Source organism: Chironomus tepperi, unplaced genomic scaffold, assembly GCF_022539635.2.
Source record: "Chironomus tepperi strain 1889 unplaced genomic scaffold, CSIRO-AGI_Ctep_v1 contig_88, whole genome shotgun sequence".
NCBI lineage: Eukaryota > Metazoa > Arthropoda > Insecta > Diptera > Chironomidae > Chironomus > Chironomus tepperi.
The window spans coordinates 288,864-865,579 of record NW_027226210.1 but is presented as its reverse complement, the minus strand read 5'-3'; the positions used below and the strand labels follow the sequence as shown (position 1 = coordinate 865,579).

The 576,716-nt window shown below is 33.6% G+C and overlaps 45 protein-coding genes, 3 long non-coding RNA genes and 6 other non-coding genes across 65 annotated transcripts; 17 read left to right on the top strand and 37 right to left on the bottom strand.

Moving 5' to 3' along the window:
- The first annotated feature begins 23,996 nt into the window (after positions 1-23,996).
- On the top strand, positions 23,997-25,004 carry LOC139086737 (transformer-2 protein homolog alpha-like). The gene is made up of 2 exons (XM_070635318.1): positions 23,997-24,400; positions 24,480-25,004. Exons 1-2 carry the CDS (start codon positions 24,094-24,096, stop codon positions 24,785-24,787), a joined length of 615 nt encoding a protein of 204 aa, XP_070491419.1. The 5' UTR covers positions 23,997-24,093; the 3' UTR covers positions 24,788-25,004.
- Positions 25,005-26,715: 1,711 nt separating this feature from the next.
- Positions 26,716-28,316, bottom strand: LOC139086736 (uncharacterized). The gene is made up of 3 exons (XM_070635317.1): positions 28,224-28,316; positions 27,880-28,151; positions 26,716-27,788 (listed from the first exon to the last, which is right to left on the bottom strand). Exons 2-3 carry the CDS (start codon positions 28,134-28,136, stop codon positions 26,999-27,001), a joined length of 1,047 nt encoding a protein of 348 aa, XP_070491418.1. The 5' UTR covers positions 28,137-28,151; positions 28,224-28,316; the 3' UTR covers positions 26,716-26,998.
- Positions 28,317-28,958: 642 nt separating this feature from the next.
- Positions 28,959-30,867, bottom strand: LOC139086738 (uncharacterized). Its single transcript, XM_070635319.1, has 2 exons — positions 30,196-30,867; positions 28,959-29,423 (listed from the first exon to the last, which is right to left on the bottom strand). Exons 1-2 carry the CDS (start codon positions 30,510-30,512, stop codon positions 29,042-29,044), a joined length of 699 nt encoding a protein of 232 aa, XP_070491420.1. The 5' UTR covers positions 30,513-30,867; the 3' UTR covers positions 28,959-29,041.
- A 1,415-nt stretch (positions 30,868-32,282) lies between these two features.
- On the bottom strand, positions 32,283-33,353 carry LOC139086741 (histone H2A.1-like). The gene is made up of 3 exons (XM_070635323.1): positions 33,294-33,353; positions 32,743-33,233; positions 32,283-32,674 (listed from the first exon to the last, which is right to left on the bottom strand). Exons 2-3 carry the CDS (start codon positions 33,216-33,218, stop codon positions 32,536-32,538), a joined length of 615 nt encoding a protein of 204 aa, XP_070491424.1. The 5' UTR covers positions 33,219-33,233; positions 33,294-33,353; the 3' UTR covers positions 32,283-32,535.
- A 3,194-nt stretch (positions 33,354-36,547) lies between these two features.
- On the bottom strand, positions 36,548-37,210 carry LOC139086759 (sericin-1-like). Its single transcript, XM_070635342.1, has one exon. It carries the CDS (start codon positions 37,208-37,210, stop codon positions 36,548-36,550), a length of 663 nt encoding a protein of 220 aa, XP_070491443.1.
- Positions 37,211-38,114: 904 nt separating this feature from the next.
- On the bottom strand, positions 38,115-39,387 carry LOC139086725 (uncharacterized). The gene is made up of 2 exons (XM_070635302.1): positions 38,545-39,387; positions 38,115-38,473 (listed from the first exon to the last, which is right to left on the bottom strand). Exons 1-2 carry the CDS (start codon positions 39,354-39,356, stop codon positions 38,368-38,370), a joined length of 918 nt encoding a protein of 305 aa, XP_070491403.1. The 5' UTR covers positions 39,357-39,387; the 3' UTR covers positions 38,115-38,367.
- A 2,588-nt stretch (positions 39,388-41,975) lies between these two features.
- Positions 41,976-46,478, bottom strand: LOC139086758 (uncharacterized). The gene is made up of 9 exons (XM_070635340.1): positions 46,473-46,478; positions 46,372-46,400; positions 46,169-46,305; positions 45,733-46,022; positions 45,488-45,669; positions 44,833-45,428; positions 43,020-44,467; positions 42,391-42,717; positions 41,976-42,328 (listed from the first exon to the last, which is right to left on the bottom strand). Exons 1-9 carry the CDS (start codon positions 46,476-46,478, stop codon positions 42,191-42,193), a joined length of 3,153 nt encoding a protein of 1,050 aa, XP_070491441.1. The 3' UTR covers positions 41,976-42,190.
- Positions 46,479-50,495: 4,017 nt separating this feature from the next.
- LOC139086765 (larval cuticle protein 65Ag1-like) lies at positions 50,496-52,294 on the bottom strand. Its single transcript, XM_070635350.1, has 3 exons — positions 52,087-52,294; positions 50,840-50,961; positions 50,496-50,774 (listed from the first exon to the last, which is right to left on the bottom strand). The coding sequence occupies exons 1-3, from the start codon at positions 52,242-52,244 to the stop codon at positions 50,638-50,640; spliced, it is 417 nt and encodes a 138-aa protein (XP_070491451.1). The 5' UTR covers positions 52,245-52,294; the 3' UTR covers positions 50,496-50,637.
- Positions 52,295-55,885: 3,591 nt separating this feature from the next.
- LOC139086766 (endocuticle structural glycoprotein SgAbd-5-like) lies at positions 55,886-56,717 on the bottom strand. Its single transcript, XM_070635351.1, has 3 exons — positions 56,593-56,717; positions 56,375-56,534; positions 55,886-56,137 (listed from the first exon to the last, which is right to left on the bottom strand). The coding sequence occupies exons 1-3, from the start codon at positions 56,670-56,672 to the stop codon at positions 55,994-55,996; spliced, it is 384 nt and encodes a 127-aa protein (XP_070491452.1). The 5' UTR covers positions 56,673-56,717; the 3' UTR covers positions 55,886-55,993.
- A 5,895-nt stretch (positions 56,718-62,612) lies between these two features.
- On the bottom strand, positions 62,613-63,771 carry LOC139086763 (uncharacterized). The gene is made up of 2 exons (XM_070635347.1): positions 63,510-63,771; positions 62,613-63,453 (listed from the first exon to the last, which is right to left on the bottom strand). The coding sequence occupies exons 1-2, from the start codon at positions 63,757-63,759 to the stop codon at positions 62,690-62,692; spliced, it is 1,014 nt and encodes a 337-aa protein (XP_070491448.1). The 5' UTR covers positions 63,760-63,771; the 3' UTR covers positions 62,613-62,689.
- A 311-nt stretch (positions 63,772-64,082) lies between these two features.
- On the bottom strand, positions 64,083-68,214 carry LOC139086726 (CLK4-associating serine/arginine rich protein). 2 transcript variants are annotated; one of them, XM_070635304.1, is made up of 8 exons: positions 67,978-68,025; positions 67,676-67,750; positions 67,527-67,615; positions 66,309-67,442; positions 65,548-66,168; positions 65,130-65,184; positions 64,766-64,859; positions 64,083-64,693 (listed from the first exon to the last, which is right to left on the bottom strand). In XM_070635304.1, exons 1-8 carry the CDS (start codon positions 67,999-68,001, stop codon positions 64,302-64,304), a joined length of 2,484 nt encoding a protein of 827 aa, XP_070491405.1. In that variant the 5' UTR covers positions 68,002-68,025; the 3' UTR covers positions 64,083-64,301. The 2 variants fall into 2 exon arrangements, 1 of the variants encoding a protein (XP_070491405.1); XR_011544058.1 differs by having other exon boundaries at positions 64,553-64,693; positions 65,126-65,184; positions 67,978-68,214.
- Positions 68,215-68,698: 484 nt separating this feature from the next.
- On the bottom strand, positions 68,699-70,706 carry abo (de-etiolated protein 1 abo). Its single transcript, XM_070635312.1, has 4 exons — positions 70,360-70,706; positions 70,190-70,301; positions 69,905-70,127; positions 68,699-69,744 (listed from the first exon to the last, which is right to left on the bottom strand). Exons 1-4 carry the CDS (start codon positions 70,635-70,637, stop codon positions 68,705-68,707), a joined length of 1,653 nt encoding a protein of 550 aa, XP_070491413.1. The 5' UTR covers positions 70,638-70,706; the 3' UTR covers positions 68,699-68,704.
- A 388-nt stretch (positions 70,707-71,094) lies between these two features.
- LOC139086757 (inactive peptidyl-prolyl cis-trans isomerase shutdown-like) lies at positions 71,095-72,257 on the top strand. The gene is made up of 2 exons (XM_070635339.1): positions 71,095-71,147; positions 71,207-72,257. Exons 1-2 carry the CDS (start codon positions 71,095-71,097, stop codon positions 72,240-72,242), a joined length of 1,089 nt encoding a protein of 362 aa, XP_070491440.1. The 3' UTR covers positions 72,243-72,257.
- A 400-nt stretch (positions 72,258-72,657) lies between these two features.
- KLHL18 (Kelch like family member 18) lies at positions 72,658-75,158 on the top strand. The gene is made up of 4 exons (XM_070635325.1): positions 72,658-72,839; positions 72,904-73,785; positions 73,850-74,175; positions 74,563-75,158. Exons 1-4 carry the CDS (start codon positions 72,732-72,734, stop codon positions 74,939-74,941), a joined length of 1,695 nt encoding a protein of 564 aa, XP_070491426.1. The 5' UTR covers positions 72,658-72,731; the 3' UTR covers positions 74,942-75,158.
- Positions 75,159-75,222: 64 nt separating this feature from the next.
- On the bottom strand, positions 75,223-75,895 carry LOC139086744 (probable prefoldin subunit 4). The gene is made up of 2 exons (XM_070635326.1): positions 75,767-75,895; positions 75,223-75,640 (listed from the first exon to the last, which is right to left on the bottom strand). The coding sequence occupies exons 1-2, from the start codon at positions 75,800-75,802 to the stop codon at positions 75,248-75,250; spliced, it is 429 nt and encodes a 142-aa protein (XP_070491427.1). The 5' UTR covers positions 75,803-75,895; the 3' UTR covers positions 75,223-75,247.
- Positions 75,896-75,919: 24 nt separating this feature from the next.
- Positions 75,920-77,009, top strand: LOC139086734 (thioredoxin domain-containing protein 9). The gene is made up of 3 exons (XM_070635313.1): positions 75,920-76,022; positions 76,150-76,316; positions 76,379-77,009. The coding sequence occupies exons 2-3, from the start codon at positions 76,152-76,154 to the stop codon at positions 76,850-76,852; spliced, it is 639 nt and encodes a 212-aa protein (XP_070491414.1). The 5' UTR covers positions 75,920-76,022; positions 76,150-76,151; the 3' UTR covers positions 76,853-77,009.
- An 804-nt stretch (positions 77,010-77,813) lies between these two features.
- Meltrin (meltrin) lies at positions 77,814-98,495 on the top strand. The gene is made up of 11 exons (XM_070635295.1): positions 77,814-78,123; positions 88,449-88,537; positions 89,469-89,651; positions 90,558-90,697; positions 90,784-90,889; positions 90,972-91,381; positions 91,440-91,747; positions 91,826-91,951; positions 92,028-92,717; positions 94,437-94,566; positions 95,929-98,495. The coding sequence occupies exons 1-11, from the start codon at positions 77,940-77,942 to the stop codon at positions 97,799-97,801; spliced, it is 4,239 nt and encodes a 1,412-aa protein (XP_070491396.1). The 5' UTR covers positions 77,814-77,939; the 3' UTR covers positions 97,802-98,495.
- A 1,304-nt stretch (positions 98,496-99,799) lies between these two features.
- On the top strand, positions 99,800-99,872 carry TRNAK-UUU (transfer RNA lysine (anticodon UUU)). The gene has a single exon. It is a non-coding gene; the product is annotated as a tRNA-Lys (tRNA).
- Positions 99,873-102,569: 2,697 nt separating this feature from the next.
- On the top strand, positions 102,570-138,194 carry Tk (Tachykinin). Its single transcript, XM_070635338.1, has 8 exons — positions 102,570-102,981; positions 114,673-114,831; positions 114,903-115,124; positions 115,196-115,512; positions 135,812-136,073; positions 136,140-136,553; positions 136,630-136,704; positions 137,078-138,194. Exons 2-8 carry the CDS (start codon positions 114,700-114,702, stop codon positions 137,207-137,209), a joined length of 1,554 nt encoding a protein of 517 aa, XP_070491439.1. The 5' UTR covers positions 102,570-102,981; positions 114,673-114,699; the 3' UTR covers positions 137,210-138,194.
- Positions 105,864-105,936, bottom strand: TRNAA-AGC (transfer RNA alanine (anticodon AGC)). Its single transcript has one exon. It is a non-coding gene; the product is annotated as a tRNA-Ala (tRNA).
- TRNAA-AGC (transfer RNA alanine (anticodon AGC)) lies at positions 113,846-113,918 on the top strand. Its single transcript has one exon. It is a non-coding gene; the product is annotated as a tRNA-Ala (tRNA).
- A 2,072-nt stretch (positions 138,195-140,266) lies between the features above and the next one.
- On the top strand, positions 140,267-147,240 carry LOC139086710 (chromodomain-helicase-DNA-binding protein Mi-2 homolog). Its single transcript, XM_070635289.1, is given in 8 exon segments — positions 140,267-140,457; positions 140,945-141,024; positions 141,084-144,200; positions 144,202-144,414; positions 144,492-144,639; positions 144,709-146,457; positions 146,523-146,723; positions 146,790-147,240. Coding segments are annotated over 8 exon segments (5,673 nt in total). The 5' UTR covers positions 140,267-140,420; the 3' UTR covers positions 146,918-147,240.
- On the bottom strand, positions 145,771-149,315 carry LOC139086711 (arrestin domain-containing protein 2-like). The gene is made up of 7 exons (XM_070635290.1): positions 149,137-149,315; positions 148,492-148,600; positions 148,352-148,427; positions 148,239-148,278; positions 147,636-148,170; positions 147,235-147,576; positions 145,771-147,127 (listed from the first exon to the last, which is right to left on the bottom strand). Exons 1-6 carry the CDS (start codon positions 149,278-149,280, stop codon positions 147,236-147,238), a joined length of 1,245 nt encoding a protein of 414 aa, XP_070491391.1. The 5' UTR covers positions 149,281-149,315; the 3' UTR covers positions 145,771-147,127; position 147,235.
- A 246-nt stretch (positions 149,316-149,561) lies between these two features.
- Positions 149,562-154,283, bottom strand: LOC139086762 (arrestin domain-containing protein 3-like). The gene is made up of 7 exons (XM_070635346.1): positions 154,081-154,283; positions 153,179-153,230; positions 153,040-153,086; positions 152,843-152,966; positions 151,249-151,374; positions 150,255-150,965; positions 149,562-149,888 (listed from the first exon to the last, which is right to left on the bottom strand). Exons 1-7 carry the CDS (start codon positions 154,141-154,143, stop codon positions 149,659-149,661), a joined length of 1,353 nt encoding a protein of 450 aa, XP_070491447.1. The 5' UTR covers positions 154,144-154,283; the 3' UTR covers positions 149,562-149,658.
- A 299-nt stretch (positions 154,284-154,582) lies between these two features.
- Positions 154,583-156,061, bottom strand: LOC139086754 (arrestin domain-containing protein 2-like). The gene is made up of 3 exons (XM_070635337.1): positions 155,968-156,061; positions 154,942-155,814; positions 154,583-154,614 (listed from the first exon to the last, which is right to left on the bottom strand). Exons 1-3 carry the CDS (start codon positions 156,059-156,061, stop codon positions 154,583-154,585), a joined length of 999 nt encoding a protein of 332 aa, XP_070491438.1.
- A 1,076-nt stretch (positions 156,062-157,137) lies between these two features.
- Positions 157,138-195,144, bottom strand: LOC139086768 (F-BAR domain only protein 2). Of its 7 annotated transcripts, XM_070635353.1 has the most exons (16): positions 188,737-188,823; positions 186,218-186,456; positions 173,176-173,742; positions 172,415-172,513; positions 172,250-172,346; positions 170,444-171,007; positions 169,282-169,404; positions 162,442-162,550; positions 162,123-162,349; positions 161,246-161,412; positions 160,306-160,550; positions 159,908-160,234; positions 159,664-159,837; positions 159,186-159,512; positions 158,896-159,125; positions 157,138-158,668 (listed from the first exon to the last, which is right to left on the bottom strand). In XM_070635353.1, the coding sequence occupies exons 2-16, from the start codon at positions 186,245-186,247 to the stop codon at positions 158,580-158,582; spliced, it is 3,375 nt and encodes a 1,124-aa protein (XP_070491454.1). In that variant the 5' UTR covers positions 186,248-186,456; positions 188,737-188,823; the 3' UTR covers positions 157,138-158,579. The 7 variants fall into 7 exon arrangements, with proteins under 7 accessions (XP_070491454.1, XP_070491453.1, XP_070491456.1 ...); XM_070635352.1 differs by lacking the exons at positions 186,218-186,456; positions 188,737-188,823 and adding an exon at positions 194,850-195,144; XM_070635355.1 differs by lacking the exons at positions 186,218-186,456; positions 188,737-188,823 and adding an exon at positions 194,850-195,140 and having other exon boundaries at positions 160,306-160,412.
- Positions 177,709-181,586, bottom strand: LOC139086722 (E3 ubiquitin-protein ligase sina-like). Its single transcript, XM_070635297.1, has 2 exons — positions 180,188-181,586; positions 177,709-180,125 (listed from the first exon to the last, which is right to left on the bottom strand). The coding sequence occupies exon 1, from the start codon at positions 181,112-181,114 to the stop codon at positions 180,278-180,280; it is 837 nt and encodes a 278-aa protein (XP_070491398.1). The 5' UTR covers positions 181,115-181,586; the 3' UTR covers positions 177,709-180,125; positions 180,188-180,277.
- On the bottom strand, positions 189,137-190,245 carry Dlip2 (Dorsal interacting protein 2). The gene is made up of 2 exons (XM_070635343.1): positions 190,036-190,245; positions 189,137-189,971 (listed from the first exon to the last, which is right to left on the bottom strand). Exons 1-2 carry the CDS (start codon positions 190,130-190,132, stop codon positions 189,184-189,186), a joined length of 885 nt encoding a protein of 294 aa, XP_070491444.1. The 5' UTR covers positions 190,133-190,245; the 3' UTR covers positions 189,137-189,183.
- LOC139086761 (uncharacterized) lies at positions 192,306-193,772 on the top strand. 2 transcript variants are annotated; one of them, XM_070635345.1, is made up of 4 exons: positions 192,306-192,535; positions 192,661-192,749; positions 192,810-192,907; positions 193,213-193,772. In XM_070635345.1, exons 2-4 carry the CDS (start codon positions 192,662-192,664, stop codon positions 193,732-193,734), a joined length of 708 nt encoding a protein of 235 aa, XP_070491446.1. In that variant the 5' UTR covers positions 192,306-192,535; position 192,661; the 3' UTR covers positions 193,735-193,772. The 2 variants fall into 2 exon arrangements, with proteins under 2 accessions (XP_070491446.1, XP_070491445.1); XM_070635344.1 differs by having other exon boundaries at positions 192,306-192,749.
- Positions 193,986-194,844, top strand: Membrin (golgi SNAP receptor complex member 2). The gene is made up of 3 exons (XM_070635360.1): positions 193,986-194,195; positions 194,261-194,366; positions 194,431-194,844. Exons 1-3 carry the CDS (start codon positions 194,062-194,064, stop codon positions 194,821-194,823), a joined length of 633 nt encoding a protein of 210 aa, XP_070491461.1. The 5' UTR covers positions 193,986-194,061; the 3' UTR covers positions 194,824-194,844.
- A 574-nt stretch (positions 195,145-195,718) lies between the features above and the next one.
- On the top strand, positions 195,719-348,426 carry LOC139086712 (uncharacterized). Its single transcript, XM_070635291.1, has 9 exons — positions 195,719-195,911; positions 201,429-201,532; positions 201,787-201,937; positions 205,616-206,180; positions 206,266-206,397; positions 206,774-206,976; positions 345,469-345,759; positions 345,899-346,013; positions 346,987-348,426. The coding sequence occupies exons 2-9, from the start codon at positions 201,459-201,461 to the stop codon at positions 347,580-347,582; spliced, it is 2,127 nt and encodes a 708-aa protein (XP_070491392.1). The 5' UTR covers positions 195,719-195,911; positions 201,429-201,458; the 3' UTR covers positions 347,583-348,426.
- LOC139086753 (EF-hand domain-containing protein 1-like) lies at positions 195,863-199,925 on the bottom strand. The gene is made up of 6 exons (XM_070635336.1): positions 199,741-199,925; positions 198,425-198,641; positions 198,122-198,357; positions 197,607-197,705; positions 197,122-197,527; positions 195,863-196,718 (listed from the first exon to the last, which is right to left on the bottom strand). Exons 1-6 carry the CDS (start codon positions 199,923-199,925, stop codon positions 195,927-195,929), a joined length of 1,935 nt encoding a protein of 644 aa, XP_070491437.1. The 3' UTR covers positions 195,863-195,926.
- On the bottom strand, positions 229,090-250,601 carry LOC139086745 (uncharacterized). Its single transcript, XM_070635327.1, has 9 exons — positions 250,230-250,601; positions 248,525-248,667; positions 247,288-247,463; positions 246,806-246,971; positions 245,946-246,045; positions 243,928-244,191; positions 240,623-240,832; positions 239,445-239,809; positions 229,090-229,727 (listed from the first exon to the last, which is right to left on the bottom strand). Exons 1-9 carry the CDS (start codon positions 250,599-250,601, stop codon positions 229,694-229,696), a joined length of 1,830 nt encoding a protein of 609 aa, XP_070491428.1. The 3' UTR covers positions 229,090-229,693.
- LOC139086718 (uncharacterized) lies at positions 250,628-325,095 on the bottom strand. Its single transcript, XR_011544057.1, has 4 exons — positions 324,961-325,095; positions 298,686-299,068; positions 252,219-252,920; positions 250,628-250,954 (listed from the first exon to the last, which is right to left on the bottom strand). It is a non-coding gene; the product is annotated as an uncharacterized lncRNA (long non-coding RNA).
- On the bottom strand, positions 330,056-332,733 carry LOC139086716 (uncharacterized). The gene is made up of 5 exons (XR_011544055.1): positions 332,604-332,733; positions 332,280-332,381; positions 331,257-331,945; positions 331,087-331,194; positions 330,056-330,351 (listed from the first exon to the last, which is right to left on the bottom strand). It is a non-coding gene; the product is annotated as an uncharacterized lncRNA (long non-coding RNA).
- LOC139086717 (uncharacterized) lies at positions 339,659-341,227 on the bottom strand. Its single transcript, XR_011544056.1, has 3 exons — positions 341,122-341,227; positions 340,108-340,209; positions 339,659-339,875 (listed from the first exon to the last, which is right to left on the bottom strand). It is a non-coding gene; the product is annotated as an uncharacterized lncRNA (long non-coding RNA).
- Positions 341,376-342,234, bottom strand: LOC139086714 (proteinase inhibitor-like). Its single transcript, XM_070635293.1, has 3 exons — positions 342,089-342,234; positions 341,716-341,817; positions 341,376-341,498 (listed from the first exon to the last, which is right to left on the bottom strand). Exons 1-3 carry the CDS (start codon positions 342,151-342,153, stop codon positions 341,435-341,437), a joined length of 231 nt encoding a protein of 76 aa, XP_070491394.1. The 5' UTR covers positions 342,154-342,234; the 3' UTR covers positions 341,376-341,434.
- On the bottom strand, positions 342,469-343,723 carry LOC139086713 (kappaPI-actitoxin-Avd3b-like). Its single transcript, XM_070635292.1, has 3 exons — positions 343,581-343,723; positions 342,876-342,983; positions 342,469-342,602 (listed from the first exon to the last, which is right to left on the bottom strand). The coding sequence occupies exons 1-3, from the start codon at positions 343,652-343,654 to the stop codon at positions 342,536-342,538; spliced, it is 249 nt and encodes an 82-aa protein (XP_070491393.1). The 5' UTR covers positions 343,655-343,723; the 3' UTR covers positions 342,469-342,535.
- A 28,191-nt stretch (positions 348,427-376,617) lies between the features above and the next one.
- On the bottom strand, positions 376,618-380,675 carry LOC139086723 (Golgi-associated plant pathogenesis-related protein 1-like). Its single transcript, XM_070635299.1, has 4 exons — positions 380,564-380,675; positions 380,364-380,487; positions 378,663-378,736; positions 376,618-378,546 (listed from the first exon to the last, which is right to left on the bottom strand). The coding sequence occupies exons 1-4, from the start codon at positions 380,566-380,568 to the stop codon at positions 378,285-378,287; spliced, it is 465 nt and encodes a 154-aa protein (XP_070491400.1). The 5' UTR covers positions 380,569-380,675; the 3' UTR covers positions 376,618-378,284.
- Positions 380,676-382,515: 1,840 nt separating this feature from the next.
- Positions 382,516-383,550, bottom strand: LOC139086764 (Golgi-associated plant pathogenesis-related protein 1-like). The gene is made up of 4 exons (XM_070635348.1): positions 383,458-383,550; positions 383,007-383,130; positions 382,848-382,921; positions 382,516-382,782 (listed from the first exon to the last, which is right to left on the bottom strand). The coding sequence occupies exons 1-4, from the start codon at positions 383,460-383,462 to the stop codon at positions 382,524-382,526; spliced, it is 462 nt and encodes a 153-aa protein (XP_070491449.1). The 5' UTR covers positions 383,463-383,550; the 3' UTR covers positions 382,516-382,523.
- Positions 383,551-399,266: 15,716 nt separating this feature from the next.
- On the top strand, positions 399,267-406,907 carry LOC139086730 (E3 ubiquitin-protein ligase mind-bomb-like). Of its 2 annotated transcripts, none has more exons than XM_070635310.1 (11): positions 399,267-399,543; positions 399,797-399,891; positions 399,979-400,179; positions 400,810-400,868; positions 401,786-403,153; positions 403,602-403,688; positions 403,751-404,071; positions 404,134-404,216; positions 404,290-404,396; positions 404,528-404,828; positions 404,946-406,907. In XM_070635310.1, the coding sequence occupies exons 1-11, from the start codon at positions 399,415-399,417 to the stop codon at positions 405,609-405,611; spliced, it is 3,417 nt and encodes a 1,138-aa protein (XP_070491411.1). In that variant the 5' UTR covers positions 399,267-399,414; the 3' UTR covers positions 405,612-406,907. The 2 variants fall into 2 exon arrangements, with proteins under 2 accessions (XP_070491411.1, XP_070491410.1); XM_070635309.1 differs by having other exon boundaries at positions 404,925-406,907.
- Positions 406,908-408,085: 1,178 nt separating this feature from the next.
- On the bottom strand, positions 408,086-409,866 carry LOC139086721 (uncharacterized). The gene is made up of 3 exons (XM_070635296.1): positions 409,725-409,866; positions 409,407-409,615; positions 408,086-409,183 (listed from the first exon to the last, which is right to left on the bottom strand). Exons 1-3 carry the CDS (start codon positions 409,765-409,767, stop codon positions 408,713-408,715), a joined length of 723 nt encoding a protein of 240 aa, XP_070491397.1. The 5' UTR covers positions 409,768-409,866; the 3' UTR covers positions 408,086-408,712.
- A 299-nt stretch (positions 409,867-410,165) lies between these two features.
- On the bottom strand, positions 410,166-411,989 carry LOC139086752 (zinc finger protein 26-like). Its single transcript, XM_070635335.1, has 2 exons — positions 411,249-411,989; positions 410,166-411,173 (listed from the first exon to the last, which is right to left on the bottom strand). The coding sequence occupies exons 1-2, from the start codon at positions 411,987-411,989 to the stop codon at positions 410,217-410,219; spliced, it is 1,698 nt and encodes a 565-aa protein (XP_070491436.1). The 3' UTR covers positions 410,166-410,216.
- A 136-nt stretch (positions 411,990-412,125) lies between these two features.
- On the bottom strand, positions 412,126-414,270 carry LOC139086735 (zinc finger protein 98-like). 2 transcript variants are annotated; one of them, XM_070635315.1, is made up of 4 exons: positions 414,128-414,270; positions 413,638-414,021; positions 413,508-413,565; positions 412,126-413,002 (listed from the first exon to the last, which is right to left on the bottom strand). In XM_070635315.1, the coding sequence occupies exons 1-4, from the start codon at positions 414,173-414,175 to the stop codon at positions 412,245-412,247; spliced, it is 1,248 nt and encodes a 415-aa protein (XP_070491416.1). In that variant the 5' UTR covers positions 414,176-414,270; the 3' UTR covers positions 412,126-412,244. The 2 variants fall into 2 exon arrangements, with proteins under 2 accessions (XP_070491416.1, XP_070491417.1); XM_070635316.1 differs by having other exon boundaries at positions 413,638-414,018.
- A 917-nt stretch (positions 414,271-415,187) lies between these two features.
- LOC139086724 (LHFPL tetraspan subfamily member 3 protein-like) lies at positions 415,188-418,714 on the bottom strand. 2 transcript variants are annotated; one of them, XM_070635300.1, is made up of 4 exons: positions 418,567-418,714; positions 416,056-416,336; positions 415,870-415,997; positions 415,188-415,813 (listed from the first exon to the last, which is right to left on the bottom strand). In XM_070635300.1, the coding sequence occupies exons 1-4, from the start codon at positions 418,608-418,610 to the stop codon at positions 415,547-415,549; spliced, it is 720 nt and encodes a 239-aa protein (XP_070491401.1). In that variant the 5' UTR covers positions 418,611-418,714; the 3' UTR covers positions 415,188-415,546. The 2 variants fall into 2 exon arrangements, with proteins under 2 accessions (XP_070491401.1, XP_070491402.1); XM_070635301.1 differs by having other exon boundaries at positions 418,424-418,653.
- A 372-nt stretch (positions 418,715-419,086) lies between these two features.
- On the bottom strand, positions 419,087-420,575 carry LOC139086732 (uncharacterized). The gene is made up of 2 exons (XM_070635311.1): positions 420,383-420,575; positions 419,087-420,307 (listed from the first exon to the last, which is right to left on the bottom strand). The coding sequence occupies exons 1-2, from the start codon at positions 420,519-420,521 to the stop codon at positions 419,784-419,786; spliced, it is 663 nt and encodes a 220-aa protein (XP_070491412.1). The 5' UTR covers positions 420,522-420,575; the 3' UTR covers positions 419,087-419,783.
- A 65-nt stretch (positions 420,576-420,640) lies between these two features.
- LOC139086729 (very-long-chain (3R)-3-hydroxyacyl-CoA dehydratase hpo-8-like) lies at positions 420,641-422,982 on the top strand. Its single transcript, XM_070635308.1, has 4 exons — positions 420,641-420,836; positions 421,042-421,168; positions 421,429-421,658; positions 422,591-422,982. The coding sequence occupies exons 1-4, from the start codon at positions 420,739-420,741 to the stop codon at positions 422,838-422,840; spliced, it is 705 nt and encodes a 234-aa protein (XP_070491409.1). The 5' UTR covers positions 420,641-420,738; the 3' UTR covers positions 422,841-422,982.
- On the bottom strand, positions 421,264-421,336 carry TRNAK-UUU (transfer RNA lysine (anticodon UUU)). The gene has a single exon. It is a non-coding gene; the product is annotated as a tRNA-Lys (tRNA).
- TRNAK-UUU (transfer RNA lysine (anticodon UUU)) lies at positions 421,882-421,954 on the top strand. Its single transcript has one exon. It is a non-coding gene; the product is annotated as a tRNA-Lys (tRNA).
- On the bottom strand, positions 422,442-422,514 carry TRNAK-UUU (transfer RNA lysine (anticodon UUU)). The gene has a single exon. It is a non-coding gene; the product is annotated as a tRNA-Lys (tRNA).
- Positions 422,973-424,032, bottom strand: LOC139086728 (selenocysteine insertion sequence-binding protein 2-like). The gene is made up of 2 exons (XM_070635307.1): positions 423,532-424,032; positions 422,973-423,321 (listed from the first exon to the last, which is right to left on the bottom strand). The coding sequence occupies exons 1-2, from the start codon at positions 424,004-424,006 to the stop codon at positions 422,984-422,986; spliced, it is 813 nt and encodes a 270-aa protein (XP_070491408.1). The 5' UTR covers positions 424,007-424,032; the 3' UTR covers positions 422,973-422,983.
- Positions 424,033-424,167: 135 nt separating this feature from the next.
- On the top strand, positions 424,168-425,601 carry LOC139086751 (uncharacterized). Its single transcript, XM_070635334.1, has one exon. It carries the CDS (start codon positions 424,168-424,170, stop codon positions 425,599-425,601), a length of 1,434 nt encoding a protein of 477 aa, XP_070491435.1.
- A 40,172-nt stretch (positions 425,602-465,773) lies between these two features.
- Positions 465,774-491,833, top strand: LOC139086742 (kin of IRRE-like protein 3). Its single transcript, XM_070635324.1, has 6 exons — positions 465,774-466,273; positions 469,826-470,633; positions 471,865-472,022; positions 484,704-484,914; positions 491,048-491,305; positions 491,643-491,833. The coding sequence occupies exons 2-6, from the start codon at positions 470,570-470,572 to the stop codon at positions 491,831-491,833; spliced, it is 882 nt and encodes a 293-aa protein (XP_070491425.1). The 5' UTR covers positions 465,774-466,273; positions 469,826-470,569.
- A 43,683-nt stretch (positions 491,834-535,516) lies between these two features.
- LOC139086750 (arylsulfatase B-like) lies at positions 535,517-542,659 on the bottom strand. The gene is made up of 4 exons (XM_070635333.1): positions 542,180-542,659; positions 537,547-537,695; positions 536,609-537,320; positions 535,517-536,227 (listed from the first exon to the last, which is right to left on the bottom strand). The coding sequence occupies exons 1-4, from the start codon at positions 542,657-542,659 to the stop codon at positions 535,517-535,519; spliced, it is 2,052 nt and encodes a 683-aa protein (XP_070491434.1).
- Between the last annotated feature and the right edge of the window lie 34,057 nt (positions 542,660-576,716).

Here is a 576,716-nt window from a genome sequence, read left to right as displayed (position 1 = left end):
AGAAGAAAAATTCATGTTTATTTATTTGCGGACGGTTGCGGCCATTGTGTGCTGTTTTCTTTTATGTGAAGGGCATATTGTATAGGATATTCATACATCCATACAATATTGTTACGAAAACATTAAAATTTATGATATGAAATAAAATTAGCATATTATATACAATTTTTTTGAAGATATGTAGGATGCTTGTGCCTTCAAGGCTGAAAAACCAGAAAAAGACCCCACAGTAGCCACAAAGTTTTATTTTCCTCACTTCCGATATTTTTATTACACTCTCAAATTATTTTGTTGTTCAGAAGAGGATATCACTCACTTGACACTTAATTCTATTGTTTATTATATCCTCATGAGTCCATCAAGAACTTACTCAACTGCACAACTTTGTTATCTCATCCGAACTATCTGTTTTTTTTTTGGATGTCAAAATGAGCATCACATAAAGGCACTAATTCCACTCGAGATTATCAGGCTTTATCGCCACATCTTGAACTATTCACTAATAATACTAATAGTTCCACTTCCACTCAATTCAAAAGCATCAAATGAAATAAAAAATAATTGAGAGAATTCAACAATTTTTTTTATTTTTTAAATTTCCTCTCCTGCCGGTGTGTCGAAGCATTTAGGCATTAGTATAGAAATTAATTTTCAATTGTATTATGGCATAACAGTCAAGCTACCTGAAAAGGTATTTACACACAATAGGGGCAAAAAGGTCGTGTATCATTTCGCGTTCTCATCTCTCTTATTATTATGTGTACTATATTTACTTCCCCTCATATATAAACATCATCATCATCATCATCGTTGTCGTCCTCGTCAATGACTGTGCATTGTAATGAATTTTTTCCATTAATAATTCTTCTCTGTATCTCGACACTGCGAATAATATTGAATTAACCCTTTTTGTCATAATGAAGAGTAGTGAAAAAATTTAAAATATATTTAAGAGACATGCAATCGTTGAGATGGATGGGTAACTTAATACTTTTTATATGTGAAATTTCATTTTTTAAAATTTTTTATTTTATTGAATTGAAAATTTTGACCATTTTTCGATTTTGTGCACTTATTTTAATGGATTTTTGTAAGCTATACTAGACTTAACATGATTAGTTGCATGCAGGGATTGATACTAGATCGATTACTTTTGTGAGGTTCGATTCCCAATAGAAATCGATCTTTCCAGAACTATTCTAAACAGAGAACCATTCTGATCTCTCAATATTTTCATAACGTGAAGTCAACGTGATAAGGATTTGAACGATTTTCTTAGAAGGTTAGACACTTCTTTGGCTTCTTAAGATCAGTAGTTCAATAGTGCAAACTAAGAACTTAGCAAACGTGAGATATACAATGTGACAATGACTTTAATCGCCTAAATGAGCTTGATTATTAAGTATATTTAATCAATGGAATCGAGAATGGTCGATTTTATGAGTCACGAATAGCGCAAATCAGTCAATCGATCGAAAATTCGGCATCTCACTGAAGTGACTCTATCTAGGATTCGGATTCGGTTTGATTCCAGCATCATGCTAGAGTCACAGCGACCTAGTGCTTGATTTTGACTCAACTAACCCTGAAATTTCCTGATTTGGATTATTCGGGATGATCTTTGTATTTTCAGGGTATGAACAATTCATGAATAATACAGTTTGGGCATTTAAGGATCTGAATATGTTAGTCCTGACTGAAATTGTGGAATGAGAGCTGACACAAATATTAATTCTAAAATCAAAAACATCGTTCTGCCTTCAGGTATCACAGTGTTGTCCACATTTTTCTGTGTCACAACAAACCTTGGTGGTAAGCCACATCCAAACACTGCATGTGGTTCATGGCATTCTCAAAAAATTCTAGTGGCTTTTTCGACAACATTGAGATATCAGTCAGCATATTTACCAACAATATTGCAACTCTAGCTAAAACATCCTCAATTCGTACCATTAAAATTAAAATTTATGATTCCATTAATCCTTTACTTTCTTTATTAAAAATCAAATCCATTAACCATATCCAATGATCTGTAACATTTTCAATATTTCCCTGACTTTATCAAACAAAATAAGTTCTTTCCTATCTAAACAGCGAGTAAAAAATTAGAATCAATTGCCATTCGCTCGACTAAATCGACAGTCCCTATTCGGATATTCATGTGTAACGCACTATCCATGGCTGGCCCGGTTAGTAAGCCACATCACTGAACATAAATGCCATAAATTTCCACACCGAAATGTAATTTGTTTCTCTTTCCATAATTTGCAATATTTCTTCAAGTTACATCCGCAAAAGAAGAAAAAAAATGATGGCGAGTGTCTTAAAGTCTAAAGTCAGCATACATGCGAATATGTAGGCATAAATAAAAATATATGTTGTGGGCTTTTGAACATTAAGCACTTGATTGATGACATTGTGGCGTCTGCTTGCGTCCAGATAACGCCCGTTTTTCAAGCAACATCCCCTTATAAATTCATAGAGATTTATTTTAACATTTCGTTAAATTTAGTACCCTTTGCTTTTTTGTGGATATTCCTACGTTTGCCTGGTAAGAAGAAGAAAAATAGCGATAATGTATAATTCTTAAAGATTCTCATGGGGATCGTCGTGAGAAATATAGTTCCAGAAATTTCCATCATCTGTATGACATAACTCAAAGGGTTAGACATCGAAGTTCAATAAATAAACTATAATACAATGGAACTGCAGCAATTCAATTAGAAAAAGTATAAAATATTCTATTGCCATTTTTGCAAAAAATTTCATTTCTTCCCTTTTTTTAACCCATTCCATTGTCAATTTCATTCCTTAATAGATGATTTATGTTTATTTTGCTTATATTTTCTCTCTACCTGAGGATGCTCCGTTGCGCAACTGTTACTCATAACGGATTTGTGTTATTGTCTTCAATTAAAGAATGGAAATAGTTTATAGTTACTTTAAGGGTTTCGTCTTCTTTTATTATCGATTCCCTTTAAATTAAATGTTAAAAGGGGTTAGAAATTTTCTCAGGATCTAAGACATAGACATGGATTAGTTCTTAACCTGAGAAAATTTTGATGTCGATTTGCGAAATTTTTTGTTACTTTTTGTTCATTTTCTTAAAGATAGTATAGAGTCTGTCTGGAATTTACTCATCTGTCTGTCTATCTGTTCATTCGTATGGTTATCTGTCTGTCCTTATGTATAGCTTGTCTGTATGTCTGGGTATATCATGATATGACTAGGATGCACTCTAGAGTATGACTAGGATTCACGCTAGAGTATGACTAGGGTTCACCCTAGAATATGACTAGGGTTGACTCTAGAGTATGACTAGGGTTCACCCTAGAGTATGACAAGTGTTCACCCTAGAGTATGACTAGGGTTCACCATAGAGTATGACTAGGGTTCACCCTAGAGTATGACTAGGGTTCACCCTAGAGTATGACTATGATGCACCCTAGAGGGTTCACTCAGATGCAAAAGGAAGTAAATAAGACATTCGATACAATTCTATGAATCACGAATGACTACATCTGTACCATTTTATTCATTACAACTGATAACATTTAATAGCACTACTCTACATAAATCAAACCATATCGGAAGTGAGAAAAATCATTAGCTGTAACAATAATTGCGTATAATAATAACAAAAAATAGAAATAATCTGTTGCTTCTTGAACCTTTTTTTAAACACAAACAATAGTGTAAGTGCCATGTATCATTTTACTCTATCATCCTCGATACTTTTTTATTATTATTTTTTTGGGATAAAAATCAGCCCCTAAAATTACTATTTCCAAAAATACGGAAAAAAATGCTTTTTGACTTTCCTTTTGTATGACAATGAGCAGCATAAAAATCAATTTGGGGTGAAATTTTTTTTTTATATGTTTATTCTTTTGTACGGACAGAAATGAGCGATAAATTTATTGCACATCATACGATTCACATAAAAACTTTTTTTTTTGATGATTACTCAATAAATAGCTTCTGATGAGTATGTTTCTAGGGATGTTTTTATTTTGATCTGTGATCTGTCAAACAATTAGAAAAATTATGCTATTAACCGCTATTATACTTTATTAGGCTGTTATGGATGTGAGTGGAGGCTGATGTGAGTTTATTGTTGGTTTTGTGGATTATTTGGAGTGTATTTGAAGAGATTAAGGAGGATTATTGAGAATTGTTTGGTATTTTAGTTTATTAAGACGAATAAAGTTCAAAATTGACCGTTAAATTTGAATTAAGTTCAAAATTATTCGTTAAATTTGAATAAAGTTCAAAATTATTCTTTAAAATTTGAATAAAGTTCAAAATTATCCGTTAAATTTGAATAAAGTTCAAAATTATTCGCTAAATTTGAATTAAGTTCAAAATTAACCGTTTAAATTTAATGAAAATTCAATATTAACCGTTAAAGTTCAAATAAAGTTCAAAGTTAACCGTTAAATTTGAACGAAAGTCAAAATTTGAATTAAATTCAATAATTTCAATTAAAACTTGTCACAAAACCCTAAAATCTCTCAAATCCTCAACTATTTTATGATAATATCAAATTATTTCAACTCTCTCCACAACTTTAAACAGCACTCAACAGCACAACCATCAAAAACCAAATGAAAACCTTATAAACAACTGCATAATTTCTCTATCACGATCTAAAATCGACCTTGAATAACACCAAATGAAGCTTCTATCACAAAAAGACATTCAAAAACCATCGTTAGTTACCATAAAATTCTAATTTGCTACTAAACAGCTGCATAATCAGATGTAAAAATATTACATAAAGTAATTATTAGATACTAAAATGAATAAAAAATGTGAATTTAACCCTAGTTTTAATTTTAAATAAATTTTTACCTGCACAGTGTGCAAAAAAGAAGGATTCGGGACATTATCAGATTGAATATGCATGCATATGCTTGAAATTTAAATCAAACGCAGGTATAAAATTCAACCTCGAGCATTTTGCAATCTTTTTATTATTATAAAAATTCAAAATTGGAATCTCCTTTCAATCAAAATCGATTTGCAAATCATCAAAAAAAAAAGATGATAGCTAGATATTTTTCATCCATAATCCTCTTTCATCCTCCCAAGTCTTTCACTTCAATTCACATTTTTCTATTATAAATGTCCACCATTATTGCGAAAATTCACCAACGTTTCCGTAAATCCCTTGGAAATCCCTTCAATTCTCCTTTAACGGACGACGACGTCAAACATTTTCCGTATCAAAAGGCAGTTAAATTCCTAATATCATATTTTAAAATTGTTCAAATTTACTGTATAGGGATATAAGAATATTTCTCAAATAAAATACATATCTGAATAGAGAAATTTCATATTTCGATCAATAAACTGCTGTACTTCCCTTCCCAAACGACATCATGTTATTATGAAAAAACTACCAACCCACATACAAATAAATGGACGATAGAGAAGAGATGAGTGAGAGGAAAAATCACCCCCATATTGGAAAAAAATACAGAAATTGTCATTTTGTGTATATTTTTTTCTCTTTTTTCTTTTCATATGATTCTGATATTTATGTGCATTGGATTAAATTGAAATAACGTTATAGATTTCTCTTACGTTTCGTGGATTTAGACTTTATTTTGTGGTAAAATATTGGACGGTCATTTTGGGTGTATTTGAGGTTTGAATTCATGATGTTTAGTTTGGCAAAATTCATAATTTAACGTTTTTTGAAAATTCAAATTTCATCGATTTCAAAAATTCAAAATTTAACGGCTTTCAAAAATTCAAATTTCAACGATTTTCGAAAATTCAAATTTCAACGGATTTTAAAAATTCAAAAATTAACGACTTTCAAAAATTCAAATTCTAACGATTTTCAAAAATTCAAATTTAACACTTCTCAAAAATTCAAATTTCAATTTTAAAAATTCAAAATTTAACGTTTTCAAAATTTCAAATTTCAATTTTTAAAAATTCAAATTTAACGGTTTCAAAAATTTAAATTTCAATGATTTTCAAATGTTCAAATTTTAACGGCTTTCAAAAATTCAAATTTCAAACTTTTCAAAATTTCAAAATTTAAGGGTTTTTAAAATATTCAAATTCAGTGTAGAATTTATCATCTTAGCAACAAGATGCTTCCAGACAACCTTCAATCCATGACTCAATAACTCGCATATTCTTTATTATACTTTTTTTCTTCAGTTTCGCCACAATCCAAAAACGACAATAATATAAATTTAAATTTCTCATCTCTGTACATCCATGTATATATATTTCCTTCTTTATGCCACGAGTATGACTCTAGTTCCTTCTCCCGTATCCAAAGAAGGAGGAGGAGGAAAAGTATCTGATGCGCAAAAAAAGAAGAGAAAGGAAAGTGTACACAAAAAAGATAAAAATCACGAATAGGAAAAGATTGGCCATTGAGGAAAAATGTCAGGTAAGGTTGATTTTTCATGTCAATCAATACAATTAATCACAGGGAAATTTCGCCGAAGGGAAATCACTCTCTGTATATCTCCGTTAAGGTTCATTTGATAAAGCCACTTTGAGAAATGAAAATAGCTGTATGTATGGACTAAGGTATCGTATCTCTTACATATCTCTTTCCATTCATTGATTCCCTTTTTCCTTAATGCTTCTTTATGTAATTCCACTGAATGACTACTATTTCAAAGGCTTTTTATGCTCTATCGAGTATTTTCTTCTTTTTTTGGTTTTGTGTTGAAGGCAGGACCGTTCTGATTGTATTATTGGCTTTCAATGGATTTCCAATAAGATGAAATTGAAAAAATCAGAACGAGTTGCAATGAATATCCAATATCAAGATTTAAAAAGGTAAGAAAGAAGTATTGATATCACATTTTGGATTCATATGATACACATACACATGGATAAATACCATATTCAGGATCAACATTCAACAAGGACTTGTTTTGCCATCGTAAGAGTCGAGGAGAAAGTAAGTCTTATATTCATGTCACATTGAAGGCAAGTTCTTCAAACTCATCATCTAGAAATCCCAATAGTAAAAATGTATGACATGAAAGTGATGCATAAAAACTTATTCACATGTGTACATCTCCTCTTATATGTTTATTTTTATTTCATTCTTGTTGCGGTCGCATTGAAATTTGATTTTTATGTAAATTATTCAGAGGTTGTGGTGTGGATTGGCGGTGTGCCTGGGATTAGATCAATAAGAATGGAAACGCAGATTCTTCTTTTTTTGATAATCTTACAATCTGAACAGGATCAATTAGATTTGAAGACGAATTTCTAAGTTCCTGGTTTCCTTGGGTAGTAGAAGAGACATAGTCTGTGTCAAATATTTCAATACATCACTCTGCATATGCTTCTTAATCGGAACTAGGTTGGGATAACAGAAAATAAATGCATTAAGCATGAAGAAGGCCGGTATCTCGGTACCGGAACTCCGGAGAAGAGTTACGCAAACTATGGTCCGCTATACGCTCCTTTTTCCCTACATGATCTGAGATATTCTACTCTATGTTCCCAAAACTCTATTGGATGTCTAATATATTGATCCCTGAAGCATTCCTGTGCAAGAGATCTTGTTACGTAATACTATCCCTCAACTGCTTAAGTCTAGAGTTAGTGGGACTCCACAATGAAGACGATTCTACTGGATTCCGGAGTTCGGACTCCCAAAGTCCTGCAAATTCCACATCAGGAGAAGACTTCGGATTCAAGTTAAAAGGGCTTTATTATGGGGTCCTGTCTACCCTGGTTTAGTCATTTACTTACTGAAACCATGCTTGTTTCTTTTGGATAGCTTAGATTACAACAAAAGGGGTTCCACCTGACTATGTTGCTGGCTGTGTCACCTGGTTTGTATTAATTCTCAGTCCATACGTTAAGCAGGAACTCTTAGTCATTAAAGACATTTTAAAAATCAAACTAGATACTAGATCTCAAACTGTCCTATAACAAGCTAACTGAATTAACCTCAAAGACATCTCCATACCCTTCAGTTCTATGCTATACCAATTTAAAATAAATAATAACGAGACAATATCTGAAGTAAAAAAAAACTAAGTTCATTGGCATACAATGGTCTTATTGCAGTGAAACTTTTTGCTATTTTTCTTTACTTTACTTTTCGAAACTTAACATTTATGGATGTTTTGCATATTGAAAAGATGTAGAATAAAAAAAAATAAGAATTAAATTGTCTATTCTCAGTTACTGTTTATGATATTTCCACCAGACAATTTTCAAACTTAAATTGAATATGAAATCGAGATACATTTATTTTTATATCGTCATGCACACACTTACCATCTTTATTCTCGTCGATGGACCATGAAAATCTCATTTTTATATTCATTTTCTTCTATAAAATATGTTTCATAATATATATCTTTTCTTTTCATATGGATATACATAAAAATATCCAATCCAATCTTGTTGCCATTCCTCCTTACTGTTCTGTTTCTTTTCTTTGCTTTCTTTCTTTTTTTTTCATGCAAAAGATGTGGGGAGGAAGGAATTGAATAGGAAAAAAAAATTCAATAATAGCATAAATATCAGATCTTGACGACGGTGAGTTCGAGAAGTGGAATGGAAATATGAAGAGGACATGTATGTGAGACTGTACATGAACAGTATCCTGAAAGGATATCTAATAAAAACAAGTTACAATATCAACTTGACTATGAAGCACATACGTAGGTACATGAATATTCATGGAATTGGAAAATTTTTGTTTTCTTTCTTCAAGTGGTCTACCATGGCAACACTCTGATATTGTCTATCCTGCTTTTCTGGTGATTTTTATGGGATGAAATTGAGTTTTTGTTGGTATTTTGTCTAAATGGCTGGATTGTTGGATTTTAGCCTGAAAATAGAAGAATTGAAGTTGCATTTAGTTTGAAATTGAAGAATACTTACTTGTCCATTGATTAGTAGCTTAAAATGCCTTCACAAATAGCTTTAAAACACGCTTTACAGCTTAATTTGTGTATCAAAACTAAATTTTTACGTAAACTCTAAAAAATATTACGTACGTAAATGATTCGTCAAAAAAATACGTACGTCAAAATTTCAAATTCCAAAAAGCCGTTAAATAAATAATTCAATTATTTCAACTTCAAAAGCTCAACAAATCACTCATCCTGAATGACTATCTAACCAGCTATCTCTCATATCAACATTATTAAATTCCTATCATCCAAAAGGAGAGTAAAAAGAGTATCAGGAAAGATCGAAAGGAAGGAAGGAAGCAAAAAATATGTTAAAAAATAGTTTAAGCGTAAATTATTAAATTTTATCGTCCCAATAGCTTGGTGCCATCTCAAAAAATTTCCACTCCAATAGTTGAATTGCTTTTAGCATAAAAAAATCCTCAATATCATCATTGAATGTAAATGTGAATGCCCTCCTTTAAAAATTCATGTCGTAAGCGAAAATTTTCATTCCTTGTCATATCGTTGATGTCCAAATCAAAGGATGTATGAGTACACATGCAGGAGATTGAACATATAAAGGATGAGAAGGAATTAAAATGTATCGAAAAAAGAAGAATATGAGGCTCATAATATTTTTAACATTCGCTGCTGTTGCCGATACTTTTGTGATTCCTTTTTTATGAGAAATAATAAGAAGCAACGTCTTGATACTTTGCGATGAGGGTGAAAGCTGATAAATATAAATAACATTTTATGCATGCATCAGCAATATTTACGTGATGTGAGTCCGAAATAAACATTTTTTTTTTCATATCCCGTGCTGTAACAGCAACTGGCAAGTAAAACTTGACATTTCAAGTGAAAGTGACAAAAAGAAACATTTCTCCTTTTTTGATTACATCTTTACATCTTTTTTTTGATTCGTGCTCCATTCTTATGTTACTGGTACACAAAAGCAGATGCATAAACTTTTTTTTTTGTGTGAACACTCATCATCAATGTTCGTTTTTTGATGTCATCACACGTGCAAAAAATTCCATATTTATTTCTTTAAAGTAGCTTTATGAGGATGAGTTATGGATGACATGGAAATGCATGTCAAAGCGCAATAACCTGCGTAATATATGAAGAAAATGAGTTCAAACCTAGTTAAGTGCCTTGCTGGTCGAATAGGAAAGGTGGTTGACTCAAATTTGATGTGGTAACTTGAAAGTCGTGGGTTCGAATCCTGCCAAATCCGAATTAGTCCTTTTAACAAAGTTTAGGCACTTCGATTGATTAATGGACGGAGATCAAGCAATAATTAGTTCTACTGACTAATTAACGAGTCAAGAACCTGAAATGAAGCTTGACATGGAGGAACTACAGCTACAAGAACTGCCTTAAGATTGGAATACTGTCTGTAACAATATCGTTTTGTCTGCGTAAGCGCTTATCTTTGTTTGAGCCCCTTAAAAGCTTTTTTCGATTCCGTCCTGTTGACTTCTTAAGATTTAGATGAGCATATAAGCCCTAGATGTAGTATGCACTCAAGATTACAGACTATTCAGTCCATAAACATCAAATTTTACTTCATTACTATCAAATACAGTTCCAAATGAATATCCAATCCCAACCAATGCTATCCAATTAAAAAGGACTTTCCAGTACTAAATACACCCAAACATCCACAATATGACAACAGAAAAACATGAGCATGCAGCTCCATGTTGCCCATAAACCATAAAAAATGATGAAACAAAGAATATAAATTCATATAAATGATGGGATATTTATAGCTCTATATATATTCCTTATACTTACAATACATTTATTTGCCATATGTTTTATTATAGCCTCAACAACCATTATTATTGGCTCCACTCCTTCATTCCTAAAAACTTCAGAAGAAAAGAAAAGAGCCATTACGCGAGATGTTATATCTGCAAATAAAAAAATATAAAATTAGTCACATTACTGTCAATGTACCATAGAAATGAGAATTGTATTGGCTGCTGTTTGGCTAATGGTTCGCCTCTTGAAACATAATGGTGCCCAATTTTGAATTTTTATGGCACTTTTCCCATATCAATTTTTATATAAAAAAAAAGAGGCGCAGACTAAATTATGGCTATGAAAAATGTGCTTTATATTGGACATAAATTTGCTTGCTCCTCTTCTATGCAACAACAAAAGGAGTAAAATTCCCATTTTTTTGAGTATTTTCAAATCAAGATTGCAATTATGGAAATATTTATAAAAATGTCTGTATTTTATTGTTTTATATTATTTATACTTTACAACATCCATACATTATTTTTTCTAGTGGATATTCTTGTGCAATGAACATTTCATAAAGGGGTTGTGCATGCACATTCTTTCTACCGCACATTCCTGGAGGGTGTTTGTATACACATACTTGCCTGCCTATATGTGTTTTTATCGTGGTGAAACAGCAATGTGTAAAATCTCGATATGAATTATTGAAATACATAAATCTCATTTTTATAAAATGGAATGTGCTATGGACAACAATAAACGAGTGGAAATAACTTTTTTTTTGATAATGGAAATGGAATTCTAAGGGAAAATACGCAAACCCTCGCAAAAAAAAATTGTAGTGGTCGTGTAGATAAGGTTGTTTTCAAAATGGTTCACATTATGTGAAGTTCTGCAACATTAAAGTACTTGTTGTAGGCAATTACTTGAGCAGTGATGTTGATAAGTCGTTAAATGACATTGCTGCATCTACACTGCGTCCTAAATTGTCACAACTCTCTACACTAGATGATCAATTCTTGATACACTCGAGCAGTACAATACATGTTCCCTGATGATGGACTCAGAAGGAGGCAACCTTCGGAAAATTGGTGCTAGCCATTCATTTAGTCACGATTACTTTGCTAAGTCGCCTTGTTGATGTGCTGGTGCCTAAATGTCAACATGACGGCTGTTTTCGGCCAATTTTTACTGCGAAGAACAAGGTTTGTTGCAGTTTGTTGCTTCATGCTGTTTTCATACAACTTCAATTTCCTATCAAATCCAATAAATAACTCCCAAAATCACCTCTTTAAGCAGGAAACAAGGATTCCATTTGACCACAAAATTCCTATTTCCTCAATCACCTTAAATTCCCCTTCAGCAATACGACATTTCTTCTTATAATCCCATAATCCATATGCAAACTTCCTTTTTACATCGCCCACATCAAAAAATTTGTTCATAACATCAGATCCAACCAAAAAACTCATATCAGCATTAATTGTATGAGACAGCATCAATTTGAAATTTAATTAAGGATTATCCAAAAAATTTTCCTATTATGATTTTTCATGATATCTCCTTTTTACATTTAGATGAGAATGGATGGAACCTGTATGTAAGCCTTCATACATCTTCTTACTGGATTTAGAGCGAAAAAGAAGGAAAAAGGAAGAAAAAAATTAGACATCGTTATCACTTTTTGCTACCAACAAACTTATGGGTCGACAAAAAAAGGATTTAAATAAATTTTTGAATCCTTTTTATTATGAAAATTCAAACATACATCTACACTAACTATAAAAATTTATATACATATATAATAACTCTTTACAGGTTTTTGTTAAAGTGTGGTTTCGTGCACATTTTGACTGTGTAATTGGTTTGTAATGTTCAGTTGTTCCTTTATTTCTGGATTACCTGATTTTGAAGCAGATTTTGATGACAATTTTGGAAAATTTTCAATTATTTCAGAATTTTAGTTTGTAAAACTGCATTTCGACTTGCACTTGACATTGTTCGTTTACTATTAGGTACTATATCCACTAAATTCTATGAAAATTTGATGAAAACACTGTTAATCTAGCTTAAATTGTTCAAATTTAGCAAAATGAACAAAAAAGCACATTTTTTCAAATGTCAACAAAAGGGACTGAAACTATGAAAATTTCAAATTTCAAAAAGCCGTTAAATATTTCAAACTCTAATTTTACAAAATTTTCGACTTATTTAGTAAAATCCCTTCAAAAATGCGTCTTAATTGCCCACAAAATCGTCTATCCAAAACTATTTCCTCCATTCTCATGTTGGTTTTTCGAAAAAAAGGATTCAAAAACTTTTCTGCTAGAAATCGATTTTTAGTTCTATTTTTTGTGTGTTCCATGCATATATCTTTTTCTCTTTTATAATATTTTACTTTTAAAACATATGGCCCGGGCCAGAATGAGAGAAAAAAAAAACTTTTCTAATATCCATATCCTTGAATAATATTTCTGGTTTTCCGGGGTAACCCTTCGTCGACCAAAAGAGATATTCCATACGTATATCTAACATATTAAGGGAATAGATAGATAGAGTTTATTAAATTATATCAGAACTTGTGCACACATACCCACAGCTTTGCCTCATGTGAAAAAAAGCCAGAAGCCTTTTCATGAAAAATTTATCAATTTATTGGATAACCAAAGGCTAAGAGTATATTGTCGGTTAGCATAGAGATGGTTGATGTAGGTGGTATGAGATGGATGGAGGACCTGAAAAATGATTCTCAAATGAAAAAAGGTGGTTTTGTAGTTGAAAGCATGAGAAGTTTTTAGGGAAAAAAAAACTTTTCTACTCGTCCGTATTCATATGAGATTAAAATGAAAAGGATGCATAAGAAAGGCAACATGTGCGCACACAAAAAGGATATTCGGTATGCCTTTTTCCTATAAAATAAAAAAAGCACATATATAGCAACCTTCACATTTAAAGGAGGATAAAGTTTTTTGTGTGGTGAGGGAGAGGAAAAAAGGACCGAAATCAATAATGGTCAACGTTATCTCATTGGCCAGAATGGAAGCACAAAAAGGGGGGTTTTAGGTTGATTTTCTATTTCATATATAACATTTCGATCCCTTTTTACTAAACATAAAGCAAAATAAAAAAAAAAAAAAAAGAAAGAGAAAAGTGTGTTTCGGAAACTTTTGCCATTTATTGTTGTTTTGATAAGGGATTGACTATTGGGTTAATGGAATTTTTTTTCTCTCTCCAAAACCCAATCTATATATTATGTGTGGTATGTGTAGATGAAAAATTTAGAAAAATATGAAGAAAATTTCTCAACAAAATTTTGGTAAACTATATTTGTTGTTGAGGAATGGCAACAACAGTAAAATGGACAAAAAAATGTTGTATCTGCTGCTTTGCAGGATGTGGGATTGGTTAACAGAAAATCAATATATCAAAAAATATTTTTAAACTTGTACGGTGAGAGCCACAAGAAGAGGTGGATTTTGGGGAAAATTCTCAAGTTTTTCGTATCCAAAGCGTAAGGTAGGTTGATTTTCTGAGGAAGTTAAGACTGTATTTGATCAAGTTAAGAGCTTACTTGCTTATTTTATCAAAATGCATCCGAATCTTTCAGTTTTTAGGATTCTAACCTTCAATTCAGTATTAGATTCATCATCAATACCACATCCAGCACTGCAACAATCCAAACCTACAACCTGAATACATTCATCATATTACACAGCAGTTCTGTTCCATCTTCCCCATTCCAATCATTTTAATTTTTCAATTTCAGCCCAATAAAAATATGTATGAGGCCAATCCTATGGGGAATTTTATACTCCTGTATTGGTCTTCCTCATGTCTTCAGCATAATTTATCCTTTCCTTAAGGAAGAAGAATTCTAAAATTTTATAATACTTTTCTGCCATTTACCTTCCAACCTCACCTTATCATGTATTCTATTAACAATCTAAATACGCTCTCTTTGTTATGTCCCCCCTTATTGTTGAATTTTAATATTACTTGTGGTTTTTCTACTGTAGCATCATATTGTTGCTGAATCTTTCTTTTTCCTGTTGTTATTATTTTTACTAAACGAAACAGACATTTATTTTCATGTCAGTGTTTCTCTCTTTTTTGTTAACATTATTTGAAATCTATTTGTTGGATGTTGAAATTAATCAAACAAGATGGATATAATTGGTCTGTTGTGTGCTGATGATGAAAACTATTGTTTTGAATCAGCCAAATTAGGTACTGGAAGTTAAATTTGTGTTAAATTGATGATGTTTAAGGAGTTTGAGAGTTCTACCTTGAATTAAAGCAAGATTTAGGCGTCTAATAATTAAATTAAAGTAATTTTGAATGATTTTACCTGCTAAAATTGCGAAATTTTGTGAATTTTCACAAAACTGAGTCAAGGGGTTTGCAACTACTTTTGTTTACAAAAGTTTGAATATATTTTGACCGTTAAAAATACTTTTTGCAATAAAATATTGAAATCCATCCAAATTCAAGATTTATTAACAAAGTAACATTACAAATCCATAAATTTCACTACATTTAACTTCTCCTGAATATAAATTGACTCCAGAAAAGTCAATTATTACCTAAACTATCCCTTCAACTTCCATTTCCGTAATACGATTATCACAAAAATCCAATCTAACTTAATAAATTAGCCAAAAAATACATAAATCACACAAATCACAGATAGAATTTCTGTAAAATTGAAAATTATGCAAACAAAAAATTCCAATTAGAAAGGATTCTTGTTATCACATGGCAAAAATCTTCATCATGTTCAGAATTAATGAAATTGAAATTCCATGATGTATCACAATCTACTATGAAAAAGAGAGACATAGACTTCCGCATATATGAAAAAAAAATTATAATTTTAATATTTTTCATCCTTTGTCCTCTTTTTTTATTTTCGTGTATGTCACATAATGCTGTACGGAAAAGGATTCTTTATGATTATATAATATGTATATACATAAAAAAAGGGTTAGCATGCATATATACCTAAATAGTTTTTATTCTTAACGTATTATATCATCGAACATGTGGCACAAATAAGTTTCTATTTCATTAACATAAATCCAAATTGAACCGATGAATAAAAAAATATTAAACATGCAGGAAGAAAGGAATGAAAAGAAACTCATCAATATTTTTTTAATCCTTTCGATTGTTTGCGTAACTAAAGGTGAAAGTAGGACTGTACCCCATTTAAAAAAAAAATATGCATATGCATGAGGCTTATGAATTAAATTCAAGAGCACATATAGGTTATTAATGCAGCGTGAAGTTCAATTTTTTTAAATTGCAAGACAGATGTGCACATATTGATAAATAATTACATCTATTGACTATTTACCGAAATCTGCTCAGCAGCAGCAGCAGCAGCAGTGAGGCATTGAAAAAGGGTTGGGTAACATTTTTTTTTATTGTTAAATACATTCACACTTAAGGTCGCAGTCTTATTTCTTATTTTACTCAATTGTAAAGTTGACGATGAAATAGAGAAAAAAATGTAAATACGACTGTTGACGGAGGGAAAGAAGAAGAAGAAGTACAACGAATTGTTGTTTACTTTGACATCTCTTTAACGTCATCCGATTTATTATAGCGATTGAAGAGTTAGTTCCGTTTTTAAGTTAAAAGAATTGCTTGTTTAAGAACATGTCATCAAAGAAATTGAAATACAAGTGATGTTGAAAATTGGTATGAGGATGAAGAGGAATGGAAGCATTATTAGGTGATATTAGATTGAGATAAGTTGATGATGGTGTAGAACTGGAGCAGATTAGTACTTTTGAGTATTGTTCTCTTACTGATTGTTCGATGGGTAGTTACTTATCCAGTTTCTTACTCCAATTATCAGTAAATTACAAGGATTACCCTGGAAGTCCCCTATGGCAGAGTGTTTTATACGTTTTCGGCCTGTTACGCACTAATTGACATTTTGGTTTGGTACCTTTCATATTGTTCTCTTACCGATTCTTCGATAGATAGCACCTTACCAGGTCCCTTGCATAAAGTATCAGTAAATGATTAGGATTATCCCTAGAGCATAGCGGATTAGGTTCGCGGCATACCAATTGACATTTTGAAGATTCTACTGTGGAGTATGATGGGAGTAGGCTTCTAAAAACGCTATTGTTAGCTCTACGTAATTTCCTAATAATTCTCAATTCTAATAATACTCTAATAATTCACATTTAAATCACATTTAACCACAGCATAAAAATCATAAAAAACTGTCACAAAATTCCTTTTAAAAAACCCCTTCAGGATGTTCATTGTCTCGAGTCGAAATAAAGAAATTCATTAAAATGACATATGCATTCATTGAGCAATATTCCTATACATGTTACCTCACATTAAGATCTTGTTGAGGACGAAGAACGAGAGAAAGGTTAATTTGATTACTGGTATAGGAATGGTGTGTATATGTGAATAATAAAATATAAAAAAAACCTTTATCACTCACCATGAAGGAAACTTGACATTTTGGGCGTTTTAATATCGCACAAGAGACCTCTCTCTCCTCAATTCATGCATAATTTTCTAACTTTTTTTTTTTTTTTTAAATAAACTTTTTATTCATTAAATTTTTAACTTAATTATGTACAAAGTTTGGATACATTTTATTTGTATTTAAATTTTTAAAGGATTCTGGCTTATAGCCTTCATCACTTAGTTTTTGATTTTATTTTTAAAATTGTTTTGCTTTAATTTATGTTGTGGTTTATTCGGTGTTTCGCGACGCAAGACGAGTGTTGAAATTCGCTTGCAACTTTCCGACGTAGTCCTCAATAGAGGGTATTTTTGCTTCAGTATGTAGATCTGATATCCTTTCGTATCTTGTTTTGTTGAGAACAATTCTCAAGAATTTGTTTTGTAGTACTTGTAGTTTTTGTAGATTGTTTTTGCCATCCGTTCAAATGCTGGACAGCCGTATGTGAAGATGGGTCTCACGGCTAGCTTATAGATGAGAAGTTTGTTTCGAACGTCGAGATGTGAGTTCCTGCTGATGAGGGGATAAAGTAGTCTTAGTGCAGTGTGAGCTCTGTTGGTCACATATTCTACATGCTGCTTTAATGTCACTCTCTTGTCGATTATCATTCCCAGATATTTAGCTTCGGTTTCCCATTTGATGTTTTCGTTGAGGAATTTGATGTTGTCTCTTGGAAGTTGCCTGGAGTACCTATTTGTGATGAATAAGGCTTGAGTCTTCTGTTTGTTGAGATTTATTTTCCATTTGTTCATGTATTGTTGTACTTTTCTTCCAGAGATGTGTTACAATATCGGCTGAGTTTTCTGCAGAATGATACAATGCAGTATCATCTGCGAAGAGTGCGATATTGTTGGTTGTTTCTCTTACAATATCATATGTGTAGATGTTGTAGAGAGTTGGTGAAAGCACTGCTCCTTGTGGTACTCCGAATTTGATTTCATTGGTTTCTGAGAACTGACCTTTAATAAAAACTGAGAAAGTTCTTTCACTTAGGAAAGATCTTACAGTTTTTATGAGTGGTAGTGGAAACCCTAATTTGATCATTTTAAACAAGAGTCCGTTATGCCAGACTCTGTCAAATGCTTTTTCCACATCTAGGAAGATCATTCCTGTTGATTTCTTCCTGTTTATGTTTTCCTTTGCTGTTTTGATTACTTTGATGAGTTGGTGAGATGTTGATCGTCCTGTGCGAAAGCCACACTGTTGAGTCGGAATGATGTTGTTATCCTCCAGATGCTCGTTTATTCTATTCAGCGATACTCTCTCCAATATTTTGCTTAGGGAACTAAGCAAGCTTATTGGCCTATAACTGCTCACTTCGTTTGCTGGTTTGCCAGGTTTTGGGATCGGGATTACTTTAGCTTTTTTCCAAACTTTCGGAAAATAGTTAAGTTTGAGACACGTGTTGATGATGAACTTCAAATATTCGAAGCCTTTTGGTGGAAGATTTTTGAGGAGTATGTTGTTGACATCGTCTAATCCTGGTGCTTTAGGATTTTTCAGATTTCTTACAATGTATGAGATTTCCTCTACATTTGTAAGTTCTTGCAGTCACTATTTTCTCCTTCCAATGTTTCCTTCACTGCGTTGTCTACTTCCTGGGTATGTACTGAAGTGGATTTTCGTGTGCTTTACGAAAATAGTCACTGAGAACGCTGGCTTTTTCCTTATTAGTGATGAATGTTCTATCTGCATCAATCAACGGTGGCATCGATTTTGAACCTTTCTTGCAATGCTTTGCAATCCTCCAGACTGTTTGGTTTGATGGTTGGATTTCTGAAAGCCGCTTATTCCAGTTTGTATTTTTGAGTTCCTTAATTTTGTCTTTGATGACTTTCTGTAGAATGTTTAATTCAGTTTTGATTTGATTATCTCTGCTACGTTGCCATCTTCGTCGAAGACTTCTTTTCGTCCTGATTAAGTCTTTGATTTCTGGTGTGAGCTTTGTCGATTCAAAGTTGATCTTTCTCTTCTTCACAGTTTTGTTTCTGGAATCCATGATGAGTTCTGAGAATACTTTGATATGATGTTCTATCTCCTCTACTGTGTTGCATGGGTTTTCCAGAGTGCTGTCTTCGATGCGACGAGTTATATACGATTTGAATTTTTTCCAGTTGGCATTTCTGTAGTCATATCTGTAAACTGTGTTGTCTGTTCTGTCAACTTTGGATGTCCTGATTTGAAAATACACAGCGCAATGGTCATCATTGCCTCTGTGCATTTTAGTTCTGTAGTGTTCAGACTGGAATTTGAGAGCATTAGGTCGATTGTTGATACAGATTTCGTCGGATCTTCTGGATAATACGTTGGTGAATCGGGGTAGTAGATCATGAACTCCCCGGACATATCCTGTAGTATTGTCCCGGCTTTGTTTGCTACGTTGCAATTCCACTCTCGATGTTTTGCATTGAAGTCTCCGCAGATGTAGTAGTTTCCTCTGATGTTTGTTATTTTGTTGATGTCATCTCTTAGATGATCGTCTATTTCCTTCCTTTGCTTCCTCCTGGAAGATAGACGGAGAGGATGTGGCAGCTTATTGATTCGTTGATGAAGACTTTTATTCCGATGCATTCTATTAGCTTTGTGTTGTAACTTGGTTGAAGCTGATGTTTTAGATTTCTTTTGACAATGATCGCAACACCACCTTTTGGTCTATCAATACGATCAAATCGATGAATTACGTAGTCAGGATGCGAGTTACTTTGGAGTTTGGTTTTAGGAATGTTTCCGATATGCACGCAACATCAACGTTTTGCATGCTGAGGTAGTCGAGAAATGCTAACATCTTATCTGCAAGACTGTTAGCATTCCAGTAAATTACGTTGATTCTTTGGTGACTACAATCCATGTTGACTCATGTAGATTTTGGCAACTTTTTGCGATGGCTTGTTGTACCTGTTCCTCTTTTAGGTACTCTGGCTTTTTGGTGATGATTTCGATGAATGAGTTGATGAAGAACATGCATTCATCGATTGTGCCTTGGGCTGGTGAAATTTGTTCCTTTGATTACCACTGGATGAAGGTTCAGGATCGACCTTGTTTGTTTCCAAGGTTAGTGAATTGAAGTCTAGGTCCATAATTTCTACAACCTGCGTTGAGTTCTGATGAATTGTTATTGGTCTTTGGCTTTGACCTGTTGTTATTTCCAAAATTTTCTTCGTGTTTTGTTTTGATTTCCCTGTTAGGGTTGTACGATTTTATGGTGACTGGTGCCGAAGCTGGTTTTCTAGATGTTGTGTCCCTAGCTGGTCTCTGTGATGTAAATATCAGATCCGCCTGATCGTTCACCTGCTTTTGATTTGAGCATTCCTTTGTCCAGCAATTTCGTGGAATCCTTTGTTGTTCACCTGATGGTCTGTTTTGATTTCTGTCGTTCGTAAAGCTTTCCACTTCTCGATTATTTGTTTCCTGATGTTAAATTGCTGTATGTTTCTCGCCGCAAAGTGACACTTTAGTTTTTCGATTGGGACCTTGTTGGTTTCAATCGAAATGTAAGGACAGGTTTTTGAATCATGCTGTTCAGAGCATCTGAAACAATTAGTGGTTTGTTACAACCACGTTGTCCATGACCAAACTAAACATTTCGAACAGAAAGAAGGTCCGTTACGCCTGTTGTTGTATTTAGCCCATTTTACTTTGAAGCCGTAGACACAGTTAACCTTTCGAAGGTTTTCCAAAATGTTACCTTCCTGAAAAAATACAGAAGGTAGTTCTGGTCGTCGTCGTTTTCGTGTCTCCTTTGTTTCAATTTTGACAATTTTAACTGGTGATATGTTTTCCGTTTTCAACTCCTTTTCCAAGTCTACGATCTCCATTCATTGGAAGTCCGTAGAGCACGAATTTCATCTGTGGTTCCTGGTTTGCATAGGTGTGAAAGTGGTGTTGTTTTTCTCTGAGGAGTTTGATGAATCTGTCGTAGTCGTCCCAACTCTCCGTTGATACAACTTTTGTTTTGAGTTTATCCTTTTTGACGTTGATCATAAAACTCCTGGGTTGGTTGTTGATCTGGTTCATCAACCTTCTGATCTTGTCCTCCACCACTTGTTATATGATCGGTGGTGGTTTTGGTTTCTGCTGTGATGTTAGGTTGTTGTCTTTCGATGATGATGATATTTCACTTTGTTAATTGAACAATCTGTCATCGTACAGATTCGTCCTATTTGAGAAGTGTTTTTTGTTGTCATCTTTCTTTTTGAGCATAGATAACTGAAGATTTCAAGTTGGCTGCGATTTTTCTGCCCTTAATGGTTGGAAATTGAAAGATTTTCCATCTCAATTGCTGCTTTTCGTTGTTTATATCCTCGGTGATGAGAGTGTCACGGGTGCTGAATCTTGTTGTTGAGATTCAGGTTTTTTTCCGAAAGTTTTTGGTTACTTTCCTCGTTGTTGAATTTGTTGTTGTTTCTACCATTTTGCCGAACAAGTCAAAACACGTCTGAACAAGTTGAACTGAGATTCGAAACTTTAATCTCTGTTGTTGTTATCTGGAGCTTTTGAGAATTTTGAATTAATTGCGGAGCGAATTAAAAACACGTCTGTTCCCTTTGACGGACCGATGTGAACCCATAATTTTCTAACCATTTCACCCATTTTTTTTTTTTATTGAAATGTGAACTTTTAAGACGTAAGAAATAAGAAATGAGAAAATAGAAGTAAAAACTTGTTTTCTTATTCATAGAGTGTAACCCAATCTATTTCTATTATGTCTTAAACATGCACAAGTAAATTCGATGTCTGAAAAGAAGCAATGGGGTTAAAAAAGGGAAAAAAGAAATGTTATTTAAAATGTCCAGTTGATGTGAACCCTTAATAAATCAAGATTCAAACTACTTTCATGCTTACTATACTCAATGTTAAATTTTATGTATGCGTAGACGAACATTTTTAACATTTCTCGTCGACACATTCTCTGCCGTAAGTTTATCAGAAAATGAGAAATACTCATTGACACGATATTTCTTGGAATTTGAGCTTATAGCATATACACTTTGTTTGATTAGCAGTTCAGACTTGACTGGATCTATGTCTAAGATTTGTTAATTAACACTCGTAAATTTTAAGATGTAGAATTAACGATCAGATGTTATGAATTAAAATATTTATTTATTAGGAATTTTTGTCACGTTTTTATGATGTTTAAGTGGAAGTTCGGGTAAAAAGACGTCTGAAGGCTAATCTTCCAATGCTTTTCTGCTCGATTCGCTAGACAACAGACTGGAAATTTTGTACTTTCCCTTTTTGTTGCGAATTACCCACTAAATTACGATGTTTATTCTTTGAAGTTCAAAAATAGACTGAACTTATGTATGAAAAGGGGTTTTCAAGTATGGACGAAAATATTATTCAAATCTCAAATAAACGTTATTACAACAGAGCTCAAAGTTGAATGTTCCATTCAAAATTCGAGAGATTAGAGATTTAAGAACTTGTTTCCTTACAATCGTCATCTGTGACTCTGAAAATACTTAAAAAATTCCCAAAATTCCTTTCATATCAAATATTTCTCGTGATTATAATTTACATCACAGACAGAGACCATAAATGCGTCACAAGAATAAATTAAGTCCATACTGCTGCTCAACTTCTTTACATCATTTTCTCCTAAATATCGCAAAAACCATAGCCATTAGTTCACATTGATATGTAAATAAGGGTTATATGCTCCTTAGAATCTTTTTAAAAAGGCAAAGGGTCGCATTTTCTTCATTTTATTATTCGATTGGGTTAAAGAATTTTAAGATGTAATGTTCATGCATGTACAAGGAAATCTAGTTTAGCTTAAAATAAACAAGAGAAGTGATGGAATATCTGAAATACTTTTAATATGTCTTAGATGAACCGAACGACTTGTCTATAAATTATGTCATGATGGGAGATTTGGTTAGTCAATGAATCGGAAATACCGAAATCATTTATAAATTCAGTAAGTAATTCTATTAATATGAATGACGAATGTGACAAGTTGATTGGATGTAAGGAAGGGGATTTACACTTGTTATTTCCATTAATCCTAGCCATTTATTGTGACATCATACCTAAATGTCCACTATTTGTAAATTAAATTTTCTAGTAAATCAGCCAATATTTGCTTATTAAACTGATAGTTTCAATTCATTAATAGCTTCCTTCTCCGTCTCAATTGAGACTTAAAATTGCATAAAAATATTTTACAGCCATAATGACTTGAACATCGCGAAAAAAAGATTTTTCAGTAATTTGATAGGTAAATATCAACGAACACAAGTCAATTAATATTCCACATATATTGACACTAACCAGAAGAGAAAAAAAGCAACACACGTGCTATTGCTCCACAAATAGACTTTAACTAGACTTCATTCATAAAAAAGTATTTCTTTTTACAATAATTTATGTCATAATAGCCATTTAACAGCTCATCGTAAATATTTACAGCATTATATTCTATATTGGATGATTTGTGATGGTTTTATTCATTTACATTCATGTATAGAATCTTTTCAAGGATGTTTAATCAAATTATTAGCAAATTTTTGTGATCTGACGAAAATTTCGTTAAAAAATTTAACGGTTGATTTGAATTTAAATCTTCAAAGTTCAAAATTTGAACGCGGGGTTTCTCACTTTCATTGAATTTTTTATTTTATAGATTTTTCAACTTTGTAGGCTTATTTCACTGCTTTAATTAACATGAATCAACAATTTATAATTTATTCATCAATTTGAACAGCTCAGACTATGTTTTACTCAACGGGAAAGCAGTAAATTTCACGAATTTCATTTTAACGAAATCATAGTCACAAGACCCTCAACTGAAAATTTTTCATTGTTGACTTTGTTTTCTGCGAGAACAGAACAAATTTGTGAAAATCTTTTAAAAACTAAGTAATAATTCGTTATTTGTGCTTTAATTAAGTTTTATTCGGTAAATTAAGTGATTATTTAACAATGGTGCATGAAGTGAAGCATGAAAATCAAGAAGAATATGACGAAAATAATGATTCAAATTCATCAAGTAGAAAACGACATAATGACTCGATATCGGACAAACGAAGCTCATCTCGTGAACGTTCAAGGAAGAGATCACGTCGAGAACGATCGTATTCAAGTTCCCGATCAAGAAGTCCAGATAATTATAAGAGAATTCGCTATCATGGATCTCGTGAAAATCCAAACAAATCGAGAGTTTTGGGAGTTTTTGGCTTAAACAGTCGAACATTAGAAGACGATTTAGCTGACATTTTTTCCCGTTATGGTAAGCTGATATAGTCATAATCATTTTATATGAAGAACCTGTTATAAACTTATTATTTTTCTATTTATACTTCATTTAGGAGCCATACAAGACATTCGTATCGTATACGATGCAAAAAGTGGAAATTCGCGAGGATTTGGCTTTATATACTTTGACTATGTTGATGACGCAACCAAGGCACGACGAGAATGTAATGGAATGTACTTGAATGGAAAGCGTATTCGTGTTGATTATTCCATCACTAAGCGAGCACATACGCCAACGCCAGGAATTTACATGGGAATTCGTCAATCGAAAAGAGATGATCGTATGAAGCATCGAAGTCATTCATCTTATCGTCGTTATTCACGACGTTCACATCGTCGTTCTCGTTCTTACAGTCGCTAATTTCTTGGCATTTATTCTAATATATTTAATTCTAGTCTATAATTCTTTAATATGTTACAAATTAGCACGAGGTTGATCTAAGACGAAGAAAATGATATAATTATATCCAATACGATTTAGAATCATACTGAAAAAATCCCAAAAAAATCTATGTAATACTTAGAAGCGTTAAAAAAACCTATGTATAAGCCCATTCAAGGCTAATGATTATTTTATCTCGGATCTTGGAAAATATTTATTATAGAAGAAATCTACATATAATAAGAAAAATATTCCAATAAGCTGTTGTTAATTTAAGATATATTTAGCATTCTTATCATTTCCAGTTTTCCAGCTGGATCTTACAATAACTGGAATATTTCAGTCAAATTCATTTGTAACGAATTTTCTATATATTCCAGGCTTACTGGAAATTCCCAATGCTATCTCCAACAAGCTTAGATTAGTCTTATCAAGCTAAAAATATCAGCTTCTATGTCAGTTCCGCTTACAAGATTCAAACTAATTTACATCAAAATATGCAAAGCATCTCGTCCAACAAATCTTAAAAAGCAGCCACACGTGATTAAAATTGGCACAAAAATCTTTGACAGAAATTAATTAAGCCTTCCGATTTTTGACACCTATTTACTAATAGATCAACATGAGCATTAAAACCGGAACCATAACATATGACATTGACCTATAAGAAATGTGATATGCCCATCGAATGCTGATATGCTAAACAAGGTTATTTACATACTTTATGGTGGCTTAACATCATCACGCGCCGTTATGGCTGTTAAGTCTTCGCATAAGTTTGTTGTTTTTTAGTGAAGCTGATTGATGGACTAAATTTAATCAATATTTGATGTCATTTTAATTTGAATGTGCAGCAATAGATTATTTATAAGGTGAAAAGATTCAAGATTTTTGTGTGGATTAGCAGCGAACTCGTGGATTATAAAATGTAGCTTAGATGCTTTAAGATTACTGAGCATTGGAATGCGACAGAAATATGCAGAGATTAGCATGTTGCACGCCACTGTTGCACAGAGACAAGTTCTTATGACACGCAACTGTTGTACAGAGACAAATGTTTATGGCACGCAACTGTTGTGGATAGAATAAATGTCATATGACGTGTGACTTTGTACGAGAATGATATTTAAATGTTGCGCAACTGTTGCTTGCAGATTGAATTTGTTTGTCGCGCAACTATTGCGCAGTGACATAACTATGTGATGCGCAATTGTACAGGAATGATATGCATATATTGCGCAACTGTTGCACTATGAATAATTTTTAGATAGCTCGCAACTGTTGCACAGAGACAAAACTATGAATTGCGCAATTGTTGAATAGAGAATAATTCCATTTGGGTATATTTGTGCCTTTCTACGAACTATTCAAAAAACAATTTACCATACTCAATTAACCATATCAAAAAAGCGCTCAAAGATCATCGCATACTTATCCAAAATAAATTCTTCTCTCTTTGTCAAGTGCCGCAGCAAGCCGGTCATTTAAGTAAGATGTTGACGAAGATGTACCACAGTTCAATATTTATTAGTTATACAACATTTAAATCTATTTTATGTAATTTACAGACAATGTGCAGTTGTTTAATGATCGGAAGGAACGAAACAGATAGCTTAATCTGACTATATTTATTCCATAAGCACACGCTAGGAATGGAATATTAACAAATTTTTTGTTATTTAAATTTCTAATACTGAAGAAAAAATTGATTGTCAAGTTTTCTTCTTCAGTTCCAGTCAAGGCCATCAAGAAACTTTTTTTTTCTTATTTTTTTTGTCGATCAACAAGAAGCGAAATGTAATGAAGAATATTTCTATGCTAACAAATTCACGCATGAATATTGATAAGTACACAGTTTGAAGATGAAGACGATTAGCAGCTTGGTAACAAAAAAATAGACTAAGGTATTGGATTTAATATTTTTTTTTATATTTGTCATATTTTTATTATTAAAATGAAAATTTTGGACATGAATTGTTATTACATAATATTAATTTACAATATTGTACATTGTACGATTCGACTGATTCAAAAACAAATCTATGGCAGATACAGTGATCCCTATACGTAATATTATAGAGTATATTCAATTTTACTGGCTCGCCTTTTAAATCATCTTCTATTTATAAACTTAGAAAATGGCGAGAATGTCAAGCTAAATTTTATTATAAATAATTCTTATCCTGTTAATTAGAAACGTCTCTTATATGATGGTGGTAAATAAGTGTTTTGTGGCTGTGGAACTGGTTGAACTGCTTGTGGCTCAAAGTCAAAGCTTGACGATGAAGCTGTACCTGATGTGTATGATGAAGAGATTGGTTGGGCTGGTTGATAATCTGGTGGACCGTATGTCTGTTGTGGTGCAACTGGTTCTGGTGGGCCATAGTTTTGTTGTGGTGCAACTGGTTCTGGGATGAATGGTGCTGGCTCAGGTACGAATGGAGCTGGTTGTGGTACGAATGGAGCAGGTTGTGGTACAAATGGAGCTGGTTGTGGTTGATTGCAATCAGGTGCTGGAGCAATTGGTGCTGGTGCTGGTGCAATTGGTGCTGGTTGGAAATCAATTGAGTTAGATCCAGCTGAAGCGTGTGATGATGATGATGATTGATCTGATACTGGATACAAGTAGAGAACAATTGGACTGCTATGGTAGTTTGTGTTTGGAGCTGGTTGTGGATGGTATGTTTGTACATTTCCACCTGCTGAGAGTCCATTGCTTGATGAGAATGATGATGATCCTGAAGATTCACCGCCACCAAGTGTATTATAATCAACACTACCGCCATTTGGTGCTGGTCCAGATGGAATTACTTGAGGTTCTGGTCCGGAAATACTGTGGCTTGATGCTCCAGCACTGCTTGAACTTCCACCACCGCCTAATGATCCTAAACCTTGGAATGCTCCAAGAAGACCTTGAATTTTCTTATTAAATTTAGCTTGATGTGCTTGAAGAAGACTTTTCTTGATGTTAATCGGTATCCTGTTCACAAGAATGAGAAGATGAAGATAAAGATAAAGAATATGCAAATTATATTTAATTAAGAATATCACGTTTTTGTCAAAAATCTTACATAATAATTTTATGAAGTCCAGCTAATGGATTTGGTGCTGGTCCTGAGGCAACAGGTGCTGGTGGAGGTGGAGCTGGTGCATAGACAGGCTCTGGGGGTGGTGGGGCTGGTGCAGAGTATGATGATGATGATGCAGCAGCATTGCTACTTGATCCACCGCCACCGCCTAATAATCCAGATAGGAGTGGATGATTGAAGAATAATGGCTTTGCACTGGCACAAACCACAAGTACACTTAACACAATTAGAAATTTCATCGTGACCAACTTGATCTATAACAAGAAAAAATTAATTATTTAATATCCAGAATTGTTTCGTGCCAAAAAATTTGTTTCCGATCTTACTTGGATGAGAACTAACTAACAACTAAATTGACTAAAAACTAAACGCGCAGAGATAAATGTCTCAAATTCTGTTGGTGTATATTTACCCCAAAACCTTACAGAATTTATCAATGTGTTTTTTATATATAGCTATATACATATGGGCGATCACACAATTATCACACGAGATAGATTAGAGCCGATACACAAGAAGCAAAAAACCTGCTGAGTTATTGACTAAAAAGTATGCAAGGTAAAATTGCGTAGAGTTTGTCACTTCAAGCTTGATTTTTCCATCACTCATAATTCAATTTTCATGCACCGACTACATCATGTCTACGGTATGTCCAATACATTTTTTGTATTAGTGGACATTGTCGAATTATTGAACTTGATTTTAAATTTCTTTCAATGTAAATAAGGCACATCATTTTTGATATTCATAGGCTGCTTATGTCTTTGAACTTGTATTTTTCGGATAAGTTGCACGAGATATTACCGAAACACGTTTCAGTCATTATTTACCATCCAGAATATGTTTATCGTCGTAAAAAAAAAATACTTTAGAATTTGCAAGAATTAACTTAAAAACCAGAATGGAAAGCCGGACTCTTTTTTTTATGTATATTTTATTTAATACCGGCGTAGAAGAATGTTTGGTGATCATTTTACACAGGTGTACAAAAATTCTTCGTCTTCATTATGTGTGAAAATATTTCGACAGGGTGACAAAAAATACAGAGTGACCAAAAACAATGAATTTTTTTCAATGAAAATTTGTTTTTATTTCATCAAAATATCAAGTACAAAATAAATTAAAAAATTATTAACTATATGACTTAGTGATCGCAATTTGATACAAGTGGATCGCGTCCAGAAGGGCTGGCACTCTTGTAGGCATTAAGTGATGAGTCAGCAAGATCAAAATCATGTGAATCTGATGATGAATTTTCATGTGTAATTACGTTGATTTCTGGTGCAAATCTTGAGTCATTGTTGACAGATACTTTTGCATCAACAGTTACTACATTGTCTGATTTATTGATTGTTGCATCTGATGCTACATTTACTGTTGATGTGCTTGCAGCAGCTGAATTCTTATTAAAATGATTCTTAACGTGAGTCTCGAATTTCTCCAATCGTCTAAGCTTACTGTCGAATTTGTCGTTAATTCCTTGTTGGACTTGCTTCAAGAGTAATACCTTAAGTCCAACGATGTCACTAGAATAATAAAATTTTTCAAAAGAATGTGTTAATTTTGCAGATGATCGAAATATTTTACGTTTCAGTACATTCACATCGTGGTCTAAAGGCATTAAGCATTTAGATTTATGCAAAAATATTCAGCACAAAATTTGTAACCAAAAACCCGTTACAATAAATGACTTAAAATTGATCTTATCAGACATTAGCTTACTAATATGGAAATTTTTACGACAATCCCGAAAAGAATGAGGTTGTAACTAAGGGCAAAGCAGACTTGATGAACTAAAGGTTTTGTCTTTTGAGTTGATTTTCCCCTAGTTTTTATTTGATTTGGAAATTGATGTTTTTTACTATTTTGCGACTTGATTAACGTTGTTCTAACTCACAACACGTTTCCAGCAATCAATTAAGCATCTAATGATTGAACAAACTTGCTAATTATTTGCTATATTCTTGACTAATTCACAAACATTTCGCAACTATCTTAAAAACACTCCTTAATCAACAAATTCTATTTCAAAAATAAGTAGGCTTTGGAAAAACAATTTATGTCAAGATCGTGATACTTGATCCTCAAATGACTACTATACTTCAGTTCTGACTAATCCTTAACTTCATTCTTACACAACACTTCCGAAAGAATCCCCCAAAAAAGCCAAAACATTCTTGCATCTTCATTCACAACTACGTGCCATGAATACATCAATCAGTCTAATCAATTAGATGCTATTTTAGCATTCATGACATACACTTTGCACATATTCAATTTATAAAACTTGTTACTAACTTTAAGATTTTGTGGACATCAATTTTTGAATGGAAACTGTGTGATGATCCAGTAGCTGAACTTCCAGCACTTGCATCAGATTGAACAGCAACAGTAGTTTGGGTGGTTGGAGCCTCAACAATGACTGGAGCAACTGTTGTTGTAACTGGTGTTTCAACAGGCTTTGGTTGACTTCCGAACAATTTGTGATTGGCTAAGAATGGATGATTTGCTAAGATTGGATGTGCTTGAAAACTTCCACTAAGATTAAGAGTTCCACTTTTAAGGAATGCATCAGATGATGCAATAATGAGAGCAACAAGTACTAAGCACTTCATTTTTTTTAAGATTCTTATCTTGTTGATACCACAAAGTAACACGACAGACTGAAAGCTTCCTCAATTTCTTCTGTGAATTTATAACTTTTTCTGTGAATGTATAATAAGAATAAGAACAGTTGGAACCTAAAGTGAATGAAAATCTATTAACGTATATCTAAAACGCTTTTTTGATGACCAATGTGTGACTGTTAAGACAGTCCGTACGAAGAACATACTAAAAATGTCTTTTTCAATGGAAATACTGATTGTTAAATTTACGCACGTGAATACATTTATTAACGAAAAGAATTAGCATTTTTTTTATTTTATATAACCATAGAGGCGTGTATGTGATGAGTTTTATTGGATATGACTCGATTTTCATCCGAGCAGAGATTTAATTATGTCTGGATTTATCACAGGAGTTATTGGTTGGAATTCGCCTACAACTGAAATCAATTAATGGATTAATGAGTAAATATTTGATTTGGAATTAAATAAACTGTAAATAGTGCTTAGATTCGTGCGTTGGATGGCTTAGAAGAACCGTTAGCATTTGAAATTCTTGACTGATCTGTGAGAAAAATGTGATTTTTTGAAAAAAATTAATTTTTGGCACATTTTTGTTACTTTCCTAACTTGATAATGTCAGTTGCTAATTGCAAATACTTTAAATCAATAGAACATCTATTCTATGGTATGATTAATCAACAGAATGCTAAAACTGATTGTTAAATTCACAGAAAATTAATTTTTTCAGAAATTTGTAATTTTCATCATTGACAACGGATCAAAATAATTTGAATTTAAAATGACCGTTAAGATTTTCTGTTGAATATTCTCAATATCACCGCACTTAATTGATTAATATCTAGTACTATCCCAAAGTAAAATACATCAAAGTGCTATGAACCTTCAGAACATTTACATTTGATACCTTAAGTCGTAAAATTATGCAAATTAAGCTTCTATATCCAATAAATGATCAATTCAGGTTTTCATACTCTTGGATCATCTTTAAACACGTGAATGTAAACACTATATACGTTTAGACATCAATGAATACCGCTTGAGGAAGCTTGATATCCATGTTCTGGATCTGATGAATAGTTTACAAGATAAACTTTTCCGTCCGTTCCTCGATACTTGTAAAATCCATTAATATTGTAAAATTTAACACCATTGACTTCATTCAGTATTCCTTCCTCAAATCGCGTAGTTCCATCATCCAGTGTATATGAAAATCTGTAAAAATTGTCGCCACGCTCGTTCGTTTGTGCTTCAATTGCAGCACTTTCACATGACTTGTGAGTTATAGTCACTATCAAGCACAAAACAGCAATTAAATTCTTCATTATTAGTCTTCTGGATCCAACTGACAAACTGTAAATGACGAAAAATATTATGAAGCTAGTGCTGGTAAAGAATCTTATGGCCTTCAATGATGTGCAAATATTTTTCAAGTAATCAAAACTTTCAGCAAGTGGATCGTTAAGAATTTGATAGGAGACATGAAGACTGGTTGGATATCATTCAACTGGAACTAATTAAACAATTATTTTGGGATGGAATTGTCACGTAAAATGTTATGGACATACTTTAGTTAGTGTGTTGATGCCAATACGTAATATCTAGTCAGAGCTGGAAGTCGAGTCGACTTTTCGATACAAAATCTAAGTCGGCTTTGGATTCTGTATCTGGTTGAAGGCAACTTATGACTAATCCTTACAGTCCAATCCTAATCCTGAAATATCCAACAACTTAGAAATCAAAATGTATGTCCTTAAACTATATTTTATTATATGATGGTGAGGATCGTTCCTTTTCTCATTAACTTGGAATTTTACATTATTACATATATTATTATCGGCCTATTTTGTATATCCATAACTTATCTCAAAAGCTAATAATAGTTATTTTAATGTAACTATTCAAAGTTATATAACTTAATCTTAATTATACTTAAATCTAGTATTTTATACGATCCTATTTTGTCAAAAAAAAATATTATTGTTGAAACATTCAAATTATGCCTGATTACTTAATCGCTATCCGATTCCTTAATTGATACATCTGCATCTACGCCGCTTTCTTGATTCGTGTCTTCCTTATTGGCTTTCTTTGCAGCCAAATTCTTCTTTGATTCAGGTTTAGACTTCTTCTTTGGAGCTTCTTCGTCACTGAAATAGACAGAATCAAGGAAATTACTTAAAAGATCCAGTAAGTCATAAATTGCAGTTCAACTTACTTGACATCTGATTTTCTCTTTGTTGTTCTTACTGGCAATAGAACTGGATTTATGTGAGGAATTACGCCGCCTTCAGAAATGCAAGCATTTCCAATCAATTCATTCAGTTCCACGTCGTTTTTAATTGCCAAACATATATGTCGGGGATTAATTCTACGTTTATTGCCATCCTTCATTGCATTTCCTGCAAGCTCCAAAACTTCAGCTACCAAGTATTCCAAAACTGCAGTTAAATATACAGCGGCTCCCGAGCCTATTCTATCTGCATAATTTCCCGACTTTAAATGTCGTTGAATTCGTGCGACTGGAAGCGTTAAACCTGACTTGACAGTTTTAGTTACTGGCTTCTTTTTGGATTTACGGATTGGATTCGATCCAAAAACTTCCATATGGTCTTCAATTAAAGGTGTTGCGCGCGTTGAATTACTTTCAGATTTTGTTGTGCTTGCCTGACTCGTTGTTTTTGTTTTAGCCATCGTTCTTGCGATTTTCTGTTGTAATTAAATGAATTAACTGGTGGTTCTACTGGTTAAATTAATTAAAATACTTACAAATTACTAAGAAAACTAATTTTATTGTTATCACGACAAAGTCTGAATGTTAAATGAAATTCCGCCATTTTTGAACTTTTCGTTAAATTTCTGAACTTGCTGCAGTTCAAAAATTTGAATTTTTAAAAACTGTTGAAATTTTAAATTTCAAAAAACCGTTAAAAATTGAACAAAACTAATTTTTTTATAAAAAATATTCGCATCATTCCTGGCTTTTATTCATAACTAAAGATTAATCTTTGTACAATAAGCTTTACAATTAACTCAAATTAAACAACAGTTCATAAAATTACACTTTCAATATTAAATAAATTGAATTTTAAATTCCTTATTTTCCAAGATGATGATGTCCACCTCCGATCGATTTAAATAGGTCATGCTTTTTATGAATATGATTTCCAAGCATTTTCACAAGATTCATTTTGGCACCAACAATATTCCTATTAAATTACACACTTTTATTATTAAATCACAAAAATTAATTAAAATTTCACTAATTACGAGAAAATTCCGCCAATATTTCCATGTCCACCTGCTTTGCCATGTCCATGTAGATGGAATGCATCACTTGAATCAAAGCACACGGCAAATAGCACACAAAAACTAATGAAAAGCACACAAAATTTCATTTTTTTTTAAATATTTTATTTTTTGTCACTTAAAAATGTTAAGCTAGTTATCTTTTCAGAATCTAAAGTAATACTGACCAAGTGTCTGGTGCTTTATGCGTTTATAACAAAGTTTTTTTAATGATATGCCCACAAAAGGTGTAAAAAGAGAGGAGGAAGAAGTCAACAAATACATTTGCTGTAAGTCTGTTCAAGTCACCGACTAAAATTATGATTTGCTGATGGGTCTGAGGTGTGATAAGTATATGCTATGTGGCAATCTATAAATATCTTTCTTATTATGGCAAAAAGGTCAAATTTTTTGGATTTTTGATAAAGAAATTGCCGAAAAATGACGATTATTAGACATAATATATTCATGAATTCAATAATTTCACAATCTCGTCAGTTCCGATAATGTGAAATATCATATTGACACATGTAATCGAGTCGGGCGGAGGGGCTGTATCTATGTGTAAATGTGCATGTTTATATTCATTGAGTTTTTATTACGGTCTGTTGAGTAGCTTAAGAAATTTGAGATTTTAATCAAATAAAGTTGTGATTGCTGGCTATAAGCGACCTGAATAATTAATATTGCTACTACTAAACTGATATTTACATTGTTTAGAGATGAATAGCTAGTTTGGATGCATTTGTTAGTGATGTTTGTTGAATTCTGGATCTTTCTGAATTTGAGTGCTAAATTTCTGGATCTACTCAATTATTTAGAGTCAAACCAAGCCTATAAGCTGCTATCAAGTCCTTGTCATTGACAAGCTTACGCCCTTTGGTTGTAAACATCAAGAGACATCATTTATGTCCAAATATTTTATGAATGAAATTTTCAAGTCGCTTCAAGTATATATTGTGTATTGTTTTCTTACAAATGATGATTTCAAGTCAATCAAGATGTGAATTCATTGATAAAATCAATCAAGTAGTAAGATGCACATAATAATCTAAGTTTATACACATTATTCTATTTTTAGTCATTTTTCGAGTTAAAATTATTTAATGGAATATCCACATTCTTTCTTAATTGATTTTAATTTCTTTCTACATGTTGATCTACAATATGAAGAAAGACATTGAACTTTAGATATTAAGTTAATTACAAGTTAGTTACAAAGAATTGTACAGACAATCTAGAGTCGAGACTTTTCAAAATCTCTCGCATCATTAAATGCATAGTTCGCATCTTTTTTGGCATCATTTGGAGCTGCAAAGTGCACTTTTCTTCGTAAAAATGGGCCGAAATCAACCGCCACAGGCAATTTCGCATCTTGCCAATATAAAGACAACGTAGCGCTAACGTAGCAAACACGATAAGCTGTTAGGATTGGAACAACAGATTACAGATCTATTTCATCTTCGGATGACATTAAACCATAACAAAGTTTGCATCAATGAAGCAAAAAATGTGACAATTTATCAAAAAATAACCTTCGCATCAATAAATCAATAGAAACATTTTTTGCATCCTTTTCTTGTTGAACTTGATAATTTGAATAATTTCTGCATCAATAACATGGAAATAAACTGACCTTAACCTTCAAAATTTGCATAATCTTTTGATTTCATTGATTCAGCTCTTCTTTAAATTTCAATCTTTTCCCTGTCTTTCATCGTCCAACAGATTATCAATGTAAAAAAAGACATAAATTCTATTTGATTAAATATGTATGTACAAAATTCGATGCTTTATTGTCAATTCAAAGCACAAATTATTACAACCTTCAAACATTACACTATTTACATCTTTTTTAAATACATGAATATTGATTTTTTTCAATTTTTTGGTTTTCACACTTAGTTATACCTGAAAAATCTTTTCGTTCTTATTTGAAAAGTGTGTATTTATATTTAACTATATTAAATAAAATAAATGACTAAATTTCCTATTCTTAAAAGTAAAATCTTCTAGACTCTTGTTGTTTGGCTCCTCCGAATAAACTTTGGATTAAGCCGACTTTAGATGAGATAAGTTTTAAAGGAATTTGAAGCAGTGAACCTTGAAAATTATGAAATATTAAAATTAGATAATTTTATAGCTAACAATAAAATGCTTACCTAATCCACCACCGTTTCCACTGCTTGTGCTTGGTTCTGTATCGAATGCATCAAAGTCAGCATCATCGCTTGAGCCTCCTGATGATGAAAATCCATTACTTGAACTTGCAGAGTTTGATAATCCATTATCTTCAATTGTTGCTGATCCACTTGAGTATTCTGAAATTCCAGAATTGTCTTGTTCTGAAAAACTAAATGAGTCACTAGATGAAAATGAGTCTGAAGATCCATGATCATTGACAGGAGGTAAATAATTATTTCCAAGACCAGAAACAATGGAACTTGTTTGAACTGTTCCACCGGAACTTAATCCTCCTTGGCTTGGTTGTGGATAGTTGTATCCTTGACCAGAACTAGTTTGAGCTAATCCACCCGAAATTGATCCTCCTTGGCTAGGTTGTGGATAGTTGTATCCTTGACCAGAACTAGTTTGAGCTAATCCACCCGAAATTGATCCTCCTTGGCTAGGTTGTGGATAGTTGTATCCTTGACCAGTATGAGCTGATCCACCGGAACTTAATCCTCCCTGGCTTGGTTGTTGATAGTTATATCCTTGACCAGAACCAGTTTGAGCTAATCCACCAGAACTTGATCCTGATTGCTAGGTTGTTGATAGTTGTATCCTTGACCAGAGCTACCAGAACTTGTATGAGTTGATCCACCGGAGCTTAATCCTCCTTGATTAACACTTGGAGGTAAATAATTATGTCCAGCACTACCAGAACTAGTATGAGCTAATCCACTAGAGCTTGACCCTCCTTGACTAGGAGGTAAATAATTATGACTGGCACTACCAGAACCTTGACTTGGAGGTAAATATTTTTGACTTGCACTACCAGAACCCGATCCACCTTGACTTGGAGGCAAATAATTACTTCCAGAGCTACCCGAACCAGTATGAGATAATCCACTAGAACCAGTATGAGATGATCCACTTGAACTTGATCCGCTTAATCCAAAGTCGCTTTCACCAACCGAACCGTCATTTTCAAAGCTTCCAAAATCTACGGTTTGATCTTCTTTTGGACTAGCTGCATTCTTTAAGAATGTTAAAACAGCAATTTTCACTCCAAGTACATCTCCGAGTATTCTTCCACCACTTCCAGGTAAACCACCTCCACTAGAACCAGCTGCTCCACCAGTTAAACCACTTAAACCAGCTAAAGGACTAGCTGGAGAACTGCTAGATATTGATATAAACTGTATAAACGCACACGATATCACCAGGAACTTCATATTGACACAATTTTTCCTTTCTATCTATTATGATTCCTTGTCAGATTCCAAACTCTAAATGATTAGGAAATTTCGCAAACTTCACTCTTTTATACATTTTATAATAACTTTCAAAAGAGCCTTGCTCATTCTTCACGGAAATTTCCTTTCACGAATATATTGCTAATTTTATAATATTCCAATTAAGATTTCAATATCAACGAGAATTTGATGTTGATCAAGAAGATAGCAGATGTCAAGTTTATGCTTTCAGCTATTCTTCGGCAAAAAAACTCGTGCATCTACTTTATACGTCATAAATTGATGATCATTTATTTACATAATCTATGACCTTAACCGTGAATGCAAAATCATCTCTTTCTTTTGGATGTGTGTTAGCCGGATTTGTTGGAAATGGAGCTTGATGAGCGTGGATTGTATGACTTTTAAGAGGAATTAATTGTTATTTTGTGTAAATTGAACTATTTTTAGAAAGGGGCAAGCAACTAAATGTAAACAAACATTTTTGAACCTTGAAAAAAGTTGCATGACCCTCAATTTTGGAATTCTGCTTTCTTTCCTTAAAATCAACATTCTTTTACAAATATTCCACAAATTCCAATCCATCTAGTCATTAGTCATCAAACATGTTAAGAATTTCTAAATCCAGTAAGTCAATAAACTCTCAAAATGCACCTTATGTCATCATCACTCAATAATGCGCTACTACGATCAATACACTTGAATCATGAGATCTCATTCAAATAAAAAATGAATGTCCATACAGAGGTGATGACTACACACGCTTGTTATCTAACTTGATATTCATTAACAACATCTTCCGCTTATGAATGAATTCCTGAACTGGTTTTTGGAATCTTAAGTACCTAAGTCGTTGTAAAAAATTTTTGAAAAAAAGCTGTCATAAATTTTTCTTATTCTTCTTTTTTTATTTGACACGAAAAAAATCTCAGCATGGAAAAATTGTGCGAATCACAAAATTTGTCTAAGTCTATTAGCAAAATATCTTTAGTGTTGGTTTCTTTACAATACATATTTAAGATAATACTTAATCATAAAAAAATGAATATAATCCTACAAAATGATTCTTGGCCTGCGAATCATTGTCTAGTCTGTTCGTTTATGTACATATGTATTAGAGATTTTGACACCTGCGTTTAATATGAAGCACCGCCGGAGGATTTTTGAAAGTGTGCAATCTTTTTGTCTATCTTGCTGTTTATTAAACCTTTTTTGGCTGTCAATATCTGCACTGGTATTTGTCTACAAATAATTTTGAGAATTTTTATAGCTTTTCCACACCCAAAAACTGTTCAAAATGTAATAAAACTTACTTCAAGCCTCCTAAGATATTTTGGAAACCTCCGAAACCACCTGAACTTCCTCCATGTCCATTTCCACTTGATGAAATTGAACCAGAAGATGATCCTGAGCTATAGTCACCGCCTGAAAGACCTCCATGTCCATTTCCACTTGGAATTGGTTGAGGAACTGGCTGTGGTGCTGGGTAATTATATCCATTATTTGTTGGTGCTGGTGGTTGATAAGGAATTGGCTGTGGTGCTGGTTGTGGAGCTGGATAGTTGTATCCTGTATCAGCTGAGAATTGAGTTCCTTCTGATACTGATGATGAATAATGATTTGTGTCATATCCGCCTGATTGTGAGAATCCACCTGATGATGATGAAGAAGCATCATAAGTACTTGAACCGACATCATTGAAGCTATCATCATTTCCGAAATCGAGTGACATGCTTTGTGAGTTTGATGATGATCCACCAAGTTTACTAGTAAAGCCTCTGATTACAGCATGAATAAGTGCCAATGGATTGCCACCACTGCCGCTACTACTTGAAGCTCCAGCACTACCTCCCGAAAGTCCACCAAAGAGTGAATGACCGCCTCCATTTCCACCCGAAAATCCACCAAATCCGCCTCCACTTCCACCACCACCTCCTAATGAACTTAATGAATTTAATTTCTTCAATTTAGCATCATATTTTGCGTTCACTGCCTTTTGTACAGCTTCAATTATTCCTGTCTTTACTCCAATAATTGGCGAAAGCACTGATCCAATATTTCCAGTTGCATTTGCACACACAAAAATGCCACAAAATAACGCAAGAATTAGAACTTTTTGATTCATATCTAATGCCGTTTTATTCTCGATAAGATTTCTAAAATAAATGAAGAAGAATCATATGATCAACTGATATTTATACGTTTGGTATTTTACTGTCTAGAAATCTAACCAGTTTCTTATTGAGAGCCCTTAGCTTTTGTTAGCGAATCGAACAAACGTTATTCACGAACGAGAAAAAATCTGAGAGATATGATGAGAATTAAACTAGCGAAATACTTACGATTATATTCATGTAGGATGGTACGGCGCTTTTCGGCATTTTGCTATGTGTATGAATATTGGTTAAGTAAGCAGTATGAGAACGCAAATAGAATATTATTTGTGCAAATTCTAACAATGTTTATCTTTGTTCACGAAAAGTTGAAAATTTGACTGAAAAGTGATTCGAAAATGACGCAAAAGTCATTTGCAAATGATGCGAAAATTTAAAAAAAGTTCGTTAAAAATTTCATTGATTCATTTCATTTCTTCATAAAGAAGCATACTTTCGTTGATTAAGGCATCACTGCATAGTTACAGACAATCCGACAAACCAATCATCCAAGCATTCAACCTAATCAACAGAATGCAGCAAGTCCAAAATAACAAAGCTCAATAAAAGAAGTAAAAACTTCCTCGATTTCTCTCACTTATTTTTATCATGTCTCATTTTAAGAAGATGCCATAAAAAGTTTAGAAGTATCCTTGAAGTAACCGGTTGAACTCTAGTTGTTCTGCTTGATGGCACGCACTAACATGCTATTTTGAAGATGCTGATGAATGAAGTCCGCTATTCATAGTTTTTTTTAAAGTTGCACGTGAAGAGGTTTTACGACTTTAATTTAAATTTTGAGTATGTCTAGATATGTAGGAACATTGTTGTTGTGACTAATGTGCTTTAAAGTGATTGTTTGATCATTTAAGGAGTTCTAAATGCAGATCAGAATGTTCTTGACTTTTGAAGTGGAAGGATCAATTTCAATCTAATAAATGCAGTATGTGGACGTCACCATACAGCACATAACTCACTACTACCCCTAAACCAGATAGACAACTCGGAGTCACGTATTCATTAATATTTCTGAATGTTTAATTATGTTTTGACAAGCATAGCTGCCACTAAGTCTTTTAATCTTCTGTTGTCAACAGTCAGTTCATCGAACTTCCTTTTGTAAATATTTTAAGGCTTGCCTCATCATTGACTAAATCTCTAAATTTGAACATTGACGACTTGGCATTGGATTTCCTTGTGTGGCTTAGTTTAACATTATTATTTTCATCTTATACCGAAATTTTTTTGGTCACGTCCACTGTCAAGTTCAATGCATAAGCATCAATGTCGTTATAATTTTTTTGAAGGCTATTGACTGGTTTTTTTGCATTTTTTCGGGATTTTTGTTGTTTAAAAGTTGCAATTTATTAGTTCTGCTATTAAGTTCTGACGTTGTTCTAATCCCGAGCGACACTCTGGATATGCAGCTTTGTGGTAGTCAAATTTAGGCGGTTTACAATAAATAGGAAATTGGACAGAGCATTTAAAGTCCATTGCGCCAGCCTTCTTCATTTATTTCACTCGGGTCATTTAATAACGCGAATTATTCTACAAAAGTTCACTTCCTTGTTATTCAGAATATTTGAACAAAACAAGATTCTCTTAATTCATTCCATTCTAATTAATCACGTGCTGTCTGCAAAGCTTAAGATCGCCACAAATAATATGTTTCTATTTATAAATCATCGATGGCTTTTTTTATATCAACAACATAATCTATACTTGGAAGCGCAGTGTGATGATGAAGGTTGACATTCATGTAACTTATTTTATGGCTCATATTTTGATTCGATGGACAATGCGTATGTTAATCGTGGATTATTATGGTTTTGTTTGAGCATGTTTAGTCTTTGTTGGGTCATAAAAATCAATAAATACGGATGTCCTTTAATAAATTTGTCTTGTATCAATTCACAACATGATCATTTGGTAATGGGTCGAAATGAGCTGTGCCGTCAGGGCAACTTCGTGTTTAACAGTTAATACTTCGGTGCTTCTCGGAAACTTTATTATCACTGACGTTTGTAACTTTTGTACATTTTGCAACTAAATTTGTGACTTTGAACTGTTTCACAATTCATCAACTATTCCTTAAAGTCTCATATATTCTGAACCAGACTCTACCACTAAGTGTTCCCATTAAATGCTGAATAACAACTAAAGTTCTCGATAAGAGCAATTTTATCTAACATCCCACAAAGAACTAAATTAAATGAGCAATTGTAAGCTTCTGATTCCAAACTTGCAGCAGATCAAACATCAATCAAGATGCAACATCACATACAGCTCTCCAGATTAGAAGTATTTAGTGAAAGTTCCAAAAGAGAACATCACTATCGGGCAGCAAGAGACGTGTTAGAAAGAGACAGATCCCAAACAAAATCTTATCACCTGATAAGTCATGTATTTGACAAGACATTCCAAACTTTTACTATTTGCTAACCAAAGAGACCTTGGAACATGCCAAAATATTAAATAGAGCATGCAGTGCTGCATTGCAATTTGCAAATATTCATTTTTTAACAACATATGATGAATTGCCAAAAGATCCAACACCCAAACATTCTCATATTTATTCAAATCACATGATCCTCAATCCATAAAAACAAAAGTCTCAATACTTCTATATTTTCAGTCTTTAATTGCACTTCTAATACACCTTGAAGACAAATTTAGTATTTAGGTGATTGTGCACAGTCACATGAGTCAATAGCTGACTTCCTGATTGTACTATCTGTTCCTATATAATCTAAGAATAGAAAAAGAGAATGTCTGTCTTAGAATTTTACATGCTGTACATATGAGATCATTGTGAGAAGCTTAATGGACGAAGATTCATCAATAATGCTTGAACATGCCAAAAAATCATAAAACTTTTTTGATTGACCCGATATTCAGTCTTGTCAACTTCGCCTTTTAAAAAGTCGTAAAGATCAGCACAGAACTGGAAGAGATTAAATACATAATGAGATTCATTTATTTACTGTCTAAATTATGCTTCCGTACTTCTTGATCGGGTGGATATTCTTCATACTCAAGCTGCATTTGATGGTTTTCAGTCGTCTCGATTCTTGGTTCCACAGTCAGCACTTTAAGAGGTGTAATCAGGATGTCAGTGAATAATTCATCCTTAAAAGGCTTATTTTTAAGGACAATTTCTCTTCTAGTTCCATATCGATTGCATTCATGATATTTATAGTGATTCGAAAGGCAGAATGAAGCCATTGCTTTATAGGTATGGAATTCCATTGCTGTGAGCTTTTCTGAGATATTCGGGACATACCAGCTTGCATCAAGTTCTGGGAATAGGTTGACATTGAGTGTGGTGAGGATCTGAAAGAGAAGAGCCAATTCAGAAGGTCAATGATGTACTTTAAAGCAGTGCTGCTGGATTTTTTTTGCGTCGCGGCACACCTTGGTGATAATCCTCGATTGAAATTGCACAAGGCATATGTTTCCTATCATTTTCAAATGCTACTAATGTGCCGCAACACATAGTTTGAACAACACTGCTTTAAAGAGTCAAAAGTCCATAGCAAGCACCAAAAATCAGATTGAATCTATGACATTTGAAACATAGTCACTAAAACAATCATCACCTCAACAAGTAAACAATAAAAATCAACAATACAAACCTTTTTTAATTCAAAAATCTTTACAGATCTTCGTAGTTCCTGCCTTGGAACTTTTCCGGGCTTTAAAATTTTATATGTAAATCCATTGAGTGTAATTTTAAATTCAATTGATACTTTTTGACCTTCAATTCTCATTATCACATATTTATCGACGTTTTCCTCAATAATCGGATACAGTTCCCAATTTCTGAATGGCATGTTATAATATTTCCTAATAGCAAGTCCAAATACACCACAGCAACCAGCGTAAAATGAAAATGTTTTGGTTTTATCGTCATAAAATGACTCATGAATGTCTTTTGTAACCCATTTGCCTTTATGGTGAGGAATTAAAACAAGTTTTGTCTCACTTATGCTGCTTACTGTATTTATATCAGTTGTAGATGGAATTGATTCTTCAGTTATAAAGGATTTTGTGCTAGATCTCTTTTGAATGCTTGACTTTCGCTTTTTTAGACTTTTTCTGGTTGATTTACGTGGAGCAACTGCTGATTTTCGAAGGTTTAGAGTTACTCTGGGTTTCTTCTTGGATGTTACTTTTGGTTCAATTGGATCATCTTCAATTTTAGGCTTTTGGATGACTTTAAATGCTGCCTTTAAGCTTTTCTGGATGTTTGAAATTCTATCGAGTAGTTCAGACAGCATAAGAGGTTCAGATTTAAGTGGAATATCATTTGCAACTTCAGGCTCACATTCTTCTTCTTTAATCAAGATCATTTGTAGTTCTTGTCGTGCTTTTTGAACAGCCAATAATACTTCTGGGTTTTCCACAATTTCAAGGTTATGTGCTTTAATCTTTTGGGGAAAAAGTTCTCGTGGTGTTGAATGTTTTTGTTCAAATATCTTCAAAAAATCATTAAGAATCTTTACAGTTTCAATCGATGTCTCTCTCATCTTCTCTTCGTGTTCAAATGTTATATAATCGTCACTAGGAATGTGTCGTGCCTTATAAAATCGCCATTCGCGCTCTTTTTTCTCAAACATTTCAAGCTTTTCGGAATAGTGTGGAAATTCATTGGGAAGGATTGGAGCTAGAAAGTATCTAACTAGTGATGAGATTTGAATGTCTTCGGGATATGCTGATAGCTGGAAATCTTTAATTTTAAATTTATCCTGAAACTGCATATGAGGCATCTTAAATAAACTTTGAAGTTCTTGTTCCTTATATTTCTCATAATTTAAATTATAATCTTGCAGTTCAGGATCTAATTGAAGGAACTCTTCACTCTCTTCCCATTTCTCAAATCGACAAGCAATCGGTTCCTCCCACCAAATTATCTTATCCGACAATTTGATCTCAATTTTATTGAGTCCCGAGAGAGCTTGCGTTTTAGCTTCGAGTACTTTTTCGGCAAATAGTGATTTTCGTTCTTCTTTGACATTCTTCATAACAGGTTCTTCATAACTATGATGAAAATTTCGATATTTTAAGACATTTGGACGCTCATCTGTTAATCAGAAAAATAATCAGTCAAAAAATCATTTTTCGGTTCTATTAGCATATTTCTGTGTGAACTAAATGGGATTTAATCACAAGTGATGTCTTTAATTTATGATTCGATCTAGTGGATGACCATAGCCTGGTCGACACATATTATAATGTTGGTATGTCGTCAACGAAGCTATAATCCCGAGTAGCACAATGCGGCAAATCACGGTCTCGTCAGGGCGCCGTCTAACTTAACGTCTTACATCAAACACGTTATGCTATTCGGGAGTATACATACTTAGAGTATCAAATGCATGACGTCATTTTTAAACAATCTCACATAGTTTTACGACATACTATGTCCACACACGTGTATAAACTTACTTAATCTCACAAATAGATGCTGATAAATTTCTTTAGTTTGGAGTGGCCGTTCTAAGCACTCTATTCTGTAGGTTCCTCCAAGGACTTGATACTGTCTCATATTAACATCATAGCTTTCTAAACCTAAACTTTCTGGAGATAACTGATTCATTTCCTCCTCAATCTTTTCATTCTCATATTCCAAATAATCATCATCGATGTTAACATATGTGCTGTCATCAACTATTGGCGGTTCTTTGAGTATTTTGGGTTTCTTCTTATCTTTCGTTTGTTCTTTACTTTTCTTATTTTTCGCATCAGCTTCTTCTTGTATTCTCATTTCTTCCATCTTCATCTCATAAACTTCACGTGCTTCTCGCATTTCAGCAACACGTTTATCTCGAAAATATTTTCTCATTTTCATTTCATCATCGATTGAAGCATCAAAATTCTGGAATTTCATGTCAAACGACGATGGCAAATATGAGGGACAATAATCGCTGTAAAAATCTCGTTTAAACCATAAAACACGAACAGATGTCGTCTCTAAATCCAATATACTTGACATTGTTACATTCATCTGTAGTGGTTGGACTTTAATGATTCGATATTTATCTCTAAAAAAAGTATGTAGTCACGTGAATAGTGAATAAAGCTTTAAAGTTGAAAAACTTACATATTTTTTGGAAGTGTGACATCTTTGAATGACCAGATGAACTTTATGAAATCTGGTGATGAATATGAATACTGTGCGACGAGCGGGTTCATTGATTTCATTTCACGGTCAATGCTCATTAAGATTTCAAATGTTAAGACATCCAAAAAGTTGTAAGCTTTTTCACGGAACGAGCTTTGGATCTACATAAAAGATATGGAATCGTGTAGAAAATGAAACAGCGAAGATGATCAAGCTTTACTGACCGTTACTAAATCTTGAAGATGTGAGCTTGACACCTTTTTTCTACGCAGCGTATCTTCTAAGCTTTCGTAAACTTTCATCATGAATCGAAGCTTTTGATCATAAAATCTGCCTGTTGGTTCACGAATTGGATCGATTGTTTGCCTTCTTCTGTCTTTTATGCTTATATCCTGAGTCCTGATGCTGTCCTTGTCACACATTAACCACCAATTTATGTGCTTGTCATGATAATCCAGGAAATCATAGTCAAATTGATAAAGATATGATCTAGCAACTGATGGTATCTTTGTATCTGGAATTTTATCACATTTGAGGAACTTCCTCCAAGCTTGCTCTTCTCTTATCTGTCTTTTATGATTCCTTACCCTTTTCAGCAAACCTGAATTTATTTAAATCAATAAAAACTCATCTGGATCATCAAAATATCAATAAAATCACTTTCAAAAACAGCAACTGAATCTTCTATGATAGGCTTTCTAAGTGCAGTTTCTCGTGCTTCATCTTGTATCAATTTTAAATTCCTTTCACGCTCCTCTGCTAACAATCTCAACTTTTCAGCTTCCTCTTTCTCTTTTCTGTGTGATTTATAGCAGATTAATCATTTTTATCGTTTTATCAACTGATTATTTAAATGTTTTTACCTCTTTTCCTCATCTTGTTTGCTCTTTTTCTGTGTTAAATAATGTTTTGGGACATTTTAATAAAAATTCGATTAAGATCAGATTTAATTTTTAATTTTTACCGCCATAACTTTGTGAAAGGGTGTCAAACTATGCGAAATTTAGATGATTCGGAGAATTTGAATATCCAATTTACGTTAAAATTTGAATATCTAATGACCGTTAAAAAATAGTCTAAAAGGTTTGTAAATAAAACTGAAAAATTGAATATAAAAAATAATCCGATTGCTTTGATTACCCAAAATATTGCTTTTAAATCTGCATTAAAATCGTATCAATTTTATAAATTGATCAATAAATATCTTAACAAAATAATCTTCAGCTTATTGTAGACAAAATTGTCTCCAGCTCAGCAAATCTGATTAAATAATACCCAAAAAAAATCATATGTCATGATTTTACAGTGAATTTTTCTCAAAGATAGCTGCTGAGTCATTGCGTAAAACAGAAGTGCAAAGAGGTCAAAAGCCAATATGAATAGAGTTATGATGCATGTTTATTATTGTAATTTCATTGATATAAATTGAAGAATAATTCATTAAAAATTTCTTTTGTGGATAGTCAAATATAACATTTCCATTTTATCTGCAAACAAATGTACGTAAGGGGGTCCTTGGTTTTAATCAAGTTGGCTTGGAAAAGTTTTGTCAAAATTGTCAAAATTTGACAAATCTTAAAAAAATTGAAAGAATTTTGACTTGAATTTATTGAATTATGACAGGATTTTGAATTTAAAAAAACCAATTATTCAAACCGAAGACCCCCAATAATATATTCAAACAAAAAGTATGTAAATGAGTGCACATTTTTCACACGTCAAAAAAGACTTCATCGAATTTCTATCATGAGCCAAAAACCATCCACGATTATAGAAAAAAATGCTAATTTTTATCGTTGCATAATTGCTTTGTATAACCTTTTTTTGAAGACGTTCGGAAGATCATTGACCTTACATAACATAACTAGCCAATTGTTAATGTGCAAGTAATATGTAAAAAAAAGTCTACAATACACGAATTTCAAATAAACATGCCGATTGATGTGTCAAATTTGATGAGTTTATTACTTAAAAATTAATTTTTGCTTTTTATTCAAATATAATTAAACATAAAGGAATGATGAGATGGTGGGTAAACACGATGGAGCGAATAAATGCTAGATGATGATTGAATGGCACTTAACCGAGAAGAGATTTTAAGAGATTTGGGTCGATTTCAGCATCTTCGCCGGGTTTGATTCCGCCGACTCCCTTTCCATGAGTTGGTCTGTATCCATTTTCGTCGGATTGATATTTGGTCCAGTAGACTTCACCATCTGGAAGGCAAAATGGATGGAATTTAATGATTTTAGAGTTTAGGTTAGTAAAGAACAGATTCTGGCATTTTGTGAAAAGTATCCAAAAAGAATATATTAGAGAGTTAGTAGTCTACATGCTCAAGCTCAGATAATGTCTGCGTCACACATGCTGACTAGATCCGCAGATTAATATTCCCAAAGTTCCAAGAATCGATACAAATGACAATATGCAACACTTTACCTGGAGCTGTGAATGAGTAAGCTCCTGACACGACAAGAATCTTCACTGGATTTCCTTCATTATCCTCTCCATCCTGAAACAATCAATTAAACATTATATCCCTCTCAATTTCAGTATACAATCTCTGATCTTACTTTGTATGATCCTTCCTCGCTCTTTATCGTTCCATCAGACAATTCATAGCTAGAAATATCAATAAAAACAAATCCAATTTGAAATGATTTATATTTTATGGACTATTAAAGACGTCCATATTTATGATTTGTTGATTATTCATGCATGCTATTATGTCTCGTCATATTGTTGTGTCTTTTGACACTTTAGTAATCAATTAGTGTTAAATGAATTAACGCGGTGTAAATAATAATTGAAATTTGCGTCATTGATGCAAAAAGTGATGCGAAGATTTGAAATAATTTCCGTTATGAATTTTAATTAGATGATCCATAATCAGCCTTCGCATTGCCAATAGGGTAACTTTGGATCTAACCGTAAATACGGCGACGTATCGGTTCCCTTGACGCTCGATTAATTCTTCACATTCATTTAATAGGCTTTTAATAATTGACAAGGACATTTATTCATTTAGCATACAATTCGCATTTATTTATTTATTACAGATGTTCAAGATTAGGCACTTTAAATTAATCACCATCCCGGACTTAAGGACTGAATTATTTTTGCTGATTAATTCTTCACATTCCGATGATTTAATAGGCTTTTAATAATTGACAAGGACGTCCCATTTAAAGAAATATCAATTATTGAGGAAGGCATTTAGCATGTACAATTCGCATTTATTTATTTATTACAGATCACTAATGATCATGAACTTACGTATATTTATAATGAAGATCTTCTAAATCGTAGAAATATCGAACAACTGTGGCACCATTAGGAATAAAGCTTTCCGCTTGTCTTTGTTTGATGATATTGTCGAATGGTTGTGTGAATCCCTGTGGTGTCAGTCTTCCTTGTTGACTAATGTTGTCCTCGTCGAAGATTTGCAGATTAAGACTGTCTGGATCGAAATCATTTTGTGGTACTGGTGCTGGTGCTGCTAATGTCTTTGACAATGTCAAACATATCACAATAATTAAAAACTTCATGTCTATAACTTTTTTTTGTTTTGAACAGACTTCCTCGATATCACTAGTTCCAAAGATAACACGATACTGAAGATTCGCAATGATCTTGATACGGCTTTTATTGATTTTGTTTTGACGACATCATATAATATTTGTTAAATAAGATAACTGATTATGTCTATAGACCAAGCAAAAACAACCTTTCCTTCTTCTTAGTTCCAAAAAGAAATGCTTTGAATTTTAAATGCTTGAATGAGAAAAATATATAAAAGAGAAGGCAAAGTCATTCGATCATATGGAAATCCCAAAAAAAATGCATTAGAAAGGTAATGAAGCTTTATTAAATCCATTAAACTGTTTTATAGCTCATGATCCTTCTTATTTGGATGTAAAGCATATCAAATTATCAACCTCTAAATGACATACACATGATGATATAAAATTTGCTGACATTTAACCGGTTAATGACTTTAATAAATTTGTCATCAAGTTGTGACTCGATAGACCAACATTCCAATCCACCTACCTATCTATTCCTGTTTATAGTTAGGATATAAAAATCGATTATTAAATGTTTGATAGTTCAAATTTGAAAAAGGAATCGATTGTCATGGTCAGTATTTATAATCAGTTAATTTTACAGATTGCTTGACGCCTTAACATCGATAAACTTTGTGGGTGACAAGTTTCGCAGGTTATCTCCTACATAAAAACAGCAAAGTCGTAAATTTTAATCAATTTTGACTTACTTTTTGAAGCTTAAATTTGATAGGAATCTTTGAATTTTAGTTTATTGATGACATCAGGCATTGTAGTCAAGGTTTAGCATCGCACATAATTGATAGATATAGTTAATATCCTTTGAATCTTAACAAAAAGCTTTAATTATGCAAGAACAACTTCATTTTTTATTCCTCAATAAAAGAACAAATTAGTTATCAACAATTGTGTCTGAAAAGCTTTAAGACAACCTTGCATATTGCAAGTCCTTGGTTTTTCGTACAATTTTAATTCATTCGTTTAATAAATTTTTATTATTAGTTGAATGTCAATGTAAAGTTGTCTGTTAAGATGTTTTGGCTGTATTAAATCCAAGAGTTTGTGTATTTTCAATAAGACTTGACTGTTTTATGAACATTTATGTGATTATGGATATAATGTACAATAATATTCGATGTTTATTCTTCGAAGTTCAATTGAAGACTGAACTTTTGTATGAAAAGGGGTTTTCAACTATGTAGATTAAATATTATTCAAATCTCAAATGAACGTTACAACAAATTTTGACGAAAGAGTAGATTTTGAGGCTAAATATGCATATGTTGAAGTTATTGGACATATATTTGAGGAGCAGACCTTAGCTATAGAAGGAACATCACCAGAAAACTATTCCACAAAATAGGAAGCAAAGCAATCACAACACTAAATATAAAAAATAAGAAGAAAAGTAAACATTTGAATTTTCATATCGTAATTAAAAACAAAATTTATTTAACAATAAATGATTGAGCATGTACAAAACAAAAAGTCTATTGGCGAAAAAGATGACTGTCTTCATGTTTGTAATGAAATTATTTTCGTTTATGGTAAAATTTATGGCACTTAACCAATTAATGATTTCAAAAGATTTGGATCGATAGATGCATCCTCACCAGGCTTAATTCCACCTACACCCTTTCCTGTTTTTGGTTTGTAACCATTCTCGTCACTTTGGTAGTTGACCCAGTATGTCTCACCATCTGGAGATGATTTTTAAAAATATTAATTATTAAGTTATGTAACAAGCTTTTTTAATGTATCTTACCAGGTCCAACATGTGAGTATGCTCCTTGCACTACGAGGATTTTGACGGGATTTCCATCAATATCAACACCATCTTTGTATTTTCCTTCTTCACTGCGAATCTGTCCATCAGACAACTCATATCTATTACGACGAAAAAAAGCATTAACAAAAAATGAATAAAAAGGCAATCAGCTGATACGCGTGCATCCGATGATAAATTAACAGCTAATATACACTATGTAAATTCATTTAACGAAAATATAGCACAGATTAAGCTTCATCATTTTGCAAACACATTCGGACATAAATGTTTGACACATTTTCTTATGTCTTCTTTGAACTTTCGTTTTCATTTTCGTTCGTGCGTCTTTAAAAGTTTACGATAATGTTTCGTCGGATTTATGATTAATGCCCAATAAATTGCTTGTTAAATATTAATTTTGGCATTTGCGATCAAGTCGTAAACAAACTTTTGGGACATAATTTAATGATGAAAATTGCACAAATTATATTGATTAAACTGGATATGGTAAGAGATTAGCAATTATTTTTGAAGATTTGGAGCTTTCTTTGGAAGAGTTGTTGGTCTGGTGGTTGGATTGGATCGAAAGGTTGAAGATGGAAGGTATTAAAAGATTGCAAGGACTACTAGATAGAAGTATTGAAAGAGAATTTGATAATTTAGAATCTGAGTAGGAAGATTTGAACTAACTCGGTTGTCTAGGGGAATCTACGATGTGAAGGAATATCTATTATGCATCTATGTGTTCTATCTAATGCATAAGTAGTCAACAATTGAAGTCAATATCAATTGCATTTCATAAACATCCAGTTTGATTCAAAACTTGAATTTTCCATCCATCTCCTTCAACAGATCACACTACCATTGAAATCTAACAAAATCATATCAATTAAAGCTCTAATCCACACAAAGCCATCCTCTGTCCCGCGATTATTATACCAAATTTACACAAATTATCCATTTACTAATCTTTAATTGTAAAACCTTGACAATTATTAACACAGGTTCGATTATCTTTTCTTCTTTTACTTATTTATGTCGTAATAATCTTCATCCGTCAATTAAGACTTGATGGTCTCACTGAAATATGTGTCAACAGCATTTTTGACAAATGATCTTCTCATTTTCGAGACATTATCCACAAATTATTGCAAATGATTCACTTTTTAGTCTTTAATTCGTTTTTTGGAACTGACTACAAGTTATTAGATCACATTTTCACTATTAAGTAACTGTATCCTTACGTGTATCTGTATCCTTCATTATTTGGGTACCAATCGAAGAAATATCTCACAATCGTTGCTGCTGCACTAACAACTTGAGATGCTGGTGATGATTCTTGTGGTGCTGGAGCAGATAAAACTCCCGATATAAGTACAACGGCTACAATAATGTATTTCATTTTGTATTTGATACACTAGGATTCACAAAAAAATATACTGATGACTATTCACGATGAGTCTTAAAGAAATACTGATGATTTACATGAATTGAACCGTTGCTTTTATGCTTTACTTATTGCGTTAAGTTTAAGCGCCCATTATAAACCCCCGATTTAAAAGAGCATTGAGACAAGATGCTCAAAAAGTATGGTGAATAACATTGTATCACGTTTTTATTTTTGTTTCGGCAGTTGTCTCGGCGAGTGCGAGAAAGAAATGGATATAAAACAAAAAAAAAGCTATGAAATAATTCATGAAGATTCGAGTGGCAGAGATTTACACAATGAAATTTAATTGGTTAGTTGAAGAGAACTTGAATGAAGAAGATTTGTCGGTATTAGAAAATATGAGTATTTTGGATATGAACTTTTACAATGGAATGGAATAGATTGATGCTCTGGTGAGTGAGTATGAATGGGATTGGGAATTTTGCAAGAACGGATGTAAATTAAAATATGCTGAATTGGAGTAAATTGGGAAATTGCAATGAAAACTCGTAATTTTGTGGATATTCTCAATGATTAAAGGTTCGAATCCTATCAAGAATTCGCTTTATTTTTAAACAATTGATTTTGATTGATTTTTTATTTGGCATTGCTTTTTTTGTCCAAAAATTCAGTTTTTAATAGGTTTCGTCCAAAATTGCAGGCAAATTGCAAACATTCAATTCAAAACTCTTGACTGAATCCTAATTTTTAAGGATCATGAGCATCTAATCTTACATCTAATTGACAAAGAGCAACCATTGATAGAGTTTATTTTAGACGCCAACTTAGATTGCCATGGATCAGAGATAATCTGTACGACCAGCAAAGTAAGTAAGTATCTCATCACTCCTAACCTAAAAAATCCCTTCACATTCAATTTTATCACATTTAACATCTCCTTCCTGTGACAGAATCTGATCCATAAATCTTCATATTCCATGTAATGACTAATAATATTTACACGTTCCCTGTAACTGAACTTTAATTTTTACTTTATCTATGATCATCACAGCACCACAGAAAGGTAGTAAAATTAATTGTAAGTTTGTTACAACACTTGGGTTTTTAAATATTTTCACGCTTTAAGATTATAGATCGTATATCTTCTGCTTGTTATAAGTTCAGACAGTGAGTATTCATAAATTTTAGGTATTGTTTTAAGGGAATTTGAAGATGATTTTTGAATCAAAATAAATTAAAATGTAGCTTTTATTTTCAAGGTCATTGGAATTTGGGTCAATAGGTAAGTCTGAAGAGTTTAGTGTGAAGCTATGAATTCAAATTATTGGAAACAGTATAGAGATTTGTGCTTAAAATTAGAGCAATTATCAGATATCAGACCGAAGAATTTGTGAACGTTTAGGTAAAGCATTAGAATGCAAGAATCAATCAGAAACAAAAGCACACAGCCAATGATACTCGAATAGCAGAAGTCAGTTAATCGATCCAAAATCTGAAACTAACCTGGCGAGATTCTGACATGTTGTCGAATTCAAACCTGATCCAGCACCGCGTCACTGTGACGGATTCTGCAACTCGTAACTGTTGCGTCGGTTTGGAGTTGGTCTAACCAAGTTGGACAACTCTACTTCTAAGAGCAACAACTCGTATTATGACTAAGCTATTTGTCCTCAGATCATAAATCCTCAGATTGTGATAGGACGACTTACTAATGTTGTCTTGATCCATCTCATCGTCCTTAGATCTCTAACTTACCTTTTAAGTAAGCAATAATCAACTTGTCTACTCGAAAATGATAAATATCCCTCAGCTTCCATAATAAAATCATCAAACCTAACATAAATCCTCAAAACACATTCTCCGTCCAACTCAGTAACCAGTGACAAATGCCGATCACTTACAAATAAACACTTTGACCCAAAAATCTTCTCACCACGCTTTAACCATAAAGATCAATAAAGTTTAGGAATTGCCAATTTAAGAAAGCTGTTTGTTAACAGAAATTGCCAATTTTTGAGAGCACTCAATTAATTTATCAAAAAGTTTAACCGCTGAACAATTTCTCATCCATCTCCAACATCTCATAATCTGTAAAAATTTATTTTTATGCTAATTACGCGAATATAAATTAAAGCAAAACAATATAGTCATAGACACAATAAGTGCCTTTTTGTAAGTGCTCAAACGTCATATTTTCATAAAGAGGCACGTATTCAAGTAAACTACAACCTCATCGCCCGTTGCAAAATTTCACCACTTTTTTGTCTATGACATAATAATTTTGAAGACACATTTATGCTTAAAATAAATTGCAGTCACTTTATGATTATTATCTTACATTCTTAGAAAATGTGTTCATAAATCTCTTGTTAATGTGATGAAATTTAAATCTTTTGAAGTAGCAGATTTGAGTGATAATTGAATCATATGATGCGAAGAAATTTGGCAGCTGCTGTCGGTGTTTGGATGAATGATGAGTTATTGATTTGCAGTTTGGGTAGACTCAGTCTTAGTCTATAAGAATTTACAAGTAAGATTTGGGTTAGTTTATTTATTACGTAGCGCAAGACATTGATTTTTTGGACCCCCTTCCCGTCGCCCATTATCTCGTCCTTCATTCCCCCATACAAAATTCTTTACTCCCTATTAAGAACGTTACGTAACAACTGAACGGTCCCTTTATGAGATTCTCGACTATTTCATAGAGAAAAAGATCTTAGTAAGCATTATGCTACGCTCCATTACAATCCACAGTAGCTCAGCAGGTAAGATCACTTAACATGTAATTGAGACTGCGTGGGTTCGAAACCTACGAAGATCAATGATAGATTTGATGTATTGAACAATATGGAACAGAATTAGTAATGCTGAAAGGGTGTTCAAGGACAGTCATGGAAGTCATGGACAAAGTCATAAAGCAAAGATATTAGTTCGATTCCCACCAGAAGATAATATCTCAATCACTTTGTAGAATCTAGTCAATGAGATCAATCTTACGATAATACTCCAAAAAATGCGTCACATCCACATCCAAATATAACTAAAACCTCCATCCATCCATCTTCAGCAAAAAAAAGTAGTAATTTCCCAGCAGTTAATATTAGCTTGACAATTGAATTGATCAGATGTGATGAGATTCCTATCACAATCCATGTGTGTCTTTTAACAGAATAGTTCATCTGCTGTGCATAGGTGATCGCATCAATCATTGTATTACTTCAACATTGTCATAAAATTAATGATTTTCGATTTATTTTAATTACAATATCATCAGTAGATTTTTGTGGGTTACAAAAGTTCATTAAAAGCCATAATAACAAAAGAGACATATAAAGTTACGTAAGATCATCTCCTAAAAAAATTGAAGACAGCATGAAACTTGTTTCAATCCCTTCTTAATATTTACTATTATATTGCTGCATATACTTTTTATGATGATGACCCTTTCTATAAGACAAATTATTGTTTGATGGACATAAGTGGGTCATTGAGGGTCAATAGTGTGTAATACTGATTTTATATGCAAGAAGGGATGCTGAACAATGTATCATGTGTTAATAAGATCAAAACTAGATCACAAACAAGAGGTTATTCATATTAAAATTAGGGATGATGCTCAGCATTCATCCTGTTTATTTATTATTATATTTTGTGTTACGGAGGGGTCAATAAAACTTGTTTCTATTCTTCTTTACATTCACTATAGCACTTAAAGCCAAAAAAATATTTGGTAATGATCACATCATGTGAAAATTACAGGTTCATGAGTCTAATTCAATTTCACTCTCCGTGGTTGTGACAATTGCAAGATCATCGTCGCTTTTAACATCAACAGCATCAAATGTCGTATCCAAACTTCTTCCAATTGCTTCAGCATTCATCATCTTTTCAACTCTGTAGCCTTTCTATTTGGTGAAATAGTAATAATAATGGAAAAATGGTCATAAAGATGGATGGTAAGGAATAGATTTAAATACAATAGAACTGTGTTGTCCAAACTGTGTGTCATGGCACACTTTGATAGTAATCTATGTCCGAAACCGCATTTGGCTTAAGGTTCATAGCATTTCAAGTATGCCGCAGCATTTAAATAGTGCCACATCACACAGTTTGGACAGTACTGGAGTAGATTGATTCATTACCTCATCGGAGATATAGAAGGTAACGTATTTCTGACCGTTTGGTGCAACAAATGAGTATTGCCCTGTCACCGATATAATCTTTACATCATTTCCATCAGCATCTTTTACATCTTTTAATGCTCCTTTCTCTGTCCTTGATTGACCGTCACTCAGCTCATAGCTTAATTAAAATTAATTAAATTAATATCACATCAATATTGTAATTATTATTATCTCACTTGAATGAATATGATCCGTCACTATTACGTTCATTACTATAATCCACTAAATAAACATCATTGTCCTTAACTGCAGGCATGCATAATGCAATTGCAATATATCCAATAAGCACGAAAATTATTCTTTCTGATGTGATCAACATGATTACAAAATATTTTTATTTTCTACTGTTTGTGGCACTAGAGAAGTAAACTGTACGGAACGACTTTAAGTTTCTAACTAAACGTACACCACCTAACCACTATTGCTTAAATACATTTCTTCAATTCTTCATTACATGTCGATAAATGATTTGATTAATTAATTTTATTTATCCGAAAAAAAAAACAGCCAAAAAGTTAGCATTGAACGTGCGCGGGTTTTTCTTTATAAATTTTTCATTTTTATGTTCCTACTAGCTCCATGTGAGATCTTTTATTTTCATGATGTGACGTTCAATACTTTGGAAATAATCGATTTTGCTTTCTTTCATGATGATGGCCTAGGTGGCTAGTATACATAATAATCAGTCTGCTTCTTCCATTCAATAACTTCATGATGCAATAAAGTCACTGTTGTCTTCTGTGTTGGTCTCTTTAAACATCAATTTTTTATAAATGTAGCATAATTTTTATGCCGATTGTTATGAATAACATTTTAAAGGTTCCCGCTTGTCAGTTTGTGTGTGAAGTAAATGAATTGTTAGTGCTTGTTATTACCATGGAGGTCCTTTTTGCTGATCTTTCAATTGTTTGGGAAATGAGTTACATTTTTCTTGATGGAATTTCAATAGATATCCGCTTGGCTTCAATTGTTGTAAGTAAACAAGTTAATAAGTCATTTTAATAAAGTCTGAGATACTTACTTCCAATGTCTGCGATAATTAATTACATTTTTAAAACGAAATCAATAATTCTTTAAAATTGTAAACAGAAAATGATGCAAACTATAATTAATGACGCAAAAAAGTGATGCAAAAAATTCAAACATCAAAAAGTCGTTAAAATTTGCAAAATATCAAAAGCTGTTAAAAATCCAATCAAAATTCATAACGATCATCGCTAACTTCCTGAGCATTTCAATTACAGATTAATGGCATCAAAAGTCATCTTCTTCTAACTCCAATGTGAATGACACTCAAACGAAAGCGAAAGTTCTCATAAACATTTTATTCGTACATCTTCTTTGCCTTACTGTTTCTTCACATTTTTGTTGTCTGTCACGACTGTCTGTCCAAAAACAGCAAACACAATATGAGATAATTTAATTAAAGAAATATCCGACGGCGAGCGTCGCGGTCAAATATGTACAGCTTAGAGGTAGTAATCGTATTGCATTCAATGTAGGCAATTTGCGGACAGTAGGTCAGTGGGTTTTTCTCGCTATCTCCTTTCTTTGGTCATCACATCAAAACATCATCATCATCATTTTGAGTACAATAACAACAAACAACAGACAGATACGGATAGTATGAAGCGAAGTGAAAGAAAACAATAGATGAGTATATATGTTTTTAGACGAAACAAGCCACAGATGATAAATACCGCATGAATGAATGGGAAACCAGTTTCTATTAAAAGGTAACAATAGAAGAAATTGAAAAAAAAAATTATGAGTTCACAATTTGTTGGGATTGTTTACAACTGTCTGACTCATTGGGTATGGGGAGGAGTGCGTCCGCATGCGTATGGAGTGTCACATGTTGCCAGATCCTCTTTATGTTGAACAAATGAAGTCAATATTATCTGTTTTTGATGTCTCGACTTGGACAGATTCTCTAGATTGAGGCAATTCCAATGCAAATGACTTCTATCCAGAATTGCTTGCCATCTCCTCTTCTTTGTCACAGGATGCACCAATTGTCACGTAGTAACAGACCCACTCCCTCAAGCGCCTCAATATAGTCTCTAAGACGTTTCATGCCATTTTGACATTTGCCACTTCATGCCGCTTAGGTAAACTCCCTCAAAATTGATAGACATCATATCCGAACATCCCCTACCATCCTAATGCCTCAATAAACAAATTTTTATGTTTCAAAACTTATATGCGAATTTTTATTAACTTCAAATGACAGAATTAATAGCTTTATTGGAAATTTGAGGAATGGCGAGTGTTACACAAAAGAAGCTAAAGATCAGCATGAAGACATAAGTTCGCACGCGCATTTTTAACGGTTGATGTTGTCGTAAAAACTTAATTCTATTTAATGACAAGCTATTATATTCCTATGGAGCATCTTAGAGGAGATTATATGGAAGATGCAGTAGGGAAGGGTTTCAATAGAGCAATAATATTCCATAAAAGGATGGATAGAGAGCATGATTGTGGAATTATAATTATGTTCCTAATGCTGTAACGTGATTTTAAAATTCAAATTTTATGTTGCAATTTTCGCATCAAATGACGCAAAAAAATTTCAGCAGGAATTTCCAATAAGTTTGTAAACAAAGCAATCAATTAAATTTCTCGGCACTAAGCTGTTGGTTTAAAGTTCATCGAATGATTCCTGCGTCTTATGACATTCAGTAAGTGCCGACACACACGATTAATTTTGCAATTAAATAGGAAGGCGATTAAATGACATAAAATGTTTTTTCATACACAGTAGCACGGTAACATTACCCAATTCAGCATAACTCATCCACGATCTCATCTCGTATGACAATTTACCTTCGTATTGACAGTGATGAAATGCAAAAATTAAATGCCGAAATTAATAAAAAAATTTGCACGGTTCATAAAATTGCGAACCAGTAAGTAGCCCGTTATCCAATCAACCGCCCAGCAAGATAAAGTGACTACATAAGCACGATTAGTATGACATCGAAATGTGTTGAAAATAACTCTCAACAACAAGACATTAAGCAGCATAAGTCTTCAATGTAACCGACAAAAAAAAAAAAAATTAATTTATGGTCGAATATAAGGCAATTGTCTGTTTCGATAGTTCAATGCTCCTGCTGATGATTTACTTGCGGCATTAAATCTTAAACTTGTGTACAATGGATTGCCATTAACATTGCATCCATATAGCTGATCTTCAATTCTCTCTGTGTCTGTCCGAAAATTGCCCACTGACATTACAATCTTGTGACTACATCATAGCAATTTGTTATGCTGCAGAAGCATAAGATAGCATTGAGGTAAACCCGAGATGTGTAGGATACAACAGGCATACTGGTCAGTCAATTATAGAAGATTAGGACTGAATATCGTTGTTCTGGAGATAAGAATCAAACAAGGATTCTATAAAGTCTGGATATTAGTGATTAGACTGCGTATGTCAGGAAGGTCAGTAGGAAGGTTAGTTCTGGATGTATTCTGATTCGTAATTTAATAATCGACTGGAATAACCTCAATTTGTATTGGATATTAAGACAACGATATCAAGGGTGATATAATTCATAATCTAGCAAGCAGCTTTAGTCACTTTGTTGGCTATACGTTGCAGACGATTGATCCTCAACTGAGAGAGGCTTTTGTCTCGAGGAGGGGTGAGGAGGGGTAAGGAGGGGGAGGGTTCTGGACAACAATCCCGTTTACGTCCTTGTGTATAGTCGTATAAATCGAGTTGCATGCACCAGATCATCAAGAAAAAGACCTACCTGAGATCAAACCCCGCTCATCAAAGCCACTGTGCTACTCGGATCACCAACAAATCCCTCAACATACGCACAAAACATAGTTTTTTTCTCTTAAAATCACACATTAATTTTCGGCACTTACCTAGCTTAATATTTTGAGTATATAATATATTATGTCCATTGACACAAAAGATTTGAATGCACGACGAGAAATGATACATCATCATTCATGACTGAATAAGAGGGAAATGTTTTCGATACTCGACATCATACAAAAGAATAGTTGTAAATTGCTGATGAGAAATAAAAGATAAGATTATGTAAAGCATTACACAAAATTGTTGTCGGGTGCTACTTGGGACAGTAAAATTATCAAATAAATTTTCAACAACCAGCACGAGAATAATGTACATATAGAGTTAATGGCATTTCTATTACTTCAAAAAAACATAATATAATACATCACAGCATACATAAAATTCACTTCTTTTGGTTAATGACTCTTACACTATTGAATCTTTTATTCATATTTGCCATCAACTTCAATAGTAATTAAGTGCTATTAAGATTTAATTATATTTGTTTTCAAAAAAAAATCAATTGATGTTTGTTGGATTTGAGTATTCTTTAGAGTCTTGAGAGAAATATTGCATAAGACCATTTTTTGGGGCATTTTCCAAAATTATATGTTATTCATCAAAATGTCGTTTGTTTGAAAAACAGCTCTTTACAATCTTTCGTATTTTGATTGCTTTATTCATTAAGATTTGTTTTGGCTGGACTATGAATGCGATTACATTATAGATACCAATTTTGTATTTACTTAATGACTTGAAAATTGGAATGAAACTGCGGGGGAGTTGTTGATGGTCTGTATTTCAAACGGTAGGGATGAGAATACTTACTTACTTCGCTGGCCGTACAGATCAAGTGTGGTCCATGGCATCCGTCAGTTGGCGCCTGAAACTGCCTTTATCGCTGGCTATCGCTTGCCAATTATCAATTTCAAGTGTGATACTATCTCTATCGACAGCGTCTTTCCATGAGATCTTTGGCCTACTGCGCAGGGATGAGAATCATTCAAGTAATTCACTAACTGTTGATCTTTCTATATTTTTCGCCATACCATTTTGTCGAGAATATTTTTAATTCCGCAAGTAATTAAAAGCTTTTGTTGCTTGTGTTGGAATGTGCATCCCAATGCTTGTTTATTTATAAGTATAATAAGACGAACTACCTTACGGATTTAAATAATTGTAATGTTCTTCTTTGAAATTCTAAATCAGACTGAATATTTGTATGAAGGGGACTAACAACTACATAAGGGAAAAACAACTAATTGTAGTTGAATACAGTTTAAATTTAAAATAACCGTTCCAAAATCCAGCTTTGCCATCTAAAGATACTTGATTTTAAAAGATTCGATCTGAAATCATCCAAAAATTTCTGTACTTCCATCCTAAATCTTACAATTAGATCATCAGTATTAAAAAATTCAAGGATATTACTTTAATTACATGATCCATGAAGGAGTATTAACAACAACTAAACTCATCATTATATCATCAGCTAATGTAAAATCTCATTGTCTGCAGATTACGGTAATGTGTTGGTTGTAAAGAGATAAAACAATGTCATTCCAACATTGACCTTGCAGACCATCGTTAAACAGTTGATAAATGCATTCTTAGACATTCATTATCTTAAAATTCAAGAGTCATTCAATGCAACAACAAAGCGTGATTTCAACATTTTAAGCACTTCCTTGACCAGCCACCACAAAAATAAATCAAGTCACAGTTGCAGAATCTCAAGATGAATAACCTAATCAAAATAATGCTGCACTTGAAAAATATAAAATAACATTTTTTAATATCACGAGAAAACCACTTATTTATGATCAGTCAATGATGATGACTTCCATAAATTTTCAAACACCTTTCCTCATCAGTCATGACTCATGGGAAAAAATAAGAAATATTCAGCATAATAATTCAAACATAAGATTTCATCATAAAACATAATTTAATTAAAGTTTTATACTTAATGTGGTAATTATAAGGCTAGTAATTGTGATGATCAGATCAAGTCACTCAGTAGCACAGCTTATGAAAATAAACTAACTTAATTGTCATCTAATTCAGTTTTTTTTCACTGCTTGCTTTGATTTTTAAGTACCATTGTGTTAATTTGTCATGGCTAAGTATTCACATTGAACTTTACGGTGGATTTTGAAGAAGTTATGGTAAATGGAAGGTGCTTAAAGAAATGTTTTATCATTTAAAGTGATTTTCTCATCAAAACTGAATTATTTCTGAATCACTTTTAGCCAATTTTTGTGGAATTGATGCTATTGGACTTATTGCTGTATTGAATTGATTGAATGAAATGATTTAGTATGGATTAATTATTATTTTTTAACCTTATTTTTAATTCCTAGAATTTGTAAAATTATGAAATTTGAGTAAACCAAATGTTGGTATTGGACATGTAAGCTAATATCATATATAAATCTGTATAAATATCCTCATTAATCGTCTTTAGAATCACCTGGAAGGGGAAGTTTAATCCATCCATCAGGTTCAGTTTTCTTTTGTCCATCTTGGATAATATAATAGGCATTCGGACGAGCTCTTTTTACCGGACTCAAGTCAGCCATATCTTCATCAGTTATTAAACATTCTGTTCCTACTGGCATATCATCATAGGTACTCGCACATGGTTTTTTCATCGGACTTATGTCAGCCATATCTTCATCAGTTATTAGACATTCTGTTCCTACTGGCATATCATCATAGGTACTCGCACATGGTTTTTTCATCGGACTTATGTCAGCCAAATCTTCATCAGTTATTAGACATTCTGTTCCTACTGGCATATCATCATAGGGACTCGCACATGGTTTTTTCATCGGACTTATGTCAGCCAAATCTTCATCAGTTATTAGACATTCTGTTCCTACTGGCATATCATCATAGGGACTCGCACATGGTTTTTTCATCGGACTTATGTCAGCCAAATCTTCATCAGTTATTAGACATTCTGTTCCTACTGGCATATCATCATAGGGACTCGCACATGGTTTTTTCATCGGACTTATGTCAGCCAAATCTTCATCAGTTATTAGACATTCTGTTCCTACTGGCATATCATCATGGGTACTCGCACACGCTTTATCCTCCTGACACAAGTCAGCCTTATCTTCATTTGCCACATCTATCCCAACTTCACAAAACTCTGATTCCAAATCCTGCTCATTTCCTTGATGCACATTTGGGTTATGTTGGCTATTATCTAGTTTAAAAAAAATTTTAGTTCCAATAATATGTTAAATAATCTAATTTTAAAACCTTTTTCCAATTTATAGATGGTTTTTTGAATGTTTAAATACACCAAAGCAACTTCAACTTCCGGAGGAGACAAAGTAAGGCTCGAGTCTTGGACAAGCATCGAATATAATTTATTAAAATCTTCATATAAAACTTGAGCAACACACATAGCAATATCCTTACGATACATGAACAATTTTAAAGTAAAAAGTGATGCATGTTTAATGACATTCTTGTTTTCCTTGATTTTTTCCCTTAACTCTGTATTCATGGCTTAATTTAATTAATTTAAAAACTTTTTGACGAATATTGGTTACTTTTTCACAAAGGGGTACACAACTACGAACTTAAATTTTGTCAGCAAAATTACTTAAATATTTGAAAATGGAAAAACCGTTACAAATTCAAATGCGTTTTTAACGACAAAATTTGACAAAAATAATCAATTAACCTTCCATAAGTCCATCTCCAAGCAAAAGTGATGAGAAAATATCAATCAACGAAGAAACTGACAACAAATGATGTGCGAAGAAGCTGAAAATTGCGGTAATGACACTCAAAAACAAGAGCTCTTTAAACTGCATTATCTTCTTTATTGAATTGACGATTTTAAAAAAGAATTGTGTAGAAACAACATATTTTAAATGATGTGAAAAAATTTCATTTTGTATAAAGTATGACCCTGAAAAATATTTTCATTTTTTTTTTTCACAAATATATATATAGCTGGATGTTTAATTAACTTTTTTTAAAAAAAATTAAAAAATTTACTTCTGTTTTAAGTGAAAACTTAACGGAATTTTCAAAAAATATTTAACGACGATAATCGCGTGATCTTGATCTTGAATAACGACGATTCCTACCTGAGCTTCGACTTCTTGATCTACGATACCTTAATGGTGACCGACTTTTACTCTTCTTTGATCGCTTCCTGTATCGAGAATCCGACCGACTTCTTCGTTTTCTCGGCGATGTTGATCTACTTGATGAATTTCCCCTATCACGTCTACGACTTGACGTTTCATTTTCATCAGAATCGCTATTTGTCCTTGAATCCTGATTTCCATCCCCTCCATACTTATGACGTAATTCACGTTGACGCTTTCGCAGCTTGATTGCCAATTCTCTCATTTCTTCATCGCGTTCCTGCTGTTGTTGAATTTGACGCTCTATTCGTTCCGTTTCAGCCTTTTTGTCAGCTTTATCTGTTATTTTACGAAATAAATAATTAATATTTTATTTTTGTGTCAATAATAAAGTCGTGATTGAAGACTTACATTGCTTATTTAACAAAATTTGCATTTTCTTCTTCAACTTTTCCCTTGGATTGCTAATTGATGGTCCACCGACTGTAGATCTGTTTAATCCAATCTAAAATTTTTTGTTTTGACGAGAAAATTGTGGAAGAATTTTTTCATAGTTAAATTAAATGTGAACTTAATAAGGCACTGACTAAGTTAATATTAATGATATACAGTCTGTTAAAGCTTATATATTATAAAAAAAAGACATGTAAAAAGATAAATTTCGGAGACATTTAACAGAGACTTGGTGATGACTAGTTATAATAAACCTAATAATATGCCCAAATGATTTATTTTTTGGTTTCGTTTGTATACTTAAATGAACATTCTTACTGACTTTGATATCTCCAGACCTATTGACGGATTTAAATTTGTATGCATCATTAGCGGAGCTGTAAATGGAATTAAAAATATATTTTTGTTATTAATCGTCATTCATTTGCATGTTTTATGATGTGTTGGATGTTAATTGCTGTTTTTGTGGTCTGTTGGGTCAATAATGATTGAGAAATTTGAAGAAAATTCAACTTTAATTTTCAACGAATTTTTCAAATTCAAAAATGTTTCGTTAAAAATTAGGTTCAAAATTTGAACTTCAAAATCGTTACAATATTCAAATTTGAAATGACCGTTATTCAGTCAATAGACATGATTTCCATTTAATATCCAATTAATGATCAGCTTATGCAAAAACTCAAGCCTTTCATCTTCCCACAATAAACAGCTGTGCAAGATCATAAATAACAATTTCTCACCTATCGTTCGAGCCATGTTTTTTATCATCATCCTCATCACTATCCACACTTAACGAACTTGAACTATCATCATCACGTTTTCTTCCATAATATCTTTTTATTGGTGGCGGTGCCTCAACAGTTATCGGCATTTCTTTATGACTCGAACTTGACCGCTTTTCTCTTATCGGTGATTTCGACTTAGATTTTGATTTTTCAGTCAGACTTTTCTCTTTTGACGTAGATTTTCTTTGTTTATCAGGCGAACTAGTTGAGGTACTACTTGATGACGAGGATGATGATGTCGAAGACGTAGAATATGAACTACTTGAACGCTTCCTGTCTCGGCTATTCGAATGTTTCCTATCTTTACTGCTTGACAGTTTTCTATCCTTGCTGCTTGAACGTCTTCGATCTGTACTGCTTGAACGCTTCCGATCTCGACTAATTGACCGTTTACGACTTGAAGACTTTTTCCTTGAAATTGATTTCTTATAAGACCTTTCTCGACTAGTTGAACGATGTCGGCTTGTAGATTTTTTGTATGACGAATGTTTCCGGTAACTTGTTGATTTTCTTCTACTCCTCGAATGTCGATTGTATGAACGGGACCTAGATCGACTTGATGATCGGTGACGGTACCTGATAAAGATTTAAAAATTTGTTATAAATTTAACGGCCAATTAAAATTTGAAAAATAACGGTTATAAGAAATTTAAAAAATCAAAGTTCGAAAATTGAACTTCAAAGTTAAAGGTCAAAATTAGAAAAATTGCTGTCACCTTTTACGGCTCCTAGACCTAGAACTATAGTACCGCCTCCTGGATCGACTTCTTGACCTCGATGATTTAGAACTATAACGTCTTTTTCTTGAATAACTTCGTCTGGAACGTGATGATGCACTTGAATGACGCCTTCTTGAATGACTACGTCGTTCTCGGCTTCTTCCTCTATCATATCTATCTCTTTCCATTTCATTCATATGCTTTAATTTATCAGCATTTTGTCTAACTTTTTCAGCAAATGTCTCATTTCTCCTCAAATTTATAAGATTCTTTGGTGCTGTTTTCTTAAATGGAATTGAAATTTTTGCATGAGGCTGTAGTTCCTCTTCGCCACCAAATGATGTGATGTATGTGATTTTTTCAACAGACGGTGACTTTGATTCTCTTGAGCTTTTGTCGCTTTCCTCGTCCTCTTCATTTGGCTTTTCTTGTTCCTCTTTTGCAGCATAACTTGGCGGTGAACTAATGACACGTCCTAGAATCCTCTTTTCTCGTTGTGACCGTCTTTCTCGTCGACTTTTCCGTCCGCCGAGAATCTTATCAGCTTCTTGTTCCTTCATTGCTTTTAATGACAATTTCTCATCTTCATCACGCGTTAGGTACGAAAATAAATCATTTGAATGCATTCCATATTTTTTCCCATAGTTATTAAGTTCATGTGCTTGTTGTGTGCCAACTTTTTTAACGTCAACTGACACGTCCATATCAATGTCAGAATCATCTGAATAATCTTTTGCATATTCCTCATAACGATTTGATGATGTTGATGATTCAATTGTTAAAATTTGTTGGGAAAATGGCACAGTTGTTGTTATAGATGAATCGTCATAATTATATCCAATTGCAGCTGTCGCTTGACTGTTTTTCTTCTTGTTCTTGTCACTTTCACTTTTCTCATTGCTGCCAAACTGCTCTTCGATTAGAATTTGCCTGAGAAAATTGTCTTCCGTTATTCCGAGAAATTCATTTTGTGCTAAAACTCGATATCGCTCATAATTAGCTTGTCGTTCCTCTTCCGTGATTTTTTCCGTTTCCTCTTTTTCTTCCTTTTTGGGTGATGGAATATAATCGAGATGTGCTCGGACGTCAAATCTGTCTATAAGATTGTTTTTCTGGTTTTGCCAAGGCATCCTATAATTAAATAAATTGAAATTTATGTTTTTAGATTTATGTTGAAGCATAAAAGTCATAAAAGTTTTGATTCCACTTTCTCACATGTGTGTATCATCCGTAACATCAGTGACTTCAAAGTTGATTTTACATTTTCTGCCGTGTATTTGCATAAATCGTATGGGATCTGCTCGCTGTAAAACATTAATTTTTAGTGATTTATGTCGGATGTAATTAATTAATGATTATCTTACAATTTTCTCATAATACTCTTTCCGTCGATCAGCTCGTTTGCGGTAGTCAACGAGCATTCCTTTGATCTTTTTCTCCTATTAATAGTTAATTAAATTACAATTAAAATCGAATAAATCAAGTTACAGTAAAACGGACATTTGAATTTTAAAAATTTACCGGTTTTCAAAAATTCAAATTCCTGAAAATCAGTAAAAATTTGAATTTTTGAAAGCCGGTAAAATTTTAAAAAATTCTCAACAAAATATTTAAAGTAGCAATTTTGCAAAACAAAAGAAATTTATCAATTTCCAGATTTTCATACCTGCTTCCTAGCTTCATGCCACATTTTTGCAAATTTTTTTATTTACTTTGCCAAACAAAAAAATATTTTTCAATATTTACACTTTATGACATGCTTTTTAGACTCATCTTATATATTAACTTATGACATCGTCACTTATTAACAAAACTACAATATTCTAGACTTGCTAGCTTAACTAATTGCTTTGGAATTAAATTTTTTAATGTGGCACAAATTTTTTGAGTCTAAAATAAAATAAATCTTGCGTCTTTGGGAATTTGAATTTTTATTTTCCGTTAGGGAAATTTTGTTGCACAGCCGGCTTTTTTGAGCATAAATAGCATGTGAAGCAGATTTTCAAGGTCAGTTGTGTTTATATGATTTTATGTGGCCTTCGTTGCGGTTGTTTTTGAACTGGTTAAGCAGAAAATTGAAGAAATGTAGCAAAATAAGGAAAACTCGTTATTTTCCAGGAAATTTTTAAATTCGGTCAAGTAATCTTTGAACTTTCTAGGGGACTATCAACCAAAAACAATGTAAACAAAGATTTTTTGCAGTTTTCAGTTAAATTACCATATTTAAGATCCTAATTAGCACCAAACGCTTAAAACAATTAACATCAATCACCTGCAATGCATTAAAATAGTCCATAACCCTTAATAAAACCAAAAATGACAATTTTTCAATTATAAAATTTATTGTTGAAAAAACATGAAACATTTCAAATAAAAAATAACGGTTAAATCTGTTATTTCATCATTCTAACATTCGAACTCCATAAATGGAAATTGACAATGTAGTCGGTATTAATCCTTTGTACACTTATTGCAAATGGCTGGAACGGATGAAAACAGAAAGCAACAAGTCTTCGTCCAGGCAATCCAGACTTTTGAACGGCATGTATACGAAATCTTAATAAATCAGAATCTCGTGCAAAAAATCGAATTGGAAATTCACTTGCTGCTTTTGGACGTTCCATTATTGATACCCATTTATCGTCATAACGAAATAATGAAAGATCCAGATAAGGACTAGATGAATAACTTTGAGCACTTATTGGAAGTTGTGCATTAATTCTTTTTGTTGCTTCAATAGTTCCACCTCCTTTTGCTGATATTATCGTCTGCTTGAATCTCTGATGTAATAAATTGGCATAAATATTGTTACTCGGTGAGCATGTCCATTGTGAATTTGACGAAAGTTTTGCATTACGAAAGGAATCACAGAAATTTTCAAATAAATATAAAAGCTCCTCACTGACATTATTATAGACTGCTAAAATCTTCTTTTCCCATATATTATAAATCACGAAAAATGACGTATGACTGTTGGGCTCATGTACTTTAAGTGTCACAACTTCCTCACTTGAATACTTTATAAGTAAGTGATCTTCATCCAGTAACTGGATCTTCCACATTCTTAATCCTAAATATTGATCGAAATTTTGATAAAATTTCCTTAAAGCTACTCGATCACCTTCCTCCGTTTTAAACTTGGCTTGTTGATATAAGTAAACTAAAATTCTGTGCTTAAGACTATTTATAGTCGGTTCTCGGAAAGCTCGATTTGTATTTAAGGATGTCGATGTATATAAAAATTGTTCTTCATTGCAGCAGAATCTGCCAATTTGTCGGACATGCATAAAAGTACCATCGAGAATGTGATAAATGTGAATTGTTTGATGCTGTATCGAAAGGACAGCTAGTGTGTCATTGTATAAATAAAGTCCTTGATTATGCGATAAAATTATCTTGTCAATTTTAAATTCAATGGAATCTGTTATTCGTCCTGCAAATAAAGGAATCAGCATTAATAATCAAACTGTTTTAAAAATAACTTATAGGATCACTGGAAATTCCAGTCAACTTCCAACGACATTGGAAAATTCTATTTGAATTTTGAAAAGTCGTTAAATTTTGAATTATTTAAAATTCATTAAAATATTTACCGTCAATAAGATCAATAATATAAAGTGTATAGTCCTCTAATGGACAGTTAGCTGTCGTCGATATAAACTCATTGTTCGTATATAGTTCATAGAAATGAGGCCGTAAATCATCAGAAATTAAAATTGCAGCACCAACAATAACATGTTTTCCATCATTACAGAACAAACTGCATTCTCGATTCAACTGTTTCTCACTGGAATCCATGTTGACGACATGTTTGAGCTGGAAGTAGACATTTTAGTTAGATCAGAGCATAATTTATTGAAATATTGAATGAAATTTACCCTAAAAAGCTTATCAAATAATTTATTCCTAATTTCGTATGCTCTATCCTTATTGATGTTGGGTACCACTTCATCTGTCCATTCATTAATCAATTCACCAGCTGCTGAACATCTAAATGCATTTGGAACTTCAGTAAATGTCATAAACAAAGTTAAATTGCAAAACTTACCCACGAAACTCGTAAATCTCCAGCGAAGCTTGATCGGAACTAAATGCAATGAGATAACGTCCACAGGGACTGAATTTTCTTAAATAACATGCCGGTTTCTCTATATTAGCTACAGTTAAATTAGGATAAACATTTTGATAAAATTCTAAATACGAAATATCTGTTTTATATCCAAAATGTTCGCGATTTCTGAGTCGATGAACTATATTCTGTGATTTTGACAGTTTCCTTGGCTTGATTCTTTCACGACAAATAACTCCATCATCGTCCGGTTGCATTATTTCACTTAAAACAAATTAAAATTAATGATTTTTAAGGTTTAAAATTTTGTAAACAAACCAAGTTCAATTTTCTTTTGTTTACAAATTTTGAACTTTAGATTGCGGTCCGGATGGGTAAAATGACCGTTAATTCTTAATTTTCAAACTTTTTGATAGAAATTTGAATTTTAAATGTCCGTTAAAAAGTAATATGAATTTTTATTAATTAATTAGGCTTATTTAATATACTGCCGCAGCTTTACTTTGCACAATTTAAAAGAATTCAGTTCAAGCATGTTCAAAGTTCTAATATTCAATGAAAAAGGGTTTCAAATTTCAAAGATAAAATAATTTTTGTTGAAAAATTAAGAAGTTTAATTTTAGTAAATGAAAACTGCTTTAATAGCAATAAATATATATTTAAGTATTAAATAGAACAATAAACTTTAGTATTCAGTTGAAGTTCATTGCAAAAATGGAGGAATTTCAGCGAAAAACGATCAATATGAAAAATGGCGTGAAAATCAGGTAAAAAGTACTTAATTCTTAATTTTACTATAATTAATAAATGATTCTTCATTAAACAGTGATTTTCTTGGAGATGGAGCAACATTTGAGATTGACACAACAGAAGAAGACGCCAATTATGATTATTCTAATGAAATTGACTTTAATAACTTTCCTGGATCTGAAGATCATTTGATTCCATTGGATACGCCTTTCAATGAATTGAAACTTAAGATGGACAATGTAATTCAAGATGTTTGGAAGAAAGTATACAAAGAAGCACCGAAAAATGCCATTTCTGTTGATTTATCAAGACATCGAGTGACTTATCATAGAAATTTATACATGGAAGAAGATTCTCATCCATTTGACTCGACATGGCTGAATGGCAAGCCTCATATCATTAATCCACATGAGACAAATCAGTATCTTGAAGGAATTTTGGATGCAATAAGCACAATGAAGGAAGGCGAACAATCTTACTTTGTCATTTCGTACCGAAAAATGTTTAAGGAAAAAGGATGTGAGCCAAGAGTTTTGCCATATGCTGACATATTCTGTGACTTGAAAGTCCTTAAAGTTGATGAAATAGGCGATCAGAACAATGTTGATCAATTGAAGGAACCAACTCTTCAAAAATCATTCCAAGATGCCAAAGTCATTTACAATGACGGACGTTTACGTGCCAAGAATCTATTTGAGAACCGAAAGATTGAGTCAGCAATTAAAATTTATGAAAAGATCGTCCAATTGCTTGAATTTTGCAAGACTGAAACCGAAGATGAAAGACGAGAACTCAAAGAACTGATGATTCAGAACTTTACAAATTTAGGCATATGCTACAATTTACGTGAAAATCCAAACAAAGCAATCTCTGTGATTCATCAAATTGAGACATTAACTGACATCAATAAGAATTCTAAAATTCTGTTCATGAAAGGCAAGGCATTGAGACTTTTGGGTGACTATAAACTCGCATCTGTTGCTTTAGAACGAGCTTATCGTTTATCTCCGATGAATGAGGCTATCGGAAAGGAACTGCAAATTTTGGATGCTTCTATGTCGAGTTATAAGGATATTAGTAAGAAGTTTGCTGATAAGCTGTTTATTAAGTAGGATTCTGATTGGAATATTTGGGATAATTCACTGGAAGACTAATAGAAGCAAGGAACCATCAACTAGAAAGTTCCAACTCTTGTCAATTGACAGTCAATTCAATATGTGCCTAGAACAGGCAATTCCTTAATAATTAGATCTAATCATGTAACTTTTTATCAATAATAAAGATATAATGATATAAACACATATTCATTCCAATCTAATTCATGAATTCATGCCTATCAAGACCAGAAACAATACAAAATGATGATCAGCACAAAGAATTAACATTAATCACAGCATGCCATGAAGTAAAAATGAACAAATCAAAGTAACATTTTGCTATCGACAATCTGAAGTTCAAAAATCTTTAGCGCATCCAATTAACCGACAATAAATCTCATAATCGATTCCATATACCCTAAAAAATTCATCTGGTCAGGCAGCTTAAACTTTTTTCAAAACAATTTTTCTTTTCACAAAAATAAGAAATTAAATTCCATAACAATGGAGGATGATTTCTACGTTTATAAGGAAAAGAATCTGTTTTCGGAATGTTTGAGTACATTAAGAGAGATACGACGTCAAGGAAGACTGTGTGATATCGTGTTGAAGGTAAAAAATATTGAAATTCCATTAAAAAAGATCCAGTGACCAACAACAAAACTTTTATCCGTAGGTCGATGATTCTTCATTTAGCTGCCATAGAGTTGTACTTGCAGCAACAATTCCGTACTTTTATGCAATGTTCTCACAAGATTATAAAGAATACTCGAAAAAAGAAATAGAATTAAAGGAAATAGACGCAACAGCTTTAGAACATTTAATTAATTACGCATACAGTGGATCCATAAGAATTGATACAAACAATTGTCAATCAATTATGATTGGTGCATCGTTTCTTCAATTAAATAAAGTTCGAGACGCTTGTGCTGAATTTTTAATAAAAAAATTTCATCCACAAAATGTTCTCGGAATTAAAGCTTTTGGTGATTCACTGTCTCATAATACATTAGTTGTTGCTGCTGATAAGTTTATAAATCAGAAATTTGCAGCAATATCAACATCAGAGGAATTTATGACGCTTGGATTTAAGGAATTAATTGACATAATCAGACGAGATGAAATAAATTGTTCAAGTGAGGAAGTGATTTTTGAGGCATCAATGCGTTGGATAAAATATAATGAAACTGATCGATGTCATTTATTGCCGGAAGTCTTGTCAAAAGTACGATTGCCACTATTATCGCCACAATATCTTGCTGACTTTGTTGCCACAGAGGAACTGATTAAAACAAATCATCAATGTCGTGACTTACTTGATGAAGCTAAAGATTATCATTTAATGCCAGAACGAAGGGAATTACTTCAAAGTTATCGGACACGACCAAGAGGAAATGAATTTGTTCGTGGTGAAATTTATGCTGTTGGTGGATTGACCAAAACAGGCGATGCTGTATCAACAGTTGAGATTTATAATGTACAGAAAGACGAATGGAGAATGGGCGAAGCAATGTCAATGTTAAGATCTCGTGTAGGCGTAGCTGTTTTACATAATAAGGTAAATGATCTAAATTCTCGATTGTTCTCAATGACAATAAATTAAATTTAATTAAATTAATCAGCTTTATGCGTTTGGAGGATTTAATGGACAAGAAAGACTGTCGACTGTCGAGGTATTTGATCCTGAAACAAAGACATGGAGTCAGGGAAAGACAATGATGTGTAAACGATCAGCAGTTGGCGTCGCGAGTCTAGACGATTATATTTATGTCTGTGGTGGATATGATGGAATTACGTCATTGTCTACAGTCGAGCAATTCTGTCCAAAAACTGATTCGTGGAAGAAAGTAGCACCGATGATGAAATATAGGAGTGCTGGTGGTGTTGCTGCTTTAAGGGGATATGTATATGCTCTTGGCGGACATGATGGACTGTCAATTTTTGATAGGTAAGTAATAATCAGCAAGCATATCGAATGTCTAGCTGTGGATCGAAATTACTGCTTATTTGAATATTAAATAGCACTGACTGGCTGACACACCCTCTGAAAAGTTCACGCTTCACGTTGTCTGCATGTGCTATGAAATATTGTTTATGAATATGGAAAATCAATAATTTCCATTGGCTTAGTACAGTTACTGCTGTTAGTGCTATTAAGATTTTGTAACGATTCTTTCACATTTGAATTATTAACGGTTTTCAAAAATTCAAATTTCTAACGGTTTTGAGAACCGTTTCAAATTCATTTTCTAACGGTTTTCAAAATTTTGAATTATGAACAATAACTTACTGTTAAAATTTTCAAACTAAAAATATACGTTAATTTACTTTTTAGTGTCGAACGATATGATCCAAAGACTGATAAATGGGAAAAAGTCAAGTCAATGACAAGTCGAAGGTGTCGTTTAGGAGTAGCGACATTAAGTGGAAAGCTGTATGCATGCGGCGGATATGATGGATCTTCATTTTTAAGGAGTGTTGAGGTTTATGACCCAAACTTAGACACTTGGCGATCGATTGCTTCTATGAATGTGAAACGATCGAGAGTAGCACTTACTTCCAATATGGGCCGATTATTTGCAATTGGTGGATATGATGGAGAATCGAATTTATCAACGGTTGAAGTCTATGATCCAGTAACTGATTCTTGGTCATTTACATCATCAATGTGCGCTCATGGAGGAGGCGTTGGTGCCGCAGTTTTACCATTGTGATTTTATTAATATTAATATAATTAGAGCTGAATGTTCAATGCTTAAATTTCCATTAACCCACAGTGATTTACTTAAACAATTTAGCTACCTAACTATGGAAATACTTAATTTCTGTTTTTCTAAATCAAGTGATTTGTCTAAGCTATTCCGTAACCTTAATATGTCCACAAATGGACCTAAATAAAGAATTTATAATTTTTTGTTAACGTTATTAGAATTTTCTTGTGTTTGATTGACTTGCTGAAAGATCCAGTGACTCATTAACAAGCAATTTTTGAGGATTTTAAAAAACATTAATTAAATAATTTATTGATCATCTTCATCATCATCATTTTCAAGATATATGTTCTTATGCCCGAATTTTCCATACAATTGAGACTTTAAGCTTGTCATCTTCTCCTGGATCTCATTGACTTGAACTTCAATACTTGCAATTTCCTTTTCCTTGCTCTCTTTTGATTCTTGGAGCAGTTTCTGTGTCTTTTCGACATTATTGAAGATGAAAACTTCTCCAATTAGGAACTGGATTTGTTCGTCATCGACAAGCTCAATTTCTTCAATAGCTTCATCGATGTTGGTTAATTCGGCTTTTTTGGATTTTAATTCCTCTTTGAGATCTTCGATTTTTGCTACATGATTAGCAAATTGGTTTATTCTCATTTGATCATCGAACGTGATTTTGATGTCTGCATCTGGATCCTAAAAATATTTTCAATTTCTGGATGTTAGAATTTTCATAGCAAATAAAAACATGTTGAAAATTTTATGAATTAAACTTCTTATTTACAGCTGGATGTGACTGATACAATAGGATAATATACATACCGGTTGAAAAGCTCCTTTCTTCTCTACTTTTGCCATTTTTAAACTAGGTAAAATGAGTTTATTTTAATTTTAAAGAATAATATTTTGCAAAGTTCAAAATCACGTTCAGTTGAGTTCAATAAATTTTTCAAGTTCAAAAGTTGAACTTAAGAAGTTCGTTCAGTGCGAAGGAGAAAAAGTTCACATTTTGTGTTTATTAAGTTCCTGAGAATTTTCTCAATTTTCATCGTTTTTCCCGGCTTTTTAAAATAACTAAGTGAGTAATTAGCAAATTTTATATATAAAGATCATGGATATCATTGAAAAATAGTGATTTTAATTCAATTTATGTCAATTTTTGTGAAAAACATTTTCATACTTTATAAATTTATTAAATCCTCTAGAAATGGATCAATTATTAATGAATGCGGCTCAACAACTGGAGAATCAGTTGGATAGTGAGATTCAGAAGCTGGATAATTTGACGGTAGATGATATCGATGCGATTCGCGAGAAAAGATTGAAGGAAATGAAGGCACGGCAAGAAAAAATTGTCATTTGGAAGAATAATGTAAGAAAAGAAGAAATTTGATGAGTCAAAACTTATTAATTGGTGTCTTATTCTTTTTGTAGGGTCATGGAGAATATTCGGAATTAGCTGACGAGAAGGAATTTTTTGAAGTTTCGAAGAAATCTGAGAACATTGTTGTCCATTTTTACCGTGACTCGACAGAACGATGCAAAATTGTCGATAAACATCTTAAAATATTGGCCTCAAAGCATATTGAAACAAAGTTTTGCAAAGTAAATGCTGAAAAGTGTCCTTTCCTAACTCAACGTCTTAGAATTAAAGTCATTCCGAGCATAGCATTAATAAAAGACAGCAAAACAAAAGATTACATTATTGGATTTACGGATCTTGGCAATTGTGATGATTTCTCAACTGATATGATGGAATGGAGAATAGCACAAAGCGGTGCAATCGAATACAATGGTGATTTATTGACGCCGCCAGATGAGAAAAAGCGACAAACTTATTATAACAAGAACAAAACGATTCGAGGCAAAACCTACGATTCTGATTCCGATGATGGCTTGGATGATTAAATGATGATCATGCAATGATCTACCTTTTTTATAACTCCTTTTTAGTGCACTATTTCGTATTATTTTATATACTTTAACAAATGCTTCAAATTCTCATAAAAAATTTTTCGTCTAAATTAATAAAAAGAAACATTAAAAATTTTATTTTATAGAAAATTTCTATATGCGAAGAGTAATTGATGGATGTGAATGGATTTAATTGGCTTTTCAGAATGGTTTTTATGGATTTTCAGTTTATTTGAATTCTAAAATTTTCTAAATTTCCAGTGGAAAGTTGCTATTACTCTCTCATGTATAATTACACAATTTAAATAAAACTTCCAGTGAAAGAAATACTTCCAGTGGAAGATACTTAAGATTCCAAAATTCCAGTTTGTCATGGAAAATTCAAATTTTTTTAACTTTCCAATCGAAATTTTCAATGATTTTCCATTATTCCAATGGTAACTTGTCCAAATATTTTCAAGATTGTAATGAAAATTCCAGTTATTCCAAAATATGTCCAGTATTCCAATGGAAATTGTTATTCCAGAATCCTTTAAATGTTTCACAATATTTCCAGAATTTCATTGAAAGTTTCCAATAATTTCAAAATTGTTCCAGTATTTCATTGGAAAGTTCTAACGGTTTTAATTCATTTTCAAATATTCCAATCAGACAATTCAAATAAATTGGACTTAAAATGAGGAAATTCATCAAAAATCAATTCCATTTCCAATTTCACAAAATTCTAAAAATAAGAAGAAATCGGAAGAAATCCAATAAAAGCCCATATAGACATACAAAAAGAATCAATATATGAGCAATTATCTGAACTGAATAAACAGCAACAATTTAAAGTTCAATTTCCATCATTCATCATTCCATCTACATTCAGCAACCCGCAATTTTTGAACCAAACCTTATTTCTCTCTCAGTTCAACACTCAATATCTCTCAGTTTGTCATAAAATCTAACCGAGTTAACAACTGTTTTTCTATAGTTCGTGTTTCTTTAAAAAATAATACAAAAAAAAAGGTTTTTAAAAGAATTAAAAAAAAAGTGAAGAATAAATTAAAAATTGTAATGAATTAATCGTGTTAGTGCTATGAGCAATGTTATTATGGCCAATAAAAAAGATATGCTAGGGCCAATATTGTATCAAAATAATAGAAAATGTGAAAAATCGATTAGAAAATTCTATGAATCATTATTGCTAATAATTTGTGCTTTTACAATATTAAATAAAGGATTTCCATTCAATTCTGTTGACGCCCTTGAACATCATCTTGGTGAGTTAAAGATATTTGCATAACCAGCTGGTGTATGAATTTTCTTTATTGTTGATGATACGGGAGTGAAAAAATATCAAATAATATTCATATTTGTTAAACTTCTTATTTTCTTGTGCATTGCTATGCTCTCAATTTTTTTTTTTGTGTTGTATATATCTTTTATTTTTTGTTTTACTCCTCTCATCGTACATACATGTGATATGTACGAACGAACTATTGAGCAAAAGAAACACACAGAAATGGGGATTCATATGTAACTGGAAATAAAATACATAAAAATAAATATATTAATTTCTCTAAAAAAAACTGAGAGACGCTGCCACAGCTGAATGTGAATATTTTTCGGGTTAAATATATTGCGGGATCCATAAAAATTGATATGAATCATGACACTTTAGCCTCAATTGTTTTCTTCTTTTCACTTTTTTTTTGTTCAGTCGATGCGTCGAATAATTAAAAGCATCACATAGATGCTCCAAAAACCCATAAAGCAGGCTCATATGCATGAATCAAATCAGTGACTAAGCTATTACTGACGAGAAAAACGGTTGATTTCTCATGAACTTTGATGAACGTTGGTCAACTTCTCTTCCATTCATTTACTTCCTCTTATTATTCCGCTCTTCATCGTCGTCGGTCGGCGAATGACTCACCTTTGTTCCAAGAACTTAACGCTCTGTTGAATGCTATAGACACAAAGTGCACTTCTTATTCATGTTGTTATTACAATGTGATCAGTAGCTGAACACTTTTTAATCATTGTTGGCAGTTCTCATGTCTGATCTGGAATTTATTATTTATTAATTAGCATAACTAAATTAAATTTCAATTTGTCTGGCTAGTGCATTAGCTACTTTTTATATTATTTACATATCAAATTATAATATTGATAATATTTTATGGATTTGGATGTAGAAAATGAGGTGTTACTGCTTCCCGCACACTTAAATATTGTTTGTAATACAGCTTTAGCTTAAAATATCTCGTTATTAAATCCATTATTCTATTTATGAAATTTATTTAATACCTGAATTTATGTGCATTTTCAATGACGACTTTGTGAAGCACGGCAGTATACGTGAGCTTATTTTGTCTCATTGACTGGATGATCAAATCAGTAATCATGGTATTTTTGGCTTCTGTGTGGATTATTATGTCTTATGAATTTTGATATCTTTGGCAACTTTTGATCGTGCTGCTTAGACTCTTGATTCGCATGTTCACAAGTATTTATAATGTTAATATTACGCTTGGGCTTTATGGGAGGATAGACCTTCTCATGATTAACCGGTACTAAGCTTCATGGATCATTCTTGTTTACAATAACCTTCAAGATGGATGTCTTTGAATCCATTTAAACTTGAATATAGTAATTTCTAACTGGATGTAAACACAACAAACAGTTTGTAGTAAATCATCCAAAAAAGGCAATTCAGGAAAGGTGTGGAGTAAAAGTAGAAATTGCAATTAATAATTCTCACTGGATCTTTTGTTTCCCTTGTTGCAATTTACCACTATAATCAAATATTAAACATCTAGAACCGTTCCAGACAGTAAATTAACATGTGTACATCAGTCAGACCCTCTTAAAACCTGAAATGCAAAAAGAATTTCGCCATATTTTAGTATTCTACGAATATATTCAATTATCAACAATATAAAGTTCAACTAACCTTGAATACATTTATCATGTCGATTTAGCAAGTCACACAAAACATTTACACCTGTCTTGGTTGTCTTGATTCTCATATATATCTAATTGTGATAACTATGGAAACATGAGTACGAAAAATCAATTTCCCATCACTTTCAATTCAACCGCATTGTGCTAATTTTATTAGGTTTTAAGCATATCGGAAATTGCATCTAACCGATGAAAAGCATTTGCTGTAAGATGAGGAAAGAGACATCATCGACTGTTCAACGAGATTCCGACTGACATACATTCTCTTCTATTCTCTATTTCTTGTGCATGTAATTTATATATCGAATTGGAATTGAATCTAAAGAAAGTCATAAATAATAAATTTTTATATTTCTGCAGTTTAAATAAGAAGGAAGACTCATCAATTAGCTGTCATAACCATTTCTGTATCTAAACGGCACTTATTCATATATTGTTTTCTAAAGTTTAAAGTGTGAATGAGAGTTTTCGCTGCTTCTTACCCACGCTGATGGCGTTAATGTGTGTGACTTTATATTCCTCTAAAGAGCAATCTTTGAAAAATTAGAAAAAAAAACATGAAAAATCTTTCAAGTTGGTCGTGAAAATCTGTTTTGGCCGGCGAATTTTTATTGCCAAACATAAATTTTTGCTTTCCTCACACGTCTGTAGCTTTATTTGGAAGGTTTATGAGCTCATTAAGCTGTCGTTTTGGCTAATTAATTGCTATTTTGTCGGATTTGATGATTATGATCTGAAATGAAATGATTACTGAATAGAAAGTTCGTTCATAAATTCAAAAGTTCAATTTGGTTCAGTTTAGTTTTTGAACTTCAACTGAATTCAAATTTCAAAAAACCGTTAAATTTTCAAATTTGATTTTTCAAGCATTATTCTATGAAATATTGAAAAGCGCTTAGAACACAATTTTAACATGCATCTCTAATACTTCAATCGACAATACTGACCATAGCGAAGTCGAAAAGTGTTTTCACAAAGAATTTTCAAATTAGACAACTTAAGCACGGCTATAGTATGTCGAGTTTTGATTCGTTTTCACACAAAAAAAATTTATATTTACTGCTTTAAAATTCTTTTTACGAATATACCTAAAAATAAAACCTCACCTACTATAAATGCCTCACTTTTTTCGAGTATAACGAATTCGAGATTTTCACTTCGCAAAATTGCAATTAAGAGGGCAATGGAATTAAAGATGCAATTCAGGTCAGCTAAATGTGATTTCATGCGTATTTGCTTTACCGAATTAATTTCTAAAACATCAACAACACCACGTGATACTTAGTTGTTGCTACATTAGCTATTTTGAGTCATTGAAACATAATTCGCGATGCAATTTATGCAATATTCAATGCCCTTTTATAGGCATTATGTCTATGTGAGGTTTATGGATGTTTCATGAGTGTCTAGTGGCTGATTTGATGGCTTGAAGGCAAACAATTGGGTAATGATTATGGTGGAAAATGTGGAAAATTTAGCGAAACAAGTTTGAAGCATTTGAATCTTAAAAAGCCGTTAAAATTTGAATTTATTCAGGTCGATTAAATTTGAATTTCTAAAAGCCGTTAAACTTTGATTTCAATTCAAGTTCAATTTTGAATCTCAAAAAGCCGTTAAAAATTTGAATCTAAAAAAGCCGTTAAAATTTGAATCACAAAAAACCGTTAAAATTTTTTATATCGCAATAAATTCCCACAGAATAAAGAATGATGATTCAAACGATAAATGCACTTCATCTGCTTGTAGTAATTAATATTAATGCTAGCTTACTATTCCACTTTATTTACAAAACAAATAGAAAAGTTTGTATTTTTATTTCTGCTATAAAAAATACAATATGAATGACTATATAAAAATTAAATCGTCAGCAATTAATAATACAAAAACAGTAAACTTATTTGAGAAAGTTCAAGGCAACGGGAAGTTGCGAAAATAAGTGATGTTTCTTCATTTCAACTTTGCATGTACAAATGATCTAATTTGAGTTTATGTGAGATAATTAACGGCTGTTTGAGGCTTCTCCTAAACAAATGACAGCACGCGATAAGACAGTAAAGAGACTCACGCATCTCATATTTCATTCGGTTTTATTATTATGGAGTAAAATTTTGTGAAAACAACAACAAATCACGCAAATATTTTCATCGTAAAGACTTAATCAGAGTAAAAGTTGATTATTAATTGTGCGTGTAATTTTTATATAGGCTATGTACATGCTTGGGCAGTCGATTGACTAAAAATATTCACTGATAAAGTTTTTTAACGGCTTTAATTCAAATGAACCGAAAGGAAATGAACTCAATTTTTTTATGAACAGTTTTTTTGGCGCGAAAATTAGTTTGTGTAAAATTAAATCAATTTTCTCTCAATTAAGCTAGTTATCTACTCAATTACAGTGATTTATAACAAACTCCACCCAAAATGAAAATAAACAGCAAGTAATTTTCACAAATAAGGTGATAAAGAGGTCAAAAATGAGGTTAATTTGTGATTTATACAAATTAATTATGTTATCAGCACAACTTTTGTGTTTTGTACTTAATATTCCCTTTCCTCTATGAAATTGACCCATGCAAAAACAAGTCACAACTGATTACGTGCCTTTGAAAAAATAACTACATTCACAAAAAAAAAAATAAACATAAAGTCTATAAAGTCGACATTGTAAGCATCTCAACATTAGTTATGTTGGACGTGAGGGAAATTTGTTAACAGCACAAAAGAATCTATAAGTTAGTCACCAAAACGATGGTCTTTGAATAGCAAAAAATATAGGGATAAAGACATTCAATCAAGCAAGCTTTGATAAAATATTTGTGAAAAAAATTATTTTCGATTAATTCTTGATAAATATCATCAAGTCACGTTTGTATTAATACTTTTTTGATAAGTGTGGATTGAATGGATGTGACAATATACATCTATAAAGTCTTTCCTGTGTGGCACAAAAATACACACATGTGCCGTATGTTTACAAAACTTAATTATTACGAAGAATAATCATCATACGAGGAATTCAAAACTCATGTGGGTAAGACAAAGAAGATTTCAGCTTTTTTCTCTGTGTAAATTATCAACAAGACATTCTTTTCATCTCATTGAGAATGATACAATCAAGCTGAGAGCGATAAACAAAGAAAAATTAATTCTTCAAATACAGATTGAAGTTTTTACGAAGATTAGCTATCAAGGGATTACAAGAGGAAGATTGACATACAGTTTAGGAATTAAGACACGCTTAACAGAAGTTGACACTTCAAACGAGATCATTCCGGAATCATTTAATTTATTCTATTTACAAGATTTGATGAAGAATTTCGGATTCTTAATATTTTATGAAAATTATAGACTTTGTCTTCCGGCAGTTTGTTTAGATTAGGTCTAATTTACACTTGACTTTGTTTGGCGAATATTAGCTTAAGGCTGGAGTAATTATGGATGATTATTTTGAAAACAAATAGTAATAATTTGTGGGAAAATTATTAAGTGATGGTTATATGGCTTAGTTGGGATTTAGAGGTGCTTAATGGCTCGATGTATTCTATAAGTGAAGGTAACCGATAGTTTGATATTCGAATAGTTTTAGTTATTTACTTTGGATTGTTGGAGTTTTAATCAAAGTAAGCTTTTCCAAAGTTTTTGATGGGTTTCCTCAAGAATTCCAGGTTCCGGTCCCTCAGAGCACCTTTGTATCATCTCTACACCCACTATCCCACACCGTATTTCCTTCCCGCGATGCCATAGCAAACCACAATGTGCTACTCGAGATCAATAAGTTTCTATTCCCAAAACTACTTCAGCCAATGACTAATAAATTGTATTATTGATCATTAATCATCAAAAGTTGACATAAAATGTATTACTAAATATGCAGAATTAATTATTCCGGACAGTATAGCCACCAAGTCATCAAATAAATATAATACAGTATAGATTCTCCAAATTTAGAGTTTTTCAATCACAAAATCTCGTAAATTACAAGAATTTGAGAAATTCTCAAGTCAACAGGAGGTCCGCAACCAAAAGATGATGCTCAACTTTTTAATAGAGTTGTCAGTATCAGAAATAGCAACAAAGTTGTACATCTCGTGGGTGATACGAGTGATATCATGAGCTATCGACTTCCCATATACGATTTTGTCACTGAATTATGCAAATAGTCATGAAAAAATATAAGAAGAGGCTGCGGAATGGAGACGAAATCACTAAATGTATTGTCAACAGCAACAGCAACCAATCAATCCATTTTAATTAAAATGCGTGTCATTTTGGACACAATTAATTATTATTGTCTTGTCGTCACTGACTTATTTAAAGGGTATCACTTGATATATTTTAAAATTCTATGCTGTATCTTAGTGTCGAATTGAATTAAATGCACATAATAATTTAACTGAGCCAAAACATATGCCATTGACTGTCCGGAATATAAGCATTAATTCCTTTGCCATTAAAATAATATTGAGGCTTACTATGTCAATAACTTATCATACATAATAAAAAATTATATTAAATTCATTTTGTATTCATGTGTGAATCAGTTTAGCGCTTTTTAAAATCATTTCCGTTGAAGATTCCGTGCGACAAATTTAATATGAATGTCTATTTCTCTTTTTGCAGTTAATTATTCAATGCTGAATAAGTTTATAATAAAGTCAATTAAGACAATGACTAGATGACGAGCTAAAAAGAGATTCCCGATCGGCACATGTTAGTCATGGCCTGCTAGGGTTTTCCGAAGTCTCAATCTTGATCAATTGTCGATCCGGGAAGTCTCGGTCTAGGCTTACTTACCATTTCTTCCCTCAAATTGCGTCTAAAGCTGGCTTCCGTCTGCCAATTACCAATACCAAGTCGGTCTCATCTTAGGGAACCCTTAATAATAGACAAGGAGCTACTTTCATGTTTCCCGCCAAAATTGCCACTAGGCCACCATGTGGCCACCATCCGACTGCCATCAAAGACTAGGTCCGATCGGGAATTAGAAGTGAAAACTTTTTTATGGCTCAAATTTTTTATATTTTTATTGCAAGTCACATGTTGTACGTATGGAATTTGTGTATGCCTCATACATATGCCTAAGTATCAAACTACATGTGCGAAGTGTGGTGGTTTAATGACCAATATGTGAATGTAATTTGACCAAAGTCTTGCCTTAAAAACTGTTTTTTGGTTCTATTCTGAGAATATGTTTTGGGTGCGAATCTTCAGTTTTTGAGATTTATTATGTGTTTTTAGGCACTGCTGTTTATTTATGTTGAATATATTAGTGTAAATGTAGAGCTATGCTTATAATTCAAGGAGTGTCAACTTTCAAAAATGTTAATGTCAGTCGAGCCATTAAGTTTGACGTTTAACTGCAGGTGAAAACTAAAGTGAAGCTTAATTGTGGGTTTTTCAATTTAATTTGGTTCCAAAACAGTGAGGAAAGTCCCCTGCGTTGTGATGAGGTTAAGGAACTGCAGTTTATTCATTGTAGATCCTTTGACTTTTGTTTTCGTTAACCACAACTGTTGAAAATATGTCAACTGTCATTTAATATTCAAATTATATCTGCAACTACAATTAGTTGATTTTCCCCTTCCATAGTTGTTGACCCCTTCATGTAAACAATTTAGTCTGTTTTCTAACTTCAAACAATAAACATTATCCTTACTTTAATCCTTAAGGAAGTTGTTTCATCACACCAAAGCACACTTAGATATTTGTAAATAACCATTGGTGCTTCATCTCATCAACAGAAACACTTTATTGCTCTATATTTACATTTTAAGTATGAATGTTGGATACATTTTATTGTTCCTTTCGGTTACTAAGAATTCATGCTGTGTTTAAGGATCCAGGCTATTCTGTTGAAATTTTTAATTGTATTACTAGAAATAGGTTCATTTAGTCGATGTATATGGACTACCTGAAGTGATGAAGATATATAAAGAGATCATATCTTGAGGATAAAGATGACGGTAAATGAGAATTCAGAGTATAACGGTTAGTTGACGTAAGCCAAGCACCTTAGTTACAATGTTGCAGGAATCTCACCTCATTTTGAGAATTTGTGTTAAATTCCAATCAAATTTACAATAATTTAATCAGATTGCTATGATATCTCTTAGAATGACTCAACTGACTATCAAAATTGATGACTTCCTAAGCACGACTAATTCCAAATTCTCACAAATAAATCCACCTCTGATCTTGTTATTAAATTATCCAGACATATCTTAATAAACTCTTCAAATGTCGCCGCCTGATTGCAAATACTGAATTTCTGTCGTAATATCGGCAGATGCAATGCAGACAAAGATCAAGGAAATCCTCATATTTGCTTACTTCACTTCCATATTCTAAAACTTTTTTTTTCATCATAAAAATGATAAGGAATAAAAATGCACAGTTACTGACTGACTGCAAAATGCACATTATTATGTTTGCGATAAGGATGACTGAATGACTGATAAGATCGCGTGGATGAATGAATTATTTAAAAGTTTTGTAAGTGCAGCAGTAAATTATCATTATGTAAACAAACAGCACAAGATGGGTCGGAATCATTTCCGAAAAATGTGTATCATAACAATTATGATCAAACACTTATGCCTTGCTATGCCTTGCTACAACGATATGTTTGTTATGTTATGTTGTTGTTGTGTAAAATCTTTCACATAAATACATTCATAGGAAGTGTAATGTGATGTTTATGTGTCATATCATGCATATATGCTACAATACGGAAGGAAATGTTCATTATTAGAGCTGTGAAATTTAATTCCTCATCTCAAGATAGTTCTTGACTTGCATGTGGATTATATCTCTTAGAGCATATGCATAATATTCTCATCCATCAACATTCTACTTATTTATTATCGTCGACAATAATCGCTTTGAAATATTTAATGCAATAAGAACTAAGGGAGGGAGGAGTTGGGACTGTTCTGAAGTGACGTCTATCCTGCCTATCTTGTCTATATTGTCTTGGGAGATGAGCTGTGCTAAATACCTTTAAAATTTGGTTTTGCATTACCCGGAAAGCACATGGAGTAGAAATGTTGGAATATCCAAGTCAAGGCCTACTTGACTCTAGTCTGGGGACAGGAACCAGAGTCACGCTTGCTTGGGGCTGCATTATCGACCATTCCAACCCCATATGCCTTGTGAAACAGAGGTCGATAAGAGTCTAGTCTAAAATTGTGACGTCATTTATGATTCATCCCATTAAGAAAATAAGAAATAAAAATCCAAGAAGTTTTTATGGATTTAAATTAAAAATTGAGAATGAAAAAAGTATTAATTCCATCCATATGTATTGTGTTTAAGAAATGTCATGAGTTAAAATAGAAGCAATTGAGAATACATTCGAGACTCGTAGGCCCCCAATGTCTTTTCGCGCCTAATGAAGTGTTTATATTTAAACATTCTCTTCTCTCCTTCAAATGATATTTTAAAGGTTTCATTTGTTGATTCTGTTAAACTGTTTATTGACTCATTTTGTCCTCAAACTTGCCTTAAGCTGTTTGAGTTTCGCATTTGTTAAACTAATTTACATGATATTGTTGATATTCTTTATAATTTTGGATATTTGATGTTGTTTTTGTATTTATGACTGTTTAGACAATGAATTTGATCAGTCGTGCTTATTCTGATGAATGCAATTGAATTAATTAATGAATTTTGATAGAATTACTCATTTAAATTGATCAAAGCAATCTGAATTTTCCTGGAAAAAGACTTGACTCATGAATTTGAATGATGCAAATTGATTTGCGTCTAAAGATGCAAAATTGATTTGAAAATCAAAGTAAACTTTGAAATTTCATTACAATTTGATCTTATTTCTCGATTCTTAAGATTCTTATGAATATTTCATAAATGCGTTCCATATGTTGCTACACTAACAAATCACAACATCCCAACCACAACTACTCATCTTCTAAAAATGAAAAAATTCCACACGAGACGAAAAAAAAAATTAAAATTTCAAATTTTTCTTCAGTTCTTTAAAAAAGGAATTCGTCATCAAGTTGTTTTCAAAACACTTTATGTCCCATGTGATTGAAGTCGATGATTACGTCATTTATGTGACAAAAAGAACCAATGCCGTATATCTTCTATGGAATTCAAAAGAAAACCACACCACAAAAATATATAGAATAGGAACAGAGAGAAATGATAAATGAATTTTTGAGTGCGGATGCAGACAACTTGACTTTAATTTAAATACACATTTTAATTCTTTTTTACGACAATGCGATCATTGAGAGACATAAAAATGAAATTAAGTGCGTATTTTTTGGAGGGAAGTGTCTGGTGTGGCTTAGTTTGAGTGACTGGATGTGACATTAGTTAGAATTGAGTTATTTTTGGGTTATTCTGCTGGGAAATCCCTGGATTATTAGTAATCCAAGTTACTGATTCATCTTCCCGCCAAATTTTTTTCAAAGCCTACTTTGATCATCTAAAACTTGTAGAATGCGTTCTATTCCTCCCTAATTACCACATCAATCAACAAAAATTTCACTCATCTCATTTAAAATCATGAGAAAACAATTCATACATAAAATATCAAGCATGCATGCTAATGCATTATGATGATAATGAGACTTCAATTGCACCATAATAATTTTTTAATTTCTTTTTACAGATTCAACAGACTTTAATAAGCACAGTGTAATAGAACCGAAAATATTACATGCAAGACATAAGCGAGCTATAGCAGGAACACTAGAAGAGGTGAAAAATCTTTCTCACATATATTTTTTATTAATTACAAGAACAAAAGAAGTGGAAAAAGAAGTAAAAGTTTCGTGTCATGAATATGAAGTTATTTATTTATTTATGAAAATAACCATCAACGCTTACTTTTTGCGACCGTGCCGCATTCACTCATGTGAACTTATTTTCCCGTATGTATATGTATATTATTGTTTAAATGTACGCACTCATGTTTGGGTTAATGTACAATAAACCGTTAATCAAGGACGTCATTTCGTTGAAGTTCATTGACTTTGGACTTATTAGAATCAATTTTCCCAACTTTATTGTTGCTGTCGAAAATGGAAGGATGACTAAATATAGAGTTCCATTCTTACTAGCATTCATTCTCGCCTTAAAATGATAGAAAGTATTTTTAACGTATTTTTTCAATTCAAATTTAAATGATGCAAAAGTGAAGTGATGCAAAAATTAAAAGATGCAAAACTCATAAACAGAAGCAAAAATTCTAAATTAAATCAAAAGTTTCAATTAAATTCAATCTAGTTCAGGAATTCAAACAGTAAACATAACAAATCTATTTCCATTGATGTCATAAAAGACATTGTAATACAATAGAATACATTACAACATAGTAAATGCATTACACAAACATATGACATCAAAAAAAGACAAGAAATACAATATTGTGACGTCTGATTAGAATACAAACATCATATCAAGCATTAACAATCTATAGAACATACGGACAGACCAGCAAGTATAACATAAATCACGAAAATTATATGAATATAATAAATTTTATTTTATTATGATGAATAGCTTCACTTCATGGCTTTACTTCTTCATCTACATTCATCAAGTTACTACTTAAAGTACTTCAAAGAACACCAATAATAATAATATTAATCATAATGTCAATTGTTTCTATTTTTTCCAATTCATATAGGACGGTACTCATGCCACCCACATTCATCTCATATATGAACACAATAACAAAGATGTGATATTAGATTTACATTTGAACGATAATTTAATACCAATAGAGCATTTTATTAGCTATCAACAACCGAATGGTGATAAGACGATAAAAAATTTTACAAAGACTGATATCGATCTGTGTAATTACCAAGTATGTATAATGATGATACTTTTATTATGATGTTCATAATATGTGATTTATGCAGTATAATGTATTATAATATGCGGTTTTTTGAGGGAAATATTCAGTGACTTTAAGGTTTGAGTAATTGGGAGTCATGAATAGATTGTTTAGAACTTTACAATTTGTAACGTTCTAGAGTAGAAAGTACACTTTGTCATAACATAGCCCGAGTGAGACTAGAACTCACATTCTCTGGATCATATTTCAATTGCTCTTATCTACTGAGCTACTAAGGGTTCTAAAAGAGCATGCCACATAGCACCTTCCTTAAACCTTACTTCTCTATTCAAAGCTCATTTTCACAGAAGACAGAGAAAAGGCAGCAATGCCCTAGTGGTTAGAGTGTTGGCCTCCCGACCCTAGTAACCCGGGTTCGATCTCAAGGATAGTCTACTCGGATTCGAGTGGTTTTTCGGTGTTTTTAGCCACACCAACTCAGTTTGTGTATTCGCGACACATATATTGTGGCTAGATACATTGTATTAGTATACCTTGCAATAGATAGAACAGTGGTGAGCAACCTGTGTCTGCGCCAGAAGCTCTTGGAATGTCATGAACCAAATGCCATGTGGGTTCCAGTCAAAACTTACCACCAAGGTGTGTCGCAGCACACAAGCTGCCTACGACTGATCTACAGTCTCTAAAGACTCAAGTAATCAACACAATTAGCACATTTATGTATCAGCAAGCTATGATCAATTAAAATTCAAGACTTTAGTATGACATTTGATTGATTACCATAACGTAAACGCTTACTAGCTGAATATTTCACTCAAAATATGCGCGTTTGAAGTTCTTGACATAATTGTACTGTAAACATTCCTTTAATGCTGCATTTTTTAACGATTTTTCTTTTTGTCATTGATAATTTAGGGCAAAATACGTCACAAGCCAGACTCATCTGTCGCTTTATCGACATGCAATGGAATTCGAGGTGTCGTTTTCGACGGTAGAGATACTTACTATATTGAAAATGAGCCGAATGGACCAGATCGTAAACATTTTCTCATACGGTACGGCAAGAGCTCTTTAAAATAAATATATCTAGACATGCCATTCTGTATCATTAACCCTGATCATTTTATATATATTTGTTTAGACATACTGATTTAAAGCATGAGCACAAGTGTGGATACGATGGTGGCATTAATAGTACGCACGATATTGAGTTAAGTCACATGACGGAATTCAATCGAATAATGCGAGTAAGTAGAGCAATTTTGTGGATCTAATGATGCTCAATGTAATTCATTCCTTTATTTTACTTCCGTCTTTCCAATAAATCAGTACAAGCGGGCAGCTGGAACTAGTAATAACATAATTCGCGGTCCCTATAATGCTAATAGACGTTCAAATTACGTTGAACTGGTGCTCGTCGTCGACAATAAAGTATTTACATCATTAGACAGTGATATAACAAAAGTTCATCAGCATTGTAAAGACATAGCAAACATCATCAATGCATTATATGTTCCATTGAATATATTTATTGCTTTATTGGGTGTTGTTATATGGACGGATAAGAATCAAGCATCGCTATCGAGTGATGGCGATAAGACACTCAGAAATTTTCTAAATTATCGTAAAGAAATTCTCATTCGTGATCATCCGAATGACAATGCACAGCTATTGACGGGTGAAATATTTGAAGGCGGTGTCGTTGGGAAAGCATTAAAGGGACCGATTTGTACATATGAGTAAGTTATTCCATTGTCCATTTATCCATAACCGCATAATATATCCAATTCTATGTAGATTCTCGGGTGGTGTCTCTATGGATCACAGTAAAGTTATAGCCATTGTCGCTACAACAATAGCACACGAAATGGGACATAATTTTGGTATGGAACATGACACAGATGAATGTAAATGTCCTGATGAGCGATGCATTATGTCCTCGTCATCATCGTCTGTCGCACCAACACATTGGTCATCATGCTCAATTGATCAATTGAATCTTGCCTTTCATCATGGCATGAACTATTGCCTTAAGAATAAACCAGCAAAGCTATTTGATTCTCCAATTTGTGGAAATGGTTTTGTGGAAGCTGACGAGCAATGTGGTAAGTTTGATGGACTTCTAATAATTCAAGCATGACTGACTGTTTATTAATGCATGAAACTTTCTCACATATTTATAGATTGTGGATTGCCACAGTACTGCAATAATTCTTGCTGTAATCCGTATACATGTAAATTGTATCCAAATGCAACATGTGCCACCGGAAGTTGTTGCGACTTGACTACATGTTCACCACGAACTGCGGGTAAGCCTTATTGCTATTTATTTTATTATGGATGAATCAAATATTTACGTGACCATATAAATCTATTCATGCATAGGTGGACTTTGTCGCGAAACATCAGGCGAATGTGACCTACCGGAATATTGTAATGGCGAATCTGAATATTGTCCAAATGATGTCTTTAAACGCGATACGGAAGAATGTAATGACGGCGAGTCTTATTGTTATCAAGGTTCATGCCGGTCGCATACGGATCAATGTAAAATCTTATGGGGTCCGTCTGGTGCATCATCCGAGCAATGTTATGAAAAGAATATTAATGGCAGTAGACACGGAAATTGTGGATATGATAAGTTTAAAAAAGAATATCAATCATGTCAGCCACAAGATGCAAAATGTGGGATGTTACAATGTCGTCATTTAAATGAACGTTTGGAATTCGGTATGGAATCTGTAGCTGTTTTATCACATTCGTTTATAAATTATCGTGGGAGTATTGTGCCGTGTCGTACTGTCGTAATTGATCTCGGATTACAGTTTGTTGATCCTGGCTTGACACCCGATGGCGCAAAATGCGGTGACAATAAAATGTGTGTAAGTCAAAAGTGCCTTTCAATTGACAGTCTCAGGTCAGACGGTCGTGTCCTCGAATGTCCAAATTGTAATGGAAATGGAATATGTAATTCTAAAGGACATTGTCATTGTAATGATGGATATGAACCGCCATTTTGTGATGGACCGGGAGTTGGTGGTTCTATTGACAGCGGTCCAGCTAGTGATCCTGATAGTGAGTATAACCTTAATTCTTATGTTATTTATAAACTCAAATGCAGTTGCGTGATAGCTGGGCATGTAAAAGTCATGCGATTATAAAACCAAATTCCATGATAATCTCCTCAAACCGGTTGAAGTTCGTGATTAAATGACTTGTTTATAATTCATACAAGCTGCAATACACAAATTTTTATGACTCAATACCCAAAATTTGATTATTTAAACGGAAGTCCACAAAATTTAAATTCGCAAAATTGACTTAAATTAGTTCAAGAAAACTTCATCATTGTCTTTAATGGTCGAGAGAGTCATGGGGTCAAAATGGACATTTAATATACATTCATTTCTATTACGAATGACTTTATTGATTGGATATTTTTTAAAGCGTATTATTTCATGATTTTTGAGTGGAATTGAATTGGGTCTGTGTGGATAAAAGGTTTGAAAAGATTCATAATAAGCCTTGTCTGTACATGCTTGAATGTTGTTCGTAAGAGGGCTTAGTGGATGGTATATTTAGCACAGTGCTGTCTATTCTGTGTGTCGTGACATACTTGAATGTCGTCGAAATTGTTTGAAAATGCCACGAACCGCTTGTCACAAACGACTCCGTTCGTGGCTTATCACCAAGGTTATGCCTTACCTTGGTACAACAATTTGGACGTCCCGAATAGCATAAGTCGGTCAATCGATCCAAAATCTGGCAACTTCCCAGAGTCTTGCCGGCCTGGTGTCCAATTTAAACCGAATCCAGCACCAAATCAGAGTCAAGTCGATCTCGTTCTGGATTTTTGATCAATTAACCAATTTATGCTATTCTGGTGAATTTGAACTATCTATATTATAAACACCCAATTCCTTTGCTGATACAAGAACGGAAGCCATGTGAAGCCATGTGAAGCCGAAAATTGAGGGGTATCAGGGGGTATGGGTGGTGTAATGTGAAGTTATGTGAAGCCGTGTGAAGCAACGTGAAGCTGAAAATTCTGAAGATGGGGCGCCACGGGCGCTCCGGATACTCTAGTATACCATAACAAGCAAAGAGTATGATTGTTAGGTACAGCTGCCGAAAAGACACTAAACTTGTCAATTGACATAAAATTCAATCAATTTCCTAAATTGAAGCAAATTAGTTTGAAGTCTATTGTCAAGTTGGCTGGCGTATGAACAACATTAAGACATGTGAAGACCGGAAGAAGATCGTTCACAAGTAATAGCCAACCCGGAAGGCACAAGTCTAAGAAATGACGTAAAATGTAGCTTCAGGCCCGCATGAGTCTGACTTGAGGCTTGATTTTATTGAATCTAACCTCAAACTAGGCTCATGTCGACCTGGGGCAACATTTATTGTCTTTAGGGCTATGTGTCTTTAGGGCAATCAGATTAATTTAGAGCAACTAGATTAAGGTCGATTAGATCCATAATCTGTACATTCAGACATTATCCAGCAATAAATTCAACATCCAAAGCACTAAAATGTCCATTAATCCAATTGTCCATCCACATCATTTATGAATGACCCCAATGACATCCAATATTGTTCGTAATCGGACTATATTCTTTTAATTGCTCACTCTTTTAAAATAATACTCAACACCTTAAGTGCGATAGTAAATCTACCTCTATTTTTAATTCCTATTTTACAGACACTTTTCAATGCCTTCTGATTGTTATTTATGCCTTAATACAATTTAAATTGCTGATTATTGTTATTGTTTCTTTCTATTCACAGGCGGACGATTCTTTACAAAGCTTATGTACATTTTCTTCATTGGAGTTATACCATGCTGCTCACTATTCGCATTGTTCATCTATTATTGGCGTCAGAATAACTTCCAGTTTATAAGAAAATCCCCAAATTTGTACGTATCGAATACAATACCAAGAAAAAAAGTATCAAGTAGTAGTTTGATAAGTAATAGACTTTCTAAGAAAAATATTAGTATTGGCATGCTATTGTCATCGACAAATCCAGGATTGTTGTCGAAAAGCACAAATTTACTTAATGCAGATAATATTGGGGACAGTTAATGCACGTGTGATATTTATTTTGGAACTTACTTTTTTTATGTTAATTATAGACTTATAATAAATTGCCATGTATATGCACAACTTCTTTATTTTCTATTTTTGTGTACTTCTTTTCTTCATTAATTTGCATGATTCTTTCTCTGATTCTTACTTCTGGGGATATAAAGGTTCTGTATTTACTTTACTCATTAACTCTGTGTGAATGATTTACATCCATGACATTCTGTTTCACGCATTTTTGCTAAAATGAATTTTGATTGTCTTGAGGAATTAGTCATAATTCGCGACTATCCTCTAAATACTCAAGTAGCTCAGTGAAATCTGGTTTCAATTTTCCGAGATTTTTCCAATGAAATTAGTCATCATTGACGTGACTGACTTGAGGTCGGAAATGTTTAAGCTTTCAAGTTTGAAATTTTGTAGACTGTTGGGACATTGTACATGTAAATGTTCAGGTTATTGATGAGACGTGAGTCAGACTTGTGGATTTGTTAATTAGCAAGTTTAATCAATCGGGTTTTTTTGAGGGAAAGCTTTGACTGGCTTTGACATTTTTTGTTGTTGTTTGGAAAGCAGTTGAGCTTTGAATTTGAATTTTTAGGGGCCGTTAATTCAAATTTTTAAAGTCCGTTAAAATTTGAAAATTTAAATTTTTGAAATCTAGTTAACTTTGAAATTCAAATTCTAAAAATCTAGTAAACTTTGAAACTCAAATTCTTAATAAAATCCGATAAATTTGGAAAATTCAAATTCTCAAAAAATTCAAATTAAATTTTTAAATTTAAATTCTAAAAATCAAGTAAACTTTGAAAATTCAAATGTAAAAAAGCCCTTAAATTTGGAAAATTCAAATTCTAAAAATCTGTTAACTTTTGAAATTCAAATTTTTCAAATCCGTTAAATTTCAAAATTCTAAAATCCGTTAAATTTCAAAAATTCATTTTAAGCAAAAATATCCATTTCTATCACTAGTTCACTTTAATACTTTATAATTTACACTCTTATTTTTTTGGTAGCATGTAGTTTAATTTTTTATAGTTGTTGATTTATGTCATAACATTTAAGGTCGGTGTAACGATTATTTTTTTACATGTTTTGGTGATGGGTATGATGAAATGCATTTTCATGTCAATGATATCATTACAAAAAGAACTGGAACTAAATTTCTCTTTTTTTTGTTGTAAACTTTTTAGGCCAAAACCGAACATCAAACATCACATTGCGAAAGGTTCTGGATCACCGCAAACTCCAACATTCACATCATCCTCAACTAATTCTCCTGAAGATATAAATTCATCGCTTTTACGTCCGACATCGGATGTTGAAAATAACTTTTTATTTGGAAAGTTTAAAGGATTTACATTGAAGCCGCTGCCTGATAAGACAAATGCTAATAATTCCCCAAAAGTTGCGTATGTTCAACCTGTAACAAAATCAGTCAATGACGATGATTTACACATCGTACCGACAAGAGAAGCACCTCCACCTCCTGTACCAAAACATCAAGGTGTCAATATCCAAATCGATAAATTTAATAGCTTAAATTCAACATCAGCACCGCCTGCACTGCCACCTTTAAATAAAGGATCAACAGCACGTCCACTCATTTCAAATCCAGTTCTTGAGACATCGACAAGTAATGCAAAAGAATTACCATTAAATGTTAAGCAACAATCAAATAGCCTTCGATCGGCACCGTCGCCGCCACTATCAACTGTTCAAAGTTATGATTCACTTGTGCCTGAAGTTCTCGTTAATCCAATAAGTAATATTGAAGTTAAGAAACCAAAAGATGGAACATTAAGTAGGATACAGTCATTCTTAAAGAAGGACAAGCAGCCTGAGAAAGTCCAAAAACAGCTGCAAAGGATCGATAAAGACAAGCTTAAGGACATTGAGATATCCTCACCGATTCTCATCACTCAAGTTCCTTTAAAAGACGCTGACGATGTGTCAACAGCTGAACGTAAAGCTAATCTGAGTCGTGCACAGTCAATGCGTGATCCACCATCGCCGCCTATCCAAAAACCATCAATTCAGTCATTCGGGTCAATGAGAAATCCACGACCTAAAAGTATTGTGGATCGACCGACATTGCCGCCACCTCCAAGACCTGCTTTAGCGACTACGACTACCGTTGAAAAGCCAAATAATGTCTATGATGAGACACAAGATGCTGGATCTCCTGATAATATTTATGCAATAATTGAGGAGTCACCAATGTCACCACCAAAACAGCAGGGATCTATTGAGAGTATGGGACTGCTGGGAGAAATTGTCAATGAGATTGAAAGTCGGAAGTTTGATGCCATTTATATAGCATCAACACTTAAGAAGAGTCCAGATGATTCACTTTATGCAAATGTAAAGACACCTGTTGAGGATGAATATCAACCTGAATCAAATGCAAGTACAACATCGAGTGGATATATGCGACCAATTACAGCACCTGTTGCACGTATTCCACCATCACAATCATTAAATAAAATGCCTTCAACTACAAGTAGTAATAGCTTAAGTAGCTTTAAATCAGCAAAAAGTTCATCTGGTCCAACATCCGATAAAAGCATAACAAGTCCACAAGATCCCGTCACAAGTCCAACACAGCCTAAAGTAGATACAAAAATGAAAAAGTCAGCAAGTGATTTGAGTAAGAAAACAGCACAAGAAAGTGAATATAAGACACCGACATCCAATAAACCAATAACTGAGGACAGTAAACGTCCAATTCTTAAGAAAACAGCAACTCCACCATCAATCACGTTACCCAAGAAAACAATAAATACGAGTATTAGAAAACGAAGTCCAAGTCCAAAAGGAACTACAGCAGCAGCATCTAGTTTATCAAAAAATCCATCCAAACCTAAAACGCTTAGTAAGCCGGCAGTCACGAGTAGCATAAAATCATCAACCACCACAGCAAAAACTCCATCGAGCTTAAGCAATGGAATCATAAAGACACAACCTTCAGCGTCATCAAATAAAGTGCTTAGTTCAGCAGCAAGCAAGAAATCAAATGTAGCAGCTTTACAGCAAAAATTTGAAAGTGCAAATAATCCAAAATGAAAAGTAGGAATAGATTAATTAATGTGTGCTCAAAAAAGGTCTAGAGTTGGAGGATGTCTGGGGTCGTGTGATGAGGAATGTTGAGGTTATGTAAGGCATGATCAGGAATTTGAAGGTTCTGAGTTGATTGCCTTGATTAAAATGATTTGTGATATTGCATACGTCCCAGAGGTACAGGGCACTGTGGCATCTCTTGTGCCTCTTATGGACGATTCCTCACTCTGGACTATAGCAATTAAAAACCGTTGGGATATAAAGCCTTATTTATAAAAAATGAAGAGTTTTTAATCAAAATTCTAAATTTTGATACTAATTATGTCTTCTTCAATTACGACAGGATTGACAATTTTTTTATTTTATTATTTTGAATGTATGAAAATTTAGAGAAAAGCCTTTAAAAAAGGGAAACATGAAACTTCCGATAAAGTGTAGACAGAAAAGAAATATTATAAAAATATTGTTAAAGCTTGAAAGATGTGTATGTTTATGATGGATGTACCAAGTAGTTCTTTTTCCTCTACTTCTTATGATGGGCAGAATTGTGGATGTTTATGGATTTTTAAGGATGTTATTTTGTGCATTTTTGACTAAAAATGTGTTTAAAATCAAGCAACCTTTGGTAAAAATTTGAAATAAAGAAGCTAAAAAATGATGCGAAATTAAAATATAATTTAACGGTCATTTCAAATTTAAAACTTTAGAAATTTCCGTTAAAAGATGCAAAATTTATTCAATTTAAATTTTTTAACGGTCATAAATTTAATTTGAATTTTAGAAGTTTCCGTTAAAAGATGCAAAATTTATTCAATTTAATTTTTTTAACGGTCATTTTATATTTGAAATTTCAAAATTTTCGTTAAAAGATGCAAATTTCATCATTTTGAATTTTTAACGGTCATTTTGAATTTCAATAAATGATTTTTGATAAATTTCTCTACAAACTGATGCGAAAATTAAAATTTTACGGCCATTTTGAATTTAAATTTTTTGCATCATTTGAGATGTTTTGCATGATTTTCAATATTTATGAGCTTCAGTTAAAAGATGCAAATCAAAATTTGAATTTTTTCTTCATAAAAGATGCAAAAATTCAAAATTTCACCCTAACTGTCAATAATTCTATCAATCTTGACAGGAACACAACAGAATCAATTCATCTTATCTTATTCTTATAAGATTCGCAAAAATTTCATAAATGGACCAAATGTAGTTCATTTTCCACATAATTCCCCAAAAATACATAATGACAAAACTATCAAAATCCATAAATATTCACACTCAATGCCTACTATTGAACAATATTTTGTAGAAATTTGTAATAATTGTTTCGAAATAGACTATAAATTAAGTAATTATTAAGAATATTTGTCCAGTTCATTTGTCAAAGTTGACAAAGTGCATTATTGTTAAGCATTTTCTCTACACATGCTGGTGCATTAAAGATTTACTCAAGTGAAGATATATACTTAAAAATCTAAAATTATTGTTCTTTTATTTCCAAAATCTTTTTATTGACTGCAACTGAAAAAAGTCACTGCTTTTGTGTATTCTGTAGATTTTTTTTATAAATATATTTAAGAATATACCGGTGGGAAGAACAATATGATGATTGATAGTTGTTACGTTTTTTTGTATATAGAGAACCAAAGATTATTGACAAAAAAAAATAATAAAGTATGTATTAAAAGTGATTTTATAATTTTTTTTCGAATAAAAGTCATTTCATCGCTGATGCAATTTAACTTTTTATGCCTTTTTATTGATTTTATTTATAGACTTTTTAAATTTTTTACAACTTACAGCACTAAAATTGTTCATATTTGTTACCGAAACACACCGAACGCACGAAAAGAAAATACAGCATTTACATTCTCAGTAAAATCACTTTCTCAGCGACATGCAGAGCCTGCGGAATGATAAAAATAAATGAACTGGGATTGCATTACAGGTTATCGATCTCAGGGATTGTGGATGAAATTTAGCCAAGTTAGTCATCAAGCCCGGGTAGCTCAGTTGGTAGAGCGTTGGACTTTTAATCCAACGGTCCAGGGTTCAAGTCCCTGCTCGGGCGCTATCCTTTTTTGCTGAATTTTATTCTTTTTTTGGTGATTTTTAGGGGAAAATTTTTTTTTGGATGGATATAACTTGGTGGCTTAGTGGTTAGGTAGGGAATGTTGGGTATAGGTTCAAAACTCTTGTATTTGTAGGGTTTTCATTGTTTTCAAATTTTTTTTATGAATTTTTTGCAAAGGTTACTAAGATTCAAATTATTTTAAGCTGTGCAGCTACAATTTGAAGCTTCTCTTGCTCTGATTGACCTTCTTGATACTCAAACTATGCTCAATTCATCACTTTAGCTTTGTATTTTTTAAGTGTCAAGTCTATTTTAATTACAGTGATTTATATGCAAATTGTGCTTAATTCTGCCCTCAAAGCATATGCTTACTATGACTAAGTCAATGAAAATTCACGAATCTCCGCTTAAAATGTGAATTAAGCAATTCCATTCATCCCCAGAAGTTATTTACTCATTTACATGGTAATTTCCCAATAATTCAAGTCTATAAAGTGATAATTGCTGTACTTATCGCTTCAAATCATCACAATTAAGTGACAGTACGTGGAACCAGATGTTCATCATCGATAGGCGTTGCAGTCTGACGTATAGACACACACAAAATAAGTAAAAACCTTTAATTAAATAATCAAACATGTTAAAACAATAATTACGTTTAATACCTAATGAGTTGGGGCACAAATAATAATGAAACTTTATTTCCGATAATTTTGCATTAATTATCTTGGCTTTATTTTCAACACAATCATTAAATAAAGTGCGAATTGTCATATTCAATGGAAAACCATATGCCGCATAATTTTGGGTATTTTATTGTGGATGAATTGAGTGGCAAATTTTATTATACCCAAAAAAAATTGTAGTGAGGAGTTGTTGCTTGTGATTGATGATTTTGGAGCGCATATGTGAGTTATGTGGGTGTATGGAAGGTAGTCAAGTTTAGACAGAGGTCATTTATCTTAGTTTACTAAGATCTGGATTTGATAATTGATAACTGCTCGAATTTCTTAGAACTGGTTAAGTTGCATATGGTGGCAAACTGCATTTTTGGCTACGGAAGCCTTCCCCGTACAAATTGGGAAACAACATTTTACGCGTTAAAATTGATCAAACTCAGCTTCCGCGGTGTCATCAGGCGAACCTCGCTTCATACTTATAATGCGGCGACGTAAAGTTACCCTAGCGTACACGGTTTTTTTTACTTACTTTATTACTGGAACCAATTGGAGCCTAATTACAAAAGATTTCCATCTGACTCTGTCATGGCACATCACTAAGTTTGTAAAAATTCTCTGTTTTGACATCTAATTGACATTACTGTTCTACGCCAAGTTGTTTATGGAGCACCAGAGCATCTTTTTCATTGTGAATTCCATCTAAGCGCAGTACAGTTTGCTTTTTTGACTTGGAATTATCATTTAACTTGATATTGCAGTACAAAGTCAACTTTGGGGTTTGCGGGGAGGATATATATGATATTAATCGATCAATAAGAGTTTTGAACACCATCATGTTACCCAATGTATGTCTAATGAGGATTTAAACTCTCAATTTGGTCTCTTGCACCATCAAGTTGGCTGATTGAGTGAGAATCACCCCAAAAAAGAACATAATGTTCAATTTGAAAGCCACATTGAGTCTGTAGTTCATGTGAGCTCTGGATGGATTGCATACGAATTCCTTTGGTTGCTTTGTGTTTCTTAAGTCAATAACTTTAGATTCTAGTTCGAAGTCGACTCAAATTTTATATAGAATCAAGTCAATTTGCGTCATCTTTCCCATACAAAGTCGACTTCAAGCTCTGGTTTAGATCCTTAACATCAAAATTTGTATCTCACTTAGTTTCCCATCTAGATTGCATTGAAATTTTCGTGTTTATTCAACCAAATAATTCAAAATCAATAAATCAAAATTATTCCAACATTTTCTCCACACTTAGTCATAGTAACCTTTGAATCTCATCATGTTAACATTTTATGTCCAAAATTTATAAATATTCTCATCCAAAAAATGTAAATTATCGAAGCATTTCCCATAAATTTACATTAACAAATCGATCGTGTCCTTTCTCAAAAAGATGAGGAAGAAATTAAACCTTTTTTGTTTTTTGAGAGATTTCATGCTGAACTCTAAAAAATTATGCAAATCAGACTATTTGGGTATCCCACACACACTTGCTGCTACACATATGTCCAAAAGTATGAAGCTTTTTTTTCATCCCATTTTATGAATGAAAGCTTCACATTCACGTGCTTTATAACACAGTGAATTCTGATTGGCTGTCAGGATTGATGATTTTGATGACGCAACTTACATTCAAGCGCCAACAAATGCTTGCAACATTTTACATTTCCATTTTCAATGATGTGCGACACTTCAAAAAAGTGACAACGACACAATGATGATATCATGTGACAAGGATACATGTGACGTGTGTATGAAGGAAGTGTATAAATCAAAACTGACGTTTATGTACACAACATTTAATGTCTAAGTCAGTCTTATCAGTGCATTAAAATCATATTTAATTATACTTTATGTAAATATCTCATCATATCCATCTATCATTATCTGATAAAGGTTTCAGCATGTTTCAACATGCAACACATGCGCAACATTCGTCCAAAAAAAAAAAAGAAAGTGCTAATAAAACAAAAATCAGCGCGTATCACAATACAATAGTCAGTAGCATCCAGCACTTCATTGAAACAAAAGGTGTTTGGAAACAGTTAAGGAAATTATTAAGGAACTGACAAAAGTGACGTTTATGTGAGAAAGTTTTTGATTCCATTATTTTCACATTAATAGGATAGACGTTGCTTAAAGTGACTGAGCATTTCCACTCCGGCAAACTCTCTACAATAATTAATTTTTTTTATTCTGTGTCTGTATACAGTCAGAAATTTTTTAATTTAACAAATTCACAAGGGACGGGACATAAAACATAAAAAAAAACTTTTTTTTGCCATCCTCTCATAATTTTTTTGCTGTGTTTTAATCAAAAATCCGACACAAAAAAAGAGTGTTTTGTGTGTCTGTTGGTCAGAATCTACTGCTGCTGTGTTACTTAATTGGAGGATCTTGTTTCAATTATTTATAGGAGGTAAGTGAAATTATTAAAACTTTTTAATTACAAGTTCTGAATATGTTTAGGATTTAATAGATTATAGTAGGCTGGTGAGATTTAAAAATGTGCAGTTTTATCGGACTTTTTGAATTTAAATTTCAAAATTTTTACCGACTTTTTGAATTGCTCAAATTTAACGAACTTTTCAGATTTGAATTGAAAATTTTTTTCTTTTCGATTTTGAATTGGAAAATTTTAACCAATTTTTTAACTTGGAAAATTTTAACGGACTTTTCTCGTTTGAATTCCTTAAATACATAAATTGCAAAATTTTAACGGTTTTTTTTTTATTTGAATTTAAAATTTTATCAACCTTTCCACTAAACTCTTCAAACTAAATCATTCAACTTCTCAAAGCACATCCATCCCTAAAAAATCTCTCGATTCATAAAAAATCACGCAAGGTTAAGGCATAAACGAAAGAGCACAGAATCGACCAATTAATTTAGTTAATGAAGTAATTCATTTCGATGAAGAATGAACAAAAAAAAGGAAAAATTTTCTCTTTACTTCGGTGTGTTAATTATTTTAAAGCAAGAATCTGGTAAGGTAAGGGGTCGTCGTTTATAAATAAGATTCATCAAGTATGAAGGCAAGTGTAACCAAAATTTGCTGTTAACTTCCTGGAAGTATACTGAAAATAGCTTTTAGTTACTAAGAAGCAGAGATTGAAGTTGACTCGGATTTTGTATGGGAAAGTCTTCTCTAGTGGACTCGATTCCATGTTAAACTCAAATCGACATCGGGTTTTCGTCAGGAATTACTCAAAATTGCTATTGGCTTACTGAAAAAGCTAACTGCGATTAAATTTTAGTTACTAAGAAGTCCGGACAAGATCAGAGTACAAATCTTCCAAAATGGAAGGCTTTCTTTGATTTCTTAGGATTTCAACTGGGTCTTAAGAATGATTCTAACCTCAAAATTTTCAAAAACGATAAAAATTTGAGGTTATTTTCAATTTTAAGGAAGAATCTCATGAAAAAACGTCAAAATTTCTTATAAAATTGAACTTTTCCCACAATTCCTGCCTCCAACAAGCAAACAAACCCCAAAAACAACAAAAACTCAGCAAACCAATGCCTACTCAAAGCAGTTTCCCACCAAGCACAAAACCTTTGCGGTTTCATCTGTTAAACATGACTTTTAATGTTAATCAAATTAATTCCTTTAAGGCGATGTCTTTTTCCTTAATCTAGCGCCATTTCTGACATTGAAAAAAGTGTTTAAAGGCTTCATCCTGCCTCGCATCAAGCCATGATTTTTTAACTCCAACAGATTGGCTGAAAATTAAATTTGACGTTTAATATTTTTAATAAAAAATAAAAATCCACACATGTGAATATGTGAGTAAAAAAAAGTATCTGCTGATGTTTATCACGGCATTAAAATATTCTTTATGGGAGCCAAAACTGTTGATAGGGGCAGAGGTTCAACAAAGTATCGTATTTTATCTCAAAAAGGAGGATAAAAAATTTCTATTTAAGTTTAATCTCTTTTGTTTTTCCTTAAATGGTAACCTTAAGCATGCTGAAAATGGGATAGGTAGCTTTAAATGAGATTTAGATATAGGCATAAAAATTACATTAAGTTTGAGGAAAATTTGTTAATTATTATGGACTTTTTGTTGGAATTTTGAGCAGAGAGTTTTTGGAAGTTGATGGAATGTTGAAAAGTTTGCAAGTTCAAATCTCAATTTTAATCAGATTATAATGATGCATTTCCCTGCAATTTTGTATATTTTTTGGTTTAAGATCCTTTTGCTGCAAATTAGCTCCGATACAACTTTTTTTAAGCTTTGATATTCGATTCCTAATAAGTTGGTTAAGTTACTTTATTAAATCAAGCACCATGCTAGAGTAAAGCCGGCTTGGTGCCAGATTCAGTTTAAATCCAGCACATTGCCTTAGTCAAGCTGTCAGACTCAAGTGACAACACGTGCCTCATTTCTAGAATACTCAAATAATATCCAGCACCATGTAAATTCATTGACCGTCATGCTATTATTTTGAAAAGCTTACTTCATAATACACTAAAATGTCACTCATTAATGTTGTGACGATGAGTAAATTATGCCTTCATTTCCAGTCATAATTAGTTCCTTAAAATTTAATAATTCATAATTATGTTATTATATGATGGATATACGCCAAGGAAAATAATTATCCAAGCCATATGTAAATATTTTTTTCGGACGGTATTTACGGTAAAAGGAACAAGTAGATTCGCCCCTAAATGTCAGATAAATTTAGACGGCGATTTTGCCTTTCCATCCTTCATGACATTATCAACATAATTTTATGTCACTTTATGTGATAACAATATTGCTTGGTTTAAACCTTTATTTTATGATGCTGATGCTGATATGACATAGAAAGGACTCATCTCCTCTCTCGCATGCAGCACCAACAACAACAATATCAACAACGACGAATCTCATTAAGACGCGAAACATTAAAAAGTCAACTGAAATAAAAATAAATGGTTTTGCCGCACTCTCGGCTGACTCTATGCTGCATAGGTCGGAATGTGAATGAAAAACTTCAATGAGGATTTTGAGGATGTGAAAAAAATTCTTCATATTCTTGTCAAAGTTTTTCTGTTTAAAATAAACAATGTGGAAATTTATGACAAAGTTTGGGGATGTCTTTACTTTTTAAGGAACTGCTTGTTGAAAATCAGAAACTTAAATAGAATCTCAACTTGAAATAGTGAATTCTTATAAGAAAGTCAACCTCAACATGAGGATTGTGCAGCTCTAATCCAAGTAAACAGTCATAAATCCTAGATATCAGCCACAAATCCACCAAAAATTCATTAAATCAATCAAAAAAGTAAAAAAGAAGCAAAAAAAGTAAAAGTGGATCTGCCGGGTATCGATCCCGGTACCTCTCACATGCTAAGCGAGCGCTCTACCATTTGAGCTACAGACCCCAATAGTTTGATGAAACATGTCTGTACAATTTTCACATTTAAACCACACAGATGAAAAAGTTCCTTAACTTAATTAAACTTTACTTCCAATAATGTACTTAAAGTATCTAAAAATAGCTATAAATATTGTGTCCAGCATAAAGATATTTTCGAAAAACTCATGAAATATTATTGATTAAATAATGTCCAAGTTCATGTTTTCTGCCTTCAACTGCTGCACATTTAACCGGTTTTGGAGCTCTACATTCAACAGCATGTTGGACTTACTCCAATAATTGTAACTTTGTATTTATCACTTACATTTTTTTGCATTCCTCCTCTTTCAACTCTAATTCACTTAGCACAAATAATAATATTCTGGTTGCATATACATCCTGTGATACATCGCGCAATAAATTGCATACCTTGAAGGCGCAGAAAGTTTGCTGTAAAAAATATTTTTTACACTATTTAAAGTAAGAATAAACTCATTTAGCATCCGTGATGTATGAAATGCTACAAAAAGTCATTTATATCTTTACTCAGAGTATAAAGGAACAGAAAAATAAAGTTGCATAAACTTGAAACTGAAAGGAAGGCACTTGTGAGAACATAGTAGGGAGGTAGAATTTATCTGAGTTAAATGTGAAAAATTATAGGAACGGCTTTTGTTGTGTAAACAGAAATGATACACAGGAAGCAAAAAAGTATGAATTATTATAAAGCTTGAAGGCTTAATAAGGAATAAAAGGAAAATTATTTTATTCTTTTGTTTTGAGTCACCGCGGATTTTTGATGAAAGTGTGTGATTCCTTTTGGATGGAAGTTGATATTATTTTTGCGTGAGATGTCTACTTTGGGGTTATTTTTAGATTTCTGTGGTTAATGAGGATTTGAATTTAATAAAAGGGCATGTTGTCATCAACGAAGTGAGGAGAAGTGACTCGGTGGCGGAATGGTTTGGTACTTCGGCATCTAATTGTTGCAATATCGATCAAGCGGTCATGGGTTCGAGACTCGGATGAAGAAATTTGCTTACTTATCCTTTTTCGGATCTTGTGTCTTTGAATAACTGCGCATAGCTCCTATTGTAGGCTAATGTAATCAAATGAGTGATTCACTGGTCTACTGAGTGTAGATGTCTGGCGCATCCTTACGCCTTGATCCACACTAAAGCAGCTTTGGATCTTAATGATCTGAAAAGCTCATCCACTAGGTTCCATCAATTTTTCACTGACTTAATCTTCCTTTAAACTCATTCTGTAAAGATTTTCATCAATATTTTCCAAGAATATGAGCAAAACTGTTCCTATATGAAACTCCATCCAACCAAATTCTGTACAAAACCAAAAGGAATTTCAAGCAGCAATTCATCAAAATTCTCTAGAGCCTGAAAAACACAACATTTTCGTGAAAATGCTGACTTTCCATTCAACAGCTCAAGCAGGCTTTCTATTTAATCATAAAACCTTTTCCTCTCTTCTGCCTTTCTTTCAACCTTTTGGATTATTGTCTTGTACATTTAAATGCAAAGTCATAAATGCATTCACATATGCAGCACATCATGTCATTTCAGGTCACAGAAATGAAATATTTCTATTAGTACTTTAACTAGTTTTTCTTTTTAAATCGTCAACTCGTGTCAGAAATCTCCAAACAATTTTCATTTCAATACCCGCAAGGAGACTTCCTTATCGTTGAACATTCCATCTGTAACAGTTTTGTGACTTGTGACTCTATTCATTCGTAGAAAAAAAAATCTGCTTCACAATGGTTTCATTCTACTCGCAATTTTATGGGGTTTGTTCCTCAGTGATGTCTTGATGATGTATAGTTTTCATGCGGAGATATGGAGCTCCATGGGGTGGTTTCTAATGCTACCGAAAACATTCTACCCTGCCCTGACTATCTAGGAAACTCTACTCTGTCTTCCCTACCCGGCATACCATACCCTGCCATGCCTATCCGGCATACCACACCCTGCAATGTCTATCCGGCATACCATACCCTGCCATGCCTATCCGGAATACCATACCCTGCCATGCCTATCCGGCATACCATACCATGCCATGCCTATCCGGCATACCATACCCTTCCATGTCTACCCGGGTAAAGCGCCGCAATGTCCAAGTTAATCCTAAAGCTCACATTGCGCTGTTCATGTTAGAACCTTAAACATTAGTCACATAGTTTAACACCCCTTCTCAATCATTCCTTACTCCTTCTTGCCATCTAAATGTGTAACTCACTTACTTACCTACTAAATATGTAACATCATAACCAAACAACCCCACATGTGTTTGCATATATATTACACCAGTACTTACAATCATTTTGAATCATAATATACTAGAAGTAAAGTTCATATCACTTGAAAATCAACAACGAGTTTGTTTCTTTTTGTGCATTTGCAAAATGTTAAGAACTTTTCGTTTCTATTTTCAAACCACTCTTTTTTATGAATGGAAAAAGGAGGAATGTGATTTTATTTTTAGATGAAATCTCTGAAAGTGGCTGTGAAATGTGTAGGAGTTGGTGCTCATTTGAGAACGGAACATAAAAAGAACTTAACCTCAAAATATTTTTTTTTGTAAAGTTTGTCAAATAAACTTGAGTTTTGGCTGAAAATAGTGCGACATACAGCATAATAGTAGGGAATGTGGGAGGAATAGTGGAGATCAGCCCTTTGTTCTGTGGTTTAATACTGTGTAATGAGGACTGGAAGGTTTAAGTGTGCTTTGTGTCACGCTCATTGACAGCCCCGATAGCTCAGTGGTAGGAGCTTACAATCAGCACTTGGGTTCGAGTCCTACTCAGGCTATGTTGTAGGAAAACGTACTTTTCTGTCTAGAACCATAGAATTTGTAAGGTTCTGAACATCTTCCTCAAGGGAAACTTCACTGATCTAGACACCTATTAACTTCCAATCACTCAATAATACAGTCAGACTATACACTCCAGTCTCAAATACTCTTCCAACCACCAACGACTCCCAAACTTTCCCATGTGCATTATGTTCACTTTTGTATTTAACATCTCAATAGCATTTCCTCTTGCATTTACTAGTTTATTGCTCATTTGAGACTTGTTTGAGGATCGAAAAGTGTAAGAGGAGGAAAGCGGAAAACGTGCATGATTTCTGTACAGTTGTGAAATATTAAATGGCATTTTTCATCTTCACTTAAACGGTTGGTTTCACTTTATAGTCACTTCAGAACCATTAAAATTTATTGCATATTGCCTGTTGAACTTGATTTGAATGCAAATATGGGTGAGGTTTATATATCATGTGCTACATGAGATATTTTTTGCTGTTTTGTGAATTTAAAATTTTTTTTTGGTGCTGGATGTTCAATTAAAGTGTTTAACCAAAAGGTTCAAATTGGATGATTCACTAGAACTCTAAAAACAGCAATGTTTATCCTTCCAACGTAAATATTTCCAAATGTAAATGAGCTTTTTGCATTAAACCATTACGATTCTTCAGTTTTTCATTAGTGCTAATAGCTTTGCTGTATAAAAAAATATTATTCTAACATTATCATACCTAAAAGTGAACTATTGCAGATGTAGAACTCAATTCAAGATTGCAGCATGTAACTTAAAAGCTTAAATTTCAAAAAACTTTAAAAATTCAAGTGCTATCAAGTTACAGATTGTTGAAAAGTTTGACAAGAGCTTCTTTTTTACACACTTTTGCTGTACATCCTCTGTTTTATATCGGGAACTCATTCAAGCAACGAAAAAAATGAGATGCTGATGATATTTGATTATGGTAATTGAATCTAAAGTGAAATTAAGATCAAGACATTCAAAATACAGTGATTCGCTTTGTTAATTCTACAAAAATAAATCTTAAGTTCTCTTCGATCCGTAAAAATTGCGCGATTCTTGAGAGACATAAAGAAGAAGAAACTTATTGAGATTTTTTGGTACAGAGAATGAAAAGGAAGACAATTCAGTGAATTAAAAAGAGATTTTTTGAATTAATTAGATACTTAATTTAATATTTCTATTTATTTACCATATTTGAAGTAAAAGTTGCTGATGAAGGAACGAGAATCATCAAAAAAAAGTAAAGAATGAAATTACGGCCTAATTAAATTATCTTGCTACGCTTCCTACAAATGTTTATAAACAGGAGGACAAAGAAGAGAGTTTAAGACTTATAGTAACAAAGTACAATGTCTTTTTATTAAGACCATTTAAGAATTTCATTACTAAAATGATAACAAATTGATGGCTGGTCGAGTTGTGTCTCATAATAAACCTTTAACCTTTCAATTTGTGTTTTTAATGTAATTAATTACCTTTATAATTAATGTCAATGGTAAAATTGACATTACATTGTGGTTATATTGTTCAGCACTTCTAGATGTTGGCAATATTATTCAATTTGTCACTTTTATATTGTCCATTTAGATGATATATGTTTGTAACTACTGTAATAATGTTAGGTTGATGCTTTATTTCAATGACTAAGCTCTAATTGAATAAGGTTCTCTATGTTATGATCAATAAAACTGTAGAAAACTTTTAAAATGACTTGAAATTATCAATAAACAAAGTTTGCTTCAATTTTTCGCATCATAATTGTCTTTTGCGTCTTTTCATAGAAATCTAGTAAACATTCAAATTTCAAAAATACGTTATAAACTAATTTCAATAATATGCAACATCAGAAATCAATTTTAATCACTTTTCCGAGAATAGAATCACTGATTATGTCAATAAATAACCAATTCCAAGTCAATATACTCAAATGAAATGAAATTCTTCAAAATCACAGCACTTAATGGACCATATTATGACAAATTATCAAACGACACAAAAGGATATATTCAGTAACAGATCTAATGTGCCATTAATGCGTAATTAATTTAAATCAATTGCCTATTTAGCTTAATTATTGGTGTGAAACTCCTAATAGCAATCAAACTAAATTAATAGCCTAATTCCTACAACCTGTATGATTAACAAGAGCTTATACGATTGATATGTAGCCATTGGCAATTATTTTTTTGCAATATTTCATCAACACTTGTTGATATTATATAAAAATAGCTCAAATCGATTGCAATCTTGAAACACTTTGCAATAAAAATATATAAAATAAAATCGATGACACTTTTTTATTTTGTGCTGAATTTGTTATGATGTCTATAGACTTAACAATGTACTATACAAATATATTGCGTTAACATTTAATTGAATCAAAATATTTGGATAAATTTTTATTCTCCGCTGCTTTATTTGTGAGCCATATGAGTAGCACTCAATATGTTTTTTGATGGCGAAATAACAATAAAACGTAATAGGGGGATGTACGGAGAGGATGTCCTTAAAAATTGCGTTTTTTTTCATCAATTCGACGATTTTCTTCAATTTGGTTCTAGTCTACATAACCTCAATTTAGTATTGGATGTCATTTTCTAATGCGGAAAGCAAATTGCGTAGAAATGTCCGAAAATCCAGTCCTAGACAGACTTGACTCTAGATTAGTGCTGTCCAAACCTTTTTGCATCATTGCAAACATTAGTGGTAAACCTCGACCAAAACCTTACAATTTATATGGTTCATTGCAATTCCAAAACGTCGGCAGCTCACAGTTTGGACAGCACTGTTCTAGACTGAGGCTGGATTTCATCAGAATATGACCTTGAGTACGAGGAACATTGACCTGATGTCGAATTTTACGCCATATCTACGCCGTACGCTTTCCAGGAATGTAGATAAAAGCTAGGAACTCAATATTAACTAAAAGGCTTTTAAAATGGACTAAATGGAAGGACCACAATGGAAAATATATCAATTTAAAGCATTTTACAGCAAAATAAATTGAATTTATAATTTCCACTGCTATTAATTACTCAAATAGATACAAAGTAACATTATTTCGATAGATATCCACTTTAGAATACACCAGAAAGTAGATTAAGTAAGAAGATCAACATTGTTGGCACAATAAATCGCAATAAATTCTATTTCAGACTCAATTTCCCGCGGGTACACAAAACTGATTCTATTTTTATTCAAAGATTTTCATGCTTATGTTCCTTGCCAACCCTTTCATTCATAATATTCAAATTTCCTAGAGAATATCTTATCGTACATCCACAACAAAAGCATATGTAGATAAGAAGCATCGATATATCTAAGCTGAAAAAGTAATTTTCCCATTATTTATGTTTTTTTCGCGTATATACATCCAAAAAAGCGGACAGAACTCGAGGTGATGCATGGCAAAATTTAATGGAAGGGAAAGCAGTGGGAAAGGAAATCGATAAACTTTTGTTTTGAGTGATGAAAACGATTGCGGTAAATGAAATTTTTGCAGAAGACAAAGGTTACTTAATTGAGGCAAATTATGGCTTAGATTACGCATTAATTTATGATGGTCTCGGCCTTTTTTTGTTGTTTTACCTCAACGATTATTAATAACAGCACTTATTCATTTGTCGAGGACTGTCTCTTGAATGTAAATCATGCCACCGTTTGTTTTTCATTTGACATATGATATTAATTGCCGTGAAAAATCCTTTAAATCTCTTTAGCTTATCACTGAATTATGGAATATGAAAATAACGAAGTAAACACAAAAAATATATGCAGGACAAAAGTAAACATTTAATTGATATCAGACGGTTGACGAGGATTCTGCTTTAGACAGATGCACAATAGTGGTAACAAGTTTTATACAGCAATTACTCGAATACATCTTGAATGTAAATGTGATGTTTTATTCATAAATCAATTTTAGATTCGAGAATAAATTCTAAATTCAATCTTTTTGAACTTTTATAGTTTAATTCAATGCAGTTCATGGCTTTCTTCGATAGATTACAATGTAACTGATGAGTTTGATGTACAGAATTGTGTCTAATAATTAATTTAAGGTATTATTTTTGTCTGAACAATTAAATTTGATCAAAACAATATTGAAGGGCTTGAAACTATGCAAAATTCAAATCTGATTTTTCCGTTAAATTCTAATTCAAATATTCTTTAAATAAATCACTTCAAAATGCGTTTTTCAAGCAAGAATCCGATTCCTTCATCCTCAAATCCTTTGAGAATACTTCAAGCATCCAAAATAAAGCAATGAATATTTCTATTTCCAATTACAAAAGAAATTAGAATGATTCCTACGATTGAAATCATCCTCATGACTGTCTCTTAAGGTTGAAAGACCGCGTCTAGAAATAAAATACGCAAAATGGTCCCAAAGGTTATCAAATTTCGGATTCTTTAAAATTCTAATAAATAACCTTCACGGCAGATGCGTGTCTTAATGATTAAATGACTGACAATATAATTTCAGTAACTTAATTTATTATGCGACTGATTTTTCATGATCCAGGCTTTAAGACTTTATGTTTGTCTTTTTAATTGTCTTCTTGCATGTGTCTGTGTGTGCTTTTGTTATTATCCCTAAATTATAACAGTCTCCTCGTTCTGTTCTAAAAATATCCGTTTCAACTTCCACAAAATTCTCATAAATATTTTATGTCCCCTTTGCGGTATGCAATCTGTTGCACGGTTGTGTATGCAACCGGGATTATATTTATTTTTTGGAGGGAGATAAGCGTAAATAGAAGTGAAAGAGGAGGAATGCAAAAAATGTAAGCGATATTAAGTTACTTCGCTTGTTTCAATTGTTGGAACATGTCCAACATACTGTTGAATGTGCAGCTCCAAAACCGGTTGAATGTGCTGCAATTGAAGGTAGAAAACATGAACTTGGACATTATTTAATCAATAATATTTCATGAGTTTTCGAAAATATCTTTATGCTGGACACAATATATTATAGCTATTTTTAGATACTTTAAGTGCATTATTGGAAGTAAAGTTTAATTAAGTTAAGGAACTTTTTCATCTGTGTGGTTCAAATGTGAAAATTGTACAGACATGTTTCATCAAACTATTGGGGTCTGTAGCTCAAATGGTAGAGCGCTCGCTTAGCATGTGAGAGGTACCGGGATCGATACCCGGCAGATCCACATTTACTTTTTTGCTTCTTTTTTACTTTTTTGATGAATTTTATGATTTTTTGGTGGATTTATAGCTGATATCTAGGAATTATGACTGTTTACTTGGATAAGAGCTTCACAATACTCATGTTAAGGTTGACTTTCTTATAAGAATTCACTATTTCAAGTTGAGATTCTATTTAAGTTTCTGATTTTCAACTAGCAGTTCCTTCAAAAGGAAGAACATCCACAAACTTTGTCATAAATTTCAACATTGTTTATTTTAAACAGAAAAACTTTGACAAGAATATGAAGAATTTTTTTCACATCCTCAAAATCCTCATTGAAGTTTTTCATTCACATTCCGACCTATGCAGCATAGAGTCAGCCGAGAGTGCGGCAAAACCATTTATTTTTATTTCAGTTGACTTTTTAATGTTTCGCGTCTTAATGAGATTCGTCGTTGTTGATATTGTTGTTGTTGGTGCTGCATGCGAGAGAGGAGATGAGTCCTTTCTATGTCATATCAGCATCATAAAATAAAGGTTTAAACCAAGCAATAATTAATAAAGCTTTAAATGATGAGCTACGTCATGGAATTTTGAAATTTGAAGCTTAATTGCTTTGTTTGAACTTCATAGAGTAGGCTGTATGCTGATTCTAAGAATTTGGAGGTTATGACATCATATTTGACTAAAAATAATCCTGACATTAAGCAACTTTGTCATATACCCTTAATACACGTGTCTACAACATAATTTCCTCTCTTTCTGATTATTCACAGCACATCCATCGCCTTACAACATCAAAAATGTCAGCAATGAAGGAGCTCATATTCCTAACATTAATGTTTGTAGCTTCAATTCAATGTGTAGCAATCAAAAGTGAGCAATCACATGGCGAGCATGGAAAAGGCAAAGCTGGATCTCATTTGGGATTTTTTGTAAGTTCTTCACATGTCATGTACATTTAGGATATACTTTAAAAATAATATTCATGAATAAAATTTGAAAGGGTTCACGCGGTAAGCGGAGCGTAAATACAGATCTACCATCATCCCTTCAGCCGATGGAAGTAAACGGACATGAGGATGATAATATTAGAGACTGGCCTGCATTACGTGAGTCTTTGTATAATTTTGAGCGAAGTATTCGAGCACCAAAAGGATTTTTCGCATTACGTGGCAAGAAGGATTTCCTTAACGAAGAGAAAAGAGCACTCTTGGGTGTACAACAGGTGATGTGTGAACAAGCTGATATATCCACAATCCCATATTAACATGTCTGTTGTTATTATTATCATTACAGAACTTTAATGGACTTCGTGATAGACCAAGATTCACTGAAGCTATAAATGATGAAGAGGAATTCCAGCCATTTAATCCAAAACGAGCACCAATGCAGGCATTTTATGGAGTACGAGGCAAGAAATTTGGAGATTATGATTTGAGTGGAAGTTTCAATGAGAAGCGTGCACCAAAAGGATTTCTAGGAATGCGTGGCAAGAAAAGTGGCGACAATATAGACGATGAGATTGCTGATGAGCAGCAATTTGACTATAATAGCCTCTATGAGACCAAACGAGTACCGAGCGGCTTTATGGGCGTTCGTGGCAAAAAGGATTCTTAAATGGCTTAAACTGACTTTATTGTTAAAACTTATTCTGCATTCTGCTCTTACGTCTCAAACTGTCAAATGATAAATGTAAGATAATTGATGTATATATAATGTTCAATCTTCCCCAAAAATTAAAAGTTAATGAAATTATTAAATAACTAATGAGATTCTGTATTTTCATCAATAAGGATAAGAAGATTTGTGACTTAAAAAAAGCATGTTATGAGATATACTTTATTTTAATGGGAGCAATTAAGGAAATATGATTATATTTTGAAGAAATATTAATGTATTTATGTAAAATGTCAATTATTTGAACAAATGCTTTATTATTTATCCTTCCATTTCGACTTTTAGCCAATGTTCATGCATTTTCTCGTATTAAATTGTAACGGTCAATTTTTGAAATTTTATTACGTACGTAAAATTACGTAAGCCAGCTACGTACGTAATTTATTTACTTAAAAACGTGAATTTTGTTAAAATATTCGAGAAAAGTGGTTAAAAGAGGCAGTAAACTAATAAATTTCATTGGATATTGCTGAATAGTGGCTGGTGATCTGACACAACATAAAGAATTATCAAAAATCATTGCAAAAAGGAGAGAAATCAAGAAAATATTTTCAAAATTAATTTTTACGTACGTAATTTTGAATTTTTTATTAAATTGACTAAAATACATAAAGGAACTACCAAAAGCATTGATTAATCATATCATCATAGTGAATATGAGACTTTATTTTGAATAATTTAATATAAAGAACATAAGTTCTGATGAAAAATTTCATTTTCGTCTCACATATCCCAAAATCTCAACTTACATAAAGCTCATATATGAGAGAATGTATCAACATTGAAGATTCCTTTATTTGAAAAAGAGATAAAGATGAAAATGCAGCACGCAAATGTGCTATAAAAAGGTATAAAAATAAATAATATTATCATCATTCAGGGAGAATTCATTAAAACAATGGAAATCAAAAGAGACATAAAAAAAATGAAAAGGGATTAAAGCATGGCTGGCTCAACAAAGTCATTTCAAACCTAAAGTAAATATTTTAAACATATTTCAGTCTAAATTACTATGCAAATGTATGTAATGTGCATGATGGTTTAAAACAAATGTATTACACTTACGGTAAAGGCTTCTCTTAGGGGGAGAACTAGAATTTATGTTCATTTCCCAACAGCACACACACATATACATGAGTCAATATTTATCTAGTATTATTATTATAAAATTATATAAAATGTTACTTTTTCCATATATTGTATAATCATTTCAATTGGACATAAAGATTGAAAAATTCAAAAAAATGCAAAGAAATTCAAATAAAAATATAATAAAAAAAGGATTTGAGGAAAATGAAATGAATTGTCTATCCTATACTAATCCTATAATTTCAGTTGATTCCTAATCTACTTAAGGAGATTAAATTTTTACATTAATTAAAAAACTTTCTTTTGATCATGCAGGTGCTTTTATGGCTTTACAGTTCTTTTTGGATGAGAAAACTTGAAAACGAATCCCATGTTAAGCTTCTTCTTTTGTATATACTTAACATAAAAAAAATCTCAATATGAAGCAGAATTTTTATGACTTGTGCCTCATTATGACTTCATCTCATGATTAAAAGCTTCAGAAACATATCAGCATGTTTATATTTAGTTAAATGTGTGGTTGATTAAGGTAAGAAGTGGTTCATGTGTGATGTGGACTAACATGGACCTGTTGTTATCCATAATGTCGTGAGCATTAGAGCGAATCCTTGCCATATCGACAGCACAAAAATGATCACAGATGACACATCCGCTTGGCTTCCATTTGGCATTGATAAAAGAGGCTTAGCCGATTATTTAAAACCACGTGTTGCAGGCTACTTCATTTATGTCACTCGTGGCTCTATATAACAGATTGATTGATCCGTCTCTGGTGGGAATCGTACCTTCGTATTCACACATTCACAAAAGAGTGATATAGATTTCCGGTCTGTTGGCGCCATCGACCAAAAAGGCTTTATTCTTGCACTAGCTTATTCGCCTTTGTAAGACTCGCTATTCCAGATTCCACTCTGCTCAGGCACCACGTTAGGTATTAGATTCACAATATAAGAAAGGATTAATGTTTAAACTTGCGACACTTGCAAAGCAATTAAAAGTCTTCTCAGAAGCGACCGCCTCTATATTTGAATTATAGCTTCTTATTAACATATTAGTGTAGGAAGCTGTAAGCTTTGAACAAAACCAATTAAACAGCTTCTGACAATTGAGCATTATCCGATCCACCCATTGTTTAAATAGTCAAATTATGTATCCGCCTATGTTTTCTGCTTAATTGCCTTAAGATAAAGCGTGTGAAATCCTTAAATTGTTGCATAATAAATGTTTATTGCCGCAGGATGAGGCATAAGGCTTATTAATATGTGATATTGACTCATTTAGTGTGAAAATCCACCCATTTAACTCATTATTGCCAAATTAATGAGTTCCTTTAAGTACAAAACCTCTCAATTTCCTCTTAAATTTATAATTCCTCTTTAAAACCAGCACAATGAGCACAACTGCTGCATTCAAATGGAAACATTGAAATCAAATTAGTTTGCCAATTAAGCAAATTTGCTCTCAATTACTTTCAACAGGTTAAAATCGGGACTGATTAAACTGCATTTTTTTTCACTTAACAATATTGATGAATAATTGATTAATTTTTCCATCACAGTAGTCATTGAATTTTATATCATAATTAACTTGTAAATTTATTTGAATTGAGGTTTTTTAAACAATAAATGTAATGAAATTAAGGACTATAAAGAGCGGTTAATGTATGCGGAATTGTAATGTAATTTGAAAAATTCAATTCAGGTATTTTTATTTATTAATTGGTTTGTTTTTGATTTAATTAATGAATATTATTTAAATAGGTTTGTCCTTAATTTTTATGTAGGATGTTCTTTAATAATGCAATAATTATTAATAAATTAAAGTATTGTAAGCATGATCGACACATATTGAAATGATGCCACCACGGCGGATGTTGACCACTTGGTTCTCCTATGTGCCGAACAGGAAGTGGATGTCATTTTTGGAAAAAAAAAAAAAAAAATAAATAAATGTTTGGCTAAGATAAACTTATTCAGAAAATAATTTAATTGGGATTTGAACCAAAGAATTGGATAAAATTTTGGCAATTTGTCATATATATTCCTGCAATTTGGTCACAAAAGCCGCAATGCTTTTTAAGGCAAATAATGCTATTGGCATTAGATGTCGTTCACTTATTACAGTGGTGGTCAACCTTTTATTACAGTCGTGGCACACTTTGATGGTAAGTCTAGACCGAAAACTCACACAACATACGGTTCATTGCATTTCCAAAAAATTCTGGCACAAAAATTCACATTAGTGTGCCGCGACACACAGGTTGTTCATCACTGACATGTTATGAAACGCTCTTTGGAAGAGGAAGAAATGATTTAGATTTTGTTATGTCTCAAACAACGGCCTCTTAAAAGACAGTAATTAATCCTGTCTAAACCTTTCTGAACCGCATTTTTCACAGTAATTATGGGCTTACACTAAAGGCTCCCGATGCCGAGACCAAGACTTCCCGGCTAGTCAGGACTGCATAACCGCGGTTTTGGAAAAAGTGCGTTTTTTTCAGAAACCCTCCTTAATCCAAACCAGCTATTACAGTACCGTTAGAGCAACTAAGTGTCTTCCTGTTAACAAGTTGCCGTCCCGGTACCCTAATATACACACTGTGCTGTTCGGGTTGTGTACTGTCTAATTATCTCAAATCATCTTTTTTCAGCTGCGATAAGCATTCTTCTTACAGCTAGACATACATATATGTAGACTATTAAAAAATTTCTATAATTATAATCAGTCTTAAAAAAAAATGATGAAATTACACAATGAATTTCACATGCTTATGTATTTCACAATCTAAAAATAAGTCCAAAGATCATAATTCATGATATGAATCAGTGATAAATGCTTAAATATACTACAAAAGCATAACAATGACATCAATTGACTGGATGTATATATTTAAAGCAAGCCCACGTTTTAAACATCTGCCAATATGCGAATAATGGAAGTATTTTTTGCGATAAAGGAAATAGATTTTACAGTCAACGACGTGTTCACTCATGTCGCGGCATGAGCGACTAAACATAAATCTCTTTACACTCAATTTTTTTTTGTGTGTTTTGTTGACAAACAAAAATAAAGTGAGAATTTGGAGGCACGAATTATGAAATAGCGAGTGTAGGTGAATATTTGAGAATGGAAAGTTATGAGCGCAATTAAGGAGCAGGTGAAGGCTTCTTATAGCTTCGTCATAACTTCATGATGTTTGGAATAGCTTACTGTATTGATCCATACAACTGATAGCTGTCAATTGGAAGAGTCCAGTCAAGTTTAAGCATGAATGGGATTCGAACCCACGTCCTACGCATGCTCTTATCAACTGAGCAACCGTAGATTGTTCTAGAGCGTGACACAAAGCACACTTAAACCTCCAGTACTCATAGGACAGCTCTAACCATTCCATTGGACAATATCCCATATCAAGCGGAATCATGCGGAACTTATCAGTTCCGGTAGTTCTAAAATTAGACCGCATGTGAGAGTAATTAATCACTTAATACCTCTATTAACTAATAATCTCATTAATCAGACGTTATTAACCCGATTCCTAAATGTTTTTTCTGAAAACTACTCAAAATCATTTAGTCTCTCATGTATGCATGTATATGCATGTAATCTAAATGTAAACAGAGAGTGAGACATCCACATGACTCATGATTTTGATAAGGAAACTTAATTAAACGATTATAATTTGACATTTTAACATCATTGAGCTTATTATCGATATGTACACTATGTGCTGTATCTTATCGTATTGGATAAAAAGGTTGACTTATCGCATCTACATCTCATTACCTAAAATAATAAAATTAAAGTATTTTCAAGTGTCATAAAAAGTTAAATTTTTTATCATAACTTAATTTAGAGATTATTATGCACATTTTATGCTGTAAATTTTACGATTGGTTCTTACAGTTATGACGTCAATACATTAATGATTCCAGATGACGTTTGATGACTGCTCTCTTAATGGATCAGATGATGTGACATGAGCAACAAACTGTATGTTTTTTTTGTGTATGAAATCTTGTTGCTGACTGAAAATTTATTTTTTTGTGTAATCATGAATGGAATTTTTTTGGATTTTTTTGTGAGTGTATGTAGCATGATTGACCTTAAAAATGTTGGATGATGAGAGGAACTACAGGAAATGAGTGTTTTTAAGTCTGAGACTTGAAAATATTGATAGTAATTTGTTGAAAAGGCTTTTGAACTTGTGAGGTTCAAATATTGAACTTTTAAAGTTCAAGTTTCAAATTTTGAGCGTTAAAAGTTCAAATTTAGAACCTTGAAAGTTCAAATTTTGAACTTTGAGAGTTCAAAGGAAGTTATTTTGAAAATTGAATTTTCAGAGGTAAACAAATTCATTTTTATAGCTGAAACGTGTATTTTGCATGGCTTCTCAGTGATTCTAGCTGTAAATATTGACTGTCTACATATAAATAAAACAAAAAAGTATATTTTTAGCTCATATTAAGCCTTAATTATCCATTAAATCAGGACAACTTGATTTTATTTTTAGATTCGTAAACTTCAACTATGGCAGTGACATCGCCAGCGATTCCATCATCAACAAAAAGCGACCACAACAAGAAGAAGACATAAAACTTAAAAGCCACAAAAGGAAAAAAAAAAGAATGTTTTACCCCCAATAGGCGCCACAGCGCATCGTCATCGACAACAAGCGACACGATGAGTAAGCGACAAGCGTAAAAGAGAAAAAATAAAGCAACTCTTTACCATTTTCATTCATAGCCGAAAAGCTCTTTCAACTCCTGCCTGTGTGTATAAAACATTTCTTTTCATTCTCGTTCAACGTTAGTTGCAGTTTGAACATTCACGCGATAAAGTGTGCTAGGAATCCGGAAACCTAATCAAAAAAAAGAAGCAAAATTGAGAATTGAGACACAAAAAATTATTAAATTTTATTTTTTAATTTTATTTAAATTTTTTTGAGTTTTTTTTGTGAGTGAAAAAAAAAATTTAATTTTTTGATTTAATTTTCAAAAAAATAAGAAGTGACATAAAAAAAGGAACTGAATAATTTAAGGTGAGTGTTTGATGTTATTTCATTATTTGTGTAAATCAGACCAGGCACGATCCTCGTCTCTTGCCATGTGTGCGTATCAACAGAAATATAAAAATGTGTAAAATGCATAACTCACCTGCCAGTGCCTGTGATTCCAACAAGGCTCAATTTTTCATAAATATTTTATGACAGTGAATTTTTCTTCTTCCTCCTTCGTGCTGCTCATTTTTATTTAGTCTTGTCGAAAATTGTTCTGTTGTTTTTATAGTCTAAGGAAGCTCCATATCAGCATGAGTTGATGCTCACCTGTCGTTCCTTTGTGATGTGAATATGTGGGCGTATGTTGAGGCTGTTAATAAGAACAAAAAGAAATGGGATTTGATGAGTTGTTTATGGCATTAATGAGGAAGTCTGCACATGATTTTAATTTAAAAAGTTAAATCATTTTTTTGGGGAATATCCTACAATATTCGCGTGTTGCTAGTTAGAATGTTGTGGATTGTGGATTAAAAATAGAATTCTTTGATCAAGTTTGGATATAGGAAGAGTTCTGATTGTTGTGCTGGGTACTGAAGTGTGAAATTTAAATGATTCAACAGAATTCCACATTATGATTCCATAAGACAATGAGTATACTCAAATAAATCATGCTGCTTATGAGTATACTCAATTTTGTAGGCATATTCATGAACATCCTCCTTGTTTGTTCTATATGAATCACTATAAACACTATTAGGCACCTGGAAATGCCATGAAGCGCATGTCGTGAAAGGTTTCAGTCTTGGCTTGCCGTTAAGGTTGTCTTCCACTGCAATAGAACTGTTAGAGCTTCCAAGTTAAGCCGCTAAAGATCTATAAACTCTCCAAAAGCCTTTAGAGCAGATTAATAGTTTAAATTGCCATTCTGCTCAACACTTCAATTAACCCCGATAGCTCAGTGGTAAGAGCGTACGACTGGAAATCATAATACGCGGGTTCGATTCCCCTTCGATTCAAATTCTTGGGTAACTGTTATTTTCTTCTTTTTTTGTAATTCAGTCAAGATGCATGTTATTAAGTATCAACAAGAACCAATCTTAATGTCCAAAACAGAGTGTGGCTTTCTCAACAACAACCGTCAATTTTTTTCAAAAAATATTTTTTATCGTTAATATTTAAATTTTTTTTGACCGTTACTTTTATTTTTTTTCGTAACGGAAATTTGTATTTTAAAATAAGTTGAGTTCGAATTTTTCGACAATCTAATGTCGAAAAACTTGAATTTGAGACGGCCACACTCTGGTCCAAAAGCTCCTCAAACTCTTCAATTCCTTTAATCTTTTCAACTTCACCAAACAATTCTTCTTCCCAGTCATTGAAAATTGACATAACCTAAATCCAACATTAAACACCAAAAAGCTCTCTCAATAAATTATTAAAGGCATCACGCAGTCATATTATCGGCCATAATTTTCATCCATCAGTCACCACAATTAATTCTTTCTTTACTTCATTTTCATTGTCCAATATCCTCCCCTGCATCCCTTATCGTCTTCTTCTCCTTTATCATTCTCACTTTACAGCAACTTGAATGAAATTTAATTATTCATTTCACTTGTGCCATATCCAACAACGTTCAGTCGAATGATGAAAAATTGCATTGACAGTGAGTTAAAGGTGACTTGAAATGCCTAAAGGTGATGCTGAAAAATGGATGTGACTTTAAATTATTTAAAAATTTATTCAATTTTCTTGTGCTGCTGTGTCTGATTTGTGTGCTGAGGAATGTATTTTTGGAAGGGATGGATTTTTGGTTCTATTTGACTTTTGTGGGCTTAAGAGTTGACCTTTGAGTTCTGCTTTATATGCTCATAAATAGCATTTGATGGTTTTGCATCTGTTGATAGAGTAGCTTGCTATTTTGAGATGCTGTTCTGCTCGTACACCAAAAGATGTTGAATAATTCAGCAAATTATCAAACTTTTTGCTACAATTGGATATCCATCGTAACCAAAAATAAAGGATAGAAGTGAAATAATCAGAATTAGGTGTAATAAATGTCAAGTAAATGAATTACATTAGTTTTGAGAATATTTAAAGGATCCATGCTAGGAGAACGTGATAAGCAGGCAGAATGAGTGGGTTTGAGAATCTTGTAAGGATTCCTTATTCAGAATTAGATTTATTTTTGTTAAAATTGTAAGTTGTTGCTGTTAATCCAAAATAATAAGAATTTCTAGGTCTACGTGATGTACACGAGCAGCACAATGAGGCAATTGCAGTTTTCGTCATTAAAATTGGTCGAAATCAGCTGTCATGTTGACATCAAGGCAACTTTGCGTCTTATCGTTAATTCTGTTATTTAAAAGTGCTCTAGCAAACGCACTGTGCTGCTCGGGAATGGATGATATAGTTAGTTAACAAAATGAAATAGTTCAATTGGTTGAATATTCATCATTTCCAAGGAGATTGCTAAATTACACCAAATTGAGTTTGCAAGATTTCGCTGAAAATTTGTATGAAATGTTATACTTCACAAGAGCCAACAGAAAAAATTCCATGCAAATTTTAACCGATTTTTACCGAATCAGAGTTCATTGAAAACCGATTGAAATTTGTATGAAATGTTATACTTCACAAGAGCAAGCAGAAAAAATTTCCATGCAAATTTTAACCGATTTTTACCGAACAAAATTTGAAGCCTACTTCGACCTCTGATCCAAGAAGAACTAAAAATCACTCGCAACTTCCCCCAAAAAATCACAATAATCTCCATAATCACAATAAACACTTCCTTTACCTTCTAAATTTCAATATTCCTCACCTTCACTCCAGTCCATAAAGCCCATAAATTTCTATTACTCTCTTTATCATGACTACATCTAACATATGTGCAACTCGTATGCAGAAAAAGGATGAAAAAAATTGTTTAAACTTTAAATGCACCATCAAGTGAACTATAAACACATCAATGAACTTCACTTTTATGATTTTAATTGAGTTATATAGCGGTAGTTTATGGATGTCGATCAATGGACTTTTTGAGATTTAAAGTGTTTTCATGGGGATTGGTACCTGTTCGGAGTTGGAAGGGAGAGGATTGAATTTTAGATGTTGAGAGCTTAAGATACATGGTTAGGTGATGATGGACCTGATCTAGTTTCAAGTGGGATTTGAACCAGTTGTGGTCTAGGCATCTAAGTAGGCATCTAAGGAGCCTAGTCTCCATACAAAATTCGAGCACTTGCTTACTTACTTACTTCGCTGGCCGTACAGATCAACTGTGATCCATGGCCTCCCTCAGATGTCGCCTATAACTGGTTATACCGCCGGCTTCCGCCTGCCAAATGCCAATACCAAATGCAATGCTGTCTCTATCGACAACTTCGAGCTCTGTCTGACATTAAACCGCAATAATTAATAGATGCTGCCATAAACGCCATGTCCAAAAGCATCCTTCCGAGAATTTCCCGTCCCAACCAAAAGTTATCCACCGCTGGATATTAATCCATTAAATCAAATGAATCAGAAAACTTTTCATATTGTTGGACGGGGTGCGAAAAAATGAACATGAAAATTTAATTTTAAAACTTTACGTCATGAGCTGCTACTTTTTTTTATGATAATTTATTAATGCATTGGCATGCCAACTTATTCCATTCCATATCCTAAATAGATTAATGAGGAAACAATGTTAAGGCTCTTTGCCTTAATTTTGCATATTAAACCGAATCGAATTGTAAAGTCACCAGAGAGGACATGATTGTTAAAGCATGTATTGTGCTGAGATTAAGGCACAAATATTTATCATTATAGTCTTAATATTTATGACATTTAATGTCTTACATATGATCCTGACCTGTCACATGCTTCTTCACTTTTGGGAGAGTGAAGCACAACATCATACAGCAACACGTGTTAAACTTTAAAGCTTATGTTTAGGTCTCAAAATCTCTAATCTAGCATCAAATTACATTGCTTCATTAACATTTTAAATTAGTAAAGGATGAACAAGTTTTTGGAGTTTTAAAGTTGATGAGGGATCAAGATGGCTTTTGCCCGAGTGGCACATGTAAGTTGATAGGACACAGGAACGGCGCTTATAGTCAATATGCGGTAAAACGTCAAAATGACGTGTGTTTGAATTGTCTGCATTGCCATGACTCATTTTGGTCCATTTTGGCAATGAAAATTGAATCTTGCTTCAATGTGCGGTTCGGGTAAGGACATAGGCAGTTAGATGGGAACTACTAAGTCTAGATCTGTGCCAGGAAACCTTTGTTGTTCCACGGCACACCTCGGTGGTAAGCCACGACTGAAATCGCATACGACATGTGTTTCATGACATGACTAGTGTTCCACAGCACACAGGTTGCCCACGACTGGACTAGACCCTCTCAGCATCATCCTTAGACATTGAGAATCTCTTCCTTATGCTCATCATTCCATGGAATATCCACAATACAACTACATACATCCATGAGTTTATCCATGAGCCTCACACCTCAACAATGTAAATATCCTCAAGGCTCATTTCATGCTATAGTCCAACTCCAACTATCAACAGCTTCCCTCCCATAAAAAAATGGATAGCAAAAGTTAATAAAAAGTATTACGGTTCAGTTATGTGTGAAAAAAGAGAAGTGAAAGAGAAACTTTTTTTTTTGTGTTCAGTGAGAAAAAAGGAATCCGATTAATTTCTTCCTCATTCGCCACCTGTTGTGTGAATTATGCTATATACTCTATGCAATTCATTTTATGATGAAAATTTCAAATTAATTTTTTATTTCCTCATTTGCATGTGAGATTATTTGCTGGAAAATTGGACACAATTTGGTGAGAATAAAAGTTTTAGTGCCTGCACACTAGATTGCATTAAAATTGTTCAGGTGCCTTCACACTTCTTTGTTCTTTATTCAGGTGCCTTCACATTAGATTGTAAACTATTAAGCTGCATTCACAATTAATTGCAAATTATTCTGGTGCATTTACACTAGATTGTCAGTTATTCAGGCAGATTCACACTAGATTGCAAGTTATTCAGGTGCCTTCACACTAAATTTTACAATATTAAGATGCATTCACACTAGATTGAAACTTATTCAGGTGCCTTCACACTAGATTGTAAATTATTCAGGTGTATTCACACTAGATTGTGAGTTATTCAGGTGCCTTCACACTAGATTGTGAGTTATTCAGGTGCCTTCACACTAGACTGTGAGTTATTCAGGTGCCTTCACACTAAATTGCAAATTATTCAGGTGCATTCACACTAGATTGTAAATTATTCAGGTGCCTTCACACTAGATTGCAAGTTATTCAGGTGCTTTCGCACTAGATTGCAAAATTAATCAGGTGCCTTCACACTAGATTGCAAATTATTCAGGTGCCTTCACATTAGATTGTCAATTATTCAGGTGTATTCACACTAAATTGCAGATTATTCAGGTGCCTTCACACTAAATTTCTAATTCAAGTGCCTTCACACTAGATTTCAAAATAACGCCTTAAATGCCAAAACAAACAACCAAATTCCATTAATATAAATGACAAAGCCCTACAAGCCCCAAAACCACATCAAAATTCCACGAGAATCCATAATCGCATGAGACTTTATTTGATTAATTCCAAATGATGAATTAATTTGACGATCATTAATAAAAAACATACAGCCTTAAGTCACTGTAAATGTTAAATTTATCGTGAATGTTTTACAATGCCAGAAACGTGTCTGTTTTACAGCACATCCATCAATTGGCAATGTTGTTTGATCCTTTATTCGACTGCATATCAACATCATGAATAAAACATTGTAATTGACCCATGGGGAATTTGTAAACTCATTCATATACAGGCACATGTGTGTGTATGTTGCGGCTGTTGATGGTAACATGAGCATTTAATTGTCATTCGGTTTATAGCATAGATACAGCATGAGGCTAAAAAGTGATAAGTGATAAAAATGAGTTTTAGGATGGATGAGTTGTGTTATTGTTGGATCTGCAATGTGTTTTTAGCTAAATTAATAGGAATAGCTTTTGGGAATGGATATATTTTGTCTGTGAAGTCTAGGACTAGCTTAGAAATCAAGTAGACATAGTGATGAATAACATTTAATTGTTGAATGTCATATGAACATGAAACTGACAATCCATCAAGGAAGCTTCTGTATTCTGTTGTTCTTTCATCAACATGGCGACATGTTCTGGCAACTATGCTGTTCCAATTGAGTTGCATGACTTACAGATTGTCCTACAGCTTCAAAACCCCAATACAAATCACTCGTGGCAGCCAATTGACTGCCATAAAGCATACAAGGGAGATTGTCGAAAAATTCGAACTCAACTTATTTTAAAATACAAATTTCCGTTACGAAGAAAAATAAAAGTAACGGTCAAAAAAATTTGAATATTAACGACAAAAAATATTTTTTTGAATAAAATTAACGGTTTTTATAATAAAGCCACACTTTGATGGAAAGTTTCAAGTAAACTCCCATTTGAATGCCTTGTTTCCACCATCTGGATGCCATGAAAAGCATGTGCTGATCGGAACATCCTTCATCCTTGCATAAAAGCACATTAAATAAATATTAAATTATTAATTTGAGAATACAAATCTCAGAAGTGTGATTCATCATAGCTGTGCATCTCTTGCATGATGCATGCAACTTCTAATTCATGATACACACTTAGATACTATTAGATCCAACAGTAGAGAGCAATGAGTGGCATTAAACAAAAATTATCGCTTCAATTTCCAATATTTCGTCCTAATCTGCTCCATTAATCATCCTTACCGTAACTGACTATGAGGATACTATCATTGCATCAGAACTGCCTCATATCTCTAAGGATTAAACAGTTATACCCCATAAAAATGCTTCAAAAATCCCCAAAAACCAGCACAAACTCTTTACTCATTTTTTTGTATGTTTTATATCCACACTGAATAAGTTATGTCTACACTTGTTGGCACCGGAAGGACAGAAAAACATCTGATTCAACATGAAAAAACTTTTATACTACAATTAAGCAAGTGATGATCTCACATTAGCACTAAATAGACGAAAGTGATACGAGTTGTGGACTTGGATATTCATTAACCATTGATGAGGTCAGTTTGAGTAAAATCTCATTATAGTTTAATGGATATACTTTAAAAGCTTGGATAAAAATGGAATTATTGAAAAGTGGAACTGCATTGCAGGATATTTAATTGAATTTTTAATTTCTACTTCTTGAATGGAAAATGAAGAAATAAAGCAGGTGCAGTCATTGATTGAGATTTTCTATATGCTCACACATTTTCTTGGGAAAATTAAATTGAGTTAAATTATTGACACATTAAATATTTATGAGATTTCAATATTGATTTTGAGTATGATACTTGCTTAGTGCTGACTTTTCATTGTGGATGTTATGGAGCAGATGATTTGAATTTGGAGATTGATGTCACGCACAATTTGAATTATTTTAGGAAATTATTGAAAGGAAATGGAATTTTAATTAAAGAAGTTCAAAAATTTGACGAAAAGTTCAAAATTTTATCAAAGAGTTCAAAAAATTTGAACTTTAACGAAAATTTCAAAATAATCACAAAAATCTACAATTTGACAGAAAAGTTCAAAAATTTTGAATTTTTTTACGTTGAAGTTCAAAATTTTAACGAAAATTCAAAATTTTAAGGAAAAGTTCAAAAGTTTCCAAAAAACTTGACAAAAAGTTCAAAATCTAAATGAAAAGTTCAAAACTTTTGAACCAATTTTGAACTTCAAAGATCAAATTTACAACAAATTTCAATGCCAACTCAAACAATTAAACAAAATCTTGCATTTTAAACTGAATGCCTTCATATCAATCAACTCCTCAAAACTCAAATTCCTCCCACAATAATAAGCACCTGACAAAACAATAATTAGAATTGCAAATCATCCCACAAAACTATATATCAAAGCATATTCATCAATATTCAATCTCATCAATAGAATCGACAAAATATATATCATTTTATAAATGAGTCTATTATCTCCATTTCCATATTCCTCCTTATTTGATATGAGGAAAGAAAAAACTATGAAATTTAAAGTAAATTTGATTTTCATACGAAATCTATTAAGCATACACATTGTGTCTTTATTTCTATATACGGCACATATTCATAAAATGAGTTAAGTTTCTATAAACGTTAAGCATACGATCATTCAACTTGGATGTGTGATGTTGGTCTGGGGATGGAAGATTGGATATTGAGAAGTCTTCGATTTGCTTGAAATTGAGTTTTTTTAGATTCAATTGCTTGCTAAGTTTGAGATTTGGCGGGAAAAATGATAAACAAGCTTGAAAATTGTCAATTCCAGGATTATTGACTCTTTAGCTTTGATTTAAAGTTCGAAGTCAACTCTCAATCGACTCCAAGCTCTATTTGGCTCTAAAAGCATCAATTGAAGCTAAACTCTTTGACTTTATCAGCTCCTACAACCCAAACAGTCACCAATAACTTAACATTTCCTGCTATCCTCAAGCCAATTGCTTAAATTTTCCAGATCCTGATCAAAGTTTCTAAATTCTTTTGTCAAAATTCATTCTAAATTTACTTTTCCTTTCAAGTTTCCGCCCCTGGCCCGATAACAATTTTCCATCTCTTTAGTCTCAATGTTCATCCTTAAAGCATCATTTTATGTTATTTTAAAATACAATTTAAAGATTTTTTCTGTTGCTGCTGTTACTGTACTGTATCTTTCCGTGAACCTTATAAAAATATATTTTCTTTGTATGAAAGAGAAATGACAACAGGAATGGCAATGGCTCATGTATGTATGAGAGATGTATAAAGTATATTTCATATTGTTCATCGTTAATCATTTCTTTCGTTCTCATTTGTTAAGAACAATAGATGACATAAGTGAATCTATTGCCATTTTTTCTATTCCCTTTTTGCAAAGCAATTGTATCATTTTTATTTTAAGAGAACAATGAGATTTCTATTTTCTTTTTCATTTCCTCTTTGACTTTTTCAAGCTTCATCTGTAATAATTATTGCTTTCAAGTGGGATTTACTGCTTTGGTTGTGGATTTTTTCATCAAATATGAACATCAAGGTTGGGAATTTATGTAAATATTGAATTTGTTTACCAAAATTGAGCTCTAATCTGGCTAATTTTTGGTACAGGACATGATTAGCTGATGAATTGAAGTATAGTTTCCACAATTATGTATTATTTGTAGCTTGAAAGACTTTATTGAGTGAATTAAATGCCAAAATTTGCAAAAATTCAATTTTGTTTACATTTCAAAGTTCAAAGTTCAATGTTCAAAATTTGAACTTTCAAATTTGAAAATTCAAAAATCGTTAAACTGTAAATTTGCTCTTAAATGATCAAATCATGCTTATTTCACAAACATCCAGAACAACTTCAAAAATCCAACTTCAAACCACAAAATTTCCTTCCAAATCTACAAAACTAAGCACAAACAACCATAAAATGGCCATTTATATTGAAAATAAAATGCATCTCAGTAACCCACTTGAATATGAGCCTCTATTCATGAACTACACCGATTCCTGCTATAAAAATTCACATTAACGAATGCATTTGCTTCTCTATTCCAGTTGTGGGCAACCTGTTTGCTGCGGCACACTGTTTATTGCCAAAAATTGTAGAAAATGTTACAAACCTTATGTAGTGAGTGGTTTCGGTCCAGGCTTACCAACAAGGTGTGCCCAGAGAACAAAATGTTGAGCACAACTGCTCTATTCAAATTTCAATGCTTTTACTTTATTTTTAATACATTTATTGCCATAAATAATAGGTTAAAGAGAGAGAAAAAAGCTTTTAATATAAAATACACGGAAATCCAGAACTGAAAGTAAAGCACTGAAATGGATTCTCCTAATACACAAGCTGAAATTGGATGACTATTTTTTGTGGTTCGGCGTTTGCAAAATTGCCGACATTCATACATAATTTATCAAGCTTTTCACACAATTCGAGTCCATTTCTCGCCGACATTTAAGTCTATTTTATCAATAATTTCTTATCATAATGTGCAGTTATGATCGATGTAAGAGACTCGATTATCGCACATGCTACTGAATTTTTATTGATTTCTTTTTTGTAATTCATAAAAAAGTGATAAAATCAGATAAATTTTCACATTAATGTCGCCATTATGTAAACATTTGATGATCTCATTATCTCTTGATATCGCGAAATGATAAATACAGGAACTAGAGTATATGTGGGATTTGTTAAAGTTCTTATGTAGCTTTTTAGTGATAATATGTGAAACATCTGGTTTATGTAAGGATTTCAAGCGATTTAAAGCATTTTTGATGAGTCGTTGAACTAAAGTTGAGGAATCAAGTCGCGAAGTCACTGTTACGTCTGTATTCAACATGCTACACGTGCTGCAATTGTTGATTTTCATGAAAATTCCTTCAAAACTTTCCCTTTTTTCCTCCAAAATTCACCAAAACATCCAAAAATATCCTTTCATGTTGCTCATCATAGTAAGCAAATTGTTTGCATAAATACACAATTAAATTAATTTATATTTAACATAATTGAGTAATTCATTTGTTTCGAGTAATTTTTTTATAATTTAATAGACCCAATTATTGCTCATAATTTGATGAATTATTAAAATGAACATTGCGACATCGCTTGACTGAACATTTAAGATTAAATTACAAATTATGATACACAATCGGTTTAATTATCAAAAATTAAATACGTGAGTGGGTATTTTTGGCGGATAAATGTTTACTTTGATTGGAGATTTGGAAATTAATTGGATTTTTTGATCTAAGGAAGCAATCTATGAGAGAATATGATGTATAGGCTTGTTGCTGCCACTTTTTTCTATGAAATTTCAATGGTTGCTGTTGTTAAATTGATGAATTTATGGTTTAATCTCTGAAAAACTTTTTGAAGTGAGGAGGGGTTTGCAACTATGAAATTTTTTGAATCGAAGAAAGCCGTTATTTATTTATGAATGGAAAATGACAGTTGTAGCAGCCTTTGCGTTTTAAACACCATAAAATCCCAATTGATCCAACTTTTTCCGCAGCTTCCTCATTTAAAATTCATCATCAATCATCATAAACGAGTATCATAACAAATAGTTTTAACCACGGAACAACATAAACGATTCATAAACAAATCAAATTAGGGTTTATATGGATGATGATGTTAATGTTTTGTCGCTCACAGCTAATCCATTTTACATTATCACATCATGCTTTATCATAAATCACATTGTATCCTCATTCTCTACAAAAAAAAAAAAAATGATAAATCATTTTATTTCTCTATAAATTGAATGGCATCATATTTAAACAGCTGCTCACAGACATCATCGCCCACTATACATAGAGACAGAGGAATGAGAGATTTATGTGAGTGGAAGGAAGTCATGCAACAAGTTGTGTGAAAATCGATTCGTCTTAATGTGAGAAAATTTTCTCACAATTGTCGTCTGCAATTATTGTTCCTTGTATTGTTAAGCTGGGTAATTTACATGCTTACTGCTGCACAATTTAATAGGATTTTGTGTGATATTTTCAATTGAGCGATAATAAGCTGTTTGGAATGAATAGAAAGCTTATTAGATTATAATTAAGCTATTGGGGATTTTAGGTAGGAGTCAAAAGCTTGTTATAATGACTTCCTTAAATGTCCAACAATTCTCAGAATTCCAAAATGTCCATTGACATCAAAACATTCAAATTCTATGGAATATTTCACAAATAATCAACAAAGGCTGATTGAAACTTGATATAAATGCCTTTTATGAATATTCAAGCAATTTCTTGGTCATAAATTTTTAAATCTCTTGTGACTTTATGTCAAATTCAAATCCAGGGGTGGACAACCTTTGATTTTTCATGGCACACTGTGATGGTAAGCCTCCAGCGAGTCATACGGCTCATGACATTCCCAAACATTTATGTCCACACACAGGTTGCCCATCACTGCTCTAAACTGTACACAGACTTGAAATTTGACATCAACTATCAAAAGGCATGATGAAAACTCCTTTGGGATTTTCATGTTTATTCAAGTGACATTCCATCATGAATGAAAATTCGATAGCAGCACACAGTAAACTAGTTCAGTATTCATGAAAATTTCATATAAATATTTACCTAATTAAGTATTAAATTATTCCCAAAAATTGTTATTGCTAATTGGATTAAAAAGTATAGAGTTAAGAAGTAAAATGCTGTATTCTCCATTGGATTGAAGTTTATGGCATTTGTGACCTTATTTCTGAGAAAAATCAATGAAAAAGATTATCAGAATGAAGAAATTTTGGTTTAATGTTGAGGAACTGGATGTGGTTATGTTGATATTTTGTCTAATGTTGAAGATGCAAAATTGCTGCTTCAATTTTGAAAGATGCAAAAATGTATTTTTCCCTTTCGAAAGATGCGAAAATGTCTGCTTCAATTTTGAAAGACGCAAAAATGCCTGCTTCACTTTCGAGAGATGCAAAAATGTCCGCTTCACTTTCGAAAGATCCAAAATTGTCCGCTTCACTTTCGAAAGATGCAAAATTGTCTGCTTCATTTTTGAAAGATGCAAAAAATGTCTGCTTCACTTTCGAAAGATGCAAAATTGTCTGCTTCACTTTTGAAAGATGCAAAAATGTCTGCTTCACTTTCGAAAGATGCAAAAATGTCTGCTTCAATTTTGAAGGATGCCAAAAATTTTGCTTCATTTTCGATAGATGCAAAAATGTTTACTTCACTTTAGAAAGATTCCAAAATGTCTGCTTTACTTTCGAGGGATGCAAAATTGTCTGCTTCACTTTTCACAGATGCACAGTCCTAAGCTTACTGCATCAATTTGAAAACAAATTCAAACAATTTTCATTTTTGTTCATCATATCCGAGAAGATGCAAAAGATTCAAAATTTATGACATTTTTGCAAATTAATTCTCATCTTCTGCAACATCCAAAATCTCAAATAAATATCATCACCAAAAGTCTCTCGCTAGTGGCTTCATGAAACCAAATTCCCTTATCAACCAACAGCCTTTAAAATATTCATCACAAAAAAAAAATACTTTTGTACTTCTTCGAATGTTTATAGAACATTCATTCCCATACATTCTGTACATACTTCCTAAGTGTATGATATACAACTTTTTTTTATTTCCTCTCATGAGGACTCCACTGTGTGCCTCCTTTTTCACACAAATGATTTACAAACAAAGACAAAGTTCTATCATATACAGAAAGGTGTTGTTCCATGGCACATAATTACGGGTTGATGACAATATTACACATATACAGAATAAAAAAAAATGTAAAAATGCCTCGAGTACCATCATCATTTCATTTTAAGCCTCGATGAGCAAATTATTTGCAATTAATTAAGGGAAACTGATCCCTTTCCATTTGGTTCTGTTCTGACGTGTGCGAAAATGAAAGTTTTTTTTTTTGGTTCTATCCCATTGACTTGCTGGATATTGTTGAAAGGTTAGAGATTGGAATTTGCAAGGGTTAAGTACTTTTGAGTAGTTCTGTGAGGATTGTGAAGGTTTAGCTCACTTCAAACTCAATATTAAGACTTGCATCTGATAGATATTGGTTATGGCAAGAACTGATTAGTTTTTGGAGCCATAAGATGCTTCCAGTGAGGCACATGATGCAAATAACTGTCATTTTTTGCAAAATTATAGCCGATTATTCCAAAACACATGCCGAAAAAATCGCACACATTCAGTGGCGAGCAGCCATTGTTGGGGCAAAGCACATCATGGCTGCGATTTATGGCAAAGAGATTGCCTACCAATGGTGTGAAGCTTGAATTGACAATCTAAGAGTTTGGGGATCAAAAGATATGGAACTAATTTGATCGGTACCTGGATGAGATTCTGCATCTATAGATGCATTGGAAGCACTTGTTTTACTCAAAATGTCACAAAATTCAGTTTTTGATAGGATTCGAACCCATGTCCTCTAGAAATCACATTCACAAATCGCTGACCTCCTTCATCCACCTCTCGACCACTAAGGTCTATATGACTGTTCTTGCAGATTCACGTACACATGGCTAGACACTGCAGATTCATCTAAAACTTAATTAAAATCATTTCTAATTCCAACACTTTCTCATCCATATCCATTTCCGTAGGTGTAGCACAATGAATACAATAGTTGTAGGCGTTTTGGCATTTCTAGTCGTAAGTCCAGCCATCTGTGACGAGGGACTAGCCAACGACAAAAATTCAAATGAAAAGGAACTGCTTGTTAAAAATCCCCAGCCATATTACAATTCATTAAACAATCAAGATCAAGCATATGGTGATTCATGGTTCGATCGAGATGCACGAGCACCACAATCAGGATTTTATGGAGTTCGTGGCAAGAAGGATTACGATGATGATTGGTTTATGGTAGGATAGATTGTCATATTAATACTATATCCATTAAATATTAATCTTTACCTTTATTAACAACAGAATGAGAATGAGATTAATGCACAACAAATGCCAAAGCGTGCACCATATGGCTTCGTCGGCATGAGAGGCAGAAAACGATATGATTATAATTATCGTCCAAATTTCATTGATAATGACGATTTCCAGGCTGAACTCTATCATGAATTACAAAAGGAACGTGAAATGCTTGCTGCCTTAATGGAGGATTATAATGATGAGAGAGATAAGCGGAAGCCAGTCGGTTTTATTGGATCACGAGGCAAGAAGTCCATTGATAATGATGACTATTTTGATATGGATGAGAAAAGGTCACCGATGGGATTTACAGGCGTACGGGGAAAGAAATCTGAATATTCAAATTTTATTGGAATGAGCGAGAAGCGTGTACCAGTTGCAAGTTTCTTTGGGATGAGGGGAAAGAAGCAGCCAGTTGTGGTAAACTATTTATCTCATTTATCCCATCATAAACATGACTTTAACCTTTTTTCCTTATTGTTCTTGTTCCTTTCAGTCGTCAAGTTTCTTTGGGGTTCATAAGAAGCCATTCTTTCCATACGGCAAATTTGTGGGTGTTCGTGGCAAAAAGGTATGTACGATTAGGTATTCAAATGAGATTTAAGGAGATTGTTGATAAGGTTAAAGTTCCTTTTGATTGCATTCTTGAGCATTTCTTAAAATGAGATGTATGGGACTAGTCATCTTTGTGACTGCTGTGGTTTATAGCAGTGCTGCTCAAACTGTGTGTTGCGGCACTTTCCTATGTAGGAAAAATTGTTCAAAATGCTATGAACCGCATGCTGTGTGCGGTTTTGGTCATAAATAACCATCAAGGTGGACCGCGGCACAAAGGTTGGACAGCACTGTTCAATCACCATAGATGCATTTGCCTTACAATTTGATATCAACAACTTATTAATTTCTCAAAATAATCAATTCCTCATATTTCCCATCCCCAACAGTCATCAGATAGTTCAATAAGACAACTAAGATTTGCAACAGATGAATTCAGTAATGGATTACAACCAGCATCACTTGTTGCAGCAGATTCAATACAAGACAAACGAATAGGATTTGTTGGATCAAGAGGATAAAGATAGTCAACATAAAAAGGAAGGAATATTAAATTAAGTGTTATTGAATGTCTACCAATTAAGAGACAGAAAAACTTCTTTTTTCCTGAGAAAAAATTCTCCATTTACTCTATGGGCTGGGAGGAAATGGACAATTTTTGATAACAAGACGACAAATGTTTAATTTATTTATTTATTTTATTTTAAGAATTAAAATAGTCAATTTACATGAGTCAACTTGACTTGAGGATTTTGAGTCAACTTGACTTGAGGAATCTTAGTCAACTTGATTTGATGAATCTGAGTCAACTTGACTTGAGAAATTCGAGTCAACTTGACTTAAGTTCATATTCCAGGTAATGAAAGTCAAGTTGATTTAAAGAATCATAGTCAACTTGACTTGAAGAATCATAGTCAACTTGACTTGAACAAACTTAGTCAACCATACATTTAAAATAGAGTCAAAAAGACTTGAAGCATCGCATCTTACCAGACTTGAAGAATCAAAGTCAACTTAACTTGAGGAATCAAAGTCAACTTGACTTGAAGAATCAAAGTCAACTTGACTTGAGGAATCAAAGTCAACTTGACTTGATGAATTAAAGTCAAGTTGAAATTTTGAAAATTTTGTGTCAAATTTATTTATATATTTTTAAACAAATAGACTGTTGATTTCAGAGTCAAGTTGATTATTTGACTAAATTCAACTTGCTAATTCCAATCAACTTGACTTGATGTATTCATATGACTTGATCTAAGTCTTCTAAGCTTGATATTGAGGAAAGATTGTATGAAATTGAGATTATAAGGTAAATATTTAAGCAAAGACTACTTAGATTGTAATTAAAAGTCATTCAAGTATTATTTCAATCAAGTCAAGTTGACGAAAACGAAAAATCAAAAACTAAAATGTATTAAAATTAAATCTAAAATAATAAAATATTTTTGAGAGATTTCAAAAATGAAGGAAAATGTAATAAAATAAAATATTTTTAAAATATCTGTACGTTTATTGCTGCTGTGCTTTATTTTTATTGCTCTTAATTAATTTAATAAAGAAAGTTGTAATTAACTTAATATGTTTAACGATACATACCTAGTTGGAATGAATAAAAACAATATTATTTAATTTTAAAATACAGAACACAACACAGAAAATATGCATAAAGGATTTTTGTAATTTAATTTTTTTTGTGTCAGCTGAGCTTTAAAGTTTGTGTTTGTGTTGGCTATTATAGCTGATGTATTTTAGTTTTTCAGCATAAATGTTTGTAGTGTGGGATACTGTCTATTCTGAAACAATGTAAGGGCTCTATTGCAGTGTTGTCCAAACTGTGTGCTGCGGCACATTAGTGCAGGAATGGGCAACCTTTGTGTCGACACTAACTAGTCCAGTGGTGGGCATCCTGTGTGTCGCGGTACACTAGTGCAGTGGTGGACAATCTGTGTGACGCGACAACCACTATAATGTGCCGCGAAAGGATGCTCTTCATTGCACTTGATTGCCACTTCAGACACAATTATCGGATTGAATCATATGCCGTGTGCTGTTTCAGTCGTGACTTGCCACCAAGGCGCACCAAAGTTTGGACACTTCTTAGTATCCCAAAATTGGCACTGAATATTCCAGTAATGCATTAAAGTTCTCAACTATCATAATTTCCATATCATCAATAGTGAATCCCTTGATAAATCCTACAATATTCACCTATTTATAGACGTGTTGTAACTGCCCACGCATTAAAGTGCTAGTATTGCTTGTTTACTTCTCGGCGCGTTTATTTTGTTTCCGGCAAATGATAAAAAGAAGTACTAAATCATTAACCTGCTTATTTTGAACTTTTACTACCGGATTTTATGTAATTTTATAAGAGGTTGTGTACGTTGTAGATAATTTGTGGAAATTTGATAGTTCCTTGAACTCAAAAAGGAATTTTTTGAAAATTTCTCCGATTCAAACAGGCAAAGTGACCGCTCATAAGTACCGTAGTGATATTTATGTATCATGAAAGCATGTTCTTTGCTTGTTAAGGTGAGCTGCATAATTCGGCGACGACATTTTTCAACGTAAAAATGTGTTAAAAGCCTCGACTGTTAATACCTCGGCTTAAGTGTTGCCTTAGCGAACATGTGCTGCTCGGGATATAGTATCAATTTCAGAAGCTCTTAATTCTTTTTGAAACTTCATAAAATTTTGAAAAAGTAGCAAAAATTCTTTGAAATTCTACAACATCAACTCGAATAATGAGAACATCCTGATAACATTATGATCGATTTTAAGGTGTGTGTATCTCACATCCCAATGGAGTCAATTATGGCTTCAAAAGTGACTAAAGTGACAATGGAGTTATGGAACTTTAGGATTGATTAAAGTTGTTCTCTCCGTACATATATACATATTTGACTTAACGTATTACAGTCGATTAATGTTGGCATCAAATTATCTCTTTAAACTGAAATCTTCTTCCGGAGATTGTGACTCAATTCATTTTATTTAATCCGCTAGGGTTAGAAGATTTTATTTAGAAAATGCGGCAAAAACTACGAAATTCTACAAAACAGACAAAAAAGAAACACCAAGAATAGGCTGCATTAGATATCTAGAACAGGATTAAACGTCACTAACATCTCAAATAAGCAAAAGGATTCGAAGGATAGAGTCATTTTCAGACTGCTTCAATGTACATATATGAACCCATGTGCAATCCAAGTAAGGAAGTAAGCCAAGAAGTCTTACTAAATCATAATAGGTAAAGAGTATGCTTTCATGATACAGAAAGACCAATACCGTACCTAAAATAGTTCTTTTTGCCAGTAAGGAAAATTTGGCTACATTCCAACAGAGTTCAAAGTCTCAACTTTCCATAAAAAAATGTCAACAAAAGTTTTACATCCTCAAAACACAGAATTTCGAAACTTATCCTCAAATCACACACAAAACATCATTTCCCCTCTCTAAACAACAAATTCTCTCTCTCTCTTCTATTCACTCTCTCAGTTTACAACCGTTTAGAGCAATTTTTTCAAAAACTGAACTGAAATGAAATGAAGTCTTACTGAATAGTTTGTACCGATTTCTATATACTTGTGTGTTTTATGTTCAAAGCCGCTCAAAAACTAAAGAAATTTTTTGATAAAAGCAAGTAAATTCTTCGATTAGATCAATAGAAATATCATAACTTTGATCATAAGCACCGACATCATCGAAATTAGATAAAATAAGCCAATTCAAATGTCAAATAGTGACGAATATGAGGAAAAATTTGGAGGTGATTGAAAAAAAAATTAATTTTTGTTTATTTTCGTGTTAAAATTGTCAATTTCTGGATATAATCTGTGAAAAAGTGCTGGATGATGGTTAAATTTAAGGAATAATGTGATTTTAAGTGCTAAAAAGTGAAATTTATTGGCAAAATAACAAATTTTCACTTTCCATATAACTGTCTGGGATTTGGAATAAATTCCGACACCTGAAATACTTCCAATACATCTTTACATCCTTAAAATCCACTTCCAGTTCCATAAAATAGTGAATTATTGCATAAAATAATGAAAAACTTCAAGATCCAGAATTTTCTGGAAGTAAAATTTTTATTCTATAAATTTCCACTTCCCATGACTTATAAACGCGACCTAAATGCACCATCATCAATACACTCAAGGCCGTTGACACGAAAATTTTCTTCTTATAACTTTTTATCGTGTACTTACACAAGAACCGTTTTACATATGTATGCTTCTATTTTCATAAATCAGCTGAGGACGATAGCGGTAATATTGACGAAACAGTAGATGGCTCTGGAGAGGAAGAAGATGCAACGAAGGCTGTCAATAATGTGAGAATCTTAATGATCTATTCCATTCCTGTATCTTTAGTGTATGCTCAATATTTTAGGAGGAAGACGACGACTACGAACCTGAAGACCGTAAACGAAAGAAAGGCAAGAAGCGAAAAGTTCGCAGCGAGGAAAAGTCAAAAGGTCGCAAAAAGAAGAAGCGAAAGAAGAATGAGTCTGAAGAGGAGCCAGAAGAGCCAGCTGGTGATTCTGATGAATATTCCAGCAAACGGGGTCGTAAAAAGCGAGAAAAAGAGGAAAAGAAGCCAGCACAAGCTCCAACACCAGCTCCATCGTCTGAATCAAACATGCCGACTATTGAGGAAGTTTGCAGCACTTTCGATTTAACCGATGTGCCAATTGAATATTCTGATACGGATTATCAGAATCTTGTCACTTATAAGATGTTCCAGCAACATGTAAGACCAATTTTACAGAAGGAAAATCCTCGTGTACCAATGTCTAAGTTAATGATGCTTGTTGCCGCAAAATGGCGCGAATTTTCTGAAATCAATCCACATATGCAACAGGAAGAGGAGGAAGCAGAGAAGGAGGACATTTCAGAGCAACCATCACCAAAGTCGCCTGAATTTACACCAAAAGAGACAAAATCTCGTTCCAGTAAGAAGGCTGCAAAGCAAGTAGCCGAAGAAACATTCGAGGATGAATATGATGATGAGGAAGCCTCAAAATCATCAAAAACAAAATCTAAACGTGGTCGTAGTGGAGGTAATGGAGGTGGAAACAAGAAAGGTGGACGTAAGCCAAAAGTTCCAACATTAAAGATCAAGTTTGGCAAGAGGAAGAACGCAAGTTCAGAGGATGACCAAGAGGAATCAGTTGAAGGCTCTGAACGTGAATCGGACATAGAATTCGAAAAGATGTTACAACAAACTGACGATAAGGAAGAAGAGGAAGAAACAAGACAGACAACATTGACTGAGGAAGCTTCGTCCGAGCCAGTCGTCCGTAAAAAGGCTAAAACTAAAATTGGAAATAAATCAAAGAAAAAGAAGTCAAAGAAAGCAAATTTCCAGGATGATGACATTGAGCATCAAGATTATTGTGAAGCCTGCCAACAAGGCGGTGAAATTATTCTGTGTGACACTTGCCCTAAAGCATATCACTTGGTATGCTTAGATCCAGAATTGGAGGAAGCACCAGAAGGAAAATGGAGCTGTCCAACATGTGAGGCAGAAGGTCCAGTTGAACAGGATGATGATGAACATCAAGAGTTCTGTCGTTTATGTAAAGACGGAGGTGAACTGCTCTGTTGTGACTCATGTCCATCAGCATACCATACATTCTGTTTGGATCCACCGTTAAGTGAGATTCCTGATGGCGATTGGAGATGTCCACGTTGTAGTTGTCCAAAATTGCCAGGAAAAGTAGCGAAAATCTTAACATGGAGATGGGCTGAGCCAGTTCCTGAAGATCCAAAGAATCCACAAGCATCAACATCAAAAGGACCACCGCCACAAGCTAGACAACGTGAATATTTCATCAAATGGAAGGATCTCAGTTATTGGAATTGTAGTTGGATTACTGAACTCCAATTGGATGTTTTCCATCCACTCATGTTCCGTTACTATACACGTAAATATGACATGGAGGAACCACCAAGGTTCGAGGAACAACTTGATGAACGTGACAATCGCTTCAAACGATTAAAGCGTCATCGCCACCATCATGGTCATCAAGAAGACGATTCAAAGGACTTGGAAGTAAGATTCTATCGTTATGGTATCAAGCCTGAATGGCTTGTTGTTCATCGTGTCATTAATCATCGTCAAATGCGTGACGGAAGGACACTTTATTTGGTAAAATGGCGCGAACTGCCTTATGATCAGTCAACCTGGGAAGAGGAAGTTGATGATGTTCCTGGATTGAAAGGAGCTATTGAGTTCTATCTAGACTTAAGATCCAATACAATGGAACCAGGTGCATCAAAGAAAAATAATAAAAAGAAAGGACGTCGTCGTACAAAAGAGACAGAAGATGAAGAGAATCCACAGGTTATGACTAAACGTTATGTCCCACCACCAGATCGTCCAATTACTGATTTACGTAAAAAGTATGAAACACAACCAGAATATTTCAATGAGACTGGCATGCAATTGCATAATTATCAATTAGAGGGAATCAACTGGTTGCGTTATTCATGGTCCAATGGAACTGATACAATTTTGGCTGATGAGATGGGTTTGGGTAAGACAATTCAGACTGCGACCTTCCTTTATTCACTTTATAAGGAAGGCCATTGTAACGGACCATTCCTAATTGCCGTTCCTTTATCAACAATTGTAAATTGGGAGAGAGAATTTGAGTTGTGGGCACCGGACTTCTATTGCGTCACATATGTTGGTGATAAAGAAGCACGTGCTGTTATTCGTGAGAATGAATTAAGCTTTGAAGAAGGTGCTGGCGGTAAAAGAACAACTAAGATTAAGAGTAATACAATTAAGTTCAATGTCCTATTGACAAGTTATGAATTAATATCCATCGATTCTGCATGCTTGGCATCAATTGACTGGAAAGTTTTGGTCGTCGACGAAGCTCATCGTTTGAAGTCAAATCAATCGAAATTCTTCAAGTTCCTTGCAAGTTACAATATTGAGTATAAATTGCTGTTGACTGGAACTCCATTACAGAATAATCTTGAGGAGTTGTTCCACTTGCTGAACTTCTTATGTAAGGAAAATTTCAATGATCTTGCTGTTTTCCAAAGTGAATTTGCTGACATTTCAAAGGAAGAGCAAGTACAGAAGTTGCATGACATGTTGGGTCCACACATGTTGCGTCGTTTAAAGGCTGATGTATTGAGGAACATGCCATCGAAGAGTGAGTTTATCGTTCGTGTGGAACTGTCACCGCTGCAAAAGAAGTACTACAAGTTCATCCTGACAAGAAATTATGAAGCTTTGAATCCAAGATCAGGCGGTGGTGCCTGTTCACTTTTGAACATTATGATGGATTTGAAGAAGTGCTGTAATCATCCATACTTATTCCCAGCTGCATCAGAAGAAGCTCCACTTGGTGCTGGTGGAAATTATGAAGTCACAGCTTTAGTTAAAGCTGCTGGAAAGTTAGTCTTGTTGTCCAAAATGTTGAGGATATTAAAGGAACAAGGACATCGTGTCTTGATCTTCTCGCAGATGACAAGGATGTTGGACATTCTTGGAGGACTTCCTCGAAGGTGAAGGATACAAGTACGAACGTATTGATGGTGGAATTACTGGAACTTTGAGACAGGAAGCTATTGATCGTTTCAATGCTCCTGGTGCGCCTCAATTTGCTTTCCTTCTATCCACTCGTGCTGGTGGTCTCGGTATCAATTTAGCCACAGCTGACACTGTCATCATTTATGATTCCGATTGGAATCCACATAACGTAAGTACAATATTGATATTTATAGCACATAGCAGCAACATTTTATGCCAATTCATCACAAATTCTATTTTCTACAGGATATCCAAGCATTCTCTCGAGCACATCGTATCGGTCAAGCAAACAAAGTCATGATTTATCGTTTTGTCACAAGAAATTCTGTCGAGGAACGTGTGACACAAGTTGCAAAGAGAAAGATGATGTTGACACATTTGGTCGTCAGACCTGGTAAGCTTATGCCTTATTATTAAAATATTCCTTAAATTAATTCAATGACCTTTATCCATAATTAATAAGGTTTGGGCGGAAAGGGAACAAACTTTACGAAACAAGAACTTGATGACATTTTAAGATTCGGTACGGAGGAATTATTCAAAGAGGATGGAAAGGAAGAAGAAGCAATTCATTATGATGACAAGGCAGTCAAGGAATTATTGGATCGTTCCAAAGGCGGAATTGAAGAGAAGGAAAATTGGGCTAATGAATATCTATCAAGCTTTAAAGTAGCCAATTACAGTACTAAGGAAGAGGAGGAAGAAGAGACAGAAATTATCAAACAAGACTCTGAGAATCAAGATCCAGCATATTGGATTAAACTTTTGAGACATCACTATGAACAGCATCAAGAGGATGTTGGACGTTCTTTAGGTAAAGGCAAGCGTGTCCGTAAGCAAGTCAACTACACAGACGGAGGTGTAGTCACGAATGAATCTCGCGAGGATCAGACATGGCAAGAGAATGTCTCAGATTACAACAATTCAGACTATAGTGGATATTCCGATGAGGAGAATCAGGATGAAGATGAAGAAAACAGTGAAAGTGGCAAGCGTAGTCGTCGACGTATGGAAAGGAAGGATGACAAGGATCGTCCATTACCGCCACTCTTAGCTCGCGTTGGTGGAAATATTGAAGTCCTTGGCTTCAATCCACGTCAACGTAAGAGCTTCCTCAATCTTATTATGAGGTTTGGAATGCCACCAGATACAAGTTCAAGCACCACAAATGCATGGCTGATTAGAGACTTGCGTGGAAAGTCTGAAAGGAACTTTAGAGCATACGTTAATTTATTCATGAGACATCTTTGTGAACCTGGTGCTGATAGTGCTGAGACATTTGCTGATGGTGTACCACGTGAAGGACTTAGTCGTCAACATGTGCTGACTAGAATTGGTGTCATGTCCTTGATACGTAAGAAGGTTCTCGAATTTGAACACATTAATGGATATTATTCCATGCCAGAGCTGATTAAGAAGCCTTTTGATCCAAATATTCGACCATCAGAAGACATTAAGGATGAAGACTTGTCAAAGTCAGCGACATGCAGTACAGCTCCATCACCAGCACCATCTACAAATGATAAACCAGATGATAAGGATCGTGACAGTGAGGAAAAGAAGCTTGATGATGATTCCGATAAGAATGAGAATGACAACAAGACAAAGGAATCAAGTCCCAGTGGATCCATCAAGAGTGAAGTCAAAAAGGAAGATTCAAATGGATCTGATGATAAGAAAGGCGATGATGACGATGATGATGTCGTTCTTGTTAAGGACTTTAGTGAGGATTCAAAGGAAAAGACTAAAGATCAATTGGAAGTCCATAAACGTCAATTTATGTTTAATATTGCCGATGGAGGTTTCACAGAATTGCATACATTGTGGATCAATGAGGAGAAAGCAGCATCTCCATCACGTGAATATGAAATATGGCATAGACGTCATGACTATTGGCTACTTGCTGGTATTGTAACACACGGTTATGGCCGCTGGCAGGACATTCAAAATGATATACGATTTGCAATAATCAATGAGCCATTCAAAATGGACATCAATAAAGGAAACTTTTTGGAAATTAAGAACAAGTTCCTGGCAAGAAGATTTAAATTATTGGAACAAGCTCTTGTGATTGAAGAGCAATTAAGACGTGCTGCATATTTAAATCTAACACAAGATCCAACACATCCAGCGATGAGTTTGAATGCACGATTCGCAGAAGTTGAATGCTTGGCTGAATCTCATCAGCATTTGAGTAAGGAGAGTCTTGCTGGTAAGTTTTATAAAATTTTATATCCAGCCACGATTAATCATTAAAAAATATTACTTTATGCGCAGGAAATAAACCAGCAAATGCCGTGCTGCATAAGGTGTTGAATCAGCTTGAAGAGCTATTGTCTGATATGAAGTCAGACGTTGCGCGATTACCCGCAACATTAGCTAGAATTCCACCTGTTGCTTCACGTTTACAGCTCAGCGAAAGGTCAATTTTATCACGATTAGCTACAACTGGTAGTCCGGCATCAACTGCCGCAGCAAGTATGTCACAATCTCCCTTAGTTCCAATAACTTGAAGATATTAATCATCTTCTTCCATTTTCACAGCGAATCTAATGAATTTCCCAGCTGGTTTTGCAAATGTCGCAAATGCAAATATGGCTGCAGCTGCAAATGCAAATTTACAGCATTATAGATCTCAATTTGGTCAAGGATCGAGTCAAGGCAACGTTTAAGATTCATTGATAATTGCTTCTACATTTTTTTACATGTTCCATAATTACTGTGCATTACTGTCAGTGCTACTTGATCACTATTGTGATGGATATGCACTTGTGCTGACGGAACGGCACTTCCACAGTCACAATACTTTTTATTCAAAATTTAATTGCGTGAAACTGACACTTGAATGGACTTAAAATCATATTTTTCGGATATTGATGTCGCTAAAAAAATTAAAATTTATTGTATTAAGGATGCAGTAACAGAATCACTTTAGTATTAATAATCTTTAGACATGTTTTGGAATGCTTTCAATAAAAAAAAATGTCACCTTAAAGCGGTTTCTTTTCATTTTTTGTGTCTGTAGGTGGAAGTGAATATGGTGGTGGTGCAAATGTCTGAGATGGCATTGGTGCCTGATTAGTGAAATTAAATACTGGATATTTTGGATTAAATGCTTGCTGATCATGTAAACCTTCATCGTTGTCTACTTCCTGAGTTGTTGTCATCATGGCTTCTTGATATGATGGCGGTGGTAAGTCTTGACTTAAGTTAGCAACTGGTGCTGTTGGATATGCTGCTTGTGATGTACTTGGTTGGATGTTCCATCCTGTTTGAATCTGTTCTTGTTGCAGTCCTGGATACATGTTTTGATATGTTGATGTCAATGGAACTAAAAGGATATAGACATGAAATTACTGTGGATTGCTATCAAATTCCAAAGTCACTTACCAGTTCCAATAGTAATAGGCAGCACAAGAGTCAAATTTCTATGCATTCCAGCAGTTCTTGCAGTCACAAGAATTTCATAAAACACTTGAATCGGTCGACAAGTTCCAGTATTTGTTGGTGGAACTGCTGGAATCACCAAATTGCCCTTAGCTTCTCCTTTCTTCTTAGCTGGAACTCCTTGATGCTTAGTCATAGCTACACGTTCCTCTCGTCGTCTGGTTCTCATACGAGGAGTATCACTGTTGTAGTAAAACATCTTCATCAGTTCTATTGTGATCTCAGTGACTTCAACGCCTGACTCATTATTAACAGATACACTAACAGGAGCTGATTGACCAGATACATATCCACAAAATGGAATTTCAGCTGACATGAATAAATTTTTATTGGAAAATCCCAGGAAGAAGCTTTTTGACACTTCCGCTTTTAATGGCATCTTTAATGATTGTGGCTCATAATTCAAGTCAAGTGGCTTGAGGACAGTAAATGCATAACAGAATTTAAAGTCACTTTTCCAAGGTCTTTCGACTTCAACCTGTGGGAATTAAGAATGTTAAGTTAGGTCAAGAATTTAAAAAATTTCAACACAAATGCAATGCTTACTTTGATTTGATAACGAATATATCCATATTTTGACTCAAGACTGTATGTAGGAAGGAGAAAATTGAAAAAAAATCATTGTATTACTAAACTTATCAGTTTATTTGATAACAAACCTTGTTGGTAATTGAGCTGGCAGCGCGCAAATGAAATTAAATCTATGGACTCCTTCGGCTAAATCTATTGCCTCACCTAAAATATCAATTAATTTTATTTATAGATTACAGATAAGTGGATAGGAATGTTAATTAGTTACCATTGTAGCTTCCTATTAGATAACTGAATGTGCTGACATAATCTTCTCTTCCTTTATAGTAAATTGTTCTTCTATGCTTTCCTGATCCTTCATGTTCTGTCCATTTGCACTGTTAATGAGAGAAATTTTGTAGATTAAAGCTTGCTTTGACTTTTAGGAATGCTTTTAAGCTTAATAGATGCTTCAAATTGTTCTTAATTAATTAATTTGACACAAATATTGCTTTTGTTGATATTTTCACTTTGTTTACAATTTCTGTTCTTACGATCCCCTGAGGGACATGTCAACTGACTGAAGGGATTATCAAATGACTTAGGGGGTTGTCAACTACATTTGTTTACAAAAATATGTAAACAAACAAGCATTTTTACAGATTTTGACTTAATTGGAACTTTATTTAGCAACTAAATGCTTGGTAGATGCTATATTAGTTCCAAACTATCATTTAAGACATGAAAATGTGACTAAAAGTTAATATTTACTGCAAAATTTGAAATTTTAGTACCTAAATCTAACAAAAATATCAACAATTCTCTATTTTTAGTAAGAACCATCACTAGAACTCAAATCCACTTTACTCTGATAGTAAATATCTTAAGCTTCCTTATCACATTACGTAATATCGACAAAAATATTTCACAATACCTTAGCAAAACCTTCAATCTTTAATGTAACTCCTTTTATGCTTCTCTTCTTCTCATTTGTAAGTTCAATGGCACCAGATAGTGTTTGTCCACTAAAGTAAATGCCTTGATGATTATTGTCATAAGTAATGTTGCAATTTACCATAATAAAGTCAAATGACGTGCTAATAGTCAAAACACACAAATCAAACTGAGAATAGTAAATGGAACTTGTGGCTCTTAAATGAGCATGTGTTATTATCTCACGGGCTGTTGTAAGTGTGCGATAAATTTGATAAGATAGCAGGAATAGCTGAAATTCATTCAATGCCACAATGTATTGACGGATAGTCGACATCCCTGGCATCAACCGGCAAGTGATTCACAATAGAAGTTCCATTGACGTATTAACATTGTTAGGAATTAAGCAAGACACTGTTATCAATATTCTGTGACTCATAAAAGGTATAAATACTTTATTTAATAAATTTATCAATAACAAGACATAAAGGTTCACTCAAAATCCATACATAACATCTTTAGCTTAATACTTTTGGACGATTGCCGAGTCGGAGACAGTTCCTGGTCCACCGTTACTTTGAATTCCATTCTCTTGTTGACTGCTGGAGTTTTGGGTTTGTGAATTATTGAAATTGTAGAATGGATACATGGGATGGTATGGTCTGGTGCCCATTGAGTGCTCTCCGACTTCGCCTAGTTCTATTTCTTGACCTCGTTCTTCTGCATAGACTGCTTCGGCATATGATGGTGGTGCTAAAAGTTAGGGATGTAAGTTAGTAATGGAAATAGGAATAATCATGTCTAGTATGCAAATAGGACAGTGGTGGGCGACCTGTTTTGTGCCACGGAACAACTTAGTGGTAAGCTACGACCGAAACTGCACATGGTATGTAGTCCATGGCATTCATAAATTTGACATACTTTGGTGTCGCGACACACAGGTTGCCCATCACTGATCTAGCATCATAAACTCTCACTAAATCCAGTTGTGGACAACTTGTGTGCTGCGGCTCACTAGTGGAAATGCCATGAACTCCATTAAGTGCAAGGCTTACCACCAAGTTATGCCATACCACAAAAAGGTAGCCTACAACTGACTTAATCCCCATCCCAACTTACGCAATTCCCCATTATTCTGTCTCTGTGGAGGCTGCTGCTGCTGCTGTTGTTGCTGTTGTTGTTGCTGTTGAGCAAGACTAAACGAATTCACAAGTTGCTCATAATTTCCTAATATTGACATTGGTGATGTCGATAGCTGCGGTGCTGTTGGACACACTGGAGTTTGTCGAATATTTAATGGCACTGTTCCAATAATTATTGGCAGTCGTATAAATGGATCTGATGCAAATTTCACGACATTGCATCGAACTTCAACTTCATATGACACATTCAGCAATCGACAATAGCTTGAGTTTGAGGGTGGCACAGGTGGTATTGTGAGTTGCTGATTAAAGACTTTTCTTGATTCCTTCTTAATTTCTCCGTACCTGACCAGTGTCTCTGTGACTGTCTCTTCCTTTGTCTTTAGCTTTGGTATTTGTGAATTATATTTAATGTGTTTCAGCAGTGACACAACAACATCCAGCACATCCAATCGTGAATCATTTCGGACCTCAACATACACATTCACCATCTGACCTGGCACATATCCTGATTGAGGAATCGATGCAGACAGATGTAAAGGTTTCGTTTGACAGAACCAGCAACAATAAGTCTTTGATGTATCCAGCTTTAATGGAATTGTTAGGGATGGATTTTCATAATTTAGATCAAGCTGCTTGATGATTGTGAATGCTGTCTTGTAGGTAAGGTCGAACTTGAATGGACGATCTGGAAGTGGATGTAGATTTGAGTTAGGGAACGATACTGGGGTGCATCCAAAATTGGGAGATGAAGGCATTTGGACAGGATGTCAATACATACTGTATGCCTCAAAAGTCATTATGGATACACCCCCAGACATAGCTGATTATCTAAACCAGAGGTGGGCAACCTTGTATTTTCCACGGCACACCTTGATGGTAAGCCTTGATCAGCATACGGATCATGAAATTTCCAAGATTACACCAGTGTGCTATGCCTCACAAGTTGCCCACCACTAAGCTTAACTTACCCAAAATCACATTGACTAGATAACGAATTGATCCATGATTAGATTCACAGCTTGTGGGTAGTTGAGGTGGGAGTACTGACTGAAAATTGTATCTGTATTGTCCTGGTGCTATCTCAATCTGATTACCTGTAAATACATAGATGCTTATTGTGTATGTTATGAAGTATGAGTATCCCGGGCAGCACAGGTTGATTGCTAGGGTATGGTTAGGTCGCTGTATTGACGGTAAGAAGTGCAGTTGACTTGATGGTTCTGGGATGACTGACTTTGACCCAATTTTGGGGAATAAGGGCTGTTGCCCGTATTAAGCTACTCAAGCATGTCACTCAAAACAATGTAAATTCCCAGCCCTTAAATCCCATAAATCCTCAAATTGAAACTATCGATCACACTTCCTTTCTAGAAATTATATCTTATCAACACAAAAAGAATCAGCGTCAGGTCACGAAGCCGACATCATGGACTCCCAAATATCTTAGATAAAAATTATCAAGACTTAACGTCTAAGTACTGATTATGGGCAACTGTTATTGTTGAAAAACAACAAAGTAAATTGTCATTCAGCTGTTCCGAATGTCAACTAATTGTTGTGCCTGTATCTTGTCACGATAACATGTCTTTACATATGGAAATTCATTGGAAGTTACAAAGCATTTAAACTTGATATTCATAATAGATTATTGTTAAGCTTAAGTGCTGTGCATAAGAGCACTTACTCTTATCTGTGAAGTAAGATTGAAGTACTTTAGACATAGAAATGCTATGAAAAGTGGATGGAAGTATTTTGAAGGTAAGGCTGATTGATGGGTTTTCCCTGATTTGAGGATCTTATATGTCATGTGCCTGAATAGAACAAGTCGGATAATTGATCAGTCATTTAGACACGAGTCTGACTTCGGTTTACATCCTGTCCTATGTCAGAGTCACGCCGACTTGATACCGGATTTTGGATCGATTAACCGACTTGGGCTATTCGGGATGCATCAAAGGTAGACCAGAGTGGATAGACTTTCTTATTAGGAAGCTTCTGGGAAGTATGCAATGAAAGCGGTATATGGCAACCAGAGTTGGCAGGACTCCAATGCGGGTGCGACTTCCAGAAAAAAGTAGAGTTGAAGTCCATTGAGTCCCGACTTTTTGAACTTTTGGTCCGGACCCCCAAAGTCCTGTCAACTCTGATAGCTACTTAATGAGAATGTAGGTTCGATTCCCAAAGAGATTCTTTGGTAGGAATCGAACTCAAAAGATCACTAGATTCACTGCTTATTACTGTGTCTTAATACCCCAGATTCTAGTTTAATTAACAGCAACTATCTTGAATAGCACAAGTTAGTTAATTGATCCAATATCCGGAGCCAGACTGGCTTGATTCTGATCAATTCGGTTTGTGCTGTTTTGGTATATTTATCCCTATGCCACAAATTATTCATGACAGCCAAGTTTGTGCCACATTGAGTCCATTGATTGGATGTCAGTTGACCACCATCAAGGATCCATGATGTATAATAAACATGTGCCGATCAGATGTGAAGCTTGCCATAATGTATTCAATCCAAGACACTACTATTAGCAACATCCAAAAATTCCAATTTACCTTCCGGACTTCCAATCAAATAAGAAGTTGATGACATGTAATCTTCACGTCCCGAGTATGTCACATTCCTTCTACTTCCCGTACTTGTGCTTTGCTCTTGTGTCGAGCGGTTAGATCTTTCAGACTACATAATCAACAAAAGTAATAAAATCATTAAAAAGAGACATCCAATAAATCATATCGTTGCTTCTTCTTACTTCAGTCCATTCTACTTTCGCATATCCCTCAATTTTCAACACTAAACCTGCAACAAGCGATAACGAAAAAAAAAGTTATTTCCAAATTAGTATTTAATTGCGTTCCAGAAAAAATAAATAACGATCAGCATTCCCATACCTCTAATCTTTTTTGGTTTATCTATTGTTAATTCTACAACACCAGACAATGTCTGTAAAGAAAAAGTAAATAGAATGTCTTTAAATAAGCTTCATAGAAATTATGATTGTATTAGATATTATGTGATGGATAGGGATGGGTTGAGGGAGGGGATGGCAAGGGTTTACTAGGGTTTCTGATTAGTGGGTAGCCTCTGGTGATGGAAGTAACTTATGGCACTGATATTCACTGTTTCTCACACTTTTTGGAGTGCTGTAAGCTGAATCGAATTAAGTGACCCGAGCAGCACAATGCGATGAATCGTCATGAGATTGAAATCAGCCGTCAGCTACTTAACAGGTCTTATCGTTAGTTCGGCGAAGCCCTGGCAAACACATTGTGATATTTGGATATAAGGGTCTTTTTCAGGAGCGCTTTGAAGTTCAATCGGTTTTTGGATTAAAGATGTTCCTACATGGTGGACATAACTGATTGGACCGGTATTCACAAGTATCCCGAGCGACAAACCGGGGTCGAAATCATTAGTCACGTTGCCTCCAGAGCAAGGTGTCGTTAGGACGGTAACGTAACTGTGTCTAGCTTACACATTGTGATGTCCAATATCGGGGGTGCATTCAAAGGCTGTTTTGAATAGGACAGAGCTTAGTGGGCCAAAAGGGTATGCAACCCCTGAAGTAAACTGCCCTGCTCTCCTAGTCTCAATGGTATGAGCCTAATATGATGTCAGGAAGTAGTCAATACACCAATATATCCATCTATGGATATCACAGTAGTCACATTAGCAACAAAAGACATCAATTCTTATCCATACCCAAAACTTCATGTCTAAATCAACACAAATGACAACAAACTAAACCAAAATCTGATCTAAGATCATAATCCACATCCAGAACTGCACTTACTTGTCCAGCAAAAAATATTGCATTCGGATTGTTGTCAAATTTCACTTCACATTTCACAACCATGCTGGGAAAGTTCCAATTGTATATACTCTTTTTTTTGTATAATTTATCAGTAAATAATCAGCAAATATCAGATAAATAATCAGCACAGAAATAAATACGACAAGCTTAATACTTTTTTTTTTACATGTTTCCAAGTCGATGTCGACACTCAAACTGAAATAAAATAACAAACAAAGTATAGAATGAGATATGTTTGTCAATACATCACATGCTTTACGCTCTTTACGCTCTCAAACCTTAGTCTCTGATTACAAAATAAAGTAGAATTCAGTTACTCACATGTTGCTATGTATTTTATCAAAAATTTGAGGGGAAGTGAGGAAGATAGTAAACAAGTAGCTGATGACATCGAGAAAAACGTGCTGCATACTTCCAAATTTAATTAACACTCTGGGAACTGATTGTGTAACAAAATTATGCTAATTAGACAGTTGTTGCTTTAGATTAGTTCCGATTTTTCGATGAGTTCGGCTGGAAAATTGAATGGAGAAATGTTAGATAAATGTCTAATTGGGCTTAATATTGATAGGAATTGAGTATTAAGACAAAATACAATTAACGAAAATTTAGGTTTTGAATTTTAACGAAAATTTAGAATTTGAATATTAACCGAAATTTAGAATTTGAATTTTAACGTAACTTGAAGTTTAACAGAAATCTAGAATTTGAATTTTAACGGTTATTTAGAATTCAAAATTTAACGGAAAATCAAAATTCAAATTAAAGTTCAAAATTTTAACTTTTAAGTTTATATCCAGTTCTAGCTTCTCATACCCATTCCCACCATCCCCAACCTACCTCTATGACTTCTCCTCCCATTATTCACCTTCACCGGCTCAGAATGCTTATCACATTCATCCTTATCATCGTCATTCTTCTCCACAAACGGAATATGTCCAATAAATACAGGAATATCAGTCTTGACTGTTGTTCTTCTGTTAGATTTCGTACAGAATCTAAGGACATAACCGATTCTTACAGTTTCACTTGATATTGGACTACTTCCATGAAGTTCCTTAGGAATCATCAATGACTGCTCAAAAAATGTACTTTCAAATGGTTTTATGGATCTAGCAGATGTTACAGCAATTGGAAAGAATGATTTTTTAGTGGATATGATTGGGAATTGACTTGAGCATGTCTCGGTACGGAATAAAGTTAGAGTTGTCTTTGAATACTTTGATGGACCTTGATTGCAAGCTTCAATTCTCGTCTTAAGTTCTTCACCAGCAACAAATCCAGACTTGCTTATTTTCATCGACACAACAAGCGGCATCGTCTCACAACAATCAATTCCATCACCAACATCTGTTTCCGAGTCACTTTTACAGCGCAGCCACGGAAAATTATTCAAATTTTCCATCCTGACAATCGTGAATGGCTTCTCGTAAACAATATCACGCATATGTGGTATATCAAGTGTGACTTTCATGCTGTATTTGATACTTCCATAAGTTCCTTCATAAGAAGAAACAGCCGTGATTGGAATGACACAGGAAAATTTATATAAATGAACTCCAACGGAAACTTCAATTGCCGCGCCATCGACTCTTCCAAAGAAATGGCTGACGTGTTCCATGAATTTTTGTGATCCTTCATACTTGACGGTTTTGTAGATTTTACGTTTTGTCCATGCACAGTTGGCAATTCCGACGACTTCGAGTTTGAGGCCTGAAAAGGAAGCAGGAAGTTGGATGTGATTCTTATGGACTTTCGGATCTGCTTACCTTTGGTTTTCTTGATTCTTTTCTCAACATACAGCTCGACGATTCCTGAAATTTGAAGCTATAACATCACTAGAACTAGAAATATCCATCAAATTACCATTCATTGTATCTCCAGGATGAAAGATTCCAGTTGTATTGTTCTCAAATTTGATGTTAAAATATGAGCAAGGAGTCAATGTAATTGCTGACATTTTGTAGCTTGACGTCTTTAACTTTTGAAGCTTTTAAAGCAAATGACTGAAGTTCTTATGGAAGGACTGGAACTATATTGTCATAAGATAAGGAAGTTCTTATGAATATTTGATCAAGTACAAGATGTTTTGGAGATTGAATCAAAACGTGACTTGATGTTATTGATTTTTAAGGAGGTCAGTAATTTAGGTAAAGTTTATTTGTGTCAATTTAAGGAATTTCCGATTAATGCACGTGTTAATGATCAAGACAATGTCCTATATAGGTATGATTTCTTAAGAATTATGTTCAAAACTGTAAGTCTAGACTTGAGTGTTAAAGTGTATTATTGACCAATGATGGATATGCTGTAACTCAACAAGGAAGTCATGATAAAATTCGGGAATTGATTGAACAAATTTGAAGATATTTGGACTAAATTATGGCAAAGGTATCATTTCGATTTGTGATATCATGCCTACGTACTTGAGTCACAATAATCCTGTGCATTGTGTCAAATCCTTGTCAAATTGACAATCCTCTATGTCAGCGTTGTTAAAACTTAGTGCCAAGGCATACTGGAAATGCAATGAATCACAGCATCACGTTTGTGGATTCGGTCGTGGTTTACCACTAAGATGTGGCAAGGATCAAAAAAGCTTGAAAAAACAATTTCCTATGTAAGGGTTGAGGTGGGAATCGAACCCACGTACTCACAAATAATAGATTTATCGATACACGGTACGTTGCTTGACAACTCGACTATAGATGCCATATGTTTGCTCTGGAAGATTCTTCTACATATGACTCAATACCACAAACTCTACTCTACTTCGACGCCAAAGTCCGAAACACACTTGAGGATTCCTCCTGAGGTATGCCTTGTAATTACTGAAGTTATGGATCCTTATGGTTCAAATTGCGTCATTCAATCTTCAGAATATCTCCAGATGTGAGACATATGCTCCATAAAATCATCCTTCATCTTGCCTATGAAGTCTGTTAGCAGAACATCCTATAAGATTAACAATATGACATCTATAACCATAAAAAGGACCTAATAACATTAAAAATTAAGAAATAAAACAAATTGTCCTTTCATTATCTCAAATTTTTTTTTATTATTCACTTGTTTTTATGATCCTACAGTGCTGCTGTATTTTTAGTACCGCATTTATTGTTATGAGATGAACGACTACTGTCAACAAATCGTTTTTAATTTTTAGTTATTCCTTCATCTCCTTTTAATATTTAATTTGTATGGAACGTGTACTATATGAAGTTATATAGTTTATAGGCGGATAGGCGCTTAACATTTAAATTTACTGTCTTTGTCATAGTTGTGATTGTTGGATGGAAAGAGGAGCTGGTAGGAATATTGGAAACTGATCCTTAAATTAAGAGAAATTTGGTAAGCATGAAGGTTTTCAAATTGTGAATTAAATGGACAATATTATTGGATTTTCAGTGGTTGATTTAAAAATGCAGTAAAGCAGGCGTTGCTCATCTGCTCCTCTTTCACAAGACAACAATCATGATTATTGATTTCCATTTTTACTAAATTTTACTTTTATTATCTTCTGTGATTTTCCGCTGATTGGCGAAATTTGGATTCAAATTTGAATTATAAAGGAGTTTGCAGTTTCAATAAATTATTTCAGGACTGTTTAATTCATTACAAAATGTGAATTAAATTTCAATCGTTTTTAACGGATTTTCTGAATTCAAATTTTTAACGGTTTTAAAATTTTCAAAATTTCAACGAAACTTTCGTCAAAAATTTGAATTTCGAAAATTCGTTCGAAATTTGAAATTTTGAAAACCGTTAAAAATTTGAAAAATCGTTAAAATTTTGAAACTTTGAAAGCCGTTAAAAATCTGAATTTTGAAAATGTATTAAATTTTAGATTGTTTTAACTTGTAATTAAGCTCACGGTTCTTCCGTCAGCAGTATTACCTCCTTCAAACTCAAATTTGAATCCAATTTTCCAATTTAAAATGCTCAGCTGATAAAGTTAAAATATTAAAGCTTTATAATTTTTAATCTTAGCTATATTTTTTCGTCATACTTTATTCGAGATTTTCATCATAATAAAAATCACAACATACTAAATATTATGCTGTAAATGCGCGCCATCTCAAAAAATTTCATCTATAATTTTTAAAATCTATTTAACTAATTGCTCGTTTATCTAGGATTTGTCACCTTATAAAATGTATGCATTCTTGCCATTTCCAGCTGATTTCATATCTCATCGTTATGAGGAAAATTAAAAATTAATTAATATAGTTTTTTTGAATAGTAGAAGCGTAGTGTATTGTGTTTTGTGAATATACATAATAGAAATAAAGATAACATTCAAATAATAATAAAAAATAAAATAAATTGAAAATTTTTCTCTCTTTTTATATATCTGCAGGTTCCTTTTGTCCTCTCGTAACGTCTATCCTCGTCCTTGTTTACTTAATAACGATCTCTTTTCTCTTATTTTGTCTATTTTAGAATAAGAATACATTTGGATTTACGGTAAGTTTTTGCTATCCTGTACGTAAACTCGGTGATGTTACTGATGGAGGCGTTGGTGTTTTGATATTCCTGATACCGTCTCCTTCACAGATATATTTACCTATGGAACAATAGAAAAGGGATTATGTTTGAATAGGTCGGTAAATTTGATGAGCTTTAAACAGTTAGGATGTGAATTTAATTTCGTGAAAATAGAATTTGAAAAATTGAATTCTACAAAAACCGTTAAAAATTCAAATTCTACAATTTCGATACAAAATTCAAATTCTACAAAACCGTTAAAAATTCAAATCCTTAAAATCCGATAAACAAGACAAAATTCCTTACCAGCAACAAATCTTCGTTTCACCAGTGATATCCTATATCCAGTACCAGTTAATTCAAAATCAATTCCCGACAATGTCGTTCCTTCACAATTAAATTGTGTTGTAAGAATTGATGGCGTTGATGGACCATTTGAGACTTCAAGTCTAGCTCTAAGCGTATCAATGCCACCATTATCAGAATGTTGTGAAATATCAGTAAAATTCCATACGAGCTTATTTGATTCACCCAACCTGTAAGGATATTGTTATGTAACATGACATGACATTAATTGAGGATAACAAGGAACTTACCATGCTGAGTGAGGTTTAGATTGCACATTACGAACACCGCCATCAACAGGAACTGATATCGACACATTTAATAATGGTGATGCAGATGCCATTGCATGATTATTGTATTTATAATCAATCTTAATATCCGTATGGGATGGTTCACATTTCCAATATGATACCAGTTGAAATGGACAGGATTGAGCACCAGTTTTACTTTTAATTGTGTATTTCAAAATATCCACATTAAAGTATGAAGCTGTAGGATTTTGTTCGGACTGACGACGAAGGAGGAGTGTTAAAGCTGGCATGTTGAACTCAAGGATTGTATTTGACGTTGACTTTTCACTGGAAGGACAAAAATTTAGTGTCAAATTAGAAAATGCAAAAAAAATTTAACGGCATTAAAAAATTTGAATTTTAAACCAAATTCAAAAATTCAAATTTTCAAAAACCGTTGAAATTTGAATTTCAAATAGCCGTTAAAAATTTAACTTACACATTAATGAGTTGCTTATTTGGCAAAATATTTTCGAGATTCTGAACGTTCTTAATACGGAAGCATAATTTAGCTGGATTTGGATTATTAGCGAGTACATTTACAATTCCAGCCGGAAATGACAGCATCATGTCACCAGACATTTTTACTTGACATCGAGATTCATCACTTCCTCTGTAAAGCAAAGCAAGCAAAAAATTAGCATTTACACGAAAAATAAATTCAATTCATCTAATTTCCATACTTAAAGTATGCATGAATAATCTCATGGAAAGCTATTGCAAGTGGTATTGTGTCGCTCATTCCTATTGTTAACGGTGATGGTCCACGACTTCCTAAGTTAGCACTAACTGTTCTAAACTCTAAACTTCCTACACTATCAGCACGAGCCATTGCCGGCGACACACGACCAGCTCGAATTTGCTCTGAACGCCTTGATGGCGGTCTTGGAATTGCAATTGACGAGTTTGGAGTTGGAATTTGACGATTGAGTTTCGATAAATTTGCTGATGCCGGTGCTGATGAAATGTCACCGACTTCTGAGAAGATGTCGAGATCTGCGTATCGATTGCTGGAATTGAGAAATTTGAATTTTTGAAAGCCGTTAATTTTTCAAATTTTTAAAAACCGTTAAATTCTTACCTAGTAGAATTATTCGTCATCGACAGCGTTGGACTCTGTAAAGGCGCATACGGATGAGCTGTTGTTGGTGTGCTGGCATTTGATGCTATCGGGCTCTGGTGATGTTGCTGAAAAACATGATTAAGACTCAAAACGTCACTATTTATCGCCTTATCAGCCATTTGCTGTGACATTGATTGAGATCTCTTCATCCGATCATTTTCGTTCTGCGAATTACTTCTTCGCTCTTTGAACGAATTCAAATTCTTTTATATTTTTAATTTTTTTTGGCAAATTAGGAATTCAGCACACACACCAACATTAATTATGTTTTTATGTTATTTTGATAAAAGAATTTGTTAGTCAAGTAATAGAAACAAGTTGACCGAAACATGACAGAAGGAAATACATGAAAGATAAAAAAAAGAAAAAAAAAGAAAAACATGGCATGGATATGCAATAGATTAGAAAAATGTGATGTCATATGGAATGATATTTTTCTTGTTACTCTTGAGAACTGGATTTTATTGCTCACTGAAAGCATGACTTGATACAAAAGGAATTTTTATTGACGTCAAGTGGCATGGTTAATGAGCAGTAACATCCAGTTCTCAGTTTATGGACGCAATTTTGTGAAATTATGCTGCAAATTTAAGAATTCATTTGCAGCCAACTTCAAGTAACAAAAAAATTCAAATTTTTAAAAACCATTAAAATTCAAATTTCTAAAAACCGTTAAAATCACAATTGCTCTACTTTTTCCAAAATTGCGTCCATGTCGACAATCCAGTCGACTTTTCAACACATCTGATATCATTATAAAGATTAATGAAATTAATGAGTATAACTGATACCAATAAAAAGCTCAAGAGTGAGAAATAAAAGTAATTATGTAGAAGCAATAGGCAAAAAAAAATATTAAAGCACAAAAAAAAAGTAAGTAGGGAATAAAATTTATTACCGATAAAGCACCGATTGGAGAAAGCGATAAATTCTCGACAGTTGCTCGTAACTCATCAACAGACGCTGATATTGGAGCTGTTCCGTTATTAAGTGGCTTAATTTCAACATGAATTTTCCTTTCAATTTCATCGTCACTATCGCTATCGGAACTTGAATAAAATTTATCTAAAATGAGATAAAGAAGACATCGTTAGTGTCTGATATGGAATTGGAGTAAGATCAAGTATCTTGTATAGCGCATTCTCTTAATTAACAATGATTAAGACAAAGTTTACTTGGATTGGAACAAAATTTTATGGAAAACTCGTGTCAGCGATTGAGCTACACGGAATCTACGCAGCAAATCGTCCTTTCCTATTCTATCGATTGCATGAAGCGTGTTTTATTGTGTCGTAGATCTCACGAGTTATGATATATTATGACATATAATTTGTTTCATCCATTAATTTCCTCATTTTTGATATGAATAGTCATCATGTCATGTGATTTCTTTCGGCATACTGTTGTTTTATTGCTTATAATAAACTGTATCGCACGAAATCATAAATAATATTAATATTGTCATCATTTTATGCTGGAATGTCGATGAACTTTGATAGGAATTGTTTCATTGGGGTCGATCGCTATTGATGTCTATACTTTTGTATGACAGTCATGAATGTAAGACATGACTAGGATGAGAAACTCAGACATCATTCATGAACAGCCCCACACGATGTAAATACCGAACATTCATGATAAATTGCCTTACAGACTTTCTACATCTTGATGACAAAACAATCAAGTCTTATTTATACAGACTTAATGGCGACTGAATGATTTCATTGACTATTAAGAAAATGCGCTAATATTAAGTCTATGACTCATTTAATTACTTTTCTGTGGCGATGTATTCTTATTCCATGAATTATCTTGTGGCTTAACACTATATTCATCTTCATCGACCTCGGGTGTGGCTGTTGGTACTGTATTTCCCGTAATTGATGATGTCGTAAGTGTTGGCGTTGTGACCGTAACATTGGATGTTGTTGTCGGATGTCCAGATATCTCCGGTTTCAGTGAACCACCTGATATTGCAGACAACGTATCGTCTTTCTCCTCACTACATAATAAGACATGAAAATTTTGTGAAATTTAATTAGCAATAAGCTACAGCAGCAACATATGATATGAATAAATAAAGTATCATCTTACCCGTCAGATTTAGCTTCCTCTTTCGTGCTATTCGTTTCGCCATCTTTCTTCTTCTTATCTTTCTTTTTTGACGGCTTTTTATCACGTCTACTCCGCAAAAATCCAGAAACTGTTTTTGCATTTATTTTTTTTTGTGGATGTTTCGTGTGTGCGAGAAAGAAAATTATAAATTAAAATGTATCTCCCTTCACATGGTCAGCTGGCAGATATTGAAGTTGATTGACAGTATGGTAATGAATATTTTTTTGAATTATGCTTAATCAGATAAAACTTTAATAAGATTATAAAGCTTATGAGATTGACAAGACGTAAAATTTAATTAATTTTTTTTTGTGATTATGCTTCTGGAGAAATTAAAAAATGGATGTAATGGATGATCTTTTGGGAAGATTTGAGGTTTTGGTAGTTAGAGGATGAACGTGTATGAATATCCGGAATTTAGCTCCAATGTAGGATTTGACTAAGAACCGCAGGCTTGCTTTCTTGTATTTTAAATGCACATTCATTCTTTTGTCCACAAGCCTGCAATTTTAGACGAGTCCTCAAACTGATGAACTCATCACGAGTGACACATCATGACAATGACTTTGTATATGCACTCATCATGAAGTCTTGTTTTTTCCTCATATAACAGCCAATTACTCATTTATTCATAAAATCAGGATTGCTTTGAAGTTGTTTATTTAGATATCTAAATACCAGGCTACTTTGCTTTTTACCAACATGAACAACCTCAAATTCTAGGTTAACTAGTCCATTTTACATTGTTCCTAACTTTAAAGTGAACATAAGGCAAACTAGATTTTACTCAGTCAAAATTGGATAAAAACTAGCTTTCAGGACTTTTCTACATCATTTTGATGTCATCGTGGCAACTTTGCATTGTTTTGTGACTATTTGGTACCAGATTTGCAAAACAAGCACCTGTGACAGGTAAAAACCATACAAATTCTTGATAATTCTTACAAATCCATACAAATTATCAATAATTCATATGGTTTTTGTCTGCCACAAGTGCTTGTTTTGCAACTCTGTTTCGTACCCCTTGGGTACCATAAACAGCCTTGTTGTAAGAGCCTGCATGTGTAAATTGTAGGGAACCACAGGTTTGACTTCTTAATATTCCTTAATATAGAAAATTGTGTTTTTTGTCAGATGCATTGGGATTCTTAGCAATATTTAGCATAAGAGTGGCAATGTAGGTGTTCAAAATCATGTCTAACACATAAAATTCATCAGTTTGCTCTGATTTTTTAGAAATTTTGAACAATTTCTTGCTATGGTTCTGATTCATTGTCTCGATATCTCAAAGTTCTACCAAATTATGTCCTAATCCTTGAGACCTAAGTGATAAATCAATCAAAATTCCTCAATTTTCTCAATTCGAATTCCAAACCTCAATCAACTTCGATCTCTGTCTTTGACTATTTACATAAAGTTGTTATCACAACAAGCACAACATGTGTGTGATATAATACATTAAAATGATTAATCAATTAAAAAGCTTAAGTTTAAAAATGGTTATTTTGCATAAAAAACACATCTACTTGGCATTATCGACAGACCAGCCACCTAAAAAAGCTTTACAAATACAAAAAAATAAATAAATAAATTATTAAAAGTAATAACTTTGTCTATTTAAATTTTACAAAAACAAATACGAGAGCAAAGTACAAAAATAAATAAAAATACAGCGCACATGTTTGCCCACATCAGATGTGAAATTGCAGAATAAATATTGCATAAGCACCAAACCAACACCACAAATATTATTTATGGGCAAAAGAGGAGGCAAAATTAATACAAGTTGAGTGAGTGAGTGAGAGACATAGCTGTAGACAAAAATGTGCAGTGTAGAAGAAAATGAGGAAACTAAACAACAAGCATTGCAAATAGTTATATCTACATATAATTGGGTCAGTGTCAAGGGAAATAGTTTGTGCTATGCGATTCAGTTTTCATCAACAAACATGTGAAGCCAATAAAGACTCTAATTGAATTTTATGATGAAAAAAGTGCTCGCGTGCTGCATATTTATAATACCGAATAGCACAAGTCGGTTGATCGATCAAAAGTCCGGCACTAGGGTAGGCTTGGCATGGTTCAGACTTGGTGCTGGATTCGGATCAGATTTAAAGTGATGTCGACCTGGTCTCGGACTCGACACCATGCCAGAGTCACGCTGATTAGGTCCCAGACTCGACACCATGTCAGAGTCACGCTGACCTGGTCCCAGATTCGACTCGTGGACCTGGTACCGAACTCGACACCATGCCATTGTTACGCCGACCTGATCCCAAGCTGGCGTGACTCTGACTTTATGCCGGATTCGGGTTAAATCTCATCTGACCAAATCAAGTCAGAGTCACGTCAACTTGATGCCGGATTTCGATTCAATTAACCGACTCGTACTATTCAAGTAATCTATTAGACTGACATTAATGGTAAGAAAGCATCTTAAGAGCAACAAATTCAAATCTTTTCTCAATTTTCTTAAATTAAAAATTTTATGAAAAAAGAAGCATAAATGGATAAACAATAAATCAAAAATACTTCCCGCCCACTACAAAAGAAAAAAAAATAAAAAAATAAAAATGAAAAATGTAAAGGAAGTCTATAACTGGGATATTGGTTAAGGAATATGAAAGAACTTTCACTTGAAAAAAAAACAATTCCAAAAAGAACTAAAAGCTGCATAGAATTTAAAACGCAACCATCTGGTAAATATTGATTATAGATATAACTTTGAGGCTATTCCTAGATTGCGTTTTAAACTTTTTGTAGGTATGCGCATAAGAAAAATGTAATGAGGTGAGAAAAATAATTTCTGTGTTTAAATTAGCTATCATGTTCAAACAAGAAGGTGCATTGGAGCTATACCATCTTGCAGTCAGTAATATATTTTTTAGAACTAGGTAGATGATCTTTACTAACGAACGTATCGTCTGATAAGAAGTGCTTTTTTATCGTGCGATAAGTGAATATACTGTCAGGGTTATGGCCTTGGCAATAATTTTGAAATAATCCACCAGGATTTACGTTATCTAAATTGATTACTTTTTATTGTGAAAAACATACTTGTGGAATTTTGTTTACTGTTCTGACTGTTTTTGTGGTTTACTATATTTTGGAGTAGCTTTTGAAATTTCATGCTTTACTTAAGAGATGTAGGATGTGAGAAACTCATGGAATAAAGCTATTGATAGGGACAATATTGAATATGTGGAGGTAGTCAGCGATAAAAGCTGCAAGCAAATTTCAAGTGTCATCTAAAGAAAGGCCATGAACTATAATAGATTTGTATGAGATATCCTCAGTGCAAAGATATCCTTACCATAAGGGTGCTTAAGATTCTAGTCAAGGAGGTATATCCTTAGTGTAAAGGCTTGAGTTTAGCATATAAAGCAAAAAAGGTTAAATCTGATTGCAAAATTGCCAAAATGAAGCAAAGTAATCATTGGCCGATTGGCAAAGACCTCAAGTTTAAGTAAAGAATATTGCATATGTAACGACAAGGGTTCAATTCCCATTAAAAGGAATTTATTGGTTTGAGCTAGTAGCTGATTTTTTTACTAGATTTTAATTTATTTTTTAGGTTTTAAACTTGATTCCAAACCCTAAAAGACCACAGAAATCACTTTTCCCACCCAATGTATGATGAAAACTCTTCTAAAGCAAGGATGATTCAGTGTCAGCAAAATAAAATAAAAGTAATGAATTTAATGAAAAATGGAATTTGACTTCAATACGTGTTTGTGTTTTTAAAATGTTCAATGTGTGTCCAATTTGTGATCAAATCTATCTATTAAATTAATTAATTTTTTTTGGTTATCGATTTTAATTTCATTTCTATTGCGTGTGCCGTTTTTGGAACGTTTTGCTTAATAACTTTAAAAAATAAAGTAAAAAAATTAAGAATAAAGTTTCTCAGAAAAAAAACTAAAAGAGGTAAAAAAAGTGTAGTCATGCACAAATTCAGTATTTAGGAAATAACTCAGAGATTAATCATAGCTTGATGATGACTTGCAGACATTCGGAGAATTTCGGAGCGACAAATTTTTTTAAGTAATTAATTTTAAAAATGATAAGAAGCTTGTTAAATGTTTACAAGCTTGTTACGACATATGGAACAGGAAGTAAAAGGCCTTGATAAGACAAGGATTCCTAGAAATTTGTCAAGTCTGATTCAATTTGGTGTGATCAAAGAATGCGAATGTGATACATGTTTAGAGATGTTGCTGAATCATGATTGGCAATTTGATGCTGATTAAGTAAACTATTCAGATGCAATGTGGGTATTTCCATAGTCTATTAGGCAGAATATGTAAATGTTTGTTATGGAAACATGTCTAATCTAGACGGCGTTTTGGATCAAATAACTTGACGCAGTTTAGACTCAAATATTTGACCAGATGAAGTCTATACGAACAGCACAACCTCAGACATTGATGCGTCGTCGTATTAACGGTAATATCAGGGCAATGGCATCAGGACGACTGATTTAGACGCACTTTTTAAGGAGACCTTAAGTTGCCCGCGTTGTGCCGCTCGGTATACTCCATTCTAACTTCCAACTAAGTCGCGTTTTAATATAAATAATTCCATTTGTAATTCTAGTCTATGAACTTTTTCATACTTTTTGTTATAAACATTTCCTTACGTCACTTGATAGTTAATCGACATTAAATTTGCATAAACACATTAAATTAAATGATAAAGAACGTGCGAATTGAGGCATCGACTGTTTTTATACATTTTTAATTATTTTAATTCTATTAATCTATTGTGGATTCATATTTTTATCACAGAAACATGAGAATTGAATGAATTTTTTTGAGGCATTCATGATCTCATAGACAAAAATTCACAAATATTGTCAAATAATCATGAATTAGCACCTTGATGTCAATGACCTGGGCATATATGTAAAATTTAGATTAGAAGCTTTTTGTGCGTCAAATGCCTTAGTTGGTTTGGTATTGAAAAAGCTTTATTTTTAAGTAATTCGATGAGTCGATTTGGATTTTATAGCTAGCTAAGCCGACTATTCCATATGAAATTTGAGTCAACTTCGAGCAATGGTAATTCGATCAGGTATCTTCTTCAATATTTTCGTTAAATTTCAAGCTATAAAATTAATTTTTGATCATAATATCATTGATAGACTTGCAAATTCTTAATCTACTAAGTCACACAATGTAGACGCTGATTATAATTTCTATATCAATTTTTATGGAGATTCCTATCAAAGTTCTAGCAGACATTCTCTTGATTATTCAAGTTTCCACAAAGTTAAGTCATAAATTTCAATTTTTTACGACCCAAAATTCCATCTGGTCTCAAAATTTAGTCATTAAATTCATAATCCTTAGTTCAATTTATTAAACAAACTTTTATTCTCTGGGAATATTTTTGGAAAACGAGACATGAGAAGAATTTTTATTGGAATCAATAATTTTTTCGCACGCTTAAGTTTATCTACAAATGACGTTAATCTCTTCATCAAATATTTTTGACCAAGTTGTTTTTCATCTATCTTAAGTATGTTAAATCGACTGCCTTATAAGTATTATAGTAGCTTCAAAAAAATATAGAATTTTAATAAATGATCATTGCAGATCTCATTCATCTTTTGACTTTAAAAATGTTTTGAGTCATCGCGTATATTTTTTGTTTACTAATCTATGTCATGGAAATACACGGCTGAACCTGTTATGATTTTTACATTACAAAACCTGAACGACTTTATATTCCTTTTTAAAATAATACAAATATGAAAGTATACTGATTGATTTCAATTTGAAGTGAGAGAATTGGTTGCAAAGGGCAATTACAAGGTGTCAGAATTTGCATCTGAGAATATTATGACGGCTACTTGTTACTTTAGGCTGTTATTATTTGTTTATTAATTTTTAGTAGTTCACTATAGTCACTATAGTGAGAATATATCGATTTTAATGGAATTTGCGTCATTAGGTTTTTCGCAGCTAGTCTCGAGATCTATGGGATGTCATGGATCACAACTGATCTACACGACCAGTGAAGTAAGTAAGAGATTCCTCGCAATATGACTAGCTTGAGTAGAACAGGCTGCAATTACACATTTCATGGCAAGCTTATACTTATAGTCGACTATTGGCATCCTATCTTTTTGGACTTTCAAGCCTAATGATTCTATTTATATTCATTTAAAGATCTGAACTCTTTCAACAGTTCTAAGTTGTCAGAGTCAGCTTTTATGCCTCAATCTTCTTAAATCAGTGATTGCCAACATTTATGGCATACCTCAATATTCTATATGATTCCTGTGTGTCGCCATTCATCGACTAGTCATCACTGTCTCATACAATTACAAACATAACTCTAGTGGCTGTATAAAAGACTCTTATGTAAGCATGGTTATAAGATAAAACCACAATATTGAGTTCTAATACGTAATGACTTCTGAACACGATACGCAGTTACAGCCGATATTTACGCATTATTTTGACAAATAACATTTGATAAGACATCATCTTTTGTATTACACAGTAGGATGAGCTAACAACCAATAAATTACTTCCACCTCCAATGAATTCGATAATATTTTCATAGAATTGCCTTTCCTTTGATTACATTCCACAATTATTGTTCATCGTCTTTACAAAATTGCTTACACGTGGAGATGAAGGATCCTTTTTACAATTTGATATCCTTCATATTCTAAAATAACTGATTTTTCTACCAATTATCATCAAGCTATTAATCTCTGAATTCCCAACCATATCAACAAAATTATAATAAAGGAAGTAAGAAAATAAAAAAAAAGGAAATAAAGTTAGACACAATAAAAAAAATTACATTTCGATCCTCGCAACGGATTACGGCCAATATTAGCAGATAGTTTCAAAGGCGTTTGCTCAACAGGACTTGTTGGAGCTGATATAACGGAGGAACTAATATTATCACGACTCTCACGACTTCCTGTAATTTTATGCATGTTTTTAGATATTGATTTATCTTTAATCTACTTCTAACAAAATTTTACTTTCATACTTGATTGTGCTTTTATAGAAAATTAAGGAAATTAAATAAAATTAAGGAAGAATGGAAATAAATTCAGCACAAGCTTAGTTGCATAATGAAATATGAGTTAGCAAAACGTTTTGTTGCAATGCATCTTCATTTAAAATTAGCAATAAGTTGCTCTTTTATGAAAAATTTTTGTTTTTGTAGAAGTTAAGACTTCACCAATTGTTGATGAATCATGTGCATATCTGGGTGCTGAAAATGATCAGCTTTTTTGAAATTTTGCAAGCTGCTTGGGAAATTTTGCAGATGACTTGGAAGTTTTTAAGTTTTTGCTGTAGAAAATTGATGAAATTTAAAGAAAAGCTTCAGCAAAAAGCTCTGAGCAGCATCTTAGTCAGTCAAATTAAAGAGACGCAATTTAAGGATCTGCAGCTTTGTCAATGTTGCAGTTTAGGGACTGAATTGATAATTTGGAGCTAGGAATTTACTTTCAATTACAAAGTAGGCTATGATCAAAATTCAAATTAAAGTTCATATTCCCGAACAGCACAGTAGAGTCGACAGGACACTGTTATCTCGCCGAAGTTGTGACGGCAAGGCGTTACAATGTCCTGATGGTTAACTGAAGGCCTACTTTGACTAATTTTTAAGGACAAAATTGAAATCTGTCACAGCTTAATGTTCGGTATTATGACAATAGCTGCTAGATTTCTCTAAAACATTCATATCCATAGCAACTGACACATCTAAGTGATTACACAAGCGCATCATTTTCAGCACTAGACAAATGCACATGAAAATTAATGAAAAAAAGAGTAATGAAAATGTAAAGGAAGAAACAGACTAGAATATGGAAAATAGAAATATTAAGTCTTTTGTACTGTCTTAGTTTCTTTATCCATAAAAGAAGAATAGAGCAAGAAGGAGTATAAAAATGTATGCAATATGTATGTTCTTTAAAGTATTTTTTGTATAATGTAAACAATGTTACCCTGGGGATTGGACATGAAGAGATTTAAAAGGGAAGTAGTGCGACGGGAAGATTTTTGTTGTTGTTCATGCTTAGACACTCCCGCTGTACTCGTCATTTGATCACTATTTTGATGTTCCGACGATGTTGTTGCTTTGTTACCGTTTTTATTAAATTTACTTATAAACTTTTCCCCATAACTTAATTTATTATTAATTTTCATACTTGGCGATGACGAGTCATCATGTTGTGAGCTTTCAAACTCATTTGCATTATAACGTGGAACTATTGTCGGTGGACTGGCTGTTATTGCTGATGATGAACTTGTTGCCGATACAACTGATGTGTTATTCATTGACGCTGATGTTGTCGATGTCGATGATGTAAACCAGCTAAGTAAATAAGTTTCTTTCTTACCACTTGTTATCTGTTGCTGCTGTTGCTGTTGCACTTGTTGTGTCTCAAATGTTAGATTCATCATGGTGTTGATTGTCATTCCATGTGAATCGTTTGCAGGTGATGACACCGATGTGTCGATCAAATTTTGCGATGTCTGTTGTGGACTCAATTCCACATCAATATTTGCTGTTGTTTATATTTATCAGTTATGCACATATATTTATTTTGGATTTCAATGTTTTTATTTTATTGTTTTGTTTTGGTTATTTTAGTCGATGTTGTTAGTGTATATTTTTATAAGCGACACAACAAACAAATTAAAATTTGTTTCATTTAAATGCCAAAAAATAAGTCATGTAAGAAAAGAAAAAAAAATGGAAAAAAATACAAAATAAAGGAAAATAAAACTTCAAACTCATGCCAAAGATTTTTAAGCGATGAACAAAAAAAAAAGACAGAAATAATAAAAAAAAAAATATCGTTTTTCATCGCACTCGATCCGCAATGGGAAAAAAGTAGACGCAGAGTTGATAATTGGGTGACTACTTAATTATGACTTGTGTAAGTAATCAATCACGTATGATAATGATCACGACCTACACTACTTAAGTTTCTTTGGTGGTGATTGACAAGGTTACTTTCTATCAGCTCTGATTTCTATCAGATGTGGCAATGAAATGTGGTCTTGAACATTTTTTTTATGTGACAATTGTGGGTGATATGGTGCTTGATTTTGGTCTAATTACGATTGTAAACTGTAAATATAGCTTAGAATTGTTGTAACTTTAATATTAAGCAATTGATAGCACCATAAATTATCTCTGGAGTTTAGAAATTAAGCGATAGGGTATCTGAGCTATTTGATCGACTTCTAGTCATCCTAGCATCTCTATGCTCTAAATCTATTGAGAAACTTAAGTTGAATCACGTATGAAATTCAGAATTGAACCACAAAACTCCAAATCGGAGCATGCAGTAGACTCGGAATCAGATGAAGTCTAGTCGACCTTTTCATACAAAATCCAAGTCAACTTCCAGCTCTGCCCCAAACTACCCCGCCAAAAACCCAAAATCTTCAAAATTCTTTGAATATTCACAGACAACCCTAAGTTTCCCCTTAGCCCAAAGCTTCCAACTAAAGCACATAAAATCAACAAGCCAACTACCAACTCTGACTACATTTTCTCATCAATATGCTATTGTATCATCATAATGGAATGAGTAAATAACGAAAAAAAAAGTTTCTTAACTTTGTAAAAAAAAAAAAATAAAAAAACATCGAAAAATAAAGTAAACGACATTGATATCAATGGATTTAGGGATGGATGTCATTCGCATATCAAGGCATAGTTTTTTATTCAAAGGAACACACTCATTCAAATTAAAGATTTGCTTGCAAAGTCTGATTCATGTTATAAATTTACTTACCGGGCTTTTCAAGTCCTGTATATTTATTTAAAACAAACTGTTCTAATAACTTATCAACGGTTAAGTCTAAGAATTGACGTTTAAAGTCTGATTGAACCTGTTGACACAAACGGAGGATTATGTGAGGATGTTATCTACAATGTACTACATGTCATTTCCACTTACCTGTCCTACTAAATCATGATTATTTTGCACAATCTCAATATACATCATGATAAACTCCTTCATTTGCTTAAGGTGGGCTTCCTCGATATCTTGGAATCGCTGTGTGCATGTAAAAGTGACAGAAAAGAGATTTATATAGATTGATGTAAAAGCATTTTATTGTCAACGATAAATTAAAGAAAATTGTGTCATGAGGGATGGCATTAATATTTCAGGATCTTCTGATGGAAGCAATGTAGTATGAACATCTTACTGACTGCAGCACGCGCTGATAATATATTATTAGTAAGAGCTTGGGTCCAAAGAACTCATGGAAAGAAGCTGTCGATAGAGATAGTGCCACACTTGGAATTGGTATATATCGGATAGAGCCAGCTTCTGGAGCTGACTGAGGGAGGCCATGGATCACACTTGATCTGAACGGCCAGCGAAGTAAGTAAGTAAGAGCTTGGGTACATAGACCCAGAAGTCAAGAACCTTCAGTTACCTGGTCTAGACGATGTACATGAATACTAGATAAAGCAATGAACAATCCAAGGCTAAAGTAAGACAGGAGCTATAAAAATCATCCCATATATCTAACGCCCTACATTCACTTTAAATATTATTGAAACAGTTGCTCATTAAGACATGATAGGAAGTAAATATTCTCTTACTAATAAAGTCAACAGACAGACCGTCATAAAATCTTTAAACAAAAAAGTACCCTTCATAAATGCCATCACTAATGTACATATTTAATCGGATGACAAGCTTTTTACCTTGCATGTCGCTGCCATACGCTGTTCGAATTCTTGTTTGATTGGATTATGTTTCTCTGCCAAATTCTTATATTCCTCTTGGTGCTTCTTGAGTTTCGTCTCAGCTTTTTCGATATCTTTTGCTGATCCATTATCGCGACGTAACTTCTCTAATTCTTGTAAACGTGATTGATATAAATCCTTTGCCTTTTGTACAGCCGTTGTTGACTCTTTCATTTGATGTACGGCATCTTGTGTACTCGATTCCTCTTCTTTTACTGTCTTGTGCTTCTTATGAAGTTCATCGGCATATTTTAAAATATTTTTCACAAGTTCCGTTGTCTTTTGCATCATTTGTGTATGAAGCTCTGAGAGACGTTCCGCTGATGTCTTTAGAATGATTAATAATGGTGAAAATGTTCCACTTGCACCACTCGAGCCCACTTTGTGAGCGAGCTTTAAAAGCACCTTCGAATTGTGTTCATCGAGATTCGATCTCTCTTTGAAATATTCCATCAATTCCTTGCTGGCTGTTACGCCATGCTTCATATTTTGATACAGCACCTCGTATCCATTATTTTTATCGCCCTGTTGAAGAGAGAAAGATAATGATGGAAATTAATTTAAATACAAAACATATAGAAAGTGAATTAATGCAAAAATTTCATGAATTAGGAACGAGGAAGAGCAACGTTCGGATAATTTATGGATGTTTATCAAGATGAGAAACATGTAACAAAAAATTATTTTATATGCGAAATCTTTCGAGCGTATTTCGGTACAAATTTTTGCTGAACTAAGTGCTCTCGTATATTCACTTTTATGTGTGAATGGAAACAACCGTTTAACTCGAAAGCTGAAGGCCTAAAAAGATGTGCATTTTTCGCAAAGTTATTTGTGCCATGTTAAATTGCTAGCTACTTTAGTAAGCTTCAATTATTTCTTTTAAATTAATAGGATTAATTTGGAGAAGTTGTTGTTTTGAGAAAGTAAGCTTTGAAGTTTTTTTGGGGCTTATTTATTGATCTAGGTGAGGAGAGCATGGAAGAAGGTGTAGTGTTATCTGCAGCTGAGAAATAAATTGTTGAACTGCAGCAAATGCTTGCAGATACTTAAGAGATCGTAATATTCACATTCAGTCAAAGGTTCGAATCCTACGAATTGAATTTTAGAATTGAAAGTGTCTGTTTCTTTTTTGAACCCCAAACAAGGAGGCAGTCATTATTTTTACATAAATTAAGCGCCACATCCATCGATCATGCGATGAAAATTTGAATTACTTTACTCATTTCATCATCATCTTCTTCTTCACGACTTTTCATCTCTTCTTCTTTTTTACGAAACGCTATTTAGTAAAGGCACAAGACGAGTTCAAAGAACTAAACAACAATTTTTTTTTCATCATCATCATCATGTGGATCGTTTCATGACTTAATAGCGTAACAATAGAACAATTTTTAAATTGTTGTTTTTTTCATTCACTTTCTGTACCTTAATTGGGCTTAATTGTGGCATGAGAAGCATGAAAATAGTTCTTTTCAATAATTTTTAGAAATGGTGGGTAGACATTGAGGCATTGCATTTTGTGGCTGTTATATAATTAACGACTGTCAATGATGTTTGCATTTGTCAAGCGTTTTTAAATAGAAATGTCTGACTAAACAGACTTAAAAGTCAAAATATTGAAGGTTATTCTTGAAGAATTCACGTGAATTGACCAACAAGACACTCAACAAGTCTCACTGTGCTTTATGTCTTCATCCAAACAAGAATAATAATTATTGTAAAGTCTCCAAAGCTGTTTACACACATTCGTAATAACAAATGATTATGCAAATGAGTATTAAATTTAGATTGTACACCTACTAATTCCAACTAAATGTAAATTGGAAGTCAAGCTCAGCGCAAAAAATATAAATTTATTTCTTTCTGCCTCTGTGTCTACACAAACAAGATATAACATTGTATTGTAATATTCATTCATAAAAAAAAGATTACTGAATGAGAAAAAAAAAGAACACGAGTAAAGCTAATAAAAAAAATTGAATGGATGAATAGTAAAAGTTGCTGAAATGCATGAAATGAGTGAGAATCAGGCGAGATCAGATGAGCAAATGCTTTTTTTATTATCAATTTACTCAAAGTATTAAATACCCAAATTTGGATAGTAGATGAATATTTATGAGCATCATAATTAGTTATCCTCGGAAATACTGCAATTCCAAAGTCATAAAAAGTGCTAGAAATGCTTTCGGCGAATTGAAAATGTCAACTAATATCAATTATGACAGCTTAGTTGCTGTAATTTATGAAAGGAGACTGTAGACAGGAATGTAGACAGTTTTGACTGGGATGTAGACAGTTGAGACAGGAATACAGACAGTCAGACATAACAAACCACCTCCAACTATCCATAATTCCCTAAAAAACGGTCCACTTACGAGGAAAATATAACAAAAAAAATTGATTTCGACATGCCGCAAATGAAGTAAAGGAAATCCAAACTTTCAGATAGAAATCAAAAAATCATAAACCATAAATCGAAGATTATTCAATGATTATATTTATGCCAATGACTTATACTTTTTATTCTCTCTCAGTTTCTTCCAAGTCATTCAAAATAAATGAATGAAAACGAAAAGCCACAATTCTCGTTATAACGTCTTGCAACTTACTTCTTCGGCAAGCCTTAACATTGTACATATACTATGGGAAAACCACAAGCAAAAGAGAGAAATAATAATGATGACGATTGTTAGAAACGGCAGCGGTCATAGAAATTTAAACTCAAAAAAGGTTGTTGGATAGAGTTTACTTAAATAGTGCAATGAAATATTCAAGACATAGTTCAATAGCACAATGGTTTTTTTGGGGGTTCTGTGTGATCGGTGGATTTTGATGACCATCGATGATTAAGTATGTGTTTAATCTGAATTGTAGTTACAGAAGTGTGTTGTGATAGGTGAATTGGATGAGAATGAATATAAATTCATCATAGTAACCTGGTCTTCAAGGGTTCGAATCCCTAACATTTTAATGGAATTTTAATTATAATTTCCTTGCTTTTTGTAACTTTAGTCCTTTTTTTTCTTAAAATATGCCTTAATTCCAATCTTTTGGTCAAAAAATCTCTAAATATTATGGTGAAAATCAACAAACTTAGAGATTAGATATATTTTCAATAAAACCACTATAACTGAGCAAATACAGAAGGCGTTTTTTCATACAATAATATTGGAATTTATCATTAGTAATACCCATATGTCGTCAATCAACCAGACACTATCAATCAATCAATCATAATTCCAATTTATTCCAATGAACTTTTTTTCTCGCTCATATATTACGATTCATAATAATTTTTTGTTTTGTTTCTAATAAAGATCAATAAGAAATGTTGATATTTGGATAGAACATTTTTTGCGTGTTATTTTGAGTTCGTTTGTCCATTGCCACGATAGTTTTTCGAGTCTATCGACATATTAATATGTGATGAGGTCAAAATGTTCACGAAAAAGAAATTGAAGGAAAGAAATCGAATGTGAGTGAGGCGTTAAAGTATACAAATGAATTGTTATAAAGAAATCCACACACAAAAAGAAAGAAAGAAGAGGAATTGGGATGAAAATAGAATTCAGATTACATAATCAGTGGATATTTTGCCAGTTCAAAAATAATTTTTTCATGAGTTTTGTTTAGTAGTAAAAAAATTATGCTTAATGGAAGTAAAGCCTTGAATAATGAATAAAAAAAGTATTCTGTCCTTCGGTGTCGACAGGAGTGTGTATTTAGAATGGTTTAGGAGAAATTATAGCTTAGTCGGAAGTTTTGAAGGATTTTATGGAAATAATATGGAATTATTATGTTGAAAATTTGATTAGTTCTGCGACTTAAGTTGGGAAAATAATTAGAAAAGTCATGAAAGATTCACAAGGTCGATATTTTATAAATTGATAGGATTGTTAAGAATATAGTTTGATTTAAGCCACGGAACATCAAGATTTAAAAAGATTTCAATTTAAAATGTTACAAAAATATGAAAATTCTAAGGTTCAAATCCTAAAATTCTCTATGGAATTAGCGTGTTTTTGGTATATCCTTTTTTGGATCTTTCATACATCTTTTTTACTACAATTCACATGCACCATACCACCAACAACCCTGCAAATCGAATCGAAGCACACTGTAACTTATGACTCAAGCGCTCTTTACCATAAATAATGCATAGATGTGTGATATGATTTCTAAATATGGAATTATAATTTGATACAGGTGATTTCAGTGCCAGTTAATTTATTATGCATCTATAAAGGCCATTAGAAGTCGAAAAACACAACGTCGAACATAAAATGTGAGGTCAGAAGTGGAATAAATAAATAAAATGCATTGGTTCTTTTAGTTCTTTTTTGTCAATCAATAAATTTTTCAGTTTATTTTCATTTTTATAATGCAATGTGTGGCATTAACACTAAAAACTTATTTTTTTTTGTTTCTTTTAATGATCAATAAAATTTATTAATTCAATTTCTTGATTTTAGCTTAATATTATAATTCATAACCTATGAAATATGTCTATGACGTATTGTTAGCTTATTATTTAATTTTTTTTTAATTTGAAAATTTTTTTCATTTTAAAAAATAATTTTTTTTTATCATTTTTTTCTCTCTTTTTTAGCAATGATTCAAGGAAAAGAAGTAAAGAGAAAAAAATTGTCTCATGCATGAAATAATAAAAAATAGAATTATAAACAACTTAATGTGTGTCTCTTTACCGAGAATTACGAATATTTTTCATCTAATTCAAGTTTCATATCTCTCTAAAATCTCAATTCTTTCCTAAATAAAAAAAGTTTTTTTTTCTGTCTGTAAATTTTTTCATTAGCGCATTTTTTGCCATAGCCGATGTAGGTGAAGTCATAATTTGCCTATTTTATTATACGTGAGTCACAAAACGCCTGTGATTCACGGTCTAAACAACCAAAATCCATTCCAATTATCATCAATTCTTTTTTAGCTGTTTAGGTTCATTTTTCTTTCTTTTTTTTTTGTTTACTATTTCATATTCATACGACCTTCAGTGCATGTGATGTGAAACACAAGCTTTTTTTTATAATAATCATCAATAACTTGTGTCCTGTTTAGAAATAAAAAGTGACGATTAAATAATATTATCATCAATTGTTCCTTGATGAGAGATCTTGAGAGGATCTCTGGAATTTCCAATGCAGCAGAAATTTGCATCGGAATCAATTAAATGAAAGAAATTTCTAGACATTTCTCGTTTGAAAAGTTCTCTTTCTTAATCTAAATGCTTTATCACTTGTTTGAGAATCTTCATTCAAAAAATTTAAGAATTTGCTAAAGTTTTGATTGTTGTTGTTGTTGTGCTTATATGAAGGCATAGAACCTCAGGACTATCAATTTTGTTCGATTGAGGTATCTGGACTGTTTATGCCTTCATAAAGCCACAAAAGTACAACTTTAAAATGAAGAAATGTGCGTTCCTGTATCGACAGTGTTGTCCAGAGTGTACCGCGACACACAGTTTGGACAACACTGCTGTATGTGATGTCTATGACTTAATTTTTTTTTCACTGATTCATGTGTGTAAACAAAAACTTATTATGGCAACGATATTGCCACTTAATGTATTTATATTTGTGATTTGGCAGCTTCAGGGTTTCCCCCAACATTTTTTGGGGATTTTTTTTGTATTGGTTTAAATTCAATTAGATTAGAAAATTCGTTATTATTTATAATAAGCTCAGAAAAATAAATTTTCAAGTCTTTCACAAAAAAACAGAATAATAAGTCTACATAGTACCTAGTTTTGAGTATCGAGGAATAACTCAAAAAATTATAAATAATTTCCTATAAGTGCTCAGTGATTTTCCGCAATGCTTCACATTATTATTTAGTCTTATCTTACACTTTATCGATAAAGTTATTGTCTAACTATAGAATTGTTCATAAAGGTTAGAAGATTAATAGCTAAGTATGGAAAAAATTTAGAGGAATCAGAAAAAATGCTTTGAGTTTGAAGTTTAATGTCATTTTTTTTGTTTAGCATATAGAAAGTAATCACTGCTACATATTTTTTGTCCTATTCAATTATCCTACTACACGAGCTATGGCAAAATATTATTGAATGCGCTTCAGTCATTCCAAAAAAAAAAGTATCAACTTCACCAGTTTCTTTTGCTAAATATTCTCCTCAATTCACCTAATATAGTGGCAAGTTAGTGCTTTATTAATATTTTTTATGCCTATGTATATAATAATATTATCATATCATATTTTTTTTTTATTTTCATTTCACATGCTTTTTTTTTGATGATGAAGGTGATTATCACATCGTCTTTTTCGTTTCTTTATCTATTACTTGATTTTTTTCACAATATCTATCTATAAATGTATTATTTATTATAACAAGACGATGTTATTGTGAAAGGCGAAAAAAGAAATAAATGTATATAAAAAAAAACAATTATTAATGAAGAGCATCTGGAGATGCTTACGAACTCTAGAAAAACAATTACTGTACGTGTATAATTAAACAAACACACATTTTACTTATTTTCATTCATGAAAAATTATTTTGTAACTTCTTTTTTTTTTGCCTGTTCTGTTTTTCAAACGGAAATAAAATTATAAAGTATGTACTGAGAAAAATTCTCACACAAAATTGTTGTTGTTTTTCGTATATATATATTTATATTTTTTTTTTTTTAGATGGCAGATCTTTTTTCACATTTTTTTATACGGTACTTTGGTCGATGCACATTATTAAAGAGAAAGAACACGAAACTTTTTTTGTTTTTTATGGTAAAAATACACACACAAATAAAAAAAAAAATTATTATGTTGATGATGAAAAAATTAAAAGCTTGATGAGAGTCCAGTCAGCTTTACTTATTTTCATTGTTTTTCGAGGGCAGTCTTAACATATAAAAACATTTTGTTACGGATTTCTGTAAGAAATAAATGAAATTGAGTATTTCATTAAAATTGGTTAAATCCGTATCTTATTTACACAATCTTTCTGGAAATCTGGATCATTATCCTTTATCCTCGCTCCTTAAAGACATTATTATTCATTATTATTTGGATGATCGCGTCATATTTACACCTGAGAAATTGTCACATTAATTCCCAGATTACCGTTGTCAGCAAATAGTTGGGCTATTGATGTATCAAATACCAAACAATCACTATTTAAGATGGCACTACTTATTCCTTCATGTATACTTCTTGGCATTGCCTCCCATGTTAATCGACGACGATTTCCATTCAGTTCCAATCGATAGGCAAAATTTTCGGCCTCTTTTCTTGATCCAATTAATTGTACTATTGCGAAAAATTGCTGATGTCCATCAAATTTTTCTTGCTTCTCAAGTACTAACATAAAATTATGTCCAAAGCATGATTGCATCATGACCCAATCAACAGCACCAGGTAAATTAATGTCTGTCGCTAGAAATACAATATCTTCGCCTTGTAATGTTGTTATACTTTTATGATGCATTATTAAATGTGGCATGACGGCATCAAGTGAACCTTGCCATTTGCAACTCGCACCAGGACACGGACATAAATATGGACGAAATTCACAAATTTCCTCATGATCGGGCTTCTCTGTGTAGACTAATGATGCGACACAGCCATTATTTGAATGTTTACATGGAAATTTGACATTTGAGGCAACTTTTTCCATGGCCAAATTTCTAATATTGCCTAATGATCCACGACAAGTTGGACAACAAGTTAATTTTGAGCGACAACTGGAGCAAACTAAATGGCCCATTTGGCATTGAAGTATCGGTGGTAGTACGTAATCGAAACATACAGGACACTCAAATAATGATGCCAAATCGGGTCCACTTTCAGATATTGATGAATTAGATGATGTTGATGAACCGTTCAAGTCTTTCCTTTTAATTGGTATTTTGTGGTTAGACATTATCGTAAACTACACAACTGTTGGCAAGCGAACCAAACACAATTAATATGGATTTCCATAAAAGATTCTGTTTTTGCCCTCGGCTTCTCGTTTACTTGCAAATTTAATTAACTCTTGGATGTGATATTTCAAACGTCTTTTTTATATATTTTTTTAACTTTTTTGGTATACGTAATTTTTTCTCTCTTTTCTTTTTTCTTTTCCTTCCTTTCTTAGCCCTTAGAAATTTTTTTTTCTTCTCTCTTCCCAACTTCAAAAAAAAAAAAAAATTTGTAACTTCGATTTTTTAATTTCTTGTTTTTTAAGCGTTATTTTAACTTATAGCTTCACACTAACTAGCACACTTTAGTCACGATAGTCCAATTTATCAGTTTTTGTTTTATAAAATGATTAAAAAGCACTTTGAATGGTTAATTTCAAATAAATAATGTTCTGACAATCAGCAATAGTCACTATATTTTTCCAGAGTTCGAAAAAATGGCTGACTCGACACTGGCAATACTTTTTTCGAAACTTTATTTCGAATAATAACAAAGATTTGAATTTTTTATGACCGTTAATATTAAGTTTGTGGAGAAACTTGTTGTTATGAATTTTTATGTAGCGTAAATACTTAATGTATCATTAATATTTCATGAAAAACCATTTGGAATTATTTTTTGCCAAAACCGTAACTCTCCGAACAAGCACAACACAACAACAAAAAAAAGAGGAAGTAAGGCGAATAATCTTTAAACAAAAAACATTTGTAGTCACAATTGAAGCTTTACAATAGCATTCAATTGGGAACGATGCTGATAATACAATAGCAGATACTGTTGAGCATACACGATAGAACAATTTGCATTTGATGTCGGGCTGAACAATAAAACCGCAATTTTTGTGACGAGATTAAATGAAAATTGATCAAAAATCGATGGAATCGAGCGCTCTATTTCCACATCATCAACAATGTTGTACAAATAATTATAAGATATCAGTTAATATTGATAAAACATAAACGCCTACACAGGCTGACTGGCTGTGATAAGCTAATAGTTGATGAATGACTAGCTACATATTTTTGCATGACCTTTGCAAATAGAAATTTGAGAAATTTGCACGAAAACATTTTTGTGTTCTTTATATACATTGTGTTAAGGCACGCAATGTTGATATAACGACCAACACCCAATTTTTTTCCACAATTTACATTTAAATAAATGAAAAAAATGGCCCAATAAAGAAGCATTTGCTGTATATTTGATGAAATAATCATAATGACCGTACCTTTTGGGAATTTTCGCCCATCCACAAATGGGGATTAATACGAGAAATTTAATTTAATTATTATCAATTACATTTCATCTTCTATTAAACAGTCAACAACAACATAAAAGAGATGTAAATGCCGATTAATGAGATAGACGTTGCAGGGTTGACAACTCAGTTGGCTAGACAGCTACGGAATAGTCTGAATTTATTAATAAAAGCTGTCTGTCTTGAATCTGCGGGGGATCACATCATGTGTGCTTAAGGGTATAGACAAGAAGTAAATATTGAATATTCTTAGAAGGAAAAGCTTCCCGAGCAGCACAACATAGGAGCTTTGTCATCAATCTGTTGCTGATTTGAACGTTCCGGTCGGGATAAGCCGACAAGAAACTCGTAGAATCAGATATATTCATCTCCATCCCTAGAAACATACATCCATAGCAACACTGAGCAACTCTACATCGCTTATTTATGTCAATATCACATTCAGATATAACATTGAACTTTGACTTTTTTTTCTTCAAGAATCATCAGCAAACAGCGAACTGAATGATGAAATGAGAAGAACAAACAAAACAAATATGACGGGGAGAAACAAGCTTGTCACAATTTGTGAGTGACTGAGGGTAATTTTAGAGATACAATCATCGAATTTTGAAGTTTAGATTGAAAATTGAAGAAGCAAGTGAATTTGAGTGGAAATGCCAACAAAAAAAAAATATTGAGCTTTTTATTGGATTCATGTTTGAGATTTAGAGATAAATTCGAGGAAAAGCTTTTGAAACATTGCTTTAATGACTTTGCAGTTCAAGCACGATTGCAAAAAAATGACAAGTTGTAAATTAAAAGCATTTACAATTAATTGAGTTTTAAATGCAGCATTGACCCAAAGTAACCTTAAATGCCTGAATAACAACCTCAACAGGTAGTTATGAGATGAACTTTTATGGATTAACTGCAGTCAAGTCGCAATCTTTTGCTATCCATTCAGCAGAAGGGCTTAAAAAAAAATCCAGTTAATAACTCTTTATGTGTCTGTTAAGGAAGTCTGTCTAGTGAAAATTGAAAAACATTTCCACAAAAAAAAGTTGTTGTGTAACTGAGAAAAAAGTCGCTGTTTTTGTCATCCATAAACTCGGTCATAAAATATGTAGGAAAAGATAAAAACTTTTTTTTAAAGTCTGTCTCGGCTGTCACAAACTACATATACTGCTTCTTTATCTCGTAAATAACTTCAGAGAGTCTTAGCTGCTGTCTAGATGTTTTGCTATATCCGAAATAACAATTTTTAAGGAATTTATTTCAAATTATGAGTTGCTTCATAGTTCAATTTCTATTAAAATTTCATCCCGAAGAGCACATTGTGTCTGCTAGAACATCGCTGCGTCGCAATATTAACGACAAGACGCGAAGTTGCCATGATTCCACTTTCTTATTTACTTCACTGGTCGTACAGATCAATTGTGATCCATGTCCCGTCCTGACAGCACAGTGACTCCTAAATTCAACCCATTTTTACAACAAACAATGTAATTTGCCCCACTGTGGTGCTCGGGAAGGAAGCTGTCGATAGAGACAGTATTGCATTTGGTATTGGCAATTGGCAGGCGGTAGCCGGCGATAGTGCAATCCGAGGGAGACCATGAATCATAGTTGATCTGTACGGCCAACGAAGTAAGTAAGTAGTGCTGCTCGGGGATGCAATAAATAATTGTTTTACATCCAATAAGAAGAAAATTGAGACATAAAGGATCCAAAAATTTAATAATGAGTCATATGAAAAGCCTCATCTCAAAGATCCTTCCTAGAAAAACTCATGACGTGCACTAAATTATGAATATTACAGTCTTTAAGGACACTCATTCAAAATGAAGATGTGACATTTAGATTAAGCATACATGAGTGTGTTTTAAAGCAGCACTTTACTTGGATACTAATTTACTTCCAAGAAATTATATCAATTGTTTATACAATAGCACTTATATCTGATGTTATCAAGCATTAATGTGAAGAACATCATAACCTTTCTAATCATTTTCTGTTTTGATGAAATTGAATGCTTCACATATTAGCAGATTAAGTTGTTCATGGAAGTATGTGTGAAATAAGCAAGGAACAAAGTTGTTATCAGCTAGATTTGCAGTATTAATGTAATAAAATGTAAAGTAATTTACTGAAGAAAGTGTCGTGAGTGGGATGGAAGGACAAACTTGTTTTATGGTTCATGGTTGAAATCCACAAAAGGGAAAGGCATCCTAGCTTCAAAAGCAACAGACAATGCCTTTGACTAATTAAAGTAAAACAATATGAGAATCTCAATTAGATATGAAAACAGAGATGCTGTAACTAAGTTATTATCCATGAATTCTAGTGAAATCTATAGCAATTAGTATTACTTATTCATACTTGAGTCTCTGAAGTCGAGCAACAATGTTGTAGAATTCTTATCCTTAACAATAATTCTTAAATCTATATTATGTATATATAAGCTCAGGTATACAGCGCATGGTCTTCTTTTAACTACTAGTACTAGTATTGAATATTCCTTGAGTATACGCGGTTCAATATGAAGTCAGTATTCATGTCATGCTGACTAGAAACGTAATTTGAAGTCATTTAGGGAATAGAATCAGCAATAAGTTGGTGATGAATGTTTGCGTATATTCAGAATTCCAAGAGAATCTAAATCATTTCTAGTCGATTTTCATCCCATACCCAAAATCCTTTGAAGCTATTAGCTTTTAAATTGAAGCAGCTTAAACCATTAAATTTGATTACCCAGATGTCCTTATACTGTCTAGAGATATTACAATATCATAAATTTTAAATGCCATACAATTATTCTATTTAATGAATGTGGCATGGCATGTATAGAACTATGACTCAAAAAAAACTTTTCCTTTCCCCATAGCTGCAATAGCTTTAATCAAGAAATAAATGCACATTGCACTAGAAAAGTTCAAAATGATGAGCACTTTACTGAAATTATTACTACGCTACGTTCATTGATGCTTGCTATAATAATACTTTGATCTACATAAATGAGCTAATTGAAAATAATTGAGTGTTAGACGCTAGGGGTTATCACCTTCCAGTATTTACGTTTTAATGATGATAAGAGACAATATTTGATGACGTTATTGTGTTAATCTTTAGAAATTAAATTGACAAAATTGTAGTGTTGGATGTAGGAAGTAAAGTCCTTGAGGATTATGGATTTTTCAAATTTTAAAATTGTGATTTGGATGAGTTTTTAAGGATTTAATGCATTTTAAAAGATTGTGTGAAGGAGAAACAGCTTCAATAATTGATGACGACTTAAAATAACTGAATTAAAGCTCTGGAAGCTCCTCAAGGTCATCGAAACCGGCGCCTAAATTATTTGTCTCTACTATGACAAGAAGATACTCTTAAAAACCGGTCTATAGATAAGACTCTAACCCTTTAACATGTCTATAACATTCCTGAGTGGACAATACGTTATAACTAGTTAATGGCAAGTTGATGTCTAGCTCTAAAGCATTGGGATTGCAATTGATCAAATCTCCTGATTTTCAATAAAATTCAATGAAAATCTGATCAAAAATCATACAGAACCAAACATTCCAATGCTTACTCAACCAAACTGGGTCAATAATCATCAATAAATATTACACAATCTGAACCGAGAATATTCAAGAACATTAACCAGACAGGTTCTGCTGTACAATCATAAAAATAAAGCTAGTCAAGAGATTAAATCAAAGAATGAGATACGAAAATGTCACGAAAAAGTCGAAAAGAGATCATCAAAAAATCAAAAAAATTGAGAGAGACTCAACAACTCAGCATAAAGTATACCGTACTCACCCAAAAGTAATCGTTGAAATCCACAGTCATATTGAAAAGAGCCCTCGAGCTTAATTTAATCTCCTCTAATTTATATACTTTTTATGGAACTTTTATCACTTTTTACAACTTTTAGTCTTTCCGGTTAATTCTTTTAATAGTTTCACTAGTAATCCTATAAATATTTCTTATACTTTTCTTTGTTATCCTAGTTGAACAGTTCTTTTTTTATGACTTCGCATTAAGCCAGGGCTAAACATCTGTGATAAGAGCACAATTAAATGGCGTTAAGTAAGACATACTGTATATTATATGATAATACGCATCAAGCAATGTTTGCATTTTTTTATGTTTGCTTGCTTGTGTAATATAAGAAGTGAGATAAGAATAGAGAAAACCAGAAGTTTTGAATATAATCAGCATCAATTATAAAAAAAAAAATATTCAGGCTTTATGCGGGCTTTTTTTAGTTTTGTGTGTGAGACGATAAAGGCAAAAAGGCAGAAACTCAAACAGAAAAAGAAGTTTATTATCACATGAATGAGTGTCATTCATTTGCACATAGTTTATGCTCTTTATATTATTCCGAATGTTTTCATATCCTGTTCCTGTGTATATGATATCTTAGTAATTTTTGATGAACTTTTAAATGAGAAAATTGGATGTGGGACAGCTGCACTTTGGGAATTGTGCTATAAATAGTGAATTATTGAGATATATTTTGATAGCTAACTGGTCTGGGTCTACTTTGTGTATACTCTGTGATCTACTTGATATCTTCTTGTGGCATGTATTATTGCTAACATTAACCCTTTAAAATGCCCAAAAATATACCCCAACTAGGCTACTAATTTGTATCTTGGTTATCTAAGGGCTTTATCAGAGATCACCGGTACCAAAATACATTAAGCATCAATGTTGATTACCGGTACTGCGTACATTTTAGTATCAATTATGAATAACCAATCTCAAAGGTTCAAAAAGGCTTCTATGACATGCCAAACCTATGAAACTAATTCCATGTGACACAACGTACCACAACACAACGTCACAACAGTGTATCACAAAGCATAGTTTTTAGAGTCACTCTAACTATATTTTAGCAAACAATTAAAGCTCGAAGTCGACTCTTCAATACAAATTTTGAGTCAAGTTCTAGCTCTGATAAAAACATTAAACCAGGCAGTACAATGTAGTCGTTAAGGTTCAACTACGTCGTTGCATTGACTACAAGACGTAAGAGTACCCCGACGTCTACGTGACGGCCGCATCGTATAGTTCGAGTTTAATGTTGTTCATGAAAAATTTGGAATTTTTTCGAAGGTTAACAGACATTCTTTAGTTTTCTTGGCTAATCTGCCTAACACACTTCAAATTCTCTAATTCCAGATGCCAACTTGAATAAGAGCTTCCTCAAAATCTCAGTTTCATCTGTCACACCCAAGACAACAATAATAAAACAGCAACAATATTCTAATCAGATTGAAACATCTCAATTTGAACAGCTTAGAAGCTTAAAAGAAAAGAAAAAGCCACGGTGTCCATTAGCTAATTATAGATTTGGATCAATATTATGACATCCTTGGAATTTCACAGCTATACACTTGAAGATGTTTTTTACAACATTTTCACATTTGACCACTTAATTCAACAATGTTTAGTCACTTTGGAATGGCTTAACTGTAAAGCTTGCTATAAATTTAGGCAAAAATTTACTAAAAGCTGTCCACAAGAAATCAAAAGTGCGCTACAGCCTCCCACATCTGTCAATTTTCACACATCACTTTTTTTTACACATACAGAAAACTTTCCGGTCTCTTATTTTCAGTTCTTTCCGCTAAAATATCCCTCAACAAAAGAGAAATCATACAATAAAAGATATTCCATTTATTAATCTTTGTTTGCCCTTTAATTTAATTTGTTTTGACACAATGAAAAAAGTAATTCAGTCTCAAGTTGAGACATCTAATCGATTACAACAGCAATTATATACTAGAATGACTTTATTGTAAGTAGGTGGAAGTTAAAAAAGAAATTGAATAAAATAATAAAAAAAGAAATTTTTATTTAAATTGTAGAAATTATTAGATTAGCTTGAAAATATGGCAATTATGGCAATTGCAGTTATAGACAAAGGAGATTAACGACATTATTGGACTGTATTTATTGAATAATTGCACTTGATAATAAAATTCTTGGTAAGAACATGAAAAAAAATTATTTTTTTTTTGGTCATGTAAAGTTGTGAATGGAACATAAAAAATCAATTTAATAGCTTTTTCAGCCAGTTCATCATAAATCTATCGATTCGCATTCAATTATCATTTAATTGTGTCTTCTTTATAAATCCTCTCACAAAGAAATTTTTTCATAAATTTCATATTCAATAATTTTTTTTTTATATTTTAAATGTTTTCACGATTTTCTTTTTTCGAAATTTTTTGTTTTATCAATTTTTTAACATTTCTTCTGGATTTCACTTCTTTATATTATGTATTTCATATAATCCTGGATGTTTATAGAGTTATAATAATAATTACATTTAAAAGACATCGCAAAAAGTTAAAAAACACTGAAATTCATGTAAAATATTAAAAATACTTTAAAAACTTAATATTCGATTTTTCGGAAACTGAATTTCAAAGGGGATGGTCAGCGGTTTAAAATAGTTATTGTCGTTACTCGATATTATTTTTCAAAATTCGAAATTATTAAATTCAAAAGAATTTGTCAGAATTTTATGTTTTATAAAAATTTGAAAATTTAACGGCTTTCAAAAATTTGAATTTGACCGTTTTTAAGAAGATTCAAAAATTTTTGATCGTTTGTTAGTTGAATTCAAATATTTTTTGACCGTTATTTTGGTAAAAATTCAAATTTGACCGTAATTTTTTGAAATTTATATTCAAAACACAATTTAACAGCTATTTTGTATGAAAATTAGTATTAGAAACTACCGATATGTATGAAATTTTATTAAATCAACCTTAATTTTCCAAAAGTTCATCAATTTGCTTCCTTAACTTTAATAACATTGCTTTATATTTCGCACTTTCTCCACGAATCTTTTCCTTCTCAGATTCAAATACTCGTTTAGGCATTTGGACATAAATTTCACCATTAAATATGAATTCACTGTAGCTTTCAACAGGTGATGATGATTTCTTATAAGTTGATGGAGCTGGCGGTTCTTCAACTTCTTTTTGTTCCACATTTGTACTTGATATGTTTCCTTCTTCTGTCAGGAAAAATGTCTCTTCTTGTTTTGGCTCGAGACTTGCTGTAGGCTGGATGTAATTCATGATTGTTTTCACAGGACTTTTCGGCTTTTTCTGTTTTACAACCACACATTTGTAACTTCTTTTAGGTGGTGGGATTATGACTTCTTCGTACACAATATCGTGATTAGATCCAGCATTTCCATCCGAATCAATCATTTCTATCGTCTCTTCATTTGATGTCACCGATTCATCCAGCTTGATCTTCTGATTGTTTAATATTATGGCAGGTTGGGCTGTTATTTGATTATCGAACGTCTCTCGACTTTGAAATTGACTTTTTCTCTTCTTTTCAGAAGGTTCACCGACCACATTAAAGTCCAATTCAGTGTCTGCTATCTCTTCATTCCATTTTTCAGGAACTGCTGTATGAACCAACATTTTTCTTCTCGACTGATTGCTCACATACTTTGAACTAAAGTGCTTGTCACACAGGTACCGATATTCATTCACATTTACGTCTCCTTTAAGTTCTAGACCTGCATTTTGGGCCCAAACTAAAATTATTAATCCAATTTTAGCAACTGATTGTCAAAATTGTCAATTTAATGTAATTCTTACCACAAAACCGTTCCTTTTCAGTTGGAAATCGAAATAAAGTACGTCCAGGTCGATTATCACATCCTTTAAATAAACACATCTTGCGAGATTGTGCCATTTTTTAATTAAATTCACTTGTTTTGTTTTGTTTTGATGCTTTGCAGGAACAACAACAAAATTAATTTCGAAAATTCGGAGTTCCAATTTCGAAAAAGTTTGTTTTGTAAACAAAAATCATAAAATTTCACAAAAATTAATTAAAAATCATGGTACGTAGGTGTTGCGTTAAAGATTGTAGTGAATCTGATCTCACAATATTAGCACATCGATTCCCAAAGTTGGAACAAATTGCCATTCAATGGCAAAGTATATTAAATTTAAATACAATCGGATTGGAAACTTTAAAGCAAAATTATGTCGTCTGTACGAAGCATTTTAGTCCCAAAGCATACAGAAATGCAATCTCAAACAGCCTTAACTCAACAGCACTACCATGTCCACAAGTACAACATGACAATGAAAGAATAGAATCGACTAGAAATAAGGAAAAAGGCAAAAATGTTCCATTAAGGTGCCACAAACCACCAAGTTCAGTAGAAAGGCAGTCATCGTTAATTTATACAGTTCAAACGATTGAACCGAAGACAACAAAGATTCCACCACCTAAGAAAGTAAGGATTGACATGGCCATTTTTCCAGACATTCCAATGACAAAATTAGAACCAATTGAGCATATATCGACATTAATAGAAGATCCAGTAACCACTTTGGATGATCAAGTGACCTCTTTAGATGATCCAGTAATCTCTATGAATGATCCAGTGACCTCTTTAGAAGATCCAGTAACCTCTTTAGATGATCCAGTAGAGAAAATGGAATCAATACAAATTGAGGAAGGTTTCGTCGATTATGAGATATTTGGCAAAACGGAAGTCAATGACCCAATAATTCCATTACCTGACCAAGTATCAATAAGTGTACAAACAGAAGAGACAGTCCAAATTGACCGTGAAATTCAAACAGACAAAATTGAAGAACCAATTAAAGTAGTTCCACCCACAGAATCAAAAGACGACAAGCTAATCAGCTTACTATATCCAGAATACATCGGTAAGAACAAAATAGACCTCATCAAAATGATCATCGAACGGAGTCAAAAGGTGAAGTCACTGGAAGAAGAAAAACAAATGCTCGAAGATGCAATGCGAAAGCTTTTATAACTACATTCACATCACATAACAATAATGAGATTTAAATACATGCTTAAGATAATAAATACATAAAGTACCTAGACACGTGCAGAATGCTGCACACTTATACAATCTGAATTGTTTATTTATTTTATTTCACGATTATTTTTGAACCAAAAACAGCAGAACAACCTCATTAATTAGTAATAAATTATAATTGAATCGAAATGGATCCATTAGGAATAACAGCCGCTGTAATGTTCTTTTTTGGGATGTTGACTGGTGAGTAATAGGATGAGTTTGGAGATTGGAATGTGAAATATCGGAATTGTTTGAAATTCCATGAATTAGAAATATAAACAATGAAATTGATTGACGATCAGTGCTGTTCTATGGGGATTAACATAAGTTAGGCAAAGTCATATTTTAAAGATGCCTGACTACCTGTTTGGCTAGTAATATCAATCTAGATTCAATAATTTGAACGATTACGGCAATTTTGTTGAAACCAGAGCTCGAGTCGATTCAAGTCGATACAAAATTCGAGTCGACTTCCAGCTCTGGAGTCAAAAATAACATAAAAACTTCTGGCTTGTTATCAGGAACAGATCTAGATATGAATTTAGCATATTTGTGTATGTTATAGAGTTTGGTCAAGAATGGCAGGCTTATATTGCATTTTAGATGCAAAGACCTGCAGTTTGTGGCTGGATCTTCTAATTCGTCCAAGACTGAAGGCTTACAGTTTTGGACGGACCTTAATATTCTATCTAAAATCTCCTAATTTCAGCTGCCGAATACTTCGGTTTTCAGTTCTTCAGAGCATTCTTCTAAGAAAGCAACTTCCAACAGCCGCAATCAATCAACAACAAATTCACAAAAATTTACAAAATATGCATCTATAGATTACAAAATACATTACTTAACGTGCCATAACATCATCATTATCATCAGTTTTTCAAAATATCAATCTTCAATACGGACTAACGAATTAAAAACAAAAATGTGCAATAGGACTTGATCGATGGCTTCATTATCTTTGTGTACCTACTTGTTGGATTTGCATGGGTAATAGAAGTGATCAGACTAAGGTGATTTATGAAACAAAGGCCAAAGTATAGCAAATTAGTCAAATTCAAATTTAAAGGACTTAATCCTAAGTACCCAGCAACATCATAAAATCATGTTAATTCCAATAAATCCAACTCCAACCAAATCACATCACCATCCAATTCAAATCATGAGTCATAAACGATTTTCGAACATTCATACCAAAAAATTAACGGTCATTTCGAACATAAATTCAAATCAAATAAAGTTTCGAACAATTCGTAAGTTTTCGTAACCTTTTTCGCATTGTTTTGATCTTGTTTGTTAAATAAAAGAGAGTAAAAAAGTTAAATTCCCAAATATATTCCTGAATTTTTAACTTAAATGCGAATCGTGATCATTACAGAATGTCGTCAAAAAATCAATTAATAAAGAAAATATCCGACTACCTGGAAAGTCGTCAGAAAACAAATAATTTTGGGACATGCAAGAAATGTAAGTAATAATTTTAAGGCTTTTAATTCTTATCAATTTACATGAAATCATTTTGTTTAGGCTCAAAAAATGTTTATTGGTCAACAACAAAGGTCGCAAGTCACATTCGATCGGGACATTGTAAAGGAGCATCGGATGAGGAAGTGCAAAAATTTAAGGTGGGAAACAAAAAAGTTTCTTCTTCATTTTTGAATCCAAAAGACCTTGAGAAGTTTCTGGTTTTGTTGATGGTCATTTGCAAAAATTTTGTGCAGCACGGCCTTTGTTGAGACTTAAAAGTTTGAGGATTTTATTCAATTAAGTCTGCATTGTTAACAGCTAGTCTGACACTTGTAGAGTCCTTGGTATGCATCCATACATGCTATCTACATGACATTAGACTGTCTATAAACAAACCGACACCTTCCCAAGTCCCGTACCCAAATAAACTCAACTAATCTCAAATCCCATTTATCATTTCCAGCAAGAATTCGTCTACGAAACACCAAAGCATCTCATACACAGATCGTGTGTTGGAAAAACGCCGAGAAGTGCAGATTCATTGAAAGCAGAACGAGACGAAAAGTCAGAATCAGTGACATCAATAAAGAAGATTTACATGAAGCAAGAACTTAAAGATGGATCACAAGCCAAGCGTCAAAAGTTGGAACTAGACGAAGAATATGAATCTGAGAATATAATTGAGGAGAACAACGATTCAGAGATCATGTATGAATTAGAGACGGCAAATACGGACGATGAGAAAATTGAGGAATTGATTTTTGTTACAAATGATTCAGCACAAGAAACACCACCAAAAAAGTCTGAGGAATCGGTACCGGCAAGTGCAAGTAAAGAGGAAAAGTTCATATCGGCTGTTTATCCACAATATAAAGGACGATCGAAATTTGACTTGATTGATGAAATTTTTGATCTCCAACGTCGTAATGAGCTTTTGCAAGTTAAAGTTAAAACTTATGAGAATACAATAAATAAGTTACTATAAAGTTATGATTAATAAAGGTTAAATATTTTGTTTTTGAAGGAAGAATGAATTTTAATTATTAACGGTCAAATTTATTTTGAATTTTGAAGTTCAAAAATAGATTCAGGTTCAAAAGTTTCAAATTTTAAAATGTCGTTAAATTTTGATTAAGAAAAAATTTTAGATTCAGAAGAATCCAAATTCGCAACATCGAAATTTTGCATAACGGCCACAAGAAATTCAAATGCGGCATTTGAATCCATAGACGGAATAAAGAAATTCGCCCCAAAGTGTCGTGTCAGTTCTTCCAAATGATAAAAAATAATAAATAAATTAAAATAGTCAAAAATGGATGCACTTTATCATGCAACAAATAAGACAATTCACGAGATACAGCAATGCTTTCAGCAGCTTAATAATCCAGGAATTGATAGTATAGCCGTAGAGAATGAAATTTTAACTAAAATCAGTGCCGTTAATGCGTAAGTGAAACTTTTTTCCCACAAAATTATTAATTTAATTAACAGAAAGTCATTGAATTTTCCAGCAATTGCGATCGACTGGATGTTTTAGTATTTAAAGTGCCAGCTGCGACACGATCAGGTGCTAAAATGAAGGTTGATCAGCTTAAATATGACGTTAGGCACTTACAAGTAAGTAATAGGCAGGAAATATCGATTTTAAGTCAATTAAATGAGTCACTTTTATGCTTTGTAGACTGCATTAAATTTATATCAACAAAAGAGGCAACGACGTGAAATGGAAGCAACTGAACGAGAACAGCTGCTTACTAGAAGATTCCAGCCTAATGCTGAAACGACAATTGATTTAGATTATTCACTCCAACACAACACTCAAATGCATAATGCACATAAAGGTGTTGATGAGATGTTATCGACTGGAAGTAGCATTATGGATAGTTTAAGATTTCAACGTGATATGCTTAAAGGAGCTCGATCTCGAATGGTGACAATTGGAAATACATTGGGACTATCAGATCATACAATTAAACTTATTGAACGGCGATTGACTGAGGATAAATATGTCATGTTTGCCGGAATGTTTGTTACTTTATGTATAATCGGACTGGTTATTTATTTATGTCTATAATAAAATTATTATTTGCTTTAACTCACCTTTTTTGGACTTTGAACATATTCATCGAAATTCTTTTCCACATATTGCTCATACATGCTATTCGTTGGACTGCATTGAGATCGTTCAACAGGTTGAAATTCCTCCATGGCTTAATTCACATTATATCTATGACAATTGTACGTTAACTAACACGACTTTTGACTTTATCAGCACAAAATTACACTTGTTTTAATAAAAAAAGATAACAAAATATACGATCAATATCTAATTTTATCGTCTGACTTTTCAGATAAACATTCTTAGTAACACTTGATATTAATTTAATTCATTTAAACTTTATGTGACATTTGAAATTTAATTTTAACACTTTTTAACTTAATTTACCATGAATTTGTTACATAAATACACTTTTCTCCGTCAATATTATTCTTTTCTCATCGATCAGCTGTTTATTAGTGTAATTACTTAAGAAATGTGTTAATTAAATTAACATTTTGTCCAATTTTCTTCTGGATCTTTAGATTTATTGAAAAACACAAAATATTCACTTATTTGAATGAAATCTTCGCACACTATGATTAACTTTAATTAATTTTACTGAAATTTAGTATTTTTGAAACTATTTAAGCACTAGATTTAACTTAATTAAGATAAAATTGAATTTTTTTGAAGAAAAATATTTCTGTACTAAAACTTGTACTAAATTCAAAAATTATCGGTTAAAATCAGGGGCTGGAAAGTATGAAAAATTATTTTGAAATCAAAATCACCGTTACAAATATTATGAGATCTTTGTCTGCTGAAAATGTTATGAGATCAATTTTTGACCACATTTTATGCCTCTTTGCAGGATGTCCACCCACATAAAATGCGTCTCATGCTTCAATGCTTCCCAAACTTAGAGCATTATTTACAAAAAAATCTTCACATGAATTTTGTGTTCATAAATACCGGTTGAGTGTCATTAATAATTTTGCATTTTATTAAGCATCAAAGTGATTTTAAAGTACAAAACTGATCAAATTGTGTTCATTAGACAGTGCCATAATAAGAAAATACTCCAAAAACGACAATCAAGTGCAGTAAGAAGAAGAAAAAAGGTGAATTAATTAACATTAATTTTGTTCCTCGTGTGGCTCTAAAAATCTGACAATTCCTTTATCGGATGGGATATAAGTCTCTTCTTTAACATTGATATTGCATGGAACTTGACATTTATTATCCTCCATATAACTTGGACTTGGTTCCACTTGATCGTGATAAAATTTCTTGACTTCATCCTCTTGTATGAACGGTTTTGGGATTCTCTCGCCACTTATTGGCTCCGATACGACTTCATTCTGTCCATCATCATTGACTTTATTCAATTCTCTCAAATAACGCTGTTGATCTTCCTCAATTGCTCGACGAAGGTCTGCTTTTAAATTACCTTCCCGTAAATTGTACATCCTGACATTTTGAATGATTTCAGGCGAAAATAGCTCTGGATGTGCCTGCATATATCGATAAACATATAAATCAGCACTCGTAATAATAAATCTGTGTGCATAAATGTGAATTCTCGTTCCAATCGTAAAATCCTTTGCTGTATAATACTCTGGCTTATGAGGATTTGAGTTTGGCTTGGCAACCTTTCGTGCTGAGAGGAATTTGCCACCGGCAATGCCTGTATTTGGTGCTGACAATTCAACAATGTTTATATTGCCATCAGCTAAGTTATAGTTCATAATAAATTTTCTATCTTTATCTTCGGGATGAACGGAATCTAGGATACATCCGTAACGTAGTTTTTTATTTGCATTCATTAAATATGCAATTTCATCCTTCTTTGGTGCCTTTGGGATTAAATTGTAGCATGAACTTAGAGAATCTTCTGGTGTTCCGAGTCCTAAGTAGTCGGGCATTTTCTGTAAGATGAAAATTGTTTTTAACGGTTTTGTAGAATTTAAAATTTTTAACGGTTTTGTAGAATTTGAATGTTTTAACGGTTTTGTAAAATTCAAATTTTTAACGGTTTTGTAGAATTCGAATTTTGTAACGGTTATGTAAATTCAAATTTTCTAACGGTTTTGTGGATTAAAATTTTTTAACGGTTTGGTGGAATTCAAAATTTTATCTGTTTTGGAGAATTCAAAAGAAATTCAAAATTTATAAATACGTTAAATCTTTAAAGCAATTTTTGAAGGTAAAATTGACATTTTCTTCCACACATTTACTGACATTTACCCTCATAACTACTCAAACCGTACAAAAGATAAACATTGATACATTATTGAAATCGATATACAATAAATTTGATGTCAAGCTTACAATTTTAATTTCCGGTTGTATGGGTTTCTCAATAACTAGCTTGTTTGGCTGTGGACATCTCAGAATTCTATCAAAATATTCTCGAGTGAATTTGTCGGCGTCCATAAGAAGAAACTTTCGTCCAAATACGAAAATTGTACTGCCAACCATAAAATCCCTCAATGAATAAAACTCATCGATTTCAGCAGATGTGCTGTCGAAAACAATCGATGCAAAGTCAGCAGGCTTCTTACGCCAATTCTTTGGCAATTTTGTACGTTTTAAAAGTAATGGAAATCCATCTCGTCCTTGCTGATTCTCAGGCAATTCCTTAATCGTAATTGTATCATCCTCAAGATAATAATATAATTTAAATGTTATCAGTTCACCACCTGCTCGTTCCGTTTCATCCAAGACGCAATCGAAGCTTGATTTTGAGGAAGAGAAATTGAAATTGATATGACAAAAAAGATTGTAATTCACAAGAGAGTATTGAGGATGCTTACCACAATACCATACCGAAATATTCCAAAAATCTTCTTAACTTGTCATCCTTTTGGTTCTTTTGACGATTCTTTTGTGTGAGTTGGGCTTGTTGGATCATTCTAGAGGGGAATGAGAATTTAACGGATTTTTAAAATTTGAAAATTGTAACGGTTTTTGGAGATTTGAAAATTATAACAGTTTTTTAACGGTTTTGAAAATTATAACAATTTTTAACGGTTTTTAAAATTTTGAAATCTTGTTATTTTCAGAAAATTCAAAATTTTGAAATCCGTTATTTTGAAAAATTCAAGTTTTTGTAAATCGTTAGGATTAAAAATTCAAATTTTTGAAAGTCGTTATTCCAAAATACATAAATCTTCTAAAATCATAGCTAACTCTCCTTAATTTCATTAAAAAATCTCAAAAAATACTACTCAATATCATTCAATCTCAATATTGTCACACAGAACATTACGTCTAACGATCTAAAAAAGCTCTCAAAATCATATCACATACAGATACATCAAATATTTACTTTTCAATAGTAATCGGATCTTTCGGCATGCATTCTCTTTCCATCACTTCAACGCCATTAGCTGTTAAAAATTCTCTCGTATATGTATCACAATCGGCAATATGATACACGATGCCGCCCAATTCAATATCAATACCGACATTAAAGTCTTTCCATGTATAAAAGATTCCGGATGATGGAATTTTTGCAATTTTACTTCGTCTCAAAAGTCTGCCCTGTGGAAATAATCCACAATTCTATTAAAAAAAATGTCAGAAATATTAGTTTTCGATGCATCCTTTCCGAAAATATATCCATAGCTACCTTCACAAATGGCTCATATACCTCGATCGTATCATCCTCTAAATAGTAATAGATATTGACATAACGTATACGATATTGCTCGATACGCGATTCTGGCACGTGTTGACGAAAATATCCCATGAATTTAAGTACCTTTTTGTCATAAATCACATAATGTGGTCTAAATGGCTCAACTTGTTGCTTCTTAATACGACCGTATGTCAAGGCTGGATCAAATCTAAAAAAATATTGATAAGTGTTTTTTATGTTTCCATAGTGATCCTTTATGCTAGTCATTGCCTTTTTTTTACGCACAAACAAAAAATAGTTTGGGTGAGGATTAGCAAGATTGATATGGGAGTTACTAGAGCGCATTAATGGGATTCTCTAACAGGCAAAGAATATGCTTTTATGGTACAGAATTACCTCTACGGTACCAAGAAGCGGTTCCTTTGTCTGTTAGAGATTGTCAATAATGGCTGACTTCTTAATCATTTGGACGACCAAATAACTCTTGGAAGGACTCTTGTCAATAGATTCTGTATTGTACTTGGTATCGGCAATTGACAGACGAAAGCCAGCACTAAAGCCAGCTTTAGATATCCTCTGAGGGAGGCCATGGATGACAATTGATCTGTACTGTCAGTGAAGTTAGTAAGTAGTCTCAATCAAGGTATCAAATTGTACTGAACCTGAGAATTGCAAACATTTGAATCCCGAGACTAAAAACCCCTGACTTGACATTTTTGAAGGCTTATTAAAGGGTCTTGTGGGGTCTACAAACTGATCTGATACCAGTTTTCTTGGTCTTAATTAGAGTGTTCCATCTTTGGTCCTTCGATCCTAACAGGAAATAAGCATACTGACTTAAATGTGCGTACTCATGAGTATACTCAATCAGAGGATGCTGCTTGTCTATTCGGGGGATCTTTCGAATTGGTTTTTGGGTGATTGGATTGAAGATTTGGAATGGAATGTCATGGAAGGTTAACTGATCATTAGTATACCAAAGGCATGTGCCAGAGGAATTCTTTTGAACACTTGACAATAGTAATACTATTTTGCACTATCAGAGCGGCTTATTCAGTCGTTAGGATACCGCTACGTTGCTGTGTCAACGGCTAAACTGAGCAAAACAAGAAAAAGTAGCTTTCATGCTTTGACAGTGCAAAAAATGAGATTTGACGACATCCTTGCTAGATCTAAAGTCTCCAAAAAAGGATGAATATCCCCAACAACCCCATAACAATCTCATACAGCCTATACATCCTATAAAGACAATCTGTTCACCATTCTATATATATCACTAAATAACTCATTTAAAACAAACAACATACTCAATTGGTTCCGAATAGAAATCCTTATATGTCTCTTGAACCGGCTCCTTTCCAATTCCAACCGCTGGAGTTCGATCCATACGATATCCATTTTGATAATAAAAGCAATGTGATACATGATGATTCTTTTTTAAACGCTCATCGAATGACAATCCAGGCAAGCTAGGTAATCGATGACAATTCATTATTTGAAAGCAATTCTTATGTCAAATACGACGTAAACGAAGAATTTTCTATTTTCTACTCAGTTGAACACTTGTTAGTTAAATGTCTTTGTAGCATAAAATTGATTTTTATGTGTTTTTATGCCTGAATCTTAAGATGCTGTCAAAAATGGTATATTGTATAAAATAAAACAAAAAAATACGCTGGTTACTATGATGAAAAAAATAAAATAATTGCAACCTTGACAACGTACAATGATATAAAGGAAGAAGTAGTAATCGAAGGATGTTTATTGATTCTTCTAATGCCAGTTAACGTCAATTCCATCTACATTTAATTCTAGACGAATAAATATGTTTATTTCAATGCTTTGCTTTTAATGCAACTTTTAGAGATAAAATTGGGTTTTATGGTCTTATTATGGCTTTGAAATGGGGATCTAAAGGTATCAGTAAGGATGATTATATTGTGAAATTAGCTTTCGATGCTGCTGTTATTGGAAATTGGAATTTGATGGATTTAATTTGAAGTTTAATTGATTTAAAGGTATGAAGCAAGTACATAAACATTAAATGGATATTGCTATGTCGTAATTTTTATTTTTCATGATCCATGATTCTTGTTATTGGATATAGAGCTTCCGCATCGTGTATTAACATCATTTTAATCCAAACAGTCACATACAGGACTCCTTGTAGGATCTAATCCAATAACGGGCAACCAGTGTGCAGTGGAACACTAGATCACATTGGGGTACTTTTCGGGGCTACATTGGAGGACCGCGCTGAGTCACACTGGGGCACCGCGCTGGGTCACACTTGGGTACCGCGGACGCTTTTTCAAATCTTAATGATCATCCCGGCAAGCAAATGATCAGCTTCATGCCGATTTGGAGTCGAGTTTTTCACTATTTCCTATTTTATTGCTGTTTAATCAGTGGCCGCGGGTAAAATTTGTTGGAATCGCATGTCATTCGCGTTTTTGGTTGCGGCTTATCCCAAAGGTGTGCCATGGCACAAACAAGGTTGAACAACACTGTGTGCCTTCCTCACAAATTCTTATAGTGCCTCACAAAACCTGAATGAATATCTATGGTTCCCAAACAACACAATGTGACGTATTGACGGTAAGACGCGAAGTTGCCCTGAAGGCACCAAGACGGCTGATTTCGATCCTTTATTACGATGAAAAATGCAGTTTGGCGCTTTGTTCTGCTCGGGGTAACTATGAATCATTGTCAACAAAGGTAACTTACTTATCAATCATGTGATCCATGGCAAGATGAAACTGGTTCTAAGCACACACTCGTTAATCAACAGCTCCCAAAAATCAATCTCCAATCTAGTCATAGAAATACCACACATCAACCTCAAATCCTTCAAATTCCTGAATCAAAAAATTGTTAATTGAAAATGCGTTGTCACGACATTTAACCACATCCCAACTTTTGTATCACATAATTCCTTGTTGTTTTCCTTTATGGTTGAATACAAATGCATAAATGCTCATCTTTCATTTTACAGACTGAAACATTAATTGGAAAAAGTTTAATCATGTATAGTCGAACGAATATGTTATGGACGCAACGAAGAAATTTTTGCAGAATGTTGGATATGCGGCAGCTAAGGTATGTAGTCTTTTTCTATGTAAAACGATCATTTATGATGGGGGGTCCTCGGTTTGAATAATTGGGTTTTGTTAGAAAATTCTGATTTTGGAATGATTGAGGGATCGGTTCCTGATGGGAATCGAACCCATGTCCTATGGAGGAACCACTAGATTCTCAAATAAGAATTGAATTATTCAAACCGAGGACCCCCTTAATATATGACTCATTCTCAACTAATTGCCACAATATGTTCTTTAATAATCCCAATACAGTTCAATGCTTGATATAAAGCCAGAAGTTCATGATGCAATAATTAACAAACGAGCTGTTGTTGCATTAGAATCGACAATTATAACTCATGGTATGCCATTTCCACATAATTTAAAAACAGCTATGGAGGTTGAGGATATCGTAAGAGAACAGGTAAAGACATTAGTTTCGTATCAACATCTGATACATATGACATGCTATTAATAATTGCATAAGCTTTTCTGCATAAACGTGAACATGAATTTAATGAAAAATCTGATAAAATTTCAATTTGATTTAAAATTATATCCTTGCAATAGCTTGCTGTGATTATTTTGACTTTGATAGCGGAATTAATGCATGTATGTAGATACATTGTCGCTGATTGCTATCACAGTGTGGCTTTCTCAAAAACAACCGTTAATTTTTTTTCAAAAAAATATATTTTGTCGTTAAAATTCAAATTTTTTTTGACCGTTACTTTTTCTTTTCTTCGTAACGTAAATTTTTATTTTAAAATAAGTTGAGTTCGAATTGTTCGAATTTTTCGACAATCTAATTTCGAAAAACTCGAATTTGAGACGGCCACACTCTGATTGCTATGATGTTGAATTTATGTAAATTTAAAGGGGAAATTGAAGACAATTTGTCAATAAATTTATCAATTAGGGCATCTTAATTTTCATAAAAAAAAATAGCAATTGGTCTAAGTAATCTTATTAAAAAAACAATAATTCATTAAAAACTTGAAAATGGGGCAAGATTTTGGCACCGGACTGTAATTGTGTTATCATTGCCAACTTTTTGAATATAGTTACTGCATCAAATGTCTTAGATTTTCTTTTTAAATAGAGAAAATTTCAATTTTAAATCGTAAAGTGGAGAAAAAAAATTCAAAATGGTGGATTTTTTTGAGATTTTTTAGGATTTTTGATGAATTTGAGCAATTTTTCTGAACTTTTTGATTCGGAAATGATTGTTGCCAACTTTTTCTATTGTATTTAATCAAGAATTACCTTAAAATCAGCTAGTAAATTAAGAATTTTTCAATTTCAAACTCTGAACTGGAAAAATTTTACAAAATGGCGAATAATTTACATAATTGAATAACCAATGAGAATCAAACTTACAAGATTTTCATCAAATTTGACAAGTCCAATCAAAAAATGCAGTAAAAAATCAACATAACCTCAAAAAATGCATCAAAAATCCACATAACCTCAAAAAATGCGTTCAAAATCCAAATAACCTCAAAAATCCACCAACTAATTCTAATTCCTAAATCCCAATAGAACATTTCTCAGTCAAATTTGTGACACCACGAAAAGCTTGCATCTCATTCGCATATGTTGCAAGGTTAACATTTATATGAGAAAAATTTATAAGCGAATTTAAATGATGAATGGATATTCGTTTGCACGAACTCATCCAAATTATACACATACATTCATTTTCTTGTATGTAAAAAACTTCAGCGAGCAATATTTCCGCTTTTTAATTTAGCGAATAAGGATGGAGGAATAATGTTGAAATATATATTCGAATGTGAAATTGAAAAGCAATCTCATGAAAATTTATTGCATTTTATTCTCGACTGTGTACATCATGAAGCAATCATGTTGGATGGAAAGTGCAATTGTGAAGTGGAAAATTAACTACAATACAAAATAATCATCGAAAAGTTAATTAGCGTTTTTTTTATATATCATGACATTGTAGTGCATAACAATTGACAGTTGCAATGAACTTGAATGCTTATTGATTATTCTTTTTTGATGATATGGTTGCTTGATTATTTCGATTTGGTTGTCTGGCTGATGAATATGGTCAGTCAGTTGAATGAATGAACAGCTACTGATAATTGGAACTGTTCAAAACTCTTCAAAGTTAAAATGAAATTTGAAATTTCAAAATCCGTTAAAAATTTAAATTTACAAAAATTGTTAAATTTTAAATTCTTAAAAACCAGAAAATTCAAATCTGAACCTATGAAATTTTGAATTTCAAAAAACTGTTTCAAATTCAAATTTAGAAAAATGTTAAATTCCAAAAATCAAAGTTAGCTGTTAAATTTTGAATTCCCAAAAACCGTTAAAAATTCAAATTTAGAAAAGTTGTTAATTTTGAATTTCAGTAAACTGCTAAAAATTGAATTTCAATTTTGAATTCCAAAAAGTCGTTGAAATTTAAAATTTGTCAAATTGTAATCAAATTTGAATCTTAGTAAGCCGTTAAATATTTAAAATCAAAATTTGATTAAAAATTCAATTTTTCAATTTTACTAAATTTGAATTTCAGAAGATCGTTGAAATTTTAAGGTCAAAAAAAATTTTTAAATCCAAATAAAATTCAAAAAGTTCAAAATTTCAAAAATCGTTAAAATTTAAATTTTCAAAAACTAAAACCCTCAAAAAATGCTTGTAAGTAACTTTTCAACAAACTTGACTCCCTTACTTGATTATTCAATTCCACACCAAACCAAAAAAAAAAATTCTGTCTCCCGTCTCTACTCAGACATTTTTACAGGATGGAGAAAAGCACATCAGCATCTGATATTTTCCCATGAATAAGCTTTTCTCATGCAAACAAAAAAAAAATCATGAAAATTTCAACTCTTTGCACTACTTTTTTTTTACATCCAATGATTCTTCCTCTCAGTACTCAAATAAAAAATTCAAATCTAACTTCCATTTTCATTTTTAAAAAGCAAAATTGATAGCATTTTCATGAGAAAATAATGGTTGTATGTAAATGTATGAGAAAAATTTATTTACATTTGAATTTTATGCAATTTTTAGCATTTAATCACCCGTAAAATGCAATTGAATTAAAATTGTTCAATTTAATGAAAAAAGTGTCTGTTCTGATTTCAATTTTAATGCGATTTGATGAAGACAAATATTTGGGGTAGATTGGAAATTGGGGATTGATTTTCGAGCGACACAGCGAATGTGAATGCATTCATCATGACGGATTGACGACGATAAATGATAAAATTTCGTCATGGTGTCCAATGTCATCGCCATCATGTGTCACTCGGGATCAGAGGGGTAGTCAAGTGAGTTTTGAGTGAAAGGGAAGAGGAGGAGAGGGTTGAGTGTACATGCATCCTTAAAATTTAGAGAAATTCTCGATAAAAATATGCAATTTTGTCCAAAATGGAATGGTTGGAGCAGGTGAAGAGGGATGATACCAAACTCCACCATCCCCTCCCTTTGAATAAGAGGGGGTAAGGAAAGGAGGGGAGCGAAAGGAAAGGGAGAAGGGGAAAAAATGGGAGAGGAGCTAGATAGGGGATAAGGAAGAAGGTGTATGGTAAGAAGAAAAGAAGGGGAAGAATTGAATAAAGTGGGATTGGGTACGAAAAGAGGATAGGGGGAAGAAAGGGGGTAGAGTGAAAAGAAAGGGATAAGGGTGGAAGAAAGGAGACAGGAGAGGCGAAAGAAAGGAGAGGCGAAAGTAAGGGGGCAGAAGAGATGAAATGGGTAAAGAGTCAAAAAATATAAAATATTGTTAAGGATTTGAGGACGCCTGTCACAAAATCGATTTTTCGCGTTAAATAATAATTGAACGACCCCCATCCCCTCCATCCCCTAAGATATAATTCAATTAATTTCATGTTAAAAAATCTTAATTAAATTCATCAAGTCTTAATATTCATGACAAAATTAAGAATTAATTAACACCGAAAATGTCAATTTCTATTCGCAAAATACTCAGTCAAAAAAAAAAGTATTTCCTTGCTCGTTGCCTTAGTATTTCTAATTAATAAATTATTATTCAATCCACATTATGTTAATGATTTCGGCTGTAATGATTACATTTTCTTATTCATCACCAATATTTTTTTAGGGCGCAATACCAGCAACAATAGCAATTCTCAAGGGCCAAATTAAAATTGGATTGTCGCAAAATGAATTGGAAGAGCTTGCCGATCCAAAGACGTCCGTAATTAAAACATCTCGCCGTGATATGGCGTACGTGTTGAGTCGGAAAATGAATGGTGGAACGACGGTCGCTGGAACACTCATTTGTGCTGATTTATGTGGAATAAAATTATTTGCGACTGGTGGAATTGGTGGCGTTCATCGTGATGGTGAAAATACGTTAGACATTTCCGCTGATTTAATGGAAATGGGTAAAAGTTCCGTAACAGTTGTTTCAAGTGGCATCAAATCTATCCTTGACATACCAAGAACGATGGAATATCTCGAGACACAGGGCGTTTGTGTGACGACATTTCAATGTCCCGATAAGGAATTTCCTGCTTTTTATTCAAGAACGAGCGGAGTTAAAGCACAATATAATTTCAATGATGCCACTGATGCTGCTTTGTGTATAAATAAATCGATTCAATTGGGATTAAATTCTTCAATTCTCATTGGTGTTCCAGTGCCAAATGAATTTGCTATGGACGGTATAAATGCTTACATTTGCAGTATTCATTTAATCTGTAAATTTATACATCTTCTTGCTCTCTTTTATTTTCACACAATCTATAGGAATTATCATTAATAATGCTATAGAAAAGGCATTGAGAGAAGCCGATGAGAATGGCATTAAAGGAAAAGAAGTGACACCATATCTATTAGCTGCAATTGCAAAGATAACTAGCGGAAAGAGTCTGGAAACAAGTATGTAGCTTTTTTTGCAAAACACGTGCTTTTTTATGAACTTTTAATTTTTGTCGATGATATTGAATTTAACAGCTTAAATCTATTGGCAAGTGACTTTTGCCAACTTTTTAACTATAATAAGCTTCATTATATTGATATAAATTAGCCATAGCTTGATATTTTCGCAAAAAACATTTCGAAGTGAGAAAATTTCAAAACACTTAAAATTCAAATTTCAAAAAGCTGTTAAAATTATTCAATTTATCATGATAACTGAATCATAGCAATCACACTCGCCAACATGACAGTTCATTATAAATTCACTTAGCTTTTTCCATTTGTGAGACATTCATAACCATTTTCTCTTCTCATTCTCATTCCATTATTGTCACAGATATAGCATTAATCAAAGAAAATGCAAGAGTCGCTGCACAAATAGCAGTGGAATTAGAAAAATTGCAATATAATGGAGAAGATAGACAAGACGAGATGAAAATTACGAGAAATAAGGCAAAGATAGCATCAAGCAGTACACCGCTTGTCGTTGGTGGAAGCATACTAGATATTCACTATCACGTTAATGAAGAGAATTTAAAGGTAAGTAAAACTATTGTAACATTAAAGCAATGGGCTTAAGGGAGTGTAATATTCCACAACAAAAAAAAAGAGACCATAGCAGTCGGTGATTGTCGTAACAAAGTTCCAAGAATACACATTTTAATTAACTTTTTTCTCCTCCTTTTGTTTTTCTTTGTTATTCACTGGCGTGCTGTAATAATATTTCTTATCAAATTGCCCTTCCTTGCTGACATTATTGTGGATCTTTGTTATTTTTTTTCTGTAATTTTTTTATGGTATAGAGGAACTTTTGACATCACAAAAATGCCAAATTTATAAAGTTTTATGTCTTTTTATGGATAATTAATTTTCATGAAGTAAAACTGATCGTTAAAAACTATGTCATTGCTCCTTCCTTACTGCTTTTTGTAATTTCAAATTAAGTTACAATTACAAATGAATTTGCCTGGAAAATGTAATTTTGTTGTAAAAAGTAGTTTTTGAGGAAGGGTTGATATATATGGGATGTTTATAGGTAGGGGGATGTTTCTCGGTATATACTTACCATTGCTACTACATTTGGTGCATATTATAGGTCCTATGGTATACTTTAGAATAGGGGTAAGGGAAGGTTTAGGGACAAACCAAGAAGCCCACCTCAGGACAACAAATCTGAGATTGACAGAATCAAAAGCATTTGTAAGCTTTTTAATTGCCTGTGCACATGCAGTGCTTGTAAAGAGTTACCACAGATTCATCTCAGTTTCGCAGATTTCCACGTTAAAAAAAAAAAAAAGAAAGATAGACACAAATTTATATCAAATGTATATTGACTTTACTTTTGCATAACTAGGATTCGAACCCATATCTTTTAAATTATTTCAACTATTTATCATAGCATTACTTCTAACATCTATAACAATTTCGACAAAAACTCCTATATTAAGTTTCCCATCCTCGAATGTACCACGGTACTCACTACAACCCCTATTCCAAACAAAAAAAAGTCCCTTCCGGTTATAGTGCACATAATAAAAAAATATCGCGCAAAGAAAATTCATTTTACAACTGGCTAAATGTTTATGAATATGGCATAAATCAACATTCCTTTGTTATTCCGTTAGTTTGCAACAAAAAACCCACAAAAAATATAAACTTGGTGGGTTGTTTATAAGTGACGTCTAACTTAAGTTTAACCAGAGTTCGAGGTTGATTTGGATTTTGTATGGGAATGTCGAATTTGAGTCTATTTTGAGGTTTGTGTCTGATATTTAAGACAGTCGATTGGGAGTAGGATGAGGGCTTTATCTCTAATATCAGTTAAGGGTATCGTGCAATTAGGGTCGAGTACTTACTAGTCTATTCATTCAGGATTGATGCCCGAGCGACACAAATGAAGAAGGCTCTGCCACGGAGCTGTTAAGACTCCGCTTAACCTCTTTTATTAACACCATCAGCCGCCTAAATTTGGCAGCCATATAGACCATGGACCTTCATTTGTGTCGCTCGGGCTGCAATGGATGACGTTCTCTTAATTGCTTGAAGTAACATTAAGTGCTGTAGAACATTTAAGCTTCCAAGTTCAAATTAAGTTTGACGTCATTTATAAACGACCCAATTATGAATCTCTGCATTGTATTTAATGCGATTTTGTTATTATTTTTTCATACTTTTCAGTCGAGTTGAGGAACAAAAAAAAAAGCTGCGATGATGAGAAAAATAAACTTTTTCATTTTTTCGCCACATTTTATTTTTTAAATAAAAAGCTTTTTTTTTTTGTTAAAAGAAATAGTTTTCATCCTTTATTTTCCCCCATATTAATTCTGATGATGAAGCTGTTTGCGGAATGAGACTCGAGAACCGAGGGTAATTAATTTTTATTAAAAAAAATGCTTCTCAATGCTTGTAAGTTCATTCATTCATTGTTGTTGCTGCTATTGTTGATAAATAATAGAACAATGCATTTGTTAAGCATTGCTACACAGAAATATTGTGGTGATGAGTCAATGGCTGCTCATTGCATTTAAAATTTTACACAGCTTTATACAATTATCTCTTAAAATTAATTGAGTATCGCTTTTGTGCTGTTAAATAATTCAATAAATTTTACAATGCAATCAAGAGCCTTTACATCGATCGATTGGAACATTAGGACTTGTAGTATCGGCAATCAAAAATTGACCACACGTTTATTGGTTATTCCTAGTTGATTGTAAAAGCTATTGATAAGAAAATTCATGTTGTTGTTAGTTACTAAATGAGAGAGATTATTGAGTTTTTGGTACTGAATATGCATGCAACTCATATTGGTTGAATAGCAATCTGTTGTGTTATTGTCTAGATTGTTTGGACAAATCCTTGCAAAAAACAGTTGTTTGAAAAAGGTGTAAAGAGAGGAGCAAGAAGGGGAAGGGGTGTTCAAGTTTATAACTAGAAATTCGGTCGACTAATAGAATTCACTGTCCCAATTCTGGAACTGAAACAGAAGTTTGTTATTTCATCCTTGGCTGGTATTCGCAAGGGATAGACGTCCTTGATTTTCAAAATCCACATTTCCCAGAACAGTGATGAAATAATGCCAGTTTAATTATAGATAGAGACTTTGAACAAACCAGGTGACAGAGCCTGCAACAGAATCAGATAGAAAGCTATTTGTTGTAAACTAAGTTTCACATAGGTACATGGCTCCAGTAAGCAAGTAATCAAACCCTGTTCTACGTGGAAGTTTGTGTCCTAGCTTGCTTTTAACTGCATTTATTAATAACATATCCGTTCGTTCTTACAATATTCTAATCTTAAGGCAATCTTGTAGCTCTTATCCAATTTATACAGCTTTACTTCGAATTCCTGGCCTTTTTCTTAATTTAAAGTTGCCCAGGGGCTCTATCCTGGCTTGATATCGTACGTTAAGTAGTTTAAGTATCTAAACTTCCGGAAAAGGACAAAATTGGGTATTACTAGATTTGAACCTACGATTTTAGGGCTACTAATACTAAAATTGAGCCGAGTACCTAGTTCGTGCATCTAGTTTAACTTGTTCCTTTTTAGATACAGATCAGCACTCTACAAAATCTCTGAAAAATCCAATAAATCTTACAACTCACAATAAATGTCACCAGCACATTCAATTCTCATTTTCATGAGTATCCAAACGAATTATATCAGACAATAAAACAGCTCCTTAAAATCTCCTCCCAGACAATGATTACCGTAAATAACTTTTGATTTGAAAAATTTACATCTCTTTATTATGAAAATTTTAATACTAAAAACCATATTAGTTCTTGTTCCATTTTATAACCTCCTGCAAAAAATTGAAATGAATAATGACTGTAATAAAAACTTTCATCATAAACAGTAAAACTTGCTCATTTTGTCGGAAAAACTCGATTTTTTATTTATTTACAAATAATAATAACAAATAGACGCTTTCCATCATTATTATTTTATTTTAATAATTTTTTATATACTTTCATTCATATTTTAAGGATTTATATAAGTATTTTGAGGGTGGTGGTTGGTGACTATAATGATAAAAACATCTTTTGGATTCTTTTATTATTTCTCATGCCAATTTTAGTATTTTTGTGGCTTTTCTGACCATAAATTATAAAATCCTTATTTGGTGTGTCTGTTTGGAGCTTTATACTCTCAATATTCATATCCTGAGCTGCACAAATAATGAAGGATTTGCCACAGAACTTTAAAAGCTCCGCTAAACTTCTTTTATAGACACCAAATGGAAAGCACCTAAATTTAACAGCCATATGGACGTCAAATGGAGGCTGCTTCCATTTGGTGGTTCAGCAGAGCCATCAAAGCTCCGTAGCAGAAGCTTCTTCATTTATGTCACCCGGGATAGTTATAATATATATTCTAATAAAGTCAATTTTTACTATCTTTGTTCTAGTTTTCCATCCACACTTTACTTCCATCATAAATGATTGAATGCTTGTTATGTAGATTTTATCAACAACATCTACATCTTATGGTAATTTCAATTCTCATTATCATTTAAATGCAAATGACTATAGAATGATGATAAATTAAGCATACAACATGTTATAGTGACTGTATTGGGTCGATTTTAAAAATAATTTAAATAAAGTCATCTCTTATGGCAGCAAACTGTTTTTCTTCTTTTTTGGCATAAGCATCTGGTTCTCTTTTTTTTTTGGTTGTTTCAATTAAAAATCTCCACTCTTTGCTTTGACGTTGTCTGATACTTTATCGATAGTGCCTCAAAAATTTTGCTCATAAAGTTTTTGCTTGTTTTTTTCTGTCCTCATCGTTGCATGACTAATATGCTGAATATGCAAATTCATATAAAGCTTTTTGATTCGTCTTGCTTTTGCAACTTATGCATTAATGCAGTTTTAATTGATTTTTGTGAAGTATGCAAGTATGGAATCCTTGTATCGAGATTAAGACTAAGATTTTCTGGTATGTACTGTTTGTGAGCATTTGTGGAAATTGGACACGAATAGCACAAGTCGGTTAATCGATCTAAAATCCGAAATCAAGCGGTGTAACTTTGACTTTTTGCTGGATCTGAATCAAGCACCTAGTCAGAGTCACGCCGGCATGGTGTCAGATTTTTGATCGATCAACTGATTCATGTTATTCAGCTTGGAGTGAGGGTGAAAGGGGTTCACTACTGGTATTAAGATAGACACTTAATACTGGTATTGTATACAAATTAGTACCGGCTTTAAAAACCTTAGTCGAAACCAAGATATTCAGAATCCATGTTTGCAAGAACATGGTAGGGCAGATGATAGGGATCTGTAAAACTTTTTTGAGGTTAGAAGATCATTGAGTTTGATTTTTCAAGATTATAAGAGTCTGAGAGTTGTTTTAGACACCAGGATAGCTAGAATTCTGAAAGAGAAGTTGTAAAGTATTTTTAAATGCAATAAATATTTGGCAATCTTGGTTATAATAAGGATGATCTTAACGGATTTAATCTATTCCGAATAGTTAATGAGGAGCATTAGATTTATCCTCCAAAACCCCCATGCACCTGTCTAGTTTCAAGCTACCAGCAAACTACTAGCAATTAGACCACGAAGTCGACTCGGTTTGTTCGCAAAAGTCGACTTGAGTCCACATAAAAATGTATTTTTGGCAGCAATGCATCTATCATGTTATGATAGTGAAGGTAGAAATCGGATTAAATGAAAATCTGACATGAAACTAGCATTAAGTTTGCATCACATCAACATCACGCTCTATTTTTAAGCTTTTTAATTGCAATGTGCGTTACGGAAATGTATAGTCAGATATAGAACAATTTATGAACGGTCTGTTAGTGCTAAATGCTCAATTTTGGAAGGATTTCAATTTTATCTATCATAAATTCAGGGAAAATTTGGCTGATTGTTAGTTCTAGCTCTAGTCTGCATATTTTAGCAGGAATTTCATGCATTAATGAATTCTAAGCTTCTTGATAGGCATCATTATCAAAAGAATCTAACCTTTAGTCAACAACAACCTCCTGACTTTTTTCTAGATTCCAAGAGCTTTCTTGGACGCTCTATCTATCCTACCTTAGGTATCCTAGAGTATCTCATCTATTCTATCCTAGTTATCCAATGTTATCCAATCCTACTTGCCCCAGGTGACCCTACCTCATCCTATATTAGGTACCTTAGGGCTGGGAAAAGATTGCTACTCTAGGATAGTCCTATTTACTCGGGTAGAGAAGAGTAAAGTAGACCGGGTAGGGTAGAATATCCCGGGTAGGGTAGAATATCCAGGGTAGGGTAAAATATCCCGGGTAGGGTTGGGTAGGATATTCTGGGTAGGGAGCCGGATCTCACAGGTTCCCTATCACTGTTATAGACTCATATCTGAAAACATAAACTATACATGTGTATCAACTACAATAAAAAAGTTGTTCACATCCCTATTCATCGTCCCCTTGACTGTTCAGAACTAAATAAGAAGAAAATTTGTTTATGCAATTTTTAACTCTCTAAAGATTAATATTTATTTTTCAATTAAACAAGGAAGATTTTTTTTTGTATATATTTTTTAAGCATTTTTGTTCTATTTAATTAACGATTTTTCATAACTTTTTTTTTTTTGAAATTTTGATAAATTAGAATTATTTTTTTTTTTTGTTATTTTTAATTTCTACCTACAAAAATTTTCAATTTAATTCTCAAATTCTCATGATATTTTTTTTTGTGTTATTTATTTTACATCTAATGCAAAAATAAACCTTTTCTTAAGAATTTCATTTCAATTTTTTATTTTATTTTTCTTCGTACATATCATAACATATGCAATGTATTTTATTTATATGTATGGGTGTATGTAATACTAAATGTTAAATTTATATAGGCATGAATTCTCAATTTAGCTCCAATTTTACAAAAAGAGATTATTTAAAAGGAATTTCAGTGATTGGAGTTGCTGAGAAGTGAACAAGCTTCTATTCTTGTCTTGATTAAATTTTCTGTCATTTTTTGACAATTTTAAATGCATTTGTTACATTTTGCTGCTTAATTTATTTCCTTTTGTAAAGCTTTGTGTGGGAAATTTTGCATTTTCATGGGAATTTACTTCTGTTGATGGATTTACAGAATTAGCATTTAGTTACTTTGTTTCATACCCGAGTGACATAAATGAAGAAGACATTGCCATAGACCAGAATAGCACAATTCGACTAATCGATGATCCAGGCTGACTTGACTCTGGCATAATGTCAGATTTGAATCAAATTCGGAACTAAATCAGAGTCAGTCGACCAATTGATATAGGCAGACTTAACCTAGCATAATGTCAAATTTGAATCGAATTCGGCACTAAGTCAGAGTCAGTGGATTAATTGATTCAGGCAGACTTAACTCTAGGGTGATGGCAGATTTGAACTGAATTCGAACACCAAGTCAGAGTCACACCAGCCTGGAGTCTATTTTTGGATACATTAATCAACTTGTTCTATTCAGGCTTCATATTGGGAATCGAACCCATGTCCTTACATAAAATAAAGTAACAAATTCTCGATCCTATTCGACTACAAGAGCTACATTCTTAAAATAACATTTTTGTCTACATTTTGATCATTTTTGACTATCCAATTGCGAATATTGAGCTGTGGTGCCATTCTGCCAGTGCAACTTATCATCATAGTTTCATATTTGTAATGAAAGTCATTCCCGCTCTATCCCCAAGTTGACAATTTGACATAATATCTAATTAATATATAATTAGACCTAAGGTCGACTAATGACTAATTTTATGGATCGTTCCGGAGAAAATGCCATTATTCGATCTTTGGTCTTGCTATTAACTAGATATTATGCGGACATTATGCCAAATTGTCCACTCTGGAGTTAGTTCAGCAATTTTATTCAACTTTTCTTAAATTTTACTTCATTTCTTACAAGATGAAGAAGCAGTTATTCATTACATTCTCATCCAACAATCTCCAGCTGCTGAAATTCCTTCTACTCAATTTACTTTACATTCTTCATTTCCATAATTCTTTTAATTTCTTCGTTTGAGGCGCATGATGAATTGAAAAAATTCTTAACAATTTATTTCGTTTATAAATATATATTTATGTAAGTGTGTATGTGTGTGTGTTTGTGTGTATATGTCATAATATGAATCTACATTAATATGTACCTTGTATTTTTTTTATCATTTAGTGGAAAGCAAAAGGAAAAATTTTTTATCTAATATTTAACTCTTATTTGTTACTTTATATTGTACATAGCCATGAATTTCATCTTCATTTTATTATTTACAAAATTAATTTTTTTCCTATTTTTTAAATTCATTCATTCTTTTGTGTGTGTATTTATCCTAAGCCTTAACACTAGAAGAGATTCATCTTAATTTTCACGTGTCATTTACATATAAATTTTGCTCGTCTTATATCCTAAAATTATGTATTTTTCTATTTAAATGACGTCATAGAGTGCTTCGTACTGATGCGGTCCTCAAAACACGTGTTATGATCAATATCCGAGTGACACAAGGATGAAGTAAAGGTCAAGTTTGTGTCGGATTGTGATGTGGGTTGTATGGCAGTTTTAATTGTAGTCTATTGGAAGTTATACGATTGCCTTGGATATTTTTGCTAATTGGTAGTCAATTAGTGATTTAATGACTGCATTATTCTATTATTGACTTGGATCCCGAGCGACACAAGTGGAAGCTGCCTCTGTTTGGTGTTCATATGGCTGTAATGTCCATATGGCTGGCAAAAATAGGCAGCTTCCATTTGTTGTTGATAAATGAGGTTTAGCAGGGCCTACAGGGTTCTGTGGCGGAGCTTAGCTCATTAGTGTTGCTCGGGATTCTTGTATCTATGCTAAGGGATCTTACTGAGTACTGTTAAGTCTTGGAACTACGTACAATAGCTGTAGATACTCTAAAGGTTAATCTTAATGCTAATTTTCAATTTTGACTCATCTGATTCAATATTAGTCATTTTTAAAGCATCTATAAAGTGGTAGATCGACGATGACTTCACCCACTTGACACAAAAGCTGGACATTCACTCCACCATTGTATCACTCGGACTATTTGTTCTTTGCCTAGCAAAAAACGTTTGCCTTTTATCTGTTTAGTTTTTTTAGTCTGTTTTCATTTCACTTCTACATAAAGTACTTTTCTATATACTTGTTCTGTATATTCTTATATATTCGTAACACTAGATTTTTCATTTAAAAGCTTTCATTTACCAATTAATTTTTTTTCTTTCGTGTACATAATTAAATTTGTTTTTTTTTTTAATTAATAAATAACGGAAAATGAGATGAAGGCAAAAAGGAAAGTTTATTTTATTCTATATTCTATCCATTTTTCTGTCTCTTCTTCCATGGTTTTTTTTCACTTGTTCGTTGTTCTATTTTACTGTATCTTTCATTCAAGTAACGTCACGTTTTCCCATCATATCCGTGAGTTGAATGTTATTTGAGCTTTATTTGTCACTAATTTTTATTTTTGTATAGAGATTATTGGCTGTTGCGGTGAAATTTGTCAGAATGATTGTATTAATTAGGGCTTCTGAGGCCGTAGTTTTGATGGTAGACAAGATATGGGTAGTTAGAGCTTTTTGTGACCGTTTGGACACGACTAGGTAACCCATACAACTCGCAATAAACCATATCAAACAAACATTTTGAAGCCTGAAACTCTCTCATTGCTTAATTTAGATATACAGCTAAGAAATAAAGACAGGCAGAGAGTTGATTTAGTGTTCATACAGTGATTTGCCCTTGATTCGATCACTAGAAGCTTTTTCTATTGATTAAGCTTTAACTTTATTGCAATTTTATGCTTAAACTATAATTCGCGACACTTTAGTCGGTGACAAGTGACTCACTATTGACCCTAATAATCAAATCGTTTAAAAATTAGCTTTGGGCTAGCTCTAAGTTAGTCTATATGAATATAGAGTAGCTATAACTTGCTTAACACTAGTCTCACTGCTCATTACTTGTTCAGGTCATTATTAGTCTCAACATTAGTCTTATTACTAGCCTAGGTCTCATTACTAGTGAGTCGAGACTCCCGAGACTTCGAGAAATCCTATCTATACGCTTCCTGCCAAATTAAGAGATGATGAAGACATGACATTAATACGACTAGGAGTTAAAATATGGATAATGTCTTCGATTGCTTAGTGACAGCGATCTAGGAATATTTGAGTCATTCTTTAATGCAGGTTCAAGTCCCATCAAATTCTACTTTGATATTTTGAGCAAATTACTAATTAAACAAACCAAAAGCTGCTTTAAAACGCTTAATAACCTCAAAAAATTGTCAATATTGACTCCCAAAATTCTGACAAAATTCCCCGCCATAGCTTAATTCTTCAAGGTTTTTATCATCAATCTCTATCAACATATTTCACCTTTAAACGTGGCCTTAAGGCCATCAATATTTTATGCGTATGTCTCTCTCAATTATTCATGATAGGAAATCATTGACGATTATTGAATGAATGCGTAAAAGAGGACGAGGAAAAATGTGAAAAAGGCCCGGAAGGGGAGACAAGAAAATGGAAAGAAAGTAGAATAGTTTTTTTTTATTCAAAGGTGATTAATTATTGTGCTTTAATGCATGCGAGCATGTATAACATGAATAATCAATGAGATTTCTTTATCATTTTTTTTATAATATCGTACATAATAATTTATTAATTATTAATTAAATAACGCTGATGAAAGATGAGAGATGAATATTTTCTTCATTATTTCGCGAATAATTTTTTTTATATTTTTTTGATAAAGGAATTTTCTCACCCGTGTGATTCACCTTGCTTTCGATTTATATAATTTATTTATATATAATGTTCACTCAAATACAAAAATAAACTACATTTATGTATACAATTTCTTTCTCTTTTTTTGGGGTATAGGGAGGGGAGAGGGGGATTTACGTATGAACATATCAATTTTTGTTACTTCTTTTTTTGTCGGTTTGTATACGATTATGTAGAGTACGAATTTATTTCTTCCTTTTCCTCACTATTCATTAAGATCGAGGTTGGGACCGAGCAATAGAGGAGTGGATTTAGAAATGGATTTTCTTTATAGTAGGGATTTAAGATGTGGAGAGAAATCCTAGCAACAAACTTCGTCTAGTTCAAGGTTCTAAATTACCCCTAGTTCTATATTGTCCCTTGCTCTAAGTTACCCCTAGCTCTAAGTTGCCCTTAGTTCGATGCTGCCACAAGCTCAAAGTTGCCCCAAGCTCTAAGTTGCCCATAGCTCTAAGTTGCTCCTAGCTCTAAGTTGCCTCTAGCTCTAAATTATTCCAAGCTCTAGATAGTCCTTAGTTATAGATTACCCTTAGCTCTAGATTGCTCTTAGCTCCAGATTGCCCCTAGCTCTTGATAACCCCTGGCTCTGTATTTTTCCTTGCTCTAGATTGCCCTTAGCTCTAGATTGCCCCTAGCTCTAGATTGCCCCTAGCTCTAGATAGCCCTTAGCTCTTGACAACTCCTAGCTTTAAATGTCCCCAAGCTCTAAGTTGCCTCTAGCTCTAAATTACCCCTAGCTCCAAATTAACCATAGCTCTAAATTACTCCTATCCTAAAATTGCCCATGGCCCAAAATTGGCAGTAGCTCCAAATTGCCTCTAAATTTCCCTTAGCTCAAAATTACCTTTAGTCAGGAATTGATGAATTTTGTCAAAACATAAGTTGGAGTTGATCCCAAAATTCCTCCTTTGAGAGACGCTCCTGTGAGGACACTTCTTGAACATATTAAGTTAATGCCCCTAATAGAAAGTTTCCTCCAATAAGTCACACTCCTCATCATCATGTGACAATCGCTTCCAAATTGACACAAGTTTAACTCCATTAAACTACGTGATGAGCTAGAGGCATAATTCAATCTCATTTGTAATATATCCATAGCGTTGACTCTACTAAAATCATTATCATCATGCAGCATCCTCATAACCAATACTTCTATTACTCGGAATCTTAACAGAATTTTTTATAAGCATTTCTCACTTCCTTTTTTTCTCGCAAATGCATGAACGAATGAATACTAAATAGTTAATTAACGAAAAATCTGTTCATGATGTTGCTGACGACAACGACCGAATAAAAGAGTAAGTAGAGTGAGAAGAACAGCATCCAAAAAAAAAAAAATATTTAGCGAAAATGTTTAAGAAGATTAAATGTTTTTTTTTTGAGTGATGAAAGGGCACAAGGCAAGATGAACGAACTATTTGCTGTATTTCCCTCACAATTAACAACAGCAATAACAGAAAAAATAACATAAAAATGAAAAAGGAAGGAACAAGAGTGAACGTTGTTACAATAATAATAAAAGCTAGAGAGGAAAACAAGCTTTTTTCATAAATTTTTATTTCTTCCTGCCCTCGATTTTTATTGGGGATTGAGAACGAAATGTTGGGTATTGAGCAAATATTTTTTGGGTATGTTGGAATTGATGGGGATCTTAAAGAGCTGTTTTTGAGTATTTTCTTACTTTTGGTGGGAATTGGTTTGAATTTAGTCAATGATTGTTATAGGGGGGTTGGGGGTGTCATGGATCTCTAGTATTTCAAGGGGCAAAAAATTTACACTATAAATTTCAATGAAAATCTGAAATTTTATGAAAAATTTCCTTAAAAGTGATGATTTTAAGTGGACCCAAATAATTTGTTTTAACCCAAATATTTGGGAACCCCAAATAGTTCGAAAAAACCCAAATATTTGGGTAATTTGTATTGGGTGTTTTTGAGAGTTAGGTAATTGAAGATTATTGGCATTAAACGCAGAAATTGAGGACTTTTTTGAACATTAGCCTCAAAAACCCTTTGCTACCCACCCCTTACCCCCCAGAATACACCCCTTACCACTGCCTAGATACAAACGCAATATTATGCAAATAGCCATACAGCACAGACAACTGCAATCAAATCTAAGCACTCAATAAATTCTAATTTTCACAATTTATAGTACACAGCAATGCAGACTCAACCCACTGTATAAAATAGCACTTTAAAGCTTGACTTTTTTTTCCCTTAAATCCACATCCACCACCAGTAATGATATCTCGTGATTTAAAGCATTTGTTTCAATGTCATAGAAATTTATTTTACATTACTTACGACAATTTACTGTGTTCAGCAATTGGAAATAAAAGCAAGCGAAACGTACAGTAATTTCTCTCTTTTTTTTATTCTGTTCGCTTACTCTATCGGGAAATTTCACATTAATGTCATGATGTCAATATTGACATGGCACATAAAATTCTATTTATGAGTTTTGAATTGGTCATTTTCCTCCTCATTTTGTCAGATGAAAGGAAAGTAATGAAATAATGTTTTACAGGTGAATAAAAATGGAAGCATAAAGGTATTAAAATTTACGACATTGAGGTGGGTTTTTGGTGGGAGTTTTGGGGTGGAAATTGGGAATTTCTTATGTAATTTGCCATTTATCAAGGTTTTTGGTCCACTTAGCAGCATTCTCCATCTTCTGACGACTCCTTACTCATCCTACCTTATGTAATTGCCATTTATCAACGTTCCTAGTCCACTTAGTCTCCTTCCACATCTGTAAGATGCTCTTTGAAGTTTCTCACGACTCCTGCCCCCCTCCTACCTCATGTAATTGCCATTTATCAAAGTTCCTACTCCACTTAGTCTCCTTCTACATCTGCAAGACATTCCATGAAGTTCCCACGACTCCCGACCCCCTCCCACCTCCAATCTTGACAGATACAACTTAATGACACCTAAATTACAAGCCTATACCTTTTTACCCTCAATTAAACTTCCATCAGACATCGCAATCCAAAAAATAAAGTCAGACAAAATGATTCCAAACGAATGATTTGAGCAATAGAAATGCTTTCTGGGTCAATATGTTTTTACATGTAATTGAATATCCAAGGTCAATGGCGTTTGATGAATACTATAAATTTTTTTTATATTTAATGCCATAAATTTTTTGACTTTGATACGCAATATCCACTTAAGAAATTACTATTCGTTGGAATTAATCTCATTTGAGAGTCAATTGATCAGCTTAAGTGGTTGTAAAAGAGTTTTTTGAGATATAAAGTTTAACAGTCATCGCGGAGTCATAAATCAATATTAATGGATTTTTGATATGAAATTAGTTTTTAACGGTTTTTTTGAAATTTGAAAAATTTGCTCCAAAAATTTAGTAAAAATGAATCAACGGGTTTTTGAAATTTGAAAATTTTCTACCGAAATTCCTTAGAAATCAATCAACTTTTTAACGGTTTTTTGAAGTTTGAAAAAATTTGAAAAATTTTCTTCCACTTCGAAAAGTTTTTTCTGATTTAATCAAATTTAAGCGAGTTTTACTGCTGGAAGTCTTTCAAGAATTGTTTAAAAAATTGGCAAGAATCAGATGCAAATGCTTGCTATTATAAAATTCCATTCTATTCATGTAAAATTATGAATAATTAAACTTTATTCCTTTATTTTGAAATTATTTTTCACGCTAGTAGCTCTCATAACGATGAGAAATGCACAAGACATTAAAGGAAAGATGAATTAAATTAAATAAATTTCATAATAAAAGAGATTATAATCTCATCTGTGGAGTAAGTCATCATAAATATAATGCCAGAATAAAAGCTAATCTGTTTTAAACAGAAACATAAACTTACAGAGCTTATAGCATCATGCACTCTCATCTCTATTGTTTGCAAAAGTACTTTCCACGCTTTTTTTCACATCATTCAGTAAGTGAAAAAAATTTTTTCATAAATTTTCCCATTCTTTTATAATTATTTCCTATGTTAAGAAGGAAATATCTTGAAATTATTGTTGTAGGCATGCCTTAAATTGCTTTCATTCGTGCAATTCATCTGTAGCTAAATTTAATTTCTTCTTTGCTCATGTCTATTTTTAGACATCATGAAGAAAGGAGAAAAAACAATTGAAATTATTTCAAGTCGAAAAGAGCACAGAATGAAATAATATTTTTCTATATACTTTATTCCTTTGAAATTTAATGAAACTTTCAGCTATGCTATGTTTAGATTCCTTTTGTTTATATTATTGTAGACTTCTTCCTAAGATACTTTGTTGCTTTGATGGAAGAATAATAACTTTACCCATGTCTATGTCTATGGCAGAATGGTCTATTTTTGGGTGACTTAAAAAGGATGTAGCGTTCAAATGCAGATACAGAATTTAGAATAAATAACTGGCTTAGGTTTGGGTTGCTAGCTTAAGAATGAGTTGGTAGCTTAAGAACGAGTTGGTAGCTTAATAGCGAATTGGTAGCTTAAGAACGAGTAGCTTGCTCAAATGTGAGAACCTTACTTTTATAAGTTTTACTGTCGATTATGTAATTTGAGGTTAGTTTTGCTACTTATTAGCTGCATTGATTTCTGTAATGTCTAACCAGAGTGAAATCAGGGGTATTGAACCATATATTAGCTTATCTGCCAATTGTGAGAGTAAGGCCTCCGTGGCCGAGTAGTTAAAACAATAGAACAGATATTTGCATTGCTCCTTTGTGAGAACCGAGAGTTCAATTCCCATCAAAACCAGAATTTCAATCATTTTATAGAGTCATTGTCGAAATGGCAAGGATTCGAACAGTACTTTTCTCATAAGCTATGAAGTAGAAGCCTATTCAAGAATAGGGAGAAAGGATCAAATCAGAATTGCAAAGCAGGTGCCTGTGACAGGCAAAATCTGTACAATTTCATGATAATTTGTACACTTTTGAAAGAAAACCGTACAAATTATCAATAATTTCTACGGTTTTTGCCTGTAACAGGCACCTGTTATGCAACTCTGGATTAAACTCCCTTCCCCACTCTTTTGGAAAAAAATTCCTCAATTTGCTATAGTTTTTCATGAAAAAATCTCGAAAGCTCTTCTAAGTGCTGCAATCTATACAATAAAAATCCAAACCTCGTTCCTCCTTCCTAACTCCCCCTTCTTGCTACACCTGTGGTACTGATACCACTTACTCCTAACTCCAAACCAGTGTCTTTTCCCGGTCAAATCTCCCCAGATAGCCATTTATCCTAACCCATTTAACAACCTCTTCAGCAAGTACGCACGTGCAAATTGTATTTATATAGTATGTATTACATTTTATGGCTTTTTCCAGTTGAAAACCGATCAAAAATTTATTAGCAATATACTTGGAAAATTTCAATTACATGTGTTGATATTAATTCCATTGAACCTTTTTATTGCCATTTCCCAAAAATTCTCAACATTAAATAAAGTCCTAATTATTCTCTCATAAACGTTGCCAACAGCAAATAATACCTTATTCATCCTCACAAAACCTATGAATTTATTCTTTAAAAAAACTTTTTTTTTGGACATCATCTGTCATGTGTGGGTGGATAGAATAAATATCATAAAAGTCCACCTTCTTCTGTAACAATGTCTTATGTTTCTTTTCATCCTAAATTGTTATGCCTTTCATGGACTCTTATTCAAAGTTTTGTATCATGTTGATCTTAATCTCTTCAAGCTTTCTGTTTCTATCTCAACCTTGATTCTTCCTCAGTCTCAAGACGATATTGATTGATTTGTTTGAGTTTGTGAGAGAATTTTTGTTAGAATTTTTAATGGTCTGCTTATTCTAGTCAAAGTGACTTATTGAGATTTTTTTTGGGGCTTTAGTTCTTTTTTGAAAGCTTTGTCATGTGTAATTGACTTCTGATAAAGGCAAAGGATTGCTTTTTTTTGTGAGATTGAAGAAGATCAGATGCTTTGAGAGTCTTGGGATGAATTTTTAAAGGGGTATTTGGATGTAGTTAGTGAGAATTTGTGTATGGATTTGAGGAATTTTTGGAGGTTGCTATGGGAATTTTGGATGTTTTTATTTGGAAATTGTGCTGGATTTTGTGAATTTTAGTCCAATTCAACGTTAAAATCTGTGCTATGAGCACTTTATAGAAACATAATGTTTAAGTTAGTATTGTGCCATGCTTCCAAATAACCACTCGGTAGCTCAGTTGGTTAGGATACTTGACATGTAATCGAGAGGGCATGGGTTCGAATCCCACTCGGGCCATGTTGAAGGAAAGTGTTCCTTTTTCTCTAGAACCTTAGAAGTTGTAATGCTCTTAAGGCTTCGAACAGATTGCTTGTTTAAGAGCAATTAGGGAGAGTTGGTAGATGGCAAGCGATAGACAGCAATACAACCAGCTTTAGACTCCACCTAAGATTACAATTGATGAGTTTAGCCAGCGAAAAGGGTAACTAAGGAGTTGATGGTTGTAATGAGTTGCCAATTAGCTTCTTGAGCCATACATAGTCTCAGAATTGTGGCTTAAACTCCAGGCTTGACGACCCCTAACCCCTTCTTCCCCAAAAGGCGTTACGTAATTAGGATACGACTCCTAGTATGATTTGGAGCAAATCCTCAAATTCCTTCTATTTTTAAACTAATTACTCAAATATTTCCAATATTTTAATAAGAAGAAGCCAGCATAAATCCCCAAAATTACTCCCTTAATTAATATCCCCCAAAAAAATCTTTAATCAATCAATGACGCCATGATATAGTCAAAAATAATATTTATTGCTCATTGTGCTAAAACAAAAGCAATAAAAATTGTTTTTACCCCAACAATAACAACTTGATTGGCTTCATTTATATTATTTTGAGTAGCTTAAGGGGTTGAACGAGAAAAATTATGAAATCGGTTTAGTTTTTTCCACATTTACTCCAGCGTGAAGGTCAAGAAACCATGTAATTTATACCGAGGCAAATGCCAACGTTCCTCATTTCTCCATTAATTAAAAACCGAATGAGATGAGAAATGCTTGAAAGATGTTGTTAACATATAAATTTATTTCATTATAACTTCATTCTCCTCACATTTGTTGGGTAAAAAAAATGCTCTCTTCATCCTCTTCAGTTTCACATCTTCTTGTTGTGCCTGCTTTTATGTCGAAAATGTTTTTTTCCTTTAAACGAGAAGTGCTTCGTTTTTGGTGGTGCTGTTTTGTGAGGTAAATGAGGGGATTGAGATTGTCGTTTTGGATGGGATATGGAAGAGCTATACCTACGTGCCTTAATATCTTGAACTGGTAGAAGGGTTCGAAGGATAGAGCTGGTTTTAGACGTTCTTTCTGGTCGGCAATGTACCTACGTATGATCTAGTCAAGAAATTGAGAATTTAGTTGTAGATTTTCATCCTGGCTTGGCATCCAGTGCCTTGGGTGATGCTCAAGTGTGTCCTAAGGGGCCTATCACTTATTCCGTTTCGGGGATACTTAGGAGAGGGTAAATCTGATTTAAACAATGGAATTACGATAAAATTCGATAAAATTGCTACCCAATGTCCTATAATCTACCCAGTTACATCCATAAAAACCATTAACTTCCCCAAAATCCAATAAAATCACATGAAAAAATATGTCCCCAAATCCCACTCAAAAAATGCGTTCAATCTAACCATCATCAACAGTAATCATTTCTCATTTCCCTCTTCCATCTTTTCTCTCTCTTTCAAAGCTTGACGGAGGCTCATTTTTTAATGTTCCTTCTTATTCATCCGCTATCTCCACTCGTCGTTTAATTTCTTTCATTGTTCTGTCCTCCATGACATTTTCAACATTTTTCATCACGTTGTTAAAGCATCACAAATGTGGAAAAATTTTAGAGTATGGAATTTGTTCATTTTTTTTTGTTTGGTTGTCATTTGTCCCATGCGAATTCCAAGATGTTACGTGTGTATCTTGTGCCTGAGATTTTATGCATTCAAGGACGTTCTATGGAAATGCTTGCGGGTGATTGTTTGACCTCTAAATCGATAGAATTTGGAGATTGGTTATAATCTTGGATGGAACTATTTGCAAATCTGACTAAGGGGTAGCCAGGGAGAGGGGATGAAGGGGTACGGGGTGTGGTGTGGTGGATTCCCAAACCCTTCGGGAAGTTATGGGAATTTTTCATGAAAAACCATAGCAAATTGAAGACTTTTGACCAAAACAGAGGCAAGGTGGGAGAGGAAGAAAGGGGCATTCGATTAGGGCTCCCTTAAAAACGCGAGGGATTAGGCGTATGGGGTTCGCAAACCTTTCTGGTGCTTTTGGGAATTCTTCACATTAACCCCGAAGGAAATTGAAGACTTTTGTACAAAAAAGAGCCCTTACCCCAGAAAAAGGGAGGGGGTAGGATGAAGGCTCCCCTAACTACACCTCTAAATGCTTTATTCCAAACTAAAATTGGATATAGAAATGAAAAACTATATTTATCGATAATCTTTTACATCCTCTCTTGTCTTCCCTTTACGGTAGATGTAATCCCGTACATGAGAATGTATGAATATACAGAAATTTATGTTTGAAGGGGTTTTACAAGCTTTTTCAGATTCCTCATTGAACACAATGTATGAAGGAAGAGGAGGGAGGATTGTCGATGAGCGATTGAGATAATGACAAAGAGAATGAAAGTGTGATTACGTGACAAAATATCAATTTTTTACAATATCGAGGTGGGAAACATACACATAAGCATAAGAACATATTGTGCTGTTTACTTACGTTCGTCGCTTTCCTAAACGATTTGATAGTAATTTTTTTTATCATCATGCTTTGAAAAATGACGATTATTTGTATTTTGTCGGTTTTGTGGATTTATCATGAGAGCTTTGCGGTATGATGGGGAATTAATATTGTTGAAAAAGACAGTTCGTTGTGCTTGTGGATGGGGAAATGAGCTATGGATTGTGAAGTTTTGATTCAAGTTGTAATTTGAGGTTTTTTGGGAGTTTTGAGCTTTGGAAGCTTTGAGGGAAGTTGATACTTTATTGATGTGTTGAACGGATGTTAGGCTATGGTGTTGAGTTCCTGGATGTCGCTCTGTAATATGATATAGACCATAACATGACCTAAAACCTACAATTCCCAAAAAATCAATAAAAAATGCGCTCTAGTCCCCTCCGTAACTCCCTTACTTCCCCATTCATAAAACAACATTTTCATGCTAAAACTATTGATTGAATTAACGTTACATGTGTGCCTGTATGAGTGTGCAACTTTGTAATAAAATAAATTTCAAGGCATTAATAATCATTTAAAGGGCTTGCGTTGGAGAATGAGGATATAAAGTGTTGCGGTGAGCTTTTATATGTCATTTTGAACATATAATATGACTGAATTACGGAAATTCGTTCTCCCATTTCGATGATTTTTTAATGTTCTGTCGAACATTTTATAATGAGATTTAATGACAAAATCATGGGGGGTCTTTAAATACATACGTGATGTTGGGATAGAGATACGAAATTATGGTGTGGATAATTTTGTCAGAATTGTTAGGGGATTGAGGTAATTTTAAGGCTGGGGAATATTGATTTTAAATTGATTGAATTAAAAAAAATTGCGAATTTTAACGAATTTTTGAAATTTGAATTTTAAAATTTTTAAAATTTAAAACGAAAATTTGAATTTTCGGAAATTTTTTTATGAATTTTAACGAATTTTTGAAAAAAAGTTTGAAATTTTAATTTATTTTGAAACTTTGCATTTGCAAAAGGATTATTCTTTTTGAAACTTAAAATTTGAATTTTAATGATTTAACTTAAATTCCAGTTTTTTAAATTTAATTTTAAAAGATTTTGATAAACATCAAAATTCTTTTAACAAATTTAAGAAATTTTTTGGAAAAATTTTAAAACTTTGCAATTAAATTTTAATTTAAATACAAAAATGGAATTTTAAAAATTTTCAAATTTTTTTTGAAATTTTTTGGGAAAAATTTAAAATAAAGAGTTTCAAAATTTTTAAAAATTTTATAAATTTTTAATAATTTTAAAAAAAAGATTTTATCAATTTTTGAAAATTTGAAAAAAAAAAAATTTTGAAAAATCTAAATTTCACTTTTCCCGATCCCCGAAAAATTCTGACAAAACTCTCCATAAAGGAACGAATAATGAGTATGGAAAGAGGAAATATAACTTTTAATATGTATCTTAATCACTTGAATCAATAAGCTTAAATTATCAATTAATTAAATCTCGTAATCTACATTTTCCTTTTTGTTTTAAATATTTTTAATCATTATAAATTTGATTCGATTTATATCGTTTAATTTAATTAATATATGCATTATTTGATGTTTTTTTTGAGATTTATAATATTCCTAATTTCTCACTATTCAAATAAGTTTTAAATTTTATTTAATTACAGTTAATTTTTTTCTCCAATTTAGAATTATTTTTTTCATTTTCATATTTTTTACTTAATTTTGCACTTAAATTTGTTTGGTTTTTTTTTTTCGATATAATTTTTCTCATATTCTTATTTATTATAAAAATAATTCATTTTTCTCATAATTCCTATTTGATTATAGTTTAACTTTTTTTTATTTCATTTTCAAACTTATTATAACACTTTTTCATTAGTTTTTTCTCACATTTTTCTTCTCTTTTTTTATTCGTTCTTTCTTTTTGTTGTTTAATGTGTGAAGATTATAATTATGAACTATGAAAAAATTGTAATTTCTTTTATTAATATTTACTCTCATTTCAAACAAAAATCAAATTTCTACTTGCGCACGTATCGGGTGAGCACGAAAAAATGTGGAGCTTTTTTATATTTTTGGGATATTTTAGGTTGAATTTTAGGTGTTAAATCGGTTTTTTCCAGTTTTTACAATTTTTGGGACTTAATTTGATCTACTTCTAAAGGTCGTTCACTTATTACGTAACGCACTAGGGGTGGAGGGGGTGTCGAAGTTTTAGAGGAGCATAAAGGAGGTTTCATATGAGAGTGGGTTCAATAAGTCAATTTTCGTGTTATATAAGTGAACAGCCAGCCTCCAAGCTAGTAACAACCGAAGGTAACCTATATAGTCACCTCTTTTTCAAATAGGCACTAGTTCTGAGAATGAGTTCCAAAATAGGTTTAGTAATCTAGTAGGTATTCAACCTTTTATCCAAATAGCACATATTGATTAATCGATCATAAATCTGCATTAGATCGACGTGACTTTGACTAGTGTCCGAATTCGGTTCAATTCAAGAGTCATACCGGTCTGATTCTGAATTTTGGATCGATTAACTGACTTGTGCTTTTCGGATTAGTAACTTTATCGTTTTAATTTCATATTTCTAGTTAGGTATCTAATCAATGATTAGATGGGCACCCAATTCAATGCTAAATTCTTAATCTGGTCCTATGTTTCTAGTCAATACTACCTATTAACCTACCTATTCTATCAATTGATGCCTAAACTTTACATGAGCACTTAACTTTAGAATTTGCATCTTAGTACAGTTCTGAGTATAAGATTTTGGTTACGTCCTTAGCCTATCTTTAAGTATCTTTCAATTATTGGGAGGTTCACCTATAGCGTAACGCTCTAAAGAATGGGAGGAGGTTTGGGCATGGAGGCTGAGGGCTTCAATGTCAATTTTTCGCATTACGTAATGGAATAAGTGAAGATCCGAGCCCTAACTGTATAACCTAAAAGTAAGGACCTAACTCTAACTTATGGTCAATTGTCTATGAGTTATCTTGTCTACAGACAAATCCAATATATAATTTCCAAAAATATAACTCAAAATCAATACAAATTACTAATTTAAAATTCACTAGACTCAGATTATTCAAATTGGATTTAAATAATTAATCAAAAGAATTAATAAGAAAACTCTTGAAACAAAGGAACTTGTAGAATCCTCAATCTTATTTCCCAGAAGTATATAGAGTATCTCAAGATGCTCAATATTCTCGAAAGTACAATAAAAAACTAAAATAACTTTAATGTCTTCTGTGTAAATTGAAAATAATTTTCTGTGTGCTCACCCGATACAATTATACATTAGCATTCTCATCCATAACGATAGTAATAATAATAATAATAATAATAATTGAGTATTAATATGTTTCTCATCATCATTAAACTTTCTTTCATTCCTTCTTTTTTTTGTGTATAATCGTAATTGTAATTGTTATTTTTATGAACTACGCGGCATCAGTTAAATAATTTATCAGTCGATTTTGTTATTCTTTTTTTTTTTGTTATGTAATGGGTGGTGTGTAATGTAATGTGTAATGGATGTTATGTTATGTTATGTATGTATGTGTATATATAATAATTTATTTAAATATCTTCACAATCACAATCGTTTCTATCAATAATGCCGGTGCCTTTATAATAACGTATGCCTTGATCATATGTAATTCGTGAACGACGCCGTACCGTTGATACACTACTACGTCTACTTGTACGAGCACTCGATGATGTACTACTAGGACGTCGCCATTGATCGCCAAATAATTGCTCTAAATAATACCGTAGTCAGATTTTAGTCACTGTTGGTGCATTCAATAATCTGCGAAATAGGAAATAGAAATTATTATCAAAACTGGAAATCGATAAGCTGATTAATAATTCAGGAATGGCTATAGATTGAGAGAGATCTGTAGAAATATTTTGCTTTTGGCTTTAATGCATTCAATTATTAAAGATGAAGTTTATCGCTATTGATTTTGGCTCTAATGCGAAAATCTTCACATTCGTATGTGAATAGCTGCTGATTTGAATAGAGACATTTTAATGGAAACAATATGAATGGAACTTAGTTCAAAACTGTAGTAAATCCACGAGAAACAAACTAAAAAATGATTTAAATCCAGCTATGAATTAAACCAATTTCTCTTAATGTGTATAAGCTATTGCAGACGATTAATCCTCAAAAAATGTAGAACTACATCTATCAAAACTAAAACAAAAGACACGATACTCTGGTATAGTTTAGAACTAGGTTGAATTATTCTTATATTTATGAATTAAGAGCGCATTTTTGTTCGGTTTGTTGAACAAAGTGGTTTCAAAAATAGAGCGTAGCATCAAAAATGAAGCATAGCTTCAAAAATAAAGCATAGCTTTATAAAGAAGGAAAACTTCAAAAATGATGCATAATTTTGAATTGAAGGATTGCTTGAAAATGAAGCATAGCTTTAAAATGAAGCAAAGCTTCAAAGATGAAGCAAAGCTTCAAAGATGAAGCAAAGCCTCAAATATGAAGCAAAGCTTAATTATCTAAATTTAAGCAAGGCTTAAAAAAATAAAGCAAGGCTTCTAAAATGTAGCATAGTTTTGAAACGAAGGATTGCTTCAAAAATGAAGCATTGCTTTAAAATGAAGCATGTCTTTAAAATGAGGCGTAGATTCAGAAATGAGGCATAGTTTTAATAAAAGAGTGTAGCTTCAAAAATAGTTCATAGCTTCAAAATAGAAAGTAACTTCGTAAATAGACTTTAAAATAAAGCGAAACTTAAAAAACAAATCGATGCTTTAAAAACTGTAATTCATTTATTAAATTTTGTTGTGATTTAATGTGCTGCATATATTGCATCATAATGCCACTTTAGCTGACCATACCTGCTGACCCCGATAAATACAGTTACAAAATCAGACAATTATGCAGCATTTTCATATAGACATTGTAACCACATCAACCACTGCCGAACCTGTTCCCCACAAAAATTCGCTAACAAGCTATCGCATGCACCACTCCGCACACATATTTCACACTCGATGAAGTTCGATAATTATACAAATTAATTTTAACTGAAAATGTCAAAGTTCTGCTGTTCATTTTATAAAGCAGTAAACTGAAACATTCCTGTAGAGCGGAATGCAGCAATAAACTTTTTCTTTTCTATTCATTTTTTCCATGTGCACATGGCTTTTTATTTAATATAATGAAAATGAAACAAAAAAACAAGTTTTTAGAGCAGAAAGAAAGGAACACACAAAAGTGAGGAAAAACTCAGCACATATTTCACGTAATGAAATTGAAAACAATGAAAGGAAGGATCGTGTGTCACATATGGCATTGTCCCCTGTATGAAACATAAAACATAAACACACAATATAACCATGAGTGTTTATTATCCTCTATACTTTGTGCTTTCCTTCAGCATATGGGAAAAGTAAAGTGATAATAAATATATATAGGAGATACTATGTCCCAATCTTCCATTATTTTTTACTGAACTATAAAATTTGTTTGTTTAACCGAATTGAATTATTAAGTGGAAATTGATAATTCAGAGATTTGTTGTCTCAATTCCTCTCTGTGCATAGTGTGCAAATGGCTTTTAATTTATTCTGTTGAAGGATTACTCTATAATGAGGAAATGTAATATCAACATCGTAAATTCTCTTATGTCATAAAGCTTTGTGTTTTTAAAAGGAATTTATGGAGTGGATGGGATGTTGATGATGTGTTAGCTTTAAATTCATACAATTTTAAAGTTAAAAAAATTTAAAAATTGAATTTTGAAAATTTAAAATTTAAATTTGAAAAAATTTTTATTAAAAAATTTAAAAAATTTTAAAAATTTCAAAAATTGAATTTCAAAAATTTAAAACAAATTTCAAAAATTTAAAATTTAAATTTCAAAAATTTAAAAGTTAAATTTCAAAAATTTAAAAGTCAATTTCAAAATTCAAATTTCAAAAAAAAAGTTAAATTTTAAAAATTTAAAAGTTAAATTTTAAAAAATTTAAAAGTTAAATTTCAAAATTTAAAAATTAAATTTCAAAAATTTAAAATTTCAATTTCAAAAATTTAAAAATTAAAAGTTAAATTTCATAAATTTAAAAGTTAAATTTCAAAATTTAAAAATCAAATTTCAAAAATTTAAAAGTTAAATTTCAAAATTTAAAAGTTAAATTTCAATTTAAATTTAAATTTCATAAATTCAAATTTGAAAAAAAAAATTTAAATTTGAAAAAACTTGGATAAAATTGAAAAAAATTAAAAATTGAATTTCAAAAAATAAAAAATTAAGTTTGAAAAAATTTAAAAATTAAAATTTAAAAAAAACTAAATTTTAAAATAAATTTTTTTAAAAAAATTTAAAATTTAAAAATAAAAAAAAAAAAATTCGAAATTTAAAAATCAAACTTTAAAACATTTTCTCAAAAGCTCCCCAAAAGCTTTCTAATTCACCAACATCATTTCCACTCAACATCCCTGAACATTCTCTCCCCTTCGAAATAAAAAGACAAGGATGTAAAGCTTTAATGAACACAAAATTTAATTATTTATCTCATCTTTCATTCCATCTCTCCCTCACTGCTCATAAATTGAAACCATTTTTATGTACTAAAAATTGTGATTTATGATAAGCGATGGGATAGGAAATTTTTATCGAGAGCATTCTCATTTCCACACAGCATAATCGCTTTAATAAAAATTGTGAGAGATGTGAATTATTTTAGTAGGAAATTGAAATAAATCGCTGACCTTCATATTTAATCAGGAAAACTCATTTACAATTTATAGATTTTTTTTGTGCTTATTTTGTTGCTGTTAGCTCATGTATATTAATATTTTTTGACATAAGCGGATCATAAATTTTGGTTGATGTTTTTCATGATTTTGATAGTTTTGAGGTAATGTAAAAGTTATGAACATACTGTTGATTTTAACTTGAATTATGTATATTATTTTGAATATTCAGATTTTATACACGGCTTGTCTATTTATAAGCTTTATGATATGGAGCTCATTGTGGGATTTTGATGTGTTATTTGGATGCTCATGTAGAATTTTTAATAAGTTTTTAATTTTTTGATAATTTTCAACTTTAAATTGAATGAAAAAGATAAATATACTTTTAAATTGATATTTTATTCATTTAATTTAGATTTTGAGGGTCTATATGGGATGAAGGTGTCCTAAAGACTCAGATTCGATGAATTCTTGAGATCGAGACCATGGCCAAGACCTAGATTGAGATTTCAAGGGATTTGTTCAAAATCCAGTTCTCGATAACATTATTGATACACAGAGTCCTAATCTACTATCCCTAATACCCACAACATAATTCTCTTCTCAGCAAAGACAATTTTTCGATTTGGTTCCAAGAAAATTCTATGAGCATCTCCAATATTGTCTATACAACTCATCGGAAAATTGACCATTGGCTTATTCTCCATAATTGCTTCTTGCAGCTCACTTCTTACAAAGTCATAACGCATACCTGTCACAAACTCACGCATCACAAATAAGTTCCAATATGAGTGCGTATCACGCATATGACCAAGAACTTCAACAGATAACTCTTTCCAATTTGGTGGATTTCCATCTTTAATGGTTTTAATTGCTTCTTCGGCAGATTTGATAAGAACGCATGCATTTTGATCTATCATTTTTTCATAATTTTTTAAACCATATCTCCATATATCGATGTAGTATGTGCAATTGTCTGACTGTCCTTGTGCTATTGCTGATGAATTTGAAAAAATTTAGAAATAGTTTGTAAGCAGCTTTATACTTTTTTGTTACCAAAGGACGTCAATATCAGTAGCTTGAGTACGAGCAACCTCATTTCACTTTTGTTTGACTTGATTGTTGGACAGGAACTGAGCTTAATTAAATTTTGTTTATGGTTTTTTGCCTTTATTAAAAACTTTGGTTTTTATCTGCAAAAAATGTCATTTTTATGAACGAATTTTAATGCATTTTAAGCAATTTAAGTTTCAAAATATATTACCCTAGTGGCATATACAGAAGAGTTAGTGATAGCGGTCATTCACCCTCCCCTACCCTTTTTGGAAATAAATACTTCAATTTGCTAGGATTTTTCAAATATTTTTAATTGATATTTTATTCAAATTATTTATTTTTAAAGGACTAGGGATATAGGGTCTCGTAGTCTCGGTTTCGATGATTTTTTGAGACCGAGACTCTAATGGAATTCACAAATCTCTAATAGAAAGATGCAGTCCTAAACTATTATCCCCAATACCCAAAACTTAATTAATCTATCAACAGCGACCATTTTTGGATTTGGTTCAAAGAAAATTCTGTGAGCATCGCCAATATTGTCAATACAACTCATCGGAAACTTGTCTAATGTCTTATTTTCCCTGATTGCTTCTTGCAGCTCAGCTCTTACAAAATCATAACGAATACTTGTCACAAACTCATGCATCACCATTATGCTTAAATATTCGTGCGTTTGGGTCATATGCTCTAGATATTTAGCAACTAATTCTTTCAAATTTGGTGGATTTCCTTCTTTGATGCCTATGATGTAATTTTCTATATTTTTGATAAGTTCACAGGCGTAATCATTAACCATCTTTTCATAAACTCGTAAACCAAATTTCCAGGTATGGATATAGTAAGTGCAATCGTCTGTCTGCCCTTGTGCTGTTGCTGATGAATTTGAAAAAAATTAGAAAAAGCTGACAAAGAATTTCTTTAATTTTTTGTTACCAAAAACTGACAAAATCAGCAGCTTGAACGCGTACAACCTCATTTCACTTTTGTTTGACTTGATTGTTGGACAGGAATTGAATTAATTTAAAATTTTGTATTTAATTCTCTTTTTAAAGGCATTTAAGGTTTTACTTTATTTAAAATTTGGGTTTTTATCAGCAAATTTGACATTTTTGTGTACGAATTTTAAAGTAATTTAAGTTTCAGAATAAATTTATTTAAAATTATGCAAATATTCGGAAGTAATTGACATTTTTTAAGTATGATAGCTCATTCAGTGTCTTATTAAAGTCACCGTTGAATTTATGCTTCTTTAAGCAATGCCTTAACACGGATAAGACTGGCAAGGTATCCAAGATTTGGACCAGATACAAAAACTCTTTGAGCTTCACAAAAGTTCTTAATGCAGGTCATCGGAAACTTCTTGATTGGCTTATTCTCTTGAAGTGCACGAAAAATTTCAACCCTAGGTATAAATCCTTCGAATACTGCACCCATCGCATCAGTGAAATCACCAAGAGACTGGCTTACTATATGATTTTCGAGTCCTTTGATTAGTTCTACTAAATTGTCGGCTGACTTCTTCCAATTTTTCGGCTTATTTTTTATAAGAGAGCGAATACCATCTTCAAATTGTGTTGCTCGATCATAGGCCTCCATGAAAGCTCGTTCTTCACCAGATCTCAAATGATAATTAAATCGGTCAACATAATGAGTGCAGTTACTTTTACTTTGTGCGATTGCTATAGATTAATAATCAATTAGTTCTAGAATAAATTACAACTTTAATTTTTTATTACCGCAGAAAGAAGCTACGAAAGCTAAACAAATTAAGAACTTCATCTCGATCACTGAAACGTTACTGACTTAAAGTGGAGAACTTCTTCATCTTTTTATAGTCAAAAAGTACTATGGTGAAATACACAATTTACGAAGTTTCTAAGAAAGGTATTTAACATTCGTAAATTCTGTACCGCTTAGAGCAGTGGTAGACCACCTATAGTTTTTCGCGGCATAACTTGATGGTAAGCGTGAACCGAAATCCCACACGGTACACAGAAAGTTAATTATTCGCGATTCGTCATAAGTGAACAACCACTTATCCCTTGATGTAAGAGACAAACTTACAAAGTTAATAAAGTCATTAAAGTAAAAGTTCAAAGGTGCCAATTCTGCTTACTATTACAAATTATGGTGAAATTCTTAAGTTAAACAAATGATCAAAACAGAAATGCCAATCAGGATCATATTAATCAATATTTATTAAAGTCGCTGTCAAAAGAATTATTGACAGTTGAAATTATTCTTCTTTAAGAGAATCCTCAACTCGACTAAGAACTGAAAGATATTCAAGATTGTGACTTGAATTATTATTAGAACTTATTAACTGGCTTATAATCTTGAATTGCACCAAGAATTTCACTTCTGGTGATTTATTTGTAAAATCACCAAGAGCATGGTATGATGATATATAATATTCTAATGCTTTAATTTTGCCTACAAAACCATTGGCAATCCTCTTCCAATTTTCGGGCTTTTCTTTCTTAATAGAGTGAATTACATTTTCAAACTCTCTTGCTTGTGAAACGACTTCATTGGATTATTGTGCTTCACCAGATCTTAAATGATAATTCCATCGCGCAATGTAATGACTCAGTCATTATCACTTTGTGCTATTTCTAAAGATCAACCAAAAGACGTAATTTTATGAATATATAATAATTTTCGAAGAATAAACAAGGAACATGCTCAATTCTATTGAGTGAGTAAGCTTAGCTTGTTGCTCATTTAGTTGAGTATGCTCATTGTCTATTATTACCCCAGAAAGCAGCTACGAAAGCTAGAAAAATTATGAACTTCATCTCGATAACTGAAATGTAACTAACTCGAAATGGAGAACTTCTTTACTCTTTTATGGAAGATATTCTATGGTAAAATAATACAGCATTTACAGTACATTCAATGTTTTGAACAGGTTTCAATTTAGATACATTGTTGTATTAATAATTCCTGCTTTAAAATGGAAAGTTGCATTAAAAACATCTTAATTTACGGTTAAGGATTACATTAAATTATTGTTGTTGATGCTGTTCAGGAATAGCTGTTTATTGGCTATTATAATAGGCAAAGACTGTTAAATATTGCATACATAATTTTCCTTTGAACGACTAGCTGGTTGGCTAGATCAATCATGAGATTTCAGAGTATCCTGATCATGAGGGGTCTACGATTTTGTAACAGCCTTATCAAACCTATCAAGTTATGGTTAGTTTAATAACTATCACTAAAGGCTTTAAAATGGAAACAAAGGTGCCTTGATAGTTCACTTAACAAGATGCGGTAATGAAAATTGATGTTGAATTGCGCGGGTTCGAATCTTATTATCAACCTAATGATTTTTCGGAAGTTTAGATGCCTTCGGTTTGTCAAATGTGGCAGTCTAACGATAGGAACTGAGAATTGGCAACGTAAGATGTTAGAACGGGTCTAAGAGTGAAGTAGTCATAACGAGCCATAAATTCACAGTAAAAGGTGCTTCTATCGGCTGGACCTGAATTTGCTCAAAATGATCTCATTATCTCTAATTATGGTGAAATTTTAATGTTAAATAAATGATAAAAACAGGAATATATTTAAAGGCTTGATTAAGCATTTTTTATTTAAAGTCCACAGTCAAATATAAGACGTTGGAATTATTTTTCCTTAATGTAAACTTCAGCTCGCTTAAGAATTGGCAGATAAGCTGTATTATCACCAAGTACGAAAACTGTATGAGCTTCAGAGAAATTCTTGATGCAGTTCATCGGAAACTTATCAATTTGTTGGTTATCTTTTAATGCATTATAAATTTCACTTCTGGTCACAAGTCCACCAAATACTTCAAACATCGTAGCAGTGAATTCTTCAAGAGACCTGGATACTACATGATGTTCAAGTGCTTTGATTCTGTCTATGAAACCATCGGCAATCGTCTTCCAATTTTTTGGGTTTTCAGATTTAACAGAGTGTATATAACTTTCAAACTGTGTTGCTTCTGAAACGACTTCTTTGGATTGTTGTGTTTTACCATCCTCCAAAAAATAATCCCATCGCGCAATATAATGAGTACAGTCATTGTCACATTGTGCGATTGCTAAAGATTAATAATTAATTAGTTCTAGAATAAATTACAACTCTAATTTACTATTACCGCAGAAAGCAGCTACGAAAGCCAAACAAATTAAGAACTTCATCTCGATCACTAAAACGTTACTGACTTAAAGTAGAGAACTTCTTCATCTTTATATAGTCAAAAAGTGCTATGGTGAAATTCATAGAAAATACGTTCCTAAATTTTGGAATCAAGTTTTTGACTTTTTAAAAAGTCAATAAACTCATTAGTGTAAAAGTTCAAAGATATCGTTAATCAAGACAGACTTGACTTTTTCAAATTATGGTGAAATTCCTTAGCTAAACAAATGATCAGAACAGGAATATCATTCAAGATAGGATTAAGCATTTTTATTACCGTCATTGTGAAATAAAATCATAAACTGGAATTTAATTTTTTCTGATGTAAGCTTTGACTCGATTTAGAGCTTCAAGATGTCCAAGAGTCTTACCGACTACCAAAACATCATGGGCTTCAGAAAAATTCCGGATACAGGTCATTGGGAACTTGATAATTGGAGTTTTATTGTTTATTGCATCATGAAGTTCACTTTTTGTAATTTGCTCATCAAATGCATCTCTAATACTACTTATAAAGTCACCTATACCAGTGGTTACTTTATAATGTTCTAAAGCCTTTATATCCTTCACGTAACTATTGGCACGTTTCTTCCAATCCGGTTGATTTTTGTCTATCGAATTAACTGATTCTTCATAATGCTGAGCACGTGAACGGGCCTCGGCGAATGCTTGATTCTTTACACTGTTCAAATGGTAATTTCATCGTTCATTGTAATGAGCACAGTCTTTTTTACTTTGTGCAATTTCTGAAGATCAACAAAACTATATCACCTTAAGAATATAATAAATTGCACTTCTGTTCTCTTACCGCAGTAAGCGACAACGACAGCAAGAAAAATTAGGAGCTTCATCTCAATTATTGAATTGCAACTAACTAAAAATAGGATATTTTTGCATCTTTTTATAATTGATGATGGTGAAATAATCTCTAATTTCCAGTTTTTATTCTTCTTAGGACAAATATAAAGTCAAATGCATGAACGTCATTAGAAATTGTTGAAAAACATCTTATCTCAAGCAATTTTGATTGATTTTTAAGAGCAAGATGCAGCAAGATGCAATAGTGCTTTGTCGGCATCGTTATGACTGATTTCGATAAATTTTTTGGGGTAGGGTCTTAAAAGTAGTAAACAGGAATTAGATTTCTTAGAAAACTGCATTCTTGGATAAATCCTCAACTTATCATGTCTAGCAATTAACAAAATACCCAATAATTCTACAGAATTCTCTCTCAATCATGTATAAAATCCCCAAAACCTTAATTTCAATAGATTCAATTTTTAAAGGCATTAAAATGTACATGCATTATAAATCTGGATACACATGCACCGAGATTTTTTTTTATTTCATTCAACATGAATATTTCCACTAAAAATACGCATTATAAGCAATAAATTTAAATCTGCAATGTGAAAATATTCAGTGAGTCTGCACTAAATTATTGTCAGTAATTAAATAAAATACTTTATTGTCGATTGAAATTCAATCTATGTCTGCATTGTGTACACATCCGATGATTCATTAAATGCCAATAAATTTAATTAAAAAAAATATATAGTCACATGTGCTACTCACCTGTATGTCGATGTTTTTGTATCGAACTCACTCAATTCATAATTATTATTATTATTATTGTTTCCATTGCCATTTATTGTCTTTGTAGCTGTTGAAGACGTCGTGGCTGTATTGACTTCATCGGCAATTAATGCACTATTAGAATTTGTATCGGAATCACAACCCGTACCATTACCACAATTACCTCTCCCATGCTCATTCATGCATGCATATAATTGTTTATGTTTTTGTGTATATTGTGGTGTCGCTTCCGTATATAATAATGATTCACGCTCACTCTCCGCTGATCCTATTCGAGTTAATTCACGATCTCGATTGCCTACTTTCGGCTCCGTATGGATATTCATGCCACCATTTACGGGTATCTATAAACATAAAATGCATAATGTGTATATACTTTTTTTTATGATATGAATTATTCATGGACATGTGTAGATGAGGATGGTGATTAAGCGATTATATGAGTTTTTTTTTTATTTGGTGATTTTCTATGGATGATTCGTTTTTTGGGGTGAAGGGTATGGACACTTTGTTGATGGAATTTGAAGATGGTCTTGCTGTTTAAAGACTATGTTGTTGTGCTGAGTTAGTTGATCAATTGAGGGATTTTTGTCAAACACCAATACAGCCAAAAGCATGTCATGTGACTTCAGGACACCCTCACGTCTTGCGGTTAATGCGGCGATGTAGGAGATTCCTTGCTACTTCATTGTGCTACACAGATCTTGGGTGATTGACGGGTGTCGCTATTAATTTGATCAGATCATACTTTAAGGACTCAAAGGATCCATCTTAGTGTCATCATCGCTATCTTTAGCTGCCTTTGTAAAGACTACGCCATATACTTCTATAAAGGACATCATCCTGAGCAACACATTATAGCAAATCTTACTGTTTACTGTCTAACTCATGTCACGATGCAATCGGTGCAGCCACCAAGTCCCTGTTTGTCCCAGAGCTCGAAGTTAACTCGAATTTAGCATGGAATCTGAGCCGACTTCGAGCTTTGGATTGTCCTTAACAGGACAACATATGGTTGCGAAGCTATGCTGCTCAGACTAATTATTGAATTATTCTCTAAAATTCCTTTCAATCAACATAACAACAGTTCCATACCCTTCCAAAAAAAATCCTCACATATGTATATGATAACTATAAAAACAACCATTTATGCTCACCTGTAGTATATGCGGCTCACCCATCTCCGAATTTAATATCGATTGTGCCATTTCAGTTTGTAGTAACTTAATTTTCTGTATCATTTCCTTGATTTCATATCGTAAAATACCGAGAAAGCAGAGCTTTAGAAATGCAATTACACAATAACCTAATACGAAGAGAATGTCTGCTGTTTGTCTTAACCATTGAATTAGTACATCAATACAACCCTAATAAAGTAAGACATACGGGAAAGAAAAAATAAGCATTAGAAATTGTAGACCAAAACGATGATTATGATGATAAAATTGTACGTACGAGTGAGGAAAAGAATATATAGGAGAAAGATATACTTTATTATTACAAAACTTTTTCGTCATGTTTAATGATGATTATGCTTTAACTTTATTCTCGTGCTTCTAGTTATTACGATCGCTGATGGTGCGGAATCGATTGAATTGTGGCGGAAAATTGAGTTTTGGGTAGAGTATGTGTGACTGAATTTGAGCAGAGGTTTGTCATACTGGGTAGATTTGGGTCTGTCTGGTAAAGATATTGCTAAAGATACATGGATAAAGTTGGTTTCTAACTATGCATGGGGTCAATTGTACATAAACTGATCTTAAATTGCTTCTATTAGGTGAAATTACTCCTTTCTACAATCTCCTACCTCATACTAAACTCTCCTACCACATCCTAAACTCTCATATCCCTTTCTACGTCCTCCTACTCCTTTCTACGTCCTCCTGACCTCTTCTTGCGTCCTTCTATTCCTTCCTATGTCATTGTACTCCTTCCTATGTCCTTCTACTCCTTTCTATGTCCACTTACCCCTTCCTACTGCCTCATAACCATTTCTGTGGCCACCTACCCCTTCCTATGTCCTCTTGCGCCTTTCTACGTCCTCCTACCCCTTCTTACGTCCTACGACCCATTCCTTTCCTCTCAATTCCAAAAAACACACCCCATAATGAACCAGGCATATCCCAATACCAATCCACCTCCAAAAATTAACAATTTTCACCACATAATCCACCAAATTCCTACCACACAACATCATAAGAATTCTCATGGGCGTTGTATCTTTAATCATAATTCCTACAACCAACATAAACTTTTTAAGATCTTGTACAATTTTTGTCTACCTTCTTCCCTTCATCGTCGCTTTATTATAAACGCATGAAACTTTTTTCTTCTGTGTATGTATGTGGATGTATAATTTGCTATTTCTTATTTTGAGCATAAAATCAGACACCCGAAACGTTAACAACACAAAAAATGCCAGGTGTTTTCACAACTTTTTGCGTAGAAAAGATGAAAAGTTTGTTTAATCAAAACAAATGAAAATACACAAAACGATGGAAAAAAAAAAGTTTATAAAACATCAGCGACAACAACCGCCTAGCAACCATGACAATTGTTGTGAATTAAAGCATTTAATGTTATTAAAGTTTAATCAAATTCTTTGGCAGACTTTTTTTCTTTTGTGTGTACTTTTTAATTTACACTGCTTTTGTACTTTGCTGCTGTTGTTGAGTTTTACTTTTGTGTTTGCTTGATTTTTGAATGGCGTATTTAGAGGTTCCTTATGTCTCGATTTGGACGGATTTTCGTGATCGAGAGCTAGACCAGGACTAAGACAAGGATTGAGACTTTGACTGGGGCCAAGATTGAGACCGGAATCGAGACTGGGACCGAGGCCGAGACTGAGACCGGAATCGAGACTGGGACCAAGGCCGAGACTGAGACCGGAATCAAGACTAGGACCGAGGCCGAGACTGAGACTGAGACTGGGATTGGAACGGAGAATGGAACTAGCACTGAATCTAAGATCGGAACCAAGTCTAAGACCCAAAACGAGTCTATGACAGAGACCAAACATATGACCGGGACCGAGTATAAGACCCGGACTGAGACTGAGACCCGAAGCGAAACTAAGACCGAGACCTAGCCCGAGCTAGCAGACTGCACGGAAATTCCAGAATATCCTTGGGATTCTTGGTCTATGTCTTGAGAACCCTTAATCATATTGTGTGATGAGAGTTTTGTACTTTTGTGCACTGACGGTTTAGCTAGAAATTTCTTCAGTTTTAGGTAGGATCTTGTTAAATTGACAGTAATTTGAGTGTCGACTGGATCTCGATTGGGATTAAAAGTATTTTGGTGGGAATCGAATCTAAACTCTCATATAAATGACTAATTTAGATTGGAATGTAAGGCAGCCTTTTTATTCGGCTATAGAGGACTTAATGTTGCAATGACAGAAGAATCTATATGATGCTTGATCGTTGGTTGTAACATAGACTTGGATTGATACTCGACCAATTTTCCTGATCTTCAGGATTGAGTAACTAGGAGTTTTTCGAGTGTTATATGGAATCTAGTCGATTTACTCATACAAAATCAGAGTCAACTCGAATTATGTTAAGAAGTAGAGCTTCTTCAGACTTTTGAGTGACTTACGGATCTGGCATCAATCCCAAACTTTAATATAAGCCCATGTAGTCCAGTAATGAATATTATTATAGATCATACTAGCATGAATACTCAGAAATTTTGATTCCACCATCTACTTTTCTACGTCACCATAAACTTAAATAGCTACGATTTAATCAAGTTTAACAGATTTTCCTCTCGAACACTCGAGTCACAATCCAACATCATTAAATTTTAATCAATTCTCATTGCAATTCCACTCCACTAAATTTTCGACATAGCAGCAGCAACTTCACGACACAAACTTTTAAAAGTAATGAACTCTAAGTCTACAAATACCTTGAACAAAAATAATTAATGCATGACGTTCTATCAGCCATAAAACCGTCGTGTCAAACCCCCAATGCAGCAGTATTTCATGTGTTGCTGCACCTCATTAAAAATGCTCTCAAGTCATTCACTTTCTCAAAACTTTTATTCCATAAATTCCATTGTTTGTAACTTTTTGTTTTTTGTTCAGCTACGAAACTTTTCCTTCCTTTTTTTTGTGTGCTTCCTTTACTTTTTTCGCATAGTTCCACTGACTCTATTATTTGTTTGGATTTACAAAAAAGAAGAAGGTCAGTCATTTGAGCTCAGTCAATCTTTCTTAATTAATTTTTCCTATCCTCAACCTCCCCCCCGAAATAAAAAAGTAAGGCAAGAGCACTGAACTTTGTTACATGCACAAAAACAATAACCGTCAATCTTCATTAATGTGAGACACCCCCCTGTACACATATTTTTTTGGCATAATCATTATTATACATTGACGATCGTAATCATATACAACTGATTTTTTGATGACTGACATAGTGACTTATACGATCTAATAATAATAATGGCATACCTGCGGATGAACACCATGACATGGATTTCTGTTGTCACTATTTAAAATAGCACCGGCAACTCCATTATTTTTCATACTTTCCAATGTCACATGATTATATGTGACTTCAGCAATGTCACTCAAATTACGCTGATGTACACGTTCATCGTCTGTACGAAAAATGACAGCTGATGCCAATGGTTTTTGTGATATACTACTTATTTGGTCTGCAACTGAATCACAGCATGATGGCGGATATGTTCGATTTGTATTTACGGAAAAATCCTGAGACATAATAGACATAGAGGATAGATGATATTAAGTTTTTTTTGCGCAATGAGCAATTTCATAAAAATAGAATTTTAATATTGAAAAGAAAGTTAATGAACGGAATTGATTAAAATTTGTTTTGCCTTTCTATGGCATCTCTCATTTGGTTTGTGTGTGTCTGTGTATGTATCCTTTAGATGGATTTTGTTACAATTGTTTAGTTTGTGTTAGTTTTGAGACTTTGCTGTTAGTTGTGATTATTTTGAATAGCACAAGTCAGTTAATCGATTCAAAATCCAGCTCCAGGCTGGCATGACACTAGCATGGTGTCGGATTTAAATCGAATCCAGCACCAAGTCAGAGTCACTTTGATCTGGAGTCGAATTTTAAAACGATTAATCAATTTCTGCTATTCAAGTATTGTTAAGTATGTATAATGTGTATTAGGGGTGTCTATTCTATGATGAAGAATCATGGATATAGCAAAGGTGTCTGATTCCTTGCTCAAAAAGGTGTTTAATGTGCAAAATTAAGGTTAATGCTATCATTAAGTTGCAAATATTGAATAACTTGTCATTTAATACTAGATGAGCTAAGTTTGATTAATATATGAGGAACCCAAGTGGAACAGGACGCTAGAGTCCTTAATATCCCGAACTGGCTAAAGGTTTCGAAGGATAGAGCTGTCTTCCCTTGGCGCGGCAATGAGCCCTCGTGAGCCCCAGTCAAGGAAGTAAGTAAGCGAAACAGGCTGTGATTAGTCAATCAACCACAAGAGCATGCTCAGGAAGATCAACCGCAGAAGATGGGAGGGGATGAAGATGGTTAAGAGACCACTGGGTCCATTTTGATTGTGAAATCTCAATTTATGGCAAATTACACAATTGTCAAGCTTATTACTAGACGTGCGTTTCACCATCGCATCCTGTTCTATTTGATGTTTGATGGATATTCAATCCTTATCCAACACATTGCCTACAACATACATAATACACCCTCGCTGCCCCTAGACTTGACCAAACTTGCATGTCAAATTTTTATGATCTCCTGAGACAATTTGCCCAGTAAAAGTAACTATAAACTAAGTCTATAACTGTAAATGTGCAGAAATGATACGTGATCAAAAAAGTTTCTAGTTTTTATGAGAATTTAATGTCAGACAAGAAGCAACAAACTTCATAATTCTGTGAATGTACAGTAGAAATTCCAAAGAAGTTAGCTTGTTTTATTTTCCGTACCATAAACATCATTATGTCAATAGAAGAAGATGCTCAAAAAAATCATGACTCATTTTTCGTCCATAATCTTACTTAATTCCCTAGAAAGCTTTACTATTTTTCTGACGAAATGTTATTTCCTCCCGTCCTAGCTCACAACTCCCCTGATGAGAAAATGTCATTAACACATTTCAAAGTTTGATGAAGCCTTTTTCTCATTCGCTTCAGATAATTTTTATGGCATTTATCTAACTTTACATCTACACATTTTGCTGTGTACAGTCTGTACAATGTTTATTTGGCGAGAGTCAGAGTCCAAAGAGGAAGAAGTAAAAAAAAAAAATGTTTGTGTTCATAAAACTTTTTAATTAAATTTCATGTAAAGAACATAATTATCACTTTACGACCTAATAACAAGTTCCAACACACGGGAATCATATAAATTGAAATGAATCTAATTTAATTTGTAAACAATTTTTTAATGTATTTTCTTGTCCTTAAGTGCATTTGAGAGATGATATAGAAGGGATATTAATGTAAAAATTATCTTACTTGTGATTCTATAATGCCACAGCAACGACCTTCATGTTGCAGTCGATCCCATAGTTCTGTGAATTCTGTTGTTATTCCATACTCGTGCGACAGACGATATCTGTGCGGGTGTGATTGTCAAGGGTGAGACAAAAATATTTTTTATTACATTGAACAATTTTTTAATGCAAAATGTTAAGTAGGAAGATTCAAGTTGGTGTTTAGAGCGCATTTTCTGACTTCTTACTTGTTATTTTCTTTACAATGAAATTTAACGGACATTTCAGATTTAAAATTTAATGTTATATAATTCAACTGACTTTTAAAATTTGAAAATATTGTTGAATAATCCAAAGTCAATGATGCTCTCACTTCGAAAAGTTTTTCTTGAATTAAACTAACTAAATGACTTTAAAGCTTGATTATCTTGATTGATTCTTAAAGAAAAAGATGGCAAGGATCGAATACAAACAATCCGGAATTAATTAACTCATTTATTTTCAAACAATGAGCAATTTTGTATAGATTGATATATAAACTGCATCAATTCATGCACAAAATGACTCTAAAAAGTCAACTCAATGCTTAGCACAACTTTAAATATTTATTATTCAATTATCGTCCAAAGAAATAAATTCTTTGAGACTCTCACACAATGAATATATTTCATAAAGTCCTTTTTTCACTGTTGGTGCTCTGCTTTTTTGCCTTTCACATTATGTCTCGACATTCATGAATCGTGCAAGAGACTAGAGAATGAAGAAGTTTTTATGAAAAGCACTTATGCAGATAATAAAATTTTTTTCCGAATGTCAGCTTTATGTCAGAAAATGTTTGGCATTGAATCTCCTTGATCTTGGTGAGTTGTAGAGAGTCTTTACCTTAACATTGGTTGAAGATCTTGCATTATTCTATCAAACTTAAACATCCAAAAAATTCCTAAAATTGCATCTCCTATTAATAATACTAGTAATAGTAACCAGTAAGCGTTCAGTAGTTTTTCAGATAATCTTAAGGCACCAAGACACCCTATTAATTGTAGGAAACCTGAAATGGGAAGTTGTATAATTAGTTATGTAGTTTGCTTGGGTAGGGGATGTTCATCTATTACGTAACGCTAAAAATTGGCTCTTTCAGCCTTTTTTCCAGTTCTGAGCGTTACCCAATAAGTGGATGGCCTCTCAAAATGTCTAGAACAGCGCTGGGCAACCTTTAATAGTTCGTGACACTCTTTGGTGGTTAGCCTCGACCAAAACCGTACACGATATACGGTTCATGACATTTCCAAAAATATTACACTAGAGTGCCGCAACACACAGGTTGCCCACCACTGATCCAACACAAGAATCAATTCTCCTCTTACCTGATTGCACCAGCAAAGCCAAATAAGCATAAACGAAACTCGGTTGCGTAAGATTTAATCCATTTATCAATAAGCGTCTGTAGTCAGCTAATAAAACTTTACCAGCAACGCCACAAAAAATAATGACTGCCATTAATAACACAGCGTTGCATGTGTAAATCCACAATCTGTAATACCTGTATAAGAATAAAAAAACCGGCATGCAACGATAGAAAAAAAGTTTTTATTATGTTGAGAGGTAAAAAATCTGTAATAAATTTGACTCTAATTGTAAATAAACAAATAAGTCAAAATCATAAATTTTAAGGGTATGTAAATTAATGCTTTGGCCTCATTTAGAGACCGGTAATATTTGTGCTAAAAAAAGTTTTCCTCTTTATTACTGGAATTTTTAGCTTGTTGGGTATAATAAAATGAATTAATAAGATGGGAGGTGGTATTGAGGAAATTAAGGCACACTTTATGTTTCTTGGATTTATTGAAGGTGATGGATTTGGAGGTTATGTTTACAAATTTGAGGTTATGTTTATGAATTTGTGGCTTGTGACCTTGAAATATTAAGTTTACTACTTAATTTAGCATTTTATTCAATTTCACCTTTAGATTGTGTGAAATATAAGATATCTTTGGAAATAAATGGGATTGTTTACTGATTTTACCCCGGGGCATGCTCTATATCTGGTATAAACCTAAGAATCAAGTCTAAGATCCAACAGAAGAACCTTTTTGACATCATCTGAGGATGACCATGAATTACTCAGTATGATTCACGAAGTGAGGTAATTAGCATAGTCTAAGAGTTTACCCCGGGGCGCATCCAGGGGTTCAAGAGGTTCCCTACTTTTCCCCAAAATTTACAATTTGCCAGGGTTTTTTGAAACAAAAATGTACTTGCTTTCCTAAAATCATAATCATCCCCACCCTTGAATTCTTCAAAACCCCTGCCCCGGGGTAAATTCTATGATTCAGGTTACCCACTATGCAATAGGACCACACCCTATGGTTCCAGCCAGAGTTGCAGTCAGGCAATTTGTACAGGCACCTGTACTAGGCAAAAACCGTACAATTTCTTGATAATTCGTATTGTTTTGTTCAAATTATCAATAATTTGTACGGCTTTTGCCTGCCACAGGTGCCTGTTTTGCAACTCTGGTTCCAGCAATCACCAATCCCTTAAAAATCATAAAATACAGGAACAATACCCTCAAAATTACATCATTCAATTCTCATAACTTACCGCATGGCCTTCACGTCGGGCGAATTACTTGAGATGCCCAAGTGGTTCATAGGTCTCATTAGGAAACGTAGCTTACTTTTGTAACTCTTTGCCGGTGCGCTCGGTACTGGGCTCAAGTCGTTTAAAATCGTAGCGACTGGTACCTAAATAATGAGAAAAGAATTGACATTAAATTATAGTTCTCATGAATAAATGCAAATCAGATGCGGATATGCAACAAGCTGATTTTTTTTGTTGATGAGGATAGGATTGCTTTTTAGATATTTTGCGTGAGATCACAGCTGATTTTATGCTAATTTATTTTATTGTGATATGAACTTTTAGTATAATGCTCGCATTCATTAGTGTTACTTGATACTGAATTGTTTATTCATTGTGAAAAATTATCTTGCGAACTATACGATGCATAAATTATAAATTTTATTCAGCTTTATTAATTTTGCATGTCTCGTATTTATTTTACCCCCAAACCAATTCTTTTGAAAGCTTTAACTTTATATGAAAAAGTTTTTCAATAATTTTGTGGCATTGAAACTTTATATATATATATATATATTTTTGCATTAATCTATTCTCGGAAATTTGATATAATGAGGGTAGATTGAAGGATAAACCATCATGTCCACTCCCAACAGCAAACACCAAACACGTATTCACACATAAATCAAACAATCATAAAGTCAGTGATAAATGAGCTTTTACAGTATGATGGTTTTTGTGGTCTGTTAATGTGGGGTGTCTGTAGATGCAGTTGGAAGTGATTTTTCGGAGAGGAGAAGAGTTGGGGGTTATTATTGGGATGTCTCTAGATACAGTTGGAATTGATTCTTGGTTGATTATTGGAGTGAGGTGGGGGTTATTACTGGGGTGTCTATAAATACAGCTGGAAGTTATTTTGGTGAAAATGGAGTTTAGTGGCAGTTCGAGAGAGATCATATACATTGTATGGAAATCATTTGGTAAATCTAAAGATTAAGGATGAATCTTGAACAATATAGTGACAGTTAACATTCGTTTGAATCAGAGACGTATTCAAGAAGGAGAGAAGGTAGTGTTGGGGGTTGAAAATCATCCCTACTTTTTGTCCCTTACATACATCGTCCAACTACACATCCACATGACACCTGATTGGTTTGAGTCAGGGGAGTATTCAGGGAGTGAAACGGTGGTGTTAGGGGTCGAACCCACTCCCTCTTTTTGGGAAAAAGCCCTTGATATGAATCCGACGTAGCCTACATTTGTCAGGCTAATCTCAGCTAATATTCACAATGTACCTTGCATTCATCACCCACTACTCTACCCCACGTCCACAATCACACGAGTAACAATACTATATAGGAGTCGTTCACTTATTACGTTCGCTTTTTAGACTTGAGGTCCCAGTGGGCATGTGTATCAGTGGGCTTATGTACGAGTAGGCTTATGTACCAGTGGGCATATGTACCAGTGGGAAAATGTCAGTCGGCTAATTTACCAGTGAGCAAGTGTCAGTGGGCAAATGCCCTACACCCATGTTGGTATATGATTTTGTAACAGCTGTTAAACAAAGGAAAATTCCTTGTACGGACGTTTCGAAGCATGGGGTAATAATGTGAAGGGATCAGGGGAAGCTCTAAGAATTCCCTTTATGCGTTACATCATAAGTGAACACCCTCCATAGCAGCACACATATCAAACAAAATAAACCATAAAAAAGAGAACTTACCTGTATGGTTGGCGGCTTACGATAATTATTCAGTTCAGTCAATAAATATTTGTTTGAATTTTGTGCTGAATTTTGTGCGGCTGTCAATGCCGTTGGCGACAGTATTGTTGATGAATCAACGGTTATTGGTAAAATTCGTTTAATCGTTTTATCGATTGTACAGCAATAACTATTTTTGTCGCTATGCTCAATATATTTAAGGTGATTGTTGATGCAATTGATGTTTTTCAAATTATTATTAGGACTATTATTATTCAAACTATTAGAATTATTAGGACTATTACAATTATTATTAATAATTTTATTATGATTGATGTTAATTTCTTTAGATACCGTTTCGGTATGAACGGTTTTTGATCTGCGAACTGACATAACCATCACCACAAACATAGCCCGTTACTTTGTTAAACCAGCACCTTGGCATAATATAATTTGTAAATTATATTTTAATTAATTGTTTTATTATTTTTTTTCTATTTTTTTTATTTCTTTTTCACACACGAAATTTTTGCACCAATTTTTTAATGGAGTTCTGTTCTTACTATAACTTTTGAGCTGTCATTACACTTTTTATAGTCTTTTTTAACTTAATTCACATATTTTTGAATTGTTTATAGAGTTTTTATTAATCTATAGTTGATTTTTTATCACTGTTCCTTATTTCCACTTGAATGTCCACAACTTTAACTTCCTCTATTGTTTCTACAGTTTTTCAACATTATTTTCTACAAAATTAAGCTTTATTAATCACTAAAATCCAGAAAATGCTTTAATTATGACTGAAATTCATGACCAGAGACTAGATCATGAAGGATTCGAACCCATGCTAAATGGTGTCAAGCTTAAATAACTCATTAAAATTCCCTGCTTATCATCCAAGCTTATTTCCCATTTAAAAGTCATTTCAGCTTACTATAACACTATAAATCACTATAAAATGTGCAATAGCGGTACTTCAAATTCACTCAAGCACTCATAAAACACAAGCATTTAGCTAGAAAAAGTCCTTCATTTAAAAGCATCATGTATTTTATGCCATTCATAAAGCATTTTTCTCGATTTTCTTTATTTTTTCATTTCAATTGAAGTCTAATGGAGTGATAATTTTAAATGAGCCTGTTAAAATGATATTTTCTGGGATGGAAGATTGGAGCTTTTTGATTTCTTTCTCAGTCGTCTTTAATTTGTGCAATTTTGGGTTTTTATGGATCACTCATAAAGCTTTTTAGGGATTATAACCGAAATTAGGGATAAAAAGCATTTAAAATTGACGTCATTCCAAGTGGAAAGCTTGACATATGATTTAGTTAATAACTAGACCAGTGTTGGACAACCTGTGTGCTGCGGCACATGAGTGCTTCCAAAAATGCTTGGAAAGATGTCGTATGCCGTTTCAGTAGAAGCATACAATCTAGGTCTGCCACTAAATAAAAGGTTTTGCTAAATAAAAGGTTGTCCACCACTGAATCAGACCAACGATCGACTAATTACAAATTTTATGGAACGTCTCGGAGTCGACCGTAGGTCTAGCTATTAACTAGTCACTATGTCAAATTGTCTATTTGGGTATAAAGCGGTCGTGTAGCTTAAAATCTGATATTTTTGCAAATTAGGGTACATAACGAAGACCTAAAGCAAGATTTCGTTCCAGAACTCGAAGTTGACTTGAATTTTATATGAATAATTTGGTTCAAGTCGACTTGACTCCATATTACACTTCAGTTGACTTCGGGATCTGCTTAGTCCTTCTTGAATAGTCAAGATTCAGGACGAAACCTTGCTTGAGGCTTATCACCCGATCGGCACATATTGAAATGTTGCCACCACGGCGACGAGACCGGATTTGTCAAGTGGCTGCCACTTGGTTCTAAGTTTACGCGTCGCCGTGGTGGCAACATTTCAATATGTGCCGATCGGGTCGTATGTCACTAACACAACAAATATCCACTGATCCAAGCTTTAAGTATCATCCAACATCCCCTTACTTACACAATTGATCCCGCTACTAAATCCTTCAATTACAATCGTTCCTTCATTTAAAAAAACTATCACAAAAATGATTAATGCTCTTGTAAAATTAATTACATCATCTCAACAGAGTCGATGGCATTTATCCATTTCTCCTTAAACTCAAATAGTTTCTTTCTTTCTGTTATATGGAAGATGTAGCATTAGGAGGAAAAAAATAAATTAATTGGCTGAAGGTACTTGAGATGATAAATGCACTTCACTATAATTCACTTCCTTGTATATATATAAATTCGCTATTTTTACAGTTGAAGCAGAGTTGAATGATGATGAACTCAAAGAATATAATTCCTTTATTTATTCAAGCGATATTTGCAACAACAGATATAAAAAATGGCTGTACAATTACAATTTTATGAAGCTCGTTGGGATTGCTTTCCATCTTATTTCATAGTGCAAGACACGTCCTATATTCTGTATCAAATAAGTATTGGCAGCTTCTGTCTTCTTCATTTCTCAATAATGCTGATGCTTATTTTAAGTTCTAGAGCATTTTCTCCTTTATTTAATTCCAGCATTATATTACATAACATTATGCATAGTGATGATGCTGCGCAATCTATCATTCATTTCCGATATCTAATGCTGTTTCTGTTTTTCCTTCACGTTTCCCTGATGTCGATGATACTTCTTTCAATTCTCTTGTGCCATGAATGTCTCACTCTGAAAAAAATGATTGAAAAGTTTGTTAAAATTGCGAAAAAAAATCTCATTAAATTTATTATGAAATGGCGGTTTTATTTTTTGAGGGAAGTCACTGTGCAGTCGCGCATTTGACGGTGATATTGCAGAAAAATGACTTGAGGACTTTTTCATTAAAAAAAGACGACTTTTCGGTTGAATGATTTTTGTAAATTTATTCAAGCTTTTATAATGAGTGGTAAAGAGCTTTTAACGAGATTGCTTCTTGGGTATTTGAGTGATTTAAAGAAGGAACGTTTAATTTTAAATAATTTGCAGCATTTAAGGTCTTTACATGTTGAATTTTCAATTTAACGGATATTTGAAATTCAAATTTTTTCGACCACGTGGTTTTCTCACTTCGAAAAGTTTTTTGGATATATTTTGCCACAAAGCTTAAAATCTCATCAATTCTCAACAATATCTCGTAGAAAAAAGTGGCAAGAGTCATATCCAATAGAAATCCAACCTCAAAATCACAAAATTACTAAACAAAATTCTCAATAATGTAATAGCCAAGTTAACAGGAACACACAATTCTCTATTAAATACATAAAAATATAATTACACTGAAAACTGACAAGTAATGTACCCCACAGCACATTTTCCTTCTTTATTATCCACCATTCACATCTCCATTCAAGTGTCGTTGAATCAAATTACTCGGCGCCAGGAAGTTTCCATTTTATACTTTTTCCCGTACACAACGGTAGGCGCTATTATGATAATAAAATATGAAGGAATATAAAGCGACTGCTTACATCTCGGACAATTTTACATACAATAATGGTAGACATTTATGCGATCAGACTTAGTACTTCAACATTAATTTTAAAGATTTACATTTTAAATGTTGTTCCTTCAGTCACAAGTATCTTCTCATGACAAAATATAAAATTTATCCAATTAAATTTTATTTAATAATATAAAAATGATGGAATGGAAGAAGAAGACAAAAAATGAAGCATACTTAAGCAAATTTAGGAGACGATTTATGCAATGTATAAATCATAACAGGGAAGCTTGAGTCATAAAATGAGAAGATGAGAGTGAAGGAATATTTTATTTATTTTTTAAAAGTTGAGTATTGTCAGGAAGTGGGTATTTGAGGTATGGGATGAAGGAAGGGTCATCTAGATCAGTGTTGTCCATACTGTGTGACGTGGCACACACGTGGCTTACGATCAAGATCAGTGTTGTCCAAACAGTGTGACGTGACACACTCGTGGCTTACCACTAAGATCAATGTTGTCACAACTGTGTGACGTGGCACACTCGTGGCTTACCACCAAGATTAGTGTTGTCCAAGTTGTGTGACGTGACACACTTGTGGCTTATCACCAAGATCAGTGTTGTAAAAATTGTGTGACGTATCACACTTGTGGCTTATCACCAAAATTAGTGTTGTTCAAGTTGTGTGACGTGTCACACTCTTTCCACCAAAGCGACGTAGCACACTAGTGGCTTACCCCCAAGGTGTACTGCGACTCCTTAAAAGAGCTTCCATCCCCTAGAAAAAGCTCAACATCCTTTCCACAACAATCTCACACACTTCATCGCATCCTAACATTTACAACTCGTTATAAAGCATCGAGTGAAAACCTTGAAAAATTCCAAAATATTTACGTCCTTGAATGACAAAATATTTATTTCTCAACAACTTTTTTTATATTTTTCCTGCTTCTTGTACAAACAAGTAAATATTTATTAATAAACATTCCACTTAATGGGATTTAATATTTGCGGTTCTTCCTGCTGACACGACGGAATGATGGTAAAAAATTGTATTTTTGTTGTTGCAGAATAATTTGAGAGCTATTGCGATGAGAATTATGAAATAATAGGAGAAATAATGATTTTATTATGAATTTGTGGAAGTTTAAATTAAAGAGTTGTTAAGGGGAATTTTGAGAGTTGAAGTGGGTTGGTGGTGGAATGGATTAGTAGTTGGGTACCTAATTATTGCAATATCGACTTAGTGATCCTGGGTTCGAGACTCGGCAGGAGAAAGTTTTTATCTGTTCTTTTTGAATCAATTGTAATGAAAATATAGCTCACAACCTTCTTTTGAAGGCTACAGGCAGTATTGTCATCAAAGGAGTGGTTCTGATTCTACTATAAACTAGCTATTGAACAATATTAATGCCTCATTACGTCAGACAATTCACAACAACTCTAGGAAAATTACTAGGAAAATGCCATTGATTCTTGAGAAAGACGTGGTTCAATTCCTTACATTTCTAGCTTCTACCCGAGTATGACATTTGAGTATTGTCCTAGAATAGCCCATGTCAATTTTTCAATCCGTGATCCTGGGATCAGAGGATCAATTAACCTTGATCTTGTGCCTTCCCGGTGAATTTTAAATTAATCTATAAAATCCAAAAAAAACTCACAAATCATCAACTTTTCATCAACTTCCCAACAAAATCAAACAAAAATCCATTTTCATGCACTTTCCTTTCTTCTTGATCCCAATCTGCTATTATAAACATAATCAAGTAATTTTTAATAACCGTAATAACTGCATATTACTTTCCATTCATGCTAATATAAACCAACTTTTATTACCACAATTTTAACTATTTGTATACATAAACTTATTGCGGTTTATAAAAGAAAATCTTCAGATTTACAGCACAAGAAAACTTTTTTTTTCAGTTTAACGAGGTGGCAATCAAAATTGAGAATTTAGTAATTAATGTGCATTATGTGACCTCAGAATGTTTTTCAAACTTTAAATCGTGATGCAAACAGCTTTTTGGCACGGGGATGTGTGTAGTTTGTCGGTTGAGAAACCTTCATATTTGGGTTAGTGAAACTTTTTCGAAAAATGCTTTTAAATTTGTTGTTATAGAAGCTCATTATGTGTTGAATTGAGAGGAAGTTTGGCTGGGTTGAGAATAGTTACAATTATTTTAAGTGAAAATTGTCTGCAGTGGAGGATTTTAAGTTTGAGTTTTGGTTTTTTATGACTATCCCGATCAGCACAATTCGAGAAATTTCAGATTTCGAAGTGAAAATGGCAAAAACCGTCGAAAAATTCAAATTTTTGATAACCGTTAAAATTTAAATATTCTTGAAAACCGTAAAAAAATTCAAATTTTTGAAATTCGTTAAGAATTTAAATTTTTGAAAACCGTTACAAATTCAAACTTTTGAAAACCGTTAGAAACACCGTTGTTAAAAAATTCAAAATTTTGAATACCGCTAAAAAATTGAATTTTTTTAAACCCGTTAGGTTTCAAAATTCTCAAAAACCGTTGGGAAATTCAAATATTTGAAAACCGTTAAAAACTCAAACTTTTGAAATCCATTAGAAAATGCTAATTATTTAAGATAAATTGACTATTGAAAATATATTTAAAATTCCTCAAACAAACCCCCAAAAAACAAAACAATCAACCTAACGACATTGACCATGACAAGAGTCTTTAACCTCATAACCAAAATAATCAACAGAAACAACTTCATTCAATATTCAGCATAAAAAACATTTTCTTCTTATCAAATCCATCACACAAACACAAAAAAAGAAAAACAAGAAAATCAATTTTCACATCTAATAGATTTGTCACTTTCATTTATTTGTTGTACCATTAACAATTCACGAATATCAATTCGCTGAACATTTTCCATTACCATTACGTATAAATGTCTAATCACAATAATAGCAACTACATAATAATCAATTAATCTCCATCATTTCGTGTCAAGTTATCAACGTAATTATAGAACAAGGTAATAGGAAATGTATAATAAAACATTGTATTTTGTAAGACATGGCATAAGCTTGTATCCAGGGCTTTTGAAATTGAATTTTGATATTAAATGGACGAAATGTGATACTTGGAAAATCTGATTTTCCAGTTCAATGGATTATTTCATGCTTTATGGTCCGTTTTGGATCATTGAGTTCTAGGAAGTTGGGATATATTGATTTAGATTGAAGTCATGGTTGATATTTGGAAATGAAAAATGATTTAATTATTGGGAAAATCTTCAAAGAATTTAGTAAGTTAAGGAAATGACGTCAATTCAATTAAAACTAGCTTAATTTTTGAATTATTGAAATAAAAATTGTAACGGTCAAAAAATATTTGAATTTTGTTAGGAAAATCCGAAGTCAATGATGCTTCCACTTCGAAAAGTTTTTCTCAAAATAAACAGCCTTAGACTTAAGATTTAATTGAGGAATTGATTCTAAATTGTCCAAAAAAGTGGCAAGCAGTCAGGACAGTTGAAATTGTCTCATAAAAATGCATAAAAATACATAAAAATACTCAAAACATCAAAAATTCTCCACAAAACTTCCTAATTTCACCAAATCCATTCCACAAACTACTTCCTTTTCAATTCCCTGACAACATTTCAAGGCAATTCCATCATCGACCTTTCAAAAAATACATAAAAATAGAAAATTACGTGAAAATCTTTGCACTTCATAGTAGACGAAAGGGAAATTGGCAATGATTTTGTAATTTTTCACTTTATTCATTACTTAATCCTTCTTCCATCACTCATTTCTAACAAGCATTAATTATCACTTCTTCTGGCTCACTCTCGAGACTTGCGACAAATTGCATTTGAAATTATTTCAGACATGCTCATCAAAAACTGTAAGTACGTGGATGGATAATGGATATTGCATGAGTTACGTCTGTAGAAATTGGGGATTTATGGACTAATTCTTTTATGCATTAAGATTTTTACTCAGAAAATCGTTAAGATCCCCTTAAAGTCACTAATAGCATTCGCGATGTCATTTCTGAACAATCCCAGCAGGAAGAGAGAATCAGCTGTGTGGAAAAAGAAGATTACTCCATTATGAATCAATTTAAATGATGATTAAATAGTGGTGAAGCTACCGCTGATATAATCTATGTACAATGTGCAGCCACAGAAATAAAAGAGCTGAAAGCAGACATAATGGGAATGTGTAAGGGATTAAAGCCTACACATTTATTTAAAATATGAACATACACAGTACACAGGGCAGTATCTGATTAAAATTGAGGCACAGGGTCATACCTGGATACACCCTGTACCACAATCGCATACTTAAGTACACCCCGTACTATAAGGGCATACCTAAGTACACCCCGTACCACAAGGGCATACCTAGGTACACCCCGTACCACAAGGGCATACCTTGGTACATCCTGTATCATAGAGGCATACTTGGGTACAATTTGCACTACAAGGGCGTATCTGGGCACATCTCGTACCATTATGGGATACCTGGGTCCACCCTGTACCATAGAGGCGCACCTGGTTACACCCCTGTACAAACATTCACTCGAGCATTCTCGACATAACAATACAAAAGTAAAGCTTAATTGCTATAGCAACACTATACTTCTGCCATTTATTAATCACTCGACATGATTGAGAATTCATGAGGCTTCTTATCCTGCACACTTCATATTTTGACGTATCTCAATACATAGCAATCATACAAATTGCCTGTTCCTTACTTATACATAATAGATTGCCTAAAGCAATGCTTACAAAAAGATCGCATGATTTATTTACAAATTTTATGTAAACATATAAAAAAGTGACACAGTCTTATTGCTGTTTTTGCTTCATTTCTATTTCCTTTTTTTCGTAAGGAAAGCTCTCAAGTCAAAATTTTTTTATTCCTTAAAAGACAGCACGAAAGTATCAGGAAAATGTATTAAACAATAAATCAAAATGATATTTATATAAGGAAAAAGTTTCGTATCTCTTTTTTGGTCCGCGATATGCCATAACACGTGTTTCAAAATATTGATTTTTATTCTGACTAGTTGAGTGGCTTTACGATCATAAATTGAGTATGAATCAATTTCTCATCTTGTATCTTGCCTTTTTTCTATGCGAATATCCAACAAAAAGATCTCTGGAATGTAGGAAAAATATTAGAAAAAAGTTTTCAAGGCGAGAAAATGCCTTTTGATCGCAATTTGTGGCTGATATTTTGTTTTGACAGCTGGCTTTGCTAGATGCTTACTTATTTATTGGAAGATGAGTTTGTTATACATAAATTTACAGCAAAAATGCGATTTTTGGAGCAAAATGTAGAGAATTGAAAAGATAAGTGGTGACCACGTGGTCAAAAAATTCCGTTTTTTTGAGAATTTCACTACTAAGTGGACATTTTTAGTTCCAAAACAATTTTCATCAAATGCTTGCCACTTTTTTAAACTTAAATATGCAAAAAACTTTTCCACAGATGCTTCTGGAGCAAAATTATCAAAGAAAAACTTTTCGAAGTGGAGAGTCCACCATTTTGAATTTTAAAAACTTGATTGCTAGAGAATCTTCTAAGTGTGCTTTGAAATTTAAATTTTATGTTGTAAACTTGGAAAATTTGCAACTTTGATTACAAATAAAGTTAGAAAATCTCAAAAAATGCGCCTTAGTCACATTTCATCAATGACTTTCCAACTTGAATTAGTTTTTCTTTATTCCATTTCTCCATCTTAAATGGAGAGATGTACATTCTCTCTAATATAATCTCATAAGAAGAATGAAACGAATTGTAAGAAGAAGAAAATGATGCGAGAGAAGATACAAAACAATCTTGTGCGGTACATAAATATTTAATCGCAGACATACCGTGTTTACATGATTTTTATTTTGAAAATCGAAAAAAATATAAGAATGTGAAATTTGCTTGCTTATGATCAAGAAATTCGATTTATTTTCATGTATATATCCTCATTCTCATTTATGTATTTTGTATATGCATCAAAATGAGTTTTTTGGAGGAATTTAAGCTGAGATGTATGAACGTATGTAATCTGTCATGAGATACGCCTTTCGGGGATTACGGGAGATACAAAAAAATAATGTAATGTGAGAAAAATTAAATAAATATTTCATGAGACATCTACCTTGATTCGCTATGGAATAAGACAGATGAAAAAATTTGCTAGAAATTGGAAATCCAACCACAATGTGCTGAAATGTCAGTGGTCTCAAAATGCAACATAGCTTTAAAAAAAAGCTTGAATGGACTAAAAATTTGCCACAAAAAATGTTAATGTAGATTGACAGCCAGTCGGGATATTTTTAGAATGTAAGCGTTCTCACTTCTATTAAGACAGACAGTCGTTGTGGGCGGAAAAGCATTCTTGCTTAGTCATCTAAATAAAAATTTGAAGCTTATTTTTGTTGTCATAAACTTGAAAAAAAAAAAAAGAATTATTCATTCAACCGTGGGCTGTTCTATTTTTGTACCTTACTTGCTACCCCCATTCATATTATTTACAGCGACAAATACAACTGAATTGGAAGTGATGTATTTTCATATTTTTGAAGGTATTTATGATGAAGTGAATAATTTTTATGATAATGAGGAACAAAAAGAAATGTTTAGTTGGGGGTTGTTCACTTATTACGTCACGCTTTTCAGTTGACATATCCAGAAGGGAGGGAGGAGGGAAAGGGTGGCATCGATCCCCAAAATTTAGGGGTTTTAGTAATTTTTTTCACAAAAAAACCTAGAAAATTGAAGAATTGATTCCAAAACTAGGACTATCCTATATAATCTAGTAATAGAACCAAAGTCCATCAAAAATGTTAGATAACAAGCACATCAAAAAAGTCTCAAAATTCCATTATCTATTCACAACATTGCAGTTAATTATGTAAATTTCAAATTACCACAAACCAACAATCATTCATGATTTTCCTACTAATTTCAAATCATTTTCATACCCAAACATATCCGATAATTGCAACAAAAACTCTTTGCAGGATGTAAGATAACAATATTAATTTACATACACATCATGCATCCATACATTCAATATAATATTGATTTGTATGAGATAAATTGGGCATGTACAAATTAAGAGAATAGAACAAAATTTTAATTAATTTCTGAATCGAATTTGGAACAATTTGTGGTATTCAGCATGGCTCATCATCAATGAAATGAAATTGAATACAATTTACGAGTTTAATGTTAAAAAATATAAAATTATTTATATTCAGATGAGTGCTTTTGATGCTCAATGGGTTGGGGAAATGTCGGGGATGTGATGGAATTAATGATGGGGAGACAGCTGTGTAGCCAGGTGCGGAACCGGGAATTTTGGATTCTTACAAAAAATCCATAATTTTTGCTCATTTATTAGTCCCTTAGGAATTAATGAATCCGACTCCCACTTCCTCCTTTTACCTTCCTGAATATGTCTCTATATTGAGTCACTGGCTCTTAATCTTGAAAAGACTGACCTAAGTAAGAGTCTTCTAAGTGGAAATGGATGTTTATGTATGAAAAATGCCTTAATCCATGCAAATAACTCAATGGCCCAGAGTAAAAGGTTCTGTAGTCAACTACCATCTCAATACTCAAAGCCAAAGGTTCAATTCCCCTAAAATCCACATTCTTCGATTCCAAACTGCTATCCTCATCGACTCTCTGAATATCCATAGCCAATAACTGTTCAATAATCCTTCCCCAGACAGTTTGGTCAGCTCCAATAATATAAATTTTAATAACAAAGCATTTAATTTTACATGTACAGCATGTAATTGAATTAACCACGTGATATTTAATTGGAAATTGTACAAATAAATGTAGAATTGGTTTTTGATAGTTCTGGAACGATGATTGCATGTAAATAGTATGATATTGAAATTGACAACTACAGCCAGTCTGAATAAATAATACAAAGATATAATTCATGAAAATTCAACCTGACATAATAAGATAAACGGGTTGCACATTCAGTAAACAAATCTTTTAAGGAACTTTTTGTAAATTAAATTTGAAAAATCCAAAAGGAAAAAAGCTTAAGCACAAAATGTTCCTGACACTCGAGTCTCGAGAGTTTCGCGTATAAAAATATTGCAAACAGCAGCACAAGAGATTCTCTAAATCCCCAACAAAGCACTCAAACATGAAAATTTTATTACTGAGCGAATAAGAAGTCTCAAAAGCTTCGTCGATATTCGCTATGAATTTTAAAAAATTTATCTTTTTTTGAGATAAATATTAAAAATAGATGTGGATGAGATTGGGAATATGGAGGATGGAGGAGGATGTAGCGCATTTTCTATTGTTGCTTGAGATTTAATGCTGCATGCATCTTTATAGACACATCTAGTTCAATAGATCAATAATTTCAATCAAATCTCATCAATGACACTCAAAATTGTCAAATTAGCTTATTAATCCACAAAGCTACACATTCTAGCTACAAAATATTCAATTATCAATTATAAATTATCAATAACCCAAAATGAACGCCGCATTTCCACTCAATCTTCAAATTCAAATCCAAAAAAGGTATAAATGACACGTTTCCAAATGAGAACTCAGAGGGATTCTCGTCTATAAATCATCATCGCATCGTTGTTGACGATAAACGCAGATTGAACATTTAATGACGAATATTTTTATGTCAATTTAGAGGACTTTTGTGGTTGATTTTCAGTTTTGTACAATTTTTTGATGGATTGTTGGAGTCAAGGGCGTATCTAGAGAGGGATTTTCAGGTTTTCTTATCCCGAGCGACTTGAGCGCCTCCATTTGGAGGCCATTTGACTGCCAATATAGGTTTAATAAAGCTTTAAAATTTCCGTAGCGGATGATCCGTTCTTACATTTTACATGGCCCAATTCTTGGTTCCAATCATTCAATTGCCACACTTAAGAAGCCAAAGTATCTAAAACTTCCGAAAAATCACAAGGTTATTGATGGGAATCGAACCCGGGAGTTCAAATACAACACCAACTTTCATGACTTGCACCTTGTTAAGTGAGATATCAAGGCACTTTTGCTTCTTGAATAATTCAGGTTAAGATCATATAAAAAGTATTTTTAGCTCTAAATCATGATTATTTGATGATTTACCGACTCTAGTTCAGTAAGAAATACTGCAACTGAATTAGTTGCCTTTATGAGAGCCATAAAAACCCAATCTCAAGGTCACAAAAGAAGTCTATAAAGTTTTTAAAAAAAATCTCATTTAAAAGAGTTTTACCCACAATAAAGTATAAAACTTTCCCGCCCTCAAAAATGAAATATGAAGTCAATAAATCAAAAAGAAAAGGATAAACCACACATGCTTCCTTTCATACTCTATAAAAGTTTTACATTTAAGTTTTTCTTTTAAAGAAAAATCCCAAAAACCGAAAATTGAACAAACAAAAGAAGCAAAAAAATTTTTTTTTGTTTATTCCTTTATGCTATTCATAAATTAAAATTGATGCGAAAAGATGGAAAAGAGTTCACGACTGTATAAATAATTTATTTATTTCCACAACGTTGAGAAAATTTGTATCAAAAATTATCATCCCTTATGTAAATATTCAATTTTGTGCTGTACATCCATCTAGAAATGTTACAGCACATTGCTATGTATATAAAGAATATTTCGTTTACAAAAAAAAAGCAGCACGTCATTTTGTCAAAACGCTTCTGGCTGCATGGAAAATTAAATTTAAGAAAACAGAACCGAAAAGAAAAATTCAAAAACATTTGTTTGTCCTTAAGCAATGAGTTAGAGCAGCAGAGAGGAAGAAGTGGAATAAAAAGTTTGTTGTTTTGAAAGAAATAAAATTTTGGGAGGAAATTGTAAATTTTTGGTCAAAATTTTTGAATTTTACAAAAAACCGTTGAAATTTGAATCTTACAAAACCGTTAAATTTTGAATCTTACAAAACCGTTAAAATTTGAATCTTACAAAACTGTTGAAATTTGACTTTTGCAAAATCGTTGAAATTTGAATCTTACAAAACCGTTGAAATTTGAATCTTACAAAACCGTTGAAATTTGAATCTTACAAAACAGTTTAAATTTGAATACTACAAAACCGTTGAATTTTGAATCTTACAAAACCGTTGAAATTTGAATTCTACAAAAACCGTTGAATTTTGAATTTTACAAAACCGTTGGAATTTGAATCCTACAAAACCGTTGAAATTTGAATACTACAAAAACCGTTGAATTTTGAATCTTACAAATTTGTTGAAATTTGAATCTTACAAAATATTGAATCCGTTGAATTTCAAAAACTTTGACCAAACTTTCTTGAATTTCAGCCAAACTTTCTTCAACTTCTTCCCATCTAAATCTCAAATTCCAGATTGAATTGAACTTTAAACCTCAAATCTCAAAGAAAATAAATAAATTCTACAACAGAGACTAAATAGCCCGTAACGTCATTTAATATTAATCCACTACATTTCGCTTATAATCTCATCTTAAGCTCACTAACTCGTTTACTCTTATATAGTCATTTACCAATCATGTACAAGAATAGAAATTACTTTTATTTATTTCCTTTGAGGATCATTTTTCAATCATCTTGTGCTATTCTCATCAAATATAAAAGCAGCAAGTCATACATGGGAAAAGAGGCAAGGAAAAAAAAATAGACAAAGAAATATGATAAATAGCTCTGCCAATTCATGTTCGCTTCAAAAAGATGAATATCATTATTATCTTTCATCTTTGTTACTCGTAAATGTTCACACAGCACAGCTAGGCCATGTGAAAGAAAAATCAATAAGAAAATTCAGCTTTTTTTGTGTGCTTTTTTTGTGAATGAAGTGGTGGGGGCAAAAACAAGCTTTGTTATGCTGACTGAATGAATGACTTACTACGTCTGCTTGTAAGTTAGTAGATTAATTGATTGATTTGAAAAACCGACAAAATTTGAATTTTTGAAAGCCGTTAAAATTTGAATTTTTGAAAGTCGTTGAAATTTGAATTTTTGAAAGCTGTTAAAATTTGAATGTTTGGAAGTCGATAAATTTGAATTTTTGAAAGACGTCAAATTTTAATTTTTGAAAATCGTTAAAAAGCTTTCAAAAATTCGTTAAAATTTGAATTTTTGAAAATCGTTAAATTTGAATTTTTTGAAAATCGTTGAATTTGAATTTTTAAAAGCCGTTGAATTTGAATTTTTAAAAGCCGTTGAATTTGAATTTTTGAAAGCCATTGAAATTTGAATTTTTGAAAACCGTTAAAATTGAATTTTTTGAAAATCGTCAAAATTTGAATTTTTGAAAGCCGTTGAATCCATAAAAATGCGTTCAATCCACAAATCCATACAGTAACAGAAACAATCTCTTATCTCTTCATCAACTGCTGCTGTCTGCCATGCTTCACGATATGCGAGATGACGTGTTTGTGTTCGTAAACACTCTCTGGTCAATAATATGACAGGAAAAGAGCTTTACAGAAAAAATAAATAAGCTGTTTTATTCGTTACAGATCTCCATTCTTCGGAACTTCCGTTTCCTTGACCTCCATTCACTTTTCCTTTTTTACTTCCCCCACCATCCTCCAATCCGCATACTGTCCATTGTCCCAAAAGTATTTTGTCGCCTGAAAGCTTGCCAAAACAATCAAAAATATATAGGATTTATAAAGAAGTGCTTCAACTCATTCTGTATAAGTGGTATTATGTGTAGATATTGGGTATACTTCCTACTTAATTCATTGTCATTTTTATGAATTAAACACTGGGGATGTTCGAAAATTTGTTTTTCTAGCAGATTAAAAGAAGGATCCAATGCCTGAATATGAAAGTAACTAATCAATTATTCAGTCACAATAGATTTACATCATAGAAAATTGAATTGTTTCGGGATACAAAAAAAAAACTTTACATTAAGATAAATTCAATGGATGAATTTGATTTATTTCCTCCTGACCTGCTTCCTTCTTATGATCTATTCTCATGTTGATGCTTTTATAGCTTTATTGGATATTTTAAAGTTTTTGCGTCATTCAGATTTATTGAAAGGGAACCATGGAAGTGGATTACGGATAGGTGATAGGTCATGTGAGAATTTAGGTCGAACTGGGAGTCTTTTGGTGCTATTGATGACTTTTTTGATAAATTGAAAAATATTTTTGGGTTAGTTTTGTGGGAAACTGACAGAATATCATTATTTTACATTTCTCGACGGGATGAATGGAATCAATCAATGGAGAGGAAGTGTATATTCTCATATTTTATATGGATGTTGTGCATTTGGTTGATATGAGCATCAATGAGTGTTTTGAAACGTGATTCTTGATTCTAAACACTTCTAATAAGCCTTGAAATCACTAAGCAGTGCCTCATCTACTGTATTGTCCTCAGTAAAAGGCTTCTGCATCAGTGCATCATTTTTTGATCAAAAGCACCTCTTTTACCCTGGTGTCTACTGATAATGTGAAATTTGGGGATATTAGAGTGGGAATAACAATTTTCGGGAGGTAGGGAGCCTCAGAGGGTCCAATATGGGTGGATACTTTCCAGCTTAGTCCATAATTCATATGTTTCTGTTCTAATGATGAGATTCGACCCAAGAATTCAATTTTAACATCAGATTCTAAGACTAACACCTTGTCGACTTAACTATCAGGACAACTAAGCTTTTTCGACTCTTACTTACTTACTTCCTTGTCTGGGGTGTACGAGGGCTCATTGCCGAGCGTAGAGAATGTATGAAGACAGCTCTATCCTTCGAAACCTTCTGCCATACTCTAATTGGAGAACAAACGTTCTATATCAAGCATGTAGTCTTGGTAGATGTGTACCCAAGTAGCATCAAATGGTTAATCGATCATAAATACGGCACCTGGTCGACGTGACTCCAACTTGATGCCAGATTTGACTTTAAACAGTCTATTTCTTTTTATCATCAAATTCTAGTCACCCAACCCAAAAATCCACTTCCATTGCTGCATATTTACATAAAATTCAAGACTACCCACAACAAAATTCATCCAACAGATCAACCTGCATACAAATACTTCCAATTTTCTAACGAAATTCCTTATTCAGATCCTTCATACCATCCATTTTACCCACTTCTTCAAATTCCTCAACTTTTCACATCCAATTTTAAAGATAAAATGAACTCTTTAAGAAATAAGTCTTGAAATTCATTATGAAAACCCACAAATCTCATCCTATCCTATGTATTGTCCTCAATTCAGATAGAAACCACAGCAAAAAAGATGATATGTACTCAATTTGACCATAACATTTCCATATTCTTTCTCTTGTGTTCGTTCCAACACTCTTTGTTTTTGTACAACTACAAGTATAGGATTAGATAAACAGACAAACGACTTGCTAAATAGCATTCGAATGGCCTATTGTTCTTAACATAGATTATTGAGTATGATAAACTAATGCTGAGATGTAATTTTAGATATTTGATGGTTTTTGAGGATGATGTTGAGCTTTATGAGGAGATGTTTAAATTGTTTATGGGATTGGGGGAGGTGGGGTGCTGGAAGTTGTTTTGATGAGTTAGACAGCCTTGAGTAGCATGCTGCATCTGATTTCACTTTTTGAAGTTAGCAAGAACAAGCCTGGAAGGCACATGACGTAGAAATGGTCGAAAATCTGGCCTTAGGACAACTTATCTCTGGCATAAGACCTAGGGAAAGAGCCACGCTTGCTTATGGCTTCATAATCGACCACTTCTACACCATGTCCTTCCCACAAAGCCTCATTTAGTCAACCAATGTTTTCTAGAGCCAATAGAGCTTCATCTTCATCAAATCAACCCCCAAACATCAAAAATTCAATCTTATCGTTCATTCGTCTACCAGATTTCATTCTAAAATTAAATTAATTAGCATCAACTCAAACTTCGAAGAAGTATCAATTTACATTTAATTATGAACCCCATCTAGAGTGTCGAAAATTTTAAAATAGAAAACTTTTGAGACTTTCTTATTATGTTTAAAACCCCAAATCATTCACATGCTTATAGGGGGTTGTTTATTTGATATGTAACGTTCATCATCACCATCACCAATTATCAACTCCCAAGAGCAATCCTTAGAGCGGGGTTTAGATGTTCTGCGGAGGGTGGTGAGTTTGAGAAAGGGGTATGGTGAGTTTGAGGAAGGGGTGGTGAGTTTGAGGAAAGAGATGGTGAGTTTGAAGATGAGATATGGTGAGTTTGAGGAAAGTGTGGTGAGTTTGAAAAAGGGGAGGTGAGTTTGAGGAAGGGGTGGTGAGTTTGTTGAAAAATCGATTTGTCGTCACATAATAAGTAAACGACCCCATCCTCAAAACCGCATATGAACGGCTCATAATTTAAGTCCATAATTAGTCATTTCAGCAGTTTTCGATGAAAGGATGTCGACATCCTTCTGAGAAAAAGGTTTTATTGCTGTAAAATATCAATAATGTTCTTCTTATCATTTTTGATTTTAATTCTATAAAATTATATACTTGATATAACTTTTAAGGCCTCTTTAGAGCATGAATAAAAGTTTTTTTTTCAACCTAATAAAGACAATTTGATTATAGAAAAAAGAATGTTCATCCCCAAAAAAAACCCAATAATCAAATTGATTTTACTTTTTCTTATTCATTGTGTTTTTTTTAGTTGCAATTTTTGCTCGAGGAAATGCTGTGGTTGTGGCATTCACTTTGTTTGAGGAGCTTTGTTGTGGTTGTATTGAGATTATTGTGAATGATTGGGAATGTTGATGTAAACAGCTGGAAGCGGGAAAGATTAAAAAAGTTTGAATTTTTCAATTTTTTTAAATTTTTAAAATTTTCAAATTTTTTTGAATTTTTTAAATTTTCAGATGTTTTGAAATTTTAGAATTTTTTTAAATTTTTTGAATTTTTAAATTATTTTTTTTAAATTTTTTTAAATTTTTTAATTTTTTAATTTTTTAAATTTTCAAATTATCAATTTTTTTTTTAATTTTTTGAATTTTTTGAATTTTTGAATTTTTGAAATTTTTCAAACTTTTTGAATTTTTTAAAATTTTTAAAATTTTTCAAATTTTTTTAAAAATTTTTAAATTTTTTAAATTTTTTAAATTTTTAAAATTTTTAAATATTTTTGAATTTTTAAATTTTTTTGAATTTTTAAATTTTTTAAATTTTTCAAATTTTTGAAATGCGCTCCATTTCCTCCCATCATTTCCAACTCGCACCATTCATTTTTCCATGTATCGAATTTTTCTCGGAGATGAAAAACGAAGAAAATTGATTGGAAATACGAGAGAAAGCATCCGTTCGCTTTCTGACAGACAGAACATCGAAAGAAATCAAATAAAAGGCAAATGAAGAAGATTAAAGCTTAAGATCTCCGAAAACTCAATGTCCATTAAAGTCTCGCTTTCGATTAAGGAATTGTCAAAATCATTTTTGAATCAATATTTATTGGATATAAAATAAAATCAACCGATTTCAATTCATGAGAACTTGGTCCTTTTTTTGCTTCTTCTTCTTCCTAAAATGGACGAATAAGTTTTTCATATTCTCAATTCTTTTGTGCTTCCCTTCCGTTCTCAATAGTTGTTTTGTATTCTTCATCTTTCTTGAGATCCTTTATGATATTTATCAATATGGGACGAAGTATCGATAATGATTTGTTCTGAACTTTCAAGCAAATTTAGAGATGGAATTTACCTTTGCGTGTGTTCCTTACATAAAAGGAATTGAAAGCTATTGGAATGAGGGACTTGAGTAGATTTTAACTGACCTTTTTGTCTTGAAGCTCTTTGGGATGTGAAGGCGAATTTTGAGTGCTTTTTTGGTTGTTATTTAAGTTTTGGAACGCTTTTGGACATTAATTGGGAATGGAACTAGAGATAGCTATGCAGTATGGATGATTGTCTCAAATAGGATTCGAACCCTCAATCTAAAGTGGCTTGAAGCATCTTAACCAGCTTCAACTATCGAAATTATCAAAGTTTAATCGATTCTATTGCGAAAATCAATCAAAATGGGATTCGAACTTGTTCCTTTATCCGAAATTTCCACTACACATTGACCAGACTCTGCAAATTTCCACCAAATTTGACTGATTCTGTATCTTAATAACCTCAAAAATTCAAATTCCAACCCAATCCCTACCCACCTCTAGATTTTATCTAATATCCATCAAATTCCTCCATTTCATCCCCTCCCAAATCCCTCCATACATATCCACAACATCACTTTGTTCTCTCATGTCTTATTGATCACTCCATTTCTTCCCATTTATTTTATTATTTTTAAAGAAATTGCTTCTTCCATTTGTTCAATTTTCTTTCTAATTTTCAATGGGACATGCTCCACGATAGCAATCTATTCTTCCATAGTATCGAATAAACGATGTAAGAAGAAGATGTCAAATTGTATTTTGTTTAGTGCTGTGTACAATTTTTAAAGGAATTTGTTGAACTGTTGGGTGGATATTGTGGATAATGTCGATATGGGTTATTGTGGATTAGACCCGGGTGACACATGGTGTAAATGTGTTCTTAGAACTAGCGTCGCTATGAGTTGAATTCGGATTTGAACCCTAACTAGAGTCATGTTGTCCTGAGGTCGACTCATACTCCATCTAATTGATTAGACCCGAGTGACACTAGGCGTGAGAAAGTCGGTAGATAGTGTCATCAGGCTGGTGTCGCTATTGGTCAGAGTCGGATTCGGCCAGATGCTAGAGACATGCTGGTCTAGGGTCTAGTCCTTTACGTCGCGAGCTTTTTGGGTAATGGACTAGATCTGGATGCTACATATGTGTAAGCAAGTCGGATTACAGTGTTCCTAGATCGGATTGACTATGGATTGCAGTCTGATTCGAATCCACACTAGAGACATGCTGGCCTGGAATCTACTTCTTTACACCATGAGCTTTTCGGGTAATGGACTAGATCCGGATGACATATGGCGGGAATAAGTCGGAATATAGTATCCCAAGGACAAAGTGACTATGGATTTGAGTCAGATCCACCAAAATTCGGAACCTTGCAGTCGACTCCCTTGCACCGTGTGCTTTTTGGGTAATGAATTAAGTCCGGATGACACATAGCACCAGAAAAGCACAAATAAAAAGGTTCAGGGACAGCATCGTGTCATTTTAGTTACAATTCAACGAACGTACGCTGAGTAGCGCCAGAAAATCAGATCTCAATCCACACTGATGATCCCTTATTTCCCTCAAAACAACTCCAGCAAGCCAATGTGGCCTGAACTGTGGCTTGGCATAGAAAAAATATGAATTAACAAAATTAAATCTCAGAAAAGAAAAAATAGCAACATTATCCAATCCATTCTAATGGATAATAATCTGTGTATAAGAATCACTGTATAAATTGGAAAACATTTGCAATTTTTTTTATTTATTTATTCATAGCACCAAGAATTCTAACAAGATATTATTCCATTCTCGATCACGATAACCGCTTTATATATTTTTAGAACACAAGAAAAGAGAGTAAGGCACAAAATTTATGTATTTTCGACCCAAACCATTAATTTAGATCGTCAGGTATGCGGGAATTCTTATTTTTTATAAATACTAGTAAACATTTCTATTATTAACCCAAGCATTATCATCATTCTCATCTATATACGACCGACGTAATCGTTTTCAATGTTAATGACTACGTAATGAAGGTTTATACTTAAAAATTAGATTCAGATTAAACTTCAATTTCTGTTAAGGAAAAGGTTTAATTGGGAAATTTATTAAAGATTGAAATTGATCGTTTGGAATTGAAATGGGTTTGAGGATTAGTTTGGGAAGTTATGAAGTGAGATTTGAACTTGAGATTTCTGGATATACTTTAATAGTTTTGTGATTAGGATTTATAATACTGGTAGCGCATTAGTGTAGCAGAATTGGTAGTATTTCAATGTTCAGGCGCCTCCAGCGAGTCCGGACTCCAGTGGAGACTCTGTCTTTTTGGACTTTCGGAATCCGGACTCTCTACCAAATATGTAGTTTAGCATCTGAACAACTCAGATTCAGCTCTATATTCGTTATGGGAAAGGGCACTTTGGGATAAAATTCCGAAAAATCCATAGCAAATTGAAGAGTTTCCTCCACAAAGAGACTGAAATTTGAGGTTAAAGCCCTTCTTCTAGATAAGCTGAGACTACACTTTTGAGTGACACAAGGTTAGTGGTAGTTAGGAGCGTCATAAGAGGGTTTTTGGGGTCACAAGCCCATTTGATGATTTTTAATTGAGAAAATTGTAATTTTAGGTCTCGAACCAATGATTGTTGTGTCGATGTTGCATTAATTAAGTACCGATGCTGTCCAGACTCCTCTAGTCCCCTCAACTCTAGTCTTAACAACCATTCTTGCACAATACGCCATAATATTGATATGCTGCACCCACGAGTATCATTCACATTCCACAACATCCTGCAAAGACGTTCTAATACTTTCAATAGTTTCTTCTATTTTTGTATCTCATCCACATGTTAAGCTTATAACTCCTCTAACCAAAAATAATACCACAACATGAAACACATTCGACATGCATACGAAGGTCAAAGCTGCCAAATCATCGCTCCATCTGCAGTATGAAATAAATAAGAAACTATTCGCACCATAAAAAAATTTGTCATTCAAACCGCTTTAGTTCTGGATATGAATGCGCAATAACTTATTCTAATATCTTCGCAGTTAAACTTATCTTATTTTTATTTTACTTTATGTTCTTGAGGACGGGGAGAAGGTTAAGTTTTTCATTCCTTTTTTTTATATTTTTTCTTGCTCTTTTTATGGAAAAAAGATTCACTAAAGGCAGGGATGGGCAACCTTTTCTTCCTTGAGACACTTCTTAGTGATAAGCATCAACCAAAACCGCATGCGACACACGGTTCATGACATTTTTGAAGTGCAAGTGTCCCGCAGCACAAAGGTTCCCCACCACTGCACTAAAGATTCGCTAAAAGTAGGAAGAAGAAGACGAGAAGAAAAAAAAAGTTTGTCATCTATTTTTCAGTTTTTTTACGAATAGATTTCTTTTGATATCAATACATGACAGCACATAGAATCGAGGAAAAGAAGAAGAAGAAAATAAAAGAAAAAGTTTCAAATTATTTTGCTCTACAAACATAAAAAAAATCCTCCTTGCTGCGAATAAAATATATATGAAGAAAAGTTAAGGAGGGTTTGATGGGTAGGATGGAGGAATGGCGCATATGATTGATACTGGATTGGAAAATAATGTTGTGGATATGCTTAAATATAGCAAAAAAAAAAATATATAAAACAAGTTAACAGACAATTTGGAAGAATTTTAATCAAATTTGGGATTTGAACCCGTTACTCTATGAATTTAATTTACTTATTCTCAAATTTGCGTAATAAACTTTTTAGAAGTTTGGCAAAATTTCAACTTAAAATCAACAGTAACCATGACCCCATAAATATCCTCTTATCCAAAGCTCGAAGTAGACTCGGATTTTGCAAGAAAAGGTCGACTCAAGTCTACTCGACTTCATGTAATATTCGAGCTCTTGTAGATTGCAAAAGAGAATTTGGGGGACCAACAAACTCTTGGAACGAAGCTGAGGAAGCTGTCGACAGAAACAGTATTGCTCAATATTGGAAATTGGCAGATGTAAGCCAGCAATAGAGCCAGTTTCAGGCGCTATCTGAGAGAGTCCATGGATCACAGTTGATCTGTATTCTCATGCTCTATCTGAACCAACTTAACAGACAAACTGCTCCTCAAAAATCCACAAATCCCATCCTTCACTGCTCAATTCATAAAAAAGCACATCCAGCAGACAATCAAATCCATTAATAACCCTCAATATCCACAAAAAAATGGCTATAAAAAAATTCTTCGATTCTTTTCTTTCACAACGCAACATTTCATTTTGACTCTCTCTGTTCCTTCATTCTTATTATCCATTCATGCCTATTTGAGATGACAAAAAAAGCTGCGTAACTTTTCGAATAAAAGGAAATTAACATGGATGGAAGGCGAAAAGCTTCTTTCTTATGATAAATAGAAACCGCAGTACCAATTGTTATAATGGGTGACAATGGATAGAATGTCTAGTGCTGAAAAGAATGACATTGATAAATATTGCCAGCTGATTTCAATAATGTGGGGTGGGGAGGAATCGGAACTGTAATTTCTCGTGTCATCATGAGTCAATTGATATTTAAAGGCAAGATGGGGATGTTGACAGAGGCTTCTTGCCAGATTTTTATTTTATTGTGCTGTATCTATTGTTATGCTGTATTTGAAGAGGGAATATTTCCATTTTGAATATGGGAATAATCGGAATTGCGTGCTGAATTTTTTAGAGCGGAAATGAAAAATATCAAAAAAAAGCTTCTGTCTTCCTGCATAGAAATTGACAAGGAAGGTCGAAGAGCCGAATGAAAAATTTAAGGTCTATTTACACTTCACACTTGTCAGTGACATCACCTTGAGGCATCTTGAGATACAAATCTGATATCATCACCCCTTAATAAAAAGTTCTCATAAAGTAGCCTTAAGGCTTGTTTTTAAAGACTTTCTTTTGCTTGTTGTTAATTTGATGGGGTTGCTTGGTAATGAAATGCTGATTTCAATTGAGTTTTGGAGATCTTCTTGTGGATCTTTACATTTGAAACTTGAAGCTGATTCTAAAATACAGTTGATACAGGCTTAATCAAACAAATTGAGGCTTAATCAAGCAGGTCAAGATCCAATCAAGCAGATTAAGGCCTAATCAAGCATTTAAGACCTAATCAACTTGGTTAAGTTTAAATCAAGCATAATAAGACTTAATCAAGCAGGTTAAGGCTTAATCAAGCAGGTTAAGGTCTAATAATGCAGATTAGGGCTTAATCAAGCAGGTTAAGGCCTAATCAAGTAGGTTAAGTCCTAATCAAGCAGGTTAAGTCCTAATCAAGCAGGTTAAGGCCTAATCAAGCAGATTAAGGCCTAATCAAGCAGATTAAGCCCTTCTCAAGCAGGTTGAAGCCTAATCAAGCGTGTCATGGCTTCTTATGAAATCCGATATCAGCTTATACCCTCCAAAAATGCCGGACACTTCCCCTTCAAGTCCCCAAATACAATCAATTCAAGTTCATCCAATGATTATAAAAATTCAATCACTTCCTCACACACACGAGCCCTTTTCTTCCATTTCAAAATGGAAATGAAACGTGAGACACTAAGAGAAAGTCGACATTTCTAAAAAATACACTCATTGTGCTCTCTCCAGCAAGTACGAAATGAAGAGGCTAAAACGAAGAAAACAAAAACCTCAATGAATGGAATCGAACGTGTTTCCATTACAAAATATATAAAATATTTTTTTTTTGTTATTATTTACATTAGGAATGTATGAAGTGTAACTCACAGACTTTGATTTCAAACGAAATGATAAGGATGTAGCCCGAGTGACGTAAATGAAGAAGGCTTTGATTTTAAGGCGCTTCAAGGCTAGTTAGACTCTGTTTGTCCATATTTCTGCCAAAAATAGGCAGCTTCATTTGGTGTTAATAAAGAGGATTAGTCACGGAGCCTTAAAACCTCCATGTCAGATCCTCCTTCACTTGTGCTTCTCGGGTATAAAATGAAAAACAAAACAAAAGGACTTTCGAAATGTGTGACTAAATAAGACATTAAAAATTCAATACGCATTAAGTTTGGGAAAGAGGCTCTCTCTTGTGCTGTACATGATGTTCGTGGTGTGTGTGCCTGAATAAGAAGTCCTCGTAAAATATTGAAAGGGAAAGTTTTGTTTTGGAATGAATTTTTGAGAGCCTTTTAAAGAATTGAATATTTTAAGGGAAGTTTTAGTTTTGAAGTTCATGGAGGATAGAGTCGGATTTGGATGTTATTTAAGTGGAGGACGTGACAGTGAGAGTAATGAGTGGGTAAGCTGAGGACGTAAGTAATGAGAATGATTTGTTGTATTCATATTTAAGAGACAATTGGAACTGATAGTGGAATTTATTGCATATTCTATCCAAGGCTTGTCCAAGACAAGGTTTGGTATAAGGTCCTCCTTCTGGAGCATTCTCTGGCCAACGTGACTCTGGTTCTTGAGTCGGATTCGACAATGTTCAGCCTCACGCTGACCTAGGGACACTTTTTGATGATTTATGGCCTTTCCTGTCAGAGTTGTCAGGACTTTGAGTGTCTGGACTCCATAAGCCCAAATAGGCGTCTCTTGTGGAGTTTAATGGACTTGGAGGAGTCCAGACTCCAAAAATCGATTCTGCAGAGGAAGTACCTCCACATTAGAGGCCCACCAACTCTGTTCCAAGTCATATCCATCAAATTTCTCAGATTAATTCAAACATCCGTCAAATATTTCCCCAACAAAACACCATAAAAGTGTACTTTAATCTCTTAAGGAAAGTCACATGACTACCTCATCATAAAAGGAATAAAACAGATCATTTAAGTGCACAATAAAAGTATAGAATAAAAGGCACAAGTACACAAATCTGAGAATCATCAAATGGGAAGCAGAATTTTTTATATCCCGCACAGGCTCAATAAAAAAATGAACAAAAGATCTAAAAAAAAAGTCCAAAAAGCTATTGACTGAGCTCACTAATATTTCCATTCTTTTATTTCACCATTCCAGTTCCAATTTTTATATTTTTTTGTTACTTGAAAATAAATAACCATTGCTGAATGGAAAACTTTGTGGCGCCTTATTCATGGCTCAATATCTATTGAAAAAAATAAAAATGGAGATAGAAGAAGATGAGAATGGAATGACATGAAAAACAGTTAGTTTCGCTACATCTTGTAGCTATATTGAAATATTCTTTATGATTATCACACGCAAGTTGACTACAAAAGGCTAGCTTTTTGCTCTTGATTTCAACATTTATATGACGGATAAAGGTCAATTTTACTTCTTTTTTGGATACTTTCTTTTGGTCCTTTTGTGCTCACTCACTCTCTTTGCCCGAGTGACATAGATGAAGAAGGATAAGCTGGATGGGCTAAGCTCCAGAAGGCTCAGTCCATGGAACTTTTAGGGCTCCGACATCAACAATTTTAAGGCTTCGTCATGGACGTTATTAAGGCTTCGTCATGGACTTTATTAAGGCTACATTATGGACCTGATTAAGGCTTCGTCATGGACGTTATTAAGGCTTCGTCATGGACCTTTTTAAGGCTACGTCATGGACCTTATTAAGGCTTCGTCATGGACCTTATTAAGGCTTCGACATGGACGTTATTAAGGCTTCGTCATGGACCTTATTAAGGCTTCGTCATGGTCCTATTTAAGGCTTCGTTATGGACCATTTTAAGGCTCTGCCACTGACCATTTTAGGGCTCCACAACAGACCTTTAGGGCTCCATTATGAACCTTTTTGAGGAGACATTTAAAGGAAATCTACCAGAGCCTTTAAAGCTCCATGCCTAAGCCTTCTTCACTTGTGTCACTCGGGCTCATCCCATGAACATGAACAACTTGATTATGACTTTTGACATTGATTTTCAAACTTCTTTTTCCTTAACTTTCTTTCCTCTCTTCATGATTTTTCTATTAGGCTGATTTAGATGATTATGTTTGGACACAGAGAAGAGAAAGAAATTGTATAGGAAGGAAAGGAAGGCATAAATAGAGAAAAGAAAATGTTTGATACATTTTTAGTTGTGTAAATGATATGGGTCTGTTATTGGGAACTATCTGGGTGTCTATATGTATGATTGGATATGAATGTTAATTTAGTGATGAGAATATTGAAGGATTTAGATGTAAATTAGTAAGTATTGATGGAATTGATTGGTTTTGTGGATCCGATTATAGATGATGCTTGAAGAGACCAGGTCTATGTGAAGTCCAGCTTCGAAAATTGGACATGACTTGGACTTTTAGAACGTAAGGTTAATGCTCTACCATTTAGGCTACTGATGCCATTTCACCGTTGTGGATTTTTACTTGAATGGTTCTTGGATCAGCTTTGTGCTCTAAATAAGACCGAAGGATTGGTGATGCTAGACCCTACTCTGATTTCTCAAGCATAGAAAATATATCCAGACAGACGTTGCACTGATTTGTTGCAAAATTCGGCTTAAATCTGCTATGTGGCCGTTGTGATTCTGCCATGGTGTCAAATTCGGCTAAAACTCTACAACCGACAGTTGTCATTCTGGCATGGTGCCATATTGGCCTTAATTCCGATAACAGATCGAGGTGACTGTAGTATGGTGGTGGATTTCGGATCAACTTAGTGACTTGTGCTATTAGTGGAGGAAACAGGGTCTACTGAATGGTCTGGGCCCATAACACATGTAAAGCACAGGGTAAAGCAATTAAAGCTGGATCTTGCAAACCCAAAAAATTTCAAAAACACTTCAAATCAATTCAAGCACAATCAGTTTTAATCCCCCACAAACAGTACAAATTCACAGAATCTCCCAACTCAATAATTCAATAAGAATCCTTAATTCCAAAGAATAATGTTATAGACATTTCCTTTTTGTTCATACAAAACAAACATATAATTTTCACTTTAGTCTTCAAACTTCCTTCTTCTTATTTCCTAAATAAAATCCCATTTACTATCCATTGACATGATTTATTCCACCTTCAGTATCAACAAAAAAAAAGAGAAAAGGTCAAGTTCTTTTTGTTGTCAGTACTCCCACCTCTCCTCCCCATCTCCCTGACTACCGAGCATGTAGTTCAACACTTTATCTTCTATCCTCATGTCTTCTTATCATTTTTATTGTTGATATTCAATCGATAAGAGATATATGAGATGATATAAAGGACAAAAGGCGTTAACAAATATTTCTTATGTTCATACAAGACATACATACACAAGGACCTGAAAGAAAAAAAAGCTTATTTGCTCTTAGGTTGATTACTTTATTTAGTTCAAGAAAATGCGGAACAGAAAGGAACAAAAAAAGAAAGCAAACTTTTGAAGACTGATGAGTTTTCTTTTATGTCTTATAACAATAAATAACATTATGTGAACTTTTATGTCTTCTTTTTATTCACTTGACAAGAAAAAAAGTCAGCATGTGAAACCTTTTTTTTTTTGCCATGTGTAATAAGTGTGGTCATATCATCTCTCCACAATATTATACACAGGGGCTTGTTCAGCACTATTAAATTTTTACAATCATTGGTCAGGCACAAACAGGAACAGAGTGTTGATACAAATTGTCATGAGTTGAGGTGTTGAGATGATTGTGACATTTGTGAGGGCGTTTGGCGATGGTTTTTTGAGCTGTTTTAAGTTTGGTTGACTTTATTTGGAACATGTTAAGGATAAGCAAAGCTTAATGTTGAGTCAAGTGGAATCGGGCTTTTTCAGATGATTTTATAGACACTGTTGATAGTGATAGTATTACATTTGACAATTATCAAGCTGTAGCCAGCGATAAAGCTAGCTTCAGCCGCAATCTAAGCCCGAGCGACACAAGTGAAGATGGCTCCGAAACGGAACTCAGTAAGGAGTTTCACCAATGAGTGCCGGCTTTCCATGGTTACGACATAAATAAAGAAGGCTCCGCCACGAATTTCCTAAACTGAGTTCCGTGGTGTAGCCTTCTCAAATTGTGTCGCTCGTGAAGGAAGGAAATTGATCACAATCAACCTCAAATTGACTCATTGGATTAATTGCTCTTAAGTCGACTCTGACTAGGACTTGAAGCTAGAGTGTGGAACTAATCAACACGATGAATCCGAACCTTCAATTTTACTCATTATAAAATAATCGAAAAACGTTATTAAATAATCGGTTATCCAATTTTCAGAGGAAGGTGCCTTTTGCTTAAAGTTTCTTTATAGTCTCGAGACCCTACTTCCTGGGTAGTCTCGGTATCAGTAACCCTTACTTTTGCCCAAAACATTACTACAGCTTCAAGCTGCTAATTCAACCAATTTCACAAGAAAAGTACTTAAACTTATGTCATAATCCTCACTTGAGCGACTGCTACACGTGCCAGCTAAGAATTTATTCTTATGAATTCCATTTCAGTTGTGTCCATTCATTTTCATTTGTGAAAGGATGAAGATAATCATGCTTCATTAAGCTTTTCTGTCGTAAGTAAAAGAGCTCGCTTTTTATTTATTTATTTTGAGACGATTACATTGTTCAGATGTTGTGTGTGAATGGTCGGAGTAGCACAATGTAGGTTTGTGTGAATGCCCGAGTAGCACAATGTAGTTCTGTGTGAATGTCCTTAGTTACTTACTTCGCTTGACATACATATCAATTGTGATTCATGGCCTCCCTTAGAGGAAGCCTAAAGCTGACTCTATCGCTGGCTTCCGTCTTCCAATTACCATTACCAAATGCAATACTGTGAATGCCCGAGCAGCACAATGTAGTCGGTAGACTGACGCTGTTATCAACGTGTTGACAACAAGACTCGAGAGTACCCTGACAACTGTGGACGTTACGACTGATTTCTTCATACATTTACGATGAAAAGTGAAATTAGGGGTATCGTACTGCTCGGGATGAATGCTGAATCATGCTTATTCTTAAGCAATTAGGGAAATTTTGATAAATTTGTCAAAAAGGTAAAATAACTTAAAATTGTCAAAAGAAGTAAATGAAGAGAAGTCATGAGTTATGATTTCAATACTTAAACTGAGGTTCGAGTCCTAACAATTTTAAAATTCAAAATATTGCTTTACCTTGTTGGCTGATTTTTTTTTAATTTTTCATGTTAAAGCTTTACAAATTCTCACGAAAATCGCCCTCAAGCAGCTGAAAATCCCCTTAAAAATTCTACTCATCCGTCACGCATGTACTCACACATTTCGAACTTTTCATTTTATTGTTTGTGACATTTTTCAATGAACTTTTTTTTTATTATTTAAGAAAAAAATAAAACTTTTTTATATCCAACAAAAAAAGGGTTAAAAAGAAGAAAATCAATTTTCCGGAAACTAATTTTGTTTTATTGTAAACTGCTTACGTCTTAACAACTATTACAATCTCTATCTCTCTCTCTCGTATTATGTATGTGTGCGATTATATCTCGTTCAATCTATATTCACCAAGCTATAAAGATTATCAATAATATTGTGAGAAGATGTATGAAAAGAATCTTGAGAAAAATATTGGAAACGTTTCGATAATTTTTCTGTGCAATTGTGGGGGTTGTTGGGGAATGAAGTCATGTTATTGAAGGGTTAGGTCTAAAGTTCCTCTTTTGTAGCTTGATATTGATATTTGGAAGGGAAACGTTATGAATAAGGTAAAAATCTGGCTCTAGAATGCCATAAATCTGGCTTCAGGATGCCATAAATCTGGCTTAAGGATGCCATAAATCTGGCTCAAGTATGCCATAAATCTGGCCTCTGGTTATAAGATGTGATGGTATCATGCATCTGGCTCCAAAATGCCAAAAATATGGCTTGATGCCGTATTTTACCAAATCTGCCTCTACATCAGAGTCACGACGACCAGTCGCTGGACTTTTTGTCATTCTTAAGCCATTTTCTTTCTGGATTATGAAATTCCAAGTCTGAAAAAGTTCTGGCTATATATTCTACTGGGATGGTATCAAAGGAGGATCCCTGTGTCTGACCCCATCGCTTCTTTCCTTCCGCTCCCTTTCTTCTCTATATATATCCCTACCCTTCAATTCCATCACCCTCAAAATATTCCCCCTTTACTTTATTACTACACATAAGGAGCATTCTATGGTGAAAGTTATGACAAATATTTAAGTTTCTTCATTGAGTAGCTTTTACAGCTCATATATCGATAAAAGCGATGTGATGAAAATATATATCATGGATTTGTTAGTAAATGCTTGAGATATGATGTATGAGATTGTCAGTTTTCAGTCATGTTGAGATGGTGTAATGAGATTTTGAAGAGGTAGAAGTGTCCTATATTGAGGTTTTATGGGGGCTTGTAAAGGGGGAAGCATGAAGTGGTTGGAATCCATTGGTTTGGGGCAGTAATTTGTAGGTCACAATTTAGGATTAATAAGTGCTAAATAGCTCTAAAAAATTTAGTTTGAGGAATGGGAATATAAGAATAGAGTTTACTTTCGAGGTTCAAATCCCAAAAAATTGTATCTAAAAAGTTTTATGCGGTATGATGGATCCTGTTTAATTTTTTTTTTTTACTTTTTAACAACTTTTTAGGGATCGTTCATTTATTACGTGCCGCTCTTAGAAATTGGATGGGTAATGAGGGGTGTGGGGTAGGAAGGGTCAACTATCATACAGCATTGACTTTGAAAATCATCTCTAATTCCTTTACATCTCCCAATAAATCACTCAATTCCTAACAAAACTATGAAAAACATATCAAGGACATCACATTACCCCCATGAAATATGTCCTGCACACAATAAATCCTCATGCGAACACAAAAAAAGCTTCCTAGTCTAGACACTTTTATTGCACTTCCAAAATGACTTATTTCAAGCATATTCAATAAATGTAGCTGAATAATACATATTTTTTTAACATATTTTTCCAAGTATCCATGACAGGATGTAGCACAAGTGACAAAGTGCAAACTCAAGTGCGCTACACTCAACATGGATGAATAAAAAAAAAGCCATGAAAATGCAGAATTTATGCATGCTAAAAATATATTATAATGTAAAGATGGAAGCTGTAAAAGATGAAAATCCATTCATTTCATTGTTTCATTCAAGTTTTGTGCCTTTCATTGGATTTATGCTTCTCATATTTATGGATATGTATGTGTGTGTGCTTTCAAAAGTTATTCACGGAATTTTTATTAATGTTATAAATTTATGTAATGAAAATGTATTGAAAGTAAGCAAGAAGAAGAAGAGATGAAAATATGCTAAAATTTTTTTACTTTCAAATTATTACTGGCAGGCATTTGTATGGTAAATAATTCCAAATATGGATGTTAAATTTAACTTTATGTCTGGGGCTTACGGATACTGTTGTTGTTGTTATTTTTTTGAGGCAGGAATCCTAATTTACATGTTTATTGAGATTGGTTACGATGGGTAAAATTTTAGAATCTTTTTGAATATTTTTTGGAAGGGATAAGAACTTAATTGGATGGTTTAAAAAGGTGGAGAGTAGGTTTTGATCACATTTGTATCCTTTGTATCCTTTGATTATACATTTTGAGGGGGAAGGTGAAAGAAGTCAGGAATTTTATTAAAAATAATTACAGGGACTTCAAGTTAGTCTAGAAGTCATTCTAAAAGGCTGCATTGATGAATTTAGCTATTGTACAGAACAATACAAGAATACATAACATGGAAATTGAAGAAGCTCTAGAAAGACGGCATTTGGATTCCTTTAGGATTCCATGTGGATTTCGTATGGATCATTTCGTCTACTTTGTGCTGCTCAAGTATTTATTTTGCTTCCACGACTTGAAAAATCTAGTATAGAAAACTTTTGAAGCTATTTTTCAAGAGATATTCCTCATTTTCTCAAAAACTATAAAACATATTCATTTTTAGTCTTTTTTGCTATATGCTTGCCACTTCTTTGCAACTTTTAACATTTACAGCATTGTATAATTATGTTCCATATCCGCATAAAATCCAAAAAACTTTTTGAAGTGAGAGCATCATTGACATGGATTATTTTTCAAAAAACTTCAAAATGTAAAGCATTTGACGAACTATTTTGACTACAATCTGAATTATCAAGGTCACATTTAGACTTCCAGCCAAAACCACATCTAATTCACCCAAAAATGCGCTCTATTCCACCACCACAAGTGACTTTCTTACTTACACCTTTTTTCTCCACTCTCAATTTATTTTATTTATTGATTTTTTCCTTCTCATTTTATTTAGTTTAAAAGTAAGTGAATGTGTGCCAGCATGTAAGCTTATAAAAATGTAAGAAAATTAATTACTTTTGTAAAAAAAAAATTAAACTCTCAGTAAAATGTGTTCTAGATTTAATAGTTATGTCCATTTGTGATGTCTGCCATAAAGGTAGCAGGTGAAGTTTACAAATTTTTGTTGATAAAATGGAACTGGAAGGGGGTATGGTGCAGTCTGTTGGGTACATTTAAAGCAGAGCTTGACTCGCATTTTATTTAATGTCCAGTTTGTCCATACAAAATCAGAGTCGACTTTGAGCTCTGATTAAGACAGAAGGGCTGGCTACTTGACATAGCGGTGTATTCAGTGAGTTTGATGGTAGTCGACCCCCAAATTGGACAATTTTAAAGTATTCTCAGAGATCCATCCATGCTTCTTATGGCAGGGTATCAAGCTACGTCCTTAAATCGACGTCATTGCCAAACGACCCCCAAAAATCCAATTTTAAAACGATAATTTCAAAACAAATTTATTTTTAATTCCCATTTTTTCTAAAAATAATTTCAAAGTGTAATAAATTAATTGAATATTGAACATGAAAAGACCACGACTGAAAAAATGCACAACCATGGGAACTAATGAAAAATTATGTTATGCCTGAATAAATATTTCTATATTCATTTTGTAGTGCCATTTTTAATTAATTGTAAGTTTTATATAGATATGGTTTGAGGTTTGCTTGGCAGCATATAAACATACATTTTATGTAGGTACGGTGCCTGCGAATGTAGAGATATTTTTAAAAATTCATAACCATTTGCTGGATCTAAATACGATAAATATTCGAGGGACGGTCTGTACATTTTTGGGCACTGAATATTTTTAAGTTCATTATCAGCTGCCACTTATTATGAGTTTTATTGCCACTTCTCAGCATAAAAGGACAAGTTCGAAATATGAAACTATATTCATGACTTCTTCATGTTACTCAGAATCATTATTTAAGCATAAAATTCTTTTCTATCCATTAAGTCAAGTACAAGCTCGCTTTTTCCACAAGTACGTAATTCAAAAGATTCCTTCTCATTCAGGATGAATTAAATTACATAAAAGCTCTTCAAAAATCTTTCATTTCTTCTGTTGTGCTGTGTAATTTAAGGCATTACACAATGAAAATTACATTTTTCCATAAAAAAATTAATTATTCTCTTTTCAAGCATTCATCAAAATATTATATAATTTGTATATGCGTCAAGGTAATGAATAATGAAAGTATAAAGTGCCTTTGAAGACGGGTTGATTGGTTTTGATGTGTTTTTGGAAAGAATTTAAATTTAGATTGAAGTTTGAGATTGGGGGAATTGATTATGAGGAACTGATATGGATCTTAATGTCTCTATCGATTATTTGTAAAGTGCTTACTTGACTATACTAAATTTCTGTAAGATACGTGTGCAGATTATGTTAATGGTGACTAAAAAGGATGATAAGCCATTAAAAAGTTATAAGTGTGCACTGGAGACAGCTTTGTGCTGACCTGGTGCCAGTGAAGTGCCGATTTCTTCTTGATAACGGATTATTTCCATATAAGCTTTCTGGATCATATAATGCTTTATCCAAATAGTTGGACATCCTAAGTTTGACGAGCACATACATCAATTGTTGATCCAAGAAATTGAGGGTTCGAGTCCCATCCATCTGTCAGTACTTTTTGTCTAGAGCTTGAATTTGACTAAGAATAGCCTAGTCAGGGATAGATTGATTCATCTTTGAGCACTAATTGAGAATATGGATTATTTTGTATGCAGAACTTGAGATTGACTCGGATTTTGAATTTAATTGACTCGACTCAATTCGGCATTTCTATTTAAAAACGGAGAAAACTTCTAGTTCTGGTTTTCATTAGTTCTGTAGCTTTCAAATGAGATTCGAACTCTCATTCTCATGAAAGTGAACATTACAGATTTTAACTTAGGTGCCTACTCACTACACAATAGAGCACATATCTTTACACTGATCGATTTACCTATATATGGCTTATCAACTTTCTTGACCCCTCTTGCACCCTCTTACCATCATTAAATCACATAACGTCCGACAAAATGAAGTCATCAAACTCCCAATTCCCCATCATTTCCAACAATTGCTAAAAAGTTCTCTCTTTTAAGTGATTAATTTAATTAACGCAGTTCTCATACTAATTAAACCATACGTGAAAATTCAGTAAATAAAATTTTCCCCCGTACGCTTACATAATATTTGCTCTTAAGCCTTTTTTCTTGTTCCATTATGTTTGTTTTTGTGTTTGAAACGATAGGAGTTTTAACAACGTCAAGTATGCTTAAACTTCTCAAATATGCTGTAATTCAACATCATCACTGAGCTTTTTTTTTTGAGGATTATCCTCTGATATAGAATAAAAAAGTATTTTATCTCTCACTCACTCTGTTGTACAATGAACCTCAGAATTTTATGATCATGTCCTAAAAAGTGTTATGCTTCATGCATGACTCTATAGATGTATATGTGCTCATATTTTAGGTATTCTCTTTTTGAATATTTAATTTTGTTTATGTTTTCGTTGAGCAATTTATGTGAGTTGATGAGATTTGAACTTTGACTTGTTTTTGTGACTGAATAGGAAGTTAACTATGAGTTTTGGGTTATGTGAAAGGAGAAAAAATGACTTTTGGTGGATTTTTGATTGATTTATTGAATTTCTGGATATTCTGTTCGATTCTTGCCACTTTTTTGTATAATTTAAGATAAAAATAGTTGGAAACTAACCGTTCATTGATGAGAAAAACGAGAAAAAAATTTCGAAGTGAGCACATCACTGACGTTGGATTAGACTGTCAAAATCATATTATATAACTTTTGCCAACTTTTTCTACGATTTTGCATCAAAAAATTGTTAAAAAAGTTCATTTTTGACACTTTAATCTTCAAAAAACTTTTTGAGGTGAGAAAAAATTTTTTTTTGAATTTTCAAAATCCGTTAAATTCAAATGACTTTTTTAAGCAATTTGATCATTTTTATGCCTAGAATGTCAATATCTTACCAGAAAACAACTAAAATGCGTCAATAAACCTCAAAACTAAATAACTCATCCTTTCTCTTCCTTTACAAAAATTGCTTATTTTCCTCCTAAAAGCATAAATTGCGTACTTTGCAGTAAACAAGGACGAGTTTTTATGTACACAATCTCAAAAAATCTCCTTTTCTACACTCACTCAATTAAATTTCTTAAGTTTTGACAAAAAATCTGCTTAAAGCAATTTTCTTATTTTTTTGTTGCTTTATAATGAACAATTAAAGAAGTTGTAACCTTTAAAAAAACAAAGGAAAGAATTTTCCTGCAAAGTAAGCTGGAAAATCTTTATTTTCTGTATGCCCGCTTACCGAAAAAAATGTCTTCTTTACCTTACATCCTCTTTTACAAAATCATTTGCTCATAATTTTAAATTTATTATTTTTTATGGTATAAAGAGCCCCTCAAACAACCTTTCTTTAGAACTTTCTCGTCTCGGTTCTGTTCTGTTCGTACTTTTTTTTTGTGGGTTAAAAAATAAAATCTCTCTCATTTTCTGTTCCTTTTATGTATCTATGTACCTTTAACGTTAGTATTATGTGATACGGATATGCCCTAGAGATTATTACATTTTCCCTTTCCTTTTTCTTCTTCTTTTTTTCGTTCTCTAAAACCAGCTTATTCCTGCATTTCTAACAAGAACTTACACTTACATGTCTAAATACACATATTCATTGCTATCTCTGATGCAAAAATAAATATATTTTATTTCTCTTACTTTATTTAGGGATTCTATGCCAGAGAAATTTGAATTTGAGAGCATTGCCAAAATTTAAATTTTTAAAGTTCGTTAAAATTGAAATTTCAGATTTTGAATTCTAAAAGTTTGTTAAAATTTGAATTTCAAAAATTCGTCGAAAATTTCGAAATTTCGTTAAAATTTGAAATTTGAATTCTAAAAGATCAGCAAAAATTTGAATTTAAAAAGTTCGTTAAAATTTAAATTTTGATTTTGAATTCAAAAAGTTCGGTATAAGTTCAAATCTTAAAGTTTGTTGAAATTTGATTTTCGAAAATTCGTTAAAATTTGAATTTCGAAAATTTCGAAAGTTCGTTAAAATTTAAATTTGAATTCTAAAAAATCATTCAAAATTAGAATTCTAAAAGCTCGTTAAGTTTTGAATTCTAAAAATCAGTTGAATTTTGAATTTCAAAAATTCGTTGAAATTTGAATTTCAAAAATCTGTTAAAATTTGAAATTCAAAAGATCGTTAAAAATTCATTCAGCATCCCTAAACCACTTCCCATCTTCAACAACATTTCAAAAATGACAGAAATAAAATTAGAAAAAACCACAAAAAATTTCAAGATGAGATAAGAAGAAAACAAGTGAAAATCGATTTTAAATTTAAAAGAAGCAACTACAAATAAAAAAAACTGTGTCTTAATCCTCAGATGCTGTAGCATCAAAAAGCTCATCAACCGTTACACTTGTAAGCATAAGATTGTGAATAAATTAAAAAATTGATTTACATATTAATATGAATACGAAGAATTGGCTACGTCAGGGTGAATTTAATGCAAGCACAAGATAAGCATTTTGCTATATTTGAATAATTGTATCCATCAATGTCAAGGAGGTGGGGTTTGGACTTGTACCACATTATGCATTCATCTCTTTCTACACTTGTTTTTGAAAATTGAATTGAATTATGTGTTATGGTTTTTATATGTGATAGCTATGCATCATTTTGTGGTGAATCTGCAGTTTAGGTGGGAGGGAATTTGTCGAGATATTTGAGAATTAGAGGAGATGAATTTTTGGTCGAGGTTGTGCGGAAGTTTTGTCAAATTTAAAATCTTTTTTTCAAAAATTATTGAACTTAATACTAAAAAATTGTCAATAAATTCACAAAGTCTTAATTGTAAATTGAATAAAATTATTCAACAATGCACAGGTTCAAATCCTATCAAATTCGAATCAAAAAATTATGATTAATTCAGGAAAATATGGTCTTTTTTGCAAAAATTCATCAAAATCCAACAAAATAATCAAAAAAAAAATGTTCATATCCAGTTAAAGCTCAAATTCATCCATAACCTCAAACACAAAATTCTTTTGTTCCTTCAATCATTTCCCCATTTCATAGTCATTGTAACCGCAGAAAATTCTCTCCTGAAATTGAATATCGATTAATTTTTCGATCATGTACTGAAATTAAATTGTGGTATTTCCATTATGATGGAGAAAATAAAGGAACTAATTCAATTTTTTTTTATATAGTTTTAAATTCGGAAGTTGACTTGGTAAACTTTTTCAATTAAATTTTTGTTGCTGTTGTTGCTGAAAATTTCAAATTTGTAAAATAAAATAAAGTTTTGAAAAATTTTTCATGAAAAAGCTTTGTGGATAGTTAATTAAAATCTAATCTCAGTGACTACATAAGCTTTAGCGTGGATGAAAATTCAAAGTTTTAAAATTGTTTTAAAATTTTCCACATGTGCAGCAATTTTGTGAAAGCATTTTTTTCGATGTGCAGCATAAGGACTTTAAACTTCTTTTTTTGTCGTTGACATCGAAAGCTTGTGTTGCACTTTAAGCAACTATTAATAAAATGAAAATTTAATGCAATTTTGTTGCTAGGAAATTAAATTAAATTAAAAACTTTTTAATATTTGTTTGTAAACTTTTTCGTAAAAATGTTGTTGAAAAAGTAAATATTTTTTCGCATTAATTTTCCGCATCGATTACGCTGATGGAAAAAATTAATGATGCAGAAAATTGGAGTAAATTTTGAAAACCTTCATAATTGAAATTTAAAACGTGTTGTGGAAGATAAAATTTCATTCAAAAGCTGTGTGCTGGTTAAACGATAATGATCTTGATGAGAGCTTTTTTGTTTGAGGTTTTTGGGAAAAATATTGGATAAATAAGCGATAAAAATGGGAAATTTTGAATTTGAATTTTTGGAAAATTCCTTGAATTTGCTCATTTTTTTTTTCCAAATTTTTTAACTTTTAAATTTTCAAACTTAAATTTTCAAAATTTTAAATTTCTCAAATTTTCAAACGTACAAATTTTTAAATGTTTTAATTTTTAAGTTTTAAAAATTTTAAATTTTCAAATTTTTAAATTTTCCAAATTTTCAAATCTAAAAATTTCAAAACATTTAAATTTTCAAATTTTTAAATTTTTAAGCTATCAAATTTTTAAATTATCAAATTATCAAATTTTCAAATTTTTATATATTCAAATTTTCAAACTTTTTCAAATTTTTAAGTTTTCAAATTTTCAAATTTTTCAAATTTTTAAGTTTTCAAATTTTCAAGATTTCAAATTTTTAAGCTTTTAAATTTTCAAATTTTTATGTTTTCAAATTTTTAAATTTTTGAAATTTTCAAATTTTTAAAAAAATTTAAATTTTTTCCATGAGTGTAAAAACAAATCCTGCAAAATTATCAACTTTATTAATTATTAAGCTTTAATCCCCAAAAAATTAATCTCATTCGTCAAAATTCTCAACCTTCTTTCAACAATAATCATCAAAATCCACAATACAGCAGCTCCACCCCTATTTATACACATCACAGTTCACCCGCCACGTGTACTTAATCAATTTTTTCACTGTCACACTTATAACGAGAGATAATTCACCTATAATAGCATTAATTATTCTTTTTACCTGTCTGATACCCGAAAATACTTCAGAATAATCATCAATCATACGATAAATTAGTCACTAGTCAGAACATGATGGATAAAAATACTTAATTCCAACACACCGTACATAATTCATAAAGTCATTTGTTATTGAGTTGTTTACAATTAAGGATATAATTTTTCTACAAAATTTAATCCAAAAGGAAACAATTTAATGGATAGACAAAATATTAAGCTATTTCGTGCCTTAGATGGAAGGGATTGAATCAAATTGTTGAAGGGACTGCCAAATTTAGTAATCCTAATCGCATCTAATTTATCCAAAAAGAATTATAAGGGATGTATTAGATTTCAAAAGAGATTTTTTTGTTTTGGATTGGGGATTGTTTAATTATGATGGGTGGCTATAAAGGATGCTTTAAAAGTTCAAATTGTTCTATAACATCGCAGTTTAAGGAACAGAAATTTGGAAATTGGAGGATTTAAGTGAGAATTCTAAGTTCGAATCCCAATAAGGATTGATTCTTCGTTTTCAAAATATAAGCACTTAGAATGAGCAACATAGCATTCAATTTAGGATTAAGACTGAAATATTGACATTAGAGTGGTTCGAATCCTAGTAAAATGTACAAAGAATTCAAAAACAGCATGATTTGGCCATGAATTTAGCCAAAATTTCAATTGAATTTGAGTTATTTCATAAGAAATTTGATCATTTTTGTGTAATTTAGTGTCGTTTTTGGTGCCATTGAGTGTATATCCGCAAGAAATAAATCGAGGCATGATTCTAGTTTGGGGTCAGATTTGGTAATACTCAGTCTCAGTCCAAAGCTACTCTAGATTGACGCTAAGGATTAAACATCCGGAAATCGAGACTTCTGTCTCTAGAAATTTCGTCAATTCTACACGGCGTGGCTAGTCTTTCTCAAATTGAGTTATAAATCCCCTGACCTTTTATATATACAGCTAAAATCCTTCAAAGCTAAAATTGCATCCAAACCCAAATTTTCTTGCTAAAGCCAACAAAACTCAAAACTATTACACAACTTAGTAATTGTCGCCTATCCAGATTATCTTATAACATAATAACATCATTACCAAATCCATCCCATACCCCATCTATCAATTAAAAACAATCTCATCTCATCACAAAAGGGTCAAATTTCTTTGACCTTTTTTTGAACTTTGAATATTTTTTTTTTTGGGTAAAATTAATAGAAATTTGAGGCTTAATTGCAACACTTAGTAAATCTCACTGCCTCCTTTTTATACATAATAAGTAATTAGATGTGGAATGTTTGGAGGCATCAGCTTGAATGTTTGTTAGACATAACAACTAGACTCATTATGACAAAACAACGACGAAAATGAGAAAATAGAGAGAAGATTTACAAGATAGATTCAGGACGATGGGAAGTAATAAAAGCCATTTATTTCAAGATGAAGAAAAATTTCTTTTTTCCCATTCCGACTATTGATGAATGACGATAAATTTTGGTCAGCGTGATTTAAGATTATCTACCGCCTTCTGAATTTTATAGCTTCTTCTTAACTTTATCATCATTTTAAGAGCCCTACAGCTACATCTTAATAATGATCGATTGCGTACATGAAATCTTATACGAATATACTCTTTAAGCCGAGGCAATTCATTAAAGCGCTTTTCTGACAACACGTTGCGAGAATTAAGAATGAAAAACATGGATGGAAAGGTTGTATATTTTTATATTTGTGTTTTGAGAGCTGGTATGGATGTTTGGAGTATTGATATTGAGTGGATGTGACGCATTTTGAGTTAGGGCTGTTGAGAACAGTGCTTTTTTGAGAAATTGGTAATTTACAATCAAATTTATTGATGATATTTGAACAGAAAACGTTAAAAAATCAGGAACTGTTCACTTCCTTCAATTAGGAGGTGGTCAACCCAGGGCGAAACTTTTGGGTACTAAAATATCAAAACCAACCTTCTTCTAAGATAGTTTCATAAGGAAATGGCAATGATTTATGAGAAATTCACATTGAAATTATGAAAAAAGTGTTCTAAAAATCTAACGGATTTTGAAAATTTGAATTTATTTCATTCATTTCGGAATTATTTCGTTAAATTTCCTGAGATTGTGGCTAAAAAAATTTATCCGATGAATCCAACGTTCATTTAAGCTTTAAAATCTGCTAAAAATCCAAAAAAGCTAAAAAAATCGAATCCAACGTCACTGATGCTCTCACCTCGAAAAGTAATTCAGCTTTAATTGACATTAAATCTCAGAAAATCAAATTATAATCAAAGCTATAACCTTCAAAAAAGTAGCAACGAGCAAATACAGTAAATCCGAAATTAAAATATTCATCCATTCCATGAGCATGAATAATACTTTCGTAAAAAGCTCGCATTTCCGAGAAAAAAATGAAATTACATTTTTTTTTGCTGTAAAAATCAAAAGCACGCTAAAAACACAGCAAATAAACGAAGAAAAAGTTTGTGCTGCCTTTTTTTTTTCTCACAGCAATATTTCCGTAATTTAATTGCTGTCTTTTTTTTCCATAGAATTAAACAAACATAAACAACTGCCTGAACGACTTCTTATGTAAATAAATATAAATGAATATGTAGATTATGTATGCCTTGTGTATACGAAAAGCATATATTAACGTTAATTCCTACATTTATACCGAAAATAAACAAAAACACAGCAATGTGTAATAACTAAAATAAGTAAGTCCTAATGAAACATCTCCAAGGTGTGTAGATGGGAAGCTTTATAAGTAATAATAATATAAATGAAACTAGAAAACATAAATCGCTTCGAGGATCATCCCTTAATGTCTCTACTATTGCATTTCCATTATGCTTAGTCTCATTATAAACGGTAAACATTTTATAAAATAAAATTAACGACCAAACATTTTATAATGAATATACCGCAAAATCAACAGCAATCTTGCTTTTAATGAGCTTCTTTTTTTTGCCTTTTTTTATATCCACTTCACGACAACATCGTCTTCCTTCATTTCATGCTTCTTTGTTCTTTTTTCATCCTCACTTTTTAAATTTTCTTCTCTTTCCAAGCTATTATTAAGCTCTTGTGTTTTATGAATGGCTAGTGCTCATTTCACATAATGTCCATTTGACATCTCTTTATCTTGGCTCATTTTTCCGTGTTTAGTGTTGTACTTTTGGGAAGTTAACAGTGAGTTTTTGAGAGTTGATGGGGAAATTGTTTGGGGATTTGGAGTTTGATTAAGGTTTGATGAAGTCTCGGACTCAAGAAATTCTAGAGAGACTACTCGGGAAGTCATGGTCTCGATCTTGACTTTGGCATCGGGATCATTTAATTTAGATTAGATGCATTTAGAGTTATATTAAGATAATTAGTGGCTATCGGTCAAATGTAAACTGTATGGAGCTAACCAGAGCAACGAATGAAGTGCGAATAACATTGCTTGCCGTAAGAATGAATCAAAACTAGCCTCCATTATGCTATCCGGGCATTTTTGCGTCTGCCAAGAGAGCTCACGTTGTACTGTTCGAGTAGCAAACCATCGACAGCGACCATCGGCCATTGAAATTGCTCGTCAGTAGTTGGTATTCGGCTGGCTTTTGCCGATTGTTGTCGGTTAATTGCCTACTCTGTAATAAGTCGGTTCTAAAGATCTTCGGTTACTAGGTGTGAGATACACTTCTGTTTGTTCCATATGTGGTTGTTCTGTTTCCTTCTCTTCAAATATAAATAAGCCAAAGGAAAGCCATGACCATATCTAGTCTAATGAGTATACTTAACTTTAAATCTAGAAAGTTTATCAAAAAAAAGAGGCACTAATATAATTGCTTCAACGAATAAAATTGCTCCATTGGGGATTTGAACCCGCGCGTTTTAATGCCAAGATTTTTAGTGTACATCACTCTATTAACTAGGCTACTGATTGTTGGCAACAGATTTGACAAAATGTAAATTTAAATTGTCACCTAAAATAAGGCATCAAAATGTCCAAGCATAGCTTCAAACCTCCTTAAAATAACTGACTCAATTCTGACCTACATATGAATTCATTTCAATTTCACAAAAGTGTCTCGTTGCAAAAAAAAAAAAAGAAACAAAAATTTGATGTGAAAAGCACCAGTAAACGTGACAATTTTAACGAAATTCACATAAAGCACTAGATAAAAGCGGAAGAGATACAACAAAATATAAGTACGAATAAGAGCTACATTAAAATGACACGTGGTAACGTCTAGTATTAAGGCATAAAAAAATATATATTTAATTTTCATCACTTTTTTGTATTTTATTTTCTTAAACTGATGTGCTTGTTAGAGACGAAACAAAATTTTCCTTGCCTTGCTCAATTCATGAAGATACGAAGATAAATAGCATTGATGAGCGGCAAATAGATCTATTTATATTTGAAAAATTTCATTTATAATATCTCACAAGTCATAATATTGCTTATGTATTTTTAAACATGCTCGCATTGATTTTTCCACGTTTTTTCTTCTCTTTTTGCTGCTGATTAGCTTGATTTTGTAGTAAAAATGGGCATTGGAGATGTTTTGTCTGTCTGTCAGTCTGTCTTTTGTGTAGCATATAATTTTTCAAATATTTTTTGACCGTTATTTTTTAAATATTTTTTGACCGTTATTTTTCAAATATATTTTGACCGTTACTTTTCAAATTCAATTTAACCAAAACTTTTCAAATATATTTTGACCGTTATTTTTCAAATTTATTTAAATTGTTATTTTTCAAACATTTTCCGACCGTTATTTCTTTAAATTTTCAAAAATGCGTCTTCATAACCTACAATTACTGCCACTAAACTATCTTCTGTTTAGAAACTCTTTCAAGCAGAACATTCGATGCTATTGAACTATTCATAACTTGTGCTATTTTGTTAATTAAGAAAAAATATTTGCTCTCATTTGTTTATTTGAAATGAGTTAGAAAATTGACTTAAATTGAATGATTTAAGAGCGTTTCTTTAACTGAGATTGATGGGCATATTTAAAAAATAGCAAGATTTTTGTTGATACATCTGTGTAAATTTGCAATAGACTCGATAGACGAAAGATAACTTCTCACTCGACACATGTAAAAGCAAATGCGTGATGATGATGAGATTATCACTAAATTCATCGTCTGACATTGAATTTAATATTCATAGACATAAACCCATTTGCTGCTAAATTTGTAGAGGCATTATGGAAAGGCAATTTTCTAATGTTGAAGCGAGTGTCTAATTGGAAAATTATATTAGTAGCTTGAAGAAGTTTAGGATTTTCATATTACACATGGAATTAAAGCTAATTGTATAAATTTTTAAGAGTTTGCTAGCATCACGTGCTTGTTGTCAACAGCTTAGAAGCACTAGTTATACATTTCTGGTATTATGTTTATTATTTCATTTGCTTTAATCACTTTAAATGTGGATTTTTGCTGGTTTTGAATTGTAGGTTGGTGCGCCTTGGTAGCGCAGTGGTTAGGTCGTATTGTATCAATTCTATCACATCGACCCAGCGGTCATGGGTTCGAATCTCACTCGCAACATAAGAATTTCCCACTTTTTTGAGTTATATGCATCTATATTGATGATTTAGGCTACTATAGTAGTGTAAACTAGAGTACTGAACATATAGAACCTACACATGAGCCACAAAACAGATACCCAACCCCAAACCGCATCCAAAAGTCAAAATACTCTATCCAATTTATCGGCAGTCACTGCCCCAAATAGAAATAAGAAGAAGAATTGCTTACAACCAGCAATCTTACATTTTTGCTAATTAAGTTGTTCAACATCAAGAATGAGTTGTACACATAGCTTGATTTATCATGATTTTATTACAATGAACTCCATCCCAGTAACAGCAGCAGTACTCTTTGTCTTATTATCATGCAGTAATTTTCATCCATAAAATTCCGCTTGCTTGCAATCATTTTTGCTTATCGTTTACAAAAAAAAAAAAAAACAGACAGATGTGAGGTTTATGATTGTGGATATATGTGATTGGTTTATATATATCCTCTTTAAATTACATGATGAAATTTTTATATTTCTGAACTTGGCGCTGCGTAAAAAATCATAAATCTTGCCTTGTATAACTTCTAAGAAAATTCAAACTGATTATTTCTTGTTGCATTTAAGCTGCCTCTTTAATATCTCATAAATTTCCACCCGTAGTGATCGTAATTATTTGCCAAAAAAGCATTTTCATATGAAAAGAAGTCTGAATTAAGAACGAGAAATAAACACACATAGTTGTAAAAAAAAATTGAAATGAGCAGCAATAAATATTGCTGTACTGATGCTATTAAATTCAAAGGTGATGAAAGATTTCTTTTTGTTTGCGGTTTTTTGCCTCCCTCGCTTCTTATTCTATTCAAATCAACTGATTTTTATCGCATTCATTCATTTTGTGATGATAGAATTACATGAGTGAGATAAAGGAAATTCCTCGAAATAAAGCATTAAGGAGCTTAGCGGATGATGAGGAAAAATGAGAATGTTGAACAATGTAAAGGGATCATGCTCAATTACTTCTATTATATTCTATTGATTTTTTTGCTACAGCTAAATGGATTTCGAATAACAATCAGGATGATTATCATGGGTAAATATATAGCGGTAATCAAAGGATTTCAATGTTTATCTGATTTTTCTTCCTTTAACGGTTATCATAAATTTGAATCTTTTTGTTTGAAATTTTCTCACTTCGAAAAGTATAATTTGAATATTTTGAGATTGAAAGAGATTTTGGAAGTCAATTCGATGGTAATTTATAGAAAAAAGTGGCAAGAATAGGAATGAATAAACTTTATGTATGCTGCATGTGCTTACATAGCTGAAATTGGAGAAATTGCTTGATGTCCGCCATTTTGAAAATTTTAAATTTGCAATTTTAAGTGCAAATCTTTTGAAAACAGATTAATTTCTGTTTTGTTGATTTAAATTAGTATTGTGTTCCTTATTCACAGCCCTATAGCTTCATTAAACATAAATACTAATTAAAAACACAATAATAAATAATCAAAACAAATTTGCCTCAACCAACTCTACAAATCTAATCAATAATTAACTCCTAACTTCATTTATACTCTCAATTAAATCCACAAACTCTCAACAAACACGTGCATTGAAATTCAAAGCACAAACGCCTTTTTCAACAAAAGAAGACAAACTGTTTCAATTACAAAATTTATTTCACCAAAACGAAATTTGAGTATAAAATATTTAACGAGATTTCCTTGTATGTTTACTCGAGTATAATTTTGCCTTTTTTTTTACTGTATTGCCAATTACAATCTCGTTTTGCTTTCATTCCCATTTATTATCATTTTTTTTATACGTTCCATCTCTTTGTACACCGTATAATCAAGTAGGTGGGGAAGAGTTTAATTAATTGATATAAGGCATAATTAAATAAGGTGAAAATTGATAAAACAAGAAGAAGGTTGAAAAGGAACAAATTATGAAGAGAAATGAATAAAAGAAGTCAAGGGATGGGCAGTTGGGGATGAAGGCATGGAATTTGAAAATTTGAAATTTTTTGAGCAAATTGAAAATTGTGAAGAATTAAAACAAATTGAGATTTTAGAGCAAATTGCAAAGATTGAGAGCAAATTGAGAGAATCCAGGGCAAATTGAGAGCAAATTGGAACAAATTACATTAATTTTTGAGGGCGAATTGAAAGCACATTGAAAGGATACAGGGCGAATTGAGAGCAAATTGGAAGAAATTACACCACTTTAAGAGGGCAAATTGAAAGCACATTGAGAGGATTCAGGGCAAATTGAGGGCAAATGGAAGAAATTGCATCAATTTAATAACGCGAATTGAAAGCAAATTGATAGAAATTGAGCAAATTGATAAAAATTTACATTGAATCATTCAAGACTAAACCCTCAACTTCCATCCCCTTGCCAACAATTTCACTATGCACTTTCTCCATTCCTCATCTTACATACTTCCTCTTCATTCCATCTTATTCTTAGAGTAGAAAAAAAAAAACAGCGAAGGTTTAATTTTTGTTAATGGATTTTTAACGCAGTTACAAGCATAAAAATTTAATCTTTCCTGAAAGGTTCAAGAAATAATAAAAAATGTGCCCCTTTTTTTGAAATGTAACCGCCTTTCTTGAGGCACAATTATTCTTGGTAAGATGGTTGACAAAGAAATTTTTTCCATTCATTTAAAGGGGGACTGTACACTAGTTATGTAATATGGGAAATTGACTTTTTTTTAACCCAAGCCCACACTCTCCATAATTCTGGAGTCAAATCTCGATGGAGAAGAGCTTTGATTGTTTTAGGCAGTGGTGGGCAACCTTTGTGTCGTGGCACACCTTGGTGTTAACCCACGGAATACGGTTTATGGCATTTCCAAAAGGGTTGAGCGGCACACTAGTTTACCGCGGCACACAGGTTGTTCACCACTGGTATAAGTCGTAACATAACCTCAAGCAGGATCTCAAGTTACCCCACATTCCCCCCTTGGAACCGTTACATAATTAGTAAACAGCCCCACAAAATGACTTCCCTCATTCACCATATCATCCTTGAATGACAATGAAATAAAAAATTGAAATGCAAACAGTGTCTTTTTTGCTCATAATTACCTTTCACTCTGCCACTTCCCCACAGTTACTACTTCTATGTACCTTATCGTTGACACTATAGCTATATATGTCTTACTGTATATGTAATAATAGAGACATTTATTCGCTTAATTCATTCCTTTAATGTTGCATATAAAGAGTCACACAATGTAATAACATTATAAAATTTTTATGTCCTTTATCATCCTCTGTATGTATGTATATATATTTTAATAGTGTCTTATGTGACTTTCATTGCCTTATTCTCGCACATTTTTCTTCATATTTTACTTTCGGTACACACACTGAATATATGCTTCTCTTCTTTTTTTTTTGTATCACTACAACACTTTATATCACACAATTTTCATCCTCGATGTTACATGCAGTGCACTCTCCGTTGCCTATATGGAATATAAAATAGTTTTAGATTCATTATCTCGTCCATATATTCGTAAAACATAGATAGAATAATTTTAAAAGATAATGGAAATTTATTGTATGTTTGTGGACCAAAAATTCAGCAAGAGTTTGAGGATTGTGAATTATAAATTAGTGCCGGGATGTGGAAGCGTGTGCCCTGTGGTTAATTAAATTATTTTACATGCAAACTTGATTCCTGCAAATATTTGGATGGATATGACTGATTGTTAGAGAGGTTAAATGGGCTAATTGGGAGGGATATGCTTCTAGGAATTGAAGACATTGGGTTGCCTGCTTGGAATGCTTTGGGTATGGAGCAGAGTTGGCAAAACTTCGGGAGTCGGACACCTAAGTTTGACTTCAATTAAACCTGAATCCATCGAGTTCGCACATTATTGGGTATTCTAAATAGGGGTCCGAATGACGGATATCCGTACCGTCCGTTACCGGTAATTACCGGTAATATCCATTACCGTTACCGTTAATTTATATGGATTATCCAGCGGTAACAGATTTTTAACGAATTTTTTAAAAATTCAAATATTCAAAGGTTAGTTTTAGACCATTTTTGAAAACTAATGTGGATATTTCCAAAATAATTTTTAGACTTGTCAATTCCAAAATATATAAATTTCAATGTCAAATGTAATTTTTGTCAAAAAATGATTTTTGGTCGCATTTTTTCACAGTGAGCATTGGATATTTGGATATATTTTACAACTTTTATACGTATGCTTACTGTTGAAAAAAAATTACCAAAATTTCATCTGAAAATCAGTCATTTTGTATGATAAATCCTGAAGAAGGGCTTTATTTATTGGAAAAGGTAATATCAGTAATGATAGAGAGATGAGAAATGTAACTTTTCAGGAACTTATTGTTTTATGAAAGTTTCTCATCATCAGTTCTTTAGCACAAGCGGCTGAAACGAAAACTGACCAAATTTCGGTCATTTTTCAAATTTCAAGGAAGTCCAATAGTCAAAAGTTTTAATGCAAAAGTTCTTACTTTTGTCAACTTTTCTATACAAGTCATCCTAAAAATGTTTGTAAATGGCTTTTTTAGACCAAAAAAGTGACCAAAAAAAAAATTTTTTTTTACCATAAATATTCGGATATACACAGCGGAATGTGGGGTAATCACCGGTAATTACCGGTAAATATCGTACCGTCAAATCCCGGGTAATAACTGCAAGGAAGAGGGTAACACGAGGAGTAGAGGTTTTAAACCTTTAGATTTGAGATAGAATTACAAAGCTCGAAGCTTAAGACTCAGTATAGACCAGAATTAGTCATTACAGTGTCGTCAGGGCAACTTTCCATTGTAGAGGTTACAAGCTAAGACTCATTTTAGACAAAATTAGCCTATGCTAAGGGCAATGTAGTGCTGTTCCGCCCAGTCTCACAATACCATTCTCCCTCATACCATCCAACTTTACAATCAAAATAACATAATCCAAGCTTAAAAGATACATAAAGCTTTCCTCCAGATATTATAATTAATTAGACCACATTCTGAATCTTATTTTGGCATCATCCCATAAAACCATGCATTTAAGCATGACCAAAAAAAAATTCAAAAACAGTTAAACCGCCACTAATCCCTTAAAAATGTACAGCACAAAAACACCAACATGCATCGCTATAATGTCTTCATGTTACATAAAAAATAAGATTCATGAACACCATTCTTGCTGAATTTTTTTTGTGTTGTGCTTACGAACAGCACAGGACGAGAGAGAGAGAAAGTTCATAAAAGAAGATACAGTATGCTGTATTTTATGAAATATTTAAAGCAGTGATGTGATATATACTGAAATAATTATGTTAATATTCTATTAAACTGTAATTGAATTGATACTTTAGCTGTGCTTGATTGAGCATTCGATACTGCCGATTGATCGAGATCATTTAATGTTTTTGAATGATGGAGCATTGAGGGAGGGTCGACAGGAGGGGATGGGGTGGTCTTTAGGTATCTAACCCTCTCCCCCTCCCCCTGACTACGCTCCTTCGAGTCGATGTCGATTCTTTAACAAAACTGTTGATGCTTATGAAAATTTGTGAATTTTTACGGTCTGCAGGACATTGGGATATAATGGAAAAGGGATTGGAATGTTTTGTGAATGGATTGGATGTTGTGCGCACATTTGACCTTTAAAATTTAATTCTAACCTTAAATTTGTAATTTTATGGTTCAAATTCCAACAAATATCAAGTATCCATCCCTTAAAAGTTTAACAAAAAAGCATAAAGCACTGCCCTACACCCCCACAAAATTGTAAAACTCATGAATCATTAAAATTGCTACACATGTCACTTTTGTCGTCATTTTACTGACGACATGGGCCTTAAAAATTCATGCGTGCATGTCAAAAATATAGTCGTAAACGCTTACGGAAAAACTAGTGTTGTAAGTTATGTAAATTTATTCTGTCGTACATGGACGATTTATATAGATACAACAAACTACAATGGAATGGATATTGGCCTTTTAGTGGACAACTACTGCAGTAATTAATTTAATAAATTAAGTGATATTTTATAGAGTTGTTGGGAGATGAATGATGGGAGTTGATGGAGATTAATGGAGACTAATAATGATTTGGATTAAATTAAGTTTAAAATTCAAAATAAATTTATTTCAAAATTTTTTAAAATTTAAATTTTTCAAAAAATTTTTCAAATTTTTAAAAATATAAAATTTGAATTTAAAAGTTTCAAAATTCAAATTTAAAAATTTCAAAATTCAAATTTAAAAGTTTAAAGTTTCAAATTTCAAATTTCTCAAAATTCAAGTTTTAAAAATTTTAAAAATTTCAAAATTCAAATTTAAAAATTCAAAATTCAAATTTCAAAATTTAAATTTTAAATACGTAAAACTCAAATTTTAAAACTTCAAAATTCAAATTTTAAAGTTTTAAAATTCAAATTTGAAATTTAAAATTCAATTTTAAAATTTCAAAATTCAAATTTAAAAATTTTCAAATTTATTTCAAAATTTAAAAATTCAAAATTCCAAATTTAAAAATTCAAAATTTTAAAATTTAAAATTTCAATTTTGAATGATTTAATAAAGTTTGAAATTTAAATCTGCATAAATTCAGAAAATTCATTAAAAACTTGAAATTTTGAGAAATTCAATTTAAAAATTTCCCCATAAAATGAATCCAAATTCCAAGTAAATTACCACACTAAATTCACAACCATACCTCAGTATCTAATCAATAATCCCCACACCCTTCCCACAAAAAATAATCAATTCATTTGCGTCATTCCTTCAATTAACATCTTTTAACGAAATAGACATAATAAAAAAAAAAAATCCAGCATTTGCATAAAATTTCTCACAAAATCATTAAAACCCCAACAAACGATATCAAATAGCCTGGAACTTTCAGTTTCCTTTCCTATAAATTTTCATTTTCTTCTTTCTTTTTTTGTATATTTAACGCCAATAAAAATTGTAAATTATGAAAGGAGATGAAAATCAATTTTTTTTATTACTCATTTCAAAATCAAAACTCGAAATAAATATTTTTTTTCTTTTTCACTGTAATGTGAATTAAATGAATAATTTATGATTCATAGCTGCTGCATTCCCATGGAAATAATGAATATGAAAGAGAAAAAAACAAAAAATTTGAATATGAGAATTAAATACATTTGAAGGATGGAAGAAAATGATGGAAAAAAGTTTATTAAAATCAAGAAAAATCGATGGGAAAATTTTGTGTTTTTTGGTTGATTATGAAGGAATACATAAGTACGAATTATTGGAATGGGAGTTTTGACATTTTTTGGTTAGAATCTAAAAAATTTTGGGTTTTTTTTGATTTTTTAGTTTGAAACACAAAAATTTGGGGATTTTTGGGACTTTTTTTTTGAAAATTTCCAACAAATTGAAGAGTTATGTTCAAAAGAAAGGGTCTACTCTCCTTTGGATAGGTTCCTATGGTTGGCTGATGATAGTACAGGATATATCTTAAAGTTATCGAAGGATTGAACTATCTTCAGTCGTTTTTTAGTCACCGCAATGAGTTCTTGAGCACCCCAACTAATGAGATAAGAAGTTAGTGAGTAGGGGTTATAATCTAACTCATACTTGGGAGGTAGGATGAACGGATGTAATCTTACTTATGATATTTCCAGTATTTATCATACTTATATCAATATTATTGGATTTAAACAGCTAAAATAGCTTATTTGGATATGTAGTCATGTTCACTCGGTCTAAGGGCGCATTCCCTCATATAGGAAGGGGTAGGAGGGGTTTTTGAGTCTAGCGGCACCCCTGTTTAGTTCTGGAACTTTTTTATCTGTTTATCAACACATTTACAATATTCACGATGTTCAATATCCCTTTAGAACTCTTAAGTGTACTTATGCTACAGATTATCAACCTTTTTTTCAAAAATGAACAGTTTACACCCTCATTCCTCCTTCCTTCCCCCTAACCGTGATAATTAAACAACAACAAAACCTCCTAATATCCCCAATAATTGCCTAAAATGCTAATATCATCCACAATTCTAAAAATAAAACCAAGACACACCTCAGAATTAATTGATAAAAAAACAGAAAATTGTTCCTAAACATGGACGTCCCTGGAGAAATTATTACTTAAAATTCACTTAGTCCTCAATCCAAAAAATAATAAAATATTCATGTCCATAAACCGACTAAATTAGTCCAAAAATTATTCCACGACATCGACAGAATCCTTAATGGTCATGAACCATAAAATTCATCAAAATGCAATAAACTTTATTAATATTGTCCATAATTTCTCAACAAACACTCAATTATGCTACCTGTCACTTATTATACTCGATTTATTCACTTTTCCAGCACACGAAAAATGCGCAAAAATAATTCCATTTTGCTGTGGGAAAGTCAAAATTATGAAAAGTCATTAATATACTTTTTTGCCTTTATATTCTTCGTCATAAAAATTTATTCGACAGAAAAAATGTAAATACAAAAAATGAAAAAAGAATTTTTTTTTGCCTCCTTCCTTCATCTTTCTTTTTTGCCTAATTGACTGCATAAAAAGTTTCAATTTTTTTTCTTTTCGTTTCTGTGATGATGAAAAAAAAAAAAAAAATATCGAATAAAAAACTTCCGTCAAAAGAAGAAAAAAACGACGTGTTGTATGCTGATATAAAATTTTCATGAAAGTTGAGGTTGGGGATTTGTGGATTGGATGGCATGAGCGCATTGGTTTAACCAGTGATGGGTAATTTTTGTGACGCCAAAACTTTTTGGAAATGCTATGAATCGTATGCCGTGAGCGATTTCGGTCGAGCTTTACCTCTGAGATACCGCAAAAAATAAAAGTTTGCTCAGCACTACTGGCTTAAACAGAGGTCGACGTTTACTTCAGTTTACTATAAAACTATTTTTAAATTAGCATGGAAATTTTGCTACTAAGACTTGTGAAGTATGTAATTTCATACAAATTTCAATCAACTTTTAGCAAATCGAAACGAATTCAAGTTAGTTTCTATTCTTCTAGCAGGCAAAGAGATTCGATTTTAGGGACCGTCAATGGTCTTTCCGTATCCAAAAAGTATGTTCTTGCCTGGTAGAGAATTTTGGTCCTTATATTCATGTGCACTTCTATTTATATTCGTTAAAAAACAAAATCCTAATGAGAAGCTTAAGAGGCTCGGTTGGACAATGGCTTAATGCTTTGGATTTTAAATATTGCCCTACCTTAGTAGCGATCGTGAGTTCGAAACTCACCATTGAAAGTTTCTTGTAAAGAAAAGTATCGAAAATTACTAAAAATTTTAGACTTGATGTTAGGATTTGAATCCAGGATTCGAAATTCCACAACCAACATTTCGTGATACTCAGCTTTCCAATTGAGCTATTATCAACACACTTAAGACTAGAAATAAAGTTCCGCAACCTTCTTACAATAACTAAATCAAAATACTGAACATCAATAAATCAGTTGATTTATGACCAAGTGTAGCTATGTCCATAGCTCATTATTTGCTCATTATAAATTGCAATTTAGTCATTAAAATTCAGATTGCAAAATCAACTAAATGGGACCGTTCATGAATTATGTAACTCGAAAAATGACAAATCGACTTTATGATCCTTATGTCCGTTACTTCCTCTAAGCAAAACTATTGAAAGACAGGCTCATCTAGAATCTAAATTCTCGAATCTACTTCTCCTTTCATTCCCCCTAAGAGCGTTACATAACTAAACAATCCCAAATGCCAATTACATCCATTACATCAATCACCTATTCCACCCCAAACTGCCTCTTAAAACCTCAAAAATCCATCAACAACAAACAAATGTTAACAAATATTAATGATAATTAAATTAGTGACAATTTAGCAACTTTAGCCTGTTATGTATGCGCTGACTATTCACATTATTAAAATGAAACTATTTGTCCATAAAACTGCCCACGAAGGTCATTAGCAAAAAAAAAAATAGAAGAAATAAAATCCGCAATTCCAAGCACATTCAGAATGTGTGAGTGAGTAAAAGGAAGTGAGATTTATTTATTAAGCTTTCCATAACTGCCGTTGCTGTTGGAATGTCCAAAAATAAATAAAAAAAAATTCTTCTTTCAGCCTTAAATTAGTTATAGTGGCGAAATTTCGGTTCCTTTTTATGATGTCGTTTGTCAAATTCTTAGTTTTACTTTATTGGGGTTTGTACGTCAGTGACGTCTAGTTGCTTTTAGAGTGACCTGACGGGCAAAGAGCATGATTTGGTGGCAAAGAGAGGCTATTACGGTATCTGAGCCTGTTAGGGATGTAGAGCCTGCGCTTGATTAAGCTCTATGCATAAAAGCCTAGAGTCCAATACTAGAATTGACATCCTTACTGTACAAAACCTCCTTTAAGCATTTCTATGTGACCATTTACATCCATACTCCTTTTGTTCAAGGCAAAATTCCTTCCGATTTTTATACCACGACGAGAAAGGAAAACAACGAAAAAAAAGAGGCAGTAACAGAAATGGCAAGAAACAACAAGCAAAAATTGCCCTTCTTATTCTTCCGCACGTCATTAGCAGGAAAAGAATCTTGTTCGCAGTGTATTTTTCACTTACATACTTGTTTACTGCCTTGAGACATAGGGACACACACAAAACAGGGCGGATGAAGAGTGAGATTGTTTGTTGCTTTTTATTTGAGTTTGGGTATTTTGTGATGGAGAAAATTATTGTTGTGACTGGAAAGAAGGCTGAGATGTGTCTTGTGAAAGTGAAAGGTTAATTATTGGTGGATGTAAGAAGGATGAAATTGATGAAAATAACATTGTTGAGGATGGAAAAAGAGAGAAGCTATGGATGTAAATTTGGATGGGATTCGAACTGCAACTTTTGCAAAATAATGGGCAATCGTTACGAAAATTCAAGCATGTATTGGAAATTTGAGATTCGAACTCGTACTTTGGAATGTTTTAATGACATTTGACATCTATACTGACGAAAAAATCCAACAAAACTGCAAAATATGCAAGAAAAATTGTCTGATTCTCGAAAAATCCATAACGTCCATTCCTTCCCCTACCCAATCCATCTTATCAGCTACATCATTAACTTCACATTACACCACAAATCCTTACTATCATACCAAATAACTCAACTATTTTTCCCATTTTATTCGAATTTTCCCATCCATACAGACATCGAAAATTACAAGCATAATGCTAGAACAGGGGTGGACAACCTTTGTGTCACGGGCACACATTCTTGTAGATTACATAAATCTTATCCTGTGTGTGGAATACAATCAAATTTAAGGCTTACCACCAAGGTGGACCCCGAAAAACAACAGGTTGTCCACCACTGTACTATAATAAAGAACCACAAAGGAATAGACAATAAAAGAATAGATCGAAAGATTCTAAAAAAAAATAAATTTCGACCCATTAATTTTGCGTCTGACGTCACACTGAAGTGAATAATTGCTACATTACAATTCCTCTATAGTGTGTGTGTGTGTTTAATATGTAGAAAAAAAAAGACACAAAAAATAGCGACGGCAGCAGTGAAAAAAAAAATATCTTTTTTTGTGCCTTCATTCACCCTCTGAATTCCGTTAACATTATATTAATAGAAAATCGATGTAAATTTTCTACGTACGCCGTTCTCGTTTATTCATTGTCACTTGTCTTTAGTTCCTTTTATTTTTTTGTGTATGTATCTTGCCTTCTCTCTTTTGGGTCGAAGTCAATTTATATGCAATTAAGTTGCTAACAATAAAGCCCCATGAGCTGAATTTTAATTGCATCTACAATGAAGCTATTCATCAAAATCATCGATAAGAGATTCTCTCTATGATGTATGATTGAAAATTACTTTGAAATTTTCAAGTGCGGATGTGATACATACAATGTTGAGATGCTTAAAGGGCAAATTTGCATTGAGATGGATGAGAGTGACGAGGATGTGGTTCGGAGGGAGTGATTTGTGAAGCGGGAAGTGAATGGTTGTAGTAATAGACTGAATAATTGATTTTTAGAGGATCGATGATGTGGAGTTAGCAGGAACAGTCATTAAATTTCATGAAAAATAACGGTCAAAAATTATTTGAAAAATAACGGTCATTTAAAATTTGAAAATTAACTGTCAAAAATAACGGTCCAATCAACAGTCATTAAATTTCATGAAAAATAACGGTCAAAAATTATTTGAAAAATAACGGTCATTTAAAATTTGAAAATTAACTGTCATCAATAATTTGAAAATTAACAGTCAAAAATAGTGTGCAGCCCCTCAAATCCACTCCTAAAGCCTTCATCCTCACCAACTACATCACCTTCCTTTCACTCATTCCCCCACCCCCACACAACCCCCATCTCATCATCTTAACATCAATAAATAACTTTATTGTAAAATTAGCTGATGAAGACAAGAACGTATTCCGTTTATGAGTTCAATTTATTGTAATAAAAGTCATCAACATGCTCATTATAAATTAATTTCGCTATAATTTCTCCTTCAATTGCTCTCGTTTTCTCAAACGATGATGAAGATGTTGCAATAATAAGAAGATATAAAGCATTTACAGACGTATTAATATCTGAAGTGCATATTTGCATACAGAATTTTTTTTTTTTTTGCTTTATTCAATTCAGCATTTGCCGAATGCTCTTGAAAAATAGTACAGCAGGAAAGGCAAAAAATCGATTTGAAATCGTTCATGATGATGCATCATCATCGTGTTCATTGGATATATAGTGAATAATAGAGCGATTGTAGAGAAAGAACAGAGGAAAAGCTAGTTTGGAAAGCGTAATGGGATTGTCGAACTTAAGCGTTTTTTGTTGGCAGAGGTAATTGAGTTTTGTGCATCATCATCGTGGGAAAATGATGAAGTTTTAGATGGAATTTTGTGGTAAAAAAATTGGCTTAAGAGAATGTCTGTTCAGTTGTAGTCAACTTTTGTAACTTGAAAGTAGTGTTGAAATGGAAATTGGTTGATTTTCCCCTGTGTCCGCCATTTTTCCTCCATCTCAAAAAGTTTTTTGGACATTGCAGCTTGGTTATGTATCAAATTTATCTAAAATTTGAATAATAATGTACAAAAAAGTGGCAATCTTCGATAACAATAACTTTTATGCTGATTTTGTTATGAATTTGACTCAAAAATCAATTTTTTGTGAATTAAGTCAGCCATGTGCCTTCAAAATAAAGATTAGTTGATTTTCCCCTGTGTCCGACATTTTTTCTCCACCTGAAAAAGTTTTTTCGACTTTACGACTTGAAAATTTAGCAAATTTATCAAAAACTTGGATGATATTGTACAAAAAAGTGGCAAGCATCGATTACAATAACTTTTATGCTAAATTTCTTATGAATTTAGCTTAAAAAACCAATTTTTCTTGAAAAAAGTCAGCCATTTTCTTCAAAATAAAGTGTCAGTTCTATTTTTTTTCAAACTTCCTAGTTCAAATCCCAAAATGCCTTCAATCCAACACATCCATCCCATAAATCAAGCTACAAAAAATCAATTGTGAAATTGCAAAAAACTGCAAGTAATAGAAATACAAAAAAAAGCTTCATGTCCATCAGAAATCGATTGAAAGTGATTTAAGCACGCTCCAGTTCATTCCAATTTTATGTCATATTTATGAATCGACTCAATAGATGAATGTTAAACGAGGAAAGGAAGGGATAAATAAACATTGATAAAATGTCAATTTAATATTACGATAAATCACGTTGAAAAATATTTCCTCCATTTTTAAAAAATGGAAGTAAGTTTTTTTTCTATTTTTATATTCCTTTACTTTATTCTATCGCTTCCTTCCCATCTAGGCTAAAGAAAGCATGAATCAGTAAGTAAATACTTCAATATGTAGGAATATTAAATAAAATGACTTGTAAGAATTTAGATTGTGATTAATTTTATAGGGGATGTTGAGTATATGTCGGAAGGATATCTGGTTTTTGTGAATACATTTCTAACAATAAGTAACAAGCTTGCTTTATCATTCAATTGTATTCCGGGAATACTTCACTGTTAGTCCCGAATAACATGAATCAGTTAATCGATTGAAAAGTCTTCCCAAGGCCATTTTGTCTCGGATTTTGTGGTTGATTCCGTAATTTGGGAGTCAAATCTTCATTATGTATTGCCAGAAGAGCTCAAAACAGATTGACAATCCAACAAACCGACACCCAAGGATAGGCTATAGGATAATGTTTCTTATACTGTAGAGCAAGGCTAAACTATGTCCGTACAAATGGTCTAAAGCCGCTATCACAGTGATCGAATGCCTCACAACAATCCTCAACACTACCATTTCAATTCCAAACACCAACTAACCCATAATATCCCCCACCCATCCATTTCTATTCAATTCCTCACAAATTATTTGAATTAAATTCAATAATAAAACTTAAAGTTGCGTTGAAGATACTCATCTTTTCCTTGCCAAATCAGCATTACCACCAAAAAAAAAAAAATTCGACATTTCCTCAAAAACACCCTCAAGCCGTATCATCAATTTTCATTTGTTTTTCTCAACAATCTTTGGGGGTCGTTCATTAGTTATGTAACGCTTTTGAGGGACTCTCTTGCTTTCTTACATTGCTGGACGTACAGATCAATTGCGATCCGTGAGCTCCCTTACTTGTCTCTTAAAGGTTGCTCTGTCGCTGACTTCCATCTGTCAATTACCAAAACTGGACCCCAAAAAATTATGAAGAATTAAAAGGTCATTAAAGCAAAGGAGATGACAAGTTGCTGTATTTTTGAGTAGACACAGCTGTCTTTTGCATGTTTAGTATTTTAATATGGGTGATTGACAGAAGGCAGCCAGCTATAGAATCAGTTTCAAATGCCAACTAAGAGAGGTCATGGATCACCATTGATCCGTATGGCCAGTGAAGCAAGCACAGCTGGTATATTTGTCTTGAACTGCTGTTTTATGTTAATGTTTGAACCAGAGTTGGCAGGACTCAAATGTGGAGGCGCCTCCACTGGAGTTCGGATTCTAAAAAATAGTGGAGTCCGACTCCACAAGGCCAGGACTTGTTGGACCTTCGGTATCCGGACTCCAAAGTCCTGCCAACTCTAGTTCGACCTGTTCAATCCATGTCAATTTTGAGCTCTGAGGAATATGATGCAATATATGGGTATCTAAATATGACTCGAAATTTTCACAGAATAGTCGCTATATTATTGCATAATAGCTGCTCGCTTGGCATTTAAAACACCGTGTTCACTCTAGCGTGAGTGAGTCTACTTAACATGTGAACGAATCCTTAACAATTTTCACGAAAACTTGTATACAGAATTTATAAAAAAAATCATCAAATTTCCGTAAATCATAACAATAAACATTTCTTTTATGCTAAAATAAGCGAATTGTATGAAAATGCCTGATTATTCTACAGAAAATATGTTGATGAAAATTTGCTCTCTTGCACATCATGATGTTGACGGAATGAAAAAAAGTATAAAAAAATTGAATATATAATATTGTGTGCTTATGTAAAGATTTTATAAAGTCATATACACATAATAATAGTGTATGGAAGGCGCACACACGTGTAATATTATTCTTGGCAAGATTATAAAATTCATCATGGTTTCTGGATTCAGAATTATTGGGGAGTATCCATCAATTGTGTCTGATATTGAGGAGTTTTTAACCTTTAAACAGAGCAGTTTATGGCTTATGATCCATCTAGGAGGGACAGGGGGAGGAAGTTTGATCTCCAAAGCCCATCAGCCCTCTATCTCACCTATCCGCCCCTGGATACACTTCACTGTTCCTCAATAGTATGACGGCATGAACAGTTGACCCTATTCCAGCATGATTAATCCCTTAAACCCATCAAAAGTCTCCAATGCACTCAATATGCCCCTCTATCCATCTTACTACCCCTCAACACCATGATGTCACTAACAATTGATCTCAATTCAGCATGACTATTCCAGTAAACACATCAAAACCCTTCCCCTCACCCAATACGCCCCCGTATCCACCTCACTGCCCCTTAATAGCATGACGTCACTAATGAACTGACCCCCATTCCAGCATCATGAACTCCCAAGCCCACCAAACTCCTCTCCGACCTGAATACACCCCTGTATCTCACTACCCCCTCAACACCATGACGTCACTTACGGCTGACCCCATTCCAGCATGAAATATTTACGATAACGAGAGAATTATTTAAAATTCATACGTTTAGACATATCGTATACGCTTGAACGAGCATTTTTCCTACATTTCACATTTTTGACATTCCCAAATGTCGTCTTCCATCTTCCATGCATGCACATTACACTCACATTTCCTTCTTATTATTCATTTCTCATTTTCTCGTCTTCAATCTTATTTCATTTCCTCATCTTTCAAGCTATATATGTTGTGGGGATTTCTATTGGATGTGAATTTCTGATAATTATTAGCTTCTTTGACTGATGATTGTGGATTTTTTTTATTTGTTACATTTGGCATGAGTTCAAGGATGAGAAAAAACTGTGAATTGCATTTTTAAAACTTCTTTAATGAATTATAGGAAATAGACTAGATTTAGTTGCTGGGTGTGGAGGCATTCAGTCGTCACTAACAGATGGTTTTGTGAATTATTGATGGGAATTATCTGATTTGGATGATGTGTGGACTAACTGGTAATGAGTATAGTCGCCCAAATGAGTGTACTTATGAGTTTAGTTAATCAATATTGCAGGTATGGTAAATAAGGGATTGTGAAGATGTTCCATGTCTGTTTAGGGTGTGGTCAGTTGGGGGTCACCTTGGGTCAGTTGGTGAAAGCACCATTGGAGTCGTTCTTTATTACTAAATGCTCTTAGGGAGGGTGAAAGAGCTGCAAAGATGAAATGTAGCTGTTTTGACCAAAAAACCCATTCGGAAACATCCTTTAAGCCATTCATTTATTGCATAACGCTCGCAAAGAGGGTTATGTCCTTGTTATGTCCCAAACAATTATACAAAGGAAGAGGGAAGAGTTAGAAGGTCGATTTTTTACAGTCCATAATAAGGAATCAAGTCCCTTAAGTAGAATTTGATCTTAATTTCTGATCATCGTCATTTTAAAAAAATCCTAATTTGACCATTCCGAGTCTAACAAGATCTAATTACATCTAAACGACAAAACACACTCCCCGAGCGACACACATTAAAGCCGCTTTCTTGTTGCATCTAAATGACTACCATAAGACATCCATATGGAGACAGCAATGCGGATGCTTCCCTTTGGATGTAATATGGCCAAGTGGATGCCATATGGCCATGAGGATACCTCCATATGGCTGTTATATGGCAGTCATTTAGAAGCCATATTGAGACAGCTTGCTTTTGATATTAGTAAACGAGGCTTAGTGGAGTCTTTAGGGATCCGTGGCACCAAGCCGGACTCTTCCTCATTTGTGTCGCTCGGGCTTCCAGATTATCATCATCATCATCATCACAATTTAATTTAATTACACAATAATCCACCATCTCATCATAATTTGCGAAAGAAGAAAAAAAAAAAGAATCTCTGAGACAGTTCCATCCAATTTCCTTTGTACATCATTCGTAACACAAAACTCCACGTTGATTAGTAGTTGGAAAGTTTAAACAGCATTCATTTATTTCATATTTCATTTGATTCTCCGCAATTTTTTCATGTTACATGCTGTAACTTCCCTACAATTTTCCCTCAATGTCATTTTATATGAATTTCAAACAGCATAAAGTATAAAGACAGAAACGGAGACGAGCAAGAATAATAAAAAGAATTATCCAAGGAAGTCGTGCATTTGAGCTTAATTGGATGCCAAAAGCGGAGAAGGAGGCGTTCTTATTGGAATGTAATCATTAAGCAGTTCCAATTTATTTTTGTGTTCGACATTCATTTAAAATGTAGTTAAAGGAATAAGTTCACATCCGTCATTTTTTATGCCTTTTTACTTGCAATAATAATAATTATTATTAGCTGCTGCTATGAAATATTATATCGCATCTATTATAGCTTCATTTTTCCTAGGAAAAAAACAACATTTTTGCTGACTTGTTATTGTTTTCATTTTTTTGTATGTTTAACTTGAGTTTGAAGTTTTTACTGAATGCCGATGGTGTTTTGCTATTTAATAGAATAATATTCATGTCTGTTTTTGCAGTAATTCGATATTTAAACTGAATTAAAATTGAAAAAACTTTTTGAAGTGGAAGGATTGTTTTGAGATTGAATGATGTTGAGTTTGAATTACAAAAAACCGTTAAGAAAGTTCGTAAAAATTGGAATTTTCACCAAAAAAGTTGGTCAAAATTTGAACTTTCACCAAAATGTCTGTTAAAATTCTTATTTTCACCACAAATTTGAATTTTTAGAACAGTTGAGATTCAAATTTTCAATATCCGTTAAATTTCAAAATCTAAAAAACCGTTAAAATCAATTTTCAATTAAAATCGTCATTTTTAAAGCAGTAAGGAACAAACTTGAAAAATGTTGTAATTTCCTTAAACTTTTGTTGTTCCTCAGTTGTAAAAAGGTAAATACCTACAAACACAAGGTGTGTAAAACTATCAAACTATGTAAAATCTTCTTCATGTTTATAAAAAATACCCAAAAATAAGTCGTTGACCTTCAGTTCTTTTCAAAGAATTTTATGTCTAACTTTATTTATGTCTTTTCTTTCCTACACTATTTATATCATCTCATATTCACAGACATAAAGGAAACAAAAACATTTTTCCATTCTTTTGTGGCATTAAAGCATTTGCCAATAAATGAAAAATGCCATTAGATATGGCAAAAGGATAGACAACAACGTAATAGTAACTTTACCATAAAAATTTAAATTTATTGCCTTTTCGCATGGCTAACATCTGTTTGGAGTTATTTCAAGGAAAGAAGGAAAAAAAAGCTCTTAATTATAGTATAACAAAAGGCATTTAAGAGCTTTCATGTCCCGCATTATTTTTGCTTTAAATACATTTTTTTTATTAACCCACATATTATGTTCCTTCCTTGTAGTTCCATTAAGAAAATGGCTCCTTATTTCCCCTGATACGTTTATTTATATTCATCTATTAATTTGTAGCTTAAATATGTATGATGTGGACTTTTTGTTATGTAAACTGTCCATATATATTTTTGAAAGTTTATTTAACTGCTTTTGGGGGATGTTCACTAATTACCTAACATGGAAAATTGACTTTTTGACCGCAACCCCTCCCCCTCCTTTTCCCTTCCTCTTTTTAGCAAATTATCCATTGTTTGAGGCTTGACAAAGCCCCAACAAGCCTCTCACCCCCTAAATATTGATACCTAATATATGAACGACCCCCATCGACTCACACGCAATAAGACTTTTAAGAAATTTGACTTCTTAAAACTCCTTTGAATGATTTTTGACAATTATTTTAATGAATTCATTGAGTCAAAGCGGAAATTTGAGGAATTAAGCTTAATCCTTTATATAATTCATTATATAAGGGGAAGGAAGTGAATGTTTGTAATTTTTGTAGCAATATGCTTATTACTCTGGAATTTCTCAACATAAATTGTGCCAGTTATGACCTGATTCTTCTTGACTTTAGTGCTGATTATGGAAATGGGTCAATTCCTTTGTCGATTGTTATATACTTTTTTGGAATAGCATAATTTAAGGAATTTTGTGGGGTGTTTTAATCATTTAAATGCGTGTTCCTGTATAGTTGCGCAGGATATAGCTTGAATTTGCTATTGTACATCCCGAGTGGATAACTTGATATAGAATTTGATGAATAACTAGAACTATGGTCGATTTATGGCATTTGCTCTGGAATATTCAGGTAAATATTTCAATAGTCGACCCGGAGGGTCTAGTTATCAACTGGACATCATGTTTAGTTGTTCACTCGGCATTAATTAGAGGACATTATGACGCAAATGAATTTAGCTGTTCAGATCCTATCGAATTAATTGCGTTATGAGGTTAATAGTAGTTTAATGTATGAGGGTTCATCAGACCTTAGAGCTTCAAATTGTAGTGGGATATAAAGCCACCGAGCCACCTAGACTCACAAAATTGAAGTTAAAAAAGTACAAAAATACAAAAAGATTTTTTAAGCTATTTGGAAACGCAAAAAGGGGTATCATAACGTGACCCTCTCCCCTATTATTAAGCCTAACTACATTACAACCAGTTACGACTTTTTTTAGCAGAAAATTAAAATTCGTCAGTTAATGTCAACCTTAAGTTAGTAAATCTACTAAATCATCCCATTAAAAACTTGTTAAAAACAATAATTGTCAAAGAAAACAACAAATAAATTTAAACAGGCACTTCAAAAAATCTTTAACCTCAAAGGCATCAGTGCCATAAAATTTAATTGAATTATCAACCCCAACCTACACAATTTTCACTTAATTCATGGTCAATCACATTTATTTTAATCAAAAATCATTCAAACTTGTCTATATCCTAAACATGTGTTAGTTCTCGTGTTAACAGCACCATAATAATCTCACATGAAATCACCACTTAATTATTCATAATTAATATCCAATTAATTGATGTCAAATAGGCGCGAATGAAAGAATAGTCAAATTATACATTTTTTGAACGCGTGCCATCATCCGAAAGACTGAGAGCTGCATAAATTTTAATTATATTCAGCAGATGTTATCATCAATACTAAAATAGCCTCTCTGATCCACTGTGTGTAATTTACTAAGCCAATCATTCAGTCATTCTCTTCCCCATTTTCATTTATGTTTACTCGTACGTGGCTGAGGTAAAAGAATTAAAAAATTTGAAAATTATTTGATCTTCGTCTCAATTATTAACCTCAGACTTATAGAGAGTTTATATACCCAAAAAAAAAAATAACAAATCGTAAATTTTGTATTTTGAAAGAATTATATCAGATTTTACGGGAATTTTGTGGGGAGATGTGAATTAAACATATATTATAGTATATATTTGTTTTGAATACAAAGCAGCCAAAATATTATTGCCGCAAATCTTCTTAGTTTTGTTTTAAAAACGTTAAATTAAGAGGCTTTGATAAGTATGGGAATGGGATTGGAGTGGGTTTGATTTGTGGCGCATTTTGGAATATTTATGGTGTAGCTAAATATAGGAATTGTGAGTTTAATTTTAGAATCGGGATTGAATATTAAGTAAGAGAGTACATTGAATCATTTCGTGTTTTGGGAGTGGGTCTAATTGAATACAAACCAAGGATTCCAGGATTTACATATAATCCCGATTTAAACCGAACCCTGCAGCATGTTGGAGTCAATGCTGACCTGCTGCCACAGGTGTGCTTTCAAATCTCCATACTAGGATTCAAACTCACAATTGTATATTAATGACTACCTTCTTTATTAATCAAAGAAGACATGGGGAATTGAACCTTTGATCATTAATGTGTTGAACCGACTATCTACAATGTAGGTCATTCATGTCATTTGATATATTTTGATAATATTGCTATTTTGGTATATAATTAGAAAAATAATTTCATTTTTAACATAAAGTACTAGATACAGCTTAAAAACCATGGTTTCTCGAAGTCTCAATTTTGGCAAGTCTCGAGATCGAGAACAAGGCCGAATCTGGGACTTTTACTGATACTAGAATCGAGACCAAGACTAGGACCGAAATCGGCACTAGAACCAAGTCGAAGACTAGGACCAAGATTGAAATTTAGACCCGGATGAGACCTGGATCGAGCTCGATATTTGAACAGAAATAAAGACGAATATTGATCTCGAGACTAGTACCAACCTCGAGACTGGGAGCAAGCTCGAGCCTAGGACCGAGCTCGAGATTAGGACCGAGTCCGAAATTAGGACCAAAACTGAGACTGGGACCTTGACCAAGAATGAGACTTACACTGAGACAAAAATACTAGAATTTAGACTGAGACTGGGACCTAGCTCGATACTGGGACCAAGAACAAGAATGGGACCGAGACTCAAAGAAATTCTCTGAAGCCGGTCCCTAGAATTTATTGAATGTTCTTGATCTTCTCGGTATCAATTCACCTTAGTAAGCACCCCTCCATTCCAAAACTATCATCATCACCAAAAAATCAAAACAACTTCTTAAAATTCAATAATTGCCTCACTTAACCTTCAATCAAACTGCAAGCCTCAATACAAAATCTCACAAGCTAATAATAGAGAAAACCAGTAAGACACTTATTGCTGGCATACATTAAACAGGCTAATTTAAATAAAGAATGAAAATTTCAACTATGGTAGAAAGATTTATCTGTTCTTGTGCCTTAAAAAAATACATCAACATCATCACTCCCCGTCATCATCATTATCATCAAGTTTGTAAAGATATACATAGGAAAAATTATAGAGGTGGAAAATTCATTTGTGAATATGACACACGAGAATCACGAATGATAATTTAACAAGCTGAAATGTATTTTTTATCGTTTTTTACAATCTTTCAACAGCTAGATGCAGCTAGATTGGTAGCTGTTAACATTGTATTTTAATTTCATTAGCTTGTTCTTTGAGGTTAGGAATGGAAGTTCGAAAATTCGAAACTTTCGGCAAACTTTAATCATTTTAAATCTCAAAAAACCGTTAATAATTCAAATTTCAAAAAACCGTTAAAAATTCAAATATCAAAAAGCCGTTAAAAATTCAAAATCTTCAAAAACATTGCCAACATTGCTAATTTATGCGCCATACTTTCTCCATCATTTAAACATTTTCCGACCAAATCTTTTAATTTTTCCATAAAAACCCCTCAAGACATCAGAATGGAAAGCTTTACAGTCTGCATTTTCAATTTTAAATACTGCATTTTACAAATTGCATCAATTCTAACTGACTGATTTCACGATCAGATACATCCTTGATTCCATACTGATTTAACATATTCCAAAATTTCTAACTGCTCTTATGTAAAAAATGAGAATTTGAACAAGATTCTTCTTAAAAATTCATTTTATTCTATCTCATGCGTTAAATTATTTCTGCACTAATAAATCTAATTTGTTGCTACGTGTGCCTGAAGATAGATGAACTATGTGTTTATGGAGAAATAAATAGAGAAATTTTTGATAAATTGTTCTTTAATTTTTATCATCGTCTGTTATCGCTTGACTTTTTGATGTTTTTGAGGCTTTTGATCTATGTAAGGTTGACTGTTTATGAGATTTTGAGGTGTTTTGGGAGATTTTAAGGTGTTTTGAAGATTCTGTGATTTAATTTTGTGTTTTGTCAAAAAATTGCAAGGTTAAATTATGAAAAATCAATTGAACTTGAAAAGTCAAGAGTTCGAATCTCAAAAAGTTATAGAAGATTTTGGAAACTGAAATAACAAACTTTTTTTTTGATTTTAATTATTAGATTATTTTTTGAAAAAATTTAAACGATTTCATTTCTAAAATTAAATAAATTTTCAAAATAAAAAAAAAAATCCAATTTTTCCATGCTATATATAAAGCAATACAATGTAATAAAAGAAAATCAAGTTCAATTTGTAAAACCAATTTTCGATAAAAAAAAATAAAAAATAGAAAAATGTTTCTTTTCATAACAAGTCATGTTCATGTAGAGTCTATGCTAGTGCTGCATATACTTTATTTATTTTTTAAATTTTTCTTCTTATTTTCTTTTTGTTAGAAACATAAAAGGCAAAAATTTTCCTCAAATTTTTTTTGTAAGGAAAATAAATGCAAGTGAATGGCTCCATTTGAACTTTGTTTTAGAATCCTTTGAGTGCTTTCAAAGTGCTTGTACTGAGAGATTTAAGGATTTAAATTTCACAAAAAAAAAAAAAAAGAACAACATAAGTGCATAAAAAGTTTTACTCAATTTTCATAACTAAATGCTCCGTTTTGAGGAATTGAGAGCGGTGAATGAATGTGGGGAAGTGATGAAGTTCCTTAAGGTTATTTTGGACGCTTTTGAGACTTAAAATTTGAAATTTTAGTTTGATTTAAATCTAATTTTAAATTTGAATTTAATTTAATTTTCAAAATTTAAAATCAAATTTCAAAAGTTTAATCAAATTTCAAATTAGATTTCAATTTAAAATTTGACTTGAATTTGATTCAAATTTCAAATTTGACTTGAATTTGATTCAAATTTCAAATTTGACTCAAATTTGATTCAAATTTCAGATTTGACTTGAATTTGATTCAAATTTCGAATTCGTCAACATAACCTCTAAACAGAAAAGATCCATAAAATAAATTCAGCCATTCATCGCATTTTTCTTCTGGCGAATTTTAATAATCTTTATGTCATAAACATTCTCTAAACTGTATTAAAAATTCTGACAAATTTCTCCCTAAAGGGCAATACAAATTGCCAGAAAAGTGAAGAAACCTGAATGAAAATGAAAAATAGAGAATAACCATTTTTTTATTAAAATATTTTAGAAGTGAAAGCACAAAAAAATATAAATTTTTTTCCTTTCTGCCTTGCTTTTTTTCATCTATAGAGACGACATATTTTTTTGCTTATTTGCTTAAGGTTAAGGTGTGTTTCTGCTGTTCTTAAGCTCCTTTTCTCTATCAACATCGAAATAAACAGCACAGGCACAAGCTGAGTTTTTTTGGGAAATGCTGCTTTTTTGTGGTAGACATTTACAAATGATATTTTAGAGCATATTTGTGCGGCTAAAGTGGAAACTTTAGTAGCGAAAATAATGGATAAAAGGGAGAATAATAATCCAGTAATACCGTGAGTGTACTGGCTTGGAGCGCATGCATTTGACTATGAAATACAGAATTCGATCAATAATTGAGTCAAAAATTTAAGATTTTGAAATTTAAATTTGAAATTTTGATATTTTTTTGCATGAAATTACATACTTCACAAGAGAAGTCAGTGTCATATCAAGTGTGACTGCTAAATTGCTGTCATTTTCAGGAAATAATGCTTTAGCATGAATAGGTAAAGCACGAGAATCTGTGAAGAGACACATAGGGGAGTGACCCCCAACTCTTCCTTTACCCCACATTCCTCTCTATTTTTTTGGCAAATTCTTCAATGTTCTAGGATCTTTTGGGAATAACATTAAGGTTTGCATCCGCCAATTTCTGACTACATCCCTGACCACACACGCAAAGACAATAACCCAAACAATCAACCCAGATAATCACCCAGTCAATCAGACAAACCAAACAATCAAAAACTCATTAGCATCATTTCCTTCACAAAAAGCTTCGCTAAAAAAAAAGCTTCACATTTCATAATGTAAATAAATATACACGTGACAAATTTCAAATGCATTGAGAAATCAGATTACCATTATAACCCTGGGTTAGGTGTATGCCTAGCTGTTATTGTCTTCGAAACAATAGACAGTAGAACAGAACAAATAATAATAATAAAAAAATGCTATAAAGAAAAGAAGAATAGAAATATCGATTTATTGGGTAAGGACGATATTAAATTAATGGAAGTAAATGTTTGCTTTATACTGCGAGTAGCCATGAACAATACAATTTCAAAAATAAATAAGTGAGAATGATGGAGATAGGAGTAAGGTTGGGTGAAGGCTGTGTAGCGCATTTGTATTCTTTGGGGTTGTTCACTTATTGGATTTGAAGAGGATTGTGATCATTTGGCACCCTTGGGAATCTTGGCGCCTCGGGGTATAACTTGACACTCCGGAGCATCTTGGCACCCCGGAGTATCTTGGCACTCCGGGGTAACTTGACACTTCGGGGTATCATGACACTCTGGGGTATCTTGGCACTCCGGGGCAAATTGGCGCCTCCGGATATCTTGACACTCCGGAGCATCTTGGCGCCCCGGAGGATCTTCGCGCCTCGGAGAATCTTGGTGCCCCGGAGCATCTTGGCGCCCCGGAGTATCTTGAAGCTCCGGGGTAACTTTGCACTCCGAAGTATCTTTGCACTCCGAAGTATCTTTGCACTCCGGAGTATCTTGGCACTCCTGGGTAATTTGGCGCCTCGATGTATCTTAACTCTCCGGAGCATCTTGACACTCCGGGGTAACTTGGCGCCTCGGGGTATCTTGACACTCAAGGATGACGATGCTTAGAATCATGTAGCCAAAAAGCATCCATGCCAACTCTTAATTTACCAGAATATCCCCAAATTATCCCCTAATTTAGACATTAAGACGTCATAAAAATTAAAAATAAAATCTCTAAAAAATCACATCCATTTGCCATTGTTAGAGCAACAAAACTGGGTTAAAAAAAAGGTTTGAAAAAATAATATTGAGTTTGCCAGCACGCAAATTAGCGGATAATTCTAAAAAAAACGAGAATGAGGGAAAAAATGTCATTCAATGCGTGACCTTTAATCCTCCTGTTGTGTATTTTTCCTCATTGAAATGAGAACACCGTTACCGATTACAATGTGATACTATGTCAATTTCACGTCCGTATACCTTTCTCCGAATGCTTGCTGTCACCCTTGCTACGATATTAAATGGACTTTCTTATGCTGTATAAGATAAACAAATTTTATACAATTTTTAGGTTACTTCCTACTTGTCTCGCCTACTCGGCTATATTTTACACGAGATTCTGAATAATATTATGTAATATAGAATGAAATTTTGTGTGTTGATGCATGGAACTGTGTGTGTGTGTGTGCACGTCTCAGCATGAAATATTTGTATGTTTACTGGATGATAAATGCTTTAAGGATGTAAGGAAATATGTGATTCTTTTTTTTTACGTTGAAACTTGTAAAACTTATGCTGATGATAGAAAATGAAAAAGTTTTGTCACATGATAAGCTTCTGACTGACATTTGAGGATGCTTGATGACAAATTTAAATTTCATGACTTTTATTTTAAAAAATTTACTATTTTAATGGAAATAAGTTTCAAATAAATCTGAAATAGATTTCTAAAGTCACTTCCTTACATGCACGTCATTAACCGACTAGATTTAACTACACGATAAAGTTTTTAATGACTAAATTGTAAATCATTTGTTCATGAGAGATGAAAACTTTCCAAAATTGCTGTCAAATAAAGAGAATAGAACTGCTTATTCGAATGGAATAATCTACTCATTATTTTGGGGTCAATCCGGTAGCTAAGGTTAGGTTGAGGAGAGGGAGGGACAATGTTTTGCTTATGATTTTGTCTCAAAGCATTACAATCGAAGGGGATACTTAACTTCCGAACATTTCCAAACGCTGATGATGGTTTTGTCCGAATGGAAGTTCAGCTTTCACTAACTCTGCACTCTGCATAACCCAGGGTATATCGATGCAACGTACCTACTCACAATTTGTGGGAACTAATCACACATGCCAAGTTGGAATGACTAAAACAGCGAAAAGAGCATCCGAATTCAACTATACGTTTCCTTGGAATCGAACCCGGGACCTATGAATCGACTGCCAAACTTTCTAACCAACTAGACCAATGCTACTTTTTTGCTGCTAAAATATGAACGAATTTTGCGAGACTTTGTGAAGAAAACCGGATTTCCCCATTGCACAAATGAGTTAAGTGAGTCATGACGACCTAGTGCTGGATTTTCGATCGATTGCCCAATTTGCTCTATTCAAGTTAATTCTTTAAGACGAAAATGTAACAAAATTAGACAAATTCGTTCAAAATCCTTGCAAGGGTTCATCCCAAAGCATCCATGAACTGAATCTTCACAAAATTGCCAAAATAAGCATCAATAAGCACCAATCTAATATCTCCAATAAAATCACAAAACTTTCTCAAACTTACAATTGTCATATGAAAATTTAATTTCCTTCAAATTTGATCCCAGCAAAGCTCTTTAAAATTTAATTTCCCATCCCAAAACTTTTTCTATCGATTCCGATTTTCCAAGATTGCTTTTCCCAACAAACTGCAATAATGCATGAATATCAAACAACAGTCATGAAAATTCATGAAATTAATGTGCAACTCATGAAAATGAATGAGCTCGCTCATGAAAATTAAATGAAGTCGTTGTCGGTGCTGGGTGCTTGCTCTTTTATGCGGAAAAAAAAGTAAGGAAAAAATTATTTTTCAATGACTCACTAAAAATAAGTAATCTGTACAGCAAATGAGTTTATCGCGTTTTTTCATTAAATACAATTGTCCCTGAGCATTATGGAAATTCAAGTGTAATCGACTGGTTTGGCTAAATTGAATCTAGGCGACAATCTTGGCTGTTTTACATGAGTACAAATTTTTGGTCTATTAATCTTTGTTGATTTTTGGAATTCTGCGCTGTTTTGGTTGTTTTGGAACATTTTAGGTGCTGACTATTTTTTTGGGGAATTTAATTTCTTGAGAATTAAGGAATTTTATTGAGTGGAATGGAAATGATGATTTTTTGGAGATATGGACTTTTTAAGAGCTAGTCTAATGTGAATTTTTAAATAGTCAAAGATGTTCTGTTCACTTAGAGCTTTTAAACTACACTTAAAGATTTCTTGTTACACAAATGGAACTGAACAGAATGGTCAAGAATGATTCGGAATCTGATATGAACAGTTAGTCTAAAGGTCTGGTCAATCTTCACTCTTTTAACTAGTGATTAACAATTTGGTGGGAAATTTTGGTCGAAACCAAACGCGGAAAGCATCTTTAAACTAATTCGGAGACAAGCTAGCCTGCTGCGACACATAGTTTGATCAACACTGCATTAAACTGTTATTCCCATAAAATTTACGACTTTTGATAGTAAAGTATGAACAACTAAGAGAATTCTCAGAATATCCATTGTTTAAATCTGATTTTCTCCTTATGCCTCCGTTCCTGAACATCACCTTCTAGTCATCTATTGAATCTATACCTCTTTTTAAGTGCTTATTACCTAATCACTCTCTACTCTTCTCTTTAGACTTTAATAAACCTAGTCCAGAAGACATGCATAGCAGAAAAAGCGAAAAAATTAATGCTTCAGGCCAACGTGACCAGTACAGAGTCAGATTAAGTTGAATCCAAGACTCGCATTGGTCTGGAGTTCGCATTATTAACATTATCTCCCCAATATGCCTTTCATGTAAAAGCAATCACATCATCCAACTTCATAACAACAAGAAAAACTTTAATAATCAGTTCAATTTTCAAACAGCATAATCAAGAAGATTGTCAGTAAAGTGCTCTTGAAATCAGCAATCAATACAATTTTCAACAATAAAGCTCCTTCAAAAAAATTGTTTTAAAAAAAAGAAAAGTTTCAAGACGACAGTAAGTTGAAAATTCAATGAACTTGTCAAAAAATTTGATACCGAAGAATCCCCTCGACTAATTCTTATTTATTTTCTCGAGCAAACAAGCGCGTATGCTTCCGAAAAATCAAAATTTATTCAAATTTCCCTCTTGAAAAAAACTTTTTTAATTATCACTTTTTTTTGTTCTTTGATCTTCTTTTATGGATGTTCTTCCTCTCTCTCTCTTGTTTGTGAAATTTAATTAGAAAAAATAAGAAAAAAAAGTTAAATTCACTAACATTTTTTTTATTTGTTTTCCTCTTGAATAATTTAACAAGCTCTTTTTTCCAATTTCTTCTGCTTCCTTCCTTTTTAAGCTTTTCTCACACAGCAATTTTTCATCCACATAATCATAACTTTTATTAGATGCTAGATAAGGTTTTCAACATATTCTGCATTATATTTTTTATGGTATATAACTCATTTCACTTCTTTTTGGGTTTTTGGGTATGGACTTGTTATCTTTTATAACCACTGTATTGTCATCATTCCTTTTTTATAATTCTATCGTGATTAATTAAGCTGTTTTGCCTGTGCTAAATATTTTTTCAAAGTTTTTTGCATATTTTTCACTCAATTTAATTTTGCAGCTTTAAATTCCTTTAATTCTCGTGAATCGTTCAGCAAGCTTAAGCACAGCGATGATTTTGCATTAAAATCAATTAGTTTAATTGATAATTATTCTCATAATTCACTTTTTTGTTGAAATTTCTTCACATTTTCTTGAAATCCTAAATTTAATTCAATTTTGTCACATTTTCTAGAATATTTAGATTCATTTCACATTTATAATGCAGGATTGAAGCTTATTTAATCAATTTCGATTAGTTTTTCCACTTTAAATGAAGTTTTTCACTAATTTTCACTTAATTTTGATTGAAAAATTGAATTTTTACTTCCAAAACGATCAAACTTTCTCCCGAGATGACCGAATTTTTTACAGGCATTTTATTCAAATTTCCAAAAACCGTTAAAAATGAATATTCACGTTTTAAACGTTTTTCTTTGTAAAAATTCATTAATTAATTCACTTTTCATATTTTTTTCACATAATCCACTTTGCAATCATTCACCGAAAGCACCTTTAATTAACAAATTCTTTCATTTTCCTTCTCATCCGCACCAAAAATTTATTCAATTTTTCACATCCCAAAAAAATTTTTTTTTTTCCTTTCCGCTCCTTTCCCTTCTAGTTACAACAACATTTTATGGATCTTCTTATTTTTTTCTAAGAATGAAACCCAAAAAAAAATTATGATGAGAAATATTATTTCCGCACTTTGAGGCTCTTACGGTTTTTTGCCGACTGAACAAAATGCGAAACTGAATGAAACTGAGCGACACATAAGAGAGTATCCGAATGTGTGTGGATGGAAAGTAGAAAAAAAAATTATCGCAATGATCCACGAGTTGTGTAAAATATATGAAAATTGCAATTGGATGGTGAGCGAAAATGAACCGATTTGGAAGTTGATGACGTCATTGATAAAAATATATGAAGGAACTGAATGGTTTGTGTATGAAAATGAAAAACATATGATTTTTCCAATGCATGAAAATGAGAGAAAATTTTCCACAAATGGAAAATGAGAAGTTTTTCTCTCATCGGTTCTCATTGGAAGTGCTCATTCACCTATAGATTCGATGCCGTACATCTTCATGAACATAAAAATTCCCATGCGTGAAAAAAGTCTTTTTTTTGTTGTTGTTGCTGTTCCTTGTTTAAAAAAGAATATTAAATTGTTCGCTCTTTTGCTGATTGTTGACTAAAGAGCTTTCGTTCCTAACAATCAACATGAAAATGGATTTTTGTACGCTAGTAGACGCTTCAATAGATTTTTGGAATGGTATTATCGTGAGGAAATGAATGGTCGGAATGAAATGCCTTTAATTTGACTTTAAATACGTTAACGAGATTGGAAGAATTTTGCAAGCTTTATTGTATATTCGATGGAAACTTTTATGTGCTGTTTTGTAGAATGAGTGATTGATTGGAATTTCTAGGAATGAATTTTTAAAGATATTCTTGGCTAACGGAAATGAATCAATTTGATGGAAATTCCCATAAATTTGTGTCCGAAATGTTGGGATTCAATCATTCGGTTCTGAGCCTTATTTAGCAATCTAGACTCCAAGTCGGAGCATTGTTATAGTAAGCAAGTAAGTATTTGGATCCAAACAGTACAGCATGTTTGCTACGGCACCGCTAAATCTCTGTATTAATGGTAAGACGCAAAGTTGTCTTTATGAATCCATTGAGGCTGATTTCAATCCATTTTCACGTTAAAAATTGCAGTTCGCCCCATTGTGCTGCTTTGGGTAAGCAATAAACCCGACTCCAGGGCAACTTGACTCTGAACTAAGTCAGATTTCACCAAATTCGGTTCAAGTCAGGTTGTGACACTTACCTTGATCGATTGTAACCAAATGTTTTAGATTTAAGGAATTTAGTGCTAACTCAGATATTCATGACTTATTTCCGCGCTGTATGATTTCCAGAAAATCACCCACTTTTGTTTGCTATTCCAAGTTCTGATACGTTTTCTAATTCAACGTTGTCCAGAGCTCTAATTTCAATTTAATCTCATAAGAGAAGCTATCAAAGTATCCAAACGTCAAGAAAACACAGAAATTTAGAAATTACACAGAAGCCGGTAAATGCCTCGATGTGGAGTAATCTGCAAAAGCAAATCAATCGCTCATTCTACAGAAGCCGGTAAATGCCTTTCTAGAGTAATCTGCAAAGGAGCTTGAGTCAATTTTGGTGTGTTGGCTCAAAGGTCATCAGGTTTCACACAGAAATCAGGATTCGAACTGACGACCTTCGAGTCAACACACCAAAATTGAGTCAAGGTCCTTTGCAGATTACTCTAGAGAGGCATTTACTGGCTTCTAATAAGATTGGCTTAATCACGTGTATATCAAGCAACCAGCTCCTAATATAAGCAAGTTATGTTATGTTTTTTGGGGCATTTTAAGGCACCGTACCCTTGAACTGAATATTGAGGAACTATATTAGGTGATGAGAATAAAATTAATTCTCGGTGTTAGACTAGATTGTCCTTAGCTACCCAAGAAACCACCCCTAATTCATCAAGCACTTACTTTATCAATCCAATTTGACAAGACTTCTTCTCCATCATCACAGCCTTAATGTTGTCTCTTTGAGAAAGTAATCAAAACATCATTACATTTTCCACTGAAATTTAATACGCAATCAAAAAACGAAAAAATTGTAACTTTGTTGGTATCAATAATATCATATTACAGTAATTCCTATAAATCTCTTTCGGAAGCATTGATATGTTTACCTTGACATTTAAAAATTTATTTGAACTTGTTTTTCTTATAATTCAATGACATGCTCCTTACTTGACAATAAGAATGGTTAAAAAATTTAAATAATTTTTTTTTTTCTATGCTTACTGTTGTTTTTTCTGAGAAAATATAAAATAAAAATGTTTTTCTTTGATATTGGATAATGCTGGAGAGGAATTGAAATTCAAAGAAAATCTTGTACTGTTTCTGAGAATGACAACAAAGAGAATGAAGTGGGAAATATTTACGACAGGAATGCTTTGAGGGTGAAGTTTAAATATTGGGTTCAAATTCTTGGTTCAATTGTATGATTGTTGTGGAAACAGAAGGAACAGAATCTGAGGTACCTTCTGATAGGCAAATAGACCGCTTTTAGGCTATACAATGATACCATTAGGGATTTCAATCCCGGGCCAATTCCAATCCCGGGATTACGGGATTTGAAATCTCAATCCCGGGATCCCGGGATTAATCCCGGGATTGGATGATGAAAAAAATATCAAGTTTTTAGTCGAATTCAAGTGCAAATGTAATACTAATAGTTTTATTAGAAATTTTGAGGATGAAAAAAAATCATTTCCAGTACACAAAAATGTGTTCTAAATAGTTAACAAAACAAATTAATGACAAAACATAAAAATTGCCAAGATTTGTGGTTTCAAAGCCGAAATCAAGATGTCAATATCATGCTTTCTCAAAATCCCAATTTCGATAGATTTTTGGGATCGGGAATAGAAATTTCGGGATCTCGGGATTCCCCGGGAAAAGCATAATAAACACAGAATTTGCCTAAATTTTTGAGATCTTTGGTACACCTTAACAGAATTTTAAGAAATTACAAACAAATAAATTTAATTTCTGGCCTTTCAAAATATTAAAAATTTAATATGAATTTTTAAAAAAAGTTTCAATCAATTTTTGTTATTTGATACTGTAAAGCCTCATTTTTAACTTTAACTTCAAAAATTGTGGATGAAATTACTATATTATATTATTAGACGTGATTTTCAAACGTGTGGTTCTTAATTTTTTTAACATTTTAGACTTTAAACTTGAAGTTTTTGTATCAACATCAAATGAATTCTCAATCCCGTAATCCCGGGATTGAAGCTTCTCCAATCCCGGGATTTCGGGACCGGAAAAACGTCCGGGATCCCGGGATCTATCTAGGGATGCGGGATCCCGGGATTGAAACCCCTAGATACCATGTTCTTTGTCTGTTAGGGATCTAGGAATCTAGGCAAATTAAAGAACCTGAAAAGGACAAAACGGTTAATCGATCAAAAATCCGACCCTAAGGAGACGTGACTCTGATTTGGTTTATATTTGACAAACTGTCGATTAACAAACTTGTGCATGTAACGAAGCTGTTAATCGAGATAGTATTGCATTTAGAATCAAGAACTAACAAACGGTAGCCAGTGATAGAGCTGTTTTTAGGCGACATCTATGAGAGGTCATGATCTGTATGACTAACGAAGTAAGTAAGTAAGTAACCGACTTGTGCTAGTTGAACTATCCAGGTATTAAATTATCCAGATCCTCCTTATACCTGAGATACAACTGAAAATATAATGAATACAATCTCTTATTCCATCTTCTTTCCATCACATTCGTCCTCGAAGAAGCAATCAAGCAGGGGCGTATTCAGGTCGACCTGCCTCTCCCCCTCTCCTGCACCATTTCCTTATTCATTTAGTTTTCGCTGCCAATCTCAATGGAAAGCCTCGTTTAAAATTCCACATGGCATACTTTTCGTGTCATTTTTGTCATGACTCACAGGTTGCCCACCACTGACCTAACCCTTCATAGAAATCAGATCCTAAACTATTATACACAAAAGCTATTGGAAAACAATCAATTCCAAAAAAAATTTCAAAGGACAAAATCCAATCAATAATCAATTTCCATTTTTCCTTACAAAAGCATACAATATGCTTAATTATAGGCGTTACAAAATGTCATAAACGTGATTTTTGGTCGTTTTCAGATAAATTAAACATGAAACACATGTGATTATTTTCTATTAATATTTATTTATAGTCGTAGCTGTTATAATTGCTTTTTTGGCTATTTTTGGGCTTCAGGTATTAATGTTGCTATTTGTTATTAAACAACAGATTTTATTAATGATACTTGACAATAATTAGGTAAAAAAAATTAATTGATTCTGTTCAAGGTGAGGGTTGGGAGACCTTTGGGTGCTGAACTGCACCTTTGGCCATAATAACTCAGCTGTAATTCATTCAACGCCACTGCATTTTGCCTCACAAGCTTCTTTGGTCAAAAAGTTATTTTCATTTGCATCGCATCTGTGTAGAGTAAATGATAAAGTACAGTATGGTACAGTATAGTACAGTATAGTACAGTATAGTACAGTATAGTACAGTATAGTACAGTATAGTACAGTATAGTACAGTATAGTACAGTATAGTACAGTATAGTACAGTATAGTACAGTATAGTACAGTATAGTACAGTATAGTACAGTATAGTACAGTATAGTACAGTATAGTACAGTATAGTACAGTATAGTACAGTATAGTACAGTATAGTACAGTATAGTACAGTATAGTACAGTATAGTACAGTATAGTACAGTATAGTACAGTATAGTACAGTATAGTACAGTATAGTACAGTATAGTACAGTATAGTACAGTATAGTACAGTATAGTACAGTATAGTACAGTATAGTACAGTATAGTACAGTATAGTACAGTATAGTACAGTATAGTACAGTATAGTACAGTATAGTACAGTATAGTACAGTATAGTACAGTATAGTACAGTATAGTACAGTATAGTACAGTATAGTACAGTATAGTACAGTATAGTACAGTATAGTACAGTATAGTACAGTATAGTACAGTATAGTACAGTATAGTACAGTATAGTACAGTATAGTACAGTATAGTACAGTATAGTACAGTATAGTACAGTATAGTACAGTATAGTACAGTATAGTACAGTATAGTACAGTATAGTACAGTATAGTACAGTATAGTACAGTATAGTACAGTAAGCATAACTCTCAATATCCTCCTTACCCTCCATAAATAAAGAACACGCATGACTTCAATCCAGCATTATAATACCATCTTGGTTCAGATGCACGACAATGTCCAGTAAAGGCACCTAAACGACAGATTTCATTTCTGAACGTAAAAACAAAAATCTAGTTAATCTCAATATAAAAGCAATGCCAAACTATACTTACGGATCATCGCCGTTGACACATGCCAATATCAGAATGATTGAAATAAAAAAGAAAAGAAATTTCATATTTTTTTGGTTTTGTGTGCGATAGATTAGAAGTTTGAAGGAAGACTGACTATAAAATATTTAATTTAGTTCCTTCGAAAGAGTTTAAGTGGGAATTTAGTTGAGATAATTTGTGTGAATTTTAGACTTGATAAATCCAGTTGGATTGACGCAGATTTGGGATGGTTCGTAAATTAGGTAGCTCTTATGATTAGAGGGAGGAGGGTGGTGGAGGGGCTCGTCAATATGATGTGACCAACACAATGCTTTACGTCAAGGGGATGGGTGATGTGGCCAGGCCAGGGAGGGGAGATGTGGCCAAGTTTCGTGATGTGGCCAGAAGTAGAGTCAGGCTCCAAGAGCATGGTTCCAACAAGTTTGTAAGTAAACGGAAAATGTGACGTAACTTCCATCCATTCCCATAGTGATTATTTATGACTTTATTTGCGCAAAATTTTAAAGTTCAACAACTTTTATTATTTTATTGTGATAATGAATTCTTGAGAAAATCACGAAGGCACTGAGCTGATTATGATTTATTCGAACATATTCAAAACGTATCCATATGAAGTCTTTAGAACACTGTCAGCACATTTTATTAGGCACTCTCCTTTTCCATGAAATCGGTTTTGATTTCCGCCACAGCTGTAATGTAGTAGATTAGGTTAGGTATGGCAATTAAGAATGGGGAAGCAAAACGGAGGATCAGATAGTGAGGTTCCCGGAAAGCACATGGTGCAGAAATGGTCGAAAATCAGATTCCAAGCAGCTTAAGGCCTGATTTCATCGAATTTAGCTTAAGGCTTAAATCATGCTGACCTAGAGCTAAATTTTTAATCATTTTGAAGGTCATGTGCCTTCTGGGACACATATTAATCTGTTTTTGATTATTTCCACATTCTAAGAGCTGTTCCTCTCATGCTTTGCTTGGACGAAACTCTCAAGCTCTGTGCCTTACTTATTATCTAGTTCTACTTACCCTCCATAAACAAATTCTTCACAAGTTTTAGTTTCTGGATTAAAATACCATGATCGGAAGTCTGCCATGCATACACCAGACTCTGGAGGTGACGTGCAGTCGCTAGATTTGTACAAATGTTAGAATTTTTGTGAATGAAAGTCAAGGGCTAGGGTTTTCAATCTTGGGATTAATGTACTGAATCCTAATATTGATCCAGAAATCACAAAAAATTCAATCCGGGGATTGATAACCCTATCAAGGACGTAGCTAGAGAATTTTCTAAAGTTTCGAGTTTTGAACCCATTCCTGGCTACGTCACTGATAACTTGTCAAATTCCTTACGTATCATCCTGGCTCAATACTATTGATATTAAAATAAATATTTGCAGGATCGAAATTATAAGCTTCATTTTGTTTTGCAATCTCTGAACTTTCTGTGATTTTGAATATTCTGGCAATTTGTGAGATGGGTGACTATACTAGGGAGCAGTATGAGATATCATGCCTATGATGTCCATGTTCCTGACTCGCTGGTTTGTTCAAAATTGGCCATAGCATCAACTTATTCTTAATATCGTACATTTAGTATGAAAAAATATACATTTGGGATCTGCTGGATTCGAACCGACGACCTTCAGGTTACTAGAGCCAAGTGCCTTACCAGATTACTCAAAAGAGTCATTGAACAGCCAAACTTAGAGAGGATTTATATTAGTAAAGGCTTACAATCTAATCCATATCTCTATTCCATTCTCATTTATTTCAAAAATGTAGTCATTATAGCCACCTTCAAAGTAAACAATTTCATTGAGAGTCGACATTAAATTGAGAATGAGAATGTAGACTTCTGAGTAATAATCACATGCTTTATCAGTAGATGATTCAAATATGCTGTTGATAACAATCTTAGTATAGCTATATTCGATGCCTTTTACATGCTGTCATGCACTCACTCTCTGTAACGTATCGATTGAGATTACCAAAGTAGCTTTAATAAGAATAAGGCTCTACTTAAGCCCTTTTATTGATACCAAATGGATGTAGACTATTTTTGTCAGACTTGTGGACGCCGATCGGAGGTTACTTCCAATTTTGTATTAATAAATGAAGTTTAGTGGAGCCATAAATGCTCCGTGGCAGAGCCAGATGGGGAGGCATTAAGATTTGACTACGTCTTCTGGACAGAGCCTTCAACATTTGTGTCTGCTCGGAGTCTTACCCGCCATTATCGTAAAGTTTGCACGTTTTTGGTTTCGGATCAAAGGACCATCTTGGTTTTTTTTAGCTCCACAGGCACTAACTTTCAGCGGTGAAGTGCAATCAATTTATATCAATGTCCATAACATGTCACAAGAAAAAGCAATAAAAAGCTAGTAAGAAGAACTTTCATTTTGGCTTGAGTGCCTTTAAGTTTCGAAAATAAGTAATTAAGTAAGTGCAATTTCCACTGCAATTTATATAGGCACTTAAGGAAGGCTGGTTAATTATATGCAATTTAAATGGTTTTTAAATAAAGTCAATTTTTATTGCTAGACTGACTATAAAGTGAGCATGTCTACATTTCAAGTATTGTTCATCAAAACCTGGGATGACTTTAAGCAATGCCAATTCTGACTTCTATTCGAGCTTGACATAATATCTACTAATTTGTCATTTTGGCTAAATTGTAGTTCCATCTGTAAAACAATGCCTACAATCAGTAGCTGTTGGCGACGTAAAGTCTCTTAAATATTTTGAATCATGTGCAATAAATCAGAATTAATCTCACGAGCCTTGACCTTGGGTCACTAGAATCAAAACAGAAAGTGCTGAAATTAAGAACAGAAGGACACAACATTATGAAAATATGAATCAGATTGATAATTTTAAGTGATTATGCAGCAAATAAGTTTCATAACCCGAGCGACAAAAATGAATTTTATTAAATTTGAACTCATTGGCTTTATTTCCAAAATAAAAAATTGACAATAGGAATCAAGTCTTTAGCAAGCACATGCTTTAAGACAGTCTGCCTCAGTTTCGTATCTGTTTCCGTTTCCACCGCATCTGTAAATAATTTTAAATTTATAAATTAGCATTTACAAGCCCGATCAACATATACTTAGAACTAAGTGACAGTCACTTGGTTCACTGCCGCCACGACGTCATGATGACAACATTGCAATATATGCTGATCGGATTAATATAAACTTACCCTCCATAAGTGAATTCTTTGCATTTCTTATTTGCTGAGTCATAATACCATGATGGGAATGCAGCAAAGCATCGTCCAGAATCTGGTGCTGATGTGCAGTCACTAAAATTACATATTAAATTCAAATCCGACACTATTTTAAATTTATTTACTCTTACAGACAATGAGCACACTCATTTGAATGAACTCATGAGCATGCCCCTTGTCTGTTCAAGTTGTGCTGCAAATCTTACGGTCTTTGTCCATAAATTGTGACAAAAAAGAAGAAAATCGAAAAAATAACGAACAAAAGTTTCATTTTGAATTTGAATTTGAAGCTTGTAAGCTCTCTGAAGTATTGAGTAACAATCATATAAGTCAAGTCCAATTTTATACAAAAACAGCTGATCTTCGACATGGTTGAGTGAAGCAAAGTGCTGATAAAATCATGAAAACAAACAAAAGTGTCATGTAATTATGTGTAAAAAAGCAATTTATTTTTATTGGAATTACCTAAATAGTCATTAGATCCGATAGTGACTAACTTTTGTACCTTAATTCATTAGAGCTTCTCCTCTGCTTCCTACAAATCAATATATCGAGGCTGAACAAAAATTCTCCTAACTTTAACTTTTTTCAATCGTTTGATCTTCTTGTGCTGATTAATAATAAAGTATAGAGCTCCGCGTTGATATTTTGACTGCTTTGCCTTCTTCTTCCTATGTCCATTATCTGTAACTCTAGTTCTCAGCTTTATTCCACAATATGCTAAATGCAAATGTTTTAAGCAACTTTCAAAGGATATTTCGGCAAGCAAAACAAGTGTCGAGACAGCATAGCCAATAACTAAGATGTAAAATACTTGAATGAAGTCTTTAAGTTCCAAAAAAGTTTGAGTATCGGCCACAAAACGGTGTGAGATTTTTAAATAGCTTTGCCATGAAAAGACCTTCCAAATGTGCGGCAATCCAGCCTGAAATGATAAATCCATAAAATATTGGAGTCTCTCAATAAATGGATTTGAAAAACTAGCTTCAAGTCTCACAAAATGATTGAGAATCTTGTCTGGAAGTAAATAGTAATAATGAGATGCTCTTAATTCGTTTCTAAGCTTCCTGCTGATATCCCATTCGAGTCTTTCACAATCAAATATAAAAACATAATGCTGTCGTTGGATTTCCTTTGCATACATATCGCCAAGATCTAGAACTGATGCATTCATTCTGCTTTTTATAGCCATAAACTCCTCAGAATCTTTAACTTTATATGCAAAACTTTCATCTGTTATTATTTCATAGTCACTGGCTAGAACTTGATCGAATCTAGTCAGTAAATCTTCATGAATAGGCTGAATCAGGAACGATGTTATAGAACTTTCATAAATGCTGCTTAAGACAAAAATCATGAAAATTACAAGTTGTAGTAAAATCACCAAAATAAATCGATTATTCTGCCTATATACTGTACCCTGACCAACAAATACAACAAAAATCCAATAAATAAGAAGCCATTGAGAATCAACAGCACCACGATGACGAAACAATCTCCAAACTATAGCACATATGGCAATTGTAAGGAACAAAATAATCCATGTGGACATATCGAATGGCTTAATGAAAATAAATTCAAAAATGGATGATTTTGATGGTCGAGGAACTAAGGCACAATAGCCAGTTTCTTCATAAGTAAGCAGTTTTGGATATTTTTTGGCATTTGGAAAGTCAAAGCCAGTATTAAAAGTTAGATCCATTCGTCTACTCGACCAAAGTTTTGGAAATGCCAATCGATCAACTAAATGCTAATATTGGATCCTGGCATTTTGCTTTGCAGCAACAGCTTCGATGAAGTATGTCAACGGTGTTTGTAGATGTCCATTTTCAATTATTAGACGAGGAAGCTGGCTGTAGACAATAATTCTGTAGCCATATCCTTTGAGGTCTTTCAATTTATCCGGAAATACTGTTAAGCCATTGAAGTCATCCTTAATAACTAGCATATTCCCTTGAATTGACTCCAATGTTGTGAATTCTAGTGTATTGCTGATATCTGTTAAGATTGTCACATCCATAAATCCATAATGTGCAAAAGTGTATAGAACTTGAATTTGCTGACTGTAGTTTATGAAATTTGTGGCTATAATGAGTATCCTGGCCTTATGATTCCAAACAGTTGAGTATTCATTGTTGAATATGATTGACTGCATTATGATCTGGAAGGATAGACATTGACAAACAGGCAATCTAGACCAGTAGTGGGCAACCTTTCACCTGTGTACTGCTACAGGCTGCCTACCACTGATCTACACCTTTGCCTTACCGTATTGAGATTTCCAAGCATCAACATAATAACCGACGCTTCCCTTAAACTTTTCCCATTCAATTCTTCCTTGAAATCTGTGACAATTACAGGTATTTCATGTCCAATACACTGAATAACCTCATTAACTATAGAAGATCGAGTACTTCCAAATAAATCCCCAATTAGAATATCTTGTGTATTTGACTGCATGCTAATAACATCTTTTGATACTTTACATGCCATAGTAACTAAATTATGCATCTTATCTGTATTTGTAATGGTAAAAGAAGCTGTGGTAATGACAATAAGGACAACGATGACTGCTAAATTCATTTTGAACTATGTCCAATGATATATCGTCATGAACTATTTCATAATTTAACTGAAATTTGTTATTGACGGACAGTCGTCAATGGATACTCCTTAAAGTATCAATTAAATGCAATTTACAATAAGGAATAATTATTGAGTGATAGCTTAATGACAAGATCCAAATGCAAGCATTCGATATTTACTTGCTGTAAATAAACGAATTAATCTATGCTTGAATTTGAAGCTTGTAAGCTCTCTGAAGTATTGAGTAACAATCATATAAGTCAAGTCCAATTTTATACAAAAACAGCTGATCTTCGACACGGTTGAGTGAAGCAAAGTGCTGATAAAATCATGAAAACAAACAAAAGTGAAACTAAGTCATGTAATTATGTGTAAAAAAGCAATTTATTGTTATTGGAATCACCTAATATACTAGGGAATTCCATGGATTATAAACCAAATTTAATACACATTTTTCATTAAGTTTCTCAAATTTACATCCATTAATATAATATTATAAGACATTTGTTGATACATTCTCCTTTCGTTTTAAAGTTGTTGGCATTGCCGTGGCATCTGTATATATAAAATTGAATATTAGTGACGTCATAAGAATAAAAACCCAATCGACTCCGTGAACCAATAAAGATGGTTTAGTAGAGCCTTAAAAGCTCCTCTGATCAGCACAAATTAGTATTCAAGTAGCTGCCATTTGGCAACTTAGTACCAAGATTCATGTCAATTGCCACTTGGATGTGATGTCGCCCTCATCTGGCTGATAGATTCCGTGGTAGAGTTTCTTCATTTTGGATGCTCGGGCCACCTAATTGCAATAACAAGAAAACTTACCCTCCATAAGTGAATTCTCGACATGACTTTGTTGTTGTGTCATAGTACCATCTGGGCATTCTTGCCCTGCAACGTCCTTTATCTTTCTCCATATTGCAGATATGTGAGCTAAATATCAGTTGGAAATTGATGAAAAATAAGTCAAATGTCTCAAAAATTCAGGAATTTTGAATTTTTTTTATTTTTATATGCATCAGACTATCATTGCTTTTTTTGTGTATGACCCTTTATTAAGCCTTAGCATCTGACAGCAACATCATGTGTTAATACACTTACGATTCAAATCTGTCTTCACAAACATGCGTCATAGTGACTGTTATCAGCACAAACAATGAAATTAAGAAGAAAACAAAGTTCATTTTAAGTTTTTATCCTTGGCACGTCTAAATAACTTGATATTTTAAATAAGACTGTCTCAATATGAATTCTAAGTGACATTTTATAGTATCGTACCAATTAAAATCATCAACCATAGTATTGGAAAGGATTATCAATTAAAGGCTAACAAGTAAATAATTAACTAAAATCAGTTCCAGTTCAATTCATAATTAGATTTCTTTCAAAATGGTAGCTTAATTTTTGTTCGTTCAGTCGTTCAGCCGGAACGCGAGATATCGAAAACTAGACGTCATAGAAAGCTCAGGATTGTTTTAATAGTTCGGTTCTTTCGAGTTATTGGGTTATCGATCATTCAAATCAACGCATAAATACTATAATCACTTTTGATTTCAGCACAATATGTAAACAACTTTTGGCGGGAAAATTTTGAATTTTGCAAAATCGTTAGAAAGTTTGAATTTCAGAAAACCGTTACTTCTTAATATGCATGATTTTTTTGTATGAATAACGGTTTCCATTTCCTTGACATTTTCAATGAGGCACATTGTGCTGCTTTTGGAAATTAGGGAGCATTTGAAAATTACATAATAGTTATAGCATTGTGTGACATTACTAATGCTCTTCTTGAGTCTCTCCCATCTGACTATGATGCTGTCAATCACCTTGTGTTTATGATTGAGGATGTGAATATTCATTTCAGGAACCCCGAATTGAACAACATACAGCGTATATTATTGATGACTTTACTAGCTGGGACACGAATTTGTGTTGAATTTGTTGACTGGATCTTCCAGACTAGTGTCTTCTTGAATGTAAATTGGCTAAGCGCAGATTTGATATCTTTGCAGCTTAAAGTAATGAATATTAGCCGTTTTGACTTGAGAGTCACTGCTTATTGAGGTTGAACTGGATGTTGATGAATTTTTTGTGGAATTCTCACCTTGGGGATTTTCTGTATTTCTACTAGCTGATCGGGATTTTCTACCCATTCTTGATAACCTGAGGACTATGCTGTCCTTTTCCAATATAATTGAGCATGCTTATTTATGTGATCATACTCATAAGCATGTTCCATGTCTTTTCGAGTTATGCTGCAAATCTTACGGTTTTTCTCAATAAATTGTGATAAAAAAGAAGCAAATTGTAAAAATAACGAACAAAAATTTCATTTTGAATTTGAAATTTGAAGCTTGTAAGCTCTCTGAAATATTGAGTAACAATCATATAAGTGAAGTCCAATTTTATACAAAAACAGCTGATCTTCGACATGGTTCAGTGAAGCAAAGTGCTGATAAAATCATGAAAACAAACAAAAGTGGAACTAAGTCATGTAATTATGTGTAAAAAAGCAATTTATTGTTATTGGAATCACCTAAAATACTAGGGAATTCCATGAATTATAAACCAAATTTACTACACATTTTTCATTAAGTTTCTTAAATTTACATCCATTACAAGCATTCCGATTAGTATTTTACACTCCGTTACATGTTTTCATGCAGTCTTCCTCTAGTTCGAAGCTGAGTTTTTTTTGCTTATTATTGCTTCTTAGTTTACAAATTTCAATTCATTTTAATCAATGAGCACATTTAACAATACATTCAGCTTTGGATTCGTAACGGTTTCCATTTCCTTCACATCTGCAATTAGTTAAAAATTATTATGATTTTTCATCCTAATCAGCACCAAATAATGAGTAGTCAAGACACCCTTCATTGTGCTGCTCGGGATCATTAGGGAACATTTGGAAATTACGTAAAGTTCCCGAACATTCCCTCAACATCACATGACTGTCTATCGATTGCTGTACAGCACCAATCTTGATTAGTCTCCAAATGTCATCATACTCATGATTTAATGAACCCAACTTACCCGCGATAAACGAATGGTTTGCATGTATTGGATGCTGAGTCATAATACCATGATGGGAAATAGGCAAAGCATCGTCCAGTTACTGGTGGTGATGTGCAGTCACTAAAGTTATATAAGAATTCTCATTAGACACTCAATTATCTCTAAAAGCACAAGTCGGGCAATCGATATGAAATTTGGCACTAGACCGGATTGACTCTGGAATGTTGGTATATTGTATGCGCATCCAAGCATTCAGCTTAAATGCAGCACTTTGCCTGAATCACACCTGCTTGGCATTCAAACTAAATCCAGCATTAAATTAGAGTCACGCCAGCTCTAATTCCTTAGCCGAACTTTGTCCTTTTTAGGTTATGGACATTTTCAAATTGTTTTGGTGCTTCTCCACCTCAATCAATTTTTATCAAAGTTTTTCTATGTGATAGGTAGTTGTAAGAGGTTTTATAAAAATATAAATAAAATATGTATCGGTTCCACTATGGGAAGATAAAAGCGAAAAATTCTGAAAAACCTTGGTATTTTTGTCTTTTTTGTAGCATCCTGTCTATATGGTGCATTAAAATTTTTTTAAAACTATTGTATGATAAAGATCTTATTTATAGCTACATTTACTGCCTAAATTGTACATTGATATTGTGCAGTTTAAGTAGTGAAAATTGACTTCGAAGTCAAAAATTCTCAACATTTTTACTAAAACTCTGGTTTTGACCAACAGTGTTATTTAAAAAATCGAATATTAATGTTATGGAAACACTAGTGGTACGTAGTATATCAAAAAACCTTTCCAACGATATAATATAGTCTGTATATGAGTGAAATACGTTTTCGACCAACGTGGGTGAGATTGATGAAAAATAGGTCAAATGTCTCAAAAATTTAGGAATTTAGTATCTATGATCTAGAAAGCTTTTTGTTAAGTTTTAGCAGGGTCAGACTATCATAGCTTTTTTTATGTCTGACCCTTTACTAAGCCTTTAAGCATCTGACAGCAACATCATGTGTTAATACACTTACGGAACAACTCTTTCTTCACAAACATGCGTCATAGTGACTGTTATCAGCACAAATAATGAAATTAAGAAGAAAACAAAGTTCATTTTAAGTTTTTATCCTTGGCACGTCTAAATAACTTGAAATTTCAAATAAGACTGTCTCAATATGAATTCTAAGTGACATTTTATAGTATCGTACCAATTAAAATCATCAACCATAGTATTGGAAAGGATTATCAAATAAAGGCTAACAAGTAAATAATTAACTAAAATCAGTTCCAGTTCAACTTTTTTTTTTTATTGCTTTTTAGTTTACAAATTTCAATTCATTTTAATCAATGAGCACATTTAGCAATACATTCAGCTTCGGTTTCGTAACGGTTTCCATTTCCTTGACATCTGCAAATAGTTCAAAATTATTATGATTTTTTATATGAAGCCTAATGGGTAGTCAAGACACCCTTCATTGTGCTGCTCGGGATCATTAGGGAACATTTGGAAATTATGTAAAGTTCCCGAACATTCCCTCAACAACGACAGTCATGTGTTGACATGACTGTCTATCGATTGCTGTACAGCATCAACCTTGATTAGCCTACAAATGAACCCAACTTACCCGCCATAAACAAATGGTTTGCATGTATTGGATGCTGAGTCATAATTCCATGATGGGAAATAGGCAAAGCATCGTCCAGTAACTGGTGGTGATGTGCAGTCACTAAAGTTATATAAGAATCCTCATTAGACACTCAATTATCTCTAAAAGCACAAGTCATGCAATCGATATGGAATTTGGCACTAGACCGGATTGACTCTGGAATGTTGGTGGATTGGATGCGTATCCAGGCATTCCAGGCTTAAATGCAGCACTTTGCCTGGATCACGCCTACTTGGCATTCAAGCTGAATCCAGCATTAGGTTAGAGTCACGCCAGCCGGATGTCGAATTGTCTATCGATTAACCGACTTGTGCTACTCCTGTATGATTACGCCGATTGTCCATAGACTGTTGCAAAGAAGAAGAAAATTGACAAAATTGTGAATAAAAATTTCATTTTTTATTGTTGGCACTTCCAAACACTTTGAGGTTCAAAAATAAACTAATATGTGAGAATTGAGCACACAGAGAGAATTTGTGGCTGTTTTTTTGTTGAAATAATGACACAATTATCTGATCTTTGACACTCAAAATCACATCATGTGCTGATAATGCTTGTGACATAAAAAGTTAACTGATTGAACACATTCTAAATGTGGATGCGGATTAAACTAGATTTGAAATTCGTGCGAATTTGATAAGATTTTTGGAACTTAAATTTGGCATCTGGCTGTAAACTGGCTTTAAGGAAGACCTGATTCAAATAAAACAGTTTTTTGTCATTTTTATGTCATTTTATTAATCATAATCATCAACTTTACAGTAACTAATGATTTTTACTAAACTCCATTACATTTGGCGAGGCAGTCTGCTTCAGTATTAAAGTTGTTGGCATTGCCTCTGCATCTGTGTATATAAAATAGAATATTAGTGACGTCATAAGAATTAGAAGCCCAAGCGACTCCATGGACCAATAAAAATGATTATATGAAGCCTTAAAAGCCCCCCCGATCGGCACAAATTAGTATTCAAGTAGCTGCCATATGGCGACTTAGTGTCATGTCTCCCCCATCTGGCTGCCATGATAAACTTGTGCCGATATGTCCCGTGGCAGAGATTCCTTTATTTTGGTCGCTCGGGCAGCTAGCAATTGACAATTCTTGGAACAGTCAAACTTACCCTCCATATGTGAATAAGTGACATGACTTTGTTGATGCGTCATAGTACCATCTTGGCTTGTTTGCGCGGCAAATTCCTGTCTCTTTCTCTAAATTACAGACAATTTGGCTAGATTTAAAAGAAAATTTACAAAAATTAATGGAATTGAATTATTGCGGCTTAAGTGTCGATAAAAATCTATGTCAATTTGACATTTTTGGACAAAATCTTAGACGACTTCATACTCAGTACTACCTCGAATAAAATAAGTTGGTTAATGTATCAAAACTGACCCCATGTCGGCATGACTCTGACTTGGTGTCAGATTTAACTTAGATCAGTTACCATAACAGAGTCATGCCAGGTTGGTGCAAGATTTGGAATCAATTAACCGACTTAAGCTGTTCGGGAGCTTAGTACAGTTGTCCACACGAAAATCAAGCAGTATAGTTAGAATTAAGTCACTTCTGCATCCAATCTACTAAGGAGTCTCTTAGAAGCTTCTGTATCTTAATTCACCTCAGAATTCTAACTAACTATCCACATATCCACCCTATGAACAATATTTGCAGGGTTAGATGTGGATATCCAGCAGAAAATTACATTCTGTAGCACATAAACAACTCTTATAAGCCACAACCAGTTTCAAACGCAATTTTTTCAAATGCAACCTTAACTCAAACACAGTTTGACATTAAGTAATAAACAGCATATTGCACAACTTACGGATCATCACTTTCATCACAGTTGATGACTGCTACCAACACAAATAATGCGATAAAGAAGAAAACAAATTTCATTTTAACTGATTGTACGTCTAATTAACTCGAAAATTCAAATGAGACTGATTATTTATTAACAACTGTCTGGTTTGACGTGATAAACAATGCGATGTACAATGTATTGATTACCTAATTAGCAATGAAGCTTGACTTGTGTTAGAAATTTTAAGAAAGTATTTGAAAAATTTAAATCCGTTGGATTAAGTCAAGCAAAATTAATCTCGACTTGTCAATTCTTGAGAATTGAAGTTTTTTGGATTTCTATCTCATCTAAGGCTATACTGAGGGAAGGATGCGGAGGTGAATTCTGGGGAAATTTAGGGTTTGATCGGAAGTGTTGGGGTAGCTTAGATATTTATCTTGATATTGTGCAATAAGGAGGGGAATCGACCACTCTCTGACATGTTACACGACAAGTTGGGACATGGGGTACATGGGGAGGAGGGGGCAGATGAGATGGGATGGGATCCAAAACAGAAGAAAGTGGGAAGAGAGGAGGGGGTGGCAATAAAATTTGATCGTTATTTGATGTGTTGCACGACAATTTGGCAAAGGGGACACAGGGGGCCCAGGGGTACACAATGCACAGCGGTGAAGCCGAAAGGAATGGGATTCCTCTATTTTGTCTGAAAAAGGGGTGTGAGGAAGATGTGAGGGAGTGAGTGCATAACTACTGTTTGATGAGTTGCTCGACAAGTTCCAATATCAAGCTCTAAGTCACAAAATTCCCTAAAAGAAGCTCTTGAGAAAATGAAGTCTTAAAAATGAATCCATGAATATTTACACGCATTTTTCCACCTAACTTCCTGACCCTAAAATTACCTCTGATCAATCCCATTAATTTAAAATGCAAAATTCTTTCGGAAAAGTGCTTTCATTTCCTTTTCACATGCCTATCCTTACCCCAATCTATGTATTGTTTTGCTTTCAAATTCTACTGCTTCCGTTTCGTCCCAAATAAAATATTCATATTGCCTTTTTTTATATTTTGTTCTATTCAGGAGCTTCTATTTTGTATATTTTAAACAACAACTATAGAATTTGCAGGAGGCATTAAACAAAACTAGTGTTTAGCATGTAATATGCTATTCTGTGTCGCTTCCTTTTCCCCGCTTTATATTTTATTTGTTTCGATGTTTGTAAATTTTTATTTTTTTTATATTGTTATGACCGTTTGCTTACGGGCAATGCACTTTGAAACAATGGCTATAATGTACCTTTCAAATATTCATACATCTTTTACGCTCCATACACTACGGAGCGACTGGATGTAGACAAATGAAGCCGGAAGCAAAGGTAAACATGGAAAAAAATCTATTTGTGGATTTTAGGGGTTACGAGTCTGGATAGTTGGTGAATCTAGTCGAATTTAGTCGACTCTAGTCGACTCAAGTCAAGTCTAATCGACTCTAGTCGACTCAAATCGACTATAGTTGACTTTAATTGACTCTAGTCGACTCTAATTGACTCTAGTCGACTAAAATTGACTCTAGTCGACTCTAATCGACTCTAGTCGACTCTAATCGACTCTATTCGACTCTAATCGACTCTAATCGACACTAGTCAACTCTAATCGACTCCAGTTGACTCCAATCGACTCTAGTCTCACTCTAGTTGACTCCAATCGACTCTAGTCTATTGTCGACCATTTACACTCCCTAATAAACTCTTGAAGCTCCTTATTGTGACATATAAATGAATTCATAGTCAACCGCAAGCAATAAATACTGCTTTAGTTTCCGTTAATACATTTCTTTCAACGCGACATAGTAATTTATATTTCTAAAAACACAAGAATTTACATATCTTTCCTATATTCTTTTTATTTCCAGTTGAATGGTGCAACATATAAAGCTAAAACGACATTCTCCCCCGGTGGTGTAGCAAGAAATATTGCTGAGGGTTTATACAAATTAAATGGCTCTGTATCGCTAATATCTGCTTTTGGTGACGACCAGAATGGTGAAGTTTTACGTAAAACATTACCAAGTGAAGCAACTGAATCAAGTCAAATATCATCGACATTTGCAACTGCTAGTTGTGCTGTTATATTAGATAAAGTTCGCGATTGTAAAATTTATGTTGGAGATATGGATATCCATAGTGAAATAACACCTGAATTGGTATGAATTAAGTATTTTCACATTTATGAGCTGTGGAGGAAGTTCCTCAATACTTATAATCTACTTCCAATACCAGTAAAAAATATGCCAATTCATTAGTTCCTTACATGCAATTCCAATATTTTCAATGTCATTACAGATATATGCCAATGTGGATTTGATTAAGCATGCACCGTTGATTTGTATTGATGCAAATCTTTCACATGAAACAATTGATGCGATATTGCTATTGGCATGTCGATATGATAAACCAGGTCAGTAAACCGCAGCTTTGCATTCAATACAATATGTCCTATATCTTGTAAATGTTCATTAAGTCGATGATTTTAAATTTGATTATCTGAATGTTAGCGTGGATTGACGAGGTTGGAGGAAGAACTCCCCATCGTTCATTACCCAAAATCCACTTCCTCATCACTTGGAGATGAATGTTTGGTGTCCTTTAAGGTTTAACCCAAAGTAGTATTGCTCAGAGTATGTTTATACCCGGATTCTGTCATGCACCATAACAACCCTTCGGTAGCTGAGTGGTAGGAGCATGTGACTAGAAATCTCAGGTTGTGTGTTCGAGTCCCACTCGTGATCTGTTGTTAGGAAGTGTGCTTTTTTCTTCTAGAACCTTAGAAGTAGTAAGGTTCTGAACAAGTCTAAGCCATTGTATCTCAAACTATGCTCTATGGCACTCTAGTGTATAGCTGTTTTCTTACTTTAGATCATTCAAGGCATTCAGGGCTTCTAGGGGCATTCGATTGAGGAAAGAAGTTCCATTTTTCACTAAGAGTTCATCTTCAAAAATATATCCTAGAGTCTTATGGCTTACGAACATAAGTTGTGATACTTCCTAATTTGAGTCTGAAGCTGGCTCTATCAATGACAACTGCCATGTCAAGTGAATCATCATCATTATTGACAGCACGACATTTCCATGACTTTTTGAGGCGCCCTTGAGATACTTCTAAACGCAATAAATCAATACCTTCCAAGTGATACACGCTCCTTAACACCAAATCATCCCCAAACTTACTCTTCTCTTTGTCTTATTCAATACCATTCAATTACTCTCATGTGCAATTCATTTTCCTGCTCCTCATCATCATCATCACGACTATCATTACCATTGTTGTGTTTGAGTATATCTCCTGCGACAGCAACTATTGTTGCAATGACTCATCAAAACATACCCAGAACATTTACAAATAATACATTTCTTTTATTCCATATTGACAGTTTTTTATGAGCCAACGGATATGCTAATAGCTGGCAAGCCTTTTGAATTGAGTCCCCAACAATATCGTCAAATAAAATTCATGACACCAAACATTTATGAATTGAGAAAGATTGTTGATACATTAAAGCCATCAAGTGATGCGTCGACGCCATTTTGGGCTCATGACAATGACTTGAAAATTAACAAATTTTCTGATGAGATTGCTGAGCTGTGTGATAAGCTTCATGATGACATTGACAATATTATTGTGACTGCGGGAAGTCATGGAATATTTATTAAACGATTTGGCACTTCCAATGACAAATTCTTTACGAATAATCTTCAATATATTCAACGTGGCACGAATGGGGATAGTAAGCTTCGTCATTATCCAGCAACAATTGAGAATAATGTTAAAAGTTCATCGGGTGCTGGCGATGCATTTTCTGCTGGATTTATAACCGCAATGTTGAATCAAAAATCGGAAGCAATTTGTGTTTCAGTTGGTTTTGAAGCTGCACTTGCATCGTTACGTTCTGTTAATACAGTTCCAAAGGAATTCTTCAATAAGAGTCATTCGTGCTGGAACAATGGGGCAAAGTTCAACGTTTTTTAAATGGCGGATTGTGGAAATTTTCTAGTTTTTCCACTTCCTTTTTTCTAAGGATAATAAAAAAATTTTCATTTTCTTTATTTTTTTTGCTTTTAGTTTTTAAAAATAGATTAAGCAGTGCTTATTGTGGTATTTTGGTCGATAGTGGTTTTTGGAATCTTTTTATTCTGATATGAAATTTATGTTAAAATAATGGATTTTTTTCAATAAAGTTTTGATGATTAAGAGTAGTTGAACCACATTTGAACCACCATATGACAACCACACGGATTTCATATGACAAACCACATGGATACCATATGATAGTCTCATGGATGCCATATGACAAACCACATGGATGCCATATGACAACCACACATTCTCATGAATTTCATATGATAAACCACATGGATACCACATGACAACCACATGAATGTCATATGACAAACTACATGGATTCCATATGACAAACCACATGGATGCCATATGACAGTCTCACGGATATCATATGATTGTCTCATGAGTGTCATATGACAGTCTCATGAATGTCATATGACTGTATCATGGATGTCACATGACAATCTCATGGATGTCACATGACAGACTCATGTATGTCATATGACAGTCTCATGTATGTCATATGACAATCTCATGTATGTCATATGACAATCTCATGTATGTCATATGACAACCACATGAATACCATATGACCATGTGACCATGTGATCATATGACATTATAACTAAATGATTCTAATGAAATCAAATTTTAAACGCATACCTATAAATCCTGCTTATAAAACTTAAATATTCAAATTTATTTTCAAATACAAAAAAATATCAAATTTCAGCTAACATTTATAATACTTACTTTTATAATCCACTTCTCATTTTCCTAATGATTTTCAATAATAGTCTATAGTAAACAAAATAAAGAAGATTAAATGTGTTTTTATATTCTATTTTTATACCGAGTTTAATGAAGAAAAATAAAAAGAAGTAAAAATCAATTTTGATTCTTTTATTTCGTATAGAGGAAATAAATGTGCTGCTATATTAAAAAACAAATCGAATGGATATCACAGTAGACTATTGCTTTACATCCACTTTATATCCCTCAACTCGTCTCACAATTCCTTTAATTTTAAAATAATAAAGAAGAAAAATGTGTCATGTGCCATCACATGTGGTAGAGCTCGATCGTAAATCTATCTCAATTTATTTTCATCAACTTTTCAATCTTGTTCATTTAGACAATACATAACATAATACGGATGTCTATGTTGATGCTTTCATTCTCATTTTAATGGATTTCATTAATTTTTTATTGAGTCTTTAGAATTTTTTGCCTTCTTTTTTTTGTTGATTCATTTTGTTCCTTTTTTTGTGGACATGTATGGAAGGTCTTTTTATGATGCTTATTGTGTTTATTGGATGGTAAGGTTGTTCTGTTCATTGGCTATTTATTTAATGTGATTTGTGGTGAATTGATTTTAAGTTTAATGATTTTTGGGAAGTTCTAATCTCAAAATTGTCATTCTTAAGAGTCATCAGGATGGATGGCATTCTTTAAATTGAAAAATTGATGCTGAAGGTAGGGGTTCGAGTCTCAAAATTATGTAAAGTCATTCAAAATTGAGTTCAAATCTTGGGCTGGATTGGACTTCTGTCAGTCGAGTTTCCAACCCGATTTTCTAGTAGAATAAATGCGATTTGATTATTTTCGAATCATTTCGAATCTAACTAAGGCGGTCAATGAACTATTGAAAGAAGGGTATTGATAGAGACAGTAAATCATTTTGGATTGGTAATTGACAAAGACAGCTAGCGATGAAGCCAGTTTTAGATTCCAAATGGAGAAGACTGTAAATCCTACAGATGATTTGTACGGACAGCGAAGCAAGTAAGTTATTAAGTCGAGTCATTTCTGAGTCGATAATCTATATTATAAACACCCTTTGCTGATACAAGAACGGAAGCCATGTGAAGCCATTTTGTGAAGCCATGTGAAGCCATTTCGTGGAGCCATGTGATGCCAGGGGGAATGGGGGGTGTAATGTGATACCACATGAAGCTATGTGAAGCTGAAAATTCTGAAGATGGGCGCAACGGGCGCTCCCGATACTCTAGTACTGAAGACTGTATTTAAGTATAGGCGATAAGTTGTCTTAAGTCAATTACGATAAGGTCGAATTGGATTTTAGATGTAAAAATTACACTGACCCAAACAGATATAGGACATGCTTTCGGTTTCTAAGTGGTCTGTTTGCCTTCTAGAATGACTATTCCAGCAACTGCTGTTAGCTACTTAATTTCCAACCTTCTTAATGTTCCTACCAAATTTCCATTCTTCATAATTCCAAAAAGTCATAAGTTCCCCACCTAAAATTCCCCGCACATCCATTTTTCAAATTTTTTTCCATCCACACCAAGAACACCACTTCTTTTAGTCACATTGCAATGACAGCGTAGAACAACAATAAAAGGGGTTAAAAGAAGAAGATTAAACCATCCACAATCTACATTTTACAGTTGTTTAAAATATATATATACATATATATGTGTGGCATGTAGAGACATTTTTTAAAGTCAAAATGATGTTCAACATAAAAATGACTCTTGTCATTAGATGACAAACATGTTTTTGCCATTTCTGTGGAGCATAAAAAATTGTCAAGATCTTGGCTTTAACGAGAGTGGAATCTTGAAAATGGATTGTAATTATAGGGAAAAACATATTATCTGATTCTTGCGTCATGGTGAATGAGATGGCTGTAAATTAATTATAGATTTTGAGCATCGCATGGATGAGAATGTGAGCGAGATAAGTATAAGATGGAATTAAGCAAGGATGTGACTTTTGTGATACTTTTTGCATTAAGTGAAGCTAGATTGAGCTTTTTTGAGTCGAGCGAAGTAAAATTGTGTTTTTTTTGAGTCGAGCGAAGCAAAATTGAGCTTTTTTGAGTCGAGCGAAGCAAATTTGATCTTTTTTTCAGTCGAGCGAAGTAAAATTGAGCTTTTTTGAGTCGAGCGAAGCAAAATTGAGCTTTTTTGAGTCGAGCGAAGTAAAATTGAGCTTTTTTGAGTCGAGCGAAGCAAAATTGAGCTTTTTTGAGTCGAGCGAAGCAAAATTAAGCTTTTTTGAGTCGAGTGAAGTAAAATTGAGCTTTTTTGGGTCGAGAGAAGTAAAATTGAACTTTTTTGGGTCGAGAGAAGTAAAATTGAACTTTTTTAAGTAGAGCGAAGCAAAAATGAGTTTTTGAGAGTCGAGCGAAGCAAAATTTGAGCTTTTTCGAGTCGAGCGAAGCAAAAATTGAGCTTTTTTGAGTCGAGCGAAGCAAAGATTGAGCTTTTTTGAGTCGAGCGAAGCAAAACTTAAACTTGTTTGAGTCGAGCGAAGCAAAATTTAGCTTTTTTGACAAAGCTCGCTCCATAACCATCAACTTCCAACGCAATTCCATCCCTTGTCATCACATCTCACAAGTAATTATCGCTTTAAAATAATTAACAAGACAAATGGTCCTCATTTTTCATCTGACATCAAAATACATCATGTCTGTATACTTCCTGTTAAAAAAAAATTCCTCGAAGACATGAAATTTAATTCAGTCGACAGCAAGGAAGGCAAAATTGAAATTCAATGATGATGAAGGTTGTTAAAAACTTGATAAAAAAAAAGTAGAAGTAACAGAGGAGAGACGGAAGTACGAAAAAGATGTGGTGGAAATGAAGTGGCTTTTTTTCCTTTAAAAAAAGAGCATTTTGTGCTTGCATGGAGATGAATTTGGTAGGGTAAAAAAAAGTTCCTCTATTCGCCACATCCACTGCTGTTCATAAAAAGCTCTTTTTTGCTATTTCCATGCTGTATTATATTGAAGGTTCAAGGTTCTCTCTGTATTAACATTTCCATCGTCGTTGCTGATGTTAAAGAGACGGATGCAAAGACCGAGAAAATGTTGTTCTGACTTTAAAGGAATTTTGCTTTGTTTTAAATATAAAGCTGCGACGAGCTCGCTTTTTTGTTGATGAAAAGGGATTAAAATATTATCGTTCACATTGTTGTTGATTGAAATGTCTCTGTGCTGCTCATGGACATCTGGGGGATGTATATATTTTTAATTAAATTGTTTATGCAATTATTCGTTGATATTTTAATGATTTTATAAGCTCTGATCTTTGGGAATGCTGTGAATCCTTTGTAAGAGTCTGGTAGGATTTATTGGGATTTGAACCTACAGACATGGCTCAAGGCTTATAGCTAAGATGAAAACAGTAAATTAGAAATTCAATAATAAGTGGATTATAAACAAGTGTGGCACCAATTCATAGTCTAGACGGCATAGGACTGGATTTTTGATCGATTGACTGATTTGTGATATTCAGGTAAGAGCCCTGCTTCCTTTTTTCGACCAAAGAACTCTTGGAAAGTGGTTATTGATAGACACAGTTTAGCATTTGGTATTGGTAATTTACAGACGTTCTCTAAACACAGCAATGAGCTCCAGTGCGCTCCAGCCAACGAAGTAAGTTAGTAATTGGCAGAGGACAGCCAGTAGGAACAGCAAGCTTGAGACACACACTAAGAAAGGCCATGGATCACAGTTGATCTGTTCGGTAAGCGAAATAAGCAACTAAGCTCCGTCTTTTGTTATACCTGACTTTACAGCACATTCTACCTTCACCATATTACGACTCTAACTTTATTCCATCCACATAAGGGAGTCAATGCCTTCTTAAATGTATTTTTAATCCCTCATTAAAAGATCTTTCCATTAAATATATCCGAAATAATAATTCCAAATAAATCCCTTAACGTATTTTTATAACGAGAAGCTCAAGAATCTGTGGAACTTATTAATAGCTCTTAATTGTGATTAAAATTTCATTAATTTCCCTTGCTGTAAGATAAATGCGTTCATTTACATTTACTTAAGAATTAGCAACATTATTAAAAATTTAATGATTCATTTCCGCGACTTTATGCTTGAAAAATTAATTGCTGCATGTCCAAAATAATATTTAGTATGAGCCCTGTGTGGAGCATAAAATGTAAAAAAGCAGCACACCATCATCAAGACAATTTAAAAAAGGCATTGGAAATAAAATGAGAAAATTTTTAAAAAAACAGCCATAAAAAGTCATTTTACCAGAAGTAAGCAAATGTAAATGACAAAATGATTGTTCTTGCAAAATGTTTACGACATTGAGCACACGACTGTGCTTCATGCTTTTCTTGTTGACTCGATGGATGGAGGAGGAATATTGAAAGGAAAACAAGATAGACAGAAATGTTAAAAATTTAATTTCCTATCGATAAAGTATTGATAAATTTATTTTTAGGTATGTCAAGTTTGGATGACTTTTTGGGAATGGAATGCTGTATTTTTTGAATTTAACGATCGTTTGGGATTTGAAAATTCAGAAATTCTTACAAACTGAAGTTCAAATCTTAAAAAAACGTTAAAGTTTGATTTTTTTTTCTGGAAAATTTGAAATTCAAATCCAAAAAGATCCGTTAAATTTTGAATCTTTTGAAGTTCAAATCCCAAAAATCCGTAAAATTTTGGTTTTTTTGGAAAATTTAAATCCTAAAAAACCGTTAAATTTGAAATTTTAAAAACAATTTTATGTCCTTGCCTTGACTTGAAATTAACAAAATATCTCATTAATTTCACATAATATCATCTTACAGCCTACATTCCTTAGCAATTGACCGTACATTGATCAAATACTTATTCCATCCCCTAAAAATTGTCTATTTCCTCCATTTAAATGCCTCTTTTCATCTCAAAATTGATATGATTCTCCAATAAAATGTTAAAAATAGCCAAAATAAGTAAATTTTTTATTCACAAATTTCATTGGAACAAGCAGAGTCGATGAACGGCACCAAATTCCCCATCGGACGGATACAAAAGACAAATATGAAGGAATCTTTATTCACAATAAGAGAAAGTCGATACATTGTTTGTATTTTTGGCAAGCATTTTCATCTTTTATTTACATCCTCATCCTTAGCTTGCTCCTCGTCTTTCTCTAGTTGTTGTAAATTCAGTAATATCTTTTTTTCGTATTTTATTTTCGTTCAATTTTCTTGTTCTTCATTGTGTTACATAATTGATTTCGACAAAAACTCGTTTTTAGTACAACGCACTGCATGAGTTTTTCATTTAAAATGTATTCTTGGAATAATTTGGAGGGAGGATTATGGATGGGGTAAGGTAAATGGAGAGATAAGACGCATTTTTGAAAGTTTAAATTGGATTTTTTGTCAACTCTTTAATATGGAATTATTAGTCCTGATGGTTTAAGTGGGAGAGTGAATGGATTTCGATCATATTACTTAAAAGTCAAGGGTTCGATTCCTAATCATGAAAATTGTTATAATCGCTTCAGTTTATTTTTTTTTTTTTAATTTGTTCCTTTCTTTATTAAAGTCAAATCAACTAGAACCGACTTTTCCATACAAAATCCGAGTTAGTCCAGAGTGTGGCTTTCTCAAAAACGACCGTTGAATTTTTCAACGGTTTTTTCTGTAATATTCAAATTTTTTTTGACCGTTACTTTTACTTTTTTTTGTAACGTAAATTTTTATTTCAAAATAAGTTGAGTTCGAATTGTTCGAATTTTTCGACAATCGAATGTCGAAAAACTCGAATTTGAGACGGCCACACTTTCATCCTCAATCTGGTTTTATGGCTGCCATTCATTGCTTAACCTAACTTACTCAACCTTTAATCCAATCCTTAAACCTACACATCTCAATACATACCTCAGTCCTCACAAATGCACTAACCAGCAGTGATTCCTCCCAAAAAATCACATGCTCACAATTTCATCAGCTTCAGACCAAAACCTCAATTAACAAACTGCTTCTCAATTCCTAACATAAAAAGGTAAAAACTTTTTTAAATCGTACCGAGGGTCACCTTTGTGTACATAATGCCATTATTCTCATTTTATGTTAATTTAATTCATTACATGTCATGATTAAAACCGAAAGTGATTTTTTAGCACTTCTGTAAACAAATTTACGTCACTGACTTTTTTATTATTTGACTATAAAATAAAGCATTTCAATTATTTCACATTAATACGAATGACTGACATTTATTCTCGTCTCTTTTTGTGTGCTGTAAACTTTTTTTTCTTTTTTTTTCTACCGTGTGTAGTCAAGTCTGAAGCTGCTGATGACATTGTATAATATTTAAATTGATTCAATTCAAAATTGAATTTTTGTCAATGCGATGCAAATTTTGCAGACGACATCTTCTCTCCTTTTTTTTTTGGAATCGATATTGATGGTTGTTTTTTATCAATATTAGATGCATGAGAATCAGTTGGTGTCGATTATGGATCATATTGATATTCTTATGGGGTTTGTCTGTGGATATGAGGTTTAATATTGAATGGGGAGCGATGAGGTGAGTTGGGGAGAGTTGGGGAGAGTCGTGATAAGTCAGGGAGGATTGTGGAAGGTCGGAGATTATCGTGGAGGGTCATGGAGTGTCTGGGAGTGTGGTGGAGGATCGGAGAAGGTCGTGAAGGATCGGTGAGGTTCGTGGTGGGTCAAATTTGATTATTGAGGGTCGGGTATTGTTGTGAAGGATGCGGGAGGGACGTAGTGGGTCGGAGAGGATAGTTGAGGACCGGGAAATGACATGGAAGATCGGGGAGGTCCGTGGTGGATCGGGTTTGAACATGGAGGGTAGGATATTGTCGTGGAGAGTCCGTGAGGATCAGAGTTGGTCGAAAAGGGTCGTGGAGGGTCAAGTCTGAAGCTATAGCGTCGTTTACTGTAAGCCAAGACAAAAACTGAAATACTTTCAATTTTAGAACTGATTCATTGCTTCAAATTTAGTTTTTAAGCCGTCAATATACACCAAAAACAGATTTCAACAAGACAATATAACGGCGTATTCAAAAGGAGGAAGGGAGAAGGTTTGACCCCAAAATAAAAAAATTCTTCAATTTTCTAGGATTTTTGAGACTAAAATCCCAAAAACCCTCCTAAATGCTTGCCATTCATCCAAAACAACTCAATACCCCTCTCAAATAATTTTTGACTACACCCCTTGACATCATATATGAACAATCTCCAACAAAAGATATGTACATACAGACTTATTGAATATCATTCGTCTGCTATTAATGATGTTGAATGTTTTTTTACAATAAAAATTCAGTAAGACAGTTTAATGTGGTATCGTTAACCTATGAACTCAATATTAATGAACAATCTATGCTTTTTTCCATTGAAAAAAAGTCCATTGAATTATGTAAATTATGTTCATTTATGATCTCGGATCCGAAATGGTCCAGGTCCCGGGATGACCACATACACCAGAAAGACCAAAAATGTGACCAAGGGACATATTCGTACTCTAATGTCCGAGTGGGCAGAAACACGTTATAACTAGTTGATTGCAAGTTACTGTTCAGTTGATGACTAGATAACGTATTTTTGGCCACTTGGGTATTTAAGTTTATTTAGGTTAAGAATGTCAAATGGAAGAGCTGAATTAAGATCGAAATGTGAATATTAAAGTCTTTAGTCATGTACCGGGGCTCGAATCCGAAATGTTCCAGGTTCCAGGATGAGCACATGTACCAAAAAGTCCAGAAATGTGAATTTCGTGTCGACATGATGCCGATATTCAGTCAAGTCGATTCAAATCAAATTTGCATGAAGAAAATCCAAGTCGACTTCAAACTCTGCATCTAACTAGACCAAACAATCTTCTTTTCGTAGAATTGCTTGTTAAAGTCTAAATCTGTCTCCTCCAATTATTTCCTCCTTCGATCTAAATTATTTTCTTTAGCTTGAATTCTTAATTGAAATTTATACTCATCTACTTTTATTTATTTGTCAATAAATTACACACAAAAGGTAATATTTAAACAGTAAAAGTTGACATAAAATACATGTTTGTCTTCCTTTGCCTGCTCTACCGTAAGATAAAATGAAATTAATTTGATTTTGAGAAAAAAAAGCAAAAAAATCAATGAATTTTTATTAATTTTTTAGTAGCAATGTAGAAGACCTTAATAAAATATTTAAAAGGGGGAAGCAAGTTCCTTTACTGAATTTTACAACCAATTTGTAGAAAAACTTTTCATTTTCAACTTTCATCCACAATCTCTTTAATCCGAACATATATTAAATTGTATTACCCCAGACCTTATTGAAAATGGAAGGAAGAAAAAAATTCCATTTAGTTCGGAAAAATTATTATTATGGATCGTGAAAACAGATTAACACTTAATGGATATGATTGATAACAATGTGAATCGTTCTGGTAGTAAAAATGATAATGGATTGATGAAAGCATTTGGACTATGTGTGTAAGTATAGGGAAAAATGTCGTTAAAATTCTATTGTAAAAATGCAGCGGAGAAGTGATTTTTGAATTGAAATTTAGGCGTAGTTTTATAGTTAGTTGGGATCAAGAAGACCCTCCTTTCTTGAAATTTTGAATTTGTTTGAATAAATTGTAAAAAAATTTTGGGAATTTTTTGATTTTTTTCTAAAACAAATTGAGAAATTTCTTCTAAAACTGGAAGAGGGTATGACCCCAAGCCCCTCCCCATCTGAACATACCCTAAGTTGGCAAAATTCGATAAAACTATAGCATTGAAATATTTTACATCACTGATATTGGATTAATCACTTCATTTTCTCATGGACTTCCCACATCGCATTTTTGACTACTTATAGTGTAAAAAGTAGATCATATTGTGGCAAAGTTACAACAGAATCTTAATCTACAGCCGTGAGCAAGCAGTTATGACAAGTTTTGCACAATTTAGTAGTTCAGAAGTGATGAAAAATCAAATTTAAAAACTTTTACTCAATGAACTATTTTGAAAAGGTTATGACTAACATTTATACTTCAATTCTGATCTATGTCCTCTCTCAGATGGCGCCTAAAGCTGGCTCTATCACGTCCTGTTATCTGCCAATTTCCAATAACACGCGAATTATTGTCAATATCAACAACTTTTAAGAGCTCTTTGGTATTCTAGGTATATTTATATCGATTTAGGGGGATTAGTGTAACAGCCACACATACCAGCTAGGGATAGGATAGGGAAAGTAGGCTTACAACTTGCTATCTCCGAACCAAACCTATAAAACGAGGATTTTGAAGGAAATCTAGGATCCTAGTTAAATTATAAGCATTTAAATCAATTAAATATCTTGAAAAATCACTATAATTCATCATAAATCAACAATATTGAAACTTAATTGAAACTAGAAACTATAATTAGTCTCAAATTAAAGCATTTCAAATCGTGCATTTAAACAAAACATCCTTGACCTCAAACTAGCAATTTTCTAGCAATTTCAATCACAAAGTTTGTTTTCTAGAAAGATTTCAAGTAATTTTCCATTTGCAAGTACTGCCTTAGTCTGTCTCAGTGGTGGGTAACCTGTGTGCTGTGGCACATTATTAAGAGATGCTTTGAGCCTTATTTCGTATGAGGTTTCGATCGGAGCTTATAAGGTAGACCAAGGTGTGCCGCGAAAAAAAGGTTGCCCACCACTGGTCTACCTTATACTCAACTATATTATTTGCTATTCAATAAACTAGCATTTTTTGTTCCTATTACAAAGAATAAAATACTTTGTGGACAATTTACAACCCCCAAGGCACATTCTTACAACATCTTAAGCTTCCCTCTACTATCTATTATAATCATTAATTTATAGGTCAGACATTTTTCTTGCTTCTTCCTGTTTTTCCTATTTTCATAGTTCTATAATCATTATAGTGTACAAACACACAGAGTATAAATAGATCGATAGAAAATTCCAATCTACATTATATGCTCGCATTATTATAAAAATAGCAAAAAAAAGAAGAAAAAAATAAACATTTTATCACACTATGGCAATAATTTCTTATTAATCTATAGAATGTGTATATATAGCTTAGTTACACACGATTGAAAATAAAAATTGCGTGTTTATATGAATGTTGTTCTATATAAGGGATGAGCTTTATGATTTTATAAAGAGGTTTATTACTCGAAATCAATTTTATATAGTCGATGTTCAAAGGAAGTATTGATGTTATTTGACGTAGTGTATTTTGTCTTGATGACTTACTTCACAAGCACTCATCAATCAAATTCGTTATAATTACATGTTTACTTAAAGGAAAATGTTTGTGCTTATGACATGTTTGAGTTTGTGACGTCCACTATTTAGGATGTATTGGACAATAGTAGACTGGAGCTGTATGGCACTTCAAAATTACTCACTAGTCAAATTCTCTCTTCTCTCTCTACTCTCTCAATTCTCTCTACACTCTCTCACGACTCTCATGACTCTCACGACTCTCATGACTCTCACGACTCTCTCGACTCTCACGACTCTCTCGACTCTCACGACTCTCTCGACTCTCTCGACTCTCTCGACTCTCACGACTCTCTCGACTCTCACGACTCTCTCGACTCTCTCGACTCTCGACTCTCTCGACTCTCTCGACTCTCTCGACTCTCTCGACTCTCTCGACTCTCTCGACTCTCTCGACTCTCTCGACTCTCATGACTCTCTCGATTCTCTTTACTCTCACGACTCTCTCTTTACTCTCTCGACTCTCTCTCCACTCTCTTGACTTTCTTGACTCTCTTGACTCTCTTGACTCTCTTGACTCTCTTGACTCTCTTGACTCTCTCTACTCTCTTGACTCTCTGGACTCTCTCGACTCTCTGGACTCTCTCGACTTTCTAGACTCTCTCGACTCTCTCGACTCTCACGACTCTTTCGAGACCACTCTCTTCACTCCTTCTCCTCTCTCCCCTCTGAATACACTCTCTGTAACTCACCAACCCCTATTCCATCTCTATCTAAACATGAGATTACACTATTTTCATATTTTGGATGCTATATAAAAAGCACCATGAATCGACATAATAAATTTAATAATGGCAACATTCAAAAATAATTTATTGACTCACAAATAAATCTATATTGATGATGTAATGTTTACACAACAAAAGAGGGGAGAATGGTTATGCGATGTCAACAATATTTATTTGAATATACGAGGACTTTGAATGAAAAAAAAGGCATGTTTAGAATGAAAATGTTTTTTATTATGATATGGATTGGTTATAAAAGAGGATTAAGGGATGTTATTTGATTAAAACGTTTTGTTTGATTTAGATTACACGTTTATTTAGTCATTTAAGCTGTTATCGATGGAGCTTTGTGGTTGGCAACATTTGAACCCGAGCGATGGAAGTTAGAAAGTATCTGGTTCGGATCCTATAATACTCTGTCATGGTTCCTTTGAGTCTCTTTCACGGATTCTTTAAGGCACTACTTTGGAACATTAAAGGCTCCATCTTGGATCCTTTAAGGCTCCATCTCAGATCTTTTGAGGGTCCAACTCGGATCCTTTAAGGCTCCATCTCAGATCCTTTAAGTCTCCATCTCAGATCCTTTGAGGTTCCATCTCGGATCTTTTAATGCTACATCTCGGATCTTTTAAGGCTCTGTCACGGATCCTTTAATACTCTGTCACGGATAGACCTAATAATGGCAAATTGAAGCCACTTTCATGAAGAATCCATGTTACTTCCAACCCGAGCGACACAAATCGGAGCTTTTAGGGATCCGCCATGGTTCATGGAGCTTTAAAGGCTCCTCTAAATGAAAGCTGCCTCTGTTTGGCAGCCATATGGAAGGCACAGTGAAGTAGATTCTATTCGATATTAATAAAAGAGCTATGGTTGAGCCTTAAAAGCTTCGATCTAGCACCTACTTCATTTGTGTTGCTAGGGCAAATCGATGCATGGTATGGGACAAATCGATGCATGGCATGGAGCAGGATTTTGATGGATTAATCAACTTTGTGATTTTTGGGTGTATTGCTCGGTATGGAAACTTACATGATCCATGAAGGAATCTTAAAAGACTCTTGACGGAGCGTTTTGGACTCAGGCAATAAGTTTAAAAATTGGATGCTGCTGTATTGCTCGGCATAGTTTTGCAGCTTATCCACAACCCTTAATTCACTATTGTCTAAACATTTCAATACATATATCATTACATGCCAATACCAAGAACATTTCCAAGCCCTCTGAGGACTAAGAACTGATCATAAATATATATTTATAGCTATTCATTTCCCAAGAAGCCTTCACTCAAAAATAATAATTTATATCATGTCGATATTTTTTGTTCCTTTCTTCCATTTCAGTTCATTCACCAGGCTTACAGGTCAAAAGATAACCTCAAAATATTGAAAAACAACAACGCCCTCGAGTCTACTTCATTATTAGCTCCAAAACAAAAGTTATGTCTAAATATAGAAACATGACAACATTGATGCGCAGTATTATAAACACTAAAAAGTCCTCATAACATACATATTATGAGGACCGCAATAATGTTAAATATTCATGGCATGGACATAAACAAAACAATGTGAATCTTCGTTACGCATCTAAAAACAGCCACTCTTGAACTTTCATTTTCTTCACATCATAAAATAATACAAAAAAAGTCTGATAAAATCATCAGCATAATGAATATAAAAGAAAGAGACTCAATTGTCCTTCACACGATTTTTTTGTTATACGGTGATGGAAGGACAATAATCATGAAATATATACGTAAATTACTTTATGCTATGGACAAAAAAAATGAGATTATTGGGGAAATTATGGAGATTGGTGTAATTTTGAGGATGATACGAGGATTTTTTAGGAAGCTATTTTCAAGGCGACAATGGACTTTTTGGTCGTAAAGAAAGAAACAAGACAGCAAAGATCAAGTTTTAAATTGATGGAGACTCAAGACGGGCTATGACATTTGCAGTTCTCTGATGCGCGAAATTGCTTGCATACTTGTGTATTTCACCTATTTTAATATGTATCCAGGATGTAGCACTATCGCAAAAATTACAATTTCTCACAATTTGTCTGACTTATGCTATATATTTTAATAAATATGAATTTAAGCTATTTTTGACCAACGGGTGAAATAACATCAGTGGCTTAAATGGTATAGCGTTGGCCTGACGTGCCAAAGATCCAGGGTTCAATCCCAGACCATGTCTAATTTACGAAGCTCTTATTCTAGTTCATCATCCTAGTTACGAAGCTCGCTTCGTATATTGGATGCAGTTTTGAGGTCTTTGGCACATAATTTGTCTCCACTGCTAAGTACACAAAAAGGGTCAGACACTCCAAAAGTACAGTACTGTACTTACTGTATTTTCATATAAATTCAACAAGTACAGTACGTGTCTGACCCTTGGTACAAAAAGACATCCTAATATCTGGATAATTTTCTTTTCGAAATCTTGGGCACACGGTTTGTAGCTGAATGCATTGCAAGTGACATCATGGCTTATGACGTACTCGTGTCTTTGCAATGTCCAGAGCTTGCAAGTGGTTCGACCCTTACCTGAATGCAGTCTAATGAACCCCACAGCATAGTTTAAGAAGTGCTGCTTAAAAACCCCAACAAAACCAACGACGACACACATAAAATTTTCATTAAAAATAATTCCCCAAATTGTGGCAGCTGTAAATGTCAGGATATGGCATTTCCCTGTACAAATAGGAAAATTGTTTCCTTCGAAAAATATTCAAGATATATGCTTCACTTTACGGTATGTTAAAGAATTAATGTAAGCACAATTATGTGCTTACCGAACAGCACAACGTGTTTGGTAGGGCACTGCTAAGTCACCATATTAATTATGAGACGTCAAGTGACCATGGCGGCATCGTGACGGCTGATTTATTGACAGGTGGAAGCCGGCGATAGAACCAACTTTATGCGACATCTGAGGAAGGCCATGGATCACAGTTGATCTGTACGGCCATCGAAGTAAGTAAAGTAAGTTTCCCGAGTTGTGCTACTCGGGACTTCATAAAATTCACGAGAAAAAAAATGCCAACCAATTGAAATGTGCAGTTGGAAGTGACAAAATTTATATCCAAGATATTTGCATGTGGAGTAAGAATATCATTACATGGGATTTATATCCTTGTTATTCACATATCCACATGATTATATCTACAGGAAAATATTTTCAACTAAATTGTATCATATCCATATTGCAAGTTGTGGATGTGGAAATGCTTTAAAAATTATTTTGGGACTTAAAAGCAGAGAAAGGCATTTTACCTTTAGGGAATTGAGGATGGGCTGCAAAAAATGGCATGAAAAATTTTCATGCTTAAAGAAAAAATTTCAGGAAAAAAAGCTTTAAATGGCATTTAGGGAATTGACATAAATGGGGTTGATTTGCTAGTGACGTCCATCGTTTAGGAAGGAAGGAAGCTTGTGGCATTTTAAGGCATAAGATAAGCCTCAATTTTCTGACAAAATTAGCTCAAAAATCTAAATTCAATGTGACATCACTACTGAACCATCCCTAAGGCAATCCATAAATACACAGAATGAAACTGACTTGACCCAAATTTGTAAAAGCATGTTTGGGTTCAAAAAAAAAGTTTTAAAAGCATCGTCAAATGTTGTTTTGCTGTTGTTAAATGATTTTCTCGATTTGTTCACAACAAAAAGTAAGACTTTTTTGTTGGATAGACGTTTAGGTAGCTTGGATGATGCTTTGGACACTGCGTTGTGATTTTTGGGGATTTGTGTTCTTTGAGGATGAATAGATGCTTGCTGTTTTGCGAAATATTGCAAAATCTTGAATTATTTTGGATTCTTAGCCTTAATATCAGTTAATAGACGTAATTGCTGGCATGTTAAGAGTAAGGGTGTAGCATATTGGGACTAAGTCAATGAAACATCCAGGATTCATGAAAATGATATCAGGAAGCTTGTAATTAAGCGTTCCAGTTCTGGTTCTGGTCCCGGTCCCTATTCAAGTCTCGATCCCAGTCTCGGTCCCAGTCTCAGTCCCCGTCTCGGTCCCAATCTCGGTCCCAGTCTCGGTCTCAGTCATGGTCCCAGTCTTAGTCCTAGTCTCGATTCCAGTCTCAGTCTCAGTCTCGATCCCAGTCTCGGTCCCAGTCTCGGTCTCAGTCTCAGTCCCTAGACATTTGTCTCATAGACTTTAAAGAGTAGAACTCCCTCCCCTTTTTGAAAACGATACTTTCATGTCTCATAGACTAAATTACATACTAACTACTTTATAATCACATGCTAGACTCTATAATTTACTCATCCGACTGCATAATTAATAATGAATAATTCCTCAATAATTATAGTCAATTACATGTTTGTAATCTGTTTATTTAACTGATTTGAATATGATTATTAGATTGATGCTGATATCAATGTCCAATTCCGCAATCTTAAGGCACAAATCGATAAATTTTCCACTAAATTTCCACTCACATTAAAGCTTATCATGATAATCCACAGTAATAAAGACTTTAAGATCCATATTTAGCACAATATTTCGTCTATAGCCAATAAACATTCAGCTCTGCCTTGAGAACATCCAAATAGGAAATTATGAGAATATAATTTAATTAGTAAAAGTCCCACGACAGTTTGTTGCTGTAAAATTATTTCATTATTTTGCGTAGTTCCTCAAAAAAGTGTTATAAACATTTTATGGAAAGGCAGAACACCTCGAAAGGCTGTTTTAAGGCGAGAAAGTGTAGATTTGTATTTTGTGTGCAGTTTTTCAGCGAGAGTTATGAATTGTTTGGGGGAAAATTGAAGGTCGAGGGATGTTTTGTGAAGGGAATTGGAAGTAAAGTTTGGGGATTATTTGGATTGATTTTGAATTTTGTGGCTATTGTGGATGTGATGTAAGAACAAATTGAGTATGGCAACAATTTAAATTGTGACTATAATGGACATTGGCACAGCTGCTGTTCCCTTGTGTACAGGATCATATTAGTGGATTAGCGAATCTGAAGTCTTACTCCGAAGCTGACTAAATATCAAGTGCATACCTTCACGAGGAATCAAAATATATGTGCCGAGATAAGGGCGATGAAGGATAGATCAGTGTTGTCCAAACTGTAAGCTGCGGCAAACCAATGAACCGTATGAGGTATACAGATTTGGTCAAGGCTTACTCCAAGGTGGGTCGTGGCGCAAAAGCCTATCCAAAACTCTTCGTCTTAAAGAAGGCTGCTTAAGGTTTACAACCGACAATTTCCAAAATCAACATTTACAAAAAAACTTACTTACTTACTGCGCTGGCCGTACAGATCAATTATGATCCATGGCCTCCCTCAGATGTCACCTATAACTGGTTCTATCACCGGCTTCCGCCTGCCAATTGCCAATACCAAATGCAATACTGTCTCTATCAATAGCTCCCTTCGAAGACAAAGAAACCAACATAATATAAAGACCCAAGGCAAGCGACAAGTTCGTATCCAGGAGGAATTTGGGATTGAACACCACCACCCTTTTGGGCAGCACTTCCAGAATGGCTTTGAACTTAAACCTCACCCCTTTTTTGGGCACAATTTATCAAATTACAAGTTGTTTGATGCGAAGCTTTTGCGAACTTTACAATCAAGAGTTTTGACACGTCAAACTATTCCGACAATCGACATTATTCATTATTTCTCAGCAAACAATAGTCATAGCAATCAAAAAATCCTCTACACATACCTAACATTTCCAATTAGTCAAACAAACACAACATACCCCACATTTTTCCCCGATTTTCAAAAATATCCTCAGTAAAGTTGTGGGGTGTCGTTCAGTTATTACGTAACAATAGTAGGACCTCCTTCTCAAAAAATTGAGATTATGATCCGAAGTACGGAGGTAGAGGGGAAGATGGAGGGATAAGGAGGGATATAGAGGAATATGGAGGGAGATGGAGGGAGATGGAGGGAGATGGAGGGAGATGGAGGGAGATGAACAGAGTAGAAGGAGAATGGGCAGAAGAAGGAGAAAGGAAGAATGAGAGAGAATGAGGGGGGAGATACGGGAAAGAGTGGATAGACTGTGTGAGTAGCGGTCATAAAAGTCAATTGCTACCTTACAAGTAAACGAACCCCTGCAAAACATTTTACAATGCAGCCAACATTTATTTCAACAGTAACGCAATGTGAAACATGAAAAATTGAGTTCACAGCAAATAACTTTTGTGCTTGGTACGGTAAACAACTGGTTGAAGACAGCAAAAGAAAAATGCAAAAAACGAAACTGTTTTAATTTAAATAAATACACTGCAGTGATTTTTAAAATGAAAAATCACGTAACAATTTACTTGGGCAGGTAGTAGACCTAAATTCTCGCTTCACATACCATGCACATTGTAAATTCTTTGTTTCATGCCAAAACAGGAAGAATGAAAATAATTTTCGGTTGCGGAGGAATGTTCAGGAATAGTTTATCCATCCATCTGTTGTTATGACAGTTCCATTTATAGGATTATTGGTGACATTTTTATGATTGATTACGAGCGATATAAAGACATCAATTATCAATTGTCAGATATTGATCCAGTCGAGAGAGAATGTACATAGCTTGATGATTAAAAAGTAATATTTATGGAGGGGGACATTTTGTGTGCGGCTGTGGATGATGAGGAAGGGATGCATTTTTGGGAAGGGATGAATTTTTGGATGTTTTTTGAGGGATTTTTTGCTAAAAAGGAACTTTTGATTTACATAAGGCACAATTAATTCCAATATTAATTTGTATGGGATTTGAACCCTCAACAGTATGAATTTAAATCTTCAATTCCACATTAACTTCTGAATAAATTATGGCAAAATCGCATAGAGAAGTCTTCGATTTGGTGTTTGATAAAAGAGCTTTAGCTGTGCCTTTAAAGATTCCTGGAGTAGCTCCTTCATTTGTTTCTCTCAGGATCCTGGATAAGTCCCTAGCTCAGTGTTACATCATGGTGAAAAATACCAAAAAATATCTCAAAATTCATTTAAAATTTGATTTATTTTTTCAAAATAAAATGCTAAAAACTTCCAATTTTTAATCAAAAATCTCCTTAAGTCAGCAATCCTCAATTTCATTATATTCCAATATCACTTAATCATCATCAAATGTCTCTCAATACTCGCTCGATCGATAATCTATCAACACTTTTTTTATATTTTATTAAATTCCACCTCTAACAAAAGTTTTTCTCACTTCTTCTTTTTATTTAACAAAAAAAAGCAATTTCGAGTCATACTGACTGCAACAATAAATCGCATTTAAACTTGTTTCATCATTTTTTGACATTTTCAATATAATTTAACTTTATTTTATTATTTTTCTTGGGGAAAAATTGGAGTTTTGGTTGTCAAGATGGTATGGCTGGAATTACAGTAAATTGGGAGCTGGTTAATGCATGCCTGAGCAGTAAAACGTAGTCTTTAGGGTGGTCCGTAATGGCCGGTTCTCATATAATTGCTTCTTTACTACCTTGATGGGGATTTATGTGACTTATTGGCAAAATTAGAGTTCAAATTGACTCATGGAGGGAGAAGGGGGATTTGGATCAACCCCTGCCACCTCGCTCCGTTTAGTTACGCCACATTCCACTTATAAATGACCTTTAATCTCCTTGAATCCAACACTACATCAGATGTCTTCAAAAAGCATTAAACTTCCAATTTATTTAAATTTTAATATCCAATCAACCATAAAACCAGCAACACTGAAGGTGACCGATACAAATCACCTAATTGAGTCATAATTTGAGTTTAAAAAAAAAGCCATTTGATGGCATGGATCATAAAGTTGTATCCTCTAAACAGCACTAAATCATTCCTACACCAAATTTTACAGCCAACACTGTTAACGTTATAAATTTTTATGCGTTTTTTTTTCAGTTCGCTTCGTGGCAAAATTGAATTTTATGAACCTTTTTTTCCCTTTTAACCGCCGTCATCATCATAATGTATACAGTCTTATTGATCTTATGCTGTAAAACTCAATTTCAACAATATTACTGCTACATACGTTGCTTTCTATCCTTTTGGTAAGAGCTTTTGGTGTATTTATGTGGATGGGGTACTAGAAGGGGTTGCTTGGTAATTAAGGCAATTCATGGGAAGAGGGTAGAAAGGGATAAGCAAGAGTGTACGCCAGGAACGAAGCCAAAAAGTGGAGTTTTGGATCAAATTCCTTTCAAAAGCCATATTAGCCAGTTTTCTAGGGTACCGTCCTGTTGATCAAATTTAAATCACCTCTGTCTACTTCCCCAGGGGTTGAGGGGTAGTAGGGTCTAGTGCTACACTAATTATTGAACTACATCTAGGGTTTTTGAGTAAAAAACTAATTAATCCATTCTAAATAGTTGAAAATCCATATTTTGAAGAATTTTTGGCTACTTCTCTAACTAAGCCTTCCTATAGAGCAACACGAGCCTCCCATCATCCTCCACCCATCAAGCTACACACTCTAAACAAAACCACCAAACAGACAATCTATTAAAATCATACACAACAAACCACAATATCAAAGGATTTAACATAAAATATGCAGTTCTATAAATAATTTTCATGTCATCATCGTGTATCTTATGTCTGTCACTTACATAATGTTCTTCTATGACTGAATATTATGAGAATGTTTTGAGAAAAAATTGTCTGCTTATTGACGATTCAAATTGTGAGAAAATGGTGGGGTATATCGATGATGATTGTTATTGATTATAGGCTATGCGTATGCCTTGGTCTTGTGGGGATTTTGTCAGGAAGTGGTTTTGTGAGTGTTAGAGAACAAGATTGACTAGAGTGCATGACTCAAGTCAAATAGAGTCGACTGTGTCAACTAGTGTCTAGATATAGATATAGGACTTCAATACAATCTTAGAGTGGGTTAGGATTAAATAGGGACCGACCAATAATGACAGATCTGCATTACCTGCATTTTGGATGCTTGGAACTGCTGTTTTCGATTGTACCTTATAGTATATTCAAGGCTGTAAGTCTACAGTTCTGTATGAACTCTAGGATTTAACAAAAGGTCTACATTTCCTGCATTTTAGTGACACACGCTTGCAGTTATCGACTATATCTTAAAGCTCGTCCAAGGCTGCATATCTGAAGCTTTGGGTGTACTCTAGCATCAATTAGCACTTCATAGGAACACTCAGGCTACACAAACATTACAATCAGTTCAAATTTGGCTCCTGCCCTATCAAAAACACCAATAAATTCTACAGCACTTCCCCCAAGAACATCCAGCTAGAATAAAGCAGCAAATAATATTTTTTCCCCATGTCGTTTGCATTACAAATGTATATAAGCATGAATAGACGACAGTGTGGAAGTAAATTGGTCTGACACTAAAAAAGTATCAATTCATTTACATTTATTTATGCGACTTCAATAGGCTCTAACGAACATTCTAGGTATAACCCCACCAAAGTCACTTTAGTTTTATGTAGACACGGAAAAAAATGCTATAAATAAAATTTATTGTTCAGTTATAAGTCTCCTTTATAAGCTTTATGTGCTTATAAATTGCTACATGCTATAGCAAGCAAATGGTGAACCAATAAATGGAGGATAGCTGCTGTTGCTGCTGGAAATATTGAAGAAGATTGCTGGAACGTGAAAGAGCTTTATAATAATTCATGGGATACGCAACATCCACTGAACAGACCACAATATTAGTAATAAGTGGAAATTGGAAGGAATGTGGCTATATTGTAGAGCTGAGAACTTAATAAGGAATATAAGGAGAATTTAGTGAGCTTTGGTGAGAATTTACATCAACTAAGGTGTGTATCTGAGGTATTTGAGTTTGAGGTTATTGACTTTTAGGGATCAAGTCTGTAATTTTGTTGTGTATCATCTGCAGACATGATTCTGCTGCAGTGGTTGAAGTCGCAATTTTCATGATTTTTTTTTCTGCTGACACTTGTGAAGTATATAATTTCATACAAATTTAAATTGGTTCTCAAATGGAGCTGCTGATTATTCAGCTTCTGTTCCTGCTCTAGTCGATGTCCATCACAAGCCTTTGTTCCTCAAAATTCGTCGATTGTCAAATACAAAGCCAACATCATCAACAACTGCAGCTACCAGAATACCTACTTCACTGGTCATATACATCAGTTGCAATCCACGACCTCCTACAGCTACCAGCACACCACCCCTGATTCCAAAAATGTCAACAGCACCAAACTACATCAATTCATCTTACAGCAATAACAAGATATTCCATAATCATCCCCAAACCTGAATATTTCAAGAGTACATCAATGACGGATGACAAAACACTTGCTGATGTACTCTTTATCTTTCACCTCCTTCACCTCCCGTTTGTGGACTTAGAGCTATATTTTTCAACTTCCATTTAAATAAATAAGAAAGTCCCCATAAATCCAGCTGCAATAAAGTCTTGGCAGTCTAAGGCAGTGGTGGGTAAACTGTGTGTCATGAGACACATTGTTGGTAAGGAGGATATGATGTGCAGTTCATGGCATTTCCAAAATTTTGGCAGTATAGAAGTTCTCAAAGTATAGAGCCGGATTTAGATGTTCTCACTGCTTGGCAGTGTGCCCCAGCCAAGGAAGTTAGTAAGCACACCAATGTCCCCCGTCACACAGTTTATGCAGCACTGGTTCCAAAGAAATAAAACTTGTAAGATGAATTTTTCACGAAATTCAGACGTATTAAATATAAAGTGCAAGTGCATTTTTTTTGTGCTGTAACATCCATTTGGGATCTCTTTTTCTTTGAAAATGCTCAGCTTTACATTATTCTTGTGATGTCAAACATACAGCAGCACAAAGAGAGACGAAATGGAAAGCCATCAACCGGATATAAAAAGAAGTAAAATGATTTGTTGAGTGCGATGCTGATTTCAATGATAAGCAATTCATTTTATTGCTCAGCTTCCCACTTTTTTTTACATCTTCTTATCGCATCCAATTTTTATTCATATTTCAAAAAGTTGAGAGAAGCGATGTGAACAAGAAAATAAAATTCGTATTACTATGAATTGAGGATCTGCAAACAGTCGTTTTTCGTATCCTTTTTGCAGTGTTTTTGTGCGATGGAAGGGATGAATTTTATTATGGCTATGTGATTTTTTTCTTCTCGAGCTGTTTGCTTGGAATGAAGTGAATTTGGCAGGCAGCATTGGGTATGGATGGAAATTAAAGTCGTATTTTATCTGTTTTAATGATATTATGACTAGAATTGGGAATTTAGTATTGATATCCGGAAGACATACGGTGTAAAATAACCGAAAATCTGCTCCTGAAGCCGGTTTCTTAACTTACCCGGAACATCCCATTCTAGAGTAACCCCTAACAAGCAAAGAGCGCGATCAGATCGCGCTTTTTAAAAAATAAATTTTCAGCTGATGACGCTCAAAAAAGCGTAATCTTCCATTCAAATTGTGATCGCAGCAGGGTACCATAAAAATCGCGCTCTCAAGATTACGCTATTTTACTTGCATGCAAGTTAAATTGAGAGCGTGTTCAAGAGCATGCTCAGCTGATTACGATCTATATAATGTACTTATGATTATGCTCTTGAGAATATGGTGGCTTAAGCACAATCTAAAGCATGCTTTAAAAAATATGCTTTTAAGAATGACCTATTGAGCACAATTGCAAAATTACACTCAAATGAGTTCACTTTTGAGCACGATAATCAGCTCATGGTAGGTTGAGCACAATCTAGAGCATATTTTTATAAATTATGCTTTTAAGCATAATTAATTGAGTACAATTACAAAACTATATTCCAATATCGTAAAATCTGAAATTAAAATGTTTAAAATAGAAACAAAAAGGTTCAGATTAGATAAAGTAAGTCTTGTATTTATTTAATTTAATAAAATTATGTATATAAATTCAGTTCTGGTTTTGAACCAGAAGGAAAATGTTCAAAATTTGTCAAAAATCCAAATATTTGATTGGAGTTTTCGACTTGTTGGAAAATCGGGACGTTTTAAGTCTTTGTCGGATCACAACAGCAGGGTAGAAAAGTGCAACGGCGTTCCGGCAAAAATATAGCAGATGACCGCCTACGTACTATCTAATAAAGAAAAATAAATTAATATAATTTGGTTAAAAATTATAATGTAAATCTTATTACCTTTTCCAAATCTTTGCGTAGAGTCGTTTTAAATAATTTGACATCAGAGCTGTAAAGGTTATTCTACTAAATAAATAAATAAATCATGATTAGCACATGCTTTCGTTGACTACATTTCAATTATCTTACCATGAGATCATAAAGCAATCATAAAACTGTTTTTGCTGCACTGTTTTAACACTCATCTTTTCTGGAGCGATTTTTATTGATGTTCACTCATTGAAATTCCGAATGCGAATGACGAATTATTTGAAAAACACTTGTATTTATACTAAAATTTTTCCGAAATAATTTTTTTTATTTAAGTCAAAGTTTTTTGAAGTTGACATTCAAAGTTGGATGTCAGCTATCATTTATGACAGAAATTCTTGAGTTGACATTCAGAGTCGAATGTCAACTGTCGTTTTTTAATGAAATTCTTGAGTTGACATTCAGAATCGAATGTCAACTGTCGTTTTTCAATGAAATTCTTGAGTTGACATTCAGAGTCGAATGTAAACTGTCGTTTTTTGATGAAATTCTTAAGTTGACATTCAGAATCGAATGTCAACTGTCGTTTTTTAATGAAATTCTTGAGTTGACATTCAGAATCGAATGTCAACTGTCGTTTTTCAATGAAATTCTTGAGTTGACATTCAGAGTCGAATGTCAACTGTCGTTTTTTGATGAAATTCTTAAGTTGACATTCAGAATCGAATGTCAACTGTCGTTTTTTAATGAAATTCTTGAGTTGACATTCAGAGTCGAATGTCAACTGTCGTTTTTCAATGAAATTCTTGAGTTGACATTCAGAATCGAATGTCAACTGTCGTTTTTCAATGAAATTCTTGAGTTGACATTCAGAGTCGAATGTAAACTGTCGTTTTTTGATGAAATTCTTAAGTTGACATTCAGAATCGAATGTCAACTGTCGTTTTTCAATGAAATTCTTGAGTTGACATTCAGAATCGAATGTCAACTGTCGTTTTTCAATGAAATTCTTGAGTTGACATTCAGAGTCGAATGTCAACTGTCGTTTTTTAATGAAATTCTTGAGTTGACATTCAGAGTCGAATGTCAACTGTCGTTTTTCAATGAAATTCTTGAGTTGACATTCAGAATCGAATGTCAACTGTCGTTTTTTAATGAAATTCTTGAGTTGACATTCAGAATCGAATGTCAACTGTCGTTTTTTAATGAAATTCTTGAGCTGACATTCAGAGTCGAATGTCAACTGTCGTTTTTTGATGAAATTCTTAAGTTGACATTCAGAATCGAATGTCAACTGTCGTTTTTCAATGAAATTCTTGAGTTGACATTCAGAATCGAATGTCAACTGTCGTTTTTTAATGAAATTCTTGAGCTGACATTCAGAGTCGAATGTCAACTGTCGTTTTTTGATGAAATTCTTAAGTTGACATTCAGAATCGAATGTCAACTGTCGTTTTTCAATGAAATTCTTGAGTTGACATTCAGAATCGAATGTCAACTGTCGTTTTTTAATGAAATTCTTGAGTTGACATTCAGAGTCGAATGTCAACTGTCGTTTTTCAATGAAATTCTTGAGTTGACATTCAGAATCGAATGTCAACTGTCGTTTTTTAATGAAATTCTTGAGTTGACATTCAGAATCGAATGTCAACTGTCGTTTTTTAATGAATTTTTGAGTTGACATTCAGAGTCGAATGTCAACTGTCGTTTTTTAATGAAATTCTTGAGTTGACATTCAGAATCGAATGTCAACTGTCGTTTTTTAATGAAATTCTTGAGTTGACATTCAGAGTCGAATGTCAACTGTCGTTTTTAATGAAATTCTTGAGTTGACATTCAGAATCGAATGTCAACTGTCGTTTTTTAATGAAATTCTTGAGTTGACATTCAGAGTCGAATGTCAACTGTCGTTTTTCAATGAAATTCTTGAGTTGACATTCAGAATCGAATGTCAACTGTCGTTTTTTAATGAAATTCTTGAGTTGACATTCAGAGTCGAATGTCAACTGTCGTTTTTTAATGAAATTCTTGAGTTGACATTCAGAATCGAATGTCAACTGTCGTTTTTTAATGAAATTCTTGAGTTGACATTCAGAGTCGAATGTCAACTGTCGTTTTTTAATGAAATTCTTGAGCTGACATTCAAAGTCGAATGTCAACTATCGTTTTTTGATGAAATTCTTGAGTTGACATTCAAAGTCGAATGTCAACTGTCGTTTTTTGATGAAATTCTTGAGCTGACATTCAAAGTCGAATGTCAACTCTTAAATAATGATGAAATTTGACAGTTGACATTCATAATCGAATGTCAACTCTTAAATAATGATGAAATTTGACAGTTGAAATTCATAATCGAATGTCAACTATCATTTATCAATGAAATTCTTAAGTTGACATTGTTTTTTGAATGTCAAGTCATGTCATATTGATGGAAAATCATTAGTTGAAATTGGTTTAAGAATTTGAGATCTGGAAAAATCATCACATTAATTTGCATATTCACAAAAATGTAACCTTATAAATATGCTTTTGAATTCGCTTTTCAAGTGATCTTCTGATTATGATCTTTTGAGTACAAAAATCATCACAATTATTTGTATGTTCACAAGATTATAACTTTAAAAATATGCTTTTGAGGACGCTTTTCAAGTGATCTCCCGATCATGATCTTTTGAGCACAAAAAATCAACACAATCACTTACATATTCTTAAGATTATAACCTATTGAATATGCTCTTGAGGATGCTTTTAACGTGATCTTCTGATCATGATCTTGTGAGTATGTAAATGAGTACGATAAAAAAAACTTGCATGCAAGTTTATTTATAAAGATCATGATTGAGTACGCTATTGATCATGTTCATTAGCATAATCTTAAGAGGATGTTAAAAAAGCGTACTCTCAAGCGTCATCTTTATCGAGAGTGCGCTCTTTGCCTGTTAGGGAACCTACCTACCCTACCCCAAGAAGTAGGATAACTTAGAATATCTAGAGTAGAGTAGCTAGGGTAGGGTAACCTAGAGTAGGGCAATCTAGAGTAGATAATGTAGGGTAACGTAGAGTAACTAAAGCAGGACAACGTAGAGAAGCTATGGCAGGGTAACTTAGAGAAGCTAGGGAAAAATAACCTACAGTAGCTATTGGAGGGTATCTTTGAGTACCTAATATAGGGTGACCTAGAGTAGCTAGGGTAGTGTAACCTAGAGTAACTAGGATTGGGTAATCTAGAGTACCTTGGGCAGGATAACCTAGAGTTGTTAGGGTAGATTACCTTAGAGTAGCTGGAATTGGATAATCTAGAGGAGATAGGGAAGCATAACCTAGAGTAGCTAATAAAGGGTAACCTAGAGTAGCAAGGACAGTGTAACTTAGAGTACCTTGGACAAGACAACTTAGAGTAGCAAGGACAGGATAACTTAGAGTAGTTAGGGCAGGGCAGTCTAGAGTAGCTTGGGTAAGGCAGTCTTGTGTAGCTAAAATGGGGTAACCTAGAGTAACTAGAACAGGGTAGATAGGATAAGCAAGGATATCCTATCATGCACCAGCTTCCCATATGATTCCCTTCACTGTTGAATCTTTTATACCAAAAACATTCCAAAATTTATTACACATAAAATATTCAATTTCTTTTTAAAAAAATTCAAACCCCATCTCTATGACCGCCAATTTATCACTTAGAATTTTACAAATTAATTGCTTTGACCCGAAGACATAAAATCCAGTTCCTCCTCCGTCTGTTGTTTCATTCAACTTTATTTTTTAAAAATGCGTCATCTTTTTGGCACCCAAACAAATGCTCTCAATCTATCTAGCTACATCATATTCTCTATTGTTGGTAACCCCACAATGAAATGGATGCATGAAGGAACAAGAAGTAAGGATGAAAGAAAAAGAATAATAATGATGGAGCAACGAACTTAATGGGCTCTTTTTGCTGTCAGCAATAGTCGTTTATCAACAAAAAAATGAGCGTATCTATTAACCACTCGACATAGTTCCCTGTTCTACTCGAAGGAATGGAAGACATACCAAATAAAGTGAAATATTTGAAGAATAAGTGGATTTTTAGATGAATTTTTGTTGGATGTGAATGGCGCAATTTTTTTGAGGATCATTTGGCATTTTGCTGTAGAAATTGGTATTCCGGTCACTGCTGGATTGTACTAAATGGTGGAGTATGGTCAAGAATGTCTATGCTTGTGGGGAAATTGATTAAATGGCACTAAATGCTGTTAATTTGGTGACTAACTTTGAATACAAAGTTTAACGGTTTTGTAAGATTCAAATTTCAACGGATTTGTAAAATTCAAATTTCAACGGTTTTGTAAAATTAAAAGTTTAACGGTTTAGTAAAATTCAAATTCCAAATCATCATCAAAAGTCAACCAATAAACCAATCAAAAATCAGCTTACTAATATCCAACATCAAAGACCTTCCTTATTTCCTTCATTCTCCAATGTCATCCACCCCACAGTCAATGCCAAATAGAACAAAATGTAAATAATTAATTAATGAAAAGATATTTAGCTAATGCTTTTTTGTTATTCTGTGGTTGTAAACTTATTGCCACGAGCTTTTTTATCACTATCAATTATTTGCTAACTTGATGATAAGCCTCATGATTTGCGGAACTAAAAAATGTTTGTTTTTATTTTGAAGAATTCCGATTTTTGTCATCATTGGGCTGATAATGAGCTGTAAACGTGATTAAATTTACAGTGAAGTTTTTGTGTCTTTGTTGTAAGTGGGGTGGATTGGAAGTTAGGTCGTTTGTCAATGACATTCCAAATTAACAAGAATCTGCTGATATTTGAGGTTATTTACGGATTTCCATTTATGCCCTTGACTAATAGCCGTCTTTAAAGCTATACATCACTTATGTACAACCCCCAAGTATCTCAAGTCATTCTGTTATACTGAAAAATTGGTGATATCAATGGATTAAGTTGTTAATTCCTTTTGTAATTGCTAGAAGCTGATAAAGTCGTGTGATAGGGATTATTGGTGGTAAACATTGATTTTCCACAAATAGAACAGAGACATGAGAGGTTCAAAGCCATAAATTACAGCCAATTCCAAGTCAATGAGTCAGTCACAATGCTAAATTTCATACAATTTAATACTTTATTAAACGGAATGTGATAAGCATAAAGTCACTAAAAAAAGAGTTCATCATGATAATTCAGAATCAAATCCATTAAATGCTTAATTAAGGTCAGTGTCACATTCATTGTTAGTTCCGCTAGAGTTATTCATCCAATGCATGCTAAGATCACTAACCTTTACGGATACAAAAGCCTTCTCAGTTTCAATCTACCGAATGAGACATTTATAATTAAAATCAAGAGATATCCCCTGTGTATCAACAGTGTCGGTATATATCATGATACTTAATGAAAAAATATATCTCCATCAGCAAAAAAAATGAAAGTTTTTCCTTTCTGATTCTGCACTTGAAAAATTAATTTTGAGGATGAGTGTAGAAATGTGAATGAAAAATGGTGCTGGATGAATAGATACAAATAAATTTATACGAGCGGTATGATGAGAGATGTGCTTTTTGGGTAAGGGGGATGAAGGAGATGTGGTGTGATATGTGGATGAGTTGGGGTTAGACTTCCGGTTCCTTAGACTTGCTCATTCTGGCTGAGTATTTTATCAATGCGGTCTGTTCTGAATATCTATCCAACAATCCTATTCATCTCTTGTTCTCTAGGATATTGGAGAAATATAGGTGGGTATGGTACCACTAGGCACACCCTACCTACCCATAAATGGTTAGAATGCCTCGTGTGACCCTAGAAACCATAACCTAGTCTTATAGATTGCTTCAGGAGACAATTATACCAAATATAATGGTATTATTGTCATTTCCTCTAGATCAATAACCTGAGTCCTACTCTGAACTCTATCCTGAGTCTTTCCTGAGACCCAACCTAAGCCCTTATCCTTAACCCTTCTCTGAGCACCCCTTTGAGTCCTATCCTCAACCATATCTGATCTATCCTAATCATATTGCTCTTTCTTCCATCTTAAACTCAAAAACTTAGTCAACAGCCCAGAAGAATCCATTTGCATACCCAATACCATCCCATCAACAGCAACCAAACATCAACCAACCCCCTGGATCAATGATATGGAACTTAAATAGATGAGGATGATAATGTGCACGTCACTATTCTATTAATAATGATTAATCATGATTTGTCATGGCACCAATAAAAATAACTTCAAGTTCCTTCCAAGATATTTTGCTGACATAATAATTAGTGACAGAGAAAATGAGACTTTAATAATGAATATACCTCAGGAATTATTCCCATTAAAGCTTTATGGACTGAGTTTTAAAACTGCACGTAATGACGACAATTATAATGCTGAAAACTTTTTTACTGAGATGAAGATTTGTGCTTAATGAAATTATGAGAGTAAGTGAGGGAGTGAATGATGACTACTTGGATTATTTAAATGAATTTCTCACAGTTTGAGGTTAGGAATTAAAATTTAATATGCTATAACTTATAAACTATTTAATTATTAGACTCTCTGGCTGTGGCTTTTGGTTCTTGCCACTTTTTTGCATAATTCACAATGATTTTAGGCAGCCATTGACTAAGCTACATACTAAAATTCTTAAAAAACTTTTTGAAGTGAGGAAAATCTTAATTCTAAAAATTCAAATTTTAAAAAACCGTTAAAAATTATTTTGCGCTTAAATTTATGGCACTGAATAAGTTTCGTACTCAAAACTATCTTAAATTAGCATCTTTAAAATCCTCCCACAGGCGGAACATTTGCTGCATACTTTCCAATGTAATTGCCAGGTGGATTGTAGTTGCAAACCACAAAAACTTGTCCCTTTGCATTCTTCTTAACGCCAATTCCTAATTCCTTACATTCCTTCCACACAACTTGTGTAAAATGTCCAGTTCCTGTTGTTCTCGGTTCCATTCCAAATTTATGCTGCTTTATTTCATCATACCACGAGTCAACTGGATCTTTACCATCTACAACGTGATTCGGGTCGGTGCTGTAATTGAATATTCATAATTAATGACTTTTGAGCTTTTAAGGTAGTTTTTGCACTTCCTTCTTTCTTCTATGTAGATTTTTTTTTGCTATGTAATTGAAAATATTAAAGGATACCTGAAAAAGTAGTAGATGTTCTCGCCGTATTTGTCTTGATTGCGATGCTGCATAACTGACTTGCTTGCGAGATGCTAAGGAAGACAATAAATGGAATTAAATTATGAGAATTTATAAGAAATGTATGAGGAGGAATAATAATAGGGAAATTGGAAGTATTTGGAGGAGGAAGCATGTGAGGTTGAAGGTAATTGGAGTGTAATTGAGTCAAATTCAATTGACTGAATTTAAGCTATGGGAATACATGAGATAGAGCCAGATATTCAAGGAAGGACAATAGACACAATTGAGTCGAAGTGGATGACCTGTGTGACGCGGCACCATGAACCGTATCCCGTGTTCAATTCCAATCGAGGCTTATCACGAAGGAAGATTAGACCAGGGGTGGGCAATCTGTGTGCTACGACACAAGAGTGCAGTGGTGGCAAACCTGTGTGATTCCAAATTTGATTGAAAGTACCATGAGCTCGATGTCGTGGGCGATTTTGGTCGTGGCTTACCATTAAGGTATGCCTTAAAAACCAAAAGGTTGCTCACCACTGCAGTAGTGTGTTGCCAACTTGTTATGGAAATGCCATGAACCGTATGTCGTGTAGGGTTTCAGATGAGGCATGCCATCAAGCTGTGCCGCAAGAATTAATAGGTTTCCCAGCACTGATTCAGATTGCAAAACCACAATATAAAATTCTCATACCAACAAAAAATACACAACCATGTACATGTCCACATTAGCTCACAAATCACTTCAAATTTCATGCATAATCGCATTAAATTCGCTTTAAAAACAAAAAACTTCACACAAAATTTATTTCCCACAGATAAACAATTGTACAAAAATTATTGACATCACTGATCCTAATCATCGTAATTAAGTCGATCAAAAAAGTGCAGCTGATTATTTTGATGATACAAGCATGCTTCACGCTTATCAGATATTTATTAAGTTCCGCTGATAAGGCCTTACAATGATTCTATTGTTATTGTAAATTCCGATTAATATTTCTTAATTATGATGACTATTTTTAGGGTGGGTCTGATGCAGTGATGGGTAACCTTTTAGTTTGAATGGCACAAATTGAAGGTTGGTCTCGATCGAAACCTCACAGGACGTACGGTTCTGGAATTTGCATTACAATTTGCAGTGGTGAGCAACCTTTAATTTTGTAAGGTACAGCTTCATGATGAGCCTCGATTGAAACCCTACACGTCGTACGGTTCTAGAATTGTCCTATAAATTTGCTTACACCTTAGTGGTAAGCCATGACCAAAATCACACACGGCATGCGGCTCAAGGCGCTTTCAATGAAATTTGCTCGCACGCAGGTTGCCCACCACTGCATTATCGTGTCGCGGCACACAGGTTGTCCATCTTTGATCTAACTTGGTGGTAAGCCTCTACTGAAACCTTACAATGTATACGGTTCATAGCATTTCCATAAAAATTTTGACGATACATTTTTGTGTCGCAGCACACAGGTTGCCCACCTCTGGTCTAACTTGGTGGTAAGCCACGACCAAAATCGGACACGACATGCGTCTCTTGGTATTTTCAATGAAAATTGTAGGTTGTCCACCACTGAATTATTTTGTCGCGTCACACAGGTTATCCACCCCTGCTCTAATGCCTTCATTTGTGAGAACAATCAGCACATCTAACCGCAACACAACCACAAACACGACATTCAGAACATTGTTACTTACTTCAGCCCATTCTTGTGCATAACTACATAATTCCTTGCTGAGTTTCAATGGTGTTACTTTGTGTTTACTTCTATATTCATTGTGTGCCTTTAAACATTGTATTTGAAATTCACTCACGTTAGAACTTTATGTATGAAAATTAATTCAAATTAATTATTTTAAATTCATTTTTCTTGTATTTTTTTTATCATGTTATTTACCCCATTTCTTGTGCTAATTTAATTTAATTTAATTACTTTATGGTTTTCACTAATGAATTTTTTTTTTAATTCTGTGCTGTACAAATCGCACTTTACAATTCGCTAATTGACGAACGACTAACCGCACAGTCTATGTCGTCTTTGCATTTTATTCGTATGGGAAACAAAAATTGTACATTTTTTTTTGATAAGAGAAATGTTTTTTTTTAATAAAATTTGAGAGAGACGTCATGGATATGGATGACACATACTCAATTGTGAGCATTTTGAGTAAGATAAATTTTATGTTGTCACTGACTTTTTGATTTATTTGAACTAAGGGAATTTATTTGAATTTTGAATTGGGGGTTCATTTGAGAAGACAATTTAGTGACAATTATTGGAATTCCAGTTGTTTTGATTGGCAATAGATTGAATTTTATGGAAATTTTAGGAATGTAATACAATTTTAATAATTTCGTGAAATGGAGAGTTGCTTAAGCCCGAGCAACACAAATGAAGAAGGCTTCGCTACGGAGCTTTTAAGGCTTCGTCATGGAGCTTTAAAAGCTTCGTCATTGAGCTTTTAAGGCTTTGTCACGTAGCTTTTAAGGTTCCAACTAAAAGTGTATTCTGGAAGAGTTTTGGGGATCAACCTCCTAGAAATATCTTGATACGTCCTTGGCTTTACCAAAAAGTGTTTAAAGCTCCGTCAAAGCTTCTTCTTAAACACCAAATAAATGTTGCTTTTAATTTCAGCCATGCTAAATTGCAGCCATATGCACCCTGCATCTAAATGGTATCCGTGCCATTAGGATGTCTCATTGAGGTGGCTTCCATTTGGTGTTAATACCACAGCTTAAATGAAGCTTTATAAGCTCCTTAGTGCACCGTCATGCAACAACCATATGGCTTACGTTTGTTCTGGTTCCCATGTAAACGCAGCTTCCATTTGGCTTTAATAAAAGAGCTCAATAGGCACCCAAATTGCATCTAATAGATGGTAAGAGATCGCGCTGTAGGTCCAAGAATTCAATGAATTCGACAGCTTCTCGACAGAGATAATGTCACAATTGGAATTGGTAATTGGCAAGCGGTAGCCAGCGATAGACCCAGCGATAGACCCAGCTTCAGGTGCCGACTGAGGGAGGCCATGGATCACACTTAATCTGTACGGCAAGCGAAGTAAGTAAGTAAGGCATCTAAAAGCTCCTTTTCAAACCCTTCTTCATTTGTGTTACTCGGGATAACTCCAACTTAAAAATGCGCCTCCACTAATCACTTCCACCAAAAAGTCGCTCTTATCGATTCTCAAAAGACATCAACAATGATATCAAAAATAAAATATTGGGATGGGGCTGAAGATAACAAGAAAGAAACTATGACATTAATACAAATTCACGATAATTATTACGATGACAATAAAAGATAGATTTCATTAACTTGAACAAGAATTTGTTGGCGGAACTTTATCAATCGAGTTATTTCTCATTTTGTGTAATTGAACGATAAGTTTAAAAATATAAAAAATTACAACGGAACTCCCTAGAGCAGGGGTGGGCAACCTGTGTGTCACGGCACACAAAATTGTTTTCGAATGCCATGACTCGTGTGCTGTGTTCGGTTTAGATCGAAGCTTAGATGTGCCGCGGCACACAGGTTGACCACCACTGCCCTAGTAGACTAATTAGTGTGAATATCTGATAAGTCGGAACTTTATATGTGTAATCATAGACTAAAGTTATAACAATTTATATATTTCATTACATGATGTGATGTACTGGTGTGATTTGACAGTTCTGAGCTCAATCTGGCTGACACTTGAGATACTCACTTACTAGAAACATGCTCCGACTTGGAGCCTTAGGTCAATTCTGATAGGGAAGCTAGAACTTTTAAATAAAAACTCATAAAAATTTTGAAAAATCAACAAAATCATTAAAAATCTTTTATTTGGCAATTCCAAAAATGTTCCAATTGTTCATCCCCTGAAGCCCCCAACAGGTGGGACACTTCTCGCATATCTCCCAGTATAATTTCCAGGTGGATTGTAGTTACAGACTACAAAAATCTGACCTCTATTGTTCTTCGCAACACCCACACCCAATTGCTTGCTGTCCTTCCACACAACTTGAGTAAAGTGTCCAGTTGCTAGAGATCTTGGTTCTCTGCCAAATGTATGTTGACGTATTTCATTATACCAGCAGTCGACAGCAGCTTTACCGCTAACAGAACTCATGCTATTGGAATATTTCGTGATTTTTTAACATAAAATGTGAAATTTTTTTGAATATTTTTTAATTACCCAAAAGAACAGAAAATATTTTCCCCATAAACTCTTTGTGTACGATGTTGCATGACTCCTCGACTTGCATTGTTCTAGAAACAATTTGAAAATGCTAATGAGGTTCTTGGGATGGTGAATCCACTGGGATAAGAGTAACTGATACTCAAATATACTCACATTGGCCCATTGCTGAGCATAGTCGCACATTTCTTTGCTGAGGGTAAGTGGAGGGACTCCATGTTTGGCTCTATAGTCGTTATGAGCTTGTAAGCACTGTTGTTGGAATGTTGGGGTGTTAAGGCTGGAAAAATTGGAATGAAGAGTAATTTTAGGTACGATTGGTCAAAAATGAGTTATAACTAGTTAATGGCAAGTTGCCCGAGAGGAATAAGTTGCGATTAGACGACCTTATGTCTAGAGCTGTCTTGAGACATTCCCTACGCGCGGCAATGGACCCTCGTGAGCCCCAGCCAAAGAGGGTAACTATGTGTACTAATAAACTCGACATTTGATGAACTTGTCATAGAATGTCAAGTTTGTAACTAGACATCCGGTAGACTAATCGCAGCTTCTTCCACTTGAGGTTCCATGTCTAGTTATAGACTTAAGGAATAAGCTTAAATCTAACCTCATTTTTAACTTTATTGAATTTCAACTTTTTTAACAATTTTTTTTAAAAAATGCACTCGTTCTATACAACTCGACAATTGGCAAGCTACTAACATCATTGTCCATGCTGTCCTTTTATTATACTAGAGTAAAACAGTTGCGATAAGAGCGCCATTAATCATGTCATGTGCGATTTGGAAGAACAAAGTTATATTTTTAATAATTCCAAGTTCCACTTATCTTAAGTAGTTAATCGTATATTAAGAAAAGCAGTTAGACATAAAATCCAGGAATAAAGTACAACATAGTTATACAGCTATGTCAGTTAGTTACAAAAATTCAATTATGAAATTAATGCAATACAAAATTTAAAAGAATGTAAAAATTCTCCAACTTCTTGCATCCACAAATATTTACTATTCGTTCCTGCAAATTAAAATACTTTCTACGTCCATTCATTTTATGCTAACATCAGCAAATCATCACATTTACTTCATACAGAAAAAAAGAAGAGGAAGAAAAACTTGAAAAAGTTCATACTTGAATGTACTTCAGAACATTGTGGTGTAACCGAGTGACACAAATGTGGGAGGCTTTGTCATGGTAGCTTATTGACTCTGGTAGAGGAGCTTTAAGGGGAACTGCTCCATTATAGCAGTTTTGAGGCTCCGTTTCGGCAGTTTTAAAGCTCAGTTACATACTCCGTTTACGGCAGCTTTGAGGCTCCGTTTATGGCAGCTTTAAGGCTCCATTTACAGTAGCTTTAAGGCTCCGTTTACGGCAGCTTTTAGGCTTCGTTTATGGCAGCTTTAAGGCTCCGTTAACGGCAGCTTTAAGGCTCAGTTAACGCCAGCTTTAAGGCTCAATTAAGACAGCTTTAAGGTTCCATTAGGGCAGCTTTAAGGTTTAATTATGGCAGCTTTAAAGCTTCGTCAAGTTACTTTTAGACAATATTGCATTTGGTATTGGAAATTGGCAAGCAAAAGCCAGCACTAAAGCCAGTTCCAGGCATCATCTGAAGAAGCTCATGGATCACATGCACGGCAGTTGGTTCCAGAACCTTTCCTCATTTTGTGTCACTCGGGATTCTCAATCTCTGGTCAACATTTCTATATTTTATTTTAAACAAATGGAAGTAAATTGTAAAACAAAAGAAAGAGTAGGAAGACAAAGTTCCTTTGAAGGAACTTTAAGAAAATTGAATTAAATTTCATTTTTGTGGAAGACGATGTGGCATCAAGAGGAAGTAAATGTTTAAGGAAATGATTTTTTCAGTTCATTCACTTAAATTTTTCTTCTTAGCTTGAGAAAATAGAAGCAAGCACTGAATGGAACAGTTGGAAAATGCTCGGTAATTTCTCATGTATGTTCTCCGAAATTGGGGCATTTTTCAATGGTTTTTTGGAAGGTTGTGCAAGCTTGAAAAAGATGTAGAATCATTGTAAGTTTATGAACTTGTAATTTATGTGTGGAGGCTGAAGGAATTACTGATGATAATTCAGTTTTTAAATAGATTTGAGGGTTCAATTTGGATATTCTTATGTATCTTTATTCTGTTTAGTGTTTTGTTGTGACTTATGACTATTCGGTCATTCTAGGGGTGAGTTTTGAGTACTAACTGATTAGACTGATCTGAAAATCTGACATTTTGCTTGAGTGCTTAAAGGTATAGCCGGATAATGCTTTGAATGCATCCCTGAACGGCAAAATGTGGCGAACGGTGCCATTAAGGCAAATTTAAGTCTTTCCGTTAATACGGGAATGGAAGGATGCATTTGCGAACATTTTATGCTGCTTAGGATACATACTACAGTACTGTAATGGCAATTAACTTAAATAAATCAGCTAAAGGATCATCTTGAAACTAAGTTACTCCAAAATTTGATCCTATCCATATTCTACAATAGCACAATTGACTTCATCGATCTTAAATCCGATCCAAGGCCGGTGTTAGTCTGGCAATAAGTTAGAATTACTTTAGCGTGGTGTCGGAACTTAGAATGACTAACCGACCTGTTTATTCAGACTCTACCTTCATTGGGTCATTAAAATACCCTATGCAGTTGTTAAACTTTGTAAATTGATCAATTCTGACTCGTAAATTACTTAAAAGGCACGGCGTAGAAATGCCTTAAAAATATGACTTTGACATGTAACTGAATGTCACCAAGTCACGTAGACCTGATGATAATTTTTCGTATTTTCTGCTCCGTTTACCTTTCAGGCTATCTTAATTCCAATCACATCATCAAGTTCCTCTTAATTTATGACCTCCCTATTGCAGGTCTCAATCTCACTAAGTACAAAAGAATCTTATTCCTTTAACAAATTAATCAAAAAATCTCATACTATGAATCGCAAAAATATTCTCATATTCTCATTCCTCGTGCATTACTACAGCATAAAATTGTGTGTAACTGAATTATTATCATGTCTTGAAAATTTGTCTCCAGCACATGATGAGTAACAAGAACATGAAATAAAAATATTTCCTTGTCTCTTACCAGACATAATTCAATTTTCTCATCATCTCGGCTGCTTCATTTCGCTGTTTTTATGCTTACTTGCTGCTTTTTCTTATTTCCATTTTTTTGTCTTGTTTAAGGCAGACTGACGTTGTTTTGCTCATTGGATTGAAAAAAGAGACATTTTAGAAGCCTAATTTTAGGTAAACAGCAGCTGGAGTTTGGTTGGGGATGGGGTGGCTTGTGATGAGATTTTTGGTGTTTAAGGCATGGATTCTTTGATTTTTTGGATTGTTTAGTGGATGTTGATTGACATGCTGTATGGTAGCAAGCAGGTTGGTTGATATTTGATGGTTGTCTTTAAGGATGATGTCCATAATGACCTTAGTAGCCATTTAAGTGATTTGTTGAAGACACATACCGAAAATTGCGGATTTTGCACTTGATAGCCGTGGGTTCGATTCCTAACATTGGTATTCAAGCTTGATAAACATCCATTAAGTGTCAAAAAAGTATGTAAACGACTCTTAAATGCCAAATTTTCCACATCAGCAGAGCATTAATTTCACCAAAAAATCCAGCCATAAAACATTCATTTAAAATCGCTTCGAGACAACTTTCCATGAATATCACAAAACCTTGACTTTCAAGTGTAATTTCGTAAATAGCCTAACTCAAAAAATGTTCTTTTATATCGTGTCACCCACGCTGGCAACAATCATGCTCAACTTTTACTTTCACGAAAAAACAAGCAAAAATTATGACAAAAAACAAGCTGAGGAACAAGGAGAAGAAAAATGTATTAAGATTTTCACTGGAAGTAAGCTGATTTATCACACGACCTTAACTGCTGCACACACGAGCAATTCACAATGAATATAAATCTCTCTTGTGATTCCCATTGTCATAAAAATGGCACATCAGAACATCATGATCAGACAATATGGGGGGTTGTTGGTAGGTGATGTCTAGCTTGTCTAGACCAGGATGAGGTAAAACAGGAAGCAATTGTCTTAGGGTAGTTTATGGAATTTGATGAAAATCTGACTAAAGTATGGCTTTTTTGGTCATATTCTGAAGTATAGTGTTCCAAAGATGTCCCCAGAGCATTTGGGTTGACTTTGGAAGTACCTCCTACCTACCTTACCCTTGAATACGTTCCTGGATTGCACTTAAGACTGTTCTAAAGTTAGATTCTATTGACAATCAGAATAAGAGGCACCTCTGACAAGAATAGGACAGCTTACGTAGAAGCCAACATCTATAACTCACTAAGTCACTTCCACATCAATTTTTAGCCTGTCCTGTAGGTCAAATTGCCCTATTGTATTACTGTATTCCATATATTCAACCCAATGGTTCTTAAACTGTTTAGATAGACACACAGTTATCTTAGTGACGTGGTGACACAGTTGCATGTCGCAGAGTAAGGTTTGAGAAGCCCTATTCTAGGGTTTGGACTAGCATTGTGTATAGACTACTCCAGGGATACCCCATACGATTCCATATAAAATTCGGGTAGACTTTGCGCTCTGTTCTACCTTATAGTAAACGCATGGCTAACCCTAGGATGAAATCTATACTGTGATACAGTTTTAAGTTTCTAAAGCCACTTCCAGAACAATATAGACATCACTTACGAACGACCCCCCAGCGAACAGAAAAAAATTTCAGTCAGACGCCACACTTTCCTTTCATAATGATGTTATGTATGCCTTTGTGTCGTGGAACAAATGAGGTGGCTAATATTTTTCTTTCTTCTTTTTTTGTTCCATCCATGCCTTTTCATTCCACTCCTTAAAAATAGATCTATTTGTATTCTCATCCATTACAAACTTTTGTTCTTCTATTATTCACATTCGCGTTCTATGTCTTCACATTCTTTATGCTTCTTGACTCATTCATACAAAAAACATAATTTTCAGCAACATCATAAAAATGAAAATGGAAATGGATATATATTTTTGTTACTGTGTATGTTTTGAGTTGTTTACATTTTAGCGAATGTGAATTATTTTTGTAAAGCTTTTTTTTTGGCTACAAAGAAGAGCTTAGAAACCTTAAAATGCAAACAGAAATAAAGTTGCATGTTTGAGGACGGAAAGTATTGCATGGTAAATTTAAAGTTGAAGCAAACAAGTGTGTGGGGCTGTTCAGAAGTGATGTTTTGGATGTATTATGATTGATGCAGTTGTAAACAGTAGTGAGTGGCAGATTAGGGATGACAAAATGACTCCTGAACTGCATCACGAGTTTGTAAAGGAGCCCCTACGTTCATCTATTGACGGAAAGAGGCAAAATTGGCATAATGGCTTCAAATCAATTCATTACCTCTAGCAGGCAGTGAGCATTCTTTCAAGAGCTGGTTCTGCTTAAATATCCTAGTTAAGCATGCTCGCGAGCTTGCTCTCACCTTAATCTACTCTTAAAAGCATCCTCTTTGCCTGCTAGGATACTTTAGGCATCAAAAAAGACATATTAACTGTACATCATAACTTAACGTCCCCTCAAGACCATTTCAGATTCATTTGAATGAATATTTACAAAGGTTTGAAGCAATACATAAACATTTAACATGACCAAAGCTCAGGCATGAGCCATTTCAGGCTTTGATCATCAATTAAGGAATCCTTTGCCAATTTAGATCCATAGAATTGCTTACCCTTAAATACAGACAATTTTTGAAGCATTGAGCACTTAAAGTTGTCCAATTAAAGTCATCACATAGTTCTACTTCCTCAAAAAACTCTAACGAATCCAATTCCATCCATTTTTCACCAGAACTTACAGCTCAAAATCTTCCAACCCAATCGAAAGTGAAGAAGGAAGTAACAAAAAGAATCACATCGAGTAAGAACCAAGAGAACGGAAAATTTATCTTGTGTGGCATAAAGCAGCACAATAGAGAAGTAAAAAAAAAAAAGGAAATAAAAACTTTCACCTGAAACTTTTCGATAATCAAGTAAATAAATTTTACTTTACTACCTAACAAGAACGAGAATGAAAGGAAATGGAACTTCTGTAAAGTAGGTGAGCAGGTCTAATTTATAGATTTTGAGGTAACGGAAGGGAAATAAAAATATAATAAATTGTGTCGGATAGCATTAAGGTGAAAATGTGCATAGATGCAAGTAATTTCTCAGTGGATTGTTTGGGAGATGAAGATTTGAGAATGTTGGATGTAAGGAAGAACGTGAAGTGCAATTGATCGATATTGGCAGCGAAGGAAGTAGTCTGAATATCATGAGTCGGTTAATGGATCAATAATCCAATCCGGGACGGCAAAATCGATTTAAATCCGACACCATGGCAAGTGCAACTCAGTCTGAAGTTAGATTTTGGATCAGTCATCCGACAATTGGTATTCAGGCACGAGTTCAAATCTCAACAGATTCCGAACTTCATTTTGTTTCAATTTGGGACCATAAAGTTACATTCCCAAGCTACACAAAGTAGACAATGGATTCTATGTCAGCTTCTAGCTCTGTATGCCTTCTAAATGCCTGCCAAATGGAGCTGCTTGTCACTCAGCAGCTCTAATTGCCCATGACTATGTCTAATCCTTTTTATCCAATCCACCATCTCAATTCTTCATCAAAATCCACCAGAATCAATCCCAATCAATTACAGAAACTTACTTTCCAAGTCTTAAATCCACTCACTACCTCCCCATACCATAAACTCTCAAAGAACAATCCCACAACCTCTTAAAATTCCATAAAACAAAAAAATACTCAAACTGAGAGAAAAAGTTGAAGCTTAAAAAATTTATCTCATAGGAGCAATAAGCAGTTGCAATAAAGTATTCGAGTGCAACATCAACTGTGCATTCATATAGATTCCAATTCACAGTTGAGTGAGTTGAACAATTTCAACTTTAATTGGCTGATTAAGCAAGCTTTAATTTGATGTAAAAAAATTTTCATTTTTTAATCTCAGTCAGCTTTGCATGTGAAAAATTCTTCATTTTGTTAAAAGCTTTCGAAGTGTTTAGACGTTTTTAAATTTCAGTCTGTCTTATTTTGTGATTTAAATTAATTTTCAAGTGAGGAATTATTCAGGATGGCTTTGTGGATGAAGAAACGTATGGTTGAAAGTCAACGACGAAATGGATTGTATGAATTCGATGAAGGAATTATCATGAATAATTGTGGTAAGAATGGGAATGAACATTGGTTTTGTGGATGTAACTTGAATAGTTGCTTGGAAATTGCTGGGTTGTGCTGGGAATGGAAGCGTTTTGTGCTGGATCTGAACAGAAAATTCCGGATTTTTTGACTTAAAAATTCAAAAATTGTCAAAAAAATTCCAAAGTCAACTGCGATTGAAAATTTGCAATTTTTCACTCAATTTCCAAATCAACCCCAGCTTCCAATTCCCAATACCACCCTAAATCACTCTCAATCAATAACCAATTCCATTTTTTTAATTACAGCTCCAAAAATGAATTGTGTGAAACCAGTTGAGCCACAATTTAATTACAATTTCCAAAGTTGGCCACCAACAGCAGCGTCGTACAACGAAAAGAACTGCACATCAATGCCAAAGATAAATGATCAGCAGTGCCAACAACAATCAACATATCTGGAGCAAGTCCAAGACTCAATAGAGGCGAAAAAAGAGTTTAAGCTTCAGCCAAATGTGTCACAGTCCAATCAAATAAATTCCAATGCACAGGGATGGACTACTATGGATGATAATAAAAATATTTCAGTCACAGCTGATCGAGGAGATTCGAATGCTATGACTTTACCACCAGGCGCCTATTATGGTAATATCTAATGCTGTTGAGTTTGTATGAGATTGTGGGGATGTTCGTAAGTGATGTTAATAGTCGAAATTAGGGTTTTGGGGCTTAGTGGCTTAATATAACAAAAGGCATGTAGCATAGACATCCAGGAGTAGTCCAATGAGAATTGACGTCATTTATGAACAACCCCAAAACAGCATTAAGCATTATTGCAACAGTTGTATGCTTGTTGTCGACATGATTAACTCAAGTTCTTTCTATATCCTTTATTCATACAGATGAGCCAATTTACATTGACCCAATGACCTATCAACAGCAGCAACAGCACCAGCAAGCTAATTCAATTAATGTTGCATCTAATGCCGCCATTCAAATGGATTTCCGACAAAACTTGGCACAACCTTATCGATGCGCAAATGCTGACTGTAGAAGTTGCATAAACAGCATGAGAAAATCATAAACTGCTTCTCACATCCTCATCTTATTGTATATTTTCTTTTAAGTAAGCTTAAAAATTCGATAATAAAAATTTTCTTATGTCATAAAATTTACTTTTTTTTAATAATTTTCATCCTTTCTTTATGTCATTGAACGGTAGCAGCTTTTTGTCATCTTAAAATATTATGAATACATTTTTGTATAAATAATGCAAAGCTTATTTTCCTCCAGAGGATATTAATTTTCGCGATAACAAAATCGCATTTTGTCTTCGTCAATGACGTACTTCTTATTGTGCCTATAAAAAAAAGGGATGAGGAAGTAATAAGATTTGTATTACTTTGTGGCTATGTGAGTGACGCATCTTTATTGTTAAGTGTTGAAAGGATGTTGAGTTTGTGAAGGTGAATCTGTCAGGATGAGAGTAAGGTCTAGTGGTCAGACATTAGACTACTGAAATGGAACAAAACCTCTTTTTGTAAAGATGTGGTTTCAATTCCTACTATGTAGTTGTTGATATCTCAATCTATTACATAGAGTTCCGAACAGAAATATTGTTCGCTAGGGCACTGCTGTTCTGCTGTATTAACGGTAAGACGACAAGTCTCCTTGACGGGAACCATGACGGGAACCATGACGGGAACCATGACGGGAACCATGACGGGAACCATGACGGGAACCATGACGGGAACCAGAACGAGGACGATGACGGCGGATTCAGATCCATTTTGCTGAATTTTGACGCTCGAGATTACTGTCGACTTCAAAAAACATATGACATTACATTGGCATAGCTTCAAAAAATGCCTATGCGTCAGTTTTTGTCCCATTCCTTTTCCCCATGTCAGTAACGATTCTCAAGTTCAACATTCTTGAGTTCAAGATATTTCTAAGTTATGTTTCGATCTTGAAAATTTGTCTAAATTGTGCCATTAGCACTTACATACGCAGTCGTTTGAACACCTGTCTTACCGTCTACATGGCGACGTAGAGATCCATTGTACTGTGAAGACATGATTGCTCCGTTGCGTAGCTCAAAAATGTATCACTACTTCAATTCCTTTGACATACATACTTGATGAATTGACACTCAAAACATTGATGCTTCAAATCACAACCAAATCATATCCAATTCTACAAAGTGCTTAGTTACAGACTTGATCAAGGTTACATTCAAATTGCTACCCTAAATTTCTCAAAGAATCGGGTCAAAATCACAAAAAAATCTGATAATCAAGCATCTAAAGTTTCTCAGAACTAATTTTGTTCCAAAACCAAACTTTCTTGCTTCTAAATTGAGATCTTAATAGAAAAGCATGCAATGTTGAGAAGTTTCTTTATTTATTGTTCAGATAAAAACTCATAAAAGAAATCTACGATAAAAACGTGAATTGAATTTTGCTTGACTTTATAAAGTGCAATTTCTTTGCATTTATTGTCCTTGAAACGACAATGGAACAATTTCCATGTTTGCTTTCGACTAGATGAAGATTTATTGATGTCAAATTGGATGAAAATAACTTGGCTGATGATTAGATTATGTTTTGTAAATTAGGAACATGAAAAAGGCATTAGGAATGGCATCGGAAGTAGGAATTTGCTCAATTTATGACTTGTTTGGTATTCCATCCTGAATTCATTCCATTAATCTATCGGATATAACAAATAATTGACATTTCATGGAATTTTACGTAACCTACCTCAAATACATCCACGACAAGTTCCTTCTTCCTTCTTTGTTTGTGTGAAAACATTTAAAATTGATGATATGGCTGGATTTCTTTTCGAATTTATTAGTCTTCGAGTGTTTCTGTTGACAATGAACTTGTTTGTGTCATAAACTGTCTGGATACAAAGTTACTGTGTCCGTAGATTGTTGGTATGTGTAAAATTTATGGATTTTTCGTTTTGATGTGAGAAATTGCTTAGAAATGTTGAAGTTTGAGTTGTTTACTGGATTTATTTGATGGAGAATCAGCAGTTGATCCTTAAAAGTGATTGAAAATCCAGTTCAATGCTGTAAATAAGCTTAAAATTCAAAATTTGTTTACAAAAATTCAAATTTTGACCTTTGTGAAATTTTCTATCAAAGTAAGCTTAATCTTCATCCTGATGTTGATCTTTACATGCTTAATGGCTTTGTGATTGTCAATGAGCAGATCCAGCTCAGTTTAAAAGGACAAAATCAACCAAAATTTTAACTTTTTGTATCTTTGTATTTTAAATCACCATGAATTCAAGCATCTGCTTTTAAATCCACGAAAACTTAATGACATATTTCATTAAGGAATCAAAAATTTCCCATAAAATATTCAAATCATCACCTTCAATTTCAATTCACCTTGAGTAACTAGCATGTCTCCATAATTAATACATCTTAATGTCTACCATCTGTTCACGTGACATGATAAATATTTCCAAACAATGTCTGGCTTCTACAAAAAGAACTTTTGTTCCTCACTCAAATTATTTATATGGCTTAGCATTGAAAAATTAATGCACTCAAGACTCGTTCATTAAGCACACACAAGTTATTCAGAAGCTTCCTACTTAATCACTGGAAATGTAATATATGACATGAGAGGAAAAATCAATACGTGAAATGTCATAGAATGAGGAGAAACTAACAGAAATGTCACGAATGCGATGAATCTTAAGACTTATGTCTGTTTTCTTCGTCATTAGAGTCTCAAATAATTGATATTGTTAGCATATTAAGGAATGAAGTCGATTTATTATGAATTTTTGTGAGTATTTGGGAAGTTGAATGACTTGATACAAGATGATTTCTATTCAGAATGCTATATTTGAAGGCTGAAGCCTCGTTGGTGCAGTGAGCTGGATATTTGGAAGTCTTGAAGATGTAGTGATGATTAATCAATTCTGGGTTCGATTCTCAACATGGCAATTGTCTCATAGTTGGTAGGGATCTTGTTTTGAGGATCGGGAAGTGACCTGGATCCTAATAAAGATGCCTTTAGAGAGAAATGGCCGAAAATCTGGCTCCAGGCTGACTTGACTCTGCTCTTAAGACAGGATTTCATCAAATATGCTTTGGGTTAGAATCACACTGGCTTCAGAGTAGCGCTGACGTCAAGGCTGCAGTCAGAGCATCACAAATTGATAAAAGCTGTTCAAAATTGCATTTAGAGGCTGGATCTGAATATCAGATCCATCAGTAGTCATCAGAGCATGTTCAAGCGGAATGGGGTTACCCCTTCCTCTCCACTCCACTTCCTCTAGTCCCCACTCTCATATAGAATCTTCAGCTAATCCCAATGACAACCATTGAAAAAGGATACAACCAAGATTTACATCAATTTCACTCAATTGCTTCAAAAATCATCGATTCCTCAACTCAATCCCACTTTCCAAAGGATTGACCAAAAAAATCATCCCACAAAATTAATTTTATGTCTTTATGACCCACATAAATCATCCCAAAGATTCTCGCAATACACAATATCCCTTCTATAACTTTTTTAAATTGCCCTAAATATCCACTTGTCATTTTATTTCTTTATGGCTGCCTCTTTAATTTTGAAATATTTTATTGATTACATTTTTCCTAATGTTGGAGTGCCTTTTACCTTTTTTTATACGGAACTTTTCCTTTTTCAACATAGGAAAATGAAATTTTTTTGATGTATGTCAAGTCTCATAACTTTTCTCCTATTTTTTTCTCTCCTATTAGACAGACGATTCACATAACTCTTTCGTGCGAGCACATGGGGATGGTTTGGCAGTGATGTAAAGACTAAACAGAAGCCTAGTCGGTCTTTAGGGATGGTAAGAGATCCAGAGACAGTATTGCATTTGATATTGGTGATTGGCAGACGGAAACCAACATTAAGAGTCAATTAAGGCAGGACATGGTCCATGGATCACGGTTGATCTGTACGGCTAGTGAACTAACTTACTAATTAAAAGATCCCAAGGAAGACGAAGGAATTCCTTGGTTGAATGTATTAATATAACGCTAAAGTCCTTTACATTCCAAACTGGCAAAGGTTCTTGAAGGATATAGCAAACTTTAGACGTTCTCTTCGCGCAGCAATGGGTTCATGTACGTCCTAGCCAATGAAGTAAGTAAAAAGCCTGATCAAAGGTTTTTGGGGTCCTCCTTGATGAAATGCTTCTGTGTTTAAGATTAAACAGAAGTGTAGCTAGACATATTTTGAGGGCAGATTAGATTTTTGTCCAAAAAATCCTAGCCAATTGAAGCATTTGATCCAAAGAAGAGGTAGGGTTTAATCAACTCATTCTCGTTCATCGGTCCCCCATCACCTTTGTCCCTCAGTCTCCCATCCCGCTTATCCCTCGTTCCTCCATTCCCGCTCGGTCTTCCATCCCCTTCAGTCTTTATTGCCACATCCCACTCGTCCTTTTGTCCCACATTCCCTTCGTCTCTCATCCCCTCGTCCCTTGGTTCTCCATCCCCCTCGTCTCTTAGTCTCCCTCGTCCTTCGGTCCCCTATGCTGGTCTTCCATCTACTTCGTCCTTCTGTCTCGCATCCCACTTGCTCCTTGGTCCTTCTGGTGACCAAAGGATAAGGGGATATCCATTGGTCACTCCTTTCCCCGACAATTCTTGAAAATCCACAAATGACATCATTTACGAACATCCCCACTAGAAAATTTTCACTAAAGAATTTTCATATCCATAAAATGATTTACAACAAGCAAAGTGAAGTAGCACAAAAATAATAAGAAGTCAGCATCATAAATTCACGAAATATATTCAAGTAATATAACAATAGGAGGGGTGGGATTGTTTTCATCATTCTTATGAATCGACCATATCATGTGAGGACAATGACAATCGTTTGACCATGTCGTGTCATTTTTAGCAATTTATTTAATAGTTTTTTGCCACATGCAACCCCCCACTCTGGTTTCATTTTGTTCCTTTCTTCTTCTTCTTACGTCCTATTTTTAGAATTATTTTTTCATGGTAATCAAACCAATCAGACAGAGACAGTTCATGTATGAGTCATAAAAATTTTATTTTTTTTGGATGATCATCAATATCATCTTTATATTGTGTGTTTTTCGGAAGGATGAAGAGCTGGATGGAACTGACGGAAGTGGATGGAAGTTAAGGGGGCGTCGATGGGGTTATATGCGCATTTTATAGTCGGTTTGGAGTTGGAATCTATAGCTTAGTACTTGATTGACTTAAGGTACCTTTATGGACGACATAAGGCTGCTATTTGACAGTCTTTTGGAAGTGATACTGAGAATGTCAATTAGATTTCAAAACAGAGAATTTGTACACGCTTTGTGATGTGGGCAGACCTTATGTATTATCTTAGGTTTCAAGTCGGAGCTTGGTGCCAGTTAGTAAGTAAGTAAGCAAGTACTAAGTTTTGAATCTATTTATAGCTCCATATTGACTCCAAACATGGAATAATGGTATCGTTGATTGGCAAGCGGTTGCCAGCGGCAGAGTTAGCTTCGTACGCAAAATAAAGGAGGACATGGAACCCAATTGATCTGTACAGCCATCGAAGGAAGTAAGTTAGTATTCACTTCAAACACGTGGTTGTGTCGCTCGTGCTGTACTACACAGCATCTAACCTTTTAAAACAGCATATTCCTTGACTAGGATTCAAACCCTTGCATCATTATGTCTTCATGATTAATATGCATCCTCTAAACCACCGATGATCTACTCCATTGACCTACTTCAACCCACAGATGCTCAGATAACTTGCTGATAACAGCTCTATAATAAGAATCAACTGAAACTAAATCCTAACCTCAAAAAAGTCATGACATCATCAATTTACCTTACTTAACACTCTACGCTGTGAATCATTTGAACCCAATAATCTGTTCAATCTACTGTAAATATAAAGTTACATAATAAATTCTCAAACAAGCTCTTTACTTTGACTTTCTCTCTCATCATATCCAATAAAATTTGATGATCTAATCAGAGAAACTTCAATCTGTAACAGCACACAATATTACATCGGAAGGGAAGCAATAGAAGCAATTTCTTGTCGTAAGTTTTCCGCTTCAGTCTCTTTTGCTAAGCTTTGAAAAATTTATGACAACTTTGTATGAATATGAGGATGCCTGACGATATGAAGAACAACGTGAAATGTGTCACATAGTCTCATAATTTTCATAAGGCACTTGATGACAAGAACTTATGTCGTTGAAAAAAAAGAAATTGTGTATTTTTTGGTATGTAGCACATCCACACATTTTAATTATTAGATTAATTTTCATAAATAGATCCAATTTGTTATATCAACACCACTTTCATGAGACATGAGACGCAATGGGGAGGAGCGGGGATGGAAAATGAGTCTTAAGACAAATGAGGATAGTCCGTGATATGAAAATGTTGAATGTTAAGTAATTACTCATTTTTTTGTTGCTTTTTTTATTTCAATTCTGTTATTTTTTTGTCAATGTCTCTCTGTTGTGTCTTGTGCTGGCAATTTTCTAAAACGATTTTAGCTTATGGCTTGCTTATGTCCAAAATATTTAAAATTCTTGCTTTGTTCGTATATCGATGATATGAGGATCGAGAGGACATGCATGTTGATATTTCTTGTTTTTTTGGCGTTTGAGGCTATTTGGAATCGGCAATGAAGTGATTTGATGTCTCTGCTGTAAATGTTTACTTAGTCGGAAAAATGTCTGTTTCTAACGGTTTTGTAAAATTCAAATATTTGGTCGAAATAAATATTTTTGGGATTGTATGATTCGAATTTTAACGGTTTTGTAGAATTCAAATTTCAATGATTTTCTTAGTTCAAATTTCAACGGTTTTGCATCACCATAAGTATCCCAAGTGACTTCATACTTCCTTATTATATATTGGCTCACACACAAACCAGTTAACGCACAAGGACGAAGCATCTTATTCCATATTATCATTTAATAGTTAGTTGTTTTTTCCTTACGAGTGTTCATTCTCAGTTAAGGACATCCAATTTTTTTATTGTTTCCTTTGTTTGTCTTTCAATCCCGAGAAGGGCACTTTTTTGGCTAGGACACCTCCGAGTGAACAAAAATACGTTGGAACTAGACATCAACTTGCCATCAACTGGGCATTAGCTTGCCATCAACTAATTATAACGTATTTTTGTCCAATCTTGACTTCTAAGTCACTGTATGACTCGCCGGATGAATACCAAGACAAGAAGTTGCTTTGATCCATCAAGGCGAATTTCGATCAAGTGTCGCTCGGGAATGATCTGATTCTTCTCAGATTTAACTCACCATATTGATTAATGCAAAACTGCACGATGGCAATGATGATAATGTTCAATATTCTCAGCTTTTATTTCATAAAAATGAAGTGCTTAAAAATGTCCATAAAAATTTACTGATTTTATTATTTTCTGTAGAATTTTAAATCGCATATTTGTGAACTAGATTGATCTGTCTGGACTTCAAGGAGAACACTCAGTCATGCATACTAGACAATCATGAAGACATGTATAATATTTTAACATTAGAGACGAATATGTGAAGATATGCAAGTTTGAGACAGCTACAAATATCAGAAGGAGAATCAAATGTTCAACATCATCTTTGACCTCAAGCCGTTCCATCATTATCAATAATACTTGTTTTCGTGACTGAAATTTCTTTGAAAAACCAAATCATCAAGTAACAGTTGATTAAATAAAGCTGGATCTAAAGCACATTTTAGAACATCTGGTGGATGTAGAGCTGTAACATAGAATGACAGTTTACAGGGCATGAACGGAGAGACATGACACTTGGCATTTAGTCAGCGTCGGATTCTGACTTAGACTTCTCCAATCCCCATTTGTTATAACTCATTACGTAACTAAGTTTTAGAGATCATACAAAATATAAGACCTTAATACTGAGAATGCCTCCAATTCCATGCAGTCTTCAATTCGCATGTACCATAAGATTCAAGCACAAAAGCTTCAAGTAGCCTTAAAAGCACAAAAAAGAGGCAAAAAGTTCCAAAAAGCTGAAAAATAAATTCAAATTCAAAACGACCGTTAAATCTGATCCACATAAAACTATCTAAAGTGCAATAAACAACAGTTCCAAGAAACAGGGGAAGACAATCTCATCAACACACAGCGCCACCTACTTCTGAGATGATCAAAGTATCGAAAAAATAATAATATTCGAAAAAGAGAAGTAATTCTTAGTTCGAAGTGTCATGAAGTGAAAATATTTTCATAAGAAATATCAAAAAAAAATAATTTTTATTTTTTAAAGCTTAAGTGTCTTCATAGTACATACAATAAATATTGAGATTAAGCAATTAAGACCTAATTGCATCAAAATAAATAGAAATAAATGTAACATAATAATGGCATATGCGCCAACAAATGATTCAACATCGACGGCAACAACTAGTGCAAATAGGTCAAATTTTACTAAGGAAGAAGTTGGATGTCGTGTTATTAGAAATGAAAAGGAATGGAAATGGGGAAAGCAGGTTAGTACGACATAATCAATTTCTTATCAATTTGATTCCACTAATCTATTGATTGAGAATGAGAGTAAAATAAGGGTCATGAGTAAAAAAATATAAAGTATATACTTTTATGTATGCAGCAAGTTGAAATCTCCTCCATGTTTGATTTTTTTTGTATGTTGTGATGTCATAGAGATATATACATACATTCCATCCAAAAACTTTCGAAGATATAAATTTTTATTTATTTTTTATACATTTATGCTTATTAAAGGACGGCGGTGAAGGACATGTCGGTACCGTGAGAAATTTTGAATCATCTGAGGAGGTTGTCGTTGTATGGGATGGTGGAACTGCTGCAAACTATAGGTAACATTGAAATTTGATACTTTTAAAGTTATTTCCTTTTATCCAATTTCATTCCGTTCCTTCATTACATGTCTATTCTTAATACAGATGCGCTGGATCATATGATTTACGTATATTGGATAGTGCACCGACGGGAATTAAGCATGATGGAACAATGTGTGATACATGTAGGCAACAACCAATTTATGGTATACGTTGGAAATGTGCCGAGTGCAATAATTATGATTTATGCTCAATATGCTATCATTCTGATAAGCATCATTTGCGTCATCGATTTTATCGAATCACGTAAGGACGATTAGTGACTTAATGCTTATTATTTTATATACCTAAAGTCCCATTGCATTGTGGAATATTGAAAGAAAAAGGAACAAAAAAATTTGTGGTTTGTTGCCAGGTCAAAGAGTTTACGTGACATAATTGGTGCTGTTTCTTTCTTTTTTGTGTGTGCATTTATATCGATGTGAAAGGGGTTAGTGCCAACAAAAAAAAAGTGAAATGTGCGAAATTTGATGCAAGGTGAAATGCTTTGATTCGAAATCGGATATAAGTCTTATGGGATTCTTACAATTAAATGCAGTTTTGAGCAGCCTGTGTGTTACGGCACACTAGTATTTTGTCATGAATTGTATGCAGTGTGTGGTTCAAATTGAAGCTTACCACAAAGGTGTGTCATCAAGTACAAAAGGTTGTGCACCCCTGACTTTATGCTAAACCACCTGACTCATAAGTTCTTGAACCATTTCCTCAGAAAATGTCACAAAAACTGCAAAGAAAGTCATGGCTATAAATATTGGTCCGCAAAAAAAGGCAACAAAATGCTTACAACATTCCACAATTCTATATTTGTCGCATCGTTTTGACAATTGTGACTCACATGCAGCAGCTTAATAATAAATGTTAATTTTTTTTCTGCAGAATTCCTGGTGGCGACAGAGTCTTACTCGATCCACGCCGTAAATCGAAGAAAATTGCAGGTATGAATAATTTTTTTTTTTTTTTTTTTTGGATATAATCTTTTATGACTCAGTGTTAGTTTAGCTGTATTGTGTTGGAAACTAATAAATTTGGGAAAGAGATAAGGTAGAATTTTTTTTGGGGATTATTGGCATAACTGTTAAAGATGTTCTTATGAATTTCACTTGTTATGTCCAAAATTGAGATGATTTAGTACAGTGGTGTTCAAACTGTGTGCCGCGGCACTTTAGTATGGTCCCGAAATTCGCTTTGGTCATAGCTTACCACCAATGTTGGCCATACCACAAATAAGCCTGGACAACACTAGTTTTACTAGTTCCTTTATGTCTCAATAGGAATCGAACCCCAACTTTCATGATTTTCTCACCAAAAATCCCCAAAAGCATGCAACAAGCCTCAACAATGTTGCTGTTAACTGCACATTAAGTTCAAAAATTCAATAAATAATTTCCAGTTCCAATTGACTTGTACTAGTTGCATCTGATCGCCGTGTTTATAAGGAAATATATTATTTGATAAGGAAATGTTGTAAAACTTGAGTACGGTGCATGTGTAAAATCAATTATTATTGATCATGCATATATATTTTTATGAGAATATTGACTTGAGCTTGACGAAACTAGTTTATGATGGCAATAATGATCTACATAGGACTATATATAGATTCTTAATGGTGCTATTATGTGCTAGGTCAGGCTATGGACTTCCAGGGGCTATGAGGGGTTGGTAGGTCATCAGCAAACATTCCATCATTAACTGATTCATCTTGAATGACTCAGCAAGCCTTATTTCCATGAATACAGCATAAATTCTATCAAATTAGTGATTCAGACTAAACTATAATGTCTATAAACTGAGTTCTTGCTTAATTGATCACAAACTAATCATCCATCTCAATTCCCTTTCTCATTTTTAGTCCGAGGTATCTTCCAAGGAGCCAGAGTCGTACGTGGCGTAGACTGGCAATGGGAGGACCAAGACGGTGGCAATGGTCGTCGTGGTAAAGTCATCGAAATACAAGATTGGGCAGCAACATCGCCAAGATCTGCAGCATACGTTTGTTGGGATAATGGTGCCAAAAATCTCTATCGTGTTGGATATGAAGGCATGGCAGATTTAAAAGTTGTTAATGATGCAAAAGGTGCAACTGTATATCGTGATCACTTGCCATTACTTGGTGAGAATAGTGCAACGAAAGGCCATAATGGCTTTCAAATAGGCGATAGTGTGATTGTTGAATTGGAACTTGAGGTTGTACAGTCATTCCAACATGGACATGGTGGATGGACTGATGGCATGTTTGAGTGCCTTAATAATCCGGGACGTGTTGTTGGTATTGATGAGGATCATGATATTGTTGTCTCATATCCAAGTGGTAATCGATGGACATTTAATCCAGCCGTTCTCACAAAGATGGCATCTAATAGTACGGAAGATTCGGCAAGTCAATTTGCCGTTGGTGATTTTGTGAAAATATGTAGTGATTTAGAGAGAATAAAGATATTGCAACGAGGACATGGTGAATGGGCGGAAGCGATGATTCCTACATTAGGAAAAGTCGGTAGAGTTCAGCAAATATATTATGATAAAGATCTTAAAGTAGAAGTAGGAAATACGTCATGGACATATAATCCATTAGCTGTAACAAAAGTCGCATCATCATCGGATGGATCAGTATCGGCAGTAACTGCCAATGGTGAAAGACTATCAGCTATTTTAAAGAAGCTCTTTGAGCCACAGGTCTCATCAAACATAACCGAGGAACTCGTTAAAGCAGCTGCCAATGGAGATGCTGCAAAATGTGAAATGTATTTGAATCCAACAGGTCAAATAACACCACAACCTCAACAAAATGATCAGGCATCAGCCACAACTCCATTAAGTGATCAAGACGCTAGTGCACCCTCAACATCGACTGGAACTCCATCAGGCATCAATCAAGCGAATGTGAATGGTGTCTTTGCCGGACATACAAGTCTTCAAGCCGCAAGTCAAAACGGTCATTTAGATGTGATCAAAGTGCTTCTTAAATACAGTGCGGACGTTGAGATTGAGGACAAAGATGGTGATAGAGCTGTTCATCATGCAGCATTTGGCGACGAGCCAGCTGTTATTCGATTACTTGCACAATCCGGTGCGGATTTAAATGCACGAAATAAGAGAAGACAAACGGCACTTCATATTGCCGTTAACAAGGGTCATAATAATGTCGTGAAAACATTATTGGAGTTGAGATGTCATCCGAGTCTTCAAGATTCCGAAGGTGATACACCAATGCATGACGGTGAGTATTTTACTTTGTTTGCTCTACACAGTTTTGCATAAGCAATTGAAAATGGAAAGTGAATAATTTATAAGTTTGAGAATGAAATAATTTGCTGACTGCGGAATAGCTTTATTTGATTCTTGCCACTTTTTTTAATAGAAGCTCATTTAGACATTTGAATTATTGAGTAGTTAAATGGGAATTTTATGCAAAATACTTTTTGAAGTGAAGCTTCATTCAATTTTCGAAGTAGGCTATTGATTTGAATTTTGAAAAGCCGTTAAATTTTTGAATTATCGAAAATCGTTAAATTTCTATGAAAAATTTCCTAAGCTCTAAATCTACTAAAGAATTATGCAACAACTAGTTTTATACAAAACTGTGCACCGCCTTATCGCCCACGGCGACTTAATTCATCTATCTTGCTTGTGACTAATAATAATATTATTTTAATTGCCATATACAGCTATATCTAAAGATAATGACATTTGTTTGACATACTTGTTGGAATATGGAGCTGATGTGACACTAACGAACAACAATGGATTCAATGGTGAGTCATGTCTGTTTATTTAATTAACTTTTTTTGACTAAGTCATCAATTTAAATCAACAGCAATACATCATGCTGCGCTTAAAGGAAATCCAACGGCAATGAAAATACTTTTGTCAAAAATAAATCGTCCATGGATTGTGGAAGAGAAGAAAGATGATGGCTATACAGCACTACACCTAGCAGCGCTCAATAATCATGTAGACATTGCAGACCTGCTCATTAATATGGGCAAGGCTAATTTAGACAGACAGAATGTTAATTTACAGACAGCACTCCATTTGGCTGTTGAACGGCAGCATGTTCAAATAGTCAAATTGTTAGTTCGTAAGGGAGCTAATCTCAACATCCCGGATAAAGACGGCGATACGCCATTGCATGAAGGTATATTAATGGCTATTTGAAGATATGCGGAAGCGATTAGACTAAATTGTTGTTTATTTTAGCATTAAGACATCATACGCTTTCGCAGTTGAGGCAGTTGCAGGATGTTGAAGGCTTTGGGAAGATCCTAATGGGACTGAGAAATGTAAGAAAATTTTTGAATTTAAAATAACTGTTAAAAATTTGAATTTTTAAAAACCGTTAATTTCAATTTCCAGAATACTGACAAAAAAGCATCTGCATCGATTGCCTGTTTCCTAGCTGCCAATGGGGCTGATTTGACAATAAAGAATAGAAAACTTCAGACACCTCTAGACTTATGCCCGTAAGTATATTCACGCATTAACAAAAAGACATAAAAATTTATGAATAACTGCATATTCAACCTTAACTGTCTGCAGTTTAAGTCTGCTCTCACAATTATTATTAACGATAATTCTTTCTCATAATTGTTAGTGATCCAAACCTGTGTAAGATTCTCATAAAATGCTTTAATGAAAAGCACACCGAAGACATCGAATCGACATCAATGGATGAGAAAAATCTCAGTAATGCAGTTAGCAATAATGAAAGTCAACAGAATCAGCCAACGAAGATAGAGGCGCCGGATATTACAGCTGATGAATGTCTTCTATGTTCTGAACAGAAGAGAGATACTGTATTTAAGCCATGTGGACATGTGGTGTCGTGTGAAGCATGTGGATCTCGTATTAAGAAATGTCTGATTTGTAGAGAGACTGTGTCATCAAGGGAGAAGGTAAGGATTAGCATGCATGCATTTAGGACCCTGTCATGGGTCAAATTAACAAATCCAGATAATACACTCTCAATTTCTATCCAAATTTGCTAACAGATTTCCTCAAAAATCTTCCAGATTGACGAATGTCTTGTGTGTTCGGACCGAAAGGCATCCGTATTCTTTAAGCCTTGCGGTCATCTGGTTGCATGTGATCATTGTGCACCAATCATGAAAAAATGTGTTCAATGTCGTACATCAATCGAGCAAATGGTACCATTCTCAGTGTGCTGTGGCTCGACAGGTACAATCGCTAAAGTCTTACACAATATTGACGATCATAAGAAGGATGCCAACATATTACAAGGAACAAATCATAATGGACATAATATTAATATGAATAATTGCAATGCGATCAATAATAAATTTATGGCAACGCCATCATCATCATCGTCAGCACAATCAACATATAATAATTTGAGTGGTACGAGTGGAATTCACAATAATAATTTGAATCTTAGTTCCAATAATAATAACAACACAAATAAGCCTGAGCCGCCACAACCGCAGCCCCAACAATCATCACAGCAACCTGATTACAATGTTAACTTATTCGATGACATGCAGAAGCTGCAACAACAACTTCAAGACATTAAGGAACAAACGATGTGTCCTGTATGCTTTGATAGAATTAAGAACATGGTCTTCTTGTGCGGACATGGCGTTTGTCAATATTGTGGCGATCAAATTGAAGGATGTCCAATCTGTAGAAAAACTGTTGAAAAACGTATTTTATTGTTCTAACGACCGCGTTAAGTTTTCATTTTTTTGGATGCAATTATATCAAAATACTATTTTTGCAATTTGATGATCAAAAGGAATCAATGAGAAACTGTTGAGTTTCGTTAAAACTTTTTTGCTATTATTTGGTGGGATTGGGGATGGGGTTTTTTTGGGGGTGATTTGTTCTGAGATAGTGTTGATGATTGAATGATTCCGAGTGGACATTCACTAGTTAAAGACTAGCTTTTTGCTTGTCTATCAATCACTAGTTACTTGTCATTGAACTAGTTTCACTTAATTAGAATCATCATTAGTTCAATTGTTAGAACATGTGTCAATAAAACACACAAACCATGTGTTCGAGTCCGACTTGAAATCTTTACGTAGAACATTCTTAAGAATTCCAATTCGATCTACATGCTTAAGAAGGATTTTGTATGGAATCGAGTGGATTTGAGTCTGAGTTAGATACAAAGACTGAGTTGTCTTCGAGTCCTGCATAGGACATATCCATAAATTAGCCTCACTGGCTTTAATTTTAAGGCAGGCTAGACAACATAACCGATTACACAATTTACCATTGTGTCCAGTTATTATCTAGGACGACTTTTGACATATTTTTATGGGAAGTTTCGCAGAAAATATCATTAGTCGAACTAGTTATTAACTAGTCATTATGCCAAGTTGCCTAATTGGGATAGACGTCACGATGTTATTGCTAATTGACTGTAGATTGAACTAACTAGTTCTATCAAAATTTAGTAATTAGACAGCAGCCATTGACTTGATTTGATACAATTTGCTAGTTAGACAACTAAAAAGTTGACACTAGAATGCCAATTGACTGAAAATCAACCAAATCTTCAGAACAAATCCTTCAAAAAATCCACACCTTCTTCCTTCCTTAGCTTATTATCTATTTTAGACATTAAATAGTTTTGTAAGGGCTCTTACGTTTAAAATGGCAGGCAATCTCATTTGAAATTCATTGTTTCTTTAAAGAATAAAAAAAAAATCGTATACACATCTCTTAGACTTGTAAGGACATAATGTGGCAAAGTATGCATTAAATTATGCAATCAGAAATTTATTTTTATATTTTTTTAAAAAAATTTCATTTTAATTATTTTATTTGAGTTCTTCTTTTTTTGGGTCCATTTCAAAAATGGACATGTAGCTTTTTATGATGAGAAACGATTGAAATTTTAAGGCAAGCACTCACGTATGATACACAAAAGTAAATAAATGATTCTTCCACATTAACGAATAATAGGGTTAATTGAGAAATAAAAAAAATGATGATTATTTTAAATCAAACTTGATGCTGTTTTACTTTACTTTACATCTTCATCTCCATATTCTGTTATTAATCACATTTGATGAGTATGCGATGAGTGAGAAACTGTGTTTTATTAATGAAAGTGATTTAATGAAATTAGCTGCAAATTATGGATTAATCTAGAGTAGAGATTACTGTTTATGATACTGTTTAAAATGTGATGATGATATGTGATTAAAGGCTGAGTGGATTAATGTTGTGTTAGAGAGATTTGAAGTGATTTAAAGTAATTTATTCACTTAACACTGCAATTTACTATTATTATTTTAATCTGAGTAGGCCATCGATTGACTAGACGTGATGATTTGCTTTATTTATCTACTCCTTGGCTGAGGTACACTTGGAGCCATTACTGAGTATTTAGATTGTCTGAAGCTGGCTCTATCCTTTGAAACCTTCTGTCAGTTTGGGATATTAAGAACCAGAGCTAGAAGACGACTTGGATTTTGAATTCAAAAATTCGACTAGAACCGACTTACTTACTTACTTCAATGCCCATACAGATCAACTTTGATCCATGGCCTCCCTCAGTCTTACCTTAGAGCCAACTTCATATAAAATCCGAGATGCTTGCTAAATCTGGTTACGAATCTGAATAAGAGCAGCACCTATTTCTCTTATATCCGATTGAGGAAATGTTTTAGCGTTGCCTGTCGTTAGGATGCTGAGTTATTCTATGAAATGACTTGAATAAACATCCAATTTATGGCACGTAAATCTTTTCAGTTGAGCTCAGATTCAGATACTCAGACATTATTGATCCTAAATTCTAATAAAAAATGATACCAAGACATCCGAGTCAATTCAATTAGCTAGATTGTCTATATAGTCTTGACTTTTGTATCTTAATATTATCTTGACCTAGACAAGTCATGTTTACATCTGTTTTTATTATCAAAACTGTTCATTAATTATCAATAACCTTAACAGGCAAAGAGACCGATTTTAGATACCATAGAAGTATTTCTGTACCATAAAAGTGTACAATTTACCTGTTAGGGTTACTTACTTACTAGAACCATACTTCCATCTAACTCTATTGCTAGCCTTATCACAAAGTTTATACAAATTTTCCATCTTCGCATCTAAATGACATTCTTTTAAAACCGACCTGCTAGAGCAAATAACATCAAAAAGTGAAAAATCCAGTCCAAAGTTCGTTTAAATTTGTCCAAATTCTTTATTAGCTTTTCCCAATAACTTGTTATTTAACAACATATTTTCAATTCATTCCAAATTTCGTTGAAAATTTCTGTTTTAGTACAAATGCGATTGCTATGTAAATAAGTATGTATTATAAATCTTTAGTGCACTTTAAAGTTCCCATCAATGGATAATCAATTAGACCTGGAATGCAAATGACGTATAAATAGCCTAAAATCAAATTCTAATCTTGCGTGACTGTGTTTTATCGATGTCAAGACCGGGATAGTCCCGTTCCGAGTCCCGAGAATCTTTTGGAATCGGTATTTCGGTAAACCATATCTATATCCAGGTAAGGTTCGAATAATACCTGGCTCAGACAAGAGTCAAGTCAGAATAAGTCTGGATTTTCGGACATTCTACGTCAAATGCCTTCTGGGAGAGTAATCTTAATCTTCCTTGATAATTGAAGATTAATTCCATTGACAGGAAGAGAGATTCCCATTTATGAGATTATTCTATGAATAATTAATCTAAAAAAATACTTTTTTCATCAGCATTAACATCTAGAGGACGGTATTGTTGTAAAAATATTAAGGTCACTTAAGTTTAACTTCTTAAAATTTATCAAAAATTCTCTTTATATGTATCCATGTAAGCCACGTGAGTGAGATGATGGAAGTGAGGCAGTTTCATGCATTTGCATCTGTTGAACGAGATTCTTTGATTCTCGACGTCTTTCGTAAGCATATCTTGCGTCTTTATACAAAACCAATCCAGCAAGTCCCAAAAAGAACATTGCAACAACAGCAAAGGCATAACTCCATGATAAGACATTGAATTTAGGGTACATCAACCAGTCACGACGATATGCATTAACGCCGAAGATCAAGACTCCAAAGAACAGGAATACTGATGAGACAGACACAGCAATGCATGAGAATGCTGTCAAGAACCATTCATAACGTAAGACTGTCTTCAATGGATAACGAATGACTTCACATGCCATAACACCGAGGGCTGCAAATGTTGAAATAAATGCAAGCGTAACAAACAGTTGGACAGCCATCAACCATCCTGGAAGAAGCCATTCACGAATCACATAATATTCCTAAAATTGAGAATGAAATTTGAGTTAATTGCTTATTATGGCTATTGAATCATCAAAATAAGTTTGTAAGCACTTGATAGGCTTTTAGACATAAATGCTTAATTTTGGAATGCGTAATTTGAGTACTGAATATTTTGTTGATCTAATTCCAACATCCATGACTCAAACTTTCATATTTTTTATGATTTATGTCCAATTATCTTTCAAAGCACTGATTCCTTACGTGACTGAATATATTATGGCATCCATTGAACAATCTTGGGAACTGATAGTACGGATACATGAAATCTTTGAAGCAATATTCCCACAAACCCATGTTTTTGAAATTGCTGAAAGATTCCTCATAGCTTTCGATCCAATAAGGTGAACTGAATGACATTAACAGAAATAGTCCTCCAATGTATGAGATTAAGGCACCAGCAACAAGAGCATCTGTAATTTATAGTTTAAAAAATTAGTCCTAGGGTGTGTCAATTGACTAATATCTAATCTGTTGATTTTTTGGGATAAATCCACAATTTCTTGAACTTCGATTACTTACTTGATGCTTTTGGATACTCATTCTTTTCAATGCTCTGCGACATGATGAGAAATGTTGATTAATTAATGGAGAAATTTTATAAAAACATTTAATGAGATTCTCGCAGTTATGAAAACAAAACTTTTGCGGCAGTGACGTAGTGTGATTGGTATGGGATGGGTGATTATGAGGGGAATTGTTATTGATGGACTAGATGTCGCTGGACAAGTGGCAATCTTGAATAATTGAGCTATTAGAGCAGTTAGTGACTAGAAAGTTAAGTTCAATCCTCAAAATTGACTGAATTGTCTTTAAAATCCCAAAAATTACCTGGAAATTGCCTAAAATCCCTAACTACATTCCACTATAAAGCATTCCATCACTTATACTTATCCCATCCCCAAGCTTCTCCATTCGACAACCAGATGTCGCTTATCAAAACTCAAGAGATCTTTACCTTAATATCCTTTATTTACAAACAAACAGAAACAACAATAAATTCTTAAAATTAAATTAATGTGCAGTCTTCACGTGATAATCATACAAGTTCCTATCTGTGAATACCTTAGAACATGATTTGTCATTGCATCTAAGGAATCCGTTGACAAGATATGACAATCGAGGCTTTTTCGCTTGTTGTTCTGGCTCTGATTTGATCTTCATTCCAACTCCTGGACATGGATGCTTCTTCAACCAACTGGATCTTGAGAATCTTCTCTGGCATCGAGCACAACGGTAACGGAATGATGGATCATTTGCTGGTTTCTTTGCCTTTTTGAATGAATTATTTCCCTTTGGTTCCATTTCTTGAAGCAAGTCTTCCTCATAAAGATCATCGTTATCTCTTAGTGCTTTGGTTTCTGGAAGTAGCAGTTCCTCTAAGCTGTCTGGAGATGAAGAAATTGAGTCTTCCCGTCCATCTCCTTTCTCAAAATCTTCATAATGTTCATTGGTCATATGTTCGGCTACCTTATTCCTTAATTTAGATGAATATTTACAGAAGCAGCATTGGAAGTAACCTACAGTCTCTAAATTACTAATTGAGGCTAGAAAGCCTTGTTCATCTTTATACTTAAGATGTGCTGTATGAAGATGCTTTGTCAATTGAAGCTTCTTATTGAATGGAACATTACATTTGTAGCACTTATAGACCCTAGACAGATGCATGTTAGTCAAGTGACGATTCAAGAAGCTTCTCTCTTTAAAGGTTGTCGAGCACATCCTGCAGCTAAATTCATATTTAAGACTTGAATCATATCTTTGATATTTAATTTTGTGGTCAGCTTCTGGACTTTTTGTGGCTGAATGATTCGAAATTGATGAGAAGGATGAAGCAGACGACAGCGACCGCTTTCCGTCCAGAGACTGATTAGATCTATGGTTGTTGATTTTTATGTCTACATTATAACCTATGAGATTTTTGGGCGTTGAGGTGCTTGAACATGGATGACTCCTTTCGATATGAGTAAGCTAATGTAGAAAGTGAGGTTAGGTACAACATGGTTAAGTGACAGTCAATCTAGGAATAAGAAGCTATAAACTTACCAAGCTTTCCTCAGTCCCGCAAAGTGCAGAACACTGCAAGCACTTAAATTCACGTCCAGATTGCTTCGGAGCCTTAACTTCCTCCTTAAATCTATTCTCATTTGAAGTTGGATCTGAAAATACATGATTATCTTCATCCAGTAACAGCTCTACATCATCATCGATATGAAGCTCAGAATCAGATTCAGAAGATTCATCATTATTGAAGAAATGGCACTTTGTTACATGCTCATCAAGCAGTTCTCGCTTTAAAAACTTTTGATTACAGAAGTTACATGACATGATTTTAATTGGAGTGATTTTCCTCAATTGTTCTTGTTGTGGAACGACTTGTTCAGTCTTTTGTGATGTATCTGTTGTGTTGTCATCTTGTGATACTTCCTCTACATTCTTAATAACAGGATTAGACTTCCTGAAAAACTTTTCGCAGCAAAGTCGAAATTGTTTTGTAATCTTAACCTCACTTTTGTGGAGGAGCTTCTTATGTCTACTATGTGGAATAACATACTTAGGAGATATCTGACTAAGGATATTCTCATCAATAGCTAATAATGTCTCAGTCACACAAACATTTTTACTAATAAATTTCACAACAGCACAAAGATTTGTTTTGGATAATAAAAATACAAATTTTCCACTAAAATCACGCGAAGTCGATGACTTCTTAATTGTCTTCAATCTATATTGTCGATTAAATTTCCGTTCCTTTGCTTTCCAACGTCTAACAGCTGCAATCTTCATGATTTTTAATAAAAAATGAAATTTTTCTCTCAATAACCTGAAAGGCTCTGTTTTGTTTACGTTCAAAGTTTACTTCGATGGAAAATAAAATAAAGTTTCACACCCCTCGCGGAAAAAATACAAAATAAAGTCAAAATTTCGTTAGATTTATTTCATGTTTTGTTTTATTATGTATGATCAGTACTCTAATACAATTTACAATCGTAGTAATTAATTGTTATACTTAAATTATGAGTGTATATGCTATATAAATTTTTAATTATTATTTTCCACACCATTTTCATTACCATTTTCAGTTTCATTATCATTAAATGCACCGCTATGTAGACTCTTTTGATGTCTTGTTAAATGATATTTTCTTGAGAAATTCTTATTACAAATAGTACATTTGTGTTCCTTAAGCGATACAATCTTTGTTATTTTTGGCCCTGATGACGTTGACATATTGTCAAATCCAAAGAAACCTGTTGAATTTTGAAGCATATGAGGTGGTGGTGGTACGAACATTTGTCCATTCTCATGTAAAGAGCCGCTCGGAAGGTTGTAATTATGATTTGGATTTAGATGATTTATTATCTCCATTTGACCTGCAATGTTATGGACATCCTCGACATGCCTTCGAAGGAATTCAGGACGTGAGAATCTCTTCGAACATATCTGACAATTGAAACTTTGCATATCCGGTGAATATGACTCAAATGCTGATGATGATGCTGGTGATGCTGTGGAATTATTATGTAAGCTGTTCATATGCCGGGTAAGATGATCCTTCTTTGAGAATGATTTGTTGCACAAATGACAAACTGGACGTTTCTTTCCATCTACAACAACATACGTTGTACCCGTTGCTGAATGTTTTCGTAATGGATCATCTCCACTGTGTATATACTCGCTAAAATCACTATGATGTTTATTCTCAATGTGCGCTCGCAGGTGACCACTACTTGAAAATATGGCTTTACACTCTTGACATATAAAGCGTTGTGAAAGGTCGGATAAGGACGATGCGGCAACTTAAATGAAGAGAAAATGATTAAATTATATATGAGGTATGAAAGGAAGTGTATGTGGGAGTGAGCTTGCGGCTTTAATAGGTATTGAGTAAGATTTGAAAGTATCCTACAGTTTTGCAGTCTAGAAAAAAGGATTTCTGATGAATATGTAGGTGTGGAAGGTATTATTTATGGATATAAGTGGAGTATTCTGTAGGATTGTGCTCAATATGCATTTGGAATGGCTGAAAATCTCGACTAGTAACAATATGCTGAGGTTCGTCCAAAATGGCAGGTATGCAGTCTTGGACAAGCTATAAGGTACAGCTTAATACTTCTGGTATACGCATCTAAAAGGCAGATCTGCGATTCTAAGTCAAACCCTTTAGAATGCAGTTATTCAAGCACTAAGCAGCCTTGGATTAGATTTAATAAGACAGCCTTGGATTAGATTAACTCAATATAAAGCTTGACTCCCAAGCCTAGCCAATCCCCATCATTAGCATAACACACACAATCCACCCACCTTCTTCACTATGTACACGTTGTTGATGTCTTCGTAGATGATCATTCCTTGTAAAATCCTATTAAAAAAATGTATAAAAATTAAGTTCAATCATGCATGACTTATTACGAGACGAATTTCATTTCCATACCTTTGAACAGAAAGTGCAATGATAAGGTTTAAGTTTACTATGTACTAAGGAGTGTCTCGTTAAATGATCGCGACGATTGAATGAGTATGGACACTGTGAACATTTATATGGCTTTGTGCTATCAACTTCTTTTTTTGACTTTTTTGGTGAGCCAGACGATGATGTTGTTTCAACGCTACTCTGTCTAAACTCTGGTTCCTGTTTGTATTTATGTTCTGTTGGAAAGTTTGGATATTGTGAATGATGATGACTGTTGTTAACATCCGAATTTTCTGATGCTCCCATAAGATTCTGATTCATATGTAATCCCGGGTGGTCTGGTTCTGTGTGGATTATTTGTGGCGTTATCATTTCCTCGGGTGACCAAAATGAGACTCGCTTCTGCTTAAGGATAATGAAAAACAGCAGGTGGGAAAAAAATTTTGTTCAATTTTTTTTTTTTTTGCTCTCACTTTTTTCTCGTCAAAAAATGAAAATATTGATTTTTTACCTTCTTTTCGGGATTTGATGGGACTTGTTGTTGATTTTGATGATCCATCGTGAGTTGGGTATGTTAAATTAATATCATGTGCTATTAAAAATACTGTTTTAATAGAAATTACACTAAAAATTTCGATTATGGAAAGAAAAATTTTTTTTAGTCAATAAAAAGAGAGACAAAATATTCGGAGATGTCTACGTTGTGGTTGTGATGTTTGTTTATTAATTTGAGGTATAGGTGGCGCTGGTGTTAGATTTGATTTAAGGTTGATACACTCGATGGGTTTTTTTGGGATCGTTGAGATAGTTTAGGGAATCGTTCATTTGTTATGTTACAGAATCATGAAACCCTTACCTGTCCCTTCACTGAACGTAATTACTGAACGACCCCTAAGGTAAAACAGGCAAATTCCAAGTATAATGGGGAATTCGGTAATATCCTATGTAATTATTGATAAAAATCTCCAATTAAGTGACTAAAGTGCCATTTACTTATTATGTAACGCTCTAAGAAAGTGTTCGAGTAGAATTTGGTCTTCTCGGGTCGAGCTTGATTTGGTCATCTCGAGTGAGCTTGATTCGGTCATCTCGAGGTGAGCTTGATTTGATCATTTCGGATCGAGATTGGCTCGGTTATTTCTGATCAAGCAAAAATTTGGTCTTCTTGGGTCGAGCTTGATTCGGTCTTTTCGGATTGAGCTTAGTTCGGTCATTTGGGATCGAGTTTAATTCAGTCATTTCGAATCAAGCAGAATTTGGGCTTCTGAGGTTGAACTTGATTTGGTCTTCTCGGGTCGAGCTTGATTCGGTCTTTTCGGGTTGAACATGATTCGGTCTTCTTGGTTCGAGCTTTATTCGATCTTCTTGGGTCGAGCTTGATTCGGTCTTGTTTGATTGAGCTTGATTAGGTCATCTCGGTTTGCACAAAATTAGGCCATCTCGGGTCAAGCAAAATTTGGTTATCTTGGTTCATTCAAAACAAACCTGAATCCACTCAACATTCATTAATGTCTTAGTGTCTAAAATTCTCGGTGACTTCGTAAGTCTCTAGCAATAAAACAATCCATACCTTCCGATTTTCGAAAATTCTTTATTTCAATACGTTTAAAAAAGTTTAACATTCAATTGCATGTCATATTTACAACATGAAAAACAAGGACGGAATGCATTTATAGTACCTAAAATTTCATCTGAGGACGGATTTATACTTTAATCTTAATCCTATTCTATAATTAATTGGTTAGAAAAAAAAAACAAAAAGAATAGCAAACTTTTGGACATTTGGACTTATTTCACTAAAGATGATACTTAATATTATATTTGAAAATGTTATGCGACGCTTTTGAGCGATTAGTACAAAAAGAAATTCAGATCATATTTCTGTTACTTTTAGGATTCGATACTATATCTTTCTTCTATGACTACAATATTATGTCTTCGTTTCGTGTTCCATCTCGAATCGAAGCTGAGATTCTTTAAATTGTCTCAATCGTCTTTCTTGTGCGTGATGTTCTGTGAAGAATAGTGACGAGCATACGAGTGCAGCCACAGAGCCAATTGCCGCGAGTATGAAAGACCATCCAAACCAATTATTTGCATAACCTGGCATCCATTTGTCTCGATTGCCGAAGCATGCAAAGATGATTACTCCTAAACTAGCACAGGTTCCAGTTGCAAGCAGGAGGTAGGCTGTGATCTAAAATGGAAATTAACTTAGAATTTAACAATTTTGGTAAATTTCAGATTAGTTACCTTTAGCATTAGCAGGAAGTATTTCTGATCAGGTCCACCACAAAGGAAGTACAACAGTACGAGAATCAACGATCCAAAGACTCCAATAAACGCAAGTGTGAAGAAGAATTGAGTAAAAATCATGAATGCTGCAAGAAAACAAGACAAATCAGCATTAACAATAAAATCAAGGAATCACCAACTTACCAGGCATCAAAAATCCTCGAATCTCATCATAACCCGTCGTAAATGGATCATAAACCCATCGACATCCAACAAAAAATCTCCTCTGATAATCATCATTTACATCTGGTAACGATCGGAAGCAGTGAACCCATAAACCAAGTCGATCTAATTTTGCGCCAGTTATACGATAATCGCTAACAAGCCAACTTGGTGTGGAAAATGCCACAACGATGCAAACGAATGCAATTGCGAAAACTGCAACACCGCAGTTCCCAGCCAACGTTCGGCGCTTCATATCCTCCCTGAATCGAATTAGAATGAAAATAAAAGGGGAATAAATAAATATTGGATATTAGTTTTACATTGTTGAGTATATTGAAAAGGAATTTGTTTAGGTTCAGTGATTGCACATTTTTTTGCATCGTCTGGTGCTAATTTGGCTTCTTAATAGGAAATTGGATATTTAAGTTAGAATTCCATGAATGTTAGTAAGGTTGAAATGCAATTTACGAGTGAATATGTGAAAGGAGTCGTTCGAAACCATACAACAGCTTTAAATTTGCTGTTGAATTGCTTTAAAATTTAAATTCCAAATGTTCGTTATTGATCAAAACCTTACAAATGTTTTGTTTACACGTTAAAATTTGTCAAAACCTTACAAATGTTTAAGTAGCTATTGTATGGTTTTACATAGTCAAGTCATAAAAGTTGTTGTCTTTTAGGGATTATGGAATTTTAATGACTGCAGCAAATGCGTCAATGACATTCCCAAATATGTACAAATAACAGTAATAAGAAGGTGCCAAAAAGAATGTTCCTAATTGCATTTTAATACCACAAAATGCAACAAGTTGTGCAAAAAAAGACTAATGCAAAAAATTTATTTTATTTCCCCTAGTTTTACAAAAGTTCTGAATGAATAGGCAATTGTGCATGCATTAAAGGAAGAGGGTTGTTGAAGATTAAAACTTTTTTCCCTATAAAAATTGTTTTAAATTGTTCTTTTTGCACATAACAAGAATGTACCTGTCTGTTTAACGACATTATTATTAATAGCAGCACCAGGTAGACTTATCATTTTGTAATAATGTCATTGGGAAGGGACTGAATGTATAAATTATAATATGATTTAATAACTTTACCACAAAAATTGCCTACGAAATCATTTTAGCATTGAACTATGTAGGAAAAAAAAGCTATATTCTATGACAAATGTCTACATACATGTATTTACACATTAGCACAATGGATAGATATTGTGCAATAATGCACAGTGCATTTAAATTATAGAATGAAACAATTGCGGTGCATTGAAAAGATAAGAAGTGCAAAATTAAAGAATTTTTGCCGTTTCTCGTATTTATTCAGCACATGTTTGATTTGATTTTTAGTAGGAACAAATAAATGTTAAGTCATTAATTGTGGGAAAGTTGTAGATAGACACACAAAAGACTTTTTTTTCGCGAGTTGTAGGAAAAACTTATTGTTTTGATTGTTCTAAAGGCTGAATTCAATGAAAATTCACTCGATTTGTTTTGGATTTTCAAGCAAATGTTGACTAGATTTGATTAGGAACTGTTATTGGTGTCATAGACAATGTTGTTTGATGTCTTGAGGTTGAACTAGACATAATATGATTTAAGACTTGATTTGGGTTGAATAAAGTGAATATTTTGAGTCACTTTGGCAGAATCTAAGCCAATTTAGAACAATCAAGTGTCTGGATGTCTAGGCTTTAAGATTTTCCAAGACTAACTTAGATTCAGACTTGGTGTCTATACTTATGCACTCTTAAATGACTCAGCCTTCTTTATAATCAACTTTAAACTCAGAAAATTCACAATTAAGTAGCAACTTGACTCTAAACCCTTTAAATTCCACTTAATACTGTTCTCCAAATTCCATTTAAAACTACAAACTTCTAGAAACCATCAAGTTCCATCCAAAAAGCGGAAATCATCGTCATTTTCAGTCATAAATTTCATTCAAGTCACGACTTTTTATTTGCAACTTTTATTTACAATTTCTCGCGAATCAAAACAAAAATATTAAGCATGAAAATCATTATCCAATACAGCCAAAATACAGAAATTCCATGTGAGATCCACAAATATAAAACACAAAATAAACGCACACAATGTTAATTTATCGGGCGTTTTCTCTTCATTAAGACTCTGCATTTCTATAAATTTCGATTTATAAAAATGCGAGAATTTCAATCAAATTTATCACAATAATGTTAAGTCTTTATGACACTTGATGTATGTTAGTATGATGTTGGGATATCCAACAAGATTATTCCAATTAGATTTGTCACTAAAATCTCATCCACACGACATAAAAATGAATCACAAAATTTATTAGTAATTTAAACATGGCGTTTACGTACATTATGAACTTTATATATTTTTTTTGGTCAAAATAAGGCACAAAAATCACACAAAACTGATAGAAAGCAGTACAAAAAGTTTTTAAATCCTCTACCAACTATATCAAATGAACACTAAGCAATAACTAATGTCGCTATCTTACAAATTCTTGACGCGCCCTGAGAGCAAATCTGAATTTTGTTGCATGTTGTTCACTTCTTATGATCACTATATATGAGTGGAAGTAGAATAAAAAAAAAGTTAAGAGAAGAATTGAATAAAAATGTTTTTATATTGTTGTGTGTGCGTCGTAGTTAAGTAAATCAATAAAACTGTGAGCGTTACGAACAAAAAGTTTATAGGCGAGATAATGAGAATCGGGTTGTATGAAAACGTGAGCGGAGTGTGAGAGCGCAAGGTGTGTGTCGATGATTTTTTTAAACTTTTGGTCCATACAAAACGAAAGATTTCAATGACTTCCTCTGATTTTAGGATGTGTGCATCAATTCTACATATTCAACCCTTATTATCCTAAAATGTCCTTCAATTTCATACAAAATTTCACAATATTCCATAAAACCACATTCACAAGTAGCCGTTGGTCAGTCAGAGAGAGAAGCCTTAAAGAGAATGAGCACAACACTCACACATTCATACCTAAATTTCATATACACTTGTTATGATTCTTTTTATGTTAAACAATTTTTTTTATTCTCTTTAAAATTATTGTAAACATTCTAAAATACTCATCATGCTAAAAAAAGGTTCATACTCAAAATATTTGAGTATAGGACGGAATTAAAAAGTACTTAAAAATATATTTGATATATTCATTAATAAGAGATTTTTCGTTTTTAAGATTCTAGTGTTGCAAAGGCGTTGAGTTTGAGGACAGAGTCGGCAGTTGATGGATAACATTCTGTTTATGTTCATGCGATCATTTAGGTTTGCTGATCAGATCTAGGATCATTCTAATACATTTCATTAATGTGATTTACAATTCGACAATTATGCTTATTTGGAATGCGATTCATGTTTTCATAGTCTATAGCTTTATAGATGTACTAATTGCAGTGATCCCTAATTGCTGAGTGTTCTCTGATCTTTTACTTGATTACTGATTACTTAACTATTTGATTAATATCTTTTAATTTATGTTTCCAGCAAGTTCAAGCTGATTTCTCTTCATCCAGACAATATCTTGCTTTTTCTTAATCTTCAAACTTCCATTAATTAGTATTTCCGCGATCGCATTAATTGAATTTAATTATTTTCAAGGATGCCAAACTCTGTCTTTAAGAATATTGCAAAAAGGCACTTATTATCATCAGTATTTGTGCAACAGCAACTACAGATCTATTATTTATCCTTAATTCTAGTTTAAATGTCAGTATGACCCCGTTGTCTCATCGTATAAGCTGCTTCTCGATTTCCAATCTCATTCAATCTTTTGTATTTTAATCGTCTGGCTTCAACAATGAATAATATGCCAGCTGGGAACAGCATAACTGATCCTGGACATGCTAATGCAAATGACCATCCCATATGATTATGTTCCCAATTTGGCATCCAATCTCGCGAATCTCCATAACAACCAAATAGAATGACTGCAAATGTTGAACAAAATCCGGCAAGTATCAAGCAACTTCCGTTTGTTATGAGTAGCTGAATGTATCGATCATGATCTTTTGAACATACAAGGAACAAAAGTGTCATCAATATTGAAATAAGTAAAAGTGCGAATCCTAATGTGAAGAAGAACTGGATTGTTATGAAGAATGATGGCAAAACGTAGTCATGAATTATATAGAATTCCTCCTCAAAAATCCACATACAGCCATCGAAGATTGTATCGTAGAATCGATGAATATCGCGGAAATTCTGGAAACACAACTCCCAAAGTCCTAAAATGTGTCAAAAATAAGGAATTATTAAGCTTTTAAAAAAATAATACAACCACACCCGAAAATTAAACTTACCAAGATTTAAAAACTTTGGATCTTTTAAAACTCCATCATTTACGAGCCAATAAGGCGTTGAGAATGAAATAACAATGAAAACAAATGCACCAAATGTAAATCCAACAGCATATTTCGCGGTTTTCGTTCGTGCTCCCATGATTAAATTAATAAAATGTTATTAAAAAATTTCTGTTTGATGTTACTCACTACTTAAGTTCTAAAGATCTATGTTGTGTACTAAAAATTTATACAAAATATGGCAACGTCGCAATTTTAGAACAAAACAGTAAATAGAGAAATTTCATTAGTTCGGAACCTTTCAACTCTAATTTTTGGTGAATTTAAATTTTGTGGACACGATTAAATTGCAAAAAATGTCATCGGAAACGGAAAGGAAAGCCCAGAAATCTCGTGGACCATCTCAACTAGCTAAATTCTACCTAATCTTGTATAATGCTGTACAGGTAGCAGGGTAAGTTGCTAATTAAACTTATTACCTCCTCCTTAATATCTTGAATAAATTAATGATGAACTTTGGAATTGTCATATGTTGCTTGGATATATGCAATGGAACTTAACAATTTTATGCCAATTGTTGTGTTGTGCTGCTATGTCATCAAAAATCACCCAATCTGTGCTTTGACGTCACTAATAATTTTCTTTTTTATATTCTTCAGGTGGTCATTTATGCTGTTTCAGCTAATCTCTTACTATACAATCGATAAATCTGTCCAATCAAAGATGACTTTATGGGAATACATCAGCTGGACAGTTATCGTATTCCAAAATGCTGCTGTTTTAGAGGTGATTATTGTTAAAATTTTTCCAAAAAGTGCTTTAATTAATAAGTCCGGTAAGCTGTTTCAATTTCCGGACCAAAAAAGTAGCAAAAAGTATGCCGCCCGAGCAGGGACTTGAACCCTGGACCGTTGGATTAAAAGTCCAACGCTCTACCAACTGAGCTACCCGGGCATGATCACTAGTCTGGCCAAATTACATCCACAATCCCTGAGATCGATAACTTGAAATCAAATACTAAATACCTTTACTTGACTATTTCACAGATCATTCACGTCGCTATCGGAATTGTTAAGAGTAACTTGTTCATCACAACTGTCCAAGTTCTATCGCGTGTGATGGTCGTTTGCGGTGTTATTTTGGCTACACCAACTGGACGTGTTTCACCTGGCGTGCCTTTAGCCTTACTTGCCTGGAGTGTCACTGAAATTATTCGTTATGGCTACTATGCATTTAATTTGATTGGAGCTGTTCCATACTTTATAGTTTATTTAAGGTGAGTAATTTGAATTAAGACAACATGAGTCTGTTTTAAAGCGGCCGATGTATATCGTAACTTTATCAAAAGTCAGTAAACAGTTAAAACAATAACATTAATTATACAGCACATTAAATTCTCTACCAACTGAACATTTTACCTTCTACACATATGCTTTAAAAGCACATGGCGATCTCCGTCCGCTGTTTCAAATAGTACATTTGACCATAGATCATCATATGCCCGGGTAGCTCAGTTGGTAGAGCGTTGGACTTTTAATCCAACGGTCCAGGGTTCAAGTCCCTGCTCGGGCGGCATCTTTTTTGCCACTTTTTTTGTTGAAAAACTTTTTTCCATGGTTACTAAGATTGCTTGAGAAGCATTATTGGATGTACTGATGATTTCTTTTTGGTGCTGTTCCATTTTTCATGCCGTTCCGTTGTTTGTGGTTTTGTGGGGAATGGATGTGGAAAGAAAAAGTTGTGCTTTGGTTTATATTTTTGTGTATTTTCTTCAAAGTTTTGTGATTAAATTTTCTACAATTAAATTTTTCAATGAAAACTCGATCGATAAATTTAGTCAAATTTTTGAATATTTTTCCGTTATTTTTTAAATTCTTGACATTTCTCCTAATTTTTGATTCTCGTTAAATCTCAAAAGCACAAATACTCGGAAGTACCAAAAATTATTATTCAATTCATCATGCACCATTAAAATCATATCCAGTACCATAAATCCACAATAATAACGTCCAAAAAATTAATTTTGAATTTTCATCAAAAAAAGCAGCAAAAAGTTTTGCGCCCGAGCAGGGACTTGAACCCTGGACCGTTGGATTAAAAGTCCAACGCTCTACCAACTGAGCTACCCGGGCGAGTTAGATGTTTTAACTTTTGTGACAAATGCCATATTTCAATCGATTCTGATTTCATTTTCCTTATATTTTTCAGATACACAACATTCATTGCTTTATATCCAATTGGAGTTACCGGTGAGCTCTTATGCTTCTATTGGGCACAAAGTCACATTCAGGAATCAAAGCAGTGGAGCATTGAAATGCCAAATAAAATCAATTTTACATTCTCGTACTTCTACTTCATGTGGATTGTTATGCTGTCGTACATTCCATTATTCCCACAAATGTACTTACACATGTTTGCACAGCGCAAGAAGATTATTGGCTCAGGAAATAAACATTAAGGATCAATTTTTTTGTATTAATTAAATTCAGAATACTCAAGAAATTCTGATCGGTTGTGGAGCATCGAATTATTAGGTTTTGGGGATTAATACTTTAAAGCAATAAAAAGTATGTGTGGCTAAATTGTTTCTATAAAATATATTCATTGTCCTGTTTTATTCTTATAAGATAATTTCTCCTGTTTAACAAGATCTAATAGGATATTAACATTTTCAGTCGTCCCTTGATAGTCAAAAATGCCAATGATGCTTATAGGTACTTTTTTGATCAACAAAAAGCCTAGCTTCCTTCTTTTTAATCCGAATACGTATGGAGTTTTACTTTTATCAGCCATTTCCTTTATTTCAGCTACGAGCTTGTCAATTTGTGCATTTTTCTCAAGATCCGGTGCTATAAACAGTAATTTTAGTCGCTCAACATGTAGGAACTTCTTGACTTCATTGAATCCAACCACATATCTGCGGTTTGCTTTTGCCTTAACTGGAATGGATGGAAAATGTAGTTAGTTATGCTAGTAGAATCAGTTTAAGAGGTAAAATTGGTGTTTGGCTTGATAAAGATCCAGAATTGCATGAATAGCACAAAGGGTCCAAATTTGAAGCTATTGAACTACTTCGAGATGTCGAGCAACTGTTATAGCTTACAGAATTATCAAACCAGCCAGTCTAATCAAGCCAAAATCTAACTTACTTGGATTTTCCTGATATTTGTTAGTCTGATACCTAAATAAATCCGTAATCACAACTTCACTGTAATGCTTAATTTCCGGAGTACTAAAATGATCACAATAGTCACGGAAGTTCCTTGAATGCTTCACAATTGGCTGATTAACTTGTTGATCACAGATTGTCACTTCCTTTTCCTCTATTTTCAATTCTTCTAGTTCCTCTGCAACTTCTTCTATCTTTTCAAGATGCTCTTCATTCAGAAGCTTCTTTTTTATCCGTTCTTTGAGGATTTTCTTCTTCAATGTTGATGGTTTTTTCCTTTTAAATTTTCCTTTTTTCACAGGTTTCGATGAAATTTTCTTGACAAATGTTTTCTTTCTCTTTTTCACATTTTTCTTCTTAGTGACAATAAAATCTGTTAAGCTATAACACTTTGTTGGCTTCCTTGACTTCCGAATTTTACTAATTTCAGTATTGTCAGTTGTCTTATCTGCCATTTTACTTAAATAAACTAAATTATAGAATTTTTATTTACAAAAATCGCTCGCGTCACTAATTTTTTGCATCTTTTTTTTGTTTGAATTTTCGCGTCAGTAAACATTGTTTTGCGTCTGTCAACAAACTTCGCATCATTTTCGGCAATTTAAAATCAACAAAAATGTTTAGATTTAATTTAATCAAATATCAAATAAGATATCTGAGTAGTGAAGCTAGATTATTGAAAGGAACATTGACGCTGAGGTTTCATGACTATTTGACAAACAATCATGGCCAGGAAGAGCAACAAAAGTCGAAAATAATTGAGGATATTGAGAAAATTTCAGATCGAGGACGAGGAAAAACTGAAAAAATCAAGATTATGGATAGAAGCTACATGAAAAGCCTTAGGAATCAGCTAAGACATGAAGATATGATTGAGTGCTTAGAGTATTTAGTGAAAATTTATCCAAATCAAATACTTAATTTGAGATTTTTTGATGAAGCTTTAAAAATTCTTTTAGAAAATGACAAAATATGCAGGAACGAGTTCGTTAAGCTGTGCTACTTTATTGGATTCCTAAAGAAATTCCAACCAGGTCCAAAATATTTAGAATATTTAATTGACAAGTACTTAGATGATAAATTAGGAAGCAATGAGCTGAATCGAATGGATTTTGCAATTTTCTGTATCTCAACTTACAAGTCCAGTGTCAGAATCAGCAACAAAAAGTTTCATGACCGGCTAATAGCTGAAGTTCTAGCCACAGACGATAATGACACGTACTTACTAGTAGCATTTGTGAAGAGTTTGAAGCAGAATGAGATTGTGTCCAGTCAAGTGATCTACAAATTGAGGGAACTGATCGAAGCTTTTGAGTTTGACTATGCATCTCTAGTCCATATCCTGCCATACATAGCTGACAATAGTATTAAGGATGACAGCTTAATACAATTAATCTGCACAAAGTGCATTAACACATTTGATGACAATGTGAGAGCTAAGGACGTCCAGAAGTTCCTGCATTCATGTGCCATGCTGAATCTTAAGATGAACAAAGCAGATCTCGAGAAACTTGAGAATGTCATTATCAGTAGAACGTCAAGTGATGAATATAAGACACATTTTGACCATTTTGTCAATGCAGCACTATCGTTGTGGATGTTAAATCATCAATCCAATAAATTAATTAAAATTTTATTCGAGGATTCGAGATTTTACAAAACTGGACTTGAAAACAGACTCAAATTAGATTCCAGAAAGTTATTGCTGCAAACTTGTGTGGAAATTGAAAAGCCTAAGTGGATCAATCAGTCAAATTCGTCATCATTTTTGGAAACTCGTACATCTCCTGGATATTTGATCAAATCGTCACTAGAACGAGCTATGAATACAGTTTTGGCTGATAAAAATGGAATTTTCGTTCAACAAATTAAGAATCTTAATTTAGCTGGAATTTTAGTGACTGAAAATGATGAGAAAATTCATTATGAGATTCTGGATAGAAATACATGCTTATCAGACCGAAAGACACCAAATGGAATATTTCAACTTAAATTAAGGCTTTTAAGAAAAAAGAAATGCAATGTTAAGGTGATATCGATATTTAAATAGTTATCTCATAGGTTGTTATCAGTTATTGTAGCTTAATCTTAATAAATGGTTCCCATTAGACTGCTAGAATTGCAAACGGTAATTTGAGATTTGAATTTTTTTGGAGTTCAAAAATTTCTAACGGATTTTTCAGATTTGAATTTTTTTGAACTTCAGTTTGTTCTAAATTTAGAACTTGACAATTTGGTAAACAAACAAGTTCATCGACTTTTAATACACATTCAGATGTAGACGAAGCATTGACCCGTATATTTACATCATTTCCAACAAAATTGCAATACTAAACCATCCGTATTTCCGCCATCCAAGCTTCATCCTGTTTCAAACATTCAAAAAAATTGGAAATCACGAAACAAGCATCACAGACTCAAATATTCATCAAAAACATGTTTTAAAACTCACTTTTTTCAGCAGCATACAGCATAATGCAGAAGGTAAATAAGAAGTAAAAGGTATAAAATAATTGACATGCACATCCGTAGCACATCAAATACTTGGAAAAATTTGAAGTTTTTTTTTTTGTGAATGATAAATTGATATGAATTGCCATTGGATCACTCGTCCGTTTTGCCTTATTTGAAAGATATGGAAAAAAAAGTTTTCTAGTAAATAAGTCATGAATGTTCACTTTACTCTTTGATGTGTTATGGATGGGGCTTTGGATGTGGAAAACGAGGTTTGGAGTAGGCAGATTGGGTTGGCTGGGTGATGACTTTAGCTTGTGACTAAATGATAGCTTAATATTCGAGAATTGCAGCTGAAAATTTTGGGAATTTGACAGATTTTTGGCCGAAATTTTTAGAATTTGACAGAATTTCAGCCGAAATTGTTGAATTTTGACAGATTTTTGGCCGAAATTTTAAAAATGGAACAGAATTTCATCGGATATTTTGAGAATTTGATCGAATTTTGACTGAAATTTTAAAAAATTGACAGAATTTCAGCCGAAATTTTTGAATTTTGACAGTTTTCGAGCCGAATTCGTGAAAATTTGACAGATTTCTAGCCTAAATGTCGAAAAATTGACAGAATTTCTGATCTTCTAAAAATGCGCTCTAAACCCGAATCCACTTCCAACACACAACCCCCATCAGTCCCCTACATTTCACGTTATTTCCACAATTCTAAAATAATTTATATGCTCAATGCACATCAAGCTTCTCTCATTTTTTAATCATTTTGAGTTTGAAACATCCATCCATGCTTGCATGTTTGCTCCTTTTTTACAAAAAAAAAAAAAAATATTTTCATTTTTCTTTTCATCCAAGAGAGCATTGGCAGAGCCATCACAGAAAAAGGAATAAAAAAAACTCTTTTTTTTTTGTGCTTAGCAAAGTAAAACGTTTAACGTGATATGCTTTACAATCAAATTTATCCTGCTTGTTGGATGTCTGGCTGTGTGTCGATGAATAAAAGGAATGGATGAATGGTGGTAATGTAATGTAATATAATAGAAGAATACTAACAGCTTCTGCCTTTTAAGCAAAAAAAGCAAGCTTAATTTTACTTTTTGAAAAGAAATGAAAAGTAAGTGGATGGGAGAAATGGTAAGTTCTGGTATAGACATGGGTGTGCTTTTATGATTGACGAGTAGAAGCTCTTAGGAGATAGAATTGGTGGTTAAATGGTATTGTGATGTGGTTCTGGATAATCGGTTCTATAAAGCTGGTCTATAGACTCTAAATAATGTTTCAGAGATCCAGGCCTGGTGGGAATCGAACTCACGGACTCACAAAAGAGTGACACAGATGCCTAGCCACTCGACCACAGAGACCTTATTCTCAAATTGGCAGATTCGACTTTATAAGACTCTGTACCTCAGAATCCTCTCTATCCAGACACAATAGCTTGATAAGGCACAATATCCTTGCTCTGGATCCACTAAAAGTCTCCCAAATCCCCCTTTGACTCCTCCAAACTCAACATCAATTCTCTTTGCTCTGTCTGCGAGTTTCCTGTCCAATTTCCTAAGAATCCTAGCTTCCTATAACCAACAAAACATCCATAACATGCTACAGAATCTTCCATTTCCGAAACCCACCACATAATTAACATCAAGTTACCATCCAATGCCCACTTTGTCTCAACTTGTCCATAATTCTCCTTTCACATACACACACACACAGTCAGTACGATGATGATAAACGGGATGATGGTGAAGTTTAAGGAGAAATAAAAAATTTGTAACGTAGCTATGAGTTTTTCAATTTCAACTTTTCTATGCTGTACTTTTCCTCTTTTTCTTCCTTTAAAAGAGCTCAATATATATAAAAGAAAAAAAGTTTTATTTTTGGAAGAAAAAGGATGGAACTATGAAGGAGATATAGAAGAGGTTATGTACAGATTGGTGAGGAGCGGACTTCCGTGGTTATGGATGGATGATCAAGGATATTGGGGACATTGAACTAGACCTAGATAAAGCTTTAGGCTAGACCTAGACTCAGATGTAAGTTAGACCTAGACTCAGATGTAGGCTAGACCTAGACTCAGATGTAGGTTAGACCTAGACTCAGGAGTAGGTTTAACCTAGACTCAGATGTAGGTTAGACTTAGACTCAGATGTAGGCTAGACCTAGACACAGATATAGGTTAGACCTAGACTCAGATTTAGGTTAGAACTAGACTCAGATGTAGGCCTGACCTAGACTCAGATGTAGGTCAGACCTAGACTCAGATGAAGGTTAGACCTTGACTCAGATGTAGACTTGACCTAGACTCAGATGTAGGTTAGATCTAGACTCAGATGTAGGTTAGACTTAGACTCAGATGTAGGTTAGACCTAGACTCAGATATAGGTTAGACCTAAACTCAGATATAGGTCAGACCTAGACTCAGATGTAGACTTGACCTAGACTCAGATGTAGGTTAGATCTAGACTCAGATGTAGGTTAGACTTAGACTCAGATGTAGGTTAGACCTAGACTCAGATATAGGTTAGACCTAGACTCAGATGTAGGTTAGACCTAGACTCAGATGTAGGTTAGATCTGGACTCTACCATAAACACCCCTCACCACCTGGAAGTCCAACTCTCCCTTTACAAAACTTTTACTTACTAGATCTTTTTTTTTTTGCAAAAGCATACATGCTCTTAATGGGATTTAAGCGATTTAAGTTGTAGAAGAGTTCATGGTATACAGCATGTATCAATCCATTGTGTGCGGATGAATGAATAAATGTTATACTCTATTCATTTGTTTGCCTCATTTTTCTCATATTTGCCAGCATTTCTTATTCTCTTATGTGCGATCAAAGCTTACGTCAATGGAACAAAATTTCAATAAGAGTGAAAAAAAAAACTTTTTTTTCTTTTTGAAATTTTACTGAATGGAAGTGGAAGTTTAAAATATTTATGTAGAGCTTTGGATGTGGGGTCAGTCGCTTATGAAGTCTCAAGATAGTGATTTTGTGGTTCTTTTGGTTTGGAATGATAAAGGAGTCGCAGTATGTAATGTTGTTTGCAGTAAGCAACCTTTGGATTTCTGGATTAATACAGAATCTCATTCTATGGTCTAGTGACATATCGAGTAATCATTGGGACTGGTTACATGAGCATATCTGATCCAGAATCAGTAATTTGGGCTATTTCCATTAAAATAGCAAAAGAATCGTACCCTAGCGACCCCTTGCCCAACTCTCCTTTTCACCCATCCATCCCAAAACCCAAACCATGCACATCACATCCCCACATCCCCAATTCCTTCAGTGAATCTCTAAGATTATTAAATATTTTCATTCTTTGAGACTTTTTTCTTTCATATTTGAATGGATTGGAAATGATCAACTGTGACACGAGTAAGTGATGTCTTCATACATAGAATGAGCAATTGAATTGGATTTGGATATTTGAATTTTTTACTCTTTTTGAGTACATATTTTTTTGTAGCTTTTGAAGTAGAATGCACTTGAGTGAGTAAAATATTTTTTTTTTGCAGTCTTATGGCTGAATGGGTTTGAATTGATGTGAGAGATTTGAGCTTTTTTCTTTGGATTGATAAGGTTTGGAAGCTTCTGTGCTGATTTTGGATTTTTAGATGGATGGTATTAGATACTTGGTGGAAGGTACAGTAGCATAAATCGGTTAATCGGTCAAAAGTTCGGTCTTGACTCTGATTTTATACTGGATTCAGGTTAGGTTCGGCACCATAACAGAGTCAAGCCAACCTAGCGTGTACAAGTCGGATCTCATCAAAAATCAGTTCAAAATCCAGCATGACTCTGACTTGATCTTGGATTCGGTTTAAGCTCAGTACCATGCCAGAGTCAACAAGTTGGTTATTCGATCCAGACTGTGGAAATGTCGAAGATGGCCGTTATTTTTATTTTCAAAAATATAAATGACCGTTTAATTTTGAATTTAGATTGACCGTTATAAAACTTCCTCCTTCGTTTTATTATTAAGAAAACCAAAAATTTGTTATGAAATTCATTATTTCTTAAACTTTGAATCATATTTAGGTCGTGTAATTACAAATCAAGCTTCATGTGACAGTTTAAATCGAAAATTTACAGATTTTTACATCGATTTTTATAACGGTTAAAATTAATTTAAAATTTCGACTCCCTTCGACGTTTTTTGAATCCTTCGACATTCAGTGTCGAAGGATTTCGACGCTCAGATTTCCACAGTCTGATTCGATCAAAGATCCAGCTTAAAGTCAGCGTGATTCTAATTGATAACAGATTGAGTTTAGGTAAGCGTGACTCAGATTTGATACTGGATTGGGTTTAAGTACGGTATCATGCCAGAGTCACTCCAGCCTATTGTGTACAAGTCGGTTAATTGAGCAGAAATCCGATCCAGACCAATGTTACTCTAATCTGACGTCAGATTATGGTTAAGACCAGAATCATACCAGAGTCATACCAGCCTAATGTGTACAAGTCGATCAGAAATCCGGTCAAGACCAGTGTAAGTTTGATCAGATATCAGATTAGGGTTAAGACGAGTACCAAGCCAGAATTAAGGCAGCCTAATACCGGCTCTCGGAACGATTAACCGACGGAAAGTTACAAGGAATGAGCAGCATTCGATAACCTTAAAATTGAACTAAGAAATTAACCTCCAATTTGACAATCAAATTTCCCCAAAATAAATCTAATTCCTCCACCGTCAAGCTTCCTTCCCATCCCTCCCAAAGTATAAAAATAATAAAATATTACCAAATGTCATAGGTGTGAACGCCGTGTGTAATCAATTGGGTAATATAAAGAGAGTTCACATATGGGAATGCATGAAGCATAATGGTGCATGTGGAGCTTATAACTTACTATGTTACTTACATGAATGCAACACACAAAAAAAATGTTGAAAAATTATTGAAAAAGTTTTGCTTTTTTTGTTCTTCTTGTTCCGTTCTTAAACGACGCCACTGATGCAATGAAGTAGAAAAAAGAGAAACTTTTTTATGCCATAAAATAGATTTGAAACGATTACCTCGGAATGTAATCGATCACGTTCAGCAATTTTTTCCATACTTACTGCTCAGTTTCTTTCTAACAGTTCAATTATGTCAAAAAAAAATGGGGATGTAAAGAATAAGTTTATTTTTTGCAAACTTTGAGATTTTTCTCTTTTTTTTTTTGGAAGTAACTCTTTTGGATGGAATTCATAGGCTAACTGATTTTGGAGGAATGTCTGGTGGTTATTATGACTGTGGAGAGTATTTAGATGCCTATAAGATTACTAGGAAAGCAAATGGTGTAAAAATGGTCGAAAATCCGGATACATACTGATTTGAGTCTGTCCTGAGTCCGGATATCATCGGATCTAGTCAATGGCAAGAACAATGCTTGCTTGGGACCGGATTTTCAGCGATTGTGTGTTCCGGGTACCAGCATACTGTACACTTACTTCGCTGAGGGTACAGATTGATTGTGAATCATAATTAATCATTGAAGCCACCTGAAACTGGATCTATTGTAGTCTGCAATTGAGTTGACATCACACAATTGGAGTTAGACTGTATTGGACTCAAAATGAACTTTAAAATTGGACTCTACTGGACTCCAAGTGGATTTCATTGTCAGAATCTGAAATGGCGTCTTACCAATTCTGGTCTGCGAAGACAGTAACACAGTAACTCAGTAACTGATTTTAGTAAGCAAATTCAACATGTTTGTGACTTTGTATGTTAGCTTAAGATGCTATAAATAAGATGAAACCCAGAAAACCTAAGCAGATTGAAGAATTTTGTCCAAAAAGGGAAGTAGATGAAGAGTGGAATGGTGTTGCCCCATACCTCCTTACTCAATAGATCCCTAATTTTAGACAAATCAAAGGATACCAAAGAGTCATTCGAAATTAGGATATGTAAAGGATCCAAGAAGAACGACCAATAAACTCATGAGGGCAAGCTGTTAAAGGAGACATTATTGCATTTTATACGTGGTGCCAGGTATGTAGGTAGTAGCCAGCAATAGTGCCAAGCTCAGGCGACATATGCGAGATGTCATGGATCTCGGTTGATCTTTACGGCGTAGTACAAAGTTAGTAAGTAAGAGACATCCAGCATTCAATATTTAAACAAATTTCATTTCCTAACAACCTGATTGCAAGTTCATCCAAAAGCTTCTCGAAAATATAACCTCAATACTTAACTCAACCAGCTTTTCTTCCTATAGTTAATTCATTTGCTCTCTACTCTCCTTAATTTTCAAGGAAAGTTCGAAAAACTTTCGCAATTTTTTTTTCTTCATGAAAAATTTTCCGTCTGACTAGCAAAAGCAATAAATGATAAATAAATTATCGTTTGTGAGTTACTCAACTTTGTTTTTTCTTCTTTTTTAGTCTTGCTGACAGAGAATTTTTACTTCTTATTTATGGTTTTCCCGTAGGTGGATGGCATGAATGGAAATTATTTTTGTTATGTTTCCTAATTTATTTGACATAGTTTGTAATTTTTTTTGGTAAGCACGTGAGATGAAAGACCGCAAGATTTGGTTCTTTTTTTGGAGTGGATAATGTGTTTGGTGAGTTGGTAGGATTTTTGGGGATGTTGAGGGATGTATGGAGTTGAGGGAAATTTGTGAAGTTTGGTAGTTGAGGAATATACCTGGGGGAATTTGTTTATACCCAGGCGGAATCCGAAAATGTCTTGGATTGGTTGTGTTGATAAGGAAACTAGAGTTCTCAATATCCCTAATTGGCAGAAGTTATCGAAAGATAGAGCTGACTACAGACGTTCTTTAAACGCGGGAATGGGACCCCGTGCGCCCCAGCCAAGGAAGTAAGTAAAAAGGGGGAATATCTCCATGTCGAGAACATCTTGGGCAGAACATCTTGAAGTGGTCTTGACGCGGGTACTTAATGATGGGTACTTGATGAGAGCGGACTTCTACCCATTTTTATGACAAAAAAAAAATGCAGTTCGCTGGATTTTGTCGCTTGAAATGTGAGGAAAATTCACAAAAAAATTAGGGAAAGTCGTGAGATCTCCATATTGTAGAGGCATAGCCAGGGGATCAGAGGATACTTTTTCTTTATCCTCTAACTTGGAAGACACATGGCATGCAAACGGCCTAAATTCGGCCTCAGACCATCTTGACTCAAGCTTCATATTTGCCAGCATTTCTTATTCTCTTATGTGCGATCAAAGCTTACGTCAATGGAACAAAATTTCAATAAGAGTGAAAAAAAAAACTTTTTTTTCTTTTTGAAATTTTACTGAATGGAAGTGGAAGTTTAAAATATTTATGTAGAGCTTTGGATGTGGGGTCAGTCGCTTATGAAGTCTCAAGATAGTGATTTTGTGGTTCTTTTGGTTTGGAATGATAAAGGAGTCGCAGTATGTAATGTTGTTTGCAGTAAGCAACCTTTGGATTTCTGGATTAATACAGAATCTCATTCTATGGTCTAGTGACATATCGAGTAATCATTGGGACTGGTTACATGAGCATATCTGATCCAGAATCAGTAATTTGGGCTATTTCCATTAAAATAGCAAAAGAATCGTACCCTAGCGACCCCTTGCCCAACTCTCCTTTTCACCCATCCATCCCAAAACCCAAACCATGCACATCACATCCCCACATCCCCAATTCCTTCAGTGAATCTCTAAGATTATTAAATATTTTCATTCTTTGAGACTTTTTTTTTTTTCATATTTGAATGGATTGGAAATGATCAACTGTGACACGAGTAAGTGATGTCTTCATACATAGAATGAGCAATTGAATTGGATTTGGATATTTGAATTTTTTTACTCTTTTTGAGTACATATTTTTGTAGCTTTTGAAGTAGAATGCACTTGAGTGAATAAAATATTTTTTTGCAGTCTTATGGCTGAATGGGTTTGAATTGATGTGCGAGATTTGAGCTTTTTCTTTGGATTGATAAGGTTTGGAAGCTTCTGTGCTGATTTTGGATTTTTAGATGGGTTTGGTTCGGTTGCCCGCTGATCACTTGCCCACTGATTGTTTGCCCACTGACATTTTCCCACTACTCTTTTTCCCACTGGTACGCTTGCCCACTGGTACTTTTCCCCATTGATTTTTTCCCCACTGATTTTTTGCCCAATGGTACGTTTGACCATTGGAAGTTTTGCCCGCTTCTTTGCCCACTGGTACTTTTCCCCACTGATTATTTTCCCACTAGCTTTTTGCCCACTGGTTTGTTTGCCCACTCGTATTTTTCCCCACTAGTACGTTAGCCCACTAATTATATTCCTTCAAAATCAATGCGTTTGAAGTCCTGCTTTGCCTGGCTTCCTGGCTAGACTTCGGGGTTAGAGACTTAGAGACTTCGGGGTTTTCGCATTCAATAACTCAAAATTCGTAGAGGTGGTAAACACTTTTGGTTTTTGTACTTGATTACCCTTAACATAGTGTGTCTGGAAGTTAGCTAGATCTTATTATGCTGCACATAATTTGACTGGTTATTCTCTAGATCTTATTTTATGATCATGTTATTTCTGGTTTCAAAATAGATATTGTTAACAGAAATGATATGTTCAGAGTTGTCAAATAGATGTCTGTGGGTAGGTGCCTAGCTGTATCATGGTGGCTTTTGACTTTGTCTAGGCATTACCTTTGGAAAGGCAAACAAATTTTCCTACTTGTAGGCTTACCTAGCCAAAGGCAAAATCTAGACAAAGGCACTGCCTAGCCAAAGGCAATAGTTTTTGCCTTTGCCTAGGTACTGCCTATAATAGGCATGGCTATGCTAAGGCAAACCTAGCATAGATTTGAGTAAGTGCGTGATTTTTTCTCATTTTTACAAAAAATAATAGGCACCTACCTGAATCTACAGTAGGTTTGCCTACCCACAGGCAAAAACTATTGCCTTTGGCTAGGCAGTGCCTTTGTCTAGATTTTGCCTTTGGCTAGGTAAGCCTACAAGTAGGCAAATTTGTTTGCCTTTCCAAAGGTAATGCCTAGACAAAGTCAAAAGCTGTCATGATACAGCTAGGCACCTACCCACAGGCATCTATTTGATAACTCTGAACATATCATTTCTGTTAACTATATCTATTTTGAAACCAGAAACAACATGATCATAAAATAAGATCTAGAGAATAACCAGTCAAATTATGTGCAGCATAATAAGGTCTAGCTAACTTCCAGACACACTATGTTAAGGGTAATCAAATACAAAAAACCAAAAGTGTTTACCAACGAATGCGAAAACCCCGAAGTCTCTAAGTCTCTAACCCCGAAGTCTAGCCAGATGCCAGTCAAAGCAGGACTTCAAACGCATTGATTTTGAAGGAATATAATCAGTGGGCAAACGTACTAGTGGGGAAAAATACGAGTGGGCAAACAAACCAATGGGCAAAAAGCTAGTGGGAAAATAATCAGTGGGGAAAAGTACCAGTGGGCAAAGAAGCAGCGGGCAAAACTTCCAATGGTCAAACGTACCATTGGGCAAAAAATCAATGGGGAAAAAATCAATGGGGAAAAGTACCAGTGGGCAAGCGTACCAGTGGGAAAAAGAGTAGTGGGAAAATGTCAGTGGGCAAACAATCAGTGGGCAAGTGAAAATGGGCAATCGACATAATCCCTTTTAGATGGATGGTATTAGATACTTGGTGGAAGGTACAGTAGCATAAATCGGTTAATCGGTCAAAAGTTCGGTCTTGACTCTGATTTTATACTGGATTCAGGTTAGGTTCGGCACCATAACAGAGTCAAGCCAACCTAGCGTGTACAAGTCGGATCTCATCAAAAATCAGTTCAAAATCCAGCATGACTCTGACTTGATCTTGGATTCGGTTTAAGCTCAGTACCATGCCAGAGTCAACAAGTTGGTTATTCGATCCAGACTGTGGAAATGTCGAAGATGGCCGTTATTTTTATTTTCAAAAATATAAATGACCGTTTAATTTTGAATTTAGATTGACCGTTATAAAACTTCCTCCTTCGTTTTATTATTAAGAAAACCAAAAATTTGTTATGAAATTCATTATTTCTTAAACTTTGAATCATATTTAGGTCGTGTAATTACAAATCAAGCTTCATGTGACAGTTTAAATCGAAAATTTACAGATTTTTACATCGATTTTTATAACGGTTAAAATTAATTTAAAATTTCGACTCCTTCGACGTTTTTGAATCCTTCGACATTCAGTGTCGAAGGATTTCGACGCTCAGATTTCCACAGTCTGATTCGATCAAAGATCCAGCTTAAAGTCAGCGTGATTCTAATTGATAACAGATTGAGTTTAGGTAAGCGTGACTCAGATTTGATACTGGATTGGGTTTAAGTACGGTATCATGCCAGAGTCACTCCAGCCTATTGTGTACAAGTCGGTTAATTGAGCAGAAATCCGATCCAGACCAATGTTACTCTAATCTGACGTCAGATTATGGTTAAGACCAGAATCATACCAGAGTCATACCAGCCTAATGTGTACAAGTCGATCAGAAATCCGGTCAAGACCAGTGTAAGTTTGATCAGATATCAGATTAGGGTTAAGACGAGTACCAAGCCAGAATTAAGGCAGCCTAATACCGGCTCTCGGAACGATTAACCGACGGAAAGTTACAAGGAATGAGCAGCATTCGATAACCTTAAAATTGAACTAAGAAATTAACCTCCAATTTGACAATCAAATTTCCCCCAAAATAAATCTAATTCCTCCACCGTCAAGCTTCCTTCCCATCCCTCCCAAAGTATAAAAATAATAAAATATTACCAAATGTCATAGGTGTGAACGCCGTGTGTAATCAATTGGGTAATATAAAGAGAGTTCACATATGGGAATGCATGAAGCATAATGGTGCATGTGGAGCTTATAACTTACTATGTTACTTACATGAATGCAACACACAAAAAAAATGTTGAAAAATTATTGAAAAAGTTTTGCTTTTTTTGTTCTTCTTGTTCCGTTCTTAAACGACGCCACTGATGCAATGAAGTAGAAAAAAAGAGAAACTTTTTTATGCCATAAAATAGATTTGAAACGATTACCTCGGAATGTAATCGATCACGTTCAGCAATTTTTTCCATACTTACTGCTCAGTTTCTTTCTAACAGTTCAATTATGTCAAAAAAAATGGGGATGTAAAGAATAAGTTTATTTTTTGCAAACTTTGAGATTTTTCTCTTTTTTTTTTTTGGAAGTAACTCTTTTGGATGGAATTCATAGGCTAACTGATTTTGGAGGAATGTCTGGTGGTTATTATGACTGTGGAGAGTATTTAGATGCCTATAAGATTACTAGGAAAGCAAATGGTGTAAAAATGGTCGAAAATCCGGATACATACTGACTTGAGTCTGTCCTGAGTCCGGATATCATCGGATCTAGTCAATGGCAAGAACAATGCTTGCTTGGGACCGGATTTTCAGCGATTGTGTGTTCAGGTACCAGCTTACTGTACACTTACTTCGCTGAGGGTACAGATTGATTGTGAATCATAATTAATCTTGAAGCCACCTGAAACTGGATCTATTGCAGTCTGCAATTGAGTTGACATCACACAATTGGAGTTAGACTGTATTGGACTCAAAATGAACTTTCAAATTGGATTCTACTGGACTCCAAATGGATTTCATTGTCAGAATCTGAAATGGTGTCTTACCAATTCTGGTCTGCGAAGACAGTAACACAGTAACTCAGTAACTGATTTTAGTAAGCAAATTCAACATGTTTGTGACTTTGTATGTTAGCTTAAGATGCTATAAATAAGATGAAACCCAGAAAACCTAAGCAGATTGAAGAATTTTGTCCAAAAAGGGAAGTAGATGAAGAGTGGAATGGTGTTGCCCCATACCTCCTTACTCAATAGATCCCTAATTTTAGACAAATCAAAGGATACCAAAGAGTCATTCGAAATTAGGATATGTAAAGGATCCAAGAAGAACGACCAATAAACTCATGAGGGCAAGCTGTTAAAGGAGACATTATTGCATTTTATACGTGGTGCCAGGTATGTAGGTAGTAGCCAGCAATAGTGCCAAGCTCAGGCGACATATGCGAGATGTCATGGATCTCGGTTGATCTTTACGGCGTAGTACAAAGTAAGTAAGAGACATCCAGCATTCAATATTTAAACAAATTTCATTTCCTAACAACCTGATTGCAAGTTCATCCAAAAGCTTCTCCAAAATATAACCTCAATACTTAACTCAACCAGCTTTTCTTCCTATAGTTAATTCATTTGCTCTCTACTCTCCTTAATTTTCAAGGAAAGTTCGAAAAACTTTCGCAATTTTTTTCTTCATGAAAAATTTTCCGTCTGACTAGCAAAAGCAATAAATGATAAATAAATTATCGTTTGTGAGTTACTCAACTTTGTTTTTTCTTCTTTTTTAGTCTTGCTGACAGAGAATTTTTACTTCTTATTTATGGTTTTCCCGTAGGTGGATGGCATGAATGGAAATTATTTTTGTTATGTTTCCTAATTTATTTGACATAGTTTGTAATTTTTTTTGGTAAGCACGTGAGATGAAAGACCGCAAGTTTTGGTTTTTTTTGGAGTGGATAATGTGTTTGGTGAGTTGGTGGGATTTTTGGGGATGTTGAGGGATGTATGGAGTTGAGGGAAATTTGTGAAGTTTGGTAGTTGAGGAATATACCTGGGGGAATTTGTTTATACCTAGGCGGAATCTGAAAATGTCCTGGATTGGTTGTGTTGATAAGGAAGCTAGAGTTCTCAATATCCCCAATTGGCAGAAGTTATCGAAAAATAGAGCTGTCTACAGACGTTCTTTAAACGCGGGAATGGGACCCCGTGCGCCCCAGCCAAGGAAGTAAGTAAAAAGGGGGAATATCTCCATGTCGAGAACATCTTGGGCAGAACATCTTGAAGTGGTCTTGACGCGGGTACTTAATGATGGGTACTTGATGAGAGCGGACTTCTACCCATTTTTATGACAAAAAAAAAATGCAGTTCGCTGGATTTTGTCGCTTGAAATGTGAGGAAAATTCACAAAAAATTAGGGAAAATCGTGAGATCTCCATATTGTAGAGGCATAGCCAGGGGATCAGAGGATACTTTTTCTTTATCCTCTAACTTGGAAGACACATGGCATGCAAACGGCCTAAATTCGGCCTCAGACCATCTTGACTCAAGCTTCAGATCATTTGTTTTGATGAAATTCGGCATTAGGCTAGAATCAAGCATACCTCAAGGCTAGATGGTCGGCCATGTCCACGTCATGTGCTGTCTGCGTAAGTTAGTGATTTTCTAGCTTTTCAGCATGCAACTGTCTCGTTCATTTGGGAAGTTTGTCGAAAAATCCTTGAAAATTGAAGAATTTTGTGCCTCTCTGGTTACATCCCTGACTCTTAGAGTAGTACATACTCTAAAATACACCAAATTCTCAGTGCTTTAATTTCTTTCAGTTCTTCTATAGATTCAGTTCTTTTATAGACTCTACCTCAAATTATTGAGCATCTACTTAAAGCCAGACACTCTTCATACCTTCAGAAATTTCCATAACTTTTACTCTCGCATTCCTTAATGTCTTTAAAGTATTCCTAGTCTTCATCACCAGCACGTGTTTGCCGTATTCCTTTAAAAAATAAAGGTAAAATAAAATTCTAGACGCTGTCGACAAACTTTCCTATCAAAATTCATCATAGCATGATTTATCATCAAAAGAATTCACTCAAACTTCAAGAGAACAAGCCTTCTTCTTCATGTCTAATTTGTATATCTGCAGCATGTGCGTATGCAACTACTTAAAATTGAAATTTATTCAATAAAAAAGCTCAAAAAATATGAACATATAAAAAAAAATTTACATCGTATCTCCGCGTAAGTTATGTACGCATGGAAGACATTCACATTTAACTGATATAATAAACAAGAAAAGCAAAAGAGGAAGTAACAGCGATAAAATTAAATAAAAGCAGACATAAACTTTAAATTGATGAAATTTTTCGCTTTCATTTTCTTCTCAGTTTTCTTAATTTTGATGATATTTTGTGATGCACGTGTTGGAATGTTTAGGGGAACTGAAAATTGATTCCTGAAGGAGTTGAAGTTGAGTTGAGTTGGATATGAAGTGGAATAAGACGAAGGATGTATACAGATAAAGGTTCTTAAGTGTAATGTTATAATGTATTACGCCAGATGTATGTAAGGGACACCCTACCGCTGTATGTATGTAAGGAACCTCCTCCCGCCGTATGTCTATAACAGAATTGCAAAACAGGCACCTGTGACAGGCAAAAACCGTTCAAATTCTTGATAATTTGTATTGTTTTTTTCTTACAAAACCATGCAAATTATGAAGAATTTATACGGTTTTTGCCTGTCACAGGTGCCTGTTTTGCAACTCTGGTCTGTAAGGTGGGGATGGGTGTGTCAGCAGCTAATGGAAAGTCAACAATAGAACCAACATTAAGTAGTCCAGTGACATTTTGACATCAGTGATATCATGAATCACAATTGATCTATTCGACAAGCGAAGTAACTAACCCTTATACCCAAAGACCATGCTTTCATGGTGCAGAAATACCATTATGGTGCCTAAAAGCCGTCTATTTACCTGTTAAAGTAAGTCCTAACAGGCAATGATCATCCTCATTTGAATGAGTATTCTAATTAGTATCCTCAATTTTGTGAGCATATCCATGAAAAGCACACTCCTTGTTTGTTCGAGAAGTTTGTAAGCAGAGCTCCAAGTCGATATGGTTGAAGTCGACTTGAGTCAATCCGACTCGATTTCGAGCTCTGTATATAAGTATCCAAGTGGAAAGAGGATTTAGTCTCAGAATCCGAGAATGTAGTAATCAAGTCCATTTAACATATTGGTAATCTAATCTGTCGATAAGTGACCCGAACATCCATGTGCTTACATATTGTTGGTTATCATGCAAGATAGTGAATTTCACAGTTCAAGATGTACATCTGAGATTAGATTTTTAATCAATTGCTTACTGTTAAGTCTCAGAATCAGACATCAGACTCTTTCCCAGAATAGCACTAGTCGGTTTGTGGGAAAAGCACTAGAGTCTAAGGAAGGCCATGGATCACACTTGATCTGGAACGGTCAGTGAAGTAAGTAAGTAAGTCCTAGTCGGTTAAACGATCCAAAATATGGTAAAATGGTGGTGTGGCTGTGGCTTGGACAGTGACTGGACTTAAGTCGAATTTAAGTTGAATCCAGAAACGAAGAAGACCCACGCCAGTCTGTATTCTGATTGTTGATCGATTAGTGTTATTCATGTTTCATTCCTCATCCATAAATACATATATCCCTTACAATAAAATCCAGATTAAACCAATGCACATAAACTAAAGCTTCCAATACCTTTCCACAATACAATAATTCAATTCATACAAATTTAATCCATTCTACAAACTTCAACAATACACAAGCTTCCCCCAAAAAGCTTTCCCGGTTTTTTACATTATAAATTCCAGTAAGCACCCTAATGCAAATTTCTCCCTTAACAACGTGTGGTGTAAATGAGCAAACGAGAAGATACACAAGAAATGAAAGAAAAACAAAATTCAATTGCGTATCATTTCACATGATGTAAAAGTTTTCACACGCAAAGGGAATAAGAAGGTAGGGGATCTCATATACAAACAGGTATGGCAAGGCTGAATGGTGAGAAAACACAACTAAAAGGAGAATTTATAACACAATTTGCAGTTGTTAAAATGTGTGTGTATGAAGGCACGGGAGTGAAAATCAGGGGTTACTATTGCATGCCTTTTTTATTTGATTCCATCGTATATGAAAAGCCAAGTGAAAAGCTTAAGTAATTTATAAACTCAACACTTTCATTGCTGTTTTTATGAGAAGGATTTTGCTCATTTTGTTCGCAGGTTAAGGTGGATTTTTGGGGATGCTTTAGGAGATGTGGGATGTCACTTTGTCTATTTTGTGAAAGAATTTGACAAATTTTATGAGTTTGAGAATTGAAAATTTCAAAAATTTCAATTTTATTAAAAGAATTTTAAAATATTTTAAAAGTTAAAAAATAAAATTTTAAAAATTCAAATTTAAATTCAAATTAAAAAAAATTAAAATTTAATTAAAAAAAATTAAATTTCAAACTTCAAAAAATTTAAATTTCAAAAATGAAAGAATTTAAATTTCAAAAATTTTAAATTTAGTTCTTATTTTAAAAACTTAAAACTTAAAAATTATAAATTAAAAATATTTTTAAATAAAATTGTAAATGTTTTAAGGTCTTAATTCAAATTTTAGACACCTATACAGACAAAATTTAAAATCTATCAAAATTAAAATTGAAAAATTAAAAAACCGAAAATTGAAATTTTTAGAAAAATAAAAATTGAATTTTTTTGAAAAGTTAAAAATTGGAACTTTTTAAAAATTAAAATTGGAAATTGAACTTTTTAAATATTTGAAATTTAAATTTTTTTAAAAATTTATAAATCCAAAATTGTATATAAATCAAAAATTTTCCAAAAACTAAAATTTGATTTCAAGAAGGTAAAAATGTTTTAAAAATTTTAATAATTTCAAAAATAAAAATTAAAAATTTTTGAAATTAAAAATCAAAAATTTGAAAATTTTAATATGCTTAAAAATATTTTTTAGTACAAATTTTAGATTTTGAATTTAAAAATTTAAGAAAAAAAAATAACTTCAAAAACCATCTTTTAAATTTTCAAAAATTTTTCACAATTTTACTAACATTTCTCATAGCTTAAAACCTTCTCAACTCAATAATTAAAATTCTACAATCACTCCTCCAATTTCCATCCAAATCCAACTTTAATCACCTCCAAAAAAAGCGCTCAAATTTCATTTTTCCATCCATTTTCATCACAATTTCCACCTCATTTTCCCCGTATTTAGATGCGTACTGAAAAGCATTTTAATTAAGTTCTGAAAATTTAATTAAATTATTCTTGATTTTAATGCGACATTACCATTAACATACAATCATTACCATTTCCATACTCATTGCATGACGCTCTACAATTGTTGAAAATGTTTAATTTTCATTCACATTCCATTTGAATCCTATCTGATTTTCCTAGTATAGCTGTTCTGTGCTCAAAACAAGTAAAATTGTCTTGTTGAAGGCACCATAAATTTCATCTCCTCATTTTACAATACACAGAATAATTTTTTAATTCCATTTGTTTTTCCTTATCCATTTGTGTGTAGCTGCTTCAATCGCGTTTATTCTCATTAAATGTCGACACTCACGTAAATAACAATTAAAGTAGTACAAGCAGTTTTATGTGATGTCATTTAATTTTCCCTTCATTTCATGTCGTCGACGCTTGTCTTATCTTTTTTCTTACTTATACCTTTTTCTCCTCCTATCTTTTATTATGTCATGTGAAATGTTGAAACACAAGATGAATAACGATGAAAGGATTTCGATGTAACGTTGAATCCTTTTGCTGCTTCTTCTTAATTTTATCAACCTTTAGTCGTGTAATTTGTAGCATGCTATTATGACTTATTAGTAGGGGGTGATGAACGTCGGGATTTCTATGGAAAATTACTTCAAGATTAACATTCAGAGATGCTTTTGAATTAATGAGGTCGGGATTGTTTGCTTTGGCTTTATGGAAAGGCTTTAACTTTTTTTTATGAATTATGAATATTTTAATTGATGAACTTAACTGCCTTAAAGCAACGACTTTAATTAATAATTGGGTTTTTCAATCAAAAATTGAACTTGAGGCTACGACTTTTAGTCAAAAGTTAAACCTGAATCGATGACTTTCGATCAAAAATTGAACTTGAATCAATGACGTTTAATCAAAATTTGAACTTGAAGCGACGATTTGTAATCAAAAGTTGAACTTGACGCAACGATTTCAAATCAAAATAGACAACGACTGTCAGTCTAAACTTGAACTTGAACTTACTGACTCCAAATTTTCTCAAGAAATGTCTATTTTTTCCCCATAAACCTAAATCAACTTCCATGAAAATTTAATTTAAAGGCCTTTTTTCTAAAAGTTCTGATTTTTTCGTCCATTAAATCTAATTTAAGTTCTAGGAACAACATAAAAAACCCAACGTGCCAAAAAAAATTACAAAAATAAAAATAAAGCGTTCTGCATGAGAGCTCAATTCATAGGAAATAACAGACAAGGAAAGAAAATCTTATCAAATAAATTAGTTGCGCGAATCAAAGCATTAATTCCAATTCACTACCACTTCACTTGAGTTCGTTGAGGTAAATTAACATTGAATAGATGTCAAAGTGCTCATTATTGATATGGCAAAATTCTCATTCTTAGTCAGTCTCTCATTCTTTCTCCCCTTTTTAATCAATCATTTGCGATCAGTGAGAAGAATGAGAAATGGAAATAAGATGCTTTTTCGGACAATTTACTGCTGGAAATGAATTTTATTCTGACTTTTCTTTCTTTTTTTGTGCTTCTCATCAGGTTGAGGAAAGAATAAAGCTCATTGCTGTGATACGAACAGTTGCAATAGTAAATTTAATGAAATGAAATGAATTGCCTTTCAATATATTTTGACGTTTGTCAATTTTCTCTTCTTATCCTGATGTTCCTTGTCGTTGCTTCAAGTTCAATTTTAGATTGAAAATCGTCGCTTTGAGTTTAATTTTTGGTTAAAAGTCGTTGCTTCAAGTTCAATTTTCTTCACTTTGAGTTCAACTTTTGACTAAAATTCGTTGCTTTAAAATCAAATATCGATCAAAATCGTCGCTTTTATTTAAACTTTTGATTCTGAATTCTAAAGCTTGATTTGGATGATCATCAAATGTATTTTTATCCTGGCTTGTTCATCTAAATTGTATGATTACAAATAATCCTGACTAAACTCACCCAAAAGACAGCATCAACCTTAATCACTAAAAATTGAATATGACATAAAAATCCAAAACCTTTTCACACGACGAAAATCTTCAAGTTACAAAAAAGATCCAATTCAAGAAATAGCTTATCGACTTCAAAGACATTTCGCACAAAAAAGAAAACCAAAATTTCAATTCCATCCCACTTCCAAAAGTATTCATTGATAATCAAATCATGAAGAGAGCATCACATTCAGTTTTTGTTTTATTTTGTGACTTTTCTTTTTAAGCCATAAGATCAGTCAAATGACATGAAAGAATGAAGAGTTTAGTTGGGGGAAGGATTGGATGTTAGGTACAGAGTGAAACTGTCATTTTATGATTTTTGGACTTATGGATGCCCAAGTACGTTACTATGACTGGCCCAGGTACGTGAATGTGACTGACCAATGTACCCAACCTCCTACACCCTTCGTAGAGTGGTGCATTTAATGGTGACAGGGAATACCATGTAAAGGAAAACACTTGGACAGACTTCGGGTTCCCAAATTCCCCCTTACGTAGCTTGTTTGGGACGTAACAAATCTCATCCTCCAAAGAGCGTTACGCACTAAGTAAGTAGCTTACTACTTAGACGAGTCATGGCACATTACAGTTTTACAAACACTGACCAATCTATCTACATATAATTCAAAAAAGTCTCAATATTGAGACGGAAGCCATCTAGACAGCCTCAGAATATATGATCGTAGGAGCTACGTCTGCCCCTAATACGTCCCCAGCTACGCAAGATCCGTAAACAATCCGTAAACACAAAATCATGTACATACACACATATACAAACATAAACATTAAACGTTTTTCTATCCTTTTGGCTTTGAAGAAGAAGCTTTATGACTTTACAGAATGAAAGCTCAATTTTTCTACACCAACATGTGTAAGCTGTGAGGATGAAAATCTTTTTTTTTTGTATATGCACAGAGTAAAAAACTAGAATGAACAAAAGGATGATTTTAGCTCTTCCGTTATTTTTTTTGTTAAACGAGAAACGAGCAGGAAGAAGAAGGAACAGAAAATGATTTATATCGCAATGTAAAAAATATAAATTCTTGAAAATCATAATTCCTTCATCTTTTCCCCCTTTATGCCACGTCCTTTTTAATATTGGTGGAACTTTATCTTGAAGGCATTTGCATAGGAAAGTAGTTTAAAGAAAGGAGAGGAAATAGGAGAGGATGTGAAATATTCAGTCGAAAATTGAGGACTTTTTGGATAGCTTTGTCATTCAAGGTTGTTGCTGCTGTGAGACTTGATTGGGAATTTAAGACTTTTCTGGAGTTTTGTGCGTCAATGTGCTGAATGTTGATCTTATGTCTGTCTATTCTCAATTGTCTTATATCAGAGCTTAAAGTCGACTTGGATTTAGAAAGAAAATGTTGACCGACTTCATATAAAATAGGAATCAACTCTTACACTTCATGTAGGAGTGTAGCTTGTTGTTGTTGTTGTTGTTATGATTAACGTATTCACATGAGGATGTATTCATTAATGTTCGATCCTCATTATATGTATAATTCTAATTATTGTATATTAACACATCTCCATGCCAACATATTAAAGTTGAATACCATTGGTAACAATAAATCAGCATCAATTGTTAGAACTGAGTGTAAATAATCCTCAATTTAATCACAATTATACTCAACTTAGCCTCATTTAGTGATACCACTGAGTTGAATTTAACTCTTAGCTGTCAAAATGTGGTAAATACAAACATCATGGTGTTGTCGGTGTACCTATATGTCATTTTGATCGGGATCGGGATATCCCGGGAAATCCCGAAAATTTCAATCCCGATCCCGAAAGTTTATCGGGACCGAAATTTCGAGAAAGCCATAGTCATGGCCTGAGTTGACAAGACTTTAAAATGGAGACGCCTTTTTGGAGTCCGAACTGCTAAAGTCCTGCCAACCTTGCTCATAGTCTAGTAACAAATATATCACATTTTTCAGGCATTAGAATCCCAAACTTACTCACTTACTTACTGGAACTATGCTCCGACTTGGAGCCTAGATTATTACAAAAGGCCTTCCATCTGACTCTGTTACTGGCTGTATCACAAAGCTTGTACAAATTCTCAGTTTTGGCCTCTAACTGGCATTCCTTCTTTAACGCCTTACGCCGTTAGAATTCCAAAGGACACAAGTTACGTCAATGAATCCGTATGAAATCTGTGCTGTCGTTGTTTAGATTCCAAATTGAGTCCTGTGTCGTTCGGGGTTAATTGAGTGAAAAATATAATACAAATGGTGTAATGTCCAGCACCAAACCGGTGTGACTCTAGACCGGGTCTGATTATGTGATATCCAGAGACACTCACGCCAGCCTAGATCCAGCATTTGCATCATTTCAAAGCATTTTGCCTTCCGGAACCCTTATTGGAGATTGAAGACACCTCTACCTCCATTCATACCTGAAAATTTTCCATTACAAAAATCCATCCTTCTCCAAAAATCCCCAAAAAATTTTTGTCACTTAAAGCTCTTCTCTATTGAGTCTCATCATGCGTAAATCCATTCATGCGTGAATCCGATTGTCTTCCTTAATTTTTCCTCCCTTTCTTATTATTCTCATTCCTTCTACGAAGTAACTCTCTCGAGGGGTTAAAACAAGCATATAGATTGCTTTTATATATTTGATATTTTACTCTACATTGCTGTTGATGTGTACATGAATAGATTTATTGAAAGAAAACAGCAATAATACTATAAAGCTTGTTTATTTTGAGTGAATTTCATTACCACTTTGTTATCATATTTTCTACATCTTTGCGTATGCTGTATATTGTTCTACTCTTTGATATTCCTTTGAGGAATTTTTTAAGTATTTTTGAAATGATATCTAAAATTGGCAATGACTGAAATAATTAAATAATGTTTATAAGTTGTAATCAAGTTTAAATCATATACTCGATATAACATGTCTAAGAATTAATAACATAAAGTTTCCAGACAAATATGTTATATATGATGATATTAAGGAATGCTTTATCAACTTCTTTGATGTAAAATTTCATTTTATTTTTATTGAGTTTGTCTGGAAATTTTTATGGCTTTTGTCATATATATTTAAGTAAAATTGCATGGTTAGTGATGCCTTGAGTTGTATAGGAAGGAATATTCACAATGTGCTGTATGGAAATGATGAAAAATCCAACGCTTGGCTAACGTGACTCTGACTTGAGGATGGAATAAGTGAAATTCAGGTTCAAGTCAGATGCATATTGGCCTAGAAATAGCAAAATATCGGGTCACTTTTGGAAAAAAATCGGGACACTTCTAATTTTGTCACTATTGGGGTTCTTTTGGACTAATTTGAGTCTTAATATTCAAAGAACTAGTTAAGTTAGGTTAGAAACTTGCAAAAAAGAAACTTGCTGTATGGAGTTTTCGAATTCTTGAAAAATTGGGACATTTTGACCCTTTGTCGGGACACAGTAGCAAGGCTGAAAAGTACAGCAGCATTCCGGCAAAAATACAGCAGATGGCCGCCCTACCTAGAAGCAGGATTTTTTGACTATTCTGCGTTAAGCGCCTCTCGAGTAGTCAGCTTGGATGAGACCAGAGACATATCCGAGAAGTCCTCACTAGTGGACAAAATTCTTCAACTTACTGAAAATTGCTACATATCCACGCTTCTGCTTAAGTCTGATTCTACACCACTGTCCATATCCACCAAGACTCATTCCTTAATCATTTGATTAATTGCTAAATCCAACCATTCATGACTAAATTTCTTAATTGTCGTCACCAATTTGATCCCATCTTACAAAGTGTATAAAAAAATCAAATTTGATGGAGACAGTTCAGCGAACTTTCAATCTTGTCATTTGTCTAATGTCATGAAAAGAGAGAAAAATTTACCACAAAAAAAACACATGCTTTCTTGAACATTATGTAGCTATGACGAAAATCTTCAAAACAACAAGAAAAGTTTTTTGAGCCGAGAAAATAAAAAAAATTGAAAGGAAAATTCAGCAAGAAAAGCTCATTCGAGTGGCAAAAGGTTTTATTCAATAAAAATTGTTTTCTTTTTTTATTATAAAAATTCATGCAATTAATGTGCTTTCAATGGGAAGGTATTGGATGGGAAATAAGTCAAATTAGCTCATCATATTCGAATGATCAATTATTGAGGCTTAATTTGTGCTTGTGAATTAAAGTTCAATTTTGGAGAATTATTTGCAACATTGAAGCTTTTTGAGGAATTGATGCTTTTGATTTCAGTCAGGGTCACTTTAGTTTGGTCCCGAATTTTGGAACGACTAAATGATTTGTGTTACTCAGGAACAGTTTTAATCCTTGATACCAACAGTTCAAAGCCTTCATAGCTCAAAGAATTCATAAAGAAATGAACGCGTTACCATTAAATCCCATCAAGCTTCGCATCGAAAACCACTCAAAATTTAAGATGATAAAGTTTAAATACAAAGTATGTATACCAGCTGGATGTTGAATAAAAAAAAAGAATCAAAGTGAGGATTTAATAGGAAAGATAAAAGATAAAAGAACATTACCAATAATGGATATTAAAACATTTTCAATTTCCTCCTTCCAGCTACAATTTTCATCTTCCTTCTTATCATTCTCATGACTGTGTATCTACTTCGATTATAGATAAAAAAAAGAGACAATAAGCATAATTTTCCTCACTTGGATGTGCCATTATATTGTATAAAAAATGGACTTCATAAATATTAAAGCTTCTTGCTGTCTTCCTACTTGTAGGACAAACTCTAATAATAATATCATCAAATCTCCTTCAATCTTCATCCACATACAGCTTCTATATTGCAGGAAGACGAGGAAAACAAATGGAATATTGGAAAAGAAATAAGAAGAAGCAGCACAAAACTTTCGTCGACATCTCTTCAACCCCTTTTCAAACTGAAGAAAGCAATTTCAAAAAAATAAAAATTTCCTAAATGATCCGAAGAGAATTCATTTTTTTTGTGTGTTTGTGCTGCTTCCTTCTTTTGTCTTTTTTTTATTTGCTTTTTAGCATATTTTTTGGGACTTGCTTTTTATGCCTTTTATTTGAGGACATTTGAAGTTGAATTGTCTTGTTGTTCAGTGTCTTGTTGTCAGCATATGGCTTATTTATTTTGGTTTGATTGTGCTTTGAATAATTGGCTGAAGCAGGCAGGCTGAGAGCTTTGAGCTTTCTTCTTGACTAATGTATATTGTCTCAGACAATTTGAATTGCTTTTGTGGATATGGAATTGAATTTAAGGATTCATAACTTGGTTATCAATTGCCTGATCAGTAAAAGAAGTCCAATTCATTTTTTAGCAATAATAACTACTAGGGTTCGGCCTAGTACCTAATTCCTGCTGTTTTGGACTAAGTGTGTCCAAGGCTGCATGGATCTCGAGGTAGACCAAAGAGCTCATGGGATTGATGTGTGATCAACGATGCAAAAGTGCTGGGAATTAGAAACTGGCAGAAGTTATCTAAAGACAGATCCAGCTATCGACGAATTATAATTGCGGCAATGGACCCCCGTGCGCCTTCAACAAGGAAGTAAAGTAAGCAAGGCTGCAAGCCTTGTTTTCTGTCTTAAGAATTCTATGTCCAGATTCTCTTCCTACTACCTCAATGCGCTCCATACTCCCTTTAACCAATCAATCCCTGACTTCTTTACAAGATATCCTCTTTATTCCGTGAAACTCATTTCCATCCCTTATGGAGCATGAAGGAGTTGCTTTTGTATTTTCTATGCTTTGATTGTTATGTGTTGTTATTTTCATGGATGAATGAAGAGAATATGGAGAAGTAAAAAAAGAAAATTCAATCGTCTGAGCACCAAATTGAGGCTGAACAAAAAAAAATTCATCGATTGCGTAAATATTTCAGCACTGATTTTACACTTACTGCGTTAAATTTCCATCCATTCTTTTATTTCGTCGATCTGTATCGAATTGATTTCTCGTAAAAAAGAAAGTAGAAACAATTTGTAGAGCCATGAACTGAATTGCTGATTCAAGTTACAGCCATGTCGTATTTTTTTCTTATGCTTATTGCTTCTAAATTTAACTTATCGGATGTCCTTGAAGAGAATTTGAGATAATTGTTGAGAATTTATATGACGCGTATGTTATGCGTTGATAGAGACATTGTAGCATTTGGTATTGGTGATTGGCAGCCAGTGATAAAGCTTCAGACTTCAACTTCTGAGCTTCAGACTCCAAATTAAGAGCTTCAGACGCTAACTAAGAGAGACTATGCATTGCAGTTGATCTGTATGACTCTAGTTAGTAAGTAAGTATGCTATACGTTGTAAGGTTGTTGATAGAGACAGTGTATCTTTTGGAAAAGGACAGCAAGAGATAGAGCCAACCTCAGACATCAGCTAAGAGATACCATGGAACTCAGCTGATCTATGTGAAGTTAAATGGATTTATATTGGAAATTCTGCATCAGGCATCATTTTATAGCTGCTTATACATCCCGAGATGACAAAAATACGTTAGAACTAGTTATCAACTAGACATTAACTTGCCATCAACTAGTTTTAATGTATTTAAGTCTACTCAGGCATTAATGAGGCTTATTATCAGTTGGACATTTACTCAAGTGTCTGATGGCTCAATATTAGGGAGTTTCGTGACCATAGACGTCATAAATGAACGACTGCACTTTATACAGTTTCACAGTCTGTGAATCCTTTGATTATGTCATTATAGTCACACTATTCACACATATTCATCAATATACGCATTCATACCTATATCATAACAATCTCGTCTCACTATTCATCCATTTGTTTCATTTCAACATCCATTCACGACATTCTGAAGAATATAATCAGAGTGCTTCATTGTGTTTCATTTCTCGTGCATAATACACCATTTCTGATTCTTCAAATGCGTTTTTCATCACGCTTCGGTTCACAAAGTACGCATTCATCAAACATTTTTTTAATTATGATATCTTTATAGCATCACTTATGCACTTGTAATTCCTTCACATCGTTATACATCTTTCAATAGAATGAGAATTACTTTAGAGTTCACTAAACTCGAAGAAGCAGCAAAATCATGTAAAGCTCGAGTTGTGAGTGCGTCATTGAATGAAACAGCAAAAGACAAAAAGTGCTCCTTAAGCAGAAAAAAAAGATGTGTGTATGTACGTGTAGGAGAATTGAAAATGAGGATCCTTTAATAATGAGGAAAAAATGATGTTAAGCCTTTCATCTCTAGCAGTGTCATTATTTGTAACTTTTTGTTTCTGTTTAAAGAATGGAAAAAAAAATTGAAGATTGAAGAAGATTAATTTTGATTGATGCTTTGAGCGCAGTTACATGGTGAGGAGTGATGATTATCATGAGTTATGGTTTATTCGAATTTCATATTTAAATCAGCTTTGAAGGATAGGCAGGGGTGGCTCAGTAGTATAGAGATTTATAATCGAATTCGTAGTTTCCAAGGTAAGCATCAGCGTCTAGGACATTATTTCATGTGCCAAACCGTTTCCTGCCTCCATCATATTTAGGAATGAACGACTGTCCCCAACAAACAATGAGTTTAGACACCTAGATTAGGCTACTAATGAGTACTCAGTCCAAATAATTGTAATAAGTGAATGACACCTTAAGATGATATTCGAGATTATTATCCTTAATTAATCTACACACTTGTTCATATTTCATTGACATTGCAAATTTCAAGGACCTAATTTGCATATCCCCAATCCAGACAAAATGACACTCAAAAGTAAATCCTTATTAAATTCAAACTTATAATATGAAAAAATCTCTCAGTGTATAATAATTGTTGTGTTCCATTTCCATTCATCCTTTTTTGTCTTCTATTCATTCATTCTTTTTTCTCTTCCTCATCTTATAAAATGAAGTGTCACGACATCGTTGGATTAAATGCTACGCATTTCAACAGAAGAAAATGAGAGGAAAATTGATAAAAAAAGGAAGGAGAAGAACTTGAGGAATGATACGTATGCATACCTAGCACATACAACATAGATGTAAAGTACATAATATTATGAATATGCGGCATGTTCAAGTGTCGAGGGTTGAATGTGAGAGCACCCATTCAACTCTTCTTTTAACAGCGTAAAGCATGGATAAAGAATTGCGCGTATTCTTATTAAAAAAAATAAAAGAATGTGGAGTGAAGCATATGTCTACGGAACGTTTGCAAATTACTATATGCTTGAAATACTTTTCTTTTCTTTTTTGCTCCTCAAGTGAAAATTAGAAAAAAAGGGGAGATGATTCAAGTGCTCGTTGTATATCGTTTGCTATAATAACGCATTTATTATGTTGTTATGAAATTATAAAGGGAGAAATATAGCTGTAAATTGAATTGATGGAATGTTTAAAATTTATTAAATTTTTTTGCAGGATTTTGCAGGTTTGTAGCTATTTTTTGATGCAGAATGAGAGGTTCTTGGTGTCTGGCAACCTGTGACGGCTGTTTTGGTCCATTTTCATTGTGGAAATTGAAGTTAAGCTCATCCTGCTTTTCGGGATGCTCAAACTAAATACTCAATACTCTTCATTAGAGCTTGAAGTCGACTGTAGAGAGTTCAGTGGATTAAAAGGACGTCTTGTCGACTATAATGAGGTCTGGTCAACAGTAAAGAGGTCTAGTTAATTATAATGAGGTCTAGTCGATTATAAGGAGGTCTAGTCGGCTATAGAGAGGTCTAGTAGACAGTTAGAAGGTCTAATCGACTTTAAGGAGGTCTAGTCGACCATAAGGATGTATATAAGGAGGTCTGGTCGACTATAAGAAGGTCAAGTTGACTGTAAGGAGGTCTAGTCGACTATAAGAAGGTCTAGTCGATTATTAGGAAATCTAGTCGACCATTAGGAGGTCTAGACTCTCTTCCCAGACAAAATCGTCTCCTTCTTACAAATCGAACTTAATAAGTGAACAATCCTTACAGACAAATCAATCAGCCATCCCTATCATGTCACTTCTTCTTCCACAAAATCTCCTATTTAAATCCTTTTTAAATTCATTCATTTTTAAAGCTCCTATAAGAATGATAGAATATGTATAATAAATTCAAAGATTTCCAGCAAAAAAAGCTTCAAATTTCTCAAGAGACATTTAGTAAAAAAATCTCATTTTAAGTAGCTAGACAGATAAATGATCAAGCAGCAAAATTGAATTTCTTCATTTCGAAAGCAAAAGAGAAAAAATTTAATCAAAAAAAGGAATCGACACTTGAATGCCGTTGAACCTCTTTATGCGCGTTAAGTGGAGCGTATTTACGTGTTCATCCTCTAACGCGAATCCCTTTATCCTTCTTCTTATTTTTGTATGTTAAATCAGCACAGTATCAACACCTATAATAAATATGCTAGGATTTAAAATATGCAATTTGTATTACTTTACATATTGTTGATGTTATATTCAATTTAAATCACTTTTTGTGCTCAAAATGATGATGATGATGACGATGACAAGACATTAAAATGAATATAAAAATGGAAAATAATGTTTGATAATCAGCATAAGAAATAGAATTGTTTTTAACCTTCCATGAATAAAATTTTTGTTTACTGTATTTTGATGCTTGAGAAGTTGTTATGATTGTTAAAAAGGTTTTCATTTTTTTTATATTTATTTTCTCATTTTGAATATAAAATTAAATTTTTTTTATTGAGAATTTATGGCAATGTCAACAATTTAGGATGAGTATATCAGATATTTGAATTGATAATTTTATTTAGAATGCGACCTTGATTTTTTTGGATTTTCAATATAAGTGAAGTTGTGATTTGGAAGAATTTTGGAATTGATTTGAGAAGTAATTTCAATAAAGTGGGTATGAGTATCTAGTTATCTAGCCAGAGATGAATTCATTGTCAAACATCACTCACCCTCACATGGACCCTCCTCATATCCCATATCTCTAGCACAGAACCCAACCCCCACCCCTCTTATGCCCCTCCTTACATAATTCTGGTTACGCACCTTTGTCTAGTTCATCGATTTTACCGGTAGTTTAAAAAAATAAACTATAAATTAAACTATTATTGAAACACCTGATTTTCAGTAATTTTTTCCCAACAGGCTTCGACCCTGTTATGTATACTTTCTTCCTTGGCTGGAGCGTACGAGGGCCCATTGCCGCGAGTAGGGAATGTCTGGAGACAGCTCTATCCTTCGACACCTTCTAAAATTCTTCTGTTTCCTCGCGATCTTTTGCCATCAACAAAATCAGAAGTAGTTACCTTAAGGACTGAAGCGTCACTTGGCCTGCCAATCTCAAGCACCTGTTATGAATAGTGTTGCTATTAAAGTAAGGCTTTCTGGTTGATATTGTTTTGATCAATATGGAGATTAATTCAGAATTTGGTTATACATCACGAAGATTTCTAATATGGAGTCGCTCATTTTTCACGTAACACACTTAAAGGAAGAGTAAGGGAGTCAAGATTTTGTTACGGAAGTGTAGGTCTGTATTAAAATTTCATCAATTGTATGGCAATACCTTATGAATCATCATTTTTTCATAATCATGAAAACACGTCGGAATCTACCCAAAACTTTAAATTCATCAATTATATTCCAGATGTCAATAAACCCTGCCTCTTTAACACTCTCATTAATTTCATATCTTCATAACTCATCTTCAATATATTGATTAAATTTACAAATCAATACCATCCAAAAAAAGTGCAATATCATATCTCAATTAGTAATAAGCAATAATAAATGCTGATCTCACATTTTCATCCACAAACAAAACAAAACAGTCGGGAAATGAAGCAAAAAAGGGGAGAAATGTGACGAAAAATATTTTCTTCCTTTTCCTGTTCATTTCCTTCAAAACTTTACGCACTCACATAAATTTATATATTATTATTTTCGCTTTCTTTTCCATCTTCAAGTATGTAAAATGATAAGAGTATGAAACATAAAGGAACGACGACGAAGAAAGTAGGAGTCGACTCACATAAAATACACATTTCTTTCATTCCGATTCTTTTGGATTGTAGCTTGATATTACAAAGCAATAAATTCTACAAGCCATTGAAATGTGTGTAGCTCCCATTTTTTTCCTTTTTATTTCATTCCCTTTACTTTACTTTGCTTCCATGCCTTGATACTCTTCATCTTTATTGTGTTAAAGCACAATTGCGTGTATGTGCTTTTTTGTACACAACAATATAACAAAAATATGTGTGTATGCTGTACACATCACATCATCTGTTCGTTCTTATTGTTGCATCATCAAGTAGGATGAAGGCATGGAACAATATATACACAGAGAATAAATGAAGGATAGTAAGAAGTAGAAAAGAATACATATAAAATTCTAGGGGAGGAATTGCTTTAAATATGTTTACTTAAATTAGAATATTAAGGAATATTTGAATGAATTGGATTTTATTGGATCTACTGACGTCATAATATGGCTTGGGATGGCTGCTGGTGTCCTGAATTGCAATGTGTCTACACTATGAATTCTAGGAAATGAGACTTAATCATGCTTGAATTTCAGTCTGGGAAATAAAAGCAAATCTTACTTTATAGCTTACATACTTACTTTGCTAGTCTTGCAGATCAACTGTGATTCATGGCCTCCCTCAGATGACGTCTAAAGCTGGCTCTATCGTTGGTTTTCGTCTGCCAATTGCCAATACCAAATGCAATACTGTCTCTTTCGACAGTTTCCTTCCAGGAGTTCTTTGGTCTTTGTGTAATTCCTGATTTCCTTACTTACTTGCATCGCTAGCCATTCAGATCAATTGCGATACATGGCCTTTTTTAAATGCCTCCTGAAGCTGGCTCTATCACTGATTACCACTTGTCAATTTCCAATAGTATTGCAAATTGATTTTATAGGCTTTGTAGATCTCGAGTTAATCACTAGAGTCCTTAATATCCCAAACTGGCAGAAGGTTCCGAAGGATTGAATTGTTTTTAGACATTTCCTAAGCGCATCAATGGGTCTTCGTGCGACACAGCCAAAAAAGTAAGTAAGCATAGATTTCGTGTGGATAAAAATACATCAAAACTAGTTAAAGGTAGGTTAATGTCCAGCTACTGAATAGTTTTAACGGTTTTTTCACTTCCCGTGGATGATTTTTGATCCATCAAATTATGATGTTACTTGATTGTCATTTGTATCAAGCTCATAGTCTTCTACTTTGAATGATAAGCTTCCCCGAGTGATACATCATGTCGATGACGTTGTAAACACATCCATCATGACGTCTTGACGGCCATGAAGATCAAATCGATATTTCGTACAGACGTCATGATGAATCCATTTAGAATGTCAGCGTCATGATGTTTCGTTGTTGATTTTGAGCCTCTAGATTAGTAATATTCAACCTGTATACCGTGGTTCACTAGTGCACCATAGAATTTATTTTGTAGAGCTTGTTCCACTGCTCTAGATCAATATTCTGAATGACTTCATGACTATGGAATAACGCAACCACATCATCTCATTCAACAAGCCACTCATATACCATCCATTGAAACTGTCAAAGAATCTCTAAAGTGAATTTCATCTCCAAAACAGTCAAAATAAAGCAGAACAAAATTTTTCATGCACGCAAGTTCAACAATAAAGTCTCAAAAAGAAATTCTTCTGTGTCCTCCACCTCCTTCCTCCTCACTCATTTATTCTTATTCTTGTTAAAGCAAAGCAAAGAGTACATTCAATGCCAGTCATCTACATATCAGCTTTCTCCCTTTTTTTATTTTATTATACAAAAATGAGTCTCATATTTTTCCGGTTTCAAAAAAATGCTCAATGGATGTGGATGTGTTGTACTTCTGTAAATTATGCGAAGTGAATTGCACTTTTTTGTACGGAATTCAGTACATGAGCATACTTACGAATATTTTATATATTTTTTCCTTTTGTTTTTGTGCAGGATGGAAATAAAAAAAGAGCATTTTGCAATAAATTGATGAATGGGGGTTCATTATGTGGGCGTATGTTTCTGAGTTGTATTCTTGAGTACACTTGAAGACTTATTTTGTTGTTGTTGCTTTATTTCATACAGTATGTACACATCTGCAAATGAGTGCATTTCTATTCATATTATTTTTTGTATTTTTTTGAAACATACTTTTTGGTTCTTGTTTATTTTTGGCTAATAAATAATGAATGAGGGGAGGAAGTGCAGGTCGATTTGTATTGTTTGTTGATTCTTTTGCAAGATGGGGTCGAAATGAAAATGGTTTGATATGTTATGGTGAGGGTTACTTGAGTAGTATTTTTATAATTTAGGGAATTGGTTGAATAACACCAATTATTCGACCTAAGAACTCTTGGATGGAAGCTGTCGACAGAGACAATATTGCAGTATTGCATTTGATATTGGTAATTGGCAGACGGAAGCCAGCGATAGAGCCAATTTTAGGCGTCATCTGAAGGAAGCCATGGATCACAATTGATCATTCCTACAAGCAAAGTAAGAAAGTAAGGTTGCATAGCACAAGTTGGTTAATCGATCCATAATTCGGCACCAGGTTGACATGACTCTGACTTCGTGATGGATTTTCATTTATTTCAGTCTAGTAGTGATCATTCTGACCAGTTTGTCTAGTTTGTTGTACTCTATTGACTGCACTACTCTATCCTGGCCTTGGACACAAAGAACTCTTAAAAAGGAAGATCTTGATCACTAAAGCACCATTATGTCGTCAAGTTGATGTCAAAAAGTGTCAAAATAATACTAAGATGGCACAATGATGTCTAATGGTCCATTTTGACGGTCGAATGGTCCATTTTGAGGATGAATAATGAGATTAGCAAAGCGAGCCACCCTGACTCAGCATGCTCATATTATACACTAGGTTCGTCTTATTCCTTGCAAGCAGGACTAACAACCAGATCATATACTAGCTACTCCACGCTCTTAACATTCATCAAAACTAGAACATGCCAATTAAAAGTTCCATATTAAATATTGAAGAACATTTTAATTTAATTACTTTCAAGTCTCTCAACTAACTCAAAGTTAAATAAATGTTCAGATTTCTCAAATTTACATACATCTTCGTCTGAATGCATTTAAACCACTTTATAAATCCATTTCAAAAAACCATTGTACATATTCATTTTCTCAACAGCATCGAAACTACATCTTCCTATAAATCAAAAGATACAGTATAAAAAGGATTCGCTGAAAGCTATTGAGATCCATTAAAACATTCACTTTTTTTTTCGACAAAATAAAACCATCAAAAAACTTTTCAATCAGCCTTAAAACATATTCAGTTGAAGTATCGATGCTGGGATTTTACATATTGGATTGATTATTTTACATCGAGTTTCAATCAAACTTTGTAAAGATGTTCAATATAATCAATAATCGTTGAAAATTTTTTAGTATGATGCGGGGAGATAGAAGAGATTTATCAGTTAGAGCAATATGTGATCAAAACTTCCTCTTCATCTATCAATGCGATGGTTCGTTGTTATTGTTTGTTAGTTCGATGGCTCAATGGGGAAGTTTAGTGCATTGGAAATTGACAATTTTGAAGGATTGACAGTGGAAGATTTAAAGTTTTGAAATTAACAATTTTAACTTTCGAAATTGAAATTTTTAACTTTCGAAATTTAAATTTTTATTTTTCGAAATTCAACTTTCAAAATTTGCAATTTTAACTTTTGAAATTGACAATTTTAACATTCAAAATTAATAATTTTAACATTCAAAATTGAGAATTTTAACTTTCAAAATTGACAATTTTAACTTTCGAAATTGAAAATTTTAACTTTCGAAATTGAAAATTTTAACTTTCGAAATTAACAATTTCAACTTTCGAAATTAACAGTTTCAACTTTCGAAATTAACAATTTCAACTTTCGAAATTGACGATTTTAACTTTCGAAATGAACAATTTCAACTTTCGAAATTGATAATTTTAACTTTAAAAGCTAAATTCGTAATTCAAAACATAATCAAATATTTCAGATTTCGAAAATAAATCTTTCAAATTTTCAAAATTCAAAATTTCAACTTTCGAAATCGAAATTTTGACTTTTCGAAATTGAAAATTAGAATTTATTCAGCTTGATTGATTCCATCTCACCACTCATAACTCCCCTAAAATCAGCACATCTTATGCATTTTATGAAAATTGCTGCATTTGATGATAAAAGTTATATGCCATGCATTATAAATTTTCTCCTTCAAATCCAACAGCTAAGCTTTCATTCTGCAAAAAAACTTTGATATTTGATGAGCAGCATTTGCTTATAAATTTATCAAATTTCTCCCTTCCCTTAACTGTCATACCATCATCCATGGTATACAGCATCACTTTGATTTAAAGTTGAATATTACTACTGCTACTGATGTTGCAGCTTATTGGTTACGCTGACGATGTTTCATAAAAAATGGTAATAATGAATGCATAACAAGCACTTTTATAGCATCCAAGTTCGCCTCTTTGTTGAGTAAATTTATTATCATGGATGTAATATGCAATTCATTATGCATTGATTCTGGAAGAGCTGAACATATAGAAATTAATAATATTTTTTTTTGTGTGCCATAATCAACGACATCAGTGTACGACAAATGCAGATATTTATAGAACATGGCATCGCTATTTTTTATATCCTTTATTACTATTTTTTTTTATGCTGGGTAACATAATTCAGCTCAACATTGTGATATAATTTACAACACATATGCATGCACACAACAAAAAACAGAAAGAACTTTCGCTGTCTTTTTTGTTCACATGACAATGCTCACTAAAAAATTTGTGAAATGTGAATGTGAATGGATATGATGAAAGCGAAAGAAATGGGGGATTACATAAAAATTATGTTAAAACAAAAAAAACTTCCGTGAGGTTTTATGAGCTAGGAATGAATTTAAGTTAAGGATTTTCACACTTGACTGATTCAATTATGAGATTGAGTGGATAGAGTGTGTAGTGGTATGGTTCATTACTGGATATAAGGTTAATTGCTATATAATAAGTTACTTACTTACTTACTTCGCTGGCTGTACAGATCAATTGTGATACATGGATTCTCTCAGATGACGTCCAATACTGGCTCTATTGCTGGTTATTGCTTGCTAATTTCCGATTCCAAGTACTATACTGTTTCTATCGACAACTTCCATCTATCGACAGCTTCCTTCTATCGACAGCTTCCTTCTATCGACAGCTTCCAGATTCCAAGAATTCTTAGGATTTATATGATAAGTTACTTTCCTGATAAGTTGTGAGTCAAAGTAGCTTGGTGGCAGAATGGTTTACTGTTTCGGTACCAAATTTATGCAATATCGATCTAGCGATCATGGGTTAAAGACTCGGCAGGAGAAAGGTTTCAATTGTCTATCTTTTAATCATATTCAGTGCACATGCGTACAGCCATCATTTGCAGGTTACAGACAGGAATGTCATCAAAAAAGTGGTTCTGATCCCACTATAAACTGAAGGTCTACTGAGTGCAGAGGTCTGGCTCATCCTCACATGATACAATAGGTTACTAGCATCAATCCTTTTAATTTTGCTTCATTAGAGCACAACTTTGGTATCCTTATATGTCACAATTGAAGATAGAACTAGCAGTGGCAAGAATCTTCTGATATACTGCATATAATCCAGATCGCTTAGGTCTAATGAACTCAAAGCTCATTATAAAGTCACAACCTATTAAAGTGACTGGAATCCTCGGACATACTGCATATAAATCTAGCCCAATAAGGACCAATGAACCCAAAGCTCGTTATAAAGTCGCAACTAATTAAAGTGACTAGAATCCTTGTATTGAATGCATATAATACAGTCGACTTAGATCCAATGAACTAAAAGCTCGTTATCAAGTCACAACCTATTAAAATACAACATTAAAGTTCTTATTTATGTCTACAAGCCATAAATAAATGGCGGATATAGAGTATTAATTATAAAGCATCCAGAATAAAACTAAATATAGCATTGTCATTGTTGTATAAAAAATCCTATAGTTAAAACTTTGTGGTTTATTCGACGCAAACTAGCAAAATAAAAGCTCAGATTCTCTCATTAAAGCGCCTCAAGGAAGCTCATGACTATCCACAATTAACTACCATTTCCTTTTTTTTTTGATTCTTTGTTTTTATATTTAAAATTCCGCCGTTTTGTCAATTGTGCTTTCGTTCAGCAAAGCACAAAAGCACAAGATATATTTATGGATGTAATAATGATATGGGAATCACATTAATTAATTTTAATGGGCTGACTCGTTACGCATTTAGATAATAAGCCATTAATCATCTGCTGTTCTATTCTCTCTTTTTATTTCCATTTTCAAGCTACAATAAAGGCAGTAAAATTATGTACGGCAACGAATTGGATGAGGAAGAAGTGAAGGAACAGAATTATTTACATACATCGTCATTCCTTCTTGTTATTCCTATATGAATTCATATTCATCATCGTTATGTGAATTCGATTGTGAGATGGAAATGAATGATAATAATTATATCACAAAAAAACATTCTAAATATGATGATTAAGTGAAAACATGTTGTGGAACAAATGGAAATATAGGAATGGAATCCACAATTGAATGTTCAAGACGAGGTTATTATGATTGGTTGGGGAGAATCGAGATGCTTACTAACAAAGAATGTCAGCAGAAAATAAAAGTGAAGGCTTTTGCGGATTGTGTGTTTGAGACGGAGAGTTGGCATTTTTTTGTGTGTGTGTTTTTGAGGTTTTTATTCAGTGTGTAGGTTGACGTTGATTGGAATTTGGCTGGTTGTCACTTTTTTTGGGGGGTTGTGAGGATGTTGTGGAGCATAAATTGAGAGGTAGGCTTGTTGAGTGACAATCTTGCACTTTTCTTTGGAAATGATCATATTTACTTACTTCGCTGGCCATACAGATCCAGTGTGATCCATGGCCTCCCTCAGTCAGCTCCTGAAGGTCGGCTCTTGAAGCTGGCTACCGCTTGCCAATTACCAATTCCAAGTGTGACACTATCCCTATCGACAGCTTCTTTCCACGAATTCTTTGGCATACCGCACGTCAAATTGTCAATAGGCAGCTAATGAGAAAGCCAGTTTCAGGTACTTTCTAGACAGAGACGTATCCATGGTATAATGGGACTGTTTTGGAGTCACCTACTGCTCCTAATTTGCCAAAAATTCTCTATTTTGTTGAAGTTACTCTAAAATTCTCCTCAAATTATTCGAAGACCACTATTGGTCAGAACAACCTTCAAAGTGTCGGTTCCTGGTGTCCTTTTGGTTCATTCTTCCAAAATTCTTGTCTACTTATCAACAAGATTGCTTGGCATTTGGTATCTGTAATTGGCCAGCTGTAGGAGACGTCTTAGGGAAGTCATGGATTTAAATTAATCAGCACATCCACCAAAGTGATAGTTCTTCTGTCATTTCTGTTAAATAAATGCTTAGTTACCCTCTTAACGTTTCCATCCTTCCAAAACACTTGTCCAGCTATCAACTAAATGCGACAAAAATGCGTTCCAACCCCAACACAACCCCAAAAATTCCACACCAATTCCTACATTGTTCTTCATATTTGCCTTTGTTCCATCAATAAATAAGACTCATTGATTCCTCTGAGGCATGCCTTAAAGATTCTACAACAGCAAACATTAATCAGAGTTCAACAGAGCCAATTCAGATATATTTTAAATCCAATTATATTCTCCCTTATTTCCTCGTCTAATTAAAATCCACAAAAAAACTTTTTCACATCCTAAATATTCCCATATACCCTGAAAAATCGTCTAATCATTCTGTTGCCAATAAATTTTCCCCAAATCAATGAAGAGAATTTAATCTGATAAAAAAAGTTTTTTGTGTGTGCTTCCCATACTTTTATCAATGACATAGAGCCAACACCCTCCTCATTCAGGAACAAAAAAAAAAAAATCAAATTCCAATCATCCATCCTTATTGTTTTTTGTGTGCCAACATATCCAACTCGACTAACAGTCCAATTTACATTCACAATTACAGTATACCTCCCATATGTATATCTCCTCGTATCACATAAACAAAAATTATTTTTTTCCGACCATCATCATCATGATAATGGAATTGCTTCTCTCTCATTATTGATCTGATATGTATATCATGTCACAGACAAATGTAGAATGATGGTTAATACAATGGTTCTGTTGATATAAAGTATAGAGAATAAAATTTGTCGTCATTAGGAATGATCGTCATCATGAAATAACAGAAAAATATAATTTTTTTGGTTGCAGTTCTAGTTGGAGGAAGTTTGGGAGGTTTTGGAGTGTATTGTTATTAATTAGTATTAGATAGTTTGCTTACTTACATATTTCCCTGGCCTAACAGATGGATTGTGGTTCATGGTCTGAATTTGAGTCTTGTTTTACCTGGTTAAGATTGATTCATGGCGACATGATGCGGCAAATCGCATTCTTCAACTTAAAAATAAATTCAGGTCAGCAGTTATTGTTCAGCTAGGGCAGTTTCGCATCTTGTTAAAAACACAACGTCTAAGCTATGCATTTGTGAATAGTTATGCTCCTCAGGGTCTAATTTGAGTCAAAACAATGCTAAAATTCAATGCAAATTCAATTTCAAATGCTTAAGAATCCAAATATTACAAGAAAATAATGTGTGACATAGGGACAACGTCATGCCGGCTATTTGTTAATTATATAGAAAATATGACTAAACTCCAATGTGACTCTGGTCTAGTTTGAAGAATAATAATGATAAAAAAGGCTTATGGCGGCAAAAAAACCCCAAACAGGACAACGAGTTCGCTAAGGTATCGATTTGTTAAGACGCGAAGTTACCAAAGACGGCTCTGTAGCGGCTGATTTTGACTAAATTTTATGCCGAAAATGCGATTTTCCACATTATGCCGATCCGGGACTGGTAGTAACTATATAAGCTGGGTGCAATACATATGATCGAAAGAATTGTGCCCAAGCATCTGACTCCTGACTCATGTGAACTATATTGATCAGTTATAATCCATATGTTCACTAACAGGAACTATCCAGACGTTTATTAATTATTTATAAATTAATGCAAATTTTATTAATTAATTTCAACTAAAATCAAGCAGTATAGACTCTTAATTATCATCATAAGCTGGTCATAATCCTCCTTAATTAACAAATTCCAATTTCTTTTATTCCCAAAAATATCAAATGAGTCTAGTCTTAAAAAATCTCCAGAAATAAAGTTTCTAAAGGAATCAACAATTTTAATTCCAATTTATATTCGTCTATCCTATCTTATTCGCCAAACTTAGACTGTATTTGGCTATAATATCAACTAATATAACATGCTTCATATGAAGCTGTAGCTCAACGGCAATTTTATTATAATACACGCTCTTAACAAATTAAAAGTCATTATACTGCCTCATGCCATTGAATATGCCACTAAATCAGAGCCTTAATATTCCATTTTCTCTCACTCATCCTCCCATCATCTAATCGTTACACATCTCCATGCATACTATGTACTTCTTTTTCCTTACAAATGGTTATGTTGTTGTTCATGATACATGTTATAAAATCGTGTATTTGACGATAAATGTACTGTAAAGGAAGAAAAAAAAATATTATTATTATCAGAATGAGGAAGTTTGTTTTCCTTTCTTGGAGAGGAATTAGGGAGAGTACAAAAAAGTGAGCGTCAATGAGAATTGTGCATAACTGCTACAATGTGTAATTTTTTATCACAAATTGAATGAAAATAAACGAAAAATGTATGAAAAAAGTCTGCGCGCGTCATTTCCCCTCAACTTCCCCTCATCACATTGCATGCGATATTGCAGCGACATAGCAGACGGGTGAGCAACATGAATGTCTAGAGAGTCTCAGGACTCTCTCGTGAGAATTTTTTCTCTTTTAAATTTACTCTCACAAAATAAAAAAAAAATAAATTTTCATCCTCACAGTCAGCAATATCCAAGAATCAACTGATTTTATTTCAACATCCACAGTATAGTAAAAATAATTTACAAGGTTAGCAGCAATCGTGTAGACTGCTCCGCTTGAATATATATTTTTTATCATTTTGAATCATGAAAGTTTTGTGGATTAAAAAATAAATAGTCAAATATGATTGAGGCACAAGTGCTTTTATGTTTCTTTTAATTATTACTATACAGCTATACAAAAAAGGCATTAAATAAATCAACACAGGAGACCGTGTAGTGGATGAGAAGAAGTAAAGTGCTTAATTATGAATCAATTCCTTCTTCTCACTTACGACTTAATTTACGTTCGTTTGATAAGAAAGTTGTTGGCTGTTGTGTAATTTGTGAAAAAAAATATAATGTTGGATATAATAAATTAATGCATAAAATGGAAATGGCGAAAAGTGCTCTTTAATTTTCATTTCATTCAAAGTGAAACTGATAAGGTCAGAATAGAAAAAAAATAAAAGTCTTGACCATAAATTTGTGAATAATAAAATAGTTTTGGAATTTAATAATAGACTACGAATGTGCTGGTTGATGCTATTAATATATGTGTAAGTAGGAAAACTCACAACAGTTTGTAAAAGTGAAAATTATGTGAAATGGCAACAAACTAGCTTGAAATTATACCCTTGGAAAGGTTCTTTCATCCGATTATTATGCTGCGGGACAGGACAAGTTCTGAGAATTTTTGCTATATTTGTCGTTAAGTTTTTGGTCATGTTGAATTAGTTTCCTTCTGGAAAATTGTTGAAAGATTCGGAGAAATGGATGACGATTGTAATCTTGGGACTTGAAAGTTTTCATGTTTTTTGAAGCAAGTTTTCTTTAAAATTGAGGTTGAATTCTTGTTTATTTGAACTAGGAATTCTGAGAAATGTCGTGAAATTCGTGTAAATTTATGACATTTTTTGATCTTTGGAGAATTCTGCTAAATTCTATTTTTGTTCAAAATTGAGATTTTTTTTTACCATTTTTAAGAATTTAAAGAATTTGAAAAAAGTTTAAAAATTTCTATATTAAGCAGGATTCTTTTATGAATTCTTCAAACCGAGATTTTGAAGAGTTATTTTTTTTGTTTTGATCTCGAAAATTCATTGAAAATGACACTTCGAGAAACAATAAGTATTTTTGACATTTCTCAGTTCAGAGTTTGAAGTCGAATCGAGTCGATTTGAGACGACTTTTCCATACAAAATCCGATTCGACTTCGAGCTCTGCTTTAGTTTTTTCTAAGAGTTAGACACGAGCGGCACAATATGGCGAACCGAATTATTCATCATAAAAATAAAGCTTAATCATTTTATTTTTAAATCAAATACCTTTATGGTAAACAAATACCAATCTATCTATCTAAAAAAGCCATCATGTTGCAATCAGGACAGTTTCACGTCTTTTCGTTGATGCCAAAGCTCAAAATCGATGCAGATTTTACATGAAAATGTTAACTCAAGTCGACTCGAGTCCATAAAAAAAAACTGGTTCAATTTCGAGTTCTGGTTGACACTGTGACACATATTCATGCTCTAGAGAAGTTAGAAAAAAACTGCTTAAAATTTCAATTTGCAACAATTTTTGACTGATTTGTATTACTTACAAAAGTTTCATGATGAGACAGACCTATTTAAATAAAGGGAAAAATAACCTAAAAGTTTAAATTTATCATGATTGTACTACATAGTTCTATACTGACATTTTACAAAAAAAAAATCAATAAGAAACACAAAAAAAAGATAAATTGTGTTCTTATTCAATTTATTGATTTTCAACGTTTTTAATTTACAACAAAAAATCCGTTAATTTTTAAAATTTCCTTTGAAAAAACGATGCCTTTTTAATCCTTTAATTTAACCTACGTAAAGACAAGGAGGTGAATGAAGTAAATTATATTTAAACAACAGAAATCCTAGAATTTCAATGTTTATGAGAGTTTCTCTTTGAAGAAGGTTTGCTTTTTTGTATTAATATAGACTATTAATATAGACTATATAGACTTAGTTGAGAAATTAATTTTGAACAAAAATTCAATGAAATTTGCTTTTTTCTGAATTTAAGGATCAAGAATTGATGAACACATTTAGTCAGTTACTAATACTATCAGTGCACTCTAAGGTCATATAAGTCAACATCTATCCGACCTTATTCGACTAGCTTAACAAAATTTAATTAAAATTATACAAAGTACCCCCAAAAAGCCTTCAATCTTGATTAAATTCAAAAATGAATCAAGAGTCCATTAAAATTGAAATAAAAAGCAGAAGTAAATGAGAAACTCAAAATTACCCCAGTCATCCTTTCATCATCATCAAAAAGCATAAAAAATTATTATTCATAATTTTAATTTTTATTCACACAGCCTGATAATCAATTTCGCAATTATATCAGATTATTATCTCAATAAAAATTTATTCACGAATAAATTTCCATGCTCCAAATCACATTTTGTTGGATGTCAGCACTTACTGACAGTTTGGATCCCTTTTTTCAACATTATCGACCATAATAAATTATCTTAAAAAATTTTAATTAAAGTCAGAACAGAACCTATTTGAAATGTATACTTTAGGATTTATGAAGTTTATTCCAATTCAATTGGTTTTAAAAATTACTCATAAATTTAATTATTCAGTCATTCATTCAAACATCAAAAAATACAAAGAGATTTAACATTTTAATTGATTTTTGATATAAACAATTTTACAGACCAATTGGTTGGGAAACAAATACGGAAACAATCAGTTTTATGATAATTTGTTGGATTCTTTAATGAATTAATTATGGCTTTTTTTTTTTTATTTGACCTGGAATTTTAAATTTCAATTCAATTGACATGACTTTTTGATAAGTCATTCTCGAGAGGTATGCTGGGTGTTGGATGGGAGCATGCTGCTTTATATGATTTTTAAATCGTTAATTTTGAAATTTATTTTGTGAATTTTGAGACTTTTGAATTTGAATTTTAAGAATTTTAAGACTAGGCTTCCTTTAGGTCAAAAATTCGACACATTTTCATCAAACAGCATTACTTAAAAAATTGTAAAAAAGAACAATTAAGTAGGAAATCCAACTAAGACCTAATTTTTGCAACTATCCTAAACGTGAATAAAGCCACGCCAATTTAAGCTGAATTAAATGTCTTTTTTAAGCCATGTACCTTCAGCGTATCAATTTCAGATTCATATTTAGACAAAACTCAGAAGATTCAATAGAGAACAAACCAAATGAAAGGTTTTAAGCAATACAATTCACATACCAAGGCAGTCATAACGTAGGCAAATAAGTAAAGGAAAGGATAATTGATTATCATCTCTTTTATAAATCCTAAGGTTAACCTTATCTACATTTACTAAGGTTTAAGTCCGAAAAATGTTTCTTTTCCTCTTCTTAAATTGTAGAAACTCTCTTGCATGACAGCACAATTATACTTACATGTGTGTTCAGATATATTCATAAATGATGGCTATTTAATAGTTCATAAGTTGAAAAAGACTTAGATTTTGGCTGGGAAAAGCCACTTTAATCTAGTTTACTAGCATAAAACCAAGGCTCATTCAGGTACAATAAGCATTCAAGCCTAATTTCATCTGAAAATTGTAAAACTTGATCAAATTTTCGGTATTAATTTGGCGTGATTATGACACAAATTAGACAAATTCATTTAAATTCCAACGTTTTTGTGAATTTGATGATCTAAGACTTTTGTAGAATGACTATAAGGGTAGCTATAGCATAAGAGTATAATTTGGCTAATTGATCCATAATCCAGCACTAATCCGTCGTGACTCTGACTTGATTTCAGATTAAGTTTAAATTCGGCATCATTGCAAAGTCAATTTAGCCTGATGCCAGACTTCGGATTGATTAACCGGTTTTTGCTGTTCAGGATAAAACTAAATGAAATAAATAATTCAAACTAAAATCTTTCAAAATGTTCAACTTATCCTCAAAATGATTCCAAGCAACTATTCCAACAAACCATTCCCACGCACAAAACCTTCCCAAGGGTAAACGCACATAATAAACAGCTAGTCGAGAAAAAAATAACAAAAACTAGCCTCCAAAATTACCAATCTTCATTCTATTTTTATATGTTCATATCCTTCCAGATATAGAGAGCTAACTTACTAACTGTCCGACACTAACAGTCAGTAGTGCTATATATTGTGTATTTAATATCGGCAACAAAAAAAAAAAAAAAATAAAAATAGAAAAAAGAGCCGAAAGAAAGGAAGTTCCGCATAGATACATATACATAGCCTTTCCATGTTATAAATTCCTTTGAAGAAGGCCGAAACAAAACAAAAAAAAACCAAGCGATTTCCTTGCTATGTGTAGTGCATAATATTATATCCTTTTTGTATGTGAGTGGTGAACCAAATAAAGGCACAAGAAGGCATAAAAATCGATTAAATGTTAAAAGTTTTATGAGATAAAAAAAAAAAATAAGGAATTATTACATGAGATGAAGATAGTGCATTAAAATGGATAAAAGTGAACTAATAGCATAATAGATGATGCTGATAAGAAAGCGACGCTGCCAATGCTGAGGATAAAATTAAAAAAAAAAAAAAGTTAAGGCAAAACTCAATTTTTGGTGCTCAGTGAATAAATGAAGTATTTTGTCTTGGATCTTAATTAGAAAATTCCATTCTCGTTCCGAGTGAATGTTAACGTAGAGGAACACAATAGAAGAATGTGAAATAAAGATAACGAACGAGGAAAATCGATAGCAGCACAAAAAAAAGGCAGCAAATTTTCCTTTTTTTTTCGTGAAAACAAAATACACAAAAAAAAACCCTTCGAAAAATTTTCCTAGTAAATATTCATTCTAAAAAAAAATAGGAGAGAAGATGAAGATCCTTCATATGGAAGTGCCAGTTATGCAAATTTATTTTATTCTTTTCATTGTGATCGGTGAGATGAGAATTGCTTTTTATATATTTTTATAGTTACGATAATGCCTTGCAGGGAGAGAGAGCCAATGGATTGTTTTATACTTTTTACTTTTTTCTTTACAATGATATGAAAATTATATTATTTTTGTTCAAAACAATTCAATTTAAAGTATATTTAATTGTATTATTAAAAGAATTGAAGTTTATGAATAATGATAACTTCTTCAAACTAGATTGAAATAAATAATTTAATTTTTTTAATTTAACTTTCTTAAAATTTTCAATTTATTTGATTTAAATTTGTAAAAACTTCAAATTTATTTTAATTTTTAAAATTTTCAAATTTATTTATTTATTTCATTTGAATTTTCAAAATTTTTAATTTTTATTTCATATAAATTTGTATGATTTTCAAATTTTAATTTAAAACTTGGGATCACAATTTATAATTTGAAAATATGAATTTTGAAAATTAAAATTTAAAATTATAGAATTTTAAAATTACATTAATTGTCAATTTACTACGGTCAGGAAGGGAAAGATTTCATTTAAATAATTTGAATTCCGATTTCTATTATTAATTTTTAGAAATAATGTTCGTTATTTTGTAACGAAATAAAAGAAAAGTCCTAAATTTGAAATTTATAAATCAAAAATCATGAACTTCAAAAGTTTTATTGCAATTTTTAAAAACTTGAAGGTTATTTAAAATATTTTCAAAATTTCTAATTTGATAGTTTTTGAATTTTAAAGTTGAGATTTATTTAATTGTTAAAAATAATGTTTTCAAGTTGTTAAAATTTACATTTTTTCCAACTTTTTTCAATTTTTAAAAGCATTTTAAACGAATTTTTAAAATTTTTACAAATTAAACTTTTCAAATTCTTGAAGGATTTTAAGATTTCGGAGACTCAGTTTAAGTTTTAGTTTTGAGAACTTTTGCAGAATTTGAAATCGACCATATCCAAAATTCGAGTTAACTTCAAGCATAGGGTTTGAAATTTTTTTTTTTCAATTTTTATTCAATTTCGTTTATTCAAAGCTTTGATCAAGCTTTCGTTTAATAAAACTAAGTTTATTCATTTTTCCATTCATTAAATTAAAAATTGTTAAAAAATATTAAATTCCAAAAACCAAACCCCATTGGCTCACCCCCAAACCACTTCCTTTCCACCAACAATTCCCTCTTACCTCTCAGTCTACATCAAAATTCAACCAATTTCATTCTGATGAAATTTAATTTATTACAGTGATAATAAACACAAGTGGCGGTGATACACAAGCATCATATTGGGATGAAAATCTTTCCCAGCCATATTTCGACAATACAACGAAGCGCGACATGACCGTGACAATTGGACAGACGGCAATTCTTCATTGTAAAGTTAGGAATCTTGGCGATAGAGCTGTAAGTTGCAATCTTTTCATTCATATTTTTTTTTGTCTTTCTTGATGTCACATGAAAAATGACACTTGATAAAAATTCGTCTTGAGGGACTTTTTACTTATTTAATATGCAGTCATTTATTTATTCTGTTTATTCTCACCGCTTTTAAGGATTCGAGATGAATTTTTTGAGACAATTTATGAACTTTGTTATTTGGAATTGGGAGTTGGGATGGATATTGACATTGGGGATGAATTTTGATGAGGTTTTTAAGGATGATTATGGATTTGTGGGGAGAATTTGATAGGGTTTGATGATTAGGAGGGAATAAGGGACTTTTTAGGGGTAGAAACATACTTACTCATTTACTACAACCATGTTCCTATGTGGAGCTTATGTTATAACAGAAGGCTTTCCATCTGACTCTGTTGATGGCTCTGTTTAAAGATAAAAAGGGATGTTTAAGCTTTAAAGTGTAATTTACATATCATAAATGATTAAAAGCTCTAGAATTGTGATGTATTTTGTTGGAATTGTTAGCTTTAGTCATGGTATCACGAATATAGTGAAGATAATGAGCTTCTGATCGACTTTGTGGATTTTTCTTAAAAATTGTATGAAAAATCGAACGTTCATGGCTTGTTTTAGAACACGGAATAACTGCGAGCGGAGGGGAGAGGGGGCGTTTTGACGGTCTAGGGCAATTATAGGGAGCCTGTGCGCCGCGGCTCACTTTCAGTCGATTTCAGTCAAGGCTTGCCACCAAGGCTAGCCGCAAAAAATTAAAGGTTGTCCAACACTGCTCTAGGTGTTAATGGATCTAAGTCAACGGGTCTCCTCCTCCTCCCTTTTTAGATTTTTAGAGTCAAAAATACAGAATCTTCTCAACAAAATGTCTTCATATTGCTGTATAATATGCAATATAGCAGGTTGTATGCCTTGTATTTATGTTACTTCCACCAACTCTTTAATAATTAAAATTAAACACTTTAAAATTGAAAAAATCCAAAAAAAACGTTTTAAAATTCCCACTAAAAATGAAAATTTCATTCAAAAATTCAATCAAAAATTTCCCTTAAAGTAGTCAATGAAGTCTGCAAAGTTCATTCTATTGAATCACCGTCCTTAATGCTTTTTCAAAAAACAATTCATAAAGTTTTTTTTGTTTTTAAAACATTTCCATCGAGCTTTGAGCTCATTAACGAACAAAGTTTGATTATTATTTTTGATAAACAAAAAAAGTAGATTCGTGATAATTACCTCTTCAGGGGCTTCCTGATGAATATTGAAAAACATAAGTATGCAAATTTTTATGCACAAAGTTTTTTATGAATTTAAATTTTAAATTATTCATAAAAATTTTTAATTTTTTTCTCATGCAAAAAAAGCACATAAAAATTCAATAAAAGATCATAAAAAAGAAGCTTTTTGAGAATGTTTTTTTTATAATCCACATTTCCGAGAAGGCAGCTTGAATGCTTGTAGTTTCTTATTTCAATATAAAATAAAATTGGAATATTCTAAAGGAACTTAAAAGCAATTCATGAATACATAATAAATCATTCCTAATTCGCATTTTATATAGAAGAATCTCGCTTCAGTGGAGACTGTGAATATTTGTTGAAAAAAATACTGCGAGAGAGTTGTAAAGTGATTGAATGGATTTTGTCGAGTTTTAAATCAATTGATTTAAAGTTGAGGATATTGAGAATTGTTTAATCATTGAATGAGGACGTCTGAGGGAACATTCGATGGAATTACGTAAATCCTAATGAGAACGGACAAGGATGGCACCCTGCAAAGTGCATAGGATTGCATCCAGCACTGTGCATTGGATTGCATCCAGCACCGTGCATAGGATTGCATCCAGCACCGTGCATAGGATTGCATCCAGCACCGTGCATAGGATTGCATCCTGCACCGGGTATAGAATTGCATCCTGCACCGTGCATAGGATTGCATCCTGCATCGTGTAAAGGATGACATCCTTCACCATGTAAAGCATGACATCATGCACCGTGCATAGGATTGCATCCTGCACAGTGTATAGGATTGAAACTTGCATAGTGTACAGGATGGCTTCTTGCTAGGTGTATAGGGTGCACCGTGTTTTAGATAGCAAGCTGCTCCTTGTATAGGGCGCATTGTGTATAAGGTTAACTGTGTATTGGATCTAGTTTACTTATAGAAATATCGACTAACCCATCCTCCTTATCCCCATTCTCCATAAAACACAAGTAAACGACCCCTTAATGATCATCCATTTCCTGAACTATATTCAACGATACTCATCCATTTCTTCCTTAACGACTCTTAATTACAATCAAAATATCCCATAGCACATAATCAAAAAAATCTTTTTTCTATTATTCCTTATGCTAATTTCATAGCTTGATGCTCACAGTGGATAGCGAGCAAGTTTTGTTAATTAATATAACTTTGTAAGAAACTAATTTAAAACTTGGCACTCAATTAATTAAGATTTTAAATCGCATAACGTACGTAAAAGTTGAATAAGCATGCTTGATTGCATATCAAATGCAGTTGTTAATTAATATTGGCAAATGACAATTGAATTGTGCGAGGATTGGCGGTAGATGAAAAAAAAGCAGAGGTCGTAGTCGGATGATTTTTAGTCGGCTTTAGTCGGCTAAAGTCGACTAAAGTTTAGTCGACTAAAGCCGACTAAAGCATTACAGATTTTTTTCTTAGTCGACTATAGTCGACTAAAACCTTCTATAGCCGACTAAAGCCGCGACTAAGATCGACTAAAATGAAAATTTTCACACTTGTGAAGTATATAGAATTTCATATAAGAAATTCATTTTTTTAATTTCCAACAAGCTTAAGTTCGAATCTCATAATATATTTTGAATATTTTTTCAATATTTAACTAATTTATAATCTCAGAAAAGTCTAATTTTCTTATTCTATGATGAAAAACTCCCAAAAAAGCCGATTTTGCTTAGATTTTCTTATTAAAACGAGAAAAATTCACGAAAAATCCGGATTTTGTCTCAAATTTCTAATTTTTGGGGTAAAAACTACCCAGAAAAGCCAAGTTTTGTATCGGCTTTCTCACTAATTAAGAAAATTTGAAGCCAAATTCAGTATTTCGAGATTTTTTCATCCAAAAATCAGAAATTTGAGACAAAATTCGGATTTTTCGTGAATTTTTTTCGTTTTAATAAGAAAATCTATGCAAAATCGGCTTTTTTGGAAGTTTTTCATCATAGAATAAGAAAATTAGACTTTTCTGAGATTTTAAAGCAGTTAAATATTGAAAAAATATTCAAAAAATATTATGAGATTCGAACTTAAGCTTGTTGAAAACTAAAAAAAGGAATTTTTTATATGAAATTCTATATACTTCACAAGTGTGAAAATTTTCATTTTAGTCGATCTTAGTCGCGGCTTTAGTCGGCTGTTTTAGTCGACTATAGTCGACTAAGAAAATTCTCAGAAATTTTTTAGTCGGCTTTAGTCGACTAAACAAACTTTAGTCGACTATAGTCGACTAACACCGACTTCGACCTCTGAAAAAAAGGAATGGAAAATTGAAATAAATTGAAATGAAATTTAATTTTGGGATGAATTTTTAAGTAATTGAAGATGATAATTGGACATATGTAGTCGATGATAACGATGCAGTGAACTGGATTTTCGCAAAATTAATGATTCAAAACCAGCCGTCAATGTGCAGTCATTGCACTTTCGCTTCATGCAGTTATGACGACGGTGTAGGGTGCTCTAAAGCATGAAAGTAGCAAGTGGTGTAGGGAGCAGGGAGGGGTGCGTATTGTTGAAGTGGCTTCCAATGCGTCCCTGCAATATTGAATAATCTGTGCTGTTCGGGATAGGATATGGTTGATTGACATTAATCGTAAAAATTTCAATATTAATCTAGGCCAACATAACTGGATCTGGGGAAGATTCGATGAAATTCGGCATCAATCAAGTTAAAATCGGTCTTTTATTGGCATTTTGTCCATTTCTACGTTGTGTGCTTTCCGGGTTTTAACTCAATAAGCACACCAAAGCTTGTCATGTCATTAACCTGCGGATTGCTGCTCAGTATAAATTCAGGCCATTTAATTCCATTTGTCCATTCAAAATCCAACTCAACTTCAACCTCACCTTTAAGGTATGCTTAATAAATAGTATATTCCATATACTACACATTCTAATATTACGCACATCGACATTTGTAATAGGCAAAATTAATTACATTTTCTACGAAATTTTTCTATCATAATCAATATATACATCTACCCCCAGCGTAAACGGATCGAGAATTCATTTTAGCATTCAAGAATTCGTTTTAGCACTTATGTTTGATATTTAGAAAACCGTTAAAAATTATTACAAAAATATAACTTTTTCTTGAATTTAAAACATAAATTCTAAATTTTACTGTTAATTTGTTGATAATTTGCAGAAATTATGCTTTATATATGATTATTTCAGTAAATATCAATTGATATTAACAATAAAAATTTCATGATTTTTACCGTTAAATTTTTATTCAAATTTTTGGTGCTAAAAACCATACAAATTCGAGCAAAACCGTACAAAATTAACGGTCACTTTTTCTATTCGTTTACGCTGGATCTACCCATACATCAAAACCTTTCAATTAAGATAATCTAAAAAAAATAATAAAATCTTAAGCAATTTTCATTGAATAACAATGCGTAGGTAGTGATAAATTGAACACTTTCATATGAATTTTATTAGTGTAATTCATTAAATATGAGATTATGTAGGTATTAATTTATAGACAACATGTTGAATGTTGCTATATATCACATTCTAATTATTGATCCAAATTTTTAATAGAAAGTAATTAATCATGCGTCATAATTAGAGTTTGTGGAGCAGTGGTGGGCAACTTGTGTGTCGCGGCACTCTAGAAATTGTTGGAACTTCCATGAACCGTATGCTGTGTCAAGGCTAACTCTCTAGATATGCTTAGAATAATTAAAAGGTTGCCCACCCCTGCCTTAGACAATTGAGACAAAAATGTTAGTTTTGCGTGCTGAAAATGAAACAGGAACGAATTTAGTAAGACCTTAATTAATATGATTTATTTGAAGAGTTTAGTCAAAGTTTTTGAAAAGTTCAAATTGAGCTTCCATTCATCGAAAAATATCCGTACGAAAAATATTTAATTAAAACTTTTCATGAATATTGCATGCAGCTCTAGGCAACAACTATTCAAAGGAATTGTGCAAACAGAACCAAAAAATGCTACAATTTTGTATCTGTTGTGAATGGGAAATTTGAGGTTGAATACGTGTTGGATTTTCGCAATGAGCAACTTTTTTTTTGTGTGATTAATTGAAGTTCAAACTAATTAAATTGTATTGAAGGTGAAATTGGATCAGATGGCTACAGAATAAACTCGATGGATTGTGATTAAAACTGTTTCATATTGATTGAGATTTGAGAATTGAAAGGAAAATTGGAATTTTTTTGGGGGTTCAATTTATGGAATTAATTTGAATTTTTCATGAGGTACTACACAAGTGCTACATTTCGATGAATGTGGATGATATATGAATCAATATCCTTTATAGACAAAGAACATGCTTTCGAGAGCTTGCTCTAGCTATATTTGCTAATGTAGCTTGCTCGTGAGCGTTACTCTAAGTAAGAGAGTAAGCTCTTTGCCTCCTGGGTAACTCCGAGTAGTACAGTGCGACGAATCAGTTTAAAATCCATTAAAATTAATCCAAATCCACTGTCAAGTCAATTTGCGTCATACCATCAATACGACGACGCAGCAGTACCCTAGTTAATATATTGTGTTGCTCGGGATTAAGAGTAGAATGTATCAGGGATATATCAACCCATAATATCATCAATTACATTCGAAACTTAGTGATGCATCAAGAAAGAGGCAACTGACGACACGGCTGTGCACATTTTCAAATACAAAGTATTCCAAAATGTTCAAATTCCCAAATTAGGTTCCTCAAATTCAACTCTCTTCATCGAGTTTGATGAAAATATTTTATTAAATATTATTTCTCAATTCTATGTGGGAAGTTCACGCTCAAAAGATTAGCGCAGCAGACAGAAAAATCAAAAGGGCCATTTAAACTCCTACACATGATGTCTCTAAGTTGAGTAAGGCAGTATTTATAAATAATAATTTTTGGAGACAAGCTTTATGCTTTATTAAAGGCAATCATTTTATGTTTTTTGGTATTTAAATTGGAACTTATATTTAATAAGGGTCTATAAATATTTGAATTTTGAAGATTTGCTGGATGTGAAGATCAATTGGGATACAAGGCCTCCCTCAGATGGTGCTTAAAGATGGATCTGCCGCTGGATTCTGACTGTCAATTTCCAATACTAAGTGCAAAACTGTCTCTATCGACAGCTTCCCTCCAAGAGTTCTTTGGTCATCAACGAGCTCTTTTACAAGCTATAACGCCGGATTTGAAGAATTTAAGAGCTTTTTAAAATCTTCTAGTAACATTCTAGCCCATCGAAGCCTATTTACTTTGATTTGTCTTCCAATATTGAACCTCTCTATAGATTTGATACAGCTCTGCGTTACTCCTACATTTAAATTGTTCTCCTTCTCTCATGGGTACCAAGATGAATCTCAAGATCCTCCTCTTAAAGACACCAACTGGATGCTCTTCATAAGAAGTCATATTCTATGACTCTGAACCATGTAGCACAACTTGGTGGATAAGTGTCGTAGGCATGGTTAATTTGGCATGTTTTGAGATCCTTCCAGGCGTTAAATCGACAAAGAATCTTTCAATTTTTAGGACTATTTACCTCGTTTTTTAGTAATATTTCATACGGAAGCTTCAGATCAAGGAATTTCCAAAATGTTTTGTAGGCACACTTATGCGTCTCTACTTACAAATTGCCAACCACTGCTTTAAATGAACATTAATATTGCAATTTAATATCATCACAAAAAAGCATCTATTATTTACATACATAACTTAAAAAGTATAAGAATTCACGATAAAAACCTACAAATCTACCTTAATAGCATTAATGTATGTAAGATGCAAAGAAGAATTTCTATAAAAAATATTAAAATTCACATTAAGTAATGCAACAATGACATCAGGAAAAGGAAATAAAAAGAATAAGGCAGCAACAAAGCAAATGAAAATGATAAAAGTCATTATTTATTCCTTGCAATATGCAGCATTAACCTTTTCTTCTTACTCTAAAAAAAAATTCAACCATTTATATTATTTTATTGTGCAAATAATTCTTAAAGTAATACAAAGAATGAAAATGCGGGAGTTAGTCACAATGGCAAGAAGGGAACGAGTAGAGAGAAATGAAAAATGTGAGGAAATGTAGAACGGTAGTGCATTAAATGGAATGAAATAAAGAAAAGAAAGATGGGAAAAATTTTCATAACACAGCAGGATTTTTTTCCTTCCATTTTCCGCCACCAAATAGAGTAAAAAAGTTTTTCATTTCCTTAAAGTCTTGCTGCTTACTTTCTACATTAAAAACACTTTACTCATTCACAGTTCGTATGCTTCTTCTCACCTTTTCGTTAATGTATGTGGATTCTCTTAACCTTTTACACATTCTTTCTTTTTTTGCTGCTGCTGTTCGAGAATGACAGCAGCTAAATGTATAGGAATGAGTGTGTGGGATGATTGAATGGAAATACTTTAAGAAAATTATGAAAAATGATCATTTTTTATCTTGTTTAGTCTGAGTAATGAGGATTTAATAGCGATTACTTTCTCATAATACTTAAATTCTTTTTTTGTTGAGCTTCAGCTTCTTCAGAGCTGTTCAGCAAGCAGAAATACTTTTGTACAAATTTCTAGAGAAAAGTTTTATTTTTGGGAAAGAGTTTCTTTTGGGTAGTTCGAGAAAGTTAAAAGTGATGTTAAAGGTTATTTGAGTTTGGAAAGTAAATTCTTTTAAGTTTCATCGATCAAGATTATTTGAATGCTTTATTGGACATTATTAGAAGAGTGGGCATGAGATTTTTTGGGGGCATAAAAGATTCCTAAACTTTAAATCAACTCAAACCAGTGTTAAATGGAAGTTTTGCATTATTTGTGCGAAATATTATTCAAAATTGATGAATTTGAATTTTGTACGTACTTGATTTACTTCCATAGTCTCATGATCTACTTCTAAACTCACAAAATCTGCTTTTAGATCCACTTGATCTGTTCTGGATTCATTTGAGTTAATTTCTCTATTTGATTCAGTTGATGAACTTCTAGATTCATCTAGAAACACAATTAAACTTTCTCTAGACTCATCTGGAGTCCTGGAAAGTCTCACAGGCTTGCAATCTTAAACAAACTATAATATACAGCCGAAAACTGCAAACCAGTCCTTCTAGAATGCAGAAAATACAGCCCTGAGCGTCTTGCCAAACCCAACTTCTTTTCTGACCCACTTAGTAGACAGGAAACAAGAAACGAACCCAAAATTCATGCATTTAAGCTTAAATACTCGCTATGCTATTCATCAACTAGCACCCAATTCAATCATATCATTCTAATCCCCTAACATGAAGCTAAATCTTTAACATCCAAAATTAAATTACCTCAAACTGTTAAATTGTGATAAATATAGAGCTTAATCATTGCTCCAGCACTGCAGCTTCATGTCTAAACATAAAATTACCTAAAATTTGTCTCTAATCCCTCCATCATCCAACAAGCACAACACTCATTTTCGCTATAATTCCCAAAATAGCATACGAAACATGAACGCTACAAAATCTAATTAAAATATCATTCCCGGTTATAAATTCTAAAGCTTCAGAACTGAAAACCCATTAGCAAACATTCACGTGTATCACTTGGCATTTCCAATACGTTTCCTTTAATAATTATCAATGTGTATAGACACGAATTGAAAGAGTTTGTCACGCACAGCTTTTGTGTGCGATTCTCTTTTGTTTTTATTTTTTTTGGTGAAAAACTTTTCACATCGAGCTTGATTTATGTGTGAAGAATAATTGAAGCGATAGACAATTAAGTCGTTTGTCGAATTCCATGGGCTTAAAAAAGTTTCACCTTTTTCTTCGACGCACATAAATTTGAGTCAGTATGATGGAGGAAAATAAAGCTGAAAGTATTATGTAAATTGCCTTACGGAATGTTTGAAGCTTCTTCCTCGTGAGAATCATTACTTTACGCGCGCACACAGTTTTTATTGAAGAATTTATTGACTCAGATAGAATTTCATAAGATGTTGGAATTTAATATTAGCACGGAGAACTTGTTTGTGACATTTTTGAAGGATTCTTTGAGAAGTTCAATGGCATTGTGTATTAATCTGTGGATGATATTAAAGTCTACAATATGTAATTCAGTTTGAGCATAAATAATCAATAATCAGCTTCAAAATGACTAATGATAGGATTAAGAAAACAATTTTCAAAGCTAGATTTCGAATAAATTAAAGCTTTCGATTCAATCTCTAAGAAGGATTAGCTCAGAGCTCCAAGTCGAGTCGACCTCTAGTCGAGCCTCTAATCGAGCCTCTAGTCGAGCCTCTAGTCGAGCCTCTAATCGAGCCTCTAGTCGAGCCTCTAATCGAGCCTCTAGTCGAGCCTCTAGTCGAGCCTCTAATCGAGCCTCTAGTCGAGCCTCTAATCGAGCCTCTAGTCGAGCCTCTAATCGAGCCTCTAATCGAGCCTCTAGTCGAGCCTCTAGTCGAGCCTCTAATCGAGCCTCCAGTCGAGCATCTAGTCGAGCCTCTAGTCGAGCTCTAGTCGAGTCTCTAATCACGCTCTAGTCGAGTCTCTAGTCGAGTTTAGTCGAGTCTAGTCGAGTCTAATCGATTCTTGAATTTTAATTCTTTTACAAATTCCTTCCTTAAAATAGCTTAAAAATATTTATAAAATGTAGAACATTTCAACACATTCCATCCATAAATTTCCATCACAAACAGCACATGATGATTACCGTGAATATTTTTACATCTCATTCATCACTTTAATCAATTCAATTTACATCCATATATGATATGCTTGTTACCAAATCATCAAGATCTGAAAAAATAAAAAAATTAATATCGTCGTCTCGATTCCAAAAGACATTCTATCATCAAAATTTTTAATGATGTTCGTGAGCTATAATAAGAATATCAAAATTTAAATGACACAAAAAGCTATCAGAGCTACGAAATAAAGAAGACAAGAATGACTCAAATTTCAGACATTTCAATCATTTTTAATGAACCATTCAGTCGATTGTAAATTCGTGAGGAAAATAGAGCAATCATGTCATTATTTGTGCTGTTTTAATTATTTTGTGGATATATAGGAATGTGTAGGAAGAATGTTGGATTTGGAAATTAGGTCGGGTATTTTGGGGATTTTTAAGACAGTTTTGATGATATTTTGAGGATTTTGTGTAATATTATAGGAACTATTGAGGTTCCTGCCTTACTAAGCCTACCCTACACTTGATTTACCTCTTTTCTACCTCGACACACAGCATCAACTCTCAAATACTGTAATCCAGTCATTCATAACTCCAATAACAGGAAAAACATCACTTGTGCGGTAAATTGAGCATCAAAACGTTCCAAAACTTCCTCAATTCCGTTCCACAATTTAAACTTTTCCACTCTAACGATAGAAAACTTTATTAAATCCACCATAATGACGATATAATCGCAGCTATAGTTCCACATACACACAAAAATCCATTTTACGAAATACCTCAACTTTATACACTCCTGCAATCAGGCGCTGTTACAAAAAGCTATATAATTTAAATTGTTTTGGATGCGGGTAGAGATATGCGGAAGGATTAAAAAAAATTTCACGTCCAAAAAAAAAGCTCAATTCACTGCACATCCCGAGAAGGGGGATTAATGTGGTTTAAACCATTGAAAATGCATTTGGTTGGTGGATTTATGTTCATGCATATTATGTACTGGATGTATGATACTCAAAATTTAATGTCAGGTTGACAGGTTGAGCTTTAAAGGAATCAGAAATTGAGCTGAACGTGAATTTTGCATGAGATACTTAATGATCAATTTTGTGCTTCATGCTTACTCTTTTTGTACCTGATTCATTAATCAATTCACCGAATAAATACACAAAATTCAACTGGAAATAAAATAAAATTCAAGAATTTCCTCTTAAAATGTAATAAATTATTTAGCAGTTCCTGTTCATCAAAACCAAATAAATAAACCGCAAGAAAATGGTGGAAAATCATTTAAATGCCGTCGTCAATATTACACATAAATATTTAAACTTTTTTTCGTCATGACACAAGCTTAATTTCACATCAATTACTTTCCAAAATTATAGTGGTTTGACATTTCATTACATTTCATAGCTATGTATTTAATTATTTATGGAAATCATTTCGGAAGAAGTTTGCGAGTAAATAACGGATATAAATTTTAATTGCCTTAATTAAATAACAGACTGAGATCATGTTATTTTGTTGGTTTTTTAAAATTTTAATTAGGTAGGAGGGAAATATGTTTATTTTTGAGAGTAATTTTATGGTAATTAGATATATATTTTGGGAATTGAAAAGTACTTTGGGAATTGATGGAGTGTTAAGATTGTGGGTTGATTTTTGGGAAAAGGTCAACTTAAATGAGGCTCAGCAGAAGTTAAGGCCTGCTTGAAGGGTATTCAATTGAAAGGAAGCTCAACTTAAGGAGAAACTTAGCTTGAGTGACGCTTAGCCGAAGAGAAGCTCAGTTTGGTTGACGTTTAGCTGAAGAGAAGCTCAGCTTGAAGGTAGCTCAGCTTGAGGGACGTTCAGCTTGAGGGATACTCCGCTGAGGAGAAGCTCAGCTTGAAAGACCCATACCTTAAGGGATGCTCAACTCAAGAGAAGCTCAGCTTGAGAAATGTTTGGCTGAAGAAAGGCTTTGCTTGGAGATACTCAGCGAAACAGAAGCTCAGCTTGAAGAGAAGCTCAGCTTGAAGAAAAGCTCAGCTTGAGGGACATTTAGCTGAGGAGAAGCTCAGCTTAAAGAGAAGCTCAGTGAAACAGAAGCTCAGCTTGAAGAGAAGCTCTGGTTAAAACGAAGCTCAGCTTGAATAGAAGCTCTACTTAAAACGAAGCTCAGCTTGAAGAGAAGCTCAGCTTGAAAAGAAGCTCATCTTGAAGAGAAGCTCAGCTTGAAGAGATGCTCAGCTTGAAGAGATGCTCAGCTTGAAGAGTAGCTCAGCTAGAAGAGTACCTCAGCTTGAAGAGAAGCTCAGCTGGAAGAGTTGCTCAGCTTGAAGAAAAGCTCAGCTTGGAGAGAAGCTCAGCTTGAAGAAAAGCTCAGCTGGAAGAGAAGCTCAGCTTGAAGAGAAGCTCAGCTTGAAGAGAAGCTCAGCTTGAAGAGAAGCTCAGCTTGAAAAACAGTTCAGCTTGAAGAGAAGCTCAGCCCAGAAACAAAAGAGCAAGTCTCAATACTCCCATAGCTATAACTATAAACAAAACTTCAATTAAGTACAAATAAAACAAAAAATAAAATAGACAAAAATTTATTGAAAATCTCTCAAGAATTTCCAAAATACCCAACCTATTCAACAATAAAGATAACCCTTATTAGATAGCCTTCTGCTTCTAATGTTCAACAAACAAAAAAAAAAAAAGTCAAACAGAAAATTACGAAAATCAAGTGTCCCATATTATTTAATTTGAAAACTTTCCTAATGACTCAATTAATGTTAATGACACTTTGTTCTTGTTGTTCTAGGTCTCATGGATTCGTAAGCGTGATCTTCACATCATGACAATTGGAATTCTAACATACACAAATGATCAACGTTATCAAGCTCTACACACGGAGGGCTCCGATGAGTGGTCGTTGCGCGTTACATCAGCACAGCCTCGTGATAGTGGCGTGTTCGAGTGTCAAGTATCAACAGAACCGAAAATAAGTCAAGCATACCGTCTCAATGTTGTCGGTAAGTATTATTTATTTGAATGCGTACTTAATGGATGGAAACAAAAAATGTCGAAAATTTTCGGGACAAAAAAAAAACGAAACTTTTTAAGTTCGTTGTCAATTCTTCTTCTTTATCCGTGAGACAACAGTGGCAGAATTGATATTTTACATCCATGACATGCCGCGTCTGACTCGTCTTCAATTTAATAAATAACGATGCCTGAGAACAAGATAAATATCATTTAAAGTAACATGAAAAGCTTAAAGCGATTTTCTTTTCATTCTCGTCAAGTCAAGTTGTGATGAACAATTCATTCCTTCCTTAATTTTCCTCCGTTTTACTGCTTTCTGTCCTGTTTCTTGTTTTCTTTTTGTTGATTATTTTTCGTAAAGTTTTTTTTTTGTGTTCTCAAAGCTTATTGTTGTCTCAAAAGTTTACTTAAATGTTTGTTGTGCCTTATTCTTATTTTTTACAATTGATTGTCTGTTGTTTGTAGTCTTTTGGAGGCGAATGGAACTTTGGATAGTTGGATGAGACAGAATTTATGTGAATGAACTTAATTTGAATGGCGATGAGTTTTTGGTAATGGATTTATCGTGTAGTTTTATTGATTTTTGGAGGAATAATTTGGGGAATTATTGAAGAATTTTGAGGTTATGTTGCTTAAGAAGTCGATTGACTGTGTAGCTGTAAAGGGTCATTCACTTGTTTTGTCCAAAAATAAGATTAAGGATGCAAAACTGTTTTATCGATTTTTGGAGGGGAATTGTTGAAGAATTTTGAGGTTATGTTGTGGAATTTTAAGGTTATGTTGCTTAAGAAGTCGATTGACTGTGCAGCTGAAAGGTCATTGACTTGCTTTGTTCAAAAATAGGATTTAGGATGCAAAATAGCTGAGAAAAAGGCTGGACAGGTTGTTTTCAGCTGTAAAATAGGCAATCGCCTATGACGCATGCAAGCATGGTGCTCCAGCACATGTTCCAATTATGCTATTGAATTTGCTTTAATGCTCAAGCTTAGAAACGTCTTAGACGATTGTCTATGCTACATATTTAAGAAGCGAGAGGGTTAGGAGTCATCCTCCTTTTTGGTTGATCCCCAAACCCTTCGTCCCCTTTTTTGGCTGACCCCCAAACACCTCGCCTTTATTTTGATTGACTCTTCATTTTCCCCAACGGGTTTTTGAAGAAATTGAAGAATTTTTGCGATCCATACAAAAAATTTCAAACCCCTTCTACCTTGGTGGTGAGCCTCAACCATAACCGCAAGTGGCACACGGTTCATGTCATTTCTGAACCCATTTGAGGTGCATGCTCGGCCACACAGGTCACTCAACACTGTTGAAGCGAGGGATACCAGTTTCTGGATGCTTCGAAAGTTCCACCACTTGACAACAAGATGCATTGGTCTTGAAAAACTCACAGCATTCAATCGAACAACACCCCCCAACTTCAGCATGTTAATTAGTCAACCACCCATTTAATCTACCTAAAGTGAATCTACTTATTGCATAAAAGCTTGACTACAAAAAAAAGAAAGAAATCTAAAAAATATTCAAAGGAATGAATATAAAAAAATGGAAATATATAATAAAAGCATGAAGACTGATGATGATGATGATAACAATAATGGAAGGGTCTTATTAAAGAGAGAGAGGAGAAAAAAAGCAGGAGAGGAAAAAAAAAATAAAGCTTTTGTGGTTTCTTCTCGGTGGAATTTTCATCATTATGAATGAAAAATGTATTCTTTATGCTTCCTAAATGGAAATTGAAACAAACGAAATGAAGGAAAATAGAGCGAATGATGGCAAAACAAGTAAATGTAAAAGGCTTTTGTGGTTGCGATACAAACCAACTTGAACCTTCAAAACACTTTAATGTTTTTTTGGCAATGCTGCTTTTTTTCATCATCAAAGGGAAAGATGCTGTTGTTTGTGAAAAGTCTTTTTGTTCATTTGTTCGCTAAGTAGGTCGGTGCTTATGATGTTTTGTTGAACAAAAGTGTTTTTTGCAGAGTCTCAAATTAAAATATAAAGCTTAAACTTTTAAACTTCATGTTTGTATTTCTAAATTGAAATTTGAGTTTTGTGCTCAAAGGCTTTGACTTTGAAAATTAAGAATGACTTTCGAAATTGAAATTTGATTTTTCGAAATTTAAGTTTGATTTTCGAAATTAAAATTCAATCCTCAAAATTGAAGTTTGAATTTCGAAATTTATGTTTGAATTTCGAAATTTATGTTTGAATTTTCGGAATTGAAATTGAAATTTGAATTACGAATTGGAAATTTGATGAAAGATCATTGATCTCAATGGTTGAGATTTGAATCTCAAATTTTAAATTTTACTTTCGAAATGAATTTTTGAATTCAGAATGCTAGGTTGAAATTTTGAAACTTCGAAATTGAGCTTGGAATTTAAAAATTTAAACTTAAGTTTTGAAATTTAAATTTTGAATTGAGAAATAAAATTTCAAAATTGAATTCGATTTTCAAAATTCGAAATTAAATTCAAAATTCAAAACTGAATTTTAAATTCGAAACTGAATTCTAAATTCTAAATTGGAATTTGAAATCAAAATTAAATTTGACATTCCAAAATGAGTTTGAATTCCAAATCAAATTAAAGTTTCAAAATTTAATTTGAATTTCAAATTATTATTCTTAAAGTTTGATTGAAATGCGCTCCATCCAATTAAATTCCCCACTCAATCCATTCCTTTCCAAAAGCCACGACATCCAACATTGAGCCGAAATGATGAATGTCTAAAGTGGTAGCATGTTCATTAGTAAATAGTTAGTAAATATCTCCCAGTATGAATTTCCATCCTCACCATTTATCCCACAGCTTGATCATTTAACATTTTCTAATTAACTGCTAGCTGAATAGAGGGATTTTGATGCTATTATTTCAAATAATCACAATCGCATGAGAAGGAAGAGAAAGCCTCGAGGCAAAAAAGGAAAAATTATTCATTTGAAATTGATACTAAAACAACAATCTCATGTCAGTTCTATGGAATGATTACAACATCAACGGCAACAAACAGCGGCAATAACAAATAAGGATGAAAAAAAGAAGAAAAAGCAATCAGGCAATGGTAGTAAAATCTCAGCAGTACAGAAATTATTACATTAAATGCCTATTTTGTGATTCCATAAGCATTTGTAGCATTTTCGTATGTATTTTGTGCCTTCTTCTTACTCACGATTTTTGCTGCTACTGCTGCCGCTTCGCAATTTACGCAATAATGATTTCTACTCTCATTCTTACTGCCATGCCTTCATTTGCTCATGCTTTCTTCTTCTTACTGTCGATTCGCTTTCTTTTTTGGTGCATTGTTAAGGGAGAAGCTATTGAGCTCTTACGATCAGTTTGGGTGGATGGAAATATGGAGGTGTTTTGGGAGTTCAGTGAGGTGCCATGCAGTTGATCACGTAGACCATTTATTTTTGCGCAGTAATAGTAGTTAAAGGTACACAATTTATGATCATTATGAATTATAATGCAGTAGACTTACTTTAGTACCATCTGCATAAGGACGTTTTGAAGGTGATAATGAAGAAGTTTGTAAGAATTGATTATTCAGGCTATAGAGATGTAACAAGAATAGTGGCATATAGACGTGGCATACAAACGTGAAATACAAACGTGGCTCATCGGACCAATCGAATCTTGGTGTTTCAGTTGCCGGTACCATTGAGATATGACTCAAGGGTCTAACCAGTATTTAACCAAATGTGGATGGATTTCGGGCAGATTCCAACATATCGGATGACTTCCTAAACCAAGTTCAACCGAAATCAGAACCATAACTTCTTGTCCATTGGTCCATCTTGTGATCCACAATCTGATGACAGAACACAACTGAGTTTTAAACCTATAAATTAGTATAAACTAATCTCAGCCTGTTTTTCTCGAGAATATGAATATTGAGACACACCTGAGGTTCGGTCGTGATCCACATGTCGCGTCATAGTTTAAGCATCACTGCTTTAAACAGGTGTCGGGATGACACCTTAGTTAATAGACTCCTATTGGTCATGGCTAAGATTGATGCATCAATCCAATTATTCAGCCATCTATTTCAGATTACATCAGCACCAGAATATGCTTCAGCTTCAGAAGATGCTTTATCCCACAAACCTCATTTTCCCAATACAAGTCTAACAATCACAACAAAATTACCCAAATCAATAAAATGCGCTCTAATCCCTCACACCTTCCATTCAATTTTCTCACACACATCTCAACTTTCCTTTCATTCTTGATGCCTTTTTCCATTTTTCCAAAAATGGAATGAGACGAGAGAGCGTTGAAAAAAAAAGTAGCAAGTAATGACATGACGAGAAGGAGTAAGAATACGAATGAGAATAAAAAGAAGATGCGAAATATCATTATTTCGTCATGTAACGAGGAGAAAGCTACGGAAGTTGCTTATAGTTGCCTTCCCCCCATTGGGAAAAAAAAACTTTCATTGCTGCTCTTTTTTTAAAGTGCTCCTTACTAATGAGTTGAAGGTTTGGCAATGATTACTTCCGATTTTATGCGTAATTTCTTTAATGTGAATGAGAAATGAGTCGATGGAAGCAATTAAAGGATTAAAATGCTTAACTTGAAGCCTATTCTGCAAATATGCTAAATTGAAACTTTTTCCCGGAATTTTCTATTGTTTTGTAATTTAAATTCCGTTCAGCTTTAAGGCATTAGAACAAAAAAGTTTACAATTTTCCCACCAAAACATTGAAATGGAATCGATATTTAACATTTTGAGTTGTATTCACCCTTTAAACTCCTTCCGGCGTATAAGTTTGAATATTAAATTTTGTTGTGCCACTTCCTGAATTCTCAAATAAGGAATTTTTGTTGCTTTAATATTTTAACAAACGAAATTTTTTAAAATTCCTTCCTTTTTTTATGAAACGTGATGATTTTCATGTTGGGCTATGAATTAATAATATTAAATATATGCTTTGTTGAATATTTCCCGCTGGAATTTGCCTCCTTCCTCCTCATACCCAATCTCATGATACATAGTACATAAGTTTAACTCTCGATGAAACAGCTGAATGAATAGCATGTAACCTGTGGTTGGAAACTTTGGGATTTTTGTGGGTGGTAATTTGTGTTTGCTGTGTTGGTTTATATTATGCTGTGGATGTGGAATTTTTGAGGTTAAAGATGCGAGATAAATGAGGAAAAATTCACAATAACATGTAAATGTGATGAAAAATTGATGAATTACTTAAAATTCAGGGATAATGGTAGGTAAAATTGGGGATGTAAAGGCTTCTTTGAAGTCAAGTTAGATTTTGGATGGGAAAGTAGGGATTCTCCAGATCGAGGACGAGTTTGAGAAGTCATCAAAGAATTATCTTGGAGTCTCGGTATCGGTCCTTGTCACGGTCCCCATCTTGAACTCTGTCTTGGTCCATGTCGCGTTCCGTGTCTCCGTCCATGTCTCTCCCGTCCATGACTCCTCCCGTCCATGTCTCTCCCGTCCATGACTCCTCCCGTCCATGACTCCTCCCGTCCATGACTCCTCCCGTCCATGACTCCTCCCGTCCATGACTCCTCCCGTCCGTGACTCCTCCCGTCCATGACTCCTCCCGTCCATGACTCCTCCCGTTCATGACTCCTAAAGTTCATGACTTCTAAAGTTCATGACTTCTAAAGTTCATGACTCCTCCCGTCCATATATCGGTCCGGGTCTCTGTATATGTATCTGTTAAACCTAGTTACCTCAGTAACTACTTAGTCACTGACAAAATCACGCATAGCACAAGTCGACTAATCGATTAAGCGTCAGGTTGACATGTCTCTGGCATTGCGTCGGTCTAGACAACCCGAATTTTCGATCGATTAACCAATTTGCGCTTTTCAGGATACTCAGCATGAACCTCTAATTCCATTACATACCATACAAAGTATCCAATCCCAGGATTAAAACAACATCAAGATATGCTGCGTTCATATGTTGTTTCACTCGCATAAATTAATGTCTGGATATGAATTGCAAAAACTTTCCATTTTCTTATTCTCCGTTGAATTACAAGACATTTACATCCCTTTCCATTCTGATTTCAATTTCATGTTTTGCATCATTAACAACATTTACATTTCTTTTTCTTCTTCTTATTTCCATATTATGCAGTATCAAAGGCGAAAATTCTTGGCAATCCCGAATTGTACATAAAGAGTGGCAACGATATCAATTTAACATGCACGACATCACACGTCACAAATCCACCATCATTTATCTATTGGTATAAAGGTGGTCGTGTTGTAAACTATTCACAGCGTGGCGGCATTAATGTCAGCACTGATCGTACCACAAAAACTAGTAACTTAATAATATCTAGGGCGGCACCGTCTGATAGTGGAAATTATACATGTGCACCGAGCAATTCAGGTAAATTAATCAAATTAATTTGACTCAATTGATGTAGCTGTGCACAATGAGATTGTGCTTATGATGCATTAAATTGTTATGGGAGTATGAGCATCGTGTGCTGGACAGAGTTGGTGATCTTGGGGATTTTTTCAAAAATGTTGAGGATTTCTAGGTTTAAGGGTTAGAATTGTAAGGGTAAATTGACCCAAAAATGATTTTTGAACCCCCAAACCACACCTGACACTCAGCACACCAACTCTGCCTACCACAACGACAAACTTTATGTCCCAAATGTTTTTTCCGGCTTTTGTTCTCCCTCGCTAATTTTCATTAATGTACAAAATCTCAACAATAGATGCTGATTTTGTCATGGTACATGTGATAAACAACATCGATCCAGCGGCCATGAAGCACGGCAACAACAGCGGAACAAGTCTCTCAATATCATATAGATATAACAATTATTATCAACATTCAACATTCATTGTGTGGAAATATTGTCTTGTCATATTAGTACTGATAAATAAATCATTTTCAATTAGGTGACTATAGTAGTAATTTGTAAAAATTGTACATATATAAATATATATATAAATAAAATATGTTAATTAATATGAAATGGAATGAATTGAAGAAGAAACAAAAAAAGTTCTGTGTTTTAATTCAATATTTACTTACATTTTTCATATTACAGCTGAATGATTATTACATGCACGAGCAATTGATAGTCATAACGAGTATCATGTCATAATTTTAGGTTCAAGTTATGTAAATAAATAAATATTTGGTTTACTTGATAGGTAAATAATATTAATATTCTGACTGGATATTGTCAATTGTTTAATTTCAATTTTGTGGAAAATATACTGATATTCATTGGTATTGAGGCATTGATACTTTTGGTTATTAAGTGTTTGGTACACAATTTGTGTCAATATTTTGGTATTCACTTGTGGATGGCATGATAAACCCACAAAAATGCATGGGAAAATGCAACTCACCGCATTATGCTGCACTTTCCGCGATTGAAAAGGAATCAACCAGTCGTAAAGGCAATTTCAAGTTATATCGTTAATATGGCGACATAGCATTGTCTTAGAGACAGTGTAATATTTGGGATTGACAATTTGCAAAGGACAGACATCGAAAGAGCCAGTTTAAGATGCCGACTGAGAGAGGTCATGAACCACAGCTTTTCTGTACATCCAGCAAAGTAAGTAAAAGAAACCGCTTTAAGGTACTGTAGTTGTCTTTCTGTATCATGAAAAGATGCTCTATGCCTATCCACCCAGCGGACAGATTGTGCTGTCCAGATCACAGCCCAAAATACAGAGTAAATTCCGGCAGCCAGCGAAAAAGCCAGTTTGAGACGCCAACTAAGAGAGGCCATGGATCACAGCTGATCTGTACGGTTAGCGAAGTAAATAAGCAAGAATGTACCCAGAAACACCAAGGTTGACCGCTTTTAGGTTTATCGACTTTCTGTATTATGAAAGCACGCTCTTTGCCTGATAGAGGAACACGTTGTGCAGTTCAGGATACAACCATAAACAGATATTGCCATTCCAAAGCCAACCATCCACACCAAAGTCACAAAATCAAAGACTTCTTCCCTTAACAATATAATCACTAAATTAGCAAATAATCCGATAATTGGATCTTCCTCTAAAGTGATAATATTTTAAAAGCACAGATTACAATTTTCCGCATCGATTACACATCCATAAAGCTTAAACAAAAATACCTTTAAGCAATTCCACACAGATCTCTTAAAGGTTGAAGAAATATCCGACGATGAGAAAGGTGTTCCTCATTACCATAACTATGAATAATATTCAATTAACGAATTTCAGCAATTGGGTGGGGGGAGTTTGGTTGGTATGGGACGGAGGAAGTTGAGTGTATGGACGTCCCTCCCTCTCCAGTGCCTAAGTTTCTATCAAAATCTCAAAAAAGTCACTTAAGGGGGAGGGAGGAGGGTGTTTAATATGGAATGCATGAGGGTAGGAGGTAAAAAGGGTCACAATGCCGAGACCAAGACCGATACTCCCCGGATAGTGACCTTAGAGGAGGTAGGAATTCATTAAAAGCACTACATAACCCACAGCCCCCTCGAGACTATTTTAAATTCACTGTTAATCACCTGTTATTGATTTTAAGTCATGCATGAAAACAGAAACAGAAACAACATCAAATCCAGTTAAATTGTTTCCCCTCCTATAGCTGAATTATGTAAATAACGGATAAAAATACCTTTGATTGCACACGTATAGAGCGTAGGCTTTATATTTATTAAAATGTAATGCTTATCACATGCAAGCAGGTCACATTAAAATTTATATCCTCATCCTTCCCAACAACAGAAACCAAAACCGGAGGCAGTCAACCATCACATCATTTATTCAATCGCACAAGTAATGGACATAATTTGTTGATTTGTTGTACAAACATATCATTTACATGTTTTACTCATTTAACAATATCAACTGAGAATTAAACCCCTGTTCCTTTTTAGTCAGCAGCTCATATCCACTCTACACGCATTTCCATTTGTACAAAATAAACGCAACTCAGCGGTAGAAAAACAGCTATAATAATATGTATGATTAGAATATGGATATGAGTGCATTTATTAAAACAACAATAGGAATGTTATTCACTCGTGGGGTTTATGCTAATTTTTTTTGGTTTTATTTCCAACTGTCAACCCCTTTCTGTGTGTGTGTCTTTTTTGTAGGTTGATGTGTGGGATTAGGATTGTTTTGACTGGATGTCTGAAGGTGATATTTGTGGGTTTTAAGGTTACTTTTTGTAAGATAATATGGGAGGGTTAAGATGGTTTGTCTGATACATGACACAAGACTAAACAAATGTTGCACGAGGTTGGACAAGACTTGATGAGATGTAGATACTTGATAGCATTTTGGCACATAAAAGATCACATTTTTTTATATTCACACCGTTTTCACGTGTGAATGTATTGAATTTGTTCAGATTGAAAAATCAGTTTTTTGGATTTTTCTGCCAAACCAAGCATTATGACAAGTTATGTTCTATAGCAAAAAGTTTGTGCCTGGAATTCCTCACCATAATCAAAAATCAGATTTGAAATTGGTTGAGGCATTGCTGAGAAAATCGAAAAATTCGCTTTCTGTAAGCAAGCAAACAAGCAAACAAGCAAACAAGCAAACAAGCAAACAAGTTAATCAGCAAGAAATCTCAATAACGAGACATCGTAGAGACTTCTAGTTTTTTGCAAACGATCCGTGCTGCTCTATAGAAGAGCTGATTAGATTTTGGGGATGGCAGGAACAGCCGTTGCTTCTAAAAAAGCAAAAAACTTTCGTTTTCATACAAAATTTCAAAATCAATGTTTTCTATGATTTTTTGAAACTTTAAACATTATACGAAAATTACGAAAATTATTTAAAGCCTGCTCGCTGGGGCTTGATCCTTCACACATTAGCCAAGCGAAGCTTGGCCTACCCGCTGGAGCTTGATCCCTCAAACATGTGCCAAGCGAAGCTTGGCCTACCCGCTGGAGCTTGATTCCTCAAACATTTGCCAAGCGAAGCTTGGCCTACCCGCTGGAGGCTGATCCTTCAAACATTTGCCAAGCGAAGCTTGGCCTACTCGCTGGAGCCTGATCCTTCAAACATTTGCCAAGCGAAGCTTGGCCTACTCGCTGGAGCTTGATCCCTCAAACATGTGCCAAGCGAAGCTTGGCCTACCCGCTGGAGCTTGATCCCTCAAACATTCGCCAAGCAAAGCTTGGCCTACCCGCTGGAGCTTGATTCCTCAAACATTTGCCAAGCGAAGCTTGGCCTACCCGCTGGAGGCTGATCCCTCAAACATTTGCCAAGCGAAGCTTGGCCTACCCGCTGGAGCTTGATTCCTCAAACATGTGCCAAGCGAAGCTTGGCCTACCCGCTGGAGCTTGATCCCTCAAACATTTGCCAAGCGAAGCTTGGCCTGCCCGCTGGAGCTTGATTCCTCAAACATTTGCCAAGCGAAGCTTGGCCTGTCCGCTGGAGCTTGATTCCTCAAACATTTGCCAAGCGAAGCTTGGCCTGCCCGCTGGAGCTTGATTCCTCAAACATTTGCCAAGCGAAGCTTGGCCTGTCCGCTGGAGCTTGATTCCTCAAACATTTGCCAAGCGAAGCTTGGCCTGCCCGCTGGAGCTTGATTCCTCAAACATTTGCCAAGCGAAGCTTGACCTGTCCGCTGGAGCTTGATTCCTCAAACATTTGCCAAGCGAAGCTTGGCCTGCCCGCTGGAGCTTGATTCCTCAAACATTTGCCAAGCGAAGCTTGGCCTACTCGCTGGAGCTTGATCCCTCAAACATTTGCCAAGCGAAGCTTGGCCTACCCGCTGGAGCTTGATTCCTCAAACATGTGCCAAGCGAAGCTTGGCCTACCCGCTGGAGCTTGATCCCTCAAACATTTGCCAAGCGAAGCTTGGCCTGCCCGCTGGAGCTTGATTCCTCAAACATTTGCCAAGCGAAGCTTGGCCTGTCCGCTGGAGCTTGATTCCTCAAACATTTGCCAAGCGAAGCTTGGCCTGCCCGCTGGAGCTTGATTCCTCAAACATTTGCCAAGCGAAGCTTGGCCTGTCCGCTGGAGCTTGATTCCTCAAACATTTGCCAAGCGAAGCTTGGCCTGTCCGCTGGAGCTTGATTCCTCAAACATTTGCCAAGCGAAGCTTGGCCTGCCCGCTGGAGCTTGATTCCTCAAACATTTGCCAAGCGAAGCTTGGCCTGTCCGCTGGAGCTTGATTCCTCAAACATTTGCCAAGCGAAGCTTGGCCTGTCCGCTGGAGCTTGATTCCTCAAACATTTGCCAAGCGAAGCTTGGCCTACCCGCGAGACTTTTTATGGGACGGTGTGAATATATCCGCATTGGGTTTCTACCCGATACACTAGTTGTGGAAATAAAGCTGAATAATCAAAGATGGCTTATTAATTTGAACAAAAAAGGAATAATATTTATTGAAATCTGTGTCGCTTAAAATCAGAAGCAAAATTCAAATCCAGGAATATCTGGATGTCCTCGTTGGCAACCTTAGTTCCAGTCTAACCCTCGCAGCAATTTGGAATGAATTTTGTACGAATTTGTGAAGAGAACAGCTTCAAAATTGCGATTGACTGCACAAAAATGGATTATTTTGTAATTTTTCATGCAAGTTTCTGGTAGAAAAATGTCAGCACATGCAGATTATATACCCGAGTGACACAGTACGGTAGACAGCGTACTTATTTAACTTATTAATGTGTTGAAATCAGCTGTCAAGGTGCCGCAAGCGCAACTTTGTGACTGTTCGTCGACTTGATACAAATAAATAGCAATACCGAGGTTGTGCTGTTCATGACATTCACTTTTGAGCTTCTCTTTTGGTTTTGCATCTAAGGATTACCAATAAGTTATGGTAAAAGAACAAATATGTGGAACAGATCAATCACTTTTGATCATTTTGGTCAATTTGACTGACTCTTGGTGGTCGTAGTCGGAATCAACATTAACCTGACCGACGATTGTAGTCCAAACAGTCCAAACAGTCAGCAACCAGGCCACACAGTCAAAACAGTCACCAACCCAGCCCACCAACATAATGCAAAATTCTTAAAAATTGTCGCTCCATCGACCCAAAAAATCAACAACCTTCACAACTCAACTTTTTTCATTGCCATTCATTCATCCGAATAATGAAAATGTATATCATAAGGTGAGTGAAATATTGCATTAAATTTATACTTTTTTTTTCCTCTCTCTCAACTCTGCTGATCATGATAATGGAAATAAAGAGAAAAAAAAGAACTGAAAGTAGCATAATGTCAGCTACAATTATTCACGAATTTAATATGAATGTCAAATGGATTAGAAGGGTTGAAAATTCGTGAAAAAAAGAAGTTTAATTTTGGTAAGAATAAAGTCACGACTTGTTTTAGACATTTTGAGATGTTTGCTGAGGGGATTAATGCATGAATTTATATGTTTTGTGATTGGTTGGGTAAGTTCATTGTTTGGAGGGAAATTTTGAAGAATTGATTACTTTTATGGCTGTATAGATCAATTGCCATGAGTTTGGTGTTGTCTAGTGTCAAACTGCATGCTGTACATCGAGTCTGTTAATGAAGGAATACCTAAAATCAGCTTCAAATCCAAATAGTTCAAGGCAACATCCATAAATTCCCAAATTCTCACACAGAAGCCACAACTAATTACACAAATATCCAGTCAGAATTATCATGCTTAACTTCCTTCATATTTGCTCAATACATTCAATTTCAAATGCCTAATTGTCGAACTATCCCAAGGAATTCTAAGGAATTTCCTTCCTATAATGCAGACGAAATCATATTAATTAAGCATATGTTAACATGCTTGATTCAGTGTACTTTACATGCATCTTGAGATGTCTAACGAGATGTAATATTTTACCAGGTATTTTACAATGAGATAGAGAATTTCTAATGGTTTGCTAGTAATCAATAACATCAGATCCATTAAGTCTATTTTAATTGAATTAATAACATGCTCTCATTTAATATTGATGAATATGTTAGAAGTTGATAGGAAGGAGAATCAATAGTGCAATAATTGTGTGAAATCTCTAACGAATCAGTGGGATGTAAAGCTGTTAGGGGACATGTTAAAAATGAATTTTTAGATCGTATTCCTGAGCTGCACAATGCCTCTTGAAATAGTCAGGACAATTTTGTGTATTATTGTTAATAAAGCAGCATAGATGTGTCAAAACGAGCATATAGAGTAGTCTCCATATAGAGCTCTGGTTGAGTAGTTACCTTAAATACGAGAAACCTTATCTGAGGAGCTACATCATATAAAGGACCCCAAGATTCACTTATCGTTCACTTGTTAAGGAACACTCTTTCTCTTTGTATGGGAGAAGGGATTGTCGATTCTAGTCTGGATTCTTGTCTGGATTCAGGTCTGGATTCTAGTCCAGATTCAGATCTGGATTCTAGTCTGGTTTCAGATCTGGATTCTAGTCTGGATTCAGGTCTGGATTCTAGTCTGGTTTCAGGTCTGGATTCTAGTCTGGATTCAAGTCTTGAATCAGGTCTGGATTCTAGTCTTGATTCAGGTCTGAATTCTAGTCTGGATTCAGCACTGGATTCTAGTCTGAATTCAGGTCTCGATTCAAGTCTAGATTCTAGTCTGGATTCATGACTGGATTCTAGTCTGGATTCAGGTCTGGATTCTAGTCTGGATTCAAGTCTTGAATCAGGTCTGGATTCTAGTCTTGATTCAGGTCTGAATTCTAGTCTGGATTCAGCACTGGATTCTAGTCTGAATTCAGGTCTCGATTCAAGTTTAGATTCTAGTCTGGATTCAGGTCTGGATTCTAGTCTGGATTCAGGTCTAGATTCAATAATTCGATTTTCAGCATCACGGAATAAGTGAATGCCCCCTTATCTATCAATCCAATCAGAGTTGTGAAACGGCCTGATTTTATCGGCCGGCCAAAAACGGCGAGCGATAAAAACGGCGGGCCGATTGTTTTTTGAAAACGGCGGCCGATAAAAAACGGCGGCCGATAAAAACGGCGAGCGATAAAAACGGCGAGCCGATTATTTTTTCAAAATGGCGGCCGATAAAAAACGGCGGCCGATAAAAACGGCGAGCGATAAAAACGGCGGGCCGTTTATTTTTTAAAACGGCGGCCGATAAAAAACGGCGTTTAAAAGTTTCAAATCAACGCATATATGCTATAATTAACAATTTTTCATTTTCATAAACAACAACAACAAAAACAATAACACGAATTTTCATTGTTTTTCAATGCTTTCGATGTTTTTACAGTGTTTACTGATCAAAGTTTGAAGTGACTTAAATCGTACTGGATCTTGTTATTTAGGTCTGAAAGTGAACTGGATCCTACTGGATCATGTTTTTAAGGATCTGGATGTTACATAGATCCTACTGGACCTTGTTTTTAGGTCTGAAAGTGAACTGAATCCTACTGGATCATGTTTTTAAGGGTCTGGATGTTATATGGATCCTACTGGATCTTGTTTTTAAGATTTGGAAGTGACCTGGATCCTACTGGATCTTATATTTTAAGTCTGGAAGTGATCTGATTCCTACAGGATCTAGTTTTTAAGATTTGGAAGTGACCTGGATCCTACTGGATCTCGTTTTGTGGACCGGAAAGTGAACTGGATCCTACTGGATCTCGTTTTGTGAGTTAGGAAGTGACTTGGATCCTACTGAATCTCGTTTTGTAGATCTTAAAGTGACTAATTAATCAATTACTGATTACTGGGACAAAAATGCCCTTAAGTCGCTCGATCAATAACACGAGGACTTTTGTAATTTTTATAAAACTTTAACTAATAAAAAATGGCGGCCGATAAAAACGGCGGGCCGTTTATTTTTTCAAAACGGCGGCCGATAAAAACGGCGGGCCGTTTATTTTTTCAAAACGGCGGCCGATAAAAAACGGCGGCCGATAAAAACGGCGAGCGATAAAAACGGCGGGCCGTTTGTTTTTTCAAAATGGCGGCCGATAAAAAACGGCGAGCGATAAAAAACGATGGCCGATAAAAACGATGAACGACTGGCCGTTTCTCTCGGCCGCCGACATCGGCCTTCGCAACTCTGAATCCAATCATTTTAATTTAAATATCAAAAAAAGCACCCCCTTTAACTCAAAACCCCACGAATAAAATTAATCAAAATCATCAATATTTCATTCATATCACCTAAAAAATAAGCCACAAAGAGAGATCAAAAAGCATCAAATAAAATAAAATCAATCCAAATATCCTTAAAAATGAGCACGAATTGAATTTAATTTTCAATCCGCAACACACACGCAAATCTTCTCTAATCAGCAAAATGTCTGTTGATGTCGAAAAAAGGATTCAACCGCATTAACACATAAAAATCTCTTTTATTTTTATTTTCGTGCACCATCTTTTATGCCATATACAGCTATAGATTTTTAAATCAATATCGATTAGTGTTCTTAAAGCGATGACGAGAAATTGGAATCGATTTAGCATTTTGTGGATGTGTGGTTGCGAGTGTTTTTATTCCATTTGTGATACATACATTCCTTACCGTAAATCCACTTTTTTTTATTCCCAATATGAAGGTGGAAACACATATTTTTAGTATGTGCCTCACTTGCTCATACATGTGTGTACATTTAATTCAGTTTTGAGTCTCATTCTCGAGGCTAAATGTTGACGATGAGTGAAAAATGTAGCTGAAATTTTTTCTTCTGTTCCTTTTTTTGTTGTTGTGGATATTTTGATGGATGGAAAGGAGAGGAGTTTGGTGTTGTTTTGTCTGAATGGGGGAGGATCTAGTGAGAAGCTGGGGTGCTGTGAGTTTTTTGATGAAGAAGAAATGATGTAGGAAGTGAGGATGAGATTTGGACCCTAGAAACTCCATCCATCTTCCCCACAATATAGCCCGAAAGGTCTCAAACTGACACCTTCTTAATTAAGTGTCAATCTCGAGTGGGACTCGAACCTTAAAATAGCTCTAGTTAGACTCTAACTCTATAAAGCTCTAGTTAGACTCGAACCCAACATAGCTCTAATTGGACTCGAACCCAAGAGAGCTAGATTAGGAATCAAACTGAGCATAGCTCGAATTGGATTCGAACCTCAACTTAGCTCGAATGGCACTTGAACTTAACATAGCTCGAGTAGGATTCCAACCCAATAAAGGTCGAGTGTGAATCATATCCAATAAAGCTCAAAAGGGACTCGAACCCACGTCCTTTTAATTACATGTTAGGTGCTTCTACCGATTGAGCTACCAGGGGTTGATATAAAGTATGGCAAAATGCTAACTTAAACGTCCTTTCTCTATGCAGTTCTCATTAGAATTTAAATCCTAAAAAATGCGCTTATTCCTCTATTACCCCACACCAGTGTTGATATGGATTGCCTTTGAAAAAGGCATTGCCTTTGCCTTTGCAAAGATTTTGCCTTTTTCAAAGGCAGAAAAAAGGCAAAGGCAACTTTTTCTGCCTTTACGAGGCAAAGTCAAAGGCAAAGGCAAATCTTTGCAAAGGCAGACAATTTTTTAAAAAATGGATTATTTTGTGCCTTAACTATTGGAAACATAAGCTGTCATTGAAAACTATCATTTTATGTAATTTTGAAATTTTTTCCATGTTTATATTTGTCAAAAATTCAATTTTTTTGGAAAAATTAAAGGCATTGCCTTTGACTTTGCGAAGATTTTGCCTTTGAAAAGGCAGAAAAAATTGCCTTTGCCTTTTTTCTGCCTTTGAAAGATTCTTTTTTCAGAAACCTTGCCTTTACATTGCCTTTGCAAAGTTTGCCTTTTTCAAAGTCAAAGGCAAGATATCAACACTGCCCACACCTTTCATAATCAAGTCATTCTTACTCAAACAGGTAAATAACGGCAGCATGATTGACATTCATTGAAAAATTCCGCTATAATTTTCGTTGTTAAATTTTCTCTTTTTTTGTATGTGAAAAATTTTTTTTTGTAACTATAATAAATACTTTGGCATTTAAAAAGGAATCTTTTTCATGCCTTTTTATTGAAGAATTTTTTTTTTTTTGTTGATTTCAGTGGTTGTCCTTTTTTTTGGGGACACTTTTTTGAGGGATGATATTTTTTAAGGTCGCATATTTTTTAATGAAAGAATTTCGGTTGATTCTTTCATGTTTCATAGAATTTTGGAAGTTTGTGGAGTTTTTTGGGAACAAAAAGTTTTAGGATTATTTAAGGTTTTGTGCTGGGGTTGAAGGATCAGACTGTGTGTTTTTGAAAAGCAATTTTATGTAAAGCTTAAAATCCATCATTAGGAAATGTAAATATGGAAAGTTGATAAGAATACTTCCAGGAATTTTATTCATCAGATACTTGCATAAAGTTTGAGAAAGGAACCCTTAATGACTACTTTCTTGGGGGGCATTTGTTGGGAAGGTCAATTAGAATTGAATTTTTTGGGGGGTTCTGTAGTCATTTTGTCTCTAAATTCTCATACAAAATAGTCAGAAGTAACTGCAAGGGGGAGTTGCATGGGGAGTCACAAAGGGGGTAGGGAGAGAAAATGGAAGGGATGCTACAGGGAGGGTTATGGCAGGAGGTTGAAGGGGTTCTACTTGGGGAGGTTTTAGAAGAAAGCAAGAAAGGAGGGAATTGTAATGAAGGGTTTTATTTCTCGAAAAACCCTAGCAAATTTCTGTTTCAAACTGGGAGAGGGGTTGACCCCTTGGATATGACCTTGGTGGGTGTGTTTGGAGCTTGAATGGATTGCTACTATTTGAGCGGGGTTTTGGGATTTTTATCACGAATAACGTTATTAAGTTGAAGAATTCTTATAGAAATGAGAGCGACGGTTATAGATGGGGATGAGAGTTGACCCTCCCTCCTCTAAATATGACCCTGACTCATCCCCAAATGAAATGAAAGCTCCCTAACATCCAAACAACTCCTCATTACTCCTTATTCTCATTTATATCAATTTCATCAAGCTTTAAATCCCGAAGCTCGTACAGAATATAATGACGAAGGTCTTCAGTAAAATTCTTAGAAGACCTCTCCTCACCCGAGACTGATGGAAATCCATACTTATAGACATTTACCTACCGATATCAATTGGATTGATTGCTTATAACTTGAAAGTATTTACATTTTATATTTTTTTCCATTTATTCTACTCTATAGCTATAAAGAATATTTAAAGGTAACTGTTTACTGCTTCTTCCTTCCGCTCATTCCATTGCTGGTTACATTATAAAAGTTTATAATAATCCATTGAGGATTAAGTAGCTGTCTTCAGTGAAAGCATATTGTGCTCATTTAATTTCCTTTAAATGTTGAAATTTTACGTTATTTAGGAAAGATTAAAGGATCGTTAAAGTTAAAAAAATTTTTAATCCTTTATAAAATATCTAGATGGAGATGGTAGAAAAGTTTATAACGACTTATACCTATCAAGCCATACACAACAAATTGTATTGTATTATAAAAAAAGAGAAACTACAAATACTTCCTGACTTTAGTTAATTGAGTAAAAGTTCTTCTGGATCTTAAGCACATTAGGATTATATGTTGAATAATAGCTTGACTTCCGAGTCATTTTGTGTAATTACTTTAGGAATGTCTTTAGATATATTGTAGAGGAGGAATGGGATTTTGAGACTTTAATTTTATGTAAGGTGGTTTTGTGCTTGTAAATTTAGTTTGTTTTTGAGTATTTAAGAGATGGTCAGTGATATAGTTGATAGTACACGATAGTATACGATAGTATACATTAGTATACAATAGTATGCAATAGTATACTATACTATTCTCTGTCTTAAATAACACAATTTAGTCATTAGAGCTTTACGCATCTACCAATGCTTCCTTCGCGCGGCAACGGACTTACGTGCATCTCAGCCAAGGAAGTAAGTATTAGACCCTCTACCATAACAACCCCCCGCCCACCAGAATAAGCTAAGACATGCAAAACGAATCAATTTGTCAGCAATCTCCTTAAACTTGATCATGACCTACAAATCATTTCCTACAGCTTTACTCACAACATAACTCCAATATATTCCAACCTTAACTCACCTACCTATAAACTTCAACTCACGTTTCAGCCACAAACCATTCCCAATTATCCATCGATAACACGACTGAATTTATAATGAGTACCATAAGCACAATCGTTAGTGGATTTAATGAATGCTTTTGCTCAAGGCAACCAACACCACACTTTGTCATTCTCTAAATCATCAATTAATGCTATATACGAGACTGATGAGAAAGCTCTTTTTTATCAAGTCTTAATTTAGTCATGTCAGTTGCTGAGCTGAGATGAGATGAACAGAAAGAAAAACTCAAGATCCAATTCTCGTAAAAAAGAAAAAGCAATTTACTTGTTAAGATTGATGACATGCTGATTTTCTTTTAGCTTTATATGGATTTCTTTGAGCAAATTTTTTATCGACTTTATCAATAAATCGTGTTAAAGCAACAAGGAGATGCTTTTGAAAGGATTTTTTATTGAGATGTTGATATCTTGATTTTAAATTTTAATTTTTATTACTTATTGATGCGTCTCAAAAGAAGTAGCTTTATGTCAAAGGCTCAAGGCTATGTCTAAGATACGAAAGAAGGACATTATTGCTGTATAATAGTATGGTATAGTATAGTACAGTATAGTACAGTTCAGTACAGTTTAGTACAGTTTAGTACAATTTAGTACAGTAAAGTACAGTATAGTACAGTTTAGTACAGTTTAGTACAGTATAGTACAGTATAGTACAATTTAGTACAGTTTAGTACAATTTAGTACAGTATAGTACAGTATAGTACAGTTTAGTACAGTTTAGTACAATTTAGTACAGTATAGTACAGTATAGTACAGTATAGTACAGTATAGTACAGTATAGTACAGTATAGTACGTGTATAGTATATTACGCTCCATATCCCCAATCTAGTTCATTTAAAGCCTATCGATTAATTAAAGTACTTTAAAACAATTCAACATTTTAATAATGCATAAAAAAAGTTCCATTTTTATTTCCTCTTTACTGCTTTTTCATTCAGTCATTTCAACAATAACTCTTTTGTCAACTCAACTGAATTCATGCACGTCTATATAAATCAATCAACATGCTGCTTGCTGTGTACGATACATTTATGTATGTCCATATTTAAAAAAAAAATTGTCGCTTTTTCCTTCCTATTCAAATTTATTTCGGAATAAATTTTTCGCCATTATTCTTTCGATTTGATTTTTTTTATATACATTAGATGAGGCATCGAGGCATTGTTTGGATAGTTTGGTGATGTAAATGGATTCATTGTTGGGCGGCATATAAAGATTGTTAGTCTAGTCGATTGTTTTTTGGGGTTTTGATGAATTGAATTGATGTATTGAGGGATGTAGCACTATTAAGGACAATACTACGTTGTTGCTGGTCTATGTCCAGTTATGGTCCAGTCAATGTCTTGTACGAATGAGTTCAAATGAGTTAGAACGGGTTAGAATGGGTTCAAATGAGTTCAAATAGGTTCAAATAGGTTCAAATGGGTTCAAATGGGTTCAAATGGGTTCAAATGGGTTCAAATGGGTTCAAATGGGTTCAAATGGGTTCAAATGGGTTCAAATGGGTTCAAATGGGTTCAAATGGGTTCAAATGAGTTCAAATGGGTTCAAATGAGTTCAAATAGGTTCAAATCGGTTCAAATAGGTTCAAATGGGTAATAATGGGTTCATACTGATCCGTACCCACTCTGAAAAGATGCAACCTCTCACTCTGCTCTTAAATGCGACTCTTATCATCCATATAATCTCATTACAATCTGAACACTTCAATCCTTCCACCCATTACCCTCCCAGACACATGTCACACCTTAAAACAGACGAAAAAATGCGTTATCGCATGAACTGACAATAACAATTTTCCAATTTTTTTTTTTGTGTCACGACGAAATCCACATGACGATTATATCTCAGTATGTTTTCCCACTACTGTTGCCGCTCATTGATATTGTCGAGCATTTTTCATCACAAAGTAGAATTATTCACCAGCAAAAAAATAATAAAAAAACAAGAGGAGAGTAAGGCACAAATAAATCACACAGCAAATCAATGACGACAAAGAATGGGAGAGAAAAGAAAGAAAAATAAAATGGAAATAAAAGGAACAAGAAGTGTGAGAGAACCGGGTGTGCGCACGTTTTATTTCTAATTTAGTTAATCGAAATTAAATCATGACGTTGAAGGCAAAAAAAGCTGTTTGGGACTGTATTTTGTATACATTATTTTCTCGACTTCTGTTCGCATTTTCTTATAACACAATACTTATGGGCTTCATGTCAACACAGAGGGCATGATTATGGGGATTCGTGTTGATCGGGAGTAAGATTGTTTATAGAACCGGTTAGATTTTGGAGTTCTGATATGGAGTTTACGTTGTATTTGAGTTTAGTTCAGATTTATATCAGCTTCAGTTCAGCTTTGGCTTAGTTTCAGTTCAGCTTCAATTCATCTTCAGTTCAGCTTTAGCTAAGATTCAGTTCAACTTCAGTTCAGCTTCAGCTTCAATTCAGCTTCAGTTCAGCTTTAGCTAAGATTCAGTTCAACTTCAGTTCAGATTCGGTTCAGCTTCAGTTCAGCTTCAGTTCAGCTTCAGTTCAGCTTTAATTCAGCTTCAGTTCAGCTTTAATTCACCTTCAGTTCAGCTTTGTCTCAGCATTAGTTCAACTTTAGCTCAGCTTCAACCCTTTTATGCTTTTTAAAGTCAATAAAGCACAAAGCCTGATTCCTTTCAATATATACATCCACTCCTAGCCTTTAAATACCTTCATAACCCCTAAAGTCAACAGAAATAACAATAAAAAATATTGAGTTAATAAGGCTGAAAGGAACATTAGTTAGTTGAATAGATATTTTCAAACATATTTCTATACACATGTCTAAATACACATTTTCAAATTTCGGTTGTTCGTGTAACGATGGCAGCATATTGTGTGATTACAGTAAACAACTTTTGCGATTTTTTTTTCTTCTTTCTATTCAGTGTGTGTGTTTTGTATGATGAGGTTAGATTTCATACATGCCTATGGAAACATGAAAGGAAACACGAATTGATGACATAGAGTGGGAAATGTGGAATTGGAATTTTGTGCTGTTTTTTTTTGGATGATTTTTGTATGGATTTAATTAATATTGAGTTATGTAGGCAGTGTAACTGTGTTTTAGGTTAGACTTGTAAATTGAGCCATCAAGGTGACTTGAAGCTAAACTGCATGAATGAGTTTTGTAATTGAGCTTTGAAGCTTATCTGCATTACTGAGCTGCATTAACGAGCTTTTGAAGCTGAGCTGGATTACTGAGCTTTTAAAGCTGAGCTGCTTCAATGAGCTTTGAAGCTGAGCTGAATTCATGAGCTTGGAAGCTAAGTTTCATTAATGTTTTTGAAGCTGAGCTACATTAATGAGCTTTGAAGCTGAGCTGCATTACTGAGCTTTTGAAGCTGAGCTGCATTACTGAGCTTTTGAAACTGAGCTGAGTTCATGAACTTTTGTAGCTGAGCTGGATTAATGAGCTTTTAAAGCTGATTTGCATTACTAAGCTTTTGGAGCTGAGTTGCATTAATGAGCTTTGAAGCTGAGTTGCATTTATGAGATTTTGAAGCTGAACTGCATTTATGAGCTTTAATGCTGAGCTGAATTAATGTAATTTGAAGCTGAGACACCTAAATAAGCTTTGAGGCTGAGCTGCATCAATTAGCCTTGGTGATAAATTGTATAGTTGTGCTGCATGACTAACCCTTCGAGTTGAGCTAAACGGCCGAGATTAGAAGCTGAACTACAGCCACAAAGAAGCTAGAAACAACAGAAAACCATAATGAATAAACCATCATATAATGTGCTGAATAATTTGTTAAAGTAAACTAAAGTAAGTACATGAAAGCATTAAATATGGATGATATGATGATATCCATTATCCAATTTCTATTTTTTGCCTCTTCTTCTTCTTCTTCTTATTATTATTGCTTTTATTAGTTAATATCAAAAGCTACTTTCACTCTTTATCCTTCCATTCTTCCTTCTTCTTCATATTCATTCCCCTATTCACATTCGTAACTTGATACCTTTTTCGTGTGTGTATAAATATATAAACACACTTTTTTTTTGTGTTGTGCTTTTAATGGCACCGTCGATTGGAATCTCTCATCGTATTTCCTTCCATTATGTAGACACACAATAACTTAATTATGCTTCTGTAGCTATTGTAACTATATACATGTGTTTCAATAATGGATTTATAGAAAATGTTAAGAGGAACTATAACAACTCATGCCATGAACTTACATCATTTTGGATTCTCCTACTTTCCCACCCCGAAAAGTGTGCGTAATAAGTTCATTTCAATTAGCTTTTACCATTTGAAGAATGGATATAATAAGCTTTTATTGGATCGGAATGGTTTTATAATGTTTTAAGCATGCTAGGGAACAAAGTTGAAATGTTATAGGCATGAGTATGGAATATTTTTGGATATTGGATTGGTTTATGTGGCTTATTTGGCGCATTTAGAATTGGAAATGCTTTGTTTTGCATTTTAAATTTTGAATTTAGATGCTAGAAGCTAGATAGTTCCAGTTTAATGAGCTATGGACATGCGGATTCTCAGAATGTCCATGACTAATTTATAGACAGTCGACATGCAATTGTCATAGACTATTAGAGCTTGATTTTGACATTTAACCCGGGGCAGGAATCGAACCCACATCCTTTGCAGCCCACAATATTCTCTTACCAATAACCTATCAAAGGATTTCCAAGAATCTTGACACATTGCTATATAAAGAGCTTAACCTGCTTTAAATACCATCGTTGGTGTCACCTCCTACACAATTCCTTAAGCATGAGCATCTCAAAGTTCAAGATTCATTGACCTCATCACGATTCTCATCAATGTGACTTCATCAGTGCCTTCCATTCGCTCTGAAAATGTGCAATGATTATCAAAAAGTTTGCATTAAATCATCAAATTGCATGACTTTTCCATAAAAAGTTTTTACATCCAGACAAACTGTAACACAACAAACTTTAGATAACACGTCTGATAACTTAATTAAAATTGAGCATGCAATGTAATACTTTTTTTGTCAAGAAATTTCACGCTTATAATATAAATTATCCACAATTTGTGACTTTATGGGTTACATAACTATCCCATTTAAATGACGCACAGGTCACTTAACAAGCCATTGATGATATAATCAATAACACCTGCAATTTATTCATCACAATTGAGAAGATTAGCTAGTAAATCAGTGGTGGACAACCTTTTGGTTTTTTGGGGGGCACAACTTGGTGATGAGCTTGTATTAAAGTTGCGTACGACATGAAGATCGAGGCTTTCCCATGGGAGCCGTGGCACACAGGTTTCCTCTGGCGCACTAGTGTATCGGGGCACCCTGGTTGCTCACTGGCATACTTGTGTGTCACGGCACCCTGGTTGCTCATTGGCATATTGGTGTGTCGCGGCACCCTGGTTGCTCACTGGCATACTGGTGTATCGCAGCACACAAGTTCCCCACACCTGCTCCAAATCATAAAATAATAAAAGTATTAAATACCAATGGCTGACTGATTGCAGTCATAATCTCATGGGTTAATGTAAATGACGTGCAATTGCTATATTTAGTATTAATTTATTGGGGCATAAAAGCTTTTTTAGGTGAAATGTGAAGGACACAACACATTAGCTGCTATTGAAGGTAATAAGGGCTGATGATGAAGCTGTCAAATAGGATTGCAGCGGGGTTTCATATTCTAGCTATTTAATTAAATATCCAATAAATTCTCAGGCATCCTTGACTTTTATGCTTCTTGAAATTCGATTCCAAAAGTACCAAATGCCGTTTTATATTTCAAAATTAAATGAATGGAACTGAAAAAAGTCATCAGCCTGTAAATTCGATCACTCGATTCAGGCCCACGGGTCATAACACGAGCTGGCAAAATTTTCTTTTTTTTGTGTCCCGTCCAAAGTACTTCACACCCATGTAAATCCTTGTGTCCATAGATGAAGGCGGGTGACATTGAAAATGTTTGAGGGATTTGTTGCTTGTTGCTGTTTCCTTTCATGACACTTCATCTTGATTCATTATGCACTGTAAAGTGTCACAAATTTATAAAAATATCCATTTATTATGGAAAATGGATTTTTAATTGAGGAAGGCACAGTTAATGAATTCATACTTTCCGGAAATTTAATTATGTCAAGTCTGTTTGAAGGACAGTTTTAATGACAATGAAATTTATATATTTTTTTTTGTGTGCTGTTGTGTAATGAATCTTGTCAAAATAATTCTTGTGAAAATGCTATTATTGCTGGGACAGAGGATGGATGTGATTTGAATGTTGTAAACTGGAGATGGGTGTGAAGCATTAAAGCTTTATTTCTCTAACTTGTTTAAATGCGACACAATAACTTGAGAAGGACAATTCGGAGAACCAGAAAGTTTGCATTAAAAATGGATTGAATCCCGTCGTCGTGGTACCGTCAGCGCAACTTATAGTCTTATCGACGATAAGTTATCGTTGATAAGCAACGTTGCGTTGTCCTAGCAAGCATATTGCTTTTTGGGTTAACTATATAATTGCTGTGATTTTCGGGATACATCTGAAGGTTTTGACCTCAAACGACTTCAAATAGAGTTGAAAATGTGGCTTGGGGACAAATTCATGCAGATTTGATAATGTGTCTATGCTAATTCCGGCTTTACTACTGATAGACGCTCTTTAGGCTGGTTTCTAGGGCAATATGAGACACACTACCCTAGTAATGTTAAATCGTTACTTAATTCTCAAAATAAAGTACATCTATTTACAGTTTAAGGTATGGAACGCCAGTAGAATCTAGAAACCAGCCCCAGAAAGTATTGAGTTCTGTTAATTTGTACCTTCTAGCATAGGGTAACATTCTAAAAGTACTAGGGTTCGGCCGAGAATTGCAGGCATGCATTTTCTGTGTCTTAGATAGAAAGTATCTTCTGAGTAGGCCATAGAAAGAAGCTGTCGATCGAGATAGTATCGCATTTGGAATTAGAAATTGGCAAGCAAAAGCCGGCGATAGAACTAGTTTTAGGCGGCATCTGAGGGAGGTCATGGATCACAATTGATCTGTACGGCCAGCAAAGTAAGTAAGTAAGATGCGCATGTCTACAGTTGTCGACTGGAACTTAAAGTTCGCATTCAGGTCTGCAGTTTTGGACCAATCCGTGAAATTAATTAGTTCTTCCATAACCATAAGGCTATGTTGTAAAAGTAAACATTCCCTAAATTCCATCAAAATTCCATAAAACGCCCATTGCAAACCAAATAGATCCACAAACAATTACGCATAATTTTGACAACAGATACAATTCGTAATGGGAAAACCAGAGCCAAAAAGCATAAAATGAAATGTTTTCCTGATGAAAAGTCACGATAAATGTTCCGCATTCAAAAATTCTCAACAGTATTTAAGTAACAAAAATAAAAAAAATTTTAAACCTTTGCACCTTTTGTAGTCAATAGCACAACATAATAAGGGCAAATGCTGAACAAAAACAAAGGTCAAAAGTTATGTGAAAAGCGTGAAAATTCAGAGACAAAAAGAAAATCGACTTCATCGGTCCTAAAGGATGCCGTCCGCATTTTGAATAAATAATGCTTATTTAACCTCGTCCATTTTTTTTTGTCTTCTTTGTACTTCCACCACCATTCAGTAGAAAAAGTAAAAACCGAAAAAAGGTAGCCAAAAAAAAAAAAAATTGGAAGTTATTTCAAAGCACGAATGTTAAAAGGTCAACTTTCAGTTCATGTTTTATGCCATTAGAATTTTCTTAGAGCTTTAACTTCTTTTTTTTGCCGTCCCACTCTTTTTTTGACTAGCTCATTGTAAGTTCTTACGATAATAATAGTCCCGAAATGATCATAAAGTGCCATACACTTTTACTATCTAGTTATTGGAACTTTACTAATGACTCTTTTATAGAAGTTCTTCTTATTTCGATGACGAACATGACTATAAATTGTATTTTTTTTTTGGGAGGAATTCTGACTGTTTTACCCGAATAGCACAAGTTGGTTGATTGATACAATATTAAGCTCAAAGTTAGGTTGGAGGCTCTAGATACTAGTTCAGAGTCACGATGGTCTCGGACTTAAACCGAGCCCCACACAAAGTCAGAGTCACGCCACTCTGAGGTTCAAACCGAATCCGTTACTTCGTCAGAGTCAAGACGGCCTGGAGTTTAAATTGAAGTCGGCACCAAATCAGCGTGACGACGGCGTGGGAATTAAACCGAATCAGGCACCAAGTCAGAATCACGCTGACCTGGGTTTTAAACCGAATTCGATCTCAGGTTAAAGTCACGTTGGGCTGGAATTTAAACTGAATCCGGTACAAAACAGAGTCATGCCTTCCTCATGTTAATATCGAATTCGACAATTAGTCAGAGTTATGACCGCCTGGGATTTAACTCAAATGCTACACCAGGTTAGAGTCACGCCGGTCTAGGATACAAGCTGAATCCAGCACTAAATGAGAATCACGTCTGCCTGGGATTTAAACCGAATCCGGTATTAAGTCATTGTCACTAAGGACGGGTGCTTATATCTAATCTAGCACCCGGTGCTAGTTACGTCAGTCTGGGGTCAAAACCGAATTTGACAGTAGGTCAGAGTCAACGGGATTTCGGACTTAAACCGATCTGAAACCAAGTCAGAATCACGCCCGGCTGAGATTTACACCGAATTGGGCCTTAAGTCAAAATCACGTCGGTTTGGGGTTCAAACCAATCTACAAGGTGAGAGTTATCCCGGCCTAGAATGTGAATTTGCAGTGATTACCTGACTAGTGTTGTTCGGGAAAGAAGCTTAGTATCTTCCCAATATCAAGGATTCTCATTAAATTTCCGATGGAGGAATTAATTGAACTATTCTTGGAAATATTCTTGTCAAAGACGTAGTTTCTCGATGTCAAATTCTTCTATGACAAACTTAATATTTATATACCCTTACTCATCTCCTTTACACATCAATTGCTGAACGTCATTAATGAATGACTCCTCATGTGATACTTGTTATGCATTACAGTAGTTCTAAGGATAATAAAAAGGAAATTACGTAAAAATAGCAATAAAATAAAGTCCAGCATAAGTGGACAAGGGATGGAGACTTTATTGCTGCAGAGAAATGTCACCTTGACTATGTATTTACGTATTTTAGGAGGTAGGAGGTAGGAATGAGTAAATTTAATTTTAACACCACACGTTTCAACCTTGAAAAAGCATTTAGGCATTAATTAGGGATGTAAATTGAACAGTAAACTGTCACTTCTCATTAGTTAATTGAGATAATTTAAAGATAAAATTAGAAAAAAATAAAATAAATTTTGACATGAATTGTTTTCATCTATGGCTGAAGTCTGTAGGTTGCTTCAGTGCCAATTAGTGATGAAATGAATATTTTTAGATATTATTGGATTAAATTATATTTTTTGCTCATATTTTATTCATTATAATGAAGCATAAATTTAATGATGGATTGCTATTTTGTTAATAATTATTTCAATACCTGTTGAGTATATCCTTAAATTGTGCTATTTTGAGCATAAAGTGAGTAATGCAAAATTTAAATTGATTTTAATCATTATACAATATAAAGGTATTCTTATTTTGCGGTATTCAATCTTGTCACGCATTATTAAGGGAATGCTGAGTAAGTTACTGGAGTAATACAACATACCCAAGTGAGTCAGATGAAGAAGGCGCCCCCAAGGAGCTTTTAAGGTTCCGCTAAACCTCCTTTATTAAAATCAAATTCAAGCCGCTTCAATTTAATGTCCATATGGACGCAAATTTGCTTCTACGTAGAGGCGGATTCCGTTTGGTATAAATGAAAGAGGTTTAACGGAGTCTTAAAAGCTCTATGGCGGAGATTTCCTTATTTGTGCTGCTCGGAGTAGTCATTGTGTGCTGCTTAGATGCAGTTCCGAGTATAATAGCCAGACCCGTCTAGTTACAAACTTGAAATACCACGAAAAGCTTCAAAAATGCAAAATTTTCCACTAAACATAAGATAGACTAGTCGCAGCCTGTACAGCTCGGTCATTATCGAGTCAAACCGTCAATACAGGACCGTTAAAGCTATTTGATTGTGAAAAATTAAAATTTCTTGCTCTGACGATTCCGAACAGCACAAATATGTTTACTAGGACACCACTACGCCGCCATATTACCGATAACATGCGAAGTTTCTCCAACTGCACCTTGACGACTGCTTTCAATCAATTTTATCCTGCTCAGAGATAGTTTTCCAACCCTCTCTAAATAAACTATTCATTAAATTCCTTCGCTATAGCAACAATAATCATTATCAATAATTATAACTCTCTAATGATCTCCTCAACACATCCAATCTATTAATCGAAATAAATAGAAACATACCAAGAAGAATACATTCTCTAAAAGAGTCATTAAATTGAAAGAAAACCATTCATTGCCCATTATTTGTTGCTTCTTTTACATGACAATAGCTATCAATCAAAGTGAGAAGTCAGAAGAAGAAATGAAATTCTTATGGAAAAGTTTACAATGTGCTTCTTGTTGCTGATCTAGTTTCAAATGGAATTTTGAATTTTTTACTAGATTGGATAGACGTTGGGATGGGCTTGATGAAAAATGAGGTTTGGAACCCAACTTCACTTCCTTCACCCCCAATACTCCATTATGTCCACTCAACCAAGCATTCAAGCAGAGTTCGATGTCGATACTCTTGAAGTCGACTTGAATTGACTCTACTCGATTCAAACCCAGCCCCAGGTCTGCGTAACTCTTACTCAATACTCAATTTGGTCCAATCAGTCAAAGCTTTCAAGAGTTCTCAGCTGATCACTTTCAAATTCCATTAAACAGCTCTTATAAGTCTTCCAACCCATAATCTTTAAGACGATACTCTTCTTAATATGAATCACATCACCAGAATGTACAGTCGAGTCACCCAAAGTTCACTGTAAGCAGCCTGTGTACATTATTACACAATTGACATTCATTTCTCTTTCAGTAAAAGTATGCAGACATAAACATTCCTATTTCAAAGTTAAACGAAAGTTAATAACGATGACATTACAAAGTTGTTAAGTCCTTACACATACACACACACACACCCACTCACATATGGATAGACATGACTTGTTGATTCTCACTTTAGCTTTGTCACCAGATGCTCATACTTGCTTTATATTTTTTACCTCGTTTTTCTTAACTTGCTTTCTTGTCTGTTTGTTTGTTTGTTTGTCGAGGTCAAATCTTGCGATCGATTTTTCGACCACTTCTACTACTCCAATCGAGCTGAAATTTTACATGTATGTGTATTCTCGATGACAATGCAATATTCAATCATTAGTTAATCACAATATAGCTTAGTTATGCTATAATTAATTAATTAAAATTAATTAAACGTACGCGCTTTACGCGCTTTATGCGCTTTACGCGCTTTACGTACGTAACTTTTACGTAGCCCTTAAAAATATAATTTTTATAAAATTCCAAGCCGGTCAAGGGTTCAAGTCTCAAATTTTCCAACTTTTTTTGACGTACTTTTTCAATTCTTTTTAATACTTTTTTGATAACTTATAATGTTTTAAATTAGAAATTTCCATTTTCACACTTTTCTAAGCTATTTTGCAATTGTTTCTTGGAGTTTAATATTTTTCATCAAGCATTTTCACATAAAATTTTACGTTTTCGTCTTTATGATGGAAATTATGTCCTGGAAAGCTTAGTTCCACAAACTTATGCCAAGCGAAGCTTGGCCTATCGGTCTAGCTAAGTTCTTCAAACTTATGCCAAGCGAAGCTTGGCCTATCGGTCTAGCTTAGTTCTTCAAACTTATGCCAAGCGAAGCTTGGCCTATCGGTCCAGCTTAGTTCTTCAAACTTATGCCAAGCGAAGCTTGGCCTATCGGTCCAGCTTAGTTCTTCAAACTTATGCCAAGCGAAGCTTGGCCTATCGGTATAGCTTAGATCTTCAAACCTATGCCAAGCGAAGCTTGGCCTATCGGTCTAGCTTAGTTCTTCAAACTTATGCCAAGCGAAGCTTGGCCTATCGGTCCAGCTTAGTTCTTCAAACTTATGCCAAGCGAAGCTTGGCCTATCGGTCTAGCTTAGTTCTTCAAACTTATGCCAAGCGAAGCTTGGCCTATCGGTCCAGCTTAGTTCTTCAAACTTATGCCAAGCGAAGCTTGGCCTATCGGTCTAGCTTAGTTCTTCAAACTTATGCCAAGCGAAGCTTGGCCTATCGGTCCAGCTTAGTTCTTCAAACTTTTGCCAAGCGAAGCTTGTCCTATCGGTATAGCTTAGTTCTTCAAACCTATGCCAAGCGAAGCTTGGCCTATCGGTCTGGCTTAGATCTTCAAACTTATGCCAAGCGAAGCTTGGCCTATCGGTCCAGCTTAGTTCTTCAAACTTTTGCCAAGCGAAGCTTGTCCTATCGGTATAGCTTAGTTCTTCAAACTTATGCCAAGCGAAGCTTGGCCTATCGGTCCAGCTTAGTTCTTCAAACTTTTGCCAAGCGAAGCTTGGCCTATCGGTATAGCTTAGTTCTTCAAACCTATGCCAAGCGAAGCTTGGCCTATCGGTCTAGCTTAGTTCTTCAAACTTATGCCAAGCGAAGCTTGGCCTATCGGTCCAGCTTAGTTCTTCAAACTTTTGCCAAGCGAAGCTTGTCCTATCGGTATAGCTTAGTTCTTCAAACTTATGCCAAGCGAAGCTTGGCCTATCGGTCCAGCTTAGTTCTTCAAACTTTTGCCAAGCGAAGCTTGGCCTATCGGTATAGCTTAGTTCTTCAAACCTATGCCAAGCGAAGCTTGGCCTATCGGTCCAGCTTAGTTCTTCAAACTTTTGCCAAGCGAAGCTTGGCCTATCGGTCTAGCTTAGTTCTTCAAACTTATGCCAAGCGAAGCTTGGCCTATCGGTCCAGCTTAGTTCTTCAAACTTTTGCCAAGCGAAGCTTGTCCTATCGGTATAGCTTAGTTCTTCAAACTTATGCCAAGCGAAGCTTGGCCTATCGGTCCAGCTTAGTTCTTCAAACTTATGCCAAGCGAAGCTTGGCCTATCGGTCTAGCTTAGTTCTTCAAACTTATGCCAAGCGAAGCTTGGCCTATCGGTCCAGCTTAGTTCTTCAAACTTATGCCAAGCGAAGCTTGGCCTATCGGTCTAGCTTAGTTCTTCAAACTTATGCCAAGCGAAGCTTGGCCTATCGGTCCAGCTTAGTTCTTCAAACTTTTGCCAAGCGAAGCTTGTCCTATCGGTATAGCTTAGTTCTTCAAACTTATGCCAAGCGAAGCTTGGCCTATCGGTCCAGCTTAGTTCTTCAAACTTTTGCCAAGCGAAGCTTGGCCTATCGGTATAGCTTAGTTCTTCAAACCTATGCCAAGCGAAGCTTGGCCTATCGGTCTGGCTTAGATCTTCAAACTTATGCCAAGCGAAGCTTGGCCTATCGGTCCAGCTTAGTTCTTCAAACTTTTGCCAAGCGAAGCTTGTCCTATCGGTATAGCTTAGTTCTTCAAACTTATGCCAAGCGAAGCTTGGCCTATCGGTCCAGCTTAGTTCTTCAAACTTTTGCCAAGCGAAGCTTGGCCTATCGGTATAGCTTAGTTCTTCAAACCTATGCCAAGCGAAGCTTGGCCTATCGGTCTAGCTTAGTTCTTCAAACTTATGCCAAGCGAAGCTTGGCCTATCGGTCCAGCTTAGTTCTTCAAACTTTTGCCAAGCGAAGCTTGTCCTATCGGTATAGCTTAGTTCTTCAAACTTATGCCAAGCGAAGCTTGGCCTATCGGTCCAGCTTAGTTCTTCAAACTTTTGCCAAGCGAAGCTTGGCCTATCGGTATAGCTTAGTTCTTCAAACCTATGCCAAGCGAAGCTTGGCCTATCGGTCCAGCTTAGTTCTTCAAACTTTTGCCAAGCGAAGCTTGGCCTATCGGTCTAGCTTAGTTCTTCAAACTTATGCCAAGCGAAGCTTGGCCTATCGGTCCAGCTTAGTTCTTCAAACTTTTGCCAAGCGAAGCTTGTCCTATCGGTATAGCTTAGTTCTTCAAACTTATGCCAAGCGAAGCTTGGCCTATCGGTCCAGCTTAGTTCTTCAAACTTTTGCCAAGCGAAGCTTGGCCTATCGGTATAGCTTAGTTCTTCAAACCTATGCCAAGCGAAGCTTGGCCTATCGGTCTAGCTTAGTTCTTCAAACTTATGCCAAGCGAAGCTTGGCCTATCGGTCCAGCTTAGTTCTTCAAACTTTTGCCAAGCGAAGCTTGTCCTATCGGTATAGCTTAGTTCTTCAAACCTATGCCAAGCGAAGCTTGGCCTATCGGTATAGCTTAGTTCTTCAAACTTATGCCAAGCGAAGCTTGGCCTATCGGTCTAGCTTAGTTCTTCAAACTTATGCCAAGCGAAGCTTGGCCTATCGGTCCAGCTTAGTTCTTCAAACTTTTGCCAAGCGAAGCTTGTCCTATCGGTATAGCTTAGTTCTTCAAACTTATGCCAAGCGAAGCTTGGCCTATCGGTCTAGCTTAGTTCCTCAAACTTATGTCAAGCGAAGCTTGGCCTATCGGTTTAGCTTAAGCCTTCAAACTAATACCAAGCTTACCAAAATATTAAATTAAACAATCATTTGACTAAAAAGTTGAAAATAAAATACTTTATAAAAAAAACTTTTTAAAAAACCCTCGTTTTTCGCGTGGACTAAAAAGTAAAAAATAAATTTTATTTTGTGTTGTAGAGAAATTGGTTTGAAAGTTGAGACGACAGATGAATTACAAACAAGCACCTTGATCTTATCGTATAGTTCTACAACTTAAAACGAGGGCGCAAAGCTTTGATGAAGTTCTGTTAACAGGCGCCCTCGTTTTAAGTTGTAGAACTATACGATAAGATCAAGGTGCTTGTTTGTAATTCATCTGTCGTCTCAACTTTCAAACCAATTTCTCTACAACACAAAATAAAATTTATTTTTTACTTTTTAGTCCACGCGAAAAACGAGGGTTTTTTAAAAAGTTTTTTTTATAAAGTATTTTTTTGTTTGTTACTAAACTTGTATATCCATAATAAAAAAAAACTTTTTCTTATTTTACTGATTTATGAATGTCTGCGTATGTGCAACCATACTGACTATAATCATCATCGTCCATGTGTCACATATTTTCATACTTTTTATTCAGTTATTCATGATTAACAGTCTAATGTTGCATATAAAAAAACAAACAATTATGATAATAAAATAATAATGTTGTGTGCAACATCATCAACATCACTCAAAGGCATTAATAACATGAGCAATTATGGGTGACTGTTGTGTTGATAATACAGTCAGTTATTACACAATAAATGAATAATGATGATGATGAGGAAGGAAAAGAATATTAATTTTGATGTTGTGTTTTTATATACTTTTTTTTTCAGTCATCTCCTTGTTTATTGATTGAATATTGAGTTTGCCATGATACGGCACATAATTGTAATTGAAGTTTGCTACTCTTAAGAAGATCTTCTTATTGGATGGACATTTTCTTCATTGATGAGATGATGATTTTTCATTAATTTGTGTGATTTTTCAATAATTTCTGACTGTTTGGCATCCTGGCAGTGCTGATAATAGATAGTTATGGATCATGTTGTTCAGAAAAGTCCCGAGTGATACAAGAGGGCAGTGATGGGCAACCGACGAGCAGCGACGCGCTTGTTCATTCTAGAACCATATGCCATGTATGGTTTTGGTCGAGGATTACCACCTAGATGTGCCACAAAATATAAAAGGTTGCCCACTACTGCAATAAGTTAAAGTTAGTCACATCCTGCCAACATAAACCTCAGCCAGCTCATTGTCTATTCCAAAATATTTACATTTGACTTTCCGTCCAGCTGACTACTCAGCAAGAGTGTCTAGAATTTTTGATACTCAACTGCCTATAACTCGGGATTATGTTTGTCATGGACAAAATGGTCAAGGATACAATCAGTCATAAAGAAGAATTTGAAATAAACAGACATGTCATTAAAGAATAAGAACAAAAAAAAAATGGATTGACTTCAGGGTCAGAAATCAAGTCAACAGATTTTTATTGAAAATTTTTTGTTTTTGCGTGAGTTGGTTGCTCTTGGAAAATTATTGTTGGAAATGCTGGCATTGAGTTGAATTGGGCGATATAAAAATAGTCTATGGACGAAGTATGGCATGACTTTTATTAAATTTATATGGATACAAAAATGAATCAAAATTGAAAATAGAAAATTGAAATTTGATAGGATCCTACTCGTGAAATGCAGTTTGGAATAGAAATAATTGAGTCAGTGGGAATTCTATATTTGTCCTTAATAGGGACGTGGACAGACATGGGTGTTTGGTGTCAAAATTCCTCATAGCAAAGCAGGAAGAACGGAATTAGAAAGTTCGATCCCCCATCCCAAACCCTCCATTTTGCCTTGATGTCCCCAAGTCGACGTGACACTAACTTGGTTTCTGATTCAAATCCAACACAATGCCAGAGCCACACCAGCTTGATGCTAGACTTTTCGATCAATTATCCGACTTGTGCTATTAGAATGACGTCCTTCCTCCTTAAAATACAAAACGGAATAAGTGAAGTCCTTCAGAATCCGTTCACTTAGTACGTATCGCACAACTCTCATTAAGAGCTTTATGTAGTGGTGCACAACCTGTGTTCTGTCACCAAATTTTGGAAATGCCACGTAAAAATTAAACGATCCATTAGAAAATGTTTAATTACGTAACCAATAGCCCGCAGCCAAGGCTCAGACACTCAACAAAAAATTGTGAAAATTGTACAATTTTTACAATTCGTATGGAAAAAATTGTTAAAATTGTAAAAATTGTACAATTTTCACAATTTCGCAATTTTTGTATGAAAAAATTGTACAATTTTTACAATTTTCACAATTTTTTGATGTAAATTTCAAGAAACTAAGCAATTTAGTAATCCAGTTAATAGATGAAAATCATAGTTTTCAGAGCAGTAAAATTACTTTGTGAAAACATGGAAAAGGTGAAAAATGTTTATTTTGACTGGATTTCTTGAAAAATCATGTTTTGATGCATAATTCATTGGCGAAATGTGAAATTTTTTACTCTTTTACTTACAGAATGGGAAAAATATCTTGTAAATTGCTATTTTTTGCAATAATTTTCTTAAACTATGATGAAAACTCCAACGGAAAAAAGGGAATTTCACCTCGGTTTTCTTATTAAGGGTAAAAAATGCCTCAGAAAAGCCGAATTTTGCCTCGGTTTCTATATTTGGGGTAAATTACCCCTCAAAATTGCCGAATTTTGCCTCAGTTTTTATATCTGGGGTAAATTACCCATCAGAAAAGCCGAATTTTGCTTCGGTTTCTATATTTGGGGTAAATTATCCCTCAGAAAAGCCAATTTTTGCCTCGGTTTCTATATTTGGGGGAAATTACCCCTCAGAAAAGCCAATTTTTGCGTCGGTTTCTATATTTGGGGTAAATTACCCATCAGAAAAGCCGAATTTTGCGTCGGTTTCTATATTTGGGGTAAATTACCCATCAGAAAAGCCGAATTTTGCGTCGGTTTCTATATTTGGGGTAAATTATCCCTCAAAATTGCCAAATTTTGCCTCGGTTTCTATATTTGGGGTAAATTATCCCTCAGAAAAGCCAATTTTTGCCTCGGTTTCTATATTTGGGGTAAATTACCCCTCAGAAAAGCCAATTTTTGCGTCGGTTTCTATATTTGGGGTAAATTACCCATCAGAAAAGCCGAATTTTGCGTCGGTTTCTATATTTGGGGTAAATTACCCATCAGAAAAGCCAATTTTTGCGTCGGTTTCTATATTTGGGGTAAATTACCCATCAGAAAAGCCGAATTTTGCGTCGGTTTCTATATTTGGGGTAAATTACCCATCAGAAAAGCCGAATTTTGCTTCGGTTTCTATATTTGGGGTAAATTATCCCTCAGAAAAGCCAATTTTTGCCTCGGTTTCTATATTTGGGGTAAATTACCCCTCAGAAAAGCCAATTTTTGCGTCGGTTTCTATATTTGGGGTAAATTACCCATCAGAAAAGCCGAATTTTGCGTCGGTTTCTATATTTGGGGTAAATTACCCATCAGAAAACCCGAATTTTGCGTCGGTTTCTACATTTGGGGTAAATTACCCCACTGAATTGCCAAATTTTGCCTCGGTTTCTATATTTGGGGTAAATTATCCCTCAAAATTGCCAAATTTTGCCTCGGTTTCTATAATTGGGGTAAATTACCCATCAGAAAACCCGAATTTTGCGTCGGTTTCTACATTTGGGGTAAATTACCCCACCGAATTGCCAAATTTTGCCTCGGTTTCTATATTTGGGGTAAATTATCCCTCAGAAAAGCCAATTTTTGCCTCGGTTTCTATATTTGGGGTAAATTACCCCTCAGAAAAGCCGAATTTTGCGTCGGTTTCTATATTTGGGGTAAATTACCCATCAGAAAAGCCGAATTTTGCCTCGGTTTCTATATTTGGGGTAAATTACCCATCAGAAAAGCCGAATTTTCCCTCAGTTTCCTTATTTGGGGTGGAAAAATCCCTAAAAAAATAAATTATTCTTTGAAAAACCTCTCGAAAAATTTGAATTTAGTCTCTATTTTCTTATTTGGAGTGAAATATTCCTCGTGTAAGCCAAATTTTGCCTTATTTTTCTTAAATTAAAATGAAAAATCCTCGGAAAAGGCAAACTTCACCTCAGTTTTCTTATAAAAAGATGAAAACCCCTTGGAAAATCAATTTTTCACTTACATTTTCCAAATATGAAAATAATTCAAACCAGTTTATGTTAATTAGAAAATTGTACAATTTTGTCAGTTTTGTATGAAAAAATTGTGAAAATTGTAAAATTTCACAATTTTTATATGAAAAGATTGTAAAAATTAGAAAAATTGTACAATTTTTACAATTTTCACAATTTTTGTATGAAAAATTTGTAAAAATTGTAAAAAATTACAATTTTGGTTGAGTGTCTGAGCCTTGCCCGCAGCTCCATACAAATAAATGTCATTTAAAATAATATAATTGAAAGTTCAAAAGAGCATGACAACAAAATAATCAGTATCAATATCCAAAATCCAATTGAAATTCTAATTAAATGTTACAAAAAATTCTCGGGAAAAATCTAATAATTTTGGCATAATATAGAATATCTCCTAGAGCAACTAATGATTTTGTAAATTGAATCCACACTCATAAATGTGATGATAAAATTTTATTGAAAACCCTCAACCAATTTTATAATGTCAATAATTTTAATAATTATGTTTCCCTAGAATATATTCACAATTTGTCCTGATTATAAAGTTTCAAATCATAAAATTTTCCATTTTTCATAAAAAAAGATAAAAGTTAATATGAATCTAATTAAATTCATTATCAGATTGGCCACAAGCTCATAGTGAGCATTCATATTAATATCAAGCAGTGGTAGGCAAGCTTTTAGTTATCGCGGTACACAAAGGTTGACCACTTGTGCCCTATTTTACACATGTTACCCCATCGCGCACGAATTTGTCTCTCCGGTGCAGGTTGTCTTCCCGGTTCAGGTTGTCTTCCCAGTTCAGGTTGTCTTCCCAGTTCAGGTTGTCTTCCCGGTTCAGATTGTCTTCCCGGTTCAGATTGTCTTCCCAGCGCAGAATGTCTTCCCAGTGCAGATTGTCTACCCAGTGCAGATTGTCTTCCCAGTGCAGATTGTCTACCCAGTGCAGATTGTCTACTCAGTGCAGATTGTCTCCCTAATGCAGATTGTCTCCCCGGTGCAGGTTGTTTACGGGTGCAGGTTGCTTACCGGTGCAGGTTGCTCATCAGTCGCAGTACTCAGTTTGACTAGGCACAGTCTGACGAGGCACAAAAACTACCCTCAGACACACTAATATGTCGCAACACACATGTTGCTCACAACTAACATAAAATATGAGAATTACGATCAAATAATAATCATCATATATAGTATGAATGCATAAAAAAAAGTAACGTCCATCTTTGTCAATATTTGATAACCATTTTCGCCCTCATACCCTCATCATAAACTTCAATATTTACTCAATATTTATGATATGGACAGTCACAATAGAGTAAAAGTTATTATAAAGTATTAAAAAATAAGAATTGCCATGAGAAATTTCCATAAAATTTTATTACTATTAAAACATTATCACGCACACAATCTACATTGGCATGCTTTACATAAATATATTTATTTTCAGTTTTTGACATGGCATTTCATGGGAAAAAGGAACTTTTGGCAGAAAATTCTTCCCTTTTTTGGTTCCATTAATTTTTTTCTTCTCTTAAAATTGTTTTGCCGTCCCTTTTTTACTCCATCCACTAGTCACCTCCTTTTAATTTTATAGAGAATAATTAAATTAAATTGCTTGACACTTTTATAGCAACATGATAGATGGCGCATTTACTATGGGAATTAAATTATATCGAGTGCTACTAAAAATCACACTTAAATACTTAAGAAATCAACTTTATGTAATCAGTTGAGAATAGATTGAGAATTTTTATCGCTGTAATACGAATAGCAATCATTGAGTACTCAAATAAATTTCCATCTTTAATGAAAGTACAGCGGAATGAGTTGATAGAGTTGACTAGGTTGAATGCTTGGAGCGTTGTTGAAAGGTAATGCTTGGCTTGGCTTGACTTGAATTGGTTTGGCTCAGCTCGACTTGGCATAGCTCGACTTAGTTTGGCTCGTTTTGACTCGGCTCAGCTCGACTCAACCCAACTATGCTCGACTCGATTCTGCTTGACTTGGTTAAGCTAATCTTGACTGAGCACTGCTCGTCTCGTTTCAACTTGACTCGACTCGACTCTATTCGGTTTGGCTCAGCTCGACTTGGCTTGGGTCAGTTCGGCTCGACTTGGGTCAGCTTGACTTGGCTTGGGTCAGCTTGAGTTGGCTTGGATCAGCTCGACTTGGCTTAGGCCAGCTCGACTTGGCATGGCTCAGCTCGATTCTACTCAATTCGACTCGGTTTGGCTAGATTCGACTTGATATGTTTCGATTTTGCTCGAATTGACCCGACTCAGCTCTGTTCGGTTTAACTCGCCTAGTCTCGGCACGAATCGACTCGGCTGTTGTCGGTAAAATTAGACTCGACTCTGTTCGGTTCGGCTCGACTTGGTTTGGCTCAGCTTGACTCGTCCAGAGCTGAGCTTAGCTCGACTCGGCTGAGCTTAGCTCAATACAGCTGAGCTTAGCTCTCTGCATTTTTTTACAGGACAGAATATACGGCCTGTTTCACTAAAGTGGATTATCCTCGATTTCGGATTATCCACTTCAGTTTTTTGGAAATATCTCCAACATTTTAAGAGCTTTCAAAGATATCCTATGTGATACTTTTAGAGGACACTTACACCTATATTTTCGTATATTCTAAATTTTGGGTTGTCAATTTTTGACAAATTTATCGCAATGATTCCGGTTAATCTACTAGATCTGACTGAAAAATTGAATAATTAATACATCTTGAGAACCAACAAAATTCAAAATATATGGAATTGTCACGGCTGGATCACATTATTATAAGCTTAAAACAAAAATATTACAACTCTTAAATTTCTTGAGATATTTCCAAAAAACTGAAGTGGATAATCCGAAATCGAGGATAATCCACTTTAGTGAAACAGGCCGATAGTTACTACATTTTCATATAAATTTAATTACAATTCCCATTCTTAATAGCCAGCACGAAATAACAGCCACAAAACTCAGCATTTCCTTCCTCCAAAAAAATAGCAACCAAAATAAAAAAAAAATTGTAAACTTTAAGTACAGTCGCCCTTATGTCTCGCACTCAACATTTCCTAATGGCACCACTATCTCCATTCCCTTCTTATTTGAGTCAATAAATGTATATGTACATCTCGACGAATCTCAACTACTCCAAAACACTCAATCGAACTATGAAAATGGGTTGGAGAAGGATGGAAAGGAAGTGGAATGAGACAGAGAAAAAAATGAAAATTCAATGAGTACAAGAGCTCATAGAATATTATATTATTACATCATGTCTTTCTCATTTACTATTTTGTGCACATTGAATAATTCATAAGGGGTTGCTGGATCTACTACATCCTCTCCATGTTGTTATAGCCATGAGGCACATCCTATATTTTTTTTTTCTCACACACTGTATGGATATTCCCATATACAGCCTCATGTTATCGTCACTCACACTCAATTCAACCCCCGTATTTTATTCAATCGTATTGCTTACTGTTGCTGTTGCTGGTGTTTGGCTAGAATGAAATAAAATTGATACCTTTTTTTTTTTTTTGCCTAGCATTGAATAGGAGAAAATAAGATGTATGCACGGTACAACCGTACTTAGTGAGGAATAACTTTGGATGGAAATTAGAAGAGGAAAGTAGTTGGGTAAATGAATAATTAAGGCGCATTTTGTGATGGCTGATGGTAGTTGAGATGATGAAATATTGATGGATGTAGCTAGCCTCAATTAGCTTTGGTATTATGTAATAGTTTGTTGATTTTAGTGATTAGACTGAGATGATTAAAGGAGAATTTAAAGGGCAATTAACCCGAACAGCTCAACGCAGTGGTGGGCAACCTTAAATTTTCCGTGGCAAATTTTCGTGGCGAGCCTTGAATGAAGCAGTACATGGTACATTGCTCAAGGCATTTCACACAAGTTTAATAGACACACTAGTGTCCCGCGGCACACAGATTGCCCACGACTGCTTCACGACATTGCCGAGTCGCCACATTAATATTAAGAGGCCGTTCAGCTATAACGTAATGCTCTTACTTACTTACTTCGCTGCCCGGACAGCTCAATTGCAATTCATGACCTCTCTCAGGTTCCGTCTGAAACTAGCCTTATCGTTGGCTTCCTCTTGCCAATTTCCAGTACCAAATCCAAAAGCTCATAGAAGGATGCTTCTTCTTTGGACGCCATCGAGGGTCAAAAATTCGATATTCAACTTAATAAGTGAACAGACTTCAGTACTAAAAGTTGTCCTGACGGCACCTAGACACCTGATGTGTCCCATCGATCCATCTTTATGACAAATTATGCAGCTCGTCACATTGTGCCACTCGGTCCATTCACGACAAATTGTTCGGCTCAGTCCATTCACGACAAATTGGACACTCATTTCCATCCAACGTCCACCTCACTCTGTTGAAAAATTAACGATGACCAAAAGACATAGAATGAAAAATAAGGAATGAGTAAATAAAGAACTCGAGAACGACTAAAAGAACATTGACTTGAAATGGGTATTGAAAAGGGATATTTTTTGGTGCTGTAACATAAGCACAAAAAAAGGGCGCATTATGACAGCATAAATTTTTATTAGCAAAATAAGATTTCTCTTATTTCGTTTACAGCACTACCAAGAACATCAATGTAGCATAGCTACATAGCTAAAATTGAAAATCCTCAAGTCACTGCTTACACAACAAGATACTTATTGCATCTTCAATAGATATAATTTCTGAGCATGCTGCCTTTTCAATGTCCATACTTTTTCTTCTTTGAGTTTTTTTTTCCCTTTTTTTTCGGGTCCATTGGATATACACATTTATTGTACCGTCATTATATTCTTCTTGGGGGTTTTGTAACGTATTTTTGGATTAGATTCACATCTGTGGTGGAAAATTTTGCTTAAAAATCAAAAGTTATGAGACATTAAGGTTGTCTTTTGACACAGCGATGTTGCGTTGTGCTGACGCAGTGGTGCACAACCTTTTTTATTCGCGGCCGGCACAGCTTGGTGGTAAGTTTTAATGGAAATCTCACACGTCATTAGGTTCAAACTAGTGTGTCGTGGCACCCAGGTTGTCCACTCCTGCTCTAGCTATCATGCTGTAATTCCTAGTTACATCCCTGCCATGCAGCCCCACTCCGTACACACATCAAACATCCTTTTCATCAATTCAAATTAATAATCTGATAAATTATTAAATTTATTATAAGGTCCATAAAATTAGTGATTAGAACAAAAAAGGGAAACAAAAGAGACAAGAAAAAGGAACATTTATGGATATATCTTATGGATATGTCCATAAAGAGGCTCATCAAGATCTTCATCTTAAGATATGTACTTGGATGTCCATAAAGATTATAATAGAATGAGATGGGATCAAATAAGGGATGGATAGGCAAGTCATGATGTGCTATGTGCCTTACATTATTTCCTTTTGTGTCATTTTCATGGGACATATTCATATTTTTGAATGACTGAAGGATGTGGTGTGAGGGGAATGTGCAGTTCCGTTTTCATTCCCACAAATATTTTTTGCTGTTTTGCTTCTTTTTTTTGTGGGATTTACGGAAAGCTTTGCCTCTTAAGCTTATCAAAGGATCTTGTTAATATCAATAAATTGACAATCTTAAAGAGATGTGAGGAGCACACGTGCATGCATAGGAGAGAACATGACATAACTTTGAATACTTTTTTAAAGGAATTACATCCGAGAGACATAATAAGATTGGTATGGCATCCTTCCTGGAAAGTTCATTGGCCATCCCTAACAGACAAATAATATGCTCACATCGTACTGCAATGCCTTCTCGGTACCATGAAAGCATGCTCTTTACCTGTCAAGGCACATAATCCACGCGACTCTGTCAGGGGTCTGATAGGATGAAATCCGACTTCAGGGCAGACACACGTTAGACTAGAGACTAATCTTTCCCCTTTTCTGCACTGTTGCAGTTAGAGCTCGAAGTCGACTCAAACTCTGTATGGAATTGAGTCAGCATTGAGCTCTGCTTACCACTTTCGGGGACATTTAAGTCAAAAATATGTTAAAGCACCGCCTCAAAAGGCTCCCTAACACCATCATGGAATGCGTCGCTCGGGTCACACTTTTATATTTCGTTGGATTTGTTGACGCGATTTTTGTTAAGCTAATAAGATTTTGAATTGGATTTCCTGTTGGATCAAAAAGAAAACTTTATCGTTTGAGAATTAGAGTAGCACGAATGTGTGAAGATTGTTTTGTAATACAATACAATGTTTTGGTAGAGGTTTATCAAGGAAGCAGAGTTGGTTGGTTGAGACATTGAGGTGGATGAGACATTCAGGGAGCTGAGTTACAAACGGATAGTCACTGATGTATTCAGAGGGGAAGTATTTGGGTTAATTCCCTTGTTTTTGAACTAAATTCCTCAAATTTATTGGGTTTTTCATGACAAAAATGAACAATAACCAAGAAATTGCTGAATATTAGGGTATTGCTGTGGTGCTGCTTTGTCAGTCGATATCAAAGTTGAATCCCTTACTTCCTATTTGTACCTAAAATCATCCAAACTCAAAACCTCATCCAAAAATTGCATATTCATCACAAAAGACACCATAAACTCTCACAAACATGCTTAAATTATGTCCAACTCTATGACTCATTGACCTACACTTCCTCCTCTTATTCTCAAAACTCAAAACTTTGTCCATTCGTAGTAAACAAACAGCCTAAAATTAATTTTTCTTTCATCAAAAAAAAATACAGAACAAAAAGCAAGCTCAATCATTTCAAAAAGAAAGTTTAGTCCTTAAATTTACAAAGTTCAACAAAAAAAGTCAAGCAAACTTCGGAAACAGAAGTAATAACAAATTCCAAGAAATTGCTTTTCATTTCCTGTATACCATCACGTTTGTTGTGTTTATAAGGATTCTGATATTATTATTGTAAATTTATATCCATACTGCGTACCTGCTTATTCTTCATAATTTTGCTTTCTCACTAATGGGGGATTGTGGAATTGTTAGGTAACGTGGAAAATCGAGTTTTTGATTATCCTGGAGTTAACCGGGGTACAGGATGGGGGAGTAGGGTGTGACTTACCATAACTATATCTCATCCCCTCTAAGGGGCCCTACAGGAGGGGAGTTGATTTATTGTTAAGCCTAAAACAATGAATAGAGATTTTGTTGCGTAAGAGGAGGGGATAGTACTGCGCTGGATATCGGAAATTGGCAAGTGGAAGCCAACGATAGAGCCCAGCTTCAGGAGACCCCTGTGGGAGGTCCGATCTGTGCGACCAGTGAAAGAAAAGAAAAGGAATGAAGGAGGGAAGGTAAAGGGAGTCAAAAAGTCGAGAATAGTTCGTGACGTCATAGCTGAACGACCCCAATCAACCTCGTCAAACATCATAAACATTCCTTATCTCATAAACTAAAGACTTCTTCTTCTTCTTCATCTTCTCCTTTTACTTTTTACTCTTATAAATTCATTTGGGACTTGAAGTACACAAAAACAACTATAAAGTATGAGACATTCCATAGGGCTTATTGTGTGTTTCTCGTATTCACATACATTTAAGTTTGTGTAATGAGAAATGACACAAATAATAAGATGGCGCAGATGGGGTTGAAAAACTGTTATTTTTGTGTATATTTATGTATGAAAAAATTTTAATAAACCTTTTTTTTAAGTTAAGGAATTGGGTATGGTATGGGGGAGACCCTCATCAAATCAAATATTGGATTTTATATTTCCATTCTGTTGTTTTTGTTTAAGCTTTTTTTATTTTATATATGTTGTCTCATGATACACACAGCATTATTTTGGTAAACGAATTTCTCATATTTCACATTTAACGTTTTAAACTTGCCATGCCTTTACATCCTTCGAGCATACATTATTGTTGGGAAAATTATCATTGTTTGTATATTTATATGATAAGTATCATAATATGATATACTTTTGGGGATTTTTTATGTAGGTTAGATCCATATTTGAGATTTTTTGATAGATTATAAAAAAAATTTTGACCGTTGGAAGTGATTCATGTGGTATGGGTTGATTATGAATGATTTGCATGAGGGGGTGATGGCTCTTGCAGATGCGCAGCCAACAAGGTTGTGCATCCCTCTCATTCCAATTTTCACTCAAAACTCAATTTGCTGTGATTTTTCGATAAAAAAATTCCGAATCTGCGTTTAAATTTTGCAAAAGAATCATAATCCTTGCTCTGCCTACATCCTCAGCATCTTCACTTTCACAACAATCTCTCCTAATAATCATCAAGCTTTGATTCCTAATTAAATCAACAACACATGAATTTAATCAAATTTGAAACTTTCACATCAACTTATTCCTCTCAAAAGTCTATTTGTGCTTCACATAAACATTATCCCACTCTTAGTTTCTATTCTGAGCTACTTTCATTAATACCTTATTAATTAATAAGAAAAACGAGGTAAAAACAAGAATGCCAGAATCCTCATGTCAATGATAATCCAATTAAGTTTAAGACACTGAATTTTTGGTATTAGTGATGATGTTTGCGATATTTCTATTAAATAAGATTCGAAATTGAATATGAAAATTCGAAATTTTGTTCGAAAATTCAAAATTGAGTTCGAAATTTTGAGATTGAGTTCAAAAATTCGAAATTAGATTCAAAAAATTGAAACTTGGTTTGAAATTCGGATTTGAAGGATTCGAAACTTGATTCGAAGTTTCGAAAGTTGATTTGAAGAATTCGAAGTTAGATTCGAAAATTTGAAATTGAGTTCGAAAATTCGAAATTGGATTCGAAGGATTCGAAATTGAGTTCGAAAATTCAAAATTGGGTTTAAAAACTTAAAATTGGGCTCAAACTATTCGAAATTGAGTCCGAAAATTCGAAATTATGTTCGAAAATTCGAAAATCCGAATCAAAAGATTCGTAGTTGTATTCGAAAATACTATTGGCATAAATGTTAAAAACGATTAGAAATCAGTTGCAAAATACTCATTTAATATTTGTAACGTATTGTTTGAATTTGAAATCCCAACAGTCATTTAATTTTTAAAAATTCACATATTTCAATTCAAAAAATAACGTTCAATTTTCAAAATTGCCCAACCATGCCTAATAATAAGTAACAATCTCATTTACCTCAAAATCCTCGTAAAATTCCAATAAAATTTCATTAAATACATCCTTCAAAAAATTTTAAGCTAGTTATGTAACGAGAGATTGAAATATCGTAGGATGTTGTAGACAATGAAATAGCATAAAGTTTGACTAATGTTTATTTATACAAGTACTTATTCAAGCCATAAGCCATGGTAAGTTAATGAGATTTGTCAGTAATTTATTAATTGCCGCTTGATGCTGTACGCCTATTTCTCCACCGAAAGTGAGAAACATAACACGATGTTGAAGGAGGCTTATTAGCTTCCTCCTACTCAAGCCGTTTTGTAAAAAAATATCTCCGCAACCAGTAATTTCATTATAGGTGTTGTCACGACTAAATATGTGTCATTTTCTTGTAGGAGCTTAAATGAGAAAAAAAGCAGCAAATTTACGCAATTTTTGTGTGTTTTGTGGAGGAATGGAATACGACCCCGAAAACAACACATTGACTGGAATGCGTAAGCGAAAAATTGAATAACGAGAAATCGGAATTTTCGATGAGCTTTTGTTGCTTGGTTTGGGGATGTTTTGACTGTCTTGCATTTATTGTTGACAAAATAGGCCAAAAACAGCCGTTTCAATGCTATGACGTCAACATGGTGGCTTAGTTGTGTGTCAGGAGCTTTGTTGGGCTGGTCAAGTGCCGGTCAAGTCCCAGTCGAGCTATGAGCTAGTCTATGTAAGTTCAGATTGGCTTTAAGATGGTTCAAACCTAACTTTTTACTGGCCTGATGACTGGTGAATGCAAAAACTCTGGTTTAGTGGGAATATGGTCCTGCTCTAGAGTCTTAATATAACTTTCAGGGACTTAATTGCCTACAGCTTTAAACAAACATTCAATACAGGAAATGCAGGCTTGCTGCCAAACCCAAGTTCTGGGTCATTTGGGATACCAATTATCCACAAGTGCCATGACCTTTGCTAGACAGCACTGAAATTCATCATCAAAATTCTTGGGCATAATATTCTTGTAGGAAGGAAGTTCATAGAAATTATATCTAAATCTAAGATTGTTTGGATGGAAATGGATCACGAGAGTGGAAAAGCAACTCTTGAATAGTCTTTTGAGCAACACAGGATCCGCCATGGAAATTTAAAGGCTCCGCCTACCCTCATTTATTACCTCAAGATTGAAGCCACTTAAATTAGTCGTCCATATGGATGATGTAGCGTATTCAACTTAATTGGTGTCACTCTGGTCTAGATACATACTATGTACAACTAAAGCTTACGATTTCACGTAAATAAACTCTAATGACTTCCTTAAAAAAGAGATGATTCTCCGATCAAAATAATTAAATTCATCAAAAAGCTCCAATTCTTGGAAAAGCTTCTCAAAAGCAAAATTCCTCGAAATTATCCACCAAACTCATTTTCAGAATAACTAAATGAGCCTTAAATAAAAAAATATTATATTGCTTATTAATAATCTCTAGATGAGGAAAAAAATGGAAATAAGGAACCAAAATTATCAAAAAAAGAGACACAACTTGACGAGGGTTTTTCGCTTCCGTCCGCTGCTTTTCTTTCTTTCCACAGTTTTTATTCATCCATTCAACTAGTACAAACATCATTTTTCGTAACTTTTTCTTATTCCTTTCTCTTACTTTATTAAATATTCGTTTGTTTACTGCCATCGTGTGCTTTACAAGATGAACAAAATGTAAGCACATGTCATGACATGAGGTGATCTATAAACAACTAGCACTAGGGAGTCAAAATAGCTTACTATTGAAATACTTTTTATTTATTGTTGTTTTGTTAAACATGCAATGTGCTTGTTAATTTGATTTGTGGCTTCTTCATTTGATTTAGGTTAAGGAGAAATTGGAGTAAATTTGAGCGAGCATGAAAGACATTAATTCATTAAAGTGCTCAAATCTGTTTAATGTGTTTAGCAATATCAAGTGTGTGTATTGTGAGATTTTAATTGATTTGGAGATGCAGTATGGAGGTTTGGCATGGAAATTTTGAGATTTATGGAGGAAGTTTTGTATTTTTGAGAAGATTTTCAAGTCAAATCAGATGATTTAGCTAACTGCCGTCAATTGTTCATCGGATCCTTACTACATCTAAGTAACACGGGCTTTTGATGCCAAGACCGATACTTCTCTGGTAGTCTAGAATTTTTGAGAAACTCTACAACTAATATTCAACAGCTGTTGAATAATGTTCAATGAATAATGTTCAACAGCTGACTTTGTAGCGTATGTTCCAACGTAAATGGAACTTGTGCTTAAGTACTGGAGTTGCATATCTCTTAGGCTTTTTACCTATGTCTAGTACAACTTTTTTACAACATTACCCGAATGGGACTCAGACCCATGGACTCTTATTTACATGAAATACTCGAGTGGGACTCGAACCCAGCACAGTTCATGTTGGATTCGAATTCACGTCCTCTTAGGTATATGTCAAGTGTTCTTACCTACTGAACTGTCGGGGTCTACTAGAGAGAGTGACACAATACTCACTTAAACATTCTTATTCAATACCAGTGCTGTCAAAACTGTTTAGTGCAATGACAAACCTTAGTGTTAAGCCACGACCGAGATTGTATGGCTTATAGTTCATACTATTTTCATAGAATTTCAACGGCACTCTATTCTGCCGCGGCACATAGTTTGGACAATTCTATATTTCTATAGAGTCTGCATTGTACAGCTGATTGTATTGAACTAAGACACAAATTCCAACACACATACTCAACGATATAGCTGACAATATCTATTCCAACACGTTGACCTACTTGTGGAATGTTTGAGTTCAAATAAAATAGCTACGACATTAATTAAGAATGTTATTTAAATAAAATAAAGTAACAAAGAACTCAATTTTCTTAACAATTTTCTTGAAATATTTGTCTAAAAACCACACTGAATGTGCTGTATTTCAAAGGTTGTCAGCAGTAAATTTTATCAAAGAACATCTCAAGGATTTTTCTCCATCCCTAGAGATTTGCTAATGAAATTGAATCACATTTAATGCCTTTTTTTCTCATTAAAATAAGCTTTCACGTCAACGGAACCGGGAAACCATGAAAGCCTACTTGAACAATTTTAATTTACAATTTACAGCATACGAAATTGCAATGAATTAAGGAATAGAATCCGAAGAAATAAACGTTTTTGAATGATTAATTGCTTCCTGATTCCAAGAATTAATTTAAACAATTTATTACTGCCTCCTACATCCTATCCGAGAATGCTGTTCTTGGAATCAGATTAGCAAAGACCAAGGCAAGGACATGATGTAATGGATACTTAAAATTAGAGATTATTTCTGTGTGAATTTCAATGCGATTTAATTAATTCTTGGAAGCTTAATGTAAGGCAATTTAAGGTAAAATTGTCACTGACCACAGCAACAGTAAGGCAGTGATGGGCAACCTGTGTGTCGTGGCACATTAGTGTGACACCAATTTATTTTGGAAATGCCATGAACCTTATGCTGATGGCGGTATCGGTCGAGGGTTACTAAAAAGGTGGGCCATGAAAGACAAAAGGTTGTCCACCACTGGAGTAAGGGGTCGTTCACTTATATGGGAAGAAGGAGAGGAGGAAGGGATATGTACAGAATTGGCTCAATATAGGAATGTGATGTTGGGACTGGATTTAAAGGATGTCATTTGTGAACGACCCCAAAGGTACTGTTGCAATCCAAATTCTTACTTATTTTGAAACCATAACCCTAAATTGCCAATTTTTAAGACGCACTACATCTAGTCAATCCCTTAAAGCATCCTTTAACATCAACATCCCCATCAATCTACATTCCTATCATCCTGCCACCATGTCCACGTATAATCATGAAACTTTGGATCAGCCAGTGGATCTGACGGCTCTTTACGACTGTCAACCACAAATGTCATTTGAATATCAAATCTCGCCTTCATTTTTATCAACAATTCAAGTTCTGTATCAGCTAAATTATTTTCTTCGCATGGATTAACACTAAGATCAAAGAGACATGGAGCTTTCACTAAATTACATGAATTTTTCATTTCTGCGCTTGTGCAGTTAATCTGTACATTATTCCTAAAATGATTTATTTTCTGTTGATCTAGCTTTAAATCGAAAGCTTTTCCGGCAACAGAATTGACGACATTCTCATTGTAGTTGTTGGAATTGATGTCTCTGTTTATATTTGCTCCCAAATGTGTATCATATATCCCATCAAACTTTGTTCCTATGAGAATCTTTTTATTGTTATAAATATACGATGCATAACCTTGATTGTCAATAGTGAATAATTCATTCCTTAAAGCTTCTATGTTTTCATCTTTTAGGATTTTAGTTTGATCGATTCCATCAATTTGTGTTGGATATTTGAAGTTGGCACCGGTGAGGGTATCTAATGTTGGCAACAAGTCACTGACATGGATCATTTGATTGCGGACGGTTCCTTTTGGGAGATCATTTGAGTAAATTATGGCATTTGTTCTGGTTCCACCTTCAAATGCTGTTGTCTTTTGCTGGAATTAAATTGGTATGTATTGGACATTCATAAGCAATCTGACTGAGTTAGGGGCGTATTCAGGGGGTGGCTTGGCCATCCTTTTTGGAAAAAAGAGCACATGGAAAGCACATGATGTGGAAATGCCGAATATTTGACCTCAAGCCGACTTGACTCTGGTCAGAAGCTAGACTTCATTGAATCTGGACTGAACCTTGAGTCAAGCTGTGCTAGAACCGAATTTTCAGCCATTTCTACATCGCATGCTTTCCAAGAACCAGACCGAGATATCTACATAAGCCATATAAAGCTCTAATCCTTCTCCTAACTGTCAATCAATATCATTTTAGTTTCAGGAATCAAATCCCACACACAAAATACACTCGATTTTAATCCTTACCCCTCTCAATGGATAATTCGAACAATGTGTACCAAAATGTCCATAAGTCGGACATCCGTTGTCATTGTAAAAAATAATGATAGAATCATCCAACATATCGTTATCCTTTAATGCATGAATGACCTCACCCACACTCTTATCAAGCTCATAAATCATTGCTGACAAATTTCGTCGAACTGGATCTTCAATGTATGTGAATTTTGAGAGGATTTCAGGCTTAACATTCATCGGACGATCCAATCTGCTTCCACTGTGTGGTGCCAAGTGATTTAATTGAAGGTAGAGTGGTTTTGATTTATTGTGGTTTTTTATCAGCTGTACAGCCTCTTCTGTGAATAAATCTGTCGCATACTGTCCTGTGGATGTTCTGTCTATATTGAGATTCCTACGAAAATCAAGTCCAGTCGATGAATTCGTTCCGTCATTTGTATGATCAAAATAGTCAATAACACCTGTCAGATATCCAAAAAAGGAATCAAAGTACCGCCTGGTTGGTGTATATTGCTGCTGGAAATGACCTAAATGCCATTTACCGACTAGTCGTGTGACATAACCAGCTTCTTTGAAGTATTGTGGAATTATTTTCTCTTTTGGACTTAATCCCCAAGGTTCGTCTGACACAATGACATGATCATGCATGCCAAGCTTGTGAGGGTACTTTCCAGTCATAAAAGCACTTCGACTTGGGGTGCACATGGGTGGGGTCTTGAAGCTGAAATTGAGATTTTTGGAATGGACATCCCAGAGTGTGGCCGTCTCAATTTCGAGGTTTTTGACATTTGACTGTCGTAACGGTTAAAAAAAATTTAAATTTTTACAAAAATTATTTTTTTTTGAAAAAATTAACGGTCGGTTTTGAGACAGCTACACTCTGTTCCATCCATTGGATTCAGATCTTGAGGTCAGGTTCTGCATGTAAAAATTTCAATTTTACTCACTTATTAAGCACGACCCCATTAAATGCCAATGCATCAATATTATAAGTCGGAATTTCAGTATTTCCACGATAACTAACGTCATTGTATCCCATGTCATCAGCCATAATAATAATCACATTCTTCCTCCTCCGGTCCAATTCATTTTTTGTCTGATAAAATCCAATAAATGCCAAAATTTTCACAATAATTGAAATCACGTACGAAAAATCCATTTTAAAGTATATATTAAAGCTAGCCGCAAAGCACTGAACGATAAAAGCCCACTACAACATCTTTTTATAGGAAATAATGAAGATACAAGATAGACATCTTAGATCTTTTTTATTTCCACTGAATACCCATTTGAAACGAATGAAAAATGTTGATGTGTGAATGAATCTTTTTAGATCTTGGATAGACTTTTTTTTTATATTTCGGGTTATTCACATTTAACCCACATACGTTATAAGGCGTGCCATAAAGATTGTTATCAGTAAAGATATGAGGCTGTATAAAATATACTTAAAGTAATTTTACTTTTTTTTTTCAATCTTTTTTTGAGTCGTTTAATGGAGGTTTTGATTGTGATGTTTGAGAGATAGGATGTGGTGCTGTTTGAAGTAAAGGTAGGATCAAGTTCTTTGTGCTGTATTTTGTAGAGTTTGTTTGATTTTATGAATCACTGTTCATTGAAATACGAGATATTGAAGAAATCGGTTAAATAAGAAGAATTGCACTTCCATCCAGTTTGCATTTTTTGTCTTTTCTTTTGTGTATTCAAAACAAACTGGTGTAACAAACTTCGGTCCCTTGAAACTCATTTGCAGTCTGGAACTCTATTGCATTATTATTATTAAGGATCTCAATATATCTGAATAATGCTCAAAGTGACTTAACTAGTTATGTGACAGAATGGTCAATATACTCGACTAGAAGTAAGATGATATCCTTTCAAGGTTTGGGTTCGAGTCCTCTCTTAATAAATGAACACTGCATAAATGAAATTCCGGCACCAGATCACCGATCGATTGATTCGAAACTACAACTGGCTGGCAATTAGTTGGTGCAGTGCTGTCACCGTTCATTGAATTGCTGTTGAGCAACGGTGCAAAATTGCTGGGAATTAGAAATTAGCTTAAGTTATCTAAAGACAGATCCAGCTTTCGACGAATTCTAAATGCGGCAATGGGCCCCCCGTGCGCCTTCGCCAAGGAAGTAAGAAGTAAGTGAGCAATGCTGTCACCGTAACCTGATTTTCTGATCCGGAACCGACTTTATAAGTGTTGTGAAAGATTAAGAAACCGCCTTATTAAGCTCAAGCAGCACAAATGAAGATGGCCCCCAAAAAGGGAGCATTTGAAGCTCAATTAAACCTCTTTTACTTACTTACTTACTTCGCTGGTCGAACAGATCAAGTGTGATCCATGGCCTTCCTCAGTCGGTTCCTGAAGCTGGCTCTATCACTGGCTACCACTTGCCAATTACCAATTTCAAGTGTGACACTATCTCTATCGACAGCAGGCCTTATGCCACCATTTTCTTCATATGTGACTCTCAAGAAGTAACTCCTCAAAAATCGCCACAAAATCCATTGACCTTCCCCACTTTCAAATCAAATCAGGATCAAATCTCATCAAAATAAACAGCTACACATTATAAAAGCTTAAATTAATCTCCCTAAAAGCTTTCAAACCATTTGATGTCTGTCTCCATCTCACCAAAAAAACTTTTCGACATTATTTATGTCATTGTAATCCGATACCACATAAGTTTTAATCCACAAAATGAGAAAAAATGCCATAAACAAAGGCGCCATTCAATCCTCAATGACACACAAACTAAATATAGTTTGATTAATTAGGAGTGATTCAAAAGAGATTATGGACGGCACAAAAAGGGAGAATTAAAAGCCAGAAAATATTTTTTATAGTCATTTGGTTCCATTTCCAGCCACACACACATATTTAATCTCATTTATTTGAGGCATAAAGTCTCATAAATTTGTTAAACATGAATAAAAGAAAATCAATTGGATGTGAAAATTGTCTTTTTGATATTTTTAAGGACGTCTTTGTTCATTGAATGAGCATAAAATTGGTGCTGGGAAATTTTCATATTTTAACATTATCGACATAAAAATAAATAAAATGTATAATAAAAAAAATTGTGAATGAAGCTGTATTTTCTTGGTGGTTTTACTTGTTTCTTGTGAAATTTAGGGGTGGAAATGTTTTTGGATTTTTGGGGGAAAAATTGTAAATGTTTTTAAAAATTAATATTTAGGATTTTGAAATTTTAAAATTTTAAACTAATACCTAAATAAAAATTGTGAAAATTTAAAAATTGTGAAAATTCTAAAAAGTGTGAAAATTTAAAAATTAAAATTAAAAAAAAAATAAAAAATTGTTAAAACTTAAGCAGGAACTTAAGAATATTATTAAAAGTTTTGGAAATTAAATTTCTAAAAATTGTTGATATTTGAAAAGAAAAATTTTAAGAAATTTAAAATAAGATTAAAAATGCTTAAAATTTAAAAAAGTTTTAAAATTAAAGTTCTAAATTCTAAAATTGAAACAAAAATTTAAAAATTCAGAATTAAAGAATTGTTGAAATTTAAAAAAAAAAATAAAAACTATAATATTTTAAAAGAAATAAAAACTGTTGAAATTTAATAATTTAAAAAAAAGCTCAAAAAAGACTAAAAATTTTAAATTTTAAATTTTAAGAAAATCAAAAATTATCAAAATTCAAAAAATTTAAAAATTGTAAAAAATAAAGAAAAATATGAAAAATTTTAAAATTTAAAAAATTTAAATTTCTAAAAATTCTTAATATTAAATAACAATTTAGGTAAAAAAAAGAATTTTAAAAATTGTTAAGAAATTTAGAAAAATTTTTTATTTTTTAAAAAATTAAGAAAAAAATATTTGAATAGAATTCAACTTAAAATTAAACTAAATACACCCCCCAAATATTGGTTTTCACAAAGATTTTTTAAAACATATATTTTCCTCTTCTCCATCATACACCACATAAAAATGTACATAAAATATTCATAAAAGCTTAAATCACGTTGATAGAAATTTATTGTTTTTAAATATTTATTTTTTCGTACCCGCCCCAAAAAATCTTCAATTTTAAAAGAGATTTTGGGGTGTATTTTATGAGAAATAAAATCACATCGATTTCATAATGTTCTTTGCATTGTGGACGTCCATAAATTGAAAATTATGAGACTTACTGGCTATAAAAAAATATTTTTTTGTGTCTTTATCGAAGAATGAATTTTTAGAAATTTTATTGAGGCTTGTGGCTTGCTCTAAATAAAAACAAAAAAATATTCCCGGAAATTGAATCATTAAATCATCATTTATAGAGAAACATCAACAGCATGCAGTCAGCACAGCTCTCATCCGATATTAATTTTTTTGCTTCCCAACATTCAGTATCTATTTTTGTGGAAATAAATTATATTGGCTTGAAAAAATTTGAAACAACGGCTGCAAATGGCTCTAAAGCTAATGGCGAAAAATTGTGAAATAAAAAACAATAAATCAAGTTCAAATTCTTGAATATATATTGTGCTTTATTGTGGCTTTATGCGATCAGTTATTGAATATATTTCAACATTTTTCATATAAATTGATTTATCAGAGAGTGATTGTTAGAGACTTTTGGAGCAGATTGTTGAGTTTTTGAATTGAAAATTTGAACAAACTAGGCATATAGCTTGAAGGGATATACTCAGAGTGTGTGCAATTGTTTTGTATGAATAGTAAAACTAAAAAATTGAGGGAGAGATGCATGGTTATATAGAGATTTTAGACAAAAGTGCCAACCTACCCCTTGGAAAATCCAGTCGGATTTGGTTGGTCTTTCGCTGTTTCTGGTCATTTGCGATATAAAAACGGAGGCTAGGATCATTGCATTAGTATACCCTGGGCCATGCAACTGTGTCAATCTACCCCTTTCCCTTTGAATACGTCCTCAGGTATATATGGAGGAGAAAAAGGTTTGAAACTAATCATACCCGAGCGACTCAAATTATGTTAGCATGTGTAACGTCCATCTACTGTAGATATCTTGCCAATAGATTGGGCTACAAGCAGTACGAAGCATATCAGCGTTTTTATGCACAGAAACTATTTCCACTGAGATTGAATTAAGACGCAAGGACAAAAGCTCTCAAGTTTTGTCAGTTGCGCTACATCGTTGTACTGCTTAAAGCAGTGGTGGGCAACCTGAATGTCGCGGCACACCTTGGTGGTAAGCTAGAACCGAAAGCTCACATGATATACAGTTCATAACATTTCCAGGAGTGTTTGGCGACATACAGGTGCTTATTACTGGCCAAACCGATGTTTTTGGGTCATTTTTATGGGACAAAAAAATTTGTAGCTGGAAATCTTGTTAAACACAAAATTTACATGCTTTTTTGGTGATGCACCTTAATGATAACTCAAACTCATACAGTTGCAGGCCGAACCTTAACCCTCCGAACATTCATCATACCTCGTGGTCTCAAAAATTCCCACATTCTCTCCATTCTCCCCTCTATTTCCCATTTCAACTGTCTGCACCTAAAAATTCTCAACACTATTGTCCATGACATTCTCTTAAGACAGCTAGTCCAAAATATTTCACAAAGAAATACTAAAATTGACACTAAATAGAATCCAAATATAGATCTAAATGGATTTCTAAGCTCTGTGTATGTAATGAACTGTCCGTGCTCATGCTTCTCTTCATGTAGCTTTAAGTCACCATTTTTAATACCAAATAGCTCAGTAAGGTACATTGTCTCCCATTTCTTCATTAATCCTGAATCAAATGCATAATTCATCATGTCCTGGATTCGTTGAGTAAATGGACTCAACAGTGGGACATCAAGTTTTAAGAACCGTACGTAGAATCGTTGTGGCAGGACATAATGCGTCACAGCTGTCGATGAACGGACATAATGATCCACATAGTCACATTGGACAAAAATGATTTTTCCAGCAGTAAATTCATCAAGCTTCTCAATAGAATGTCCATATTGCTGTGATATAAGCAATGAACCTCTTTTAAGTTGTTCCTGGTATTCCTCGAAATCCTTCAAAAAATCATTAATACTAGAATCGACGGAAAACATTATTTTTTCATATTGCAGTATATCCTCAATGCTTTCAAATTGTATTTCATATTTTCCATCAATGGCTACAGACGTTATGTGACATTCGTAGAAGCTCCTAAGGAATATCATCATGAACAGGATACAATACAGCATGATCATCAATATCCGACGATTATTTCTATCAATGCTTATGTGATGTCCAGTTAAGTGAGAAAAGTAGACAAAAAATATTCTGCCTGGAGAATCAACAGCACCGCGGTTCCTGTACATCCACCATATCACCAACGAACTTGATATCAGCAAGACTACCATCACTTTTCGTGCATGATGCTTTGTCAAATCAAACAACTTAATTCCAGCAATTTCAAGCTTCAAACTATTTGGAACCATTGTACAGACAGCAGTTTCATCGTATGTGCTTACCATTGATGCATTTTTGGAGCACCACTTTGATTCACTCAATGTTACATCCATTTTATGGTCAAGAATCAAGTTGTTCATAGCTTCCTGAATAGTTTGCTGGTCACTTGTCTCAATAAGATTGTATTTAATTGATGCATTTTGAAGCTTCGCGACTGACTCGAAAAAATATCGATTCTTGGCAATTAGTTTAGCTTTAATGTAGACATAATGTGCGTAAGACATTCGATGATGGTAGATAATGTTGTAAGTGTAGCCATTGAGGTTCTGAAGCTTGTCTGGGAATAGTTTTTTGGATATTCCTTTAAATGGATTCTTTTTAGTGGAAGTTAATGATGTTATATTCAGGATACTAGAAGAGTTAATAAAATGATTTGAAATTTTAACGAAAACTGCTTGATTTTCCTGATATAATAAGGCAAAGTTGAAGATGCTAACTTGAGGAAAGTATGTGGATGTAAAATGTCCTACTTCACTATTTCTGTTTGATGTGACAATCAGAAACTTAGCCATATGGTTCAAAACTGATGAAAAATACTGACTGGATATGATTCTCTTGAATTCGGACTGTTAATTAGTAAAAATTAGTTTTTAGGGTCTGGTTCAGAGTTGGAAGGGCTCCAAGGTGGAGGCACTTCTACTGGAGTCTGGACTCTATAAAAAAAATGGAGTCAGGACTACAATGCAGGCCTGAAATGAATTTTTGGAGTCCAGACCCCCTAAAGTCCTTTCAACTCTAGTCTTATTATTAGCAGAGTGGTCGGGACATAGCAGTAAGGTGAAAAATACAACAGCGTCACGGGAAAAATACAGCATGATCATAGTCAATGTCAGAGCAACAAATCTACTCAAATTTTCAAAGGTTGACTTCAAGCTCTGCTAAATACTCAGTCAGAGTTGAAAGAGCTTCATTATAGAAGCTCCATCATTGGAGTCCGGACTTCCGTTGAGGCAACTTTTTGAACTTTAAGAGCCAAGACTTCCAAAGTCCTGCCAACTCTGTCCTCAATACCCGATGATTGTCGATGATTTGATAATTGATCCAGTATCAATACCTAATTCATGATCCCAACTTCCTTACCACATCAATTTCATCCGCAATCATAATCACAATCGATGCCTTTCTACCCACATACTCAAATTCATGTTGTTCAATTCTAAAATCCATAACAGTAACTGTTAATCTGTTAGGTATGCATTTTAAAATATTATCGACCAGAATAAACTCAAAGTTGTTGTCAAAGATAGCCATGGAAACTGTGTTGACTTGTCGATCCTTCCAGATTGTGTCTTTGACAACATCACATATAAATTTTGATAACTTTGAATATTTTGGAATTAAAATAATCCTTGATAAATCAGCTTTGTGACATAAAGCTTGTAGTATTATGCAGGCAATGATAATAATCCAAATATCAAAAGATATTTTCATATTAATTTAGTTATGTAAGGTTTTTTGGAATTTTTCAATGCAAATTCAGAACTTTACAGCCATTCAATTGGAACTAAATATGAAAAAAGCTTTCAAAAATTCCATTGAAATGAGCTTTTTGTGTTGTCGACAAGCTCTATGGTGATTGAAATTTGCTTTATGAATTGCATTTTTGTAATTTAGATACTGCGTTATATTTATTAATGAATGTTTATGACTAGATCAGGCTGATTTTATGACATCAATTGTTAGAGAGTTGTGTATTCTATTGTGATACTCTGTATTTATGTTTAATACTAAAGAGGATTAAAATTTGAACTTTATTTAAACTAGAATAGCTCAAATCAGCTACCTGGAACGCACACGACGTAGAAATGGTCGAAAATCAGACTTAAGGACGACTTGACTTTGGAATATCATCAAATCTAGCATAATTAAAGAGTTAATTGATCAAAAATTTGGTCCAAGCTATCATATTACTGATTTAGTGCCGGATTAGGTTTATATCCGACACCATGCTAGAGTAACGCTCATGTCTTCCCGAAATTTCGATCCAAGAAGATTTTCGGGACTCTGGACCGGGACTGACACGGGACTTTTCCGAGATTTTTTGTTTCGAGTCTCGATATCAAGAAAGCGTGACTCAGGCTGACCTGTTTCCGCATTTTGGATCGATTAACCAAATTGTACTTTTTGGGAAAGTGTCCAATCCTTAAATGTATTGTAAGTATTCTAAATGCTTCCTAATTAATGGATTTTATTTGTCAAAATATTCCAAATATTACAAATATTCATAAAATCCTTTGATCTTTTGGTAATATCAAGCTCATATATTAATTGTGTCATAGCATATTCAAGTAATGAATTAAATCTTGAGATATATTGTGCTTTATGGGGGTTTATGATTTGACATATATAAATAATTGAGAGAATTGACGAATTATGAATGACAAAAATTAGAATTAAATTATAATTCACTAATTTTTTAAGGATATGTATAGAGCAGTGGTGACCAACCGTTTATTTTTCGCGGCACATCTTGGTGGTAAGCTTAATAAATCGCATACGACATATGGTTCACGGTAATTACAAAAACTTTTGCCGGTATACCAGTGTGTCGCGGCACTAAGATTTCCAATCACAGGTAGAACATCAAAACGAGGGCTTACATCTTGGAATTCAGTTCAGAACCCTAATCAAGACGGAAACTCAAGAGTTTGAGAATTTGCAACAGCTGATACTTTAGAAACCCTTCCAGTAATTCTATATCCATTTCCACTGAACACAAAATTTCTTAAAAATGCCTGTCTTAAAGGATGATTCCTCATGGGACATGTCAAGAGACTTAACATACACAAAAGAAAAGAAAAGAAAAAAGGATCGAAAACGACGGATGAAATATTCCAGATAATCAATAAGAATTTATCAGTAACTGTCATATTTTTCCCCCTTTTATTCTTCTTTTATCTGTAAAGAAAGGAACATTCGTGAAAAGTTTTTTTTGAAGACTTGCGCTTAGGGAATTTATTTTATATGCTTTTGTTAAAGAATTCTGAGAAGTTTTGTATGAAAAAGTGTTCAATTGTAGGTTGAAGATTGGAGTCGTTTACAGGTGATGGTATCCAAAAATTGAGTTTTAGGCACATTTTGATATTTCGGTCCATTTCTCCTCCATGTTTGCTAGTGCAACGATGTGTTAACGGTCGTATTAACCGTGGAATTCAAAATTGCCCTGTCGACAGCTTAACGGTGGATTTAGATCCAATTTCAAAGCGGAATAGGCAGTTTGCCGCATTGTGCAGCTCGCATAAGTCACGTAGGGGGAGGCAGGGTTGTCAATTTTGATACATAATGCATATTTTGCCTTATTAGCTTACTACAAAGCATTATAATGATAGGATGAAGAAGAAAGACTTGCTAAAGCTATTTTAAGTGCTACGAAGTTTCAGGATGTTCTCATAGTTGCAGCATATATTCAACAGTTCCCATAATGGCTCCAAAATCTCTTTAAAAACTCCAATTCCTATGAAAAAATCTACAAATTTCGTAAGCAATGAGTATCAATTTGTTAGTCACAGAGCCAACAACAAGAACTTAACAGAATGACTATAGAATCTAAATAAAAATGAGACGAACAAGTAGAAGACCATTGAGTGCTGATAGAAGAAGAAAGTTCTCTTTTGTTAAATATTCCATGAAATATTATATTACATGAATTTGGCAACACCCAAGTTTAGTAAACAGAATCAAGTGCTTTTAACAGTAAAGGAAATTTCCATTATTTTGCTGCTGGCATTTTTAGAATAAAAGCTTTCTATTCTCATTTTTTATTTGAAGATATTTTATAGAATAAAAAAAATGTGGAATGAAGGAGGAAGTGAGAAGAAGTGCAATAAATTTCTGACTTTCAGCTCTTGCCGTAATGGAAGCAACAACAAGTTTAAAATCTGCTGCGAGGAAATTTTTTTCACTTCAACAAGTTTTTATTTTTTTTCAAGTACTTCCTCCTCAATTTGCCTTTGCAAGTTGTTGCTGCTTGCTGTGAAGTTACATCTTGATTTCTTCATTAGTGGCTTTTTTCACTCTTGTGTTGGGTTCTTTTAATGAATTACTGATTCATTTGCTGGAAAGAATTGCTTTTCAATGAAAGGTGGCAATGGAAATGCTTTTAAGGCTGAGGATGATGTACTTTTGAGGATGTAATTATTTTTTATTTATTTGGTTTTATTATTAAGAGCCGTTTTACACACCTACTCTACAATTACATTGTCCTACTACTCTGTCCATACCTTGCTTCTTATTTGACCCTACTCTGTCCATACTCTGTTATTTTACTGTCCCAATCCTACCTCCACTACCTCTATCTTGCCTCTATATTGCCCCAAACCTGCCCATACTCTGTTCATACTCTGTCCCTACCCTGCTCTTATCCTACCCCTAACCTGTCTCCTACCCTGTCTTTAATCTGCCTTTCCCCATTCACTACTCTGTCTCTAGCTTGCTCTCATTCTGCCTCTGTTCTGTTCTTACCCTGTTACTACTGTGTCTCTACTTCTCCTTGGTCTTACACTGCCCTTACAATGCTTATAACTTACATCTATCCTGTATCTACTTTAAGTCTACCATACCTCTTTATGTTGCTCCTTCTCTGCCCTTGCAATGCTTCTACCATATATCTGCTCCTATTCTCCCTTGTCTTTACCCGGTCATAACTTTACCAAACACTATATTCTAACTTCTAATAACCATAACTATATGACATTTATGAAAGATCGTCAGCCTTCCATTCAATAGATTCAAATTGCTAATCAAATTTAAAAGCTCTTAAACTCATCACTTAGCATTTGATTTCTAAAGACTTGCAAAATTGTTCTCCTTAATCCCTATCCAAACTTAAAATTATTTGGTTACCATAATTTAATAGAAAATTACATCCGCTACTATAAATTTCATAAGAAAATACATCGCAACTCTAATCTATTTTATGCTCATTTAAAAATACATTTTCAGGTGAAAAAAAGGAATAAAAAAAAAGTTCTCGCAAATGGAATTTTCTTTTTGTCGTAATTTAATTTAATGTTCGCCATATTTGTTGTCAACTGCCCACGACGATTTCCTCGTAAAATTCTTGGATATTTATTTTACATTAAGGATACAAAAAAACGAAAACAGAAGGACAAGGCTAAGGGAAAAGTTTGGAATGTTTTTTTATGTTATTTATTGAATTGAGGTAGTAAAACGAATTTTCGGGCGGGTGTGACAATGGTTAGGGATGGCAATTTTTTATGAGCAGTTATGATCACTTCAGTGGAGAAATTTGTAGCAAATTTGAGGAATTTCAAGTCTTTTATAGCAGTTTTGAATTTATTTTAGCAGTTTCGAATTCATTCAAGCAGTTTCGAACTTATTCTAGCAGTTTCGAACTCATTAAAGCAGTTTCAAACTCATTCAAGCAGTTTCGAACTTACTCCAGCAGTTTCGAACTTACTCAAGCAGTTTTAAACTTATTCAAGCAGTTTCGAACTGATTCAAGCAGTTTCGAACTTATTTAAGCATTTTCGAATTTATTCAAGCAGTTTCGAGCTTATTAAAACTGTTTCAAACTTATTCAAGCAGTTTCGAACTTATTCTAGCAGTTTCAAATTTATTCAAGCAGTTTCGAACTTATTCAAGCAGTTTCGAACATATTCAAGCAACTCCTATTATTTATTAGACAATTTGTAAGTCCAAAATGCCACAAATCCGCAACATTAAATTTAACAAAAAAGAAAATAAGCACTGAGAATTAAATAAAAATAAATGTGCGTGCAGTTGATTAATCTCCGTAAATTTCCCTCGTTTATCATCGTCCGTCCATCTTCATGTCCATGATGCAAATGAGTTAAGTTGAGTTGAGTTGAAAGATAAGAAGGGTCTCATAGAAAAGAACGAAAAAGAAGAAAAAGAAAAAGACGCAAAAAGAAAACAAAAATTGCCATAAAGCTAGAAGTATATACACAATTCTAGAGAGAGGATGAATAGAATGGATATTAAATTTTCATAGCCGACAAATTTATAATTAAATATGATAATAATTAACTTCATCATCGCCATCGTTAATCAAAAATTCATTACATTTTTTTGTATCTTTTTTGGCTTCATATTTAGTAATAATTTATGGAGAGGAAAGTTCATTTGTGAACCTACGGCCATAATTAGAGATTTATCTTGAAATTATGAATATTTTCATGAATTTTATAAAATGGTTTTTTTTTGTTGTACACGTGTGGATGGTTTGCATGAGATGACTATGGGCCAATGTTGGATTGAAATATTTAAAATATTATGTCCAAAAAGGTAGCATAAAAAATGTGAAAAATCTACTAAACAATCCTATATGTCAGCTTATAACCCGAACAGCACGGGACGGTAATTATCATTTTTAATCGGAATAGCTGCATAGCCAGAAAGACAGGAATGAGAGTTCTGGATCATTTCATAATTAATCCTAGTAAAGAAGGGTAAGAAGGGAGGGGGTTGAGGGTTCTGACTCACAAAACAGCAGAGCTCGATGTCGATCTGGATTTTGTCTGAAACAACGACTTGCAGCTCTGTAAACAGCCGTCACAGTGCAATCACTGCAACCTTGCATCTGACCCCAGCAACCTCTACAAGCCAGCTTCATGCCACTTTGTAAATCGACTAATTGCCTAGAACTAAACAATGAACATTAAACAATGCACAATGCCATTTGAAGCCATTATCTTCTTCTACTTACTAACTTCGTCTTACAATGACACTTGAGTTCCATTTACTTGCTTAACTTTTAATAGCTTCATCTAGCAATTACTGAGAATTTTTCTTTCAATCTTGTGCTCATCTTGACCTCCATAATCTAAAGTAAAAACCTTTTATTGAACAAAATGAAGACATTTTTTCGATTGATATGGATAAAAGTACATTAGAAGCTTTAGGGATTGTTCAGTTGTTAGGTTACAGCAGTGACTTGAAGTTGACTCGTGTTTTGGAAGGAAAAGTCGAGTTGAGACGACTTGACTCCATACAAAATTAGAGCCGACTTCGAGCTCTGCGTTACAGAATAGCAATTCATATGTTAGGGCTTCAAAGAATTCTTGGATTGGATGTGTAGAAAAGGAACGCTAAAGTCCTTAACATTCCAAACTGGCAGGAAGAATAGATCCGGCTTCAGACGTTCTCTGATGCCAGCGATAAGGCCAGTTTCAGGCGACATCTGAGGAATCCCAAGGATCACAATTGATCTGTACATCCAGCGAAGTAAGTCAGTTAGCATAAAGCACACTCACCCCCAGAATATACCCTGATATGTAAGTCAGTAAATGACATGTACTAGGCTTATATCCACATGGTCTACAAAGCTTAATGATGACTACACTACTTACATTATCTGCAATAAAATCAGCATTCCAAAAGAGAGATAGACCTTTAAAAATTGAAAATAACAATTTCCTATAACAATCTCAATCCATTTTCCCATATCCATAACACTCACCATCCCTAGACTAATGCAAAGGTACGAATGAGAAACGAAAAAGAAATTCCACCAATAAATACAAACGATATAACTTTCTATTTTTTCCGCGGAAATATCAGCAAAAGAAGAAATGGAACTGAAAACTTTGTTATCAATCTCAAATAAAAACGAAATGTAAAGAAGATATCAGCTCCGGGATGGGATCATTATTGCCATAAGATACGCAACAAAACGCAATAAAAAAACATTCCATTAAAATTATTTACAAGGTTCTATTTCCGCATGGGAATGGATGCTGGGTTGGATGGGAAAATTTAAATAATTTTTATCGCATTTTACGGTAAGTTCTATGGATTCACATTGTCCATTTTCATCAGAAATGCGTCATTAGGAATGTTAAAATTATATAATTTATAACGTGCTGGCTTTTAATTGACTTCTATTTCATTTTTTATGGATCGTGAAGTTTTTTCGCTCTTTTTTTTCTTTGCTTTCATCTTAACTTTATCTCATCGTGCTTAAGATATTAACGCAAAGCGAATCTCATTTGAATAATATTAACGCTTTTGCTTGGTATGGTATGGATGGGAAAGTAAAATGGATGTTAAAGGGGATAGCGAATGGATAGAAGATTAAAAAGTTTTGCTTTTTTTTGTCTTCTTCTTTGATGGAATTTTTCTTTATTTGACTCTATATTTTCAGGTGCTCTTTGCTGGCAAGGTAGGGGAGGTAAGGGATATTTAGATGTTCTGTAATTTTGAGGGTGCACATTGAGAGTCATTGCTGGCCAAATGTTGTGTGCCATCACACTTCACGGTGGTATGCCGTGACCGAAACCACACTCGGCAAACGGTGCATGCTACGGTACACAGTTTGGTCAGAACTGGTTTAGATGGAGCCAGGTTAGTCCTGAGTTGAAAAAAGCTTTATAGTAAACTCGATACCTCAAAACTTTAGTCAACTCGAGTTGAATGACTCGATTGCATGTAGAATTCATGACAACTAGGAAATCTGGGCTTTATAGATTAGTTTTTTCTAGAATCATCAAATCGGATCATGTTGACGTTAGACGTCCTTAGAACTGGACATTATGGGGGTCTGATCAACACCCCTTTCTCATGCATTCGTACCTGTACCACAGTCGCAGTCGACTCGGACAGTATGAAAGAGTTGACTCGAGTCAGTTCTGTATTGGATTATTGGATCCACCACAGAACAAAATTTATCCTGACACTAGAAAATCATTAGAAATTCGTGACACAATTTCCAAACAACCCACATAAATTAAAGCTTAGAAATTACTTCATGGGAAGCTCTCATGGGAAACAATAAATTTAAAAGCTCTCAATCTTCTTTTGGGTAAGTTCTGTCTATTGCCAAAATAATAGCATAACGGAATTTTCTCATTAAAGTCAACAAACAAATTGGAATTTATTTCCTTTTTTTAATAATATTGCCTTGCCCCGAGAGGCACAACTCATCTATTATGTGCCGTTCTATGCTAAAGAGCAATGAACAATGTCTTGGTATTCTATTTTGTGTCATGTGAGTGAAGTTATTTATGTGATGCTATGGAGAGGAATGATACTTTCTGTAGACATGCGAGATTCAATTAAAATTTGCAGTTCCAAAATTAACTTCAACTGGATCCTAAACTAAATTCAATATTGTACCCTAGGGGAATCGAATATTTAGCAGCAGAGAGGTATTTTGGGCAAATAGAGCTGTTCTGTCATTATGAATACCTTGTTGCATCTCTGTGCTGTACGACAAAGTTCTATATCCAATTCCCATCTCTTAAACCTAATTGATCTGTCATGAAATTCATTTGACACATGAAAATGGAAATTTTTCCTTCAAGATCTACCAAAATTCTTGTTGTTTCCTAACACAAAAATCCAAAAAAGAACTTTTTTTCTTCCTCATCCTTATTTCTGCTCGAAAGGTAGAAGGACATTTATCAAAGAGACTACAGACAAAAATTATATTTTTCATCTTCATCCTTACGAATATTCTATTTTCTCTCTCAGGTCAGTGAGCATTTTTGATGCCGATGTTGCGCTCACTTTATTCCATTGACATTTTTGTGTCTTTTTCATTCAGTTTGCCAGTCATTTCATGTGAAAGAACATAGAAGGAGTTTATGGCTTTTTCGATTTGGCTTTTAGAAAATGAACTTTTTAACAGGAAATGAGTTTTGAAAGAATATTCTATGCTTTTGATGTATGAACAAATGGAGATTTGAAGGTGATTGGTAGATTACTATTTTTGGAAGTAGTGATGAGATATTTGGAGCCTTACTACAACTAACTCGGAAGGCACATGGGGTGAGAAACAGGATAAAAACGTGATGCCAGGCCTGCGTGACTCTGGCTGTGGGGCGGGAAATCATCAATTCTAGTACCATGTTAGAGACAAGTCATTCTGTTGCCACATTATTTGCCTTTTTTACGTCGTGTGCCTTCCGGGTAAGATTCCAGTAACAAAGACAATTTTCGATAACATAGACCGAATGGGACTCAAACTTATGCCCCCTTGGTTACATGTCAAGTCCTCTTATCTACTGAGCCACTCCGGGGCTGTCATGGAACATAGCACAATGCACACTTAAACGTTCATTCTCAGCATAGTCTGAGAACTGAGAATTGACTGAGATTGGACAATATGAACAATACAGTGGACCCCTGGAACCAGTTTCTAGATTATAACCCATTCATTCTCTCAAACACAGTGGTGGACAAACTCTGTGCCGCGTCACCTCTGTAGAGTAAATGCTGTTTGGCAATCTCTGTACCACGGCACACAGGTGTGTACTGCAATAGCATATAAAGAAGAAACCCGACAGAAATTGATCCCCGGTCACTAAGCTGACATGATCCCTAAAATTAAATTGTCATTTTAATATTCATAAGGCTACTGCTGCATTACAATCCTTCCAAATAAAATCATAATTAAATTTCCATTTGTTAAAACTCAAAAAACAATTTTCTTCATCCCCAAAAAAAATGAAATATTTTGCACACGCTAGCATAATTATTTGTTAATCACACCTTCCATACCTTCCGTTATATATATTTTTTCATGGATAATAAACACCATCGTAAAAAATAATTTGATAAGAGCATAAGACTTCTCATGCAATGGCAAGTTCGCATAAAAATGAGGATAAAGGTGAACAAAAAATATATTTTCTTTTAATTGTTATGTGCTAATTAACTAAGCGGAAAAATCCTGCTGTGAAAGCAATGCTTTCATGCTTTTTAGTGTCTCGTTCATGTTTGAAAATTTTTATATTAAAATGCTTTTTATTTTTGGTGCAACTTTATTTTTGTGGATAATGATAAAGTTTTTTGATGCTGTTTGGGGGAATGAGATGTCAACTGGATCTTGTTTTATTGGATTTAGTATGACTGAGGTCAAACGGATCTTAGTGATCTGTGTATGATGAGCGTGGATACATAACCATAAAGTCTTGCACTTTTATAACCTTGCGATATAGCAGAGGTGTATTCAGGGGGGACACAGGATGCCTTAAGGTCAACTAGATCTTAAAATAGGGTGTATGATGGGTATGAATAGGTATATTTCCAGAAATTCCTGCAAAACGACTTAATAACCCTGTTATTTAGCAGGGGTGTATTCAAAAGTGACGAGGAAAGGAGTATTTGGGAGTCAACCCTGATCTTTTCGGAATTTTCTTCAATTTGCTAGGGGGGTCTTTGGGGACAAAAATTTTCAATCTAATTTTCCTAGTACCCTTACTTACTTACTATGCTGTTCAAACAGATCACTTGTTATTCATGGTCTCCCTCAGATGTCACCTGAAATTGGCCTTATTGCTGGCTTCCATCATTTCGGCTGATGCTACATTTGTCACCCCCTTCTCTTTGTTCTCTCAATCTGCCGATCAATTTTGATCCATGGCCTTAGCCTACGCGCCTTACATTAGCTATGGCCTCCTTGACTAAATCTATTTATGTCCCTTGGAATGACGGTCTCCACCATGAGATGCTGAGGTTGATAAATGATGGAATTAAACTAAGAGTGACATATATTGCGCCATCGCCTACTTAAGGGCACCAATTTTCCCTTCTCAGCTTCAAAAAACATCCTTTCCTTACTACTTCCCTTCAAAAAAATTCTCTTTAAGCTCCTGATCCTTAAATATACAAAATGCGCTTTAAAATCATTTCCCAAATTTTTTAAAACTTTCAATTTCCTTCTAATTATGAAAATTTCCTGCATACTCAAAAATTGTCATAATTCATGACTTTTAATGACATGATAACACTGCAATAAAGACAATCTTAATGAAGTTGAAATAATTTTTGAAAATTTCTCATTTGTTGGATCACTAAATGTAAATATTGAGTTGGCTTCTAGTCTGTATGCATAAGTTAATAGATGCAAAAGTCAAACATATCAAAAATTTCAATAATCAAATCGAAAAAAAGTTCCAAAATTAAATTTTATCATCCGTGAATATTCAAATTAATAATTTTACAGACAAACTTGTGCAATCAATTTCAAATATTGCTATATTTTATGGATATATCCAGCTATAAATTCCAATTTAGCAAGAAATCAATATTGCATGCAAATTAAAGCTATTTATCTATGCACATACACTGCATTGATCACATATGAAATAAATCTAAAGGATGAGATGCACAAAAAAAAAATTAAAATGTTATTGAAATTTCATTGCTCCGATTATGTCACAAATGAATAACGATACTTAATTCCTCTCACATAATCACAACATGGCAGTATCAAATTAAATGAAAATGAAATTAGTAGATGGAGATTTGTTGTGTCAGAATGGAGCATAGAAAATATTTAAAATTTTCATATTGTTGTCAAATTAGGCAAATTAGTAACATATGCATGCAGTCGCACATCAAGCGTAAATTCTTTTTCAGGATAATCAGTAAATAATTTATAATTTTCAGCACAGATTATGTGTCCAGGAGAGGGAACAGGTCAAAATTCTTCAATTTTTTAGGGTATTTCTGGGTAAAAATCCAAAATCGCTAATTTTTTAAGTTCGATACAATCTTACCTACTGCTGGCTCATTCGTACTTACATTCAGTCTGTCTTTCACTTGCGTGGCTGATTTTTTAATGTGTATTAGAGAATTAATCAGACATTTCTTCCTCGTGCTACTTATTTTGGTTGCGATTTACCTAGCTACTCAACTTAAACTAGCTACTCGGTATACTAAGCTTTCTCTCTCTGAGTGGACGCTATGCCCTCTTGATTCTACTAAATTCCGATTACGTCTGGTATTTATGTAAACGTGGATTATAAGATTTGCCAAAATTAGATGCTCATATATGCATAGATGCAAAAAACTGCAGACCTGTGCATCTAAAGCAATAGATAATGCAGGCTTGTGCATCTTGGCACACCCTAGTTCATTAAGATAAGGATATTTAAGCTAATGCAAGTATGTCCAAACGACAAGCTGTGACATGAGCCTAAAACAGTCAATGCAATGCCAGGAGGGCACCTTCACGTCTTTCTGTCAACACGACTACCTGGCAGACCTCCTACAACTACATTGTGCTCTTAATAAGGATTAATTGAAATAAAATTGCATTAAAAAATCTCTAAAATCTCAAAATTTCAACAAGAAGCTTCATTGTATGGAATAAGCATAGAATTCAAAACCAACACAAAGACAAAAAAATCTCATTTTCAAAACCTCTGATTGCTCTCTTTTTTTGTTATTGAAAAATCATTTACCTCCAGCAAAAATTATAAAGTTCAAAATTGAATTCGTTCTGTGATTTTTGTAGATCAATGCCATTTGTTAGAAAATAGAATAAAAAATATACTTGTGTGGAGTTGGATGGAGATTTGAGTTGAATTTGGTAAGGCTTGTTCCATTGACTAGCTTGAGGGACACAGAGGGCTTTGTCAGGATTCATTCGCATTTGGAAATTATTTGGTGTTAATATGACTTCCATTTGGAATTGAAATGAATCGACGGTAATTTGGTTCTAGTAAATGTGACCGTAATGAGGCCTGATGCTGCTTTTTCATTAGTGTCGCTAGAATAGGAAGGAAATTGAGGGTTTTTGGAAATGAAAATGAGGTCTAAGCTTGAAAAATGTCGGATTTAACCACAAAATAGCTCAAACACTGTGTATCCCAAAACTCAATCTAACTTCACACAAGTCAATAAATAATACAAATGCACAAATGCAAAATATAGAGAGCGAACGAACGTGGCAAACGTGTACAAATTTTAGAAATGCACACCAACAATCCTAAATGATTTGAAAATTTTATTGAGCTTTCACAGATAATTTGCTGCACATTTGCTTAATTCTTATATTTTTAATTAGCAACTTGGATGCAACTTTTCACATTCAAATCACTTTTAGCTTCCTCCTCTTCCTTTATTTTGGAGTGTGGGTGTGGAAATATCATAAAAAAATATATAAGAGCTGAAACTTGAAACTGCATTTAATTAAGTACTTTCATTTCCATTTATTGGTTTTCCTCTTTTTTCAACTCATTAATTTCCATTTTGAGCATTTTCATGAGAAAAGTTTTTCCTTCGTTTTATGGATTTTAATTTGAATTTTTTACATCAATAAAAACGGACATAAAAATAAGTTGCAGTCGAGAATTTTGTTTTTAACGAAATTGGAATTGGATATAAAAAGATGAAAAAGTTTTTCATTTTTATTTGTCATCTTGTGCCAGTTTTTGTCAAGTTTAAGTGAGCGTTTAGAGTCAGTTTAGAGCTTATCTGATGGATTGGTGGAGGGGAGGGGGGAGGAGTATTTGGGGTGTCGTTAAGGATTGAAACCTTAATTTTTAGATAAAATTCTTCAATTTATTTGAGTTTTTGATACAAAAATCTAAGTAATTCCTCAATTTTCAGCTTCATTGTCTACAGATCCCCCTCATGCTATAGATCAACACTTAACTGACACTCACTACTGTCGCATGACATCCAAAACAACCCCTCATCACCAAGAACATCGCAAACTATACAACTTCACCAATTCTAATTTATTTAACCATGCAACATCACTTATAATGAAATGTCAAAATTAATTAGACAAATTAGAAATTCTTCTTCATTTTATGTGCTGTATTGCTATAAGCTCATTGGCCTTGTTATCGACACTTTCTTATCGTCATCATATTTACACAACTTTTGCATGTTGTGTTGTGAAATTGTAATGTAATGTTACAAGTGTAATACATATTATGAGAGAGACAATGTTCTCATCAGATATTGGGTGGGAAGTAGGGAAATTTTAGTGGGATGTCGTTTAAGAAACGCATTTTGTTAGGTTTGAATTTGGTTCAGATTTTCATTTGGCTGTAGATTAGAGCTTGAAGTTGACTCGAATTTTATATGAAGTTAAGTCAACTTTTAAATGCAAAATTCTACTCGACTTTGAGGTCAGATGTAAATAGTACTGTAACATACCTGAAAGGCATACACCGCATACTGAAGGCAGGAACTAAGACCTCATACTATCGGTACTCTGCCATGCTACCGAATCTGAAAGAATTTGTATCCTGATTTGGTAAGATCCGTCCTCAAGCCAGAGTCATGCAATCCTGAAGTCCATTTGCAAGTCAGAGTCAACCAATTCTGAAGTTCATCCACAACCCAGATTAATGCAATCCTGATGCCATATTCGATGTCATCTCCTTTCCTAGACAAACAATAAATTAAAATTCAATCAAATTGACTCCAGCTAAATTACATAATCTTGAAACTTAAGTTGCCCTTGCATAAGATGTGGCATTTCTGATGTACAATATCATAGAATGCTCCTAAAGCAGATTATGTAATTTATAGTATTAGTTTCACTTTTTGTTGATTGATATTATTTGTACTTACATGATGAGATGTAATGTATGTTATTAATTATGAATTGTTTGAGTGTGGAAATTAGAGACTACTTATTTATGAAGATGGTAATTTGTTGAGGATGTTGAAGACTGTGGCTATCATTAGAGTGTGTTCTGAGCATCCTCAACAAGACTAGTGTCTAATGTCCTGCACTCAAGGTCGTATTCAGGGAGTTTTGAGGGTCAAAACCCAAAAATTGGAAAAAAAATTCTTTAATTTCTAAATTGAGGGGAAGGAAGGGGGTAGCTCTAAAGATTACTGCAGCGGTTAACAACCTGTGTCCCGCGGCACATTAGTGTACCGCTAAAATATTGTAAAAATACTTTAAATTGCATGTTGCGTACCGTTTGCGTCGAGTTGCCGTCGTTGCAAGATGTGCCACGAAAAATAAAGGTTGCCTACCACTGGATTACTGTCTGTGCTTTACTTGCACATTTGCATCATTGCTTCATGAATTCTTCGGCTTACCTCAACCAAAAAATTAACAAGATGTTTAAAAATTATTCAAAAATTCCTAAATTTTTTTTTATATTAAAAATGTAAGTTTTCTTCTTAATTTAATAAAATTTTGTAGCAAATATTCTTATACATGTATGAAAAACATGTATTCAGTCAAAGAAGAAAATTTGAGATGAAAAATGTTTAACATGAGCTTTTTAATATATTCCATATCCTTTTTGCTACATATTTTGATGTAAAATATTATCATATTACTGCATAAAGAGTTTCAACAGAATCAACAAAACTGTTTTCAATGTAAATTTTTCATGTTTTTTTTGAATTTTTTGAAGCTTAATCCTCATCCTTAACCACGAAAAATAAATCGCAATAGATTGAAATTTAATCAAAAAATATCAGATTAAATTTCTTAGATTTCACTCTTTCAATTTCTTTATTTAAATGTAATTTTATGTACTTCTGTCAATAATGATTGGTAAATTGATTTTGAGCTATTCAAATCTGATGAAAATGTTTGATTTCTAGAAAAGTTATTTGAATTTAAATATTGTGTGTGTGTTTTGGATTATGATTCATGAAATAGGGGTTCTGAAAATTAGGGAGGGTGAGATATTGAAACTGAAATGTTAAGAACGAGGAAAGAGGACCGATGATAAAGAGACACAGAGACACTGAGATATTGAGACATTGCGACACAGAGACACAGAGACACAGAGATACTGAGACACAGAGACACAGTGACATTGAGACACTGAGACACTGAGACACTGAGACACTGAGACACAGACACACTGAGACACAGAGACACAGAGACACTGAGACACAGAGACACAGAGACTGAGACACAGAGACTGAGACACAGAGACTGAGACACAGAGACTGAGACACAGAGACTGAGACACAGAGACTGAGACACAGAGACTGAGACATATAGACTGAGGACTGAGGATTGAGGACTGAGGAGACTGAGGAGACTGAGGAGACTGAGGAGACTGAGGAGACTGAGGAGACTGAGGAGACTGAGGACTGATGATTAAAATCAACCCTTCCTCACCAACATCCTTATTAAAAACCATTTCCTTACACCTTCCTTCTTCCTCAAAAATTCCATTCAAGAAATAAAATTCAGCACCAAGTATTTTAATCTCAATTATTTAATTTATGTTTATTTGTGAATATTCTCCTGTACATGTGTTTACACACACATAAGAAAACATCATTTCATAAAATTTATGTCATCACATGAAAGCTTGTTTGTACGCTGTTAAATTTATATTTCATTTTACCACAATTTCGGTTGTCATTGTACCTTTTTTGATTACTTTTGAGAGACCTTTTCCTCCTCCGTTGCTGCATATCCATGTTGATGTTTTGTTGTTCGAAGTTTATAAATTTTGTAAATATGTAGTATGTGCTGTACAATGAAGGATATATTGTAATTTCTCATGGACCCCCTTAAGGATCATTCCTTCTCGGAGATTTTCACCAAGGAAAATTAAAAATTTACTAATAAAAGTGAGCTTTCTTCTTGCTTCATTGTCATATGACGATACTGCATGGATGCTGACGTATTTTTGTGTATTTTTGCTGTGTAGAAAAAACAAAATTTCTCGACAAGATCACAACAATATAAGTATGTGGAAATGGTTGATGCTATCATTTCATAAATACATGACTATACATGACTATACAAGGGGATAAGTTAGTGTAGTAAGGGTAAATGGAGTGAAGGATAAGCTGAAACAAGTTTGAAGGACGTTATTGATAGTTGGCGAAAGATATGGGAGCGGTAATCAAGGTTGGGGACTCGACTAGAGTCGACTAGAGTCGAATAGAGTCAAATAGAGTCGAATAGAGTCGAATAGAGTCGAATAGAGTCGAATAGAGTCGAATAGAGTCGAATAAAGTCGACTAGAGTCGAATAGAGTCAAATAGAGTCGAATAGAGTCGACTAGATCCGAATAGAGTCGAATAGAGTCGAATAGAGTCGAATAGAGTCGAATAGACTCGACTAGACTCGACTAGACTCGACTAGACTCGACTAGACTCGACTAGACTCGACTGGATCCTATTTCATTCGACTAAAAGGACAAAATATCGCAACACCTACTATGAAAAACTCCAAAAAAAGATAGAAGCTATCAAAATATCCCCAAAAAAATTATCTCAAACCTCATAAAAAATCCAAAATATCCAACAATATTCAGCTCTATCTTTTCGAAAGCCAAAACCCCTTCAAAGTGAATGACACAACAAATCTTTTACAGTACATTTAGCTATAAAGGGTTATTCTACAGCAGTAAAAAGATGGATAATGAAGAAAAACGAGAAAATATCACAAAATATTATGTAAATTTTCATTTTATCACATCCATTTACAGAGAATGAAAAGGGATTGTCACATCCATACAATATACATATGTACCGAATATGTTTGATATGTAAACAGATAAATAAGCAGCGATGAAGCTTTTTTTGCAGCAATGGGTGAGAAGAGTGCAATGATAAGTTACATCCAGAAAAAGGAGCCCGACTTTCAATGAAGTAGAAATTGATGGAGAATCTGACGATAAAGATCGAGAAGGATTTGATGACGCTTTATTTCATTTTATATTGTCGTCTTTTATTATGCATTAAATCTGTGTATATTTTTCCTTTTTTCTTTTTTGCTTATCCATTGATGATGCCATGTGATTTTACATTGTAACTTGACAAGGGATTGACATTTTCAATGGAATCTCTTGATTTTTACTACAAATTAGTGGAAGTCACCACAAAAGTAGTAAAACTCACCACAAAAGTAAGAGATTCACCACAAAAGTAGTAGTTTCACCCCCAAAAGTAGTAGAGTTCACCACAATAAGTAGTAAAATTTACCACAAAGTACTAGATTTCACCACAAAAGTACTAGAATTCACTACAAAAGTAGTAGAATTTGACAAAAAGTAGCAAAACTCACCACAAAGTACTAGAATTCACCACAAAGTACTAGAATTCACTACAAAGGTACTAGAATTCACCATAAAAGAAGTAGAATTTGAGAAAAAAGTTGCAAAGCTTCCCACAAAATAGTAAAACCTCACTACAAAACTAGTGAAACTCACCACAAAAATATTAGAATTCACCATAAAAGAAGTAGAATTAACCAAAAATTCTTAATTTTTACTCTCAAGTTTACCATAAACTACTTCAAATTAATATAATTCACCTCAATCCTTTAAAAATTCACCAAATTCTTCAAACAATCAAGTTCACACACCTTCCATAAATGCAGTCCTTGTGCAGTAAACAACGAACAAAAGGATGACTCGATAACAAAAAAAATAGAAACTTTTTTACTTCATTCACATACGTAGCACTATGGGACAGAAATGAATTTTTTTTCCAAAAATTATTTTCTTCGCTTAAATTATAGTCCCTAAAATCCCATTTATGGAACTGATTACGAAATTCGATAATTCGATTCCGTTGCGGATATATGGCTCTTCAAAGTTTGGTTCAAGTGTCCTTTCTCATCAAACTCAAACGATCATCACCAGTCACTGGTTTGATAAAAACTCTTAAAACTTTTTTTATTTGATAGCTATGTGTAGGAGCTTAATTATAAGATATAAAAAATTATCCTGCCTTGGTTCTCTTAGGGAATTTTTGGATTTTCTATAAAAATCACAGGCATGTTGTGTTTCCGTTTGTCTGAGCCTCAACCAGTGCAACTATGGATTCTAAAAATATTTTTATATTATAGATATGGATATAATCTACAACTTCTATGAACATACTATATAATTTTACTGCAGTTTTGGTGATGAAAAAAATTATTTTCTTCAAAAAAATCGCATTTTTTGGACATAAGTTGCTGTAGCTCTTCAGGAATACCCATAGTAGTGGAATTTTATTGCATATTTAAATAGCTCTTACTTTATGCTATTTGAAAGTGCAGTTAGTTGGAAGTCGGTATATCGGACACTTTCGAGCAATTTGGCTTTGAAGTGATAGTGACATGGATCGACGAAAATGAAAAAATTGAATAACTTTTTTATAGTCTAATAAAAATTTTTGTTTTTACTGTAGATCAATAGATCTAATCAAGGCGCGTATTTTGAGTATAAATATGTTATGCTTTGGTCAAGTTTTCTGAGTGAAATGTTAAATTTTCAATTTTGACCAAAATTTTCAAAAAAAAATCACTTTTTTTCAAAAATTCAATGAAACTTGCTGTAATCTTTTTTAAAAGTTCTATTTTTATATCGTAATCAACTTTTGTTCAGCAACTTGTCTCAAATTTACCTAATTGAGGTTAAAATTTGACAAAAACTGATTTTTAGTGCATTTTTTGAGGTTTTTTCATACAAATGCTATTAAATCTTATCAAATATCAATTTTTAGCATCATATTATTGATTAACTTTTTGTTTTTGAGAATGATCTTTCATTTTACGAACAGAAACTTATCAGATATCTTGCAAAAACGGTCAAAAACTGGCTTTAAGTAGTTCAAGCAAGGAGACAAAAATTTTCAAATTCACTTTTTTGCAACTATAATTATTCAGAAGACTTCCAAACTTTCAGAAACTATAGATTATTATTAAAATTTACTAAATTATTGCTAGTTTGACTTAGATTAGGTTTTAAAATACACTTTTCCTTCCAATTTCATAGAAAGTGTCAGTCATAGTTTTAATTCATTTTTCTTATCAAATAACTTCATGTTTTGATAGTATTTAGCCGTATTTAGTAATTGAAATAGTTTTTCCAATAAAAAAGTTTCATCTAATAATGCAGATTAGGATTTATGTGTCATATTTGATTAAATGTTTATTTAAAATTTTTCACAAAATTTAGGGTTGATATGAAGTGATTTTACTGTTATTTGCTTGAAGAAAAATATTTATTATTATCAAAAATATCATTTTTAATGCAAAATTAATAATTTTCTAGTGTCTGTGATAGGAATATCTATAGGAAAACTGTTTTAAAATTTAGTTATTTCAGTTTTTAAAATCAGATGAAAAAGCTTATTTTAAAACGTAAACTAGCCCTAATTTGGAAAAATTTAGTAAATTTTAATAATAATCTATAGTTTCTGAAAGTTTGGAAGTCTTCTGAATAATTATAGTTGCAAAAAAGTGAATTTGAAAATTTTTGTCTCCTTGCTTGGTGTCCATCAAGTAGAACGGTGACCTAACGAGTTTAGTGAAACACTATATATGGGTTTTTTGTGCTAATTTGTGAAAACAAGAAAACAACTTTTAAAAATTTTGTGAAGGTTCCTGCACCGAGATATGAGCATTTAAAGATGCAATTTTTGACGTTCTGGAAGTCAAAATGTAACTCCAACATAACAGCACCAAAAAATTTGAAACTTTGCTGTTTTTTTGTGCAACCCATACCCAGTAAAATAAGCCAAAAAAAATTTTTCAAAATAGTTCCTCTACAGAGTTATATCCATTTTTCGATTTAAGTGCCGAAAAAGTAGTGAAAAACTCGAAAAATTTTCACACTTTTTAATCTGAAATCTACAAACCTTCACCAAAATTCTTTAAATTTTGCCTGTTTTTTGTGCAAGAGTTACCTAACAAAATAAGCATAAAATAATTTTTGGATGTAGCTTATGTGGTAAGATATAGCCGTTTTGCCGTGCAACCTAAACTCAAAAAATTCAAAGTTTTTTACAATTTTGCATGGAAATTACGCAAGACTTTACCAAAATTATTGAAAATTCTCCTGAATATTGTGCATATATTAATTGTTCATAAAAAGTTTAGTAAAATATAATTTTTTGATTCTATATAGAAATATAGCCATTTTCCTCTCCAAGATAGTGAAAAAATTAGATTTTTTTTAGATTTTTAGCTCTAACTTCAACAGGAAGTAACAAAAATTTTTGTAACTTTGTCTGATTTATTTGCAAACATTACTAAATGAAACAAAAAAGTTTCATAAAATTTAATCAAGATTTGCATTTCAGAGAGTTAAAAATATGAAAAAATAGAGATTTTTAATACTTTTTTACACCTTCATATATGAAAAAAATTGCCATAATTTTTCAAATAAATTTTTTTCAAAAAATCTTTTTGCTTTGTTTTATTAAGTAATGTTTGCAAGTAAATCAGACAAAGTTACAAAATTTTTTGTTACTTCCTGTTGAAGTTAGAGCTAAAAATCTAAAAAAAATCTAACTTTTTCACTATCTTGGAGAGGAAAATGGCTATATTTCTATACATAATTAAAAAATTATATTTTACTAAACTTTTTATGAACAATTAATATATGCACAATATTCAGGAGAATTTTCAATAATTTTGGTAAAGTCTTGCGTAATTTCCATGCAAAATTGTAAAAAACTTTGAATTTTTTGAGTTTAGGTTGCACGGCAAAACGGCTATATCTTACCACATAAGCTACATCCAAAAATTATTTTATGCTTATTTTGTTAGGTAACTCTTGCACAAAAAACAGGCAAAATTTAAAGAATTTTGGTGAAGGTTTGTAGATTTCAGATTAAAAAGTGTGAAAATTTTTCGAGTTTTTCACTACTTTTTCGGCACTTAAATCGAAAAATGGATATAACTCTGTAGAGGAACTATTTTGAAAAATTTTTTTTGGCTTATTTTACTGGGTATGGGTTGCACAAAAAAACAGCAAAGTTTCAAATTTTTTGGTGCTGTTATGTTGGAGTTACATTTTGACTTCCAGAACGTCAAAAATTGCATCTTTAAATGCTCATATCTCGGTGCAGGAACCTTCACAAAATTTTTAAAAGTTGTTTTCTTGTTTTCACAAATTAGCACAAAAAACCCATATATAGTGTTTCACTAAACTCGTTAGGTCACCGTTCTACTTGATGGACACCCTTGCTTGAACTACTTAAAGCCAGTTTTTGACCGTTTTTGCAAGATATCTGATAAGTTTCTGTTCGTAAAATGAAAGATCATTCTCAAAAACAAAAAGTTAATCAATAATATGATGCTAAAAATTGATATTTGATAAGATTTAATAGCATTTGTATGAAAAAACCTCAAAAAATGCACTAAAAATCAGTTTTTGTCAAATTTTAACCTCAATTAGGTAAATTTGAGACAAGTTGCTGAACAAAAGTTGATTACGATATAAAAATAGAACTTTTAAAAAGATTCCAGCAAGTTTCATTGAATTTTTGAAAAAAAGTGATTTTTTTGAAAAATTTTGGTCAAAATTGAAAATTTAACATTTCACTTAGAAAACTTGACCAAAGCATAACATATTTATACTCAAAATACGCGTCTTGATAAGATCTATTGATCTACAGTAAAAACAAATTTTTTTGTTAGACTATAAAAAAGTTATTCAATTTTTTCATTTTCGTCGATCCATTTCACTATCACTTCAAAGCCAAATTGCTCGAAAGTGTCCGATATACCGACTTCCAACTAACTGCACTTTCAAATAGCATAAAGTAAGAGCTATTTAAATATGCAATAAAATTCCACTACTATGGGTATTCCTGAAGAGCTACAGCAACTTATGTCCAAAAAATGCGATTTTTTTGAAGAAAATAATTTTTTTCATCACCAAAACTGCAGTAAAATTATATAGTATGTTCATAGAAGTTGTAGATTATATCCATATCTATAATATAAAAATATTTTTAGAATCCATAGTTGCACTGGTTGAGGCTCAGACAAACGGAAACACAACATGCCTGTGATTTTTATAGAAAATCCAAAAATTCCCCTAAGAGAACCAAGGCAGGATAATTTTTTATATCTTATAATTAAGCTCCTACACATAGCTATCAAATAAAAAAAGTTTTAAGAGTTTTTATCAAACCAGTGACTGGTGATGATCGTTTGAGTTTGATGAGAAAGGACACTTGAACCAAACTTTGAAGAGCCATATATCCGCAACGGAATCGAATTATCGAATTTCGTAATCAGTTCCATAAATGGGATATTAGGGACTATAATTTAAGCGAAGAAAATAATTTTTGGAAAAAAAATTCATTTCTGTCCCATAGTGCGTAGTTGTCACTGCTGTGTGAACAACAGAAAGGATTTAACTGCAAATAAACTTTATAGCTTTTAAATTTTCACAAGAATTTATGTACATAGCATGCATAAATAAACATATATATAGCTACATATACTGCATCTATGGTGTCATATGAGTTCTATTTATTGAGTTCTTGGAAAATATATGTTTGAGGTTCGAGTGAACATATTGAGTTTTTATGTGGAACTGATTTTTGAATTTTAAAAATGGAGGTTTGTTATTCGATCATATTCTTGAAGATGAGTGTGTAGGCGACATAAACAAGGCATACAATTTTTAATCAAACTGCGTAACTCTTCGTCGCTGTTATTTAAGGATAATATCCAATATTTAGACAGTAATGTAGATAATGAAGCTGAAATTGATATGTGGCCCGATCAGCACAAGTTATTCATGGCATCCACGTGGCTGCCACATGGCGTCTAAGTGGATGAAACCAAATGACGCCCTAATGGCAACTTTCAAGTTGATTCCAATAAAAATTGTATCTTTGATGTCATGTGGCTCTCATCTGACTCCCATGAGTAGCTTGTGCTGTTCGGGTTGACACTCTTAATTTGATACATATTGGACTCTAAAATTCAAATTTCTGATAGACATCATTTATGCGATTAAATTGCCATAACACTCAAAACTGTACCAGTTGTCATACCAAATTCAATTCTGAGCTTAGAATTTGAATGAAGAGAATTTCCAATGCCACATTCACATTTCGAGGATTTCCAATTGTAATGAGAATTCGTTCCACGAATAGCAAATCAACCGCTATGGTATTGATCAGGCAGGGGTGTAGTTAGGGGGGAGCCTCATTCAAGAATGGGGTACGCTTGTATAATCCATCGGTCGGCAACCACTTCATCCCTCTATTTGCTAGAGTTAATTTCTAGTTGTAGGCAACCTGCGTGCCACGAACACTTTTTGGAAATGCCATGAATCACATGTCGAATCAGGGTTTACCACCAAGGTGTGCCACGAAAAATAAAATGTTGCCCAACACTGTTCTAATACTAGAATTCCCTGACGACCCCACTGCTACAGATGATTATGTATAGTGGATGCTACATTGATCACTTTGTAAAATAGATGAGTTAGGTATGGATGTCAAGTGAAAAATATTTCGCATTCATCCGCAAACTATGAAATGCAATCACATTGATGAAAGTGTAAATGCAGATTCCTAATAAACAATGATCATGTTAATATGATACCGTGATACGCATTATGGCTTTTTAGGCGGTGCAGCTAGCACAAAATTTCAATTAAACTCTCCTAAAATCTAAAATTGAATCAAATTTTTTGCTTCAAATTAAATAAAATCACATTTTAATGAGTGAAATTAAAATAGAATCATAATTAATGTATATATCTGGGAATTGAAATGAGTGCATCATTAAAATAAATTTAATTGAGAGTGAGAGTTGCATAATAAAATATAAATGAGAAGGTTCACTTCATTTACAATACAAATGTTTCTGATGAAATTTATGCGTTTCTGATTTAATTATGCTTAAGTTCATCATTAAAATGAAAGAAAATTCTAGAACTTTTTTAGAGGGGCTATTTGTAAATGATGTCTAATGGATAGTTCTATTCAGAGTTAGGAGGACTTCGGAACTTCAGACTTCAAAATTCAAAAAAGGGGCTTTCATTTGAGTCTGAACTCGATTAGTGTCCTCATGAGTTTCTTGTAATTTGGAAGGCACATGACGTAGAGTCACGCAAGTTTCGGGCCAGATTCCATAAAATTCTAACTCAAACTAGACCTACACCAGTCAATCTCATGATTTGGCATCAAAATGTGGCGCCATGACACTCAAATTATATTTGACATCTTGATTACAACACGCCGACATGGCGATGAAGCCTAGCAAATTTGCTAAGCCACTCGGACACTGTTATCTCTCTTAAACACCAAACAGCAAATCAGCCTTATTATAAGCCACATTATTTCAAGCAAAAACATACCCTAACTTCCCCTTATTCCCTTCAAATTGCCTCAAATTATCTCATAACTTCCAACTTCTCCTCTATAATAAAATGTTAAAAAATATGAAGGGACAGCAAAAAAATGATAAAAACCCCCATCCAATCCGTTCAACAACATAATTTTATTTTCTACTTTTTAAATGCAATTTAACCAGTAACCCTTGAATGAGAGAGAGACTCATAAATTGAATATAAAAACACAAGAATATGAAAAAGTATAATTTCTTTCAGCTGGTAATTGTTTTTTATCGCCATTTGCGTTAGCTTCTTCTGGTTATTTTTTTTTGTGCGACAAATTATGATTCATAGCTTGGGGTTATTTGTGGATTGTCTGAATATCCACTTTGTATAATACTTGGATCTGCAATCTTTTTAAGAGGGATTATTGTAGAATCTTGTTGGACAGCTCGAGACCGACATACATGGAAGAAGTGTCATTCAAGACGCTGATTATGGACTTACTTACTTTACTTCGCAGGCCGTACAGATCAAGTGTGATCCATGGTCTCCCTGAGTTGGCTCCTGAAGCTGGCTCTATCGCTGGCTACCGCTTGCCAATTCCAATTTTGACACAGTCTCTATCAACAGCTTCATTTCATGAGTTATATGGCTTGCTGCGCGATCTCTCCATGTGTTCCGCATTCTCCACTTTTGACAGACCCTGATTATGAACATATTTACTTTATTCGTCACTTGGAGACATCCAATCTACCTTAGATCTACCAAATGTGCTCTTGAATAAGGCTCGGACTTGTGTTTCAGCCCCAGGACAGCTTGACTCTAACTTGATGCCATATTCGGTTTTAATTTGCCATCATGTCAGAGAAGCGCAAGCCTCGAGTCAGATTTTTGATTGAGTAATTGAGTAAGTATGTGCCTTTATTGAAAAGGACGCTAGAGTCCTTAATATCCCGAACTGGCAGAAGGTTTCGAAGGGTAGAGCTGTCTTCAGACATTCCCTACACGCGGCGATGAGCTCATGCGCGCCCCAGCCAAGGAAGTAAGTAAATAAGTATGCGCGTTTAATAACCAAGTCTCAACACCTTTATTACTGCAATCCCCACTCACCCCTCCTTCCATCACACTCAAAAAATACTAATAAAAGGAAAATAAAATAAAATTATGTGTCGCATGTAATGCAAGTCAAAACGAAAATCGGTCCACTCCAAGTTGATGATTTTTATGACTACTTTTTTTTACACTTCCACTGCCTGTGTGCAGTGAGTTGAATTCGGTCGTAATGCGGAATATTTTCATATTTTTTATATTTCCTTCCGACGCTCTCCACTCTAGCCGTTATTTTTATGATGATGAGCTTTATGTCAACCTGGAGATATGAATTTTTACTTTGCTGCTGCTTCAACATAGTAATGAAAAAGTAATGGATGATGGAGGTGAAAAAAATGCCCTTTTTAGAGAATTTATGTGAATTACTAGATGGCATACAGCATAAAAATGGCATTACAAGTAATAAAATCATATTTTTTGTGCTACCTTTTGTGTTTGCTTTAGATTCATGACAGTTACAAAGTTGTAATGGATATAAATCAGAGAAATTCTTGAAATTTTGAAATAAATTGGTCTAGTGGCTTATGTGGAAGTCTTGGAAATATTTAATGTTGACAGAGTTAATCAATAAATGCATCAGTAACTGGCAGGGGTGAAGCCAGTCATTTTTGAGGATTTTTGGGACTTTTACTTTTATTTTATTTATTTTTCCATAAATTGACCACTAAACCCCCAACTTCATACCCCCCTGATATCTCCTTAACAAATCATCAACATCACTTTGTTGTGCTTTAACGTGTTTCCAATAGTTATCCACAACCAATATGGAAATTGTTCATTTAAATAGCAATGTTTGAAATGACTAGAACAGCAATAAACATAACCTGGATTTTACTTGCTATTGCAACATTTCAAATCAGTTGTGATGCTTCGAGAGCTCCAATTAATTCAAATGTCAACCATGGCTCAGAGCTGCCGAAAGTAATTTGCGATGCTGTAATCGACACAGTTAGACATGATCGACAAATTAGCACAGTTTCGATGGTGATTTTCAGTAACAACTTTGAGTCATCGTTGATCGATAAAACATTAAAGTGCTTGCCGATGAGATTAGCAGTTATAGTTAAGGATTTTCGAGTTGAACAGAATTGGTGTGGCTTATATGTGAGGAAGGCATCGATTGTGATTATGGTTGTGGATAAAATTGATATGGTAAGACTGCTTTAATTTATTTAAGGACTAAATTGTAATGCAGACCTTGAAGTTGACTCGAAATGTTAACTTGAGTCCATTTGATTCCCCTGACAGGCAAATAGCCCGCTTTTAGGTACCGTAGTGATCTTTTTGTATCATGAAAGCTTGCTCTTTGCCTGACACGGCTCTTTTTAAAATAATAGACGACTTCTCACTCTTCCTTAATAATTCCTATCTTAAAACAGCTCAAACTCAATAAAATCATGTCCAACCAACATCCATCATCAATTTTAAATCACATGGCAAAGTTCCTCATCGTCACATCCAACAAAAACAGCCAAACAGCATGAATTGCATCAAAATTCTTTCCTCAAGTTGACATCATCAACTTTGCCGTGATGTACGAGGAGGACTCGAAAGTTTTAATTGAAGTTTCCAACCATTTTACAAAATCGACAGTTGTCTTCAATGAAACATCATTTATTACTTCCATTAAGGACTCAGGAACGGGAATTTCAAGCAAAATATTCCCTGACAAATTGAAAAACCTTAATGGCGACACTTATCATATTGTTTATCATCATGGAATGCCTTATGTTAAGGATAATAAGAAGCTGATTGCTAAAAATCGTTACTTTTTCGAATCTGTTGCTGAGCTTCAGAATGCTAAGCTTCAATTCATCAATATCAAGTCAATCAATCAACTAGAAATAAGTAAATTGATTCAAAATCATAAAATGGACATGACTCTTAGTGAATCAGGTCTAATAACCCATAAAACTTCAAAAATAATAACTTACGATGAAATTGCTGTTTGTGCCTTAATTTCAAATACTGTAAAATACAACTCAAATGGACTTAACTTGCTGTCAACTAATTACGACCGAAAATTTCTAACAATTGTGATTTATTTAAGCTTTATGGCAGTTTGGAGGTTGTATAAAAATCACGGAGCAGTTGAGCCACAAAATCAGGTTTTTTTCATCAGTTTTGCATTTTTTATTGGACAGCAAATTACTGTCAATCGACATAATCGTCGAATTTTATTGATCATGCTTCAAACTATTTTATTTATGATGATTTTTATCAGGAACGTCTATGAATGTCAAATGACGTCAACAGCTATAAATGGTAAGCAGAATATTAAGTTTGAAAGAATCAAGGATATCCAAAAGGACAAAAAATGCACAATATCCATGAGCTCAAGTGTTGAAGATTTTATGGGAAATTATCCAGCATATCGGAATCAAATTGAAGGTGGATATCCATCAATTGCTAAAAATTGTGAAATTTCTACTGAAAAAATGGGCGATTGTGCTGCAAACAAGATAACTCTCTTCATGTGCGACTGCCTGGACCATTTGATTCGTGCTACAAAAGCAAACGATCATTACATACTGCCACAGCGTTTCAATTCCAATTTCATCAATCTTGACACTCCTTTGTCCAGTCCATATGCTCAACACTTTCAAGACATCATGAATAAAGCATTTAACTCTGGATTGACACAAAAATGGGAGACAATGTACCTAACTGAATTATTTGGCAGCAAAAATGGCAATTTGAAGCTTTATGAAGAAAGATTTGAGCATGGACAGTTCATAACATTCAAAAAACTTAAAAATCCATTTGGATATATCATCGGCTTATATATTATGGCCATATTCTTAATTCTTTGTGAAATATTTTGGCATAACTTCTTGAAAAATATTTCATGGCCATTGATATTGATGATTTTCAGATTTAATCATAGGAATAAGTCAAGAAAGTGGGAGTCGGTGGGTAAAATTGGGAGAATGATGTACTTCTGGAAGCAACGAAGAGCTATGAGGGTTCGGAGGATTCAAGTTCGGCCTGTAAATATTTGAAATATGGTACAATGAAGTGGTGAGGAAGCGGAGGGGAATTGAGGGTATTAAAGCGTGAATTGGTGTCAATATCACGAGGATTCACACAAATTTGAGTCTGAAATCAGTCATAAAAGCATAGAGGATGACCCAAAAGCCCCCAAACCTCTCCTGAACACGTCCCTATTAGTTCTACACCTACACATACTTTTACTAACATTTTTATTTAATTCCGTTTCATTTGTAACCCACCAAACTTCAAACAATCCCAAAATTGTACACATCAGCCCTTGAGCATCACAAACCACCAAATCTAGTCATTTTACAGCACGTCCTTAAAATTTTTCTCAATATTTTCACTTATTCCGGTTAGTAACACAAAATATGCGTCTAAATTAAGCTGGATCATCAAACGTAATAAATGAGGATCTCTTCCAGCAGTGATTTTTCTTCTTATTCTTATTCTTATGTTTGTTGAACAGCAGCTAACGATACATAAACTTGTTGTGCGATTAACGTCAGTTTCCTTTTTATCTGACCTTGATTATGTGTCTAAAATAGACTATAAATAACGCAGTCGAGAGAAATCAGAAGAAAAATATTTCATTTGCAGAAGAAGCAGCAGCGATTCTTTTTTTCTTTTTTTGTTGCTTTCAATCCATTAATCATGAAAAAAGAAGCAAGAGTATTGTAAAATAAAAATATATAGCTTTTATGGCTAAAATAGAATAACAGCGGGGGGATTGAATATCGGATAAAGAATGCTTAAGGTTTGATGACTTTCACACGCATTCATATGACATTATTATTATTTGTGTTATAGGCAATAAAAATATATTTGTTTCTTCTTCTGCATCTTATGTCAACTGTTTATTTGATAAATCGGTTAGTAAAGGATGAAAATAAATTAGAGATGGATTCGGTCCTAGTTTGAAGATCGATAAATTGCAAATAGCTATCTTATATATCAATAAATTGCTCATGATAGCTATGAGATCATGATATCCAATTCTAGATAGTTATATGTTATGTGATCCTGATAGACAACACCCAAAAATGCTCCGGTTTCTGGCTATGTCCTTGTGCAGATCCAAAATGACTTCTAAATTGGAGTCCGGACTCAAAATAATTAGAAAAGTTGAAATCTTTCCAATTTTGTCCTTATCAAAACTGATAAAATAAAAGCTTTGATAACCGAGTGAAACAAGCTACGATGAGATCGTATAGCTAGTTATAAACTTGACACTCGTGGCTCTATACATACTATACTAGACACACGGTACCCAATTGGCAAGATGTACAATAACATTTCCTAAAGTTTGTCATTAGTCGACCATAGGACTAGTTATTAACTAGGCATTATATCAAATTGTCCACTCTGGGTAGACTAATCCCAGACTTTTTTTACTCAAAAAGCTAGATGGGTGCTTGATATTAGAGTAATTATATGAATCAGTTCTACATTTTTGTAAATTATTGGCAAATTCTTAGTAAGTGGACTAGATTTCAGGCTTTCAAGCTAAATCATAACCTAAAGCATAAAGGCTGTAGTCTTTAGGGAGTTCATGAACCCCAATTGAACTTTACGCCTAGCGAAGAATGGAAGTATAGCATACAGTACCATAACAACATTTCAACTCACATTCACCATAATCTGCCCGAAAATATGAAGAAAATCTGTTTTAAAAAATATTTTGCTCATAAAAAGAAGATTTTTAGCTCAAAGCCTGATGTTTTCCTCCCACATAATTCACATTATATCAGTTTAACTTCACTTCTTCTTACCAGCAACAATAAAAACGCACATTTTTATCGAATAATAAAAATATATGAAAATGATATATAAAAAAGTTTTGTCTTATATCCGCACATTCGTAATGCAAATCGTGAAAATGTAAAATTGTTCTGTTCCTTCTTATTCCAATTCATTTTGTGTATGTGCGCGTACATCTCCGCATGTATTCGTATCGCTTAGCATGTATCTAACGTCAATGTAAAAGCAGATATTAAATTCATTCACATAGGCCTTCCCCAGAAAGAAGGAAGGAATGTTAAATGTGGCTAACGAATGGATACGATTACTGTCATGAGATAGAAGCACAGCAAATTTCAGTTCTGGCTGCCATTAAAGGTCGACGGGAGGCATTAAAATGAAATTTACGTCTTTCAATATCTTTTTTTCGAAAAAATGCAAGAATTTTTTCAAGTCTAAGTCTGTGCCTCAGTGTCGATTTGAGGCCCAACAACAACTACTACTTCAAACGGATAAGTCAGTGGTGCACAACCTTTTGTTTTTTGCGGCACACCTTGGTGATAAGCTTCAATCAAAGCTGTACACATGAATTATGTCGTTTTTAAAGTCTAGAGTGCCGCAGCACACAGGTTGTCCATCCCTGTCATAAGTTGAAAATTATTAGAAGATAAAAATGCTGTAAGACCCTCAAAATGGATCCAATTTCGTATCCAACACATTTTGTACAAATTTGCCAAAATTTTTTTTTTGATTTAATTAATTTCTCATTTTCATTTCTCGAATTTCCTTCTTCATTCCAAAATGCTTTACAGTTCTTTTCCTTAACACAGATGAAAATTGATTGTGGAAAATTTCATTTGAAGCACATTTAGAGATTTTTTTTTTTTTGCTGTCGGTTTCAAGTTACTGTTAATTTATTTGCAAACGTAACGAAATTGAGACGTGTAGGTATTATATGTAACTATGGGAATAATCGCACCGCTGTGAAATGCGAATAAGATGGGAGATGGTTGTTGTTAGGAATAAAAAGCATTTCTTAAATCTGAAGCTTTGTGTTTTTCTGATGCAAAGAAGAGAAATGATGAAATACGACGGAACTGGTACCTTTGGCTTTGTTTAAGTTTAAATCTGTTATAAAACCTTAAAAAGAAGCTGGTAAGAAGGAATTTGGCTTTAAAGCTGCATTATACAGGCTAGAGACACTTTGCCGGTTTGGAAACAATGCAGACAGATAAATAGGGTAGGAACTAATTTTATAAAATGGTTAAATTTGAAATTTAGAGGTTATATTTGAGATACAGCTTCCATACTTCCTGAAAATCAAAGTTCGAAGTCTACTCGAATTTAGCATGGAGTTTAGTCATCAAAAGTCAACTTTTTCATCAAAAATCCGAATTGATTTCGAGCTCTGCTGCTTACAAAGTACATTGTTCCTCAATTATTCGATTACAAACTATGCATGCATTCTTCCTTCCATAGTTGGTGTGACTACTAAATGAACCACATTTCCCTTCATTGGTCTTCCTATTCTCACAACAACAGCAAGGTGAAAATTGAACAAAACTAAAAAAAGTTGAAAATCCTGTAGCAATTATAGAGATGACTAGACCGCATTTTTGCATAGCGATAAGCATTTGATTTGCAAATCAGGAACTTTATCCTCCTAATTAAAAAAAATAAAATAAACATTAGCTGTTCAGATTCGTCAGATATACAACATCTGTACGACCTAATCAAGTAAGATAAAAAGTCATTTTCTTCTGTAGCTCATAATATCAAAATCCAATCAAGTCAATTCCCCGGATTACAAGACAAGATTCAGTACTATCCAAGTCAGCTCTAAAGTCACAATAAACCTGCAACGTGAAATATTGATTCCCTCTTCCCGATTTGTCCTCTTTATGACCCAAATTAGTTAATCAATCAAAAACCATTCCTCAAGTTTTGTTGAGTCTTGTTTCTCTGAATTGTAGCCGCATTCGTTTAAAATACGGCACCAGAGTCGCGCCAATTTTATATCAAGTTTTAGATCAATTTCTACCAACTTTTACCGATTTGTGTTATT

Excerpts from the sequence above, each read along its gene's own strand:
- LOC139086758 (XM_070635340.1), bottom strand. Across the intron at positions 46,023-46,168 it reads TTCAGTTGCTGTTTTTGAAA|ATACAAAGATACCATCAGTT; the intron begins GTGATTTTATTG and ends ATAAAATTCCAG. Across the intron at positions 44,468-44,832 it reads GCATCTATTTGTGAGATTAA|ATGAGCGTCCAAATGTCTTA; the intron begins GTAAGTTTATAC and ends TCTGATTAACAG.
- LOC139086714 (XM_070635293.1), bottom strand. The coding sequence starts at position 342,153 with ATGAAATTTTTATTCACAATTTTGTCAATTTTCTTCTTCTTTGCAACA. Across the intron at positions 341,818-342,088 it reads ACAGTCTATGGACAATCGGC|TGACTGCACATCACCACCAG; the intron begins GTAATCATACAG and ends ATATAACTTTAG. Across the intron at positions 341,499-341,715 it reads AAACCATTTGTTTATGGCGG|ATGTCAAGGAAATGGAAACC; the intron begins GTAAGTTGGGTT and ends AACTATTTGCAG.
- LOC139086757 (XM_070635339.1), top strand. The coding sequence starts at position 71,095 with ATGGAGGAATTTCAGCGAAAAACGATCAATATGAAAAATGGCGTGAAA. Across the intron at positions 71,148-71,206 it reads AAAAATGGCGTGAAAATCAG|TGATTTTCTTGGAGATGGAG; the intron begins GTAAAAAGTACT and ends TTCATTAAACAG.
- LOC139086725 (XM_070635302.1), bottom strand. The coding sequence starts at position 39,356 with ATGAATCAAAAAGTTCTAATTCTTGCGTTATTTTGTGGCATTTTTGTG. Across the intron at positions 38,474-38,544 it reads AATATCTTAGGAGGCTTGAA|ACAAATACCAGTGCAGATAT; the intron begins GTAAGTTTTATT and ends AATTATTTGTAG.
- LOC139086752 (XM_070635335.1), bottom strand. The coding sequence starts at position 411,989 with ATGAAGATTGCAGCTGTTAGACGTTGGAAAGCAAAGGAACGGAAATTT. Across the intron at positions 411,174-411,248 it reads GCGGGACTGAGGAAAGCTTG|CTTACTCATATCGAAAGGAG; the intron begins GTAAGTTTATAG and ends TTTCTACATTAG.
- LOC139086759 (XM_070635342.1), bottom strand. The coding sequence starts at position 37,210 with ATGAAGTTCCTGGTGATATCGTGTGCGTTTATACAGTTTATATCAATA.
- LOC139086768 (XM_070635352.1), bottom strand. The coding sequence starts at position 194,957 with ATGGAGGAATTTCAACCTGTTGAACGATCTCAATGCAGTCCAACGAAT. Across the intron at positions 173,743-194,849 it reads ATGTTCAAAGTCCAAAAAAG|GGCGATAAAAATAATGGATA; the intron begins GTGAGTTAAAGC and ends TCTCTTCAACAG. Across the intron at positions 172,347-172,414 it reads ATCATGATTTAGTAGGACAG|GTTCAATCAGACTTTAAACG; the intron begins GTAAGTGGAAAT and ends TTGTGTCAACAG.
- abo (XM_070635312.1), bottom strand. The coding sequence starts at position 70,637 with ATGCAACCGGACGATGATGGAGTTATTTGTCGTGAAAGAATCAAGCCA. Across the intron at positions 70,128-70,189 it reads TATTTGATAAGCTTTTTAGG|CTCAAACATGTCGTCAACAT; the intron begins GTAAATTTCATT and ends GTCTACTTCCAG. Across the intron at positions 69,745-69,904 it reads TATTATTGATCTTATTGACG|GACGAATAACAGATTCCATT; the intron begins GTAAATATTTTA and ends CTTTATTTGCAG.
- LOC139086734 (XM_070635313.1), top strand. The coding sequence starts at position 76,152 with ATGGATCAATTATTAATGAATGCGGCTCAACAACTGGAGAATCAGTTG. Across the intron at positions 76,317-76,378 it reads TTGTCATTTGGAAGAATAAT|GGTCATGGAGAATATTCGGA; the intron begins GTAAGAAAAGAA and ends TTCTTTTTGTAG.
- LOC139086730 (XM_070635309.1), top strand. The coding sequence starts at position 399,415 with ATGGCATATGCGCCAACAAATGATTCAACATCGACGGCAACAACTAGT. Across the intron at positions 403,689-403,750 it reads GAACAACAATGGATTCAATG|CAATACATCATGCTGCGCTT; the intron begins GTGAGTCATGTC and ends TTAAATCAACAG. Across the intron at positions 404,072-404,133 it reads CGATACGCCATTGCATGAAG|CATTAAGACATCATACGCTT; the intron begins GTATATTAATGG and ends TGTTTATTTTAG.
- KLHL18 (XM_070635325.1), top strand. The coding sequence starts at position 72,732 with ATGGAGGATGATTTCTACGTTTATAAGGAAAAGAATCTGTTTTCGGAA. Across the intron at positions 73,786-73,849 it reads TAGCTGTTTTACATAATAAG|CTTTATGCGTTTGGAGGATT; the intron begins GTAAATGATCTA and ends TAAATTAATCAG. Across the intron at positions 74,176-74,562 it reads GGACTGTCAATTTTTGATAG|TGTCGAACGATATGATCCAA; the intron begins GTAAGTAATAAT and ends TTTACTTTTTAG.
- Tk (XM_070635338.1), top strand. The coding sequence starts at position 114,700 with ATGTCAGCAATGAAGGAGCTCATATTCCTAACATTAATGTTTGTAGCT. Across the intron at positions 114,832-114,902 it reads GATCTCATTTGGGATTTTTT|GGTTCACGCGGTAAGCGGAG; the intron begins GTAAGTTCTTCA and ends AAAATTTGAAAG. Across the intron at positions 115,513-135,811 it reads GTTCGTGGCAAAAAGGATTC|GTGTAGCACAATGAATACAA; the intron begins TTAAATGGCTTA and ends CCATTTCCGTAG.
- LOC139086724 (XM_070635300.1), bottom strand. The coding sequence starts at position 418,610 with ATGCAACAAAATTCAGATTTGCTCTCAGGGCGCGTCAAGAATTT. Across the intron at positions 416,337-418,566 it reads TCAGGGCGCGTCAAGAATTT|GGAGGATATGAAGCGCCGAA; the intron begins GTAAGATAGCGA and ends AATTCGATTCAG. Across the intron at positions 415,998-416,055 it reads TCGAGGATTTTTGATGCCTG|CATTCATGATTTTTACTCAA; the intron begins GTAAGTTGGTGA and ends GTTTTCTTGCAG.
- LOC139086738 (XM_070635319.1), bottom strand. The coding sequence starts at position 30,512 with ATGAAGTGCTTAGTACTTGTTGCTCTCATTATTGCATCATCTGATGCA. Across the intron at positions 29,424-30,195 it reads GATGTCCACAAAATCTTAAA|TGACATCGTTGGACTTAAGG; the intron begins GTTAGTAACAAG and ends TTATTATTCTAG.
- LOC139086737 (XM_070635318.1), top strand. The coding sequence starts at position 24,094 with ATGGTGCATGAAGTGAAGCATGAAAATCAAGAAGAATATGACGAAAAT. Across the intron at positions 24,401-24,479 it reads TGACATTTTTTCCCGTTATG|GAGCCATACAAGACATTCGT; the intron begins GTAAGCTGATAT and ends TACTTCATTTAG.
- LOC139086732 (XM_070635311.1), bottom strand. The coding sequence starts at position 420,521 with ATGGGAGCACGAACGAAAACCGCGAAATATGCTGTTGGATTTACATTT. Across the intron at positions 420,308-420,382 it reads TCCAAAGTTTTTAAATCTTG|GACTTTGGGAGTTGTGTTTC; the intron begins GTAAGTTTAATT and ends GACACATTTTAG.
- LOC139086726 (XM_070635304.1), bottom strand. The coding sequence starts at position 68,001 with ATGTGGCATGAAGCTAGGAAGCAG. Across the intron at positions 67,616-67,675 it reads AAGAGTATTATGAGAAAATT|CGAGCAGATCCCATACGATT; the intron begins GTAAGATAATCA and ends AATGTTTTACAG. Across the intron at positions 66,169-66,308 it reads AGGTCTAGGAGCCGTAAAAG|GTACCGTCACCGATCATCAA; the intron begins GTGACAGCAATT and ends AATCTTTATCAG.
- LOC139086722 (XM_070635297.1), bottom strand. The coding sequence starts at position 181,114 with ATGTCTAACCACAAAATACCAATTAAAAGGAAAGACTTGAACGGTTCA.
- LOC139086729 (XM_070635308.1), top strand. The coding sequence starts at position 420,739 with ATGTCATCGGAAACGGAAAGGAAAGCCCAGAAATCTCGTGGACCATCT. Across the intron at positions 421,169-421,428 it reads AAAATGCTGCTGTTTTAGAG|ATCATTCACGTCGCTATCGG; the intron begins GTGATTATTGTT and ends ACTATTTCACAG. Across the intron at positions 421,659-422,590 it reads TACTTTATAGTTTATTTAAG|ATACACAACATTCATTGCTT; the intron begins GTGAGTAATTTG and ends TATATTTTTCAG.
- LOC139086742 (XM_070635324.1), top strand. The coding sequence starts at position 470,570 with ATGAAGATCCTTCATATGGAAGTGCCAGTTATGCAAATTTATTTTATT. Across the intron at positions 472,023-484,703 it reads GGAATCTTGGCGATAGAGCT|GTCTCATGGATTCGTAAGCG; the intron begins GTAAGTTGCAAT and ends TTGTTGTTCTAG. Across the intron at positions 484,915-491,047 it reads ATACCGTCTCAATGTTGTCG|TATCAAAGGCGAAAATTCTT; the intron begins GTAAGTATTATT and ends CATATTATGCAG.
- LOC139086728 (XM_070635307.1), bottom strand. The coding sequence starts at position 424,006 with ATGGCAGATAAGACAACTGACAATACTGAAATTAGTAAAATTCGGAAG. Across the intron at positions 423,322-423,531 it reads CAAATATCAGGAAAATCCAA|TTAAGGCAAAAGCAAACCGC; the intron begins GTAAGTTAGATT and ends CATCCATTCCAG.
- LOC139086712 (XM_070635291.1), top strand. The coding sequence starts at position 201,459 with ATGTATAGTCGAACGAATATGTTATGGACGCAACGAAGAAATTTTTGC. Across the intron at positions 201,938-205,615 it reads AGGATATCGTAAGAGAACAG|GGCGCAATACCAGCAACAAT; the intron begins GTAAAGACATTA and ends ATATTTTTTTAG. Across the intron at positions 345,760-345,898 it reads GTGAAATAACACCTGAATTG|ATATATGCCAATGTGGATTT; the intron begins GTATGAATTAAG and ends ATGTCATTACAG.
- LOC139086754 (XM_070635337.1), bottom strand. The coding sequence starts at position 156,061 with ATGTCAGCAATTACATTGACTCCTTGCTCATATTTTAACATCAAATTT. Across the intron at positions 155,815-155,967 it reads TCCTGGAGATACAATGAATG|GCCTCAAACTCGAAGTCGTC; the intron begins GTAATTTGATGG and ends CTTCCTTTTCAG. Across the intron at positions 154,615-154,941 it reads TGGGAGGAGAAGTCATAGAG|CCGAACTCATCGAAAAATCG; the intron begins GTAGGTTGGGGA and ends TCAATTTTCCAG.
- LOC139086711 (XM_070635290.1), bottom strand. The coding sequence starts at position 149,280 with ATGGTAAATTGCAACATTACTTATGACAATAATCATCAAGGCATTTAC. Across the intron at positions 148,279-148,351 it reads CCAGCTCAATTACCAACAAG|TCTTGAGTCAAAATATGGAT; the intron begins GTTTGTTATCAA and ends TCCTACATACAG. Across the intron at positions 147,577-147,635 it reads GCCTATTACTATTGGAACTG|TTCCATTGACATCAACATAT; the intron begins GTAAGTGACTTT and ends ATATCCTTTTAG.
- LOC139086736 (XM_070635317.1), bottom strand. The coding sequence starts at position 28,136 with ATGAAATTTCTAATTGTGTTAAGTGTACTTGTGGTTTGTGCCAGTGCA. Across the intron at positions 27,789-27,879 it reads GGACTTCATAAAATTATTAT|GATACCGATTAACATCAAGA; the intron begins GTAAGATTTTTG and ends TCTTGTGAACAG.
- LOC139086723 (XM_070635299.1), bottom strand. Across the intron at positions 378,737-380,363 it reads ATGCACAAGAATGGGCTGAA|CATCTCGCAAGCAAGTCAGT; the intron begins GTAAGTAACAAT and ends TGTCTTCCTTAG. Across the intron at positions 378,547-378,662 it reads AACATCTACTACTTTTTCAG|CACCGACCCGAATCACGTTG; the intron begins GTATCCTTTAAT and ends ATTCAATTACAG.
- LOC139086744 (XM_070635326.1), bottom strand. The coding sequence starts at position 75,802 with ATGGCAAAAGTAGAGAAGAAAGGAGCTTTTCAACCG. Across the intron at positions 75,641-75,766 it reads AGAAAGGAGCTTTTCAACCG|GATCCAGATGCAGACATCAA; the intron begins GTATGTATATTA and ends AAATATTTTTAG.
- LOC139086766 (XM_070635351.1), bottom strand. The coding sequence starts at position 56,672 with ATGCCTGCAGTTAAGGACAATGATGTTTATTTAGTGGATTATAGTAAT. Across the intron at positions 56,535-56,592 it reads GACGGATCATATTCATTCAA|CTATGAGCTGAGTGACGGTC; the intron begins GTGAGATAATAA and ends ATTTTAATTAAG. Across the intron at positions 56,138-56,374 it reads CCTTCTATATCTCCGATGAG|AAAGGCTACAGAGTTGAAAA; the intron begins GTAATGAATCAA and ends TTCACCAAATAG.
- LOC139086765 (XM_070635350.1), bottom strand. The coding sequence starts at position 52,244 with ATGAAATACATTATTGTAGCCGTTGTACTTATATCGGGAGTTTTATCT. Across the intron at positions 50,962-52,086 it reads AATGAAGGATACAGATACAC|ATATGAGTTGTCTGATGGAC; the intron begins GTAAGGATACAG and ends TCGTCGTAATAG. Across the intron at positions 50,775-50,839 it reads ATACTCACATGTTGGACCTG|ATGGTGAGACATACTGGGTC; the intron begins GTAAGATACATT and ends AATCATCTCCAG.
- LOC139086761 (XM_070635345.1), top strand. The coding sequence starts at position 192,662 with ATGTCGTCAAAAAATCAATTAATAAAGAAAATATCCGACTACCTGGAA. Across the intron at positions 192,750-192,809 it reads TTTTGGGACATGCAAGAAAT|GCTCAAAAAATGTTTATTGG; the intron begins GTAAGTAATAAT and ends CATTTTGTTTAG. Across the intron at positions 192,908-193,212 it reads AGGAAGTGCAAAAATTTAAG|CAAGAATTCGTCTACGAAAC; the intron begins GTGGGAAACAAA and ends TATCATTTCCAG.
- LOC139086751 (XM_070635334.1), top strand. The coding sequence starts at position 424,168 with ATGTTTAGATTTAATTTAATCAAATATCAAATAAGATATCTGAGTAGT.
- Dlip2 (XM_070635343.1), bottom strand. The coding sequence starts at position 190,132 with ATGGCACAATCTCGCAAGATGTGTTTATTTAAAGGATGTGATAATCGA. Across the intron at positions 189,972-190,035 it reads TGAAAAGGAACGGTTTTGTG|TTTGGGCCCAAAATGCAGGT; the intron begins GTAAGAATTACA and ends TAATAATTTTAG.
- LOC139086762 (XM_070635346.1), bottom strand. The coding sequence starts at position 154,143 with ATGGTTGTGAAATGTGAAGTGAAATTTGACAACAATCCGAATGCAATA. Across the intron at positions 153,087-153,178 it reads TAAACCAAAAAAGATTAGAG|GTTTAGTGTTGAAAATTGAG; the intron begins GTATGGGAATGC and ends CGCTTGTTGCAG. Across the intron at positions 149,889-150,254 it reads ACAGAATAATGGGGAATTGC|CACCACCATCATATGCCGAA; the intron begins GTAAGTTGGGAT and ends CCTAACTTTTAG.
- LOC139086721 (XM_070635296.1), bottom strand. The coding sequence starts at position 409,767 with ATGTCGCAGAGCATTGAAAAGAATGAGTATCCAAAAGCATCAA. Across the intron at positions 409,616-409,724 it reads TGAGTATCCAAAAGCATCAA|ATGCTCTTGTTGCTGGTGCC; the intron begins GTAAGTAATCGA and ends TATAAATTACAG. Across the intron at positions 409,184-409,406 it reads GCCATAATATATTCAGTCAC|GAATATTATGTGATTCGTGA; the intron begins GTAAGGAATCAG and ends TCTCAATTTTAG.
- Membrin (XM_070635360.1), top strand. The coding sequence starts at position 194,062 with ATGGATGCACTTTATCATGCAACAAATAAGACAATTCACGAGATACAG. Across the intron at positions 194,196-194,260 it reads AAAATCAGTGCCGTTAATGC|CAATTGCGATCGACTGGATG; the intron begins GTAAGTGAAACT and ends TGAATTTTCCAG. Across the intron at positions 194,367-194,430 it reads ATGACGTTAGGCACTTACAA|ACTGCATTAAATTTATATCA; the intron begins GTAAGTAATAGG and ends TATGCTTTGTAG.
- LOC139086741 (XM_070635323.1), bottom strand. The coding sequence starts at position 33,218 with ATGGCTAAAACAAAAACAACGAGTCAGGCAAGCACAACAAAATCTGAA. Across the intron at positions 32,675-32,742 it reads AAGAGAAAATCAGATGTCAA|TGACGAAGAAGCTCCAAAGA; the intron begins GTAAGTTGAACT and ends TGTCTATTTCAG.
- Meltrin (XM_070635295.1), top strand. The coding sequence starts at position 77,940 with ATGAGCAATGTTATTATGGCCAATAAAAAAGATATGCTAGGGCCAATA. Across the intron at positions 91,382-91,439 it reads GGACCGATTTGTACATATGA|ATTCTCGGGTGGTGTCTCTA; the intron begins GTAAGTTATTCC and ends AATTCTATGTAG. Across the intron at positions 92,718-94,436 it reads TCCAGCTAGTGATCCTGATA|GCGGACGATTCTTTACAAAG; the intron begins GTGAGTATAACC and ends TTCTATTCACAG.
- LOC139086753 (XM_070635336.1), bottom strand. The coding sequence starts at position 199,925 with ATGAATTGTCATCGATTACCTAGCTTGCCTGGATTGTCATTCGATGAG. Across the intron at positions 197,706-198,121 it reads GATCCGATTACTATTGAAAA|AATGATCCAACAAGCCCAAC; the intron begins GTAAATATTTGA and ends ATTCCCCTCTAG. Across the intron at positions 196,719-197,121 it reads TACAACCGGAAATTAAAATT|AAAATGCCCGACTACTTAGG; the intron begins GTAAGCTTGACA and ends TTCATCTTACAG.
- LOC139086735 (XM_070635315.1), bottom strand. The coding sequence starts at position 414,175 with ATGGATCATCAAAATCAACAACAAGTCCCATCAAATCCCGAAAAGAAG. Across the intron at positions 414,022-414,127 it reads CATCAAATCCCGAAAAGAAG|CAGAAGCGAGTCTCATTTTG; the intron begins GTAAAAAATCAA and ends ATTATCCTTAAG. Across the intron at positions 413,003-413,507 it reads ACGTGTACATAGTGAAGAAG|TTGCCGCATCGTCCTTATCC; the intron begins GTGGGTGGATTG and ends TCTTCATTTAAG.
- LOC139086764 (XM_070635348.1), bottom strand. Across the intron at positions 382,922-383,006 it reads ATGCTCAGCAATGGGCCAAT|AACAATGCAAGTCGAGGAGT; the intron begins GTGAGTATATTT and ends AATTGTTTCTAG. Across the intron at positions 382,783-382,847 it reads AATATTTTCTGTTCTTTTGG|CATGAGTTCTGTTAGCGGTA; the intron begins GTAATTAAAAAA and ends ATATTCCAATAG.
- LOC139086763 (XM_070635347.1), bottom strand. The coding sequence starts at position 63,759 with ATGAATACAGAGTTAAGGGAAAAAATCAAGGAAAACAAGAATGTCATT. Across the intron at positions 63,454-63,509 it reads CATCTATAAATTGGAAAAAG|ATAATAGCCAACATAACCCA; the intron begins GTTTTAAAATTA and ends TTTTTAAACTAG.
- LOC139086713 (XM_070635292.1), bottom strand. The coding sequence starts at position 343,654 with ATGAAATTTGTTTTCTTCTTTATCGCATTATTTGTGTTGGTAGCAGTC. Across the intron at positions 342,984-343,580 it reads TGTGATGAAAGTGATGATCC|CCAAATTGTCTGTAATTTAG; the intron begins GTAAGTTGTGCA and ends TTTTAAATCTAG. Across the intron at positions 342,603-342,875 it reads CACTTATTCACATATGGAGG|ATGCAGAGGCAATGCCAACA; the intron begins GTAAGTTTGACT and ends TTATATACACAG.
- LOC139086750 (XM_070635333.1), bottom strand. The coding sequence starts at position 542,659 with ATGTTTTCCGTCGATTCTAGTATTAATGATTTTTTGAAGGATTTCGAG. Across the intron at positions 537,696-542,179 it reads TCTATTTAGTGTCAATTTTA|ACAAAAAATGAATTGGACCG; the intron begins GTATTTCTTTGT and ends GGATTTTATCAG. Across the intron at positions 536,228-536,608 it reads CGAATTATCCATTGAGAGGG|CAAAAGACAACAGCATTTGA; the intron begins GTAAGGATTAAA and ends ATTTAATTCCAG.
- LOC139086745 (XM_070635327.1), bottom strand. The coding sequence starts at position 250,601 with ATGTCAGTTCGCAGATCAAAAACCGTTCATACCGAAACGGTATCTAAA. Across the intron at positions 247,464-248,524 it reads CCCGACGTGAAGGCCATGCG|GTATTACAGATTGTGGATTT; the intron begins GTAAGTTATGAG and ends ATTCTTATACAG. Across the intron at positions 239,810-240,622 it reads GTGAGCCGCATATACTACAG|ATACCCGTAAATGGTGGCAT; the intron begins GTGAGCATAAAT and ends TTATGTTTATAG.